Below are 576,716 nucleotides of genomic sequence, written 5' to 3' on the forward strand. Positions count from 1 at the left end.
GGCACGACGATGAAGAACGGAAGAGCAGTGAGGGCTGTGAGACGACGTCAGCCAATAGTACGTTGACTAGGACAACACCACGACTGGAGTGGCATCTACATGAAGAGAATATAAGCGACGCACCGCCTAGCCGCGGCGGGATTGGAAAAAGAGCCGTCATACAAACGCTACAGCAGACACTAAGGAACTGTTTTGTTTTGCTTGCATTGAAATTATATATTTCGAAAGACATTGATTATTTGCACGTCGCCATTTGCTTGCGACACACTTTTGTGAACATGCGAAGTTAAGTACTGTCAATTTAACTTACTATGATAAATTCCATTAATACGATTTTCTTGCATTGTTTTCTAGCGATCCAGGAAAACAGCTTCCTAGACGAGTGGACAGGATACTACAGATTTCTTTTGGATTCCTGTTAGTCTGAATAGATCTGAAACGGTTCTAGACCTTTTTAGGAGTCTTGACATATGCTTCTAAGTTAATGGTTGACACATTTGGAAACACCATCTTCATGTGAATCGTTGGGTGAGTTATTTGGAGCACCCATAGGATGCAACTGGTCCGATTCCCGGTGATTTACGGGAATGGATACCTCCCTTTTGCGAGATTGTAAAGACACAGGTGGGTAGACACATGAAAGCACGGAATGAAATAATATTTCGGATATGCCCAATGACTGTGAAAACGGTTAGTGATTGGGAGAAAGATACTTGGAAATGCAAGAACGGATATCAATACTTCCGTCAAGGTGCACGACACGTGCAACAAGCTGGATGTGAACGTTAAATCTGCACAATAAAACCTGGATGCATATTAACTGACTTTGGGTCCCCCTCGTCTTGGTTGCTGCATCAATGGTACATGCTTACCAGCCTTAAACTGTATGAGCGTGGAAGATAACTGCAGTAGCAACTGGAAACTCTGAGTCCACCTTGGCCTCTTTACTTTTCTCTTTGTCGCAGACATCTCTCTCTGTGATTATCCCCTACCACAACCTACAGTGGTATTCGTTCTCGTCTGTGTCCCTGAAACAAGTGCCTCTTCGAGCTCTCCTCCACAAGTGTATTCTTCGGTGTCCTTGAAACTAGTATATTCTGGCTTCACTCTACGAAACTGAGTTGGTTCTGCCACGGTCGGAAACCCACTGGCCAGCTGCAGCTGACCCTGTGGGCTGCGAACAGTAATAATTTTATAAACAAGTTTAACAATTTCCTTTACTCATGGATTTTCTCACGGTTAATCAGCAAGCTATGGAGTGGGGAAAGGGGACATAACCAAAAGCCTTACACACATACGGGAAATCGGCCGTTCCATCGAAATAATTGCTGTGAGCCCTTACTAGGAATTGAAAAAACATTCTTGCGTGGCATGGTTGTGTCAAATCATTGGTCCAAAGATGTGAATTCTGTGTTTTCGCCAGGTCTTGAGATCTTATATAGCTAAAAAGCTTTCGTTTTAGCGTCTCACAAAATTCAATTTTTACGGAGGGTCTCACACAGAGCAATCCTGCCTGCTGTGCTTCTGCTGTGCGGGCACGAGAGACTGCCATTTCCATGTTCTGTACCTCCTCACAGACAGCCTTCAGCACCAGATAACATCTAATTTAACTTACTTGTCGCGAGCCTGATACAGAAAGACCTCCAAGGCTGCCGAAATAACGGGTCTCCCTCACAGTATTATTAGGAAAAGAGATGAAGAAATTATTGGCAGTGCAATCATTGGCATTAGTGAATATTAACTTCGGTTTTCATGTAGCGCTAAATGCTGACTATACTGAATGCTGGGATCTGTGTAATACATTATAAAAATGGTTTATGTGACAGTTTGGACATAAACTGTCGCTAATTATCTATCCCAAAAGACTGTCGTCATGCCTTGGCCAGCAGAGTGGTCTGCCGAGAATTTGTTCTCTCTTGGCAACTGCAGGTGTAATCACTCCAGTGACTGCCATTTCTTTCTGACTCAGAGTGATGCTTCACGATTTTTTCACCTTTAATGGCCTGTGACTGAAAGAGCTCTTCACTGGCATCATAATTCTCCAGCAACTTCGACGAAATGGCTTTTCTTTGAAACTTGTGTTCTGTTGTGAGCGTTCATGGAACCCATCTTGAGCACGCATTTGCATATCCTAGAGCCTCAGCCATAGCACCCACACACATCCAGTTCTCACCTACAACTGTAGAGGCAGTTGTTGAGCTACGATAGGCTGGTCTGCATGAATAAGTATATACTTATGATTCACCATGTTGGGATCAGTGCCTGTGAATGGACGTCCTGAGTGCCACCGATCATGTGGCTCAGTTTCTACATCTCCTGATGCATAATTCTGTTTAGCTACCACCCAGAATTTCTCCTAACTGCATCACTAGCGTAAACTGTACATAAACTGTCATGAACGACCAAAGTGGTTTCCTTTTCCACAGTCAGGAATTCGATTATAGCATGTTGCTTGTAAAGAGCGTCTTGGGTAGACACAATTTATATGGTTCAATATAGTTCTGCCATCTGTCAGATCTGTTCGAAACTTCCCAGTGTTAGGGGCAGAGTTTCCCCAAAAATGTCATTCAACATGTTTCATGATATTATACTCTAAGTCATATTGACCAGAGTAGACGATCTCTTACACTGCAACACAGCTGAAGATACTGTTCAATACTACCTATGACTGGCCAGCTAATTACTTCTTCTTTTCCTTCTTTTTTTTCCTGCAACGGTCCTGTTATTTCGTTGCAGAGGTGGAAGCTGGTTGGTCTGACATAGAAGTTTCTTTAAAGGTGCAGGATAAACCATAAACATGTTTAGCACTGAAGGCAAAGTTTTTCACCGGTAGTCAAAACCAGAATTCACTTCGCCCACTCCCGGTCTCTAAGCAGTACACAGAGTCAGCTATTTGCCGAAAACAGTATTGTTCGAGACATGGGAAGAATCCTGTTAAAAAAGATTAAAATCCAAGCCATATGCATCCTTTCAGAGATTCTGCAGCACGAGAACTGCTACTTGCCTCAACAGACGTGCCATGGAAAATAATTCGTTTAAAATCCTTGTAACGTGCTTTCTCATTAGTTCTTAATGTTTATTTCTGTAGATCACACACTTTGATGTGCATCTCTACATGTAAGCCTTTCAGTTTGTCAGCTTGAGAATCCGGCTTTTCCTCATCTCACAGCACTATTGGTTCATTACACCAAGATCCGGAGGTGGAAGGGTATGTTTAAACTTTTCACCAAATTATTACTTGACAGAACTCGTAATATCCGTTGCTTGTGGATCGTGACATCCCTACTCTGGTACAATTAACCATACTTTAGAACATTAAGACAGAGAACACCTGCAGCTAGATGATGGAACAGAGCTGTTGCTGCGGGAAAACTGAAGATTACTAACTTGCAACTTGACAACCAAAGAAAAATCTTTCCCCTCGGAGACCAAAGGGCAAAGTCTTGCTCTCAGATGGAACTTGGCGTTGCAAAGAAGGATGTCTCCATTTTTTTAGTGCGTACAGAGGCTGAGCTGGACTCAGAATCTCCAGCCATTACTGCTGAAGAATTCAAACTTTACGCTGCGTGGTCAACAGAAATGGAACTTACAACATCCTAAGGCTATGCTAAAGAGTTCTGGCGACAACCCACACTGGATTTTGGCGACCCTTCCAGAGTGTTTGAAACCTGAATCCCTGTGATTTTCGTAGTAAAAATTTCTTTTAACCTGCAAACTAAGGCCAAACACTTAATAATAGAATAACATGAAAAATATAAACTAGTTGTAAGTGCTGGTGCTGTCCTACCTGGCACTTCCTCACAGGAAAGGACGGTGAGTCCACTGTTGTTCTGGGTTCCCGCCGTTGCAGTTTTGGGGGAAACATTTTTGTATGTTTGTGTTTGAATATGGTTTCATGAATATCGATAAAGGCAGTTTTCACGCTTAGGAAATGAGAGAAAGTCGTGACAGTAATTTGGACACGTTATTAGTGATGGAAAATATGGAGAATAGCTAGAACAAACTGAAGGTGAGGTGATGAGTGAAGAGAACGTGACTGTGTCTCAAGCAACGCGTCGCAACGTTCATAGCCTTTGGTGGTAAAAACCCAAAACAGAGTATTTCCAATCATGTTCAGAATTCATCTTCACAGTCACTTTTAATCTAAAGTCATTATTAACTGAGACGACGTTAAACAACCAGAAACCGCAGAAAAGGGCAGAAGCATGTTTCAAAAACACTGAAGAACAACACAAAAAGGAGGAAAAGTGTAATACGTTACAAGAAAACATAAGAATGTTTCAAAAAGACTTACGAAAATTTCAAAAAGCAAGACGAGAAAAATTATTCACTTTTAAAAATATTGAAGAAAAATACAAGCAGCAAGTGATCATTTCAAGAGATTATAACAACAGTTGACAGGTTGTTTAGAAGGGTATGGTAAACACATGGGCGCATTACACAAAAAGATCAGGGAAGGAATTAATAAATTGGAAGAGAAAATGGAACTGGTCATTGAGGACCAAATCAGAAATATCGAGAATAAGTTAGACATAGCAATTTAAGAAGTGAAGGACACAGCCGTTCAATTGCGAAAGGATGTCGACAATATTAAACTGAGGATAAAACAACTTCCCTTAAGTTAAGAAAATGAATTGTCATTGTGTAGTGACACAAATTACGATAGAGCCATTGCAGTTAATTTAAAAGATCGAGGAAAAATAAAAGTGCTGTTTCAATTCAAAGAAATTCAAGCCTATATCAACAGTCACAATCGTGTAGTGCTGGTGAAATTACTTAAACAAACCCAATGAAACAGTGAGTCAGATAAAGGTACACGGCACGGTGAGATATTGACGAGCAAGGAAGAAAGGTGCAAGGAAGAGAAGGAACTACGTTAATTAATTGACAGACTATACGTGGTGATCACATACCGCTTTCTGCGACAGTGCAATCAGCTGAGTAAGATGGAATAAATTATTTATCACGATGGGGCTGGAGATGAAATAAGAAAGGATTTTGTTTCCATTCCAAAGCACGCACTTTCTTCGGACAGATCGAAGAGTTTACATCCTAAAATTTTGATTGAACAATTCCAGGATGGTCTTCCGAGGGCTTGGTCCGCCGGTTATAAAACCAGCTTTATTTATACACGTGTACAAGAAGAGGCTGTCGCAAGTATGTTCGTGATTGCAGAAAAGAGACGAACGTGTGACGAGTTTGAAGAGGCGTTTCCGCACGAATTTTGAGCGAAGGGAAACTGTGTGTCGAGCTATGTCTTTTAATGATGAAGCTGAGACTGACTAGCGGCCAAGGCTCCAACTTCATCACTAGACAGAATTCCACTGCCGGGAGCATTGCTTGTCGATTACGGAAAAAAGCAACTATCTAAAGGCGTCGCTCATTTCGATAACAGAACAGAAGCCATTTTATATCAGGTGCTGAGTGTGACGTTGGGAGATGTAATTATACCATGCATTGTATATAAGATGTGTGATAAGAAGATGAAGTGGCCTATGTTTAAGACGTAAAGGTGGAATGTACACAGCGCTGTACACAAGAAATGTGCAGAAGTAAAGATGCTAATCACAGCCAACGTTTTGTGGCAGTCACATATGCTTAGTGCGAACTTTTTTATGATGCGAAAACTGATAGTACAGGCAATTCTCGTTCTCGCATTCTAGAGCTCTACAGGGTATTGTATTTACAGCAGAGGCATGCACTAGGTCGTTCACACAGGAAGGTCTTAAAACTATATTTCAAGGACAACCATGGCGATTTGTGCATGGAGAATTTTAAAATGCTAGGCATCATTTTGACTAGTGAAGCAAGCACATTACTACGAAACGGAAGATGGTGAGCAATGGGAATAGGTAACGAAGAACTAGGAACGGTAGAAAGAGAGGTTATTAGTGAATGAAGTACATTACTACAACACGAAGGCATTAGATTATTGGAAATATGGGATGAAGTATTAGGAACAGGAGGAGGAGAGACCGAAGCACGTATGTCCGCTACAGCTCTGAAGACAGGAGAGATGGCCGAAAATGTCACAGAAGGAAAGAGAATTAGAGTCCGAAATATATGAGGCGGACAACGACGAGTAGAAAGAAGTTTGGTCAAGTGAGTCAGAGAATAAAGAAATTATTTATGAACACTTTGGTTGCAGCCCGCTAGACGAGGCTGGGTAAGCATTTGATGTGTTTCATCACGCTAAAGAGTGGATAAACGCAAGTTTGCAATTACCGAAAGAAGAAGACGACTGTACTGGAGATGAATTTCAATGTACCGGGTGATCAAAAAGTCAGAATAAATTTGAAAACTGAATAAATCACGGAATAATTTAGATAGAGAGGTACAAATTGACACACATCCTTGAATGACATGGGGTTTTATTATAACCAAAAAAATACAAAGTTCAAAAAATATCCGACAGATGGCGCTTCGTCTGATCAGAATAGCAATAATTAGCGTAACAAAGTAAGACAAAGCAAAGATGATGTTCTTTACGGGAAATGCTCAATATGTCCACCATCATTCCTCAACAATAGCTTTAGTCGAGGAATAATGTTCTGAACAGCACTTTAAAGCATGTCCGCAGTTATGGTGAGGCACTGGTGTCGGCTGTTGTCTTTCAGCATCCCTAGAGATGTCGGTCGATCACGATACACTTGCGACTTCAGGTAACCCCAAAGCCAATAATCGCACTGACTGAGGTCTGGGGACCTGGGAGGCCAAGCATGACGAAAGTGACGGCTGAGCACACGATCATCACCAAACGACGCGCGCAAGAGATCTTTCACGCGTCTAGCAATATGGGGTGGAGCGGCATCCTGCATAAACATCGTAGGTTCCAGCAGGTGTTTATCAGCCAGGCTGGGGATGATGCGATTCTGTAACATATCGGCATACCTCTCACCCGCCACGGTAGCAGTTAGTGCCATCTGTGGCACATTTTGTAAACTTTTTTTTTTTTTTTTGTTCTAATAAAATCCCATGTCATTCCAAGCATGTTTGTCAATTTTTACCTCACTATCTACGTTATTCCGTGGTTTATTAAGTTTTCAAATTTATACTGACTTTTTGATCACCCGGTATTAGCAACGAACTCAGAATGAAGCCAAGAAAGGAAAGGTGTGTCACAGACCCAAGAGGTCCGGCGCCTACGTTAGTGGAAACAGAGTAGAAAGCCATATAATTTTTCAAAATTGAAGACAAGGACAAGTCGTAGCACACATTGTTCGACATCACTGATGAAAATAGTCTTTAGACATTGGAGGTACGTTAGGCTAAGTTACGAGTATTTATTACTCTGCATGTGGACGTGTAAGTCGATGCAGATATTTCATACGTGCAGTGAGACGCCATAAAATAACTGACGAGCGCAATGAGATGGAGCGTTTGGTGGATGATAAAGTGTTACTGAAAATGAGAATGAGGTAACGCAAAAGTATATTTAGTAGTCATAAATTTTTATGTATAGCGTGCTCTATATAGAGTGAGGAGAAGTATTCACAGTAAAATTGTGGAGATTGAGACACTGAGGAGACGCACTTGGAAAGGTCGGCGATACATTTCATACCTCAAGTGATTCGTTGAATAGATAGAAACTTTTGTAAAGCGTCATCGTCTTGTACAGGCCTCGTCACTAAAGCTGTGGAGGCCGAGATCCCGCTGTTGTTACGGTAGGTTGAGTTTGTGAGTTTTTCAAACGGCTTCTGGTGCATTACACCGCTAACACACTTTGCCCCTGCCACTCTTACACAGCTATGCCCCAGGGTCTGGTAACAGGATAGGAAAACGAAGGTTCTACAGCACACCAACAAATTAGTAACAAAGTCACAAAAATTAGTTAAAAAGGTTTACTTATCTTTGTAACTAGTTGAATAATGAATTCTACAACACTGAATGCAACATAACACAAAGAAGGCCTTCAATGAGTAAGTGCAAATGATCCTAGGTAAACTTCACAGTACATAGCAGACGCCAATTTACAACAACTGTTTGTTCACTTCTCAGAGTTCACAAACTACGTTCACAGTCTAAGTCAGCCCTGGACGATGATCTATAAACAAAAGGGCGAGAGCTGCTCTTCTATCTTCCGAGTGGGCTTCTGTCCGTTGTCGTCTGCTCATTGGAGGATAGTACTCGGATTGCAATTGGCCGAGGCGAAGTTGCCACTATTTCTTTGAATTTGAGCCACATCTCGTCTACATTTGCATAGTCAGTTCGGAAGGAATGGAGATTGTCTCTTAGGAAGGCTTCTAGTGACACTGCATCCGCTTTTTTAAATAAAATTATTTTGCGTTTGTTTCTGGAGTATTAGGAAGAAACGGTATTGAGCCTAGCTACAACGACCTTGGGATCACTAATTCCTGTATCAGTCATGATGCTCTCTATTAGCTCTGGATTGTTTGTGGCTAAGAGGTCAAGTGCGTTTTCGCAGCCATTTACAATTCGCGTCGGTTCGTGGACTAACTGCTCGAAATAATTTTCGGAGAAAGCATTTAGGATAATCTCGGAAGATGTTTTCTGCCTACCACCGGTTTTGAACAAGTATTTTTGCCAACATATCGAGGGAAGGTTGAAGTCCCTACCAACTATAACCGTATGAGTGGGATATTTATTTGTTACGAGACTCAAATTTTCTCTGAACTGTTCAGCAACTGTATCATCGGAGTCTGGGGGTCGGTAGAAGGAGCCTATTACTAACTTAGTTCGGCTGTTACGTATAACCTCCACCCATACCAATTCGCACGGAGTATCTACTTCGACTTCACTAAAAGATAAACCACTACTGACAGACACAAACACTCCACCACCAATTCTACCTAATCTATCTTTCCTGAACACCGTCTGAGACTTCGTAGAAATTTCTGCCGAACTTATTTCAGGCTTCAGCCAGCTTTCTGTACCTACAACGATTTCAGCTTCTGTGCTTTCTTTTGGAAAAGAAAGAACTCTAAGCCAAGTGCAGTCTTTCAACGATACAGCAGTGTGAGAACCACTGTTTGCCTTCGCAGCCACGCCATGAAAGAGCGTTCATTTGAAGTCTTTGTACCACGTTCTGACTTTAGTTTTTAATCTTTATTTTTGTAGACCACATGGTTCAAATGGCTCTGAGCACTATGCGACTTAACTTCTGAGGTCATCAGTCGCCTAGAACTTAGAACTAATTAAACCTAACTAACCTAAGGACATCACACACATCCATGCCCGAGGCAGGATTCGAACCTGCGACCGTAGCGGTCACGCGGTTCCAGACTGAAGCGCCTTTAACCGCACGGCCACACCGGCCGGCTAGACCACATGCTTTCCCATGTGTGTCTGTATGTAAGAATATCTATTTGTCAACTTCAGAATCGTTATTATTTTTTTTTTCAAATTTGTGTGAAATCTTATGGGACTTAATTGCTAAAGTCATCAGTCCCTAAGCTTACACATTACTTAACCTAGATTATCCAAGGACAAACACACACACTCATGCCCGAGAGAGGACTCGAACCTCCGCCGGGACCAACCGCACTGTCCATGACTGCAGCGCCTGAGACCGCTCGGCTAATCCCGCGCGGCCAGAATCGTTATATGGAGTGGTAGAGGTTTTCTGGCTTTCTTCTCACACCATAGCACTATTTGTTAATTACATAAATCCGTAGGAGTGAAAGCTTTTAAGCAACCAACAAAATTATTACTGGACTGATCAGAAAATGTCTGCTGCTACTGGCCCGCGAAATTCCTACTCTGGCAGAAGCAACCACGTTTCAGAGGGTTAAGACAGAGAACACTAGACTACGTAAGAGAACTGTTGCAGGTGAGAGACAAAGACTTATCACATACTGCTAGACGACCGAAGAGAACGCTTCCCACTAGGGGACCAAAGGGTAAAGACTTGCTTCCAGACACGTCTTTGTGTCGATCAGAAGGATGTCCCAATTTATTACTAGTTGCAGAGGCTAAAGTGGACTCAGAATCTCCAGCCATTACTGCTGCCATTTCTACTTTCATTCTGTATGTGTGTGGTAAAAATGGGCCGGCTTTGCAATTACAGGCTGACTAAGGATGTGATTTTTGTTAGGTCCAATCGGAAGCTAGCTGCATAATTTTAACGTTTCGCAGCTGGCTAGATGCCTGCATCATGCACTGTGGTGATGTTACTGGTGTTAATATTTATTTTGCGTGTATTCTTTAATCCACTAATCAGTCCCGCAATCATTTATCGTATCCATGAATTATTCTCTCAATTATGCATTTATCATGTTCACCCACTAGTGCCAAGGTTAGATCAGCCATTCATAATACTCTGCAAATTTATTGAACAGTCATTAACTTAACTCAGTGGGTAATTCATACATCGATGTTTTATGGTAATAAATCTTATTGTTACAGTGATCACTTTTTTCAGTTGTAGACAGATGTTCCCTCCTCTCATTAATATATCTACATGCGGTGTTGAGCCCGCATTTTCACGCTTGACTGGGCCAATTGCCCGGATCGCGAGACTGAACCTCTCAATCTAATGGTGCGCTGTGCGCCGATGAGACACATGGCTGCCAACCAACCCGTGAAACATTATTCGGTCTATGGCGCGTTATTTTGCCACATTTAGCTCCACTGGCAGTCAGGATTCAGCTTTTCCACGCTACAGGATGGCTGCTGAGACGGCAAATGGGACTTCTGTTTACCTGTGATGAAGGATACAACGGCTCTCTCTCCATGGATTCTGCGTTATCCGCGACTCCTGACACGTCACCTGATCACGTTAGGGTACATTATAATATGTTACAGCAGCTCACAGGGCGCAGCAAAGATATGCTCCTCGATATTTTTGACCTCATTTTGGCATCAGGACACTTTCATGTCTCGTGTTCAGAGGCAACTGTAATTCAACTTTTAAAACCAGGGATGCACCCGACATACCTGTATAGTTATCGTAGTGTTGCCCTCAGTAACTTCGTGGGAAGGACCTTGGAGCGGATGGTCAATCGCCGCCTTTTCTGGATATTAGAAATCAGACAAATCTTTAGTCACTTTTATTGTGGGTCCACGAGGTATCACTCCATTCATGATAACCTGACCCACATGGAAGCGGCTACATAACAGGCTTTTTAGCGCTGACATCACTTTCTTTATTTTTATTTGTTTACTTCGAGAAGGTCTAAGAATCAATTTGGGGGCACAATATCCTCAGGAAACTATCGAGTCCGGGACATCCTCTATGACTGATGTGAGCTAGGCAACGGGGTCCCTCAAAGTAGTGTTATTAGCGCGACTGTCTTTGCCATAACTTTTAAAAGCACACCGTCTACACATAAGTGCCGTCCAACGTTCCTTTTCCGTTGACAATTTCTCTGTCTTTTGTTCCTCGTCGAGAGTTGCAACAACAGAACGTCTGTTGCAACTGACTATTCGACTGTTGGAGGAAAGGGCGGGATAGAGGAATTTTAATTTCTGAACAGAGAAGTCTATGAGCGTTGTTCTTACCCGTTTAGGTTCTGTGTTAAGCTTTCATGCGCTGAGGATTAGGAACACAGTTCTAAATTTTAAAGACATAGTAAGCTTCCTGGTCATCGAGTTCGATTCCAAACTCACATGGCTGCCATAGCTTACCGACCTACCGACGATCCCATAAAGTTTTCTGTATTTTAAAATGTATTACCTACAATGCACGGGGTACTGGTCGAAACTGCCTACAGCACTTTGAAACGGCCCTTATGCAATCTTACCTTGATTATTGGTGCATTAATAATAGAACTCCGTAAGTTAGACGTATGCGACACAGTTTTTGCCTCACTGCAATTTGTGACATGACTAGTGGAAATAGAGTGTTCGGCGATGTCAGACTGACAAGGTTGAAGAAGGCGAGTATGCCGCTGATGTTCTACAGTGCGATCCTACATAGTACGCGTCGTTTGCCCTATATAAGATTTGCCGCATTCACACGGAATCCTGTAAACTCCTGCCTTGCGCAGCTTTAGGTCGTCTTTGGCAGATTCCAACAGCTACAAAATGTTTGCAGGAGTGCGAAAGATTCTTTTCACTTTATATTTTCTTAGTATTCTGCCTATTAGCGCTGAAATATTACCAATATATGGTAAATAGGCAGTCGTTTTAAAGGCCTCTTCCTCTTCTTTGCTCCGTCGTTTACAGGTCAGCAGCGCTCCCTCCGCTTGCTGGGACGAATACGCATTCTTCAGAAATGCAGTCGGCAGGTGCCCTAGTTTCGTTTGCAAACTGTCGGTGTCGGTGATGAGGTGGGCTTGGTGAATCTAGGTCTTCAAAATACCGATCGTTTGTGCCGGATGGTGGCAACTAGCGGCTTGAAAGTGAAGGCCTGTGTGGTTAGTTGGTTGGTTGTTTGGGGGAAGAGACGAAACAGCGAGTTCATAGGTCTCATTGGATTAGGGAAGGACGGGGAAGGAAGTCGGCCGTGCCCTTTCAGAGGAACCATCCCCACATTTACCTAGAGCGATTCAGGGAAATCACGGAAAACCTAAATCAGGATGGCCGGACGCGGTATTGAACCGTCGACCTCCCGAATGCGAGTCCAGTGTGCTAACCACTGCGCCACCTCGCTCGGTGAAGGCCTGTGTGAGTGGGCTTTCTATATACTGAATGACCATGTGTGCCATCGCTCTTATGCCGCACCAAGACGTCTAAAAATGGCAGGCAACCCTCCTTCTCCAACTCCATGGTAAATTTTCTGTTTTCGTGTATGGAATTCACATGTTGTGGGAACTCTCGCAGACGATCCAAACCATAAGGCCAAACTATAAAAGTATCATCAACATATCGCTAAAATACTGTTTGTTTCAAAGTGGCTGAGGCGAGTGCTCGCTCCTCAAAATCTTCCATGGAGAGTGCTTTGTATCTCCGGGAGGCCATTTTTTTTTTTTTTTTTTTTGTGGAATACTAAGAAAATATGAAGTGAAAGCAAGCCTTTGCCCTTCTGCAAAAGTTTCGTCGCTTTTGGAACGACCTAGAGCTGCTCAAGACAGGTGTTTACAGGACTCTGTGAATGCGGCAAGCCTTGTATAGAGCAAACGACGGGTACTGAGCATGATCACATCAGCGGCATGCTCGCCTTCTTCAGCCTTGTAAGTCTGCCATCGTCGAACTCTGTATTTCCACTTGTCATGCCATAAATTACAGTGAGACAAAAACTGTGTCCCACACGTCTAACTTTTGAAGTTATATTATAAATGAATCCGTGGATATACGACTGTCTGACAGTGAGTCTCTTGTTAATCGAGTGGCGGTTTTCAGTTGAATTTTACATGGAATCCAATCGTTGAAAAACTTCGTGTCCTCCGTAGCCAGCTTAGTTCTGTGATGAAACCGCGAGAAGACAATCGAATTGATATCTCTGCGGCAAGTTTTCACCACGGAGGGCGCATGGCGCAGCAGAATCTAACGCTCTCAAGTAGCTCACGCGCAACGCCAACTGAATCCACCACGCTTGTGCTGGTGGGGCCTTAAATACCAGAGCTCAGTGCATTTTCGCCAGTAGCACCTGAAGATGACCAGAAGACTCTCTGCCGAAATACTGTGACAGGGAGTTCTCCCGAAATTTTGTGGATCAATTGGCATAATATTTATCTCTGAATGGGAGTAAATGTAATAATAAACTCAAGATTTCAGAGTACTATATGGTTTATTATTAAAGACAACTGGAGTTATAAGTGATGAAAAAACATTTATGGGAATTTGAATTTTACAGTGAAGTGCTTTCCGATGAGAACAGGGAACGATGAGTTGGCACAGTTACGTAATGAGGCGTAGTTGATTAACAATCTCGCATTTGATTCTATGAGTTGATTTGCGACCTGAATATGATGATTACTGCGATGGTCTGCAACAAGAAACTAAATATCCAAACAAGTAAGGTAGCAATGACGAATGTAAGATAGTGAGATCTCACTAATACTAATGTGTCGGAACTGTAAGCGATGCTTACAGTGTAATACGAGCAGAATGGAAAGAAAGCGGCTCACTCGTCTGAAGTTCAGCACTACCATCGAACAGCTGAAGACACGAACATTGGGCGTAGGACGATTAGCCACTTGAGACTGCAGCGAAAACTCATTCCACCATCTGGTGTCTGCGACATGTCCACTTCTCATGTTCTCTAAGTCATCAAAAAGCTGTGAGCTCCTTTCTTCCCACCTTCCTACCAACAAAATGTGTCCACCAATCCTATCCAAAGTTACTACAGCCTTCCAATGACGTAATTTTTCTTTGACAAGGTATTGGAAAAAGAAACTGTGAAAGGTCAACAAGCGAATGAAATTGATTTCTTCCCTTCTTTTCTAAGACGTCCCGCGAATTATTACGTTCCCTGATGTCACTTCTAACCCACCACTTGTAGTGTTTCTATGAGTTGATTTGCGACCTCACATTACAGAACCTGTGAAAACGTATACAAAAAGAAAAAAAAAACTGTTCACGAGGCTAGTCGCCAACTTTCCTCTAACTTTTGAACGTTAAACATGGCAGAGTAGTTTTGACACTTTTTTTAAGGAAATCCTGGAGATACTTCTCTTCTCAAATATTTCCTAGTGCCTACCACCCACTGATGGAGATCCACGTTTTGGAGGAAGGCTTTCTATCTCGACCATCCTGCAGATTTTGCTATAAACTGGAAATTGGCCTTTCCACCTGCTCTCCGTTTGGCAAAGCAGTTATCACCCACGCACATTGCGAGGTTGCCATACCTGCCCTTCTTCTGTCTATGTTTCAGGCGTGTCCACAGCTATGTTTCGCCTGGCCTCGCTGCAAATCGCCTGTCTCATATTCACAACACTCCCCACTTCCAAAGCCCATTCATAAAGCAAACTGTTATGCTCTGTACCATATCACATTGCATTGAATTAAAAAGAGGAAGTGAAATCAGCCTATACAATCATTGTGATATCATGACTTCCATTAAACTAATTCAGTTTCCCTCTTGCTGAACAATTAAAGATGAATAAATGAACAGAGACCGTAAAAAAATTGTCACAGCCAGATCGTCCTCTCACATTTTTATTGTTGTTTAAACATTGATTTGCATACATCTTACTTGTCAACTTCATTATCTCTTTCGATTCAGACGATATTTGTTGTCCTTGATCGAAATGTTAACTACGTAATGTGCTTTATTTCAACTCAGCTTTGATATTGAGGAAATCTGTCATTACTTGAGTTTACAGGACCTTCTGTATCTTGTTGCTTCCGGCTCATGGGGGACTTCAAACTTCGGGTTAGGAACCCTCTTCCACCATTCCCAGCGAGCAGACACGCTAACGGCGATTCAGAAACAGAGTTGATGGTTGTATTTCGGAATAGTCACGACTTTTGGCAAGACCAGCAGACGGGTATGCTACCTTTCATACTTTAAGTCTTAGATCTGACAGCGTGATTTATATTTGTGTGTGTGGGTGTGTGTGTGTGAAAGAGAGAGAGAGAGAGAGAGAGAGAGAGAGAGAGAGAGAGAGAGAGAGAGAGAGAGAGAGAGGGAGGGAGGGAGGGAGGGAGGGAGGGAGGGAGTGGAAGAGTCACAGAGAGAAGTGCATGTTTCCATGCCGTTCTATATGTTTTCCTTTGCAGTTCATGATTTAATAATTTGCGACCTTCATCCACACTCGTCCTATCAAGTATTACTGCGGCCGCTGATGACCATGCTGTCGTGCGCCCACACCACCATATTATCTTTACTTGACTGCACATAGAGTTTCTATGGTTGAAATTCGAGTAAGTTGTCATGTTACGCAGAAGCCAATCACATCACGGAGTGTACAGTTTTGCCCATAAAAGTTAGAGACAGTTGTAATTGCGAGAGTAATTTAGTAAGTTACGGTTCAAATGGCTCTGAACTCTATCGGACCTAACACCTGAGGTCATCAGTCCCCTAGAACTTAGAACTACTTAAACCTAACTAAGCTAAGGACATCACATACATCCATGCCCGAGGACGGATTCGAACCTGCGACCGTAGCAGCCGCGTGGTTCCGGACTGAAGCGTCTAGAACCGCTCGGCCACCGGAGCCGGCAGTAAGTTACGGCTCATTGACACTCACTACCAAGCAGACAGCCTCTAAAAACACGAAAGAAAATCTGTTCCGTGTCATTCCTAGGACTCCAGACGTGGTAAAGGTACTTGAAGTTGTAAAGTGGAGAGAAGAGCGAAATAACGATAAGAAATTTTTGATGTCGCAGCAATCAGTATGGCGATTTCGTAGTTCATTGGTGTAGATGACAAACTGAGAAGTACCTACGGGACAGCAGAATTCGGATGGAATCACAAATATGCCAGTTATCTTTTGTTTTAGGAAGCTAATTTTTTAGTCCATAGAGAAGACTAAACTAAAAGAACGGACAGTTTACAGTTCTAGTAAGATTTTTTGTGCCCTCAGAAGGGAATGGCATGTGGTTTATTTACCATTTAATGTTCCACCCTACAGCATTCCACCTCATTGACCACTCACGTCCTGCTAGGAATGGCGTCTATCTCATGAACCATAAATCTATCATTTTCCCCTATCGTCTCCCAGGTAGCTAAGGTGTTGTTACTAAGGTGATGGTGTGTTCTTGTGGCGGGGTATCACCAGTTTTTTCGATAGATTCGTTTCGTAACCACCCATACTTATTCAGTGGAGTTGAGGTTTAGCGTCGAAGGAGGCAACTCGAGAAGAAAAATCTCGTTCACTTCTGCAATGTACTCTAAGACCATAGTTGGCATGTTTATTGGAAACTGAACGTGCTGTAAACAGAAATTCCCTCAGGACAAAATCATCGAAGTAGTCGGATTGTAACATTATCCATAATACGGGAATACAGGTCAGCATGAAGTCGTCTACCTGTCATATGATACATGAAAAGTGAATGTGAACACGTCCAGCACCTGGCACCAACAGATATACGGTCAGAGTGAGATGACTCACGGATATACACTGAAGCGCCAAAGAAACTGGTATGGGCTTGCGTATTCAAATACAGATATACGTAAACAGCCGGAATACGGCGCTGTGGTCAGCAAAGCCTATACAGGGTGTTACAAAAAGGTACGGCCAAACTTTCAGGAAACATTTCTCACACACAAAGAAAGAAAATATCTTATGTGGACATGTGTCCGGAAACGCTTACTTTCCATGTTAGAGCTCATTTTATTACTTCTCTTCAAATCACATAAATCATGGAATGGAAACACACAGCAACAGAACGTACCAGCGTGACTTCAAACACTTTGTTACAGGAAATGTTCAAAATGTCCTCCGTTAGCGAGGATACATGCATCCACCCTCCGTCGTATGGAATCCCTGATGCGCTGATGCAGCCCTGGAGAATGGCGTATTGTATCACAGCCGTCCACAATACGAGCACGAAGAGTGTCTACATTTGGTACCAGGGTTGCGTAGACAAGAGCTTTCAAATGCCCCCATAAATGAAAGTCAAGAGGGTTGAGGTCAGGAGAGCGTGGAGGCCATGGAATTGGTCCTCTTCTACCAATCCATCGGTCACCGAATCTGTTGTTGAGAAGCGTACGAACACTTCGACTGAAATGTGCAGGAGCTCCATCGTGCATGAACCACATGTTTTGTCGTACTTGTAAAGGCACATGTTCAACATAACCTTCCTTCAATTGGTCCAACTGGCGGTGAATCGAGGAAATACAGTACATACTGACGAAACTAAAATGAGCTCTAACACATTTTCTTTATTTGTGTGTGAGGAATGTTTCCTGAAAGTTTGGCCGAACCTTTTTGTAACACCCTGTATAAGGCAACAAGTGTCTGGCATCTCCGAGGTAGCGATGAAGTGGGGGTTTTCCCGTAAGACCATTTCACGGGTGTACCGAGAATATCAGGCATGCGGTAAGACGTCAAATCTCCGAGATCGCTGATGCCGAAAAAACATCCTGCAAGAACCGGACCAACGATGACTGAAAAAAAATCGTTCAAGGTGACAGAAGTGCCACCTTACGCAAATTGCTGCAGCTTTCAATGCTGGGGCATCAACAGGTGTCGCCTTGCAAACCATTCAACGGAAGGTCATCGATACGGGCTTTCGGAGCCGATGGCCCACCCGTGTGCCCTTGATGATTGCACGACACAAATGTTTAAGGCTCGCCTGGGCCCGTCAAGACCGACATTGGACTGTTGATGACTGGAAACATGTTGCCTGGTAGGACAAGTTTCGTTTCAAACTCTGTCGAGCGAATGGACGTGTATGGGTATGGAGACACACTCATGAATCCAGGGAACCTGCATGTCAGCAGGCGACTGTTCAAGCTGTTGAAGGCTCTGTAATGATGTGGAGCGTGTGCAGCACAAGTGGAATGGGATCCCTGATACGTCTAGATATGACTCTGACAGGTGACATGTACGAAAGCATCCTGTCTGATTACCTGCATCCATTCATGCCCATTGCGCATTCCGACAGACCTTGGCAATTCCAGCAGAACAATGCGACACCCCACAGAATCGCTACAGAGTGCCTCCAGCAACACTCTTCTGTTTTAAAAACTTCCGCTGGCCACCAAACTCCCAAGACATGAACCTTAATTTAGTATACCTGGGATGTCTTGCAACGTGCTTCTCAGAAGAGGTCTCCACCCCCTCGTACTCTTACGGATTTATGGACAGCGTTGAAGGATTCATGGTGTCAATTCCCTTCAGTACCACTTCATACATTAGTGGAGTAGCCGGCCGCTGTGACCTATTGGTTCTAGGCGCTTCAGTCCAGAACCTCGCTGGTGCTACGGTCGCAGATTAGAATCCTGCCTCGGGAATGGATGTGTGTGATGTCCTTAGGTTTGTTAGCTTTAAGTAGTTTTAGGTTCTAGGGGACTGATGACCTCAGATGTTAAGTCCCATAGTGCTTAGAGATATTTGAACCATTATTCGAGTTCATGCCACGTCGTTTTGCGGCATTTCTGAGTGCTCGCGGGAGCCCTACGCGATATTAGGTATGTGTACCAGTTTCTTTGGCTCTTCAGTGCATTTTGGGTCAAAAGGGACACCATGTGGCCTATACGCTCATACTGGGCAATCATTCACTGCGGAAACTACCCATTCCTCTTAAGATATTACATTTTGCTAATCACTATAGACATTTCCTCAATAATCGCTGTCGATTATCATCATCACAATGCTTCCCTTTAGTCTCTAACGTTTGCCTTGTAGTCCTGCCTCCCGAAGCTAATGCTTGACTACGTCAACCCATCTGATGAACGCAGTAGTACGCTTCATCTGCCCCGCGTTTGAAAGAAGAGTTTTGCCCTGATTTATTTGCAAGTTCCAGGCTTGCTGGCTTCGCGGTAAAGAACGACCTTAGAGACTGTAAGATCTCAGGACTCAATCCCGGTCAGATACCAAATTTTCTTAGTTTGCCTTTACACTAGCCTTCATCTCTCAGTGATACGAAAATAAACCAAGAACGACACGCGGTTAGGATTCAACGTAGAACTGTAAGGTCCCTTTCCTCGACATTTTTATAGGGGTTTGTTAAGAGCGCTTAAGCCACTGAAGTGGTGCCCAATGGAAAGAACTCGCAAACAGGCGGCTGAACATATCTTTTGAGTGACTGCCAAGGAATAATGGCATTCACGTTCATCTTTTTGTTTAGAAGTGGATTTTCATCGACTTGTGAGAATACGTTCCAACGGCTTTTAACCACTTGTCTGCTTGATTTTTAAGTAGGATGATTTCGTTTTATCCATCAATGCGCTATGCAAACCGTTCCCAACCTCCGACACCGCCAAATTTCGTTCCTCTACATGAGCAGTGGCTGCGACTTCCTGCGTTTTCTGCGCTGTCAAGTACACCTAGCTGGTATATTCCGTAGGTGAGAGTGAAAATCTATGTGCATTGTCGCTTTCTGGGCCTAGTATCCTTTGCGTTCATATCTCATTATAAATACCTTACTCATGGTCTGAGTCTTACACTCTTGGTTCAAAACAAAAAAAAAGAGAAAAACAAATAAGAAAACAAGTAATTTGTTTCTTCGTATTGGCAGAACGTTTGGTCTGTTCTCCTGGTCTAACGGCTTAATTTAGCTCAGTATCTGTTTTGTAAGACCTTATTTTGTACTAGACCCTTTTAAGGCTCCAGGCAGATTCATTTTAATTTTTTTTCCTCTTTCTTTTTTTTCCATTAGTCACGTCCACATAAGACATCATGCATCTACTCGTATTTTCTGCATTGCCCACGTAAGAAATGTACCTTAAGTACGTTCTAATATGCTTTCCAACCATTTACCGTGCTCACGGTATCTCCAGATATCAGTAGGATATTTTTTCTTGTTATAATTAAGCCTCACCTTGTACATGCGAAACGAAAAAAAGGAGATGAACAAGGAAACAGTTCACGTCAGTTGAATAAAGACTGGTTTTGTTTTGACAATGACTAATTTTGTGTATATATTTCATATTCAGGGCAACACAAGCAACTAAGAGGTTCGGGGCACGTTTATAGAAATAGTAATAGTAACATGAAACATTTCACTTCAGAGTTTCATAAAGACAGATTCAAATACAAATAACTAGGAACGTACTGAGAAGACAGTATACGTGTAAGTGATATTTTGTCATCATAACTGTTTATACTACTTGTACCACCATAATTTTGCTCCAAAAACCCACTTTGTAAGCGACGGTGGGATTCGTATCAGAAAGAAGACACAGCCAGTAATTCAAGAAACATTAATGTATGGTGATTAGGAACAATGAATACTGCAAGTGAGTTGTGAAAAACGTAATCATTTACATATTGACTGGGAGAGGTAAGGATGACTCGTTAGGTGCGGTGACGAGGGATGCCACGCTAGAACGGATACGCTTTGTCGTTGGCAGCGACACTGCTCGTTCCCCCTCCGAAAGGGCGCGTGACGTCACCACTCGAGTAATTCCGCGCCGGCCCTAGGGGGACTACGTCACATGTGTTCGTATGCATGATCAAGTTTTGCAATTCGGAAATAATTAGTGGCTGGCTGTCGGCGCCTCTTTCATGTGCTGCTTCAGATGCCGACCACGTCGCCCCGCTGCCGTGCCACCTGGCCACTCCTCGCCCTCTGCTGCCTCGGGCGATATGTTGCCCTGTACACCTGGGGTCGGCCATGCTCAGCAGCGTAGAGCCTCGGCTGAATTACTCATCAACGATGACAAGACTCACAAGACTAATGAATAATTCTGTCTAGATCACTAAGGAATTGTGTACTATCGCACGTTACTTAATCATATCTTTCCTTCCTCGGACACTATAACTAAGAACAAATGTAATATGAAACTAATGATTACGCATAAACATTATCAGCTATATCATTGAAATCTTACCCACAAAAATTAAAATTTCGGATGTGAAGTTCAGCTTTCATTTGTATTAAATAATACACCAAAACAACATGTCAGCTACAGAACTGGATTGACAGTCTACACTGATGAAAGTACTAGCTGAGAAGTGACGTTAATAGTGAATACTTATTTACAGAATCCAGAATACATGTACAATTTGCGCAGAGAGTTTTTAAGACTATGGATACTACCAGTTAAATTTAGAAGCATAGTTTTATAACGCTGCAATGATTCAGCATGTACAGCATTTCTTCTGTAAGTTAACATTTCAAATGACGGCAACACGTACATAACAATCTACCAACATACAGCAATTAATATTCAGCGGATTTCCCTTATGGTCGTATAATCATCTACTTATCTTAAACTTTTAGTTCATACACAGGGTGACTCGCCTAAAACTTGAACCGCAGTTGTTGCGGAAATGGGAAGTACCTTTGAAGTACGGTTTTCACAGAATGGAATGGTAATCAGGGGTTCGTATTTTTAGCTCGTAAATAGATTGTAATAATACTTAAAAAGTGCATTTTGTGCAAAAATTCACTTTTTTAAATACAACAATGCCTGTTGACATTAACAGACTAAAAGTAGTGTAAATTAGAATGTCAGTAGCGTTTGTTGCAGGTTACTAGTGCTAGTCGTTTATGAGTAATTGTATTCTGAAAAGTTTCTAAGTTGCTAAGTACGATGTTCTTATGTTTCTTACAGTGTGCTTGTGTGTTCCTTGGGTGCGTTGCGACCTGCTAATCAGTCAGTGTGTGACAGCCCAAGCAGCGGCTCGTGTGTGGCCGATGGGACGTACCAATGCAGAAAAAGTCGACATGCTCATGGTGTACGGAGGGTGTAGGAAGAATGTAGTTCGCTCTTGTACAGTCTGTGCCACAAGATATCCCAACTGACGTCAACGATATCGGCAATTATATATCAACCTCTTCAACTAGTTACATGCATGTGGTGGTGTAACACCTAAACAACGTCCCAGAAAGAAGGAAGTGACGGCAGAGGAGAGGGAAATTAACGTTCTTGCTGCTGCTGCGGTTGATTAGCACGTTAGTTCCAGTGCAATCGCACAAAGAAGTGGCACGAATCAGGCAAGTGTCCTACGTATTCTCCATCGACATAGGTTCCATCCCTGTTACATCTCCCTCCATCAAGAGCTGCATGGGAACGATTATGAGAATCGTGTTAACCTTTGTAAATGGGCATTGGGACAGGATAATCAATAAGTATCATGTATCTTGTTTAGTGATTAAGCCACATTTACCAACTATGGCTAGGTAAACCACCGAAACATGCTCTATTGGTGAGGTGGAACGTCAGCGTCCATGGAGACTAAACATCTGGTGTGGAATATTGAACCACCAGTTCACAGGCCAGTTTCTCATAGACGGAGACCTGAACGCGCACAAGCATCGCAACTTCCTAACAGATCGTCTTCCGCAGATGCTAGAAGATGTCTCTGCGGTCTACGAGTAACTTGTGGTACCAACATGATGGCTGTCCAGCCCATAGTGCACGTAGTGCTACAGCATGTCTTCACGAACTGTTCCCAAATCGTTGGAATGGACGCTGAGGACCCGTACCTTTCCCAGTCCGCGCCCCACATTTGACGCCTGCAGACTTTCTTCTGTGAGCAAAGCAGAAAGACGCTGTCTACAAGGACATACCAACTACATCTGATAATACGCGACGACGTCTTACTGCCGCTTGCTCGGACGTCTCCGCTGAAATGCTAACGCTGGTGGAGCCGTCGTTCCATACCAGACAGGAAACGTGTATTCCCGCGGCCGGTCGTCATTTTGAACATAACCTTTGAAGGTCAATCGTCTCGTTAGTGTTCAGAATCCACATAACTAGCGGAGACACTTGTCTACATGGGTCGTGATAACACCTTCTCCATCAATTACGACCTGAAGATGGTGCACTGATGCGCCGAAACTGGTAGTTGCACAGTAAATGACAACATAAGGATGGTTTTACGCGTTTATTTTCTTATGATACATACGCGACTGTTACGTCTTAGTCCACGTGCATATGCTTGTATGGGACCGGAATTGCACCAAATAGTGGAGCGTTTAGCCGGCTGGACGTAATGTTTAATAAGGCAGACGGACCTGGTGAGGTCAAACAGAAATCAATAACTTATATTTGTATCTGTGGATGTGTGTTTTTTGTACTCTCTGACGTACTGACTTTGTGCTGTTACTCTGTTTTATCTTGTTAGACTTATGAATACAAGCTGCTAAGAGCCAGCTAGAAAAGGTGTGTGAAAAGCTAGTTGTATACGTTTCCACTGCTGCTGTGAGGTTTAGGAATTTCGCTGAATGCATTTAAGTTGATGCATTGCATTTATTAGTGACGTGTGAGTAATGACAGCTTTAACGCTGTCTCACGGGTGAAATCGAGACTGGTTTTCTTTATGTACACCAGTTATAATAGTGTGACTGTTCAAAGAAATAATCCCAGTTCGCCAGTAAACATTTCTGTGTACATCTGCAGAGCAATATGTCACGTAACCTCTCTAGGATGCCATACATCGTCATGAGTGCCGGATTCTGGTAGTGCCGGCGAGTCGATCTTCTCGCGGCGCCACGGTAGCTCCGAGATAGAGGCGAACGTAACTTTCCAAGTCCCTTCCTGTAGTAGAAGTCGATAAAGTTCGGCAATTGTGTAGTCATGTGGATGTGTCTTCTTAAGCATCCTATGCTCGTAGAGAAGATAAGCGTCTTTTTTATTACCTCCTACCTCATCGCAACACCCTTAATAAACCCTTAGTCATACAAAAATATTGAATTATCAGTTGACTTTGGTGCGTTGCGTATCATGACCAATATGAGACATGTACAAACGACTGGTTGAATGCAACATGTGACCTAACAACACATTGTCCTCTGTATATGACCTGTCGGCGCTCAAAGTCTTTTGTGGCGTTGTGTACATCTTGTGCTGTCCGACTCGTAAGCTGCACCAGAAATACTGGGACTGCAACCAAAGACATTACATGTGGAATACCTACTCAAGAGGTACAGGACATTCATTTTTAAGCGGGGATAACGTCGTTACCGCTTTTAGGTAATGAAGTGATAAATAATTTTGTGATAAAAGCAGTCTTCAGTCTGAACTGAGATCCTATACACTGTCAACATGGGATCGTTCGCATGTGGTTCCAAGTTGTTGTCAGTCTGTTGGATAGCAGCATTTTAGATGACCAAAAAAGCTAGGGACAGTCCTTCTTGTTACTTATAGAAGGGCAGATGTAGCTGATTGCTTGATTGTCACCCAGGAAGCTTTTTTTTGCGTAGTCAATCCTCAAGTTAACAAAGTCTTAATGTCTATTGAATTGATTAGTTCTCTACACTCTCTTATGAGAAAAATCTGTAAATCTCCAGGCTGCGTCAGCTCAATCATTTACAAATGATACGGGGACATGCAGGTATTAGTAGCAACGAACATGCTGGCCACCTGGCAAAATGGCCAACCAGGATCAGTGGAAAGGGCATTGTTACTGGAGGGACATCAGAAAACCAAAGCCACTTGGTACTCGGAGAGTCAGCAACAGACGCTGCTTCAGTCTTGTTTCCAAAAACTGATACCCACGGGAAAGGAAACTGCTCCACTTAACAGACTAAGAGCAGGTCACTGGAATACTAGCAAAAACATACTTTTTTAGATTAATTCTTTCTACACCTTGTGATATCCGTCTCATTGAACAAGGCAATGTACATATACGAATGAGATAAATGTAGTTGTCTAAGAACCATTACACTGTGACATATTTTAAAAACTAACGATTATTTCCATACTTCAATTGGTTTCTGCAATTCATTGTGTTTTATACTGTCCAATGAAGTCAGATAAACGACATGTTTCTATCATTTTATGACATAATAGCATTTGGTGTGACGGGCTTTGGCTGAAACCATTAATAAGAAACAAAGGTAGAGAGAGAGAGAGAGAGAGAGAGAGAGCACTCCTATCGCCACGTCTAGTCGAATGGTTCAAATGGTTCAAATGGCTCTCAGCACTATGGGACTCAACTGCTGAGGTCATTAGTCCCCTAGAACTTAGAACTAGTTAAACCTAACTAACTTAAGGACATCACAAACATCCATGCCCGAGACAGGATTCGAACCTCCGCCCGTAGCGGTCTTGCGGTTCCAGACTGCAGCGCCTTTAACCGCACGGCCACTTCGGCCGGCTAGTCGAATGGCCTGGCATGTAACGTGACGCAGAAGTTGTCACCTGTCAGTCGAGTGGGCGACTGGCTAGACGCAGGATGTAAACGCATTTTTTGAGTCTTATCATGAATGACAGACATATGGGTCAGTTTACATGCATGGTGGTGGCAGCACTGGCCATTTCACGTCTAAAGGACCTGTGACGACTATTTTGACTGAGGAAAACACAACCGTTAACTGTCACAATATTTTTCTAAGAAGAAAAACTTGTACACGAGTCCATGAAGACTGTTATTTACAATTACAAGGGAAAAAATCAAGCGATTTTGTGGCACGGAGTGGAAATCAGATGATTGCTCAATCATAGAGGAAAATGCCGGGAGAGGAAAAGAGGCTAAAGGGACTTGAAGGATTGAACAAAACTGCCGGCTGTCTAGTGTGAAAGCGCGTGGCGAGTGAAGGAAGCTTGGATAAAGTGGTGAGTGAACGCAGGTTTGGGCAGCGAGCACCCGTCCGACCTATACTGAGATACTGTTGCGTATTGGGCCCATAGTAAGAGAGAACCAAATAATTTCCGGTCGTCAATCAGAGGAGGACGCACTGCAACTTATGTACGTTTCCATAGCTTGGGTGGCATTCGTAAGCTTGACAAGAGCTAGATTTTGCTACGTGAACACGGATCAATCGCGTTTAAATAACCGAAGCCCATCCTGCGGTTCTATCTCCACTCATGCTTTATTATGGCCTATTAGGAGGAATCGTTCAGCTTCATCAAGAAATTCACTTTATCGTGACAAAACGCACTCACGGTACAAGATCGCAGCTCCAGACATAATAATTAATGCAGGGTAATGAAATTTGGGGAATACATTTGCAGAGGTAACATATTTCATTGAATAAAATTGCAAGAGTACAGGTTACTGCAAATGCGAGAAAAGCCATGGCAAATGTGAAGTGCTGGTACATTAATAAATGGTGTAACTACCAGCATGCTGAATGCAAGCATTCAAACGTGCATAACTTGTGTTGTACAGTTGCCAGATGTCAGTTCGTGCGATGGAGCTACATGCCTGTTGCACTCGGTCGGTCAACACAGGGACGGTTAATGTGTATTTGTGGATGACTATGGAGTTGTCATCTGATGATGCCCCAAATGTGCTTGAATCTAAACGGACTTGGCGGATGAGCGTCCCAAGGCCATACGTCAACACTCCGTAGGGCACGTTGGGGTCCAACAGTGGTACGAGGACGAGCGTTATCCTGTTGGAAATGCCCCCTAGAATGCCGTTCACGAATGGCAGAATGACAGGTCGAATCTCCAGATTGACGTACAATTTTGCAGTCAGAGTTCGTGGGATAAGCACGAGAGCACTCCAGCTGTCAAACGAAATCGCGCCCCATAAAGTAACTACAGATGTAGTTCCAGTGTGTCTAGTATGCAGACAGGTTGACTGCATGCCGTCAACTGGCCTCCTTCTAAACAAAATACAGCCATCACTGGCACCAAGGCAGAACCAGCGTTCATCATAAAACACAGCAGACCTCCACCCTGCCCTCCACTGAACTTTCGCGTGACACCAGTGAACTCGCAAATGGCGGTATTTTGGGGTCAGTGGAACGCACGCTATAGGGCTTATAGCTCAGAGCAGCCCTTGAAGTAACCGTTTTGTAACAGTTCGTTGTGTCACCCTTGTGTTAACTGCTGCCCAAATTGCTACTGCAGATGTAGTACGATGCACCAGAGCCATACGCCGACTGAATACAATTGTCTTTCCGCTCGGAAGTACCTCGTGGCCGTTCGGAGATTGGATGTAATGCGGCCATGGATTCTCGCGAGCGCCGCTGCCAGTCGTCAAGTCATTCTGCATTATCGCTGAAGGAGCATCCAGCTTCTGTTACACAACCTCGTTCAAAATGGTTCAAATGGCTCTGAGCATTATGCGACTTAACTTCTGAGGTCATCAGTCGCCTAGAACTTAGAACTAATTAAACCTAACTAACCTAAGAACATCACACACATCCATGCCCGAGGCAGGATTCGAACCTGCTACCGTAGCGGTCGCTCGGCTCCAGACTGTAGCGCCTAGAACCGCACGGCCACTCAGGCCGGCCAACCTCGTTCAAACTCCATGAGGTTAAATAATAGCGTTTTTGTCGCCTTAAAGGAATTCTTGACTAAAAATAACTTACCGTGTCCAATCTCATGTTTACAGCGTGTATTTAAAGCAAACCTGCTCTGTATCCTCACAGAGGCACTACTAGCGCCACTGTTATGCGGCTGGGGCGAAATTTAAATACATATCATTTTTCGGATGTAGAAACACGCTTACCAATATTTATTTTTATCGCACGGGCCATCTATCGATGTGAATGTTTACGTTTTTCCGGTGTTACATGAATCCGTTCTTTAGCGTTCAGTACACAGCAGATGGCCTGTTTTTTGTGCTAGCAATCCCATCCGTCCCGAATTGCATCTTAATAGAGCGATGAAGACTCCACACATAAGAGTATGTTTCTGTAACCCACTGACCTTTATTGAACGGTGTAAAGTTGGGTATCATTGAACGATGTGCGTGCCATTGGCACCCACCTTACAGATATCTACACTGATGAGACCAAAAATTATGATCACTAGCCACCGTGAGAATGAATGGTGCCTGGTGGCGTTGCTTACATGTAAAGCAGTATTAAAAGTGTGTAAACAGAGCAGAAACAAATGGGGATTATTCTAGCTACGATATGGACAGCAAATGGGGAAATGCCCTTGCATACGTGATATTGACAAAGAGTAGCTTGTTATTGTCTGGCGCCTGAGAACCAGCATCTCGGAAATTTCGAAACTGGTTTACTGCCCATGTGCTAATGTCATGAGCATCGGTGGGAATTGGTTGAAGGACGATGAAGCCACGAAAAGGTGACAAGGTGTTGCACATCTACGCCTCGTCACAGTACATGGAGATTAGAGGCTTGGCTGTTCTATAAAGCAGGATAAGCGGCGATCTGTGATGGATACGAGAAAGTACAACGCAGGTACAGGCACAAGTGTTTCGGGGGACATCGTTCAGTGCACATTGTTGACCATGGGGCTCCGTAGGAGACTGCCCCTACGTGTTCCTATAATGACCTAACGGTGTGATTAATTGCAACTGCAGTGACCACGGAACCTTCTAGATGGGTGGGTGATTCAACGGGTACACGTCACCTCGTCGTATGAATCATGCTTCTTGTTACACAGGGTCGATGGTCGTTGTCGGATACGCCATAATCCAAGCGAACTGCTGTTCTAAGAACGCATTGCATCATGAACGCAGGCCATTGATGGCAGTGTCATGGTATGGGTGACATTAACCAATGAGTAGACGTCACCGATAGCAGTAACAGCCATTTAATAGCTGCGACCTAGGAGAACGCTATTGCTGTCGACCTGAACCCGTTCGTGTTTGATGTGTTCTCCGACAACGATTCCATTTTCCAGCAGGGTATCTGTGAGTGCCACAGTAAAATCAAGTTGATCAGTTGGTAATCAATTATTTTCGCTTGATAACTGGAACACTATATGGCGCCAGCTCTGCATATAACACTAGTTTGAGATACGTCAGTCTCCCTAACAGCCTAACCTCAAGTCCTGTCATGGGAAAAGCCTAGTATAACACTAAACTGATATACGTCACTCTTCCAGAGGCAGGACTTAAGGTTAGGTTGTTAGAGAAGAGTGACGTATATTAAGCTAGTGTTATACGAGGCGCTGAGTGATAGGACATTCGTCAAGTTTTACTCACTAAAATACATTTCATAACGCAAATATTGGATGTAAAACAATTATAAGACGAGTATTGAATGTCCAGCGGCGCGAACTTGCAATACGTCAGTCAAAATAATTAATACAAAACCTCACAGGTTTTTAAAAGGTAAAATACACTCCTGGAAATTGAAATAAGAACACCGTGAATTCATTGTCCCAGGAAGGAGAAACTTTATTGACACATTCCTGGGGTCTGATACATCACATGATCACACTGACAGAACCACAGGCACATAGACACAGGCAACAGAGCATGCACAATGTCGGCACTAGTACAGTGTATATCCACCTTTCGCAGCAATGCAGGCTGCTATTCTCCCATGGAGACGATCGTAGAGATGCTGGATGTAGTCCTGTGGAACGGCTTGCCATGCCATTTCCACCTGGCGCCTCAGTTGGACCAGCGTTCGTGCTGGACGTGCAGACCGCGTGAGACGACGCTTCATCCAGTCCCAAACATGCTCAATGGGGGACAGACCCGGAGATCTTACTGGCCAGGGTAGTTGACTTACACCTTCTAGAGCACGTTGGGGGGCACGGGATACATGCGGACGTGCATTGTCCTGTTGGAACAGCAAGTTCCCTTGCCGGTCTAGGAATGGTAGAACGATGGGTTCGATGACGGTTTGGATGTACCGTGCACTATTCAGTGTCCCCTCGACGATCACCAGTGGTGTACGGCCAGTGTAGGAGATCGCTCCCCACATCATGATGCCGGGTGTTGGCCCTGTGTGCCTCGGTCGTATGCAGTCCTGATTGTGGCGCTCACCTGCACAGCGCCAAACACGCATACGACCATCATTGGCACCAAGGCAGAAGCGGCTCTCATCGCTGAAGACGACACGTCTCCATTCGTCCCTCCATTCACGCCTGTCGCGACACCACTGGAGGCGGGCTGCACGATGTTGGGGCGTGAGCGGAAGACGGCCTAACGGTGTGCGGGACCGTAGCCCAGCTTCATGGAGACGGTTGCGGATGGTCCTCGCCGATACCCCAGGAGCAACAGTGTCCCTAATTTGCTGGGAAGTGGCGGTGCGGTCCCCTACGGCACTGCGTAGGATCCTACGGTCTTGGCGTGCATCCGTGCGTCGCTGCGGTCCGGTCCCAGGTCGACGGGCACGTGCACCTTCCGCCGACCACTGGCGACAACATCGATGTACTGTGGAGACCTCACGCCCCACGTGTTGAGCAATTCGGCGGTACGTCCACCCGGCCTCCCGCATGCCCACTATACGCCCTCGCTCAAAGTCCGTCAACTGCACATACGGTTCACGTCCACGCTGTCGCGGCATGCTACCAGTGTTAAGGACTGCGATGGAGCTCCGTATGCCACGGCAACTGGCTGACACTGACGGCGGCGGTGCACAAGTGCTGCGCAGCTAGCGCCATTCGACGGCCAACACCGCGGTTCCTGGTGTGTCCGCTGTGCCGTGCGTGTGATCATTGCTTGTACAGCCCTCTCGCAGTGTCCGGAGCAAGTATGGTGGGTCTGACACTCCATTTCCAGGAGTGTATAAAGTACTGACAAAATTAAAATGGGTACAAAGTCGACAGTAGGTAAGGGCGAGAATGACGGAAGAGAACCCAGTGTAGTAGGTGGCAGTAATTAACCAGACAAGAGCACAGATGACCCCACAGGGCGGCAACAGGCTTATCTGGAGCACCATACGCACGTCAACGATCAAATTTAAACAATGGAATCGTTGCAAATAAAACAAGGTAGGAAGGACGACACGACCAAATACAGTGGTTATGTTAAAGAGTTGACTGATATGTTCAATTCATCAAAAGTCGAAAGTGAAACCAGCGAAACACGAGAAACAGAATATGAATATGAGGTCACCTTGCAACAAGAAAGCGAAAAACCACTGAATATGACCGATTTGTTAAAAATATTGTCATCACAAATTGCAGAACAAGGTAGGAATGTTAACAAACAAATTGCAGCACAGGATCATCAAATTAAAGTACAACGCAGTTATATTAATAACCAGCTTCAAACACTTGAGAAAGTGCAAGGTAATCAAATTAAAGCACAAGGTCATCAAATTAAAGCACAAGATGTTAAAATCAGTAAACAGATCGAAAAAGTAAACTCAGAAGTAGGTGTGGTGAGTAATGCATTCAAAGACTTAAAATAAAAGATAGATATGATCAATAAAAATGTCTCCACTACGCAAGGACAGGTTAATGACATCAACAACAGGTTCGATAGCGAAATAATGAAAATTCAAGACACTGTAGAACCTCTGGTTGTAACAAAAGTTGAAAAAGTTTTTGGCCTCAATACCGAATTAATAAACAAATTTAACACCGAATGATTCAGAAAAAGAACTGAGTAAACAAGTGGCAACTTACGAAAAGAAGTGTGAACAAAACACTTACCAGATGCAAGGTAAAGTGAGCAACCTTGAACGAAATATGAGACAAAAACCGAATAACGTAACTGACAGAATGTGTAGCAAATTGCTGAGGGGAAAGAACGATTCGATCCGGCAGAAAGACATAATGGATGGCACCCATTAGATTTTTTGAAAAACTGTGAAAGGAATTTCCATGATTATGTAATGGAGCAGGAAAAGACGAATGTAGTTATTAGCGCCTTGGCAGGCGATGGAAAAAGATGGGGATTAAATTTAGATACGGAACAAATGTCATTTGATGAATTTAAACAAAAATTTATAGAGGAATACTTGTCAGAGTAACACCAGGATTGTCTATGGCGTGAATTTATCATGGCCAGATTATATGACATCAGTGGCAGGAACTCAATGAAAGAGTTTGGCGAAATGTGGTTCCAAAATTTGACACACTTCAGAAACAGACAGTCGGAATCCAAAATAGTGTGGGAACTATGGAAAAAGCTACTGGAGGATTCAAAACGTTACGTGGAAAGTAACCACAAATGCTTCTCGTCGTTATTGGAAAGAGTAGAAGACGAGGACCACTGGAGAAGAAACTGTGGTTATCGTCAAAACAATAATAACTAGACGAGGGATAGTCAAGAGCATAATGAACAAAATGAGAACGAACGTTACCGCCTAAATATGATGCAAAGAGGTAGAGGCACAGGTCATGATAACATGTCTTTTCGCGGTAGAAGGTTTGTAACGTGAAACTATTAAACTTAAATGACCCGAAATACTAAGGCCCACGTGCCACGTGTTCTACGGGCCAGGTCTGCACGGACCGATATTACGGGCCAAAACTAAAGAAACCTTACGGGATAAAGCGAAGTGAATTTAAGACATGAGCAAACGGTATAGCTGTGTCACAAGGCGGTGCCCGCGGCACAACCAACAGGTTTTGGCATGACTGAGTAAGGTACGAGAGAATATCCTGCAGCCGCTTGCGGAAGAGATGACGTTGCAAGGGAATTCAGTGGACCTGTTTCGGCGGGGAATATCACCGAAGCGAAAAAGGAACCATACACGTTATTAAGTAACAGCAAAAAGACAGATAATATGGGCAAAAAGGAGTCTTCAGAGATCGCAGAAGGACGTGATGGTTTGTTTTACAGTTTAAAGCAACATGAGCGGGAAAACTTTGAAAAGGGTTACACAACCAGAGATTTAATAAAAGAGAGAAATGAAAGTGGAAACGTCGGGAAGAGGGCGTTGTCGGACAATGAAAAAGACGTGGAAGTAGTTCGCGTTGCGCAAGGTGCTCGAGCAGGAATTTTATAGGAAGAGGTTGGTAAGAGAAAGGAAGGTGCCGCGCAAAGCACGTGAGCTGCTGATGTTAAAGAAATTGGTGCTAAAAATTGAAAAATGGTCGGTATGAATAGCAATTTGGAGGAGGATGAAATCCTCAATAGAGTGGATGAGGCGATCCTGGCTGACGAAAAACTCACACAAGTAAATGTTGTTGATAATCATGAGATTATAGATTCAGATGAACATATGCGAGCCACTGAAATACAAGACGATTATACAAAATATGTAAATAAAGTTTACGTCATCCAAAGTGATACTGAAGAAACGCCTGTGACTGAAAATTAAACAGAAAATATTAAGAAAGGATTGGAGAACTGAAATTAGTTAAAAGTAACGAAAGATCGAAAGAAGAGCTAGCTCGTTGTCTTAGAGTAGCGTTCATGCTAGAATCAGACAGTGAATATGAAACGAGTGATAGAAAACGTAGAAATAGAAGAAGGAGAACCAATTATACCAAAAGACGTATCTGAAAAGCAGAATGAAGTCTTTTCCAAACAAAATCCGGCAGTAAATATCGAACCGAAAAAGAGTCACCTGACAATACGACACCTGGACAACATTTAATTAGAGTCATGAAAGACTTTGAAATCAGAAAACCGAAAGAGCCACCCGACGATACGATACGGTGGATAGAGTTGATAAGGGTCGTGAAAGATGTAGAAATTAGGATACCGAAAAAGCCACCAGACATACGTGACTGGCCGATAAATAGCAACTTACTGCCACCACAATCATAAGGCATGGGGCAGGTTTACTGCAGACTTTGAAAATGTAATGAATACCCTCCACCATGAATCTACAGGATTTACACCCGAGGAAATTCTACTTAATTACAGAAGCAAAAGTGTAATTGAAGAAACCTTACAATTCCCACCCTATATAGAACTACAGCTGAACGAGAAAAAGATTTAGTAAGAAAAAGAATGAAAGAAAAAGCGGAAGCCATTTCTAAAAGGCACGATAAGGGCCTTAAAGTGACCAAATTCAAAATAAATGATTTTGTTCTAGTAAATATTCACGAAAAATCTAGTGAAATTAAACAGGAAGATTCTAAGTTCAAATATATTTATAATTGTCCCTTTGAAGTACAAGAAACGCCACACACTAATGCCTATTATCTTGTTTGTGCCAAGTAAAAAAAGCCATTGGTTGTTCATAACAACGTAGATTTCAAACTTTATGCCCACAGAAATAAGTAATAAGGGGCAAAAATGAAAAAGTGCATATGCATTTTACTCTATATGTTCTTGTTCTTGATGTTGTATTGCCAAGTGTTGGTTCAAATGGCTCTGAGCACTACGCGACTCAACTTCTGAGGTCATCAGTCGCCTAGAACTTAGAACTAATTAAACCTAACTAACCTAAGGACATCACACACATCCATGCCCGAGGCAGGATTCGAATCTGCGACCGTAGCAGTCACGCGGTTCCGGACTGAAGCGCCTTTAACCGCACGGCCACACCGGCCGGCTGCCAAGTGTTATTGTGTTGGAAAAAACCTTTGTGTTATCAGACAACTGAAGCATGTCTATAAGTTTCAGATTCTTTATACCATAACGTGATATACATTACATTTTAACTCCAGGCTATGACTTACAGAATGACTGCAATAATGGAATATTGGAGTATGATCAGAAGGACTGCCAAATGTGTCCACAGTCAGATAAAGCGTTGATGTTGAAAATGACGAAGGACTGCCAAATGCGTCAATTGGCAGAGAAGTGTTGACGACGAAAATAACGAAGGACTACCAAATATGTAAATTGGCAGACAAAGGGTGAAAACTTTGATATTGTGTATTGAGTATTTTGCTTTCTTTATGAACTGCAAGTGTATTTCCAGCAGACAAAACGTAAATTCTTAATGATCATACTGTGGCAAATAGGCTTAGATTAACCATATGTAATGAAAACCGTGTATGTAAACTATATGTAAATCCCTGTATATACAGGGTGAGTTACCTAACATTACGGCTGGATATATTTCGTAAACCACATCAAGTACTGACGAATCGATTCCACAGACCGAACTTGAGGAGAGGGGCTAGTGTAATTGGTTAATACAAACCATAAAAATCTACACGGAAGTATGTTTTTTAACACAAACCTACGTTTTTTTAAATGGAACATCGTTAGTTTTGTTAGCACATCTGAACATATAAACAAATACGTAAGCAGTGCCGTTTGTTGCATTGTAAAATGTTAATTACATCCGGAGATATTGTAACCTTAACTTGACCTTTGAGTACCACTCCTCCGCTGTTCGATCGTGTGTATCGGAGAGCACCGAATTACGTAGGAATCCAAAGGGAACGGTGATTGACCTTAGGTACAGAAGAGACTGGAACAACACATTACGACCACATGCTATCAGCTTTTTATTGGTCTTTTTCACTGACGCACATATACATTACCATGAGGGGCGAGGCACACGTACACACGTGGTTTCCGTTTTCAATTACGGAGTGGAATAGAGTGTGTCCCGACATGTCAGGCCAATAGATGTTCAATGTGGTGGCCATCATGTGCTGCACACAATTGCAATCTCTGGCGTAATGAATGTCGTACACGCCGCAGTGCATCTGGTGTAATGTCGCCGCAGGCTGCCACAATACCTTGTTTCATATCCTCTGGGGTTGTAGGCACATCACGGTACACATTCTCCTTTGACGTACCCCACAGAAAGAGTCCAGAGGTGTAAGATCAGGAAAACGGGCTGGCCAATTTATGCGTCCTCCACGTCCTATGAAACGCACGCCGAACGTGTACCTCACCCCTCATGGTAATGTACATGTGCGTCAGTGAAAAAGACCAATAGAAAGGTATTAGCACGTGGACGTAATGTGCTGTTCCAGTCTCTTCTGTACCTAAGGCCCATCACCGTTCCCTTTGGATCCCTACGTAACTCGGTGTTCTCCGATACACACGATCGAACAGCGGAGGAGTGGTACTCAAGCGTCAAGTTAAGGTTACAATATCTCCGGATGTAATTAACATTTTACAATGCAACAAACGGCACTGATTACGTATTTGTTTATATGTTCAGATGTGCTAACAAAACAAACGGGGTTCCATCTAAAAAAAACGTAGGTTCGTGTTAAAAAACATACTTCCGTGTAAATTTTTATGGTTTGTATTAACCAATTACACTTGCCCCTCTCCTCAAGTTCGGTCTGTGGAATCGATTCGTCAGTACTTGATGTGGTTTACGAAATATATCCAGCCGTAATGTTAGGTGACTCACCCTGTATATACAGGGATTTACATATAGTTTACATACACAGTTTTCATTACACATGGTTAATCTAAGCCTATTTGCCACAGTATGATCATTAAGAATTTACGTTTTGTCTGCTGGAAATACACTTGCAGTTCATAAAGAAAGCAAAATACTCAATACACAATATCAAAGTTTTCACCCTTTGTCTGCCAGTTTACATATTTGGTAGTCCTTCGTTATTTTCGTCGTCAACACTTCTCTGCCAACTGACGCATTTGGCAGTCCTTCGTCATTTTCAACATCAACGCTTTATCTGACTGTGGACACATTTGGCAGTCCTTCTGATCATACTCCAATATTCCATTATTGCAGTCATTCTGTAAGTCATAGCCTGGAGTTAAAATGTAATGTATATCACGTTATGGTATAACGAATCTGAAACTTATAGACATGCTTCAGTTGTCTGATAACACAAAGGTTTTTTCCAACACAATAACACTTGGCAGCCGGCCGGTGTGGCCGTGCGGTTAAAGGCGCTTCAGTCCGGAACCGCGTGACTGCTACGGTCGCAGATTCGAATCCTGCCTCGGGCATGGATGTGTGTGATGTCCTTAGGTTAGTTAGGTTTAATTAGTTCTAAGATCTAGGCGACTGATGACCTCAGAAGTTGAGTCGCGTAGTGCTCAGAGCCATTTGAACCAACACTTGGCAATACAACATCAAGAACAAGAACATATAGAGTAAAATGCATATGCACTTTTTCATTTTTGCCCCTTATTACTTATTTCTGTGGGCATAAAGTTTGAAATCTACATTGTTATGAACAACCAATGGCTTTTTTTACTTGGCGCAAACAAGATAATAGGCATTAGTGTGTGGCGTTTCTTGTACTTCAAAGGGACAATTATAAATATATTTGAACTTAGAATCTTCCTGTTTAATTTCACTAGATTTTTCGTGAATTTTTACTAGAACAAAATCATCTATTTTGAATTTGGTCACTTTAAGGCCCTTATCGTGCCTTTTAGAAATGGCTTCCGCTTTTTCTTTCATTCTTTTTCTTACTAAATCTTTTTCTCGTTCAGCTGTAGTTCTATATAGGGTGGGAATTGTAAGGTTTCTTCAATTACACTTTTGCTTCTGTAATTAAGTAGAATTTCCTCGGGTGTAAATCCTGTAGATTCATGGTGGAGGGTATTCATTACATTTTCAAAGTCTGCAGTAAACCTGCCCCATGCCTTATGATTGTGGTGGCAGTAAGTTGCTATTTATCGGCCAGTCACGTATGTCTGGTGGCTTTTTCGGTATCCTGATTTCTACATCTTTCACGACCCTTATTAACTCTATCCACCGTATCGTATCGTCGGGTGGCTCTTTCGGTTTTCTGATTTCAAAGTCTTTCATGACTCTAATTAAATGTTGTCCAGGTGTCGTATTGTCAGGTGACTCTTTTTCGGTTCGATATTTACTGCCGGATTTTGTTTGGAAAAGACTTCATTCTGCTTTTCAGATACGTCTTTTGGTATAATTGGTTCTCCTTCTATTTCTACGTTTTCTATCACTCGTTTCATATTCACTGTCTGATTCTAGCATGAACGCTACTCTAAGACAACGAGCTAGCTCTTCTTTCGATCTTTCGTTACTTTTAACTAATTTCAGTTCTCCAATCCTTTCTTAATATTTTCTGTTTAATTTTCAGTCACAGGCGTTTCTTCAGTATCACTTTGGATGACGTAAACTTTATTTACATATTTTGTATAATCGTCTTGTATTTCAGTGGCTCGCATATGTTCATCTGAATCTATAATCTCATGATTATCAACAACATTTACTTGTGTGAGTTTTTCGTCAGCCAGGATCGCCTCATCCACTCTATTGAGGATTTCATCCTCCTCCAAATTGCTATTCATACCGACCATTTTTCAATTTTTAGCACCAATTTCTTTAACATCAGCAGCTCACGTGCTTTGCGCGGCACCTTCCTTTCTCTTACCAACCTCTTCCTATAAAATTCCTGCTCGAGCACCTTGCGCAACGCGAACTACTTCCACGTCTTTTTCATTGTCCGACAACGCCCTCTTCCCGACGTTTCCACTTTCATTTCTCTCTTTTATTAAATCTCTGGTTGTGTAACCCTTTTCAAAGTTTTCCCGCTCATGTTGCTTTAAACTGTAAAACAAACCATCACGTCCTTCTGCGATCTCTGAAGACTCCTTTTTGCCCATATTATCTGTCTTTTTGCTGTTATTTAATAACGTGTATGGTTCCTTTTTCGCTTCGGTGATATTCCCCGCCGAAACAGGTCCACTGAATTCCCTTGCAACGTCATCTCTTCCGCAAGCGGCTGCAGGATATTCTCTCGTACCTTACTCAGTCATGCCAAAACCTGTTGGTTGTGCCGCGGGCACCGCCTTGTGACACAGCTATACCGTTTGCTCATGTCTTAAATTCACTTCGCTTTATCCCGTGAGGTTTCTTTAGTTTTGGCCCGTAATATCGGTCCGTGCAGACCTGGCCCGTAGAACACGTGGCACGTGGGCCTTAGTATTTCGGGTCATTTAAGTTTAATAGTTTCACGTTACAAACCTTCTACCGCGAAAAGACATGTTATCATGACCTGTGCCTCTACCTCTTTGCATCATATTTAGGCGGTAACGTTCGTTCTCATTTTGTTCATTATGCTCTTGACTATCCCTCGTCTAGTTATTATTGTTTTGACGATAACCACAGTTTCTTCTCCAGTGGTCCTCGTCTTCTACTCTTTCCAATAACGACGAGAAGCATTTGTGGTTACTTTCCACGTAACGTTTTGAATCCTCCAGTAGCTTTTTCCATAGTTCCCACACTATTTTGGATTCCGACTGTCTGTTTCTGAAGTGTGTCAAATTTTGGAACCACATTTCGCCAAACTCTTTCATTGAGTTCCTGCCACTGATGTCATATAATCTGGCCATGATAAATTCACGCCATAGACAATCCTGGTGTTACTCTGACAAGTATTCCTCTATAAATTTTTGTTTAAATTCATCAAATGACATTTGTTCCGTATCTAAATTTAATCCCCATCTTTTTCCATCGCCTGCCAAGGCGCTAATAACTACATTCGTCTTTTCCTGCTCCATTACATAATCATGGAAATTCCTTTCACAGTTTTTCAAAAAATCTAATGGGTGCCATCCATTATGTCTTTCTGCCGGATCGAATCGTTCTTTCCCCTCAGCAATTTGCTACACATTCTGTCAGTTACGTTATTCGGTTTTTGTCTCATATTTCGTTCAAGGTTGCTCACTTTACCTTGCATCTGGTAAGTGTTTTGTTCACACTTCTTTTCGTAAGTTGCCACTTGTTTACTCAGTTCTTTTTCTGAATCATTCGGTGTTAAATTTGTTTATTAATTCGGTATTGAGGCCAAAAACTTTTTCAACTTTTGTTACAACCAGAGGTTCTACAGTGTCTTGAATTTTCATTATTTCGCTATCGAACCTGTTGTTGATGTCATTAACCTGTCCTTGCGTAGTGGAGACATTTTTATTGATCATATCTATCTCTTTTTTGTTTTAATACTTGATGAAACCGTGTTTTATATGAACAGTTATGTGAAGTGTTTGTTGCATCTACGATTATGGAGTGTGTATTCTTTGTTAGTTAAGGTCATTCATTTGTGACACGCAATTTAAAGTTTGTGACGTTTATATGGAAAATGATAAATGATTGTTTAAAGTGATGAAATTTTATAATATGTGTATATTTATAAGAAAAGCAATGTACATTGGAAGCTAGTTCATGCTTAGGGCACTTGTATTGTAAAATGTAAAAGATGTAGAAGTCCCTCCACAACGGAAGTGGTATGGCGCGATGTAAAAGGTGGTTTTGGCGGTCGAACTGGTGTGAACGGTGTGGTGTCACCGCCAGACACCACACTTGCTAGGTGGTAGCCTTTAAGTCGGCCGCGGTCCGGTAGTATACGTCGGACCCCCGTGTCGCCACTATCAGTGATAGCAGACCGAGCGCCGCCACACGGCAGGTCTAGAGAGACTTCCTAGCACTCGCCCCAGTTGTACAGCCGACTTTGCTAGCGATGGTTCACTGACAAATTACGCTCTCATTCGCCGAGACGATAGTTAGCATAGCCTTCAGCTACGTCATTTGCTACGACCTAGCAAGGCGCCATTATCATTTGCTATTTCTCTTGTGATGCATGTACCGTCAGACCTGTGTTCACCAATTATGGATTAAAGTTAAGTATTCCAGAAGCTACGTACCTTTTTTGCTAGTCTCTATTCCTCTAACTGTTCCAGACCTCACGCCAGCCTGCATGAGCTTAAACGCGTGCCTTTCGGCTATCTCATAGTGGCTTGGCTGTCTTGCCAAGTCACAACAGTTTGACGACGAGGATTTTGCCTTCGTCTTGCTGTTGTCCTAATTTACTTCTGTCATGGCTTCGCCACAATCTCCAGATGTACTGTCCGAATTTTATCGCTTGCAGAATCAGCAGACGCAGGCCTTATTGGATGCCGTTGGACAGCTCGTCCAGGGTCAACGTGAATTGCAACACGATGCGGCAGCCGTCGCTCCACTGCTCCCGCAGCCACAACACGCAGTTGCACCACCTTTTCGTCCTTTTGATGCGGCACTGGAAAGCTGGACAGAGTGGTCACGCCAATTTAGATTCCATCTCGCCGCCTACAGAATTCAAGGTAACGAGTGGCAGCCTTTTTTGTTAGCGTCCGTAGGCGTCCAGACGGACCGTTTGATAGTGAAATTATTTCCCCAACGCGACGTAGCAACTCTGTCCTACGACGAAATTTTGTCTGCATTAGATGCATATTTCAAAGAAGCAGTCAATGTAGTTGCGAAAAGGTATACCTTCTTTCGTACAAAACGTATGGTAGGTCAGACTAATAGGGTGCGGGTTGCAACCTTGCAAGGCCTTACTAGGGATTGTGTTTTTGAGTGTCAATGTGGACTCCCTTATTCAGATACTATGGTACGTGATGCAATTGCACAGAATGTTTCTGATGTTCGTAAATGGGAACAGATTTTGAAACTAGTCAATCCCGCCCTTCAACAAGTGATGGACATATTGGATCGGCAAGACACACTTGACTTTTCTCAGGAATCTTTTGAATCTTCACTGTACGTGTGTCACATTATCTGGCCCTCGAGGCGCGCTGCACGGAACAGTAAACAGCCCTCGCGCCCATCGGTGCAGCTGCCGCCAAGCTCTCAGCCACGTGTGCCGTGCAAGCAAGCAAATGCAGTGCTAAAATCATGCCCGCGGTGTGCTACGAGACATTCCATTCGCATGAGAATTGCCCCTCACGCCAAGCTATTTGCTTTTTCTATCATAAACGAGGACATGTTCAGAATGTTTGCCAGAAAAAGCTCCGATCGGACACTCACAATCATTCTAGGCCCTTTGCTTCGCGCCGGAATCGGAATCGAACCAAGAATACTCAGGATCGTGAACCGTCGCCCATGGAAATTCATGCAGTTCATTCCACTCCGCCCAGCCACTCTCTCTATCAGTGACTGTGTTCGTCCCACAAATAGTGTGCGTCGACGTCGCAGGAAATCACGTCAAGTCGCAAGTGATTCTGTACCAGTGCCAGTTCACGTTGCACGAGACAGTCGCTCTTGTCATCAGCAGGACAATAAACTTTTTGTGGACTTGGACATTCACGGCAAAGTGATACCATTCCAGCTCGATACCGGAGCTGCAGTTTCACTGATCAATCACGACACGTACCGACAGCTGGGCACACCTCCGTTGCGTGCCGCAAATGTTAAGCTAACTACATATTCAGGTCACGGGCTCCCTGTGTTAGGACAGTGCAGCCTTCTTGCAACATACAAGGGACAAATGAAACTTGTGTCATTGTACGTCCTTCGTTCTTCTTCTGCAGTGAACTTGTTTGGTTTGGATTCATTTCAGTTGTTTAACTTGTCTATAGTCAATCAGGTCCTATCAGTGAACCAGACTGTGCCTTCAGACAGTCTTTCTCGTCTATGTGAAGAGTTTGCAGACATTTTTGCACCGGGCCTTGGTTGCGCTAAGAACTATAAAGCACATTTGGAACTGAAAGTAAACGCGCAACCGAAATTTTTCAGAGCGCGCAATGTTCCCCACGCATTGCGTGATGAGGTCGCAAGAACATTAAACGATTTGGAATCACTAGGTGTAATTGAACGTGTGCAGGCTTCTCTCTGGGCATCACCCTTAGTAATTTCGCAAAAGCCTTCCGGAAAATTGAGACTTCGTGTGGACTTCAAGGCAACAGTGAATCCCCAACTAGTGACTGCAACTTTTCCTTTACCCCACCCGGAAGATCTCTTTGACAAACTGTGCTCGGGTAAATACTTTTCGAAGTAGGACCTAGCAGATGCGTACTTGCAAATACCGGTGGACGAAGAATCCCAGCGCGTTTTGGTGGTTAACACGCATCTTGGTTTGTACCGATTCAAAAGACTGCCATTCGGGTGTGCATCCGCCCCTGCATTGTTTCAGCAATATTTACAAACTGTTTGTGCGTCGGTCCCTACTGCAGCAAACTATCTGGACGATATTGTGATCTCCAAAAAGACAGAAGAAGAACATTTAGCCAATCTCAGAACATTATTTCAAGTCTTGCGACAAAATGGTCTTCGCTTGCGGAAGGACAAATGTGTGTTTTTTGCTCATGACTTACCCTATCTGGGCCATGTACTCAATGCCCAAGGCATACATCCCAGTCCAGAGCACCTCCGTGCCATACAAGATTTGCCTTCGCCGCAGAATTTGAAGCAGCTACAGAGTGTGCTGGGATAAATTAATTACTATCATCGCTATGTGCGGCATGCCTCTTCCATTTCAGCTTTGCTTCGTTGGTTATGCCGTAAAGGTGTTCCGTTCGTCTGGACGACAGAATGCGAACGCGCCTTTCGCCAGTTGAAATCGGCGTTGCTTTCCAATACTTGCCTTACGCCATTCGATCCCCAGAAACCCCTATTGTTGGTGGTAGATGCATCGGATTTCGGGATCGGTGCTGTGCTTGCGCATAAAGATGGTTCGCACGATCGCCCTATTGCCTTTGCGTCCAAATTGCTCTCGTCTGCGCGAAGAAATTACTCACAGATCGAGAAAGAAGCTTTGGCTCCCGTATTTGGTGTTACTAAGTTTCATGATTTCTTGTATGGTCGTCACTTTACCATCATCACAGACCACAGACCTTTGACGTCCCTTTATCATCCGAACAAGCCTGTTCCTCCACGTACAGCGCAGAAATTCATTCGCTGGTCAATTTTCCTCTCGCAGTACCGCTACGATATCTTGTATCGGTCCACTGCTAAGCACGGAAACGCCGATGCGTTGTACCGTTTGCCTGTTGCTGAGGATAGAGCATTCGATTCTTCCGGACTTCCTTGCATGTTCATTGATGCGGAAACCGATGACGTAGTCGAATCGTTTCCGATTGATTTTCGTCGTGTAGCTACAGCCACAGCGGCTGACCCTGTCCTTGCTACCGTTCTGCGTTTTGTTGCTACGCAATGGCCCTTGTCAAAGTCACGGATCGAGGATCCGTTGGTTCGCCGATTTTTTGCTCACATTGAGAGACTTTTTGTTCGACGTGGTGTTTTGCTGTTGCGTTCTGATAATGATCAGTCCAGGGTCCCACGTTCGTTACAGTCCTCTGTCTTACGGCTATTCCACCAAGGACATTGGGTTATAGTGCGAACGAAACAACTTGCTCGTCAGCACTGTACTTGGTTCGGAATCGATGCTGCGATTACGAATATGTTCTCTTCTTGCATGGCGTGTGCCGAACAACAATCTGCACCACCGCGCAAATTCTTTGCATTGCCAAAAGCCACTACCCCTTGGCAACGCTTACACATCGATTTTGCTGGTCCATTCTGGAATGCTCGATGGTTGGTTGTGGTGGATTCTTTCAGTAATTTTCCTTTTGTTGTCCGGATAGCTTCCACGACGTCATATGCCACCATTCAAGCGTTATCTGCTATCTTTTGCATTGAAGGTCTTCCACAGACTATTGTTTCCGACAATGGCCCACAATTCATGTCCTCAGAATTTCAGTCATTCTGCAAGGCCAATGGTATTCAGCATCTGCCGTCCACGCCGTTTTCGCCGCAGTCAAACGGTGCCGCTGAACGTTTGGTCAGGACTTTCAAGTCACAGATGTTGAAGTTGAAAGAGTCTCGTTCTCGGGAGGACGCGTTATTGCTCTTTTTGTCCACGTATCACTCTCAGCCCCGAGATGGTCGCTCGCCGGCTGAGTTGTTGCACGGTCGCCCTCCTCGCACCCTGATGTCTTTGCTACATCCGCCGCATCAAGTTCCTGTGCAGCGGCAGACACCTGCTTTTGCCCCAGGCGACGTTGTATACTATCGCAACTATCGAGGTTCACGGCGTTGGCTCGCAGGGCGCATTCTTCGCTGCCTCGGCCGCGCTATGTATCTGGTTTTGGGGGCCTCTGGTGAGGTGCGTCGGCATCTCAATCAGCTGCGCCTCTGTCGTCGCACGGGTTCTGCCGCTCCCCGTCTACTTTCAGCGACGGTGCCGTCCGGTCAGCGCCCTGGGGATCCATCTACTGGCTCGCCTCATCCCCAGGTGTTACCGACGCTGCCTTCCATTTTGCCCCATGGCGACGCGCCGCCGCCTGTTCTCCCGCCGGCGACGGCCGCAGTGGACGCGTCGCTGCAACCCCCGGGCGCCTCCCTGGGTCACGCGCCGCCGATCGCTTCCCGTGACCCGTTGTCCTCCGACATGGAACTCTTGCCCGCTCCGGACCACATGGCGTCTTCGCCCGTCGGGTGCCCCGACCCGATGGAGGTCGACCCTTCGGCCCCTCCTGTCTCTCTACGGGCGCGTACACCGCATGTTGGCGTGCACCCTGGACTAGGTTTTCAGGCGTTTCCTAGCTCCCCTCGGACCGAACGGCAGGGTGCGGGTGGCACAGCCTCGCCTGTTGTTAGGCTCCCCACCTCGTCGCATACGTCAACATGGGGTCCTCCCCACGGCGGGCGGAAGCCTTATAACACAACCGTACCCCGATTTGCGGGGGAGGAATGTGGTGTCACCGCCAGACACCACACTTGCTAAGTGGTAGCCTTTAAATCGGCCGCGGTCCGGTAATGTACGTCGGACCCGCGTGTCGCCACTATCAGTGATTGCAGACCGAGCGCCGCCACACGGCAGGTCTAGAGAGACTTCCTAGCACTCGCCCCAGTTGTATAGCCGACTTTGCTAGCAATGGTTCACTGACAAATTACGCTCTCATTCGCCGAGACGATAGTTAGCATAGCCTTCAGCTGCGTCATTTGCTACGACCTAGCAAGGTGCCATAATCATTTGCTATTTATCTTGTGATGCATGTACCGTCAGACCGGTGTTCACCAATTATGGATTAAAGTTAAGTATTCCAGAAGCTACGTACCTTTTTTGCTAGTCTCTATACCTCTAACTGTTCCAGACCTCACGCCAGCCTGCGTGAGCTTAAACGCGTGCCATTCGGCTATCTCATAGTGGCTTGGCTGTCTTGCCAAGTCACAACAAACGGTGCGCAGTCAGTGGTTAACCGTTGCACGGTACACATCGACGGGGCGAAAGGAGGCAATCGGAAGCTGTTTTGCAAGGAACTCTGCCTCGGATGTGGATTTGGCTGTTGCTTGGTTCTCTCGGCTCTAACACGTTAAAAATCCGTCGCCAAGAAGAAATTTTATAGAGCATTCTAGCATCAAGAGTCGTGAGTACAGTTAGCCGCCATGTCGCTTGCCACCACAACTTCGTCACTGCTCCACTAACTTCTTACATACAGATATGTATCACAGCATGGACCAGTTGATTTGTGTGAGTGATTTAATAATAATCCAAATGCTCTATATACACTCCTGGAAATTGAAATAAGAACACCGTGAATTCATTGTCCCAGGAAGGGGAAACTTGATTGACACATTCCTGGGGTCAGATACATCACATGATCACACTGACAGAACCACAGGCACATAGACACAGGCAACAGAGCATGCACAATGTCGGCACTAGTACAGTGTATATCCACCTTTCGCAGCAATGCAGGCTGCTATTCTCCCATGGAGACGATCGTAGAGATGCTGGATGTAGTCCTGTGGAACGGCTTGCCATGCCATTTCCACCTGGCGCCTCATTTGGACCAGCGTTCGTGCTGGACGTGCAGACCGCGTGAGACGACGCTTCATCCAGTCCCAAACATGCTCAATGGGCGACAGATCCGGAGATCTTGCTGGCCAGGGTAGTTGACTTACACCTTCTAGAGCACGTTGGGTGGCACGGGATACATGCGGACGTGCATTGTCCTGTTGGAACAGCAAGTTCCCTTGCCGGTCTAGGAATGGTAGAACGATGGGTTCGATGACGGTTTGGATGTACCATGCACTATTCAGTGTCCCCTCGACGATCACCAGTGGTGTACGGCCAGTGTAGGAGATCGCTCCCCACACCATGATGCCGGGTGTTGGCCCTGTGTGCCTCGGTCGTATGCAGTCCTGATTGTGGCGCTCACCTGCACGGCGCCAAACACGCATCATTGGCCATCATTGGCACCAAGGCAGAAGCGACTCTCATCGCTGAAGACGACACGTCTCCATTCGTCCCTCCATTCACGCCTGTCGCGACACCACTGGAGGCGGGCTGCACGATGTTGGGGCGTGAACGGAAGACGGCCTAACGGTGTGCGGGACCGTAGCCCAGCTTCATGGAGACGGTTGCGAATGGTCCTCGCCGATACCCCAGGAGCAACAGTGTCCCTAATTTGCTGGGAAGTGGCGGTGCGGTCCCCTACGGCACTGCGTAGGATCCTACGGTCTTGGCGTGCATCCGTGCGTCGCTGCGGTCCGGTCCCAGGTCGACGGGCACGTGCACCTTCCGCCGACCACTGGCGACAATATCGATGTACTGTGGAGACCTCATGCCCCACGTGTTGAGCAATTCGGCGGTACGTCCACCCGGCCTCCCGCATGCCCACTATACACCCTCGCTCAAAGTCCGTCAACTGCACATGCGGTTCACGTCCACGCTGTCGCGGCATGCTACCAGTGTTAAAGACTGCGATGGAGCTCCGTATGCCACGGCAAACTGGCTGACACTGACGGCGGCGGTGCACAAATGCTGCGCAGCTAGCGCCATTCGACGGCCAACACCGCGGTTCCTGGTGTGTCCGCTGTGCCGTGCGTGTGATCATTGCTTGTACAGCCCTCTCGCAGTGTCCGGAGCAAGTATGGTGGGTCTGACACACCGGTGTCAATGTGTTCTTTTTTCCATTTCCAGGAGTGTATATATAAAAATTAAAAGTCTGAGAGAGTAACATTAGCTTGTGCCACAGCAGGTTAGTGTTATACGTGGCTTTTCCAGTGACAGGACTTAAGGTTAGGCTGTTAGACAAGAGTGACGTATATCAAGCTAGTGTTATACGTGCCCACATTACACCATAGTGAATTTCGCTACCTGTGTCGATGATATCCGGTGCCACATAATTCCTGAAACATGTAAAAGATTTTTGGGGCACTTGCAACTCAGTATCGCATAAAGATAGACAAATACGCTATTAAGTAGGTGGCCTGTATGTTTTGGCTCAACAATGTATATTATTTTCTGTCCTAGACGTGACTTTTCATGGAGCAGGATAGTTCAAAAATTAAATGGCTCTGAGCACTATGGGACTTCGCATCTGAGGTCATCAGTCCCCTAGAATTTAGAACTACTTAAACCTAACTAACCTAAGGACATCACACACATCCATGCCCGAGGCAGGATTCGAAACTGCGACCGTAGCGGTCGCACGGTTCCAGACTGAAGCGCCTAGAACCGCTCTTCCACACCCTCCGGCCAGGATAGTTCCCTAGCACTTATGTTGTCTAGTGGAGAACATATTTCGTGATATTGCTCGCCACCGTCGTCATCAGGTCAGGTCGAAGTGTTGCTACGCACTACTAGAGAGATGTCTCTTATCGAAGAATACAATTTTCCAGTGATTCAAGAACAGAATAATTATCACTCAAGTTTAGTGTCCTAGCAAACCATCATGGTAAGACCTGTTGATAAGGTCAGATATTTGGAAGGAAGGAAGATGAGGTTGACCTTCCATAGACAGTGAGGTCATCAGAGACGGAACGCAAGTTCGGATCGTGGAAATCCAGGGAAGGACATCGGACATGTCCTTGTAAACATTGGAAAATTGTGGTAAGTTCCTATAGGACCCAACCGCCAAGATCATTAGTCTCTGGGCTTACACACTACTTAATCTAACTTAAACTTACTTACGCTAGGGACAACCACATACCCTGTTCCGTGGGAGAACTCGAACCTCCGACGGGGTAGCCGCGCTAACCGTGGCAAGGCTCCACAGACCACGCGGCGACCCCGCACGCCTGCTTATCAAAAGAGTCATGTACTTACACATACATACTCAGCTATCCACCGTAAAATAAATAGCGGAAGATAACTCATGCCATTATAAGCGATTTTCTGTCATATTCTATTTGCTTTTCGAAGAATAAGTTACGTTCTATACGCGTCTGTACGTACCGTATGCTCTCTCATCTTATTCTTGTGAAATCTACGCACAACATACTATGGTGAGAGCACAGTAGTCGCACACTCCGCCTAGAATACCGTTTCTCTAACTTTACCAATCTCGGAGAATTTCCGTTACACTTCCTCAAGGGCTAGATCGTCCTATTAGAGGCGTAGTAGCGTCTCTCTCAGTTCTTTCGATGTCTGTTGTCTCGTCTGCCAGATAATGATCCGAAACGCTGGATGAGCTCTCTAGAATCCGAAGTACTAGAGTCTTATATGCACTTCCACTTACAAATGCACCGCCTTATCTCCAAACCTTTCTAACTAGGCCACGTGTTCCATTCGCTATTTCTAAAACTAATTTTGCATGCTCGTCCTGTTTCATGTCGCTTCTTAGCAGTACTCTCAAATACTTACTCTATGTTACGTCCTCAAGCTGTTTACCAATAATCTTAGAGTTTGATACTACCGTTTTCTTTGTTTTTCTTATAGGTATTATCTTGCGTTCATCCATATTTATAAAGAGCGTCTGTTCATTACACAAAAAGAAAATTTTGGGCTGAGTCTTTCAGTATTCCCTTACAATCTCGACCTTACCTTAAGTAATTTAGGTTAACCGCGAAAAAATTAAACTTTTGTGGCGGGATGCGGACTTGAACCGCCTTCCTCCTGAGATTAAGACTCGATTCGTATGGCTGCTGAAATTGCTATGGTGGTTGCAGGACCTTTAGAGACAATTAACGACAGCCGTCGTTGATGGAGAACACAAAGGTTCTACTGCCTAGAGAAGAACATTATTCAATAGATTGGCGTAGGAGTTTGTTGTTGGTATCCAACCGCAATGATGTCAATAGTTTTCGCAAGCGATTGTGGACTGCAGCTTACTACAGATACAGGATCCCTCTTATTTCTTGAAAGTATTGTGGCAAATGCGTATCTGTGTATTACGGATGACTGTTACGAGTTATTTTTGACTGTCGAGTGTATTTCCTACTGAGGCGAAAGGCAGGGAGAGGTAGGAAACGCGCGCCGCACCTGGCTTACTCATCTCGATTACCATCATTAACTGCCAGGAAGCCAACTTTAACGTCTGATGTTGATCAGACAGATTTGGTATCCGACCCATGACTATGGTACAATCCCTTATAATAATGTACACCACCAGCTACCATACAGTTATAAACACTTCAAAAAAAGGTTTGCATCACCTCGGTTCCAAGAACTCTTGGAGAGAGACGTTGACTGTGAATATTGTACACCAGACACAGTCCCTTTGACTTTTCAGAGATGTCACTAACCCGCCCAAAAATGTAAACAACCATGCATCGCCTATTAGAGAGAGGGGGTCCGACAGCTGATCAGTTCCAGTTATTCCACCAGGAAGGAGGCACACGGCTCGTGCTTTCTGTAGTTCAATCATGCCCAGACGGTCAATACCACGGTTCAATCGCGTCCGCATTGTTACTTCGTGCCAGGAAGGGATCTTAACAAGGGAAATGTCCAGGCGTCTCGGAGCGAACCAAAGCGATGTTGTTCGGACATGGAGGAGGTACAGAGAAACAGGAACTGTCGATGACATGCCTCGCTCGAGCGGCCCATGGGCTACTACTGCAGTGGATGACCTCTGCCTACGAATTATGGATCGGAGGAACCCTGCCAACAACACCACCATGTTGAATAAGGCTTTTCGTGCCGCCACAGGATGTCATGTTAAGACGTAAACTGTGCGCAATAGGCTGCATGAGGCGCAACTTCACTTCCGACGACCATGGCGAGGTCCATCTTAGCAACCTCGACACCATGCAGCGCGGTAGACATGGGCCCAACAACATGCCGAATGGACTGATCAGGAGTGGCATCACATTCTCTTCACCGATGAATGTCGCATATGCCTTGAACCAGACAATCGTCGGAGACGTGTTTGGAGGCAACCCGGTCAGACTGAACGCCTTAGACACACGTCCAGCGAGTGCAGCAAGGTGGAGGTTTCCTGCTGTTTTGGGGTGACACTATGTGGAGCCGACGTACGCCGCTGGTGGTCATATAAGGCACCGCAACGGCTTTACGAAACGTGAATGCCTTCTTCCGACCGGTAGTGCAACCATATCGCAGCATATTGGCGAGGCATTCGTCTTCTTAGACGACGATTCGCGCCCCCATCGTGCAAATTTTGTGAATGACTTTCTTCAGGATAACGACATCGCTCGACTAGAGTGGCCAGCATATTCTCCATAGAGGAACCCTATCGACCATGCCTGGGATAGAGTGAAAAGGGCTATTTATGGACGAAGTGGCCCACCAACCACTCTGAGGGATCTACGCCGAATCGCCGTGTAGGTGTGGAACAATCTGGACCAACAGTGCCTTGATGAACTTTTTGATAGTATACCTCGACGAATACAAGCGTGCACCAGTGTTAGAGGACGTGCTGCTGTGTATTAGAGGTACCGATGTGTACTTCTTACACCATGTTGATTTGAACCGACAAACTGTTGTTCTTGCGCCACTACACCAGACTGCTTTAGCAATTTTGACTGCAAAGACATATTTTTCCCAATTTACCGAGTACGAGATATGCTCAGATGAAGTCTGGAGTCAGATTTACATATTCCATTTTCCAATCATTTACATGTCTCGTACATCTAAATGATTTGTACCTTGCCGACAAGTTAGCCATTAAAGTGGAAACAAGTAAATGAACAGTTCACACTAAATGCTCTTCTGTGCCACACTGTAAGAACAACGAGCTATCCTCATGTTGTTTTCTCCATCCACTGGATGTTTGGGGAACGTTTGCGGACTGCGTGGAGAAACAAGTGTGCTTGTAACACGTTAGCTGTTGATTGCTGTCATCCTATAAGCGGAGAGAGAGATGGTATTCCACCCTTCCGCTCGCTGGAGTTTGCTTGTGAAAGCAGGAGGCATGTAAGTTAACTACTGGGCGTTATCTTGTCATTAAAATTATGGTTCGTTAACACTTTTATATATGTAGTACAATATGATGGGGTATATAAAAAGTGAAGTGTCCCGAGTTTGAAGTCAGTATAATTTCAAGTACACGAGAGAATCGAGATTTTTAACAATTTCAAGTTCCACTAAATTACAAAAGCTGCATACCTATAATTTTAAATGAGTATATATGTCAGTAACGAAAAATTCTCCGGAGAATTATTTTCAATATTTTTCAGATTACTAACTAAAGTTTTGATTTGTGATACAAAAACAGAAAACTGTTACAGATTATCAAACACTTTTGCATCATCGGACACAAAGAAATTTCAGCATCTTCTTTAGTGCATAATAACGCTGTACCAATTACCATGTGTATAATTGTAATTGTTGTACGTACACTATAGGGACATAAATCCGGTATCAGTTCCACTTCAAAAGTCTAAGATTTCGTTTTGACAGGAGTAGAGCAGTGTAATTAAGGTCATTAAATAAAAGAAAAGCATCACGGCACTATGGAAAAATTAGGCATTAAGTTCCCAATCGAGATTTGTGTACTACGCAGTCGACCTTTCTTAACCTCGAGGAGAGGGCTAGCTGCAAGGAAACCAAGTGATCGCTTTCGACGTCCGCATCCACGAACAATATTGACATCGTTCTGGAGCCGTGGATCAGTTATCTCTAAGCGGTCTGTGGAGTCGGTCTATGCTGAACAATCTATTTAGTCAGTACGTCCAGCCGATGCAAAAGTCTCATTATAAAATTTGTAACGACATACCTTGGATGGTTGATTATGGTAATCGTAATTTTATGACAAACAGAATGCGAATTTTATCTACATATTTATGAAACTTACAGTGTCGAGTGGCGTTTTTATAGTGAGACAAGGTGACTTGCGACTGCTGTATCTCAGTATCGCAAAAATTCTTGTGCGCCGCCACCTTCAAATACCTCATGGCAGGTGGAGTATCAGGGTCAACAGATCATCTTTTCAATTGAGAGCCCAATAATTATTGAACTTAGTAGAGTTGGAAAACCGAACAATATCAGACTTTCAACTCATGAAGTTGTCGGATGCTGCCTCTCTGAGTGTACTAGATGTGAACTTTCAAGATCAAATAGACATATATGTCACGGCTACTTGATTTTTGTTACCACACTGCAGGCAGTAGTTCCCAGCGAACAAAGCTGAGACGTTAGCAAGTTAACAGAAGATTACTGCTAATGTTTCTAAATTATTTTCACGTTGACGTTTTGAGTGATGTACAGAAACTTGTTACGTGACTGCCAAATGAAGAAAAGTTTCGGCAGTGGACAGTGTCTGTTAAGCAGAACCAACCACATTAAAGGAAATTGTCTATGTTTAAGCTGAGCTAGACTGAACAGTGAAATACCGTTGCGTTTCCGAAGAAAGCCGAATGGCGCTTTATGTGATACAAACTGCTGATGATATGCACCCGCCCAGCTAGCCGCGCGGTCTAACTCGCTGCTTCCCGAGCGGGAACGCGTACCGGTCCCCGGCACGAATTCGCCCAGCGGATTAGTGTCGAGGTGCGATGTGCTGGCCAGCCTCAGGGGGGAAGGGGATCCACTGCGGGCCTAACGGCACAATAACCCTGGGTTCAATGTGGGGCGGCGGTGGGATGCGTGGAATGCTGTGGCCTGTTGTGGGGTTGTGAACCTCTGAGGGCTATGGCAGGACGAAGCCTCTTCGTCGTTTCGAGGTCCCTCATTCAATATACACACACAGTAAATTAGAAAAACGCTGACGATATCCCCATGTGGTGGTTCGGTTGGGAAATGTATGAAAATACACAATTAATAAGCCAGTTTAGGAGGCACAAACACCAGAAATAATCAGGAGTAAAAGAGAAACAATATAATCAGTGACTTTTGTTTGACAAAGAAAAGAACTTTACAAAATCTGGAATTAATGATGAACGTGACTAGCAAGATCCTAGATGCCATGCATGCCATGGGCAATGTATGAGCCAGCATTACCCTGTTGGAAGAACACATCAACTTCCTGTACCAAGAACAGCAAAATAATGGGTCTAACAACATTCTACATGCACCAAGCGCTGGTTAGTGTCCCCTAGAGAAACACCAAAGGTGGACAAGAGCTGTAGCTGATTGCACCCCAGATCATCGGGCCTGGGATGGGGCCAGTGAGTCTTGGACGAATGCACTCTACAAGACAACACTCACCAGGTCTGCGTCTTACGCGCAGACGACCGTCACTTGGGTGCAGGCAGAATCTGTTTTCATCACTGAAGGCCACGACGGGTCATTCCTTCTTCCAAGTGATTCTCTCACGGCACGGCTGTGCACGTCGATTTTGTGGCTGGAGTGGAAGACGGGCTAGAGGGTTGTGTGCCCGTAGTCCGACTGCTAACAGCCGGTTCACAAAAGTTTGTGTTAACACACCTAGGCCTACGAGCCCTCTTGTCTTGTGCTGTGGTAGCTGTACGAGCTGCCACTGCTGGCCTTACGATACGATCAACCTGGTGGGCTCCGTGCCTGTTGATGACTGGAAACATGTTTCCTGGTGGAACGATTGTCGTTTCAAATTGCATCGACCGGATGGACGTGTACAGGTATAGAGACAACCTCATGAATCCATGAACCGCGCATGTCAGCAGGCGACTGTTCAAGCTAGTGGAGGCTCTGTAATGATGTGGGGAGTGTGCAGTTGGAGTGACATGGGACTCCTGACACGTCTAGATACGACTCTGATAGGTGACACGTACGTAAGCAAGCTGTCTGATCACTTGCATTCATTCATTTCCATTGTGCATTCCGACGGACTTCGATAATTCCAGCAAGACAATGCGACACCCCATACGTCCAGAACTGCTGCATCAATTTTTCGTGTTTAGGCAAAGTTCATGGGATTATGCTTGGAGGAGACATGTATACATATGACTGTCAAACAATATTTTTGTTTTTCCATTCATATGAGTTCAAGAATATTTCGGCCGACAGAAGTTGTGATGTTATATAACGTTATGGCAGTGGGAGAAAAATTAAGTGTATCAAATATACGATAACGTATCATCATTGGTGTTGAGAAACGTTCTGGGAACCAATCAGTAGTTAGCAGGAACAGGTACTGCCGTGAAGGACAATGTTGTAGTGAGGTGAAAGGAAAGAGATCTTGTGATGAAGAGGTGAAACTAGTTTGATGACTTGCTCATGAGAAAAAATAAGGATCCTAGGGTTTATAAAGTTCAGTGTACTTAGCTGAAAGTAAACATGTCGTGTATGTACGGTACGATGCTACTTCTTTTTATAAGTAGTATGTAAATATGTTATTTACTGGGTTACTGTAAGTTTCATTACTTGAATGAGTTTCATAAGTTTGTATCCTTGTAAAACGCTATACTGAAATAAAGTTTAAGTTCTTTTTAATTGTGACTAAGAGGCTCACTTATTACTCGTAACAAAAATTTTGTCTTTTATAAAGGTTATGATTATCCTTGATCCTTTGTGATAATTTTTTATATCCATTTATAATTACTTCCATATGGTTTCGTGTCAAAGCGAGAGTAGGAGAGCCTGCCGGAATGACCGAGCGGTTCTAGGCGTTACAGTCTGGAATTGCGCGACCGCTACGGTCGCAGGTTCGAATTCTGCCTCGGGCATGGGTGTGTGTGATGTCCTTAGGTTAGTTAGGTTTAAGTAGTTCTAAGTTCTTGGAGACTGATGACCTCAGAAGTTCAGGCCCATAGTGCTCAGAGCCATTTGAGAGTAGGAGATGGTCAAGATAACACCGACATGACGACGCACGACAGAATGTGCACTGCGGTCTGATGGGCACTCCTGCTGGAAGAACACTTGTCGCATACCACAACCCAGCACAGTGGCATTCACTAAGAACAGACGCTGGAAGCACTTGTCAGCTGCGGTAAGTTGATGGGTGACAATAAGGCCAAAGGACTGCAAACAGAGGGGTGGCATTTATTGGTCCATGCAGTACAGCCAAAAACACTATCGCCTTGGGAGACGTCATATCAGACAGGCTACCCCCACCGCCATGTCTTAATCTAAACACGGTACCAGTACTACTCTTGTATCAAGTTGGAAGAGACCTCAACGTGCCCTCCAAAGTTTCTTCTTAAAGAATTACAGGAGTCACTGCATAGTTCCATGTGTGTGACAGTGTCAGTGCTAGACCACTGAGTCAGTAGTGTGGCCTTTCCATTCTAATTCTGTAAAATGAATTTATGAAGTGTCGGAAATGCTAGCAAGGAAGAAAGTGTAAAGAATAATCTTTCCGGAAGAAGATAAACATACTAGCAACATAATGAACGTGAAAGCAGGTATTTTTTGACCGCCTGATTCAAAGTATTCTCAATCTTTCGGTGATTTTCATTATTGTAATGTTTTCTGATTTTATGTTATGACTTTACAGATCCATTTGGTTCACAAATTCGTTATGCTATGTTTGGCTGTCGGTATGCTTTCTGCCAACATCTTTATTTGTTTCACATTAATATTTACAGACTCTCGTACTACATTATTCCATATATCTTAAGAATCAATATTGTGGAATTATTAGCTTTTAACATTTACTTTCGTTGTATGTTTCATAATGCTTAACCAGTCATCTGACTTTATTCTAAACAGAGTACTGAGCCAGAGCCAGAGTGATGGCCCATATGATGATTCAATTTATCTGCATTCCTGAGTGTGTCATCTAACTCTGGTTCCAAGGAAAGAAGGTTCTGACAGATGATGAATGTTACCGAACTATCAGCGTAATGAGTCATGGTTGCCAACACGAATTACTTATAGCAGGTTGAAAAATCTGTTAGAGGCCGTCCTTGGGATATATCAGTTTTGATACCACAGAAATGTGGAAACACGTGAGGCTATAGTGTCCCTACGACTTATTTTCAGGATGGTTAAGAAAAACCAAACCTACGTTTATAGCTTTCGTACATTTGGTGAATGTATTTGACGAAGTTTACTGTAACGCTCTATTTGAAATGAGAAGGTAGCAGCTTTACAAAACAGGGAACAAAAGCTTGTACACAACTTGTATAGAAACCGGACGGTAGTTACAAGATTCAATGGCCGAGAAAGGGAATTGGCGCTCGAGAAGAGAGTTAGACAGGTTTGTTCCCTATCCCTGATGTTATCCAGTCTGTACAATGAGTAAACAGTAAAGGAAATCAAGGAAAATGTTATGGAAGGAATTAAAATACAGGAAGAAGAAATAAAAATTTTGAGGTTTGATGAAGACATTGTAATTATGTCAGAGACAGTAAAGTATATGGAAGAGCAGTTGAACGGAATGCACAGTGTGTTCAAAGGAGGATACAAGGTGGACATTAACAAAATCAGAACGAGGGTACTCTAAAGTGGTAAAATTAATCAGGCGATGCAAAGAGAATTAGATTGGGAAACGAGACAGTAAGAGAGATTTGCTATTTGGGCAGTAAAGTACATGATGATGCCCGTATATAAAGGGTAGATCAGCAACGGCTGGAAAAGCGTTTCTGAATAAGAGAAATTTGCTAACATCGAATAGAGATTTAACTGTTCGGAAGTATTTTCTCAAGGTATTTATCTGGACTGTAGCCATTTATGGAAGTGGAGCGTCGACAATAAACGTTTCAGACAAAAAGAAAATAGGAAGTTTTGAAAAGTAGTGCCACATAAGAATCCTGAAGATTAGATCATGTAGCCATGTAAAGATACTGAGCAGAAGAGGAGACACAATAACTTTGTGGCATAACTTGACTAAAAGAAGGAACTGATTGACATGCCTCATTCTGAGACATCGAGAGATCACCAATTTAGTACTGGGGAACGTGGAGTTAACAATTATAGAGGGAGATCAAGAGATAAATTCAGCAAGCAGGTTCCAAGGATGTAGGCTGTAGAGGGTAGAATAACGTGGACAGCTGCATCAAACCCGTTTTCCCTCTGAAGATCATTACAACGATGGCTGTCTTGCCGTATGTCACTGAAGTATTATTTATCAATTTCAGAGTGAATTCAGGAGCCAGAATTAATACAGAGACTGTTAAGCCACACCTGTGGCTTCTGCAGTGATTGATTTACTGTAAAATTTTCTAATTTTTCTTTGTGTCGTTTTATGTTAACTCATATAAATTATTATTAAACTTCATGCATTAAGTATTACTTATCTATTTGTTAACTCATTTTTGAGCCAAAATCATATTTATTACTGCGTTACACTGTTGAAAGTCATACATTTACATGTTGGTTTTAATCATACTGTGGTCGAAGCTCTTTCCTTGGCCGCGTTTTCTTCCTACTATGTAATAAGAAAATGTGGTTATACCTTGAACAAAAACAGTTTTTTTCTTTTACCACCCATACATGTTTCGGAGAAGTTTCTCCATCTTCAGTGGGTTTATTTATTATCTGTTGAACAACATCCAAGGAATTTATGCATTATAATATCTATCATTTTTTTGAGATTATAGTATTTACAGGAATATTAAAGTGAAGAATAAATATATACATTATTGTTACATATTGGTGTTCACAATTCTGTTTGTAATTGGCTACACAGCTATAATTACTGCCTTCAATTACGTCATCTTCAATTAATAAGCGTTTTTCATTGTTATGTTGCAATTATTTTCACAACTTCTTAGAGCTTAATATGATTATCTAGATATTTTATCTTCAATGAGCCTGTTCACTATCAGCATATATTTGATCTCATATTTCGAAAAATCCCTTCATGAACCAAGGACCTTGCCGTTAGTGGGGAGGCTTGCGTGCCTCAGCGATACAGATAGCCGTACCGTAGGTGCTACCACAACGCAGGGGTATCTGTAGGTAGGACAGACAAACGTGTGGTTCCTGATGAGGGGCGGCAGCCTTTACAGTAGTTGCAGGGGCAAGAGTCTCGATGATGGACGGATCTGGCCTTGTAACACTAATCAAAACGGCCTTGCTGTGCTGGTACTGCGAACGGCTGAAAGCAAGGGGATACTACAGCCGTAATTTTTCCCGAGTGCAAACAGCTTTACCGTATGGTTAAATGATCTCTTGGGTAAACTATTCCGGAGGTAAAATAGTCCCCCATTCGGATCTCCGGCCGGGGACTACTCAGGAGGACGTTATTATCGGGAGAAACAAAACAGGCGTTCTACGGATCGGAGCGTGGAATGTCAGATCCCTAAATCGGGCAGGTACGTTAGATAATTTAAAAGGGGAAATGGATAGGCTAAAGTTAGATGTAGTGGGAATTAGTGAAATTCGGTGGCAGGAGGAACAAGATTTCTGGTAAGGTTAATACAGGGTTATAAATACCAAATCAAATATGGGTAATGCAGGAGTAGGTTTAATAATGTATAGGGATATAGGAATGTGGGTAAGCTACTACAAACAGCATAGTGAACGCATTATTGTGGCCAAGATAGATACGAAGCCCACGCCTACCACAGTAGAACAAATTTATATGCCAGCTAGCTCCGCAGATGACGAAACGATTGATGAAATGTATGATTAGATAAAAGAAATTATTCACATAGTGAAGGGAGACGAAAATTTAATAGTCATGGGTGACTGGAATTCGGTACTAGGAAAAGGGAGAGAAGGAAACGTAGTAGGTGAATATGGATTGGGACTAGGAAATGAAAGGGGAAGCCGCCTGATAGAATTTTGCACAGAGCACAACTTAATCATAGCTAACACTTGCTTCAAGAATCATCACAGGAGGTTGTATACATGGAGGAAGCCTGGAGATAGTGACAGGTTTCAGATAGATTATATAATGGTAAGACAGAGATTTAGGAACCAGGTTTTAAATTGTAAGACATTTCCAGGGGGCAGATGTGGACTCTGACCACAATCTATTGGTTATGAACTGTGGATTAAAACTGAAGAAACTGCAAAGAGGTGGGAATTTAAGGAGATGGGACCTGGATAAACTGACTAAACAAGAGGTTGTACAGAGTTTTAGGGAGAGCATAAGGGAACAATTGACAGGAATGGGGGAAAGAAATACAGTAACTTTGAGGAATGAAATAGTGAAGGTAGCAGAGGATCAAGTAGGTAAAGACGAAGGCTAGTAGAAATTCTTGGGTAACATAAGAGATACTGAATTTAATTGATGAAAGGAGAAAACATAAAAATGCAGTAAAAGAAGCAGGCAAAAAGGAACACAAACGTCTCAAAAATGAGATCGACAGGAAGTGCAAAGTGGCTAAGCAGGGATGGCTAGAGGACAAATGTAAGAATGTAGAGGCGCATATCACTAGGGGTAAGATAGATACTGCCTACAGGAAAAATAAAGAGACCTTTGGAGAAAAGAGAACCACTTGCATGAATATCAAGAGCTCAGATGGAAAACCAGTTCTACGCAAAGAAGGGAAAGCAGAAAGGTGCTAGGAGTATATTGAGGGTCTATACAAGGGCGATGTTCTTGAGGACAGTATTATAGAAATGGAAGAGAATGTAGATGAAGATGAAATAGGAGATGTGATTCTGCGTGAAGAGTTTAAGAGGTCACTGAAAGACCTAAGTCTAAACAAGATACCGAGAGTAGACGTCGTTCCATTAGAATTACTGACAGCCTTGGGAGAGCCAGGCCTAACAGAACTCTACTATCTAGTGAGCAAGATGTATGAGACAGGCGAAATACCCTTAGACTTCAAGAAGAATATAATAATTCCAATCCCAAAGAACGAAGGTGTTGACAAATGTGAAAGTTACCGAACTATCAGTTTAATAAGCAGTGGCTGCAAAATACTAACACGAATTCTTTAGAGACGAATGGAAAAACTGGTAGAAGCCGACCTTGGGGAAGATCAGTTTGGATTCTTTAGAAATGTTAGAATACGTGCGGCAATATTGACCTTACGACGTATCTTAGAAATTAGATTAAGGGAAGGTAAACATACGTTTCTAGCATTTGTAGACTTAGAGAAAGCTTTTGACAATGTTGACTGGAATACTCTCTTTCAAATTCTAAAGGTGGCAGGGGTAAAATACAGGGAGCAAAGGCTATTTACAATTTGGACACAAACCAGATTTCAGTTATAAGAGTCGAGGGGCATGAAAGGGAAGCAGTGGTTGGGAATGGAGAGGGACAGGGTTGTAGCCTATCTCCGTTGTTATTCAATCTGTATATTGAGCAAGCGGAAAAAGAAACAAAAGAATAATTCGGAGTAGGAATTAGAATCCATGGAGAAGAAATAAAAACTTTGAGGTTCGCCGATGACATTGTAATTCTGTCAGAGACAGCAAAGGACCTGGAAGAGCAGCTGAACGGAATGGACAGAGACTTGAAAGGAGGATATACGATGAACATCAACAAAAGCAAAACGAGGATAATGGAATGTATTCGAATTAAATCGGGTGATGCTGCGGGAATTAGATTAGGAAAGGAAACGCTTAAATTGGTAAATGAGTTTAGCTGTTTAGGGAGCAAAATAACTGATGATGGTCGAAGTAGAGAGGATATAAAATGTAGACTGGCATTGGCAAGCGAAGCGTTTCTGAAGACGAGAAATTTGTTAACATCGAATATAGATTTAAGTGTCAGGAAGTCGTTTCTGAAAGTATTTGTATGGAGTGTAGCCATGTATGGAAGTGAATCGTGGACGATAAATAGTTTAGACAAAAAGAGAAGAGAAGCTTTCGAAATGTGGTGCTACAGAAGAATGCTAAAGAGTAGATGGGTAGATCACATAACTAATGAGGAGTTATTAAATATAATTCGAGAGAAGAGAAATTTAAGGCACAGCTTGACTAGAAGAAGGGATCGGTTGGTAGGGCATATTATGAGGCATGAAGTGATCACCAATTTAGTATTGGAGGGCAGCGTGGAGGGTAAAAATCGTAGAGGGAGACCTAGAGATGAATTCACTAAACAGATTCAGAAGGATGTGGGTTGCAGTAGGTACTGGGAGATGAAGAAGCTTGCACAGGATAGAGTAGCATGGAGAGCTGCATTAAACCAGTCTCTGGACTGAAGACCACAACAACAACAACATTTCGAAAAATAGTATGTATCCTAAAAAATGCGTCATAGAGTAAAATATCGAATCGTTGTTTAGAAAACAAAATATAAAATTAGGCCATGAAAAGTTGTGAAAATAGATGGATGATAAATACATATTAATGGCAGACGATTTTCTAGAAGGCAATAATTATAACTGTGCTGCAAATATCAAACCGAATTTTCGTCACCAATGCGTAATAATGATTTATATATTTATTTTTTATGTTAATGTTTATGTCAGTACTTATGGTAATATAAATACTATAATCCCATAAAACAGATAAATGTCGTAAAGCATCAATTCTTTGGATACTGTTCGATAAATAATAAATAAAACCCAATGAGGATGAAGAAACTACTTCGAAACATGTATGGATAGTTAAACAAGAAAAAATATGTTTGTTCGAGTAAGAAACACCTTTCCTTATTATGTATGTTCGTTATTAAAGTCGAGGAGCGATTGGTTTTATTGTAGTCTTTGACATAGGATTTCTTTTGTGTCTATACATTTTTGTTAAACGCTTGGCTCACTGTTGTAACAATATTTTGGGCTATGAGGTCGAGTTTGCAATTTGCTGGGAAAAAAGGCAACGAATTATTCCTGTTATAATTCAGTGTTCGCCTAAGTTCTTCTAAGTAGAATGTGACACTACCAGTTCAGAAAGTCTTATGCTGGTCATATGCAAAAGACATTCCATATCCGCTCTCAATTTTAAGACGAGAGTGATGAAGGTTGGCTGCTGGATTAACAGCTTGCACTAATTAGTCTGCATCTTGCATTGCTCTATTATTTTGCGTATTAGTAAACGCAGGTCGTCAGCGAAGACACAATTCTGTACCCTGTTAATTACTGTGAATAGCATAGTTTACTCTTAGGTCAGTCTGTGAGGTTCTATAAAGCACTCTGATTTTTTCCCGAGCTGACCAATCAGGTCGCAGCCCACCCTGCTGCGACCTCTGGTTCACAGGTTTGAAGGGGCTCTAATGGTTCTGGTGAGCATAGAAATAAGTTTCCTTTTGGCAGTCTAATGGAGCAGATACCTGGTTATATCTTTGCAGTGTGGTAAAGATGTGCTCACACGGTGTGTAGTATGAGCACATTGGTATTTACTTGGTTTGAAGAGAAATTGAAGATAGATAATTTTACTAAAAATTTAATGGCTTGGAACTGTGTCTCTCGTGTGGAGACCCGTTCCTTGCACCTTTGTGAAGAGAGTAGACTTCGATACTTGATACAGAATCTCCTTTTTTAATTCATCTGAATGGCATAATATTTACTTTCGTCACACTCCCTAGAAATGAACCTTTGTCAAAGTTTTACGACTGGTACAGATTTTGTATTGTCTGATTCTCTCACTCGTGTGTGTCATATGTTTTCTGAGCGTTGCACGTACTATCGTTGTTTCACTACCTCTGGACACGTTGTATGGATTGACAATCAATCGAAATTACTTTTCCCTTCCCATTCGATTTCCTATTTAGGCGAGTGTACGCTGTTTTGCACTCAGTAGGCAGCATACGATAAATCGATTTCAATTAATATCAAAACTAAAGTAAATCACTGTGAATATTACTGTTCACTTTTCTGTGCTTTTCTATCCTTATACAGAGTGACTATTGTGGGGTCCTGCCAACTCACCTCTTATAGGGTGCCTTGAGGATGCTGCTTTCTCGGATAGCTGTAGAACAATTCAAGCAAATCACATAATAGTTTTTATTACACTAAAGGTGATTGACAACACTTAACATTCTATCCACAGCGAGTTGTCGCAAGTGATGGGTGACATGCAAACAGTGTCCTTCACTATATTCAATGTCCCTTTAAGCTCTCACACTCGCTCATAAGTCACTGATATCGTTAATATCACTGTCCATCTAGGCCTCACTGCTAGTGCCCGTCTTCTACTGCCCGGTTGAGGCTGCTTTTGTTTTCTTCCTTTATTGTATTTCATTTCCCCGCCGCATATGCGCTGCTCTTCAGCCGAAAGACATAGAACAAACAATGGAAGACATTTAAAAATAAGAAAGGAGAAAACATGGTGAACATAGATACAAAAAAGGGGAACATCATGGAAGACAATAGACAAAAAAGGGGCGACTGTAAAATGGAGATAAAAACCGCAAAAATGTAGCGCACACAAAAAATCACACACTGGGACATTGAAAAGAACACAAGGCGCAGTATGACCGGAGCGTAAAAGTATCGACGGATGGCGTCGCACATAACAAACACTGACAGTAACACTAAGTACAAGGCCAGTATACAATTAAAATCACACCTCTCGATGCACAGGAGAAACAGCACTTATCACAACACTGACGTAGCACACTGACGACGATCAAAACGGAGGATCTGTCAGGCGCAAGGAGATGCGGGAGATGGGAAGAAGTCCGAGGCTGGCAGGAGTGGCGCTTAAATTCTCTCCGGATGGGGGCCGCTCCTAGTCAGCGGGCTATTGGCTGACGTCGTCTCGCAGCCTTCTCTGATCTTGCGTTCTTCATCTTCTTCCCGTCGCTTGTCGATATGCCGGAACAATTATAATTAATCTTTCAAACTGCTGTAGAAATAATACCACTGGTGTGAATGACGTCAATTTGCAACGGAATATTATCGTAGAAGCGGGTAAACGTATGGCTGAAGAAAAATAATTAGTTACAAAATGTAGCAATACATGGCATAATTTAATAGTGGTCGACTACAAACGATGACAGAAGCATACAATAATGACTAAGGCGTACGTTCTACGTTAAACAAACTGCACTACTCAGTTTGCATGGGTGTACAGGTGTGATACTGTTAGTTACGTAAGCCCATCCATCACGGCAAGATCGTATCACATTGGATGGGAAAAATCGGTTTTAATTGTCCTGAGGCCAAAAATCGCATAAAAAGCATCACTCACAACGGCTTTTAATTGTTCTGACGCCAAAAACGACATAAGAAGCATCAATCAAAATTAAATCGGATTATTAACTTCCGTGTGACTGGCGCAAAATATGTTCAATACGCTGCCCACCGTTTTCTGCAACAAGTTGATACAGACAAACAGCATGTTTCACAACTAATCGAAGTGTTTCCGGAGCCACATTAAGAATGTGTTGCTCAATGCAGGCCTTAAATGCGCCTAAATTTTCAATCGGAACACTGAACACATCATATTTCAGATAGCCACACAGCCAGAAGTCACACGGATTAATATCAGGTGATCGGGACGGCCAGGCTGTAGGGAAATGGTGGCTGATAATTCCAGCATTTCCGAAATGGCGCTTCAGCAGCTGCTTAACTGGATTTTCTATGTGTGGAGGTGTTCAATCTTGCATGAAGATGATCCCATCCACACATCCACGCTGCTGGAGAGCTGGAATGACGTGGTTGCCCAAGAGACACTCATAGCGCTTACCAGTGACGGTACAGGTAACAGGACCGGAAGCACCAGTCTCTTCGAAAAAATATGGCCGTATGATAAATGATACTGTAGACCCACACCAAGTAGTGACCTTTTCAGGATGAAGTGGTACTGGTTGATTTGCGTGTGGATATTCCGTTTCCCATATTCGACAGTTCTATATATTGACGTATTCTGTTAGATGGAAGTGGACTTCGTCTGTCCACAAAATCTTCCATGACCAATGATTGTCCAGTTCCATGCGAGCAAGAAATTCTAGAGCAAGGGTCTCTCTCTTGCTGGCAGGAAGCAACTCGTCCACATGGCTTATTTTGAATGGATAACAAAGAAGTATGTTTCGTAGGATTTTACGCACCGTGCTCACGGGTTTGTCCGAATGTTTGGGCAATTCTCCGTGCACTACACGTTTGCACACCACCACTCGTCTCCTCCTGCAATGCAGCGGCCGCTGCTTCCACCGACGTCGAATCGATTTGTTTCCTCCCTCCACCAGGTTGCACACCCAAAGAACCCATCTTTTCGAATTTACTAATCATTTTCTCCAGACCCACGGCAGTTGTCGGACCAACGCCGTTTTTCAAAGGCTTCAGTGTCTGGAACTTCTGTAGAGCAACGTGTGCGAGGTCATCTTTCTTGTAATATAGCTTTACAAGCAGAGCGCGGTTCGGCATTAAGACAATCATGGCGAACGTCGCTGACGCGAAAGGAGGAAAAGCCGTGTACTCGGCGTGTTCATACCAACTTCAGTGGGTCGTGCGCATGACAGGTGTTTTCATTTACGTATTCTGACACATACAGCGCCATCTATTGATCAATTTTCACACTAGTTTTTTCTTGTGCCATACGTTTTACTCCGTCTCCGACAACATTCCGTTGCAATTAGACGTCAGTCTGACCAGTGGTGTTATTTCTACAGCGTCCTGGTCTGGAAACGACTCAGTTGAAAGTTATAAGCGAAAATAGTTCTGGTACCTCTGACAGTGGACCTCTCCTGCTGCAAGCCCTTGTTTCCCTTATTTTTGGATGAGGTAGTATGGACCAAAACAAGAGAAACATTCTAGCTAATATTGACTGTAAAATAACACCTTAAGAGTGCGAGCGCTTGTTCGGATGAAGAGATGTGTTTCACTGTTGCAAAGATGAACAATGTTCACAGCCCAGAGGGTATGCACATATACCACCTCCGCCCAAAGTATGGAAAGCAAAGACTTCGCGGTAGAAGAGGTCCACTGTCAGAGGCATCAGAACGATTTTCGCTTACACCTTTCGACTGTGCCTTTCCTGGACTAGGTTCCCTTGCTTGAGACTGATACATTTACTCTTCTCCATCATACCTGAAAGTCTGCACGGAAACACTTTGTTTAAGAGAACATCCTTTTCAGTTCAAACCATTTCCGAACTTACTTTCATAGGTAATCCATTCCCAGAACCTAGCAGCATCCTTACAGTGAAGCTCAGGGAGTAGAATAAGTTCGTGAGAATTAGGATTTTGATGATTCAGGGACACCGTAACGTCAGATAATGCACAAGGTTCGGTATAATACGTTAAAATGCGAAATATAGATGCGGGATTGCAAGAATAGATCGAGTTACTATCTTCTATATTTCTAACTGACAACCACGAATTATAATCTGATATGAGGAATATGAGATTAAACTTGAATAAAATACTTGATTAGACTACAGTCAGCCCTGAAAGTTTAAAAACTGAGGTAAGTGAATAGTTAATTAAAGAAGAGGGGCTTTGGAAATATCATTTAAACAATTTTAAGAGAATTCTAAACGCCAAAATCGGCGAAGTTGGAAAAGGAGTGTACAGTAAACGATGAAATTTCGGACGTTAATATAGAGAATTGCCTAGCTGCCCAAATATTCATTTCAGAAACGTGCTGAAGTTGAAAATAAAGTGTCTTCTTGTTGAAAAGAAATATTACGGAAAAAGTTAAATGTATCTGGATTTGTGAAGAACTGAAGAAGAAGATTTTGTGCGAAGCTGCAAGTAGAAACCAGTTTACTAATCAGATAGCTGTGTTGACCTTTGTAGTTGACAGTAAAATAGAAACAGAGGAATATGAAATTAAGAATTTGAGTTATAGTATCAGTAGTACAGATGAAGAAGTAGCTACTGTTAGTTTATGTAACACACTGTGACGCAACTTTCTGCTCATAATGCGGCATTAATACGTTAACTGACGATGTTGGCGAACACTGACATTTGATCAAGACAAGCAGATGCATGTATTAAGTTATTAATGAAGCTATGCTTTACGCTGGTCAGATAATGTTATGCTGCTATTGAAAATGCTGTCTGCATTTAAAGAAGCGTTTATGAATGGCTATTTGTCTCATAGTAAACAAAATGGTGTTATTAGTGAATTCTGAGGTTGGAAAAAATTTAACGGAGGTCGTAAATCGATAGAAGAACTTAAGAGAACGCGAGTTCCACGTTTGTCCATTTTTGAGAGAAGCTGCAGCCTGAAATAATTGTAGAGGGTTCAGAATACAAGTTACCATGGAATTGGCGGAAGAGAATCTTTTTCCCACCGTGAGATAATCTAGATAAATTTAGCGAATATCCGGAAAGTGGAGAAAGAGTGAGTAATGAAGAACAAATGAAAAATGTTAGGCTGAATGACAGAAATTTTAACGACAACATTGACTAGGATGGTGCGAAATTTATAGATTCTCAATTTGGTCGGTAACCGACATGTTAGGGGGTAAAGATGAGGTGCTCAGCAACAGTAGCGCTTTAAAAGTTTTTATAAAAAGAAGTTGAGTAACAGCACATCCTTGAGACAAATACGGGAACAGGCTGAGATCAATCTGTCACAAGTTATAAACTCAGCGAATGTACATCAGTAAGAAGACCTTCTTAGTGGAGGCTGCCACTCGTAAGGCAGAAGTAAAAGAAAGTTTATCAGTTTTCATAAAAGTCTTCAGAGCTTATTGACATACAGCCCCTTCTCTGTAAAAGACGTCAAAATTTGAATACAATGTGAAATTAGAGAACGAAAGCGTGGAACAAACATCATTTCGAAGTCTTGTTAGGTGTGTACGTCAAACTCGATTTAAAAAAAACAGATTGACAAACACTGAGCGAAACTTTAGAATAAAAAGTACCGCAGTTTATATGCATATCGCCTGCTACAAAAGTTAAAGTTATCATGTGCATGATAGAGAATGAACAGAACGAGCGCAGTAATGCGCGGTTCAGGCCTCAGATTCTCCCCCACGCCTGTGGCCATTGTTTAGCCCTAAGGGAGAAAGAACATTATGCCAAAATTGTATTAATTTCCCTTTATTAATGTGATAAAACTTCAATGTTAGTCGCTTGCGATTAATCCGCCATTGTCTTCCCCTCACCCCTCTGGCAATTTGCTGAGTCAACATTTGCTGCCTTAATCCTAACAGCATGGGTGGTGCCAGCGGCAGCAGAAGCTTTAGCGTCTGAACGAAATTTAATCCAACTTCCGGCACATCTCCTATCATTAAGCGTCCTCGCCGTCTGGGGAACATCACGCACGCTTTAAAGCGCCAATAAATAGCAGAAAACGCTTGGCAGATCATTGGCCCCTTTCTTCCCCACTGCTTATTATTAACGACGCCTCAGTGTTTTATAAGGTATGCATATCTTCTGACAACAGCGCGTTACCAGCTTCACTCGTTAATGCGTCAGACGAAATAGGTAACTATTTTTGTGAGAAAGTTAACTGTAACCGCAAAATTAACACGTGAAAGGAACTGCCCATAAACAAAACAACTGCATATTTTCGAACCAGATATGCGAGTATTGAGAATAACACCATAAAACAGAAATATTCAATTACGTTTTATTTATATGCCGAAGGAAAATCGTGACTGTATTAACCATGCGATGATATAGATGAATAATTCATTATTTAGGTATGTCTTTGCAAGGAAGTATGAATAAAGAAAAGAAGTTCGCAAGTGCACTTTTATGTGGACATTTTCCAGAGATAATGTTAACGGTTTGTTAAAACGTTATATATTAATGTGAGTGGTTATTACACGTATCTAGAACAGTCCTCTAAATTTATTTATGGACTGTTAGATAATAAACAAATGTTATCTGTACCTACTGGCAACTGTATTCTTTTTTTTTCTTTTATATTCCAGCACGGCTACATACTCTGAAAGAGGACTGTGCACAGTACGAAGCTTTTTTTTTTGTTACCTACTCATAAACAGACTAAAGAATTACTTCCTGCACAGATTCTTTTACAAATAATATATACATTAAATCGTCATTCTTAATTTCTAGTAACAATATTCGCTAACTGTAAAATCAATCATCGATGAACATGAAGCTTCATACTGACACGTTTGCAAATTACTGTACAGAAAGTATTATTTGAGAAGTGACATGTACGAAAATCATAGCTTTCTGTATTGATTGAAGGAGAACTGGATACAGAGTCCCGATATTTCGTGAAGCAGAAATTTCATATGGATAATAACAAGCAATAAGGCGACACAAAGGACGAAAACATCTTTTAGTTGTAAACGAAGAATATGCATAATTTATCTAGTCGCATGGAACTCTGTTTGTGTATTCAAATTGAAACTGAACATTTTATTTCCTTATGATATTTTCTCCTATCAAGTGTTCAGGTATCATCATGTTCTGCTACAGATTTAGAAATCTCTGGCTGTGCGCTAGACACAATAAAATATAGTTTATAGGATCTATAAAAAATGAGTTAAAGAATTTAATCATTTTATACTTTGTCCAGAGTATAAAGAGCGATTTCCTATAGAGAGTGTAAATATTCATCACTGCCATTGTTAACTCTTGTCGCAGTAGAGCGCTGTAAAACGAAATCATAAAATAGCGTCCTACGTTTGGTTCTCTCCAGGTCTCGATGTGGCTTCAACCTTGCCAGTGTTTTATCAGTGCTCAAATGTGTTTCACGGTAGCTGTTCCATCGAAAACTGAGCGAATTCTTTCTCTTATTTACCTTTTATCTCTCTGTCTGCATATTTCAAACCATGCTCTTTTACTGCACGTTCACTTCTGAAAATAAATGTGAGTTGTGAGTAGTCAGACTTGAGGGCAGTAAAAAATATCAGACACAAAGAGAAATTGTCAGACAGACAATCATTCAATGTTTAAAAATGGCGCACAGCAGATCCTTGCTGGAAAGACCTATGAATAGGAAACGTACGTGCATTCACTTCGCAAACTAACAAAGCCGAAAAATCAGAGCAAACGGCATGTGTGGGAAGAACGACGGGAGGCTTTGAAACATATTTGCTATATTCTCTTCGAGCTTTCCGATAAATGTCTTAATTTTGACTGGAGTATTTAAAAAGGGGTTCTTAAGAACTCTTGTGTCAAGCTTTGCCTTTATTTACTGTTATGAGCAAAGAGTCTCGCTTCCCCAGGCCCCCTACTTCCCAACCCTAACCCACCATCAAAACACTTTTAACACTTTTCACAAATACCTGGCAATGCGGATGACTTAGATCCAGAGTAGTAAACTGCAACGAACTCTCTCCGAGACATTGTGATTAATAAGTCTCGACTTCAGGGACAAAATACTCTTTCTCATGGCTGTTTCTTAATTATGTAGGAGGCTCGGTTTTTATCTGCTGGTGGTCATACTTCAGAGACGCCACGAATCTGAAATTGACTTTCTGCTATTATAGTACGTTCCCCGGGAGACAGCAACGAAAATTAAAGGAAATGATACGTACTATAACTATGAATATTAATCTCAAGTTACATATACATGGTTAACAATTTTGGAGGGATTGTATTTATTTTATTTGTCATTCACACATACATGGATACAGTTTTGTAATTTTTTGTCCTTTGCATGCGACAGTCGTACTAATCACTAATATGAAGAAATCCTTTGTTTCTCTCTATTTAAAGAAAAACTATAAAATAAATTTTAATGCCATTACATCACTTCCGCCTATTAGTACAGACCGTTGAGGGAACACATCAGAGAAACGGAAGATGTAGATCATATAACAAATTTTCCATGCCACAGGAGTGAATACTTAAGTATTCTTTTGTAAGCGTATATAACAACAAGTCTTCAGGCGTTCAGTGCCACACAGTTTGCTGGCAGTAAGTGCAGCTATACTCAGTGCACGGGTAAAACAAAAACACCATCTGCCAAAAGACAGATTATAATAATAGTTCAACATGAATTGAAATAAAAGCGGCTGCACTCTACAAATACAAGTGAACAATGCTACTGCGTTTCTCACATTTGTGTGTGATTCACAAAAGTTACAAAAGAGAAGATGCTAAGCATGTCTATCTATTTGTTTTGTAAATAAAAATTGCGTTTTTCTTTCTGAAATGCGTTTTGTTGAGTGCACATGCGTTCCGCCTGTTTACTTTAAGGTATCTTCAGTGGAATCTAGAAAGATACAGTTTTGGTCTGATGTCAATATTTGTAGATTATAAAACAGTTCACGTCTTGTTTATTACCTAAATATGTGATTACTTACAGTAATTCGGGTTTATGCCTGGTATCTGCGTTTCTTCTCATCTGTTCACATGCTGGAGGTCGCACTATATCTTCACTTACCAAACGTAAAAAGACGAAACGCATCTGGAATAAATAAACTACACTGCAGTAACAAAAAGGCTGTTTATATTTGCTAACGAATATTTCTGTGCCTGCTGCGGATGATGGCTACGCAGACAAACTTAGTATCCATTTATCTTTTATCTCTGACTTTCAGGAGTATGAAAAATGATAATGGAAGAACAGCTAAAACACAGGGAAAGGGATTCGCAATTGGTGTACTGTCGATAGAGACGTCAGTGGAGATCGATTCAAAATGGTTCAAATGGTTCTGAGCACTATGGGACTAAACTGCTGAGGTCATCAGCCCCTAGAACTTAGAACTACTTAAACCTAACTAACCTAAGGACATCACACACATCCATGCCCGAAGCAGGATTCGAACCTGCGACCGTAGCGGTCGCGCGGTTCCAGACTGTAGCGCCTAGAACCGCTCGGCTACACCGGCCGGCCGAGATCGATTCAAATTCGGATTAACGATTAATGAGGAAAACAATCAGCCGTGAACTTCTCAAATAAACCACCCATGTATTTTTCTGAAACAGTATGGAGAAACGCGCATCAGCCGAGTGCGAGTCCCGTGTCATTGTAATTACGCCCTTCGCCCGGTAACTTGTTGAAATTTCCACATAAATGATAAATCTGTACGCATCTAGTAATCGTGGAGGTACTGAGCAAAATTTCGCAAATGAAATAAAACAAATATGGTGCAACTTAACGATATTTCAGTAATTTTACTAAATATGAAAATATATAGCAGTAAATATTACAACGCGAATTAATAAAATATTATTACTAACTTTCATGTTAAAAAGTTCAGCGTTGCCATCGTAATTTACAAACTATATGGTTTCCCTGAGTAACAGCAAAATACTTTTTTATTTCACTAATGTTAAATTCTTCCCTAAGTTTCACGTTAAAAAGTTCACTGTTGCCCTCGTAATTTACAAATCCTATGCTTTCCCTGAATTAGTACAGGCATGTTTTATTATGCTGCGCCCAAAATTTTGCAGATTCCTCATGTCTAATCAGTTCTGCTCTGACGAGACATTGAACACGGATGCCAGAAACAAACTTGCTTCTCCGATTGTTTAGATAACAAGGAGGTTGGTAAATAGATGCATTGTTATTCATTAATGGTAGTGATGAACTGAGACTTAATGAACTTTATTCATGAAATCGCCGAATTTGAAGGAGCAGCCGGCGTCCCCCTTCGCCGTACAAAAATGCATCCTGGCCAGAGAAGAACTTTCAATGTCACTGGATGTTCCCGTTAAGAAGGAAAATCTGCATATGTGTTCGGCATGCAGAAAGAATCTTCGAGCGACGCTGGAAGTCTGTTGTGCAAGAAGACATGCTTGGTAAGACTAATGCTCGAAGTCGGCAAATCCAGGATCGAGTCCAAGCTCTGGTGCATATTTTTTAATGTCGTTTCCGAAACACGTCGACACTGTTACTTCCACATCTGCAGTTCACCACTTACATCTTTGACTTCGTGTTTTATGCATATGCGGGTTAACGTAAAGAATAAGGAAGTTTAGATATCAACGGTATCCTGTAAACTGCATCCAATTAAATTCGAACCGAGTGAAACTTGCGACCAGAATAATTAGAGGAAAGTTTTACTAATCTCCTCGTCAGATCTCCTCAAATTTTTCGGCAACTAGTAGCACCAAAGTCTCTTAAGGCGTGTTGAAACAAACCTCATTGTATGGCAACATGTGGCGCTGTAGTGTTTCCGGCCAAATTTCTGCAATGCGGCAATGTCAGGGTCATATCCGTCTCTGTCCTCGTTTGTATACATTTTGATTCCCTGTCACTATCAGCCTTTATTCCTCTTTGTCACGCTGACAGTGCTGCAGTGCCAAGTCAAGGTGAAACAGTTTTATTTCGTTCTTGTAAGTGAGATTCGTCTATTTAATAAATCACATCTCCAAGAATATACAGGCAACTATAGAACGACGGAAAAAATATAATACGACAATATTTTGTTTCAATTTGGAAGTCGGCAGGCATACGTAGAGGCACTCGGTTTGTTTGTTGTCTATGCGATTGCAAAATTGGGCGAACGGGACAACCATGAAATCCATAAGTGTGATGCTTACATCTACGATCAGGGCTATAGAAACTTTTTTCCCTCTCTTCATCTCAAAGTAGCTTTTGTATCCAACGTCCTGGTTTATATATTGCGTGTATTCCAACCTTTGTTTCACTTAACAGCGTTACAGCTCCCTCTAGTACCATGTAAGTTGTTTCCTTACGTCTTAACGCATGTGCTATCGTCCTATCCCTTGGCCGATTCTGCAGAGAACCTCCTCATTCCTCATCTTATCTGTCCACCCAATTTTCAATATTCTTCTGTAGCAGCGCACCTGTTCTGGATTTCCTATAATCCATGATTCACTATGATACAATGGTGTGCTACAAACGCACATTCTCAGAAATGGCTTCCTCATATAAAGGCCTATATTTGATACTAATAGACCTCTTTGGTCAGCGACACCTTATTTCTCTGTGCTAGTCTCATTTTTATGTCTTCCTTGTCTCGTCCGTCATGGGTTACTTTGCTTCCATTACAGGAGAATTTCTTAACTTCGTCTCCTTCGTGATCACCGACTTAAATGTTAAGCTTTTCGTTATTCTCATTTCCGCTACTTCTCGTTACTTTCGTCATTGTTCGATTTACTCTCAGTCCATACTCTGTTCTCATTAGACCGTCCATTCCATTCAGCAGGTGCTATAATTCTTCTTCACATTCAACGAGTATAGTAAATCCTATCATTGATATCCTTTCACCTTGAATTTTAATACCACATTTGAATTTTTCTTTTACTTCCGTCATTGCTTCTTAGATGTGTTGATTTAACAGCACGGGCGGGAGACTACTTTCCTGTCTTACACCATATTTAATCCGAGCACTTATTGTTCCTTCCTGGTTCTTGTACATATGGTATATCACCTGTCTTTACCTGTAGCTTATCCCTCTTTCTCTCAGAATTTCGAACATCTTGCACCATTTTTCATTGTCTAACTCTTTTTTCCAGGTCAACAGTCCCCATGAACGTGTCTTGATATTTCTTCAGTCCTGCTTCCGTTACTAACCGCAACGTCACAACTGCCTCTCTAGTGTCTTTATCTTTCCTAAAGTCAAACCGATCGTCATATAACAAATTCTCAATTTTCCCTTACAGTCGGCTGTATATTATTCTTGTCAGCAACTTGGGTGCCTGAGTTATTAAGCTAATTGTGAATTAGGTCTCGCACTTACCTGCTCTTGCGAACTTCGAAACTGTGCGGATGGCATTTTTCTGAAAGTTTTGTGGCGTGTCACCTGTATCATATATGCTACACACCATACACACCAGCTTGAACAATCGAATTGCAGTGGAATGTTATGTACCTCTTTTACCTTATTTCATCACTGATCTTTTAAACTCTGGCCCTAATGCTGAATCCCCTATCTCTTTCATATCAACTCCAATTTCTTCTTCTGTCACGACATCAGATAATTCCTGTTCCCTTTACAGAATGTTCGATCGTTCAATGTGCTCTATCCACCTGTTCGTTCTCTCCTCTGCGTTTAACAGTGTGAGTCTTGTTCCACTCTTAAAGTTGCCACGTTTAATTAGATGGTCGTTTTTACTTTTTTATGCTGATTCGTTGTTGACGACGATCATTTTATTTTTGATTTCCTTATACTTTTCCGGCAGCCATTTGGCCTTCGTTTCCCTGTACTTCATGTTTACAACGGCTATTCAGAAAGAGAAAACCGTTCGATGGCGGAAAGGAAACCACAGCGAAAATCCGATGAAGCTTTGCATAGATATGGTGGACATGTCTCTAATATGCCCGTCGATCGCGTCACATAACTCTTTTCAGTTAGGAGCGCATAATGAGCACGTAAAGATGTCAAGGAAATAGTGTCTCCCGCTAAATATGATTGCCTGCTAGAAATTTTGCCTGTTTTCATGCAGCCCACACAACGTAACTGTCAGGTATTTTCTTCCTGCTGACAATACTCCGCCGCACATTGTAGGCGCAGTGAGGATGCTCCTGCAGCGTTTTCGATGGGAAGTGTCTGATCATCCACCTTACAGCCCGGACTTGGCTCCCTCTGGTTGCCATCTGTGCTCACATGAACCGCTGGCTATAAAGACAACGCTATGACGCAGTCAAAAAATAGCAGATAAGCGTAGAAAATTTACAGAAAGCACAGACTAGCTGTTGCAAATAAAATATTTTAGTTTTTTACTGTGTTTTCAATTTTGCGACCTACCGCCCTTACTTTGCAAATAGTCCTCGTATTTCAGTCCCAAGTAATTTATACAGGGTGTTACAAAAAGGTACGGCCAAATTTTCAGGAAACATTCCTCACACACAAATAAAGAAAAGATGTTATGTGGACATGTGTCCGGAAACGCTTAATTTCCATGTTAGAGCTCATTTTAGTTTCGTCAGTATGTACTGTACTTTCTCGATTCACCGCCAGTAGGCCCAATTGAAGGAAGGTAATGTTAACACGTCATCAACACAGATTTTCTGTGAACGTTTGGGCAGGCATTGTTGGTGATGTCTTGATTGGGCCCCATGTTTTCCCACCAACGCTCAGTGGAGCACGTCTTCATGGTTTCACAAGGGATACTCTACCTGTGCTGCTAGAACATGTGCCAAACCTGGTACCAAATGTAGAGACTCTTCGTGCTCGTATTGTGGAAGGCTGTGATACAATACGACATTCTCCAGGGCTGCATCAGCGCATCAGGGATTCCATGCGACGGAGGGTGGATGCATGTATCCTCGCTAACGGAGGACATCCTGAACATTTCCTGTAACAAAATGTTTGAAGTCACGCTCGTACGTTCTGTTGCTGTGTGTTTCCATTCCATTATTAATGTGATTTGTAGAGAAGTAATAAAATAAGCTCTAACATGGAAAGTAAGCGTTTCAGGACACATGTCTACATAACATACACTCCTGGAAATTGAAATAAGAACACCGTGAATTCATTGTCCCAGGAAAGGGAAACTTTATTGATACATTCCTGGGGTCAGATACATCACATGATCACACTGACAGAACCACAGGCACATAGACACAGGCAACAGAGCATGCACAATGTCGGCACTAGTACAGTGTATATCCACCTTTCGCAGCAATGCAGGCTGCTATTCTCCCATGGAGACGATCGTAGAGATGCTGGATGTAGTCCTGTGGAACGGCTTGCCATGCCATTTCCACCTGGCGCCTCTGTTGGATCAGCGTTCGTGCTGGACGTGCAGACCGCGTGAGACGACGCTTCATCCAGTCCCAAACATGCTCAATGGGGGACAGATCCGGAGATCTTGCTGGCCAGGGTAGTTGACTTACACCTTCTAGAGCACGTTGGGTGGCACGGGATACATGCGGACGTGCATTGTCCTGTTGGAACAGCAAGTTCCCTTGCCGGTCTAGGAATGGTAGAACGATGGGTTCGATGACAGTTTGGATGTACCGTGCACTACTCAGTGTCCCCTCGACGATCACGAGTGGTGTACGGCCAGTGTAGGAGATCGCTCCCCACACCATGATGCCGGGTGTTGGCCCTGTGTGCCTCGGTCGTATGCAGTCCTGATTGTGGCGCTCACCTGCACGGCGCCAAACACGCATACGACCATCATTGGCACCAAGGCAGAAGCGACTCTCATCGCTGCAGACGACACGTCTCCATTCGTCCCTCCATTCACGCCTGTCGCGACACCACTGGAGGCGGGCTGCACGATGTTGGGGCGTGAGCAGAAGACGGCCTAACGGTGTGCGGGACCGTAGCCCAGCTTCATGGAGACGGTGGCGACTGGTCCTCGCCGATACCCCAGGAGCAACAGTGTCCCTAATTTGCTGGGAAGTGGCGGTGCGGTCCCCTACGGCACTGCGTAGGATCCTACGGTCTTGGCGTGCATCCGTGCGTCGCTGCGGTCCGGTCCCAGGTCGACGGGCACGTGCACCTTCCGCCGACCACTGGCGACAACATCGATGTACTGTGGAGACCTCACGCCCCACGTCTTGAGCAATTCGGCGGTACGTCCACCCGGCCTCCCGCATGCCCACTATACGCCCTCGCTCAAAGTCCGTCAACTGCACATACGGTTCACGTCCACGCTGTCGCGGCATGCTACCAGTGTTAAAGACTGCGATGGAGCTCCGTATGCCACGACAAACTGGCTGACACTGACGGCGGCGGTGCACAAATGCTGCGCAGCTAGCGCCATTGGACGGCCAACACCGCGGTTCCTGGTGTGTCCGCTGTGACGTGCGTGTGATCATTGCTTGTACAGCCCTCTCGCAGTGTCCGGAGCAAGTATGGTGGGTCTGACACACCGGTGTCAATGTGTTCTTTTTTCCATTTCCAGGAGTGCATTTTCTTTCTTTGTGTGTGAGGAATGTTTCCTGAAAGTTTGGCCGTACCTTTTTGTAATGCCCTGTATATCTGTTTCCCTGTACATTTTTGTACTTTTTCTGAAGTATTCCTTCTGTTACCCAAGTTTTTTTTGTAGTTACTTTTCATAAACCTATGTTTGTCTGTCCAACATCTGTGATTGGTCTTTCGAGAGGTATTAAATCATTCAACCGAACTGCAAACTGTGATATTACTTATCGCATAACCCACCACTTGAGCGAATTTCAGATACTTCTGATTGTTCCTTAGTACTTCAATGACCCAGGTCCTTCCACACTGTTCTTTTACAGACTTTTCTATTAAAATTCCATTTCCTCTCCATTATTACAAAAATCTGATCTGAGTCTGTATCTGCTCCTGGATATACCTTACAATTCAATATGAGATTTTGGAATCTCTGTCTGACCATATATAATCTAGCTGGAATCTTCTATTGTCATAGGGTCTTTTCCAAGTTTTCCTTCTCCACTTGTAATCCATGACTATTAGACTATAATCCCCCTTAACACACTTAATTACCCGTTCAGTATCCTCACATACTATATTTATCACTTCATCTCCTACCTGCGATGTGACCATGCATACCTGTGGGGCGTTGTTTTGCTGCCGAATCTGATGGGTGCACTATCACTGAACTCTCCGTCCTACCTTGCTATTCATAATGAATCCTACTCTCATTATTACCATTTTCTGCTGCTGTTGATTCTGCCCAGTATTCTTTTGATTAGAATTCCTAATCTTTGTTCCACTTCACTTCACTAAGACTAACTGTCCACAGACTGCGCCTTTGCATTTCCCTTTTCAGATTTTCTAGCTTCCCTACCACGTTCGAACTTCTGATATTCTACTCTCTGACTTACAGTGTGTGTGTCTCTCTCTTTCGTCGGTTATTCCATCGTTTTCTCATGGCCACCTCTTCCAGAAGATCTTGAATATTCTGTTAATGGAGAGATCGCTGTGAGGCTTTTTCAGTTACAAGCCCCGTGTTTTGTTGATGTACCTTACGTGTCTTTAATTTAGCAGATTCCATTGCACTCGGAATTCTCATGCCGTTAATCATAGATGATTCTTCTCCTTTTAAAGGCAATTTTCTCGTCCACTGGTAAAAGACTACCCTGACCCTCTGTCTGCTCCTCTGCCCCCTTTGACAAGGCCATTACCAGAACGAGGATGACCTCCTATACCGGAAGTCTTCGGCGACCACTTGCTGATTCAAAATTTATTCAAAATTTAAGTGCTGGCCAGAGTCTAACTTGGAGCCCAGAACCCAGGACGTTATTATTATTATTCAAAGACGCCATCCCAAGACCACGGGTTCCAAGTTGAAATAACATACACAGTGAGCGAAATGTGAAAAAGGACTTTCTCACTCCTACCATCTTAGTAGAAGATCTGTAATAGTGAACCATAGCTTCTTAAGGCCTCCACACTTCTTTGAAGCTTCATCACGTAAGTTAAATTGTCTGCAATTTGCCAACTTTTTCTTTTATTGAGGTGTATGTATACATTACTTCTCACGTCCCATAAGTCTGGTCGCACATGCTTCGTATTCATGAAATTAATAGTTCTCTCACTATACTGGTGAAACTTAATAAAATATTAATATACAATTTTGAGTCTCATTTCGAGCTACTTTAATAAAATTCTTGAGTCCTTCCAACAAATTATTCCAAAGAGATATACGATGAGAAGTACTCTTTAAGGAGCTGTATCGGACTTTCTTCATATAGCGGACGGAGGGTCATTGGGATGCTTAACTCAGTCTTATAGAGCAGGAATGTAATGAGCAGAACTAAAAAACTAATATACAAATCCATATTAGAGACTGTGGTTCTGTATGGAACGGAGACCTGGACAAGTAACATGAAGCACATTAAAAAATTACAAGCTCTAGAGACAGACTTTTGGAGAAGATCGGCTAGAATCTCCAGGAAAGAAAAGATAAGGAACACCGAAGTAATAAGGAGAATGGAAATAAAAGAAAGAATATATGACGTAATGAATAGGAAGAACTTACAGTGGTACGGGCATGTACGACGAATGGAGAAAACCAGAATACCAAAATTGATACTGGAGTGGGAACCGGAGGGGAGAAGAAGAAGAGGACGACCTACGACAACCTGGCGCCAAAATGTACAGCACATAATGAGGAGAATGTGCGCAGAGGAAGAGGACACACAAGATCGAAACACCTGGAGAAATATTTTGAGATTGTAGTTTAAGAACGTTTATTGTTTGTATTGTAATTTCCAAGTAAATTATTATGTTGGAGATAAGCCTCTGTAATGAGGAAAAGCTCAAAATAATTATATATATATAAGGAACCGCAGTATGCTCGTCTATTCGTGAAATAAGCTGTACATAGTGAAACACGTATGTAACGTAGCAGTGATGGTGAAGCATGATAAAATCTTTGACCAGAGAGCCATTTATCGTAGTTAGTCTGCGCTTGACCGCGCGAGTGTTGCGAGCAGTTCGCTAGTAGTCGTCATGCAGAGCAGTCGGTCAGTAGTAGCAGCCCAGTGCAGTTGTGTGATGTAGTCTGTCGGCAGTAGTGGTCTAGTCCTGTCACGGTCGCGAGCGGGACGCAGTCGGCGAGCGTCAACATGGCATTCTGGTCAAGATGCTGAATGAGGTATATTGTTAATGTAGGTAACCATCAGATAACGTAAAGTTTATTTATTGTAATTAATTTTGAACAAGTGCCCCAATAATAATTTTGATTTCAAAGCAATTTTAACAAAAAAATCATTTAATTGAACCAACGACTTCCTTCCATTTCCCTTAAAGAAAAGTTCCAGTTAAATTTCAAAAAAAAAAAATATTTGCAATGCAGTTCCTCCAAGCCGTGGGCAACAATAAGAGCAGAAATTTGACATGCAGTTACACTGAGGTAAGAATTTAATTATGATTTTTGCACAGGGCCAAAGAGCGGTATTTCGGTTTAATTGAGTTATCATTATCACTGAGATTTTCTTGTCACTGAATTGACTTTCATCATTTTGTGAGGAACTTATACTTGGGTCAGATTGCTAATTTTTGTTTAATTGTCATTGTCAGTAGATTTCATTGCGGGAGGTTACACTTGGCTCCCATTTATTATTATATTTTTTATTTAAATATTTCTGTGGGGACGATATTGCTTCCTGGGTCCATTTCTATTAAATGTTGTCATTTTAAAATTTTTGTGGGGAGGTTACACTTGGCGACCCTGCCAGGATCGTATTTCGTTGAGAATCTTTTGAACAACAGTCAGATATCTGCTCTTATTTGCTTAAGTATAATTAGAATTTGGCGCAACGCTTTTACTAATCTTGTGACTTTCCATCTACAGGTCAACGGAAATTCGTTGCTCTGTTGTACTTGTGTGTTGTTTTTGCATTTGTGCTTATTTGTTTTGTGAATATTTGTGACTATTGTAAAAATGCCGCGAAAGACTGTGAATAGTGTATCGCGAGGTATTACGAACGAAATTACCGGCTCAAACAACTTTACCGATAGGACTTGTGACACGCAGTGTCATGATGACAATCCTGCGTTCACTGAAAATCAGTGTATTCCAACCACTAATGATGACTTTTGTCTTAATGATGAGCAAACGAACTCGGTTATGTCCTCTGTTGATTTGACGACAATCAAATGACGCGGGACGCTCTATTGTAATGAGCGCTGCCCAGCCTAACACAACCGGTTTACTAAATTTACGTGATGAACATACAAATTTGTCTAATGAAAATCAACAGGATACACAAAGTACGACGGATTTATTTAATTTCGAAATAGTGTCTGACAGTGTACGTCCGACTGATAATCCTTTTTGTAAATTGCAGAATGACCAAATGGTCCCACAAAGCGCGACAATTCCAGGTACACAATCAAACAGCACAGATAATGGAGTAGGTAATGTTACTTTGGATCAATTTATGGCAATAATGCTACAGTTTAGGAACGAACAGAACGAAAAACAAGACAAACTTAGTGAACAGGTCAAACAACAGAATGAAAAACAAAGTGAAGATCTCAGACAACTTAGAGAACAGTATAAACAACTTCATGAAAAACTTGATGAGCAGAACAAACGACTGGAAGAAGAGAACAAACAATTTAGAGAACGGAAAAAACAATTTTCTGAAAGTATTAAACAGCCGAGAGAAAAACACGATAACCTTAATGAACAGAACAAACAAGCTAGCGAACAGATTACAGCTGTTACCATACAATGTCAGGACACTAAAGTACAATTACGTGTTGATACTAATAACAGTAATGAAGAAGTTGGCACTGTTGCACAAGAATTAATTAGCACACGTGTAGGCACAACAGAATCACATAAAGACGAGATTATTGCAGTCACCGAACAATGTTCAGCAAACGAAACACAGATACACGAAATTAATGTAATCACTGAACAATGCCCTAAAAACGCAGTACAGATTCGCGACGAAGTTAATTTAGAGTCAGTGGAAGTTTCACACACTCCGAATATGGAAGTTGACGAGAACTTAGCACGACAGATCAACCAAATTGGCGAAAATATTAAAGTAACAGAATTAAAAACTATTTCAGTCACCAATACGTCACAGAATCCGCCACTTTGCGAACATTTGTCAGACTCGCGCAACGCGTATAATGTGAGCAATTTACAGAGACTACGAGACGTAAAATCCGAAAAGCCACGCGACGTAAAATCTGAAAAGCTACGTGACTTGAAGTACGAAATGACACAGACAAACAGATTCACATATAAACCCGAACGTGTTCTCAAATTCAGTGACGAAAACATAGATTATGAGCAATTTTTATCCGCCAGAAAATGTAAAGAATTTAATAATGATAGAACACAGGTACACGCTTTGAGCTGTATACGACAATTTGTTTTTATGCTTTCACCGCTATTGCCTATAATGCAGAAATTGGAATTAACATGGATACAACTATTTGCTTTTGAATTTATACCGCTATTGCCTGTAACGCAAAAGCTAAAATTTATTTGCAGTGCGTAAAAGACCTCAGGGGATTCATTACGCTTTAATGAATATGTGCCGTAGCGAGCATATGGCCCCGAGCTGTAGTAGTGCTGTTTCATCTTTAATTTTCTGCACTGCTGCTTTCTCTTCTACTATACTTTATATCTATCAAAATAGCTCTTTAACTATTGCTCTACCTAAAATTAAGAAAAATGACTAAAGAAAACCCGATGTGACAAATTTTTACTGAAAGTGACAACATTCTTTAGGCACTCCAGAATCAGCGTAATTTTAATAACAGATAAAATCGTAATCATCAGTATGTATAAAATTATCAGCAATAGCAAACCACATTTTGGTAACAATAGACGTTTTTCACCACAATAGCATGAAAGTCAACCGCTTAGCATACGTAACCAACAATGCAGTCCACAAGGTCAACCGAACTTTAATGTTTCGCCGCGTGCACGTATAGTCCCAGCTCCAACAAATAGTAACGCATGGCAGCAAAGAAATAACTACGTACAGACAACACTCTATTTCAACTCGTATCGTAGTACACCGTATAGGAATGACTATCACGACAGACGTAAAAATGATGAGCACAATTTTCAGCGTACATTTAATAACAGTCGATCTTTTCAGCAGCAAGAACATCAGCAACAACACATTATCATGAATGATCCAAACAATAGGTGTCATCTATAGCGTAACACGTCAGTAAGAGTTAACAGAACAGTTCAAATAGTGGATATGCCACAGCATCCTCCCGTGAAATAAATAACAGCACGTACGATACAATTTGACCACGTACAGTACAGGTTGCATATTCCAGTAACGTAAGCAATAATTTTCACACGCAGAATCTTGTTCACGAGAATGTTATTTGAAACATGCTTTGTTGAATGCACCACTTTTATCGCACCCAGACCTTACCAGAAATTTTTCCATTGCCACCGACAGTTCCAACACCGCTTTAGGCGTACATATTTTCCAGGAAATTGAAGAAGATGGTTCTACAGTAATTAAAAACATCGCATTTGCAAGCCGCATTCTGTCACCTGCTGAACGAAATTATTCCGTTACAGAACTGGAAACACTATGTGTTGTATGGGCTTTCACGAGATTTAGGCACTTTCTTTATGGCAGACATACCACCGTTTACACAGATCACAGAGCTATACAATTTTTACTTTCGGCTAAATTCACTCACGACAGGTTGAGCAGATGGAAACTTTATTTACAGGAATTTAATTTTGCAATAGTTCACATTCCCGGCACACAAAATGTTATAGCAGACGCACTATCGCGTTCTCTCAGCAACAATCAGCAAGACGTAGCAACCAACTTCTGCAAAACAAATTTCAGTGTCATGTACACTCAGCAAGTTGCATTTGAAAACTTTATTTCATCGTCATTACAGGACATAGCACAAGAACAAAATAAAGACAACGTGTGGAAAGAAATTAAACACCTTTGGCAAGATAAGAATAATGTTACGATTAGGAACCACAACACTGTACGCAATGACATTCTGTTTCGCCGCTCTCATCCTGACAGCAACAATTGGTTATTATGCATTCCTGACGAACTGGTTAACAAACTAATCTGGTACACTCATTTAAGTTACGCACATTACGGAGCAAGAAAATATTTTCTTATACTGAGACAGAACTGTTATTTTACCAACATGGAGAAACGTATACGACGAGTTTTAGCGTCTTGTAAAATTTGCCAGAAAGCTAAATCAGACACCACTTCACATATTCCTCCTTTATATCCCATTGTACCTGTTAAATTAAGACACATGGCCGCTGTAGACATTTTTGGTCCTATTCCGAGAACTAACTGAGGTTTTTGCTACATCTTTGTCGCTGTTGAGCTCACTTCAAAATTTGTTACTTTCACTCCATTACGCAAAGCTACTGCTAAAACTGTTTCGAAAGCATTTGTAAAACATTTTCTATTTCATGTAGGGCATGTGATGAGAGTAATTTCTGACAATGGATCTCAATTTCGTTCTAGCATATGGACACGCATGTTACGAGCTAGAAGCATTTCTCCGATCTATATATCCAAGTACCATGCTTCTTCGAACCCTTGTGAACGGTTAATGAAAGAAATTGGTAAGCTGTGCCGAATATACTGTCACAAAAGACATATTGATTGGGATACACACATACTCTCATTCCAAGATGTAATTAATTCCATTCCAAATGAATCCACTATGCTATCTCCGTCTGTTATATTGAAAAACGTTGAACCACCAAACAAAATTAAAGAATTAGCAAACCTCCCTAAATGTCGTCGACTAAGACACCACGAAATAATTGACATTGCGCTGAACAACATCAAACGTGCCGCAGAGCGCCGGAGAAGACAGCAAAAACAGGTTTGTACACGCCGCGACTTTCACGTTGGACAGAAAATATTAGTACGTACACACTATTTATCCAGTAAATTAAAAGGTAAGTGCAGTAAATTTGAACTTCTATACGCAGGTCCATATCAGATTCGCAGCATCCCTCACCCCAATGTTGTACACGTCGAAACTTTGAGAACCAGAAAATCGAAAGGCAACCACCATTGGTCAAATATTAAACCCTTTATTGAATGAAGACTCTGTATGATTCAACACACTATGATGCCATTTACTAATTTTTATGACCACTTATGCAATTATATTCACGTGACTAATTACTGATGATTATCGTATTTTTTCTTGGCAAGTGCCCGGCAAGGTAAGGTTAGCAGGTCGCTTTTCTTGTCGTTACACATCAGACCGTGCATATTTTTCCAGATGAACTTACGTATTTTATGAATAATTATGCAATTCTATGTAATGACGTATTAATTTTATCAAATTCTTTCTCCATTAAAGTCTTTAATTCTCGCCTCTATTAACTACACTACATACAAGCTGAACACAACGAAAGTCACATTTCGTCTTTTCATGTACGATTGTATTCCAGTTTTGTTTGCATGCACTGTGAAATAGTTAAGATATAACACACACCAGTTGACTTTGACATTTTTGTTGCCCTATGACATCTCAAGATCGTGACTGTTTTACATTTTTTGCCGCTGCATTGTGATATTCTCTGTACATTTTGCCTTTGAACACTGTCAGTGTTTTTGACATATTACGTTTTCTGTCATGTTATGCTGTATGGTTAATTATGTCACCATTAACCAGTCATTATTGAGTGGGTATATGATTTAAATGCAAGACATTAATCTTTGTTCATCAATTTCAGAAAGAAATGATGCGTGTAAGAAATAAATTCAACAGAAATGGGAATTTCAACTACGGAATAAACGAAAGAAGATGCAATAACTTTATGAGGAAGAGTAAATGGATCAGGATTAACAAGCATTAACAAGAATATACTATACTCATCATAGAATAGCAGTCTTAACTAATTTTTCTTTCAGAATACAAGGTGATTGATGTAGGCTGTCAGACAGAACTACACATCTTAGTTTTAGTGATGAAATATGCTAGAGATAAGGAATAGTTGTGTAATGAGTAATGAAGTGATTTTTTTTTTTGCAGATGATAATGAATGCTAACGAATAATGATGAAGGATATGCTGTTATGAATAATGAAGTTTTTCTTTATAGGTGATGATAATAATGAAGTTATGATAATATGGATAATGAAGTGATGGATAATGAAGTTTTTTTTCATTACAGATGAGGATAATGTTGAAGTTATGTATTTATGCTATGTAGTTATTTAAGTATTTGTTGCAGTTTGCTTTGACAGCAGGTGTTATATTGCATAGTAGGATGACGGAAAGTTTTGGAAAGGACAGCTATAGAACACATTTTTATACACATCTCACTACCTGTTAATTCGAAGTTCACTACTTTTCAGCATAGTATGCGTTTCTTCTTTCAGCTCAATAATCCATTTTGTATTTTTTTTTCAGGAGAAGCTTTTCATGATACTTACTAAACCTGTTACTTATCATACCTGTTCTAGTACTTGCATTTTATTTTTTTACCCATTGGTGTCTATCATTTATAAATGTGATCACATATACTGCCTTGTTACATAACCTTGCTACAGCTGACTCATGACGAATGACGTTACCTATCCTCATTTGCAGCAATAGGTCAAAAGCAAATATTGTTATGCCTCAGCAATTAATTATCGATCCCAACGCAATGCATTGCTAACAAAAAAAAAAAAAAAAAATGTATTACCAGTCCCACATAATGTCACTAGTTTATGATAATTCTGAATAATACTGATTAGCTCTGAATAGTATGTCACTTGAGTAATGACTTCTTAATGAGAAAAAAAAGTATATATATATAAAATAATGCTTTGTCACTAGCTAATAACTGCCACTGTATATGGTAATGAGACTACTTATAATGCCCATGATTATTAATGCTATGACTGTAATTAACTGATTTTTAATAATGACTTCTTAATGACCTGAATAATACTGAATGAGGAACAATGTTTTATTCTATTCAATACTTGCTGGCCACTGAGTGCCAATAACTAATGTCACTAAATGAATTATGTTATTAGTTATGTCATTAATTAGCTCTTGTTTCAATCGTGACTTTTCATATTTTGGTAAATGGCCAATGAGTGCCAATAATTTGTATCACTCAATGTATTATGTTAATGCTAGGCCAATAATTGACTCTCCTTTTCAATTAAGACTTCTGATGAACATTATTCTGTCATACTAAATACGCTTTGTAACTGGCCAAGGACTGCCACTGTTTATTGTAATACGATTACCAATGACGCTAATAATTTAATTTTATGAACATTATTCTGCAATACTAACTACATGGTACAGAAATGTTCAATAACTAGGCTATGAATGCCGCAAACTACTACTGTAATTCTCAATATTATGTGACTTAATGTCCTTCACCTTATGAGCTAACTACCCTGAATTACTGCAATGTCGATTTGTCCTGTCCATCCTCATGATCATGGAGCACTAAATTTGGTTTTTGCACTAATTCTACGTTGGTGTGCCTTGTAAGAGCGTGGTGTTGACACGACATGCTGTCCACCACCGTGAGCGATGAAGACGTTATTATGGTCCCACTGTTTGGTGTACCTAGTGTACTGCCAAAATGAAAACATGGAACATTACTACGACAGTTCAGTGTCTTGGCTACGCTGATAAATTCTGATGGGAAAAGAACTTCAAATTGTGTCACTTGGTGTTGTACTTCTGTGGAAAGATATGGACTTTCAGAGCAGCTGTGTGCAATCTAAAGTGCTACAACCATGATGCAATCCTTCCCTTTCCTATCCTAATTCTTGTCACATAGTGAAGATCATTTTTTGCTAACATCATTTATGTTCATGGGCTATAAATTTTTTTTTCGATTTGCTGAACTCCAATGCGAGTACACTTGTGTCACTTGTCGACATGATTTTTTTGCCATTATGTTTATTTGTTGTGAAAATGCTAAAGACATTTTTTCGATTTGTTCTGAAGTACAGTATATGTGCACTCTTGTCTTTTATATTGTATATACATTTTTATTTTGATGATATGTTCTGAGCTACAGTGAATGTGCACTTATGTCATGTGGTAATATGTTTTCTACTGAACTTCAGTGCCTGTGCACTATTCTCATTTTTCAATGTGATTTGTACTCATTCTGTATGTTCAATACTTCAGTGCGTATGCACTTATGTCGTTTGTTACTCATTGTATACACATTTCGTCATTTGCTGATATGTTCTCACAGTGCGAGTACACTCATGTCACTTATCAACATGATTTTCTGCCATTCTGTTTATTTGTTCTGTAAATGCTAATGAATTTTTTCAGTGCGTGTGCACTTTGTTATCTGTCAAATATTTGTATATACATTTTTCTGATCTGCTACTATGTTTTGTACTCACATTTTGTCTTTGTCTGATATATTTTGTACTTGGTGCGTGTGCACCACATTTAATTTATGTACTACATTTGAATATTCTGTAAATTGTAAAAATTTCTTGCGATGGCAAGTCCAAATGACTCACCATCGCTGCCAAATTTTTGCCCCCCCAGTGGAGGGTTATGAAACACGTATGTAACGTAGCAGCGATGGTGAGGCATGATAAAATCTTTGACCAGAGAGCCATTTATCGTGGTTAGTCTGCGCTTGACCGCGCGAGTGTTGCGAGCAGTACGCTAGTAGTAGTCGTGCAGTACAGTTGCGAGCAGTCTGTCAGTGGGCAGTCTGTGAGCAGTGCAGTATGTCGGTAGCAGCAGCCGAGTGCAGTTGTGTGTGAGGAGTCGGCGAGCGTCGACATGGCATTCTGGTCAAGATGCTGAATGAGGTATATTGCTAATTAAGGTAACCATCAGATAATGTAAAGTTTATTTATTGTAATTAATTTTCAACAAGTGCCCCAATAATAATTTTGATTTCAAAGCAATATTTTTAACAAAAGAACTATTTAATTGAACGAACGATTTCCTTCCATTTCCTTTAAAGAAAAGTTTCAGTTAAATTTCAAAAACAAAAAAAAAATATTACTTGCGATGCAGTTCCTCCAAGCCGTGGCCAACAATAAGAGCAGAAATTTGACATGCAGTTTCAATGAGGTAAGAAATTAATTATGATTTTTTTGCACAGGGCCAAAGACCGATATTTCGGTTTAATTGAATTTTCATTGTCACTGAAGTTTCATTAGCACTGAATTGTTTTTCATCATTTTCGTGACAGCTTATACTTTGAGTCAGATTGCGATTCCCATTTTTATTGTCATTAAATTTAATTGCTAGGGAGGTTACGCTAGGCTCTCATTTCTATTAAATGATGTCATTTTAAAATTTTTGTGGGGAGGTTACAATAGATTCTCCTCTCACTCTATCACTACATGCGTACGCTCTATATATATGACATCAAAACATGAAAACAGTTTTAATTGTAATTAAAATTCTGCACATCATTGTTATTATTGCCACATGGAAGATGAAAGAGCATTACAAAATCGTGTACTAAGAAACATGTACACTAATCATCTTGAACATTATGACTACAGACCTATTGTAAATATAAACCCTTCCAGGCGATAGCAGCGTCACCTGGCGGGGAATGACTGCTAGTCAGACACACGAAAAGCGCATGTAGTAACAATGAACGTCCTGTCCGTGTGTAAAATGAGGAAAGCACGCGATCTATCTAAGTTTGACCGAGAGCAGATCTTGATGGACCAGAGGTTCGGCACGAGCATTTGGGAAACTGCACCACGTGTCGGGTGTTCGAAGAGTGTTGGCTGAGTTTCTTAAACGCGTGCTGAAACGACATCTAGACGACGTCAGGTTGGGCGGCCATCCCTCATTACAGATGTCACGCATCGTAGATTGTGTAGACTGGTAAAACAGGACAGGCGGTGAACTGTGGCGGAACTAACATCAGACTTTAATGCTGGGCAGATTACAAGTGTGTCTGAACACACAGTGCATCAAACACTCTTAACGACGAGCCTCTGCAGCCGACGACCCATGCATGTGCCAATGTTGACATAGCGACATCGGCAGCTACGACTGAAATGGGCACGTGGTCATCGGGACTGGACGATGGCGCAGTGGCAGAGCGTTAAATGTTATGATGAATCCTGATACCTTCTTGATCATTCCGATGGGAGTGTGCGAATCCGTCGTCTTCCATGGGAACAGTTCCTTGACACTTGTACTGCGTGACGGAGACAATCTGGCGGCCTCTCCATTATACAGACCACGTACACTCCCTCACGGTTGTCATGTTTCCCAACGGCAGTGGTATTTTCAACAAGATAATGCACCATGTCACAGGGCCAGGAGTGTGATGGAGTGGTTTGAGGAAAATAGTGGCGAGTTCCAGTTGATGTGCTGCCCTCCCAAATCGCCAGATCTGAACCCGATCGAACACATCTGGTATGTGGCAGAAGGTGGCATCAGAGCTCATCACCCCCTTCCCGGAATTTACGGGAGTTCGGTGACTTGTGTGTGTAGATGTGGTGCCAACTCCATTCAACCACCTACCAAGGCCTCATTGCTTCCATGCCACGACGAGTCGCCTGTATTATGCGCACCAAAAGTGGACATACCGGCTTTCAGGTGGTCGTAATGTTCTGATTGATCAGTGTTGATATTAGAAGTACAGAGTAGGCACAATTAAAAAGTTCCATAATAACTAATTATTTTTAAGGTGGCTATGCAGGACATGATTTTCCGCCTTAGGACACAGTTTGCATCGTAAATGAAGGAACAACAGGATTTAAACTTTAAAACAGCTAGAGCCTGTGCAATACGCGTATGACAGAACACATATAGTGGAACGTTATGTCGACCGTTGGTAGCCCTTGTCTTTAAGCGGCCGGATGATTACCTTCCTGGTCATTTTGATGACGGCGTCAAAACGCTTTGGCCAACATCTCACTTCGGTCAACAGCCAAGTGTAGACATCAACTGCAGCACCTGGCTCAGCCGAGCAGATCATCATAAATGATATATAGGTACTAGCAGAAATTTAAATGTGCTCCTTCCTTTTTGCGACATAGATCTACAACGGTGAGTCACTTGTCTTTTTCTGTTTTGCGCATCATTTCAATTTCCCCTTCACTGTCATCTGTGTTAAGTTTCTTCTCGACAAAATGCAAACATAATGCAGTTTTGTTGCTACCGTAAGTACTTTATGTAAACAGTATGTTGAGGGACTCTCCTGTCTGGCCAATTTAGGTCTTTTCACAATCACGGTAGAATATTTTATAAAACCGAGGATTTCCATATCTGTCTTCCAATTGTGGTACATTGTGACGCATTCGCACTTTACTTTTACGTTGTTCTAAACGCTATTTTAAGTTCCTAAACCATTTTGAAGTCACATATAGAGGACACAGGCATGTAACGGTGTGAGTGGAAGAAGATTCTATGTGCAGCTAATGTCACCTATACACGTGCATAGTCCTGACGTTTTAGTTATTATGACAACTCATATTACGTACTATGGATTACATACACCATCCACAGGTATGAACTATATTTTCTTGTTTGCTTATTTTAAAGTATGCTTTTCTGAAATAGAAAAGATAAGATTTTTAAATTACCTGTTTGAAATTTCGTTTTTATGTTTTCCATTGTTCCTGGATATGATCGAATTTATTCAAAACCAGATATAAGAAAAAAATAATTGTGACTGCGTCAGAGAGAGAAAAAATTATCCAACAGTCAATCATGGTGCTCCATACATAAAATATTGCTTTTTCTACGAAGTATTACGTTCTGTCTATGGATTTTTCGTACAAAACCGAATCTCGTAGAAACTAATCCAGTCTTTGGACTGCCAACCATTCAGGTATGCGTAACTTCTACTTATAAGCATATCAATAATTTATTTTTCAAATTTCTACTTTGCTATTCACATTTTGTACATTTTTTATACAATTCGTCTAACAGCAGGTCAACGAATTCACTGAAAATTTTGGACGAACGAGATAGATTTCAAATAAGCCCTGCTGTCACTATCCCTCTCGTATTGATTTGCAGCCTTTCATCAAGTTTAATGTTGGTTGTTTTCTTTCGTTTGCCTTCCATACTTAACTCTGACATTAATGCACATGTCGAGTCTCTGTTTCTGTCTTCGTGCACTCGATCACTTCTTTGGTTTTAGGGTTTCGAGAAAATTACTAATTTTGTTGTGACAGCCTTGGTGGTACGATGGCGCCGTCTGTAGCAGCTCCAAAGACTCACCAATATTTCATCTTTTTCCAACCATCTGTCTGCAAAATGGTCGAAACTTGAGAAATTTTGGGGATATCTAATGTTTGTGAATGTATCTCGAGGTAGCTATTGTTGACATCTGCAGGTTGAAGGAACGCCAGAGCAGTAAACAGACATGCGAATTAGCAGCATTACTTCTTCAGTTTCTTTGTATACGCTAGTAAGTCCCAAATCTTGCATTTGCCACCAGAGAGATTTCTTCATGTGGGAATCGCAGCCATGAACTTCTATCGATGGGAGCAGCTGATTTGAAATCAACGATGACTTTTAGGTTTCCATTTTCGTACATTACCGATAACATTGCAGAAAAGACCGGTACATGTCTCATTTCTTTTGTTTAGTATGACGTTAAACGCAGCCGCATACATGTTTATTTCTTCCTGTTCTCCCTCCAAAAACTATGACCCTATCTCGTAAGTTGTCGCCACTTGAAAAATACTGATACCATTCTTCACAGTCGTACCCGCTTCTGGAAGATGAGCAGCTTGACGTATTACTGGTCTTTCTATTTTCCGTGTAATTTGGCCCGGTGGTTGTACATGTCCTCTTCAGTGCTTGCTGTTCTCACATTTTATTAACAAAGCCCTATCCTACACTGAGCAGGTTACCTAACTCTTTTGCCTATATTTTAGAAAATGATGTCTCGCCCTCTCGTGATCCCTTCTTCGCCTATTTCATAGTCTTTTGTACTGGACCTCTAAGAGAACGTCATCGGCTGCTCCACATTCATGCTCCTTTCAACTAAGCACCTTACGGTCTTCGATCTTAAACATTCCTCGGCTGTATGTGGTTCTACTTTTTAACAGAGCCAAATCATAGTCTCGTCTGCTTTACTTCTCTTAATGATATACAAATAACCTTCGTAGTGGCCACATGGCTAACCGTGGACAGTTGTTGACACTTTCGCACTGAACCTCTAAGCACATAAACATACAAGACACTGTGACAGTTAGTAGTACTGACAGGTAGGCCTTGTCTCACAGGGATCGTTTCCGAAGAACGAGGAGTCTCGGTGTGCAGGGAAGCTGTGCCCATGAGCAGGTAGCTTCCAGGAATACGGGGTGCAAATTTCACACATTTGTGTTCGGGCGCAGATTTCACTGGGCTCAGTTTTCATATATCAGATTTTGACATCTACCCCAGCTATCTCATTATGAATGAAGCACAAGTGCAATTAGACAAAAATGGAAATAAGAAAAACGTTACATGTCCTAGAAGTATCATGGCATTTGTCCCTGCTGATTTAATTAAAATTTACGTGGAATACAAGTCCAATGTTTTAATTATCGCGCACGCCTTCCAGACCTTACTGGCTGTTGGCTGATGTATTGTCATGTACCTAAAAACTAACGCGTTCAGTCCAGTCAACTTGCTTCCTTTCAGCCAGTTTTTTAGCTGTAAAAGTTTTAGCTGCAGAGCTCGTGGGTAATGGTTGGAATGACTCAAATGGCTGACTGTTGCTTTACCAGGACCCTCCACTGAACGATCCAGCTAACCTCTTCACCTTAAGTATTTCCATAACCATTTGAGACATTGTGATTTCGTTTTGACCTCGATGAATTATATGAAAACCCTCGTTAAACGACATAGATTCTCATGTCATAGACATTTCCTTATCTTACGAGACTTATTTCATTATTTGGGAATGTGATCAAGAATTAGCTCCACACGACAGAAATACGTTTGATGTCAAAAAGAAGTAAATCTTACGTTTTAAATATTGTAATTCGTCCGAAACCATTTATTCGGTTGCAGTCTGGAACCGCAAGACCGCTACGGTCGCAGGTTCGAATCCTGCCTCGGGCATGGATGTTTGTGATGTCCTTAGGTTAGTTAGGTTTCACTAGTTCTAAGTTCTAGGGGACTAATGACCTCAGCAGTTGAGTCCCATAGTACTCAGAGCCATTTGATTTGAACCATTTATTCGGTTTCTGCGAGTAAAACTTGTTCATTTTGTCTCCTTAATCACCACGACAGTAACAGAGGAAATTATAAAGGTACGAAATTATTTGTATGAGATCAGAATTACATATCTCAGAAGGGTGCGGAGTTATTTGAAGTTAACGCTTTAGCTGACTCATTCTGTATTTTTATTGGTATACAGGGCGACCAGTGACAGTCTGAAAAGCTTGTAAGGTTGTTGCAGAGTCTAATGTACTGAAAAATAATTTCTCAGAAAAAAATTAAGTACGTTGCGCCGTTTCCAAGTTAATCAGAATTTAAATTAGCCAGTCAGGCCGTTACGCGATAAATCAAGCGGCCCGCTGGACACGATGTCTCCAAACGTTTACTTCGTTTGGTTTCCCAAAAAGTAGCAACAGCTCCATACAAAAATAGGATGTGGAACGGTTACAAGGATCTAATCTCAGTCAAATACTGAGGAAACTCATGGGCTTTCATCTGCGGTACGAGAACAACTGATAACAATCGTATTTGGTGTGCCGCTTGAATTTGTGCGTGCAACGGCTTCATTGGTTAACTCCAATGTTAACTGACTCGGAAACGACGCTACTTATCGAATTTTTTTCTTAAAATTTATTTCTCAGTAGAAGCTAACCTACGACACCCTCACATGCTTTCCAGACTCTCCGACCACCATGTATAGAGTACTGTAAAGTATACTGAGTGAGTTGATTAATTAATGTTTATAAATTATTTCAAATCCTGTTGTGAGGCGTATGGATTTTTGCAAGATAAACTAAGTGTCGATCAGATAACAGTGTTGACTGCTTGTGTAGTGCAGTATGCTTATGTTGTTATGGTGGATTTGAAAGGAAACGAAAGGAAAGATGGTTCAAATGGCTCTGAGCACTATGGGGCTTAACTTCTGAGGTCATCAGTCCCCTAGAACTTAGAACTACTTAAACCTTACTAACCTAAGGACATCACACACATCCATGCCCGAAGCAGGATTCGAAACTGCGGCCGTAGCGGTCGCGCGGTTCCAGACTGTAGCGCCTAGAACCGCTCGGCCACCCCGGCCGGCCGAAAAGAACGGAAAGGAAAGGAAAGGAAAGGGAGAGTGAACCTCGATGTCCCAGGATATCCTACTCTTGTCAGTTAGCACTTACAAGGGAACCTCCCCATCGCATCCCCCCCTCAGATTTAGTTATAAGTTGGTACAATGGATAGGCCTTGAAAAACTGAACACAGATCAATCGAGAAAACAGGAAGAAGTTATGTGGACCTATGAAAGAATAAGCAAAATATATAAACTGAGTAGTCCATGCGCAAGATAAGTAACATCAAGGATAATGTGAGCCCAGGAGCGCCGTGGTCCCGTGGTTAGCGTGAGCAGCTGCGGAACGAGAAATCATTGGTTCAACACTTCCCTCGAGTGAAAACTTTACTTTCTTTATTTTCGCAAAGTTATGATCTGTCCGTTCGTTCATTGACGTCTCTGTTCACTGTAATAAGTTTAGTGTCTGTGTTTTGCGACCGCGCCGCAAAACCGTGCGATTAGTAGACGAAAGGACGTGCCTCTCCAATGGGAACCGAAAACATTTGATAGCAGGGCCACAGGTCAACAGATTCCTCCATAGGGAAACACGTCTGATATATTCTATACGACATTCGTGACGGCATGTGCGTCACATGATAGGAATATGTTGTGTAGCGTCCCCATACTACGGCGCAGTTACCTCGCATTGGATGGACGGACGGACAGATAATAATTGTCTGAAAATAAAAAATTAAACGTTTCACTCGAGGGAAGAGTTTAACCAAGGACCTTTCGTTCCTCAGGTGCTCACGCCCACGAGACCACGGCGCTCCTGCGCTTATGCTATCCTTGATGTTGCCTATCTTCTTGATGGACTACTCAGTTTGTGTATTTTGTCTATTTTTTTCATAGTTCTACACAACTTCTTCCTGTTTTCTCGATTGATCTGTGTTAAGTTTTTCAGGGTCTAGCCACTGTGCCAACTTATAACTAAATTTGAGGGGGGTGCGATGGGGAGGTTCCCTTGTTAGCAGTCAACCACGCGTAACGTCACCATCTGACAGACAGAACAACACTGGTGTAGGCGTAATTCCTGAAGACTTTGACTAAACATTTGGAATGCAGCCCGTAACACGGTGGCATAGACTGAGGAAAGAACTTCACATAATGTGTGCACGCCTTGCCACCCAAATGATGGTGACGAAAAAAAAATCTTCGTTGCGCAGAACCATAAGCGAGTACCATCGCGGTCTGAGTCGACGCCAGGAATGGGATACCGGTATTGCAGTTTTAAATAATGTATATTTTTGGGCATTTGTTTAGTCTTGGATATAACAGGTCTGTTTTTAAATTTTTTACTGATAACCGAGTAAAAAAGACTAACTATCAGTTACCCATAGCTGCAGAGCTAAAATTTTTTGTTTTTAAATAAATATTTGTGAGAAATGAATAATTTTTATTCGTAATTTTCGTTGGTATCAAATACTGCGCTTTATAAAAAATGGGGAAATTGATCACCGCTATGTTAATAACAATGAAGACGTGAACGAGCATCAAACACATGGCATAAGAATCGGTACAGCATTGCTGAGAGAGTAATGTCGCTGTTGCCCTGTGTCGCGGCTTAAGCTACTTGTGTACATGCAGTACGCAAGACTTGCCGCCACCCTGGCTAAATGGTAGTTTGTCGCTGTGATCACGGGGTATCCCTTGTACTGCAGAATGGCACCGGCCGTAGTCTGGAGGCATTTTTACGACGTGGCGTAGCAATGGGGCACAACGCTTCATTTGCTTTAACGATTAAAGATAGTTCAGCCATTTCTATGAAATAACAGGAGGAAGGAAATATGGTAACAGTAATAACGTAAAAATGTAACAATTCCTTCATACTATACAATAAAAATAGAAAGAAGCTGATCTGTTAGCTGTGTCTACATAGTATGTCTCTATCTACTTATAGACCTTGGAAACGGGCAAATTAGCACGAAAAACAGTTCTTCAACCGTAAGTTTCAACCTTCAGCACTGACTATTGGTAATGCTCAAATAGTAGTACGAACCCCGATTACACCAACTTTTGAGTAGAGTCTCAAAAAATTTGAAGCAATAGGGAGGACTATACAGGGGTTCTGTTAATATTCAAGCATTATCACTTTTAGAGAAAAGCAGTGGAAGTGGGACCCACAAAGTTTTATTTTATTTGCCTATTTCATTTAATATTTTCATTCTACGTTTCTTGAAATGTGAGTGGATCAAAATTTTTCAGTGTTTGTTCGACTCCTTCGTTTATTGCAGGAAATAATAAAAATTAAAAACAGAAAATGTGTTATTTCAGAAACCGGTTATTTTCAGCGGTTTCAACAGTTACACCGGCATTTAACACTATCGCACAAATGTGATCATTTATCGGTATTCCCTTGGTAACATCCGAAAGTACTTTGTTACGTAAAACGAAACCAACTCCTGAAGTGCAACCTGGGGGTGAATTATTGCTGTTACAGAGAGTGTACTGATTAGCGATCTTCATGATCCTCTGAGGTATTATCATTTCTTGGATCACTGCTGTCGCGATGCATACGTAGCTGCTGAGCACCTCTTCCACTTGTTTCATCCCTCCTGTCCTGAGGGACGTGGTGTTCCATATTCCCGTTCGAAAACCATTTTGCAGTCTCTTAGTGAAGTCTTTGTCAACAACAACATTATCCGTCCGGTATTTCATCTTGTTCCTTTTTTCTTAACATTATTTAAAGCTAGTAGGCTATCAGCTTCCTGTACACATATGTAACGAAATTATAAAATTCAATATGCACTGGTATTATGGTGTCTTTGTAATGAGAATGGGACACATAAAACTCTCAAAACATATAAAATGGCACTTGAAAGAGAATACTAATTCAAATTGAAAAACATAAAACAGGGACAGTTAAAGAACGAAGTAGAACAGGACATACTTAAGACACAGTGAAAGCATTTTGATTATATCGCGTGTGATAAGCACTAAGTATAGTTTTGAAGTTAAAATAGAGACCTGTATGTGAGTGTGTTTGTGTGTGAGTGTGAATAACTATACGAAGAAGCAAATAAGATTGTTTTAAGGATTTCATGGTTATCTGTGGTAAGGAAGGGAGAGAGAATTTAGGTCTGGTCCACTCTGAATTTTCTTCGCCAACATAATGGTGTCAAAACGATTGCGATGAATTTGAGAACAGTCCTTCAAATAAAAAAAAATGGTTCAAATGGCTCTGAGCACTATGGGACGTAACATCTGTGGTCATCAGTCCCCTAGAACTTAGAACTACTTAAACCTAACTAAGCTAAGGACATCACACACATCCATGCCCGAGGCAGGATTCGAACCTGTGACCGTACCGGTCACGCGGTTCCAGACTGTAGCGCCTAGAACCGCACGGCCACACCGGCCGGCTACAGTCTTTCAATAGATCCGCTTTACCTACGAGGCTACTGAAGTTATCACCGTACTTACTGCACAGTTTCATCAAGTCTTGATGTTTATTGAGGATGGATGTGTTTTGGAGATGGAAGAGGTTCGATGGCAGCTGATGAGGTTTCCCTAGTTTGTTTCAGCGATAACCACCATCAATAGTCAACACTATACGGAACTGTAGGGGAATATGCTGTAGAGGTGACTGTCAATAGTAATGCGACAGCGTTGAGCTTGATAGTGATGCAAATGTTTCATTTTATGTGCTACATAAACGTGGTACTGTGCTGGTTAATTAATGATTAGAACGTTCTGAGAATACTCTGAGTCTTCTCAGCATCATATCGCTTGGTTGAACGCGAACATCAATACAGCAGGAGTCGTAACCAGGGAATAGAAGTTACTATTCGGACAACTCCCCAATTCACGTGTCTCTGAGTAGCCAGAAATTATATTTCTGGCGCTAGCATAAGAAAAGTAATTTAGTTGTTCCATGAGAGGATTCAGACGACGAAATATTGTCTTGTGTTGACATTTTCTGTACTGAATATGATTTCTTCTCTTGTCATTGTAGACTTCCGTCGGAATATTTGCAAGGAATTTGTCGGTTATTCATAGCCGTTGAGGGTTTTTGATATTTTGCTATGAAATAAGTAATATTCTTACGGCAATGTGTTCCTTCGAAGTACGATGAGAAATCCGTACATTACACACTACGCTAGTTTTTGCTGTGTTGCCTATAGTTAGGTGACAGTTACAGTTTTTATTTGCATGCTTAGCGCTGCATTACTGTACTAGTTTATGAGCAGTTCTTTATTGCATATCCTTTTATAGTTTCAGTGAAAGACGATCCAAACTGCGCATTCCTTTCCTGGCAGATTTAATTTGAGGTCCATTTGAACATCTGTGTGTGAAAGTTCATTCGGAAATATTATCGATTTAAGTAGCCCAGCGAAAGAGCATGTTAGCAGCCGCGCCACTAAAGGGTCATAAAGTTAATTGACTCAAGTACCTTGGCACGTCTCTATCTACTCGCCCAGTGTGCTGTTCGAAACATCTTCCTTGCATGGACTTCGCTACTGGCGTATAATGTTTAGAAATTTTCTTATTTCTTTATTAACTTCTATTCCTCTGAAAAAAGAAACAGAAGGTACATGTTGTGGAAGCTTGCGTCCTCTACATTCAGCATCTCATCATGGCATGGTCTTCGATTTAGTGAGTAACGTATTGTGTACCTGCAACTTTATTTTCCGTCCACACATTAAGTACAGAACAGAAATTCCCGTGTGCGTGGACTACAGTATCATAAAACAGCCCTGTGTTGCAGCAGCATATGAATCCGCAAATGGACATAAAACTACAGAAGTTGAAACTTGTGTTAGAATATTGTCCACCGGCAGTATATCCAGTGCCACCAGCATTCTCTCCATTGAGTGAAGAAGTCAGAGCGATACTGTACGTAGTTTAAACTAAACTCCGACCGAACAGGACATGAAGGCCCAACTGTACTGACCGGCCGCCGTGTAATCCTCGGCCCACAGGTGTCACTGGATGCAGACATGAAGAGACATGTGGTCAACACACCACTCTCCCGACTGTGTATCAGTTTATGTGACCAGAGCCACTACTCAGTGAAGTACCTCCTCAGTTTGGCCCACAAGGGCTGAGGGAACCCCGCTTGCAGCGCTCGGCATATCGGGTGGTCACCCATTCTAGTGCTTGGCCAGCTCGAGAGCGCTTAACTTCGGTGATTTGACTGGAACCGGTGTCACCACTGGGCCAAGCCCTCTGGCCTGTAGGTAACGTAAGGAAACGTATGACTGAAGTAGATTTTCTGTTTTATGTGTGTGGTATAATAGTTCCGTAGATCATGAGTACTTCTAATGGCGGGAGAAGGGTTTGTGGAGCTCTGTTGTTGTTGCTATTTCATCAGGTTCCACTCATGTTATGTTACTAAGTCCTTTTCGAAGCCTCTTTCCAGTGCCACAGGAAAAGTATTGTTTCCCCAAAAAATAAGGCGGTTACTTCGAAAACTATAAACATACGTTTGTTAGGAACTTGGCCACATTTTCTAGTCATTGATCCAACGCTTCGACCTCAATACATTTACTCGTTGATGTATACCTGTTTTACCCACTTCATCTTGTACCTATAGAACTAAATGCCAAGAGTGTATCGATTATAAGGGTAGTGGAGGTATTCTGCCGCAGAGAATGTTAATACGAGGGTCGTTCAATAAGTAATGCCCCACAATTTTTCCCTCAGAACATATTTTTTGTCAAGAGTCAGAGTTTAGTGTCAATATGCACCAACATGTCTTGTCCAAACCCTATTTCTCTACGTAGTCTCCATCAGGCTTTATGGCTGTACGCCAACGTTGAGGATGAGCGTGCATTCCCTGTTGGTAAAAGCTGTTGTCCTCTAGCGTAGCCACTGCATGACTGACACTCTCGTGATCTTCAAAATGTGTTCCCCGCAGAGAATCTTGAAGCGGACCAAAGAGATGAAAATCCGAGGGTGCCGGGTCTGGACTGTAGGCTGGATGAGCCATTCGTGGAACCTATCGTGAGCACCTCTGAATATCCGAGAGTCTCCATCACTGCAGACACACTTCCAATGCTGACCGACAACTGTAAAGCAAATTGTAGAGTTGTGATGCGCCAGTCGGCACGAATAACGCCGTCCGCACGATTCAGCACGTCTGGAGCAGTGGCTGTGACAGGACGTCCCGAGCGCAGCTGATCGTGGAGCTCTGTTTCTGCATTTCCTGAGGCTGTAACTTTATTTACCCATCGCCCAACTGTGCTCGTATCAACTGCAGCATCGCCATACACTGCACGCTAACGTTTATGGATATTCATTACGGTTTCTTTTTCTGCACACAAGAATTTAATCACAGCAGGCTGCTTGTAACGTGAGTCGTAGGTAGACGCAATTTTGACTCTGTACTACGGCTCTGCCATCTGCCAGAACGGTTCGAAACTTCACAGGCGCACAGAAAAAACATCAGATGTGACGCACCAACAAGGACGTTGGTCTATGTATATTAATGGCTTTTGAAAAAAATGTGGGCAATACTTACTGAACGACTATCGTATTTAATGACTTGTGACAACTGATACCGTCACAGGTGAACGACACCTACAAACTGCTGCCGATTATCAGCAGGCTTGCATTCCCAACAGTATCCAGCAGGCAACTTTTACGTTCAGCATCAAAATGCGCCCGTCGCAAATGACACCCATGACGACGGGACGTTAAACTCTAATCATCCTTCTTTTTCTCAAAATGCGTTGTCGATTGCTCGCAAGTTGTAGTTGAATTGTTGGACGAAAATATTACCGACAGACAGGTGCATGTGTGACCCGATGACTCGGTCTCAATCTTATCCTGAGGAAATGGAAAATGTTAAATCATGAATATATTGACAAAATCTGATGCTCTAGTATGTCCATGCCTGTGAGAAACCATGGTTAGAACATCATCCACATGCGAACTTGTTTCCACTACAGAGAAAAGCAGTTTCTATAGGTGCTGTGAATACATAATGACTACTGAGTGTGTCTAACTGCTGAACTCTTCAGGTGAAGATCACAACATAACCAGAAGAGTCGCATGTGCGGCTCATCGTTAAATTTCGAACGTTTGGATATTTCGATTCATTGACTTGCAGGAAATGGGAGCATTATACCGGAAGATCAAACAGGAAGTTGGTTGTAGTGCAGTGATTGCAGATGTCAACATTGTCTAGCAAAAGGAATCGGCCGCGGTCTCTCCAAAAGGACGTTTCCATGAGACCATCGTAGGAACTTTTGAATAGCTAAAACAACAGACAGAAGACACCTGCTAAAATGTGTGCACAGGTTAGAGGTACAATGTCACCACGATCTGTCGGAAACAGATTAATAGAAGTTGGGTTCCTATTTCAGGTTGTTATGTTTCGTTCAAAGCTAACGCCATACCGTAGACAACACACACCGATGAACCAAAACATTACGACCACCTGTTTAATAGCTTGTTTGTCCATCTTTTGGAACCAAGTGCATCACTAATTCTGCGTATGAGGGATCCGACAGTTCGTTAGTAGATTTGTGGTGGTATGTGGCAGTAGATGCCTACGCACAGGTCACGTAATTCGAGTAAGTAACTTGCTCCTGATTCGCGTACGCGGTGATGGCGAGCGGTACAGACACGGATGGGTTACATAGGATTTACATCAGGCAGATTTCGTCGCCAAGACATCAACCTGAGTTCACTATAACTCTCCTCAATCCACTGTAACGTGGTTCTGGAATGACATCGCCGTCGCGGAAGATATCAATCATGAAGGGATGCAGGTGGTTCGCAGTTGCAGTTTGTCTTCGATTACTACCGCAGGTCCCATGAAAGGGCAGGAGAATGTCTCCCACGGCATAATACTACTCCAACCATCCTGTGTCCGTAGCGTGCTGCATATTTCGAGCAGCCGTACACCTCGATGACGTAGACGATCATCGACCTAGAGTAGCAAAAATGTTATTCACCTGAAGAGCCGGGACGTTTCCATTGATCGACTTCGAAACCCGACGGTCGCGTGCCCACTGCAATAGCAGCTGACGTTGTCATTGGGTCAACATGTAAACACGAAGGGGTGGTCTGCTGTGGAGCTCCATGTTCGACAATGTACGACGAACAGTGTGATCCGAGGCTCTTGGGCGTGCACCATCATAATGCTCTTCGACTAGAGATGCCATAGATCACCATGTGTCGTTTTTCACAGAGAAGACAAGCTTTCGAACCCCAAATTCTGTGGGAAGTCGCCCACGTCCAACTATTTGGTGCCTAGTTGTAGTTTCACAGTCGTCTACCTCATTCTGTAGATGCTGACGACGACAGCACTTGAGCATTCGACCAGATTCACCAGATTTTCGAGACACTCGTTCACAGGCTCTGCGCAATAATAATCTGCCCTTAGTCGAACTCGCTTGTCTCAGTGGGGTTTCCCCATTTGCAGCTCATATCTTCACTAGGCCGATCCCCCGTCCTTGTCTGCTACACTTACATACTTTCGTTACCGCGTCCATCAGGCGGCATCCAACGTCACAGTGGAAAGTGGTCATAATGTTTCAACTCATCATTATATATTTGCATGGTGTGAAGCCAGAGGCAACTGAAACATGGTGTGGCATTCTATGCTGCTCAGCAATGAGTCTAGCTTCTCTCTGGCAGTCATATAGTTGCCAAGTGGTCTCTGGACGCCCTAGTGAAATGTCACAGGGAGCAGAGACTCATGAGGCCCATACCTCTCCATCTCCTAGAATTATGACGCGGGGAGCTATTCGATATGACAATGAAATCGGTTTGGTAATGGTAGAAGGGAGGCTGAGTGCTCGCCAGTATGTATCAAGAGAGGTAAAATCTATTGTCAAACTCTTCATGCCCAGGTTACCAAACGGCGTATTCCGCTTGGTAGTTCTACACCCCTGACTGCAGTTCACACCACAAATAATTGGTTGATAGTACGGAAATTGACTGGCTTGTCCGCTCCCCTGATTTATCAGTCAGAGAAAATGTTTAGAATATGACAGGGAGACAAATACATCCACAAAAGTCTCCTGCCAGAAGTCTTCATGAACTGACAAGACATGCGCCTCGAGCATGCAAAGAAATTCCTTCAGATAACTTCGGAAGTAAGTTTACTTCAATGCCACAATGTATACAGAATTGTGTTCCGGCCCAAATGGGTCATACGTCACACTGAGGTTGATCAGAGACGTAAGTTTCGAATTGAAAGAAAGGTTATACATGTTCCCGTCATGTGATGATCTCCTCCACAAAATTTGATAAATATGGGACTTGGTTTCATCGTTTAACACTTTCCATACCTGCCAGTGTACTAACCACTTCTGGGATACCATAGAGCGAGAAGCGGCATGCGCATACTTTGAAAGCATCTCAGACCAATCTGCGTAGTTATGGGTGACGGTAAAACGCACATGGATCAAGAAGATAAACCTCTCGTCAAAACTTCTCCTCCCAGCCTCTCACGTTTCCGCTGTTTCTTCGAAGCCATTACAGGACGCGGCGTCACTGTCATCAGAGCGATAGCCAGAAGATAAATAAGCTTAGGTAGGTGACTCTCGTTTCAGAACTAATGAAGTTATAGTGTGCAGGGGGTCCTTGATTAGTTTCAAAACGCTTTATAAAGGGAACCACTGCTCAGAAGGACGTCAGATTTGAACAACACATTGTTGACGTAGGGGAAACATTATGAAACAAGAAAAGTTAAGGATAATTTGATCAATAGATGTCGCTGCAAGCGTCAGAATATGCATACAACGGCAGTTCCTCAGTTTGCGTTCGACATGCACTACATGAAGGATCGCGAGCTGCTAGTAAAGCTGTTTTACAAGAACGGCGACTGTGCGCCAGTAGCCAGGTGGAGGTTCCGGACACTCAAGGATATAAAAAGTTGCGATAATAAGATGTCTGCTAAGGGTCTAGTGAAAATGATTAAATATTAAAAAATACAGGTTCTTTTTAAGTGCAATGTGGCAGATGGAGGAAAGCAGTTGATCCGACGTCTGTCTAAGATGTGACCAGAGCAATGCAGGAGGGGACGAGAGGTGGTGTGTGAACATGCAGTGCTCGAGAAATTGCCCGAACGTTGGACACGCCTGAGAGCACGGTGTATAAAATAATACGGAACATCGCGCACTGCTATCCTTAGAAAAACACCCACGTTCAGGAGATGCTTCCGGCTAACTTGCAGGGGAGACAAACATTAGCTCTGAAATATCTTGCTGGCATGGAGATGGACAGCGAATGGCCATGGAACGTTTTGAGAACGAACGAAGAACCTTTTCCGTCTACAAGGACATATAAATATGCAGAATTGCATAATATGAGCAACACTGCACAGCCAGTGAAGCGGCGGCTCCAGAGACATTTCGGAAATGCTGAATTTATCAGCCGTCATTTCCCTGCAGCCTGGCCGTCCAAATCACCTGACTTCTGGCTGTGGGTTTGCCTGAAAGATGTTGTGTTCAGTGTGCCACTTTCGAATGTAGCTGAACTGAAGGCACGCACCTTGCAACGAATTCTGAACCTGAACCCCGCTTCATTCCGATATGTTGTGGAACATACTGTTTCTCGATATCAGCTTGTGCCAGATAACGGTAGACAGCATACTGAATACAGCCTGCGCCAGTCTCATGACAGTTAAAAACTGGCATCACTTTGCTTTTTATACGGTTTCTGGCCCCAGGACAGTCAAAAACCGATTTTTCCCCTTCGCTTGTGTAAGAGATTGTTGCCGCCGTGGATGGGCTTACCTAAGTAACGGTGCCACAACTGTTGAACTTGTGCAGTCAAGCACATTGAACAGTACGGATGGTGTAATTTGCAACTCAAACCATAGCCGTATTGCGGCTCACATGTCATTTGTAAACGACCCCGTTTACGTTAAGACCCTTATAGTGCCATCTGTTAGTAAAATTTTCACTAATTTTTTTCATGAACTTTGCCCCCGCGTCAGTAATGTGCAGTCTGGAACTTGACGTCATTCAGAGCAGTGGTTTTCTTTCTACAGCGTTTTGAGACTGGAACTCTAATTATGGACACCTAGTATGATACTATCGATGAACTGTTTACTGAGAAAACCGTTTTATTTGATTGATAATAAGAAAGAAAGTCACCTAGGTTTTGTTTTTCTCTGTATACCTGTATTACTATCGATCCTCACGCTAAAGAGATACCTTCCTTTGCGATGTATTAATTTTGTTTCTTATGTGTATCTGTGTCGTGTAGGTGATTGTGATCAGTGCTCGTTGAGTGTAGCGTCGTGTTTTCTGTATATAACCAGGACTAAGAAGGAACGGAGTAGTTGCTAATTCGTGGCAGCACAGCCTACACACGAAATACATCGCGCGGTGTATGAAATTAATGTGTGCCTTCACCAGACACATGAGGTTTGATATCTAAACCACTACATTGGTGCTTGGTGGGGTGATAAGGAGTTTTACGCTACCAATTCTCCCACTCTTACCTGCGAAGTAATGGAGATGGAAACGTTTTCTTCGACCAGGATTCGAACCAGCTACCTCTGAGTGGAGCATCATGGCTCAAATTTGCTTTCGTGAACTCGGATTCGGTGGCAGGTGACAAACAGGCTACGACGGACGTGAAAATAAAACGCGAAGGCAGAACCGCAATTAGTTCTGGCGTTCGATGGCCCGTCGCATTCCAGTTATTTAACAAAAAAGTGTCGTGTTCGTTCATTCACGCTATGTTCAGGTAGCACTCCCGGAGAGTAATGAAGTAGAGCTCCACTCATACGCATTGCGTTAACAGTTATGTACCATGATGGAAGCGGCAGTATTTCCAACTCGTGCACAAGTGATAGTGGCGGCCTCATAACGGCCAGGAGGCAGCAACAAAGGGCTAGGAGAGTGACAGTAAGTGTGGTACTCGGCTTTTTGTGCGGCGGGGGCCATTGTTTTGGTGAGGCCGGGCGCTTTGACGTCAGCCAGCGCAACCGGCGACCACCACCAATCGTCATCCATCACGATTGACCCGGCGGGCGTTTAACTCCCGCTGACAGCCAGTTCGGCGTCAGAAACTCGATAGCCCTGCTCCTTTGACAGACCCGTCCGTACGTCAGAGAGGTATTGCGGGACTGCAAATATGATGAATGAGAGCTGTATTGTTGGGGTGAGATGCAGCATCGAGGGTGTTTCCGCAGATGCCCATTCCGTCCCCGACATCCTTATCGCCCCTCGCTCCCCTTGCCAAAGGCCAAAAGCGCCGCTCCCTCCTCCCCTTTGTAATACGTTTTCATAATTAATTACCTGATTCGTTTCGGTGTTACCGTGCATCCCTCTTTTACTCCGCGTGCAGACCCCGCTCACTGACACCACTCCCGGTAATAACACTTGATTAAGTCGACTGTGAATAATTCACCGCTTGACCCCGATACTAAAAACTTAATATAATGCATCTGCTAGGATGCGTTATCACCAGGTCAGCTGTGAGGGAATTAACAGTGATCGTGCAGACGCAGTAATTAAACTTCAGATGTAGAAGGATAAAAGAGTTGCTAATAATGTGGGGCGGGCGAGACGAATTGTGCAGAGTCAAAGTCGTTAAGTTTATGAAATGGTGAAACAGGGGAGCACTCTGCACGTTTTAGGGTCTCTCTATCTATCTCTCTCACACATGTGCGTCTGTGTGTGTGTGTGTGTGTGTGTGTGTGTGTGTGTGTGTGTGTGTGGTGTGTGCGTATTTTCCACGTATATGTTTAATTCTGTTGAAAACTGTAATTAAAATCTGTCTTTTAGCTCGTTTTATGTATAAATTCTCATCTACAATATTTACTTATCCTTTCTATTTGCGAAGGGACGAAAAAACAGTGAGCTCCGCGAATTATTAAAACTGCAGGAGAAACAACTAATGATATCGTGTTAGTACCGGCACCTTAATAAAAGCGTGTATCAGTGACAACTGGTAAACTGTTCTGTAACAAAAGCTATACGTCAAGAACAATTGTGTTTGTCAAACGTTAAAATGTCAGTTCAGATATCCATTCCGTTAAACCGACTTGTGTAAAGAGTGCATCTTACACTTTTTCTTAAGGTGGTATGCAGTAATACAATAACTGTGCAAAAGCTTAGACTACATCAAAGGACTCCATCAACATTTGGAATGGTTAAGGGAAATATCACTCAAAATCAACAAATCCTGGAAAATTGGAAATTTGGGCTAAGTTCCTATGGGACCAAACTGCTGAGGTTATCGGTCCCTAGGCTTACAGACTACTTAATCTAACTTAAACTAACTTACGCCAAGGAGAAGACACACACCCATGCCCGAGGGAGGACTCGAACCTCCGACGGGGTCAGCCGAGTGAACCATGGCGAGACGCCCAAAACCGCGCCGCTACTCCGCGCGGCACAAATCCTTGTGCATAATAATATTTTCCCCCGGATGACGTAGAATTAAACGATCTAAATGGCAATAGAACAGATTGAGGTATACATTTATATTTAGATACATATCCCGAAAGATCGCGTACAGTGCATAGTCGAGAGCATTTTGTACCGTTGCTAGCTGTTTTTCCTGTTTCACTCACAGATGGTACCAGGGAAAATTCGCCTCTATATGAGGCTTATTCTCCCTTATTTTTTCCGTAAGTTCATTATGTGAGATGAACTCAGAGGAAGCAGAATCATTTTCCATTCCGTTACAAAGACTGATTGTCTACATTTCATCAATACCATTTTGTGAAAGTGTCTTCTTTTCCCTTGAAGTAGCGACATCTAACCTTACGAAGGATTTCTGTAACACTCTCGTTGATATAACAGACCCGTTAACAGTCAACCAGCACGGCTCTGTATTGCTTCGATGTCTTCATTCAACTTGAAGCGATGAGATTCCCAAAGACTCCAGCACAAGCCGTTGGTACGCTGTCCCCTTTAAAGATGCTCACATTTTTCGCAGAATTATGCCAGTAAAATATGATCAACCGATTACCTTCCCTGTATCTAACTTCATGCGACAGTTTAAAACACTCGATCGACAGAAAAGGAGAAGTGATTTCACACGGTGATCGAATAGAAAACAGTTGGAAAGTGCAAGCAATTGGAAAATATTAGGTTGGTGGATAAGTTCTTAGCTTTTTCCATAAGTTTAATAAACATAAGACATACGCATAACACAGACTTAGGATATCAACAATACATTCTCCTTCACTATTTATAGTAGTCTGTGAATTGGGAAAGTTTTCAATTTCGCGAGCGAAGAAATCATGTGGTTTCGAGGCGAAGAACTCTTTGAGCCAGGTTCTGAGCGCATTTGCATCCAGAAAGGAAGTTCCTTGACGTTTGCTCGACAGTGAGCAGAAAAGATCAAAATCTGACAGCGCAAGACAAACTGAAGAAGGTGGGTGCGGAGTGGATTCCCAACCCAACTCCTGTAGTGTGTTTTTGTCAGTCTAACAGAATGCGGGCGGTCGTTATCGTGGAGTAGCATCACTTCACTTCACGCATTCTTCCTGGTCGTTGTTGGTGGTACGCGGCTAACGTCTCAGTCGTTGATAATAAATGTCAGCAGTGATGGTTACACCTCGGAGAAGTAATTCGTAGTACAACACGCCGTCGAAGTTCCACCAGATACTTAACTTTACATTTTGTGCACAGGTCTTCGTTCGCGGAGTTGCTGGACTATTGGGACTCAACCAATATTTCTTTTCCTTATGTTAGCATAAAGACACGATCTGTCGTCACCAATAATGACGTAGGACAGGACAGGTGATGATGAACAAGTAGAGACGCACATTAGGGCACCCACTGATTTTTGTGATTTTGGCTTAGAGCATGTGGTACTCACACACCCCATTTCTTAAGCTTCCCCATAGCACGCAAATGTCGCACGATGGTAGAATGGTAACAGTTCATCACATCTACCTGTTCCCTAGAACAGTAACGTGGGTCATTGTGGATTGATGCATTTAAACGATCTTTGTCAAACCCTAAAGATCTTGCTGAAGGTGGAGAGTCACTAACGTCAAAACGATCCTCCTTAAAATGAGAAAAACATTTTCTCGCCGTGCTTTGTACAGTTGCATTATCCACATCTACGGCGCTTATTTTCTGGCTGCCTCCTCTGGTGTCACATCTATTTAACTGAAACAGAAGAATGCGTCGGAAATGCTTTGATTTCTCCATTTGGCATTCCATTTTCTGGCGTCCACAGCTCCAGTCACTATCTCCATGTGCCCGAACGACAATATTTAATCTCTAATAGCATCAGTGAACTACGAATAAAAAAGACAATCAATAATAAAATCCCATAGCAGCCGGAATACCAACAAGCAAAACAAAACCCCTGAGAACTTATGCATCAACCTAATAGAAACAGCATTTGATGACTGGTAAATGATTTTAGTTACTCATAATTTTTCATAACGGGGCACAGACTGCAGCAGAGTGAAAGATTCATACTAGAAACAAACCATACTTGATGGACAACGATTTCTCGAAGATGCCCTTGTCCGGAAAGGTATGCGAGAAACTGCGATAGTGTTAAGAAATGAGGAATGACGTTCTGCTAGGAGCGAAGCATCGACGGCGAGTTGCGAGTAGAGCCTGGGTTGCTCAGTCAGTAACAGCACTGATTATGAAAAGGATGGCTTTTGGAGTTCGACTTCCTTCTACAATGTTGAAACTTAACGTCCAAACTGCAGGTCAAATGAAATGCGGAAAAATTTATACGAAGGCACAAACTCGTCCGAAGTGAACTTGGTATTCATTAAAGATCACACTCATTGGTGGCTTAGGATAAATGCAGTTTATGCGATACATGAAGCAGAAAAGAAATCCGTACTCAAAGTGAATAAAACAGCGAAAGTATGGAAGTGTGGAACTTTTTCTCAGAGATGGTGCCGCATGTCAATGTTAACATCGAAATAATAACCATCCCTGATACATATCTGTTCGAACAGAAGTGACAAACTGTCTTTTGCAACCTGGCTTAGTGCACACGGCGGTGGGAAACACACATGTGGACATGGTACAGTAAGTGTCATACTTACAGCAGGTACAAAAGAAAGCCGTGATTTTCGCTCAAAAGTGAGAATAATTTAGTAATTTCTACAGCTAACTCTTGACATAGTTTTCAGGAACCCAGTCTCTTCCCCTTGAAGACATCCCACCACGAGTAAACATGCAGCATAAACCAGGGAAACCTCATCAGCTGACATCGAACCCTCTCCATCTCCAAAACACATCCATCCTCAATAAACATGAAGGCTAGATGAATCTGTGCAGTAAGTACGGTGATAATTTCGGTAGCCGCGTAATTACAGAGATCTATTGAAAGACTGTTCTCAAATTAACTTTCTCTTTTATCGTGCTGCATTGATCACAATCTTTTGACACCATTATGTTGGCGAAGAAAATTCAGAGAGGACCAGACATAAACTCTCTCTCCCTTACTTCCCACAGATAACTATGAGATCATTAAAACAATCTTCTTTACTTCTTCTTACAGCAATTCACACTCAAACACAATCACACACACGTACAGATATTAATTTTATCTTCGAAATTATACTTATTGCATATCACACTCGATATGATCAAAATGCTTTCACTGTGTCTTAACTATGTCCTGTTCTACTTAGTTCTTTAATTGCCCCTGTATTATGTTTTTCAGTTTGAAATAATATTCTCTTTCAAGTGCCTTTCTATATGTTTTGAGTGTTTTTCAATATGTCCCATTCTCTTTACAAAGACACCATAAGACCAGTGCATACCGAATCTTATAATGTCTACAGAAGGCTGATAACCTCTTAGCTTTAAATAATGTTAAGAAAGAAGGAGATAAGATGAAATACCGGACGGATAATATTGTTTTTGACAAAGGCTTCACTAAGGGACTGCAAAATGGTTTTCGAACGGGAATATGGAACACCACGTCCCTCAGGACATAAGGGATGAAACAAGTGGAAGAGGTGCTCAGCAGCTACGTATGCATCGTGACAGCAGTGATCCAAGAAATGAGAATTCCTCAGAGGATCATGAAGATCGGTGATCAGTACACTCTCTGTAACAGCAATAATTCACACCCAGGTGGCACTTCCGGAGTTGGTTTCGCTGTACGTAACAAAGAACTTTCGGCTGTTACCAAAAGAATGCCGATAAATGATCGCTCTTGTGAGATGGTGTTAAATGCGTCTCCATATAAAACTTGCATCGTCTGTCTTCAGAGGATGCTGATAATGAAAATAGAAACTATTTGCATGCAGAGCTGGAGGAAGTCGGAGACAGATTACCAAAACCTTCGGTCCGCCTTGTGTTGGGCGACTTAATGCACAACTTGGGAAGGAGGGTTGGAAAATCGGCAAACTGTCGGGCCAGATAATCTACATAAGGTGTGCAATGAAAATGGTGTCCGACTGGTGAATCCTGCCGTTAACTGAAGAATGATCATTATCAGCATGTATTTCCCTTGCAAGGCGATACATAAAATTACTTGGATATCAAGAGACAGCCAGACAAAATATCTAATTGATCACATTCTGTTAGATGGGTATCACCGTGGGTATGTCGAGCTAGGAGCAAAAAAGGAATTTCACGGGGCTGATACGAATTCAGATCACCTTCTATGAGTCTGAAACTGCGACTGAAACTATCCACCAAATGGCGAAACAGAAGTGAAGCGGTGGCACGTCACGACAAAGACATACTTGCAAATGAACAAATGAGCCGATGCTATCAACAGAGAGTAACGACCCCCATATCGTCCGGAATCACGGGTGGAGTTAAAGAGAAATGATGGTTAATGCAAGAGGTTATCATACAAAGTGCAAGTGAAGAACTGGGACAACAGATGAAGACTATGTAAAAGTGGTCGTTGGATGATAACTATAAAGAGGCGGTAAAGACTAGAACGGCAAGAAGATTGGAATGGCTGAAGAATCCCACCGAAAATAGAAAGACAGCTTATACGGTGGAAAAAAGACGGATTGACAGGAACATCCGGCAGAATAAGAGAGAATACGACAAAAAATATGTTGACCAATTACTAAATCGTACATGTCAGGCAGAAACCAAAGAACCGGAGGGACTACAGATGATGGTCGAAGAAGTTACCGAGCCAGTGCGATAAAAAACCATCCAGAAGGCCCATGAAAACAGTTAGGCTCCATGCGGTAGAGGCATCTATGCGAAGTTGTTTCGGTACGGTAGGGAAACGATGACAGAAGATTTGAGACAGCTTATGCCAGAAATATGGTCAGTTTAGGAATTCTCCGCAGAATGGAACCAGGCAATGGTATGCCCGAATTTTAAGAAGGGCGATTTCAGAAAGTGTAAGATTACCGAGGGACCTCGCTGGTGGAGACATGATATAAAATTAACACCACTCTTATACAAAGCCGACTAAAACCATTGCTCGGAGGAATTGTCGGCACATACCACGAGACTGGGAATCTCAGAGACCGACTGACTGCGTTTTGGCATGGAGAAGTTTAATGAATTGGATTAAGAACTACACTTTACATTCATTGACTTCAGACGGGCATACGACGGCATTAATCGGCCAGCCCTCTGAAACATACACTGTGTTATCAAAAGTATCCTGACGCTTAGCTGAGAACGACTCCATCCGTCGGTAATGATGGAATTCAATATGATATTGGCCGACCCTTAGCCTTGATGACAGCTTCCACTCTCGCAGGCATACGTTCAGTCAGGTGCTGGAACGTCTCTTGGGAAATGGCAGCACATTTTTCGTGGAGTGTTGCACTGAGGAGAGGTACTGATGTCGGTCGGTGATGCCTGGCACGAAGTCCTCGTTCCAAAACATCCAAAAGGTGTTCTATAGGATTCAGGTCAGGACTCTGTGCAGGCCAGTCCATAACAGGGATGTTATCTACATGCTTACTCTGCTATTCACAATAAAGTGCCCGGCAGAAGGTTCAATGAACCACCTTCAAGCGGTCTCTCTACCGTTCCACTCTCGAACGGCGAGCGGGAAAAAAGAAGCACTTAAAATTTTCTGTGCGAGCCCTGATTTCTCTTATTTTATCGTGATGATCACTTCTGCCTATGCAGGTGGGTGCCAACAGAATATTTCCTCAAACGGGGGAGAAAACTACTGATTGAAATTTTATGAGAAGATCCCGTCCCAACGAAAAATGCCGTTGTTTTGTTGATTGCCACCCCAATTCACGTCTCATGTCTGCGGAACTATCTTCCCTATTTCGCGACAGTACAAAACGAGCCACCCTTCTTTGAACTTCTTCGATGTCACCCGTCAGTCCCACGTAATGCGGATCCCACACCGCACAGCGATACTCCAGAATAGAGAGAGCAAGCGTGGTGTAAGCAGTCTATTTAGCAGACCTGTTGTTCCTTTTAAGTGTACTGCCACTGAATCGTAGTCCTTGGTTTGCTCTACCCACAACATTATCTACGTGATCGTTCCATTTTAGGCTATTTGTAGTGGAATTTACAAACTTAAGATTTGTGTGACGTTTCGCGTAATCGCAAATTTTCCGGATTTCTGGTATTACTCATGTGAATAACTTCATGCTTTTCTTTATTCGGGGTCAAGTGCCTCTCTTCGCACCATATTGATAACTAATCCAAATCATTTAGCAACTCGTTTAGGTCGTCTGATGACTTTACAAGACGGTAAATGACAGCATCATCAGCAAACAATCTAATAGGGCTACTCAGATTGTCTCCTATGTCGTTATTATAAATCAGGAACAACAGAGGTCCTATAGCACTTCCTTTGGGAACACCGGATATTACTTCTGTTTTACTCGGTGGCTTTCCGTATATTACTACGAGCTGTGACCTTTCCGACAGGAAATCACGAATCCAGCTGTGTAACACTCCGCCACAGGCCGTGCATTATGAACAGGTGCTCGATCGTGTTGAAAGATGTAATCTCCCATCTCCGAATTGCTCTTAAACAGTGGGAAGCCAGAAGGAGCTGAATACATTAGTGCAGGCCTCTACTGTGATAGTGTCACGCAAAACAACAAGGAGTGCAAGTCCCTTCCATGAAAAACACGACCACACCGTAACACCACTGCCTCCGAATTTTACTGTTGGCACTACACACGCTAGCAGATGACGTTCACCAGGTATTCGCCATACCCACACCCTGCCATCGGATCGCCACATTGTTTACCGTGATTCGTCACTGCACACAACTTTCTTCCACTGTTCAATCGTCCAACGTTTACGCTCGTTACACCAAGCGAGGCGTCGTTTAGCATTTACTGGCGTGATGATTGGCTTATGAACAGCCGCTCGACCATGAAATCAAAGTTTTCTCACCTCCCGCCTAACTGTCATAATACCTGCAGTGGATCCTGATTCAGTTTGGAATTGCTGTGTGATGATCTGGATAGATGTCTGCCTGTTACACATTACGACCCTCTTCAACTGTCAGCGGTCTCTGTCAGTCAACAGACGAGGTCGGCTTGTACGCTTTTGTGCTGTACGTGTCCCTTCACGTTTGCACTTCACTATGACATCGGAAACAGTGGACCTACGGATATTTAGGAGTGTGGAAATCTCGCGTACAGACGTATGACACAAGTGACCACGTTCGAAGTCCGTGAGTGAGCGCCACGTTCTGCTCTCTCACTATGTCTAATAACTACTGAGGTCGCTGATATGGAGTACCTGGCAGTAGGTGGCAGCAACTAAAACGAAAAACGTATGTTATGGGGGTGTCCGTATACTTCTGATCACACAGTATAATACAAGAGTTCTTCATGCCAATGATGTACTGCAGGCTCATTGCAGCTTGTTACAGCGGATCTTGTTACCACGTATGCTTTGACAATCAGTGGTCGACACTCTTCACAGTTAATAATGGAGTGGGACAGGGCGACCCTTTGTCGCCAGTTCTGTTAAACATTGCGCTGCTGTTGGCCGCAATACGGTGATGGAGACGGTTGGATGTGAGACGTTCTTTGCATTTGCAGATGGTGTACTGATTGTGGGCGAAACTCTGAATGAGGTTGCAACAGATATATGTCTATTTATTCTGGAACCAAGCAAATTAGTGTCACTGATCAGTGATGAGAAAGCGAAGTATATGGTAGTCTCTCGTCGACAAAATGGCATGGACACCATCAGTATCGACGGTAAAAATTTTGAAAGAATCGAAACATTCAATTTCTTGGGGTCAACGCTGCCGAATAAAAGTGAGACAGAGAAGGAAATTCGAGAAAGGATAATAAGTGCAAACCGAATGTACTGCAGTTCAAACCACCAATACGTGTCACACGTTGCATCCCAGGAAAGCAAGATGCGACTGCATATGTCACTAGTGGGACCGCTTATAATGTATGATTCTGAGACATGGGCAAGTACACTAACAATGGAAGAGAATATCTGCGCATTTGAGAGGAAGATTTTAAAGAAAATTTAGGTTCCGGTATGCGGTATAGAAACTGGAGGATGGGAAGGAAGGCACAGTGAAAATCTGGCTCGGTGATTTAAGACAGCTAATACTGGGAGAATAATTGAAAGAAGGAGACTACAGTGCGCAAGACAGAGGGTACCGTCCATAACAAAGTATTAGTATATCAGCCAACTGGTGGACATACAAGAGGTCGTCCGTGGACGATGTGGAAAGACAGAACTTCGGTGAACCTGGAAGAAGCAGAACCAACAGCCAGCACCACGAAAGTCCAGAAGAGAAGTCAATAGGCAAACACGTGCAATCACTTTTTGTTCAGTGTTCAAATGTGTGAATTCCAAAGGGACCTAACTGCTGAGGTCACCGGTCCCTAGACTTAAACACCACATAAACTAACTCATGCTAAGAACAACACACACACCCATGCTCGAGGGAGGACTCGAACTTCCGGACGGAAGGTCCGCGCAATCCGTGACATGGCGCCTCAAACCACGCCACTACTCTGCGCGGCTTGCACTTGATTTTATTGTGATGTTAGAATTCTATTTAGTCATGATTTGTCTACTATATATGTTGATCCTTTAGTTACCATTTATGTTTGTGTATCTGTATAATTTTTTTTCTGATATCGCATTACGTCGCCAGGTTATGTGCAATAAATGATGATGATGATGATGATGATGATGGAATCCAACTACACTTACAAAATGTCAAGACTGAAAAGGAGTATCCCTCAGAGTTTTAATCTGTCAGGAGGTTTCTGTTAGCCCGCCGGTGTGGCCGAGCGGTTCTAGGCTCTTCAGTCTGGAACCGCGAGACCACTACGGTCGCAGGCTCGAATCCTGCCTCCGGCATGGGTGTGTGTGAAGTCCTTAGGTTAGTTAGGTTTAAGTAGTTCTAGGGGACTGATGACCTCAGCTGTTAGGTCCCATAGTGCTCAGAGCCATTTGAACCATTTGAAGGTTTCTGTTGCTGTTTATCTATTGTTCACTTCTTTCCTTAAGAATGTAGAGTTACATGAGAAAAAGCCACTTATCCATACCTTTCATAGTTACACGTTTGCTGAAAATTTACCTGTAGCTATTATTGCCTTAAGAGGATAGATTATTCACAGTTCTAGGTAATGACACAGAAACTTGCCTGGCCTTATGACCTACGTCTGACCAAGAACAAAACATACCAAAAATACTACAAAAGGTTCCTAATAATTATAACACAAATAATAAAAATAAATATTTATACTAATAATAATAAAGGGCATTTACTATGTTATTGACTAGCTTAGCACATTTTAAGCTACGTTTAGCAATATCAGAAGGGGAAGGGATAATGAAAGAGAAGACGACTGAAATTACAATGACACTGGCTGTTTTCTTTCTTTAAAAAAAAAAAAAAAAAAAGAAAGACAAGAAAACAGAGAACAGAGAAGTTCTGCCAACCCAACAAGAGGTAGGGGAAAGTTGTGCAGGGGGGGGGGGGGGGGGGGGGAACTGACGACAGTGAGACGACCTTTACATTTGCAGATGATGTGATTGTGGGCGAGGTGACTATTTTGTGGTGAACTTTCGAGGTTTGGATGGAATTTAATTTCTCTGATATTTTGAGGAAAATTGTCCCGAAGTCGGGTTCCAGTTACAGAAAATTATTTAGAGAAATGACAGTGTTATGCGATGGTACATAGCGAATATTACTTTGTTGAGAACAAGTATTTCTGCTGTTCAGATAGTAGTGTAAGAATTGGAGACCAGTGAGAGGGAGTGCAGTGATTGAGAAGACGATAGCAAAACGTACTGTATGATATTGATGTAACTTACGGGAATGCTGACGGATGATACTGTCTACAACCACCGATATTTCAAAGGAGCACACCCTGCCATTTTTTAATGTGTGTTGCTGTTGAAATATCGCCGGTTGTTGCCGTCATCATCCGTCTGCATTCCCTTAAATAATTTGTAAATTGTATATGCTGGGAGAAACTCAGTTCACACATGAAGTATATTCTTTACGCTTATCGGCACGTAGTCGTTATGTTAATTGTTTGTACTCTGGAATGCTATGGTCGAAAATGCATACGTCACAAACGTGTCGTAGCCTACACAAGCATTGATCGCCACTTGCAGGCTACGTGAGCTTGCGTGTGAAAGTCCTTGGAGAATAGCATCACTATCGTCAAATATGAGGATACATTAACATTATGGGGCGTAGCCATTCTCATTCGCCGGCCGTGGTGGTCTAGCGGTTCTAGGCGCGCAGTCCGGAACCGCGCGACAGCTACGGTTGCAGGTTCGAATCCTGCCTCGGGCATGGATGTGTGTGATGTCCTTAGGTTAGTTAGGTTTAAGTAGTTCTAAGATCTAGGGGACTGATGACCACAGATATTAAGTCCCATAGTGCTCAGAGCCATTTGAACCATTTGAGCCATTCTCATTCACTATCTTTTTCTAAGCTCACAGTAAAACGACTTCATTGTGATTGCAGTCGTCGGATTTTTCCGTTCTAAGTAACTTTACAATGGCCCCTACAGACACCTGGCTCGCTTTGAAGCATGTCGGATGACGTAGACAGATTTCTCTGCCGATTGCTCTTTATAATTAGTGATACACAGTACCATGATAGATGATTTTGTAGAATTATCTGAGGTAGTTTTAGGACATATTAGTGGTGGAAAACTCTCACGTATAATTTTTACATACATAAAATGTAATATATGGAGTAGCCACAGTGCATAATAGCTTCGTGTAAGCAGTTGGTCATTTCAAACTCAAGCACTGCTATACCATTCTGAGAGATAATTCGAAAGTAATTCGAGACCACTCGGAGAACGTATTGTACAAAATTTGAGCTGCCACCAGACTGGTATTAAAAGTTCTCTGGCAGATAACTCCGGCGCTCTCATGAATTTTTTAATATCTGTTGGTGCTATTTAGATAATAATAAGTAAAAGTGAAAATGAGTTCGTCGATTCTGTAGGAATTTCCATCAGGGATCCCGGGAAAAAATTTATTGAACAGATAACAAAGGCAGTATCAGTCGGGATGCCAGTCACGTCGGTGGAAGGGCTTCCCTTATGCAAACCGCGATTCTTCCTTTGATTGACGCCATTCGAACTGAAATGCAGATCAGTGGCACGATGGGAATGCAGTGTAATATATTTTACAGCAAGGGAAACCATGTGCTGTTTTGAATTATGTGTACAGTTTCCTCTATTTCACAATTTTCACGATACGTTATTTTCCCCTTTCGATTGATATTCGGAAACGTCTGCTTGTTTGACTGCCCTTCATAGGCAATAAGTTAATATAAGGCAAAAGTCTCGTATTCATACCTGGTCTCATATTCAACACTGGATTTTAAATCTCAATCCAACCATTGTGATTTAGCTATTCTGTTCTTTTCAAAATCATTTTAGGCGCATTATGAAATGGTTCTTTAAAATGTCAGTGTGGGTTCTTTTTTCCATCCTTCTACAACTGATCTCTTCTGATGTCTCAGTGAAGGTAAACTGCTACCTTCCTACCTGTTCCTCTTCTTCACGTTCTCATTTTTCTATTCAGTGCCTTAAATAATTTGGGAATATAATCTTTAGGATATTTTAACATTATGAGGGCTAGCCACACTCATTCACTATATCTTTTTTCTGTAATCATAAAGTATATTCCTCTAATTTGGAGTTTAAACTACTGAATATTCATTTGTTTTTGCTTCAATGATTATGATTTGTGTACTCTGCTGGCTCGTCACTTGTAATTTTTAGTAATCTCCATGTCCTACACTTACCAATTTTGAAGATATTTGTTTATTCTCATTGATTTGTTCGAGTATAAATATCGTAAAATAGTGCATATTCAGGACGCGTCATTAGCTTGTCTGTTTCTACTTCACAACAGTAATTTAATTCCAGAACTCCACGGAATAATTCATTTACTTTGTGCAGCCCTCCAGTATATGAATTACTTTTACCTTCATCTCTGACGTTTAACCTATTTTTTTTGTCTGTCCAAAGGATAAATTTCATATTACAGTATCGTGCATTGGGCATTCGCAGAACTGTTGCTTTAATTTTCTTCTCATATCGTACCTAAAAAATGCTGTGTCCGTTACCTCGCGCTCCTTGTCAATTTCAGCTCCAAATGTCATTCAGCTTCCATTCAATATTTGTACCTTGGCCAATCATAAGCAGATTCGACAAAATCGCATGTCCATTATAACTTCTTTATAGCTACATTTCCAAAAATCCGATTAGAGCAGTATTCCCATATTTCTTCTGCATCCTCGTACAAAAGTTTGCTATCGTTACACTTCTCTACATATTTGTAATGCTTTAAAATGAGGTAGAAAGACGAATTACATCCAATGTCTCCTTTCATTAGACACATTATCGCCTTTTCTTTCAGCTACATGGCACAAATATACTGACTCTATACGTTCTCCAGATCGCCGTCGAAGCTACGTCATTGGTTAGTGAACTACAAAGTCACAGCTTTCTGCATATGAACTGAAGTCTGTATTTACTATAAGTGTGTGGAAAGTTAATCAGAAGTAAATTTGCGTATTGTTATTAAATACTAGGAGTGTTAGATAAATTTTTCAGGTCTGAAAAATGATTTCTGTAGCTAAAGAAATTAAAATACTTTCATTCAATTTCGTCTGTTTCGAAGATGAACTAACAGTCTCCTCCATAATACACAAATTCCTCACTAATTTACTACAAGTAAGTGGTGTTATAACCGTAATCGTTAATGGCTCTAAGCACTATGGGACTTAACATCTGAGGTCATCAGTACCCTAGACTTAGAACTACTTAAACCTAACTAACCTAAGGATATCACACACATCCATGCCCGAGGCAGGATTCGAACCTGCGACCGTAGCAGCAGCGCGGTTCCGGACTGAAGCTCCTAGAACCGCTCGGTCACAGCGGCCGGCCGTAATCGTTAATGTATGATTACACCGCCCACAAATATTTGCCATAGTAGACAACTGTGTTAACTAGTTACAAGGAGACAGCACCTACTCGTCTTCACCGATGTCGTCCAGACCTGTGGTGTATGCATGGCTTGGCTAGAAATGAAAGTGACAGAAGCGAAATCTCCAGATGCCAAGCGTTTAGAAAAAGAAAATGGTTTTTGGCACGGATCAGAAGTGGCGTGAGCTATTTACGTTAGAGAGATTTACAGACAGCGGTTGGTGCAGCGCGAAGAGTACAGACAGTAATGCCCGCATCTCGTGGTCGTGCGGTAGCGTTCTCGCTTCCCACGCCCGGGTTCCCGGGTTCGATTCCCGGCGGGGTCAGGGATTTTCTCTGCCTCGTGAAGGCTGGGTGTTGTGTGCTGTCCTTAGGTTAGTTAGGTTTCAGTAGTTCTAAGTTCTAGGGGACTTATGACCACAGCAGTTGAGTCCCATAGTGCTCAGAGCCATTTTTGAACAGACAGTAATGCAAGGGTCGTGGGGTCGAGTCTCTCTTCCCAAAATTCTTTATTTTCAATTTTTACGTCACTTACACTGAAAATAAACTGAAAAAATGAATAACGTAACCCTTTCTGGATATTTATTGTTAACAGTCTACATATACAAGAAAGTACGGACTCTTTTGGACGGTGGATACAAAAAATTATGGATGAGTAAAGCTAGAAAATATGGGAATATCATCACAACTTCATCAAAACCTGGGAAACTTCCTATAGCTTTATACAAAAGATGTTTGTCTGACGTGCAGGAGAACAAATTTATTCTGTTAACTGAGTCATGGTGAAGACTAACAATAATGTGACCCTCCGATGTCTGCTTTTGTCGTCAGGTAATGACTTCGATCAAAGAGCTTCAATACCGCTCTAAGAGGAAGAGAAAAAGAAATCACATCCTGACATTTTTGTGCCAAAATACACTCCACTGCACGTAATGAGCTGTCCTCGATAGTATTTGGTGAAATAATGCGTTAGGCGTTGTTTGCTACCGAACTGTGCGGTGTCAGCGAAACTTTTAAGAACTTAAAAACCAAGTTCTACATCTACATCTACATTTATACTCCGCAAGCCACCCAACGGTGTGTGGCGGAGGGCACTTTACGTGCCACTGTCATTACCTCCCTTTCCTGTTCCAGTCTCGTATGGTTCGCGGGAAGAACGACTGTCTGAAAGCCTAGGTGCGCACTCGAATCTCTCTAATTTTACATTCGTGATCTCCTCGGGAGGTATAAGTAGGGGGAAGCAATATATTCGATACCTCATCCAGAAACGCACCCTCTCGAAACCTGGCGAGCAAGCTACAACGCGATGCAGCGCCCCTCTCTTGCAGAGTCTGCCACTTGAGTTTGTTAAACATCTCCGTAACGCTGTCACGTTACCAAATAACCCTGTGACGAAACGCGCCGCTCTTCTTTGGATCTTCTCTATGTCCTCCGTCAACCCGATCTGGTACGGATCCCACACTGATGAGCAATACTCAGGTATAGGTCGAACGAGTGTTTTGTAAGCCACCTCCTTTGTTGATGGACTACGTTTTCTAAGGACTCTCCCAATGAATCTCAACCTGGTACCCGCCTTACCAACAATTAATTTTATATGATCATTCCATTTCAAACCGTGCTGTACGCATACTCCCAGATATTTTACAGAAGAAACTGCTACCAGTGTTTGTTCCGCTATCATACAATGAAGGATCCTTCTTTCTATGTATTCACAATACATTACATTTGTCTACGTTAAGGGTCCGTTGCCACACCATGTACCAAGTGCCTATCTGCTGCAGATCTTCCTGCATTTTCTAATGCTGCATTCTAATGCTGCAACTTCTCTGTATACTACAGCATCATCCGCGAAAAACCGCATGGGACTTCCGACACTACCTACTAGGTCATTTATATATATTGTCAAAAGCAATGGTCCCATAACACTCCCCTGTGGCACACCAGAGGTTACTTTAACGTCTGTAGACGTCTCCCCATTGATAACAACATGCTGTGTTCTGTTTGCTAAAAACTCTTCAATCCAGCCACACAGCTGGTCTGATATTCCGTCGGCTCTTACTTCGTTTATCAGGCGACAGTGCGGAACTGTATCGAACGCCTTCCGGAAGTCACGGAAAATAGCATCTACCTGGGAGCCTGTATATAATATTTTCTGGGTCTCATGAACAAATAAAGCGAATTGGGTCTCACACGATCGCTGTTTCCGGAATCCATGTTGATTCCTACAGAGTAGATTCTGGGTTTCCAAAAACGACATGATACGCGAGCAAAAAACATGTTCTAAAATTCTACAACAGATCGACGTCAGAGATATAGGTCTATAGTTTTGTGCATATGCTCGACGACCCTTCTTGTAGACTGGGACTACCTGTGCTCCTTTCCAATCATTTGGAACCTTCCGTTCCTTTAGAGACTTGCGGTACACGGCTGTTAAAAGGGGGGCAAGTTCTTTCGCGTACTCTGTGTAGAATCGAATTGGTATCCCGTCAGGTCCAGAGGACTTTCCTCTGTTGAGTGATTCCAGTTGCTTTTCTATTCCTTGGACACTTATTTCGATGTCAGCCATTTTTTCGTTTGTGCGAGGATTTAGAGAAGTAACTGCAGTGCGGTCTTCGTCTGTGAAACAGCTTTGGAAAAAGGTGTTAAGTATTTCAGTTTTACGCGTGTCATCCTCTGTTTCAATGCCATCATCATCCCGGAGTGTCTGGATATGCTGTTTCGAACCACTTACTGATTTAACGTAAGACCAGAACTTCCTAGGATTTTCTGTCAAGTCGGTACATAGAATTTTACTTTCGAATTCACTGAACGCTTCACGCATAGCCCTCCTTACGCTAACTTTGACATCGTTTAGCTTCTGTTTGTCTGAGAGGTTTTGGCTGCGTTTAAACTTAGAGTGAAGCTCTCTTTGCTTTCGCAGTAGTTTCCTAACTTTGTTGTTGAACCACGGTGGGTTCTTCCCGTCCCTCGCAGTTTTATTCGGCACGTACCTGTCTAAAACGCATTTTACGACTGCCTTGAACTTTTTCCATAAGCACTCAACATTTTCAGTGTCGGAACAGAAATTTTCGTTTTGATCTCTTAGGTAGTCTGAAATCTGCCTTCTATTACTCTTGCTAAACAGATAAGCCTTCCTCCCTTTTTTTATATTCCTATTAACTTCCATATTCAGGGATGCTGCAACGGCCTTATGATCACTGATTCCCTGTTCTGCACTTACAGAGTCGAAAAGTTCGGGTCTGTTTGTTATCAGTAGGTCCAAGATGTTATCTCCACGAATCGGTTCTCTGTTTAATTGCTCGAGGTAATTTTCAGATAATGCACTCAGTATAATGTCACTCGATGCTCTGTCCCTACAACCCGTCCTAAGCATCTGAGTGTCCCAGTCTATATCTGGTAAACTGAAATCTTCACCTAAGACTATAAGATGCTGAGAAAATTGATGTGAAATGTATTCCAAATTTTCTCTCAGTTGTTCTGCCACTAATGCTGCTGAGTCGGGAGGTCGGTAAAAGGAGCCAATTACTAACCTAGCTCGGTTGTTGAGTGTAACCTCCACCCATAATAATTCACATGAACTATCCACTTCTATTTCACTACAGGATAAACTATTACTAACACCGACAAACACGCCACCACCGGTTGCACGCAATCTATCCTGTCTAAACACCGTCTGTGCCTTTGTAAAAATTTCGGCAGAATTTATCAGTGGATTCAGCCAGCTTTCTGTACCTATAACGATTTCAGCTTCGGTGCTTTCAATCAGCGCTTGAATTTCCGGTACTTTACCAATGCTGCTTCGACAGTTTACAATTACAATACCGATTGCTGCTTGGTCCCCGCATGTCCTGACTTTGCCCTGCACCCTTTGGGGCTGTACATGCCCGAGGCCATCTAACCTAAAAAACCGCCCAGTCCACGCCACACAACCCCTGCTACCCGTGTAGCCGCTTGCTGCGTGTAGTGGACTCCTTACCTATCCAGCGGAACCCGAAACCCCACCACCCAATGGTGCAAGTCGAGGAATCTGTAGCCCACACGTTCGCAGAACCATCTCAGCCTCTGATTCAGACCCTCCACTTGGCTCTCTACCAAAAGTCCGCAGTCAGTCCTGTCGACGATGCTGCAGATGGTGAGCTCTGCTTTCATCCCGCTAGCGAGACTGGCAGTCTTTACCAAATCAGATAGCCGCCGGAAGCCAGAGAGGATTTCCTCCGATCCATAGCGCCACACATTATTGGTGCCGACATGAGCGACCACCTGCAGACGGGTGCACCCTGTACCGTTCATGGCATCCGGAAGGACCCTTTCCACATCTGGAATGACTCCCTCCGGTATGCACACGGGGTGCACATTGGTTTTCTTCCCCTCTCTTGCTGCCATATCCCTAAGGGGGCCCATTACGCGCCTGACGTTGGAGCTCCCAACTACCAGTAAGCTCACCCTCTGCGACTGCCCAGACCTTGCAAACTGAGGGGCAACCTCTGGAACAGGACAAGCAGCCATGTCCGGCCGAAGATCAGTATCAGCCTGAGACAGAGCCTGAAACCGGTTCGTCAGACAAACTGGAGAGACCTTCCGTTCAACCCTCCGGAATGTCCTTCGCCCCCTGCCACACCTCGAGATGAGTACCAGAGGTGAGGGGTCAGCGTCAATGTGGGCAGAGTCCCGGGCAGCCACAGTCGTAGTCCGATCTGGGGATACGTGGGACGAGCTGGCCGTCCCCGACCAACCCCCATCCGGACCCCCACAGTGATGCTCATTGGCAACAGCCTCAAGCTGTGTGACCGAAGCCAACACTGCCTGAAGCTGGGAGCGAAGGGATGCCAACTCAGCCTGCATCCGAACACAGCAGTTGCAGTCCCTATCCATGCTAAAAACTGTTGTGCAAAGAACGTCTGAACTAATCTACAGAGAGCACAAACAATTCGACACAAAACTTAAACGGGTATTAAAATACAAGATTGCCTAGTAAATGCAGTAATGCTGCTACTTGCGCACTGCTGACACACTGCTCGGCGGCGGAAGGAGACTACGGGATTTTATACTATTCAGGTACTAAAACGCGATGCTACAACTCTCAAATACGCACGAAATTTATGAATTAAACAATGCAAGTACCAAAAACGCGCAAAGAAATTAAGAATTAAACTATGTAACAAATAAGTGAGCTAGGAGTATACGACGTGCTGCTGGCAGCTGCTTATCCAACGGCGGCAGGGAGCACAAAATTTTAAGTTTATAACCAGTGAGAGATATCAAAGAAATACTGTTTTCATGCTTTTACTGTTCTTGCGACGAATATCTCCCCAGCACGTGCAAGTCATGATCTTTAACTTAATAAAAGTATCTAATTTTACACAGGAAGTTCTCGTGTACCCTTATAATCAAATGGTTCAAATGGCTCTGAGCACTATGGGACCTAACATCTATGGTTATGTCCCCTAGAACTTAGAACTACTTAAACCTAACTAACCTAAGGACGTCACACAACACCCTTATAATCCTTCCACCGGAATTTACTTCAGATTCCTGTTTTACTTTTGTTTCTCTTTCATGGTGAACATTACCCTGACTTATTTGTAGTGTGAGTAACGTTAAAACTGAAATAAAAGAAAGGTTTCCAGCTATGGATTAGACCCCACGACCCTCGGATTACTGTTCTGTACTCTTTTCTCTGTGCTGTGATCTACGCTAGCATAAGTGTTTGATACATCGCTAGCGCCGCCACAAACATACAATCTGCTAACCTGGCTATCTGGAGCTCCCTCTTCTGTTACTTTCATTTCTGATCAAGCACTGCATATACCAAAAGTTTGGACAAAATCGGTGATAGATGCCCTTGTTATTTGGTTTTAATTGGAAAATTAACTCGAGTAATCTAGGTATTCGGTCGCGAGAAAGTATGTCAGTAAACCATTCCGAAGAACGATTTAGCAAGCACGAAACAAATACTGCCCCTGGTTCTAAGCGTATATAGATATTACTTTTTGTATTTCAATAGCAGTATTCTCCAGCTCCCTCTGCCATCAGTCAGTTAACAAATGTTTTACTTATTAATTCTTCCGAAAGGCTTCACACACACACACACACACACACACACAAACACACACACACATACACTGGCACACGCGCGAACGCTCTCGCTCTCACTAATGTTCAACCTTGTGTTACCTCAGGTCAGGCATTAGCTTTTTCTGTGATTTACATTCAAGTGATATAATGATTTATGGTACATACTATGTTCTCTATCACACATTAACAATAAAACAATCTTCTCAGTTAACTACGTAGTGTAGAATTAAAGCTCAGAAGCATTTTAATGAATTCACTACTTTCTTTCGCTAATTATGTCGCACCTAAACAAGAGACGACTAATATTATCTTATTCACCATAGGAGTAATTTGGAACATCCATCAAGCCTATTGAGAGCAAGTGTTTCTCAAACCACTGTACATCTACATAGATACACTCCAAGCCACGGTACGGTGCGCGACGGAGAATACCGGTACTGGTCATTTCCTTTCCCGTTAAACTCTCAAATAGAGCGAAGGAAAAACAACTGTCTACAGGCCTTCGTATGAGCCCTGATTTCTCGTATCTTAACTTCGTAATCCTTACGCCCAATGTATGTTGCCAGCAGTAAAATCGTTCGACAACGAAATGAACCTCGCCTTCCCTCCAGGGATTCCCATTTGACTTCGAGAAGCATTTTTGCAACGCTTACGTATCTTCAAATCTACCGCTAACAAATCTAGCAACCCGCGTCTGTTCTGCTTGCATGTCTTCCTTCAATCAGAACTGGTACGGATACCAAACACTCGAGCAGTACTCAAGTATAGGTCGCACCAGCGTCGTAGATGCGTTCTCCTTTACCAGTGAACCACACTTCCCAAAAATTCTCCCTATAAACTGATGTCGACCATTAGCCTTCCCTACCAAGATTCTCACATGCTCGTTCCATGTCATATTACTTCGGTGCGATACGCCCAGATATTTAGAGGGCTTGACAGTGTAAAGAAAGACACTACTAATGCGGTATCCGAGCATTATTGACTAAGTCATCTTGTATCATGCCACAGTCACTCAATTTCGCAACTTTACCGTACACAACAGCATCATCAACAAACAACCACAGATTGCTGCCCACCTTGGCCGTCAAATCGTTTATGTATGCAGGGTGTTACAAAAAGGTACGGCCAAACCTTCAGGAAACATTCCTCACACACAAAGAAAGAAAATATCTTATGTGGACATGTGTCCGGAAACGCTTACTTTCCATGTTAGAGCTCGTTTTATTACTTCTCTTCAAATCACATTAATCATGGAATGGAACCACACAGCAACAGAACGTACCAGAGTGACTTCAAACACTTTGTTACAGGAAATGTTCAAAATGTCCTCCGTTAGCGAGGATACATGGATCCACCCTCAGTCGCATGGAATCCCTGATGCGCTGATGCAGCCCTGGAGAATGGCGTATTGTATCACAGCCGTCCACAATACGAGCACGAAGAGTCTCTTCATTTCGTACCGGGGTTGCGTAGACAAGAGCTTTAAAATGCCCCCATAAATGAAAGTCAAGAGGGTTGAGGTCAGGAGAGCGTGGAGGCCATGGAATTGGTCCGCTTCTACCAATCCATCGGTCACCGAATCTGTTGTTGAGAAGCGTACGAACACTTCGGCTGAAATGTGCAGGAGCTCCATCGTGCATGAACAACATGTTTTGTCGTACTTGTAAAGGCACATGTTTTAGCAGCACAGGTAGATTATCCCGTATGAAATCATGATAACGTGCTCCATTGAGCGTAGGTGGAAGAACGTGGGGCCCAATCAAGAAATCACCAACAATGCCTGCCCAAACGTTCACAGAAAATCTATGTTGATGACATGATTACACAATTGCGTGCGGATTCTCGTCAGCCCACACATGTTGATTGTGAAAATTTACAATTTGATCACGCTGGAATGAAGCCTCATCCGTAAAGAGAACATTTGCACTGAATTGCGTTTTGACACATTGTTGGATGAACCATGCGCAGAAGTGTACCCGTGGAGGCCAATCAGCTGTTGATAGTGCCTGCACACGCTGTACATGGTACGGAAACAACTTTTTCTCCCGTAGCACTCTCCATACAGTGACGTGGTCAACGTTACCTTGTACAGCAGCAACTTCTCTGACGCTGACATTAGGGTTATCGTCATCTGGACGGAGAATTGCCTCGTCCATTGCAGGTGTCCTCGTCGTTCTAGGTCTTCCCCAGTCGCGAGTCATTGACTGGAATGTTCCGTGCTCCCCAAGACGCCGATCAATTGCTTATAACGTCTTCCTGTCGGGACACCTTCGTTCTGGAAATCTGTCTCAATACAAACGTACCTCGTCACAGCTATTGCCCCGTGCTAATCCATACTTCAAATGGGCATCCGCCAACTCCGCATTTGTAAACATTGCACTGACTGCAAAACCACGTTCGTGATGAACACTAACGTGTTGATGCTACGTACAGATGTACTTGATGCTAGTACTGTAGAGCAATGAGTCGCATGTCAACACAAGCACCGAGGTCAACATTACCTTCCTTCAATTGGGCCAACTGGCGGTGAATCGAGGAAGTACAGTACATACTGACGAAACTAAAATGAGCTCTAACATGGAAATTATGCGTTTCCGGACACATGTCCACATAACATCTTTTCTTTATTTGAGTGTGAGGAATGTTTCCTGGAAGTTTGGCCGTACCTTTTTGTAACACCCTGTATAGAGAACAACAGTGGTCCTATCACACTTCCATGGGGCACTAAGACATCTGTCCCTGGAGAACACTCGCGGTCGAGGACAACATACTGGATTCCATTACTTCAAAAGTCTTCGAGCAACTCACATATCTGTGAACTTATTCTGTATGCTCCTACCTTCGTTAACAGCCTGCAGTATGGCACCGTGTCAAATGCTTTCCGGAAACCTTGCCCTTCATCCATAGTTTGCAGTATATCATATGAGGAAAGGATGTAAGTAGGCTGTTTATGTTTTCTTATTGGCTACGTTACGTAGCGCTCAATATGAAAATCACTGGCTGTGCTGTGTGCAGTCTGTGGCTAGTTTACATTGTTGTCTGCCATTGTAGTGTTGGGCAGCGGCAGCTGGATGTGAACAACGCGTAGCGCTGCGCAGTTGGAGGTGAGCCGCCAGCAGTGGTGGATGTGGGGAGAGAGATGGCGGAGGTTTGTAATTTGTCATGAACTGATATATATATATTATGACTTGTGATGATATTAAGATCTATTAAATAATTATTTTATGACCCACATTCTTCGATAAAGGAGCTCTTGGAAAGGAAAGAACAATAAGAAGGAACTAGTAACAGTAACTGCATACATAATATTCTTTTCAAGTACATGGTAATATTTCTTTTACAATAAGTTGTTGTGGTGCACCACTTTAATTACATAGATATTAAGATGTGAATATACATTTCCCTTATCTGCATTGTTGTTTTTACTGTAATATTTTTTCTGCTTGAGCTATGTCATGTTTAGATATAAGCTGCTGTTTGCCAGGCATAGTGTTACTGAATTTGACTTTGTGTTACTCTGCTAAGCCAGTTTTACTATTCATTTATTTTTCTTGTTGCTGCACATTGGCTCATATTTGTTGTAATGTTGCATTGCTTGGTAATTTAGATTTACTGTAGCTTGCTTTTCAATTTTCCATTTTTTTGGTCATTGCTGTTTGTGTTACTTGTTTTGTGCTGCTGCATTGCCTCGTCCCTTAGTTTAGCATCTGAGCTCAGTAGATTTAAGTTAGCTTAAGAGGTGGTAGCCTCTAAGAGAATGAGTTGCGATGAATTGGAAGAAATGCATTGAGAAAACAGGTTTAGGTAGGATTTTCTTGGAAATAAATGTTGAGGTAAGAAATGTGTGAACATATATATACAGAAAGCATTCTTAGATAGAATTTTTTTGGTGGAAACAAAGGATGAAATAAGAGGAAAGATATATGAAGTTTTGGGTTGGACTGCAGTACCAAATGTTACACTGAAAACGAACCCAGTCCTTCCCTTTTGTGTTATCCCACTATATGTTTGTGTACCCTTGTGTATTTGTTTTCTTCCTGTCTCTGTGAGGGTTTCATAGAATTTTTTTTTGTCTTTTAATATTAAGCTACATTCACTATGATGACGAATACTGTTATCCTCAAATATAATTGGCATTAATAATATGTTATTTACTTTGTAAAAATGTTAGACATTATTAATTCTGTTTTGTTTTAATGCTCATGTGTAAAGTTTATGTTTCAAAAGTTATTCTGATCTTTTATGTATTTACTTATGTCATAATTCCTGTAACACTGATGTATATGTTTATTTCTATTCTTTTGTAAAGCCTGTTTTACTACAAATGTTATCTGTATTATTATGTTTTTAATTATGTGTTCTGTACCTTTGTTATTGTATTCTCATGTTATAAAATTGTAATTGACACCAGTTTATCAAACTAAGTAACTTGTAAGCATTCATTTCGTTGCACACATTTCCGTTGGTCATAGTATATGGACAATATGTGAGAAGTAGGGACTGATAATGTTTGCACGTGTGTTAATGATTCAGCAAGGGACTGGATAACAGCATTGTTGGTTCTAAGGACAATTCCAAAAACTTTGTGAGTGCACAAGTGGTGGTTATGGACTTGCTATATTATCCGCAAGACTCTTCAATGGTGATTGTGCACCTGCACAGTCGCAACAGATGGCTGCTGGCCGTCTCTACAAGGACTACAGTGGGTCTGCATCTTTGATGGCCCACCAATACCATTATCTCTACAAGGACTACAGTGGGTCTGCACCTCTGGTGGCCCACCAATACCATACTCTCTACCAGGACTACAGTGGGTCTGCTCTGTGATGACCTACCTACCAATATTCTTCCAAACTACGACTGACTCTGCTGTGGGTTTGCTCTGTTGTGGCCCATTATCTGTCAGCATGTCAAGAGTCAGCACTGTCTTTCCGTTGGAAGGACAACGCTACTTCTTCAAGACTGCATGGAAATCCACTACTTCCGTGTGCATTTTCTTTTACTGCTCAGACTTTGAGAAAAACACTGCTATTCTACTGTTATGTACGATTAGGACTGTCTTCATGGACTGTGAGAAAATTTGAGCTTTTGACCAACGTTGTATCAATAAGTGTGTGCACTTGATATATTTGTTATTGTAATTATGATAAATTTTTTCAAATCTGTATTGGGCACTGCCCAAACCAATTTGTAAAATTTTTTGTGGGGAGCATGGGGGCTATGTAAGTAGGCTGTTTATGTTTTCTCTATGTAAGTAGGCTGTTTATGTTTTCTTATTGGCAACGTTACGTAGCGCTCAATATGAAAATCACTGGCTGTGCTGTGTGCAGTCTGTGGCTAGTTTACATTGTTGTCTGCCATTGTAGTGTCGGGCAGCGGCAGCTGGATGTGAACAGCGCGTAGCGTTGCGCAGTTGGAGGTGAGCCGCCAGCAGTGGTGGATGTGGGGAGAGAGATGGCGGAGGTTTGTAATTTGTCATGAACTGCTATATTTATATGTGATGATATCAAGGTAAATACATTGTTCGTTCTGTATTAATATCTTTCATTTGCTAACTATCCCTATCAGTAGTTAGTGCCTTCCATAGTTTGAATCTTTTATTTAGCTGGCAGTAGTGGCGCTCGCTGTATTGCAGTAGCTTGAGCAGTGAAGATTTTTGTGAGGTAAGTGATTTGTGAAAGGTATAGTTTAATGTTAGTCAGGGCCATTCTTTTGTAGGGAATTTTGAAAGTCAGATTGCGTTGCGCTAACAAAATATTGTGTGTCAGTTTAAGCACAGTCATGTACAATTGTTGAAAGGGGACGTTTCAAGGGCAAGCTGAGTTTCGCACCATCGATAATTTCTAAAACCATACTGATTCTTGGAGATAGGTTTCTTAGCCTCAAGAACGTTTATTGAATTTGAACTGAGAATGTTCAACTGCTCTGCAGCAGATTGGTGTTAGTGATGTAGGTCTGTAATTTTGCGGGTTCTTTCTTTTACCCTTATTATATACAGGAGTCACCCAGGTTTTTTTCAACTTGCTTGGGACTTTGTGCTGTGAGAGAAATTCACAATAGACTCAAGATATATAAGGGGCCAATGCCGTAGGATACTCTTTGTAAAAACTGAATTGGGATTCCATCGGCTACCTAGTGATATATTTTCTTTTAGAACTTTGAGTTGTTTCTCTATGCCAAGGACGCTTCTTACCATGTCATCCATACGGGAGTCCGTCCAATTGTCAAATGACGGTATGTTTGTAAGATTCTCCTTTGTGAACGATTTCTTGAATGTGAAATTTAAAACTTCGGCTTTCGTTTTGCTCTCTTCAACTGCCACTCCAGACTGGTCAACAAGCGTCTGAATGGAATCGTTAGACCTGCTTAGCGATTTTACATAGGACCAGATTTTCTCGGGTACTTTGCCAGATCTTTTTCTATGGTATGACGGTGGTAGCTGTATGCTTTGCGCATAGATCTTATCAGAGATGCACTAACCTCTGCTTATCTCATTTGCACATTCTTCTTTGAACCGAGAGTGCAACAGCTTCTACTTCCACACCATCTTTCGAATTTCGTTACTAAACCATGGTGGGTTTTTCCGTCTTTTTTCCACTTATTAAGCACATTACTGTTCAGACCATGATTTCCAGTCTGATTGATCTTAGCCCACAATTCCTCTACGTCCATCTTGCTGAAACTGAGTGATGTCAATTCACTAAGTAAGATGATAACAACTGCTTATTTTTTTTTGTCTAGCAGAAACACTGTCCTAGCCTTCTTGATCTGTTTCAAAATGGTTCAAATGGCTCTGAGCACTATGGGACTTTACATCTGAGGTCATCAGTCCCCTAGCACTTAGAACTACTTAAACGTAAGTAACCTAAGGACATAGCACACATACATGCCCGAGGCACGATTCGAACCTGCGACCGTAGCGGTCGCGCTGTTCCAGACTGATGCGCCCAGAAACGCTCGTCCACTCCGGCCAGCTTTGATCTGTTTATTAACTTTCGTAATCATAGCTGCTATAAAGACATCATATTCGCCAATCCCCATTCCTATACTGACACTGTCGGTAAGGTTCATTCTTTCTGTACGTACAAAGTCTAAGATATTTCCATTCCGTGTGGGCTGCAGATCTAGCTGCTCAAGACAGTTTTCACAAAACTTGTTCATAACTTTTTCTTGTGACTGTGTCTGTACCGCCTGCAATGAGTACATAGTAATCGAAGTTTATACTCGGAAGGTTAAAGTCGTCATCTACGAATACTGCATGATCTGGGTATTTACGCGCTACTGACCGTACACTTTATTTACATGTCTCTACAACTGTCGCAGCGGAGTGGGGTGGCCGATAAAAACACCCAACAATTAACATGGTTTCACCTACTCCTGTTACACATGACCAGATAACTTCATTGTCACGCTCAACTTCGACCTCAGTCGAGACATTATTTTCGTCACCTACAATGAAAACTCCCTCTCCTGTAGCCTCTAAACTGTTTCTCCGATATGCGTACCACGATTCGCTAAATATCTCGGACTTTCCACTCCTCGAGTGTCAGCCTGCTCTCGATCCCAAGAACAATTGGAGCGAGAGAACTTTCCTGGAGGGCAGTAACTTCGGGAATTTGGTTACGAATACTTCGACAATTTACTGATAAGGTTTTAAGAGTCAAAGTGTCTTTACTCTGAACACCGTCTGACTTCCCTTGCTGCGTATTGACTGGCGAGTATTAATCTGAGCACCTGAAACTTCCGTCTAGCTTAAAAACCCTCATGTGCATACCAAAAGTACTCTGCTACCCAAGTAGCAGGTCTAGAAATCTGAAACCAGGTGTTGAGGTAGTTGCAGAATATTTTCTGGGACATTTAGTTGTGTAGTACCATTATTGTCTCAGGATCTCCGATCGTATGTCGTTAGTATCTTTCTTCCTTACGTCCATTTCTGGGAGAAGAGACACTGTTGACGATCCAATATTTCGAAATTAATTCGATGACAGGAATTCTTTGTTATCAGCTTCCTGATTTTTCAGACAGCCATGTAAGAATCACAACGATTGGCGGGTATTCGAAGATACCAACACTTCTCTCGAACCCTCGTTGCTTCATTCTCGCTGTTGCGAAGATCTAAATAATGTTGCGAGCGTTAGGTGACTACAATAAAAGGATGTGGACAGTGGGCCATACAGTTTGAATAGGGCAGGGAGAGAGTGAATGGATAGTCGGAATAATTAAGTCAATAATTTGCCGTAACAGGAATTCGGATCCGATTCCCAGTTCGGCACGAATTTTCATGTGTCACAGTTGGGTATCGAATCTATACCTATCGTCTGTATGTATGTATGTGTGTGTGTGTGTGTGTGTGTGTGTGTGTGTGTGTGTGTGTGTGTGTGTGTGTGTGTGTGTTATTATTTTTAATGTTACAATAAGTCGAGTGTCTGGATTCTACTATCTGACCCACACACTTCCTACTTCACAGAAGTTTGATTTATGATTTCTTGAAGTTATTGTGTGCCTTCATCCCCATACGTACCATCATTTTTCCGATAACTGCCAGTCTCTTAAGAACTCTCCAACACGTCCATAGATATTAGATACTACGGTTGTGCTGGAAGTAGCTTTTAGGGTTCCGTACATCAAACGGAAAAACTGGACCCCTATAGGATCACACTGTAGTCTGTCGGTCCGTGTGTTCGACTGTTAAGACCCCTTTATCTCAAGAACAGGTAGAGGTATGAAGTTGCAATTTACGTCAAATATTAAGGCTTACTGTCCATTGGCGGTGTAATGTTTTAAGCGTCTAAGTCAATGCAGTCAAAAGGGACTGCCATATATGTCACATATTTTGGTACTCGTAAAATCACTCATCGTAACTTGTAGATGAGCTAAACAAATGCGTTCCTTGTTTGGTGTTCTACCGGTAAAGCGTGTCTGTGGCAACCAGGAGGTTGCGGGATTGAATCGCGGTCTGACAACGGATTTTTCAGTTTTCTCTATAACCCAGCCTCAGCTTCACAAAGACGTGAGGAGTCACCAGAAACAACAGGCGGTTCCGATTCCAAGCTAAAGAGTCGTTCCCCTTTCCCAGGTTGGATAACGGTATTAGGCTAGACACAAGCAAGGCTCGGAAATGGTGTTCAGTAGAAAGACTCCCTCTAGGTTATTGAACGACACAAAACTATTATTATTGTGCGTATATATAAATAACTTTATATGGAGCTCCAGGAGCACGTGTCGTACTGTCGTACTTGTTACTTGTCCACCCTTTCCTTTCCTTTTATCATTTTTTTTTATTTATAGGGCAAGGCAGGTCAACAGTGTGAAATTATCACAACAGTATGTTCTGGCGATTTTCCCTCATATCCAACTACCTCCAATACAGCTACCAGCTCTGATGTCAGTACAGACACTACCTGTCGAAGTTTTGTAATTCAAGTTCTATTATGACTGTTTCGACCTTGTAGTAACGTCCATCACTAGTTGGAATTTTAGGTCATCAGCATATAATATTGTCGATGATATGCGCATGCTCCCAAGCTTATATACACTGATGAACCAAGACACTACTGTCGCGACCTCAGTAGCGTACTTAGGAGTGTACTGCCTTTCAGGGATTCGACAGTTCATTACAACTTTCTGAAAGCGTGTGGCAGCATATGTCCACGCACAGGCCACGAAATAACCGTCGTTCCTGGGAGCGAAGCTGTTATCCCAGAGCGTTTCACATGTCTTTCATCGCGTTCCAATCAGATGAACTTGATGGCCAAGACATCAACATTAATTCACTATCGCGCTCCTCAACCCAATGCAGCACGATTCTGTCCTTGTGACACGTACACTTATCGTAATGGAATATTCCAACGTCGTCGGGCAGGATATTAGGGCAAGAGGGATGTATGTTGTCCACAATAGTTAGTTGGTTAGTTACTTTCATGTTCCATGGATCATTTTGCATGATAATTCGTCATGATGTGGAACGAGTCATTTTACATTCATATCGCAAATTAATTTGCACATGTATTTTTACTCTAAACATCAGCATTAAATTATTTTTATATTTTCTATATTTTGTATTGTTTCACCCCGAAATGAAAACAAGATACTAGATTGAGTTAGCAGTTCCTACCCACCACCTTTTACGCATTACAAACATAGAAATGCTTCTACGGAATAGAAGGAGTTGTCAAGGAGACGCCGGCCGGTGTTGCCGAGCGGTTCTAGGCGCTTCAGTCTGGAACAGCGCGACCGCTACGGTCGCAGGTTCGAATCCTGCCTGGGCATGGATGTGTGTGATGTCCTTAGGTTAGTTAAGTTTAAGTAGTTCTAAGTTCTAGGGGACTGATGACCTCAGATGTTAAGTCCCATAGTGCTCAGAGCCATTTGAACCATTTTCTCAAGGAGAAACTCTTTTAGTTTATTTTCAAATTTTACCTTACTATCTGTTAGACATTTTATATCTCAAGGTAAGTGGTCAAAAAATTTTATCGCAGCACTGACGACCCCTTTCTGTGCTAGAGACAAAATTAATGCTGAGTAATGAATGTCATTTTTTCTTCTAGTGTTGTAATTATGTACCTCATTGATCCTTTTGAACTGTAGTGGATTATTTACAACAATCTTAATGAGGGAATAAATATACTGTGAAGCAGTAGTCAGAATGCCAAACTCTTTAAACAGATGACTGCAAGATGATCACAGGTGAGCACCACATATTACTCTTACAGCACGTTTTTGGGCAATGAAGACCTTCTTTCATAAAAATGAGTCACTCCAGAACATTATTCCATATCACATTACTGAATGAAAATAAGCAAAATATGTCAACTTACTGGTTTCTCTCTCCCCAAAATTTACTATGATTCTAAGTGCAGATGTGATTGAACTAAGTTATTTTAGGAGTTCCAAAATGTGTTTTTTTACAATTTAAATTCTTATCACTATGGACACCTAAGAATTTGCAAGTTTCCACCCTATTCATTATTTCATCACTATGTGTTACACTTATTGCTGGTGCAGTGACCCTAGACGTGCAGAACTGAATATAATGTGTTTTTGTGATATTTAGGCTGTGTCCATTCGCAGAAAACCAGTCAATGATACTTTTGAGAACTTTGTTCACCATTTCTTCCATTTCTGTATATATAATGAGAGTGATTACAATACTAGTGTCATCTACAAAAAGAACTAATTCTACTTGTTGTACATTAGACAGCAGATCATTTGCATATATGAGAAACAGTAGTGGACTTAAGATTAAGCCCTGGTGAACCCCATACGTTATTTCTCCCCAGTCAGAATTATATCCTTGGATTCTGTAGGTTGAATTACTGCGAAGTACAACTTTCTGCATTCTTTTGGTCAGAATTGACATTATTCATTGGTTGGCTATACCAAGAGTCCCATTTAACTTCAATTTATCTAGGAGTATGCTATGATTCACACAACCATATGCCTTGGATAATTCACACAAAATACCTACTGGTACTATTTTGTTATTTACTGCTTGTAGTATCTGGTGTGTGAACGTATAAATGGCATTCTCAGTAGAGCAACCCTTCTGAAACCCAAACTGTGATTTGCTGAGGATACTATTGTTGCCCAGGTGAGATACTCTTCTAGAATACATCACCTTCTCAAAAATTTTGGAAAATGTCAGCAGTGAAATAGGCCGATATTTACTACGTCTCTATCACATTTCTTAAAAGGGGGGTTTAACAACTGCGTATTTTAGTCTCTCTGGAGAAATGCCTTGAGTTAGTGATGCATTACATATTTCAGACAATACCAGACTTATTATATGGGAACAAATCTTTAGCATTCTATTGGAAACACCATTAAAGGCAGAGGAGCTTTTATTCTTGAGGGAATGTATGACTCTCTTAATTTCAGAAGTAGAAGTTAGTGGTACATTCATAAGAAGTAATTTTATGACAGTTACTTCTTCAACATATTGCTATGATCTTTCTCTTGAATTGTTATTCCCTGTGCTTTCTACTACGTTTAGGAAATGATTATTAAACACATTTGCTACCTGTGACTTGTGATTTGGAACCCCTCCATTCAATTCAATAGTAATGTTATCCTCTTCTGTGGCTGGTTGTTCTGACTCTTGCTACACTATATTCCATACTGCCTTAACTCTGTTGTCAGACGTACTGATTTCTGGCCTTATGTGCACGTTTCTTGCTTTTTAATAATCTTTCTCAGTAATTTTCAGTAGTTTTTGTAATGTGCAACTGCTGTAGGGTCTCTACTTGTTCTTGCCAAAAGATACCTTTGCTTTTCACAAGATATGTAATCTCCTTAGAAATCCATGGTTTTCTTACATGAATGTTTAATGTCCCTTCTGATTAGCTTATGCAGAAAGCTATTTTCAAATACAGATATTAATTTGTGACGGAACAGACTCTATTTTATATTCGCATTTGATTCTTTATAAATTTAATCGCAGGTAGTTTGTTGTAAACTAATCTTAAAAACATTTGCCCTGTAGTCATTAATGATTCTGCCTGACTTCCACTGAGGTGTAGCCACACTGTAAGGCACTGTGTCACTTATCCTGATTAACTGTGCATCATTATCAGAGAGAGAATTTGTTGCGGGGTAGACAGTTATTTTCTTGCTTTGTGCCTCATCAAAGCTGTCAGAGAAGGCCAGGTGCACGTCCCAGGTGGCATAATGGTTCTCCCCCACCCCCCCCCCCCCCACCCCACCCCACCACCCTGACTCCCAATCCACCGGCCTGTACCAGCGACACGCTGCATGTTTTACAGCAGCAATTCCTCGGGTTGATGGTGTATCGTTGTATCCGGACACGACGCTGACCTAATAATTCTCCAGTCGTCTCTACTGCGCATGTGTATTACCTTTACTGTGTCACGTGCCCACAGTGCCACCAAGAGCCATTCAGTCTCACGAAGGGCAGTGGTCGCCGTGTTTCGGCTTGTCAGAGTGTAACGTTTTGTACTCAGTTGAGGACATTGTTTTGAACGCAATCTATTATTGTACTTGCTTTCTCGAAGGAATAGAAAATGTTTTTTTTTTATTTTTTTTAAAGACGTGTGGCACTGAACTACACTATTGGCCATTAAAAGTGCTACACCACAATGATGACGTGCTACAGACGCGAAATTTAACCGACAGGAAGAAGATGCTGTGATATGCAAATGATTAGCTTTTCAGAGCATTCACACAAGGCTGGCGCCGGTGTCGACACCTACAACGTGCTGACATGAGGAAAGTTTCCAACCGATTTCTCAAACACAAACAGCAGTTGACCGGCGTTGCCTGGTGAGATGTTGTTGTGATGCCTCGTGTAAGGAGGAGAAATGCCTACCATCACGTTTCCGACTATGATAAAGGTCGGATTGTAGGCTATCGCGATTGCGGGCTATCGTATCGCGACATTGCTGCTCGCGTTCGTCGAGATCCAATGACTGTTAGCGGAATATGGAATCGGTGGGTTCAGGAGGGTAATACGGAACATCGTGCTGGGTCCCAACGGCCTCGTATCACTAGCAGTCGAGATGACAGGCATCTTATCCGCATGGCTGTAACTGATCGTGCAGCCACGTCTCAATCCCTGAGTCAACAGGTGGGGACATTCGCAAGACAACGACCATCCGCGTGAACAGTTCGGCGACGTTTGCAGCAGAATGAACTATCAGCTCGGAGACCATGGCTGCGGTTACCCTTGACGCTGCATCACAAACAGGAGAGCCTGCGAAGGTGTACTCAACGACCAATCTGGGTGCACGAATGGCAAAAAGTCTTTTTTTAGGATGAATCCAGGTTCTGTTTACAGCGTCATGATGGCCGCATCCGTGTTTGGCGACATCGCGGTGAACGCACATTGGAAGCGTGTAGCCGGCCGCGGTGGTCTCGCGGTTCTAGGCGAGCAGTCCGGAACCGTGCGACTGCTACGGTCGCAGGTTCGAATCCTGCCTCGGGCATGGATGTGTGTGATGTCCTTAGGTTAGTTAGGTTTAAGTAGTTCTAAGTTCTAGGGTACTGATGACCACAGCTGTTAAGTCCCATAGTGCTCAGAGCCATTTGAACCATTTTTGAAGCGTGTATTCGCCATCGCCATACTGGCGTATCACCCGGCGTGATGGTATGGGGTGCCATTGGTTACACGTCTCTGTCACCTCTTGTTCGCATTGACGGCACTTTGAACAGTGGACGTTACATTTCAGATGTGTTACGACCCGTGGCTCTACCCTTCATTCGATCCCTGCGAAACCTTACATTTCAGCAGGATAATGCACGACCGCATGTTGCAGGTCCTGTACGGGCCTTTCTGGATACAGAAAATGTTCTACTGCTGCGCTGGCCAGCACATTCTCCAGATCTCTCACCAATTGAAAACGTCTAGTCAATGGTGGCCGAGCAACTGGCACGTCGCAATACGCCTATCACTACACTTGATGAACTGTGGTATCGTGTTGAAGCTGCATGGGCAGCTGCACCTGTACGCGCCATCCAAGCTCTGTTTGACTCAATGCCCAGGCGTATCAAGGCCGTTATTGCGGCCAGAGGTGGTTGTTCTGGGTACTGATTTCTCAGTATCTATGAACCCAAATTGCGAGAAAATACAATCATGTCGGTTCTAGTATAATATATACATATGTCCATTGAATACCCGTTTACCATCTTCATTTCTTCTTGGTGTAGCAATTTTAGTGGCTAGTAGTGTGGATGTCAAATGAACATCACGTAAAACTTACTGCAGTTTATTGGCTTTTGTGATTGGATTAAGAAATATGTATAGCAAGTTCATATTAACGCGAAAAAGGGCGATTTTTTTCAGAATAGTGAGTAAAATTTTGTAATTTTGACTCAAGAAAATTCACAATTTTCCATTTACTAATGTGTCCAACCATTCTACACTAGGTTGATAGGACCGACATGGGGACATATGTTACTCGTAGTACAACGTTCTCGACTGCTGAACTTTGTCTCTCTGTATTAGGAAATCACTGCCTCTAATAATTGTTTATTAGTGTTAGTATTGGTACTGTTATTAATATTAACTTCATTTACTCCAAATAAGGTTTCATTCGTCGTTATTCAATTTTAGCATAGGTTGCATCCATTTTTAAGCTTACGTACCTAAAACAGTGGAAATGGGACCCTTGTTGGATCTCGTTGAGCGTCTGCCTGTCTGTCCGACCACTAAGACCCCTTTTTCTGAGGAAAGTGTGAAGGTATCATTTTGAAATGCACTCAAAATATACGGCCATTTGTCTCGCATATTTAGGAGGGTGTGCTGAAAAATAATGCCTCCGTATTTTTATATGAAAACCCTCAAAGCTTTTTAAATAAAACAAACGTTATGAGCATTCGACATATTTATTCTTCGTGTGCACATATTTATTTCTCAACATAGTCAGCCTGACGACGAACACATCTCTCCCAACGAGAGGCCAGTTTGTTGGTGCCGACACAGTAGTAAGTTTGACTTTGTTGATGGAGCCAGAACCTCACCTCTGCTAGCACCACTTCATCACTATAAAAGTAAAGTCCTCGAAGACGTTCGTAATGTTTTGGAAACATATGAAAATCGGACGGGGCCAAGATGATCGATGACCGTGAGCGCCAGGCGTAGGACTGTTGCAGATGTGGCAGCACTCGTGTGTGGTCTGGCATTGTAATACCGAAGGTGAGGGTGCTCCATGTGTGGACGAACCCTTAGAATTAGAAACTCAATTTCACCACACCGTTACTCATGCACCGACATGCTTACGTCACACATCGTCACGTTACATGCAACAATTCGGATCCCTCTATCCGCAGAGGGTTGTAGGTTGCATAAGAGAAACGGGATAGTTGACTGAGTAATATGCATGGGATGAAATACCTCACCCACCACTGAGAACAGAACAAGAAATTTGGAGGCATTACTTTTCAGCACAACGTGTACTTGTAAACACACTCATGAAAACATATATGGTACTTTCCGTGGACGTAGAAACATAAAATTTGCTAATAAGCAAGGTTTTACAGTACAAGTAAAGTAACAAATTCGTTTATTTATTTTTATCACGTCACATAAGATGTCTTTTTGCCATTTGTTGTCTGTTGTGTTTATCCGTTCCTCTGTTATGGCACCTTTGTGTCTGGAACAGGTAGAAACATTAAGTAGAAATTTATGTCAAATGCTAAGGTTTAAGGTACACTGGTAGAGTACCAAATTTAAATTTCTAAGTCAATACATTCCAAATATATGGTCGTCGCTGAAGACCCCATTTTTTTTAACTAATGGGTAGATGTATCAAGCCGAAATTAATGCAAATAGTACGGTCTTCGATCCACTGACCTTGCAAATAATTTAAACTTCTCTGTCAATGCAATTAAAAGATACGGCCATTTATGTCAGATTTTTCATTCTCACAAACTCACTCGTCATAGCCTATAGATGACCTAAACATATATGTGTCTGGTCTGGTAAAAGTAAAGGGCGTGCGTGGAGGTTGCCGGATCGATTCTTTGTCTGAATATCTCAGTCTTCATTTTAACCTACAGTTCACCTTTCGCCTGAAACAGCACGTGGTTCTGATTCCACATTAAACTGTAAGTCCCCTTTCCCCCCACTAGAATAACGGTGGTAGGACAGATAAGTCCCCGAAGCGACGTACAATACAAATACTTGCACCAGCCCACTGAGCCACACGGAATTATTATTTTTTATTACGTTTATACATAACAAATTTAGTTGGATCTCTTACAGCGCGAGACCTAGCACTTGTCCGCTTTTTATTTTTTTATTTTATTAATTTTTTTATTTTGAGAAAAATCTTGGTAGTTTAGTAGACTTGACTTTCGTTTTTGCAGTATATATACGGGCCAAGCAATCGTGTTTCCTTTTTGACGTTGTCCTTTCATGTTCCTAGGTTTTGAAACTGGGTGCTTTTGAGGCTATGATGCATTTATTACTGGCCACCAAATATGGCATGCACAATTCGAGATTTCACTATCTACAAACGACGGCTGTCGATGTTCTGGTTTCTGTACACCAGTTGTCAAAGGGTCGCTTTGCTGACGATGCTCACATGTCGTGGGATTAACGCATCACGTAAGATGAATAAACTTTTTCGACGTGAGCTGCAACCTTTACATATGCATTTGCTGGTCTTCAAGGACAGTGTTACGTTCAATTACTTTAATGTTGTAGGTTTTCCAATTTGATGGAGAGATTTTGCAGCCATGTCACTCTACATTTCTACTAGTGACGTATAAAACAGGTTACTGGGCCGCGCAGGATTAGCCGAGCGGTCTGAGGCGCTGCAGTCATGGACTGTGCGGCTGGTCTCGGCGGAGGTTCGAGTCCTCCCTCGGGAATGGGTGTGTGTGTTTGTCCTTAGGACAATTTAGGTTAAGTAGTTGTAAGTAGGCTATTTATGTTTTCTCTATGTAAGTAGGCTGTTTAGGTTTTTTTTTATTGGTAACGCCACCTCTGTATGAAAATCACTGGCTGTGCTGTGTGCAGTCTGTGGCTGCTTTGCATTGTTGTAATACTCGCCATTGTAGTGTTAGGCAGCTGGCTGTGAACAACGCGTAGCGTTGCGCAGTTGGAGGTGAGCTGCCAGCAGTGGTGGATGTGGGCAGAGAGATGGCGGAGGTTTGTAATTTGTCATGAACTGCTATATTTATATATGATGATATCAAGGTAAATACATTGTTCGTTCTCTATTAATATCTTTCATTTGCTAACTATCCCTATCAGTAGTTAGGGCCTTCAGTAGTTTGAATCTTTTATTTAGCTGGCAGTAGTGGCGCTCGCGGTATTGCAGTAGCTTGAGTAGCGAAGATTTTTGTGAGGTAAGTGATTTCTGGAAGATATAGTTTAATGTTAGTCAGGGCCATTCTTTTGTAGGGATTCTTGAAAGTCAGATTGCGTTGCGCTAAAAGTATTGTGTGTCAGGTTAAGCACAGTCATGTAAAATTGTTCAAAGGGGACGTTTCATATGTCGACCCTTAGCCTAGGATACCTCACTGGAATCTTCTGATTTTTTCTTGTGGTTTGTGTATTTAGTGTAGCTTTTGTTTATTGCTAGCGCGTAATTGTAGAGAGAATCTCCTTTGTAGTTGTAGCCTTTCATTGTTGTACAGTAAAACAATTGTGGCATGCATATAGATTTGCACCAAGTATTTCGCAGCTACTCTTGCAATTAACTAGATATTATTTTCAGTGCTATGTTAGCTTTGTCATTGCCAAAAAACTTTTCACTTTACATTACTAGTATGCTTGTCAGACTTAGAATCTGTTAACATGCAACAATGTTTGAAGTTAAATATCCAGTCAAGAACCAAGAGAACTTATTGAAACAGAAATTACGAATGCATTGTTATTGTGAACAGACGACACAGTGTTATTGTGTGTGTACATTCTTGCTTGTTAGTTGCACGATTACATAACGACTATAAGGCTCACATACTTAGAACATTTACCAGTAGTGCTAATGAGATTTTAATGCAACATTTTGGTTTACTTGAAAATACATTCTGGGTTTGAAGTACTTTCTGTGAGATACCAGACGACAGAGTGATTAGTTTATGTGACAGATACACGATTTTATCACGACGCTACTAATGAGTGACAATTTACAATGTTGCTTTTGCGCTATATCTGTTTTATATCTGCACAGTTTTTCTGAATTATTCTGGAAAGTAAAACAGGCTTTAGTAGTAACTTTTGTGGTATAGCAACAATGAGACAGCCTTTTTCGTGGCATAACAATACGTTACTGTACAGTACTTTCTTCATCACGCCAATAAGCATAATAACTACGATATCTATACGCAAAGCATTTCACTTTTGTTTATCATGTGGTAAGTACATTGACTTCTGCAGAACTTAGCTTTCGGAGGACGATAACTACGACACTTCCACAGAGATTATGTTGCGACAAGATGCACAGTTTAGCGCTACAGTACACGCATTTGAGTGATCAATCTTATACTTAAAACACTTATTTTTAAATATTTTTTTAATTACAAAGAAAGTTTTCCGTGATACATTTCATTCCATTGCTGTAATTTGTAACACCTGGGAGTATAATTACATTTATCCTCAGGGGGGTATACGCCTACTTTGTGTACCATGTGTTTGGCAACCACAAGGAACCCTAGCTAATATGGTATTTGCTTATACAACTTTACACATCGGTACCATATTTCTCTAACACACAAATTACACAGCTATCTGATCATGTAACTGAGAGATAAACTTTTTTATTACATCAGTGACAGATGTTTACGCAATTACACAGTTGGATAACTTCACACTTATGAAATTGTATTTTGTCTGTACTTTGTGAAATGCTCATATTTTTTCGGAACCATTGTGATACTATGAGAGCTTTGAATGATGTATTTGGTATGGATTCATGATTTTTAAAGTACGTTTGAGGCAGATGACACTTTTGACATGAGCAGAGAATTTTTTTAATTATTGGAGGAAGCTACGACGATTTTGAGATTTGACTGAGGTGTTATGATGTTATTTTTACGACGACGATGTCTATTATGCTGCTAAGGTATGTTTACGATTAATAGGCTGAGGCTATATGAGTTATTTGATTATGCTTCATATTTATAATGACGAAATATTGACGAGTGTCAATGGATACGTAAATGTGTAATAAGGTAAGGAGTAATGAATAGTGGGTAGGGACTCTTGACTTGTGAAAAAGGATGTTGGAAACCAAGAATCGCACTTTAAGAGTTATGAAATGTGTGTAAATGCGTGAATGTATCACAATGCCGGCGAAAATTTTTTGGACAGCGTTATATTCATAGGATTTTCTTTCTACAGATTTGCAACGCTAATTCTTGACCTGTGAAATATTTTTATATGAGACTGTCACTGTAGCAGAAACTGGTGTCGTTACTATTTCCGTAAGAAAGTTAAGTGACCACCTGCACGTAATGCGTCGTGGGCACGCAGCTGTGTCAAACACCTGGAGAACAAGCCATTAGGGTGTGCCTTTCCGGAAGCACAGGTAGAAAAAAAAGAGAAAAAGGCAGACCTTTATCCTCGCCATTGGCATTCCTTTAGAGAAAATATTGCAAATGCGACACCCTCATTACTTCCATTGACCTTGTTATTGACATTCCTTTGTAGAAAGCATCGCAAATAATACACGCTCATTACCTGAAAACATATGATTACTCGTACTTTGTGCTAATTACTGCAATGCTTATGAATTGATGGGAAATATTCGTACATCTGCACACCTGATTATGACAAGTGTCTTTCTATGAGAGTTGAGAGCTACTGACTTACGAAATGCCGCATGACTATTGAATGATATTTTTATGCTTTGCTTTTCGTAGTTGCTTATTTCACTTGATATCTGGTTTCCAGCTGTGTTGCAGCATTGCTTTTATAAAATAAAATGCATTTGCTAATGTGAACACTTTCTGTCAACAGATCTATTAAATAATTATTTTATGATCCACGTTCTTTAAAAAAGGAGCACTTGGAAAGGAAAGAACAATAAGAAGGAACTAGTAACAGTAACACGTAATTTTCTTTTCAAGTACATGGTAATATTTCTTTTTACAATCAGTTGTTGTGGTGCACCACTTTAATTACATAGATATTAAGATGTGAATATACATTTCCCTTATCTGCATTGTTGTTTTTACTGTAATATTTTTTCTGCTTGAGCTTTGTCATGTATAGATATAAGTTTTATATTTTTTATATTTGCTGCTGTTGTTTGCCAGGCATAGCGCTACTGAATTTTAAATTGTGTTACTCTGTTAAGCTAATTTTACTACTGACTTATTTTTCTTGCTACTGTACATTGGCTCATATTAGTTGTAATGTTGCATTGCTTGGTAATTTATATTTACTGTAGCTTGCTTTGCAATTTTCCATTTTTTTTGCATTGCTGTTTGTGTTAATTTGTTATGTGCTGCTGCATTGCCTCGTCCCTTAGTTTAGTATCTGAGCTCAGTAGATTTAAGTTAGCTTAAGAGGAGACTATATAAGAAACTAACAATTATAAATTTATAAGAAATGCATTGAGAAGCTATCAGAAAATGGTCTGGCAAAATAAAAAGGATACTGTACAGTGGAGAAAAACTATTATTGACAGAGGATGTGAACAAAATACAGAAGGCAGGCTTAGATAGGACTTTTGGGAAAATGATGAATGAAGGGAGATCTCCAAGAAGCAAAGAAAGTTTTGTTTGCAAAATACTGCAATGAAACAAACCCTGTCCTTTCCTTTTGTGTTATCCCACCATGTGTTTGGGTACCCTTGTGTATATATGTTCTTCCTGTCTTTATATGTTTACCTCATCAGACTTATGTTGTAGGATTTTTCTCATACTCAGATACATGAACTATGATGAGGAATACTGTTATCCTCAAATATAATTTGCATTAATAATATGTTATTTACTTTGTAAAGATGTTAGACATTATTAATTCTGTTTTGTATTAATGCTCATGTGTAAAGTTGATGTTTCAAAAGTTATTCTGATCTTTTATGTATTTACTTATGTCATAATTGCTGTAACACTGATGTATATGTTAGTTCGATTCTTTTGTAAAGCCTGTACTACAAATGTTATCTGTATTGTTATGTTTTTAATGATGTGTTTTGTACCTTTGTTATTGTATTCTTATGTTATAAAATTGTATACACACCAGTTCTTCAAATTAAGTTACATTTCACTGCACACGTTTCTGTTGGTCATAGTACATGGACAATATGTGAGAAGTAGGGACTGATAGTGTTTGCACGTGTGTTAATGATTCAGCAAGGGACTGGATAACAGCATTGCTGGTTCTAAGGACAATTTCAAAAACTTTGTGAGTGCACAAGTGGTGGTTTATGGACTTGCTATATTGTCCGCAAGACTCTTCAGTGGTGTTTGTGCACCTGCACAGTCACAACAGATGGCTGCTGGTCATCTCTACCAGGACTACAGTGGGCCTGTCCACACTTTCTACAAGGACTGCAGTGGGTCTGCACCTCTGGTGGCCCAACAATACCATACTCTCTACCAGGACTACAGTGGGTCTGCTCTGTGATGACCTACCTACCAATATTCTTCCAAACTACGACTGACTCTGCTGTGGGTTTGCTCTGTTGTGGCCCATTATCTGCCAGAGTCAGCACTGTCTTTCCGTTGGAAGGACAACGCTACTTCTTCAAGACTGCATGGAAATCCACTACTTCCGTGTGCATTTTCTTTTACTGCTCAGACTTTGAGAAAAACACTGCTATTCTACTGTTATGTACGATTAGGACTGTCTTTATGGACTGTGAGAAAATTTGAGCTTTTGACCAACATTGTATCAATAAGTGTGTGCCTTTGATTTCTTTGTTATTGTAATTGTGAAAAAAATTTTGTAACAAATATGTATTGGCCAGTGCCCAACACCATTTGTAAAATTTTGTTGTGGAGAGCATGGGGGCTATGTAAGTAGGCTATTTATGTTTTCTCTATGTAAGTAGGCTGTTTAGGTTTTTTTATTGGTAACGCCACCTCTGTATGAAAATCACTGGCTGTGCTGTGTGCAGTCTGTGGCTGCTTTGCATTGTTGTAATACTCGCCATTGTAGTGTTAGGCAGCTGGCTGTGAACAACGCGTAGCGTTGCGCAGTTGGAGGTGAGCTGCCAGCAGTGGTGGATGTGGGCAGAGAGATGGCGGAGGTTTGTAATTTGTCATGAACTGCTATATTTATATATGATGATATCAAGGTAAATACATTGTTCGTTCTCTATTAATATCTTTCATTTGCTAACTATCCCTATCAGTAGTTAGTGCCTTCAGTAGTTTGAATCTTTTATTTAGCTGGCAGTAGTGGCGCTCGCGGTATTGCAGTAGCTTGAGTAGCGAAGATTTTTGTGAGGTAAGTGATTTCTGGAAGATATAGTTTAATGTTAGTCAGGGCCATTCTTTTGTAGGGATTCTAGAAAGTCAGATTGCGTTGCGCTAAAAGTATTGTGTGTCAGGTTAAGCACAGTCTTGTATAATTGTTCAAAGGGGACGTTTCATAGTGTGTTAGCTTAGGGACTGATGACCCTAGCAGTTAAGTCCCGTAAGATTTCACACACATCTGAACAGGTTACTGAACCTCTTGCAGTTTTACATTATTTGAAAAGACTGAGCAGTGAGCGACGTCAAAGTGCTTCAGAAAAAGTCGGTATCCGTCGACCTTTCACATTTACGTAATTATTTTTCTATGACGCTAAATCTCGTGAAGTTCATGCGAGAACTTCAAACTCCACTGTCGTCATCACTTTTTTGACCTGCAGAAATGTCTCTTCCCTGGCAATCAGTGCCAATGAAGAGACTTTCCCTCCAGAAATATTTTCATTTCTTATTTCTGCACATTACTAAGAACAAATGAGCCCATATCATTTCCAGCTGTATTTCACATAACTTTCCTTGTGGGCTTTTTAGGCTGCACCCCATGTCGCAAACCTTGTAGCACTCACCGTCAAACATCGCTGCTATATATAGGTAGGCTCCACAGTCATATCAAAGGAGGTTGAGCGGGGCTCCTATTACGGATTCCATATTGAAAAAGCTCTGGGAATTTACTTAAACTCTGGCCTTTTCAGTGTACTTTCAGAATCCCAATCAAGTACTGGTATTCTTAGTACTCTACGAGGCTTCATTTACCACCACAGTTCTATTGGCAACAAGAAGAAATTTCCCCAATCCCAACGTACGCAAACCGTGGACAAAATTGATTTACATATAATGAACATCTAAACTCTGATAACCGTCCGCACTGCAAATCCTATCACCCACTAAAGCAATGTCCCATCTTGCAACTCCGACTGCAATGTAACTCAGTCCACAAGAACGTTCCGTACAACTCTGTGGCAGAACTTTCTCCCAAAAACGGAAAAATACTGTCCTAATCCGATCCATCGACACACCCCTCCATTCAAACATCTCCATGAGTCCTCATTCCACTTTGAGTGGGCTACGTAGTGCCCTTCGATTTGACTGAGCATATATGCTTTAACTAGTAGGCATGAATACAGCCGGCATATCCTGTAACATATCAGTTCCGATACTGTAAGGCTGACTGATCGAGGGAGTAATTTTATCCTCTTTTGGATTTCACTTGGAATAGGATTTTTACGTTCATTTGTATCTTACCCGTCCGCACAGTCAGACGTAAACAGTGACCAGAGAGGCAAAAGTGGCGTCTTGTTTAGAAATACTTACGTTTGTTTGCAGCAGAGACCTGAGGGGCTATTCTCCTCTAAAGCTCACTCATATTTGGGAAGATACAGTTTCAAATCCCCGTCCTACTTTCCTGATTTAGGTTTTCTTGATTACTATAAATTGCTTGTGGCAAATACGATGTAATTTCTTTGCGGGCTGTTCATTTCCTTTTCTTCCCCGATCCGAGTTTTCGCTGAAACTGTTATCCGCTGTCTGCAGTAATCTGTTTGGTGGCAAAATGTCTGTTGCAGATGCAGATGTTTGTACTAATAATTGGAGGTTTCACATTACAAAAGCCGTATATGTGTATCACTTAATGCAATAATGCTTTCTTTACTCCACTGTTGTTGTCTGCACGATTATTAAAAGGCACTGTAAGTTTGCGTTCCAACAATCTCTCTAGTGATAACGCGGTAGCACATACAGCAGCAGCACTCCTGATTTGCCAGCGGGAGGCAGATTTCAAAGATGTTTTCCAAGGAAATAGCACCGGAGCTATCACCCGGTAACATGCAAAGCTCCATAAAGGTAAATAACGTAGCAGTCAACGGTGCCTGACAAGGGTGTAATCTACGTAGACTAGGTTGTCAGAAAGTTGATAAATGCTAAATGTTATGGTCAACTTCTGACAGGATTCTATAACAGTTAGAGAATTTTCGGTGATGTAAGTTATTTTCCTATGAAGTGGGAAATAATGACGTGAAAAGACCTACCACGAAGAATAGGTTTGCAGAGTAGTGCTGCTAGCGAAAACATCGGTGTGCACGTACAGCTCACCAGTAGATAAATACTGCTTCACGAGTTCAGCAGTTTCTCTTCGTAGAGCTCAACCTCATAAGACATTTCATTTGAATTTTGTTACTTGCTAGACTGACTATCACTGACAAAATATCTTCACTGGTTTTGTGTGTGTGAAGTTTCCTATTATTTCATTATTTTTTTAAAGATATTGTTAAGTTTTATCAGCAATGAGAAGTGTACAAATAGTCGTAAGTCAGTGAATCGTGGGTTACATTGTCAGTTGTGTAACAGTTGGTTGTACCAAGGTGAAAGTAGCGGGCAAACTAGTGCTTAATCTAAGACGGTCATCTTATACAAATGCACTACATGTGATAATGAAGCAGAAAGTGAGTATATGTGCACTTCAGGCACAGTAATTGCGGAGGCTACAGAAGGAGAAGGTGGAGAAGTGGGAACTGGCAACTGGCAGTAAGGTCATAAGGAAGAGAATGTGCTCCAATTGGTTTGTTTTGAATGCTAATAATGGATTTAACCAGATTCCAGAGTCATGTGGAGAAGCGCTTCCAGTAGTTTTTGGGGAGATACTACGCATCAGGCATCTATCGTTGTTAGGAAGTCGAAGTTAGATGGGAAAACTAAGAAGAGGATTCCACTTCTTCTAAGCGGTTTATGAAAGCGGTCTCGAGCCACATGCGCTGTAGACAGTACGTATGGACCACTAGGTCATCGACATTTTTAAACTATATGTTTGGCTCAATGCGGAGACAGAGGACTTATTGGATTTGCTTAACGATTTTGTTAAGGGGGATGAGGTGCTTATAGAGGGAGGGACTGGGAAGAGTCTTGGTAGGTAACGATTCAGACGATGACTGGAGTAAGAGTCCTACTGAAACTCAGACCACAATTGTTCGCTTTGTACGGCTGCTCCGAAACTACGATCGACAATCTCTTAACAGTGCTGTGAGACTACTGAATATGGGACTTGAGAAGAAACTAAGGACAGCTGACAGGTCATCCATTTCTGTATTGCCAGTTGAGAGTATCCATAGGTTCAGTTATACTAGACACAGCCGGCACCTGAATAGGATTGGGGAGGCATGGTTGACGAAGCTTATAAGCGAGAGTGCAATAGGTTTACGTGGGCTCGCTCAGGACCACAGTCTGGTAATAGAGTGTAAAGAGGCTGGACCTATTTTAGGATGAATTAATGTTGAAGGTATCCTGGCTCCAGGAACGGTCCTCTAACGCTAGAAAATAGTTCAATCAATGGTGAATGCTGATCAGAAAAGCAGGAAATTTATTTCATATGAATGGTAGGGGCATTAAGGCAAAGTAGATTAACTGCCAATAAATCTTTACACTAACATTACTTTATCTGAGAACATTGTTTATGTGACGAAGAAATACTAAGGCTTCCTATGGAGTGTACATCTCACCTAATTCCTGCTCAAAGAGTACAAGGCAGACGTTAGAAGTGGCCATTTATGCTACATGTAATGTCTCATTCTAAAGTGTTGACATATCTATACAGTGTAAGGGCCAAATATTTTAAGCTTGTGCAGGAGGATTTGAATTTTCAAGGGAAAAGTTCTCAGCTTCTCATCAGAGACCTCTAGAGAACCCCAGTTACGGTTACACGGTTTTCCTCTCCACACTTCACACTGCGCTGTTTCGGTTCTTCAGAAAGGCATGCGGCTGAAGCTGTGTGGGAATTTAAATGTGTGCTTTCTGACGGATTCTACATACAAAGGAATGTTAATGGACTTAAATGAATCATAAAACCTGCTACAGATAAGCAGCTTTCCGGCTACAGTTCAGGAAAACAGTAGCACGATCATAGACATTAGGTCCCTAGGTTGTTGTCTAGTTGATGGGAGAAACATAAGCCACGATCTGTCATAACATGAAACACATAGTAACACTGAAAGTAATCAAGGCAAGCTCATGGTTCAAAGTAGTAAACAAAAGTTTAGAGACATGAGTCTACTTACAATGCGCACATTAAAAGCCAGTCTCGGACTTGGGAAGAAGTTTACAATACAGACCACTTGGATAACACATTTCTCCAAATATCTCTCACTTTCTTTAGGAGCTCTCTCCCATTAAGAAGTGCGGGTACATATTCTGTACTTATACTGAGGTGATAAAAATTATGGGATGGCGATGTGCACATTTACAGATGACGGTAGTATCGCGTACACAAGGTATAAAATGGTAGTGCATTGGCGGAGCTGTCATTTTTAGTCACGTGATTTGTTTTCCGACGTGATTATGGCCGCACGACGGGAATGAACATTCTTTGAACATGCAGCGGTAGTAGGAGCTAGACGCATGGGACATTCCATTTCGGAAATGATAAGATGATTCAGTATTCTGTGATTTACAGTGTCATGATTGTGTCGAGAATACCTAATGTCAGGCATTACCCTTCACCACGGACAACACAGTGGCCGACGACGTTCACCTTACGACTTAGAGCAGTGGCGTTAGATTAGCTTTGTCATTGCTAGCAGAGAAACAACACTGCGTGTAGTAACCACCAAGATCATCGTGGGATACACGACCAACATATCTCTTAGGACAGTTCGGCGAAATTTGGCGTTAATGGACTATGGCAGCAGATGACCGACGCGAGTGCTTCTGCTAACAGAACAACATCGCCTGCAGCGCCTCTTTTGGGCTCGTGACCGCATCTGTCGCACCCTAGATGACAGGAAAACTGTTGCTTGTTCAGATGAGTCTCGATTTCAGCTGTCAAGAGCTGACGGTACAGTTCGATTGTGGCCCAGGATCACGAAGCCATGGACCCAGGTTGTCTACAAGACACTGTAAAAGCTGGTGTGTTCATAATGGTGTGGGCTGTGTTTGCATGGATTGAACTGGGTCCTCTAGTTCAACTAAACTAACCATTGACTGGAGTCGACCATTTTCTGCCGTTCATGGACTTAATATTCCGAAACAACGATGGAATTTTTATTGATGAAAATGCGCCATGTCACCGGGCCACAATTACTCGCGATTGGTTTGAAGAACATTGTGTATATTTCGAGCGAATGGTTTGGCCTCGCAGATCGCCCGAAATGAATCCAATCAAACATTTATGAGACATAATCGAGGGTTCAGTTCGTGCACAAAATCCTGCACCGGCAACGCTTTCGCATTTATGGACGGCGATAGTGGCAGCACGACTCAACATTTCTGCAGGGGATTTCCATTGACGTCTTGAGTCGATGTCAGGTCGAGTTGCAGCTGTAAGCTGGGAAAAAGGAGGTCCGACATGATATGAGAAGGTATTCCCGTGACTTTTGTTACCTCAGTGTATAAGCAACCGACGTGAGTAGCTAATGGCATTGGAATATCACGTAGGAGGAAACTGGAAATGCAACATAGTATGAATGACAGTCAGAGCCTGACAACAGATTAGTAGACAATGCTCGAAGTGCTGAGGAATGTTGAAGGAAGGAAGAAAGATATGGTTTAACGTCTCGTGGACATAGAGGTCGTTACAGATGAAGCACAATCTCGGATTTTTTCAAGGATGGGGAAGAAAATCGGCTGTACCTTCGAAGAGAACTTAGGCATGTTATCAGGTAAGCTAAAATAGAACATTTCATCTAGATAATAGAAATCTCTCACAACAGAACTAAAACTATATTGACAGCTGAGGAAGAGATATCAGGGCATAATGTGAGTTCTAAAAATATTACACCTCTCTTCCGTGAGAATGAAACTTTGAGTAATCCACCTGAGCTGTGCAAAACATCTAATAATTACTTGTTGTGAATAGTCGATAAGTAAAAAATGTTCTTGACACAGATGAGTACGTAGAATTGTTGAAAGCTTGTAATCCAAGGCAACTACGTAACACGCAGCGGAAAGAAACAAGCAAAGATGAAAATGAAACTATTCGCATGAGTATGATGAAATTTACAGTAGTATTATGAAGATCAGTGCACCATACGTTAGTTATATACCTATGCAATGTATCTTTGAGATGCGTTAAATTTCCTTGCAGACTGTAATCTTCGTTAGGGAAACCACGTTATGAGAAGGGTGAAAGAGATAACGTATACAATTACCGGTAATATCATTGCTACCAGTGCTTTCTAACGTTTTTGATAAAGTAATGTAAAGAAGGGCAGTGGCTCGTCTCATTACTCACAATTTGCTGTCAGACTTTCTGGTTGGCATCAAGATAGGAGTATACCTAGAAAATACTCTTCATTACTTTTTGCGTGGGGCATTAGTAGGGCTAAACGACAAATAGATGATTTAACAAAGCATTTGGCTGTTTGCAGCATAAAATACTTTTGCAGTAGTTGGAACATGGGGTTAGGGAACAGGTCCAGTAATAGTTTATATGTGGAAAGTTGAAAGCGGACGGTTGTCCTCCATTGCCTGTACTGTTTGGAGTTACGTAAAGAGTGTGTGTGTGTGTGTGTGTGTGTGTGTGTGTGTGTGTGTGTGTGTGTGTGTGTGTGTGTGTGAGGGGAGGGGGATGGGACCCGAGTTCTCTTCTGTATCTTTTCTTGAGATTATTGACCTGCCAATAAATGTAGCACACGAGACAAATTTTATTCTTTGCAGATGATAGAAGCGTTATTGGGAAGTACATGGAGCATTATATAAAATGATGTAGCTGGTAGGATGCTCAGTAACATCAGCACGTTGCTTTCAGGGAACTGATTAACGCTTAACTGTAACAAAACGCAATGTATTCTAATTGAGACGAGAAATATTGTAAAAGAGAAATATTGCCGGCTGAATGTCTTCAAACAGTCTGTGGCGCCGATTATTTTAAACCCTTAGGAATGAGGGTAAATGAAACACTTTCTTGGAACTATCGAGTTCACGAAATCGTGTAGAAATTGAATGCTTCTGTCTTCACTCTACGAATGGTCCCTGCTTGCTTAAAATGGTTCAAATGGCTCTGGGCACTACGGTACTTCTGAGGTTATCAGTCCCCTAGAACTTAGAACTACTTAAACCTAACTAACCTAAGGACATCACACACATCCATACCCGAGGCAGGATTCGAATTTGCGACCGTAGCGGTCGCGCGGGTCCAGACTGAAGCGCCTAGAACCGCTCGGCTTACTTTGCTTACTTTAACTCCGTTGTCTCGTATGGTTTTATATTTTCGGACAACTCTGAGCAGTCATCTAGAATACTTAATGAACTTGGCGGAGGCCATTGCTCTGGTGTCCCTGAATTCCAACTCCACCGTCCCTGTACATGTATTCCATTATGAGAATTGTTGTGACAATATTGACTCATTCAGAGGGAACAGCAACATTCCTTCAGGAAATTCTAGACGGAAAAACAATATACACCAGGGTAGAACTTCCTTAACCCCTGTGCAGAAAGGTGTGCACTACTAATCGGGTTTCATTTTCAATGCATTTCCAGCAGAACTGAAAAAATTAGTAATAAAGCCGAATTATGTAGATCAAAGTTACAAGTTTTCCTTCTGGCACACTCCCTCTTACCTGTACTATAGTTCATCGCAGTTGTTGAGAACCTTTCTCTATAATGTGTTATTCATTTGTATACTCTGTTTTCTCGGTGTTTTGGTAACTCTTAATTCTTTGTACATAAATAATTAAGTATTCATTATTCTGTAACCTGTGTGCCGACATGTTCCACAGTAAAGTAGATTTTGCATACAAGATCCCATGGATTCCGGCAAGGAAATCTATAAATAAATAAAATTCTCCGTTTAGTTAAAAGGCCGTCACTGTGCTTTTCTGAGCAGATTAGCTGAAATACCTCTATGTCTAAACAATTTCTGTAGTTGCCTGGACCTCCAGATATGTGGTAATCATTCATAGGCTCTCCTGAAAGTAGGCGAGTCGTTGGTTTTTTGATGTGTAAATGAGACTGAAAAGTGTTACAGGTTTTTGAAGTAGGAAGTTAGTGGTCCTAAGTGATCAAAATTAGTACTTATCTAGAAAGAAAATGTTGCACGGACTTGTGAAATTCCGTTAGTTGGGCATAGAATTATATGTAATTTTTTCCGGGAGCTGCAGTGTAGCCATTGAGCACGTGATCGGTCGACGGGTACCTTCAGGTAGATCGTGGCGCTGTTAACAAAATGGGTGAGGGATTGACGAACGTGGCGAGAGTTAACTAATATGATAGACTAAGAGTTGCGATTTCATTTTGCATTAGACTTCTATAGCACCCTAATGTTGCTCGACTCTGTCCTTGTGCAGATTTATAGCGGACTTTGCAGGAAATGTACGTTGACTACGCTACTAGTTACATAGATTTTTCAGTCCAGAGGTCGAATGTTGGAATCATTTTAGTTTGATTGTTCACAAGACTTGCATCGTTGGTGTAAGACCTGTAATTTTCTTGATTTTGTCGTAGTGTTCAATGAAGCAACGCTCATGAAGATGATTTTCCAAGTGAAGAAGCACCTATAATGGTTCCAAGTCTATCTGCAAGCGTTTCATTAACGACGCAGTGGTGTACTGTATCGTATTATTTGCCTCCCACGTCGCTACGACCGCGTAATTCCGGTCGTGTGGATCTCCCCATGACAAAATGACACACAGAGAACGAGAGAAGGAACGTGTCCAGACTCAAAAAGCTATTCCCATTTCCCTTTCTTGTTTAATACCAGTCTCACCTTACCATGAGAAACATCTTCAATTTTGTTGCACCCACTTCGCGCCAGATAAACAGTCGGATTCGCTTCCATCGGGCAAACATTTAAATTCTCATCAGACACCTTTTTACATCTTCAAATCTTAACCTACAATATCAGTACCTCACCTACATCCAATTTCCACTTTCATTCCTATGATATCACGGTCCTGATTCATTCACCTGCTTACCAGGGACTGGCAATCAAGCCTTTGAACATTACTGTGCAGACGACCTACAAAAGCAACAACGTCATTATTTAGATCACATCTGTAGGAGTACATCACCTTGAAACCCAGAGGCAGCTTAGCAATAAAAACAGTTTAAATGGTATTTTTTACATTTTATTTCTAATCTAAGGTTTGTTTCAACTACACTGTATTTCAAAAATATTTATAAGTAAAGAGTACGTAGTCATCTGCCAGATCGCCGATCCTCCCTTCCACTTCGTGGAAGAGTATGAAAAATAATGTAACGTGATGTTATGATTGAGCTTACTACCTTTTCAGGTCTAAGTAAACGCAGTTTACTTATTTTTTCAATATTCTCGCAGTTGTTGAATTGTGTGAAATAAAACTGACGCACTCCTAAGTGGTAGTGACGTCGGCATACATACCACGTTCATATGTCATACCAAGTGATTTGAGGTGACATCTTAATCGAATACTGGTGAATGTACCCTCCACTGGTTGGGGAGCCCGAATATTCAGAGAGTAAAAGGGGATATGGTGTGTACAAAAATTGCCTTAGCTCTCTTACTACGAACACTCACAGATAACTTAGGAAGAATGATCTAGTTCGTCCTGTTAGGGATATGCATGCACTTAACTTCTACTGTTACTTGCATTTAAGAGATAAGGCATCTTAGACAGAGATGTCTTTTTTGTGTTTACTTCTATTGACCTATTGATACTCATCTCAATTTCAGATTTTGTCTGTATGCAGCTGAATAATGCAATTCAGTTTTTACTATATGCTTTTTGCCCAAACGTAAAATAGAGTACCATCATTGCTCATAAATGTACTGACATATATATTTGCAGGCAGCATTTTTGACATGTGCAGTAAATTGAGGCGGACAAGTACGGAAACACAAATTTTATTTATACAGCTGCACATAGACATTATAACAATATTTAACTTTCCAGTTTTCCACATTTTACTCCTGACTCGTTCAGTTACTTTGCTACAGCAGCAGTGTATGACAAATTTTAAATAACCTAATGAAACCAGAGATGTCTTGTTCATAGTATTATCCAAGCAAGTTGAATATTTCTACGGGAGCCTCCAAATACATGGGGCACTTCCTAAGTTAATTCAACACCTGAAAAACTGTAATTTTATTTTATACTATACGTTATTGATGTTTTAATATATCTTTATTAAATATAATAGCACAAGTCATTACATTTCAGCAACTACTCTGGCACAACAAACAACCAGCCACGTAATGTTACGGCGAGAAATGATTAATATGAGGTGCATAACGTCGGTTCTGTCAGTTGCTAATGCTCTGCTGTAGAACTATGGTTTCCTTGATGTGGCAGCTACACCAAGTATCTTTGAGAGTGCTGCGGGAAACAGGACATTGGAAAGCTCCCTCCAAACAATATCCGAGCCCATAAAACGGAAGTACTCCCTCGAGGTGCCACTACAGTTAGTATAAATAACGCAACAGATCGCGTATCGCAACTTTTACTGCAGACGATTTTTCATAATTTACAGAGATACAGCCTACGGAACGTTCTCTCGCGCATCAATAGCACACATAATGGGGCAATACTGACAGAGCGAAATTGACTTCCTTTGTACGTGTTAGATAACCTACCGTGACACGTGTTGTGTGCCTAATCACAGCACATTAATGGCCAAGAACGTTTACACTTAGATAGTGGCCTTTCATAACTACGAATATGAACCGGTAACCTCAATCTCTCTGTAATTGTAAAAGAAACTATCATAAAACAGAAATATTGTGGTAAAAGGAGACTGCATCTTTCCACCTCCTAAATAACCCCCAATAATAAACACATTCGTTGAATCTAATTCACGATATGTTATTCCCATTTTAGCACGTTATTTTCATGTATATACTCACAAGTAACTGAGACAATGAACGCTCTCCGACGTAAACTCTAATCATGTCTGTGTAACGTAAGCTGTAAACCGATTTTGGCTTGATCTTAAGTTCGGTAGTATAGAAAGTGTGTCTGAATTTCCTTGATTACTGAAACAAGTGCGAGTGACACTGATCTGACTAATATTGAATATTCAGGTGCAACTGCTTAATATTCAATCATTCAACAGTAAGTAATTAACATTTCACAAGAAAAGATTCAATAATTAAGTGCCTCGCAATACAATTTCATCTACTAAGATATTAGTTAGTAAGACTCATTAAAAAATCAACCAAAGTTAAAACCATGATCCCAACGCAGTTACGTTTGCTATTCATTAAGCAAAAGAGCACACCAGATAACGATTCTGACTGCGTATAGACAAACCGGACTACCTGTTCTATGTACTGAACCTAACTGCATATGAAAGAATGTAACAGCGCTGTGGAGGTTACACGACAATTTTCAAGTACCTTTAATGTTGCTCGTGGACTGACTTACTGTGGAACAGGAGGCAGAAATAAAAGTGATGCTTTGCCTTTTCCTGTTCGGTAATCGTGCAATGGGCCTCCTTGCTCCTGAACACGAGATTTCTAATACTTTGTATCCTCTAGCCCTAATAATCTCTAAATATTTCTTTCATGAGAATGTCAATACGAGATATCTTCAAAAATTCCGGAGCATTCGTAATTTCGTCAAAATGGTGAGTTGGAGCGAAATGCAGTTTGCATCACTGCGCACACCTGTTTCTAAAGTGTAACTGCCGGAAGTCTGATTGTTGTATGCGTGTTAGTTATTTTTGAGTGCTATATTGAGTAGAACGCTGTGTCTCACTGTTTGCGAATTTCGAGATGGCAGAGTTAGAGGAGCAAGGTGTCTGCATTAAATTTTGCGTGAAACCCAAGAGAACCTTTACAGAGACACACCAAATGATGCAGAAAGCCTATGGTGATGAGTGCTTAAGTCGTGTTCGGTGTTACGAACGGTTCACAGGGATAAAATTGCCCGGACGGATGTTAAAGATGATCCTTGTTCAGGACGCCCTTCGACGTCTACCGACGACGCAACTGCCAAGAACGTCAACGAAACTGAGCGTGCCAATGGCATACTGACTGTCCGAGAGATTGCAAAAGAATGTAACATTGCAGTTGTATCATGTTACGAAATCCTGGCACAGCATCTTGGAATGCATCGCGTAGCCGCAAAGTTCGTCCCACGGCTCATGGGTCGAGAACAGAATGACCGCCTCGCAGTTTGTGATGAGCTTTTGGATAACACAAATGAGAATGAGATATTGCTTAAGAGAATCATAACTGGTGACGAGACTCGGTTCTACGGTTATTACGTTGAGACCAAGGTTCAATCTTCAAAATAGGTTTGGAAAGGTTCCTCAACACGAAAAAAGGCTCGTTAGGTCAAGTCAAATGTTAAAGCCATGCTGATAGTTTTCTTTGACTTTGAAAGTCTAGTTCGTCATGAATTCGTGCCACAGGGACTAACTTCTAATATATGGTACTATCGGGACGCGTTGCCATGCCTGCGAGAAAGTGTGAGAAGGAAATGGCCTGAAATGTGGCCAGGGAGTTCGAGGCCCTTTCATCACCATAACGCACCGACTCATTCAATGCTGTTGGTGCGTGTCTGTTACACAAAAAACGAAATCAGTGTGCTGCCTGATCCTCCGTTCTCTACGGAACTGCCACCTGGGAACTTTTATTTATTTTAGAAGTTGAAAGCCCCGCTGAAAGGTCGAAGATTTGCAACGACAGACGAGATGAAAGAAAATTCGCAGACGACGCTTCGCGCGATCCAGCAAGAGGCGAACTAAGACTGCTTCCCGAATTGAAAATGGTGTTGAGAGCGGTGTATCAAACGAGGAGGAGAGTATTTCGAAAGAGGCCATGCGCTACAAGTAAAAGGTAAGCGTATAAAAAATTTGTGGATTAAGTTCCGGAATTTTTTGAAGAGAACATGACTTAATACAACTGCCAAAATAATGAACTGCTCTTGAAATAGAACATACATTTCAATATAGAAGATGAAACTGCGGACATGGACAGCAAATGATGTGAACGTAGAGGATGTTGATTTAAATACAGATTAATTAGGTCAAACGAAAGGAAAATACGATCACACAGTTTCTACGCTCCTGATTTAGACAAAAATTTACGTTATATTTGGCACACCGGGACGTGCAGTAGGGAAGGAAGGAAATCTCATCTTGAAATACACTTACATATTATACTTTCGTTTAAAGAACAATATATATTGAAAAATGGAACTTGAATCAGTAGGGATAATATGCCTAACAGAAGTAATTGGTACGTAATATGAGATAAAGTTACACGAGGTTCCAACTGCTCCACCGACAGGTTGAACATTCCACTAGATAAACAAAATAAAATTAACTGTAACCACTATAAATTCCCCACAATAAGACAGGTTATCTCCTTTTCATAGGCGTCTTCTCTGCCGGCGGACATACAGAGAAACCTGCGCAACACAGAAGCCCTACCACCTCGGCTGTATGGATTACCCAAGATCCATAAGAACAACGTTCCACAGGGACCGATCGTTAGCGCTCCTGGATTACCGTCATATAAACTGGCTAAACACTTGGCCCCTCTGCTCCAGCCACACATGGTGAAGACCGACACATACATTAAGGACTCTGGACATTTCATTGAGAAGCTTAAACAAACTTGCACCAAACGACATCCTGGTCAGCTTTGATGTTGTTTCGTTATTTACGACATCAGAAAGCTCTTCCACGCATGTCTCACCACGAGCTATTTCACGTGGAATGGCGATTTCTACGAACAACTGGAAGGCGTCGCCAAGGGTAGCCCTCTCAGTCCAGTGGTGGCCAACTTCTTCATGGAACAATTCGAAGCACAGGCACTGGAGTCGGCGACTTGCAAACCTAAGGTGTGGTACAGGTACGTCGATGATACTTTCGTGGTGTGGAGCCATGGTGAAGAACAGCTCGGTGACTTCCTAAGACACTTGAACAGCCTCCATGCCAACATAACATTTACCACGGAAGTAGAAAAGGACAAGAAACTGCCATTTCTAGATGTGTTGGTCACAAGGGACGGCGAAAACCTGGGACACATTGTCTATCGAAAACCGACACACACGGACCGATACCTGCACAAACTGTCAAACCACCACCCGAGCCAGAAAAGAGGCATGATCAGTACGCTCGTATCGAGAGCAGGACGAATATGTGAGCCGCAACACCTCAAACGAGAAACGCAACACCTGGAAGCTGTCCTGAGGAGCAATGGATACTCCACAAATTATATTAGAAGTGTAACAGAGCCAAACACTCGGCGAAGTAAGGGACCAGAAAAAGAAATGTCGGGTACGGCCTTTCTGCACTACATTCCCAGAGTGACGGACAGAATCGGCCGTATATTGCGCAAACATGGCGTAAAGACGATTTTCAAACCGACAAGGAATATCAAAGAGTGTCTTAGATCGGCGAAGGAGAAAAGAGACCCACTTGCAATGTCGGGAATATACCGTATACCATGCACATGCGGAAAAGTTTATGTCGGAATGACTGGACGATCCATTAACACCAGGATCAAAGAGCATAAACGACATTGCAGGTTGGGGCAGGTGGTGAAATCGGCCGTGGCAGAGCACGCACTGAATCAGACCGACCACGTAATAAAATTCGCCGACACGGAAGTTCTGGCTGCAGAGAAGCACTATCACACGCGCTTGTTCAGAGAAGCTGTGGAAATACAAAAACACGCGAATAGTTTGAACAAGAAAGAGGAAAGCCTTAAGGTAAACGGATCCTGGCTTCCCGTACTGCAGCGAACGACCGTCGCAGGTAGCAAGAGGAGAACCGCACCGGAAATGACCGCGGAGAAGCCCTCGGACGTTGGCGCGCCAGGTACATATAGTCTGCGCCCGCGAGCTCGGCTCCAGTTCACCACCGGCAATGGAGGGTGAAGCTTTGACAATGCCAGCCACTCGTGCTGGCGAAACGTCAGAAAAATCATTAGATGAACGTCGGCCGAAGAACTCGAGACAGAAGCCAGTAGGTAGTTTGTCAAGAAGTGGTTACGAAAACCTCAACAATTTTGTCATTATCGATCGTCTGTTCGTATGAACAATCTGTGACAGCAAGAGGAGAACCGCACCGGAAATGACCGCGGAGAAGCCCTCGGACGTTGGCGCGCCAGGTACATATAGTCTGCGCCCGCGAGCTCGGCTCCAGTTCACCACCGGCAATGAAGGGTGAAGCTTTGACAATGCCAGCCACTCGTGCTGGCGAAACGTCAGAAAAATCATTAGATGAACGTCGGCCGAAGAACTCGAGACAGAAGCCAGTAGGTAGTTTGTCAAGAAGTGGTTACGAAAACCTCAACAATTTTGTCATTATCGATCGTCTGTTCGTATGAACAATCTGTGACAGCCGAAATCGACCAGTGTCATCGACACGTTGTACATGGCAGCTGACTTTTCTCTCCTACCCAAGCACTCAGAGATGACCATAGACATGGTGCTATCACGTGGAAAGCCCAGTGACTGCAGAATTTCAGTTACGAATTACAGCATTCGCCATGTGGCCTCCATCTGGTGGCAATCAAATGCACTGATACGTCTGTTAGTATCAGGCTGACGGCCACTACGAAGTCTTTAGACAGCTCACTCACGTGACAAGTTGAATTATTATACTTGCCTTGATGACAGTAGTGTTGTATGTCCAAGACAGCACCTGTCGCCAATCTCAAATTAAACTGATCATTTATTTCTGTTGTTCACCACAGTGACTTTTTCTCAGCCAGACAAAACAGTACTTTTTATTCATATAATTCTGTGATATACTTAGCTATTCATTTCTACAATATCCACGTTGCAGTTAATTACATTACCATATTGCTTTCATTTTCAGCTTCAAACCATAGAAATCAGTATTAATGAAGCAATATGAGTAAATAACTGCAATGGTTAGCTCCTTGGAAATGCTTTTATTTCTAACGACTACAGGTTTCGCATTGGCCCCGAAGAGCAGCGTTTTATGACATTTTCTTTCGAGTCTTAAAATATAACTGTATTATGATAAAGTACTTAATAAGTACGCAGGATTGTGTTATTCACTAACACGGAGGCAAAGTATAAGCTAATTAAAATCGGATCACAGAAAACATGGAAAGCTTATTGCGGAATGGTCAGCCAAGAATTTTATACAAAAGAAGGAAGGTTAGTGTTAAAAGCTCCTCTGGTGACCCGGTCGCAGGTTCGAATCCTGCCCCGGGCATGGATGCGTGTGATGTCCTTAGGTTAGTTAGGTTTAAGTAGTTCTAAGTATAAGGGGCTGATGACCTCAGATGTTAAGTCCCAGCCGGCCCCTGTGGCCGACGTTTCTAGGCGCTTCAGTCCAGAGCCACGTTGCTGCTACGGTAGCAGGTTTGAATCCTGTCTCGGGCATGGATGTGTGTGATGTCCTTAGGTTAGTTAGGTTTAAGTAGTTCTAAGTTCTAGGGGACTGATGACCTCAGCAGTTGAGTCCCATAGTGCTCAGAGGCATTTTTGAACCCTCCGATGACCAGATAGTAGGAGACGTAGCAGTAGATCACGCTGGGGAAGGATGACGAAGGAAATCAGTGGTGCTCTATACAAGGAATCATCCAAGTATTCATCCTAAGTGGTTCAGAGAAGCCAAGCAAAATCTACATCGGGTTGTCCGGACGGGGATTTCGACAGTATATACTCAACGATCGTGAGGTCTAGCTGGTCGCTATCGTTCAACCAGGGCATGCTGGAAAGTAATTTCTCAGCATTTCTATGCGAAAACTCTTAGTGATTTTTAAATAAAACAAACACCCTTAACATTCCACGTCTTTATTCTTCATGTCTACGTATTTACTTTTCAACGCAGTCACCCTGCCGACGAAACATGTCGCCCGAGAGATCAGTTTGTTCATAACGTCACTGTGGAATTTTTGACTGTTGACGGGCCCCAGCCTCACCTCTGCTTGCACCGCTTCATCACTATCAAAGTGTTCTTAAGTTCTGGAAACAGATGAATATAGGATGGGGCCAAGCCAGAAATGTATGTAGGATGATCGAGGATTTCGCAGCGTTTGTGTGTGGTTTGTCATTATCATGCTGAAGGAGAGGGTGCTCCATGTGAGGGCGAACTCTTCGAGTTCGAAACTTGATTATAGCACGCTGTTTATTACGCACTGGCACAGATACGTTTGCATTCATAGGCCATATATGACACAGACCGCGCATATCCCTATTCCTGCCGTGTTAACGCTTGAAACAAAAATTTAATTCACGTGACTCGGGGCAGAAAGCCGAGTTTCTGTCATTACGCACTGTGTGAAGTGGAGCTGACAGCTACAGTTTCTCTCATTTGCAGCTGAAATCAATCGTCGATTTTGACAATTCAACGAACTGTAGTACTACTCTTACACAAATACGAGGGTGATTTGAAAAGTTCTCGGAACGGAATAGACAAAAAAAATTACTTACATCACTGATTTTTTTTAAGTTCCAATGTAGTCTCCTTAGAGATTAATGCACTTGATGGATCTATGTTCCAGTGACTTGATCTCATCTAGAAAATGAGTTTCCTTAAGTTCTGCAATATAGTTGTCAACTCCGGCTATCAATTCTTCGGTTGAAGTGAATCTTCGCCCACCAGGAAAAATTTTCACTTTTGGAAAGAGATGGAAGTATGACGGAGCCATATCAGGTGAATAAGGCGGGTGCCTCATACGGTAGTTCGTGTAATCTTTCCATAGCGACTGAACATGTGTGCCCACTTTGCATCCCAGAACACTGATGCCGTGACCTTTCCTGCCGAAGGAATCATCTTTGCTTTCTTTGGCGGAGGAGAATCATCATGTTTCCACAGATTTGAGTGTTGTTTTGTCTCTGGGGTATAGTAGTGCATCCAAGATTCATTTGTGGTCACAAACCGGACCAAAAAATCTTGAACGTTTCTCCTAAAACGGGACAAACATTCTTCTCATATGTCCATTCATACGCATTTTTCATCCAGCGTCAAGAGTCGCGGCAGTCATCTTACAGATAATTTTTTCATTTCTAATTCTTCAGTTAAAATGACATCTGGCAAGCGTGAGCAATTTCACGCACTTTTAAAATTGGCGATCCTCCATGACCATTTTGTGCACTTTTGCAATTATTTCTAGGGTAGTGACATCTTTCCCGACCACTCCGCGGATCATCATCTAAGCTCTCCAGACCAAGGAGCACAGTCCCATAGTGTATTCTGGTAATCAGCATGAATGTTCTTTACTTTCATATCTTTCTTTATGAAGTACTTAATCACTGCTCGAATCTCGATTTTTTCCATCTTCGCAAATCACTACGCGGGAAGTCCGCCCCCGGTAGCTGAATGGTCAACGTGACGGATTGTCAATCCTCTGGGACCGGGGTTCGATTCCCGGCTGGGTGTTGTGAAGTGGCTTCAAATTGAAAGACCGGCACCCGGCGAACGGCCTGCCCGACGGGTGGCCCTACGCATCCGATTAAATAAACAAATAAAACTACGCGGAAACAACAGAGCCATGCCACCGCTACAGCTCTCTTCCAAGAGCACTGACGTGACATGTTTACAGGCAACAATTCAATGAATATCTCATTGCGCTAGCGCTGACCTCTCGTGGTGATTCCGAGAACTTTTCAAATAACCCACATAGAAGCGCAGTTAACCTAGTTAATCCGAAATTCCTGTTAATAAAGCAGTTGTTATCGTTGTTACACGTGGTCAAGTTAAAACGTATTGACAGCTCTTAACGAGCGACAGAATGTTCTCTAGTGAATATTTGACCTTTTTTTTCTTTGCTCTGTGTATTCTTGTAGTTCGTCGCTTCTACAGAAGTGGAAGCCAAAATATCAATTTCGAACGCAGTATTAGTTTTCTAACCATTACACAAGCATATGTGTAAAATGCTTTAGTATGCTTTTGTAAGAAGGAAAGTTCGTTTATGTGCATAATGTCAGGCATTTACGCAAAATAAGCACGTATGTTTCCTGACTTTTGCTTAATCCAGTACAGATACCGAAACGATATAAAGGCAGGAAGTGCAATATATTACAAAACGTTGATTATACAGGTATTGTGAGCTATATATTAACGATATGTTGTCTCAAAATCTTAGTAATTCACCAACTTTTACATCGAAGGATAAACATCCATCCTAACTTTCGCCTCATGGAAATACATCTGCAAGTATTTTAAAGTAACTCACACAACTGAAAGTTTGGTCACTCAATCTAGTGTGTAGGATACAAAACAAGCCTAATCTGAGCATATGAGAAGGTTACTGCTTCTGCACCTAGTAAAACGCACATTTTATCTTTAACAGAAATGTCAAACTGTGCACTATAAATGTGTAATGACGGCCTCGGCTTCATGCCCCGACTCACGTGACTTAGATGTTGGTTTTAGTAAACATGACGTCATGCGTAGTCTATGTTATCTATGGTCCATGTTTGCATTGTACACCGCTATCTTAGATGCCACAATTCGGAGCCCTCTAGCGGCAGAGAGCTCCATATAGGTAGAAATGAAGAATAAAGATTGTTAATAATGTTTGTTTTATTTAATCCTCGAGCAGTCGTGCCGAGTCGGCGTATCCAACGTGTTGACAACAATGGAGACCTTTGAAACTTGACGTATTCCTTTATTATTGTTCTGATGACTCATGTGCAGTGCAGTAATTGTCGGTGCTAAAGAATATGTTAAACGGAGAATTTAGGGTCAAGCTGTCTCTGCTGGCGCACTCAGTGCACCGCACGACTGGTCATGTAAATATTTTTTTATATCTACGAACATAGTGGTGATTTTACTTACAACGTTCCTATGGCCCGTGTTAAATATAAATTTATATTTTAGGGTAACAAAGTGCTTAACCAACGAGGAATTAGAATGTCTCTTGAATGAAGATCCTGGTCTTACGGAAGATGTAGACACTGTATCGGACACTGATACTAATAAGGAAGTGGAGGTAATTACTCGTAGTGACCATGACACTGAAAGTGAACAAGAGAATGAGTAAGACGAAAATGACAATAATAGTCAACCACGTTCTATTGGTGATTGGCTTGTGGGAAGGGACAGAACTTCTGAATAAAGGAATAGTACTAGCTCTACCACAAGCAAAGCGGGATGGAAAAATATTGTAAAAATTTTTCCTGCACCCAACTCTATTGCCAGGGATGTAACAACCGAGATCTTTGGATTCCTCATGATAATTGACATGGAGAAGATCGATACTATTGTGAAATATACAAACAAATATATTCAACTCGAACCAGAACTTTCCGATTATCAGAGAGAAAGAGACAAAGAAGAAACGACGAGAAGTCAAATACTGGCACTCCTTGATTTAGTTTATCTCTTCGGAAAGAAGAAAGCTAATCACACTAATGTAACTGAACTGTGGAATACCGATGGACAAGGAATCGAAACTGGAAGAGCTGTGATGAGCTACAAGCGATTTATATTCTTGCTGCGATGTATTCGTTTCGACGATAAAATCACAAGAGAAGAGAGGAGAAGATCTGAAAAGTTGGCCGCAATACGTTCGATTCGGGATGAGTTTGTAACCAGTTGCCAAAGTACGCACAGCATCTGTGAGTTTGTAACCACTGATGAAAAACTTTCAGCTTTTCGTAGTCGTTGTAGGTTTGTGCAAGATATCCCCAAGAAACCTGCCAAATATGGCATTAAGATATTTGCACTTTGTGGTGCGAAAACATTTTTTACAAGCAGCCTTGAGGTATATTGTGAAAAGCAGCTTGAAGGACCTTATGCAGTCTCAAAGTCACCGTCGGAAATATTGGCGGACTTATGAGTCAAATAGAGGGATCCAAGAGGAATATAACTATGGGCAATTGGTATCCAAGTCGCCCGTTGGTTATGTCGCAATTAGGTAAAAGGCTTACGTGTATTGGGACACTCAGGAAGAATAAACGAGAAATTGCTTTGGAGTTTCTGCCTAAGAAAAATCGAGTGCCTAGTTCTCCGCTCCTAGGATATAAAAACGATTTGACTTTGGTTTCGAACGTACCGAAGAAGAACAAGACGGTTTTCTTGTTAACTAAGCATGATTCGGGTACTATCTATGAAGATTCTCTAACGCGAGAGATTGTGTTAGACTACAATGACACTAAGTGTGGCGTTGATCCAGTCGACCAGATGTGTGGCACATATTCTGTGGCTCGTGTAATGAGAATCTTTGGTAATCTATTTCGCTGTAATGGTCATTGCTGGTATCGACGCCCAGATCCTTTTTTACTCAAATGGACAAAATCGAAAGGTTGGAAGAGGAGTATTTCTGAAGAACCTGGCTTATGATCTCATGAAACCACATCTAATAGAAAGAGCCAAAATTCAGAGCCTTCCCAGATGCATATCGCTGTTCCATCTAAGGTACATGACAACACCTGAGCAAGTTGAGAAGCATTCGTTTCAAATGGTTCAAATGGCTCTAAGCACTATGGGACTTGTCCGCCGCTCGTGGTCTCGCGGTAGCGTTCTCGCTTCCCGAGCACGGGGCCCCGGGTTCGATTCCCGGCGGGGTCAGGGATTTTCACCTGCCTCGAGATGACTGGGTGTTTGTGTTGTCCTCATCATTTCATCATCATCCAGGAAAGTGGCGAAATTGGACTGAACAAAGATTGGATAATTGTACGGGCGCTGATAACCACGCAGTTGAGCGCCCCACAAACCAAACATCATCACCACATCACTATGGGACTTAACATCTGAGGTCATAAGTCCCCTAGACTTAGAACTACTTAAACCTAACTAACCTAAGGAGATCACAGACACCCAGTCCCGAAGCGGGATTCGAACCTGCGACCGCAGCAGCAGCGCGGTTCCGGACTGAAGCGCCTAGAACCGCTCTGCCAAAGCGGCCCGCAAGCATTCGGCTAAGAAACGGGGACGCTGTGTTATTTGGAAGGGCCGAGAATATTAACAAAACAATAAAGTGTGATTCTTATAATAATTTTGTTTGCAGACACCATACAAGTATTAGTTACAAATGTGAGAAGTGTCAAGTTACAGCTACAGATTCAGATGACTAGTGACTTGAATCTTGACATCTCTTAAATTACTAAGTAGTGAACATGGCCTGTGTGTAAGCTATTATAATATGGTTTCCGTAGGCATTCACTACAACGTATATTATTTTTCATCGCTGAGAACGAAATATAGATTTTTTAGAACTATGTCATTTATGAGTTTAAGTGTATATCAGCTTTTCTAAATAAAGTATAATTAACAGCCGAGTTAAATAACGAAACGTTGTTTCCCGAGTTAATATCATTTTGAGTGGTACTACATCTACCCTTAAAAACAGTAAACTAATTAATATCAATACTAGGCGTGAGAGCATAGGAAAATAACCATAGAACTGAGCAGCGAAAGTAGTGAACAAAATGCGGCGCGCGACTGCTCGTGCAATAAGAAAACGCGCTTGCCGGACGGTTAAGAAGCCTTAACTGTTTTCGCACCTAAATTCGGAAGCGGTTCTTTTCAATAGGTTCTGGTATATGATTTTTGGGTTCTAAATTTTATTTTGGCACCCAGCACCTTTCTTCTTTCTACTTGGTCGCGTGATGACAGTGAAAGGGTGTGAGGAGGGAAGACGATGAGAATTAAATGTCTCGTCGACGTCGTGTCATTACAGACAGAGCACAAGGTCGTATTTGGGAAGAATCGGAAAGAAATCGACTGTTTCCTTTCGAAGATCCGGTGTGGCACTCCCCTCATGTGGTTTGGGAAAATCACTGAGAACCTAAACCGGGTATATCGTTCTCAATGTAATTTTGTGCACCTACACACATAATCGTTACGTATGTAAGTGATTGAAGTACCGACTGTCTGTGACAGATAGAATGGCCACCAAAGTGTATTTTTGCAGTGCGTATTTAGGTTGTTGTTTCCCCTGGTAGGTTATATAACGGGCATGAAAGTGTCAGATGTTAAGTGGGCAGTGTGAAGGACAAGATGTCGTGAGCTTATGTCAGGCACCGTTATCAGCACCTGACGGAGTCAGAAAGGGGCCTCGTTGCGAGTCTCCATCTGGCTGGCTTCTCGAATCGTGCGATATCTAGATGTGTTGGCCATTTGGGCTCTATTGGAACGTGAGGGCAGGCATACTCGTCGTCAAGGCTGCAATCGACCACGCTCACCAACACGAGGGAGGATCGCTTTATTGTGCACCAGGTACACCGTACCCCTTCACATCTGCGCCTACCATCCGATGGGAACTAATAGACTCCCTGCATATTATGTGCAATCTTGCAGCCTTGGTCGGAAACCAAAAACAGCAGCATTAGGAAATTAGCGTTCCACTCGTACGCTGCCGTTAGCAACACAGCACAGACGGCTGGGTTAAGAGTGGTGTCGTGACCGGCATGCCTGAATTGCGTTTCTGCGCTGTGGTGGATGTCTGTTGTCGGCGACTACCATGGCTGCCTGGGATCGGTCACATAGTTCTCAACATGTAGTTCCTACAGTGCAGCTAAGAAACTACTGTCAGAAACAAATATTATTACCTACAGCATTGGTGTCCGCACTTCAAAACAAATCATATTTCTTTGTGCTGGGGCCTAAATTCAATTCTCCTATGCGGAGACGATAATAAATACCGTTTATTTACATGCTTTGTGCTTGCGGAACTGCCAATAATGTCGCTCAAGAATTGCTGCAAATTGGGTGTTGAAGCTTTTCATTCCCCACATTTTTCCGTACCTTAGAATACACTGCATATGACCTGTACCATCTCCTATACAACACGGTGAAGCCCTTTTACAGTTAATTCCTAATCGAAGAGCCACCTACAAGTACCACAGAGATAAATTAGGAGTCGCCCTACACGAGGGAGATAACCGCATGCTACCCTCGGCGGGGCAAGCCATCGAGTCGATACAAGAGGGAAGCGTAGTGAGTCATGCCTTAACTCTCCCAGATGGATTCAGGCGATTAATGTGAGAGGACAAAATCGGTTATGCGCTGTGCTGCTCACAATGCTCAGTTAAACACCAGTAGATACGACTGAGATGCCACGACATCATGTGTCATCAGTTGGTACAGTTGACACTGTTTGTTGTTGACTGTGGTGCTGGAGATTAAATTTTAAAAACACCACCACTCGTAGTAACTTGCTTTGAAGCTATTTTCCTATTAATTTGTGGCTGTAGTGAAGTAAAGTGTTTCATTGTTACCAGAACTTTTGAAGGCGGCCCATGGCCGGTTTACGCTCTATGGAGTGTCACGTACTGATGAGTCAGGTACCATGATAGGCCAGACTCTGTGATTTGGATTTTGAAAGGTTCCCTAATTCACGTATGGCGGATTCCTGAAGTGTTCCCTTCAAGAGGAGAAGATTGATTTCCCGCATGATCGTTTTCTAACTACAGATTGTGAACTGTCTTTAAAGATCTCGAAGTGAACTAAACTTGAAGTAGTCACAAAATTAAACTGTCTGTCCAGGTATAGGTTCTGTAATGGAGAATGGGGAGAAAATTCATTAAGGAACAGCCGTAAACCGTAATATTGGCCACACAGCCGTGTTGTTTTTTCGAGAAATTTCATCTCATAGTGGGGTTAAATCGCCATAATCTCTGTTCCAAGTGATTTCGATTGACGGTACGTTGTTCCACCCACAACACAAATACAAATTTTTTAAATAAAATTTGAAAATTTGTCGTGAGGTTTTATGGGACCAAACTATTGAGGTCATCGGTCCGTATGCCTACATACTACTTAATCTAACTTAAACTAACTTACGCTAAGGACGATACACACACACATGCCTGTGGGAGGACTCGAACCTCCGACGGAGGGAGCCGCGCGGCCCTTGACAAGACGCCCCTGACCGCGCGGCTACCCTGGGGGCTGTTTTTTTTTTTTAAGTCCGGGTTTAATCCAAATGACAAATTACTAGCATATTACCAGTTGACAACAGTCTTACCGATATTTCGATATCGTGAATTGTTTCGGAAACATTACGGTTTTCAGTGTTACTTGGAAGGAAGAAAAAGGGCTTAGGGCTGAATGTTTATCTTCACCCGGGTCCCTAGAGATGGTTTCGGAATCCAGGATAGACAAATTTGACGCAAAATAATTCTGTGAGAAAACTGAAGAAATATTCCAGTATTTACGTTAAATGTTTCGGGGAAATCCTAACGAGAAGGAATGTATTGGGTTTTGAAAACTGGTAGCTCCGATGACACTGCCAGCTTCTTTACAAGTGGGAAGAAACTGTCTGTTGAAGATAAAATATGGATTGAGAATTAACCAAAAAAATAAAAAGTATTGAGAATCGGCAGGGATGAGCTTAGCGATAAACGGCAACAACGTAGTTCACCAATGAAGGAAATCTGTTAATCTGAAGTAAAAATTACACATGACGTACGAAACCTGCAGGATAGAGGCAGTAGAATAACGCAAGCAAAGAGAACAGTCTCCGCCAAAAGCAGTCAACTAGTATCAAATGTAGGTTGTAAACTTAGATACATATTTCTAGAAATATACATATACATTACAGCAGTGAATGGAAATTAATCGTGGATAGTGAGTAAACCGAAAATGAAGAGCATCGAAGAGTCGGATGTGACATTACAAAAGCATGCACAAAATTAAGTGTACTGACAATGTTGTGGCGTAACAAGATAGTCACGCCACGGAAGTAGCCGGAGGGCACGCGTTTAGCTTACGCAGGCAAGAGATAGGTCTGTAACAGGATACGTAATGAATGCTATAAAGAAAAGTACGTAGCTTCTGGAATACTTAACTTTAATCCATCCTTGGTACATCGCTATTGACGATATAAGTGAGACTCCATAGATACATGCAATGTTACTAATGGCGCCTTGCTAGGTCGTAGCCATTGACTTGGCTGAAGGCTATTCTAACTATCTGCTCGGCAAAGGAGCGAGGCTTCGTCAGTGTAGTCGCTAGCTACGTCGTCCGTACAACTGGGGCGAGTGCTAGTCCGTATCTCGAGACCTGCCTTGTGGTGGCGCTCGGTCTGCGATCCCTGACAGTGGCGACACGCGGGTCCGACATGTACTAATGGACCGCGGCCGATTTAAAGCTACCACCTAGCAAGTGTGGTGTCTGGCGGTGACACCACAGACAAGGTAATAAATCGGGAGGCTCCTCGCACAATCGGCTAGCGAAGGAGTATGTGATAACACTTGCTACAAGAAGGGACAGCACGATAGCGAATTTGTTGAGACATGAGAGTATAATTTCAAGAGCACTTGAAGGAGACAAAGATCCGAAAAGTTGAGCGAGATAAAGAGATTAGATTATATCCAACAAATAATTGTGGACGTCGAGAGTAACTGGTAGTTTTCGATGAAGAGATTAGCGAGTGGCATCAAACCAGGCAAAAGACTGATGGCCGAAAAAAACAAAACCAAAAGCCTCTTACTTTTGACTCTCGATTCTTACGCCGACACCAACGGACCACCTCACTGAGTGAGGTTCCATGGTATGTTCTTAAACTTCTGTGTCTCTCTTTTCTTGTTATCACGTAAGAAGTTAGTATGACTTTTCAATGAACAAGGAGCACGGAGTTGCGCCTAAGGTTGTATGCTAATGATAGTTCTGATTTTATTTTATTTTATCTTGTTAGTATGTCATATAAGTGCCACTGACATGACGCAGCATAGTTCCGGCAATTACCAATATTTTCGCACCTTCAGCTGAACTGATGCTGCCCCACTGAGTGGTGCGGCCGAGAGAGTGGTGCGGCCGAGAGGGTGCCATTGGCTCTCCAGGCTGTACAGAAAAATTATGGCGAGATTACCGGCGCCTCCGTTTGGGGCACATCGTTCCTGTGTATTTAGCCGTTTCTATTAAAGATACGTGCTCCACTACGTTACTCATTGCTAAGGTAAAGCGCTTGCTACACACTGGAAATCTGGAATTCTCTTCAACAAAAATTAAGCAAAATGTGCCAGAAAGTATCTCTTGTAGTGAGAATGAACTCCAGTTTTTGTTGTGTTGTCATTTATTAACTGCAACGATGATAGTTCCCGCAGTTCCTATTAGGTCAACGAGCTCAGATACCCAGTGTTGCCTTAAGTAACTTCAACCTGATCATCTAGAATGCTCAAGCCCCTTAACGAGATAAGGTAATCAATCTCCCTCGTTGGTCTAACGCTACGCAAGGGTGTAGTGGCATCATGTGGTAATCACCTTGACGACCAGCCACCATGGTGCTCGGTTTTGGGCTTGGTACTTGCTTGCTGCAAGCACATCCCGGGCAGGCTCTTAATGTGGTGTACCCACCGCAACGGTGAGTGTCTTCTAGGTCTTCGGTCGCCGATTTTTCCTTTCATGATTTTCCTTTCTATTGCCTCTTTCCCTTTGGCAATGTGACAAATATATTTCATCTGCTTTTGGTTGGCAATAGTCGAAAGCCATATTCTGGTGCCCAGCTGCCTCAGGATAGATTCATTAGTTCAATGTGCTGTCTTTTATAGCGCCACCTTCTCAGAGCATCAATCCTGCGATAGTCTGCTATCTTCATCATCCAAATTTTTGCTGCATTGACCACGATAGGAACGATTAGTCTTTGGACGAGGATCAGCTTTGCCTTGGTGGTGATGTAGGTGTGCTTCAAGACTCGAGGTAGTTTCGCTGTGAAATTTCTTGCAACCGAAACGCCTCTACAGATCTCAGGCTCGCAGTCACCAGTATCGGTGACAAGAGATCCTAAATACTCGAAGCGAATAATGACCGCGTAGTTATCAGATTTTGTGATGTCAGGTCTGTTGTCATTAGCAAAGTCTGCAATCATAACTTTGGCCTCTGTGTTGACGATTGCAAGACCATTTCTGTGCTTCGTCTGCCAATATTATCTTGGAAACATCGATGTGCACAAGGAAAATTCAAGGCTGCCGAACAAACACCAGAATTCTGGATCAGTTCTTGTTATTGTAATTTAAAATAAATGAAGTATAAAACCGAATTACTATTACGGAAACTATGTTACTTCGGCTGGCAGACATAATTAGAACGTTATTTTAAAATGTTTTCTCTTGTAAAGTTTCTCAGAACATTCCTTTAGTAAGATTTAATTTATCACACAGATTGCATCACAATGTATTATATCTTGTGTGTGTGTGGTAATATTTTACTTTTGCCAAGGAATTCTTAGTAAGGTAAAGTAATGTGCAAATATTCCTTAAAGGTAATCAGCAAGCAACAAAAAGCATCATTCCAAAAGATGTATCATCCAAGCATGAAGCAATCACAATATCCTTGCTTGATAGGTAAATGCCCACACATGCATTTCTCAGCTTCAGCGCAAATGTTACATACAGGGGACGGACAAAAATATGGAACACCATCGCACAACACATTACCATCATTAGCATGCCTAATATGGTGTAGGAAAACCGTTGACATTCGAAACAGCTTTAGGTCGCTTGGAATGGACGAACGCAGGTCCGGTATGATTTTCAAGGAAATCTTGAACCATTATTCCTTTAAAATAGTGGCACTTACAGCTAAAGTAGACCACAAAGACTTTATAAAGAGTGGTGGCCAATGTAAATGCGACAGTTCCTCCTCATGCGCACAAAACCAGTCCTAGACGATACGAGCCATGTGAAAAAGGGCTCTGTCATTTTGGAACACAGCACCACAATTGGGGAACAAATATTGTACCATGGGATGGACCTGATCAGCCTAAATGGTCACATAACCCTTGGTAGTAATGCGGCCTTTGTTGAGTACCCATGGGGCCCATGGAATTCCATGGTGTGGTTGTGCAGATCGTCACCGAATCTCCGCCACGTTTCTTTCTTGCGACTTGAACTCGGTCAGAAGAAGTTAACTTACTCCACCTTCGGCCAGAAGTTGGAAACAGTGTGCAGCACGACTCGTCATGCCAAATGAATGTCTTACATTACTCCATAGTCCGGGATGTATGGTTTATGTATAACGATTCCTGCTACGTGCATTTGCGTTACTGATGAGTGGTTTTGGAATTTTGGTACTGACAGAGTGCGCGAGTGCGATATTCAGTTCTTCAGCGACTTTTGAAGATCTACTCCTCTTATTTTTCAACACAGCCATCTTCAATGATCGTCTGTCTCGATCACTCAACATACACCCCCGTCCGGGTTGTGACTTAGCAGATGATATTTTTCTCCTTTCCCTGAATGCGGTATCAATCTCCAATACGGTGCCTCTCGAAATACCAAACTCCTCGACTCCCCTGGGTACGGGAGCATGCTCTATACAGCGCCAAAATTAATTTGCCAATGTTCTGATTCACTTAGGTACTATATAACGCACTATCAAGAACACAGAACACTGTTCTAATCACGGCTGACATTTACAGCGGATTAAGGACTAGTTAGTTTCGAGGTGCCGCCTGTGACAGTCCAGCGGAGTGACAAGTTACATATTTAGCTTCTCTGTGTTTCTTCGTAGTTTGCTTCTTAAATTGCGCGTTTTTGCTAAACTGCGCTGCAGGGAGAGACGCACGTGGTAAAGCGTTGTGTTGCCCAAGACGGTTAGTTGATGTGTATGTTGGCTGTCTGGCCTCTCCCATTCATACTGTTAGTGGACAGGTGACCGCCCCTTGTGTCTGAGCAGGTACACGGGTGGGCTTTGCTAGTTATAGGAATCTCCAATGTCAGGTGCGTAATGGAGACCCTGCACAAGAACTTGATACGTAAATTTAGCGATTGCTAAAATAAGGAAGTGTGCACGAGGTCTGAAGTCTAACGATCTGAGCACGCTTCTCATGATCTATCAGTTTCTAAGCTATGAAAGTGAAACCACAGATATTTACATACGTAATGGAAAAATTCTGTTTCAATTTGTCTTTTCGACAGCATGACAGGTTGCGAGCTGTATGGTTTCGGTACTCCACTGTTTCACTACGTCAGAACCTAGAGGGAAATGAGACTGTCTTACAGTGTAATTTCGACTCATACGGGGAATATTGTGACAATAGCACGTGCGTGGAACGAGTGGACAGGAAATAACCGTGTCGACCAGCGAGCATGCAATGTAGCGCCTTATTTATCAGTCTTTTCTGCCAGTTAAAGAACCTCTACGTTTGTGTTTTGTCTTTCTAGTGAATATCTACTGTTTTCTTCCAGACCTATATTTCGGAAGTTCCAGCACTGATGGTCGTTAGGATTACATCATCTGCAAGACGGCCTGCAAGGAACTTGAAATTGGCATAAAGTGAGCTACATCGCTTAGACATGCAAATACTTAGCATTTCAACGCCATCGCACAAAGTAGGTTGCAGTAGCACCGAAGCAATATTCCACAGTTGGTTTCTTATTTTCAAATTAGATTTGAATGTTGGTTGCTTGAGAAAAGATTGTTTTAGTTTATCTTATAAGAAGGAGAAACGCCCACATGCACTTGCTAGAATTTGACACTGACACGATCATGGCCTGTCGAGGCACTATTTACGGTTGAGCGAGATTTCTGCTCATATAGGTTGGTCTCCCTCGACTGTCATGCAAGGATGGAATCGATGGGTTCAGGAGGAACATACCCAATGCCGAGCAGAACTCGACCATCCCACGCAACTAGCGCCCGGGCAAAACTGAACACTCGGACGTGCAAGACCTTTCAGCCATGTCACAGACCTTGCGTCAGGAAATAGGCTGGTTTCCAACAAGAGAATTATCCACATGATCTGTGCTACAGAGTTTGTAGCATCACGGACTGCCAGCACGGAGACCATCGCTGCGGCTTCGCTGGATGCGGTAACAGAGAGTGGCGCGCCGCAAGTGTTAAGCCCAACAGCACTGGACGCAGAAGAGGTAACATGACGTTTGTCCACCTGTCCCGGTCTTGTGTATAGCGTCCCGATGGGTGTATGAGTCTGTTGAAGCTTAATGGACTAGCACGTGGTGTGACGATATCTGGTGCCACTGAATACACAGTCCGATCACCTCTGGTTCTCGTAGCCGGGGCGGTAATGTGGACAGCAAAAATGGCTCAAATGGCTCTGAGCACTATGGGACTTAACATCTGAGGTTATCAGTCCTCTAGAACTTAGAACTACTTAAACCTAACCAACCTAAGGACATGACACACACATCCATGCCTGAGGCAGGATTCGAGCCTGCGACCGTAGCGGTCGCGCAGTTCCAGACTGAAGCGTCTAGAACCGCTCGGCCAATGTGGACAGCAGCCACTATACATCTCACATGTTAAGGACGACGGCTGTGACCAATTTTCGTGATCTCCATGATGTAATTTTCTACAAGATATTGCAAGATTGTCTATTTCTCATGCTGGCCTCACTCACATCGGTATAGAGGCTGTCGTCCAAGCTCGGTTAGACTCTATACTAAGTCGGTCTAAAGCCTTTGTTGCTTGTAAACATCTGGTCATGCAATGTCAAGGGACTAGCACACCAATACTAGCCCTAGACAACGCTGGAAAAGAGATGTAGAGGCATAGATTGACGAACCCGTAAGTGTCATTCAAGCTAAGTTTTACCTGAAGTCCACCTGGATTATACTAAATTTCCCAACCTATACACCCCTAAATTATCGGCAAATGTATGCATGAATTCTTCGTAGAATACCTTAAACGCCCAATATATCAAATTCCGTTATTTGCTATTCTTACTGGTGTTGTAATTGCCCGCAACTCACCGGAGTATGTGGCGGACGGTACGTTGGTTATCTATGTATCGCTGAATGACGTGGCAATAAATACACGCAGACATCTACAAAAAGGTAACACTTTTTTTTTTTTTTTGTTCCGTGGGACCAAATTAAGGAGAAGTCTCCATGGTCATTGAACGAGTCAATATATGAAATTATAACACGATATTAGAAACAGATAAAATGAAACATAAAAAAATATATTAAAGTGACAAGTCCTAAGTTTAAATAAAGAAAATCAACAATGTAACACTGGAATTTGCTTAATTCTTTAGCTCTTCCAGGAGCTCCTCGACAGAGTAGAAGGAGTGAGCCATGAGGAAACTCTTCAATTTAGACCTAAAAGAGTCTGGGCTACTGCTAAGATTTTTGAGCTCTTGTGGAAGCTTATTGAAAATGGATGCAGCAGATTACTGCACTCCTTTCTGCACAAGAGTCAAGGAAGTGCATTCCACATGCACACTTGATTTCTGCCTAGTATTCACTGAGTGAGAGCTGCTAACTCTTGGGAATAGGCTAATATTGCTAACAACAAACGACAACAAAGAAAATATATACTCTGAGGGCAATGTCAGAATTCCCAGACTATTGAATTGGGGTCGACTAGAGGTTCTCGAACTTACACCATATATAGCTCGAACAGCCCGTTTTTGCCCCAAAAATACCCTTTTTGAATCGGAAGAATTATCCCAAAAAATTAATACCATACGACATAAGCGTATGAAAATATGCGAAGTAGACTACTTTTCGTGTTGAAGTGTCACTTATTTCAGATACTGTTCTAATGGTAAATAAAGCAGCATTTAGTTTCTGAACAAGATGCTGGACATGGGCTTTCAACAACAGCTTACTATCAATCCGAACGCCTAGGAACTTGAACTGTTCCGTCTCGCTTATAATGTGCCCATTCTGTCTGATCAAAATATCGGTTCTTGTTGAATTGTGAGTTAGAAACTGTAAAAACTGAGTCTTACTGTGATTTAGCATCAAATTATTTTCCGCAAGCCACGAACTTATTTCATGAACTACATTATTTGATACTGTTTCAATATTACACACAAGACCCTTCACTACCAAGCTGGTGTCATCAGCAAACAGAAATATTTTTGAATCACCTGTAATACTAGAAGGCATATCATTTATATAAATAAGAAACAGCAGTGGCCCCAGCACCGACCCTAGGGGAACGCCTAACTTAACAGTGCCCCATTAGGACTGAACATCACTACCACTCTCAATATTGCGGAGAATTACCTTCTGCTTTCTGTTCTTAAAGTAAGAGGCGAACCAATTGTAAGCTACTCCCCTTACTCCATAATGGTCCAACTTCTGCAGTAATATTTTGTGGTCAACACAGTCAAAAGCCTTCGTTAAATCAAAGAAGACACTTAAAGATCGCAACCATTTATTTAATCCGTCCAAAACCTCACAGAGAAAAGAGAATATAGCATTTTCAGTTGTTAAACCATTTCTAAAACCAAACTGAACATTTGACAGCAAATTATGCGAATTTAAATGCTCCAGTAACCTTGTATATACAACCTTCTCGATAACTTCAGCAAACACCGATGGCATAGAAATAGGTCTAAAATTGTCAACATTATCAATGTCTCCCTTTTTATGAAGTGGCTTCACTACCGAGTACTTTAATCGGTCAGGAAAGCGACCACTCCTGAAGGAAAAGTTACAGATATGGCTAAGTACTGGGCTAACATACATAGAACAATACTTCAGTATTCTGCTAGATACCCCGTCATATCCATGAGAGTTCTTGGTCTTTAGTGATTTCATTATTTACTCAATCTCCCTCTTGTCAGTATCATGGAGGAGCATTTCAGGTGACAGTCTCGGAACACTTTTTTCTAAGAGCGCTATATGATTCCCTGTTGGGACTAGGTTTCTATTTAGTTCACCTGCTAAATTCAGAAAGTGATTATTAAATACTGTACATATATGCGACTTATCAGTAACACGCACATTCCCACTACGCACTGATTCTGTATCCTCAACCTGTCTCTGCAGACCAGCCACTTCCTTTACGACTGACCATATGGTTTTAATTTTATCCTGAGACTTAGCTATTCTATCTGCATACCACATACTTTTTGCGTTCCTAATAACATTTTTAAGCACATTACAATACAGTTTGTAATGGGCTGCTGCATTTAGATTTTGACTGTTGCTAACGTTTTGATATAATTATGTAAGTTTACCTACCCTATGTACACGTAATAGCTGAGTTACACATATACCTTTGAGTGCCGTATTCTTCTGTGGTGCTGAGCTATATTCAGTTAGAGAAATGTTTTCACATCAACAAAATAGTTTTGAATTCTGACCCACGAATATTACTGTCTGAATATTAATAATATTTAGTGGCGTTGTGCTACTTCGATGTGATGTACCTCACTGCAGTCTTCCACGCTAATGTTTGTTAACTCTGTAGATGTTAGTAATATCTGATTAGAACTCAGAAATAATGCAGCTTGAGAAGATTAGCAGGCTGGCAAGAGTCTCGAGCAGTGAGCTCTTGTAGATTCCACGTCCAATGGTGGCTTGTATGCGTGCCTTCCGCACCCTCTCGCGTTCCCTCCCCCCCCCCCCTCCCGTCTCCCCCTCCACATTCCCCCCTTGTCGGAGAACGGCTGGAGAGGAGAAGTGATCTGGCTCGGAGGCACGCTTACAGGAGGTTCTGAAGTGCTGTCTCGCGTAATTGTGAGCGGTGAGCGGCGCGCCTGCGCTGTCGACGGAGATGCTGCCGATACTGGTGTTACCACCATCAATTCCTTCTTTTCCTGTTCCAATCGCGAATACGACTGTCATTAAGCCTTAATATCCTCTCTAATTTCTTTGACTTAAATGCAACTACCATTTAGGAAACTATAAAGGATGTAACGAGTGTAAGTGCCGCTATTTCTGTTGGTGACTAAGGGCGGTGTACTGGACAGAATTACGTCAGTAATTCTGTTATTTTCAGACTAATAATTATAGCTATTACAAGTCGTACGTTTTAGGGTTGGTAGAATCTGCAAGTACCTGTGGCAAGAGCTAACCATTAATGTTTGTTTTCCCCTGGGTAGCAGGTCAGGGGTTGAAGTGTGGTTACGTGGACGCGAAATGGTTAAATTGGAAATTTGTGGTGAGTTCCTATTGGACCAAACTGCTGAGGTCATCGGCCCCTATGCTCACACACTACTTAATCTAACTTAAACTAACTTACGGTATGGACAACATACACACCCATGTCCGAGAGAGGACTCGAACCTCCAACGGGGGGAGCCCCGCGAACCGTGACAAGACGCCTCTGACCGCATGGCTACCCCGCGCGGCGCGAAATGGTTAGTCTACACAGACACGGGTGGTCCACTTAGTGATGCGCTTACGACCATGCAGGAAAGATCATGTAGTAATTTAAGTTACACGTTTGCGGAAAGACTGTTCGACGGATGAGATGAAGTAATATCCTCGGAAACTATACGCTCAGAGTTCTATGAGTATACTCGTAATGTTCGTGCGCATATCAGACGTGTAAGAGATGTAATATACTGCCCATTGTAACTTCTGTATCTTCTCTATGCATCCTACTTGGTAAGAGTTTGAGGGATAGCAAGAAAAGTTTGAGAAATAAATAGAACAGCTTTTGCTTTCATTACGATCCTCTCGATAAACCTCAGGCTTTCTTTAGACAACTTGTAACTTTATTTGGTCGTTCCTCTAAAATTACTCTGATCTCTTACATAATTTACCGTTGTTATTTTTTCGACTGACTGATAATCAGTCGCGTAAACAATTCACAACATTTACGTGCAGTACGTTACACGCGTTTAGGTAACGGATCAACTCTCAGTGTCTGGAAAAAACGTCGTTCCTCTGCTGGCCTTCCTACATTTTGTTACAGCTTTCATTTGTTGTGGCGTTCCTACAAACATCATCTGACGTCATTAAAAATGCTGAACTCCGCCCGAACAGGTCATGAAAACCCAACGGTACCGACGGCCGTCGCGTTATCCTCAGCCCACAGGTATCACTGGATGTGAATATGGAGGGGCATGCGGTCGACACACCGCACTCCCGGACGTATTTCAGTTTACGACTCCGCATCTGCCGCCACCGTTCACATTATTTACGTATTCCGTCTTCAGTAATTGCTGTTTAACATCGCCTTTAGTTTGCACATAATTAGTTCAACTCTGATGATTTTCTCTGCTAAGAGCGACGTTCTATGTTGTATGTCACTGCTTCGTGTGTTCCGTTAGGTTGTGTGTGAGCTAAAAGACTGTGTGTCTACCATCCTCCGTGGCATCGTTACTAGTTCCTTAGCCAAGTGGTATACCAGTACCTATCTTCATTCGTAAAATAACTATAATTTCCTTGAAACTGATATACAAGGTGCAAAGTATGTGTGCCATCTTACATTACCAAATTTTCTCGAGCTCCTTCCCAAATGCTACTCTGAAACCGATTAACCCTTGGTTTTCATCAAGCACTGCACCATAAAGCGTCTAGGAAGAAGTTGAAGTACTATCTGCAGTTACTACATCCATGTACATGGCAAGAAACAATTATCTTTCGGTACTTCGCTTTACACGTGACAAGGGCCTTATCGACCACTGGCGTGCTCTACGAGCCGCTTTCACTTCTTTCTACCGAGTGCACTGTTTGTCCATTTGGTGTTGATTTTCATCCTAGTTGTGTCTTTACGAATGTTATCTCTCCATCTAATCATGTGTCTTCTTCCCCTCATTCCATCATTTTTTCTGCAGTACGTTATTTATTTTAAAAGCATCCGATCTTATCTGTTTCGGTTCTTCTCATCACTTGAATTTTTTAAATCTTTTTGACTTAACTGCTTCTTTTATCTATTTCAACAGCAAACTGTAGCACAAATCTACCATAATTACTCCACTATCAACATAATCTTAATAGTTACTGCTTTTGAGCAAAATATGACTGTAGTTTCATCATTAAAACATTTTTACATTTAGCGTTATTATTTCTGTTTCTCTTCTTGCTGTTTGTACGAGGAGTGTTAAATAAGCAATAAAATACATCTTTTTATTACCCCTGAAACCACCACTTAATGGGCTACAAAACCCTATTTTCAAAATAGTTTCCATTATCAGCGACGGCCTTACTCCACCTTGTATGTTGTATGTTAACTGGGGACCCAGAAGCGACGGAGAGGCTCCGTCCCAGCCGCAGCCGCAGTGGTCCACAACCCCACGACGACTACTGTAATGGTGGTGTATGCGTACGTGGAGAAATTGTTTGCGCAGCAATCGCCGACATAGTATAGCTGAGGCGGAATAATGGGAACCAGCCTGCATTCGCCGAGGTAGATGGAAAACCGCCTAAAAACCATCCACAGGCTGGCCGGCTCATCGGACCTCGACACAAGTCCGCCGGGCAGACACGTGCTCGCTAACCGGGCGGGATACTCCACCTTACTGGAGAGGGCTTATACTCGAATATCCGCATGGAGCCACACTACGGGTCGACGTCGGAGTCCACGTTTTGCTGCATGAATAACCACACTGTGATCCACGTACTGTTTTCCACGCAGTGTGTCCTTCATTGGGCCAAGCACGTGGACACTGGAAGGTACGATATTCGGGATGAAGGGTGGATGAGGAAGAACTGTCCAATGAAGTTTCGTGAGCTGCCCTCAGTTGCACAGACTAGTGTGAGGCCTTGCGTTGTCATGGAGAAGGACAAGTAAGTTTGCATTTTTGTGGCGACGAACAAGCTTTCTTGGAGCTATTTTACTTTACGTAAAGTGATAATGACACGTTTCACCCACTGGCCATAAAACCAGCTGACACAGCGGCATGAAGGAGAGTTTTCGATATCTCTGGCGCCAGATACTCGTGCATTTGTCTTGGTACCGAGGTGAGGAGTTCTTTTTGGGAACCGTGAGAAAGAACCCGGAAATGCATCTGAGGCATTCTTCGCTGGAATCTCACACTAGATTTAGACAATCATGCATGGATAGTGCAAGCGATCACTTCACAACTCGTATACACGATCGTGTTTTATACATGGATTAATGCGGATTGTTAGCTATAGGTTACTGCTTAAAAGGGATTTGTACTGATGTTCACTAGCGTTATTTCACTATTTTTTGTTTCAATAGATATGCCTGTGTGGAACTACAAAGTCGAGCTCGTACACTTTTCCTCCAACCTCCAAGCTCATTTCCCGCTGAACTTTTAGTTTCATGTTTCGGGTAGAAATCGTATTCGCGTAAGTAATTTTATAGACATCACCGGCGCCATATGAATGAAAACACGAAGTAACTTCATTTCAAAACATGCACGACAGTGGCGTAGCGCTTCTGCACTGAAAATAGCCATTGTATACATTAAAATACCTGGAAGTGCCAATAAAAACAAATCAAACTTAGAGTGTACATTATTTTCATCAACCAAAATGAGGTCACTTCTGGTACCCACGGCTCTGACAAAATGGTTCAAATGGGTCGGAGCACTATGGGACTCAACTGCTGTGGTCATCAGTCCCCTAGAACTTAGAACTACTTAAACCTAACTAACCTAAAGAAATCACACACATCCATGCCCGAGGCAGGATTCGAACCTGCGACCGTAGCAGTCGCACAGGGCTCTGACCCTGGCTAGATAATAATGAAGGAATTATCGGGTTTAATGTCCTGTAGACTACCAAGCCATTGGAGACCGTAGCAGAAGTTCGTAATGAGAGGAGATAATGCAGGCTACTGGTCGTGTCCTTTTCAAAGGAACCATCTGGCCATTTTCCTTAGGCGTTTAAAGGAAATCACGGAAAAGATAAGTCCGGATGCTCGGCACATGTGTCCTCCCGAAAATCCAGTTTCATACTACCCGTTACTCAGGCTAAGCTACTGATGCTCCCTTTGTCGGCAGGATGTTCTATTCTAACTTTCCTTTTTTTAGATGTAGCAAAATTGTGAATATTCCTTAGAAGTAAGCCTGGATACTATAACACAAACATACAAAGATAAACATACAGGGTGTTACAAAAAGGTACGGCCTAACTTTCAGAAAACATTCCTCACACACAAAGAAAGAAAATATGTTATGTGGGCATGTGTCCGGAAACGCTTACTTTCCATGCTAGAGCTCATTTTATAACTTCTCTTCAAATCACATTAATCATGGAATGGAAACACACAGCAACAGAACGTACCAGCGTGACTTCAAACACTTTCTTACAGGAAATGTTCAAAATGTCCTCCGTTAGCGAGGATACATGCATCCACCCTCTGTCGCATGGAATCCCTGATGCGCTGATGCAGGCCTGGAGAATGGCGTATTGTATCACAGCCGTCCACAATACGAGCACGAAGAGTCTCTACATCTGGTACCGGGGTTGCGTAGACAAGAGCTTTAAAATGCCCCCAGAAATGAAAGTCAAGAGGGTTGAGGTCAGGAGAGCGTGGAGGCCATGGAATTGGTCCGCCTCTACCAATCCATCGGTCACCGAATCTGTTGTTGAGAAGCGTACGAACACTTCGACTGAAATGTTCAGGAGCTCCATCGTGCATGAACCACATGTTTTGTCGTACTTGTAAAGGCACATGTTCTAGCAGCACAGGTAGAGTATCCCGTATGAAATCATGGCGGTGAATCGCGGCAGTACAGTACATACTGACGAAACTAAAATGAGCTCTAACATGGAAATTAAGCGTTTCCGGACACATGTCCACATAACATGTTTTCTTTATTTGTGTGTGAGGAATGTTTCCTGAAAATTTGGCCGTACCTTTTTGTAACACCCTGTATATGCGGTTGTAGACCTTCCCAGCGAATTCTACTGATAGAAAGTTCTCGGGTTTCTAACCAGATAGCCGGCCGGAGTGGCCAAGCGGTTCTAGGCGATACAGTCTGGAACCGCGCGACCGTTAGGGTCGCAGGTTCGAATCCTGCCTCGGGCATGGATGTGTGTGATGTCCTTAGGTTAGTTAGGTTTAAATAGTTCTAAGTTCTAGGGGACTGATGACCTCAGATGTTAAGTCCCATTGTGCTCAGAGCCATTTGAACCATTTTTTTTTTCTAACCAGATAGGGCAGCCTCAAGATTCTTCGACGTTTCTATGAGTGTCACACCCATTATCTTGTCGTGCTCCCCGGGTAGAATCTTGAGAGTTTTTCATAAAAGATTAACATATTTTCGTTTTCCACCATGGTTTGTGATCATAGATACATTCTGCGGGATACTCAAAGAATATTTATTTTGATTTTTTTAGTTGTTAATAATTCAGCATGGTGCAGTCGGATTTGTGGAACAGATGTAAGCAGGTGCGTAACTTATCGTAATAGAACAACTGATACATCTTTGTTCAAAGTACTCTTACACACCCCGTCTATTTAATTTCATATCACACTCTGTTACATTGGAGAAGTAGTGCTGTAGCAACGACACATGCGCATTGTGTTAGACACTCGTGTTCGTGTCCGGTGTAAGTTGTGTGCGGAGACGTACTTCGCGGCAGAAACCGCTGTTATACGCAACAGTTGTAGCAACGAGCGTACCGCCCTGAGCGGCTAATGGATGCCGCCGCATTCTAATTAGCGAGGCACGAGTGAGTTACTGACTGCAAATATTATTCGCATATAGCAGTGGGTGGCGGGTAATGTGCTGTAGCGGTGAGTGCTTAGGCCTTGTCAGATAGCCACTGAATTATGCCTATTTAATTTTTCTCGCACCACTGAAAGTAAAAAGCGTAACTGATGCCATCAAAAGGGCTCTACATCACGTTTTGAATATTTTTTTAAAAAAAGGTTGACAGGTCTCGGTCTTTTCACTTTATGGAGGAAATGCCGAACAGCTGCGTTTAGTGGAACACAGGAAAATCGATACAGAAATCGTTGATGCGACCGAGTTGATATGCTGAATCCGAAGCCCCTTTCATCGGCTTCTGGGGCCACGCGCTAAGCGCCTCTGGTTGCATTAATCAGCGATTCCCGGAAAGGCTTTCCAGGAAGAGGGGAGAGGGAAAAGGTGGGAGGCTTTGTGAGGGCCGGGTAGCGGTGATGTCAGGCGCGCAGTCGATTGTTCTCAAGATTCCTACGGAGGTCTCATTGCTCCATTTAGAAACAGAAATTTAGCTGCGTGCAGCGTAGAAAGTAGCTTGTGAGCCACTTACTTCCATCTCAAAGTGGTTTCCGAATTAGGAGACATTGTAAGAAGGCCAACTAGTCATGCAGTTTAGGCTTAATAATTGTAATTATAATTAGTTAATTTTCAATCAAAATTGAAATGCTTTATGATTTTGAATACAATGCTTCTTTTTAAATTTACAATGCATTGTCGTGATATGTGTATGATATTACTTTGCAGATAGGAAACGAGAGCACTAGCGCTTGTTGACATAGAAACTGCTGGGAAAAAGGGCGAGAGGTATAGATTGCAGGTACAGACATTCTCGGCATAGAGAAATTATAATAGGACTCGCTTTTAAGTCGTAAAATCAGATTTATCACTTACTAGCCAGTAATACTTTCTGCTGATTATTGTAAACACGTAAAAATTCTGTTGTAAACCCTAGGTCTCCAAACAGATATTTCATCAGCAACATCAGAAGATTATTTTGGTATGTCTATAGAACCTGCTTCTGGTGCGCTGAATGTGACCACGTCGGTGTCTTTCCTCTGCAGTTGTTCCTTTAGTGCACCATGACGTCAATACTGCAGTACAATATTTTTCATGTAAAAACGTCTAGATATTCTCTGAGGATTTCTCCGAAAATAGGATGCGCAACGTGAAGTATGCAAACAACCATTATACCATGACCTAAAGCCCATAAAACCAATGCCACCAAAGATATAATTTGTTCAAAGTTTTCAACGAAATACTGTTTAATTTTCTTGCTAGTTATTTTGTTTAATTAATCAAATCGTATACTTTTGCATAGAGTTGTAGCGAGGTTATCTTAGAACAAATGATCTCTTCATTTTTGAAGGCATGTGCATCATCTTCCTAGTCGTAGGTTTATTTCGTTAACAAATTATAGAAGTCCATAATGAAGGACTTACGGTTTTTCATCACTGCAAATTTAAAATAGGGTTTTTTGCAAAGATAATATCACGAATTTGTAGGTGTCTCCAGTAGACGTACATAACAAATGAAACATAGCAGGCATTTTGCAGAGCAAGAGGACAACATTTACATCACTCATATTTGCAATAACTGGCATGCATTAACAATTCACATAAACCATACCGGCCTGGGCTCATGATTCTCCCTCTTACTGCATTATGGCTTTTCATATCTTGCAAGGATTTTTTATAACATTAGCTGCTGGCAAATATACATTAGGCAGGATATAATCAAAGTGCTGTTTATTGAAAATAGCAACATTTTAATTTAAAATACGAAATATTTGGAAAATAAAAGAAAAGAAATATTACTACCTCAGTATACTTGTATCTCGTTGTGAACATTTAAGGTCGTCCTATTGAGAAATTTCCACAAACTGTCGCTGATAGCTCTATAAGGCTTAACATCAACTTTTTCTGTTTTGTTTTGTTTTGGTGTCGCCTTTAACCGCTCTCTAAAGGAGAGCCTTTAGGTTGAAACCAATATGAGATAGTTAAGCTGAACAGAAAAAGAGGATTGCAAATTTTTATCAATATGAAGTAGTAAAGCCTAACATAATAACACCGATCGCCGTCGCTAGTCACGCCGCTCAAAGAAAGCGTCTGCAGTGTATTTATTTTTATTTTTATTTATTTATTTATTTTTATTCAGAAACATAAACTGAAATTCTCGTGGATGTTTTCGAGGATAATGAGTTAATAAACAGCTTAACTGCCCACTCTAATACCGAAATAACATGTTATCGAAACCTACAGCCAAGTATAGCGATGCTCAGTGATACACCATTCTACGTATGTTCTAGCAGTGTACTGTTGTACTTCCTAGCACTTCAAATAAATTATATTTATCGCTAATTGCAGTAATTAGGCCATATCTCGGCGTTTGTTCCAGGGGCTGTAACCGTTTCATACTGCGTCATTATCGTATGTCACACCAAAGGCAACATCGGCGCTACAAGCCATTAAGCCGGTAAGTTCTTGTTTATCATGTTCCCACTTACAACAATCCACTCAAATATATCCATATTTATATGAACGGATAAATACTACAGTATCAGGCCATTACTTGTCACTGTCAGGGAGAGATGTACACATTCTTTTTAGGGGGACAGACGCCACACTCCAGGAAAGTTAGAAATTTCAAGTGTGATATTTAACGCAAATTCGCTCTTTGCAACTGCATTTCAACTGTACACGAAAGTTTTGGCAAAGAAGACTGTATTGGCACAAGTCATACGTGACAACTATAGTTACCTAAAGAGTGCATAGGCGTTTAGTGATACGCATTATTAATATTTACAGTAGAAAAGCGTGGCCATAATTTCTTTACATCTCATGAATGCAACGAAACCACTACATTCCAAATAACAAGGCGTAATTATTGGAGCCCCAATCCCGTAGGAGCTAGATATTGACAGGGAAAAAACAACTGTGATTTGTGTTCGAGGGGATCTTACAAACACGGAGTTACAGAGAGGATCACCTTCTGTGTTCAGATGTATTTCAAAATTCAAAAGAACATCTTTGTTAGAAAGAATACACATCCCAAAATAGAATTTTTGCTATTTGCCCACTACTCTGCATGAGGTAAACAGTATAAGAGTTTAGTTCTAGGTGTAATTTTTGCCGTTCAGTGTTGTGGTGCTATGAATTTATCGCTGTTTTTGTGTTATTGATGAAGGAGATCAGAGAGAGACGAAAGTACTAAAAATACCCGGTTGCTCTCTCGAAGGAAAGTTAGCCTCCCTGGTCAGAAAAATGAAGTATGGGTAACCTGCAGGGACCCTTTCAATGCTGCGCGAGCCAGGTGTGCACGGAAGCAGCAGACGACAACACCAGAGACACTTTCTTGAATACACAGTCTCATTTTCGGTTAATGATGACGTCTGAATGGGTATAATGACTTCAATTAGGTATTTATTTAATTCACTATCGCCTCAATGAATCTCGCCAGGAAATACTTACACTGGTTACTACTCAGATAGTATTGTACCTATTTTTCGACGTAAGGAGGCGTTTCATTAACATTACATAGTATTAGTTACGGAGATTGACTACTGCCATATAGCAGCTATATCGGAATATTCCACTCGCTTCACTTATGCCATTATGTTTACTTTACAAAGACGTTTATATTCCATTTCACTAAGAAATTTAAGGTTTACAACTACTGTCACGTTCTTGTACGGTTTATCTTTGTCATCTGAATTATTTGTGTTTAAATTTTATAACAAATCATAGATTCTGACAAGTAACATCTTCATCCAGCTGCAGATATCTCCTACAAATGATTACTCACTATGTAGCTCACCGATAGATATAGGATACAAAATTCACGTAAACGCAGTAAGTACAGTAATAAACGCAGAAACTGGCAACCGGCCGGCCGCCGAAATGACGAATTCGTGTAGTTCACTTACGGCGGCCAAAAAACCCTGCCGCATCTCAGAGTTCTACCAAAGGAAGCTCCAATCCGACATGTCGAAACCCACACTGAAAAGTATTATGCTGGAAGACTATTGCGAAAGAAATACGATATCAACATTTTAGCTGCTAAGACACAGTGCAGTACTTTTTTATAATTTGTTGAAGTTACTCCTTTTGTCGAATGAAGAACCGCTCATGATAGGCTTTTGTACAGCCCCTCCTACCTTGCCCACGATCGGCTGTGACAGTGGATCGTAGCCTCGTGTAGTTCTAACATCCCGAGTGACACAAGTAAATTTGAAGCATCTAATGTTGTGACGAATTGTTGCGAATGAATTGGGTTCTGACAGGTGATAAATGACATCAGTACTGCGTGTGTAAAATATATGAAGTCAAATACGCTGAAGAGCCAAAAAAAACTGTTACACCAGCCTAATATCGTATAGGGCCGCCACGAGCACGCAGAAGTGCCACAACGCGACATGGCATGGATTCGACTAATGTCTGATGTAGTGCTGGAGGTAAATGACACCATGAATCCATCAGCGCTGCCCATAAATCCGTAGAGTGCGAGGGGGTGGAGATCTCTTCTGAACAGCACCTAGCAAGGCATCCCAGATATCCTCAATAATGTTCATGTTTGTGGAGTTTGTTCGCCAGCGTGAAAGTTTACCGTCTAACCTCCTTGCCTAGGGACGCCAGATGAAAGTTGATGTCGTCAAGCCCTGAATCAAAATTGCGCAACGGATAACTGGGGAGGGGAGCTTGAGAGCGCTACCTAGAGAGCGTGTCCTCTCTGTACGATACTAGGCAAGGGGCTGAAGGGCTCACACGCTGATGTGTGGGTCCCTGCATTCTATATCTTTCATTTTAAATGAATTCCTTTAACTTGACTTCTTTGTGATTTTTAAGGTATGTTAAAGGTTGATGACAACTGATTACAACCGAGCGAGGTGGCGCAGTGGTTAGCACACTGGACTCGCATTCGGGAGGACGACGGTTCAATCCCGCGTCCGGCCATCCTGATTTAGGTTTTCCGTGATTTCCCTAAATCGCTCCAGACAAATGCCGGGATGGTTCCTCTGAAAGGGCACGGCCGACTTCCTTCCCTGTCCTTCCCTAATCCGATGAGACCGATGACCTCGCTGTTTGGTCTCTTTCCCAAAAACCAACCAACCAACCAACAACTGATTACATATTTATTTTAAATATTATCACTCGATTTTACAGTGATTGCAGCAACTGTTCCAGTTTACAGATGTTACAATTTTACAACTTATAGCTCGGGTATATTATATGCCAATCTGCACGCACTTTTCTACGGGCAAGACGGAATTGCGTTGGCCAAATGTATACCACCAAAGCCTCCCCACTACGTGAGGAGCATAACAGTCAAACTGGGGACCAGATACATTAACACAGGGGGTCAAATTTCCTAAATTAACGAGATCATTCATTTCCTTACACAATCAGAAGCTGGAAGTAAAAGAATTAGTAAAAATGTTCAAATATCTCTCTTCCATGCGTGAACATTGAAACAGACGCACTGAAGGCACGTCTGCTCACTTACCCGTCTTCTGTAACACCCCCACGAATATGGCGGGCACCCGGAGATCTCCCTGGGCCCCGGTGGAGGGGGTGGTCGAACCACTTGGCCGCGACCAACCTCTCCACCCCAAATCTTGTGACACTGGAAAGTCTTTGACTTTTAATGCCTGTGCTGTCTCTCTGATCCCCTACCCAGGAGTAAGGTTGGCACTACTATACTACAGAACTACCTCGCAACAAAGATTTGGCCACGCTTTACGGAAAGGTGTGAGGAGGATTAGGGAACTTCATGTGCAGATTCACATTCACGTACAAGAAATGCATAATACACGACACATATAAATACGTATTATGAAGCCTGACACATTTATTTCCACCTGTCCACATGGGTTCTGTTGCATCCGCGGCCGGCTGCGTCGTGTAATAAAATTGGCAGTGGAGCCCCCTCTGTTTTGTATTTCCCAGTGTGAGCGAGCAGCAAAACCTGCTGCTTATAGAGCGGGAACTACTGTACCGTTTCAAGCGTAAGTGTTTAAACTCAGAAGAGCGTTTCTGGAGCTACTCCATAGCAATTCTGGATGTGTGTGGTTTCGCATTGTGCTGTTGGAAATGCCCAAGTCCGTCGGAATGTACAATGGGTATGAATGGAAGCAGGTGATCGGACAGGATGCTTACGTACGTGTCACCCGTCAGCTTGAACAATCCCCTGCTGACATGTGAGGTCCATGGATTAATGAGGTTGTCTCCATATCCGTACACATCCATCCACTTGATACAATTTAAAACTAGACTCGTCCGATCAGGCAATATGTTTCCAGCCATCAACAGTCCAGTGTCAGTGTTGACAGGCCCAGGCGAGGCGTAAGGCTTTGTGTTGTCCAGGGTACGCTAGTGGGCCTTCGGCTCCGAAAGCCCATATCGATTATGTTTCGTTGAGTGGTTTTCACGGTGACACTTGCTGATGGCACAGCTTTGAAATATATACCAATTTGTGGAAGGGTTGCACTTCTGTCACGTTGAACGTTTCTGTTCAGTTGTCGTTGGTCCCGTTTTTGCAGGATCTTTTCCCAGCAGCACTGATAACGGCGATTAGATGTTTTGCTGGATTCCTAATATTCACGGTACACACTTGAAATGGTCGTACGGGATAATGCCCACTTCATCGCTACCACGGGATGCTGTGTTCCATCGCTCGTGCACCGACTATAACACCACGTTCAAACTCACTTAAATCTTGATAACCTGCTATTGTAGCAGCAGTAACTGATCCAACAACTGCGCCAGACACTTGTTGTCTTATACAGGCGTTGCCGACCGCAGCACCGTATTTTGCCTGTTTACATATCTCTGTATTTGAATACGCATGCCCATACCAGTTGCTTTGGCGTTCCAGTGTAAATTTACAGTCAAAATGAACACTTCTCTTTTGTTATGCAACATCTTAACTGTGACTGTGGGTCGGAGCACGGGTACATTTACGAGGTTGGAACTTTAATAGTGCCACTTCTTTATTTACAGCTCGTACAAAATAGATACGTGTTTCAAAGTGTCATTGACTTTAAAAGTAGTCACCAGAATTGTGTATAGCCCGTTGCCAGCGATGCGGAAGTCGTAGGATATCTTTAGCAGTGCCAGTTGTGTTGACAGTAGGAGCGGCGCGGTCTATTGCCCGACGACTTCGTAGCAGTTCTGATTCGAATGCCGTGAAGTGTTTCCTTCAGTTTAGAAATTGAGTTGAACTTACGAGGGCTTAAGTCATGGGAGTGCAGTAGGTGGTATAGCATTTAGCAACCCCATCGGTCAAACAAATCAGTAACAGCTTACACTGTACGTGCTTGAGCATTGTCTTGCAAAATGATGGACTGGTCCTGCAGAAAGTGTCATCACTTCTGTCTCTAAGATGGTCATAGGTCGTGTTCGAAAAATGAACAGCATAGAGACAGAAGTGATGACACTTTCTGCAGGACCTGACCATTATTTTGCAGGACAATGCACAAGCACGTAAAGTGCAAGCTGTTATTGATTTGTTTGACTGATGGGGCTACTAAGTGCTATACCACCTACTGCACACCAATGACTTAAACCCTCGTAAGTTGAACTCGATTTCTAAACTGAAGGAAACACTTCACGGCATTCGCTTCAGAACTGCTACAAATTCGTCGAGGAATAGACCGCGCCGCTCGAACTGTCAACACAATTAGCACTGCTAAGAATATCCTACGACTTCCGCATCGCTGGCAACGGGTTATACACAATGCTGGTGACTACTCTGAAGGTCGGCAAAATTTAGAAACACGTATCTATTTTGTACGAGCTGAAAATAAATAGTTGCTAGTATTAAAGTTCTAACCCTCGTATATACATGGATGGAGCCAGAGTAACAGTTGTGATGAAATAGACTGTCGTTGGTAATACAACTGGAAGCACGGTTTAACAGAAACTCTTTCTCGTAGCACAGTCCGTTCAATAGAAGCTCTTCCTCGTAGCACATTTCAAAGCTATAGGACACAAACATATGCAAAGATTGTAACTGATTGTCTATAACTCCCTTGGCGCCAGACACGGTACGCTTCTGCCTGCTTGGCGTGGACTAGGTGTTGACATGTCCGTGTCTCGGTCTATTTCAGGAGAGACCGCCGACGGCGGCTCAGAGAAAAGTGGGCACGTCTTGCTACTTCCGCGATGTTCCGATAGTAACGTCTTTGTGGTGTAGGTAGCAGGCTACGCCTATCACTGTACCACGCCTAAACCACACAAAAACATCACGTGCTCGTATAACCAATGTTTTGAGTAAGAGGCACTTCGTATCGGCCGGCCTGTGTGGGCGAGGGGTTCTAGGCGCTTCAGTCTGGAACCGAGCGACCGCTACGGTCGCAGGTTTTAATCCTACCTCGGGCATGGATGTGTTATGTCCTTAGATTAGGTATGTTTAAGTAGTTCTAAGTTCTAGGGGATTGATGACCTCAGTTGTTAAGTCCCATAGTGCTCAGAGCCATATGAGTAGAGAGAATAAGGTGAGAGGAGGAGTTGCCATATATGTCAAAAGTTATCACTGTGTAGAAAGCTTAGATAAAAAAAAGTTTTGTCTAGAGCAAAATATAGAAGCATATGCCTGTCAACTTAAACTGAAGGAGGGCTCTTTTATAATTGTAACAGTATATAGGTCCCTTCAGGAAACTTTCATTTATTCCTGGAAAACTAGGATGCCTTGTTATGCTATCTGTCAGATAGAGGAAAACAAATTATTATTTGTGGGGACTTCAATGTTGATTCACTGAAAGAGTGTAATAGGAAGAATGACGTGGAAGTCTCGCTCGGTTCTTTCAATTTGACATCTGTCATTAATTTTCCCACTCGGGTAGTAAAGGACAGCAGCACATTGATAGATAACACTTTTATAGACCAAGGTAGGTTTCAAAACATAAATTCTTATCCTGTTGAGAATGGCCTTTCTGATCATTATGCTCAGCTAGTTACAGTATATGACATAGCTCCATTCAGTAATCCAAATCTGCCCTCCAAAGTTGTGCGTTCAATTAATGACTCAACAATTATAGATTTCAGAGAAAATCTTCAGCAGTTAGACTGGGATGAGGTGGACAAGGAACCCGATGCTAATTTAAAATATAACTTATTTCATGATACACTTGTAAGAGAATTTGAAAATTGTTTCACCAAGCAAGTAGTTAAATCTAACTATAAGAAACCATGCAAAAAACCTTGGCTTACTAAAGGAATAAAAATATCTTGTAACCACAAAATGGAACTGTATCTAACAACAAGAAAGTGTAATGACCCAGAAACAGCCAAATATTATAAAAACTACTGTGCTACATTAAGAAAGGTTATTAAAAAGTGGAATATTATTACAAGGGAGACAGGGCAACCGAAAGTACACGATTACGGCATCACCATCAAAGCGAATGGTAACTTGATAAACAACAAGTAAGAAGTCGAAAACATTTTGAATAATCATTTTTTATATGTTGTACAAAAAATGTTCATTAGAAGAGGCTAGGCAGTTAATGGAAGAGGCCTTACCCACACCTCCTTCTGAAATTAGTAAGATAATAAATTGTTTCAAGAGCAAAACCTCACATGGAATTGATGGCATTTCCAGCATGATAATAAAAGCTTGTTCCCAAGAAATAAGTGGGATTCTTAGCCACATATGTAATAACTCTCTGAAGCAGGGTATTTTCCCAGGCAGACTGAAGCATGCCATTGTTAAACCACTGCTTAAGAAAGGGGATACGTCTGATGTCAACAACTACCGCCCAATCTCTCTTCTGACTGCCTTATCCAAAATTCTAGAAAAAGTAATGTGTTGTAGAGCAGCTTCACACCTTTGTAAAAATAAAGTTGTAACAAAATGTCAGTTTGGTTTGCAGAAGAGTTTTTCAACGGAAAATGCTATATATACTTTCACTAATGAAATATTAAATGCTCTGAACCACCTGTTGGCTTTTTGTCATCTCTCAAAGGCTTTTGATTGTGTAAATCATGGAATACTTCTAGATAAGCTCAAGTACTGTGGTATGAATGGGACAGTGCTCAAATGGTTTAAATCATACCTAACTGGAAGAGTGCAGAAAGTTGAAATAAGCAGTTCACATAATATGGAAAAAGACTGGTGATTTCTCAAACTGGGGAACAATCAACAATTGAGTGCTGCAAGGTTCGGTCTTGGGTCCTCCGCTGTTCTTAATATATATTAATGACTTGCCATTCTATATTCACGAAGATGCAAAGCTGGTACTCTTTGCCGATGATACATGTATAGGTATCACACCCAACAGACAAGACTTAACTGGTGAAATTGTAAACGATGTTTATCGGAGAATCATTAAGTGGTTTTCTGCAAATGGGCTGCCAATAAACTTTGACAAAACACAGTATATACAGTTCCACACAGTAAATGGAATGACACCATTAACAAATACAGACTCCGATCAGAAACCGGTAGCTAATGTATAATATTCAAAATTTCTAGGTGTATGCATTGATGAGGGGTTGAACTGGAAAAAACCCACTGAAGATCTGCTGAAACGTTTGAGCTCAGCTACTTATGCTATTAGGGTCATTGCAAATTTTGGCGATATACATCTCAGTAAATTAGCTTACCACGCCTATTTTTATTCTCTGCTTTCGTATGGCATCAATTTCTGGGGTAGCTCATCATTGAGTAAAGGAGTGTTCATTGCACAAATGCGTGTAATCAGAATAATTGCTGGAGTTCATCCAAGATCATCCTGCAGACACTTATTTAAAGAGCTAGAGATCTTCACTGTAGCCTCACAATATATATATTCGCTTATGAAATTTGATATTAACAATCCGAACGAATTCAAAAGTAATAGCAGTGTACATGGCTACAACACTAGGAGAAACGATGATCTCCACTACTCAAGGTTAAATCTAACTTTGGCTCAGAAGGGGGTAAATTATGCTGCCACAAAAGTCTTTCGTCACTTACCTAATAGCATCAAAAGTCTGACAGGTAGCCATACAGCATTTAAAAGAAAATTAAAAGAATTTCTTAATGGCTTAATGGCAACTCCTTCTACTTATGAGATGAATTTTTGGATATAGTAAGTGGGTAATTTCCCCAACATCCCCCCCCAAAAAAAAGTAGAAACAAAAATATTAAGTGTCATGTAATATTTTGTCTAATGTAATATCTTGTATAGACACCTTTTATTGACCTGACACGGTCCACATCATTACGAAGTGTCGTAATCATGATCTATGGAACAAGAACTAACCTAATCTAATCTAATCTTCCTGTTTTCGCCTCGAAACTATGAAGTGCGGTTTGGCTCGCAGTTCTTTCGCGGAACCTGGTCGATCGGCGTTAGTCAAAGCAGATATGGGGATAATAGCAAGTACCGTCTTCATGTCAACTAGGAATTAATGACATCTTCGCTACATTCTTACCTGAGGTAAACTTCGTTCTTCTGCGACTTCCTACACTGACTGATTTCCTGAATTTGATTAACCAGGTCAGCAATTTTCATCTCAGTTGGTATTCGTAGTACCAGGTATGGTAAATCTCCATACATTGCCTCTCACGAGCAGCTCTACATGTTACGTATGCAAAGAAAACTCTCTTAAAGAACTGTTTTAATGTTATTTCTTCAAGTTTAGGGATTCATATTCACTATTAATTGGGGGGGGGGGACAAAACAACTGGTAGTTATTATGGACATTAACTTAGTTGATAATTTGAGTGAACAGTAACTATGGGTAATTGTTTCAATTACAGCTTCCACAGCGGTGGTACATTTCTGCAGCTGTCTGACGAGCTACGAATTTGGCAGTCTTGAACATTTTTTAAAATAGTTGTGGTTTGTTCTGGCAACTAAGATTCTGACACGATTTTTATTTTGGCATATACTTCCAGCAAAAAATTTCACTCATGTTTCAGTATACTGCATCAGACACACGATCTGGCAGCGTTTTAATGTGCAGAAGTGTCTGTAGGATGTATTGACTTCTTCTAGACATGTTACAGTACTGTAGCTTCTCGTAGTCTAGCGGTAAACGTCGTGAACTCGGTCCACTCGATCCTCGACGTTTTTGTTAAATCGCATTTAGGGTATCGGTGAAATGGAATGTAAAAGATAATTTGCTTCGCTTTCTAACCCACAGCAATCGCAATACCTTCCAGAAACAATTTCTCCAAACAGCTCGTGGATGCGTCATGAACAATTTACGTTCGAGATTTCCCACACTCTATGAGCGGATATCGGCTACCTGCTACCAGTCACTAGCCAACGTTCAGGTGACCGCGGCCTGCGCGGTGATGCGTGGTGCTGTGAGGGCATTCATCAACTATCATTTTCCTTTTTGAAGTTCTACTGTTCATGTTGCAGTTACATTATGGGGGTTACGTAATTGAAACTTATGAACGTTGTTTAAACGTTGCAAAATGGAGAAAGGTCTATCATTTGTGTCGTATTGTTCGCTTTTGGTTTAAGAGAAGGCAGAGAAGGCAACTATGGACCATTGTACTGTATGTGAAGCGAATGCATTTTGGAGAAATACATCGAAAACATTTTCCTAGTTTCAAGAATTATCGTTTTGGCACGAGAGATTTTCCACATTCATATAAATTCGATAACTGACAAATATGTTGAACAGCGTGCAACAGTTTAGTGCTTTAAGCGAGTTTCACAAAACGGGCGTAGGGGTACTGCATGGTCTAATTCAAAGCAACAAAAATATAACGGGCGAGTATGACGGCATTTTCTCTTGAACGTCCTCAATTCGCTCATTCATCATTTCTATGCGATATTGTTACTGGTGACGAGTTATGATGCCTTTATGTTAACTTGTTAAGAAAAAATTAGTGGCTGAGCCATTACAAAATGCATACTCACGCAAAGGGCAGTCCAAGCGTAATATTCTGCATCTGGTGGCTCAAGAGAGGTATTCTGAGCTACGATCTCCTTCCCAGGAGTGTGTCCATCGCAACTGCTATTTGTCACCAACAACTGAGACCCATTTCCGTCACATTGTAAGATAAACGACCGATAAAATAGCATTACGTGTTGCTACTATATGATAACGCATTCTGCTGATTTCATAAACAAATCTATCCAGATGTTAGTTAGGGAAGTCATTTGTCACACACACGTATTCGTCAGGCATTACGTCTTCAAATGTTTACCTATTTTGCTCCTTAACTCATATCCGGAAGGTTACTACAGGCGAGGAATTGGTAAAATACCCGAGCGTTGTCAGCTGCCTCAGAAAGCGTGGGAGGTGAGTAATTTCTTATTGATTTTTACTGTTGTGTTGAATAAACGAATGGAAAACGTTATTAAAATACAGACTGATTTAACACAAACGCAATTTACCACAATAAGACACCTTAAAATAATATCTTTATTAACTAAACGAAAACCAGTTATAATGTTCTTGCATGGATATCCATCCCACTAAATACAGGATGACAACTATTGAACTACATGAAAAAAAATGTAAATTAGTTACAAACTACGGCGTGCACACAATTAATTCAACTTGTAAACGTCACTACAGGTATTCGAATTTGGGTTATGACAAGTTCGATATGCCTACCATCATAAGCGATGATGTGACTCAGACGAATAGCGACATTCTGCATGATCCGCTGAAGTGTCGTAATATCAAAAAATGTTCAAATGTGTGTGAAATCTTACGGGACTTAACACCTAAGGTCATCAGTCCCTAATCTTACACACTACTTAACCTAAATTATCCTAAGGACAAACGCACACACCCATGCCCGAGGGAGGACTCGAACCTCCGCCAGAACCAGCCGCACAGTCCATGACTGCAGCGCTTAAGACCGCTCGGCTAATCCCGCGCGAATGTTGGAATATCTATGCTGTCAATGGCCTTCTGAATGGCTATTTTCAGCTCATTAATGGTTTTGGGGTTATTGCTGTATACTTCTCTTTAATGTGGCCCTTCAAAATGGAGTCGTATGAATTCAGATCCGGAGAATATGGCGGCCGATCGGGTCCCATTCCAGTGGCCTCTGAGTATCCCAGAGCCAGAATGCGGTCCACAAAGTGATCCTCGAGGACAGAAAACACTCTCCTGCTTCGATGGGATCGAGCATCGTCTTGCATGGGCTACAAATGGTCGAAATCTGGGTCACTTTGGGTAATGGGGATGAAATCATCTTCTAAAACCTTCACGTACCGTTCTGTAGTCACCGTGCCATCAAGGAATATCGCACCGATTATTTCATGACTAGACATAGCACACTATACAGTCAACTGTTAAGGTTGAAGAAACTTCTCGAAAGCGAAATGCGGAGTCTCAGTCCCCCAAACCCTGCCAATACTAATTTGGTGATCCCTTGATGCCTCAGAACATGTCCTACCAACCGATCCCTTCTTCTAGTCAGATTGTGCCACAAACTCCTCTTCTCCTCAATTTTATTCAGTACCTCCTCGTTAGTTACGTGATGCACCCATCTAAGCTTCTGCCTTCTTCTGTAGTACCACATTTCGAATGCTTCTATTCTCTTCTTGTCAAAACTATTTATCGTCCATATTCCACATCTATACGTGGCTACACTCCATACCAATACTTTTAGAAAGTCTTCCTGACACTTAAACGTATACTCGATGTTAAAAAATTTCTCTTCTTCTGAAACACTTTCCTTGCCATAGCCTGTCTACATTTTATATCCTCCCTAATTCGACCATAATCAGTTATTTTGCTCCCCAAATAGAAAAACTCATCTACTACTTTAAGTGTCTCATTTCCTGATCTAAATCCCTCCGCATCGCCTGATTTCATTCGACTACATTTCATTATCCTCGTTTCCCTTTTGCTGATGTTCATTTTATATCCTCCTTTCAAGACACTGTCCATTCCTTTCAACTGCTCTTTCAATTCCTTTACTGACTCTGACAGAATTACAACGTCATCGGCGAACCTCAAAGTTTATATCTCTTCTCCGTGGATTTTAATTCCTACTCCAAATTTTTCTTTTGTTCCCTCTACTGCTTGCTCAATATACAGAGTGAATAACATCGGGGATAGGCTACAACCCAGTCTCACTCCCTTCCCAACCACTGCTTCCCTTTCGTGCCCCTCGACTCTTATAACAGCCATCTGGTTTCTGTACAGATTGTAAATAGCCTTTCGCTCCTTGTATTTGACCCCTACCACCTTCAGAATTTGAAGGAGTATATTCCAGTCAATATTGTCAATGGCTTTCTCTGGGTCTACAAATGCTAGAACCGTAGGTTTAGCTTTCCTTAACCCAACTTCTAAGTTAAGTCGTTGTGTCAGTATTGCCTCACGTGTTCCAACGTTTCTACGGAATCCGAACTGATCTACCCCAAGGTCGGCTTCCACTAGTTATTCCATTCGTCTGTAAGGAATTCGTGTCAGTATTTTGGACCAGTACTGCCGCCGTAAGACGTCTGACGCACTGCTGGTGAAGACCATTACGAACTGGGCCGGGTCTGTTTGCATGGAGCTCTGAGACGAAACTGCTTTCAATGCTAACTTGCAGCGCTGAGACTGACGGACGGAACTTGCGGTACTGCCGACCTGAGGAGTAAGGCATAAGCGACTTCGCACGGTCTGGCGGTGGCCTAAATAGTCGGCGCGAACGGATATCCCCTTCACACTGAGATGGCATGTGATCTGGAGCAGCTAAATGGTGCCCTTACGACAGAGCTCTCTGCTGCCTTAGACACGCTATCGGTCGGCAAGGTTGGCGCCCCCAGACGCTGTGGAGGTGACGTCTAACTCCCTGGTCAGCAGCCCAGGCTGTACAGGGAAAATATCTCTATCTCTCTTTTGATGAAGGCCGTTTACGCACATCCTCTCGGAGGAGGGACCGCCAGTATGGCCTGTCTCGTGTGCGGAGGAAACTACTGTCAAGGAGATACAACAGATATCAAGTGAATCTGGCAGTATAACATTGTGCCATTCAGGAACTCATCGGCTACAGAATAGCCAAACGTATTCTAAATTGTTGCCAATGTTGAGCTGTTCAGCCAGGTGGAAGAATACAAGCCGTTGTATTCCCTGAGCGGAGTGAGAAGTCGCTACAATTTGGACCTCAAAGGGCAACTGCTGAGGGTCGGAACACGAAGAGTATAAGTGACTAAGTGTTATTCAGGTTTAAAGGCTAGAGCGTAGTATTAATATTAATCAGATGCATTGACTGCAAGCTAAATACAATAAAGGTTCCAGGAATTACTGCAACCAGTGACCTTTTGTTTTATTTTTCAATCTTGATTTTCCAATACCGGTTTCGATTCCCCTAAAGACTCATCATGGACTGATATATATATTTATTGCATGTTTGCAGCATTGTTGGAATCGTTCAGAGTTACTAATATCTGTTGTTTTACAGTGATGATAATTTTATAGCACTTGACAAACTTTGCTACAGGTAACAATTTCCACATGCCTTACAAATAATTCAGATGCAGTATTTTCTGTTATTATGTACATAAAGTAAAATCTAGTAACGTGTTCAATACGACCATTTTATGAAAGAAATACTTACAGACAACTTTCCGCAAGCAAGCTACCTAGAACCGCTATCTAGTAGATCAGTATATACACTAAAGGAAGGTGAAGCATTAATTAAAAAGTATACAAAAATCGGTTAAGTAAATTTGGGTGGGTGATATTTGACGATTAATCTGTAGACTGATGGTTATTCATCGAGAAAAAATAAGTGGAAATAATAATTGTCATTTGGCACACACAAAATATATCTGTGCAGCGGTCCACCCTTACTGATAATTCAGTAACAAATCATAGGGACCATGCTCACTGAGTTTCTTATACTTCATCACTGAGAGACATACTCAATCAGTTTATTACTTCCTCAGACAAGCATAATATGAAGACATGATTCCTACAAAGTATTCATTTACATTTTCTTTTTCTTCCATACATCGATGTTACAATTTAATGTTCTCCACATGATGAAGCCCAAAATAATTTTCGCCACTAAGTTTCTCTAATTCAACAGAATCTGGATGCATAAATGTCCAAATTTAAATGGTCCCAGGTAAAACTGCAAAAATATCTTAGTTTCGTCCTACGCCACTAGAGACTTGACATGTGTTTCAATCAGTACATAATTTCCAATTCTGTACGCAACGAGATTCACCAAATGGCCGTGTCTTGCTTTCCTTGTCATTGCCATCTTCATCACTTGCTTCAAGGCTACTTGCTGTCTTTCTTTGTTGGTTAATTCATTTTGTGATGGGAAATTAGTAACGCTATCGAACATGCTGACATGTTCTTTGCCATGTGAGCCTGTAGAAGGTAACAGAGCAGTACTATCTTTACAGAAATACACATCTTCAGAGTCGGATAACTTATTAATCCAGATCTTGTGTTTCTTCCACCAGTATACTCGGACAATCATCTTAGTTTGCACATTTTACTTTCAATGGGTTTCGACTCAGGTCTCTAGGTTGATGTAGCAATCTCACGGATTTTCTTACGTTCTGTAAATGGTTTCCAAACACTAGAGCGAAATTCTGATCCGTCATCCATCAAAATACTTTGTGGCGGAATGGTATCCAGAAAACATTGTTCACTAAACAATTTAACTGCGACCTTATTGTTAACTTTCGTCAGTGGAAGGAACCCAACGATCTTGAAAGTAAGTCCACCACTTCCAACAAATGTGAAAAGTTTCATGAGACTATGGAAGGGGGTGAAAAAGATCAAAATCGTGGTTTCACCTATTGTTTGTGGAAGAAAATTGTGTAAGACTCCTTTTATGTTGCTTTGCAGAAACTTTGGTACTCTGTTGTAAGCCACATCATTTAATAATTCCTCATACTTGCTAGCTACATTTTCAGTTATCAGTTGTTTATGAAGTTGCTGCTGACATTTATTTGGACCAAAATATGCCAAACTTTTGCTCATATATTTGATCATATAATCAATAACAAATTTTGATATACATTGGCTCCATGATTGAGAAGTCGCTTCCAGTCTTTGGTACAAAACATCATTATGAACTACGTATGTAAGATGGCAGAATAAATGAAGGTCAATTTCCCACCTTACGTACGTGTTTTATACATTGTAATGGAAGGTGAATATGACAGTTAAATTACTTTTGCCCTAATGCGCAGATTTGCCTATATGCAAAAGGGATGAAACTCAATCGATGGTGCTAACACACCGGTCCTATATAATGCATGTCAATGAGCAGAAGGTGAAACAAGTAAGGAGAGGAAACGTTTTGTGTGGAAGCAGGCACAGGCAGAAGCAGAGGCCACACCACGGGAGGCACCACAAAAACTTCTTAGGGGGCTTCCCGCGACGGGAGACAGTGACCGGACAGGTGACACTTACTGGAGAGCAAGTAATGGACCACCAGAAGTAGGACAGAAAGAAGCTTTGGACAACTGAGTTTTGGAATTTCAAATGGATACGTACAAAACCAGTGATGCAGTTGATCACGTGAACAGTGAGTGGTACACACGTGATGTACACATCTAACTTCTAGGCGTCTGGAGCGAGAACAAAACGTTCGATTGGCGTAAACGAACTAGGAAAGAGTAAGGTGACGAGATTTCAACACAGTTTAATGGTAGGGCCCTTGCGATTGGCAGAGACAGTTTCCACAAAAGTAAGAGGACCACTCCTATTGGTTGAAAAAGGCCGTGACGTAGTCAATGAAAGAACCCAGGTGGGGAGACACCTGGGCTACGAGAAAGACAAGAGCGAAATTTTCGAGGACTCTTGTCTGAACTGGCGTCAAGTGCAGAATGGGGCGCATAATGCTCCGTACGATGCAGAGGAGAAATTTGTGTGAACACTGCGTTCACTGCCGCTGACATTCATCTAGATATTAGCTGTAGTGTCACTGAGCTTCAACTGTGGAGAAACGAACCAGCCAGTTAGTTAATTGTTCCCGCAAAGGACTGAGAGGGCATCTTAATATGCACGCTGCTAGAGCCATGTGCGTGCATATCGCAATTTTCCTAGACTAGGGATGAGTACATGTTCTCTCACATAATGAGAAATATGAGGAGAGTTTCTGCTGGAAGAATCAGCAAAGGTTTAATTAGTTTTTATAAGAATTTCAGAGGACGAGAGCAGCAATGCAGACGACAACTCATCACAGTGAGGTAAATACCGTGAGTAGAGGCATAAACTTCTTAGTTTACCAACTTGCGTCCACTGTAAACTCGAGGGACCTTGGGTAATGTTTTGCTCAACTTATCACAAAACTAAGCATCCCCCACAGCCTTGATTGTCATCCTAAATAGAACCGAACTTTGAGCTGGAATCGGATGATTTATCATAATACTGGCCTACATCATGACGTAGTCATAAGAATAATTTTGCAAAGAAACTTTTAGATACAATTTACCACTGTTGCGTTTAGGATTATTTCACTTTCTGAGGACGAGATGTATTTGTTTGACAACTGTCATAACACTGTCATATTGTAAACTGTGTAAGTGCGTGTATTTCTGTGATAAGATTGCAAAATTAAACCAAAAATATTTACAGCTTAAACAGATGTTCTTCTGTCCTCAAAACATTATACGTAATATTTTCGAATCTCAACGTCTGCTTCGTTTTTGTACTTTCAATTTATCATTTTTAATATCGAATCTGCTACCTGAACAGCTTTTTATTATGACGGCGAAAACAGATAGCTCATTTGTTCATATAAAATCTTAGAGATCACTGTAGTATCACTCCTAGAATCTGAAATTTCAGTAACCTTCCGACCATTTACACTGAGTTCAGTCAATGGATTCACAGTCTCATTAATAACTCGCACAACTTCTCTCAGTAGTTCAACTTCAATGTCTTCAGTTTTGGCTGATCATTTGCATTCTCACATCTGACTCAACAAACTGTTCACATGTTCCAGAGCATTTCTCAACCACGTTGTCGGTGTCTGTCATTCGTATCATGGAGTGGTGAACGATACAGAACACATACATCATGTACCACCTACTGGTTCCGTGTACCACAATTATTCTTCCTCCTCTCGTAAAGTCGTAACGCGCACACGATGTCGCAGATGCACATCTATTTGTGTGTCATTGCACCAGTGTAGACTGTAGTTTTGTTGGTTCCACGGCAGGCATTCAAAATTCTCTTGCCACAGTGCGTTTCTTTGCTGAAAATGTTAATTCTGACACGTAGTATGTTTTTCCGAGCCATGAGCCGCTCCCTCACTGTCAATCTTTTCCAAACAATCGACAATTCTCAATAATTCGTCACACTCATCAAACACTTGCACTGCTGACTGTATCCTTACCTTCAGTGGCAAAACATTTATCAAAATTATAATTAAATCATCGTCGCTAGTAGGATTCTCCAGTTAACTATTGTTTCCTAGTGTTTCTTAAGAAAGTCACGCATCAGCCCTCTGTCGCGATCGTAACTATACATCGAAAATAATTTTTCTTTGCTACTTCATTGTCCTTCATGTGACCAAAATTTGAGGAGAAACACATTTTCAAAGTGTTCAGTTGTAAAGCACAGATCGGACACACCGTTCCCCCATTTCCTAGCACCTGCACTATTGTGCCTTAAATAAATATCCATTTTCTCAGAGTCATTCTGAATTCGGTCAAACACAATTTAAGTTATTTGATGAAATTCGCGGGAGGTAATTGTTTATATGGATCAAGTTCCTTAAATGTCCTTCATCGAGCATTTTACTATCAAAACAACTTGCATCACGATTTTCTGGCAGTAGCTTTGCTTTTTTTCGTCATATTAAATTAGTACCAACTGGTGTGTTGCAGATTTCGACTTCCTTCATTTTCCTTCTAGATACCGTATTTTTAATTCAAAATCAGAGCACTATTGTTGCACAGTCGATCCTGTTTTAATAACTACTTTCTTATTTCCCTTGTACACGCTTTTAGTATGTATTCTCTCGTTCTTTGTTAATGCATGGTCCAATATGACTTGTTTTCATATTTCCTGCTGTGAGTTTACTTCTGTAGGTATCTTAGTTACATCCGGTTCTATCTGTTGACAGTGTATTATGACCTCGTGCATCATATCAGACTCTTTCTCGTCGAGTAATTGGCTAAATTTCTGCACAAAATTGTATAGCTGACCCTGCAACACATTTCGAGGACCTGCTACCCTTTGATCCCACTGTGGTCATGGAGTTTTTTTATTCATATTGGTGTTAAGTTCTTGTTCGGTATCATCAAGTTTTAATCTTTTCCATGATAAATTCATATCTATACTTGAAAATAGCTTTTTACATTAGCTAATCAGGAACGAGATTAAAGAACAATGTAAAAAAAACCATAGATAATTAGAGGGATTAAAGTTCCATGTGAAAGTAAAAGGGGAATGCCGAGAACAAGTAGAGATCCTGCAGTACTTCTTAGTGCAGAAGAACTCTGAATTGCTAAGAAAAGTTGCTAAGAATCAAGGAACATGCGCATAGTGTCAGAAATCAGTAATATGACAACAGATGTAGGACTATACGGAATGCAGTGGAACAAGAGACAGAACAATCAACTCTAAAACAGGATAACACCACTGCTGAACATAATGGAGGGGCTATAAATTATGAGGCATAAGTAGTAAATACATTTAATAATAATTTCTTAAATACAATAGAAAGTATAGGGACAAATACTTCAAGAGAAATATCACAGCAGTATGTTGAAAAAGTACTCTCACAGAATTCAGTCACATGAATGTATCATCTGCTTCTCCTTCTGAAATTAATAACATTACATATTCACTCAAAGAGTAAAGCTAATCTCGATTTTATGGTGTATCCAATAGAGTACTAAAGATTTGTTCCTATATAGTAAGCCCTCCTCTGTTATCTGAAACATGTAACAGTAACTCAAGGCGTTTTCCCAGGGAGACTGACATATGCTGTGGCTAAGACCGTCCGTAAGAAACCTAATAGCGAAGATATCAGTAACTACTGACCTGTTTCACTACCGCTATCACCTTCCAAAATTTTGGAGAAAGTGATGCATCCTAGGATTGTATCTCACCTGAGCAACAACAGTATACTCAGAAAATCACAATTTGGATTTTGGAAGACTAGCGGTACTTAAAATGTCGTTTATGTGTTCACTCACCAAATTTTATAAACATTCCATTACAAAATACCACCGACTGATGTTTTATGCGACCTATCTAAGTCATTTGACTGTGTGAATCACAATGTTCTCATAGATAAACTCATGTTTTATGGGATTGAATGTATAGCTAATGTGTAATGGATAAGCCACATCTGACCAAAATAATGCAAAAAGTTGTAGATACTAACTCAAGAAATGCAATCAGAGGAGAATCTTCTGACTGGGGTGAAGTAACATATGGGGTTCCCTGAAGCTCTGGCTTCGGTACGCTGTTGTTCCTTGTGTATGTACCATCCATCTAACATACGAGAAGCTGAATCAGTTTTTTTCCAGAAGACATTATTATTATAATTAATCTAAGAATACATACAGCAACAGACAGAAGAAATGGTAAGCAATGTTCTTAAAAGTATCATTGACTGGTTTTCTGCAAATGACCTCGACCTCAATTTTAAAAACACATACCACGGCCAGTTCCGCACATCTAGAGCTACTGCACCAATGATACGTGGATTACAATGAGAGGAAATAGTAAACAGTGTGGAAACTTCAGACTTCTTTTGTGTCCACACTGATGACAATTTAAACTGGAAAAAGCACCGTTTTTAATTGCTAAAACAACTTAGTTCAGCCAAAGTTGCACGTAGAATAATTGAAAAACCTTGGGAGAGACCAGTCAGTAAGTTGATATATTTTGCATACTTTCATTCAGTATTGATATATGGAATAAAATTCTTGGGTAACTCATTTTTAAGAAAGAAAGTCTTCATTGCTTAAAATCGTGCTGTAAGAATAGTATGTGGTGCTCACCCATGAACATCTTGTAGGCACATGTTTAAGTAGTTCGGCATTATGACTGCTGCTTTACAGTATATTTATTTCCTCATGAAGTTTGTTACAAATAAGACACTGCAGTTCAAAAGGAACAATGATGTGCGTAGCTACAGTACCCGAAGGAAAAAGTTATATTCTTACTCCACATTAAGGTTGTCCACAGCACAAAAGGGATGTACAATGCTGCAACTAAAATTTTTTATTAGTTTCTCAGTGATATAAAATGTCTTACACGCAGTAAAATAAAATTGGAAAACAAACTGAAGAAGTTTCCCCTTGACCACTTCTTCTATTCCACAGTAGACTTTCTGTTAATGTGATTTGTAACTGATGCTAGTAGGAATTATTAACTCGCATATGTATATTTAATAATAGTGATAATGAAAATTTAACGTGCGGTTCTAGGCGCTTCAGTCTGGAACCGCGTGACCGCTACTGTCCCAGGTTCGAGTCCTGCCTCGGGTAGTTAGCTTTAAGTAGTTCTCAGGGACTGATGACCACAGATTTTAAGTCCCACAGTACTCAGAGCCATTTGAGCCATTTTTTTGAAAATTTAAAATAAACTTGGAAATGAACAGATGTCAGCATATTTACAAAAAAAAAAAAAAAATGCGTTGTGAATGTAATGTGCAAATGTTACTTGGAATATCAAACTAATTAAATAACTAACTAACTTTTATTAGGATCATCAAGTCTTTTTTTAATTAAATCTGCACTCAAATAATTATTTTTACGATTGAATTTTTGAGCAAGTCTGTATTCATATTTTGTAAGTCCTGCAGTAGTACATCCTACCTTCCTACAAGCTGCATCTACATTTTAAATGCTAATAGTTCGTTATCATTCATTGGTAGGAACTATAGCAACACTCTTTTGATTAACATTGTCCTCTGCATTAATTATGACCCTTTTCTCAGTTTGATTCGCCACTGCTATTCCAATATATAAAGCACATGCATTTGATAATGAAAGTAACTGTTCACTGTCAGTATTCCATTTCCTGTTCAACAATACTTCAAAATCGATACACCACTGAAACTTCCAGATTTTCTCTCCATATATTGACCCTGGAATTCTGGCTTTAGGATGCGACATCCTTCTCACTGAACGCCATCTTTAACATGACTGCTGAGTCTGTGCTTCTTTATTCTGCTTCATGAACTTTACAGTTTATTACCGAAAACGAAACCCATAGAAAACACTTTTAAATATGAACAGTTTAGCAATATTCTACATCCCACCACACAACATCGACCATTTTACACTGAAATTCTCGAATGAACAAACACAGGATACATAATCTTATTCAAAGCCGATTACCAAATTCTGACCAGTAGCAGTGCATGCATCATTCAGACCTAACTGCCAAGCTACGGGTCTCGGACTGAACTCTTTGAAACTGCTGCACTATGTCCTCACACTCACAAACTGCAAACAGACATTATACAAATGATTTTCAGCGAGCAGCAGTTACTTTGGAACTCTAAAACAGATGAAGTGGCAACATAGGCACCATGATGATGGATCTGGATTAATTTACTCTTGATGTTACACATAATGACCAATGTAATGACTCGTGACGATTTAGGATCCTCTTAGTGTCTTAATCAGAACAGTGTAACTGTGCTGCTCTTTATGTATTTTAACATTCATTCAGTCATGCATACATTGTAACTTAGCCTTTTTCTTCATTTATCATCTTTCTACTTTCAGTCTTCTCCTGATAGTCATACAGTAGAAGCAGTAGTTCTAATTCATTTGGCATCTAATTATATAAGTTTATTTTGATTGGTCTAAGAATGATGATTTACTGTGGAATGGCACGATAGCCCTTAACGTATTTATTCTGTCCTTCAGTTTCTTCTTTAACCGTTTTGATTGCAGCACTAATAGAATTAACTTCTATTTATAACACACATACTCTACTAAGGTTGTTTCTTACATATATGAAAAGCTTTCACTAACTCTTCTTTTTGAATTTTCACTTATCTTCCTAGTAAACCATCTTTGGATCATGTTTAGACATTTGTTATATGAAAAGCTGTGATATAACACTTAAGATGTATGATTAACTTTCAACGATAAAGAACAATGTCTTTATGATTAATCTTGAATATTTATTATTACCACCTACCAATTATATTTTGATAAACAATATCCTGTTATTTCATTCTATCTGTCATTACATTTCGTCATTAAGTCCCCTGGAAGGAAAACAAATCAATCATTCCAACATAATACAAAATATCCGAAATATATCAAGATTTTCAAGAATGACATCATCAGATCGACCTACTGAATCTGCTACACATTCATGAATAATTGCACATTCTCCATAATTTTGGATAAAATAACTCATTTAGCGACTAACTGAGCTTCGATAATACGCCCCTTTATAAATTCTTGATATTTAGGTATATCAAAAGCTTTAGAATAATACATGTAAACGATTCATTTTATCCCATTTTCATCTCCCTGAAGAGAAAACAAAGTCATCAGTCAACAGAGTAGGTTTTCCACTTTCACTTGGACCTTGAAACTAATTTGCATTTGTAAATGTTTGAGCTCTGAAATAAAACTTCGTACAATATTCACTTTTCAGCACAATTAAGAGCTTTGCATGTTGTGCAACATTCTAGTAATAATATAGCCAGTGTACACAACGAAATTACCATCACTATGGAACAACATCATAGTGTAATTCTGATTAGATTAGTAAATTAATAGTCATCCAAACATGGGAGAATTTGTAGTAAGTAGGGTTCATAAATGGAAGTCATTTCACAAAGTATTAAAGATTTATTTTGTTTAGAAAATACTACTGCAATATTGCACTTGGGAAAGAAGTACTGAAAATTAACATCAACAAATGAAGCTTATTAATGCAGAACTTTGAGTGCCAGTGTTAGAAACAGTAAAATAAGAACAAATCAGTATTTCTCGTCTGTGAAGCTTGGGTTTTTAAACCAACAACAGAAACAACTCAGTGATAAATGCTAGCCGAAGTATGAACTCTGAGACATGAAGTTAACACCACATTCTATACCAGAAAGCAACACTCACAGCTCAGAACTACCCAGACAACACAGGACGACACCCATAAAGCGAACCACAGTCAGCACAGGACGATTCCCAGGAAACGGAAGAAAAGAACGACGAGTTCTATTCCGTCAGACAAAACGCCGTTGGAGGGGTGAGAGCAGCGCTTGTAGCCAATATGAATGAAATAAACTGCCCCTAAACGTGAAAATAGAGCGGAACACTGTAAAAGTTCCTTTGATGTGGTGTACAAACACATACAAACGATTTCTAATCTTAGTAACCAGTTTGAGGCTTTTGCACTATGATGTAGGTAACGTGATTCGACTGATGGAACAGTGCAGTCAAAGGCTTATGGTCCGTGACTAGAAAAAAATTTTCTGCCATACAGGTAATGATGAAATCTGGTGACATCATATATCATAGCCAGGGCTTCTTTCTCCAGTTGCCTGTAATTAATATGAACACTGTTCCAATTTTTGGAAGCAAATGCGATGAGGCGTTCTATTTTGCCACTTTCGTGGGATAAAACCGCCCCGATGGCATGGTGCGAGATGTCGACTTCAAGCACAAGTGGTTTGAGCAGATCGTAGTGTATATGGTAAGGTTGACGAAGCAATGCATTTTTCAGTCTTTCAAACGCTTTTACGTCTGAGACGCAGTAATTTTCGCCGCGTTGTGAATGAACTTTATGTAGCAAGTCAATTTTCCTAGAACAGACTTCAGTTCACGTAAATGGCAGGGAGATGGCAATAGCCGAATATCTTGTAAACGTTTCGTCGAAGGATGAGCGCTATTGGTGTCGATGATATTCGTAAGTATTCAATCGTTGTGATGAAATAAGTACATTCCTGTAAATTACATTTGAGGCGCATCTCAGCTAAAGCTTTAAAAAGGCAGTCCAGAGTTTTAAAGAGTTGTCCTGGTGTTTGTCCAGAGATGATTATATCGTAAAGATAATTAAAAGAAGTAGACACCTTCCACGTTAGTTACTCGAGTAATTTTTGAAACAACACATCCGCTTTAACACTTCCGGATGGTAAGCGTTGATATTCAAACAAGCGAGCATGAGTTTTCATAACAAAAATTTTCTTTGCCTCTTAGTCCATAGGTAACTAAAGATAGGCTCTTGCCGGATCATTTTCACAGAAGACCTGTCCTCCCGCTAGGCGATACGAATTTTCCACTATAGGAGGGAGTGGGTAGGAATCAGTGATTGTCTGTGAATTTACCGTGCGTTTGAAATGCTCACAAAGACGAATCTTTCAGTGTTGCTTACGAATGACGGCTAAGGGTGATGGCTACTGACTTGGTGGAATAGGTTTTAGACACCAACGGATTCCAGTCTCTGAATCTCTGTAGCCACGTCGTAGCGTAATTCTCGCGGCACATTGCGTGCGCTGCAAAATTTCGGTAGCGCATTAACTTTCAGAGTAATATGAGCATGAAAATCTTTAGCACGTTCTAGAGTACTGTCGAAAAAATTTTAATACATTTCACAGAGTGTTTGAATTGTGGTATGAGAAACATTTGTGTCAATGGCATGCACATTGTAATGTATATCCAATCCGCAGGAATCAAACGCATCCATGTAGAAAACATTTGGCTCATGTGTGAGCGAACTACAGCGAGAGGTACTTACTTAGTCGTGTTTTGTATTTTGCGGCTAAATGTTATATTGTAAACACTGAAATACTGTGGCCTTTATGGGCAGTGAGAAGTAGACTTGATGTTCGCAAAGGTGTTTGGCGAATAAACCGAGATTAAACACCGTGACAGAAGCTCCCGTATCTAATTAGGCACCCAATGGTTACAAATTTTCAGTGTAATCCACAGTTTTGCGATGTGTTCTCTGAATACGCGTGTCAATTTCTTGTTGTCAACAACCGTTCTCTGTTTCTAACTGCACACTAGAGTTCTTTCATTGATTTCGAGATCGCGAGAGCCTTTTTGAAACTTGTGGTATGCGCGTTAAATGTGTGTGGGTGCGTTATCCGCGTCTTCCCTTGTCAGACTTTAGAGCTGGAGGAGACGTAAAATTTTAACGTGAAATGACATTGATTTCCATCCGTTCTTGGTTTGCATTATTCCAGCGTGAAACGTCTGGATACAGACTGTTTGTACGTCGCGAGCGATAACAAAATTTGCATTCAGCTTGTCTGAAGAACCAGTTCTTCCGAAACATGGGTGGCATAGCATTTCACACATGACTTCGCTTTGCGCGGAGCCGGAGCTGTGTAATTAGCGTTGCCCCGAGGGGGCAAACGCTGTGTGTAAGGGTCGGCATCGGCAAGCGGAACTTAATGCGTGCAGCATGTGTGAGCCACGGGTGGACTAAATAAAGCCCAGTCGGTCAGTCGACTTTGCTCAGTCCTTTTCGTAAGTACTTGGAACAGCGCGACATTTCATTGAGATTTTCGGTGCGGCATTTTTCGGTCGGCGCAAGTCTCTGAGTTTGGAAGAAAAGTGCTGTAAGCGCCATTTAACCTTCGCTATTTGTTCGTGGTCGGAAACTGACATACGGCTGGGAGAGTGGTGTGCTGACCGCCTGCCCCTCCATACCGGTATCCAGTGACGCCTGTGATCTGAGGATGACACGGCGGCGGGTCGTTACCTTTGGGCCTTCATGGCCTGTTCGGGAGGAGTTTTTTTTTATTTGGTTGTGGTGTGGCGGACGTTCACAGGTCCAGTGATTGTTTGCACAGAAAGAGGCAGTCTAGTGTTCTATCGTCGCAATACTTTGAAATGAATGGGGATGACAGAAGAGAGGGATGAGACTTTTGAATTCGCATAGTAGCAGGTACTGCATATTTGTTATGAAATGACACTACAGCAACATACAGAAGGAATTTAAATATTTAGTTGATAATGAAAGAGCAAAAAATTGATCGACAGTCAGGATTGCTGCGCGGGATTAGCCGAGCGGTCTTAGGCACTGCAGTCATAGACTGTGCGGCTGGTCCCGGCGGAGGTACGAGTCTTCCCTCGGGCGTGGGTGTGTGTGTGTTTGTCCTTAGGATAATTTATGTTAAGTAGTGTGTAAGCTTAGGGACTGATGACCTTAGCAGTTAAGTCCCATAAGATTTCACACACATTTGAACATTTGACGGTCAGGATTCATTGTTCTGCGCATAAAAATCCCTTTTAGCTAAATTTGTAGGCCAGAAGCAGGTGAAGAAATTGATTGTACAAATAGTAGAATTTCTGAATTCGCACTTATTATTCTATTCCATTGTCACCTGCAACCATTTTCAATGGAGCTGAACGAAGGTTACGGAAACTATATAGATTAATGCGAAGTACGTTGCTTAAGTGTAGGGGCAAGCCTGGAACGATTTTTCTATTTAAAAATCGTTGTTGAATATATGAAGGAAAAAGTAGTGCAGGAATGAAAATTAGAACATCCGGAATAGACTGCAGATTCGCATTTTAAGTCGACTTGACTGTACACTGCCCATAATAAGACGATGGAAGGTAACTTCTTTCAGATTTGGTCGGGATGCATTTAAAAAGACCATAGTTTAGTAGAACGGACACATTATGTCAAAGATAGCCCAATTCCCTGAGCTCACTGCCGCTAAAGAAAATTCGATATTTGAAGAATTGGTTGTGGTCCTGAAGCAATTAAGAGAATAATTTTATGAAATTTTGAGGGCGATGACAACATGGCATCTGTTTCTGTGCTGTTTTTGAGATCATTTGTGGTTTCAGTTGAAGGCGCGCCTTTGCATGTGTCGAGATAACTGATTGACCTGCAAGGAAACTCCAGTTTTAATTACAAACAGTCCAGTACCCCTACACTGCTTTCCTCCGGCAGATTTTCCAAGTCTCCATAACAAGGTTGCATAAGTGCTACAAAATTTTGTTCGATGTATTTGTGTAAAAGAGCTTTTCTCATTTATGGAAGTAAACAAGTCTTGATTACGGGGCAGCTTGTGTGCGAAACTCTGTGAAATTGTTTCCATCTGTCCGTATGCCGACGGTCTGTGCGAGATAAAAATTATGTCATGCCTTCAATGCGACAAAAATAATTAAATAATGCTGAAAATTTGTTTTGTTTGTGACCTAGATTGTTGAGAAATGCGAAAAATAAAAACACGTCATAAGCAGTGTGACTGCACTGCCATTTAAATACGGCGCGGTCGCAGTTTTCCCCTCTTCATAATCATCATGCTCGAACAGAGTGGCGTGGCGGTGGAAGAAGCGTGGTACGAGACTGAGCACTTAGCCACTCCTGTCCAGGCACAGCCCGGGAGCCGAAATCTTGGCTGCCCCTGTTTTATGTAGTGCGTCTGCCCTTGCTTACGCGGTGCTTACTTGTGAGCGCTGAGCCACAGGTTGTTTGTCTCAACTGTAGCGATAACTGGTAGACAGAACTCTTGCTCGACTAAATCTAGAACTTGGCGAGCATCGGTTACTGAAGCACCTCGCTGAAGCTAGGGTTGCAATACTTGATAATTTCGGCCCTCAACCTCTGATATGACAGATTCTGAAAAACAGCATCGCGAAATATTTCATCCTGATGAGTTGCACCACAGAAACAATTGAACTTGCAGTCTCTAGTCAGGCCCTGCAATCACGCAATCCATTCTTTATAGGACTATTCACTACAACGTTGCGTGCTGACTGACTTATACCTTGCACCAGCAAAGTGTATTTCACTCTCAAAATATTTGTCTTGTCTTGTAATTGTGATTCCGTAGGGCTGGGTTTGGAGTTTATTCTGGGGTCACTGTTTTACCATGAAGCGGTAGGTGTACATTCCTATACCTGAAAAAAAAAATTCAAGACGTGATTAACCTGTGATTTTGTAGGCGTCGAAATGTTGATGCAGCTGTGTTAGGTATTCTTTCCACGTTTCCTTCATCTCATCGAACTTCAAATGGTTCGAATGGCTCTCAGCACTATGGGACTTAACATCTGAGGTCATCAGTCCCCTAGAAATTAGAACTACTTAAATGTAACTAACCTAAGGACATCACACACATCCATGCCCGAGGCAGGATTCGAACCTGCGACCGTAGCAGTCGCGCAGTATGGACTGAAGCGCCTAGAACCGCTCGGCCACCGCGGCCGGCCTCATCGAACTGTCGGGTGGAAGGAGGCGGCAGTTGAAATGCTTCTTATGCTTCTGGTGCCTTTTGCTGCCGGTCTCCTTGCGCTTGTACGACGCAAGATACCCTTGACAGCATGTCTGTTATTTGTTGACTTTGAAACTGAACAGATGTTAGACGCTGCCCAGGACTTAGATGATGTTCTCCCAGGTTTGCCACCTTAGATATTTCAACTTACATATTTCAGCTCAGTATATTCACACACACAAAAAAGAATTCAACAGAAATAAAAAAAATTTGCCTTGCTCTGATGTCCAAAACTCCGTGTACTACTTTCCATTCGCTCGTTGTCACTCCGTCATGAATTCCCTTTGCGTATGGTATGTTCCTTTAGTGGATACAGGGGTGAGGGACAGACGCTGTTCATGAACAGAGATCTCAGATATTAATTTATTCTACATCTAATGTCAATTGATAAAAATAATACATAACCTTGTGGTTGAAGTTGCAGCGTCTGTTGCTATAAGTAGAACTGAATGCAGAAAATTACACCCACACAAATTAGTTATAAATCTGTCACTCTTGAATACAATGTCTATTCAGATGCCTGTAAATATTATTCAACCTGTAAACACACAAAATTCCCTCATTGTATGAATGTTCGAACTCAAACACACCCGCCGCTGGAGCTTCGGAGAGATGATGCTTGCATCTCATTGGCAGCGGCGTAATCTTTCGTGGCAGCAACAGCGTGCGGCCGTGGAGGCTGTAGAAAACGTGGTGGCGTGACTGGTGTGTGTGTGTGTGTGTGTGTGTGTGTGTGTGTGTGTGTGTATGTGTGTGTGTGTGTGTGTGTGTGTGTGTATTTTTAGAGCTTAATGGCATTCAACGGCGAGGTTATCAGCACCCTTGCACTCATGAAAACAAAGGAACGTGGATAAAATCTCTAAAATTGTTGCATGCTCATGCACTCACTCTCACCTCACTAAAACTGACCATACAATCACTATCTCATATGCGCTAAAACAATAGGGAAAGAGTTACGAAGTAGTACATGAGAATGAGACACAAGTAAAATGACAAAGAAGCACAGGGAAATGTCTGTTGTTGACTGCTTACAAAAGACATGGGCGAGTCAGTCACCCTGTCAACACATTAAAACCGTCTCCCTAAAGTATTGTGGAAAATATTGCAAAATTCACAAAACTTTTAAAATGTGGCGTACAGTGATCTGTCACTTCTAGCCTCTTATCTTTCCATCGACAAAAGACTCTGTATCTCACCAGCGAGGCGATAGCATACAGGAGGATGGCACAATGAGATTACTGAGGATCACGGTACGCCCCCTTGGCTTCTAGATCCACCCTTTCCTTCCCCGTTATACCCATATTCCTTGATACCCTGTAGAAAGACACCTCCTTCCCCAATCGTTGTAGTTGGTGGAGTGCATCCTGGATATTGTGGACTACTTTATCTGATGGGTACAGACATCGTACAAGGTGAAGGGAACTCATAGAATCGAAACAGACAAGAAATTCAGCTCTGCAAGAATGTCTCATAGACCCCACTGCGCGCAAGATCGCATATAATTCTGCACTGAAGACAATAAAGTCTTGAGGCAGTCAGACCTTGAGGACACAATCCTGGAGGTCGCAGGTTCGAATTCTGCCTCGGGCATGGGTGTGTGTGATGTCCTTAGGTTGGTTAGGTTTAAGTAGTTCTAAGTTCTAGGGGGCTGGTGACCCCAGATGTTAAGTCTCATAGTGCTCAGAGCCATTTGAACCACAATCCTGGGAAACAAGAGAGCAAACAACGGACTCCCCCCTGTTCAGACCCATCCGTAAAGAGAGGTACATAGCGTGGTGCTCACACAAAAAGTCTGAAAATATGGTATTAAAAGAAGACGCAAGGGAGCAATCTTTCTTGTACTGCACTAAATCTAAAATGACTCTGGGCCGCTGCAGTAACCAGGGTGGCATTCGGTTAAAGCCCTCAATTTGAGGTTGTAGTTGCTTCACTCCAAGCTACTGCAGCACATGCGGATCCCAACTGTCCTTGTTGCTCGTGGACAATGGCAAAAAAGGCTTCCAGAGGAGGACGAGCAACAGTATATTACGCTGTAGAATTCCAAGCTGTGTGGAACTTGTGTGCCTGACGTATGGGCAAGAGTTGCTGTCGTACTGTAAGTGGCAGTTCACCAGCCTCAGAACGGAGACTGGGCAGGGGCAGGTCCTATAAGCAACTGTGGCCAGGCAAATTCCCACGTGGTGGGCAGTATGAATGATCTTAAAATAAGGAAGCCTCCCCGACCCATACACTGTGCACCCGTAGTCTAGCCACAAATGCACGAAGGTCTCTAACCTGTAGCAGGCGCGCCCTGTCTGCTCTCCAAGACCTGTGACAGCACTTTAGCAATTTGTGATGTTGAGTGCCTTTCATATCTCTCAGGTGTGGCAACCACGACAATTTGGAGTTAAACCAGAGGCACAGAATCCTCACCGAATCTCTAAATCCTAGAATGGTGCCCCTCATATGCAAGGCAGGCAAATTAAGATTACGACGAGAACGATTAAAATGAACACACACACGCACTTATCTGCAGAAAACTGAAAATCCGTCTTTTCAGCCCACTTCTCTAACCTCCGCAGTGTAAGCTGCAATTAATGGGTTGCTGTTCCAGCACTAGAGAGGGAACAGAAAACAGTAAAATCGTCTACCAATAAGGAGCACCGTACAGGATTGCCCACCGAAGATGTGATACTGTTTACGGGATGGCAAAGAGAGTAACACTTAAAACAGTGCCCTGAGGGACACGATTCTTTTCCTCAAACCGATCTGACACCGTATCACTAACTCAGATCCTGAAAACCACTGAGACAGGAAAGACCATATGAAGATGGTGAGGTGACCACGAAATCTCCATTGCTGCAGACGTACGAGAATACTGTGTCTCCAAGTAGTATTGCTACTGTTATGTTCACGTAAGAAAACCTTCAGAATAGCCGCCTTTAGCAGGTTCAAATTATCGGAAGTGGACTGAAATCTCCACAACCCACACTGAGAGCGGCTAAGGAATTGTCTGGCCTCTAACAACCAGAACAGACGACGGTTAATCATTCGCTCCAGGGACTTTCACACATAGCTCCGATAACTAGTGGGACATGGGTGGTTCTCACCTGGGTTGAGGAAAGGTGTCGAAACTGCCCTTCTCCACGAGTTGGAGAAGTGGCTCGACTACCATACCAAATTTAATACATTCGATGAGGATTTCCTTTGAAACTGTTGGCAAGTATCTAAGCATGCAATACCGCATTTGATCGTAACTGGGTGCAGCATCATGAGTCTCAGACAGCTTCCACATGATGAAACGGTGCTTGTAAGACTCAGAACTGTTGGATCTGAAGTCCAGCTTTCTTCCATTCTACGGTCGCATGGTAGCGACGAAACGCAGGATCCTGGCTTGCATTGGCAGTGGTTTTAGCAAAATGGTACGCCAGAATCTGAGCGATATCTCCAGGCGCTGTTTGGCGACACCTCTGTTCCAGTACTGCTGCTATCGGTATACGGTTTCGTCTACTGGAAATCATCTAGATGGCATCCCATACTTTTGTAGAACAAGTGGGATGGTTTATAGAGTCCGAGAACGCTTGTCATGATCTTTTCTCGGACTCCTGAATAACGTGTCGAGCCTCGGCCCTCGCGACTCATATGAAGATGGTGAGGTGACCACGAAAGCTCCATTGCTGCAGACGTACGAGAATACTGTGTCTCCAAGTAGTATTGCTGGCCGCGCGGGATTAGCCGAGCGGTCTAGGGCGCGGCAGTCATGGACTGTGTGGCTGGCTCCGGCGGCGGTTCGAGTCCTCCCTCGGGCATGGTTGTGCGTGTTTGTCCTTAGTATAATTTAGGTTAAGTAGTGTGTAAGCTTAGGAACTGATGACCTTAGCAGTTAAGTCCCGTAAGATTTCACACACATCTGAACTTCTGACTCCTCCCTTGGCTCCTTCCCTAGTTTGGCCATCCTTGTGGTGTAGTGTGTAGCCCTGCAGCCCAGGGGTGTCAGTATCTTTAAAATGTGTTTCTTGTAAACACAAGCAGAAGGGGCATGTATATGCTATGAGTTTCAGTTCCTCCACATGAATCCTGAACCCATTCATATTCCACTGCAGTATGAGAGCCATTTCCCCTACCTTCACATTGGGGAGTTGAAGCGCTTGTAGGTCAGACGTGAGTGAACGACGTTTGGCACAGCCAGGAACACCCTTTGACCCGAACGTTGTGACCCTTTCCCCGCGACCTGTTCATTTGAGGATGATGGGGCAAGGGGGCATTGGGAGGAACTATGCTTTTCATGTGCCTTGAAACTGACGAAATATGGTTCAAATGGCTCTGAGCACTATAGGACTCAACTGCTGTGGTCATAAGTCCCCTAGAACTTAGAACTACTTAAACCTAACTAACCTAAGGACATCACACACATCCATGCCCGAGGCAGGATTCGAACCTGCGACCGTAGCGGTCGTGCGGTTCCAGACTGTAGCGCCTTTAACCGCTCGGCCACTCCGGCCGGCAACTGACGAAATAAATCTCGGGTGAACAGCCTGGTATGAGTGTGCTTAGGACACAATATTTCGGCAATCGACCACGTTGCCATCATCAGGTGCGCTGATGTACTGGCCGTCGGTGAGCCGGCGCCAGGTATATATTGGACAATCCCCCTCCTGCTCCTCCCTCAGGCGCTTCCAAAGAGTCGGTGCGGTCCGCCCCCCGCACGCGGTCCAGGAACAGCGTCCGTTCTCCCGCCGTCTGGGCGCTGCGTCCTAGGTCTTCTCGTTCAGGAGGGTCTGCCAGCATCGCTCTTGTTATTCTTCTCTCCTCCCCCAAAGTCGGTACAATCTGGGAAATATCCTTTTTCTTCATAATACGGGTGATCGCGGGTTCCCACGCCTTGCTAAGGATGTAACCACTGTCACGATTTAGTTGTGGCTCCCTTACTCTGATCTCTATGGCTTCATTGATGGCACAGCCCCAGTATTTGGAAGTCTGTGTCGGGAAATTGGTTTGGTCATAATCCATGCTGTGGAGTTCCGACAGGCCATGCTCAGCGATGGCCGACTTACTGCGCTGTTGCAGTCTAGTGTGCCGTTGATGTTCTCGGCATCGGTCCCCAATGATACGAATGGTTCGCCCTATGTATACACTACCGCATTGGTTAGGTATCTGATAAACCCCTGATTTACGTAGACCAAGGTTGTCCTTGACACTACCAAGAAGGCTCTTGGTTTTACTTGGAGGACGGAAGATGGTTTTCACTTGGTGTTCACGTAAAATGCGTCCAATTTTTCCGGATAAGACCCCACAAAACGGAATAATAGCCAAGGCCTCCTCCTCCTGAGGTACATCCTCAGTTTCGGCAGGTGCTGCAGGTGTGGTCGATTGCCGAGATATTGCGTGCTACGCACACTCATACCAGGCTATTCACCCGGATTTATTTCGTCATAAAATAAGCTTGGAGAAATTGAAGAGCCACAGGCCTTGGAAGTGTTCCCGGTTTTTTCTGCTGCAGCTGCAGGAACTGCTTTATTTTTACTCGATTTTCCTTGGCAGGTACGTGTGCAAGTACTGGTGCTTGCATAGAGAATCCGCTTAGTCACTTTTATTTCCTGAATATTTCGTTCTTCTGCGAATGCACAGCAGTCTCGGCTCCAGAAAGTCTGGATCCCACAGTAAGTCCCAGGGTCATGTGCAGCCTTTCCAGACTTCCATGAATTCTCTTCTCTAAAGTGCTAGCATTTGTAACACCGCATTGGGTTGGGTATGTAAGGCTAAACTGTAAATGAGAGGAACTCTCCTGTAATATGTTCAGGCAGATTTGAAGAATTAAAGGTGACAATGAAGGTAGCAGTCTTCTCAGTTTCTCCATTATTCATTCACATTCTTTGCACCACATCGACTATCCTTTATGATGCTCATTGTTGTTTCAACTCCGCTATGTCCACATCCATGATATCAGGGCTCATGACTACACCCTTACTTGACCTGAGACAGGTGCACATCTCTACAACGATATCATAATCACCCAAGTTGTGTGATTGTTTTAAAAGTTCTACTACCTTCGACATGTTAGTTTCAACCAACAAGGAACTTTTAAGCAGTTGTTTAGTAGGTTCTGAAGTACCAGCAAGTCCTACTAAGTCTTTGTAGATATAGAAGGGGGACACTTGTTCAAACGTCCCCTTCTTCCTCTTTATCACTAGAAACAAAATATGATTGATCACTCCGTGAGTCCTATTACTGCAGTCCAACTTATTCTTGTTACAAGGAGGGGTAGACTGCCTCTTTCTTTTGGATGAATGAGAGTTGAAACATCCCCTTGGAAAAATTATGAATGAGAGTGCTGGAAAGCCTCTTACGTTATTTGATTTAATTATTTATTGTTCCGTGGGACCAAATTAAGGAGAAGTCTCCATGGTCATGGAACGAGTCAATACATGAAATTATTACACGATAGTAGAAACAGATAAAATGAAATACACTCCTGGAAATTGAAATAAGAACACCGTGAATTCATTGTCCCAGGAAGGGGAAACTTTATTGACACATTCCTGGGGTCAAATACATCACATGATCACACTGACAGAACCACAGGCACATAGACACAGGCAACAGAGCATGCACAATGTCGGCACTAGTACAGTGTATATCCACCTTTCGCAGCAATGCAGGCTGCTATTCTCCCATGGAGACGATCGTAGAGATGCTGGATGTAGTCCTGTGGAACGGCTTGCCAAGCCATTTCCACCTGGCGCCTCAGTTGGACCAGCGTTCGTGCTGGACGTGCAGACCGCGTGAGACGACGCTTCATCCAGTCCCAAACATGCTCAATGGGGGACAGATCCGGAGATCTTGCTGGCCAGGGTAGTTGACTTACACCTTCTAGAGCACGTTGGGTGGCACGGGATACATGCGGACGTGCATTGTCCTGTTGGAACAGCAAGTTCCCTTGCCGGTCTAGAAATGGTAGAACGATGGGTTCGATGACGGTTTGGATGTACCGTGCACTATTCAGTGTCCACTCGGCGATCACCAGTGGTGTACGGCCAGTGTAGGAGATCGCTCCCCACACCATGATGCCGGGTGTTGGCCCTGTGTGCCTCGGTCGTATGCAGTCCTGATTGTGGCGCTCACCTGCACGGCGCCAAACACGCATACGACCATCATTGGCACCAAGGCAGAAGCGACTCTCATCGCTGAAGACGACACGTCTCCATTCGTCCCTCCATTCACGCCTGTCGCGACGCCACTGGAGACGGGCTGCACGATGTTGGGGCGTGAGCGGAGGACGGCCTAACGGTGTGCGGGACCGTAGCCCAGCTTCATGGAGACGGTTGCGAATGGTCCTCGCCGATACCCCAGGAGCAACAGTGTCCCTAATTTGCTGGGAAGTGGCGGTGCGGTCCCCTACGGCACTGCGTAGGATCCTACGGTCTTTGCCTGCATTCGTGCGTCGCTGCGGTCCGGTCCCAGGTCGACGGGCACGTGCACCTTCCGCCGACCACTGGCGACAACATCGATGTACTGTGGAGACCTCACGCCCCACGTGTTGAGCAATTCGGCGGTACGTCCACCCGGCCTCCCGCACGCCCACTATACGCCCTCGCTCAAAGTCCGTCAACTGCACATACGGTTCACGGCCACGCTGTCGCGGCATGCTACCAGTGTTAAAGACTGCAATGGAGCTCCGTATGTCACGGCAAACTGGCTGACACTGACGGCGGCGGTGCACAAATGCTGCGCAGCTAGCGCCATTCGACGGCCAACACCGCGGTTCCTGGTGTGTCCGCTGTGCCGTGCGTGTGATCATTGCTTGTACTGCCCTCTCGCAGTGTCCGGAGCAAGTATGGTGGGTCTGACACACCGGTGTCAATGTGTTCTTTTTTCCATTTCCAGGAGTGTATAAGATACATATTCAGGCGAGAAGTCGTAACTTTAAATAAAGAAAATCAACAATGTAACACTGGAATTTGCTTAATATTTCAGCTCTTCCAGGAGCTCCTCGACAGAATGGAAGGAGTGAGCCATGAGGAAACTCTTCACTTTAGACTTAAAAGTGTTTGTGCTACTGCTAAGATTTTTGAGCTCTTGTGGTAGCTTATTGAAAATGGATGCAGCAGAAAACTGCACTCCTTTCTGCACAACAGTCAAGGAAGTGCATTCCACATGCACACTTGATTTCTGCCTAGTATTAACTGAGTGAAAGCTGCTAACTCTTGGGAATAAGCTGATATTGCTAACAATAAACGATATTAAAGAAAATATATACTGTGAGGGCGATGCCAGAATTCCCAGACTATTGAATTGGGGTCGACTAGAGGTTCTCGAACTTGCACCACATATAGCTCGAACAGCCCGTTTTTGACCCAAAAATAACCTTTCTGAATCAGAAGAGTTACCCAAAAAAAATAATACCACACGATATAAGCGTATGGAAATATGCGAAGTAGACTACTTTTCGTGTTGAACTGTCACTCATTTTAGATACTGTTCTAATGGTAAATAAAGGAACATTTAGTTTCTGAACAAGATCCTGATCATGGGCTTTCCAAAACAGCTTACTATCAATCCGAACGCTTAGGAACTTGAACTGTTCCGTCTCGCTTATAATATGCCCATTCTGTCTGATCGAAATATCGGTTCCTGGTGAATTGTGAGTTAGAAACTATAAAAACTGAGTCCTACTCTGATTTAGCATCAAATTATTTTCCACAAGCCAGGAACTTATTTCATGAACTACATGATTTGATAGTGTTTCGATATTACACACAAGATCCTTCACTACTAAGCTGGTGTCATCAGCAAACAGAAATATTTTTGAATAACCTGCAATACTAGAAGGCACATCATTTATATAAATAAGAAACAGCAGTGGCCCCAGCACCGACCCTTGGGGAACGCCCCACTTAACAGTGCCCCATTGGGACTGAACATCACTACCACTCTCAATATTGCGGAGAAGTACCTTCTGCTTTCTGTTCTTAATGTAAGAGGCGAACCAATTGTAAACTACTCCCCTTACTCCATAATGGTTCAACTTCTGCAGTAATGTTTTGTGGTCAACACAGTCAAAAGCCTTCGTTAAATCAAAGAAAACACCTAGCGTTCGCAACCTTTTATGTAATCCGTCCAAAACCTCACAGAGAAAAGAGAATATAGCATTTTCAGTCGTTAAACCATTTCTAAAACCAAACTGTACATTTGACAGCAAATTATGTGAATTTAAATGCTTCAGTAACCGTGTATATACAACCCTCTCGATAACTTTAGCAAACACCGATGGCATAGAAATAGGTCTAAAATCGTCAACATTATCCCTGTCTCCTTTTTTGTAAAGTGGCTTCACTAACGAGCATTTTAATCGGTCAGGAAACCGACCACTCTTAAAGGAAAAATTACAGATATGGCTAAATACTGGGCTAACATACATAGAACAATACTTCAGTATTCTGCTAGATACCCCGTCATATCCATGAGAGTTCTTGGTCTTTAGTGATTTAAATAATAACTCAATCTCTCTCTTGTCAGTATCATGGAGGAGCATTTCAGGTAACAGTCTCGGAACACTTTTTTCTAAGAGCGCTATATGATTTCCTATTGGGACTAGGTTTCTATTTAGTTCACCTGCTATATTCAGAAAGTGATTATTAAATACTGTACATATATGCGGCTTGCCAGTAACATGGACATTCCCACTACTCACTGATTCTATATCCTCGACCTGTCTGCAGACCAGCCACTTCCTTTACGACTTAGCTATTCTATCTACATACCACATACTTTTTGCCTTCCTAATAACATTTTTAAGCACCTTACAATACTGTTTGTAATGGGCTGCTGCATTTAGATTTTGACTGTTTCTAACGTTTTGATATAATTGCTACTTTGTTCTACAAGATATTCTTATCCCTCTAGTCAGCCACCCGGGGTGCCTGTTTGTGCTAGTACCCCGTTTTCAACGTTCTAACGGAAAGCAACTTTCAAAGAGCACGACAAATGTCTTGAGGAAAGCATTATGTTTATCGCCTACCGTATCAGCGCTATAAACGTCCTGCCACTCTTGTTCCTTGATAAGATTTACAAAGGTCTCTACAGCAACTGGATCAGCTTTCCTAAAAACTTGATAACTATATTTAACACGTGTTGCAACACCAAAATGTTTTAGAGTTAAAATTTTTGCATCATGATCTGAAAGGCCATTCACCTTTTTGCCAACAGAATGCCCTTCTAGTAATGAGGAATGAACAAAAGTGTTGTCTATGGTTGTTCTATTGTTCCCCTGCACTCTCGTTGGTTTGGATAAGATTATATGAATTGAGGAGGTCTACCAGCATCCTTTTCCTTGCACAGTCACTTATAAAATTAATATTGAAGTCACCACGTATAACTAACTTTTTGTATTTCCTATAAAGTGAACCAAGAACCTCCTCTAGCTTTAGCAAAAATGTTGTGAAATCGGAGTCTGGGGATCTATAAAAAGCAACAGTTAGAAGTTTAGCTCCACTAAATTTAACCACACCTGCACAACATTCAAACACCTTTCCAGTGCAGTACTTTGAAACATCAATTGACTCAAATTGGATGCCGTTTTTCACATACATGGCTACTCCCCCACCCCGCAAAGAGCTCCTAGAAAAGCTGCCAGCCAACCTGTATCCTGGTAAAGGAAGCCTCTGAATTATCTCCTTATTTAAGAAGTGTTCAGATATACCTGTAATTTCAGAGTCAACATCTATAAGCAGTTCACTAACTTTATCTCTAATACCTTGTATATTTTGATGAAATATACTAATTCCCTCATTACTCAGATACCTAAGCTTTGTCGAAAGTGGTTCCTCTGTTAGAGAGACTTCCCTTAAGCAGGAATACGTATCAGCTGACTTCAATCTAAAAAAAGGTGCAGCTCTAACACCCACTACTGCAGGAATTTTCCCATGAGTGATCCTATCACCCCCACCTATGCTGTCACCTATAAGCTTTGCCAACCTCCCCTTCCCATACCTGTTGAGGTGCAGGCCATGTCTAGTGAAACCCGTCCTGCTGCTAGACTCGACCGACGCCACTGAAATGTGACCCATGCCTTCTGTCATCAGCACACCCCCAAGTCTCATGTTATTACGCCTGACGGATGTATTAAGATGAGGCAGACCGTGACGCTGAAACAGTTCCAAGAAATGCACATTTGTGTTGCCAGTCTGAGTGGCAATCTTTTTCAGGTCACCATCTATGTCTTACTCCCCATCCCTATAAACACTACTACCAGCCCCTGATCCTCTTTACTAAAATCCCTACAAAAACCCCCTATGTTGACAGTCACCTGAGCCAATCCTGCATTAGGCTTCACAATGCTGCTGACTTGGTACTCACTCCCCAACACTTCCTGCATCTGCTGGCCTACACCTCTGCCATAAGAACTACCTAACAGCAGAACCTTCTTCTTTCTCTTCGCTTTGCAACTGTCCTAGCCACCGTAACTGCTGAGGTCTGCTGCGTACTTCCTACATCTACAGCTACTAGAGTTTCCTCTCCACTAGACTCTGACAGTTGGTCATATCTATTGCAAACACCAATAGTAAAACTGTCTGAAAATCCCCTTCTCCTAGCAGAACTCTTGAGAACAGCCAGCTCCCATTCCCCAATCCCCTTCTCCCTCCACATCCTATCTAGCTCCTCCTGCGCATTTTTCAACTGCACCTGAAGGGCACAGATCTTACGCTCCTGCTCCTCTATAAACTTACTCTTGCTACATAACCTGCAATTCCAGGAGAGGATCTCACCAGAATGCCCACTGTCTTCCCCACAGCATTCCCTCCCCCCCTCCCCCAGTGAAAATACTTCGAACAAGTGTCACAACGCAATCCACTGCTCACGAACCTACGGCAAAGCCCACACTTCTCACTCATGGTAAAATTTAACAGTTATTGAAACAAGAAAACTTCTTTATCTAAGTTCCGCTACGACAACAAGAAGATGTTAAAAAACTGACTACAGTAATCACAAACTTACTCTACAAGGGAACTAACTACTATTATTAACAGTATTAATCAACAACAAATGAGAATATAACAAAAGACTAACGCAGAAAGAAAATCAAACGTCTAATGACACAGTAACGAAACTGAAAACAGTTCCCAGAAAGTTCTTCTGAAATTATTTCACCAGAAAACACCAAGAACACCGGTTGAAGACTACTTAAGTTCCTAAATAAACCACTATACACAAACAATTAATTAGTACTCACCTTTCGATGCGCCGCTACAGGTAATAGGTTAATTAGCTCGATACGAAACACTCACAAATATCCGGTCACAACACAAGAAAGGCAGAGGTGAATGAAGAAACCACTAATAAGTCACTTACATAGTAAATATTATCACAAAAACCGTTAAAATATGTATATGAAACCTAAAAATATATAAGAACTTAGAGAGCGATCTCACACACCGTCACACGCTTATGACGTCAGCACCTTGGACCTGAGTAAAACTGAAAGTACTCAGACATTACTCTCTTCACTTATTCTGATCATCACTAAACTGACACATAATGTTTTTAGCGCAACGCAATCGGACTTTCAATAATCCTTACAAAAAAATGGCCCTAACTAACAGTAACCCATACCTTTCATGAATCACTTACCTCGCGAAAATCTTCGTTACTCGATCAACTGCAATACAGCGAGCGCCAATAATGCCAGCTAAATAAAAGATTCTAACTACTTAAGGCACTAACTACTGATAGGCATAGTTAGCAAATGAAAGATTTTGATAGAGAACAAACAATTTATTTAACTTAATAGCGTTCAAATTGTGACATCCAATTAAACAAATTTCCTTTTTCTGAAGGACACACGTCCAGATCGTCTGCTCAGACCTTCGGCATCTCTCTCCCCTCATCCACCACTGTTGGCGGCTCACTTCCAACTGCCCAACGCTATGCGCTGTTCACATCCAACTGCCCAACACTACAATAGCGAATATTCCAACAATGAGGCCAACCAGCCACAGACTGCACACAGCACAGTCAATGATTTTCATACAAATCGCTACGTGGCGTTACCAACATAAAAACCTAAACAGCCTACTTACAGAGTTAGTTAGTACTTCCAGGCAGTACACCAATCACGCTGTCAGGAGAAGGAAAAGAATTTTAGGGTTTCATCTTGGTCCTGTGAACAGCTAGGGAGTTGGGGTCCAGCTACACATAATCTGGTGTGCCTGAGTTAGTCTTACACAGCTGAGGTGTGACAGATTCCCCAGAAGTTGCTCGTTAACAACTGTTACACCTCAACAGCCATTCATATCATCAGCACGCAACACACCTTGAGACTGAGGTTTTTTTAGAGAGGCCTTTACCATCCTCACGATCCAGGTGCTCAAGCCAAGATCCCTGTTCCCAGTGACACAGAAGGTTCCACCGCCTCGCCACATGGTGGTCGCTGAAGCCTGCTCAGTGCTTATGGTGACAGAAGGCTGGCGGCGCTTACCAGTCTCAAGATCAGGAATCCTGGGATCACCAACCCCATACCGATTAAACGAATGCTGAGCCCCTGAGGGCGAGCGACTGATGGTTCGCGTATTTGAAAGTGAGGCCGACCAGATAGCGGCCGATATCGCAGAAGTTAGTATCATGAACGATAATAAGATGATTAGAATGATGAATGGTTCAATGTACCCATTACAAATCTTCGACCAATCTTCAAAAATTATAAAACAGTGATGTTAAAAGGCAGTCTTGTGTTTTATGTGGAGTTCAAGTGCAACTCATACACTTCTCAGATTGCCAAAACAGAAATGCAGGAATGTCTGCAAGAGCTCCTAAATTTTGTAATAAATATTGAAATTAGAGCTCAAAATATAAAATAATGGCCGTAACTATAATGGAGTAGGATAAGGAAGATTTAAAAATCCAAAGATACCCATACATTCCTATGTTTTACAGAGTGAAGAAGTTAGCGGATTAGATGGTAAAAGCAATTTTGAATTAGGTATAATAAATTGCTACAATTTAGTGGAAAAACAGAAGAAATAACTAGCTTAGAGACTACTCAATATTTAATAACATTAAGCTTCTACATATTTATTTAAAAAATGGTGGTAGTGAGGCATTTTAGCTGATTACTAGGAAATCATGAAGCAGGTTTTCGCCGGCCGCGGTGGCCGAGCGGTTCTAGGCCCTTCACTCCGGAACCGCGCGACTGCTACGGTCGCAGGATCGAATCCTGCCTCGGGCATGAATGTGTGTGATGTCCTTAGGTTAGTTAGGTTTAAGTAGTTCTAAGTTCTAGGGGACTGATGACCTTCGATGTTAAGACCCATAGTGCTCAGAGCCATTTGAACCATTTGAAGTAGGTTTTGTTTACCTTACTTGCGCATAAGGTGGCTCTGTCGTATCGTATTTACACTGCTCATGACAGAACGGGCTATGGATCAACAAAAGACCCATCCATTACCGAGTGCTATTCAGAGGAGTAGAGTACAACACCATGCAGCAGTAACGGTACAGTTTCACAGATCTCACTGACATTCACCTTGTGTGTCGGTAAGTCCGTTGCAAGGCTCTCACTGCTGATAGATTGTGCAGAGAACGATTTCCTAACAGGCATCATCCGTCGCGACGAGTGTTTATTCATCTCGATTGAAGAATGCAGGAAAGAAGAAACGAGGGGTCTGGCAAGGTGGGAATCTCTGGCACATCCTATTTTGATGAGGAAATGCTGGAAAGTGTTGCAGCGGACCCCACAACAAGTACTCTTCGTATTGCACGTTAAATGTGCGCTGCACATGCCAGCGTGTGGCGAGTACTCCACGAACAACATTTACACCCATGTCACCTACAACGAGTCCATGCAATACTTGCGACTGATCTTGCACCAAGAGTCGCATTGTGTCCGTCGTTGCTCCAACAATTGATTTCATCGCCCAGATTTCCTACAAATTGTGCTGTTTACTGACGAGGCCACATTTGAATGTGGTGGTATTTCGAACAGCAGAAATAGGTGTGTGGGATGAGGAAAACTCTCACGCTGCAGCACAGTCACACCATCAAGTACGCTTTGCTATGAAAATCTGGGCCGGAGTTGTAAGTGACAATCTCATTGGGCGATATCTTCTACCTGTCCGTCTGAGTGGCCACCTACACTTGAGGTTCACGCAGAGCGTTCTGTCTGATTTGTTGGAGAACATACCCTTGGCTGTTCGTGAGAGGCTGTGGGTACAACATCAGGGTGTACCTACTTACTGCAGTGTTGACGTCCATAACCATCTCAGACCTGTATTTCCTGGTGGCTGGATAGGAATGGGAGGCACTATTCCATGGCCTGCGAGGTCACCTGAGCTGAATCCCCTTGATTATTTCCTACGGGGATATCTTAAGTCACTTCTGTATGAGATTCCAGTGGATACGGAGATGGAATTAGTTGCCAGAATCGTACCTGTCTGTGTTGTGAATCGAAACGCACCAGGGATATTTGTCATACTGTGTCAGAATCTTGTTCGCCGATGTCGTGCTTGCGTTGAAGTTGTTGGCCGTCGCTTCCAGCACATTTTGTAACATACAGTACTAACGGTAAATTTATTGTGTCAGTGATGGACGGAATTTGCTGATAACTGTAACTAATGTAAATTAAAAATGACACAGTAACGTGATTTTATACCTATTATCTCCTTAAGCTGGCTTCTCCGACCCCAGGCTCCCTACCTCAAACTGTTCAGTGGAGCATCCTCTATTTTCTGTTAAATTTTCGCACGCTCTTACTGACATACCCCGTAGATTAGGTACAGCAGAGGGCCTAAAACATTTCCTTGCGAACTCCAGATCCTACTTCTGTTTTACTCGATGACTTCCCTTTTGTTATTACGAACTGTGACATTTCTGACAGAAACGACGAACGCAGTCACACAGCTGATACGATGAATAAAACGTTCTCGGTTTCCAAGCCGCGTTAATTCGAATAAAATCCTCAAGCTTTAGATTACCATCTCAGCCATCGTCGTCAGGAGTCCTGACGACGATGGTGGAGATGGTCATCGAAAGATCGAAGATTTTATTCGAATTGACGCGGCTTGAAAACTGAGAACGTTTTATTCATGTACGGCGTCGCGAAAGACTCCGCGTACACAAAGCTAATACGATACTCCACACTCACATAGTTTGATTAGAAGTCGCTTGTGAGGATCGCTTTAAAAAGACTTCTGGATATTTGGTATTGTGGATTAAATCTGAGATTCCCTGTCGATAGCATTCATTATTTCATGTGAATAAAGAGCTAATTTGGTTTAAGAAAAACGCAATTTCCTCGAACGATGCTGGCCATAGTCAATAGATCATTTCCTTTTTGATAATTCATAATGTTCGAATGAACTACACTTTTAAAAATCCTACTGCAAATTGACGTCAGTTATATGGGTCGATTATTCAGCAGATTAATCTTATTTGCTTTCTTCATGTCCGATTGTGACGATCGCAAATTTCCCGTCTTTAGTTGCGGATCTTCCGTCGAGCAAATCGTTGTATACGGGTGCAAAGTGTGGAACAATTGTATCAGCATACTCTGAAACGAACGTTACTGGTTAATCATATTCTGACCTTATTCAAACCTTAACTATTGGCATGGTTAAATGGTAGGCTGTTACCTCACTAATTCCGTTTTACTCTATCGAATGCTGTTTTGTCTCTGTGTCTTCCTTCGTTGTCTAAGATTAATTAGTTCACTCAGTTCTTTTGTAACCTGCCTCCACAGCCGAGGATGCCCACGCACGCCCTTCCCGTGGCGCTTGACCCGGTGGTGGTGATGGTGGTGGTGGTGGTGGAAGAAATGTTCACAGCCACTTCAAAAATGGTTGAAATGGCTCTGAGCACTATGGGATTTTACTTCCGAGGTCATCAGTCCCCTAGAACTTAGAACTACTTAAACCTAACTAACCTAAGGACATCACATACATCCATGCCCGAGGCAGGATTCGAACCTGCGACCGTAGCGGTCACGCGGTTCCAGACTCACAGCCAGTGTTTGAGCAACAAGAGGAAGAGACGTGTTGGCGTAATGTGTCTGATCACCGGACATTGTGCCAATCTCCTGCATTAAATTCAATAGGTTTCTTTAATGTCTTAAGTCGTGAGGATATGTAACAGTTTTGAAGGCGATTCGTTCATCGGATGGGGTCGTTAAGCCAGACGGCCTCTTTGGTGCTGTCCGAAACAGTAGAGTATATGCAGGCAACGGGGTTTCACACTCTCCCGTCTTATGTCATGCAAAAATATGACACACACACGCATTATAGTCGCCTACAGTGCATAGATACACTTAAGACACAACTCTCACACTTGATGACGGAAAGGAGTCATTGTGGACAAATGAAAGGAAAACATTTCCAAATATGCGGCTTAACTCGAACAATCAACCAAGTTTATTTGTAGTCTGTCGACCATCCCAGCTAAATTAGTATCTTGTACAACTCGTCACATATCCCGGTAAGTCTTACCCTACGAAATTTAACCACTTCTCGACAGGTCTTGTATTAAGTCTTGTATGTGCATTATTAATTTTCGTCGAATTGCTGTAAATCTATATAAAAAATAAAAAAAAAATTGCTTCTTTGTTATGTTTTGGCGGTGTCCTAGAACTATAATCAGATGGGAATGGCACGGCTGTCTCGCGAACAGGATGCCTAATTTCAAACGAGGTCTAACAAGTGAAGAAGATTCGCCAGGGCAGGACGCTCTCTCTGTGCAGTCACGGAGAACAAGATTGCGAGAGTTGATGGGCTGATACGAGAAAACAGATGTATTAAGGTGAGTAATATTGCAGCAACGATAAACATTAATGTCGGATCAGCCCACCATGCTGTTCGCGACGTACTAGTGATCACGTAAGTGTGTGTGAGGTGAGTTCCTAAACATTTGACATCAGTAATGAAACAAAAGTGCATGTGTGTGTGCAGAGAGACTCAAAGTCCGCCTGCTTGCTCCTGCCACGTAATCCCTAGATATGGCAATTTGGCAATTTCAGAGTGTCTCATTTTTAACCCAGTGAAGGAAGCTCTTACGGGATCAAGGTTCGTTGATGATCAGGAAGACCAGGCAGCAGTGCATAACTGGTTACGCACATGCCTTTAAGAAATCTTTGCATGTGAAAATGAGACTATGTCCAGCACTAGCATATGTGGGTAGAAGTTGACGAGGATTGCGCTGAGAAATAGACAGGGGTTGTATTACATTTTTCTAACACATTCTTTAAAGATAATTTCAGGTTTGTTACTGAATGACCCTTGTATTTTATAGTAATTACCTAAAGTAAAGTGTACTTATAAGACCTTACTGGCAGTAGTTCCAACCCTAAATTCCATGTTCGTTAGTGTATAAGGATTTTGTCGACCTCTATCGGTTCTATGAATTTCCATTTAATACATTTGAAGCTCCACCATGTCTGCCATTACTGAAACACACCGTGTCACTCAATTGAATTTCCCATTGCTGAGCATGTAACACAGTATAACGTCTGCACGACAGCCGCTCGCTGTATGCCTGTCTGGACAGCTTCATTGAATACCACACAGACAGCTTTGAAGGCTAAATGCTCATAATTTTACGCCTGTGTCGGTGACATTCGTGTATTGTAAAATTATGAAATGTGTTTAATGCTTACACATTACAACCTTTTGGAGAACAAAAATCTTCTGTATAAAAATCAACACAAATTCCGTAAACAGAAATCTTCCTAAAGTCAGCTGACTTTGACCCCCATGAAATTCGGAGTGCTGCAGTGTACCGCTCCCTAGTTGTTGCTGTCTTCTTTGACTTCCAGAAGACATTTCATACATTTTCGCAACGCAGTTTATAATGCAAAATATAAGCTGACTGCGTACTGAACCAAATTTAAGACTGGATTTGGGACTTCCTAGCAGATAAAACTCAACACATCGTGTTAAAGGGACGACATCGGCTAATGTGTAGGTTATTTCGAGAGTACTTAGGGAATGTTAAAGGGTCGTTACAACGTACATGATGTTCCGAAACTATTCGTTCAGATTAGTACAGGAGGTAGAGAACATCAAAACAAATACCTTTCGAATAGTAACTTATGGTTTCTGAAGTCAACTTCTAATGTTAGGGAACATCTCGTCAATGGTGCTGACGTAATCTGTCGTGTCGGAGTCGCTGACTGAGAATGTCTACTCACATTCAAAACTGCTCTTTGTACGGATGGTTGGCTGTACTGGTTGGATGTACTTCTGAATGTAAGACAAAGGATATAGTTGCGGCACAATGGGGTGACAGCCCTGATCACGACTGTTGTGAGGAATTGTCTGGGAGCCACCTTCGATACTCGATGGATCGGCTGAGGTAGCCCTGTGACCTGGTCTGAACTCACCTGAACTCAATTGTCTGGATGGCTTCTTCTGAGGGTATATGAAGCAGTTGCTGTATGAAACCGTTGTGGAAACAGAGGAAGACATCGTTGCTAGAATTTCTGGCACCGTTACGGACATGCCAGGAATCTTCGAACGGACCAGACAGTCAATGGTCGACGACATACTTCATTCATACAAGCCAATGGTCGAGCATTTGAGTAGTTCCTGTGATTGCCACTGCTGTACTTAGCATGCTACACTACATTCTGTGTAAACCATTCCTATCAACAGAAATTCCCGTCAGGGACCATATATACCTTAACTAAATATAGTCGTTTTGATATACCCTACCTCTTTTATTAATTTGAACGTATAGTTTCGGGACACCCTGCAGCATAAAAACTAGTGGATAACCGCGGAAGATTCGTGAATATCTTCGTGGATGGGGCTGGTGTCTGTAGGAGCGTTGCGACGCCAGAATGCTGTAGTGTCATGCAGGGGGTTACAAAGAATTCGCGAATGGTGCAGAGACTGGCACTTAACCCTGAACAAAAATTACATCGTGTTACGCATAAGTAGGTGAACAGAACCACTCCCATCCTATTAAATTACTGGTGATAAACCATCGGAGCAGGTAATAATTGTGAAATATCTAAGAGTAAACCTCCTGAGGGATGTCAGAGGGAATGACCACATGAAAATAATTGTAGAAGGAGTAGCTGGCAAGCAGAGATCCACTGCAAGAACTAAAAAAAAAATGTAATTCTTGTGCGAATGAATTGGCTAACAAAATATCAATTCTACCGTTTCTACAGTATCGCACATCAATCGGATTAATAGATGAGAAAGAGAGGAGCCAACGAAGAGCGGCACGAAACGTCACGAAATCGTTTGGTAGGCACTTGACCGCTAAGGAGAAGCTAAAAAAAATTGTGTGTCAGACTATACGAGACAGGCGTTATGCGTTACGGAGATGATTATTCATGACATTCCGAGAGTGTTCTTCTGAAGGGAAGTTGTGAAACAAAAAGCTAACCTTACGTACATCTCGTGAAACGATCATAACGAGTAAATTAGAGATAATAGAGTTCGTACAGAAGTTTGTGGGTGATCATTCTTGCGACGCACCATTTGGGAATGGAAGAAAGCGGCAGGGAATCTACACTGATAAAGCAGAACATTATGAATACCTGCCTAATAGCTTGTTTGTCTGTCTTTGGAACGAAATAAATAACTGATTCCGCGTATCAGCGATCCGACAGTTCGTTGGTAGGTTTGTGGACGCATGTGGCATTTGATGCCTGCGCACAGCTCATCTGATTCGGGTAAATAACGGGCCGCTGATTTGTGTACACGGTGGTGGCGCTCGATAGCGACCCATATTTACATCAGGCGAATTTGGTCGTCAAGATATCAACGTGAGATCTCTAAATGCTCCTCAAACCACTGTAGCACAGTTCTGGTTCCGAGACAGGGACAATTATACTGCTGAAAGATGACATCGCAGTTGGGGAAGAAATCATGCATGTAGGGATGCATGTGGTTCGCAGCTGTCAACTGTCCACGATTACTACCATAACAGGTCGCAGGCAAGCGCAGGAGAGCTTCTCCCATAACATAAAACTGCTTCCACCAACCCGCGTCCGTGGCGCGCTGCAAGTTTCGAGCAGCCATTCACCTCGATGGCGGCGTTTGTGTGCACGAACATCGACCTAGTGTAGCAAAAATGTTATTATCGCGAAACGCCGACACGTTTGCATTCATGGAAACGATGTGGGGAGCTCCACTTTCAAAAATGTACGATGAACAGTGTGCTCCGAAAAGATCAAATTGGTTGCAACGGTATACGGATTAATGCGACTGTCTGCCAAGTTCTTTGTTAATTTGACTGTATTTTGTAATCACTGAAACTCTCTTAGCTTGAGTAGTTTCATTTCGTTTCCTCCTCACCTTCTGAGTACTTCAATATTTTGTCAGGGGGTGTACACAGATTTGCATAACTCATGGCCGTCCACTGCACAAACTTTTTCCATTCCAGCATGCTAAAAAAAAAACAAAAAAAAACAAAAAAATGTTGATTTCCATACGTTGGTACTCCTTTTTCAACAGTTCCAGTATCAAGAGAAGATATCAAGTGAAGGCAATCTTCTCACCAGCTTCCAGGAAAGCTGGGACTGTTGTGGATAACGGGGCTTTACAAAAGATAGGAATCTCACTGTACAAAAATAATGTTTCAAACACCAATGACCAGAAAAAAATTATGGTGTCTGAAAATAATACGTCCATTTACCGTTCCATGAAGTGTGACGTTTAGATGTTACTGTAGCCTGATCCTTTTCGGATTCAGATTTTCCTTTTGCTTATTTGGTTCCTAGCTTTCCAAAACCTACTACCAATCCGAACGAGATCTGCGTGACTCAGAATCACAGCAATTTTTCAGCACTGTGTTTGTTATAATCAGTGATAGCAACTCTTTTTTGTTGACACGTAATTTTTATTTGTGTGAACCACTCCATATCTGGTGCATCCTACCCGGACTAGAAGTGTAACTTTGAGCCACCTGTTTTATATGTCAGTGAATGAAGATGAAAATTTATACAAACTTTCATTCAAAAAAATAGGTCCTCTAGCTGCCTTGACAGCTAGTGAAAGACTGTCAACCAAAATACAGGGCAAGCATGAAATGGTGTTCTGGCTGCATATCTGACAGTATTTGAACTATGTTTTAATGTCAGTGACTGTAGGTGTACAAGTTACACGTACCGTATTCCTATTGCTGTGGTAATTAATTTATTGAAGTACTCAGACTACGTCTTAGAACAGAAGGTAGAAGAACATGTTTATAATTTTTTTTTTATGTGAGAAAAACGAAAAGAATTAACAGCATGCACACACAGTCGGTCTAAAAAGTTCCGAGATTGATTGTATTCATGATGTACAAGCGACATCAGTGCAGTAAGTACGATGGCAGATTGAACTAACATCTGCAAACAGTAGATGTGCATTCGATCCGTCAGTTGTGAGCAGCCAATGTTAAGCAGTGAATGTGCAGCTGTACTTTGTCAACGTTGCTTTGTCACTAATTGCAGTGGTAAAGTTCAAGTGTTCAAGAAAAAAAAAATAGTTCAAATGGCTCTGAGCACTATGGGACTTAACTACTGTGGTCATCAGTCCCCTAGAACTTAGAAGTACTTAAACCTAACCAACCTAAGGACATCACACACATCCATGCCCGAGGCAGGATTCGAACCTGCGACCGTAGCGGTCGCGCAGTTCCAGACTGACGCGCCTAGAACCGCTCGGCCACTCCGGCCGGCTCAAGTGTTCAAGAGATTCTTCAGAATGATATGAAGGAAAGTGTGTGCATTATTTGCCCCACACACCTTGACTCACGAACAGAAACAATGACGCGTGGACCCGTGCTACGACGTGACTGAAATGCACAACAGGTACCTTTCTTTTCAGGTAAGAAACACCACCTCATCACGGATGAGGAGACTTGCTATTATCAAAACAAACCTATCATAAAACGACAAAGTACAGAAATTCGCGTAAAAGTTCAATGGTTTGACGACATAAACGACTTTCAAGCCAATATGACACGCGAGTTGAAAAACATCCCAACGAAGGATTTTTCTGATAGTTTCACATGGTTATATGAACGTTATTTGCATTGAACTCAAGAGAAGGATGACTATGGAGAACACCAGAAGCATTTTTTATTTATTCAGTGTTTAAATTTTTTGGACTGAAGTTTTTTTTTATTACATTTATACTTCCACTCATGTAATAATTATACAGCAACGTGCACTTCTGTAATTGTGGAACGAGGAGTGTCATCACATAGTTTGCAAATACACAGAACGGTGAAGTACTTCCTTTGAAGGCCGGAGGTGTGCATCGCTTTAACGATATCGTATTGCATCATTATTGTCTGACTTAAGAACACTACAGCTATTATATTTGCTCGTATTATTGCCTGTTACTAAAGATAGAGGAAATACATGCCCCAGGTTATCACTGAAACACGTTTGGCATTCATTAGCGTAAGAATCAATATATATTTTGTGGCCTCTTTAGCGTATTCGGCCCACGCCGTAATTGAGGAATAATTTCTCACAGCGCGCTTTGCGCGTTGGATGTTAGGTGGAAACGGGCTCCATCGAGTTTTTCACGAAAATAAGCTAACAATATTTTGACCATGAGATGAAAAATAAATTCGTTAATAATGAGTAAACTTATATGAATATTTAATTATTCATTAATTTTTATCTGATAATCATCTTAAATATTTATAAAACACTAATTCACTTTTGTATTATTGAATTCTTATAAACTGTGTTGCAATAAATTGTACACAGCGTTTCCTGCACACAAACCCTGTCACAGATATAGGTCCACGTACAGGTTGACGTGAAATGGCAACAGAACATGCAACTCATATAGCAGTAAAAGTAAAGGCACAAATCGTCTAAGAAACATTAGCGTTGAAGAAGTGAAAACGAAGAAGTTCACTACTATTACAAAGCAGAAATCGTGTTCAGTTGTCCTTATTTCGTAATTCACATCCTCAAGAAATAATACGGCTGAACAGCTGGGGATCAATAAATAAAATTCTCTCGTGAATGTATTGTCACATGGTGTGCTAATGGCTCTAAATTCACAGGAACAGAAACTTGACAGAAAGTTGAAACTAAGCAGAATGCATACGCTCCAGTTGTGTTACAGTGTATAAGAATGTTTTCAGGAATCGGTCTAATGTTAAACAGGCTTCTGGCAGACTATCGATTATGAAAGCGAACAAAAATATCCTACACTGTTCCTAGACCTTCGGCGAATGCGACACGAACATTTAGTAATTTAAGTAGTCACCTTAAGAAATTTGTTGTTCCTCTTACTTCGATATTAAATTAAGAATTTCGATACAGTCTTAATTCAAAGATACTGACGTCGTAAAAAGCGTGCATGTTGCAGTCAGCTCGTCATCCTATCATATCAAAACCCCTGTCATAGTTGATAAATCTCAAGTGATATATTGCATCAGTTTTAGTATGTCATTCACTTTTTTCTAACATGACTGCAACGACGTGCAAATGAATGATGGATACTTCCCATATTGAGTGGAATCAATTACAGGGAAAGATCGATGGCAGGATTCATTAACTAAGATGAGAGTAGCAGCACTTACGGGAACATATCTATCTGGACTGCATTTTAAACGAAATTCTATAAAATCACGGTTACAGCATTTACTTCAAAATTTGGTTGCACCTGGGATCGCTGCCTCGATATGGTTTTCAAATGAAAACACTTTCGGGTGTTTTTAATTTTGAGTTTTTAGTCATTAATTGAATGCTGCTGGATAATGACTAAAACATCGAAATTGGTCATTATTAAGTAACTTTGTGAACTGTGCTGCTCATAATTTACAATGTTTTCATTTGAAAAAAATGTACTGGAAAACTTCAATTAGTACTCCATTTTGTACAAAATTCTGTGAATTTAAGATCGCCGCGCAATTTCTCAATGCCTTATTCATGATTCACTTACGTATTCTGAAAAGCCAACTTATTTTCCTTTTTTTTTTTTTTTTTTTTTTTTTAGTGGGTAAAGCAAGAGTAGAAGTCTAGGAACGTCGTAGCGTGTCCCGAGATTCAAGCAAAATGTAGTAAATGCCTTTGTCTTGGGTCACCAGCAACGAACGTGCAAGGATGATAACGGTGTACAAGAAGTATTGTCCAGGACAGAAGCCAGAACCGCAGCCCACAGGCAGCGTCGCGTCTGCAGAGCGGCAATAAAGCCGCCGGACATTAAACGCACATGAAAAACTGAAGTCGATAGAGCCGCGCTGTATTTTTGTGCGCCTCTCCTGCCTTCCCCCTCATCTTTACGGCGTAGGCGTCTCGCCGACCTTTAGGAGGTGATATTACACTGTCCATCCCTTGCGATACCGCCAGGCGAGATACGGAGAATAAAAGTACCGCCGTCTAACGCAGAACGTCTTACAGAGACCACTTCGAGTTTCCGTGAAACGGAAAGGTTTGCATGTATGTGTGTGTGTGTGTACGTGAGTGAGTGAGCAAGCGAGCGTCTCTCTCTCTCTCTCTCTTTCTGTGAGCGTGTGTGCGCGTGTGTGTGTGCGTGTGTGTCGGTCGTAAAAACTGGCCGAGTTGGGTCAGTTGGGCGCTTCTGGCTCCGTAGCAACCCCCGGCTGAAAATAGGTTATTATTGCGGACGCCAGGCAGAGTGACGGCTGTTGACACCAAGAGACCACTGAATTATAACTCATCTTACCCGGCGGGAGGCGAAGGCTCCGTAAAAAGCGACTCCGGCCTCCAGTGGCGGCGGCTGCAGACGAGAAACCCGGCTGCCTTAATTTGTCTTGTCGCCCCTAGTTAGCGTCACTGGCTGTCGCCAGCTGCGTTCAGGGACCCTCCTTCCTATGCGTCTCTCTGAATCTCTCTCTCTCTTTCTCTCTCTCTTCCCCCAAATATTACCCCCCCCCCCCCCTTCCCCGGCCCCTTTCGTTCGGCGGCTCCAACGTGCCGGCTCTAGAAATAATTTTACTGTCTCCTGCAACGGCGGCAGCGGAGGCGGCAGCGACCGCAGCGGCGCTGACGACAACGTTGACAGTGCAATTGCTCGTCTGCGTGTGGGCTGCCGAATCACTCGAGCGCTGAACAGCCGTCGCAGCGGCCCAAAATACCACGGACCGCCCTGGAGCACACCTGCTCTTCCTCCAGCATTCCAGCTGTATTCGCTTGCCCGGAAGTCACAACTTCCTCCTGTCGCTAAGGCCGGATGCCTGCAAATGGTTATTGTCGGTTGGAGACGACGTACGATACGGTCAGACGCTTCCCGCTTCAGGGCCATCGAGTCGGTCTCCGCTTTTCGAATGGTCGCCGTTGGAGCGGTAACGTGTTATGGGGAGCATACAGCCAAATTAGACATCGCCGTTGTACCTGAAGCAGCTACTGACATCGTTGCAGGGCTGCTCTGTATGTTGACATATAGTTAGCAAGGTGGAATGCGTACGACAAATATGACTTAATGTCGTAACAAGTTACGTTTCACTGCTCCACACAATGTAATGAACTTCGCTTACATCGAGCCGTCGTCACTACTAGTGTGTCTACCAAATAATTTCAGCAGGGCAGAAAAATGCTATGCAGTTCATCTCAAAGTTAGGTATGCATAAGATTCATTCTTAAAGGTAATGGAACTGATTGCAGTAGAAATCGCCTTACTGATGGGTAGTGAAGACATATGTAACAACATAGAATAAAGTATGAGAGAATTCCCCTCCTAAATATCTCAAATTAATGTAGAATTCTAAAGAAAACATTTACACAGAAGTAAAAACAAGAGAGACCAAAAGTAAATCACTGGGGACTGTAATATGACGATGAATAGCAAATTCCCTATAGCTCAAGGCATAGAAGCATGTGCCTGTGAGGGTGGGAAATGCAATATTAGATACTACCTCAATGTAGAGGCTAAATGGGCAGTCTTCGCGAAAAATTTTGATGAAATATTGTGCTCTCTTTCAGACAGCAGCAAGGGATTATTCACTTGTGGTCGTTTTAAAGAATGCTTAAAAATATTGACTGGTGTGAAGTTTACAGTAAGCCTAATGCTAACACTAAATTCAACATATTTCTGAATGAGTCTGTGTCTATTTTTCAAAGCTGGTTTTCTAAAAAGATAAATAAATGTAGTAAAGGCAAGTTGTTACAGGAACAAAGGATTACTATTTGTATCTTAGTATCTTCACAATGAAAATTTGTAAATAAACGAAGGAACCAAGGAGTATGCACGTATTGCCTGAAACTGACAGACAGGACAATAAAATCAGGTGAACCTTGTTTATTGTTGAAACATAAAGAGAAATAGAAGCCGTGAACTGTGACATTATTTCTGTTAAATATGATGGCAGAACTATCAAATTTCATGTGTGCCAAAGTAATTTTAATAATTAGTTTTTAATAATACATGTGAATAATGGCACAAATGAATCAGAAGAAATAGCAAAACATTGCACTAAAGAAATAATATAGCGGAGATTTAGTGAATTTAAAGCTGATCTTGAATCACCATCTGAAATAAGGAAGATTATCAGGATGGAAAAGTATAGGTTCATATGGCTGGATAAAATCTCTAATTAGACGATAACAACTTGTGGCCATATTATAGGTGATGTTCTTAGTCAGTTATCTAATGTACTGTATAATAATTAAACCCAGAGTGTCGTTACTGAAAGATTGAAATATTCCACTGTTAGGCCTCTTTGTAAAAAGATAACATTTTATAAAATTCTTGAGTAGGAAATATACACCGTAGTTGTCACCGACCTGTATAATAATAGTATACTTATCCAGACATAGTTTGATTTCAGAAAGGCCATTCTACTCAGTCATTTACTTATACATATACTGTGGACGTAATAACGTCGTTAAATAATGAAGAATCACCAAATGGGAACTTCTATGATTAATCGATGGCATTTGATTCTGTCAGTAGTAACATTCTACCACAGAGGTTTAGTTTTTATGGAATAAGAAGTTTAGCAAATTGCCTGGTTTAGTTGTTATTTAAGAAAGAGAATGCAGAACGTTTACCTATGCTTTTAGAATAATACAGAGTGGGACATCACATCATTAGCGTAGGAAAAACTTACAATGGGTGTCCTACAGAGTCCGATCATTGGCCCACTACAGCTGTTGCCTTAGGATAATGATCTGCCATTTTATTTGAGTATGACGATAGTATAGGTGCAGATGATAAAAGCGTTGTCGCGAAGCCGCGCGAAAACATATCAACAGAAAAATTGTAAATGAAGTTTCTGTGAACGTAATGAATTATTTTACACAAATGGGCTGGATTTAAATTATGTTAACTCAGTTCTTTCAGGTTTGTAGTAGCAAACATATTACTCTCCTATTAAGAAAATATACCACGAATAAGTAATAAATAATACAGAACATGTTTGTTCTTATGTGTGAATATTGATGAAAACTTAAACTGTAAAAACCATATAGTAGACATGCTAGATGTTTAGATGTGGCCACTTTTGCCATAAAAATAATTTTCAACTTTGGGGGATACAGAAGTCAGTAACTTAACATATTTTACATGTCTTCATACTTTCATTTGGTATTGGGTAATATTTAGTGGTAACTCCTCGATTAGGCAAAAAGTATTCATAGCACAAAGAAAGTAATTATAATTATTTGTGAAGGTCACACGTGTACAACTTGTAGACACCTCTCGAAGCAGCTGGGAATATTAAATCACAGGCTCACAGTAACCAGATTCATTTACTGAATTTGTTGTCAACAATTGTATTGAATTTGAGAGTACTCGCAAGTACAGAGCTAGAAGCAAAATGATATGCATTACCCTTTTGTGAACTTCACTTTTCAACCCATTGTAAGTTCTTCCTACGCTAATGATTTGACGTCCCACTCTGAATTACTTTAAAAGCATAGGTAAACGTTCTGCATTCTCTTTCTTAAATAACAACTAAACCAGGCAATTTTCTAAACTTCTTATTCCATAAAAACTTAACTTCTGTGGTAGAATGTTACTACTGACAGAAATATACACCTACAAATTCCTTCAACCATCTGCCCAGCGAAATAAATTGTCTGACAGATAAGAGAAGTGTTTTAAATGTAGATTAAAGATGTGAAAACTTTTATACCTCACAACAGAGATAAACATTCATCAAGGGGAAAGAAATGTAAGTGTGCCAGCATGTAGCCATGTAAAGAACAATTTTATTAAAACGCTCCATACCATAACGTTTATCGTCAATTTGTTCTTGTCTATGGAACTAACACGATGCAGCTGTAGTAACAACTCATGGCCTGTATTGCCGAGCTGTCATTAGCGCACGAATGTGCTAATTTTGTTCCTACATTACATGCCATAACTGTTTCTAAAACTTTGTAATGTTCTTATACCATATGACGATGCCCATCGTGACTATAAATTTTATTTTCCTAATTCGTTAGTTTCAAGTAGACAGATCAATCTGATGATGATAAGTACGATCGAAACCGGTCATTGAATAAAACAAATACTTGCGATCGTAAAGGAAGCCTAAAAAGGAAGCTACATGGACATCTTAGAGAAAACAGAAATCAGTAGACATTTGATACAAAAATCTAAATAATATTTGAAACGAAAAACATAGAGATAATGAAATACGTAGTTAGCTTTGACAAAATTCCAAGCAGTGTTAACTAATTCAGAGCATAAGAAATTATATATAAAAGTCGCAAGTCTGGCCGTTTATTATTATAGTAGTTTGTATTTCATTAAACAATTTTGTCACCATAGACATTCATTTGGAAGCATGAGACGTACTCACGGCTGTCTCACAATCTGTTGAATATTGGGGGCGGTCTGAAAGTGAACTGCCTCATCTTAATTACTCCTTAACTATTTTCCGGCGATACAAAGTAATATTTAGTACGAACGAGGATTACACTTTTATACAGTGTAACACACAAGCATGACATACTGTATTAACCTGACGGGACAACTGGGGTTAGACCGTGTCGTAAACTTCCGGGTTGCTGGCCATTCAATTGACACAACAAAAACGCAAGAACTTGTACATTCAATGAACTTTTACTCGGTGAGTCCGTGTTAGACTTAAAAAAAGGGTTACATAAAAGAGTTACATAACTGAAACTGTCTCACTGAGATCTGCTTCTCCGGCAGCAATATATAGTACATCTCTACTCAAGGAAGCAAAGTTGATGCTGTATGTCTGTTATATATGGTGTTATGAAGACGCGTTGTTGTATCTTTCATCAGCCCCTAGTCGCTAATCCTACACACGTAAACAGATTAAGATTATCTTTACCTTTAACGGTTCACAAGTAATTTGAGTTGAAATTTTTGGCGTCTAACCATGTATAGTTTCAAAATCATATGGTTTAGTTCGTTGCTATACTGTGAATTTGGTTGTTCACGCATATTGTAGCATTTCAAACTCTTCTATCTCTCTCTGCCTCTGTCTGTCTCTCTCTCTCTCTCTCTCTCTCTCTCTCTCTTCATGTATGTGTATGTGTGAGTGTGTGTGTGTGTGAGGGAGAGAGAGAGAGAGAGAGAGAGAGAGAGAGAGAGAGAGAGAGAGAGAAAGAACTAATAACTAATTATCCGTGGTATAATATTTCTCATTAATAAAATTCTCAGTACTGCAGCCAGATCAAAACAGTTTCAAACTACAGGTTAACTCTTGTCAGACGCTGTTGTTGCATGTAATCAGAGATATAATACGGGAAATAATTAGTCGTTAGCCCAGGACTAAGTGCAACTTGTGCAGTTTCATAACGAGAAAATGGTATAAAGCTCCTTTTAGTACACATAATAAATAAGTTATTTTTGTTTGATACGAGTGTGCTGTGTAGATTTTTAGAGCACGTTGAAGGCGTATAACGTCTTTCCTCCTTAGTTCTATTCACTAGAGAAACACAAGATCGACAGACAAATAACGTAATAACTACTGTGCGCCGAATTCTCTACCACTCTTCACTGAATATATTTAATACGGGGAACAAATAATGGCGCTTTAAGCTGTATACACAGCAAAGAAAGTTCATAATGAAAATAAACGAACGGGAAGGCCAATCCCTTTGCTGTAATCATTCTTAAAGTAATGTCAGTCACTACACAGAGGCTAATTAATTGTCGTCTACACTCCGCAAACTGAGTTCATGCAACTCTCCAGGTTGTCTTTCTGCCTAACTACGGCATCATACATCCATTTTATCCTCCCTATAGCACTGAAGTTTTGCTCTCCCTCTATAATTTTTACCCCCCGCCCCCATACCTCTCTCATTTATCAAATTAGAGACGAGTATTCGTCGACATCCATTAACCGATCCCTTCTTGTAGTCGAGTTGTGCCATAAAGCTTTTTCTACCTGTTTCGATTCAGTGTCTCCTCATTAGTTATCTGATCTAAGCCATATTATCTTCAGTATTTTTTTTTAGCAACGGGTTTCAAAATTTTCTGTTTTCTTCTTATATATACCGTTCATTTTGAGTTTATCAATTCCGTTGCTGAATGGTTAGCATTACTGCCTTCGGTACTGACCCAGGCTCGTTTTATCTATGTTTCTGAGATATAAAGATACAGTGCCACCTTTCAGTCAAAGCAGGTGATAAACGTCAATTACACTTATTTTATGATTCCACTATTGGTAAGTCTACATTAATTGTAAAAATATTATGCCGCCGACATGAGGTTTATATGCCGTATTGTTCCGAATTCGGCTTTCGTGATTACAATGCCGACCGCCATTTAGTAATATTATTTGAGGAATTTGAGTGGACGTGATAGAAGCAATTTGCAGGTATTTTAAAGTGAGTTGCCGTAGGTAGGCGTATCACTGTGAAGGTTAAAAATCAGCCAGGCCTAACAACTACTCATAGGGGCTTGGTGAAATTCGTTTCAAATGAAATGGCGATTGGTGAGGAGGCGCTGTTGTCTAGGCTGCTAGTAGTAGATTGTCACATCGGACATTGCATTTGTGTTAAGGTGGAGATGGACACGTCGACGCCTCCGTGTTGCCCGTCACAGTCGGTATGGGATGTTTCATCGGATGAAACGACGTCCGATGGTTCGCAAATTGAGGCTATGGACTCGTAGACGCAGGATGACTATAGCAGTACTCAGCCTCACGATGCTAAATGACGAGTTGTTTGAATAAAGAAGCAGCGGGGCCATCACGGCTTACGCACTGGCAGTACCTGCTTGAGGGATCGGCGTCATGGTGATCTGAAATCCCACAGTTATAGGTCGCTACCCGTACTGCATTGTCAGAAAGTATAGGTTAGGTGGAGTAGGCCTAGGGCCAACAGTTTCGGAATTAAAGTTCTAACAATTAGATGGATATGTTATGTTACCATACATTATACGATCAAATGTATCCGGACAGCCCTATCTAAGGCGAAATTGACCACTAGATGTTACGAGAGGTAATACCTCCAGGATAAAAGGAGGTGGGGAATAGTGTGTTGTCAGTGCAGAAACAGTAACAGTAGAATGGGTCGGCCAAGAAATCCCAGTGACAAAGAACGTAGGGTAGTCACTGGATGTTACCTCAAAAATACAAAATCCATCAGGGACACAGGGACGTTTTAACCTTTCGAAACCTTCTCAGGTAGACTATTAGTTATATGACCGGTAAGTGGAAACGCGAGGGAAGAACCACAACTAAACCAAGAGAAGGTAGACATCATGTACAGACTGAACAGGGGACCATCGAGCACTGCAGAGCTTAACTGTAAAGTGTCACACGAAATCAGCAGAAGGAAACACTCGTGAGATCCAAACTGCTACCAACAGTCCACCTAGCAAAATGATTGTGGGTAGAGAGCTAAAAATATTGGGGTACGATTGTCGAGAAGCTCTTCGTAAGCCCCACAATTCTGTAGTCACTCCTAAGTGACACTTACGGTGGTGTGAAGAAAGAGCCCACTGGACAGTGAGTGACTAGGAGTGGTGAACCACGCTATACGATGAGACAGTCCGATGGAGAGATTTGCGTTTGGCGAAAGTCTGGAGAACATTACCTGCCATCATACATGTATGTAGTGCCTACAGTAAAGTACAGCCTAGGTGGTGTCACGGTATGCGGCTGATTTTGTGATTAATATGTGGTTCTCTTATTTCGCTTAAGAAGATGGTACACGCAGAAGGATATGATTACATTTCACAATATTGTATACTGCGTACAGCAAAGGAACAGTTCAGAGACAATGATTGTTTTATGAATATGACAATCATCCTGTCACAAACCAGCATCAATGAGACCACTGCTGAAACGGGCTGGCCTGACAGGAGTCGTAATCTAATTCCAATCGATCACCTTAGGGATGTGCTGGAGCGACCACGTTGCCAAGAAAGCGACATCCGATATCAGTACATTCTCTGGCTTCTACTTCTGAGGAAGAGTGGCTCACTATTCCCCAACAGATATTCATATACCTCACTGAAATTGTCCCGAGCGGAGTTCAAGTCGCCATAAAGGCAATGGCTGGATACATACCGTATTAAATTCTTGTTGTTGCCAGTCTAAATTTTGTATCGATTTCACTCCTACAGAAGCTAGTTATTTTGGTGCCCAAACTGCAGCTTAGAGCGTCTCATTTGCTGACCTAATTCTCAAAATATCATTTACCTTAATTAAACTGTATTCTATTTCCCTTATGTTACCTTTATTTACTTACATCTTTTTTCACATCATTTTCCTTTCGTTTCATCTGATCTTTCTAGTCCTTTCCCGTCTCTGACAGAATTACAGTGCCTTAGGCAAAGCTAAGTTTTCATTACTTCTCCTTGGAATTTATTTCATTTTTCTCATTTATCGTGGGTTTCCTTTAGATAGGCTAATACAATGTCTCAATTGTTTCGTAAGTACTTCTGTGTCCTTCGACTCTGTTAACTATCTTCTGGTGTCTGTACTAACCACAGACAACCATTCGCTGTGTCTATGTTATCTCCGATAACTTCAGAAATTCAAAGCGTGTATTTCATCAACATTATCAAAAACTATTTCAAAACGTACTAGTTCAGTTAATGTCGAATTATGTTTCATCTAAAGTCATGCTTCGCGTAGTGCTACATTAGTCCTGAACGAAAACTGACCTCGTATCATGTCGATTACTATTAATGGTTAAATTGCGCTGTAGGTGATTAGTATTAACGAGCAGTTTAAAACCATGACTTATAAAACTGATGATTTGGTAACACTCACACATGTCTTCAACTGTTTTCTACGGTATTTAAATTATTTCATTAGTCTTCAAGTATGATAGTACGTTGTCTGTCTCTACTTCGTGGAAGTTTCATTATGATTTCTTCTCCCAACGAGCTTTATAGTTCTGAGGGTACGTTGCATATTCCTGGTGCTTTGTCCCGCCTTAGATCAATCAACGGTCTGTCGAAATCTACCTCCAAGGTACAGACAGGCGCAACGTGTGTGTAGCCACATCGCCGGCCGGGGTGGCCGAGCGGTTCTAGGCGCTACAGTCTGGAACCGCGCGACCGCTACGGTCGCAGGTTCTAATCCTGCCGCGGGCATGGATGTGTGTGATGTTCTTAGGTTAGTTAGGTTTAAGTAGTTCTAAGTTCTAGGAGACAGATGACCTCAGAAGTTAAGTCCCATAGTGCTCAGAGCCATTTTTTGTAACCACATCGAAGGGATATCTATGGAGAGCCCATGCTAACATGTGGCTCTTGAAATGGGACAGAGAATAGACTGGATGGTAGTTAAGTGAAATGAGCTTGCACCATCAACTAATATTCCGTTACTTTTTCGGTACTGCGAACGGCCGAAAGGAAATGGAAAGTATAGCCGTTATATTTACCGAGAAAATGCAGCTCTGCTGTATGACTTAACGATGACTGTATCCTCGTGGATACAGTATTCAATACATCAAATGAACAGCTAAAAAAAAGTTGGTGCCCTGACGGTCTGAGCATGGTACGATGGATTTCTTACACGGGTAGGTAGTTTCGGGAACTGAAAAACTCAAATGGCTACACTTATGTTAGATATACTGGTAGTTAGTGAAGTACGTTGGCACGAACAAAAGGACTTCTGGTAATTTGAGTGCAGAATTACCGACACAAAATCGAATATTGGTAAAGCAGCAGTAGGTCTAATGCTGAATATGAAAATAGATAAGCCCATGAGCTACTCTAAGTAGCATACTGAACAGGCTATCGTAGGCGAGCTACAGACCCACTACAGTTGTAGAAGCTGATATGCCTACTAGCTCCACAGGCAATAGAGAAATTGAATAAATGTGTGACGAGCTTATGAGAATTGTTCAGATCATTAAGGAAGATGGGAAATTAATTCTTCTGTGGGACTTAAATTTGATAGTATGAAAAGTACTGGGACAACAAAGACTGGGGAATGGAAAATCATGGGAAACCATTTATTACATTTTTTCACATAGCACAATTGAATCAATGTCAACACTTGGTTAGAGAATCATGGAAGATGGTTGGGACAGACCAGATGACCCTGAAAACTTCCGGATAGATTATGTAACTGTAAGACGGAGATTTTGATAACAAATTTTAAACCGCAATATATTTCCAGGGGCGTATGTGGCCTGTGACCACAATTTATTGGTTATTGATATCAAATGGATAACTAAAGGCATTACAAGACTACAGAAAATTTGGGAGGTGGGTCCGGGGTAAACTGAGGCAGTCACATAAATAGAGCATTATGCAGCGATTAACTGAAGGGGATACAGCCGTAGCAAAATAAACAACTTCGAAAGATGAACCATTGAGGGCAGCAGAGTATTAAATAGATAAGAAGATAAGGTCCATAAGAACTCGCTAGGTTACGCATGAGATACTGAAATTAATTAGCAAAGGACAAAAATATAAAAAAAGATACAGATAAAAGTAATACAGACGACTAGAATATGAGACTGAGGATAAGTGCAAAATGCCAAAACTGGAATGGACAGAGAGGACCAGCATTGCTGTAGAAGCATCCATGTGCCGGCCGGAGTGGCCGTGCGGTTCTAGGCGCTACAGTCTGGAACCGAGCGACCACAACGGTCACAGGTTCGAATCCTGCCTCGGGCATGGATGTGTGTGATGTCCTTAGGTTAGTTAGGTTTAATTAGTTCTAAGTTCTAGGCGACTGATGACCTCAGAAGTTAAGTCGCATAGTGCTCAGAGCCAAGCATCCATGTCCGTGGGAAAGAAAAACTCCACCTATAGGTTAATTAGAGAACCCTTTGGGAAAAAGTTAAACTCTTGTATGTGTATTAAGAGCTCATGTGATGGAGCAAACAACGAAAAACTTAGAGGTCTAACGAGAATACAGAAGGGCCATAGAAAGAAGAAAACCTGAATACTAAATTGTAGAAAGAGAAGACAAATTAGATGAAGATGGGAGATATGGTACAGACAGAAGAATTTGAGAGAATGCTGAAAGACCCAATTCGGAATAAAGCTAATGCAGCAGACGATATTCCCTCAGTATTATTAAGATCCTTGGGACGACATATCAAGACAAAACTATTCCATCGAATTTACAAGATACGTGCGACGGGGGAAACGACCTTAGATGTCAAGAAGAACATAGTGACCACAATTCCAAAGTGATGGTGGCAAAAGACTGACACTACTTATGCACAGAGTAATTGAGAAGCTTGTAGAAGTGAGCTTCGAGGAAGAAAACTTTAGCTTCTGCAAAAATGAGGTCACATGCCAGGCAGTACTGACCCTACGACTTATCTCAAATGATATTCTGAATAAAGGTACATCTACATTTATAAAGAAATGAAGTATCACGCCACGCAGTGCTGACCCTATGGTTTATGATAAGAGATATTTTGAATGAAGTCAAACCGATGTTTATATAATTTGTAGATTCTGAGACAGAATTTGACAATGTTGACTGGTAAAAACTCTTTGAAATTCTGAAGTTAGTAGGAATGAAACACAAGGAGCAATGCTTTATCCATAGTTTGTACAGTAACCAGGCTGCTATTACAAAAGCCGAAAGAAACGAGATGGAAGCAGTAGCTGAGAAGGGAGCGAGACAGTTTAGTAGCCTGTCCCCTACATTATTCGATCTTGAATTTGAGCAAGCAGTAAACGAAACCAAGGAGGAATTTGTATGTGAATGTACGGTTTTTAAAAGTCAATAAAAATTTGTGCTTCGCAGATAACATTGTATTTTTGTTAGTGAGAGCAAAGGACTTGCAAGATCAATTCAACGGAATCGACAATCCCTTGGAAAGGGATAATCTGATGAAAACCACCAAAATTAAAACGAGGATAGTGGAATGTAGCCGAATTTAATCAAACGTTGCAGAGGGGGTTATGTTAGGAACCGAGGCTTTAAAAGCAGTAGATGCATTTAGCTATGGGGGCAACAAAATAACTGATGAAGGGGGAAGCAGAAAGGATATAAAATGAGGACTGCCAATGCAAAAAAATGTGTTCGTCGAAAAGAGAAGTTTGTTAACACACGTTATCACTTTACATTTTAAGAAATCTTTTCTGAAGATATTTTAAGTGGAGTGTGGCGTTATACAGAAGTGAAACAGGAAAGATTAGTATCTAAATAGGGAATGAATAGGAGCTATTGAAATTTGGTGCTGTAAAAAGATGGGTGGATGGAATAATTAATGAGGTGGCAGTAAATGGAAATGAGAGGAAAATAATTTCATTGGACACCTAGACTAAAAAAGGGGATAGATTGAGATGACGTATCCTGAAGCTTCATGGAATCGCCAGTTTGGAAACAGAGGTAACTATGGTGAGTGAAAATTGTAGAAGGAGACCAAGACGCCGGTGGCGTGACCAAGCGGTTCTAGGCACTACAGTCTGGAAACGAGCGACCGCTACGGTCGCAGGTTCGAATCCTGCCTCGGGCGTGGATGTGTGTGATGTCCTTAGGTTAGTTAGGTTGAAGTAGTTCTAAGTTCTAGGGGACTGATGACCTTAGAAGTTAAGTCCCATAGTGCTCAGAGCCATTTGAACCATTTTTGAGACCAAGACGTGACCAAAATAAGCGAGTTCTAATGTATGTAGGTTGCAGCAGTCATGTAGAGATAAATAAGATTACGTGGGATAGGCGAGCGTGGAGAGTTCCATCAAGCAAGTCCTCTGTCAGAAGACCACAACAACACAATCAAGCATGCCTTAGCACATTTTCAATTATCTTCTATCCATTCCTGCTAACACATTTTGTAATTATTTCCATCTCGTTTTTGGACATTTCCCTTTTGCCTGCATCATTTTCTGCTTTAGTGGAAAACATACTTTCATCAGTAGAAATGTAATAATTCATGGTTTAAGTATAGATTTGTACTTGATCATTTCTTCTTATGTACTTGTTTCTCTGCTTCATTCATTACATCATCTGTGAAAGCTACCTATTCTCCTGTATCTTATTCCTTTCACTTTTTTAGTTATTCGTTGCTTACTACTCTCGTTGGAACCCTAAACAATCCATAGTAGTTTCAACGTATCCTAGTTGTATCTCCTTAATTTCTCACTTTTTTGCAATTGCTTCACGCGTAAATTTAATAACCACTAAGTTATAATGAGAGTCCACATCCACCCTGGTAAGATTTTGTGGTTTAAAACTTGTATTATTGACTCCTGTCTTACCATTATAGAGTTTCCCCCGTTGTAGAAAGTTCTAACAAGTTAGGGGAATGGAGCAGGCGAAATCTTCGACAACCGCCGATATGTCGACAGAACACAATGTCATTTTCCTTATACAGCGCTACCTCACAGTATTGGTACCTTACGAGAGACGGAATGGTCAACTGTCAAACTATCGGTGATTGTCGAAGATGTGACCCAGTTGCATTCCTGTAAGTTGTTTCTTGCAGGTGGCTATCCCTTTCTTTTACTTTCTTTCTCCATACTTCTTTCCCTTCGTCTTCCTTGCATTGAATTACAATCCCTCATTAATTTACATTATTCTTAACATACTGAGTGATTTACTTTACCCGTTCAAAATTTTTTTTTATCGATCAGTTCATCATTTCTGGAGATAGAAGACCTGTACAGGGTGTTTCAAAGTCTGTGTATCAAATGTCTACGGCTGATAAATCACGTCACGGGGAAATGTTTTTTAGAGACAAAATGGTCGCTTCCGAGGCGTCATTTATTAGATATGCCCCTGAGAGGCGTCAGCGCACGGCACTCTGCAGCATGTGTATGCCTTGTGTGTTGCCTATAATCCCGTCGACTACTCTGCATGTAAAGGGGTAGGCTCAGACAAATTAAAGTTAATGATTAGCTTCTAAAATAATTTTTACTGCTTAGCGTCACTCAATCTTAAGGTTTTGTTGTTGAAAATCACTATCAGTTTTCTTCGGTATGTGGAATGCTGCATAGGAGTACCTAGTTAGCAGACCGTGCTAGTTTGGTGAAATATTGTCATCCCATGGCCGTAGAAAACTCAAGGAAGCCTAGTGTCGCCGGTATGCATCGGCCAACATTTTGTATCTAACAAAAGTTGTTCATCATTACGTGATCTGCCACCCCTAGAAGTTTGATACAAACAGTCTGAAACACTATGTATACTTATACAGCTCTAAAGAGTCGCTGATCAAATCTATCTTTGCTATGATGATACATTCGCTATGCTGTTCGTAGTAGTTTACCATCATACTGCCGGCCGCTGTGACCGAGCGATTCTAGGCGCTTCAGTCCGAAACCGCGCTGCTGCTACGGTCCCATGTTCGAATCCTGCCTCGGGCATGGGTGTGTGTGATGTCCTTAGGTTGGTTAGGTTTAATTAATTCTAAGTCTAGGGGACTGATGACCTCAGATGTCAAGTCCCATAGTGCTTAGAGCCAATTTAACCATTTGAACTTCCACTCTTGCTATCTTCTTCGGCATTAGACCAACTCCCGCCTTATACCTATTTGATTTTGTGCTGATGTACTTTATTTTCTATCACAGTTATTCATTAATTACCACTATAAATGACTTTAATCTATCTACTGCTGTTTCGTAATACTCTAAACTACCAACACTGTTAGTGAGCCTACGATTACACTCCTCGACCTTTTGACAGCTAAACATGATTTTTCTCTTGATCACATTTCCATGAGCATTAGGTAACTAGAAATAAAAACTTTCGCAGGCAGTGCTCCCACCGACTGAGCTATCAAGGGACGACTATGCTGGAGAGAAGTCTGGACTACAGGAGAGAAGAAAGCGTAAAAGTGAAGCAGTGAGAATGGGTCATGAGTCGTGTCTATATTTCTCAGTCTGGAGCAGCAATGCTTTTGCGAAAGGCAGTGTTACTGGTTAGTGTACACATCCATTACACAGTTTTAATGCCGAGGATGCTTCAGATCAGTTCACATACTGCTGCAGAATGAAAGATATGTTCTGGAAACAATTTTGTAAGCGGAGGCTAAGCAATATCTGTATAGTATTCTTTCTTCCAGAAGTGCTAGTCCCGCATACTATGCAGGAGTATTTCTATGAAGTTCAGAAAGTAAGAGGAAGGTGAGACAGAAGTACAGCTGTGAGGGTGGATCGTAAGTCACGCATGAATCGCTCAGTCCGTAACACCATCGGGCGCCGAAGGCAAGATTCCTTGGGTGAGTCTCGGTCTGGCACACAGTTTCAGTTGAGCAGTGAGTTTCGTACAACTACGTGCAAGAGACCAACCCGTTACGCTCCTTTTCTTGAAAACTGTACGCTCGAGATTCTTAGGATAAAATTTATTCTAGCTTTGCCATCAAAATCTAACTGAATGTTGGACATTACGTTGTTTATAATCATCTAAAATCGTGAAAAATTCAAACCAACTGCACAATTACTAATCAGAATGTTGAACAAAATTCTCACCGTTGACCAGACCTCTCTTAAGTGACTAAAAGTTTTCTGATCATTGGCGGAAATAAAGGAAATTCATTCTTAACAGAATGTTGTTATACTGGATTTTTTAATACGTTGGAGAGAGTCCATACGATTATAATAAATTAAAAAGTACGTTAGAGAAATGTAAAATAATTATAATAACAATTATGGTTAAACTTTTCCTTCCTTTGCGAATGTTAAAGATACTTACTACGTGGCAATTTAATTGTTCTAAAAACGTAATGTTTCTAATTAAAGATAATCTTGTTGTAAGGATATAAGTATAATGAGCTATATTTGTTTGCTTTCGAGTTACTATTGTCGGTTAACAAAGCTATTTACTGTCCTTGATAGTCCCCCCTCCCCAAATCACTCCCGGAAAAATAATAATAGGGAAAAGTATACTTTCCCAAGCTGCAGAAAGCGATTAATTTTATTCGAAGGGATAAATTAACCGCACATATGAAGGCGTAAAACAGGAAAGTATTTTCTTTGGTAATCCTTTGTAAACAAACAAACAAAAACTTCTGTCCACAGATTATCACGGATTTAGAATGCGTCGCTAGTTTGAAACACAGCTTGCCCTTTTCTCATACGATATCCTTTTAACCATCAGTGAAGGGCAACAGGTAGATTCCATATTCCTAGATTTCCGGAAATCGTTGGAACAGTGTCCCACTGAATACTGTTTACGCTGAAAAACAATCCTGTAACATTAGAATGCAGTATTAATGGTTTTGTTCTTGAAATAGACAAGTCAATGAAATGTTCAGGTGCATTAATGCAAAGTGATATCAGATCGAAGGAGCACGTAGGGACGGCAGTAGGGAAGGCGAATGGTCGACTTCGGTTTATTGGGAGAATACTTGGACAGTGTAGTTCACATGTAAGGGAGACTACATATAGATTACTGGTGCGACCCATTCTTGAGTACTGCCCAAGTGTTTGGGATCCTCAACAGGTAGAGTTAAAGGAAGACATCGAAGCAATTTCTATGCGCGCTGCCAGATTTGTTAACGGTAGTTCCGATGAGAATTCAAGTGTTACGGAAATGCTCCGTGAACTGAAATGGGAATACCTAGACGGCACACAACAGTATTTTCGCGGAACACTACTGAGAAAACTTAGAGAACCAGCATTTGAGGCTGACTGCAAAACAATTCTATTGTTGCAAGTACAATTCGCATAAGGACCGCGAAGACAAGATAAGACTCATTAGCAAACGGTAAATAAATGATCTTAATGTGGTTCTATGAACCCTCTGTCCAGCACTTAAGTGTGAATTGCGGTGTAGTCATGTAGCTGTATGGGTCGTTCGGTGGCATATACGCAGACGTATTTCTTTGCTCCGTTTACGAGTGCAATAGAATAGCGAATGACTAGTAGTAGTACAAAGGTACCCTCCGCCATGCACCGGATCGTGGCTTGCGGAGGTATATATGTAGACGTAGATATAGAAAAGGTTATTTATTAATGTAAAATGATAATTTGGTACCGTTAGAATGAAAACAATTTCGTCCATTTCAAAGCAGATGTGTAACGTTCAAAGCTTTTTTCCTTTCCACATAATTGTTTTTAGGGCCAAATTCGTTCATGAAGTATTTCTGTTTCATCGTTTAAACGTTCTACATCTACATCTACATCCATACTCCGCAAGCCACCTGACGGTGAGTGGCGGAGGGTACCCTGAGTATTTCTATCGGTTCTCCCTTCTATTCCAGTCTCGTATTATTCGTTGAAAGAACGATTGTCCGTATGCTTCTGTGTGGGCTCTAATCTCTCTGATTTTATCCTCATGGTTGTTCAACTTTTGAGGAAAACATTTCCATAACGTTCTTTAACACTTACGCTGCATTCAAAATATTTCGAAAATAATGAATTTTGATCTTTCTGAGATCTCCATTAGACGATATTAGTGCTTTATCATCTCATTGGATTTTCTTTACTTCACTTTCCACTAAATTTAAATCATGGGGAGTCTCATCATTCAATTTTCTTACAAATTTTCCAAAAGTACATTTCACTCAAAAAATCTTAGAGTTTATGATCAATTTTTGGTAAGGAATGTCTCAGGTCTAGAGAGGCATAAAACTGGAAATGTTCCCACAGCATTTTCGTCTATGATCTTGAAATAACATATATAATCCAAAACCTCAATACCACGTATTCTATCAGGTATATATAAATCTTGCTGTGATGCGAGTGATATCCGTTTCAGCGGCTTATGCGGCCAACAAATGGTTTGTACACTTCAGCATGTGAAAGAGCACTCTATCTCATAGAGTTAAAGAAACGTAGTAGTTACCCACTGGTCAATTGTGACACCAATAAATTGAATTATACAGAATGTGCTGTTGGAGAAACTTATATCTTACTGATACTAAAATTAAATACAAAGTGAAAGTCGCAAATTCTACTACTGTACATATTTCATACAAATACCCTTACCGCGTTTCTTATTTGTCTCTTCGATCATGAATGCAGGATCTTTAACTCAAAAGTGTGGAAAAGTCACGCTAACATTTGCACATAGGAGAAGTAATTTCTGTTTACCACCTAAAGTTTCTACAGCTGAAATAAGGGTTCTTATATAAAAGAATATGTGAAGAGTAATACAACAGAATTGAAGAAAGAACGAGTGACACTCCATTAAAGGGATCTGTGTGAGAAAAAACAACATCACAACCACAATCACGTACATGATAGCTTCAAGAAACTCAACAGCATCACTGGTGAATTTAATCCTCGTTTTTGGGTGGTAGACGATGAGAATGGTAACCGTAGCGGAGACAAGGAAGACGATGTTATGAGGTGGGAACAGTTTTGTGAAGAGCTCTGTTCTGAGATTAACAAAACTACTAACAGTTAAGCAGTTGTGCAACTTACATCCCAACCTACAATCTTACACACCGAAACAGAGAATGCAATTCAATATCTGAAGAACTACAAATCCCATGGTGTAGATAGTATAACTGGGGAGATGATCAAAGAAACAGGGCAGGATGGTCTGCTGTGCAGCATTAATTGTCTATAAGAATATGAGAGCCTGCAGCGTGGCCAGAAGACTGGTCGAAACCTTTCTTCATTCCCCTACGCCAGAAAAGGCCGGTCAGAAACTGCTCCAACAACCGAATTACTGCTGTCATATCCCACGGAAGCAATATTTTGCACTACATCTTCAACCAGTGTTAAAAGGCGTATATTCAGCGTCGTATATCCACAGAACAAGCAGATTTCGTTAAAGGAAAATGAACTTGCACACAGATACTCAACATACTATCAATAATCAAGAAATCTGGGGAATTCTGTGTTCCAGTTTTCATCTGCTTCCTTGATCATAGGAAAGACTGTGACTGTGTTGTCTGGCAAAAGCTGAGGCAGGCGCTTGCAGAGATCGGTGTCCCGCAACACTTGACAGCACTGACCAGAAGTGTACACACCTCTCAGCTATGAAGGCAATTGCTTGAACTCTGATTTCTACACTCTATCAGAAGGTGTCAGACAGGTTTGCGTCTTATCCTCCCTCCCCCCCCCCCCCCCCCAATTCTCACCTTGCACCCAGTAGTATAAGATCTGTGCATAACGTCTCATTTTTCATGCTCTTGCTGGCTGGATTAATGGCACCTATATTGGTGGTAGAATATTAACAACATCAGATTTCCTGTTGACACTGTGATTCTAGTCAATAGCGAAGATGAACTAGCTGAGCTACTAACAGAAGTATCATACAAATTAGACATCAGCCTCAGAAAGTCCAAACTAATGATAATTTATCGAGGTGCAGAGCCTCAACTCACTGGTCGATTAAAGGAACTGGAAGCCGTGCATTCTTACATCTATTTCGGGTCACCGCGGAAAGCTGTGAAGAGTAGAATGGAGGACGGATTACGCTAGGGCGAGTGTCTACGAAGAAGCTCACCAAGATCTGGCAGAACAAAGCGACAACGAACACCACAAAGGATCGACTTGTTGAAAATATCATGTTTTCCGTATTCTTTTGTGGGTGCGAAACTCTGACCCTTAAGGCGAGAGACAAGCAGCTTACGGAAGCCTTTGAGCTGCAGTTCTGGCACAGGATGCTGCGCATAAAAGGAACCAAAAGAAGAACAAACGTGGGCAGCACTGAGCTACTCAGTATCTCCAAGCGCCTTTCTTATCGTGTTAACAACAAAAAAAATGTCGGCAGTTCTTTGGCCGTATTTTGAGATGAGACAAGGATATTCTAGAGAAAATAGTCAGAGGAGGTAAGTTCGAGGACTAGAGCCGGTGAGGGAGAGGAACAAGCAGGTGGAGCGATCAAATCGTGAAAGGTCTCCAGTCTACTGCTTAAGCAGCCTCTAAGAGAAGCTTGGAGCAAAAAAAAGTCGGCAGTTCTTTGGCCGTATTGTGAGATGAGACAAGGATATTCTAGGGATAATAGTCAGAGGAGGTAAGTTCGAGGACTAGAGCCGGTGAGGGAGAGGAACAAGCGGGTGGAGGGATCAAATCATGAAAGGTCTCCAGTCTACTGCTTAAGCAGGCTCTAAGAGAAGCTTGGAACCGTCCTGAATGGAGACGCCTGGTTCATGGGATCACGACGCGAAACAGTAACACAACGACTTGCGATGATGTAAAGGTACCTACAAATCCTCAGAGATTAAATATCTATTACAAATATTTTCTTTTCCATTGTCGTATTATATTGCACTCACTTACAGCTTTCAAAAGTACTCTTTGAACCGCATGTACAAAATTCTAAGATTGTATATATTACAGTAATCTAATAAGTTTTAGAGGGAAGTCATTTCTTGCATGGTGTGGTTTTGTTGCTTCTGTATACACGCATCCACAACGGTTGTGAATTTTTGATGGATTTCATTTTCCTGCTATTCTAAGAAGGATAATAATATCCCACAAGAAATTGGCAGAGGATGTTATTCAACGTACGGAGAAGTATATTCATAAATATTTTCTTCCGTCGAAAATTAATTACTAATTAATGGACAAATGTCTTAGTGATTGAGCAAACTGTGTGTTAAATTTTAATTTGGTTATTACAGTGCACAGACCAGCACCAGCAGAGTGTTATCACCATGGTGGGCATCCAATATACTGCCAATAAGTACGAGTACTTGAGAAAGAGCCGTGGATGAAATCCTAAAGAAACGTAACAACGTCAACAGACAGGACGGATGCAGACTAAAAACGTCCTGATGTCCAGCAATCCCAGTATGACGGGCCGGGTGTGATCGAAGAGTAGCGACCTCGCTGCAAACTACAGCGGCTGGTTAAACAAAGAACACCTAAATGACAGTTGTGTAACTGAACTTCTCCTACACTTTGCTTATGTTTTAAGCCTTGCCGGCCAGAGTGGCCGAGCGGTTCTAGGCGCTTCAGTCTGGAACTGCGCGACCGCTACGGTCGCAGGTTCGAATCCTGCCTCGGGCATGGATGTGTGTGATGTCCTTAGGTTAGTTAGGTTTAAGTTGTTCTAAGTTCTAGGGGACTGATGACCTCCGATGTTAAGTCCCATAGTGCTCAGAGCCATTTTTCAGCCTTTGTACATATGCAGAATGCGCATGGAAATGTTAATGTTTCTGTTCTACAACAAATTCTATATGATATAGGTGTATCACTTAAACTAATCAGCTGCTGCTCGCATTTCATACGCCACAGTATCAAGCACAACCGACGCGAAACTGATTTTCAGAACCGTCTATCAAGGTTTTACACAAGGGAATCACGTAATTCTACTACTTTTTAACATATATTCCTAGAACTTTGGTAAAAGATTACGTTATTGTATCACATACGTACAGTATGCGGACGACTTTGTGACACGTGTGCAGCAAATGGAATAGAACCGTGCCTAGAACTATCTCCAACAAAGTGTCACCATTGTGGTAATAGAGAGAGATGATGTAAAGGCAGAGATATGAGTTCTGACTATCTTTACTAGACACGGGGTACACGCAGAAGCACTTTAATTACTAGTTAATAAAATATTGTTTTAGCGTGTACTGATGGTAAGTTTATTGGCACGTTGTTCGACATTCAAGTTAAATGGGAAAGACATATCAACGACCCCATACTAAAGTGCTTAGGAGGATTAACATCCTAAAAACTTCGTCTCGCACTATTTGGTGAGCCGCCCTTGCATCGGTACAAACACTTAATTAGGGACTAGATGGAAAATGGCTGCATGTTGAATGACTCCGCTCCTACCTCGTAATTGAATGTTTCGCGTCGTATACAGTTATCAGCTTTGCATATGTATGGAGGTTATGTTAAATCGATACCTGTATCTGTCATGCAAGTGGAACTCGAGACCACTGCACTCGTTACGTGACGTAAGCACTAATGTGGACCATACACGCTGAGTGTCAGACACTTGCCAATCGTCCAGTACGATGGAAACTACCTCGATTAATGAATCCGATGCAGAATGAATCACTGGAGGAAGAAACCCTAATTCCTACATCTAAAATCCCATAGCACGGCGAAATGTTGTCTAATACAGCGGTCAACGAAACAACGTAGCTTCCAAAATCCACTGTGCTAGATGTGACGAAAACTGGAGAATACGTATCCTAGAGTAAATGGATAGCCTCTACACTGTTAAAATTAGCATCGTTGCTGGCCTGACTAACACAACTTGTTCATGGGTGATCGAGAAAGTCACACTACCGTATAACGGCCGGGTTTTTTGATAACCATATGAGGAGGGGAGAAATCTTTTCCATTAGCTACAAGGGGGTTGGCATTAAATGCTAAGCTGTTTGACATTCACTAAGCTCTTCCTTATACAGTTAATTTTCTAACTGACGAAGGACTGACTTGAAATGACTCGATGAGCACCCTCTAGTACGTTACAAGGGCAACCAAAGAATAAACTGTACATCCATTGGCTTACTTTATAATGTAAAGTCTCGAGAGGGAAACGGAAACGCAGCGTCTGATTCATCTACATTGGCTACTTCGTGATGTTGCTACACTCCTGGAAATGGAAAAAAGAACACATTGACACCGGTGTGTCAGACCCACCATACTTGCTCCAGACACTGCGAGAGGGTTGTACAAGCAATGATCACACGCACGGCACACCGGACACACCAGGAGCCGCGGTGTTGGCCGTCGAATGGCGCTAGCTGCGCAGCATTTGTGCACCGCCGCCGTCAGTGTCAGCCAGTTTGCCGTGGCATACGGAGCTCCATCGCAGTCTTTAACACTGGTAGCATGCCGCGACAGCGTGGACGTGATCCGTATGTGCAGTTGACGGACTTTGAGCGAGGGCGTATAGTGGGCATGCGGGAGTCCGGGTGGACGTACCGCCGAATTGCTCAACACGTGGGGCGTGAGGTCTCCACAGTACATCGATGTTGTCGCCAGTGGTCGGCGGAAGGTGCACGTGCCCGTCGACCTGGGACCGGACCGCAGCGACGCACGGATGCACGCCAAGACCGTAGGATCCTACGCAGTGCCGTAGGGGACCGCACCGCCACTTCCCAGCAAATTAGGGATACTGTTGCTCCTGGGGTATCGGCGAGGACCATTCGCAACCGTCTCCATGAAGCTGGGCTACGGTCCCGCACACCGTTAGGCCGTCTTCTGCTCACGCCCCAACATCGTGCAGCCCGCCTCCAGTGGTGTCGCGACAGGCGTGAATGGAGCGACGAATGGAGACGTGTCGTCTTCAGCGATGAGAGTTGCTTCTGCCTTGGTGCCAATGATGGTCGTATGCTCGTTTGGCGCCGTGCAGGTGAGCGCCACAATCAGGACTGCATACGACCGAGGCACACAGGGCCAACACCCGGCATCATGGTGTGGGGAGCGATCTCCTACACTGGCCGTACACCACTGTGATCGTCGAGGGGACACCGAATAGTGCACGGTACATCCAAACCGTCATCGAACCCATCGTTCTACCATTCCTAGACCGGCAAGGGAACTTGCTGTTCCAACAGGACAATGCACGTCCGCATGTATCCCGTGCCACCCAACGTGCTCTAGAAGGTGTAAGTCAACTACCCTGGCCAGCAAGATCTCCGGATCTGCCCCCCATTGAGCATGTCTGGGACTGGATGAAGCGTCGTCTCACGCGGTCTGCACGTCCAGCACGAACGCTGGTCCAACTGAGGCGCCAGGTGGAAATGGCATGGCAAGCCGTTCCACAGGACTACATCCAGCATCTCTACGATCGTCTCCATGGGAGAATAGCAGCCTGCATTGCTGCGAAAGGTGGATATACACTGTACTAGTGCCGACATTGTGCATGCTCTGTTGCCTGTGTCTATGTGCCTGTGGTTCTGTCAGTGTGATCATGTGATGTATCTGACCCCAGGAATGTGTCAATAAAGTTTCCCCTTCCTGGGACAATGAATTCACGGTGTTCTTATTTCAATTTCCAGGAGTGTATTAGGAGCAATGAACGCGCAGACCAATTGGTGAAAAAGGTATTGGGTCTTATTCCTCGCGAATACGCTGTTGAGTGATTTTCATGGCTCACGCGCCAGCAAAGTAAATATGAAATGGTCAGTAACATTGGAGCAGGATCGCAACATCAAATGCACATGGCATTTTTTGCTATAGTTACAGTTTCGCCGCAACACATGGTTTCTTATTTCGGAGCTCACGAGGAAATAATTTGTTACTGTTAAATGACTATCATAAGGCGAAACGAGTACTAATGGAATGAACAATTGTTAAAATAAATACCCTCTCAAAACTGCTATTCCTACTCAGTAGAAGAGGAAACTGAAACGGTATTATTGTCAAGAGATAAACACAATAACCAAGAAAAGGTAACACTACTGTGTTCTAATAATTACCCTTTGTTGTTCTCTTAAAGTAGTTCTTAACTGCATGAATACGTCCATCGACAAACGTATTGGCTTTTCATTTGTCTCTATAATAGGAAACTTCAAAATTTTACGAGCTTTTAAAGTCCATGTTTACTTAAAAAAAAAATTCGGTTTTTGTCTATACTACCACCTCTGAAATATACATACACATTGGATGCCCAAAAATATGGAAGTACAAAACACACAACACGTTACCATGCCTAATGAATGGATAAATACAGACCCTGCATGGTTTTATAGGGTGTCTTTCTAGGGTGTGTGGCAGAATTGTGGCATGTTTAGGTAACAATGATAGAGGCGGACAGTGAACGTGCAACTCTCGGACCAGAGTAGACCTCATAGGCTCCCAGACCTGATGAATGTGATGGCCAGGGTAGATGTGATAATTCTTCTTCGTGCTCACAAAGCAAATCTTGGACTGTTAGAGCTGTGTGAGCAGGCTCTCTGATGCCTTGGTACCCAGCGTCATCACTGAGGAACAAACTATTACACCACTGGATGGAACTGGTCAGCCAAAATGGCCAAATAGTGCTTGATAGTAATGCGAGCTTGCCGAGTACCCATGGGGACCATGGAATACCACGGTATTATTGTGGTGGAGCGTAGTCGCCACACCTGCGAGCTGCTACTGTTGTAACGCGCAGTAAGCGCCTGTTCATCAGGGAAGAACAGCAACTTCGTCGTCGCATTCCAGCACACCATTTCCATGTTCAGTTTTTGTTGCGAATAGGGGGAAATAACATGGGGAATTGCAAATAAATGTTCGATATGCAATAGCTCACAATAAAGGAACATTTGTATTGCACATTTCAACTGTATATGGAAAAGTTGATTAGTTCGAATAAATTTTGCAGTAAGATTGATGATTGAAATAAACCCACCTTAATTGCTTTCGCTGCTGGCTGAGATTTCCCTGCTGCTATTGCAGTTCTCTCCTTGAATCAGCGACGGTCCTATTGCTATGTCAAGACATTGGGCTCTTTGAGCATAACTGTACTCAGGTTTGGGCACATGACTCACTGAATTCCTCCTGACACTTCTGGGAACACTTTCCAGAGTGGAGCGACACAACTGTAAAGCATCATTTACTTTAAAATTCTTGTTCTCCTTTGCTACCTTGTTCTTTACAGTTATCCAAATAAGTTCAATGGTGTCCAGTTCGCAGCGTGCTGTAGGCAAACACAGACGTTTATTTTCATTGTCCACTGATCCCAATACACATTTCAAAAAGGTATGCCTGGGCCTTGATGTGCGGTCGTGGATTTTATAATGCGGCAGCTTCAGCAAATTCCTCATCTGAAGTGGCATTACATGGAAGCTCTTCACTATTGCTTTCTATCTATTCAATGACAGAGGCCTTTCTCCATATCGTACATGGATTTCGTGATACGAGATTTATCAACATGGGACATGGAGTCTGATCTTACAGAATCGCAGATCTGTTTGGTAATGTTTCGAGAACGCTTCTAATCCATTCTTTTTAATGTTTCTTTGAAATATTATTGCGTATGCCACCCCTTTTCAACTAAATTTTAATATTCATACACCAAATAAAAGTACACATTTCCATGATTGCTGCAAGGTACATGACATCGACGTTCGTCATGTGACTAGAATATCAGCTCAAAGTCAGGTGTCAAACATTACGAAATGTAATAGGCTTTATATTAGAAGTTCCCTGTAACTGTAACGCTGTAGTCACATTAATGTACATTTTGAGACTATAATCTGTAAATAATTTGGTTTTATGCAATATAATTTTTATATTTTGCGAGTAATACCAATAAATGCCATGTTAGCGTTATTATGTCAAATGTAGTGTGTCCAGGCTAGAGGTACACAAAAACATTTGTTTGTGTATCAATACCTTTTAAGGTTCGTAACTTCATTTGTCGAACATCGCAAACAGGAACTCAAACATTTTGACGCACGTCGGCACATTTCAGTGAGGGTATCGTTTGTAGCTCGAGAGGCATCGAAACGCTACTCCACTTCTCCCCACATGTTCGTAAGCATGACAGGTGTTTTGGCCTCTACTGCTGCGTAAATCGGTTCAGATCTCTAACAGTTCCTCAGTAAACAATGTAAACGAAGAAATGTTGTAACATCCACATGATAGTGGGGTGGGGCACCATCCTGCTGTAAAATGACGTCGGGCCGCATCTTTGGATCTGCATAGTTCGCCTACATGTCGAGACTCGTGTGCCATTTAACAGTAGACTCAATGAAAAGCAATGTTCGTGTAATCCCACCCACACATTAACTTTAGATGTGTCCCTTTCGTACTCAACAACTTCTCCTCGGGCCTCACTTATCCATATTCGACAGTTACGTCGGTTAACTTTGCCACAGACTTGGAAGGTAGTTTCATCAATGAACAGCTCTGCATTGAGATAGTCTATACGATGCAACATTCCAACAGCAAAATTTCATCGTCTGCGGTGATCCTCAGACGTAATATGAAGAAATCATTTGAGTTTGTAAGCACACAATTGGAGACGTTTGTGGACAATGCCGCGCACTGTGGAAAAGGGTACGCTTCGTTCCATACAAGTTCTTTTAATGGGTTTACGTGGGCTACTACCGAATAATTCGTCCACACGTTACGCGTCTCTTCTTTGACATGCGTTTTATGACGTTTTCCAGCATTTGAAATCAATCCTTTCATTTCTCCAAGAGTTCTGTCCCACTTACAAATGGATTTACGTTTGGCAGCATTCACGTCCCATTCTCATCTTGCTCATCGCTGAAAACGTGCTACAGATTTTAACTCTGCTAACCATAGCAGACACAGCACGTTTCGTTGTGGCGTCCACAAATTGAGCCTCAGATGTACGTCTGCCTGTTGCACAGCAAAAATCTGTGTGCTCATGCGTCGGCCTGTATAGCCAAGCGGTTCTAGGCGCTTCAGTCTGGAACCGCGTGACCGCTACGGTCGCAGGTTCGAATCCTGCCTCGGTCATGGATGTGTGTGATGTCCTTAGGTTAGTTATGTTGAATTAGTTCTGAGTTCTAGGGGACTGACGACCCCATATGTTAAGTCCCATAGTGCTCAGAGCCATTTGAACCATTTTGTGCTTACGCCACGCAACTCAGAGCTGTTCATGAAATCATGAGGATCACAATATCTTGGAGAGTGACTATCGATTGCATATTTACCCAAGAACATAAAATGTCCAGTTATTTCGCTGTAAGGACCTGTTTGTGTATACGTCTAGCCCGGAAACCCTGCATATCTGGTCAAATTTGGAAATTTGTGGTAAGTTTCTGTGGGACCAAACTGAAGAGGTCACCGGACCCTAGGCTTACACACTTCTTAATCCAACTTAAACTAACTTACTCTAAGGACAACACACACACGCACACACACATGCCCAAGGGAGGACTCGAACCTCCGACGGAGGGGGAAGCCATGCGAACCGGTAGAAGGCGCCTCAGACCAGGCGGCTTCCCAGCGCGGCTCTCGTCAAATAAGCATTCCCTACACCAGTAGGTAAAAAACATATGCAGCAGTAGTGGCCTTATATCCACAACTATCCTCAGGAAGCCAAGACCTCACCAGTTCAGCCGTCCGCGGTGGCCGAGCGGTTCTAGGCGCTTCAGTCCGGAAACGCGCGACTGCTACGGTCGCAGGTTCGAATCCTTCTTCGGGCATGGATGTGTGTGATGTCCTTAGGTTAGTTATGTTTAAGTAGTTCTAAGTTGTAGGGGACTGATGACCCCAGATGTTAAGTCCCATAGTGCTCAGAGCCATTTGTTTTTCAACCCACCAGTTCTATTCTCAGTGTGCTACAAGTTACCAGCAAGCCACGTAATTCACGAATACTCTGCCATATATTCTCTCTTTTCTCCTAACATTGAATAGTTGTCTTTTACGGATACTAAAATCTAAGAAAATTTACGTCGGTGGCCTCATGAAACCATAAAATATTCAAACGCCCAACCCCATGATCCTCCCTAGCTTTATTAACCTAGGCCTAGAAAAATGCCTCTGCAACACTGCCGAAAATTCGGTTATCTTAGCATTTTACAATATTACGGGGTTTATGAAATAACATGATAGAATACCCTGAATATTTTAAACGAAAGCGTCGTCGTACTCATTCCCGATTAATTCGGTCAATATAATAACGACACCAGTCATAAAGCTAGCACTTAAGCGTCTACCAGTAGCTGTGAATGTGGTTCACTTTCAATAAATTTACTTACCTTGACCACAGTTTTACTGTTCATCACCTTTCCACTTGTCTCGTGGTCGAGACTGTCGACGTGATGCAATGTATGGTTCAGATGGCTCTAAGCACTATGAAACAACTGCTTAAACCTAACTAACGTAAGGATATCACACACATCCATGCCCGAAGCAGGATTCGAACCTGCGACCGTAGCAGCAGCGTGGTTCCTAATGAAGCACCTGGAACCGCTCGGCCACAGTGGCCATCGATGCTATGTGTATAATGTTTTTATATGATTAAATTGCACTGTTTTTGAAAATGACGGAGAGTCGAAACGCGTAAGGTTGATGAAAAATAAAAATGTGATCAAGACATAAGTAGTTATTAAAAGTTCATCCAGATGGCTGCGAAGTCTCACAGGATTTTCATCCAACCTGCAGCTGAGTGTGATTCATTGTGCGCTTCTCATATTTGTGTCTAATCAGTTTGACATCAGTGTCTAAGCTTTGATATCAAGATGCGCTCTTGTGCATACGCTCAGTAATATAACGCATTGTCTTGTCAAGTTTCGATTTGAATTTGAACTAAACATTATCTCATTCTCGATGCAATCTGTATGCAACGATATTATTCATCAGGTTAAAGTTCAATTTAGTGAACCTATGATCAGAACACAGAAGAAATTAAAGAGATGTATTTGCATTTACAACATATTCCAAGTGAAAGGAAGTAGTATGATCACATGATTTATGACCGAAAATGACATACTTTTCCTGAAAATTAGAGTGAGATTACTCTTTAACTTAATTAACCAGACATTTGTGACGCCGGGCATTCTTGCTCACAAATTTGTTCTGCAGTCATCCCACATGGAGAACTGCGAATTTATTTCCTCTGCAACCATCACATAAGCCGTTTTTGGATTTTGAGTTGTGTTTGTATGTGGTGGCAGGGAGTCTCATGGGCGTAGGGAAGCCGACCGTTCTAGAGGTGAAACCATGATCAAAAACAGGGAAGAACACCCTGAAAAACTTACATAGGTGGAGCCATAGCCGTAATGCTGAATCCAAGTGAGACAACTACGAAAGGAAAAAGGTGTATACATAAAGGGTTCAGCCCCGGCGCCTGGCTACCCTGGCTACAGGTCACTATCCTGTAAGGGAGAAATTATAGAATTTCTCACAGAAATCAAGTAGAGAAACGTACCGGACTTTTGGAAGGATCAGCTACAGTCTGACGGAAATTACAAAAGTAAACGATGCCTAAATCAGAGTAATACGAAGATAATGCTTTAATTTAGTAACACCATTCATTGATATTACGTTTCTTGCTGCCATGGAATTGCTTATTTTTCATTTTCAGACACTATTTCTTTCACTTGCTTCCATAGTTATGGACGAAATATAGATATCGGCTCGTGGGACCTTTATGAAATTAAGACTAACAGAGGATATTGAACGTATGCAGAGAAGGGTAGCACGAGTGGTCGCAAGTTTCTTTGACAGATGAGAGAGTTTCATAGAGACGCTGAATAAACGGAAACGACAGACTCTTAAAGGCAGACGGAAACTATCCCTAGAAAACCTAGTTACAGAGTTCAAAGAACTGGTTTTAAATGATGACTCTAGGTATTTATTACAACCCGTTACGCACCGCCCACATTGGGATCGTGAGGAAAAGACTAGATTAATTGTAACGTGCACAGAGGCATTTAAACGATCATTGTTCTCCATCTCCATACCCAGACTATAGCTGTAAATGTAGCTGTAGATCTTAAATCCACACTGTGAACGAACGACATCCCCACTTATATAAGGCATCAGCGCCATTCCTGTGATCGCAGAAGTCGGAGAGAATTCACTTCCATCTGTAATGAATGAATATAACTTGTCCTTACCCATAATATCTCTTGCAACTAATTGTTGTGGTCACTCTGAAAGTCTTATTCATTTATCCGTATCTGTCACACTTCTCCTCCTCGCATAATCACAAATCCCCCACCCCCCCTTCCAAACATCTGGGTGACTTACATCCTTCCGTTCATAATTTTTTCCTAACTTCCTCTAAGATCTGCAGTGCTTCCTCCCAGAATGAGAGTACGCGTTTAAACTGTTCCGCGCCCAGTGGGAAAGCGGGAGAAATATGGTAATGTGAGGAAGCGAGGCGGCCTAGCGTTTTTCTCCTCCACTCCGTCCTTTTGCTGGCGCCACGAGTTCCTTTTTTCCCGGCTGTTTCCGTTTTTGTGTGCGTTTTGTCTCTGGTCTGCGTCCCAATTTGCTGGGCAGCTAACTGTAGACACCGGCGGTGTGGCAGCGCAGGCTGCGGCCGCCTCGGGTTTCATACAAGGAGTCCCATTTGTCAGCCATCTATCAGCGTGGCAGCCCGCTCCCCCACCGAAACTTCAGCTGTGTGTTTCGGGACTACACACAGTCGTCGGCAGGATAAATCACGCACATAAGGAACGCCGGCTGGCCACAAAAACGAGGCGCTACCACCTCCCCTGTCCCCTAAGCCGCAACATTAACTCGGGACACCCGCCCATTCCTAGAGTCTCGCCAGACCGAGCACTTCCTTGTTTCCAGACATCGATTTCTCAAGTCCTTGGACGACATATTGTGGAAAGCAATAGCCGAGAACTAATTAGGCTTCTTGTTTACAACATTCGTAAATGTTTTCTCATACCCTAGGGCAAAGAATGTTTGACATACAATTCTCTAGATGAGTTACTGCTTCGTTGTGTATTCGAGGAAGTATATATCATACAGCTGAAATAAACAGTAGTCACCAAATGACAGCCCACTACTCAACGAATGTCCTAATGTAAATTACAATTTCTTAATTGAGACGAATAAAAACAAGGACTAGAGTAATTATTTCAGTAAGTCAATAGTCACCTGTGCCTACTGTCAAAAGTTTAACAGCAGTTTTCAAATACAATCTTTATTCACAGGGTTAAGGCATACACCCTTATGTTCGCTATGAGGATGGTTAGATGACTACTGCTGTTATGTGACGGCACAACACTGGATCACGCCTAACGGATTTTGCAAGAAATATAGATCCAGATTCCAAAAGCCGCCCGCGGTGGTCTAGCGGTTCTAGGCGCTCAGTCCGGAACCGCGGGACTGCTACGGTCGCAGGTTCGAATCCTGCCTCGGGCATGGATGTGTGTGATGTCATTAGGTTACTTAGGTTTAAGTAGTTCTAAGTTCTAGAGGACTGAAGACCACAGATGTTAAGTCCCATAGTGCTCAGAGCCATTTCAATCACATTCCAAAGATAACTGAAAATTGCCTTAGGGGACAGATAGTAAATAGCAGGTGACATCTTTCGTATAGCCCAGTTGTGGTACGATTGCTCATCAGTATATGAAACACTACTTCAAACCGATACTGGTATTTGACGCCAAGGAAGAAGCCTTCCAGTCAAGATGAGTTTTGTTTTCAAGAGATTACTCTATCTTAGAGCGTTTTAACCTGCAAGGAGAGAATAATCAAAGACGGGGTTTCTAGTAAATCAGAACCCCACAGTGAGGGACACAGTATTAAATTCCAAAGTACGGTGCGGTTACTGTGAAGCACTTCTGCTAAATCTTGGCTGGCTCGCTTCGTATATCTAAAGAGTAAAATCTTCTGTTTGTCTAAAACAGTACGAAGAAAAATAGAAATATCTTACATTTGCCGGGAGATTGCTCCTTCATTGCGCACCCTTTCTGACAGTTACAAGAAGCTGTAGTAATAGAAATAAGTGAACAGTTTCAACTTCCTGTGGAGTGCAGAAATGAAAGCCTGCAAGGGAATACGACTCTGTGCCATATGCTGCTGTATGAAGGCCTCCTTGGCAGCCCGATCAGCCTGTTCATTGCCCCATATTCCTGCATGATTTAGCACCCAGCAGAATGATACCTGCTTACCCCGCCATTGGAGCAAGTACAGTTGGTCGTATATCAGCGGGACCTCCGCCTCAGCGGGGTACAGATTCTGCAACGACTGTAACGCACTAAGGGGAATCGGAGTAGATGAGAAACCGATTGCCCCGAATACGATGCATCGGCTCCAATGCCTACAGGACTGCATGGAGCTCCACTGTAAAAACGCTATATTCGTCAGGCAGGCGAACCCTGGTGACATGATCAGAGAACACTTCAGAACAGCCAAGGGAATTCCCTTGTTTGGAGCCATCAGTATAAACAACTGTAAAACTGAAACTTCCTGGCAGATTAAAATCGTGTGCCCGACCGAGACTCGAACTCGGGACCTTTGCCTTTCCATTCTGGAAACTGTAAAACTGTGATTCACATCTAAAACACTAAACACACGTTGCCTCCCGCTATTAACAAACGTTCTGTTAAAAATACATTCGCATGTGGCATACACCAATGGCTCTCAAATTTTTTGACCACGGACAGCAATGACTTTTTGTTCTTAGGGACCACAAGGTTCAAGGTAAACAAAATGTGTCCATCTAAACATTAACTTTAATCAAAACTTGTAAGATATTCGTTAAACTCTAAAGTAACATGCTATAACAGTACAGATCAAATTGAGAACATAACATATCTAGTAAGCAGTTAAATTTGGTTTGCATCAATGTGATTTTTGTCCTGGAATCTTCTGTACAAGTTCGGTAATTCTGGGGCTCATATTATTCCTCATAACTACACACATATCACCACTTGCGTTCAATCGATTCCTGGACTTGTTTTTAATTACTAGCTAAGCAGGAAACCATTGTTTGCACAAAAAAATTGTTCAAATGTGTGTGAAATCTTATGGGACTTAACTGCTAAGATCATCAATCCCTAAGCTTACACACTACTTAACCTAAATTATCCTAAGCACAAACACACACACACACCCATGTCCGAGGGAGGACTCGAACCTCCGCCGGGACCAGCCGCACAGTTCATGACTGCAGCTCTTTAGACCACTCGGCTAATCCCGCGCGGCATTGTTTGCAAAAAAAGTTGTGGCGAAGATCATAAGGCAGTGTAAGGCGAATTCCTAAGTTGTAGTGTATGACGTTGCTGAAGACAATCAGATTCAAATGCGTCCTTACAGTTTCTACCATACTGCAGTTCAGTGAGCTGTTTCTCTATTTCTTCTGCAACTCCTCAAGCTTTAGTTCTCAAAGTGTTGCGAATCAACTTTTGATCAACTTTAGAATCTGTTTTGTTATATTCTAGGAAGTAACGACTGAATTCATCACTGACCATTTGTAGATGGTTAATAATGATTTCTTTCTATGTTTTCCCTAACTTTTTATCATCAATAAGTGATTTTAAAGCACTGTATTACTGTGTTCGCAGGTATTACCTAGACATAACTGAAGTTTGCAAAGAGAGGAACGAGCTTTATCTTCAAAGATATATATGTCTGCAACGGCTTTTAACTATTTGTTTCCGGAAACTTCCAATTGCAAGTTCTACTTATTCAAGTACACAAGATAAGCCAAATGTGGCTGAGTGTCAGGTCAGAAAAAGGCTCTAGTAAGACTTGCACCAAGAAACCTTGAAGCCTAGAAACAACTCATGTTCTGACTTTGTATAACTTTTCCAGCATGTCATCTTTCGAAGGCCAGCGTGTGTGAAACAAAAAGTCCATTTCAGTGCACATTTTTTAAGAGTGTATTTAAGGAGCCGGCCGAAGTGGCTGTGCTGTTAAAGGCGCTGCAGTCTGTAACCGCAAGACCGCTACGGTCGCAGGTTCGAATCCTGCCTCGGGCATGGATGTTTGTGATGTCCTTAGGTTAGTTAGGTTTAACTAGTTCTAAGATCTAGGGGACTAATGACCTCAGCAGTTGAGTCCCATAGTGCTCAGAGCCATTTGAACCATTTTTTTGTATTTAAGGTGTTTGTTTTGATAACGTACACCAATTGTATGGTCAATTGTAGTGTATTACTAACGTGTTTTATTGTTAAGGCATTCTTGGAAGCGAATACCTGGCGATGTATGACACAATGAGTTGTTAATGCGGAAGAATTCTTCTATTTTATTGCGGTGACCACACCGGAGAGTGATCTTAAATAGGTGGAGCGCTGTTGATACTGAAATCGTCGAGTTTTTCCTACATAATTTTACGTCGCGGTAAGTAATCCGCAATTATTACATGACATTCATATTTTTGATGTCGTTTTCAGTTCCCGTGAAATCATAATTCTTCTTTGATCACGTTGTCGTCGTCTTAAAGTGAACAAACACGAGTAACTAACAGAAATTACTCTTTATTGTACTAACGAAAGAATTATGTTTCCCGAAATGAAGTGAGCTATTGACAGCTAAATCAGAAAGTACATTTTTTGGTGTTAAACCGTTTTCCAGTAACACAGATTTTACTTAATTGGAACTGGCTTCTGCAGATTCGCTTACATCTTCATGGAAAGCAATAACTTCGATACAATTTTCCTTGTCTTCGGACAAGAGAGTTACAACTATTGAGTAACATTTTTTATTGCTCTCGTTTCGGAAAACGAAACATTTAGGTTTAATTAGCTTAGTAGCTTCTCGGCCGTATTTTGGTTTCATTGCTACAGAGGAGTCTCTGGAAACATGTTGATATAACTTATTACCACAGTTTTGAGAATTGTAGCAATAGTAATGTTTCACTCCATGATAAGTTAAAGTTAATTCCGTTTCAGTCTTCTGTAGAAGCACGAGTTTAAAAAGAAATTGATTTTTTTTATGTGATAATATTCACCTTGTATGTTTCTGACTGTAAACATTTATTTGTAGCCCTCACAGCGCCATATTTAACAGCAAAAGGGATACTAAAAATTCTGCACTTATGCATACTCTCGTCACAATCAACTTTCTTCTGTAAGTTTCCTCCTGCAACCATTCTGTACGGAATGAACTTAGATATCGTCTCTTTTTGCAAATACCTTTTCATTTGGCGTGCATGAATTTTCCGGATCACTTGTGTGTTAATAATACAGGTAGCTTGTCATCTACAACCAAACGATGTTGATGAGAAAGCTTTTTGTTGGGAGTTAACCTGTCTTCTAGAATGTAATTTAGTTTGTCGCGATGTTTTAACGCGTATATTAATTTTTACTTACGTTTTCGTGTGGCGAGCACTTGCCCTCTCCGCATCATGGTGAGGTGTTGTGATGCACACGTAACTATAGCAAGTATTTTCCAAAAATAACGTAGTAAAACACTTTTCACTTCACCAAAACACAGTGTGATTGTGGTTTGTTGTGTGTCCCAGCCCAGTCAGTGTTCATTTGTTCACAAGGGAGTTCGGCGCCAAATTTGAATTTTGCTTTCATTTTATCTTTGTGTGTGTGTGTGTGCGCGCGCGCTCGCGCGTATGTGTGTGTGTGTGTGTGTGTGTGTGTGTGTGTGTGTGTGTGTGTGTGTGAGAGAGAGAGAGAGAGAGAGAGAGAGAGAGAGAGAGAGAGAGAGAGTATATATGTGTGTGTAGACTTTGCTTGTTTGTGTTGTTTTTAATTGTAAAGTTCCACAAATGTTTTAAATAGTGTGCCCTTGCAGAGTGTAGTGTATTCGTTTAATTCATGCACAGAAAAGTAAAGGTACCTACAAAAACAAACGATCAATTGTTTGAACTAAACATCCACATACTTTTATAATCATTTGACAAAAATTTTCACATTATGGAACAAATAAAAACGAAAACCCACAGATGATGGCACAGTGAGGCCGAAACATGTTTGGGTACTGAGAAAAAACGCTGTTTTGCATTACTGGTGGACCTCACATCCTAAAATTTTAATAGCAAACACGGCCAACACAAGGAGCTGCAAATCAAAATGATGAATATTATTACAGGACACTGACAAATCGATTTCCCAATGGAAATTTTTGGAAAAAAAGAAAATAAATTTCCTGCCTCTTGGCGTTACAAGAAACAACAACCGACATGAATTTTCCAACTACAGAACAATCACATTCACAAGCACTCTTGTCCATAGCTCATACAACCAAACGACAGCTCACACATTATACCACTTACACGCACAAGCTCCACAGGATACACGGAGTGCCTCATGAGTAGTAGGGTACTGAGGCCTCAAGAGCAATATTGATATCAAATTGATAAGCAAATTAATTAAATGTATTAAATAATTGTCCCCTGACCACTCCCAACGCGAACCCCAGGTGACATTATGCGTCCTCCTCAACCTGTAAGTGGGTCCCAGCCACCTTCCCCCTCCCAACAATCCTTCCTCCACCCCTCAGCCACCTTCCCTATGGGTGCGAATTTAGAATTTTGACTGGAATTTCGAGTTTTGGCAGGAATTTAGAATTCTTGAGCTTATTTCTTTGCCCCACAGCTGTGCTGCTATCCATACCAACCACCAAACCCAACCAAAAACTGGTTTGTAATCAAAAATAGCGATGCCCTTTCCAGGACTGGAGCCCTGGTACTTCTGGATGGAGAGCCCTAGTGCACCCCCAGAACAAGGAAACTGCCCAGATGCAGGAGAGGAGGGTTAGGTTATTGTACTTTACTTATTTTGGTTGGGAAACTGATGTAAAGATCGCTACTAATTACGTAATAAATCATAAAGATCGGGCCTAATTACACAACTATATACACAGTGCTACACAAGCACAGCCCAAAATCTCAATATAGGTCGAAAGTTAACGACATGATACAGCAGGTGTTATCAATTTGGGATAAGTTTCACAATAACGCTAGAAACTCGTGTCAGACACACTCAAACTCTACCCTTCACCTACAAGTTGGCGGCAAAAAGGCTGGGGTGTAAGGTACTACCTTCACTTTTATTGGTGGGAAATATATCCGACTGGCGAGATGCTGCTGTTGGACACAGAGGAGTTTAATAAATGTATTACCTGTAAGCACACAGCTGACGACTTTATCTATTGCTGTTTGACGTCAGAGTTCGCTACAGACGCCTGCTACCACAACTGATGGAAAGAAATGAATCACTGTTATAATTGCACTTCGAAATTGCCGTGAAAAAATCAGCACTCGTAATGAACGGGTTATAATGCGACAAATTTACTTGAGATTTGGGAAAAATCATTGTAATAACACAAGTACCGCAGAAACCGACGCCAGGTGATTGCAGAGTGGCAGCAGGTCCAGCACTGACCTCCCCGATGCGTGCTCATGAACTACGCTACTTGAAGGTAGTCTTACGCTCCTCTTCCACACTTCATTCATTCCTCTCTCCCTCCCTCTCTTCTCCATTGATAGGGACGGAGGCCTGTACTATTTTGCCGCTGGTGGTCAACAAAGAGATATTTCTGATGGCATTGATATACTGTATCCAGTCTAGGGAAATCCGTCACACACAGCTAAATGGCAAAAAGAGAACGCTTCTGGTGACCTGTTAAACACATTTACGGAAAGACTGATCCCTATGGAAAAAAATAGTTGGAAAATAGGAAGTCCGCCTCCTAAGGGACCGCAGACCCTGTCATATCTAGGAGCACAGTATTCCTCAGGTGCAGATGGAGCAGCTTGCAAAGCATGGCATGAGCTCGTTGTAGTTGCTGACAGCCTTGACACGGCAGTCCTTCGCCAAGGCAGAAGCATGTATAGTCAACTGAACAATAGGATATAAATGGAGAGCCACCCCATATGCAACTTGTTTGTCTGAAATCAGCCCGCCACACACACCGCCAAACTGGTCGCGCGCAATTGCGTCCGCGATTTGACACACACTGGACTAACCTCCACACTGCCCCGCTGTAAGTGATCGCAGTTCTGCAATGGAGAACTGCACATCTGTTATAATCAAGCATCTTTTAAAGACGAAAACACAATCGCGACAGTAACAAATGTCGTCTTTCCACGAAAATACTCGCAGTCTATTTTCTTTTAGTTTATGAGCAAAAATGGTATAATTTTTACTGCCGGATACAACTCGTATCTCATTACTTTGGGACATCCAGTGAAGTGCACCACCACCGATAACAAAATATTGGGTTCCAGTACACTTACACCTTGCATACAACTAGGGAGAATAAGACTTCCACTATTTTTCTGCGAACACTACCAAATACTGCAGAATGTCATCATTAATTTGAAACTGTTATCAGAGCAAAAAAAAAAAAAAATCGAAAAGTTACACTCTGAATTAAAACCATTCATGTTAAGCAATTTCTTTCTGCTTGATGGACAAATTACATAACCAGAGAGTGTATCCTCGCATTCAAAACAGAGTCTGCAAATAATCTGCCATGCACATATGTATTACAAACATTTCAAACACGCGAAGTTACAATAGAGGATAAAATCTTTCACGGCGTTGGCTCACATGTCAGAAAAAAATGCATTCATTTTATTTTCGACAACAACATGCCATAATTCAAGAGGATGTTGCTGTTTTGTATTCTATAGCTCGTCAAGATTCACCAGTGGGAAGTTATACCACACCTGCATTTATGAAACAAATCGTGAGAGCCTGTCTAGTAGTAGAACCTCCTATAAGATTTTACCTCATATCACACTCTCTTCCGTTTCATCGAGACCAGTTACCATCTGCATGCATACATTTGACATTTTTGTTCCGTAACTCCCCTCTCCCAGCGTGTCTGTAAAGTTTGAAATCACACAGCAGATTCTTGTGTTCTAGTTTTGTAAGTAATTTAATCATCCACCCTATTTCACACAATCTACTCACACGTAGGGAAAAAGAACACAATCATTTCTAGGTTCAAAAAGAGCCACAAGTCAAATGGTGTCTACTCTATAATTAGAGGTTAGGGAATATCAAATAACACAGGACTTGCAGTAACACCTATTTTTTAAATACGCAGTCATTACGATAATAATAAAAATAGTCAAGATTCCATGAGAATAGATACAGCCGATTTCCATTACTTTTATTACCAAAATCGGTGTAGTTTTGTGAGAACTATCTGTATCCAAACTTTAACCAGCGATACTACTCCTTGTAATATAACCTTCTATAAGATTTTACTGCATCTCTCTCTGCCGATATATCTAAAAAACAAATACCATCTGCGTGTTGACATTGAGCATATTACATATACATGTATCGCCCCACCGGAGCAAATGACCAGTGCTCCAAGTTGCTTGCACAGATCTGCATAAAGTTTGTTGACCGGACTTGAAAAATACCATATACAGCAGACTGTCAATAACAAAAGAGTGTTCCTGCATATGTCCTTCATAAGCACTTTAACACATTGCTCTTTTTAGCTGCAACACATCCAAGCAATGTATGACTACAGTTTTGTACACCGCGATATACTTTTTTTTCTACCATGACTTTGAGGTCTGTGTCAGGTGATAAAGTGGTATTAACACGTTTTCATCCTTTAGCTGTGACGGACAGCTGAATATCGCATGGTGTAAACCATGCAGCTCCCACAACACACAGGTCAGTAGAAATAATACACAGGCGATGTTTCTCATGGACCAAAATGTGGAAGACATTACAATATATGGAAGAGTTTTCAGCGTTGTAGAGCAGTTCTGATAGCTATTCAAAACTGATGACCTATACAATTAATCTCAACTTCCACAGAGACTGGGTAGGGTATGTCCCAAGGTTCTGTTTTGGTGAGCATTGTTTCCTCAGTTTCCAGTCATGTACATGATTACTGTCCCAGTGCTAACCATCACTGGAAGGTGCCAGTCACAATATGCTTGAGGTAGTAGAAATAAAAAAAGGGTACTGTTATCTTAATGCTGAAAAAAAAGAAGTATAAAAATGTGGAATGTCTTATTGGCTGCCTGAAGGATGCTGCTTTCTCGGGCAGCTGTCCAACAATTCAAGGAAATCTCGTTAATAGTTTTATTATAGTAAAGTATATTGACAAAACATAACTTGGTTTACAATGTTGTGTCACAAGCTATTGGCGACATGCAAATAATCAGTGTCTTTCCCAATACAGAATGTCCATGGTATCACTATTTTGGATTAAGAATTAACAAAAATGCTTTAAACCTGCACAGTGTAGTGTTACCTTATGGGAAGATTTTTGAATTTGACTATGTGTTACCTAACAGCATGAGGATATCGAACATGAAATTCGTAAGAGTGGCAGTTTGTAAACAATAGGAAGACTAAAATTTGGTAAGAAATTACAGTAACAGGTTTAATATAAATGAAATAATAAAACGGTCACCAGCCTAATGAGGCATAATAAGGTGAAAACATTATTTTCAGTGGATTTGCGTACACTCTTGCAAAAGTGACTTTCATAGATTCTTTCTCAGAAAAGTACAACGAACACCTGCAATAACCAGACAAAACGATACAGTGGGTAGCAGTAGTACTCAACTGCAAAGACTGGCAATCACAGAAACAAAATAGAAACTTTATCCATGCTGACTACAATCACTGCTTTAGTCTTTAAATAGATCAGCACAAAAAAATGTTCTCAAGGACTAAAAGGAGACTAACTAGCATCTGACCAAAGTTCAGTTTAAGTTAACACACACATATACATATCACAAATGCAATAAAATTCACAAGAGACATATTTCATATGAATTTCACTTTTGTCAGTGTTTCACGTTCATTCACAGAAACCTGCTCTAAGTGTGACCTATTCTGTTATTAAACTGACCTCTCCTTTATCCACAAATAAGCACAATTTAAATAAAATCCTCGCATTATAATAAATGCTGAACTATAGCCAAACTTAAGATCATTTAGGTCTCAAAGTTTGAAAACAACATACACTAGCAATAATTGTATCTGGATTGGTAAGTAAGTTCAAATTAAAGCAATTATTCAACAGGTTTCATATTTTTCTGTCTCTTTCATCACTTATGAAGTAAATGATTTTCACCAATCACATTTAGAATCAATAGCACTAACCATTGGGCACTTTCCTATTGAAACATTTCGTAGTAAATTAAGAACTTTTCATCTGATAAATATTATGTGCCCCTTATATTACTTTTGAAGTGAGTAATTGTCACTGACAATCTTAATGTTCCTACACATTGAACAATTACACTTGTAAATTAGAAGTTATTCAAAGTAAATTCGAGCTTTTCATAAATTCAATGAAAAATAAAATAATTAATATAAGTGTTTCACAAACGAGATACTTGGACTTAACTAGTTTGAGGAAAGGAACCTGCTTGGTTGATTGAATGGGAAAATTTCATGGTTCAAATACCGGTTTTTGCAACACTTGGATTATTATTGCGAAATTAAACATACACAAACACACTGGTTCATACTGATATACAGTTCTAAGCTCCTGAATTTTTTGGAGCAGTGGCGCAATAGCGGTGGCGAGCACATGGCGCCTACCTGGTCTCTCATCTGGCGGATTAATGCTCTATTTCATTTCTTCTTGGCGACGTAAATATTCATTTTGGAGCCATTCCCACTGCGGGAGCACCCTTTTATAGCAGTAACCGCATCCGAGGCCATTTCATCATAGATTTGGATACTGAACTCCTCACCCGGCGCCTATGGTGTTGACTCCACAACTGCTGACCACTGACTGCCTATATCTTTCTCCCTTCATGCTCAGCTTGGCCGCCACTTCCACCTTCTCCTTGCTCGCCAAAACCACTTCCATAGTGGAGGGGAATCACTATGTCTTTTATATTATACAATACAAAATCAGTAAGTATGAATCAAATTTTACATTGCAGTTTCTCATACATGATGTTCCATATTTAATATAGTTTCGTTATTTAGACACACGGTTATAATTCCACAAGACACATTTCGCTAATTCCTCTTCCTTACTGTAATGCAAAGATATTAAGCAGAAAGAATAAATACTTATACTTCACACAATGAGCTACCCTCTATCGATTACGGTGTTACACATGCAAGTTATAGACATGGATCACAAGTAGTAGTAGCAGTAGTAGTAGTAGTAGTAGTAGTAGCAACTTTATTAATTCATAGTTCTCTTTTTACAACGATGTAGGACATGTTAAATTATTTAAGAGTGTAGACAAATTTAAAATACGTTAACTTGTATACTCATACAATTACAGACTTCTAGTTAGAGACAATCATTACATTTACTCCTGTATACAACACTTTTTTACAAATAACTTATTAAATAATGAAGTGCCACAATGTTCGTTCATATTTCACTATCAGTCCCTGCACACATTATACACACATTATTTCCTAACACTTCGCTCACTACACACACAAACACACACACACACACACACAGACACACACTCACACACTAGTGATCTCTGGGCCATTTTCTGTATCGCAACTTCCTCTTTTCCTTTCCTGAAAAACTGAGTGAGCACCTACATCTACGTCTACATCTATACTCCGCAAGCCAACTGACGGTGTGTGGCGGAGGGTACCTTAAGTGCCTCTATCGGTTCTCCCTTCCATTCCAGTCTCGTATTGTTCGTGGAATGAAATATTGCCGGTATGCCTCCGTGTGGGCTCTAATTCCTCTGATTTTTTTCCTCTTCTCGAGATATACGTAGGAGGGAGTAATATACTGCTTGACTCCTCGGTGAAGGTATGTTCTCGAAACATCAACAAAAACCAGTACCGACCTACTGAGCATCTCTCTTGCAGTGTCTTCCACTGGAGTCTATCTATCACCTCTGTAACGCTTTCGTGATTACTAAATGATCCTGTAACGATGCACGCTGCTCTCTGTTGGATCATCTCTCTCTCTTCTGTCAACCCTATCTGGTACAGATCCCACACTGCTGAGCGGTATCAAGCCGGGGCGAACGAGCGTACTGTAACCTACTTCCTTTGTTTTCGGATTTCATTTCCTTAGGATTCTTCCAATGGATCTCAGTCTGGCATCTGCCTTGCTGACGATCAACTTTAGATGATCATTCCATTTCAAATCACTCCTAATGCGTACTCTCAGATAATTTATGGAATTAACTGCTTCCAGTTGCTCACCTGCTATATTGTAGCTAAATGATAAGGGATCTTTCTTTCTATGTATTCGCAGCACATTACACTTGTCTACATTGAGATTGAGTTGCCATTCCCTGCACCATGCGTCAATTCGCTGCAGATCGTCCTGCATTTCAGTACAATTTTTCTTTGTTACAACCTCTCGATGTGCTGCAGCATCATCATCAAAAAGCCTCAGTGAACTTCCGATGTAATCCACAAGATCAACCGAGCGAGGTGGCGCAGTGGTTAGCTCACTGGGCTCGCTTTCGGGACGACGACGGTTCAATCCCGCGTCAGGCCATCCTGATTTAGGTTTTCCGTGATTTCCCTAAATCACTCCAGGCCAGTGCCGGGATGGTTCCTTTGAAAGGGCACAACCGACTTCCTTCCCGTCCTTCCCTAATCCGATGAGACCGATGACCTCGCTGTCTGGTCTCCTCCCCCAAACAACCCCCCCCCCCCCCCACAAGGTCATTTATATATATTGTGAATAGCAATGGTCCTACGACACTCCCCTGTGGCACACCTGAAAGCACTCCTATTTCAGAAGACTTCTCTCCATTGAGAATGACATGCAGCGTTCTGTTATCTAGGAACTCTTCAATCCATTCACACGCATGTACCTGGGAACCCGTGTCTATGGCCCTCTGAGTCTCGTGGACGAATAGCGCGAGCTGGGTTTCACACGATCGTCTTTTTAGAAACCCATGCTGATTCCTAAAGAGTAGATGTCTAGTCTCCAGAAGAGTCATTACACTCGAACATAATACTTGTTACAAAATTCTACAACTGATCGACGTTAGAGATATAGGTCTATAGTTCTGCACATCACTTCGAGGTCCCTTCTTGAAAACGGGGATGACCTGCGCCCTTTTCCAATCTTTTGGAACGCTACGATCTTCTAGAGTCCTACGGTACACAGCTGCAAGAAGGGGGGAAGTTCCTTCGCGTACTCTGTGTAAAACCGAACTGGTATCCTATCAGGTCCAGCGGCCCTTCCTCCTTTGAGCGATTTTAATTCTTTTTCCATCCCTCTGTCATCTATTTCGATATCTACCATTTTGTCATGTGTACGACAATCTAGAGAAGGAACTACAGTGCAGATGTGTCAGATACTCAGCTCAGAAAGAGGAAGAGGTGTTAGTACTGTGCTATACATAGCTTGGGGGTATGCTTTTACAGAAAACGAAAAAAGGAGGGTAAAAAAGAAGGAAAAACATAGTGTGAAGGTGTTATGTGTAATATTGGATGTTGTATTATCACTATTAATATTTATTATTATTATTTATTTGTTGAATTTTTTTTACTACACCTCTAATCTGTTTTATCTAATTAATACTTAAATGTATAAAATGTATTGCATAGCAGGTACTTTTTAATTGCCTTTTTAAGTAAGTGTATTCTTGCCATTTCTTTAATCTCTTTTCGTAATTTACTGTATAGTTTTATTCCTTGGTAGAAAATGCTTTTGTGAGTTTTATGTTTATTTTTTCTTGGTCAATGTAAGTTGAGTCTAGCTCTTGTTCCATGGTCATGGACAGAGCTGTTTATGTAGTAATTAACAATGTTAATTTTATGTGTATAACTGATCAGTAAATGTATTCACGCGGAGCAGTTAAAATCCCCAGTCTGAGAACAGATCTTTACAATGAGCTCGACTACTATTTTTGATTGATTTACGTATGACTCTTTTGTGGAGCATGAAAATTGTGTTCATATACTGTGCATTTGTTTCCTAAAAAAGAGTGTACATATGAATAGTATGTAACTAAAAGACACTGATGATCGGATTGTACTGGCCTGAAATGCTGATGAGACTCTGTTTGCAAGTACCTTTTTGTGTTTACACCACTTCAACTGAGAACCAATATTCATTCCTATAAATTTAGCATTTGTTACATTGTCTATAGAGGTGTCATCTACATTTAATTTACCATTGTCATTTCCACTCTTCAAGCTGAAATTCATGGCACTAGTTTTCTTTGTATTCAGTGTTACTTTATTGCTTATTGACCAACTGTGAACTTCCTTGAGAGTTTCATCTTTTTACAATGCTAGGAGTTCTCTTGTTTTCTCAATGACTTTATTATTGCTGTCATCAGCAAAACGATTTTTTTCACCATGAGTAATACTACTGGGAAAGTCATTGATATATATCAGGAATAGTATTGGTCCTAATATGCTACCTTGTGGAACCCCTATATTAATGTATTTTGGTTCCGATAAGTGTTTTATTAAATGTTTAGATATATTTGAAGTATGTTTTATGTGTAGTCTTTGTACCCTATCTATTAGGTATGATCAAAACCAGCCATTAGCTACCCCTCTTTCTCCTAGTGCTTCTAACGTATTTTACTAGAATCCTGCGGTCGACTGTATCAAAGGCCTTAGAAAGAGCCAAAAAATATGCCTGTAACACATTTATCTTTGTCAAGAGCATTAATTACAACTTCTGTGAATTCTACTGTGGCTGACTCCTTATTTTTGCCACTTCGGAAAGAAAACTGTGATTCACTTACAAGATTGTATTTATTATTTTTGAGAGTGATGACAGCAGGGAAATGAGCCGGTAATTTTCTATGCTTTCTGCATTACCTATGTTAACCAAATGAACAGCTATTGCCTGTTTTGACTGCTCTGGAAATGTCCCTGATGTGAAGTATCCATTTACTATATTTGTTAAGGGGCATTGTATACTGTATATGCATTGTTTCATTACACGCATTGGTACTTCATCTAAGCCTACTGACTTTTATTTTTTAGTTTTTGAACAGTTTTATTGACTTTATTCTCTGCGGTTGGAAGTAACATCACTGTATTTAGTGCAACATTATTTACATGTGTTATATTTGTTTTTAGGAGTTTTTGCTGCAACCTCTATGCAGTACTTGAAATATGCTCCTTTATTTAGTTTGATAAGTGTTGTGGACTTTTCTAGTGCTCTCTTCTAGTCTTGGTCTACTAGTGTCCATCTTCCACTGTCCGGCCGAGGCTGACAGGGGCGACGCATATATTCTCTTCGGATAGAGTCCGCTCCTGTCATGGTGCGGTCCTAATCAGTGTACTATTTATATGCTGACGTCGTCTCACAGCCTTCTCAGCTCTTGCGTTCTTTATCTTCGAGCCAGCGCAAGTCGTTACGCTGTAACAGAGGGCATTGCACCATATGGAAAAAGGACGATCATGCAGCATTGAGGAACACTTCCAAACAATAGTGTGTAAGTAATGACCCCACAATTAATCCCCTGCTTCACAGTGACAAATAGCAGCTGTTCAATTTTCCGCCAAGTCTCCTTCAATCTAAACCCAGTAGTGTCAGTCATCGTTATGAGGTAATCAGTAGTGTACCAGTGCATGAACAAGATGGGGAAGACACTGTTGATATGGGACGATGCACTTTAATACACACTACAGTTGATAGCGTAATCTACACAACTGGACATTAAAATTGCTATACCACGAAGATGACGTGCTACAGACGCGAAGTTTAACCGACAGGAAGCAGATGCTGTGATATGCAAATGATTAGCTTTTCAGGGCATTCACACAAGGTTGGTGCCGGTGGCGAGACGTACAATGTGATGACATGAGGGAAGTTTCCAATTGATTTCTCATACACAAACAGCAGTTCACCGGCTTTCCCTGGTGAAGCGTTGGTGTGATGCCTCGTGTAAGGAGGAGAAATGCGTACCATCACGTTTCCGACTTTGAGAAAGGTCGGATTGTAGCCTATCGCGATTGCGGTTTATCGTATCGTGACATTGCTGCTCACGTTGGTCGTGATCCAATGACTGTTAGCAGGATATGGAAACGTTGGGTTCAGGAGGGTAATACGGAACGCCATGTTGGATCCCAACGGCCTCGTATCACTAGCAGTCGAGATGACAGGCATCTTATCCGCATGGTTGTAACGGATCGTGCAGCCACGTCTCGATCCCCGAGTAAACAGAGTAAACAGATAGGGACGTTAGCAACAACTATCTGCACGAACAGTTCGAGGACGTTTGTAGCAGCATCGACTATCAGCTCGGGACCATGACTGCGGTTACCCTTGACGCTGCATCACAGACAGGAGCGCCTGCGATGGTGTACTCAACGACGAACCTGGGTGAACGAATGGCAAAACGTCATTATTTCTGATGAATCTAGGTTCTGTTTACAGCATTATGATGGTCGCATCCGTGTTTGGCAACATCGCGGTGAACGCACATTGGAAGCGTCTATTCGTCATCGGCATACTGGTGTATCACCCAGCGTGTTGGTATGGGGTGCCATTGGTCACACGTCTCGGTCACCTCTTGTTCGCATTGACGCCACTTTCAACAATGGACGTTATATTTCAGATGTGTTACGACCCGTGGCACTACTCTTCATTCGATCCCTGAAAACCCTACATTTCAGCAGGATAATGCATGACCGCATGTCGCAGGTCCTGTACGGGCCTTTCTGGATGCAGAAAATGTTCGAATGCTGCCCTGGCCAGCACATTCTCCAGATCTCTCACCAATTGAAAACGTCAGGCCAATGGTGGCCGAGCAACTGGCTAATGGCTCTGAGCACTATGGGACTTAATTTCTGAGGTCATCAGTCCCCTAGAACTTAGAACTAGTTAAACCTAACTAACCTAAGGATATCACACACATCCATGCCGGAGGCAGGATTCGAACCTGCGACCGTAGCGGTCGCGCGGCTCCAGACTGCAGCGCCTAGAACCGCTCGGCCACTCCGGCAGGCGGCCGAGCAACTGGCTCGTTACAATAGCCATCCACTACTCTTGATGAACTGTGGTATCGTGTTGAAGCTGCAGGGGCAGTTGTACCTGTACACTCCATCCAAGCTCTGTTTGACTCAATGCCCATGCGTATAAAGGCCGTTATTACGGCCAGAGGTGATTGTTCTGGGTACTGATTTCTCAGGATGTATGCACCCAAATTGCGTGAAAATGTAATCACATGTCAGTTCTAGTATAATATATTTGTCCAATGAATACCCGTTTATCATCTGCATTTCTTCTTGGTGTAGCAGTTTTAGTGGCCAGTAGTGTAATTATGGTTTACGTGTCCATGGAGACAGTGTTTTTCGCAACAATGGCAAAACATAGTTTAACTGAGGTGGATTAAAGTGAAACAGCCCGCATTCACCGAGGCAGATGGAAAACCGCCTTAATAACCATCCACAGACTGCCCGGCACACCGGATCTCGACACTAATCCGCCGGTCGGGCTCCTGCCGGCGACCTGCACGCCTTCCCGCCTGGAAGGCAGTGCGTTAGAACCCACGGCTAACCGGGCGGGCCGAGCCTATGTCGCCTTAGTTGGAGTATGTGTTACGAAAACTCACGTAGTTTACAGTCTGAGGAGAAAGGTTAAACGTGAATGCAGCCAGAGGATAATATTTAAGCTTTCCCCGGACTTGAGTGTCCGAATACCCACAACTCACCTCAATTACGTACGTTTCGTGGTACTTTTTCTCTAATTTTATGTATTCTCAGTCAATTTAAGTAATTTTGCAAGTTTCTTTCGCAATGCTATATGTTTTGACGTATTTCCCTCAATTTTAGGTACTTCCCATCATCTTGTAATTGTACCAGGTTTTACACGATTTTTCCGATTTTATGTCGTATTTCTCATATTTTCTGATATTTCTCCGTATGCATATTTTCATATTGGCCGCATACCCATACGTTGTTTGATTTTATACAAGGATATTGGCGTGTCCTATACACCAATCTACTAAGAAACCCTAAGACTTCCACTTTTGCCAATGATCTAAATGGATGCATTTTGGATAGGGAGATCATGAAAGATATTGCAACATTCGCCTCATACCTAGATGAGACCCAACGAGTGGTTCAGAATGGAAACTCGTAGTCAGGAAACAAATCCGTGTGTTGCCTTGGCACATCAGTGTGCTTGTCTGCTGACTCATGTAGCTACTCGCTTGACAGAAACTCAAAGTCTGGCACAGCTCGACATGTTCATCTTACTTCCACTCTACCGTGTAGGGATCTGGAACAGGGAGTTGATGTTTGTCAGAGTTGATTTCTGCTGTTGCTCTTATTGCTTATCAGGTGAGCTTCGCTGATTTTGTTTACACCTTCCAACTCTGATACAGCCCCACAACCATGTCATGACACCTACGAACTGTAGATTTTTGTAAATTTGTTTATCCTAATAATAAGTTATTTGTTACTTGACAGTATGTCGACTGCACTTATCTTCCTGGGCCCTGAGAGTTTACCCCCCTCATACCTACACAGCGCACATCCCTGGCAACATAAACTATAGGCAATTAGTAAGTTATGCATTCGAACCGGAACTGTACCAAATTGACAGCTCCCAACACATACGTATAAGGACTATACATGCACATTGCCATTCGCTAAGCCTCGATTTCAAACATTTGTATATTATTTTAGATAGTGTTACAGCCCTGCAAACAGTGAAAAACTCTTTGCAAAACGATTCTGTAGAGGTTGTAAGCACATTTCAATTCATAACAGTAATGAGCATAACATCTATGATGCATGTTATATCACCAATATTTTGTAACACTATTGTCTAGACTCTGAAGTAATAGGAACCAACCATGGCATCTTCCTGTGCCTATCACATCGCCTTCTATACTCTTAAAGATCCATGATGATAGTACGTAGTCACCCGAGTTCCACTACTTTGTGTGCTAGACGTCTGTCAGATCGAAGGAGACAGTCCTTGGTTTTTCTCTCTGAAGTTTAAATTCTCGCTTTTTCTTTCCTCTGATGACGGTTTCGAAATAATGATGACATTTTGCGGTGATCGGTAGTTTTCGCAGCAAAATAGTGGAAGTAATTGTTTCCCAGTTTTACACATGGTTGACATGTATAGGAGGTGTATAGCATAAATCATTTCTAATCGATGGAGGTGCACTTCGTATGATATCTAAAAATAATGAGGTGCGCATTATATCCTGCAACTGAACGTAAAAACTATACTGCTTTTGCTCGTAAAATAAAATGGACTGCACCTGTACCTATTTTTTTAAAGGGGACATTTATTATCGCCGCGATTGTATTTTCCTCTTTAAAAGATGCTCGACTATAAGTACCTCCATCGCTATATTTGAGACTCAAAAGTGGCTCTTGGGGCGGCCCTCTATTTATCTTCTGTTGTTTAGTTGACTATACATGCTTTCACGCTGGCGAAGGACCGTCGTCTCAAGGCAGTCAGCGACCACAGTGAGCTCGTGCAATGCCTTACAGGCTCCTCCGGCCACAGCTGAGGAATACTGTGCTCCCAGATACAGTGGGTCTGCAGTCACTTTAGGGGGAAGACTTCCTGTTTTCCAAGTCATTGTTGTTTCATGAGGTGTCCTGACCTTCCGAGATATACGTTTAACGGATTGCGAGAAGAGTTCTCTTTCTGCCTTTTGTCTATCGTTGACTCATTTTCACAGATTAGACATAGTAAATGAATGCTACCAGAAGGACCTCTTTGTGGACCACCAGCGGCAAGATAGAACAGACCTTTATCCCTACCTACTGTGAGGAGAGGTAGGGAGGGAGGAAGGAAGGGATGAGGGGTGGAAGGTGAGGATAAATTTTCAAATGTGTGTGAATTCCTAAGGGACCAACATACTGAGTTCATCGGTCCCTAAACTTACACACTACTAAAACTAACTCATGCTAAGATCATCACACACGCCCATACCCGAGGAAGGACTCGAACCACCGGCGGGAGGGGTCACCCAATCCGTGACATGCCGCCTCAAATCGAGCGACAACTCTGCACGGCGGGGAGGGTAAGACTACCTCCAAGTGGTTAGCTCAGGAGCTCCCACTGAGAAGGTCACTGCTGCATCTGCTGCCCCTCTGCAATTTTAGGGGGTCGGTTTTCGCTGTAGGGGTGTTATTACAATGATTTTTTCCCAATCCCCAGTACATGTGTTGTGTAATGACCCGTTCATTATGATTGCTAGTTTTCTCACGACACTTTCGAAGTGTAATTAGAACAGTGCAGTATGTTTTCCATACGTTGTGGTAGCGTGTATTGGCTTCAGTTACCTGGGCAGCAGGGTGAATGTCAAGAAGGCGTCTATAGCGAACTCTAACGTCAAACATCGATAGATACAGTCGTCAGCTGTATGCTTACAGGTAACACACTTATTAAACTCCTCTGTGTCCTACAGAAACATATCGTCAGTTGAATGTATATACCGAAAAAAAATAGAAAGTCTATTATCTTACATCCCATCCTTTCTCACACTAGGATGTAGGTGAAGGGTAGAGTCTGAGTGTGTCAGACACTAGCTTTGAGTGGTAATGTGAAATTTTTTCCTGGCAGCATAACATCTGTTGTATGGCGTCATCATCTATACAGCTGTATTGTGATTTTAAGGAGTGGTTGTGTAGCACTATGAATGTAGTTGTGTAATTAAGCCTGGCCTTTATGGTTAAGAACGTAATTAGGACTGATATTTATTTCAATTTCTCAACCAAAATAAATTAAGTACACTAACCTAAACTTCCTCTCCACCATCTGGGCAGTTTCCATGTCTTGGGAGGTGCACTAGGGCTTTCCGTCACCAGGATTCGAGAAAGGACTCAGCCATTATTAATTTCCCACCAAATCGAAATGCCTCTGGTGGCATGATCGTGTGAGGGGGTGCACTTGGGCTTTCCGTCCAGGAGGACCAGGGTTTGAGTCCCAGAAAAGGTACGGCCATTTCGAATTTCCCGCCAACTCCACGCTGGGGTATACTTATCACTGGTGCTGTCGTACAGTGCCGTAATTACAATTTCGTATTTTTTAATTTTTAATTTTATGTTTGAGGTGACACAGCTATTATTTTCCTTTTACAATAGCTCAATCTGATGATTAATTTCATGCATCCATAGTAATTTAATGTCCAAAATTATAAAAGTCAAGTGTGTCATTGGTTCACATTTGTTTAATTAGAACACTAATGGCATTACGAAAACGATTTATTGAAGTTGTGAGTTACCTCATGAAATCAGTTTAGTAATGTTAGGAAGCCTGAATAGTTTAATAATGCATAACCATCGTTACTAAGAGAATTTTCTGCACCTATTCTGTTAACTGCCTATTTTTATAGACTAGGCCTGTGTTAATTTACTCTGACGTGTATAAAATCTACTTTGTCTGACACTTTAACACATATGCATAGAACAAATGATTGAACCATTTACTAGAAAATTAAAAAACAAAAGCAAGACCGTGATCTCCTTGCTTTAGCATATCACTTAACACAGTTTGGTCATCAGTCCTATTTCTCGATGGACTGGTGCCACCATTGTTGTATTCCTTAGGTCCTTAGGTATGTCTTGGTTCTCTTAAAGATGACAAAACTGCCCTCATTATTGGCCATTGTTACTGGTAGAGTTGCCAAGAGCTGTATAAATCGGAACACACTGGGATAGATCTGACGGTCGCAGAGGGCGTTGTGTGATGTCCTTAGGTTAGTTAGGTTTAAGTAGTTCTAAGTTCTAGGGGACTGATGACCATAGATGTTAAGTCCCATAGTGCTCAGAGCCATTTGAACCATTTTTGAACGGTCGCAGAGGGACAAAGCCTCCTTTCCTCTGTTGCTCCTTGAGGCCACTGCTCCGGTCGATTCTGACGCTGATGAAAGTGTTTCAACTGAGACGTGGTCGTTGTTAAACGGTTACTAATGGACCCAAAGCATAAAGTGGATGGACTTTCATAACTCCATCGCTGATACCCACTCCTTCAATTTTACCCTGATAGAAGACAATTAAAGTTTTTAAAAAGTTCTCAGTGTGCCTAGAACCGATCATGCAATGAACTGGTGAGGGCATCCAGCAATGGCAGAAACACAGAGAGTTTCTAGTAACCCTCAATTTCATCACTGGTATTCCGAGTTGATCGATACGCCTGCTTGCTAGAAATGTGTGATCGTTTGATTTTAATTCCATCTGTCGAAGCTCATTCCTAGCCTTCTAAGAACAGCCGGCTGAAAGTATCATCAAAATTTTCTCTCATTGCCTGTAGTTTCCTTTCGAAAGCACTGGCAATGTTTATTTGCTCTGCAAAATCTGTATCTTCGCGCTGAAGTTGATGACAGATGTATTCACCCAGTGCAAACAGTTTAGAAAGTGTAACCGAGAAGACGTCAGAATCGGTGGTGGCTGCCAACAGTATCATTTCATTGTGGGATGTGGTCCTGTTGTCGAATTCTTGAATCTATACCAGAGCCGAAACAACACAATCATATATACTGACGGAAAAAACCACAACACAAAAAATGTAATTGATGTAGAATAATGCAATTTAGGGAGTACATTTGTCTAGTTAACAGACATGAGGGATCAGTATTCCAAGATCACAGGCTAATGTCAGCGCGAGATAAGCCATTGCAAATACGGAATACTGGCAACCGCCAGACTGTTTAATGCAAGCCTGCAGACGTACATGAATTGTGATGTACAGGTGTTCGATATCAGTTTCTGAGATGGAGTTCTGTGCGTGTTGCACAGATTGTGCAGGCCAAAGCAACATGTCAAGTCACAATAGAGTATGTTGGATTACAGCAGCGGTATGAAAGAGCGTTATCCTATTGCAAAACACTCCCATGGATGCTGTTCGCGAATGGCAGCACAACAGGTCATATCAGAGGACTGACGAATAATTTTGCAGTCATGTGCGTGGGATAACCCCACAAGAGTGCTTTTGCAGTCATACGAAATCGCACCCCAGATCATAACTCCATGTGTAGGTAGAGTGTCTTCCACGCACACTGGTTGGCTGCAGGCCCTCAACCGGACTACTTCTAAACAACACACGGCTATCACTGGCATCGAAGCTTTCATTAGAAAGCACAAAAGATCTCTGTCCTTCCCTCCAACGAGTTCTCTCTTGACACCACTGAATTCGCAAATGGCAGTGGTTTGTGGTCAGTAGAATGCTCGCTACAGGCCGTCTGTCTCGGAGCTGTCGTTGAAGTAACGATTTGTGACAGGTCGTCGTGTCACTATGGTGCCAACTGATGCTCAAATTGCAGCTCCAGATTCAGTACGAAGCGCCACAGCCATACAGGGCGAACACAATGGTCTTCCGTCTCGGTAGCGTCACGTGACCGTCCACAATTCGGTCTTCTTGCGACTGTACATTATCGTGACCACCGCTCCCAGCTATCATGTAGAGTGGCTACATTCCTGCCAAGTCTTTCAGCAGTGTCGGAGAAGGAGCATCCAGCTTGCTGGAACCCCACTACATGACCTCGTTCAAACTTAGTGAGGTGTTGGCATCAACTTGTCACCTCCAAGACATTCTTCATTAACATCAACTCACCACGTCCAATCTCAAAGGTAACTAACCCTCACGACCGTTACAGCGTGTATTAGAACCAAACTTGATTTGCATCCTCCTAGTGGCGCTACTAGAGCCACTCTTGCGCGACAGGAGCGAAATTTGAATAGACATCATATTTCAGTTGTAGAAACACGCCTACCAACTCTCGTTTATGTCGCTCAACTCCTTTGGGTGGTGATTTTTCTTCCGTCAGTGTATTTCCTTGAAGTCTTGTGCGCTGCGAAGACTCTCAGTCCATCCAGTGAGTGTGGTACGTTTCAAACTCCTGACTCGAACAACGATTAATGATTGAAGAGCATCATTTAATATTGGCCTACACTATTTGCCCAAAGAAATTATGTATCATTTCCCGTGTTGCTAGTGAATTCCTAATAAGCAGAATGTTGCATTTGTCGGTGACTATCAAACTGAGGTCATGAGCAGCCCATTGAGAGTATAGAGCTAAAAGGTAGTCCTGTTACATGAATGCATGAACTCCATGGGCTTTTCCTGACAGGGATGCTGCACTGTCATAATCCTGCATTTGTAAAAATGACACATCAAGACCAAATTTTACCATGTTTTCATTTATACCGGGCAGTTATAATTAAACTTTCCCTTTTTTAATACATTATAGCCCAGTAACTGAATACTGTACGAGTACCAAACTTGGTAGCATTAGTGTCCAGAGCATGGGATACATCATTTCCATGTCTCACAGCGCCACCGTCCAGTTCAAACTATGGCCACCAGCTGCTGTGGTCAGTCATCGTGATTCACAGTATCATACACCCGACCAGTCACAGTGTACTTGTTGACGTGTCAACATGAGCTTGGACAAAAGAAGCAGGAGATTATTGGTGAAGCTCTACTATCAAAACAATAGTAATGCTGCAGCTACAATTCGAGCATATCACTGGCTGAAAGGATTACGGAAGGGTCGTCTTTCTCCACCTGCTGTCCGGAGCATGAAGGAGAAGTTCGAATCAACTGGAGAACTGGCCGTCGCTTCAGGAAGAGGCCGACGACTTATTGCACCACAGGTATTTGATGAAATCGCTGTTGCTATGACAGGCAACGCTGCGCGCAATTCCCGATTGTCAAGCAGTGTGCGTGCTGTGGCACGACAGTTGTGGTCCACTGTACAGAAGGTTCTTCGAACCATATAATGGTATGATGCAATGTAATAGTACATTAAAGGTTTCAGTTGAATTGATTCTGCATTATTTCTCTTCCCCATGTTCTTGATATTAATGCCACCAAGTTTCGTCCTCGTATAGTTATTAGTTTCTGTATTATAACGTTTAAATAGGGAAAGTTTAATTATAACCATACAGCACATCCAACTAATCTTTCGTCAGTCACATCAAACTTTTTGCCAAATTGCAGGAAATCTTCAAGAATCTTGAGATCCTGGGAAATATATCGGGCAGAAAGAGGGAGTTCCTCTATTCCGGCAAGGTCAACAGTTTCATCTGCGCCCTCTGGGCCTCAACGTTTATTGGTTGGGTACGGGCATGGTGAAGCCGGGGTTCCTGAGCTGGGGTGAGGTAAGCGCCACCAGTCATCTTTCATCATAAAACACCATAATCTCTCGGCATGCTTCAACGACCACCATGCGGCGTGACAGTGGATCATTGTGTGTCATGACTGCCCAGATCGCGAGGATGGTAAACGGCTCTATAAAAAAACCTTCAGCCTTAAGATGTGCTGCGTGCCGATGAGATGCGTGGCTAATTATGTGGAACACTCGTTAGTGGGCAACCTCTGGGGAACCTACCACGCCTCAGTTATATGAGGCTTACTCAGGCATGTGGGGCTGTGTATGGGCGTATTCTTTGCTTCTCTAGCTGCTCGGGGGATAGCTATGGCACCCAGATCTTATGATGCATTTGCTTCCGACGGTTCAGGTGGTCCGTTGGGTAGTACTCACTTCCATTCTTCTAAGCGAACACTGGAGGATAACCCTCCTGAGCAGTCTTCCTCTAAAGTTAAGGCACTGTATGGTAACACTGTGCGCCTGTGTCAAAATGTGTTTCTGGTGACAAGGAGAGAAGATGGTATGTTTCAGAAGGTATCGCCTTTCTATCTCCAGAAAGGCCTTCAAGGTTTGGCTGTAACCCTCAAACCTGTTAAACGTTTGCATAATGGAACATTGCTGATCGAAACAGTGACATCACAGCAAGTTAACAACCTTTCGAAGTCCAGATTTTTAGATGATTATCCTATTGCACTTAAACAGCTTTGTACCCTTATCTACAGTCAAGGAGTGCTCATACGCAGTGTTATCATGCAACTGGACACTTCAGAGCTATGGGAGTAATGGGCTGATGAAGGGGTCATTGAGGTGAAATAAGTAAGATGTAGTATGGATGGAAAACAGAAAAAATCACACTAATTTAATTTGGCATTTGATTTGCTGGAATTGCCTCCTTCTGTAGTGGCTTCTCCTACATGCAGAAGCGCAAGGGGAGAGCATAAATCTCCCAGATAAATGGCTCCTGTGCTTCAATGAAATGTGAATGGGTGTAGAACACAAGAGGAGAATCTGGCGCAAGAGAGACCCCTCTGTCTGTATCTACAGGAAACAGATTTTAAACGAAGTGATAACATTGTGGTCAGGAGATGGAGCCCTCATCGGAAAGATGACCTTAGTGGAGACAGGGCTAAAGTTGGAGTGGCTGTCTTTGTGAATGACACTCGCCAGTCCACCTGCGTCTCCCTCAGAAAGATGACCTCAGTGGACACAGGGCTAAAGTTATAGTGGCTCTCTTTGTGGCTGACATGTGCCACTCCACCTGGGCCTGCCTCAGAACAACCGTTCAGGCAGTTACAGTCATGGTGCACATTCCATTTGCTGTTGCCATCTACAGTGTCTATCTGCCGCCCAACAAAAGTATGGATAGAGCGAATATTTCTAACCTGATTTCACAACTCCCTACTCCCCAACTATTTGTAGGAGATGTCAGTGCACACGTTGTACTATGGGGATCTCCTTCAACGTGCCGCAGGGGTCAGGTTGTCGAAAGCCTGATTGTGACAGAGACGTTTTGCCATCTTAACCCTGGTGGGAGCAAACACTTTAGCACTACAATGGGGTCATTCTCGGCCATAGACTACGCTATCTGTTCTCTTGCCCTTATCGATGCTGCTCACTGAGAAGTGGTCGCTGACTTGCATTCCAATGACCGTTAACCTATCTCGATCCACCTCTCATACAGAGCTATCCCTGAAAGGAAACTGCCGCGGAGGATGCTTAGCAGAATGAATTGGGCACTGTAAACTACATTAGTTGTTTTTGAACGTCGAGATAGTGTCCAGGAGTGGGTGGATCACGTTTCTAATGCTTTATGCTCTATGAGAACTTTGTTTACAATTAACGACTCACAGCGTACAACCACGGCTATTATCGGAGATTCTCAGATGTGCGAAGATACTTTCGGAAACACTTTTTTGTAGGCATACCGTAGAAGAGTACAACAAGGTTTCCACATATACTGAAGCCGAGGAGTTCTTAACCCTTGTTTTCGAACCCACAGTATTACGGAATTGTGTGCAGGTGTATAAGAAAAACATGTCTATAATTTCACATTTCAGAAGAGCGGTGGGTGGTCGGGGGGTCGCTTAGACCAGAAGCCCAGTCCCCCCTCCTTGATCCCCGCTTCCCTTAAATACGCCACTGTTGTCGCATGTGGATGTGTCATACCACTTATTAACTGCACAATTGAATCTCTCTTTTGTCGACGGAGGTGATACAGTGCGGTTTTAACGCAGTTCATGCACAAATTTTGACAGGTTGGCTTCCTACACAGAATTTTAGGGGATAACAAGAAACTTTGTCTTAACGTTAGCTACAATTGTCTCTGTAGTATTACCTAACAATGATAGTCTCAATTGATGTTTACTTGAAGAAAATAATTTTGTGATTCCCTTTTCTGTATAATTCCGTGAATATGTTTAAGCAGGTCTAACAAGCTTGTAAATAAGGAAAGATCATCTCACTTGCAATTCAGAGTTCCCTGTCTCGTCTATCTTCCTCGGTAAGCATGTATTGACTGTCACGAACAGCTATAAATCTTCCGAAAATTTTTATTTTCACCCTTATACGAGTTTCAGCTTGGTTAATACTTCATAATCCATGTTAATCTTTCTTCCTTTCTTGCAATTCACATTGAGATATCATGAAACGAAACCGGCTTTGTACTCAGCGTAACTCCCTCCTTCGTTTAACCAAAAAACTGCAGCCTTTCCTGTGTCACTGAACGCTATTACTGCACATGTTTTCTTTGGGATACGATGTTAATTTTTGATCTGGACATAACTAGCTCAACGCATTTATTTCTTGTTCCTTCTAAGGTTTCCACAATTTCTAACCAAATGTAGGCGTAATCTGAATGGATATCCAAGAAAGTAACAAATAAAGCATACACAGGTCTTCAAGAGAAGTAGGTGATTTTGTTGGCATACCTCTTCATATTTCACCTTATCAAGGTAGGAAACATTAATTAGGAAATATTAATAGGGTTCCACATTACTGTTAAACTCTGGAACATGCACTAAGATAGATGGCATTGATAAGCAAATACCTATGAAGAAAACACACAGATAATTAATTCCGTTTGATCTCCGTTGTTAACACTTCGTGATACTGCAAAGGCAACTGCTAATTTTACAGATATTAGATGAGTTGCAAATTCGAGCAAATAGTAACAGTAAATAATAGTGTCATAGAAGCTATTTACCAACTATGGTACCGTTTCTCGTGTTATCTGTTTACCGATGTGCCGTCAACCAAAGATATGTGCCTGCAGCATTGCTCATGTACTGCCTGCTACAGCTTCGGTAGGAATGTACATTTCTCCATCTGCTTGGTGAACTACGAATTTGGCAGTTTTAACACTGTTTTTAATATACTTGAGTGTGTCTTAGCGCTAAAATTTAGACACTGTGTCGATTCCGGTGTATTCATTCTGTACAAAATATTTCAGGAAAGTTTCGACATGTCGGATTGGACCACTACCTTCTCAGACTTCCCAAGCCATGTACTTTCCGGGCACTGTTCGGATGAGATTACTAATTTGCTTTCGAAATAATTATCTATGTGACGATTGTTCACTTCATAGTTTCAGTGTGAAACGTTCAGTGTCGCGTGGTGATATGCAGAATTTTACTAAATTGTCCATATTTAAGTGTGTTTGGAACGAGTAATGTCTTAAGTCCCAAAACATACATCTGGTGAACTGCCAACAATAACTGTCCTGAATCTAACCCGTCACTGTTCGCTTTGTCAAAACATCCATAATTGAAACACATGTCATTAAACTGCTGGAGACGAAAGAGGCAGAGCCGTTCAATGAAACATACTGAACCATTGCGTTATATATAGAGAACGGGGAAAAGGTTATCGCATCCTGCAACTGTCTTAGTATCTGGAGCCCAACTGCCAGCGACAATGTATGGCGAGTGAAGTAAGAGACTTCAGTAGCGCCTCGATTTTCGAAGCAGCGTTGGTCAGCAAAAGGAATATAGGCAATGAGCAGTACCTTAGTTTCTAAATTGCGTGCGCTGTATATGCTGGAATAGCAATAGCTAGTGTAACTGAGAACAGCAATGTGATTAATGGAGACGAAAGTGTTGCTATGGATCTCGCTAATGAATCGAAACCAATTAACAGAATTCATTGTTTTGATACAACGTAAAATTAAAATTCGAGCTAGAACGTAAACTTTGAAACGCGTGAGGCGGGAATACATAATATTCGTCTTGTTACTGTAGGAGGAAATAACTTGTTATAGTAATTATAAAAACAAGTAAGTCCCTATAAACAGAAAATAATTACTATTAATTAGAAATTGCGCACGGATTTGAACAAAAAATTTATTGACAATAGTAAATAATTGGGTATGGATTTGAACAAAGATCTCGATGGTAGTAAACAAGAACTCCGCTCGGATTTGAACAAAAGGCTTGATGATAATGAACAAATTTTGAGCAAGAAGTTCGATGAAACAGTAAAAAAATGAACGAACTTTTGAATCGAGAGGTACTAGACATGCATGCATATATGCATGGCCAGCTTGATAAATTTGCGAAGGAATGTAGCGATTTCCTTAATAGGCTACAGTTTAAATTCATGCTCTAAGCCACGATACAATGTCAACAGACTGAAGCACATGTAATGCAAATAATCAACGTAGGAAATAGTGAAACATGTTCTACTGGACAGTGCAGCAACAAATAACGGTGTAGTTTGTGTTAGAAGTGTGTACCAGGAAAACAAGAAACCAGTTAGCAAAGTTGTAACAGGTCTGCAACACCAATGTTTGCCAGCTGGTGTGGCCGAGCGGTTCTAGGCGCTTCTGTCTGGAACCGTGTGACCGCTACGGTCGCAGGTTCTAATTTTGCCTCGGGCATGGATGTGTGTGATGTCCTTAGGTTAGTTAGGTTTAAGTAGTTCTAAGTTCTAGGGGACTGATGACCTCAGATGTTGAGTCCCATAGTGCTCAGAGCCATTTTTTTGAACACCAATGTTTCGATTTAGAATCAAAAGCAGGAGATAGAAGGAACTATAAAGAATGCCAAAATCTGCAATGCACCGAATGATACGAACCTTATCCGATAAGAAATTTAAATGCTAACGCAAGAAAATGGTATTTTGTTGTTTTTCTTGAGAATACGCTCGGTCAGAGACAGTTTAAAGATTTGACCCTAGCAAAGAGCATCTCCCCTAGGATATCATGAAAGATCTTAAAGCTGTGATCGCTCGAACTGAAGATGAATTAGCACAGACAGATAATTGTGTACGACAATTCAGTGCAGCTGCTAGAATGTGAGGAAACCGAATATCCGATCACTGCACTACGTTAGCACACTTGGAAAAAAGAATATATCCGCAAATTTTGGTAGCGAGAGGAACAACGAAGTATCCAAGAAAACTTACACTGATCAGCCAGAACATTATGACCACAGACGTACAATCGATATAAACCCGTCCAGACGGTAGCAGCGTCACTTGCCGAGGAATGACTGCTAGTCAGACACACATACGGTACACGTAATACCAGTGAGCGTGCTGTCGGTATATAGACTGGGGAAGGGGTGCGATCTATCTATGTTTGACCGAAGGCAGATCGTGATAGCCCGGGGGCTAGGCATGAGCATTTCGCAAACTGCAGGACTTGGGTGTTTGAGGAGTGCTGTAGTGAGTGTCTGCAACACGTGGCGAAACGCAGACGTCGTGGTGTTGGGCGTACACCCGTCATTGCAGATGTCGCACGTCGTAGGCTGGGCAGGCTAGTGAAACGGGAAGGCGGCCAACTGTGGAGGAACTAACATCAGATTGTGATGCTAGCCTGAGTACAATTGTAGCTTAATATATGGTGCTCCGAACACTCCTAACGATGGTCCTCTGCAGCAAACGGACCATGCATTTGCCACTGTTGACACAAAGCTATCGGCAGCTACGACTTTAATGGGCACGTAACCATCGGCACGACGTTGGCGCAGTGGCAGAGCTTTAAATAGTATCTTGAATCATGTTACCTTCTTCATCATACCGATGGGAGGGCGCAAATCCGTCGTCTACCAGGGGAACAGCCACTTGATACCTGAACTGCGGGGCGGAGACAAGCTCGCGGCGGCTCCATAGTGCTCAGAGAAACATTCATGTGGGAATCCATGGGTCCAGTGTACCTCGTGCAAGAGAGCATGGCAGTCAACGAGTTTCGTACACTGGTTGCCGACCACATACACCCCTTTACGACGATCATGTTTCATTATGGCTATGGCATTTTTCAGCAAGATAATGCGGCATGTCACGAGGCCTGGAGTGTGACAGAGTGGTTCAAATAACATGGTGGCGAGTTCCAATTGATGTGCTGGCTCCCCAACTCACCAGATCTGAACCCTATGGAACACATCTGCGATGTTATTGAAAGTGGCGTCAGAGTTCATCGTCTTCCTTCTCTGTGTGTGCAAATGTCGGCAGTTCTCTCCAGCGACCTACCATAACCTTATTGCTTCCGTAACACGACGTGTGGCCGCTGCTATCCGTGCCAAAGATGGACATACTGGTTATTAAAATGTTCAAATATGTGTGAATTCCTAAGGGACCAAACTGCTTAGGTAATCGGTCCCAAGACTTACTGACTACTTAAACTAACTTAAACTAACCTATGCTAAGAACAACACACACACCCATGCCCGAGGGAGGACTCGAACCTCCGGCGGGAGGGGCCGCACAGTCCGTGACATAGCGCCCCAAACCGCGCAGCCACTCCGCGCGGAATTGGCTATTAGGTAGTTGGTCATAATGTTCCGGCTGATCAGTGTAATTTCGATGCAGAATAGCGATAGCCACGTAGAACCTACACGTAACTACGTCCCAAATCACTGGGCACGGAATAGTTAACTCGACGGCTGCATTCGCGACAATGATTTAACCATGATTTTAATGAAGCTTTTGCAGGAAAAGTAAGAAAACAGCTTCACGAGGAAAGGTTCCTTTAAGTAATAAAATGTGGTCAGAACCACTGCCTAGTACACAGGAGATCTGGGTTCTAATCCTGGTGCAGCACAAATTTTCAGCTTTCCCCATTGACTGGAATCCATGCCCGCTGGCAGCCAGTGTCTAATTCCTTAGCGTCTTAATTCATAATCGCTGTTGGGTCAAAACTGGTGTCTGTTGTTTCGGACATTTAATGGGGAAAGTTGATAATACAGTATGTGCTGGACCATGATTCAAACACGTGTGTTCTGCTTACTATACAGGGGCTCTGACCACTTTTTTCCTTAAAGGAACCTTACTGGCCCCGTAAGGGGGAGTACAGGGGGTGTAACCTGCGGCCTGGCCACCATGTCCCGTTCCCTCTCCCCAGGAACCAAGGAAAGACCACGGAACGTGGAGTACAGATAAAAAACAATCAAAGATTTATTAATGAATTTATTTAGCTTTCATTTTTTCCCTTATTATTAATACCACCGAGAACAGCACGAAACCGACGTCGCGTGGAGGAGGGAGCGGCAAGTCACCAGACTCGGCGAGAGCATCAACGCGTAGTTTTACCGAGAAGAACATTCCGATGACCAGAGAATAACCGATTGTAAGAGTGAGAAAGGCGTGGATCAATTCCTCATTGCAGTAACACCCCATTTCTGGGATGCGTTAAGACGGCCACTAAAAAGGAGATTGGAGAAAAGTTGTCTGTATTTGGGACTGTGGACAAACGCATAACGGCATTCTTTATGGAAGTGCCTAAAATACAGGCCATTTTTCTCGCCATCAGCAAACAAGTAGTGAACTGCGTGCTCACACATCCACTATATCAAGTTCACCTTCATTGGTAAGAAGTATCTCGAGTCCGGAAAGAGGAGCAGGTGAGGAGGTATCTTACGATATCTTATGGTAAGTTGTACGGGTAATTATAGCCAGCATCTGTCGAGCCAAGAATCAGAAACCTATCGCCCATCCGCACACCAGGCGACGCTCGTCCGTATCCAGAACATCGTAGGCAACACACAAGGGGGTGTCTGCAAGGTCAATTCTGTAAAAGCGTGACCGGCATACTTGCTTCCATTGATCGTAGCTTACCACGCAGACTGGACCTAGTTGTCACAATCAGGAGCGCACGCCGATCGCCAGACGGCAGCCAGTAGACTTGAGAATGCTTCCCCTCAACTACTTTCGGTGATTTGTGCCGCTGAAGAAAGCCACAGCTCGCCTTCGTTGAAGTCAAGCGCGTCGGTATTAATGCCGTATGGACGTAGCTCAGTTCGAGGAAAAAATGGCGGAAGTAAAAGAAGGGCGGCGGGACGTCTGGAAGGCTGGTTAGGGTCTGTGAGAGAGCCAGGTGCAAGGACTCCAGCAACACACTGGCAAGAAACGTAGGACAAGGGCGCCACAGTACTATTTGAAAGCTGGCGAAAAAGACTATTGCCCTGTCAGACTCATGATACAGGCGCAAGCCTCCTCTGTACCACGAGAGGGTGAGTGTCACGTTTCTTATCTTGAAAAGCAAGCCGTTGGTAACCAAAATTGGAAATGGGACCAAACTGCTGAGGTCATCAGTCCCTAGGCTTTACACACTACTTAATATGACTTGAACTAACTTACGCCAAGGACAACACACACACACACACACACATGACTAAGGGAGGACTCTAACCTCCGACGGGGGAGCCGCGCGAACCGTGGCCAGGTGCCTCAGACCGGACGGCTACCCCACGTGGCGCCATGGGTATAGTATGAACCCAATACCGCTTGCATGCAACGGGCATGAACGGTGGAACAGAAAGTGTCTGTGCCAAGTGAAGGATACGTTACGCCAAATATACAATAACGTAATGTGACCGTTGCAGAAGATCAAAGTCTTGTAAAGCTACCAGAAGCTTCGCCATAGGCTGTAACCCATTCCAGTGACTCCCTGACCGCTGCGCCTCTACGAAGAACGATGATGAACTCATCTGCACAAGCAGTGCAGCTCAATACATAGCCACCGTGAGACATCCCTGAGAGGCGTTGACGGAGGCCGCAAAGTAACAGTTCCACAGTCATGGCATTCAACAGTACAGGGAGTGGGCATCCTTCGTGTATCGAATAACGGATCAGGGTGGGAGGAATCAGATGGGCATTGTAGAGTGCAAGTGACGTATCTCCACGAAGGAGACGCATTACGACGTCGGTGGTAGTATAAAGGTATCCCATATTGCAAAGCACCCCTTTCAGGTAGTCGCGATCGACACCATCCAACACCTGTATGAAGTCAACAGCTCCCAAAAGGCCACGCACCCGACGAGCGTGAGCTAAAGCGATATGTCTAAATAATAAAAGAGGGCGTTGTGGATAATTGAGCAACCAACAGCAGGGTAAAGATAGTGGTTTTGTTGTTGAGCAACGGCAAGGGTTGGTAATCGCATATCCGTGATGTGCCCCAAAGGCATGTGGATGGGAATGAGGAGACCGTCAAGGAAACCGTATGGGATCGGCATGAGGGGTGACATTAGGTCCCGACAAATTTCTGTCGACTTGGCGAAATTAGGGGACGAAATGTCCGATAAAATTCTAGAGGGAGGCCATCATGGCCAAGCGACTTGTTCGTTGAACCTACCTGGATAGCATCATGGACTTCGTACGCCGTCACGTCGGCAACCAGAGCGATCGTTACATCCCCAGGAACCGAACCGAAGGAGAGTCGGTAGACCACCGTAACGTTGGCAGGTTGGTGACGTTGTGCAGAGTACATGTAACATAACATACATGGGGCGCAGACCCTGTATCGCGTTGAGTATTTAAGCGTCGCCCATCGTCAGTAGTAAGAACATTAATTAAAGTTTTCCAACGGTGACGCCGTTCCACTATCACATGGTACGTAAACGGATGCTCCTGCACGAATGTGTCGTGTGTTCGAACCCTGTCAATGTCACCTTCAAGCTGACGTCGTGAATGCGAGCTGTGCCTTCGCATGACGCTATGTCGAATATGGCATCATAGTACTTTCCCAGAAAATGGGGAAACAGAACGTCACCCCCACACTGCGATCTCCCTTCCGTAACCAGTCAAGACCTTGTGGAGGGCAAGCTTTGTGCAGGGGATCCAATTTGATAGGGCACAATGATATGCAATAAGGCGTCGACGACAACCTGCAACCTGGACTGTAAGAGCTGCTGGCAGTCAGGTGAAGTAAGATGGATCATGTTCACTTTCCAAGGTCCCCAGCCGCGCCTCACTTTTGGCGGCAGAGATTGATGGCAGATATATGTGCGTCATGATCAGAGAACACAATGGGGCAGACTTCAGTAGCCTGCACCCCACCAACAACATCGCGGGAGATATAAACATGATCGAGGTGACTGGAAGAATAAATAGTGAACTGCCTAAATCCCAATATTCTCCCAAGACTCCACAAGAGTGAGGTGCTGGAGGACTGCAGCAAGCCCCACGCACAGAGAGTGACACGCCAGTTAGTCTTTTGGCACTTAAGGTGGAGCTGAAGTTGCCTCCCACGATCCTGATGACCCAGAAAGGGAGGCGTGACTGACTCGAAGAAGAAAGTGAAACATTCGAGGCGACCTAAACCAGATGGCGGGAAGGCGTTGACGATCCTGACTCCATTCAACATGAGAGCCATAACTCTGGCACCAAGGAGATAAGAAACTATATCAGCGAGCATACCGTCGAGTAGAAGGATCGCCCCTCCAGTACCTGTAGGGGAGCATGGGAGAGCACAAAAGGTCGCAACTTGCACCTCCTGAAGGAGGGCAACGTCAGCGTCCACTGCACACAGCATATCATGAAGTAAATCTAGCATGTAGCGCGCGCGAATAGTATTCACATTGATCGTGGCTATGCAATATGTTTGAGAAACTGCCATGGCTATTTGGACCGGCGATGCAAACGTGGAGGAAGCACAGAGAGCTCCTGGACAGACCCCTGTGGAAGGGAACGTCACTGTGATGGGGAGGCAGCCGAACCCACCAATGGGCTTCCATCGCACTATAGACCTCCAGAACTTTCATCTTCAGCATCGGCGTTGTCTACCCAGGAGAGAGACGTCACATTGGGCTGGTTCAGTGGAACGCTATCAGAAATGCGCCCACAAGTAGCGTCACACACGGAAATGGAGGCAACCGCATTATTCGCAGGTGGGGGAAGGCAATGTCCATAGGCGGATGCTGACTGGAGACAGAGGACGGAGGCAGGAAGAAACGTCGCGTCATTCAGTGCCAGGGCGTCATATAACAGAGCATCATCAGTAGGATGGTCGTGATTCTGTGAACCGATCCGATGGGGGCAGTCATCAGAAGCCGTTCGGTGGCGTCCCTCCCTTTCTTCGGAGACCGTTACTTACTAACTTGTTGTTCTGTGCTAGATGGCGGCTGGCCGTCTTCTGGCAAGCGGCCACACTGCTGAAATACTGTGGTCGGCACAGTTCCATGACCAACAACACGGGACCGGCTTGCGTCTGCTGACGGCCATCGGCCGTTGCTCTTGCCTCCGAGGGCACTGTAGGAGAGACGGGTAACCGCGTCCATCGCGTCATCAAGAGAAGTCGACGCCGGTGTCATCTGGTTCATAATGGGTGCAGCAGGCAGTCTCGCGGTGAACGGGTAAGATAGAGGTAACACAGTGGCGCCGTAGGGAGAGGACGTCTCCGATCAGCGTCTGAACCAGTCTACGTCAGAGACATTCAGAATGGACATGACCTTCCTGGCCACAACCTGAAGATGTGCGCGGCCGACCATCATACACGACGACCGTCGTGTAGCCGGCACTACCCAGGTAGAAAGGTAAGTGATACCACCGTTCAACTTTTATCTGATGGACACCACTGAGGACACGGTAGGTTTCGAATATATTCCTTTTTTCAGCAAAGTGCTTGACGACGTTGCTGTAAGGTTAACAGTTGGCCACCACAACGTCCGATGGCACCTCAAACGCGAGTTCGGAAACCGTCAATGCTCGGAGGCCATAATCAGCCACGACAGTCCCCATACGGCCGACATAGTATCGGAGCTTGAGATCACTATCCTAGGGCCACACATCATCGGTGCTCAGTTCCGTCTTGTTGTGATAGACGCATTTCCTCCTGTATAACATACACCATTCAACTTCATACGTCTTTAATCGTACCTGATCCAAAAGAAAGTTAATTTAATCGTGACTTAGCGTTAGGAAAAGCCATGATGGTCGATGAGGTCGGATTCTCAAGAGAAGCCGCTACAACGAAGCAAACAAACGCGAGCTCGCTCTTAAGCACCACAACAGGCGAGACGCAAACAAGGCGTGCTCGCCTCACCACTGCCGAAGGTTCAAATGGTTCAAATGGCTCTGAGCACTATGGAACTTAACATCTATGGTCATCAGTCCCCTAGAACTTAGAACAACTTAAACCTAACTAACGTAAGGACATTACACAACACCCAGCCATCACGAGGCAGAGAAAATCCTGACCCCGCCGGTAATCGAACCCGGGAAGCCGGGCGCGGGAAGCGAGAACGCTACCGCACGACCACGAGCTGCGGGCCACTGCCGAAGGCAGACTGACTATTAAGGCATCCGAGCGCTGTGGTCATTGCAACCGCTGGTCGACTACTGTCAGACGCAAATTCTCAACATACTGGAAATTTGTGGTAAGGACTATGGGACCAAACTGCTGAAGTCATTGATCCCTACGCTTACACACTACTTAATCTAACTTAACCTAACTTACGCTAAGGACCACACACGCAGCCATGCCCGAGGGAGGACTTGAATCTTAAACGGGAGCAGTCACGCGAACCGTGGCAAGGCGCCCTGGACCACGCTGCTACAACGAGCGGCGAATTTTCAACATTTCCAAACACAACTAATGTAGTTACCCTTGTCCATTATCCTCATTACTCGCTGCATTTCGCAAATTCCCGCGGGAGTTCGAGTCAGGTGTGCGTGCATCTGTGCTGAAGAGACCATACTGTCTGTTCTTTCGGACATGTCCGAAAGAATCATTTTTGATCCACAAGCCATTATCAATTGAGACACAAAGAAATTACAGACATTGGCTGCAAACGGGAATTGATTCTAAAAATGTTTATGACCTGTGTTTCGCTCACGATAGCAACGGAGGCAGATGACCGTTTTTACATGATGAGTTTTGTATTACACTAATATGCAAGACATAAATATGAGACAAAATTAATTTTATGGTATGTGATTCAATCGGAATACCTTACTACGTTGTTTAATGTTATTGTTGACGCTTTACATTTCCTTTATTTTCCATTTCGAAACGATTCTTCATGCAGGAACTGATCTGGTCAAGACACAGTAACTGTGGTGTAACGTATTTTACTGTCGTTGTTTGATTGCATTCGATAAACGAACCTGTATTCGATAAAATGTGTGAATATCTTGCCAAGTATGCTATACAGCAAGGCAGGCAGACTGTACATTTTGAGCCGGCCGCGGTGGTCTCGCGGTTCTAGGCGCTCAGTCCTAAACCGCGCGACTGCTACGGTCGCAGGTTCGAATCCTGCCTCGGGCATGGATGTGTGTGATGTCCTTAGGTTATTTAGGTTTAAGTGGTTCTAAGTTCTGGGGGACTGATGACCACAGATGTTAAGTCCCATAGTGCTCAGAGCCATTTTTTTTTGTACATTTTGACGTCCATGTACACACGTCAAACTAAGTTTTGCATCACCTCGGTACCGAAAGTTCCGGAACCTGTACAGAAAACTGGAATAGACATCAACATAAACATTATTTCCGCCCTTTTTATTGGTCATGAAAACAACACATTGCATGTAGTACCACCATACAGCGAGACCTTCAAAGCTGGTGGTCCTGATTGCTGTACACACTGGTACCTCTAATACTCAGTATCACGTCCTCTTGCATTGATGCAGGCCTGTATTCGTCGTGGCATACTGTCCAAAAGGCATTGTTGGTTCAGATTGTTCCACTCCTCAGCGGCGATTCTGCGTAAATCCCTCAGAGTTGTTGATGGGTAACGTCGTCCATTAACAGCCCATTTCAATCTATCCCAGGCATGTGCGATAGGGTTCATGCCTGGAGAACATTTTGACCACTCTAGTCGAGCGATGTCGCTATCCTGAAGGAAGTCACTCGCAAGATGTGCACGATGGGGTGACAAATTTTCGTCCATGAAGACGATTGCCTCGCCAATATGCTGCTGATATGGTTGCACTATCGGTCGGAGGATGACATTCACGTATCGTATAGCCGTTACAGCGCCTTCCGTAACCACCAGTGCCGTACATCGGCCCCACATAATGCCACCCCAAAACAGCAGGGAACCTCCACCTTGATGCACTCTCTGGACAGCGTGTCTATGGCGTTCTGCCTGACAGGGTTGCCTCCAAACACGTCTTCGACGATTGTCTGGTTGAAGGCATATGCAACACTCATCGGTGAAGAGAACGTGATGCCAATCCGGAGCAGCCCATTCGGCGTGTTGTTGGGGAAATCTGTACCGTGCTGCACGGTGTCGTGGTTGCACAGATGGTCCTCGCCAAGGACGTCGGGAGTGAAGTAGCGCATCATGCAGCCTACTGCGCATAGTCTGAGTCGTAACACGACGTCCTGTGACTGCACGAAAAGCGATATTCAACATTTAGGCGTTGCTCTCAGGGTTCCTCCGAGTCACGATACGTAGGTAGCGGTCATCCACAGCCATAACAGCGCTTGGACGGCTTGAGCGAGCCATTTTATCAACAGTTCCTGCCTCTCTGTATCTCCCCCATGTCCGAACAACACCGCTTTGGATCACTCCGAGGGGCCTGGACACTTCCCTTATTGAGAGCCCTGGCTGGCACAAAGTAATAATGCGGACGCATCTAACCGCGGTATTGACCGCGGTATCTAGGCATGGTTGAACTACAGTCAACACGAGCCGTGTGCATACTTCCTGGTGGAATGACTGGAACTGATCGGCTGTCGGACCCCCTCCGTCTTATAGGCGCTGTTCATGCATTGTTGTTTACATCTTTGGGCGGGTTTAGTGACAACTCTGAACAGTCGAAGGGACTGTGTCTGTGGTACAATAACGACAGTCAACGTCTATCTTCAGGAGTTCTGTGAACCAGGGTGATGCAAAACCTGTTTTGATTTGTGTATATAGTCACATGGAACTTAACGCTGATCGAAAGTGATGTTTAAGGTGTTCATTTAGATTAAAACCAAAAAAGCTACCCATTTCTGAAGCAACTTAGAGCGGAACGAAATTGTTAACGCCGGTGTCAGCAAACGTCTACAACGGCGCCTAATTGCTGTTACGATGATTTAGCACAGAGGAACTGTATTCACTTCATAATTATTTCACTGATATATGGGTCTACAAAACAAAGATTTCTGTCGTTGACTCTCTAGTCGAAGTTCTTCAGAAACGTTTGTATAGTGAGGATGCTTGGTATTCAGTCGAAGTTCCTCAGAAACGTTTGTATAGTGAGGATGCTTGGTATTCAGAAATCAGACTTATATGACCATTAACGCAGTTTACTCAGTCGAGCTTCTGAGATGATTTAACGTGAAACGGTTTTCTTCAGAATTTGTCAAGGAAATTCTTCTAGCAGTTACCAGCTCCATTAAATAAAACGGAAAGTAATCAACTATAGTGCAGTGGTCTGCACCCCAGTTAGCAATGACAACTCACGCCGCCATTGCATCAACAACATGCGCACGTAGTCAGTGTGGAGGCCAAAGACCTTGCCGCAGCCATAACACGGATTTTAATATACTGAAGAGTGACTTGACTGAGAAATAGCTTCTCCGGTCAAGAAAAGTGACATCGGCCGGTAGGGCTGTGTACCCACCACATGCCCCTCCATATCCATATCCACTGACGGCTATCAGCTGAGGTACCGTTGGGCCTTCCGAGGCCTGCTCGCACACAGTTTAGTTTAGTTTAATTTTTTAATGAGGTAAAGAAAAGATAAGAACTGGCGTGACAATAACGTCCTAATGAATAAAATTAATTCAATGTTACGCTGTAATAATGGTAGAAAGAAGAGTGATGTAGCTCACACCACAGAGAAGAAAAATTCTGTTCTTCCCTAAAGTAGCGTTCACTTTCACTTTCTTATCAAACGTGACGTGTAAGGGCACGTTTTGGTGTTTTTTTTATTTTTAAGTTTTTAATTTTTATTTAGTTATTTTTTTAATATTTTATGCTGCGGAACTTCTGCTACTGAAATTCGGATGTGTCATCCTTACAGAAAATTCTGAAAAAAGTGTGAATTCTTCAGCTGTAAACTAATCAACGGAAAGAAATACATTTTTAAATCACTCAGTATTTCCAGAGTTAATCCAGTTATCTAGTGCCGTAGTGTTGGCAGGTACTTTGTCTTATGACAGAGTCCTCATAGAATTTCTCTATGGGATGAAACAGAAGATTATATATATTATCTCCTTTTTTGGATTAAGAAAACATGGACACAACAGACACACAAGAAAATGCCGCTCAGATATATAAATTAGTCCTCTCTTGAAAAGGAATTTGTTCACTCAGGGAGAGCGATATTTACTACATATGTATTGAGTTTGGCATATAGTTTTGCAACAGGTTTCTTCATTTACGTTTCTGATGATAAGCGAAAGCGCTCTGCCGTTAAGAACTACTCGTAGATAAAATCTACCAGTGAAACGTCTTTCTTTGATAGCGTATAATCATATTAGCTAGCAGTCAAGTTATGCTGATATATTGACGTTGGGATACTAGTTCCAGTCAGGTTTCATATTGTTATTTATGGTTATCGGCAGTTTCATGGTTCTAGTGAAAGTTTTCACTTTCTTCCTCTTCCATTTCCAAGTTTGCTCTGATCTCTGGACACGAACCTTTGTTGAAGGACGTCATAGAGTTTTCATTGTGGACGTATCAGGCTTCACCTTAAATTGGTGTTATGTAGTTATTCCATAGTGCGAACTGTGTCGTTAAGGACATCATATAAAGCGGTCTTTACGTGAGTGTGCAGGGTAGAATTGTTGATATTCTTCTAAGCCTCCTGCCAGTTTGCAGTATGGGATTTTTGTTCTGTTGGGTTTCATGGAAGGCTTTTCGTTAACTTAACACATAAGAGCTTCGTGGTAGGTCGATTTGGTACTTCTTGCAAATAACTAAGTTCCAAAATATGTCGTCGAGCATAAACTGGATCCGGATTCATGGGGCCCGCGTCGATTAGGGGAGGCTGGTCGCTGGTTGTAATTGCGTAATTAAGCATTTTGATATGGAATTGCAGTTGTTATGAAGCGTTTTACGAGTTTCTTTGAGTAAAGGAGCTGTTGCTTGCACCATGACGGTCTTGATATTTAAGCCTCCGCCAGTCGAGTATTTAAAGAGAGTATTTAAAGAGATCTTGAAAACTTAGCTCTCCAGAAGTACCAACGCAGTATACTATTGATTATATGAGCAATTGCAGGTGGTATGCTAAGACAGCCTGTAAGTAATTTGTTTTAGTAATCACATCTATACTGATCAGCCACAACATTATGGCCGCGGACCTTCTATCGATATGATCCCAACCAAGCGATAGTAGCGTCACCTTCCAAGGAATTACTGCTAGTGAGAAACAAATACGATACAAGTAGTATTAGTGAGCGGACCGTCCGTGTGTAAAATGGCAAAGGTGCGTGATCTAAGTTTGACCGGTGACAGATAGTGATGGCCCAGAGGATCGGCACGAGCATTTCGGAAACTGCACTACTTGTCGGGTGTTCAAGGAGTGCTGTGCTGAGTGTCTTCAACACAAGGCTAAACCAAGGTGAAACCGCTCCAGATGACGTGGGGATGGGCGGCCCTCCCTCGATACAGATGTCGCACATCGTAGGCTGTGCAGACTGGTAACACAGGGCAGGCGGCGAAATGTGGCGAAACTAACATCGGACATTAATGCTGGGCATAATGCACACATGTTTCTCAACAGAAAATGCAACGAACACTCTTAACGATGGGCCTCTGGAGGAGACGACCCATCGCACGTGCCACTGTTAACATCGCGGCATCGGAAACTATTACTGAAATGGGTCCGTGACCATCAGCAATGGACGTTGGCGGAGTGACAGAGCATTAAATGGTATCATGAATCCCGATACCCTCTTCATCATGCCGATGAGGTGGAGCGAATCTCTCGTCTTTCAGGGGAACAGCTACTTGATACCTGTACTGCGGGCCGGAGACAAGCTCGCGGCGGCTCCATTATGCTCTGAGGAACATCCATGTGGGCATCCATGGGTCCAGCGTAGCTCGTGCAACGCACAACGACGGCTAAGGCGTATCGTACACTTGTTGCAGACCACGTACACACCTTCATGCCTACCAGGTTTCCCAATTGCAGTGGTAGTTTTAAACAAGTTAATGCGCCGTGTTATAAGGCCAGAAGTGTCATGAGTGGTTTGAGAAACACAGTGGAGAGTTCACATTAATGTGCTGCCCCTGACTTGTATGCCGATATGGTGCTCCATCCAGCGATCTACGAACGCCTTATTGTTTTCGTGCCTCGACGTGTTGCCGCTGTTATCCGAGCCAAAAGTGGACATACCGCTTATTAGTTAGGTGGTCATAATATTCTGGCTGATCAGTGTACGTTAGTATATGTAGGGTTCTTGCTTAATGTTTTTTAACTGCGGCTCCAAGTACGTTCAGCTTATGTGTCTAGTTATTGGTACCCATGTCCTTGGGTATGGCCGATATTTTCAGTCCCCATTCAGAACTATTATCGTTACAGCCAACCACTTCAGTGCGAACTTGTTAGCGCCTCGATTTATTTCCACCAGTTACCGTTCTAAAAATCAGTCTTTGCTCCTGCTGCGCTACACCAGTAGTCGATAATGCGTATTGCTGTCTGTATCTATTCATTAAAGCTCACTGTGAAAGTAACGTTGTCCGCATATGCCTCATATACTTCCTTGGTCATAAATATACGCAGCGCTTTCATTCTTACAAGGAAATGGACCAATCCGAAATGTTGAAACCTGTCCCGAAACTTTTTATACAGGAAGAGCACACCAAAAGAAACGCGGTAGGAAAATTTGACCCGCTAAGGCAAACTGCAATTATTTTTTTTTAAAAGTTGAAAGTTGACAAATTCGAAGCTCGCCATGCAGCTAGAGATATTTACAGATCCACCGTAGCTGTAGCAGACAGTGCATCCGCAACACGTCAGGCAGGTAAACTTGGTTGACGGCATATCAGCAAACAGATAACCCGGCACAACCCCATACTTATTTGTAAAGTGAATTTCAGTTTCCTTTGATAGCTTTTCTGACACAACTGTTCACGGTTACTATTCGCTCTAATGTACAACTCATTTATTATCTGTAATAATTATCAGTTTCGTTTTCGGTATTGCAAAGTGTTACCAATGGATATAAAATTAATTAATTATCTATATGTTTTCTTTGTATGTTCCTACTAACATTATTTGTCTTTGTGCATGTCCGAGAGTTTCACAGGGGTGTGGAATCTAATTAGTTTCCAACCATGCATAGATGAAATACGACGATTGGGGTATGCAAAAGAAATCACCTAATTAGTTACTTTCATGGACATTCATTAAAATGATGCCGACTTTTCGTTAGAAATTGTGGATTCATTTGAAGAAACAGGAAATAACTCTGTTTTGTTAGTTAAAGTCCTGAGCAAAAAATCATCCTAGCGCAAACGAAACATGTACAGTAACAGCCTTCAGTGACAAAGAAATGGCTGCAAATTATTTCATTAAACGAAGGAAGGAGAAAAAGCTTAAAGTTAAACAGAGTGCAAAGCCGGTTTTGCTTCACTAAATCTGAGCGTGTGTTGTATGAATGGAAGAAATATTTACATGAAGTGCGAAATATGTGCCAAACTGAAACTCATGCAAGAGTGAAAGTTAAACTATTTAAAAGATTTAGAATGGCTCGTGAGAGTCAATGCACCATTACCGAGGATATCTAAGAGACTGAGCCCTCTCAGTTGTAAGTGAGATGATTTCTCCTGATTTATAAGATTCTGGTTAAGAGAAGACGAAGTTTCTTGTTATTCCCAAAAATGATGTATATAAAGTGAGTTACTCAGGTATCACGAAATAACTGCGTGCAAACCGCACTTTATCATTTCGAGCGAGAAAATAAGAGTCCTCAGGTTTGTTTCCATCAGGAATGGTGTGCTCCACGGCTGAATTAATGAGATCCAAGATCGGAAGAACGGCTTTATCAATCGTAAACTTGTTTTGTATTTGTTTTAGATCGATTTCAACTACGATGTAGCTATCTTCGTTGAAGTTAGTATACAACAGCATTGAAGATAGCTACATAGTAGCTGAAATCTCTCTGCAATAAACAGACTACAAGTTTGCTACCGATGCTGCCCTTCCTTCTATCTAAAAGGACAGAGTCGTTTCTACAGTTGATTGCTGCTACGACACATTCGTATACGACAGTAGCAATTATAAGTATCGGAGGATTACTGTTTCTGTAGCTTTATATCTGTCTTCATGAACCTCAAGGCGAGGCAAATTAAGCACAAAAATAGAAAAAGAACTGTTTGTTTTCAAAATCTTGTAATCGATGCAGTAAAATCTTGAAAAATAGGAGAGTATAATTTTCAATATTACATCCGAAAGGTCTTCTTCACAGCTGCAGAAAATAATTCATTGGTTTCATTGGGCTCTTGGCCTGGGCATAACGATGACTTTGTCTTTAGGAGGACGACGAAAAGACTGTTAACATAATTCATTCAACTCGGCACTAATTGTGAGATTCAGCAAATCGATAAAGAAATTTTTCGACAGTGTAAAGTATTTTGCAGTAAACTGTCGGATGGTATAAATTCCGACAGCTCTTTGTCATTTCAGATTTATCAGCTTAACGATATTGTTAAACTTCAGACATTTGTGCACTGTATTTTGGCAGCACCACGTTTTCCGAATCTGATTAAGTATGCTTGGAATGCAGCATATTGTACGGAACAATGGCCACGACCATTTCATACTCCATTTAGTTCTGTGTAAATAAAACTAGTAATTACTGTGTGACGCCTAGCTGTGTTAATGGTTCTTTATCACGTGTGCCTGATGTAAGCAAAATGTTTCTTTTTCGTCACCCAAAAGACACTTCGGATTTTTATGATGACCATAGGGAACAAACAATGAACTATTTCATTGTTAGTGAAATACGTATTATTGAAAAATTATTACAGGCAGTGTGCTACAGGATATTTATAAAATATTTGATGTCAAGGTATTAAAGTCCTGATTGATGCAAATTGTCTATCAAAAAGTGCGGTGATTTTCTTTTTCCTCTGCTAGTCATTTATGTGACAATATATATCTGCAGCAGTTTCGCTGTCAGTATGAACTGTAAGTTATTCAAAAAATTAAAGGCCTGAGGCGCTTTACCCACGTTTAAGAACTTACAATCTGCGTATGTGCACTTTGGACTTAGTGCTACACGGCACCAGGCTCGCTTCTCAAGGGTGCGTCTGCTTATTCGGCAATTCACTCACAAGGCACTAAGAGCTCTACAAACCACTTTTATAAGTTTTTCTTCGTGTGGCAGAAACAAGTAACTTTAACATTTTAAAAAATACATACAGTGTGCCTTAGCAGTTAAAATTTTGTCGGTGCGTTTCTTTCGTTGTAGTCTCTCTGTGCGAAAAATTTCATTATAATAGGTTCGACAGCCCGGACTGAACTGAGTATTGAGTAGCTGTTCCACACACACTGAGTGTAATGTTGTTTGCAGGGGAAATCTTTGGTGGATTGAGATTTTAACGGGAATTGGGCTCATAAGCAGTTTGTTGACTTTTGTTCTAGAGAAGGCATTCCCTAAAATTTTATGAATAATCTTCGTAAATTATCCACTAAAATCCACTTTATTCGAAGTATTTAATAACGCTGAGTGACTAATCTTGTCTTAAGTTTTGTCAAAATCGAGGAAAGCGAGGTGTAATTTGGTGTGGCTTATTAAAGTGAAGTGAACAGTATCTCTGTATCCTGTCAGTAGACTGGACATACAGCGACCAGTCGCAACGCTGGACTGATATTAGCCCAAGAGTTTAGTAAGTGCTGGTTTAAAATTGCCGTTTAAAAGACACGTAAAATTTTAAAAGTGGCGTTTAATAAAGTTATTGGTCTTTAATACGTTCCATGCATAGCGTCTCTCTCCTCATGTACCAGGGCCACCAGCCCTGCAATAAGGCTCACGGGGAAGCTAACATTCATGACTATTTCGTTGAACATTTCTGTGATTTCATCGCCAATAATATCCCATATCAGTAAATAAAATTTTATGGGCAACCCGTCAATCACAGTGGTCTTATTTTTAGGTGCTTCATGGATTGTTAAAAGAATTTCTTGGAATGTAAAATGTTTCTGATAGGCACTTATTGGCTGCGGTTACCTCACTGGACACGGAAGATAAGGTGATATTTCCCTGGTCAGAACATGCTGTTGGTCTTACATAAAGTTTGTTAAAATGTTTCCTTATCGTTGACTGAGAATCATAATGTATACCTTGTTCATCAGTTAGACGTTTAATTAACTTCCGTTTCGCTAATGTTTCTTCTCGTCTTACGTGGAATAAAAGGTGCATTCAGGATGAAAATTGTAATTGTTTCGTGCACGGATGCGTCTGCCATGTAAGGACTGACGAGTTCAGGAATAAATTTTCTCTGTACTCTGGTTAATTTTGTCAAAATTTTGTTGCAAGTCGCCTTGATACGCGAATAGACCTCTGAGACATACGAAATAATATTCTGTAGTTGATATAGTCCATCTCGCTTTATCCTTGGCGTGCTAGATAAGAGTTTGCTTTATTTGTACAGTATGCTCCGTTCTGATAACGTGCTTGCTTGGTGAGACATTGGTTCCGAACTTCTAAAATGCTGTAGACTGTTTCAGCGCTGGCTCATACAGATGTTCAGATGCCAAGTACTACGTCCCTTGAAGGTTGTTTGGTGAAGAAATTTAATCCAAATATGATGAACACAGTAATCGGAAAACTTACCAGTTCCATCTCCACGCTGGTTACAATGGACCTCATAGGCTTTGATACGTGTATTCCACCTAACCTACTTGCGCTGTTGTGCACTACAAATATGTTGGTCGTGAAGTTTGGCCGCAATATCGTCCAGGTGTCTACCAACCCTAATCCAGGTGTTAAGGTTTGCAGTTCTTCACAGTAAGTACAATTTTGTACCTGATCCTGCTTATGAAGAACACAGTTGATGTCATCACCGAGTGGCTCTGCGTGGTGCTAGGTTGTTAAGAGCGGTAAAGAAAAGAGAAAAAATTCCTTAGACATGCTGTCTTATTTGTTCCCGATGGCGCATAAACATTGGCAAGTAACTTATCATGCAGCTGGACGGCTACGCCCCTTCCATTGTACAGAACAACCTTTATGGTATACAGATTACCTTCCGCCGCGCGGGATTAGCCGAGCGGTCTCAGGAGCTGCAGTCATGGACTGTGCGGCTGGTCCCGGCGGAGGTTGAGTCCTCCCTCGTGCATGTGTGTGTGTGTTTGTCCTTAGTACAGTTTAGGTAAAGTAGTGTGTAAGCTTGGGGACTGATGACTTTAGCAGTTAAGTCTCATAAGATTTCACACACATTTGAACATTTTTCTGATTACCTTCCTTTAATAAAACTGCAGTGCCACAGGAACCGTCGATACTAATATCTGCCTTAGAATTATTTAACTGGTGTCTTTTAAAGTTGTTGACTTTTTGGAGTAAAATAATATCGATGTGTGCAGTAAAGTGACCATCTGGCAACGCTTGGAGTTCGTGAGTCGACTGGATTCTGTTCAGATTGAGACTCGCAGTTTTATATTGTTCCATAGACTGTGTTCCAACCGGCGGCTAACACATCTCGCAGAGGACTTAAAAGCAGGAGGGTGCAAAATTTATTATGGTTAAAGCTGCACTTTTGTAATACTGAAAGGTCGTCAAGTTAAGCATTATGTGGTCGTCTAAGGTGGGTGATACTTCAGGAGGTATGGGGGAATAAAAATGAGTTTGACTAAATGAATGTGGATGTCACTATATAGTGATGCTCCCTATACAGCGACTCTTCTTCAATTACCGGTGATGCACATTACATTAACGATGGCAGCGAGAGAGTGCTTACTGCAGGAGTTCCTTTTTTTCTGCAAAAGCAATATCTTATCTCTTCTTTTCTCTATTAATTTAACTGAGATCTTACCTGTCACAAGTATGTGACGAATCTTAGCCATACCTGTCATATGTCTCCTGGCAATCTTGCAGGAGTAGCCATAGTATTCTACTTCGTTAGTACCGCCTTACATCACCAACCAAGCACAAGAAAGTCTCTGAACAGATTCGAGGCAACTGTCAGCGACTAGAATCCATGTTTTACTCATTTTGGTATCAATCAAGACGGGATAAATCACGGACGCAATTAACAAGCTTTTTACTACGCATTACCTGTGGTAGATATGGAGGTGAATGAAGTATGAAAGCGCAAAACTGCACATTTGCCTACTTCTTCTGTTAACTTTCTCGTTCAGTAATCATATATTCATTTTTTCCTTGTGAATCCTCATTTTGATTTATTGCTCTCTGGCATCGTTGTTTTAGTCTATTGTCCATACTATCTCCTCATTTTGGTGGTATCCCTGCTATGCTATTTCTGTATGACACAAGCTCAGACATAGATATAGTCTGTTTGAGGTCAATGTGGAACGGTATCTGGCTGGCTTTTTCTTTTTGGCCAAGGTCGTTTGGAACACATTTTCAGTTTTATTAAAACAATATTCCACTGCAAGTTGATTAGTGTAATCGTGCAACCCACTTGTATTTTTCAATGCTACAATCTGCTCTCAGTTTAAAGCCGTATCTTAGATCTGCGTCTGCAAGCGCAGCTCCATTGAGGGCTGGCTTCAGCAGGCTGTGCGTAGCAGTGAGGACATTGTGAGCTGTCTATGAAGTTCTTTATATATAGCCAGTGAAGTTGAGACTTCGCAGTGGTGCTGGCGATGTTTGGCAACTCGTTGTCGTTCACTCACTTTCTTGACTGGTACTCAGTGATCTTGCTAAATTCTCGTAATATTCTTTTCTCGTATTGATGAAATAATCTGAATAGTTATCGTGATTATATGACATCGAGACCTTAAAATTAATTTTCCAAACCAAGGAAGGTAATTCCACACTTCACTTTCACTGGTTTTGTATATCATGATGTGAACTGTCTGGATTAACTACGACCAGAGCAATGGCAGAGACCTAAACGAAGCTGTACCAAGTTCACTCGACGGCCCATGTTCGTCTCTTGACCTAAGAGAAGGGTAGTTGTTGGTTCAGATCTCGTTGGACTGCCAATGTGTATCGCTTCAGTTTCTTTCTTTCTTTACTTTGCTAACAGCTATAACGAAATTCAGTAACAAAGTGCCGAGAAAACGTTTGCGCTGCACCAGCTAATCGATCACCCTACTTTTACTTCTAATTGTTAACCTTCTTCGGTAATGCGATAAACTTCATTCATTATTTGTTTACTTTTGTTATTATTATTACTGCAATTCGTTCGTCGCAAGAGCTTTCCTATCCCTACTTGGTGCCGATGCAACTGAACAGTGTAGCTGGAAGAATGGAATGTCTGATGTTTCGCAACGCAGAATACTCATATCAGTAGGAAAAGACCGGTGACAAAGAACGAGAACGGGAGACAGGTGGCGTAAGCAGATGTCTGCCACAATTTCTGTTGATTTAACGACGCGACGACAGATAAATTTATGTCACATAATATTATTCAATAATCGAATAGGTAGTATGGACCCTGCCACTGCTACTGATAGCTACAAATATTGTGACAATGACGGTGCTTTACCATTGGCTCAAATGCTGGTTTTAATGTTACAACGTTAAAAGGAAGACTTTGTATGATAATTTTACTGTGGCTGTTGAAATGAGTGATGCCAAAAATCCCATTAAAATATCAATCGGCTAAAGATGTCCCCTGCAGACAACATTGTACTCAGTGTATCAAGGCTAGAAATATATCAAGGCGCAGAACTGCACATTCCACATTGGCAACACTCAACTTTCTCCGTTAATGATCATAGTTCTCAGTTTATTTTCTTCTAAATCTGTAAATGAATTGATTACTGTTTCTATCCCGACCAAGATGTTAGTGCATTCTCATGGTAGTCACGAAATTCTGTTAGTATGTTGCACAATATTGCACGTAGACACAGTGGATTTATAGATGCAAAGCGTTTAATAGCTTACTGTTTCTTGACGTGTTGGGGAAGGTTGATTTCCAATTATTTTCTATTCCAATGAAACAAGTTTTCGTTGCAAACTATCAAAATAAGTACTTATTTGTTTGTATTTTGAGGAAACTATGATGGAAAATTTTATACCTCAATATTTCACAGCCGGCCGGGGTGGCCGAGCGGTTCTAGGCGCTGCAGTATGGAACCGCGCGACCGCTACGGCCGCAGGTTTGAATCCTGCCTCGGGCGTGGATGTGTGTGATGTCCATAGGTTAGTTAGGTTTAAGTAGTTCTAAGTTCTAGAGGACTGATGACCTCAGATGTTAAGACCCATAGTGCTCAGAGCCATTGGAACCATTTGAACCAATATTTCACATGCCATATGTTGCATGACCGGCATCTAACATCTCCAGCTTTGTATCCCTGTGCTGATATTATATAACAGTCCCCTTCCACGGTACAAAACTTCAGAAATGAGGTTAAACGTAACTGAATGCCTTATATGTAGATAGTCTGATAGGCGACGTTTGGTAGTATCAAGAGACAGCGCTGCACAAAAACCGAACGCGCTAGCGTGTCCCCTGTGAGGCCCGTATAAGATGAGCACGACAAGCATTTCGCTACACAGCTCCCAGCAGCGTCTCGTTACCTCAGTTAACCCATACATGACTTGTGATGCAAGGGTTGTGTAAGTTGTCAGTTCCAGTTGAGGTGTAGACCACAGCACGGTAGGTTCTAATTTTCTATTTCATTTACTGGAGCTGCAAATTGCTAGAAGAAATTCTGTAACAAAATCTGAAGAAAATCTTTACACATTAAGTCATCTCACATGATAGACCTAATAACCTGTGTTAATGGTCATCGATGTCTGCTTTGTGAATGCCATGCTTCTTCACTATGCGGATGTCTGTGTAGAACTTCGAGTCGACAGTCAACGACACGAATCTGAGCTCTGTTCGTCACGTGGGGCCCCTATGTCAGGGGGATAACTACGATGCGAACATAGTTGTTCTATGCTCAATCAGTGTAACAGCAATTAGGCACCGCCGTACAAGTTTGCTGACACAGGAGATAGCAATTGCCTTCCACTCTAGGTAGCTTAAAAAATGGACAATTCTCTTGAATTAAATCCAATTAAATACCTTAAATATCACTTTCGTCCATCGTTAAGTTCCCCTTGATTCCCTTACGTTTACCTCAAAATGAGCAGTGTGCTTTCGTTGCTATCTTGCTTGCACATCAATGTATTCACAAGGTTTGTGGCATACAGGTACATTTATAATAGGATGCCAAACAACGACAATAAAACCCGTTACCCCACAGTTACTCAATGTGGCTTGACGAAAACATACGGATTCCTGACTAAAAGTTGCATGAAGAATCGCTTCTAAGGGGAAAAGAAATGAAATGTATAGCATTAATAATAACATTAAACAACACGCTCCAGGATCTGTCGCAGCCTTCAGTGCTGCCACTTTATGAAGATAACCAAACTTCGAGATTTTATCAGAGAGGACGTGTTATTGGTCCCACGACGCGATCGGCAAGTACTGAGACCCTGTGGCGTCCGATCTCTGACCAGTTTTTATGTCAAAGGATACACCTGTTTTCCCTGTCATTAATGTGCATATAGTTACCACAATTGGGCACAGAAGCCGTGCTTGTTTGGGCAGGCACGAACTACAGTCCGATTAAAATCACATGTGGACTGTAGTAGTGCTGATTTATTTATCTCTTGTGTTTATCTTCTGTGTTCAATAAAATCAAAGAAAAACATTATTTACTATCCACTGTACTAATACAAATGAATTACAACATATTAAGGTAACATTACCAAAAACGTCTTTCTTTAAATAAAGTCTCATAGTGGCTCTTTCACAAAAGAGGTAAAAATCTCGTCTACAGCGAAGTTGTATCTGAAAACTTACGCACCCTAGCGGTTGAAGAGTGAGCTCCTTATCGCTAAGCTATCACACAGCTGCATGAAACAGAACTCTCTTGTTGTCCCATTGATTGTTAAGATAGAGAATTCATACGTGTGCCTAGGCGATGTGACTCTTGAGCTGACACCGGAGAAGCTCAATTCGGTGTCGCCGATTGCCACTAAATTGACCGGGAGCAGAAATGCCTAATATAGGCCAACAAGTATTATTCAATTCAGTAACTATGACTTGGGTCCAAAGGGTGGTTACGAATAATATTCAGATACAGCCACTGCAACTCTAACATCAGAAGTAAAGACGAGGGAAAATTATTTCGGAGGTTCTCCTTTTCTGTGGCTATCGTAGGTACATTACAACTGAGAGAAAATTTGGAATACATTTCACATAAATTTTCTCAGCATGTTATAGTCTTAGGTAGAGATTTCAATTTACCAGATATAGACTGGGACACTCAGATGTTTAGGTCGGGTGGTAGGGACAGAGCATCGAGTGACATTATACTGAGTGCACTATCAGAAAATTACCTCGAGCAATTAAACAGAGAACCGACTCGTGGAGATAACATCTTGGACCTATTGATAACAAACAGACCCGAACTTTTCGACTCTGTATGTACAGAACAGGGAATCAGTGATCATAAGGCCGTTGCAGCATCCCTGAATATGGAAGTTAGTAGGAAAGTAAAAAAAGGGAGGAAGGTTTATCTGTTTAGCAAGAGTAATAGAAGGCAGATTTCAGACTACCTAACAGATCAAAACGAAAATTTCTGTTCCGACACTGACAATGTTGAGTGTTTATGGAAAAAGTTCAAGGCAATCGTAAAATGCGTTTTCGACAGGTACGTGCCGAGTAAAACTGTGAGGGACGGGAAAAACCCACCGTGGTACAACAACAAAGTTAGGAAACTACTGCGAAAGCAAAGAGAGCTTCACTCTAAGTTTAAACGCAGCCAAAACCTCTCAGACAAACAGAAGCTAAACGATGTCAAAGTTAGCGTAAGGAGGGCTATGCGTGAAGCGTTCAGTGAATTCGAAAGTAAAATTCTGTGTACCGACTTGACAGAAAATCCTAGGAAGTTCTGGTCTTACGTTAAATCAGTAAGTGGCTCGAAACAGCATATCCAGACACTACGGGATGATGATGGCATTGAAACAGAGGATGACACGCGTAAAGCTGAAATACTAAACACCTTTTTCCAAAGCTGTTTCACAGAGGAAGACCGCACTGCAGTTCCTTCTCTAAATCCTCGCACAAACGAAAAAATGGCTGACATCGAAATAAGTGTCCAAGGAATAGAAAAGCAACTGGAATCACTCAATAGAGGAAAGTCCACTGGACCTGACGGGATACCAATTCGATTCTACACAGAGTACGCGAAAGAACTTGCCCCCCTTCTAACAGCCGTGTACCACAAGTCTCTTGAGGAACGGAAGGTTCCAAATGATTGGAAAAGAGCACAGGTAGTCCCAGTCTTCAAGAAGGGTCGTCGAGCAGATGCGCAAAACTATAGACCTATATCTCTGACGTCGATCTGTTGTAGAATTTTAGAACATGTTTTTTGCTCGAGTATTATGTCGTTTTTGGAAACCCAGAATCTACTATGTAGGAATCAACATGGATTCCGGAAACAGCGATCGTGTGAAACCCAACTCGCTTTATTTGTTCATGAGACCCAGAAAATATTAGATACAGGCTCCCAGGCAGATGCTATTTTTCTTGACTTCCGGAAGGCGTTCGATACAGTTCCGCACTGTCGCCTGATAAACAAAGTAAGAGCCTACGGAATATCAGACCAGCTGTGTGGCTGGATTGAAGAGTTTTTGGCAAACAGAACACAGCATGTTGTTATCAATGGAGAGACGTCTACAGACGTTAAAGTAACCTCTGGCGTGCCACAGGGGAGTGTTATGGGACGATTGCTTTTCACAATGTATATAAATGACCTAGTAGATAGTGTCGGAAGTCCCATGTGGCTTTTCGCGGATGATGCTGTAGTATACAGAGAAGTTGCAGCATTAGAAAATTGTAGCGAAATGCAGGAAGATCTGTAGCGGATAGGCACTTGGTGCAGGGAGTGGCTACTGACCCTTAACATAGACAAATGTAATGTATTGCGAATACATAGAAAGAAGGATCCTTTATTGTATGATTATATGTTAGCGGAACAGACACTGGTAGCAGTTACTTCTGTAAAATATCTGGGAGTATTCGTGCGGAACGATTTGAAGTGGAATGATCATATAAAATTAATTGTTGGTAAGGCGGGTACCAGGTTGAGATTCATTGGGAGAGTCCTTAGAAAATGTAGTCCATCAACAAAGGAGGTGGCTTACAAAACACTCGTTCCACCTATACTTGAGTATTGCTCATCAGTGTGGGATCCGTACCAGATCGGGTTGACGGAGGAGATAGAGAAGATCCAAAGAAGAGCGGCGCGTTTCGTCACAGGGTTATTTGGTAACCGTGATAGCGTTACGGAGATGTTTAACAAACTCAAGTGGCAGACTCTGCAAGAGAGGCGCTCTGCATCGCGGTGTAGCCTGTTCGCCAGGTTTCGAGACGGTGCGTTTCTGGATGAGGTATCGAATGTATTGCATCCCCCTACTTATACCTCCCGAGGAGATCACGAATGTAAAATTAGAGAGATTAGAGCGCGCACGGAGGCTTTCAGACAGTCGTTCTTCCCGCGAACCATACGCGACAGGAACAGGAAAGGGAGGTAATGACAGTGGCACGTAAAGTGCCCTCCGCCACACACCGTTGGGTGGCTTGCGGAGTATAAATGTAGATGTAGATGTAGATGTACTTTTGTTTGTCTGTCTTAAGCGACCTGTAAACTAAAAACCTCGTGCACCGGTTTCGCTTTCTTAGCATCACTAGACACTATTAAAATTATGCGTAAATATCGTTTATTTTAACAAGTTTCTTTTGCTGGCCACTCTCGCAGCTTCTTTATAGAAATTACAGTAGTTCAAAAGAAAAACGCTTTTTCCATTCTGTACATTCAGTTATGTTATTTATCTTGTGCACCAGGACGCTTTTTGCCTTAGTTGCAAGACAACTTCAGTAGGTGTCCTGAAATGTTACATAGTTTTTTCGCTTGGATGTACAGGTTATCGATTACACTTATAGTTTATAGATTAAAGTATATCGTCGAGGTTTTGTAAGAAAATGGAAAAATATTTACAGATCAGCGTCTAATTCATTATTTTCAAGCCAAACAGATTTGTCTCAGGTGGCAAACTGGTTTAAAGCTTGCACTTTTCCGTCTGGGCACTGTTTTCAACGTATAGCATTTTAACTGCTATTTTCTGTGTGTGTAGTGTCATTTGTTTCTGTAAGTGTTGCCAAGTATCTAAGGTTTTGCTTTCAATTGTTTTTTCTGTGACTATATGTGTGCTGATGTAAGTTGTGTGTGTGTGTGTGTGTGTGTGTTTGTGTGTGCACTTTTATTTTATTTTATTGTAGTTTTCTTTTTTTAACACTTACATTTACATCCTTGGATGAGAAATGGGACTTGTGATCATGCATTGGGATTACTGTCTATTATATGATCAGCAAGTGTAAACAGTGAGTCGCCAGTCATATTCACTGGGTCATTTAGTAGTATCTTCCTTTCAGCCTTTATTTTGTATACGTGGTAATTTTCTTATAGAGTCAGGTGATGTCTTTAATACTTGAAAACAGTTTTCCTTATGAATGCTTGCACTGGCACCACATCTAATACGTAAAACAAATGAAAAGACAATGTAACACTGTTTGTGGAACTTCCTGGCAGATTAAAACTGTGTGCCCGACCGAGACTCGAACTCGGGACCTTTGCCTTTCGCGGGCAAGTGCTCTACCAACTGAGCTACCGAAGCACGACTCACACCCGGTACTCACAGCTTTACTTCTGCCAGTACCTCGTCTCCTACCTTCCAAACTTTACAGAAGCTCTCCTGCGAACCTTGCAGAACTAGCACTCCTGAAAGAAAGGATATTGCGCAGACATGGCTTAGCCACAGCCTGGGGGATGTTTCCAGAATGAGATTTTCACTCTGCAGCGGAGTGTGCGCTGATATGAAACTTCCTGGCAGATTAAAACTGTGTGCCCGACCGAGACTCGAACTCGGGACCTTTGCCTTTCGCGGGCAAGTGCTGTACCAACTGAGCTACCGAAGCACGACGCACGCCCGGTACTCACAGCTGTACTTCTGCCAGTACCTCGTCTCCTACCTTCCAAACTGCAGGAGGCTGTTTTATATGAAGATACCTCGATATTTAACGTTATACGAGAATGAAATAGAGGACACAGAAAAATAATCACAGGAATTGAAGAAACTGATGGGACTGTTCTCACAGCGCAGAACGAAATTAAAAAGGAAATTTATGGCCATTTTGCTGCCTTTATGTCGGACAGTGCTCCTAATTACGTAGCACAAGACGACCTGTTGCAATAACTTCAAGGAAGACATATTAATACCGCATCTCGGAGTCTTGCAGTACAGACTGACGACAATTTTCTGGTAGCTGCCAGCGTGAAGAGTCCGAAAGACCAGTTACCTGGTCCAGATGGTGTACCATCAGAGTTTTACAAGGCTTTCCAGATGTAAGTGAATTCCCAATTGCTCCTCATATGTGATGTAATGCATTAATAAACCCTGATTCCTAGAAGGAATTGTCGTACTTATCCCGAAACACCCACACAGAGCGTCAGTAAATAACCTGCGACCTTTTACTCTGCTGAATAGTATTAAAAAAATTATGGAGCGTATACCTGCTCAAAGACTAAAAACAATCATGCATGAAATTCGCTGCCCATATCAAATTACTGTGTGTAAGGACAGATCGGTTATTCAGACTGTGTGCGAATGTAGAGAGATCATAGCGATAGCAGATGTTCTCGCAATTGAGTGTGACATAATGGCGCTAGACTTAGAAATCGCTTTCGACAGCGTGACTCACCACTGCATTCCCGAAACAGTGAGTCCAATGGGCTATCCCCAATTTTTTTTCCGACGTCATTGGTCGGATTCTACATAAAAGCTCATCAAAAACCGTAATTAGTGGCCACCTAACCACGAATCTTGAGCTCACGAATTTTGTATCTAAGGGCCGTCCAATGTCAATGGCCTTGTTCACCATCGGCATTGAATCCCTGCTGGCCACACTGGTGAAACAACTGCGGGAGCCGTGCATACACGGTCAGAATAACATTTTTAAAGTGTACTCGGTTGATGTAGGCCTAACGATTACAAGAGAAATTGAAGCCGAGAAAGCAAATACGAACTCGTATCAGACTCGACGTTAAACAAAAGTCAATGAAGCATCATGACTATATGGTGTGGAATATCTCTGCCTAACGTGGAATAATGAAATGTGGTCACTCATATGGAAATTCTAACTGCCGAATACAGGTTCAATAGAGAGCTAGTGTCAAACAACATAGGGTGAGAAAACTTGATGAAATCCCAAAGGTAGGTAGCCTTAGAAAATACGTAAATCATTTCTAAAATGAACTTTATGGCATTGGTTTTACTGATACCACGTGAAACAGCAGCAAGGATTCTGCCGGCTTTGGGCCATTTCGTAAGTCTTGGTGACATTTTCAAAGTCAGGTGAGACACCTTGACCCTCTCCGCAGGAAACGGGTGACTAAATCTAACTTTGGTGCGAAGTAACGAGCTGTATTAGTGTGCACTACATATAAGCTGTGAAAGAAGGCAAAACACAGTTTACGTCCCACATAATAGAAGAAATTACTCGTCCTGATTTGCACTCACTTGTAGATGGGCTGCACGTTCCTCATGGCTTTAATCGTTTTAAACTGCATTGGAAAGAGCTTAGATATAGTCAACCCACAGTCCAAGATAAATGTAGAAATGTGACTGAAGGGAGGTACATCTATTATGAAAGGGAAATAATTTGGTAAAATATCATTGTCAGTCACTTACCAACATTTGTAAAAGCTTCATGGTACAGACTAGTTAACAAAAAGTCGCAATCAAATTGAAACTTCACGCTGTCAGTCTAGCGGATGCCCCACCGTTCGAGGATTTTTGCTTAACAGATACCGAAGAACATAGATCTGTTTGCACTACAGTGAAGAAAATCTGGCAACTCATCAGGCAAATATTAGGATAACGTGGACAGCACCCAACACTATCATGACTGTAGATTTTTTTGAATCTCAGCAGTGTGCCCAAGATATACATAGAAAAGAATGTTGTAAAGCCAAACAGTACATTACATCCCGACCGAAGAAAATAAAGCAAAGAAAGTTCCGTTCATACCTTGTTATTCTGTACCACAAACTAATGAAGGCAAATTCTGTAAGAAACAGTTTGTCAGCTTTTAAAAAACAGTATTTTGTGAAACCACTTTGAATGGAAACAGATCAAAACAAGACCTAAATAGTAGCCTTTTGTTGATTAATTTCTTCTCATAGTTCGTTTTCCACGGCGTCTGGAAAGGGAACAGCCATTTCCTATGCACCACTCAGATCAGCTCTTTTAATTTTATGTTGAACCTTTCATAGAAGAATACTTCGTCATCCTGACAGATGAAGTCAGTTACATTTTTTCCTACTTTTAATTGTGTAAAAATTTTCATCGAGAAAAAGAAACGATTAAGTTAATTTATACTCTTTTACGATGCATTCATCGTCATCTGCCGCAGCCTAGATGGTGGTACGGAGCTTCCGGCGAGTGGCGTCCTCAGAGTTAATTTCAACATAAAAACCTCAGAAAACTGGTGCACCGGATGAATCACTAATTGATTGTCGAGTGAACTGGTAAACAAATCTCCACGGGACGAATTTTGAGCTGCGACTTTTCCCATGGAGTGATGGACATCAGGCAAAGACCGAAAAACTACGCCGGCCGGTGTGGCCTTGCGATTCTAGGCGCTTCAGTCTGGAACCGCGTGACCGCTACGGTCGCAGGTTCGAATCCTGCCTCGGGCATGGATGTGTGTGATGTCCTTAGGTTAGTTAGGTTTAAGTAGTTCTAAGTTATAGGGGACTGATGACCACAGATGTTAAGTCCCATATTGCTCAGAGCCATTTGAACCATTTTGAACCGAAAAACTAAGAGAGATAATTTCTATTTACTGTTCTCCCAGTAACATATGCCCACAACAAATTAAGGAAACGGCATCGAAGTCAGACCGAGAAGGTACGTATAGCCAAGGACGGGCTGCCGAGCAGGAAGGAGGATCCGGAAAAAAGCCGAAAAATATTGCTATCAGGAAGTCTGAAAGTTTTTAATTCAACGCCTCAAACAGCTGGTGCGATTTATTCAAGGTAAACACCAAAATTCGGCAACTTCGTGTCACCAAATACACAGCTCTAATGAGATGCTTAGGTCTGATGAACTTTTGGAAACAGCGATATTCTTTCAATTTGAAATCTTCACTGCAATTCGACCCTGATTTAGCCACAGGTGTTGATCAAAGAGAACGTATCACATCTCTATTAAGAGAATGTTATCGTTTTCAGATGAGAAAGTTACAGAAATAGATGTCGGCAGAATAAAACGAAGAAATCTGTCGTCAATTCTTGGACAAAGTTTTGCGACCTTACGTGGACAAACCGGACAACTACGCAACTCCGAGGAGCACCCGCGCTCTTACGGTTCGGTACAAACTTAAATATGTGTGTGTACATAATAATAATAATAATTTCTTGTGGCACAATAGCCTGGCGCAAGTCTTTCTCTCGGTCGCCACTTGATAGCTTGCAGGTCCTCAACGTACCCCTGTTATCCAACCTGGGCAAGAGAACCTAAAGTTTAACGTGGAATCCGAACAACGTGTAGTTTCTAGTGCCTCCACACATCGTTATGAGTTGAAGGCTGGGTAAAACGAAGACTGACAGATATGTTGTCCCAACGAGATTCCCGGGTGTGTGGCCGAGCGGTTCTAGGCGCTTCATTCTGGAACCACGCGACCGCTTCGGTCGCAGGTTCGAATCCTGCCTCGGGCATGGATGTGTGTGATGTCCTTAGGTTAGTTAGGTTTAAATAGTTCTAAGCTCTAGGGGACTGATGACGTCCGATGTTGAGTCCCATACTGCTCAGAGCCACTTGAACCATTAGAACCCAACGAGATTCGATTCCGCAACATATTGGTTTCCAGGCACACACTTTATCGCGAGACCACCATGTCCGTCGTGTGTGCAGGGTGAAGACAAAATGCTGCACTTTGCGATCAGCATGCTGTTCCTCATCCCAATTCAGGACAAGAGTGCATCCAGCAAAACCTATCCTCGGAAGTAGATTTAATTGAATTCCGATTTAAGAAAACAAGGCTCTGGCAACGCTGTAACTGTGTGTAGCATGGCCAAGAACAGGTAGATTGAGCTCTGTGCCGTACTGGAGCTGTCTCATTGGCTTAGTGAGGCGATGATATGCTATTGAGAAAGGATACGCAGACCCACCGATGTTCGAGTCGCGTTCGCGACGAACTTTTTTTTCGGTTAAACCAGTAAACTGGATCCAATTTACACCTCTGTCTTCCATCTTGTGTATTTCTTTTCGTTACTGTTAGATTTGCTTAAAAGTTAAGACATAACATGAATTTCTTACAGACGTAAGTGACCACTTTGTTTCGTTCATGACACAAATAACGCCAATTAAAATGATAGTGGATTCAGTAACATCATCTGTATCCAAGGATATACAAAAGACAAATTAGTAAGCTACGCTAGATTGTACCTTACGGTACGCATAGTAATTCCATTCTGTTCCGTTGACGCGCAGGCTTATCTTAACAGAGCCGGTACGTACACGTACAAGCTACATTTACCTTAGGGCAGCTTTTCAGAGCGACAACCTCGCATCTGCCACTACATCGCCACTCGCTGGATGATACATACTGAAGCCTACGCACCACACCTGCATCCACCTTTCCCGATGCCCCACGCCCCGAGTTATAAGGACGTGTACATCCATGGTTTGGGTACTACAAACTTGTCCCCAAAAAAAAAAAAATTTTGGCGATTATGGTCTGGGGAACGTGGAGGTCAGAGCACTGGACCTCCACGACCAACCCAAACCCTGGAAAACGTTCATTTAAACAGTTAAGCACGTTCATTCCAAAGTGTGGCCGAGAACAATCATGCTGAAACCATAGCCGTCGGCGAACACCAAGTGGAACGCTTTCTAATGTGTCATGCAGAGTATTGCAAAGAAACGTACGATACAGGGGTTCATTCAACTTGCGTGGCAATAGGTAAGGGCCCAAAAGCACTCCTCCCACGATTCCAAGCCACAAGCTTATGCCAAAGCGGACCTGAAAGCAACGTTTACGGGTGACATGTGGTTGTGTTCCGGCCAATAATGACTATTGTGGAGGTTAAAAATATCTTCACGAGAGAAGCTAGATTCTTCAGTCGCTATCACGTTATTTATAAAAGGTTCGTCATCTTCCACTTGCTGCAAAAGCCACTCAGAAAACTGTACTCGTAGAGTGCGATCAGCTGGCTGAAGATGTCGAGTTAACGTGAAATGATTTGGATGCAGTTCTAAGCTAAAAGCCATATCAGAAATACGTTGTCAAAGATTATACTGAGGGACAACAGTCGCGCAGAATATATCGATATGGTGAGGCCATGAAAACTAGCGTCAAATGCATGGACACGTTAAATGATATACAGAGCACTCAGAAGTAATCTGAAAACCTTGTAATGGTGTTTGCAGGTTAGGTTGTTGTAACAAATAATTGTTAAGTATACATTCGAGACATTTCGCCATTCCCGAATTAATTAGCATTGAAGTTAGCCAGTCAGGCCGCTGCGGGCGCAAATTCAAGTGACCCGCCACAAACGATGTCTCAAGACGTGATCTTCTCTTTGTTTCTTAAATCCGAACAGGAGAGTATTACAAAAACTGGACATAGAACGGCTGTAAGGATCGAACACAAACCAAAAGCTGAGCACCTCGTGCGCTGTCATCTACGCTCTGAGAACAACTGGCACTAATTGTGTCTAGTGGGCCGCTTGAATTTACGCGCGCAGCGGTCTGATTGGCTAACTTTAGTGCTAATTACCTCGGAAACAGCGCTACGCATCGAGTTTTTTTCTGATCAATTATTTCTCAGCACAACCTGCCCTACAACACTCTTACAAGATTTTCAGTCTATTTCTGACCTCCCTATTTCTGCATCGTGTTTCTAAGTTAATTTGTAAAACAGAAATACAAAAAAATTCTAGCTGTGTGTCAGAATTGCCTTATAATCTTATGTCATTCGTCAGTGGATAGTATAATAACATTTGCCTTTCGACTATACAAGTGTGATACACCTTCTCATGTATTTACAAAATGTATTCGATGTGCCAAAGGGCAAAGAATATATCAAGAACACGGTGGTTCCTCTGATTGAATATGAAACGCTTGCTTGTAAATTTATTAGTGAACTGAACTAGAACAATGACACGTACTTGCTCCTTTTTTCTGTGTTATCGAACAGCGATGATGACTAGCATTGTAATTATCACTCTTTACAATAAGTATACTAGGCTTTCGCAGATGAGTGGTCAGTGCGGCTGAATGCGGGCTTCGATTCCTCGAACTGCCAGGAATGTTTCCATAGTAGGTCGACAGGTACGGGGTACACGCTCCCTCGTGAAGTCTACTAAGGAACTACTCGACCGAGTAGTAGCGGTTCCAGAGTCAAGAAACCCGACAACGTTTGGCAGACCTGTGTGCTGACCACAAGCTTCTCCATACCCCATGACCCCATTGGCAGAGGATGACATGGCGGTAGGTCAGGCACGATTGGCCTATCTTGGGCTAGAGCGTGCACCATCAGTTGTCCCTTACAATAAACGAAGATCATTTTACGCTTGTCCTTCCGTATGGAGAAAATAATGACGCTTTTTTGGTGGCACAGATTGTTGTGCTTACGATGATTCAAACGCCCTACTGTCAAGAATGAATAACTGACTACGGAAACCTTTGCTCCCAAGCGTAACATCTGGCTCTATACCTTACGTATCCTATCGCATCCAATGTTACGTTTGTAACTTCGTCACTCGTCTTAAAGTACACCAAATAAAAACCACATACTTTTTAAACTAGATATGGTTGTGGCTCCATATGGCAAACTAATTGTGAGAATAGTTCATCTTTTGTCAGGGAAAAGATTATTTTAACACTTTCTCTTAAATATTTCCGGGGTAGGATGCCTAGCAGTTAATTGAGTTATGTATATTTCCAGTTGATTTACAGTTCCTAGAATACTGAAGTTCTAATATCTCTTTGAAATAACATTTAAGCTGGATGTAGTACTAATTCGTTATGTAGATATAGACGTACCAATTATGACAACACATTTTCCCCTGCTCTGTTCCTCTTATTAATGGCAATCGTCAATATACAATCAAATGTAGCCGTAGATTTTCTTGTTGGAAGAGAAAACAGCAGAGATGCCCGGTCCGCTTTCAACGGAGCTTAAAGATTGATGCGTTGGAGGGGAAAACTTTCGACCGTTTGTGTCACACGGAAATAGAGATATCCAGTCTTACGACAGGTTCCCCGCGTGCACGACCCATTGCTCGTAACAGCAGCTCATAAAACTCTCAGGAGGGTCAATGTCAGACGTGGTGAGCGCTGTCGCGGTGGGCCTCTTCATCCCCCAGTACAAATAACCTTATGCCATAGTTATATTTCTCAGAATGAAAACTAGGGGTTTATTGCCACATCTTTCTGCCGGAATCTGCATCCAGCAACAAGATATAATAACTCCAAGAGCCGATATTCTTTCTCTAAAATTCACTTATATAGTTCTTTGAACACAAAAACATTAAAAATTTGGAATCGATGCGTGTGCCGTTTAACCAGAGCACCCGTTTAAAAAATTTAGCATCGATGCGTGTGCCGTTTATCCAGAGCACCAGTTCATTAACTTCAGAATTCTGGAGAGTACTTTGGTTAACACGTCTTCCACATGCAGAAGTCCACTTTAAATTCATTATTCCTAAAAAAATCTCAAAAATGCTTTATCTTTTATCAATGTTAAAATAGAACAATCAGCTGTGTGTCGAAAATGAGATTTGTTGAGAACTATTTGGTACTTACAGCTGATGCAAAATAATAACTTGTAAAGCCGTACAAGTAGAGAGCAATGTCGTATAAATATTGCAATTACTCTGAGTAGCAAACTAATTACTACCTCCAAATTAAGTGATCATTTTATTACGGTATATTTAAATGTATATTCAACTGCCAGAGTTCAGGAGATATATGCGTCACAGGTGTGTTTCATGTTGGATAGCTTACATATCGTTTATTGTATTGTTTCATACAATATCATGGAAGCTACACGTTCTATTAATCAAGAAAGTAGCTGAGACAAGATTCGGAAACAATCTCAGTTAGAAGTTTTTTCACACAAGAAAGGTCATCGCTAACCTAATTATATAATTCTGGGATCACAGAGCTGCATCATTTTCACAGTAAACTTAAAGAGCGTGAAATTTAATGTTGATTTAGTTGCTTATACGACATAATAGTCTTGCAATACTTTTTTTTACGTTTGGCTGGAAAGATGTATAATGTGAAAAGAGTTTAAGCATATTATACCAAAACTGCCTGAGCACAACAAATAGAGTACGAGTCGATAATCACTTCACAACGATAACTGAAAAAGGATTGTCAGATTTGGCGAACACTACGGGTAGAGAAATGAAATAGTTTATTCACAAAACCGCCTCGCCTAGAGACAACAACGAATAATGTTTGAGCTGGGGTGTTCTTCTCCTAATCTCGATTCTTGACCCCTCTCAGCCTGCGTCAGCGCCCTTAGCTAAATCGCAGACGAGAGTCGATCCAAGTTTATCACCAAAATTCACCGACTTCCTCACTAGTAGAACGATGTGGATTGGCAGTGAGCAGGAGAACTATTCAGTTTCCCTTTCATCTCATCTTTACTTAATCCCACCATAGCTAGTAGAGTCAAGTGTCACTTTTCAGTGTCGGGATATGGGTAAAATCTAATGAAATGTGAAACAGTAAACGCTCAGTTCGCTGAGCGCTCTTCTATTAGCCAGATGCAACTTGCAGTATGGGAGGGGAAGTTTGTCAGAAGACAATCTAGAGAGCAACCAAAAAGAGCATCCTCTATCTCCTGTTACAAAGTGAGCGAATCTGTACTAACCATAATGTGGTGCTGTATTTCTTACTGCAATGTTTATTCTAAATGAATAACGAGTGGGTTACGACGTTGGCTAAGTCACTAGCCTTAGGAGAAGGCGGGTTGGAGTACGAGTACATTAGCCGCCTTTGACTGTGTACAAAAATTTAATGTTTTAATCCAGTGTCACTGTCGTTCCTCACATTGTACTCCGTCTATGGTGACGTAAAAGTCAACGAGATATAATGTCCTAACACTGTTTGCTTCCTTTGATTGTTTTCTTTCTTGCACTAGTTTTCAAAAGCAGAAAATATCTGCGTATTACGGAAATTATAAATAAAAATCACTGGGTAAATCCCCTTAAAAATTTAGTGATGTGTTTGTTTGGGGTGAACGACAACAAAATCCTCACAGTGACAACATACGCTAAGGAAAGTGATTAAATGAAATAAAACGGTCAAAATTTCCACTTTAATTAAAATGGAATACACACACAAACATCGCGTTACCTATCAGCTCTAGAACTATGATAAAAAATAGGGATCCACGAGAGATTGATTTACAAGGACTCGGAAAGAACAAAACAGCGCTACTCGTCTTACTAAGGAACACAGTTCTGTAGATTAGATTAGATTAGACTTACTTTCATTGCAATTGATTCATAGTGAGGAGGTCCTCCAGGATGTAGAACATGTCAGAAAAACAACAATACATTGCAAATATTTACAACTAAAACAAATAAACTGCTCGATTCTGATCTATGCTGATGACACTTGTCATCACATAAGAACAGATTCCAGCGCTGAAAAACAGCAGCATATTAAAACGCCACGTAAAACAGTTACTTACTAATGCAACCACTGTCGTCTTTGTTTTCCTATCAGACGCTGTACAATAGTAGTGTGTCGGGGTGTAAGGCTAGTTCGCGTCCGTAGTAGAATACTACACGTGCACCCTGGGTAACGCTAAATGAACTAGCACTAAAGGCAACCAGATAATCCACATAATCCTGTGCTGGATCTCCTGGTAAACACATCATGAGTGATACCGACCAAATGAACGATGAAGAATTGACTAGAGCACTCGGACCGTGCCTCCGAGTCTGCCACCTAAACATTGAAGGCATAAGTAGGAGCAAATGTGAATTTCTCCAGAGAGTTCTCACTCAGAACAAAATCGACGTAGTCGCGATACAAGAGACTCATGCGGAAAACATAGATCAGCTGGCCTCTAGAGGAAAAATCCCTGGATTCGAGATACTGGGAGCCACCTATCACCGTAATTACGGCGTGGCAACCTACATACGAAATAAGATAGAAAATGCTTCCCTGTGTAAGATATCTACAGACAACAACATACATGAAGTTGCTGTCAAAATTGGCGAGACCATTATAGTTAACATCTATAAGCCTCCCGGCTGTCCATGGCCTCCAGAAGTACTCCAAGAATATCCCCACCCTGCTGTCTACGTAGGAGACTTTAATAGTCACCATGAGAACTGGAAGTACGCACGAAACGACCAGAACGGTGAATCCCTGATGAGCTGGAGTGAGGAGACTAACACCCACCTGATTTTCGACGCCAAGGACCGCGGAACATTTCGATCAGCAGCATGGAGACGAGATTATAACCCTGATTTATGTTTTGTCACTAAAAACAAAAACAACCAACCGCTAGCCGCAACTCGTGAAGTCCTGTCTGATTTCCCACATAGCCAGCATCGCCCTGTTATCTTAAAAGTCGGAATTAACATCCCAATCATAAAATCCTTTCCTCGCCCACGATGGAATTTCCAGAAGGCAGACTGGGCCACCTTTGCAGAAAACCTTGACAAGTGTCTAGGTTGGATACCCCCGACTAGGGACAACTATGACAGATTTGTGGGAGCAGTCATCGCCACGGCTAAGAGGAATGTACCCAGAGGCTACCGGAAAGAGTACATCCCTGGCTGGAATGAGAGATGCGAAGACCTGTACCAGGAATTTACCAAAACCAACAACCAAGAAATCGCGGACGAACTGTTGCACAGCTTAGACGCAGCTCGACGGGAAAAATGGATGGACACCGTGGAGAATCTAGATTTCACTAAATCCAGTAGGCAAGCATGGACCCTACTCCGTAACCTGGGAGGCAGTAAACGTAAAATAAAAGACACCCACCCGATAACCCCTAACAAAGTGGCCACACATATAGTTAGAACCTCAAGAGCACCAAGGGACAGAACACACACCACGACCGTCAAACGTGAATTAAGATCCTTAAAACAAAGGGCATCGCCTACCTCCGAATTTTCACAGCCTATCACAGCGGAAGAAGTTGCAGCAGCCTTGTCAAAAATCAAAAGTGGCAAGGCTCCCGGCTTCGATGGCATCCACCCGGAATTCCTACTTCACTGTGGAAAATATACTAGAACATGGCTCGCAAACTTCTTAACAGATATTTTAGAATTGGGTAATATCCCACACCAGCTTAAACGAGCAAAGATTATAGCGATACTAAAGCCAGGCAAACCTAATGACATGCCCCAAAACTACCGCCCTATCGCTCTGCTGAACTGTGTCTATAAGCTGTTGGAACGTATCATCTACAACAGAATAAGCGGAAAAATTCTTGAAGTGGTACCGATTGAACAGGCAGGTTTTCGACCCAACCGCAGTTGCACCGACCAGATCCTCTCCCTAGCAACTCATATAGAGGCGAGCTTTCAGAAAAAACTCAAAACATCAGTAGCCTTTATTGACCTATCAGCCGCTTATGATACCGTTTGGCGACAAGGCCTGATATTTAAGTTGCTGCGGGTCATACCATGTAATAAGCTGGCCAACCTCATTGATAACATGCTCACAGATAGAAGTTTCAGAGTCATAATGGGCGACTTAAAAAGTGACCAAATGAAGCTCAACAATGGTTTACCACAAGGCTCCGTTCTGGCGCCATTGATGTTTAACCTCTACATATCTGACTTACCTGAAATCACTTCTCAAAAATTCGGATATGCCGACGACTGGGCAATAGCTGCAAGAGGCAGATCAATGGAGGCAACGGAAAACACATTAACTGCGGATCTAACAAAGCTGGGAGATTACTTCCGAAGGTGGAGATTACGGCCAAACGCAACAAAAACGGAGGTGACATGCTTTCACCTCGACAATGCCCAAGCAAAAAGAAAGCTCAACGTTCATTTCGAAAACAGGCAGCTAAACCATAACAATTACCCCAGATATCTAGGCGTCACCTTTGACAGAACCCTAACATTCAAGGAACACCTACGTAATACAGCCGCAAAACTTAAAACTCGAAATAATATCATACAGAAGCTATGTGGGACCACGTGGGGCTCTTCCGCGGCTGTGCTGAGATCTTCGGCTCTGGGACTTGTCTACACAACAGCAGAATATGCCGCACCGGTATGGCTAAACAGTAAACACACAGGCTTGATCGATGCTCAACTAAACTACACAATGAGGATGATATCAGGAACAATAAAGCCAACGCCTTTACACTGGCTACCTATACTGAGCAACATTCCCCCACCGGACCTGCGCAGAGAGAACGCTCTCTTACGTGAGTATGGAAAAGTGCTGAACAACGAGAAACTGCCAATCCATAAGGATGTTCTTGCCCTGGAGATGAACAGATTGCGCTCAAGACACCCCTCTTTAAAAAAGGCAAAAAATACGCATCCTCTCAACCCGGATTATGGCAACCTCTGGAAAATGCGGTGGAGAGAATCTGTGCCCCAAAACCTGCAGAATATGCCATGCATCAATGTCCAACCACCAGGATTCAATTTGCCAAGGAAAACTTGGACGACCCTGAATCGAATTCGGACAAACAACGGCAGATGTGCAGACAGCCTCCACAGGTGGGGTAAAATCACCACCCCGAGATGTGACTGCGGTGCGGACCGGCAGACGATTCGTCACATCGTGGAAGATTGCCCTCTGAGACGTTTTGCAGGAGACCCCAATGAGTTTCTGACCGCAACTGAAAGTGCAATAGATTATGTCACAAATCTGGATGTTTGTTTGTGAACTTTTGTTTGTTATATACACTATTTTTAAACACTTTTATATCTACAACTATATGTTACACACTGTGACTACTCTTTATTTCTGTGTCTTATGATTTTTATGTCTTTTCTATATGATGTGTTATATGCCATAAGCTAAATAAATAAATAAAATAAGTAGTGTGTCTGGCTGAATACCGGACTACATAACAATATGCGAACAACTGTGAACACTGAGCCGTGGGGGGGGGGGGGGGGGGGGGGGGGGGGGGGGAACTGGGCAGCTGGAAAACGCAAAAATGTTCATAAGTCTGACCACATTAATCTTTTCATCCCTTTAAATAGTGGACAGGTCCTCCATTTAAGATTTCTTCTATCCTTCCATCGTAATACGATATATACTGTTAAAATGTTACATAAGGCGGTTCTTAAACCACAAAATATTGGGGGTGAGGGAGACACTGTGTTCTTTCGCTGAAGTATTGCCCAGTATGGATCAGAGTAACTTCACCCTTTGGAGTCAAAGACCGCAGCCTTTGACACTCATTGGATGTTGCCACTATACAGACGTTGTGGATGACAATTTCTTGTTTTGCGACACCATGAGAAGTTGGTCTGTAAAACAGCAGTAGGGCGGCTCTACTTGCACTACATGAATTGTGACTTACAATTACTTCTTGATATTCATCTCTTGTATGGAAAGTGTCTCGAGTACTGCAAAGTGTGGCTATCGATTGCATGTGAGGCCCAGAAACTTTAGAAAAGGATTCTTCGATTTTATTTCAGAAACATTAAAAGGAGAACGAAAATAATTAAAAAGAACTCAGCTGACAACTTTCTTCACTACCCATTCTACTTTTTTTAAATTTTCAGTTATAACTTACCGGCTTTTCTTGCGAATGAAAACGGCGTAATTGCCCACAGACAAATATTTTCTATAACGTGCGACCTCAGTCTATTAATACCAATGATTAAGAAAGTGACACTATAAACACCACCTCAAGAGACAAAAAAAATGTTCAAATGTGTGTGAAGTCTTATGGGCCTTAACTGCTAAGGTCAACAGTCCCTAAGCTTACACACTACTTAACCTAAATTATCGTAAGGACAAACACACACACCCATGCCCGAAGGAGGACTCGAACCTCCGCTGGGACCAGCCGCTCAAGAGACACCTTTATCATGTTCAAATCGGCCAGAGATGGCAGTGTTGTCTCCATATTTAGAGAGAGAAGGTGACATATAAAATCGAGAATACTACCCCAGAAGCCCCAGTCACGGAACTGTCCGAAAATATTACACTGGTAAGTGGTATCCTAGGTCTTCTCAGTATCCAAAACAAACACCTATTACGTTAAGTCTGTCAAAATACACAGTCACACAGGAAGGTCCATCAGAATCAGGTTACCTATACTGAGAGGACATGTAGGCGAGGCTAAAGAGCGCGGGTTACACAGGCGGTTCGATGCTGCTGGAATCGTGACACAAGGGGCATCGTGGCGTTAGTGCGAGGGTTTGGAGCTGTCACATCAGAGTACTCCAAACCTGAACCTCTTCTACTGGTGGGATATACCGATCACGAAAAACTACGCGGATGTCAGAAGAGCAGGAGGTAAACTGAATTATCACTGCGCATGGTTTTCCAGGACAAGCGGCGTTGCAAGGCGGGGCGTCGCGTGAGGGAGCGATAGGGCAGAAACCCAAGGACTGAATATTATTTCAGAGTCACCGCATGAGTAAAACCAGTAATAATCTACACAAGAGACAGTGGCAGCACATGAGAAATGAGGATGTCAATTTCAAGACCCATCCTTTTGGCAAATTGTATCTTATGTAGAGACGATGGATGATTAAATGTACTTCTGGCCTTTAAAAATTATAACTTCAAGGCGTCTCTTTGCGTTCATAACAAGCAAAGCGTACACTGATAGCGCTTGACAGCACTATCGTAGAGGAAGATAATTTCTCTTTATTAATGCACCATTTTTTTAAATGTGCTGGAATATTGAGTCCGACGGCTGAAAACATTTTTAAGTATAAAGTAATTTTGAAAACATGAAATATAAATTCAGTATGGGATAAAATATTAGAATAGGTGTCTGTAGATGTATAATTCTTCTTGGGATTGAATCGTTAGTGGTGATTAATGCTTATTTTGTTCACTTCGTCATAATGAAATGCAGATAAATCATTAAATAAGAAGTCACAAAGAAATATCACCACGTAAGAGCTTGTGAAATTGTAGTTCTGTCTGATGTATCATACTTTCAATAACGAGAATTGTAGTTTTTTAATTTTTAAAGTCCTCGGGTAACACATAAGCGTGATTTACCAATAGAAAGTAGTCCAGTTGGTATATGGGTACCACAGCGCAAAGGCGAGTAATGTGAAATGTTTATGGGAATTAATTTAGCTGTAACACGTACGAAAAATGCATTTTGTTTATAGTTTGGGATTGACAAATGGAAGCCAGTTCATGAGTGGCAGCCCTATAGGCCAGCGTCAGTAAGCTCTCCGACCTCGATGAAGCAATATCCGTTTAGATGTGCTGCGGTTCATTTTGTACCAAAAGTGTTTCAAAACCAACAATGTGAAAGGTGTAACTTCTTGTAAATCTTCCACACGAGTTCGTGTACTTACGTTTTCCACATCCAATTGGTGGAATATACCTCTGGAAAGCAGCGTGTAGTTGAAGACTAATAAAATTTTATCGTAGATTCCCGGACTTTGAAATATCTTCCATAATAAATTTTTCGGTCCTGAACTCTGAGCAATTGCGTTGTGTTCAACATTTCGTGAATTACCGCTCGAGATCTGTCAGTTGACAGATGGCACTTAAATAAGGGCGAACTGAAGAAAAGATTACTAAACAGTACTCAAACGTTGTTAAGAGTGTTTTATTTCACCAACCTCACCCTGCCTGCATTTCAGTCACTTATCTAGAAGGCAACAGAACATAGAGGAAGGTCACAGCGAGAAGGACTGACATCTGCCCACATTATCCTCTCATCATTGTTCACATCTAAGCATGTTATTCACTGTAGAATGAAGAACGCAGATCGTAATTCCATCCACTTCTGTGGTGTCTGCATGTATAAGAGTCTCAGCTAGTGGACACAGAAATGCCACGTAAGACTGCTCTAATGCAAAATGCCCACTTTTCCTACAGGGATAGAGACAAAAGAAAAATAGTATCATGACATGATCTCAATGCCCGTCAGTAATAACTTGATCGAGACACACATACTAAGCGCAGTGGATATATTTTGGAATCTTAAATGCAATTGCTATTACTTTATTTATCTCCGATCATTCGCGAATGAAAACCACGCTGAAAATCCGGTAAAACTTTGCACAAGCATTTTGAGCTGTGCCTCTACTATGGACACCTACCGCATCACGTTGCACTCCTCGGTTCTGAGTGCATAGGCTCTGAGCACTATGGGACTCAACTGCTGAGTTCATTAGTCCTCTAGAACTTAGAACTAGTTAAACCTAACTAACCTAAGGACATCACAAACATCCATGCCCGAGGCAGGATTCGAACCTGCGACCGTAGCGGTCTTGCGGTTCCAGACTGCAGCGCCTTTAACCGCACGCCACTTCGGCCGGCTCTGAGTGCATAATGAACAAGTAAAGACGCCTAGAAAATATTATCTTCCGCCAAGTTTGATGTGCTGCCGAGAGGATTCGTCTGATCAATGTACCTGTCACGCATTTCCTTCTTTGTGATTATTTTTGGCTCTATAGTGCAGGTGCAGCGAAGACGCACCTGCAGCGTTTTCAGTGGGATCTGTTTGATCACCTGCCGTACTACATAAACCTGGCTCCTTCTGATTTTCGTCTCTTCGCTCATATGTACTTTTGGTTGTGAGGTTAACATTCTGGCACTGATAAAGAGCTGCAAAACAGCGTTGGAAATTGGCAGAAATCACTTTCGACGACGAGGGTGTGGGAAATTTGGTACTAATCTACGACAGATGTCCAAGTCGGAACGGTGACTATGTAGAGAAGTAGCTGGAAGGTGTAAAAAATGTTAAAAATAATACATTTTTGATTTTCACTGTGGTTTCCAATTCACGTCCGATCAAAGCTGAAAAGAAACCACCCTGGTAATTTACTACAGTTTAACGAGCAATCTTCTCGTCACTGAATATGACATTCCATTCAATGAATATTTTCTAGATTATGCATAATAATGAAAACACTGTGTATGATTATGCTCTTGACTAAGAAGCATAATACTTTGATACGAAGAGTATTTAATACGCTTCTTCCGTAGACATTGTCCGGAACGTGGTATACCAACTTCCGTTAAGAATTTCTCAACGCCAACTTACCTTCTGGAATCTTAAGACATCTATTTGAATGATGCAAATGATTTCTTTTATTCGTAGTTATTTGTACAAGATGAGAAAAATCTCTCATCGAAGGAAGCAGATTTCTCAAGACTCAAAGCTATGCGCCTGTATCATTGCTATACGAGGCAATAATACATTCCTAATTTTATTTAATTTTGTGAGATAATGAAGTGAAGATAAAGACTGAAGATTTGATATTAAGCTGTGATTATTATTAAAGTTCAAAAGATACAGGTAGATTACTTAGAAAATCAGAATTACTCTTAAAATAGTCACATGGTGTCCACTCTTCTATTAGGCTACGTTTAAAAATTATTATTGAAGAATTTTTAATAAATGAGAACTTTAACACTCATTTGGTTATGAAAAAATATACCTATAGAAAACACGAGAGTGATAAATATGAGTCGAAGACTGCAAGCCCCGTACCATGAGTCATCATGCTCCGATTCAGACAAGAACAGTACATCGGTTTTTCAAACATCGTTCATCAATGTTACAAATCGATGAAGGATCACCTGATTCACGCCGCTCAGATAGTACAGTTGAATACTACTCACGAGTGACAGACACATGAAACTTAATAAATGGAAGTTGGCAGTGTAACAGATAACGTTCAAACTACCTTCACTAAAGTGCCATCACTAGTCTTCAGAATACAGTGCTTCATTGCTGACAAAAACGAGTATAACGAAAGATGGAGACTGAATGACATTACGTGCGTTTATTACCAGAGAAGACGAAATTCCTTTGGTAACATTCATTTCCCGTATGTATTTCTCGTCGTTGAAGACCCTGCATTGAATGTTTGTAACCATATGTCAGCCAGAACTGTTGGTCTCCATGGTCGTAACCGTAAATTCAGTATTAGCTTCGTGGGAAGCTGAACCGCACCTGTCGCACATTTTTTGATTTTTAAACTCCAATGAGCTTTGTCCTGATTTTTAGCACTTGAAGTAGCACATTGGCATTGTGTCCTGATACTTTCGGTACATTGAAGGTAATAACAACGTAGCGCTGTGTTCTAGCTCGAGGGACACTCCGTAATATTCCTGACTTCTCTTATACCATGATCTCCCTATTTCATTTGCAGCTGTTTACATTTTCGAATGACTAACAAAGTACTGCCTGCACTGTGGGAAATGGAAAGTGCTATACCATGAACACCTTGACAGAACGCTACCAACTTATACTACAGTATTTCCTAGCCTGTTGAATATGTTGATTAAAATTTGATCCTTACGTGAGCCTATGCTCAGTATTTTCAGTACATAGAGATGTCATGCCTACAGATGAATAGAGTAGAAGATAATTATTTGATATGTCAAACGTTACTGGAATGTTTCAGCTGGAGATAGCAACGAAGAATGCACAGAGAATGAGCAAGCGCTACCTATCGCCGTCTTTCGGTCACTATGGAAGGTGGTTGAATAGGTGTGAGGGACATGGCAGCAACATACGGATCAATTTTACGGACAGTTGGTTGTAGTGAGATTTTTATAGAACAAGTGATGAAGAGATGGACACACAGCAAGACTGGCTAGAGGAGGAGGACTGGTCCATCCAGAAAGACTGCAGCACGAAAAGATCTTTGTTTGACTTGTTAGACTGGCTGTGATGAATAGATGGATGACAACTGCACAGCTAACAGGTAGACAGTTATCAGCAACCGTTGGGAGCAGATTACTGGAAGTTTTGTTGAGATTTCGAATTGCCATGCGTCGTTTACTGCTGACAACAGAGACTGGCATAGTGTACAGTCATAGTCAACTGGAACAATGGAGAGCATTCTGTGCTATACAGCGATGAGTCCCGCTTCTGATTGTTGTGGACAGATGGAACCAAACGTGCCTGTTGTAGACGATCTGGTAAGAAGTCACAATAAGAAGCGAGTCTCGAGATCCATTCATCTCCAACACATGGCTTCATGATGTGGGCAGCTAATTGACATGATAACGGGACTGGTTTGGTAGTTGTTGAATGGACGCAGAATACCCACCATTATGTGTTAAGAATAGTAACAACGTTACCATACATATTATTATCAGATTATCAAATGGAATATTCCAAAGGATTATGCAAAACTCTACACTGCAGCTTTCACTACAAATGCATTGAGGTACGTATGGATCCTTGTTGGCCTGCTCGGCTCCCTGATTTGTCACCAATAGCATATGTCTGAGATGGGACGGGAGGGAACATTGTTTTCAACCAAGTCCAGCCAGTAATCTACATGAACTAACACGGCATGTGTTTCAGGTATGAAAAGATGTTCCACCAGGAGACATTCCGAAGCTTTTTCTATTCATACCACAGGAAATGGAAGATTTTATTAATGCTCGTAGAGGCCATTCTTCATAATGATGTTGTTGATGGACGTAATCACTAACGGCATAAAAGTCTGATAATTTAATGCGTGCTATGTAATATTAATCTCCAAAAAGTTGAAAGCCTATTACTGCATTAATTTTTAACCAGCGCGTTCATAAAACAGTGCGAGTCGCAGTTTTAATGCCCTGAAATATTCCCTGTTCATGAAATCTGACCCACCTGTGAAAGAAAACGAGATCTTATTAACTTTATTGTACTCGTATATTTCGTAGAGACATGGAATTCCTCATAGCATAACGAAATAATTACTAGTGATTTAACTTAATACAAACCAAGATAAATACTCTTACGGCAGATGTTATTCGCTACCGTTCTATTCGAATTACAGCTTCTAAGCTAAATTTGTGCACTGCATATATATGTGCATTTTTTTATTCCACGACGGCTAATAAACTGGAAAGATATGAGCTAGTGTGATAGCAAAATATCGAAGTCTCCATCACCGTAAGCCCCCATGCACTTGCCTTGAACTTGTACAGCAACAAGATCTTAACGTGGCTAACTAAAAATGTTATCTAAAAATATTATAAACATGCTATCAGTGTTTAAGGAAGTTCATTCTCTTCCTCTCACTGCTTTAAATACACAGACGGGAAAAATCGCAACCCAAACAAATAATTAACGTAGAGTGGTGAAATTACGGGAAGACATTGTACTAGGTCACATATTTAAATGGTTCAAATGGCTCCGAGCACTATGGGGCTTATCTGCTGAGGTCATCAGTCCCATAGAACTTAAAATTAATTAAACCTAACTAACCTAAGGACATCACACACATCCATGCCCGAGGCAGGAATCGAAGCTGCGACCGTAGCGATCACGAGGTTCCAGACTGTAGCGCCTAGAACCGCTCGGCCACTCCGGCCGGCTAACATACACTCCTGGAAATGGAAAAAAGAACACATTGACACCGGTGTGTCAGACCCACCATACTTGCTCCGGACACTGCGAGAGGGCTGTACAAGGAATGATCACACGCACGGCACAGCGGACACACCAGGAACCGCGGTGTTGGCCGTCGAATGGCGCTAGCTGCGCAGCATTTGTGCACCGCCGCCGTCAGTGTCAGCCAGTTTGCCGTGGCATACGGAGCTCCACCGCAGTCTTTAACACTGGTAGCATGCCGCGACAGCGTGGACGTGAACCGTATGTGCAGTTTACTTACTTTGAGCGAGGGCGTATAGTGGGCATGCGGGAGGCCGGGTGGACGTACCGCCGAATTGCTCAACACGTGGGGCGTGAGGTCTCCACAGTACATCGATGTTGTCGCCAGTGGTCGGCGGAAGGTGCACGTGCCCGTCGACCTGGGACCGGACCGCAGCGACGCACGGATGCACGCCAAGACCGTAGGATCCTACGAAGTGCCGTAGGGGACCGCACCGCCACTTCCCAGCAAATTAGGGACACTGTTGCTCCTGGGGTATCGGCGAGGACCATTCGCAACCGTCTCCATGAAGCTGGGTTACGGTCCCGCACACCGTTAGGCCGTCTTCCGCTCACGCCCCAACATCGTGCAGCCCGCCTCCAGTGGTGTCGCGACAGGCGTGAATGGAGGGACGAATGGAGACGTGTCGTCTTCAGCGATGAGAGTCGCTTCTGCCTTGGTGCCAATGATGGTCGTATGCGTGTTTGGCGCCGTGCAGGTGAGCGCCACAATCAGGACTGCATACGACCGAGGCACACAGGGCCAACACCCGGCATCATGGTGTGGGGAGCGATCTCCTACACTGGCCGTACACCACTGGTGATCGTCGAGGGGACACTGAATAGTGCACGGTACATTCAAACCGTCATCGAACCCATCGTTCTACCATTTCTAGACCGGCAAGGGAACTTGCTGTTCCAACAGGACAATGCACGTCCGCATGTATCCCGTGCCACCCAACGTGCTCTAGAAGGTGTAAGTCAACTACCCTGGCCAGCAAGATCTCCGGATTTGTCCCCCATTGAGCATGTTTGGGACTGGATGAAGCGTCGTCTCACGCGGTCTGCACGTCCAGCACGAACGCAGGTCCAACTGAGGCGCCAGGTGGAAATGGCATGGCAAGCCGTTCCACAGGACTACATCCAGCATCTCTACGATCGTCTCCATGGGAGAATAGCAGCCTGCATTGCTGCGAAAGGTGGATATACACTGTACTAGTGCCGACATTGTGCATGCTCTGTTGCCTGTGTCTATGTGCCTGTGGTTCTGTCAGTGTGATCATGTGATGTATCTGACCCCAGGAATGTGTCAATAAAGTTTTCCTTTCCTGGGACAATGAATTCACGGTGTTCTTATTTCAATTTCCGGGAGTGTATTTAAGTGATTAATATTGCAAGATGACGGGTTAATGTAAGAGCGATATAAGACACTGAAAATTTAAAATGATGATACATTAACGCCTGGTGTATTCTCCAGAGTGTTGAATGCAAGCAGGCAAACATGTATGCATTGAGTGGTACTAGTACAGCTGCAGGATATCAGTTTGTGGGACGGAGTTCCATGCCTGTTGCTACTGATCGGTCAGCACAGGAACGGTACTGCTGTTTCAGCATCTACATCTACATCCATACTCCGCAAGTCACCTGACGGTGTGTGGCGGAGGGTACCTTGAGTACCTCTATCGGTTCTCCCTTCTATTCCAGTCTCGTATTGTTCGTCGAAAGAAAGATTGTCGGTATGCCTCTGAGTGGGCTCTAATATCTCTGATTTTATCCTCATGGTCTCATATACGTAGGAGGGAGCAATATACTGCTTGACTCCTCGGTGAAGGTACGTTCTCGAAACTTCAAAAAAAGCCCGTACCGAGCTACTGAACGTCTTTGCTGCAAAATCTTCCACTTACTAATTGATCCTGTAACGAAGCGCACTGCTCTCCGTTGGATCTTCTCTATCTCTTCTATCAACCCTATCTGGTACGGATCCCACGCTGGTGAGCAATATTCAAGCAATTGGTGAACAAGGGTACTGTAACCTACTTCCTTTGTTTTCGGATTGCATTTCCTTAGGATCCTTCCAATGAATCTCAGTCTGGCATCTGCTTTACCGACGATCAACTTTATATGATCATTCCATTTTAAATCATTCCTAATGCGTACTCCCAGACAATTTATGGAATTAACTGCTTCCAGTTGCTGACCTGCTGTATTGTAGCTAAATAATAAAGGATCTATCCTTATATGTATTCGCAGCACATTACACTTGTCTACAATGAGATTGAATTGCAATTCCATGCACCATGCGTCAATTCGTTGCAGATCCTCCTGCATTTCAGTACAACTTTCCATTGTTACAACCTCTCGATATAATACAGCATCATCCGCAAAAAGCCTCAGTGAACTTGCGACGTTATCCACAAGGTCATTTATGTATATTGTGAGTAGCAACGGTCCTACGACATTCCCCTGCGGCACACCTGAAATCACTTTTACTTCAGAAGACTTCTCTCCATTGAGACTGACATGCTGCGTTCTGTTACCTAGGAACTCTTAAATCCAATCACACAAATGGTCTGATAGTCCATATGCTCTTACTTTGTTCATTAAACGACTGTGGGGAACGGTATCGAACGCCTTGCGGAAGTCAAGAAACACGGCATCTACCTGGGAACCCGTGTCTATGGTCCTCTGAGTCTCGTGGACGAATAGCGCGAGCTGGGTTTCACACGATTGTCTTTTCCGAAACCAATGCTGATCCCTACAGAGGAGATTTCTAGTCTCCAGAAAAGTCATTATACTAGAACATAATAAGTGTCCAAAATTCTACAACTGATCGACGTTAGAGATATAGGTCTATAGTTCTGCACATCTGTTCGACGTCCCTTCTTAAAAACGGTGATGACCTGTGCCCTTTTCCAATCCTTGGGAACGCTACGCTCTTCTAGAGATCTACGATACACCGCTGCAAGAAGAGGAGCATGTTCCTTCGCATACTCTGTGTAAAATCGAACTGGTATCCCATCAGGTCCAGCGGCCTTTCCTCTTTTGAGCGATTTCAATTGTTTCTCTATCCCTCTGTAGTCTAATTCGATATCTGTGCGACAATCTAGAGAGGGAACTACGGTGCTGTCTTCCTCTGTGAAACAGAGCCTCTGTTTGCAATTACGATGGATTTTCAGCCGACAATGTAATCACATGCACTCGATTGAACACAAAGATGGTGATCGCGCCAATGTAACATGACGCTCTGCAGAACGTATTGGGTTACAATAGCGATGCGTGAGCGAACGTTAACCCTTTGGGAAACATTCCCTGATACGCTGTTCTCGAATGGCAGCACAACAGATCAAAACACCAGATTGACGTACAAAGTTGCAGTCAGTCTGCATGGGATAACGACGAGAGTTTTCCTCCTTTCATACGAAGTCGCACGCCAGAATGGTTGCAGACCCAAGCTGACCTCCTTCTAACCAACGCACGGTCGTCACTGGCGCCGAGGCAGACCCAACTTTCATCAGAAACACAACAAACCTCCATTCTGCCCTCCAATGTGCTATCGCTTTACAGCACTAAAGTCGCAAAACGCAGTCGTATGGCGTCAGTGGAATTCACGCTACAGGACGTCTGGCTCGGAGCTGTCCTTGAAGTAAACGATTTGTAACAATTCGTTGTGTCACTGTGGCCCAAACTGCTGCTAAAGTTACCGCTGTAGATGCATTACAATGTGGGAGCCACACGCCTAACACTATGGTTTTCCCTCTCGGTACTGTCACGTTGTCGTCCGGATCCCAGTCTTCCCGCCACCACAAATTCTCGTGCCAGAAGTCATAGACTGTGGCGACATTCCTGCCATGAATTTCTACAGTATCGCAGAGGTACATACAGCATCTCGTAGCCCTGTTATACGACACGTTCAAACTCAGTGAGGTGTTGATAATGGAGTCTTTGCCGCCTTAAAGGCATTCTTGACTAACATCAGCTCATCACGTCTAATCTCAAAGGTAACTAACGCTCACGTACGTTACAGCATGTATTTAAAGACAACCATTTTTTAATCCTCATAGTGGTGCTACTAACGCCACGCTTATGCGACTGGCACGAATTTTGAACAGAGCTCACCTTTCAGATGTATAATCAATCCTACCAACGTTTGTTTCTGTCGCAAAACTACTTATTGCTGTTGCCATTTTTTCTGTCAGTGTATGACGGAAATTAATTTATTCGAGATCGATGTTCTTATGTGAACACGTGTGTGAGCTTCAATACAGATCATCACTGGAGTGGAAAAATAACTTCATAAAATTCCGAATTTATTCGAATTCTTAATATATTCTTGGTTCGAGGTTACGGTTTAGTTATAACACGTGTGGCTCAGTATTGAATTTCTTTTCAGTCATTTGGATTTGTAAGTTGCTTATCTTACTGCTTTTCCAGACATTAAATAACGAAACAGGCAATAATGTGAATGTACGTCAGTTTTTAGTTGTCATTCGTAATATATGCTCATGTAAAGTCACACCGACCGTTGAAGAGCATTTGTATGTAACATGTAAAATTCTGTAGCCCTAATCTGCACATTACACACACACACACACACACACACACACACACACACGAATATACATGTACACTCCTGGAAATTGAAATAGGAACACCGTGAATTCATTGTCCCAGGAAGGGGAAACTTTATTGACACATTCCTGGGGTCAGATACATCACATGATCACACTGACAGAACCACAGGCACATAGACACAGGCAACAGAGCATGCACAATGTCGGCACTAGTACAGTGTATATCCACCTTTCGCCGCAATGCAGGCTGCTATTCTCCCATGGAGACGATCGTAGAGATGCTGGATGTAGTCCTGTGGAACGGCTTGCCATGCCATTTCCACCTGGCACCTCAGTTGGACCAGCGTTCGTGCTGGACGTGCAGACCACGTGAGACGACGCTTCATCCAGTCCCAAACATGCTCAATGGGGGACAGATCCGGAGATCTTGCTGGCCAGGGTAGTTGACTTACACCTTCTAGAGCACGTTGGGTGGCACGGGATACATGCGGACGTGCATTGTCCTGTTGGAACAGCAAGCTCCCTTGCCGGTCTAGGAATGGTAGAACAATGGGTTCGATGACGGTTTGGATGTACCGTGCACTATTCAGTGTCCCCTCGACGATCACCAGTGGTGTACGGCCAGTGTAGGAGATCGCTCCCCACACCATGATGCCGTGTGTTGGCCCTGTGTGCCTCGGTCGTATGCAGTCCTGATTGTGGCGCTCACCTGCACGGCGCCAAACACGCATACGACCATCATTGGCACCAAGGCAGAAGCGACTCTCATCGCTGAAGACGACACGTCTCCATTCGTCCCTCCATTCACGCCTGTCGCGACACCACTGGAGGCGGGCTGCACGATGTTGGGGCGTGAGCGGAAGACGGCCTAACGGTGTGCGGGACCGTAGCCCAGACGGTTGCGAATGGTCCTCGCCGATACCCCAGGAGCAACAGTGTCCCTAATTTGCTGGGAAGTGGCGGTGCGGTCCCCTACGGCACTTCGTAGGATCCTACGGTCTTGGCGTGCATCCGTGCGTCGCTGCGGTCCAGTCCCAGGTCGACGGGCACGTGCACCTTCCGCCGACCACTGGCGACAACATCGATGTACTGTGGAGACCTCACGCCCCACGTGTTGAGCAATTCGGCGGTACGTCCACCCGGCCTCCCGCATGCCCACTATACGCCCTCGCTCAAAGTCCGTCAACTGCACATACGGTTCACGTCCACGCTGTCGCGGCATGCTACCAGTGTTAAAGACTGCGATGGAGCTCCGTATGCCACGGCAAACTGGCTGACACTGACGGCGGCGGTGCACAAATGCTGCGCAGCTAGCGCCATTCGACGGCCAACACCGCGGTTCCTGGTGTGTCCGCTGTGCCGTGCGTGTGATCATTGCTTGTATAGCCCTCTCGCAGTGTCCGGAGCAAGTATGGTGGGTCTGACACACCGGTGTCAATGTGTTCTTTTTTCCATTTCCAGGAGTGTATATGTTGTTGTTGTTGTGGTCTTCAGTCCTGAGACTGGGTTGATGCAGCTCTCCTTGCTACCCTATCCTGTGCAAGCTTCTTCATCTCCCAGTACTTACTGCAGCCTACGTCCTTCTGAATCTGCTTAGTGTATTCATCTCTTGGTCTGCCTCTACGATTTTTACCCTCCACGCTGCCCTCCAATGCTAAATTTGTGATCCCTTGATGCCTCAGAACATGTCCTACTAACCGATCCCTTCTTTTTGTCAAGTTGTGCCACATACTCCTCTTCTCCCCAATTCTATTCAATACTTCATCATTAGTTACGTGATCTACCCATCTAATCTTCAGTATTCTTCTGTAGCACCACATTTCGAAAGCTTCTATTCTCTTCTTGTCCAAACTATTTATCGTCCATGTTTCACTTCCCTACATGGCTACACTCCATACAAATACTTTCAGAAACGACTTCCTGACACTTAAATCTATACTCGATGTTAACAAATTTCTCTTCCTCAGAAACGCTTTCCTTGCCATTGCCAGTCAACATTTTATATTCTCTCTACTTCGACCATCATCAGTTATTTTGCTCCCCAAATAGCAAAACTCCTTTACTACTTTAGGTGCATCATTTCCTAATCTAATTCCCTCAGCATCATCCGACTTAATTCGACTACATTCCATTACCTTCGTTTTGCTTTTGTTGATGTTCATCTTATATCCTCGTTTCAAGACACTGTCCATTCCGATCAACTGCTCTTCCAAGTCCTTTGCTGTCTCTGATAGAATTACAATGTCATCGGCGAACCTCAAAGTTTTTATTTCTTCTCCATGGATTATAATACCTACTCCGAATTTTTCTTTTGTTTCCTTTACTGCTTGCTCAATATACAGATTGAATAACATCGGGAAGAGGCTAAAACCCTGTCTCACTCCCTTCCCAACCACTGCTTCCCTTTCATGCCCATCGACTCTTATAACTGCCCTCTGGTTTCTATACAAATTGTAAATAGCCTTTCGCTCCCTGTATTTCACCCCTGCCGCCTTTAGAATTTGAAAGAGAGAATTCCAGTCAACATTGTCAAAAGCTTTCTCTAAGTCTACAAATGCTAGAAACGTAGGTTTGCCTTTCCTTAATCTTTCCTCTAAGATAAGTCGTAAGGTCAGTATTGCCTCAGGTGTTCCAATATTTCTACGGAATCCAAACTGATCTTCCCCGAGGTCGGATTCTACTAGTTTTTCCATTCGTCTGTAAAGAATTCTCGTGAGTATTTTGCAGCTGTGACTTATTAAACTGATAGTTCAGTAATTTTCAAATCTGTCAACACCTGCTTTCTTTGGGATTGGAATAATTATATTCTTCTTGAAGTCTGAGGATATTCCGCCTGTCTCATACATCTTGCTCACCAGATGGTAGAGTTTTGTCAGGACTGGCTCTCCCAAGGCCATCAGTAGTTCTAATGGAATGTTGTCTACTCCCGGGGCCTTGTTTCAGTGCTCTGTCAAACTCTTCACGCAGTATCGTATCTCCCATTTCATCTTCATCTACATCCTCTTCCATTTCCATAATATTGTCCTCAAGTACATCGCCCTTGTATAGACCCTCTATATACTCCTTCCACCTTTCTGCTTTCCCTTCTTTGCTTACAACTGCATTTCCATCTGAGCTCTTGATGTTCATGCAAGGCGTTCTCTTATCTCCAAAGGCCTCTTTAATTTTCCTGTAGGCAGTATCTATCTTACCCCTAGTGAGATAAGCCTCTACATCCTTACATTTGTCCTCTAGCCATCCCTGCTTAGCCATTTTGCACTTCCTGTCGATCTCATTTTTGAGACGTCTGTATTCCTTTTTGCCTGCTTCATTTGCTGCATTTTTATATTTTCTCCTTTCATCAATTAAGTTCAATATTTCTTCTTTTACCCAAGGAGTTCTACTAGCCCTCGTCTTTTTACCTATTTGATCCTCTGCTGCCTTCACTACTTCATCCCTCAGAGCTACCCATTCTTCTCCTACTGTACTTCTTTCCTCCATTCCTGTCAATTGTTCCCTTATGCTCTCCCTGAAACTCTCTACAACCTCTGGTTCAGTCAGTTTATCCAGGTCCCATCTCCTTAAATTCCCACCTTTTTGCAGTTTCTTCAGTTTTAATCTACAGTTCATAACCAATAGATTGTGGTCAGAGTCCACATCTGCCCCTGGAAATGTCTTACAATTTAAAACCTGGTTCCTAAATCTCTGTCTTACCATTATATAATGTATCTGACACCTTCTAGTATCTCCAGGATTCCTCCATGGCAAGAACCTTCTTTCATGATTCTCGAACCAAGTGTTAGCTATGATTAAGTTATGCTCTCTGCAAAACTCTACCAGGCGGCTTCCTCTTTCATTTCTTAGCCCCAATCCATATTCACGTACCATGTTTGCTTCTCTCCCTTTTCCTACTCTCGAATTCCAGATTCCAGTCACCCATTACTATTAAATTTTCGTCTCCCTGCATATATAGTGTGTGTGTAAGGTACAGAATAGGGACTGGAAAGAAATTTAATACTGAGCCACATGTGTTATACCTAAACCGTAACCTCGAACCAAGATCTAGCATCTTGTGAGTGAAATGCAAATGCCAAATATCCAATCTATATAAACCTGGAAAACCACATAACAGATAATTATGGAAAGATGGCGCAAGAAAGCAACCACCTCACCATAATTTTGGCTGATATAGCCGTAATGTTCGCATTTGTTTATCGAAAGACGAAGTTCTTGCACTAAACAGGGTGGCACGCTCATACAGCGGCAGGCGGATAGGTAGTGTGTGACGCTTTGTCCACTAGTCATATGCCTATATGTCCACTGGCCTTCTCATCCAAGCATAGCCCTTGTAGTCCCTTCAGATATTCTGTGGAATTCTTAAGACTCAGGAACACTTCCTACATCATTGTATCACAAACATTCTCAGAGTCGAACACACTCCTTAAAATTCAGTAAATCAGGCAAGCCGGCCGCAGTGGCCGAGCGGTTCTAGTCGCTTCAGTCTGGAACTGCGTCACCGCTACGGTCGCAGGTTCGAATCTTGCCTCATCATGGATGTGTGTGATGTCCTTAGGTTAGTTAGATTTAAGTAGTTCTAAGTTCTAGGGGACTGATGACCTCAGATGTTAAGTCCCATAGCGCTCAGAGCCATTTGAACAATTTTTTGAAATCAGGCAAAATCATTAAAAGCATAAATTCCAATGTATTCAGCACCAACGAAGTATCCAAAAGTGCTTATACACTTCGTCGCAGAAAAGTATTCATGAACTGCAATAGGGTGGGGGCTAAAGGGATGGGGTTGACCACTTTCAGTACTCTTCCGACATCACCATTTCTTCGGACTCCCAATCATAGTTGTGTCCCTGACATTCAAAAAATCTTCTGCTACTCCACTGTTACAGTGCAACTTGTTGCAGTAAGCCACAGGAAAACCAAATGAACTTCATCCAAAAGAAAATTGTACCAGGTACACTACATAACGACAAGAGAAATGAATACCGTAAACACAGTTCCAGTTAATTAATAACGAAATTCTCAGGCATATATCCTATTCCACCAAATACATTAACTTCACAGCAGCATCTCATAAACTAAAGTGACATAAGAAAAACGACTAAGAACTTCTACATTCGACACTGAAATCTATACAACTATCACATCTACAATTAAAACCAGGTAAGCTCTATGCTGCGGGAGGAAGTTAACAACCTAAAATACCACTACTGATGTTAGAAACCGAGATAAAAAAAATAATCAACTGCTTCATAGAACACTCATAATTCAGACTGAGTATCCATAAAAAATGGTTCAAATGGCTCTGAGCACAATGGGACTGAACTTCTGAGGTCATCAGTCCCCTAGAACTTGGAACTACTTAAACCTAACTAACCTAAGGACATCACACACATCCATGTCCGAGGCAGGATTCGAACCTCCGACCGTAGCGGTCGTGCGGTTCCAGACTGTAGCGCCTAGAACCGCTCGGCCACCCCGGCCAGCGAGTATCCATAGAAAACCTCCACTGCAAGAATGTTAATAAATTCAGAAACGTATTCATCTTTACTATCATTCCACTTGTTTAATGCATTCACTATCCACCTGGTAACCTAACCGACATTGAAATTTGATTCCCTCGGGAACTGTATCTGAAATGTGAGGCTGCACCTTATCTTCCATTAGAGACAAAACAAAGATGTGATCACTCTACAGCAAAAACACATGAAATCTGTTAAATTTCAATACGACAATAAAAAGAAACGTAATGGACACACATACAAACTTATCTCATCATACCTTCGCTATTAATTTGGCCTGACTGGTGAAAATTGTACTATCTACTACTAACATACCAGTACGCCAAAAAACAAAGTCTATACTTCAGTACCTTGAAATAAAACCTAATGTGTACCGAATAAAATTCACTAATTCTGCAGTACACCTAAGAGAGAAGAAATAATCAAATAGCCGGCCGGAGTGGCCGAGCGGTTCTAGGCGCTACAGTCTGGAACCACGCGACCGCTGCGGTCGCAGGTTCGAATCCTGCCTCGGGCATGGATGTGTGTAATGTCCTTAGGTTAGTTAGGTTTAAGTAGTTATCAGTTCCAGGGGACTGATGACCTTAGAAGTTAAATCCCATAGTGCTCAGAGCCATTTGAACCATTTGAACCAAATAATCAAATACACACATAAAAAAGTTTAGCATTACCCCGGTTCACGGAAATCCTGAAGATAGACGTTGACTGTGGATATTGTATCACAGACACAGTCCCTTGGGCTGTTCGGAGATGTCACTATCCCGCCCAAAGATGAATACAACGAAGCATAAGGAGCGCCTATTAGACGAAGGGGGTCCAACAGCCGACCAGTTCCAGACATTCCACCACGAAGGAGGTACACGGCTCGTGTTTTCTTTAGTACAACCATGCCTAGACGGTCAAAGCCGTGGTACGATCGCGTCCGCATTGACACATATTGCCAGAAAGGGCTATCAACAGGGGCGTCTCGGAGTAAAGCAAAGCTATGTTGTTCGGACATGGAGGAGATACAAAGAGACAGGAACTGTCGATGACGTGTCTCACACAGGCCTTCCAAGGGCTAACAGTGCAGTGGATGATTGCTACCTACGGAACCCTGACCGCAGCGTCACCATGTTGAATAATGGTTTTCGTGCAGCCACAGGACGTAATGTTAGGACTAAAAATGTGAGCAATAGGCTGCATGATGCACAATTTCACTCCCGACTTCCATGGCGAGCTCCATCTTTGCAACCACCATGCAGCGTGGTACAGATCGCCCCAACATCTTGCCGAATGGGTCGCTCCTGATTGGCATCATGTTCTCTTCATTGATGAATGTCGCATATGCCTTCAACCAGACAATCATCGGAGACGTGTTTGGAAGCAACCCAGCCAGGCTGAACGCCCTAGATACACTGTCCAGCGAGTGCATCAAGATGGAGGTTCCCTGCTGTTTTGGGATGGTATTATTTGCGGCCGACGTACGCCTCTGGTGATCATGGAAGGCGCCGTAATGGCTGTACGATACGAGAATGCCTTCCTCCGATCGAAAGTGTAACCATATCGGCAGCATATTGCCGAGGCATTCGTCTTCGTGGACAACAATTCGCGCCCCCATCGTGCACATCTTGTGAATGACTTCCTTCAGGATGACACCGCTCGACTAGAGTGGCCTGCATGTTCTCCACACATGAACCCTATCGGACACGCCTGGTATAGATTGAAAAGGGCTGTTTATGGAAGACGTGACCCTCCAACCACACTGAGGGATATACGCCGAATTGCCGTCGAGGAGTGGGACAATCTGGACCAAAAGTGAATTGATGAACTTGTGGATAGTATGCCACGACGAATACAGGCATACACCAATGCAAGAGGACGTGCTACAGGGTATTAGAGATACTGATGTGTACAGCTGTCTGGACCACCACTACTGAAGGTCTCGTTGTATGGTGGTACAAGATGCAATGTGTCGTTTTTCATGGGCAATAAAAAGGGTGGAAATGATGTTTATGTTGATTTCTATTGGAATTTTCTGTACGTGTTCCGGAACTCTCTGAACCGAGGTGCAAAACTTTTTTTGATTTGTGTAGTTGGCACACAGTGCCCACACTTCCGGCAAGACTCGAAACTTCTTCTGATCTAAATTGACTGACTCTGTACGAGAAATGCAACTGAATGAGTAAAAGCACCAAATAACACATACTCCCTTTTGATTTAAGCAAGAAATACAAAGAGACATTAAGGTACGTTTACCTGATACTCAAGTCACATTACACCTCAAGACACATTTAATCATTCAGATCCTACACACAGTGAACGTGTAACTACGAACTCTGTATTCTACAGAGCCTAATACCTGGAAAAGATCTGAATTAGTATGACAGAGAAATCCAGAATATACCGTCGCTGTAAGAAGTTCTATTGTCACATGAACAGATCCGACTAGCTGCAAATTTCATCTGAAAGCAATATGAAAGTACCATCAACGTTGAAGACAGTTTATTCTCTCTCTCTCTCTCTCTCTCTCTCTCTCTCTCTTTCTATCACTCTCCTTGTCTGTCTCGCTGCTTTAAATATGATGGAAACGAAACGTAGTTCTCATGTGAACACATGCGAGGATTTGAATAAAGATTAGAGGTGTGGGAAGTAACTCCATCAAATTATCAAATTATATGAATTCATCAGTGATGGTACTTTCATGTTAGTTTCAGATGTATTGGACGTGTGGAGGCGTTTTGGCTGATCAGCCGAGCGATTTTTCCTGTCGGGTGGTCAGTTGGATATGACCACTCAACAGCCGTTTCCACGACCATTTCACCTACCAAGCTATGCCGTGTGTAACGCTAAAGTGCCAACCGACCGATAACGTACGTTTTCTGTGACTGCGGGCGATATTAAACGCTGTTGAAAAACGGTTAACGTGACAAAGCGAGGGATGAACGATGATTACAGAGTTTCTAGAGACATTTAAAACCTGCAGACTTTTATGGGATGCACCGTACAGGAAGAATAGCAAATTGGTCGCAAGAAATGATGCAAATTTTTCATTTTTTAACGAATCTAAAGCGCTTTCATTTGGGACACACAGACAGTAAAAGGTTCACATTTTTATGAATAAAAGTCTGTCAACTGTCAGTATTTCAGTTTTTTAAGTTTTATTTTTGATAATCATCATAACTGAAATCTAAAAACGAAAGTAGACACAGATTAGATTTTAAATTTATCTGAAACCAAAATTAAAATCCGAGACACAGATAGATAATGTCTTACATTTCATTTCCGATCCGTTCAGGAAATAAACACAGACAGTCGACGTACTGTTAATCATAAAATATACTTGCCTCATAGTTAAAGGTGTTACAAAGTGTTAAAATACCTAGAATATCACCCCGCTTTCTACTACGAAAGGAATAGTGTAGAACTTGTTAACATTTCTAAAAGTTGATAAATGGTTTATTTCTTATGTATCTGTTTCTGAATGAATGAAATTTTCACTCTGTAGTGGAGTGTGCGCTGATATGAAATTTCCTGGCAGATTAAAACTGTGTGCAGGACCGAGATTCGTAATCGGGTCCCGTGTTAATCTGCCAGGAAGTTACGTATCTGTTCCTGTATGCATTACACGATGTGCTCCACCACTGTTACTAGTCTTCCTTCTTCTAATTGGAAATTAAATTCTTAAACTTACAAAGAGCTTTTAAAAATAAATTCATAAAGTTTTCACGACTGTCCTTTGACTTATTTGCTCTACTTTAGCACGATGTATTTCCTCAAGGAGTTATATAATACGTTGTGGGTTTCAGAAATCATTTACGCTAATAATCATGGGAATACCACTCCACTGAATTTAAGGTCGTGTCGTTGTAGCTTCTGTAAGTGTCTGTAAACCTAAGGTAGCTGACAGTCTCTTCTAATAGCCTATAGATTCTGTCATGACTTTTTTTTTTTTGTAAAATATTGTGTGACGACCTTCAGGAACTCTGAAAAGTATGTTTTATCCATTAGTAAAGAATTCCGTAAGTCATCGGTTCCCAGTCCCGTAAATAACAGAGCGTAGGAGAATTTCTGACTTTCAGTAGTCATTTCTTTGCACACAGCTTTCTCTCAGACTTTTTTACGTTTGTATTTTTCCCTTCTTAGCTCTATAAAAGCCAAGGCATATTCCTATGTTTGTGTCTGTATAATACTAAGTCGCATGCTCTAGAACATAAATCCAGGGCACGTAAATTCAAGGAATTGTTACAGAGCAAGGTGGATCGGTAGTGCGTAATTTGGACTCAAATTCCGCAGGACAACTTGTAAGTAGGCTGTTCAGGGTTTTATGATGGTAACGCCACGTAGTGCTCTGTATGAAAATCGCTGACTGCGCTGTGTGCAGGTTGTGGCTGGTTGGACTCGTTGTTGGAATATTCGCTTGTGTAGTGTTGGGCTGTTGGATGGGAACAGCGCGAAGCTTTCGGCAGTTGGAGGTGAGCCGCCAGCAGTGGTGAATGTGGAGAGAGAGATGCCAGAGTTTTGAGAAGTTACTATAAGTGAACGATCTGGACATGTGTCCGCCAGAATAAGGAAATTTGCAAAGATGGATGACATGAATTGATAGATGTATATATGATGACTTTTGAACACTATTAAGGTAAATACATTGTTTCTTCTCTATCAAAACCTTTCATTTGCTAACTATGCCTATCAGTAGTTAGTGTCTTCAGTAGCTACAATCTTTTATTTAGCTGGCAGTATTGGCGCTCGCTGTATTGCAGTAGTTCGAGTAACGAAGATTTTTGTGAGGTAAGTGATTCGTGAAAGGTATAGTTTATTGTTAGTCACGGCCATTCTTTTGTAGGGATTATTGAAAGTCACACTGCGTTGCGCTAAAAAACATTGTGTGTCAGTATAGTGCTGATCAGAATAAGTGAAGAGAGAACTGTCTGAGTACGTTCAGTTTTCCAGCACTGTAACTCATAATTTTTCAAAGGGGGCGTTTCAAACTGTTCAAACCCGCTTCCGGCCATCCTGCTCTAGGTTTTGCATGATTTCCCTAAACCACTTCAGCCAAATGACGGGATGGTTCCTTTCAACGGGCACGGCCGACTTCCTTCACCTTCCTTCCATAATCCGATGAAACCGGTGACCTAGCTGTTTTGTTCCTTCCCCCAAATAAAAAAACGAAATTGTCTGTTCGGTCGTTGGCCAGTAAGTTGGTGCGTGTTGGGCACATAACTAAGTTTCTTCAATATTCAATACTGCTGGCTGGCTCACCTGTGAGTTTAAGCGACTCGCTCAAGACATGCCTTGCAATTCCCAAACAAAAATTAATTAATATAGCAGACGGCTATGTGATTAAGGTTCTTTGAAACGTACAAGTGCTTGTCGATACGCATTTGAATACGTGGCATGAATGGTCTTAACAACAAACTACTTTCAAATTTTGTTAAATACCGAACTAGTGTTTCGTGGTGTAGCGTTTTCAGATCGGTTTTATGATAGAAATAATTATTTAATTATAAACATAAACAAAAAACAATTGTTATGATTGCGTCCCCTTAGAGTCACTGAGCATAGAAATGGAGATTACATTAATGTATCCAAATTCCATGTAGATTGGCTGACCTCAGGCATATGTACGGCAGTGTACCAGATGGCAATTCAGCTTTTAGCCCTTCTAGCGACGTGAGCGTCCTGACGATGCATTATGGCAGCTAGAGATAAGATACTGGACAATTAATGTCTTGTGCTGTTTGTGGTAGTAAGAGCCCACCTTAGACTGATGAGGCGTGAGCCTTTGGTAGTGACGTTCTTGTAACAAGTGGACTCATCAGTTTCCCCTATGATAACACCTGTGACAGCAAGACATGTGATTTCACCTGAAGCTAACCATAATACACACGCCAACAAAATTTCTGATCACTCCTGTACTGATCGGAAAGTCACCCCTCACGTTATTGGTAAACATAAACACAGCTACCACGAGCGCTACGGCTGGCTGAACGCCGAACTCGAATGGATTGCAGTATTTCAATTGGAAGTAAAGCTCCAGTAGCGAAGCATTAGAGATGTCTGTGGAACACGAAAGTCCTTCATGCCATGAAGGCCAGTCACGACCATTGATCGGGACGGGATTATCAGTTAGATGAAGAAGGCTTGTCAACAATGGAATTTGCTCGAAACGTGCACCGCAGTCAAAGTGATGCGGTGTGGACATGGCTATCAGTTGCAGTTGACAAGTAGTGTTGTGGACGTACGACACAAAGGCCGTCTACCTTTGACAGGTGCACAGGATGATGGATCTCTACGACCATGGCGTCTACCATGTTGTACAGCACACCATGAACTCCATTACAAATGGTCAAGAAATAATGAAAAATAGCTGCCCCAGTATGAGCGTCGTGTGTTGTTTACAAACGAATCGCAGATATGTTTATGCTCTGACAATTGTAGATAACATATTTGGAGACAACCTGGTAATATCGACCACCTCCAACGCTGTGTGTGTGTGTGTGTGTGTGCGTGTGTGTGTGTGTGTGTGAATGAGTGATGTTCGGAGTGGTATTATAAGGACACATGTGTAACTAAGTGAAGAAGTGATGTTGGGGGTGACATTACAAGGAGTCACCGTATACCTCTCGTGATAACTAGCGTGCTTATTGTGCTTTTCTAGCGAGCACGTTCTTTCAGCATGTTAGGATCACCAGAGTGAAAATGGGCTGCGTTTTCCCCTTAAATGAACCTAATCGAGCGTATGTGGGATAGACAGAAAGGAGCTGTTTTTCGACGCCGATAACGGCCACACACTTTGTGTGACTTTTACGTAGAATCGCCATTGAAGAGTGGAACAGTTTGATGATTTCGTAGATGGTACGCCACGACGGATTCAGGTCTGCATTCGAGCAAGGTAACGCTCTACCACGAACTGACGTTTCTTAGATGTACTCGGAATTACAGACGGTATTATCGGTAAGCAAACTTTTTTTTTTTAATTTCGTGATCTCGACAAATTGCAAATGAATATATACGCAAAACGCAAGGCTAATTTATGTTTTGTGTGCCATGAATTTGGAAATGATATGGTGATCCAAACCTTTTGTTGATGTGCGTACTTTGGTCCCAAACAGTCGGGAATATTTGGAATACTAAGGAGCTAATTTTCGTTACGTATTTGTGTTCAACAGTTTTAGAACATTGATCTCATTATTTATGTTCGTTATCTGGTATCAGAAAATAATCACGACAGAATTAACTGAAATTCGTATACGGTGACGAATTTGCTGTGGAAAAAGGCATGTTTTTTGGGACTTAGAGTTCCTTTTTTTTGTGAAGTGCTTCACTTTTTTCACAAATAGACTTCGGTTCAGCAGCTAGTGAAAGCGACGATCGGTGAATGCTCAGCAGCCACCCGAGGCTGAGGCCCACTTGCAACTGCTGCATGTCAAGCTAGCAAAAAATGCAAACGAAAAGTTTCCAAACTTACACAGAGGAATTGAAATTGTGCTTCACACATACACTCCAGGTCACCTACGATAATCGCCTTGGTAGAATGATTCAACTTCCTAGAAGTGCCTCGTGAAACTTACGAGTGTGATACTGAGTAAGACAATAGTCTTGTGTTCCTCAGTGTAGCACAGGGAACTCGACTAAAGCCGTCGGTATACGAACCGCGCTTGCGAGCGATACAGTTGAGCTTGCAGATTTAAGCAAGCCGCTGAACGCTTAACGATGCGACTTGTGCATACGGTACGTGTGTCTCAATGTGGTGTACGCGATCGCAGCGTGCTCCACCGGCAATTGTCGACACTATCTGGTTCGCAAATCACAGAGCTTACGGGATGGGAAGGCGTAAAATTCTTATGTTACCTTTATCAAAACGCACAATTCCTTCATTGAACACATGCTAGTCATGTTGTTGTCTCTACAGAACACAGGATAATTAGAATTGATCTTTCAAAACGCTGTAGAAATAACACCGCTGGTCAGAATAACGTCAAATTGCAACGGAATATTATCGGAGAAAGGGGGGAAAACGTATGGCAGAAGAAAAAAAGTCTGTAAATTGATCAATAGATGGCCCTATAAGTGTCGCAATACGTAGAGGAAAACACCTGTAACGCGCACGACCCATTGAAGTTGGTATAAACACTTCGGGTACACGGCTTTTCCTCCTTTCAAAGCTGTATTACAAGAATAATGACTGTGCACACGTCGCTCTGCAGAAGTTCCGGACACTGAAGGGTTAGAAAAAAGGCAATGGTCTGATGACTGCCGTGGGTCCGGAGAAAATGATTCGTAAATTCGAAAAGACGGTCTCTTTTGATGTGCAACCTGGTAGAGGGAGGAAACGAATTTATTCGACGTCAGTGGAAGCAGTGGCCACAGCAATGCAGGAGGAGACGAGTGGTGGTGTGCAGACGGAGAACTGCTCGAACATTGGACATACCTTTGAGCACAATACGTAAAATCTTACGAAACATCCTTCTTCCCTATCAATTAAAAATTATCCATGTGCAAGAGTTGCTTCCTGTTGACCTGTCAGCAAGAGAAACCTTCGCTTTAAGATATCTTGCTCGCACTGAAGTTAACAATAATTGGCCGTGGATGATTTTGTGAACAGACGAAGCCCACTTCCATCTGACACAATATGTCAATATAAATAATAGTCGAATATGGGCAACAGAAAATCCACATTCTAAACAACCACTACTACTTCATCCTGAAAGGGTCACTGTGTGGTGCGTGATTACGGCATCATTTATCATAGGGCCCTATTCTTTCCAAGAGACTGGTGCTTCCGGACCTGTTACCTGTACCGTCACTGGTAAGCGCTATGAGTGTCTTTTGCGTAATCACGTCATTCCAGCTCTCCAACACCGTGGATGTGTGGATGGGATAATTTTTATGCAAGATGGCGCACTTACGCACATTGAAAATCCAGTTAAGCAGCTGCTGCAGTGCCATTTCGGAAATGTTGGAATTATCAGCCGCTATTTCCCTACAGCCTGGCCGTCCCGATCACCTGAACTTAATCCGTGTGACTTCTGGCTCTGGGTCTATCTGAAAGACGTTGTGTTCAGTGTTCCGACTGCAAATTTAGCTGCATTGAAGGCACGCAATTCGCAACACATTCTGAACGTGATCCCGGAAACACTCCGATCAGTTGTGGAACATGCTGTTTCTCGATTTAAACTTGTTGCAGAAAACGGTGGACTGCATATTGAACTTTTTTTGTGCCAGTCACACGAAAATCCGATTTGATTTTGATTGATGCTTTTTATGTGGTTTTTGGTCTCAGGACAATTGAAAACGGAGGTGATTGATGCTTCATATACGGTTTTTGGCGTCAGGACAATTAAAAACCGATTTTTCCCATCCAATCTGATATGACCTTGCTGTGGTGGATGCCCTTACGTAACTAACAGTATCGCACCTGTACATCCATGCAAACTGTGTAGTACAGTTTGTTTAACGTCAGATGTACACCTTAGGCATTATTGTATACTTCATTTGTCATTTGTTGTCAACCTCTATTAAATTATGATGCTTACGGCGCTATCTATTGCTACATTTTGTAACAATTTAATTTTATTCTGCCATTCGTTTTCCGCCTTCTCCGTTGATATTCCGTTGCAGTTTGACGTCATTCTGACAACTGGTGTTATTTCTAAGCGGTCTGAAGGCCTAACTTTAATTATAATCATCCTGTAAATAAGTAATAATCATTTATAAGGTAAAAAGAAAAGTATCATACCCAGTAAAAAGATTATTCCATTATTCTCGCTTTCTAGAAAAACCCTAACATCGTTTCCACATCATCACTGTTCCTATTCAGTAGCAGAACCTTTACAATGTGTGAAATAAAAAACTTGAAACAAGAGAGTGCAAAATATGTTACTGAAAGCAGTGCAAGCAGTATTGTAGATCAAGCCATTTGAACAAATCCACTCCTCACACCTACATTTACATGACATCAAATATTACAGAATATACTTCTGTTAAATTAATAAGAAAGTTTTGAAGGAGACCCCTAATCTAGCCGAAATCTGAATCGAAATTATTCGAGGGTGAAAACTGAAAATTTGTGCCTGATCGCGACTTGTAGGCGAACCTCTCACTCAAAGACAGTAATTGCATTAACCAACACTTTTTATGTTAGTCCCACTTGTAATGAGAGAATCCTTAACCACGTTTTCTTAGCACTGTTGATCATAATTTTTTAAAAATATGTGTGAATTCCTAAGGGACCAAACTGCTTAGGTCATTGGTTCCTAGACTTACACACTACTTGAACTAAATTAAACTAACTTGTGCTAAGAACAACACTAACACCCATGCCCGAGGGAGGACTCGAACCTCCTGCGGGTGGGATCATAATTTACTTTCACACAACTTTAGTATGCAAAACCAGCACAATCTTTCATGAGTGAAAGCTTGAGCTTGCTGAAGCTTACAGTCTATAGAGTAGCTGACAGTATTAACAATGCACTATACAATACACCAGTGAAATACTTACACCAATATGTTAAGCTACTAGAAAATAAGTCTATTATGTTCTTCAAAATGACGTGTTTGTTTTGATTGAACTATATCAGATCTTCTTGAAGGCAGGAAAGAGATTAAAATAACGAATAAATCTACCTAGAAGAGGCGTTCCACAAAGTATATGGATCCGTTGGCCATATGCAAATCACATAATAAACGTAACACTGTTCTACAGCTGCCTGCTGTGACCCAGTGGTTCTAGGCACTTCAGTCCGGAACCGCGCTGCTGCTACGGTCGCAGGTTCGGATCCTGCCTCGGGCATTGATGTGTGTGATGTCATTAGGTTAGTTAGGTTTAATTAGATCTAAGTCTAGGGGACTGATGACCTCAGATGTTAAGTCCCATAGTGCTTAGAGGCATTTGTACTGTTCTGCTACAGCATAAAGGAAGAAGCACACAGCAATATTAAGAATATGATTTCGAATACCCCCGCTGCTCTTTGACATGCGTCTGTCTTCTCGCATGTGTATGTTGTTCACAGATTCTTATCTCCCGTTCATTCTTCCGTCGCAGTGGTAATTTAGCTTCTATTACCCTGGACATTTCAGCTAGCGGAGGATCCTGAAATGCACTCCATTAACAGAAAAACACTTTCGGTACTTCAGACTGTGCACGATCATCAAACGTCATTTCTGTAAGGTGGTCCAAAAGTCCATCACGATCTTCGGGCCATCTGTGAACAAATAGTGCACCGTCTGGTCTCGTAGCCACGTTACTGCATTCATTTTAATACGTGGATAGTACGCCCTGTGCGGTAAGCGTACAGTCACTAGTCCAATATTGTGCTGTCCCTGTCGTAGAAAGAAAGCGACCATTTGTGTTACGACATGCCACACTTCTGTCGAGGGCCGCACATGAGGCAGTGCTCATCTTCGTCCAGAGTTTGGCACTGAGTGCATAATGGTGAATCCATTATATGAATCGCACGGAGTCTGGAGTGTGTTACATGTTTACCATTAGCTGTCAGGTACCACACTGCACATGTCTCTGTGTCTAAAGAAACGCAATGTGTCGATCGCCACACCACATGTCATATGGATGTCTCTTAGATCGTCCGGTCTTTAGTATCCGATAGAAGTATCACCCCGTGGCAGGTCTGGTTTCTGGACGAACCGTCTGAAGGTAGCTGTACTCGATAAAAAAAAAGTGCGGAATTCGTGAGGCCAAGTAGGTGTTTACTTACGTGAAAAGCTGGGCCACCAACTCAACCATACGGACACAGCTTTCTGTCCAACCCAAACTCTCCTCATTTTACGTGCTAATAGCGTCCACTCTCCATTCACGTAATTACACGGCACTGAGTTCTATATTCCGTCAAGAGGCACTAACCGTGTTGTGCATCCGAACTTAAGTTATCAAGGCCATCATGCCTACAGATATACTGTACGGGGTGAACAATAATAAAACCGACAAACTGCATGGACGGATTCATGACTGGAAAAAAAGGAAAAAAGTCCTATGAACATGTGCCCATAAATGCATCTTTGCCACGGTAGATGGCATTACGAATGAAAGCAACTTTGACCACTTGCCATGTGTTCCTTGCGTGCTGCAGGAGGTGTGATTGACGTAGCGTACTGTAAGCAGGAGAATGGTTCGGCATTCATGTCGGGAACGAGTCGAGATGGTGCTTAGGTACGGCCAAGCAGATGGAAACGGCCGAAAGGTGGCATGGCGGCCCCTTCGCGCCGCAATAATACTAACTGGCAGGAAAAGAACTTATATATATATATATATATATATATATATATATATATATATATATATATATTTGGGATGGGTCATTTACCATGACCAAATAGGTTTCTTTTTTGCTGTCGTGTAACATTTTTCTATTTTATTTCTTTTTTTTCTATTCCGACGGGAGATGAAGGAAAGGATAAGTACTTTATTTCAGCTCCTATAGTAATGCGTGACATCACTAACAGCTTTAATCTTAGCACAATTCAGTGCACCTTTAAGCCATACGGACACAGACTCTGATTCATATACTTTACGACGATTCCTCGTCCTAAGAACTAATGACATTGTAGACATATAATAAGATGAACCTCTGTCTCTGTTATACACCTCACATCTCTGAAATGTGTGATAAGCAATAACTTCTGGGTTCCCGAGTTCGATTCCCGGCGGGGTCAGGGATTTTCTCTGCCTCGTGATGGCTGGGTGTTGTGTGCTGTCCTTAGGTTAGTTAGGTTTAAGTAGTTCTAAGTTCTAGGGGACTGATGACCATAGATGTTAAGTCCCATAGTGCTCAGAGCCATTTGAACCATTTTTGAATAACTTCTCGACTGTTAAAAGTCTCCAGCCCTGATAGAGTCTCCACTTTACCACCACGTACTAGAGCCAAAGTAACCCAACCATTACCATGGCCACTAGCGTCCGCATTAGTAAGCGTAAAATTCAGTACGCATCCACAAAACAGTGAAGGGCCAGTCAGAATAACTGGCGCAAGTACTCCACTCTTCGTAATAATAGCTGTATAATCAATAGCTTTATACACTGTAAGGCGTGAAACGCATTCTCCTCCTAAAATAACGCGGCATAACTAGTCTGTGTCGATGCTGCTGTACGTTCCCTAACAGATCGCACAACATTTCACCAAATTGGTGTGCGTTGACTGCTACCGCCATGCAGAGGCATCGCTCAGTCGCTGCAGGAGTACTGAAAATTGTTCTTTTTTTGCTGTTCCTGTTAACGCATATCGATAAAACTGATTACCTAGTCCAATAATTTCTGACAGCTCTGTCCAATGGACACACAAAATTTCACTTAAAAACATATTGTTTACAACGGGAAATAAATGGATGCTTTGCGTCGACGCTGTGCGTGATGAGCAAGATTTGTTTGGGATGACTCCAGAAACACATTGAAAAAAAATTTGCCGGAACACCAGAGAAAGTGCGCCTGATGGCCCATAGGAGAGACACCCGATATATGTGCGCAGCCTGTGTTGTCGGTCGTGCCTGGTTGGTTCAAATGGCTCTGAGCACTATAGGACCTAACATCTGAGGTCATCAGCCCCCTAGAACTTAGAACTACTTAGACCTAACTAATCTAAGGACATCACACACATCCATACCCGAGGCAGGATTCGAACGTGCGACCGCAGCAGTCACGCGGTTCCGGGCTGAAGTTCCTAGAACCGCTCATCCACAGCGACCAGCCTGACGTGCCCATTCGCAAAACGCTACCCGGTTATGGAAATCGGCGCCATGAAGTTCTTCATGCAGTAACAGGTGGCGTTCGTGATACTTATGACGGTACAGTATTATGACAATACTACCTACGGACATACCAGAATTGCACTGTACTTGCCAGGCGCTTATCCGTGGGCTGTGTTGCACTGCCGCTAGTACAGCTATTTCTTAGCTTCTCCTGTAACACGTTTGCTTCGTTTCCTTTTGCCGGTCTGTCGCTCCCATCAGATATAAAGGTGTTCATAACCCTGTAAATGAACGAACAAAAGCGAGCTTTCTCTGGAAAACGCTCGGCGTACAAAGCAACAGAAGCCTCAAGATTTCTCAAACATTCTCCGGTAATCAGGATCATTTCAATTTTTTCTTCGGTATTTGCAACAGTCATAGCCCACTTCCGCGTCTTGCATGACAGGTGGATGTGCACGAAATAAACACTGCGGAAGTATTGTAATTTTTAGAGCCGCTATCTGTTATACATCTGCACGGTGAATGATCTCCGGTCCCAGTGTACTGCCTGTTACGATAAGTCGTAGTTCACTACACGACCACAGTGGCAGGTCGAGTAGTCCCCTGTTCGATATGTCGGAGGAATACAACCTTGCGAATGGGGTTTCCAATTACAAGTTATTAAATATTGGCCTGTCCTACCCTCGTAGCATGGAGGTGGAGTTCCATGTGTAACTGTATATTCAAGGCCCGTTAATAGCATGTCGTAAATCACGATTGTGTACACATATCTATTCCTCCAATTACAGCGTCAACGGTGGTAAAACGAAGAAAATGTTTCAAAAAAAATGTTTGCAAATTTTACTGTAGAATCATAATCTGCAACAAAATATGGGGGTTCCCATTGAAGATATCACAGTTTCCCCCCACTACCCACGCACGGGGTGGGGTAGCGGGTAGAGTGTGGTATCACTCGATGTCCGCATCTGAGACAAATATGAATTATAACTTTTCTTGATCATATGTGTATGTTTTGAGATATTTTAATGTCTTCTGTTGAAAATAACACCCTAAAGATGGCCTCCCGAAAATACATAAGGAAGAAGTACCACTACAGCCTGTACTGAGCACCATAAACTCCCTGGAATGGAGGATATTCAAACAACTGGCACAGTGCTAAAACCTCTCATACGTCACTGTCCACACCATGATAAGGACTACAAAGGCAATGCTTTGTCGAGAAGGACCTAGTAGTCAGCTTTGATCTCACGTCGCTTTTCACGCAGGTACCGCTGGAAGTTTCCTCATCTCTACTGAAGGGACTCTTCGAGGAGGACTCATTCAGACTCTTTCGACATGTACTCACCACCACTTATTTCAAATGCGGTAAGAAATTTTACTACCAAATACATGGGGTTGCTCCTTAGCTCTGGGTATAGCTATTCTATACAGGGAGCACTTCGAAGATGCAGCACTCAATACCACCCACCCAAAATCGAACGTATTCAACAGATATGTGGATGCTCCATTTGGGGCGTGCGCACATGGCAAAGAAAACCTGAGGATTTCCTATGTCATCTCAGTGGCATACACAACAGCTATCATCCACTGTAATGCAACTCATTACTACACAGAGTCAGGTCCATCTGCAGCAGGATGAGCTTACCGAATTAGTTACAGAATCTGCGGGATACTCTGTGCAATACCCGTTACAACGAGACGAGATGCAAATAAGACACGCCTTAATGGAAGATAATAGGAGGGAGGAAAAACCAGAAGAAGCCAAATCTGTGGTGTTCCTGTCGTATGCAGAACCACCGACACTCAAGATCGTGAGAATAATAGAGATACATCAAATAGAGACTTTTTTCCATACAAAAACATATTAGAACTGCAGACGCGTGGCGTTTACAGCATCGAGTGTGAATGTGGATCCATTACATCGGACAGGCACAGCGATTCATCTCACAGCGCTGTACAGAACACATTAGAAATGTTTGACTAGGGCAGACAGACAAATTAGCTGCGGCATAGCACAGTATCAATGAGGAAACACATTCGAATTTGAACAAAAGAAAGAAGCTATGCAGGGAATGGGTTCTGTGATTCGACCATTAAAGAGGGGGTGGAAGTGTGTCTGCCCAAAACCTAATAAACTGGGATAGAGTATTTCAACTTAGCAAAGCGTGGGATTCGCCAGTTGCGAAAATACGACAGAAACGCTCCGTTCTGAAGGCGACGGCATCCACGGACATATGGACGAACACCGGGACTTGACGCTCGCACCACGGCCCCACAAGGTTCACCCACCGCCGGCATCCTCCTCCAGAACCATGCGACTGGCCCACACACAGAAGTGGTCACCGACCCAGCGGCTTTGTAACATGCCAGCCTCACACTTCGCCTGAATTCAGTTCCAAGCTCCCAGACTGGAACTCTAGAATAACCTCCAGAGCAGGCGCCAAACTGCAACAGCTAGCGGGCAACCACTTCTTTGAAGCATGGGGTCCAGTCGAGCCCACCCACCTCCCTAAGATTGGAGGTAGGCTCGATGTATTAGACACAGCTCTCTTATGAGGATCACAGGGTTTGCGGCTGCGAAGACAGTCAACAGAATGTCCAACGACCACAATCCTGTCATCTTCGAGGTCAACGTGGGAGAATGGGTGGCACTCCCGCTGAACCAGTCATCCCATAAACGCATAGACTGGGAGCAATACCGAGAAGTGTGTGTGTGTGTGTGTGTGTGTGAATTCTCAAGGGATCAAACTGCTGAGGTCATCAGTCCCTAGACTTACACACTACTTAAACTAACTTGACGCTAAATACAACACGCACACACATGCCCGAGGGAGGACTAGAACCTCCGACGTGAGCCGGCCGGTGTGGCCGAGCGGTTCTAGGCGCTACAGTCTGGAACCGCGTGACCGCTACGGTCGCAGGTTCGAATCCTGCCTCGGGCATGAATGTTTGTGATGCCCTTAGGTTAGTTAGGTTTAAGTGGTTCTAAGTTCTAGGGGACTGATGAGCTCAGAAGTGAAGTCCCATAGTGCTCAGAGCCATTTGAACTATTTTTGAACCTCCGGCGTAAAGGGGCCGCACGATTAGTGACATGGCGCCACTAACTGCGCGGCCAGTCCGCGCGGCCGCTCCGAGACCTAAAAGAGTGGAAGATCACCAGAAATCAGGCGACCAGGAGACTGTTCTATCGTCTACAGAGAGAGCTGGAGGTAGGGCTCAATGAGCACAGATACCAGCAATAGCGAAATCGCCTCACAGTCTCAAAGTAGATGATCACACACTATGACAAGCAACCAAGCAATTCACAAAAAGATACGCTAGGATTCCGCCACTACACGGCGAGCGGGGTCTGGCCTACAGCCATGCTGAAAAGGCCAACGCCCTCGCCAACTCCTACGAGAAGCACTTTCAAGCGGCAGAACCCCAAGATGAGAAACATGAATAGGTAGTCCGTCGTCAACTGGCTGTCCTACTCAGTGCTGAGGAGACGCAGAAGACGAATCCCCGCTTTTCGCCCCCGAAGACGTGGCAAAAGTAATTAGGTACCTCCGCACAAAAAAGGCGCCAGGACACGACAATGACCCCAACAAGTTAGTTAAAAACCACCTACCCTCGGCGATCACACATCTCGCGAACGTCTTCAACGAGATTACTCGTTCCCTCGCGAGTTTCCAGCTGGCTGGAAACACGTGGAAGGGGTCGCGATACGCAAACCAAGGAAAGACCATCTATTCCTGCAGTACTACAGGCCGATTAGCCTCTTTCCAGCTCTCATCAAGATCTATGAGCGCCTCCTGCTAATACCCATACAGGAACATATTACCAGAGAGCAACTTCTGCCAGATTTCCAATTCGGATTTTGACAGAACCTCTCTGCCCCATAACAGATTATGAGGGTGGTCGGAGCAGCCACAGAGGGCTTCAGCAACAGAGGATACTGTGGTATAGTGCTACTAGACGCAGCCAAAGCTTCGACTCAGTTTATGAAAGAGGGCTACTCTACAAGTTGTACACACAAGGGTTCCCCAGGAACATAGTTAAGCACCTTAAAAGCTCTCTCACGGATAGAAGTTTCTCTGTTAAAGCAGAAACCACGACCTCCACCAAAAGGCGTAATCGTGCTGGGGTGCCACAGGGATGGGTCCTGGGGCCCATTTTGTACAGTCTGTACACTGCGGACACACCAACGGCTCCAGTGGTGCACACCGCACAGTATGCAGATGACACAGTCTTCTGCACACGTAATGCGAACAAGGACCTGGTCTCCCGTAGGCTAGAAGGGGTTTCAGATGAATCAGAAACTTCAGCCTGTCGCTGGAGCATGACTATCAACTCTGAAAAGAGGCAGGCTTTGCTAATCACCCGGAGGCTCGGAAGGGGCGGACCTCCTCAACGCCCCCCCCCCCTCCACCTTCACCTAAAGGGAACCCAAATCACCTGCGCAGAACCGCCAAGTATGTTTTCGTAACCTTCGACTCTCGTCTTAAGTGGAAACCCCACGTAGATGATGTCCACAGGAAGGTCTGTTTCAGAATGTCCATCCCATATCCAGTCCTCGACACTACTAGCTCCCTTCACTGCTCTGTTGGAGTGAATGTTTATCAGGCCTTTATACGACCAGTAATGGAGTATGCATGCCCTGTCTGGGGATACGCTGCGAAGCGGCACCTGGACAAGCTCCAGAGGCTGCAGAACCACGCCCTCAGGAGAACATTGCATTTATCCCTGGGATTCCCCACCGACAATCCGCACGCCACAGCTGAAATCCCTCTCCTGAAAGATCATTTCCAAGATCTGGCAAGGCCCTTCTATGAAAGCTCTTCCAGATCAGGAAAAATTCTCATCCACTCCCTAGGTCGGTATGACATGTCCCGCGACAAGCACAAACACCCAGTGAAGATCTTGCACACTTCCCGAAAAAGTGGAAAGTATCAGATGAGAGTGAGTGAGTGAGTGAGAACACTTCGCCTGAAGATAATGGGTACGAAATTCATCTAAACGTTGCAACAAGACGACGCCATCACTCGGCTGATCACCCAAGAAGATTTTATCATGTGGAGTTGTGCTTCTGTGTGGCAGTCCCTACAACATTCTCTGCACTGCTCAGACGTGGCCATGAGCAAGTGCTCTAAGGCGCTGTAGACTGTTTTTAAGAATAAACAGTTCCTGAATCCGTGGAATTGTACAGAACACTGTAGCTTAAAACTGTCTGCCCTTAGTGGTCTCCCTATGTGCAGATGTAACACACAAAATTTGTAAAATGTTCGCTGGCACTCTATGTAGATAAATACGTTATCGCTCAAAAAAGTGTGGAAACAGAGCAACTGGAGAAAGAGGAGAAGAATACTTGAATACTTCAACAAATCCTGGCGCTGAAACGAAACTAAGATTGTAGCTAAAACTTACGGGATTTTCATGCAGGAAACTAAGACGGCAGCTAAAACTTAACAGGATTTTCGTGAAGGTCAATCTCAACACGAAACTAGAGAAGACAATGAAGAGAAAAAAACCTGATGAATTCTCTGTAGATCTCAAGAACAATATCAAGTGAAAAACTTAAAATGAGTAATTGTATTTCTTGATCCTTGTTGGCCATATTCGATAGAATTTTACATTCCACAGTAAAACGGAAAATGTATGCCAGGATACGATTAATGTGGAACACACCAATTCTACCATGGGAATAAGTTGAAAATTTTTGAATGATATCCAGTGAGGCAGTCCTCTGCTCTCAGTTTCGCATTATACAGAATAGATTCTGCGTAGTCGAGATCTAGTGCAACGTACGCTCCTCCAGCAGCTTAATTATGAGACGCCCTGTAAGTTCCAACTCCAAGGTGGCTATTATTCACTTAAATGAAAACTTCAGAGCAGCGCTTAAAGCCGGCTGTAATTAGCCAGCAGATTCTGCTAACAAGTGATCAAATGCGTTCGCTCTCGACTGCGCAGCGGAATACAGACGGCTGGTAGGCGAATGATTTCGTGGCGGTGCTGAATGCGTACATTGGCCACAACGGAAACGCTGTTAATTAGCTCGCTCCGAGATACGCCGGCCCAGATTCGCAGCCATAATGAGTTGCCTCCGAGATGGCTAAAGGTTTTCCACCATGCGGGACATATCGCAAGCGGGCGCCAGTTCTCGTCGCAGAACGGCGGGGCATAAAAGGCACAGCTGGGAAAGAGATAAATTAAAGGGGCGACGCGCCCAGCAGAGGGAGGCAACGAAATTTCGAAGCAATTTCCTCATCCCAGTCAGTAGGTTACCTTACTGTCTCGAAGCCTCAGAAGCTAATACAGACTTCTTGAGTCCTCTGCAAAAACCTCACGAAAAATCCTCTTCCTTTGTCGTTGTAAGTCAGCCACGGCGTTTGCAGCAAAATCGCTGCCTCCGTGAATCCTAATGAAATTTATTCAGTAGTAACGCATGCTGTTCAGTGACATAACACCATACTACTTTAAATTTACACATACAAAACAATAACTCTAGAATAGCTTTATGATAAAAACCACGCATTATTTGGTGTCCACGCACTGTTTGGCTATTTAATTAGCAGGTGTGTGTTGTCAAGTAATAGCACAATCTAAAGGTTTTGACAATTTGTTTTTTTACACATAATCATATTAGTGTGCCAGCCTTGCTCCCTCCCTTACACACAATGTGGAACATATACTTCTACCTCCAGAGTTTTTACATCCTACTGTGTTAGAACCTACCGTACTTAGCCTCTGTTTAATTAATCTTCGTACTTAGGGTCTTGCAGTTGCTTGTGAAACTTCACTTATGTAATATGTTCCATTACATTGTTGTATTACTTTCTTGAAGATGAACTTAAAGTTTTGTTTATAGAATCATAGAGTAACGAAGGTAACACAACTCGTGTGGCTTCATTAGGTACCAAAATTTGAAGTATAAATATGTGTAATTTTGTTTTGTGAAACGGTCTGATAGCTACGTCAGTTGTCTGTAGCGTCAGGCGTCATGTGCTATTATGTGCTTTAGCCAGGAGATCCGAAGATTACCTGGCAGCCAATGTTGCAACAACCAGTGTTGAAGCAAGGGGTAAGACTCTATCGATCGCCAGATTGCGATTGTGGAGCAGCTAGGCAAACATTGTTACAGAATGTCCCAACCGGAGCTACTGTGGTACTTTTCGATGATTTCCTGATGACAACGAACGACGCATTTGTTTATATTACGAATTTAAATATCTGTTTGTAAGTTACATGTGTTACTGTTTGTACAATATTTAAAATTGTGGTTTAAAAACTGTACGATAAGTAAATAAATAACTATGTTAATCCTTCAAACATACATCCATGCTTTCCAACGTATGTATGAAGCTGCTGTTAAACCAAAGGTTTGTCACGGAAATGATGACCTTATTGAATTAAAAAAGTTATTAGATAGTTTGCTACACACTATGCAGCGGAGAAGTTGAGTCGCAGATAGGGACTACAAAAAGACTGTTTAAAAAGTAAGCTTTTGACAAAAAAGGGTTTCTTTCGAATTAGGCAATAGACACACACAGACTCACGCTAACGCAACTCACACACATGGCCGCTGCCCCAGCTTCCAAGGCCAGAGTGTCTATATGCAGCTCAACATCTTCGCTATTTGATGATTAGCAATCTATACTTTTCAAAATATATTATGAAAAGTATATTCGATCCTGGATTCTCAATTGCTTGAAAATTTGTAATCAGATATTGTGGATTTATGAATTCTGTCTCATTGATAGATGGGCCATATACCAAAATTTTTTCCGTTATTTGCTTCCTGAGAGCGTCTCCAAGAATTGTATAAAGAAGAATGGAAGAGAAAATTGAAGACCTGTCAGATGACGATCAGTTTGGCTTTCGAAAAGGTGAAGGCACCAGAGAGGCAGTTCTGGTGTTGCGGTTAATAATGGAAGCAAGACAAGAAAAATCATGATACGTTCATAGGAATTGTCGACTTTCAAAAATCGTTCGACAGTGAAAAATAGTGCAAGATATATGAAATTCTGAGAAAAATGAGGGAAAGACGGGTAATAAATAATATGTATAAGAACCAAAAGGAAACAATAAGGGTGGAAGACCAAGATCGAAGTGCTTGGATTAAAAAGGGTGTAAGACATGGATGTAGTCCGTCGCCCCCACTGTTCAATAAAGACATCGAAGAAGCAATGACGGAAATAAAAGAAAGTTTTAAGAGTGGGATTAAAATTCTAGGTGAAAGGATATCGACGAAAAGTTTCATGATGGCATTGGTAGCAGAATTACAGGATATGTGGAACTGAATAAACAGTCCAATGAGCACAGAATACGGATTTAGAGTGAATCAAAGAAAGTCGGAAGTTTAGTATTTTATCCATCCTCAGTAACTGTTGTGGTATAATTTGCTGATTATTTCGATATAAACATGAAAATAATGAGAAGGAGTAGAAAGGAGAACATCGAGAAACCTAACATCAGATTTGGTGATAACGAAGTAGATGCAGTTAAGGGATTCATCTGCCGAGGCAGAAACAACCGATGACAGACGGAACAAGGAGGGCATAAAAAGCATACTACCGCTGGCAAGGCCGGGGTGGCCGAGCGGTTCTAGGCGCTACAGTCTGGAACCGCGCGACCGCTACGGTCGCAGGTTAGATTCCCGCCTCGGGCATGGATGTGTGTGATGTCCTTAGGTTAGTTAGGTTCAGGTAGTTCTAAGTTCTAGGGGACTGATGACCTCAGAGGTTAAGTTCCATAGTGCTCAGAGCCATTTGAACCATTTTTGAATCGCTGGAAAAAGGAGCATTTCTGGCCGAGAGAAGTCTACTACGATATTAATGTTTGCTTTCGGGACATAGGTGAAAGTATTTCCTAAACGGCTAAGTCTGTAAATTGTTCGCGTGCTGCCGTGGATGAAGAATACCTTGTATGGCCAAATGGCACCGCCCAAAACCGGCGCCCAGTCATATGTGGTGCACCACAGTCCATAGATGACAAGGGTGAATGACAGCTGCGGAGACGTGTACGGGTTGATATAGTGGCGACTGTTGAGCAACTGGTCACCCAGATGAACCCAGAGGCTAGGAACATTGTGTTCTCAACGACCGTTGCTCTGTATGGGCCAAGGCAGCAGGCGCCTGGTTCGTGCACCCATGCTGATTGCTGTCCATCGGCGACGAAGGCTGTAATTTGCACGCCAATACGCAACTGGACGTCTACTGAGTGGCGCCAGGTGACCTTTTCAGATATGTCAGGACTCATACTCCACCAGGGAGATGGCCGTTGTCGTATGTGTCGTGAAACGTCTGAAAGCAGACACCCTGCGACAAGGGAGGGAGCGTTATGTTGCAGGCAATGTTTTCGTGGCACTCTGGGTGATTTTGTCATTCTAGAAGACAGCGTGGATCAACACAAGTACATATCTATCCTTAGGGACCATGTCCACACCTAAATTCAGTTTTTTTTTCCTTCGCATGATGGCATCTGCCACCAGGACAACGCAGTGTGTCACACAGCTCGCTGTGTACGTGCTTGGTTCTAAGAGCACCAGTCTGGATTTACCATACTCATCTGACCATCAGACACCCTGGATTTAATCCCAATCGAGAATCCGTGGGACCACCTCGATCGGGCTGTTGGCGTCGCATCCACAAGCGAGATGCCTAGCCGAAATGGCCGCGGCACTGGGATCGGCATGACTTCATATCCTTGTCGGTAAATTCCAGAACCTCACTGAATCTCTTCCTACTCGTCTCGCAGTGGTCCGCGCTGTAGAAGGCATTTTACAAATGATTACGTAAATACGATTCCACAGTGAAATTTTTTCCTTCTCATTTATTCGTGAAATGTCTGCTAGGTGTGACCAGCTTCTGTACTCTACTTTGACGTCTATTGTCTGTCTGGTGTTATTAGGTCTGACTGTACTATAATATACGGCCATTTCTTGTATCCTAATAGTTACGGACGTGAGGTGTGCTCATAAACATACATTTTCATTGCATGTTGTCCTCTAAGCTTTCGCTATATCTAATATGACTAATCGTTATACAATATCCGTTTTGGTGCGATTGTATTTTCGCCCAGGGGCTTTTCTTCATAACGACAAGGCGTACGATAAAATAGATGATAGCGTTCGTTTACTCATCGTTCTTAGCGCCTCGCTACGCAGACCCCAGTTGAGTATAGCTGATCGTGAGAGAGCGTCAGTTAAAACCTTTGACCTATCATTCGAGTATTTAATAAATGCAAATTTACTGTCAGTTACGACACTCAAATGATTCAGATGATCTACTTTGTTAAGGGTTTTTACTCTTATTGAGAATATTAATTTTTTACGAGTGATGATCGTCATTTTAGATTCATGTTCGTTGAGTCGGAGTTTGTTTTTATCGACACAAGTCGTGATTTGTTGCATTTCTGTGTTGCAGGTTTCTTGGATTTCAGAGACCTTTTTACTTTCATTACTCGAATTAATATAGTCCTCAAAACTAATTACGAGACGATACTTTTACTAAGGCAAACGAAATAATGAATTATATAATACATTCCATACATCTGGCCCGACAGAAGAACCTTGTGAATATCCTTTGTGTGCTATTCTCTCTTCTCGAAGCTTGTGACAGTTAACGTTGCGGTTCTGCTGCTGAAGTTGCTTCATGCCAACCCGTATAGTCTCCGAGGCCATTCAGATTCACGAAACGTTCTTAAAATATTAGGGCGTGAAACTGCGTCGAATGCCCTTTCTACACCAAGACACACTATGATTACATACCTTTTGCCATGAGGCTGCTATGTAAACACATTTTGACTGCCATTAACACATCAGCCGAACATGTTTGTGGGATGAAACGATATTGATTTTCATGTTATTGTTTGATGTATTGAAATATTTTCCGGTATCTTTGCTTTTGTATTTAAAAGACTCAATGGGCGAGATTTGGTGATTTCTGTGCAGTGTTCTTATCCAGACTTCACTGTGGGTGTTATTTTAGCTCTCTTTCATAGTTCTAGAGAGCATTAGTTCGACGGCAAGGACTGTAAATTGATATAACAGATTGAGGAAACTTATTCAATTTTCTAAGCAGAATCGTAATATGAGTGTTTTTCTGCTGGCGTCATGTTGGGACCTATACTTCCTAACACATCACGAAGTTTCTGATTCATATAATCCTTACCGACCTCTTTTGTTTCACCTATTGCGGTAAAATGCCCAGCTTCTTCATGGTGTTCAAGATTTTCGTTTTCCTTATCTACTGTTATGTAGTAGTCTAACACTTAGTTCAATGTATCATCTGAGTTTTATGTCATTGTATCCTCTTGTTTTCGTAGAGTCGTCAGTCGTTTCCACGAGGTGCATCTAGAGGTTTTGAAAGTAAATAATAAATCATCTCCCTCTGTCATTGCATGTATTTATTTTCACGTCCTTTATATGCTGCAAAGCCGAGCTTTTTGTATAGATATGGGGCAGCTTAAGATATCCACGACGAGGTTTCCGGAACTATCAACATTTTAAAAATACAGGTTTCTGCCTGACTATCTATGCAACTATCGCTTTCTGATGATAGGTTGCCTCCTGATCATTCGTGCTCGGCTTACTGAAGATCGCCATAATGCTAATCAGTGTATTTAAATTAGTGGAAAATGGAATAATACGCTTGTGAAATAAGAATTATATTTACCAGTTTCTGGTACGTTCGAAACTGTAGCTAACAAAATGTGATCGAGCTCGTGAGTGAGAGACATGATAAAGTGAAAACAAATCCATACATATTACTAGTATAAAAAGAGACGTGTGTATATATGAATGTATGTATGTTCCACATCTACTCTTAAACCACTGCACCGATTTCAACCAAACTTGGTACACGTAATACGTACTATCTGCAAATCATCGCTGTGTGGGTACAAAACCACCTACCTATGAAAGGGGTGGGGACGTGTACCCCATGAAGCACGAGTACTCATACTTTATTCACCCAGTATTTCAGAATGAGAGAATTTCGCGACTTGCAATAAACTTTACACAGAGTTTCAAACCTTTAAGAAACTTTTTGCTCAATAACAGCCCACACAAAACGATGAAAGGAAAAAAAGTTCATCGCTTACTACATTTTCGCTGTTCCTGCAGTACAACTACCGCGTAAAGCATCACGTTTAATTTATTACTTCTTTACTTCTAACTACACTCCTGGAAATTGAAATAAGAACACCGTGAATTCATTGTCCCAGGAAGGGGAGACTTTATTGACACATTCCTGGGGTCAGATACATCACATGATCACACTGACAGAACCACAGGCACATAGACACAGGCAACAGAGCATGCACAATGTCGGCACTAGTACAGTGTATATCCACCTTTCGCAGCAATGCAGGCTGCTATTCTCCCATGGAGACGATCGTAGAGATGCTGGATGTAGTCCTGTGGAACGGCTTGCCATGCCATTTCCACCTGGCGCCTCAGTTGGACCAGCGTTCGTGCTGGACGTGCAGACCGCGTGAGACGACGCTTCATCCAGTCCCAAACATGCTCAATGGGGGACAGATCAGGAGATCTTGCTGGCCAGGGTAGTTGACTTACACCTTCTAGAGCACGTTGGGTGGCACGGGATACATGCGGACGTGCATTGTCCTGTTGGAACAGCAAGTTCCCTTGCCGGTCTAGGAATGGTAGAACGATGGGTTCGATGACGGTTTGGATGTACCGTGCACTATTCAGCGTCCTCTCGACGATCACCAGTGGTGTACGGCCAGTGTAGGAGATCGCTCCCCACACCATGATGCCGGGTGTTGGCCCTGTGTGCCTCGGTCGTATGCAGTCCTGATTGTGGCGCTCACCTGCACGGCGCCAAACACGCATACGACCATCATTGGCACCAAGGCAGAAGCGACTCTCATCGCTGAAGACGACACGTCTCCATTCGTCCCTCCATTCACTCCTGTCGCCACACCACTGGAGGCGGGCTGCACGATGTTGGGGCGTGAGCGGAAGACGGCCTAACGGTGTGCGGGACCGTAGCCCAGCTTCATGGAGACGGTTGCGAATGGTCCTCGCCGATACCCCAGGAGCAACAGTGTCCCTAATTTGCTGGGAAGTGGCGGTGCGGTCCCCTACGGCACTGCGTAGGATCCTACGGTCTTGGCGTGCATCCGTGCGTCGCTGCGGTCCGGTCCCAGGTCGACGGGCACGTGCACCTTCCGCCGACCACTGGCGACAACATCGATGTACTGTGGAGACCTCACGCCCCACGTGTTGAGCAATTCGGCGGTACGTCCACCCGGCCTCCCGCATGCCCACTATACGCCCTCGCTCAAAGTCCGTCAACTGCACATACGGTTCACGTCCACGCTGTCGCGGCATGCTACCAGTGTTAAAGACTGCGATGGAGCTCCGTATGCCACGGCAAACTGGCTGACACTGACGGCGGCGGTGCACAAATGCTGCGCAGCTAGCGCCTTTCGACGGCCAACACCGCGGTTCCTGGTGTGTCCGCTGTGCCGTGCGTGTGATCATTGCTTGTACAGCCCTCTCGCAGTGTCCGGAGTAAGTATGGTGGGTCTGACACACCGGTGTCAATGTGTTCTGTTTTCCATTTCCAGGAGTGTATATCAGCGACACCTTTTGCAGACAGTATTCAGATATACCACTAAATGTACCACCAAAATTGTATCATTGTCGACAAATAGTTCTGGAGATACGACGTCGTAAACACTGAGACGCGTCGAAAGCTGCCACATCATGTTCGATATTTAAATTAATTGTTTCTTTGGTGCTAACTCTATTCACAACACATTTCTCAGGCAGTATCAACGTATGTAGCTAAATGTACCTACAAGAATATCTGTTTGTACGACAATTAGTTGACGAGGTACGACGTCAAACACCGAGATTCGTAGAAAATTGCCGTATCATACATGACGTGGAACTTTATTGCCTCATTAGTACTAACTCTATTCACTAAACATTTTTCAGATCGTATCGGCATATAGCATTGGATGTACTCGTAAAATTATATACCGTATGACATACAGATTACGAGATTCGATGTCAAAAACATTGAGCTGCGTGAAGATGAAACTGCAGGGCGAAATTCGCTGGAGATACATGTGAGATACGTGTACAAATAAGTGTAAAATATTGTAAATATATAAGGTGAACATTAATAAAACCGTTAATATAGTGTGGAGGGGCATTCCTGAGTGGAAATGGAGAAAAAAGGTCTTATGAACATGTGTCCGGAACTGCATCGTTGCCACGGTAGATGGCGCCGGCAAATGAAAGTTCCTCTGACGACATGCATACGACGATTATGTAGACTGAAAATGCCAGTTCTGATAAAGATTGCTTCGTCGGTAAAGACGGGTTGTGACAGATATCTCATATTTCTTATGATCTGGTGCAAAAACCACCGACAAAATCCTTTCCGTACAGGGAAACCTGCTACTGATACTTCTTGAGCTCGTTGCAGGTCACAGTGGTAGATGCGGATGTCATGCAAGGTACCTTAATATTACTGCGGCTTACAGCATTTTGGTGAGCCACTTGCCTGCTACTTGCTTGTACTAGGGCTCTTCTCAATATCCTGCAGAACCTGGCCCTGCAGGTCTGGTGTGTGCACAGACCGCCGCCTCCCTGCACCTTCGTCTGTCTCAAACGATCCATCATCACACAAACACCCAAAAAGGGCTTGAAATGTTGTGTGATGTGGTGGGTGTCTGTCAGGGTGTTTGCTTTGTTGCAGCCGTGCTGCCTCTCGACCGTTTCCATCTGCTTGGCTGTACACAAACATCATCTCGGCTTGTTCCTGTCGTGAATATCGGACTAGCCTGCTGCTTACAGTACGCTGCGTTATTCACACGGCCTGCGACACCAGAGGAACACACGGCAAATGGTCAGAGGTACTTTCATTCGTCATCGCCATCTGCCTTGCCAACGATGCTTTTCTGGACACATGTCCATAGGACCTTTCTTCCTCCATGTCCAGTCAGGAATCCGTCACTGCAGTTTGCCAGTTTTAGTAATGTTCACCCTGTATGCGAAATATATTTAACATGTGAGTTCGCAGGTCATCCAAAACCCCACGAACAATTTCATCCAAATTTGGTACACATATTAGTTACTATCTGGAAAGGGGTGGGTCAAACTTGGAGAGACAAAGGTGTAGGAGAAGAAGAACAGGGATATGTGGGAGAAGGATATGGACAGAGAGCGGATGAAAAGGCGATGGACAGAGGGGGAATGGGCAGACAGATGGGGGTGGAGCAGAAGGGCAGAGAGAGGAGGGAAGAACAATTGGACAGGGAGAGAGGTAGGAGGAGATGGGCAGAGAAATGGGCAGGAGGAGACTGAAAAAGAACAGGGGTAGGTGGAGGAAGTGGTCAGGGAGAGGGAGGGTTAGATAGACTTCGAGTGGGTGAAGGAGGAGATGGATAGAGAGAGGTGGAAGGAGGAAATGGTCTAATAGGAGATTGGAATAAATTCACAAACGAGCAACACCGGGTGCTCAGCTAGTTGCACACTGCATTTTAACTTAAGGTCATAGATATATCCTGGAGACCCAAAATTCGACAGAAAAATAAATTACTATATCTTTTGTGCTTTGTCCTAGTTACTACAAGCTAAGATATGTCACAATAACTGAAACTGTATTGAATTATGTATATACATCTATGAAATAATCAAATTATCTGAACTTTGTACTCATGAACGAGTGTGTTCTGTGTTATATTCAGTATTCCATTTTGCTGTAGGCCTAAAATTAAGTTTTTAGGGTAGCCACAAGTCAAACTCAATACATTTGGTTGAAGGATTTCGTTCAGTTTAACAAGAAACCGTGTAGTACACAGTGGGATGTAGTCGGCATATGACACTGCACGTGTCACAGATTAAGTTGGTTGCACAACCCGATAGTCCGCTCGCTAATTGTTCGCTATCACACTCATAGTAAACTATCGGTTGATCAGTACGCCTCTGTAGAGGCAACCTCACATCCATTCATCAAACACTTTTGGTCGATTTGTGCAGCACTTTGCGCTTTCGAACATATTGCCAGTAGTACATCTAAGAACTTCGCCAAAAGATGACGAGACTGACTCATCCAACGTCATGAAATTTGAACGCAGCCACCCGGGTGGTATCCCGACGTCATTTCATCTGGAGTAAAAGCTAGAAAAGCCTACATTCATATATATATTTCTAATAATCCATTGGCTCACAGTCTAAGTTCCCGTATCCAGCAGACGCAGCTGTCGCAGCGCTTCAGTTACTGACGGTGGCGAGAAATTCAGAAATCCAAGATGGTGGAAGCCTCGTCTCCGTATCTATCATGCGATAAGCCATGCACCCTTTATCTGTCATTACATGTATTCGTAATTACGAATATGGACAACTATCAGCTGTAGAATGGAATGAGGATAATGAAAAGTTGTGCCGGACCGGGATTCGAACCCGGATTTCCCGCTTATTACGAGCCGTCACCTTACCAAATGACTATCCGTGCACGACTGACGGCCAGACCCAAACTTGCAAACGCCATCAAACGTGCGTCTACAACCTGTAGTCTTGCATCCATTACGTATACTCCTGTAGTGGTGAGACATTTTACTTGAAAGTCGCTCGCCCGGTGTCGGCGGATAAATACTATGTTGCAGTGCCTTTGTCATTTTGAACTAGGATGCAAAGTTCCTTTCCATATCCATGTACGTCCAAAGGAACTTTGCATCGTAATTCCGAGCAACACAGGCACTGCAATTTCGTCTTTATTCATCACATCACATGTCACACGTCCCCCCTTCTCTTCCCCACCACTCTCCAGCCAATATCAACGTAGCATTAAAACGAAACAGACAATAAATCTGTTCTATTTTAGTGGGCACTGAAATGAAGTCTCAGTATATCCTAAAAGCAGCCATCTTGGATACCCCTTAACAATCCGACCGCTTTTTGTACGATGTTTAAATGTATCACCCAAAAATCATTTAAAGGAACTGAGGGGTAACTAACACCTTGAATCCTGCAGGGCTGCCCATAAACCCGTAAGAGTACGAGATGGTGGAGATCTCTTCTGAACAGCACGCTGCTACGTATCCCAGATATGCTCAATGATGTTCATGTCTGAAGAGGTTAGTGACCAGAGAAAGTGTTTAAACTCAGAACTTAGGAGCCGGTACCGAGGCTTATGATGCACTACTTAATCTAACTTAAAGTAACTGACGCTATCGACAACACACACACCCATGCCCGAAGGAGGACTCGAACCTCCGACGTGGTCAGCCGCCCGAACCTTGCAAGACGCCCCAGACCGCGTGGCAACCCCGGGAGGCTCGGGAGAGTGTTGCTGGAGCCACTCTGTAGCAGTTCTGGACGTATGGGGTGTCGTATTGTCCTGCTGTAATGGCCCAAATCCGTCGGAATACACAATCGACTTGAATGGATGCAGGTGATCAGACTGGATGCTTACGTACGTGTCACCTGTCAGAGCCGTATCTAGACGTATCAAGGGTCCCATTTCACTCCAACATCACACGCCCCACACCATTACAGAGCTTCCACCAGCTTGAACAGTCCCCTGCTGACATGCTCGGACTGTGGATTCAAGAGGTATTCCTCATATCCGTACACGTCCTTCATCTCGATACAATTCGAAACGAGACTAGTCCGACCTGGCAATGTGTTCCCAGTCACCAACAGTCCAATGACATGTTGACGGGTCCAGGCGAGGCGTAAAGCTTCGTACCGGGCAGTCGTCAAGGACACACGAGTGGGTCTTCGGGTCCGAAAGCCCATATCGATGATGCTTCGTTGAATGGTTCGCATGCTGACACTTATTGATGGCCCAGCATTGAAATTTGCTGCAATTTGCGGAAGGGTTGCACTTCTGTCACGCTGAACGATTCTCTTCAGTCGTCGTTTGTCCCGTTCTTGCAGGATATTTTTCAGGCCGCAGTGATTTCGGAGACTTGATGTTTTATCGGATTCCTCATTTTCACGGCACACTTGTGAAATGGTCATACGGGGGGAAATCCCCACTTCATCGATACCTCGGAAATGCTGTATCCCATAGCTCTTGCGCCGACTATAACATCACGTTCAGACTTATTTAAATCTTGATAACCTGTCATTGTAGCAGTAGTAACCGATGTAACCACTGCACCAGATACTTGTTATCCTACACAGGCGTTGCCGACCGCAGCGCCGTATTCTGCCGGTTTAGATATCTCTGTATTTTAATACGCATGCCTGTACCAGTTCCTTTGACGCTTCAGCGTATAAGCCAACAAAAAAGATCCAAAGCAATCACGCCGAGTCAGGAGATAGAACCTAGCAGCAAGTGTATAATATACGAAGACATGCAGATCAAAGAGACTGACAGAGTTAAATTTCTGGAATTATATCTCGATAATAAATTCAGTTGGGAAGGACATACCACATAACTGGTGAATCGCCTAAACAAGTCTGTATTAGCAGTAAGAAGGATATCAGATGTAGGAGATATAAATACAAAATAACCTACATACTCTGCTTACTTTCATTCTATTATGTCATACGGGATCATATTCTGAGGTAATTCGTCAGACAGAGCAAAAGTTCATAACGTACAAAATTGTGTAATAAGAATCATTTGTGGTGTAAATTCAAGAACATCATGAAGAAACCTGTTCAAGAAACTTATAATCTCTGCTTCTCAGAATATTTATTCCTTAATGAAATATATCGCAAGTGTATCCCTATTTCCAGCCAGTAGTTCAATACATATTATCAGTACTACGGTGGAGCTTAACACTGTTCAAGTTCATGACTGTTACATTCATTCAGCATATAACGCATCGTTCTGTAGTATCGTAAAAGACGAATGAATGTGCAGAGAAACGTTTCACAGAAGATGTAATTATAAGTGGACAAAACCAATTGCTGTAGATTGAAACGAAAGAGAAATTTCCTCCGTATGAAAAGCTCCACCGTATGAAAAAACACAACGGTTATCTATTGTTTTTCAAGATTTCGCCCCTATCGTCGATATAGCAGTAACTTATTTCCTTTGAAACAAAAACAGTTTAAAAACTCAAGCCTCACATACATTTAGGACGCCTTACTGGCTAAAATATCTCTTTTCAGCCTTTATTTTAGGTTTGTCTACTGTCTCTATTGCTACGAGCCAAAGAATGGGAATAGTCGATATGAGTGGCTATTGTGAAGTAGTCATTGGTGGTCTCAAAGTTTTTAAAGAAGTCAGTGGTTGAGTAACACAATTCAGAGAGAGTACTTTACTGATTCCGAACACAATGTTGTTTTTGAAGTGTCGTATAGGTACGATTGTATTTGCTACACAGAACTGTTTCTGTTCCTGTGTTAAACAGTTGGTCGATTGCTATATTAAAGATATATTGTACACAATTTGCTCGAAAAAAGATATTTAGTGCCATTTCTATTTCACTAAGGCACGTTCGGCGGTGAAATATTGATAGAATTAGGAAGTTGTTCCAAATATCGGCCTAAATTGCAACGAACTACTGTTTGTTTTAAATGATTCTGTAAAACTGTGGAAGACGATATAAAATTTGCATTAAATTCGCAGATTTCGGCTGCGACTGTACAATTTGTTACAGTTACCAGTGAAACTTATTATATAATAAAATTATTAATTTTTATATTCTCTTTTCGTTCATTCCCCTGTAATATGTCATATTCATAAGTTAATTTGATACACTTTTGTATCTTTGTGTATGTGTGTGTGTGTGTGTGTGTGTGTGTGTGTGTGTGACAAGAACTTATTACAAAAGATCACATTTGTGTCAGGGGAATAGAATGTGCCCTTTTTAATAATGAGGTATTTGTGTATACGTAATGCTATGCATATATTTGACCTTGGAGCCATTTTAATTATCACGTAAGAATAACTTTGACAATGACATCACTTTAACATTAGGTTACAGGTGTGTGTGTGTGGGGGGGGGGGGGGGGGGTGACCGTCAGTAGTCTAACATGACACCATTGTTATGTAGGAAATAATGCACGTCCTTGACTTTCAAAGAAACAATACAATATTTTTTACTTTCAGATAGCTGTTACGTAATTTTTACTGCATATATAGCACCTCATTTAAATACTAATTCCTGATTGAAAAAACGAGAAGTAGACGAATATAGACCATACAATTGATTTGTTACCCTCGTATTCATTGGCTGGAGATAAGGAGAGGAAGAGGAGGGGAAGGAGTGACATAACAAAATGTACACGTCGAAAATAATACTACACAGTGACTGGTTGGAGACAGAAAGGAGTGTCACGGGGTATCAAGCACAAGTGATTTGTTTCCATCATCTTGGTTGTTTTTGAGTTCTGCGCTATGAATGACTGGAGATATCGAGGGTGATAGAGGGAGAGGTATTTTTTCGTTTTCTACTGGCACAGTTAGCTATTTGCAGTACTATGCTCTGATTTGTTGAGAAGAGAAGGGGAGGAAGTGGTATAAAGGGATCAATTACTCTGCCCCCAACATCTTGATTTTTAATACTATGCTTTAAGTGGGTGGAGATAGGGAAAGGGATGAGGAGGGGGAAAGTGATTTCAATTTTTCCATTGACAAAGTTGGGTTATTTCTACAATCTAGGATTTTAACCATTTAACTTCAGACAGGAGTCAGATTGACTCCACACTGCCAGATATTCACCGGTGTCACATTTTCGGACTTTCGTTAACCGCACCGCACTATCAGTACCTTCAAACGAATCTTTCCTCAGTCTACATGTGCAGCCTCGAGATCGAGCTTGTGTTTCTTAACGAGTTACTCGTGGCCGAATTCAGCGATGCATTTTAAGGACTGACTCCACATCTATGACTGCATGAGAAAAAATTGTTAAGCCTCATTCCTTAATTTATGTACTTGGGAAAAAGTTAAATTCATCAGACACAACTAAATGGCTTTACATTTCTAAACTTTGTACACGCCACGAAGTGAGAACATCAGACAAGAGCGTTGATGGTACATAAGAGGAGCACACAGTATCAGATATTGACATTGATAAGATGGTATGTTATAATCGTCTGTTAAGTGTACAGTGCTCATTAGCTTTGTGTCATAGTTGTATTTGACGTAACTTGTTTTCTAAAAGAGAATGCTATTTTGCATTACATATATCTAATATAGTAAAGAATAATGTTTAGTACGTTCTCAGGAATGATTAAATCAGTACTCTGAAAACAGCATAATTTTATAATTCAAGCAATGGTTGTTATATTTTATATAGACTTTAGTGTTAAGTGTGACTGATTTACTAAACGTATTACACATAAAATAAAGCTGTCATAATGAAGAGTAATGGGCAAATGGAACATACAGAGTCAATTTGAGTCCAAGTCAATAGTTATACAACACTAATTAACGTCTGTAGTTACAGGTTAATACTCTGCTTTGACTGGCTGCTGATAAGGAGTACTTCGCTGTGACTGATTGGAGGTAGTGGAGGGTATGACAATGTTTTTCATTCCCCACTGAAAAAAATCGACCATTTTCGATTATTTTTAATATTATGTTATGATTGGCTTGATAAGAAGAGACGAGGGGAGGGGATAGGGAAAGCCACTGATAAGGATGACGTCACTGATAAAAGCAGTGATTTCACTCACTGTCTCTGCCCCTGCAACCTCAATGACAAGTCAGAGTGGATCAAAGTCGGCGTGGATTTGCTACTATTTAATCCCACCAACAAATTTACAATATCCATGTAATCTATCTAGTTCTGCCGCGGGATATGAGTCGGCTAGTGACGAAACCATCAGTACCTAAACTAACTGCAACGAAGGCACTCACAATGAATCAGTTTACTATAGTACGCTGGCGATAACTCACATATATGACAGAAGTGGAGAGTATTTGGGTTATACAGATGGCACAGTTTGCGATGAACACCAACTGCATACTGAGAAGATCAAGAAAATATCATGATCGACTGAATTGTGAAGTCTATTACCAGGTACGCAGCGAAATAATGCAGACGCCGTGCAAGCAAATTTGGCAAATGGTTCAAATGGCTCTGAGCACTATGGGACTTAACATCTGAGGTCATCAGTCCCCTAGAACTTAGAACTACTTAAACTTAACTAACCTAAGGACATCACACAAATCCATGCCCGAAGCAGGATTCGAACCTGCGACCGTAGCGCACGCGCGGTTCCAGACTGAAGCGCCTAGAACCGCTTGCCCACACCGGCCGGCAAATTTGGCAACAATCTACTGATAAAACAGATGAAAGTAGGGACTGATAACGATTTTCACTACATGCTTTGTTGGCGATGTTTCATTTGGTTCCGTTAATTTCGTGGCAGTTCCAATAACTCTTCTTCCCTGGTGAACCAACGTAAATAAGTAATAATCCATCGAAGAAGTTGTGGAATTACGTAGGTGGCAGACATTATCGATCGTAGGAGAGAAAGGCTTAAAAATACACTGATAATGGAAAACGAAGAATAATCGTGGAAAAGATACAGAAACGAATCCAGCCTAACTCAAGGTGCAACGCTCGAAATGTTCCAAAGCACTATTCGTAAGAATTGTTTTTTGGTAGCATCTGTTTGGTGGAAGCAAACTAACAATGCCACCTCAGGCGGCTGTCCTCATAACATAATTAAACTGAATTGCCTAAAGTTCTTGGAGGGATTGTCTTGTTTGAGGATGTGGCATGAATGACGACCTAACGTTGCGCCTAAACGTTGCGTACAGAGAGATTTCAGTGACGATAACCTAGCATTGAGTTACAGATGATCGAATTGTTCATCATTACTCATACCTAGTATCATTCTAGAGTAATGGCAGTCACCTTGTCAACTGACCGGTTTTGGCGTATCCAGTAGTCATCCACACATTTGCTGTAACATGATGATGTGACTTGTGAGACTAATCAAAAGTAGACCGAAAAGGTCGGATGTAGTCGGAACTATTCGGAACTACCTTGAAGCACCAAAGAAACTAATAAAGGCATGCGTATTCAGATACAGAGTTATGTAAAGACGCACAATATTGTACTGCGGTCAGCAACGCCTATGTAAGACAACAAGTACCTGGCGCAATTGTTACATCTGTTACTTGTGGTTCAAATGGCTCTGAGCACTATGGGACTTAATTTCTGAGGTCATCAGTCTCCTAGAACTTAGAACTACTTAAACCTAACTAGCCTAAGGACATCACACACAACAATGCCGGAGGCAGGATTCGAACCTGCGACCGTAGTGGTTCCAAACTGTAGCGCATAGAACCGCTCGGCCACTCCGGCTGGCTCGGTTACTGCTGCTTCGATGGTAGGTTATAAAGATGTAAGCGAGTCTCAACGTGATGTTATAATCGGCACACGAGGGATGGGACACACTATCTCCGAGGTATCGATGAAGTGGGGATTCTCCACTACAACCATTTGACGAGTGTACCGTGAATATCAGGAATCCGGTGAAACATTAAATATCCGACATCGCTGAGGCCGGAAGAAGATCTTGGAAGAACGGGACCAACGACGACTGACGACAATCTTTCAACGTGACAGACGTGCAACCCTTACGCATATTGCTGCCGATTTCAATGCTGGGCCATCAGCAAGTGTCATCGTGCGAACCACTCAACGAAACATCTTGGATAAGGGCTTTCAGAGCCGAAGCCCCTCTCGTGTACCCTTGACGACTACACGACACAAAGATTTACGCCTTTCCTGGGCTCGTCAACACCGACATTGGATTGTTGGTGACGGGAAACGTGTTGCCTATTCGGACGTGTCTCGTTTGAAATTGTATCGAGTGGATGGACGTATACGGGTATGGAGACAACCTCATGAATCCATAGATCCTGCATGTCAGCAGGTGACTGTTCAAGCTGGTGGAGGCTCTGTAATGGTGTGGGGCGTGTACGATTGGAGTGATATGGCACGTGTAGGTACGGAGCTGAGAGGTGACACATACGTAAGCATCCTCTCTGATCACCTGCATCCGTTCATGTCCATTGTGCATTCCGACAGGCTTGAGCAATTTCAGAAGGACAATGAGACACCCCACACGTCCAGAATTACTACAGTCTGGCTCCAGGAACACTCTTCTGAGATTAAACACTTCCGCTGGCCATCAAACTCCCCTCCCAAGACTTGAACATTGCTGAGCATATCTCGAATGCTTTGCCACGTGCTGTTCAGAAGAGATCTCCACCACCTCGTACTCTTAAGGGTTTATGGACAGCCCTGCAGGATCCGTTGGGTCAATTCTCTCCATTACTACTTGAGACTTTAGTCGATTACATACCACGTTGTGTTGTGGCACTTCTGCGGGCTCACGGGGGCTCTACACAATATTAGGCAGGTGTACCAGTTTCTTTGGCTCTTCAGTGTACTATAAATTTGCTGTGTGATGTAAGGTAGGTTGTGGTAAAATGTGTGCTTATGCTTTTCCAAGGAAGTGTTAGTCGCCCTTTAAATTGATCCTGATTCCCCTACTCTATAAACACGTTTTTGTCGATTGCTTTGCCATTACTTTGCTTGTCATATCAGCATACGATGACAGAAGTTCTTTATTGTAAGGTAAAATTAATACCTTTGCATGAAGGCGCTATAATGTTTGGCTGATGTTTAAAACATAGTAACCCTTGTTTCTTACCCTCAATGTGTATTGCTATTGTGCAATATGCTATATCATCGAAGTGTCCTATAGTTTCCACCACGTGACATCAGAAGGTGACAAACGTTTTGAAGTGTAATATGAAGTTAATACCCTGGCATGGCATCGCTGTAATTTATTTGTGTCTTTGATATCGATTTCAGAGACGAATTTTTGACTAAAATAGACATGGGAATAAGACTGTTTACTTCGGCAACCCTTATCGGCAAATGATCTTTAAGGTGCAAGATAGAAAAGCTGTGGTGCTCATATGTGCTTTACATCATTATAGAACCGATTCTCATAAATTTAATGCATAGTACAAAAATCCAACTAAGTTCTTCGATTAATCCATATCCTACGTCACTAGTTTCAATAAGTGAGCCATGTGTGTGTGTGGTACTTTTTTTTTTTTTTTTTTTTTTTTAACAAGCAGTACAAACAACTTAGATGTGGATGTATTCAAACTGAAGGTTCATTGTGGTTGAAAAGTGTTATACACCAAACGAAATTAGGTCGTTGAAAACTGCTACTTAACACACAGTTTTTATCAGTAGTGCCGATATGCAAACTGTTTGTATTCTTTTAAACCTTACAGAATAGTTAAACTGGGACAGTAGTGAAAGGTGTGTTTGGCACTTGAAGTCTTAGATATTTTGAAAAATAATTTTATTTTGCTTCAAAGTTCGAATTTTTTATCACAATCAGCGATCTGTAATTATACTAGCATATTATGATAAGAAATCTCCCCCTCACCCCTCTCTCTCTCTCTCTCTCTCTCTCTCTCTCTCTCTCTCTCTCTGTGTGTGTGTGTGTGTGTTGTTTCGACTAGAAATCGTTACTTGTCATGACAAATAATTATATTTTAATGGGACATATTATATTTTGAAGATGTCAGCCCTTCGTCTATGGGAGAGAACCAAACTAGGAAAACACTAAAAATATAAGAGGTTACCATGCCAGATACGGAATACGAAAGTTTTAGGCGTTAAAAACGGATTTCAGTGCTCTTAAAATAGGTACAGACAGGTCGATATGGCTCCCCAAATCACAACCGAACCCCACGATGTTTCACTCTTGACAGCAAGTAGTCTGCGTTGTATGCTTTGGAAGGCTTACGCAAAACGAAAACCCTGTCATATGTCGGAAACAGTGTGAAACAAAGCTCACCCGACAAAATGACTTACGCTCATTCCTCCACAGACCCAGTTGCATCATTGTGGTGTGCTTTTGGAACTCTAGCTCGCCATCTGTTTCCCAGCTTATGGAGATCCCTCCGTGTTTTTTAGTACTGGCGGAGTTAGCGTGTTCGAAATTCAGTTCTGCAGCGACTTTTGTAACTGCAGTCCTCTTATTTTTCGTCACAATCCTCTTCAATGACCGTCTGCCGCGATAACTCAGCACGCACTATCGTCCAAGTGATTCAGCGGATGATGTTTTTCTGCTTTCATTGTATGCTGTATAAATCTTGATAGGGTGTCTTCCAAAACACCAAACACTTCGGCTCCGTTGGTTACGGAAGCACCCAACATACGACCTCCATCGATTTCTTCACGTTCTAATTCTCTTTGCTCCGACGTAATGCACTTACAGCTAGACAGAACACTTTTCTGACCACGACTGACACCTGTAACGTATTGAGGACATTGTACAGGTGCCGCTCGTGGTCGAATACAACACGCTGATTTGGCTAGAATCAGCGTTATATTCAGGCACTGATTTCTCGCGGCGTTTCCACATTTTCGTTCAACCCTTGTATGTCCCGTTGCACGATTGTCTTTGGCAATTTTACTCGTCTGTCTTGTTCCAACGAAACCGTCTTTCATCGTGCTGTAGATTTGCATGTCGTATTGAGAACATTATGAAGTTACAGTTTCAGATTACGTAAATGTGCTGTTTATGTTATGCAGCGCAATAAAGATTGCGTCAAAACACTTTCTTCGTTCCATCCCAAGATCGTGTTTAGTTTGTTAGTTAGTTATTGTTTGGGCTATGTTGTGTGTGTATTTTTACATCGAACATTTTGGTTAGATTTTGGTGTTATTTAGTTGTTGTTTATAGGAAATACAGTCTGTAACCGTTCTAGAGGGACTTGGTACCAAACTACTGGTGGGTAAATATTGCAGCATACCTTAAAGGTTCGTTTTGTAAGTAACTTATAGTATGTCTAGTTCACATGCAAATGCAAAGCAATTTTTAGGCTGTTAATAACATAGACTATTTTTTAGTGTAGCATATGATGCATAGTTTTTGTGCCCCTAAAACACTACTAATACTTTACTGAAAATCTTGTAAAAACGCTAGCTGAGATCAGTTCGATCCATGAAACAGAAATAACATACCTCAGACTCAAATGACAACACCTTTTACATATTTTAAAAAAGAAGATACTGTTGTAACACTTGAAAAGCATCACAGATGAATTCAGATGGGGAAATATTTATTCTGAAGGTCCAGTTTATCCTACATCATGGGTAGACCTAACAATTGCCTTCTTAGAATGTTAGTTTCTACTCCCGTGTATTTTATAATTATTTAGGCATGAAAATACCACGGCGCACTTAATTTGACAGTTTTCAGTAAGGCTTTAGGCAGTAAATTTGACTGGTGTGTGTATGTGTGTGTGTGTGTGTGTGTGTGTGTGTGTAAAATAACGTTGTGACACTTGACATAAACACTGCATTTTTTGTACTGCTGAAGTATTTTTTGCAGACATTTTAAACGTTAGATTAATTTCGAAACACTTAATAAGTGTCATACATTCACATGTAAATCTATCCCACGAAAGACACATTTGTGTGTGTGGATGAGGGTACTTTGTGTATCAGTATCACTGCCCTCTTTTCCCTGTTCCTGACGCATATGTTTCGCCGGATGAACGATTGCTGGTAAGCCTCCATGTGGTCTCTAATCTGTCTAATTTTATGTTCAAGGTCTTTTCGCGGGATATACGTAGCCTATTAGGATACAATGCAGCGCGGAGTGGACGCGAGGTTTGAGGGGCCCTGTTACGGATTGCGCGGCCCCTCCCGCCAGAGTTTCGAGTCCTCTCTCGGGAATGGGTGTGTGTGTGTGTGTGTTGTTCTTAGCATAAGTTAGTTTAAGTCAAGTAGTGTTTAAGACTTGGGATCGACGACCTCAGCAGTTTGGTCCCTTAGGAATTCACACAAATTTGAACATTTGAAACAATACATACATTGACTCTTCTACGAACGTGTGCTTTCGAAACTTATACAGTAGACCACACCATGATGCAGAACTCCTCTCTTGCAGCTCCTGTACGGGAGCTGGTTTAGCATCTCTGTGACACTTTCGTGCTTATTATGTAAACCGGTAATGAAACGTGCTGCTCGTCTTTGGATCTTCTCTATTCAGTCAATCCTATATGGTACGAATCCAAGAAAGATGACGAAAATTTAAGCATGGGTCGAACGAGTGTTTTACAGGGTGCTTCCTTTGTTGACGGACTATACTTCCTAAGGCTTCTTCCAGTGCATCTCAGTCAGCCACGTGCCTTACCTGCGATTAAGTATGTGGTCGTTCCACTTAACATCGGCCATACGCATGTTCCAGCGATCGTTCTGCAATCGTGTAATCACACAGTAAAGTATTCGCCAAATGATACGTTTGTTTACGTTGAGCACAGCACCAAGCGTCGTTACCCTGCGTTTTCTCCTGCATTTCGTTACAGGTTTCCAGCATCACGACTTCTCCGTATACAACATCATAAAAGTAACGGTCCTGTAATACTCCCTTGGGGCACACCCATAGCAAATTTCACGTCTGAAGATTTCTCTCCGTTCCGTTTGCTAGGAACTCTTTGATTCAATCACACAGTTGTTCTCATACTGTGTACGATTATATTTTATTCATTATGCGGCAGTGTGTAACTGTATCGAAGGCCTTCCGGAAGACAAGGAACACTGCATTGATCTGGGTTGAGTACTGCTATGATAGAACAATATAAATGTGGAAAATAATTACGAGTATTTACGGAGAAAGTGGCTGCTGCTGCTTGTTATTTCTTCTATCTACTGTACCAGGGCAGTGAAGAAGTACAAGTGCGCCTAACTACTCACACTTACACAAGCACACACAGACACACACACACACACACACACACACACACACATACAAACACGGCGCGGAAGGGAGAAGGAGAAGAGGAAAAGAAAAGGACAAAGAGAGAACGGGGACGAGCAGAAGCCAAGCATCGACCAAGGAAGTCGGAAACAAGAAATAAAAATGTACTTTAATTAGACGGAGGTAGTTTTTCTACGGAAAACAGGTAACATCCCGGGGCGCCTTTCCTTTGACCTTCCCCGTTCACAGGCTTCCTGTTAGGAGTGGACTGTTCGTGTTCTGACTTGTGATCTGTTTGGACGCCGTTCGCCCGTAGCTAATAAAGAAACGCCCACGACAAATGGAGGGAAGGCGGAGGGAGCTTTCCAGCAGGGCTTAACGCCCGGGGCTGCCGAAGGGAGACCTGCGTTAAGCCGTCGACCCAGAGCTTGTGGCAGAGCCGTGGCAGAAGAAAGCAATAAAGGAATGCTGCAAGATTTAGCTGTGCCAGATATGCCGACCAGCATATTTTTCATCACAGTAGTTCACCACAGAATATACTCCACTAACTTCGCAGTCTAAAAACTTACGAAATTCGGGATGTGTATGTGGAAGGCACTGTGAAGATTGAATAGAGAGTGTAATAATTATTTCTCTTTTCATAGGACCCTTCTCTGTAAATCACGAACAAGTCATACAACTAAAGACGCTGCTGTCCCACTTTTCAAGCATTTGAATACTGATATGGAAAAAAAGGATACTCTGTGCAGCAAGTGGTTAACTGAGGATTTCTGCGATTTCTTCATAAACTGCAACTGTAAAGAACCAGGTGTTGGACGTACGACTAATGTACGTTCTCCAGCGTTTCGGAGGTAAACGTAGGCTACCTGAAATTATCGCATGACGCTTTCGTCTGATTCTCGGACAGTGACGAGATAGGAGCTGTCTTGGAACGAAGTCCAAGAAAATCATTGTACCCTTTAGCACTTCTGTTTGTTGAGTCGATAGCATCTGTTCACAGACAGATTCTGTCAACAAAAGCACCATGTAAGATTGTCGTAGACGCATTGGTGATGTGAGCGTTGCACTGTATATGTAGATATTCGCATTAATGGTGTGTTCTCTGGTATCGAAAAGGTTGGGTGAGGTTATTCACATACGAATCAGACGTTGTGGTAAGTTGGAGAAAGATCGTGCGGTAACCCGTCTTACACTAACGACACAGAATACTCCTGTTATCATGCCAAGCAGTGACTTTTGATATAGAAGGATTTTCGGTACTCGAACAGCGGTTATTCTGTGAGTGTACGTCTCCCTACACATGCAGCCATGCTTCAGCGGGAAAAAGAATACTTCAGAATCGTTCTCTCAATTATACACTGACATTAATAGCCAGATGCAGTACTGAAGAATAGCAATTCTATAGGCTGGACTTTTATGGTTTCGTTTTGGGTTTGCGCACACCTGTGGGAGCAGAGGTTCTTCATTCATGAGTCAGAAGTGCTAAATGGTGCAAAAATTTTCTTGAAATTATTTCCAAGACCGCTCCTAATTCGTTTACTGTATACATGGTTAAAGTCCGTACTCACCTGTAACACTGTCTACAACCTGGGCAACGGACATATGCGTCATACGATGACCGCAGCCGGTCTACGGAGATATTAGTTCCCAGGCAACATGGTAGAAGCCACTTCCGTCGTATGTAGAACACTCTAAGGCAGTCCAAGAACGGATAAGACTGTTACATAAATGAAAATCTTCATTCCTTACGCGGAGAGGGCAACCCACTCCAGCATTTTGAAAGAGTACAGGAACAGTCTGCCGGCCGGAGTGGCCGAGCGGTTAAAGGCGCTGCAGTCTGGAACCGCACGACCGCTACGGTCGCAGGTTCGAATCCTGCCTCGGGCATGGATGTATGTGATGTCCGTAGGTTAGTTAGGTTTAAGAAGTTCTACGTTCTAGGGGACTTATGACCACAGCAGTTGAGTCCCATAGTGCTCAGAGCCATTTTTGAACCAGGAACAGTCTAAAGGTGACTCTCATGTTTCACTTGTAAGTCCATTTCCGCAGATTAAGTACCAGAGTTCTCCGTAGCCTTCTTATCCAGTTAAGGGATAGCTCAGTAAGTGCACTTAGCCATTGTGAGGCCAGTTGGGGGGCTACTTGATTGAGAAACAACGGCAACAGTCACGAAAACTGACGACGGCCGGGAGAGCGGTGTGCTGACCACGTGGCCATCAGTGTCCACATGCAAGAATTTTTAACCCAACTGTCGCAGAAACTGAAAAAATAAAAAATTTTTATCCGATTTGTTGGGCGTTGCTCCTACATTATGTTGGAATTTTATGAATAATAATTATTCCGTGTGGCTCAAGTTCCTCGTGCAGGTCTTTCTATTGGACGCCACTTGAGCGAGCCAGGTGTTCCACAAGTAAAATTGGGAAAATAAGACCCAAAGTATAGCGTAGAATCTGCTGAAACTCCATATCATTGAGAGGTAAAGGCAAGGTTAAAGGCAGACGTAAATATTCCAAGGCCCGACCAGGATTCAATCACGCGTCCTTTCGGTTTCCAGGCATAAGCCTTGCCGCTAGACCAGCACTCCCAACTCCGAAACAGAAGATTGGCTCTGAGCGCTATGGGACTAAACGTCTGAGGTTATCAGTCGCCTAGAACTTAGTACTAATTAAACCTAACTAACCTAAGGACATCACACACATCCATGCCCGAGTCAGGATTCGAACCTGCGACCGTAGCGGTCACTCGGTTCCAGACTGTAGCGCCCAGAACCGCAAGGTCACTCTGGCCGGCAAAACAGAAGATTACACACGGTTTCTGTTAAGATATAAAGTGTGTGCAATCTGCCATTTTTAATTGTCGGAAAGGTTCTCAAAATGAATAACAACTGTTTCTAACAAATTACGCGATATGAAATGTATATTCGAATCAGTTCCCAAGAGATGTTCTCGCAGCCTGCCGTGACCCCCATTATATGCTTTACATTTTTACAATAATGGCCGTCAACCTGTCGAGAATGACAACATTCTGTTCCACTTGGTGAAAATGCAACACCAATTCTCGCAGACAATCCGGCAGTGATATCACCTCGGAAAAGGTAAATCGCTATCTTCAGATGTTCCTTAAGAAAAGGAAATCAGCTGACAATTCCTTACAGGCGTTAATGAAATACAGCAATATTGATGTATTGTGATGTGAATGCTTCAGTCCGCAGCTCGTGGTCGTGCGGTAGCGTTCTCGCTTCCCGCACCCGGGTTCCCGGGTTCGATTCCCGGCGGGGTTAGGGATTTTCTCTGCCTCGTGATGACTGGGTGTTGTGTGCTGTCCTTAGGTTAGTTAGGTTTAAGTATTTCTAAGTTCTAGGGGACTGATGACCATAGCTGCTAAGTCCCATACTGCTCAGAGTCATTTGAACATTATGAATGCTTCATCGTTGCACACATTCAGAACAGTGAGCCGAAAGTGTCCGTAGTCCATAGCGGATCCACATTCTCACATACCAAAAGCAATAAAAGCTGGTAAACTACACTAAAGGCTTAAAAACAGAACAAAAAATTACGACTTTGACATAGTTCGTTACGTACTATGTTCAATAACTCATCCACATAACTCAAAAACTACGGCTAAAAAAGTTATAATCCTTAAGAAAAAAATGTTCCTCTGCGTGTGACCTATCGTTCCTCAAAGTTTGTGAGTGAGATCCTGAATCACCCTTCATTTAATACCAACTTTATAACTTCAATACTTTCGTGGTGCTGAACACTAAGAATAAGGGAAGTTGTGTCAACTGAATGTTGATTAGCCATGTGTCTAAAACGTTCCTAATGACGATATCCTGTGGCACAGGGAAAAAAAAACTCGCCGTAAATCGTACTATATGTGATTATATAATGCCACTGTAGTCATTCCGTAACTATGGTACATTACATGTTGTTGTTGTTGTTGTGGTCTTCAGTCCTGAGACTGGTTTGATGCAGCTCTCCATGCTACTCTATCCTGTGCAAGCTTCTTCATCTCTCAGTACCTACTGCAACCTACATCCTTCTGAATCTGCTTTGTGTATTCATCTCTTGGTCTCCCCCTACGATTTCTACCCTCCACACTGCCCTCCAATACTCAATTGGTGACTCCTTGATGCCTCAGAACATGTCCTACCAACTGATCCCTTCTACTGGTCAAGTTGTGCCACAAGCTTCTCTTCTCCCCAATCCTATTCAATACTTCCTCATTAGTTATGTGATCTACCCATCTAATCTTCAGCATTCTTCTGTAGCACCACATTTCGAAAGCTTCTATTCTCTTCTTGTCCAAACTATTTACCGTCCATGTTTCACTTCCCTACATGGCTACACTCCATACATATACTTTCAGAAATGACTTCCTGACACTTAAATCTATACTCGAAGTTAACAAATTTCTCTTCCTCAGAAACGCTTTCCTTGCCATTGCCAGTAAACATTTTATATCCTCTCTACTTCGACCATCATCAGTTATTTTGCTCCCCAAATAGCTAAACTCCTTTACTATTTTAAGTGTCTCATTTCCTAATCTAATACTCAACATCACCCGACTTAATTCGACTACATTCCATTATTCTCGTTTTGTTTTTGTTGATGTTCATCTTATATCCTCCCTTCAAGACACAGTCCATTCCGTTCAACTGATCTTCCAAGTCCTTTGCTGTCTCTGACAGAATTACAATGTCATCGGCGAACCTCAAAGTTTTTATTTCTTCTCCATGGATTTTAATACCTACTCCGAATTTTTCTTTTGTTTCCTTTACTGCTTGCTCAATATACAGATTGAATAACACCGGGGAGAGGCTACAACCTTGTCTTGCTCCCTTCCCAACCACTGTTTCCCTTTCATGTCTCTCGACTCTTATTACTGCCATCTGGTTTCTGTACAAATTGTAAATAGCCTTTCGCTCCCTGTATTTTACCCCTGCCACCTTTAGAATTTGAAAGAGAGTATTCCAATCAACATTGTCAAAAGCTTTCTCCAAGTCTACAAATGCTAGAAACGTAGGTTTGCCTTTCCTTAATCTTTCTTCTAAGATAAGTCGTAAGGTCAGTATTGCCTCACATGTTCCAGTATTTCTATGGAATCCAAACTGATCTTCCCCGAGGTCGGCTTCTACTAGTTTTTCCATTCGTCTGTAAAGACTTCGTGTTAGTATTTTGCAGCTGTGGCTTATTAAACTGATTGTTCGGTAATTTTCACATCTGTCAACACCTGCTTTCTTTGGGATTGGTATTATTACATTCTTCTTGAAGTCTGAGGGCATTTCGCCTGTTTCATACATCTTGCTCACCAGATGGTAGAGTTTTGTCAGGACTGACTCTCCCAAGGCTGTCAGTAGTTCTAATGGAATGTTGTCTACTCCCGGGGCCTTGTTTCGACTAAGGTCTTTCAGTGCTATGTCAAACTCATCACGCAGTATCGTATCTGCCATTTCATCTTCATCTACATCCTCTTTCATTTCCATAATATTGTCCTCTAGTACATCGCCCTTGTATAGACGCTCTATATACTCCTTCCACCTTTCTGCTTTCCCTTCTTTGCTTAGAACTGGGTTTCCATCTGAACTCTTGATGTTCATACAAGTGGTTCTCTTATCTCCAAAGGTCTCTTTAATTTTCCTGTAGGCAGTATCTATCTTACCCCTAGTGAGATAAGCCTCTACATCCTTACATTTGTCCTCTAGCCATCCCTGCTTAGCCATTTTGCACTTCCTGTCGATCTCGTTTTTGAGACGTTTGTATTCCTTTTTGCCTGCTTCATTTGCTGCATTTTTATATTTTCTCCTTTCATCAATTAAATTCAATACTTCTTCTGTTACCCAAGGATTTCTACTAGCCCTCGTCTTTTTACCTACTTGATCCTCTGCTGCCTTCACTATTTCATCCCTCAAAGCTATCCATTCTTCTTCTATTGTATTTCTTTCCCCCGTTCCTGTCAATTGTTGCCTTATGCTCTCCCTGAAACTCTGTACAACCTCTGCTTCTTTCAGTTTATCCAGGTCCCATCTCCTTAAATTCCCACCTTTTTGCAGTTTCTTCAGTTTTAATCTACAGGTCATAACCAATACATTGCGGTCAGAGTCCACATCTGCCCCTGGAAATGTCTTACAATATAAAACCTGGTTCCTAAATCTCTGTTTTACCATTATATAATCTATCTGATACCTTTTAGTATCTCCAGGGTTCTTCCGTGTATACAACCTTCTATCATGATTCTTAAACCAAGTGTTAGCTATGATTAAGTTGTGCTCTGTGCAAAATTCTACCAGGCGGCTTCCTCTTTCATTTCTTAGCCCGAATCCATATTCACCTACTATGTTTCCTTCTCTCCCTTTTCCTACACTCGAATTCCAGTCACCCATGACTATTAAATTTTCGTCTCCCTTCACTATCTGAATAATGTCTTTTATTTCATCATACATTTCTTCAATTTCTTCGTCATCTGCAGAGTTAGTTGGCATATAAACTTGTACTACTGTAGTGGGTGTGGGCTTCGTATATATCTTGGCCACAATAATGCGTTCACTATGCTGCTTGTAGTAGCTTACCCGCAATCCTATTATCCTATTCATTATTAAACCTACTCCTGCATTACCCCTATTTCACTTTGTGTTTATAACCCTGTAGTCACCTGACCAGAAGTCTTGTTCCTCCTGCCACCGAACTTCACTAATTCCCATTATATCTAACTTTAACCTATCCATTTCCATTTTCAAATTTTCTAACCTACCTGCCCGATTAATGGATCTGACATTCCACGCTCCGATCCGTACATTACATACTATCCGTAAAATTCGAAGCCTCAGCTTAGCTCATGGGTAAAATTCTCTGGTAGAGAGATTGGACGATCTTAGAGCCCAGGTTAACCAACTGCGCGTGTAGTATGCGCTGTTGCCCCACTTTGCTGAAAATTTCAACGCTCTTGTTTCCCTTCTGTCTGGTAGTCCACATACCGATTGATCTCATTACAGCCATACCGCTCATCATTGAAAGTTTTTGCCTCATTTCATTTTGGTCACCGTATGCCTCACTTTTAAGCGGAGTTCACAGGGCCTTCTCCTCACCTACGTATACTGAGCCAACTGGCTCAGCGTTCATGATTATTTGGCCGCCACAATAGCTGATTTGATTCCCTGAATTCCCCTGTCCTCAGCAGAGTGACACCACCATACCAACCTTTTCAGGTGGAAAAGAAAATCCGTTCTGTTTTAAGTACCCTTTTCTCCAGAATACTTTCTTTGAATAAATTTGCAGACATGTAGTGAGTTAGAGCGGACGACAAATTTCTCAGCAGCAGATACATCCGATCTGCTCCATTGCCATCAAGAATGCATGTTACTGAAAGTGAAATGAGGCAGATTTGTTTTGTAAATGAATGCTGAGAACGCCGTCTGCCGAAAGTTACTCTTTAACCCCTCTGTAAATATAGCTATATAGTGCATGGGGGCTTATTTATATTAATGAAAATAATTTTTTATTTTTCGTAGCTGTATGTCCGATTACGCTGTTTCGTAAACGGTTGGCCCTGACTAGTATTTGTACGCAATCTGACTGCATAGAATAACAACAAAGAATGAAAGAAAATTTCCGTTAAACAATTAATTAATTAAGTCCCCAGCAACTATAAAACGTACGAAACCAAAGCACAAGTGTAGTTGTTCTGTGTGTGGGAGTGTGATTCAACGTACACATCTGGCACGGTTATTCTTCAACAAGACAAGATATTTTAAATACCATTTATACTGAAGTAATTAAAAGAAAATAGAAATACTATAATTGCGCAAGAAAACCAGAATTACACTCTAATACAAGAACACAAGCCAAATGCTTTGTTGACTGAACCTGTAATGACGCATTATTTACGACATTAAAATAATAAGAAAAAAAAGCGAGTTTTGTTACCTTCATATATATTGATGCAAAGCACTCTAATCATTACAATATCTCCATTAGAACAACATCTGCTATCTAGCCCATCAAACAACTGCATAAAACATGGAACAACCACTCTCCACTACGACTTCTCGACAAGAACTTTTCATTACGACATCTCAGCAAGCACTCACTACTACCACATCTCGACCAGAACTACCAGTGGAGGCGGCTGAATAATACTCTTTGGCGCAATCTCTGGCGCTGTGGCTCAGTGTAGCCACCTTTCATATGCCCTTCCTCCACGGGCCAGAATTTGATGGTATTTTTGCCAGCATTGGTGGTGAAAATACCACCTAATTCGTCCACAGAAATACAGACAAAAATAAAAGATAATATTAATACGTAAATATCACATAATTAGATAAAATTTTGGCTTTGCACTGACCTTTCAATAACCTAATATATAAAATACAGTAAGCAACACAAATTGTTTCATACATGTGACTTTACATAATAGTTTACACAATACACAAAAAATCAGTTTATACAAATGTTCACATAAAATGCTTTCAATGATTAAAAAAAAACAAGTAATTGATAGTTCCAGCAGTAACACCCAGCAATGGTCAACAGGTGCAGACACCAACAAGTGACATCATTCAGAAGAAGCAGTTCCATCAGTGGCACCCAGTAACGTTGACAGGTGCAGATAGCAACAAGTGACATTATGTCAGTAGAAGCAGTCCATCAGTGGCACCCAGTAATGTTGAACAGGTGTAGACACCAACAAGTGACATTATCTCAGTAGAAGCAGTCCATCAGTGGCACCCAGCAATGTTGAGCAGGTGCAGACAGCAACAAGTGACATCATTTCAGTAGAAGCAGTTCCATCAGTGGCACCCAGTAATGTTGAGCAGGTGCAGACAGCAGTCCATAATATTCACTATCACTAATCACACTGTTCATCAGAGTTTATAAGCAGAAATTAAACATGTCCTAGTGGCGCCAATCATGTAGAAAAAGTGCAAGTAACAGTCCATAATATTCACTATCACTAATCACACAGTTCATCAGCAGAAATTAAACATATCTAAGTGGCACCCATTATGTTGAAAAAGTGCAGGTAACAGTCCATAATATTCACCATCACTAATCAGACAGTTCAGGCATGAACAATAGTTTGAATGCACACACAATTGCTTTTACAAAATTATTATCAATGCTCTTACACTAAACATACAAATTATAAGAAACACACAAATGATATCAGATAATTGTCATCTTAACTATTACAAATGCACAAATATCAGTAAACCTATAATATTTATGAGTGTCAGTGCAAGCCACTACAAACAAGTAAGATAACATTTAGGAGATAGGTCGGTACCAATTTGGGATTGGGGAAGGAAAACACACAAAACACACTCACTCATCTTTTGTCCACATTAGTGCTACTGTGTAATTGAATAGTGTTAACTGTGTAAATGCAATTCTGTCAAAATTAGATGTTCATCATGTGTATCAAGTAGTAGTGGCAGCAGTGTATAACAGTCAATAATAGTTAGTCAACGTCACAGTCATCATGTCAAGACCAATTTTTGCCAAGCCAGATCAAAATGTACGGTTGCTGAACAACTGTCAGTGAGCCAAGATATGCAATTACTTCCTCTCTCCAAAAAAAAAAAAAGTATGTACTGCTTATTGATTTAGCAAAGTGTGTGTGTAGACAATCTTCCTTCTACTTGAGTGTTCTAGTCTGCCATCTTCATCCTCCTTGTTCCATATAGACCAACAAAAACAAAAAAAATATGCTCCTCACTTACTTTACCTCTTATCCACCAAAACTCCAATAATCATCAGCATCACATAATCTCAATACTTCAATAATACTTCTTACGTCGATACATATAAATCTTATCATCAATATCATTTACCTTATCTCTTGTCCACCAAAACTCCAATAATCGTCAACTTCTCATAATCTCAATACCTCAATAATACCTCTTCAATACGTCGATACATATAAACCTTATTACCAATATCATTTCACTTCCATAAGAACTCTTTCCTCTAGTCAGTCTCCTCGAACAAGTACAAATAAAATTCTAGTGCAAACTTCAATTCATCATCCCATACAATCCGAAGACACAATGTCCACACACAACCTCTGTGTAGTCCACCTGACCCATATCTTCTACTCATTATGAATCATAAAATACATTTTGGTTACCTTGTCCATCATTAAATAAAGGAAATGCATACATGACCTCTAACAGCCTTTAGTTCGAATAACTCTCAGTAATTGAGTACGATTACGGAGTGTGAATGATTATAATATTTCACAGTGTGTACACCACTTCAAGAATCATGGCAGAAGCAAACATGTGGAGTATTTTTTGTGTCAAGTGTCACTTGCTATTTCAATTGCTCACGAAGAATGCGGTGTAATAACTGTCAATGGTCTAAACCTAGTGTTGGTATGTCATGTCGTTAGCTTCCTTCCTATTAGCATAAATTTATACAGCTTCCATAAAACCTCCAGCTCATGTGACTTCTATGAAGTTTCTTGTACTAATGTCGTTCGTCGAATTACAGCAGTTCATTTTCTTATCTTAAAAATATAAGGCACTGAGCGTAAGCAAAACATGCAATAGCGAGTAAATATACCAGTAGAGAACAGAATGTCAACAAGTGGATGCAGCACAATTCTTACAACGAGACTCTGCCAAGCGAATAATCTATAATTAATACCATAGTGTGACCTAAACTCTATGTTTGTACACAGTATATCAGCATTTCTATATACCAAATTAAATAGTAGTTATGACATTATGACAACAAACAGAAATGTATAAATATGCAATCCATACGCACAGCAGCAAACATATATCTCACATAATAAACAGGTCATTAGCATCATATCAGCATAAGCAAATAAATGTTCGTATGTAATCTTAATAAGTAAACATGAAGGCGCAAGCAGATAAATCACAAAGTATAACTTACATACATAACCACAGTCAGCACAATTAATCAGATGACAATTATAATTTAAATAAATAAGCACAGCAGGCACATAAAAAAAAGTGACATCAGTGAAAAAGCGTAGTAGCCAAGCGATGCATAATATACATAATTAACAACCCTGTTCATTAATCAATCATTGTCAAAATCAGTTAATGTACGCAAGCACGTCGCTTCACACGTGAATTCATAGAACATGAAATTAGCACAAAGTATAAATCACGTAATCGCGAGCAGCAAATTGCGTCTGAAGTACGTACCTAAGTGGAAATACGTTACCTGAAAAATAAACTCAATTAATAGTTACCTTTTTAGTTTATGAGTTTCTTCTTGGAAATTACATTCTTCCTGAAATTTTCTCGATAGCAAGTCCTCCTAACGTCGGAGACACACAGAATTTACCTGAAGTTCTTAAATATTTTATACAACCGTATCCTGAAAAATACTGAACGTTAATGACATAATTTATCAAGTCACTATAGCTTTATACTGGATTTATTCGGAGAATTTAGACTGTGTATTTGTTTACGGCTGTCAGTGCATTCGCACTGAGCGCTCGATCAGCTGTAGGCGCGTGACGTAGGAAGTAACTGTTTGCGGTCAACGACTGCCTTGTGCGGCGCGCAGACTTGACTGTTGCTTTGAGTACGTGCCGCCGCCAAAACACAGCGCGGTATCCTTGTATTCTCTGCATGTTTACGTATAACTGTTGGTTTCTCGAAAGTATGTCATTCCACAAAAATTTTAACGTTAGATATATGATGTACTCCCTTAGAGCGTCGAGATTTAAGAGTTTCTACTTCGACAGTGTTATCATGAAAGATTTTGCGAACTCTATATGGACCGTTATAAAGCAGAAAAAATTTGCGACACAAGCCTTTTCCTTTGTGAGACAAACGATGAGGCTTAATTAATACCTTTTGACCAACTGACAAGGTTTTTAAACGACCGGGACGTTTAGCTGATATCTCTCTTCTAGCAGCCGCAGATGCAATATTTTGTAGAGCCAGGTTGACAACTTCAGAATGCCGCAGTTTCCGTGTAGGTGGAAAAGGAACGATTTCAGAAATGCTATTTGTCGGGTGCTTTATTTTTTAATATCAGTATTGGCGGTAAAGAAGTTGAATCATTAGGGAGTTCATTCAGGATGTTTTGAAAAATATGAAGGTACTGATCCCACGTTCTGTGATTCTGATGACAATAAAGTCGACACAATTTATTGATTTCCTTCATCCATCTCTCTGAAGCGTTAGATTGAGGGTGAAAAAGTGAAATGATAATTGGTTTAATGTTACGACGCCGTAGAGTACGAAGCCAAATTTTAGAGCGAAACTGTGATCCATTATCGTATATAACCTTATCAACATGACCCACTTCTTTAAGAAAATGTTTGATGAAAGCATTAGATACTGAACGAGCTGCTGCTTTGCGTAAAGGTGTAAAACACACATATTTTGATGTCAGTTCCACTGCTACGAAAATTTACGCAAAACCATTAGTAGAACGAACCACTGGACCGAACAAATCAACTGCAGTCATCTCCTTTAATTTCGCTGGAATGATAGGAAACAACGGTGCTCTGTGTGAAATAGTTGGCGGCTTAGCCTTTTGACATAATTTGCATTTGGCAAGAACAGATCGAATACGTTTTTCCATATTACCGAAGTAGCAATTATCTCGTAATTTATGAAAACATTTTCTGGGACCAAAGTGTGCATAACTGAAATGTGTGTACCAAATCAATTTATTGACCCACACATCAGGAATACAAACTAACCAAACAGAGTTGTCGACCGATTTTCGTTTAAAAAGAATGTCATTGTGAACTAAATAATACTGTCTAATCGCTACGCTTTCCTTTCTCCTCCTCTTCTCTTTAATGTCCTTCCAGACTGGATCCTTATTTTGCTCCTTAGCGATGTCCTGGAGCGAAGACGAAATAAAGTTCTCAAACGCAACACCTTGAATATACATCAAACAACAATTGTTTTCTATGCAGTCCTCTTCAGCACTTTGTTTCAAACCCACAGGTGCGCGTGATAAAGCATCAGCAACAATATTTGAAGAACCCTGTATGTAAACGACACTAAAATCAAATTCCTGTAGGTACAACGCCCATCGTGACAATCTGCCATGAGTTAATTTTGTTGACATAAGAAATTCCAGAGCTCGGTGATCGGTGTAAACCTTAGTATGTCTGCCATACAAAAATGTTCGAAATTTTGTGAAAGCCCAAACAACAGCCAAAGCTTCAAGTTCCGTTATCGAATAATTCTTTTCGGATTTAGAGAGAACACGACTTCCAAATGCAATAGTCTTCTGTACTACAACGCCGTTTTCTTCTATATCTTGAAACAAATGTGCACCTAGGCCTTTGTATGATGAGTCCGTCGCCAAACAAAAATCTTTAGATAAATCTGGATGTGAAAGAAGTGGAGCAGCAACTAAAGCATCACGAAGCAGTTCAAATTCTGACTGAGCTTCCTCATCCCAACACCAATTAGAATTCTTTCCAGATAATTCACATAAACGAGGTGTGGCCAAATTGTCCAATCTAACAAAGCGTCTAAGAAAATTACAGACACCAAGGAAACTACGAACATCACGTTTTGTGGTAGGAACAGCATAGTTACGAATAGCGTCTAATTTCTCTGGATCAGGAAGAATACCTTCTGTAGAAATAATGTGACCGAGAAATTTCACCTGAGAACGACCAAATTCAGATTTTTCCAAGTTCAATGTAATGCCAACTCGTGCAAAAATTCGTAATAATGAATCCAAAATTTTGTTATGCTCACTCCAAGAACGTTTAGCAATAAGAATATCCTCAACATATGAAGTAATATTGTCACGAAGATAAACAGGTAAAATTTCGTTTAAACTACGAATGAATGCTGCTGAAGGTACAGTAAGTCCAAACGGTAACTTCCGAAATCACTTTTGGGTAAAATAGTCATACCCGGTTATTGTTTACTTACTCTCTAGATAGATTGATAGTCGAAGAGTTGTTTTGACAGATACAAAGAATAGTAAAAGAGTTGGCCGCGGTGCAGAAAACTAAAAGGGAAATAGCACCACTACAGCTCAGTGCCCTATGCACGCTACGGCACATATTCACTTAGTGTAGTGAATCCCCTGAGGACATTAATAGCCGCACATAAATTCTAGTTTGTGACTTAGTGGCCAATTTGGTGGTAGTGCGTACATAAATTGATCTAACCATAAACATGGATGTATGTCATTCTTAGAATTACGAAAGATCTTAAATTTCCGAACAGTCAAAAAGTGTTTATAGTCAAAGTTTTCTCCTCGTGGCGACAATGACCTCCCGCGTCTGTCCCAGTCCGAATGTCGATTACTGTCAAGTTCGCGCGCCTGGTGCTCTCTTGTTGCTTCTCGTAAATGAAATAAATTATTTTCTTCAAACCCCTCTGGTATCTGTGATTCTAAATTTCTTTTGCTGTCTTTTCCTACGATTTCGCCTTCAATTTGTTTGACTTGCTTTTTTAATGCCTCAAATTCCCTTTTCACGCGTTCATTAAACTTTCCCTGATTTTCAACATGCTTATTTATGTTCTGGTACTCTTTGGGATGGTAATGGAGCTGTATCATCCGAATCTCTGTCTCCATGTAAACTAAGATTTGTCAATTTATCTGAAATCTCCTCAACTCTTTCCGATAAGTCACCTATTTTTTCTTTCTGTTTATTTACGTCTTCCGTTAGTGTTGCGACTCGGGTCTCAGTATTGACACATTTAGTAGTTAACTGTTCATATTGTTGTGTTAGATTATTTATTCTGTCATTTGGTACGGATTCCTCGATTCTCTCAAATATTTCTTCCTTATCGTGTACACGTTGTAAATTTAACTCTGAAAATATCTGTACTATCACTCGATCTCTTTCCTCCTGTTCTCTATCCTGTTCCCTTTGTCTAATCTCTACTGCAATTAATCTATTATTGTGAGCATTCAAAATCGGTTGTACTTCTTCTCTAATTTCTTTCTTTAATTCATCTTTCATGTTTTTGAAACATGCCCCTATTCGTGAATCTAACCGTGTTTCCATTGTTTCCATCTCTGTTTTAATTGTTGCTATTTGTGATCCCACTGTTTTTAATTCAGATCCCAACTGTAATCCCAGTGAGTCTAACCGTGTTTCCATTGTTCCCATCTCAGTTCTAATTGTTCCTATTTGTGATCCCACTGAGTCTAACAGTGTTGCTAAAGTTCCCATCTCTGTTTTAAATTCATATCCTAACCGTGTTTCCATTGTTCCCATTTGTGAGTCTAACCGAGATCCCAAATTTAATATTGCACCCATCAACTGCTCCATATTAAATGGTTCAAAATTCTTTTCGCCCCTAACATTTCCCGCAAAACTCACTTCCTTCTGCATAGCCATAAAGCTATCTGTGTTCGATACTATTCCAGAATCTCCCGTCGTTAATCTCGGATTCTGTGAATTTTCTGATTGAGAAAAATTTTGAAATGGTTCCGGACTATTTTACCGACTTATTAAATTGTTTTCCACTTCATTATTCAACATACTGTTCTCCTGTGTTGGCGAGTTCGCCATGTCAACAATTTCGTCCTTCTGACTTTCCATCATTTTGCCTTTTTCATCGATCGCATAATCATTTCCAAAACATACAAAACCCGTCACTGTAAGAAATTTACACACAATGACTCTTTATCTCCAACAATACCATTTACACGAAATGTTTCCTTCAAACACGATTAACGAACAATTGAAATAATTGCACTAAATTGTCAAACCCGTAGACAAGACAACAAAAATTAAAATTTGAAAAATACCATTAGAAGAATGCCAATTACCAAATCTACACATGCAATATAGACTACAATTACTAAACTACAAATTACTACAACAATACTACTGACTACTATTTTTACAATCAGAAGAATTCCAAGGGACGATCCGAAGCTGCGGTCGCCACGTGCATGGGGGCTTATTTATATAAATGAAAATAATTTTTATTTTTCGTAGCTGTATGTCCGATTACGCTGTTTCGTAAACGGTTGGCCCTGACTAGTATTTGTACGCAATCTGACTGCATAGAATAACAACAAAGAATGAAAGAAAATTTCCGCTACACAATTAATTAATTAAGTCCCCAGCAACTATAAGACGTACGAAACCAAAGCACAAGTGTAGTTGTTCTGTGTGTGGGAGTGTGATTCAACGTACACATCTGGCACGGTTATTCTTCAACAAGACAAGAAATTTTAAATACCATTTATACTGAAGTAATTAAAAGAAAATAGAAATACTATAATTGCGCAAGAAAACCAGAATTACACTCTAATACAAGAACACAAGCCAGATGCTTTGTTGACTGAACCTGTAATGACGCATTATTTACGACATTAAAATAATAAGAAAAAAAGCGAGTTTTGTTACCTTCATATATATTGATGCAAAGCACTCTAATCATTACAATATCTCCATTAGAACAACATCTGCTGTCTAGCCCATCAAACAACTGCATAAAACATGGAACAACCACTCTCCACTAAGACTTCTCGACAAGAACTTTTCTCTACGACATCTCAGCAAGCACTCACTACTACCACATCTCGACCAGAACTGCCAGTGGAGGCGGCTGAATAATACTCTTTGGCGCAATCTCTGGCGCTGTGGCTCAGTGTAGCCACCTTTCAATAGTTGTGGTGCGCCTTTCAATTTTCAATAAAAATCGAATTAAACTGATACCTAGGAGGACTGTCTCTCTAGTATCTCACTACGTCTAATATTATTCTAGGCATCTTCAGTGGCCATCGTGGCAGTCTCCTCTACCACGATTAGAGTTGGTATTTGTCCGACAGCAAATCCTGCTATGTCATGGTTTGCATGGATCCCTAAAGCCTCGTGGTCTGTGGACGATTTGTGAAAACTGTTCACATGTAAGGGCGAGCAATGGTTTTGTACGCCGATGATTCTGGAATAGCGGAGAAACTGCACATCTAACGCACCATAAAGAGCTGCCGCCGTGTTGTGAGTGGCGGCTCCAGAGCTTTGGCACAGAGACTATGAATATGGCTGGCAAGATCGAAACCTGTAGCCTGCCTGAGACAAAAAATATGTCTCGCTGGTTTACAAACTGTTAACCCATAATCTGACCGGAATCATATAAATGCGTGTATGACACATCCAGTACCGCAGAAACTGAATACCATGGTGGTGAGCTACACAACCTTAGCCCTCTCCTCACTGAGGTCTTACAGAGGAGGTTGTAACCCCTTATTACAATGGCGTGAGACTCTTTAGAACGATCTCGTGCTGATACAGGCACCGGAAACTGCTCTGTTCGAAGACTCTCAGTTCCTCCGCACCAATCCTGAACCCATTCAGGTTCAATTGCAGTGCGTGAGCCATACTATGGTCGAGGGTTTTCAAACCCTGGCTTTTCTTGTTGAAGAGATTGTAGACATATGGTAGTGGAATGTTTGAGGAGGGGCGCGATGGTTTCCTCTGACAGTTTTTATAAACCATAAGCAACATGAACTTATCGGTTTCGAATACATCCGTGATTGTGGAGGTTGATGATCTGATGGCCTTGTATTTGCCCCTTTATGTTTTCATTGTTTACGCTGTAATATGGATGTGTTGCTTGTCTGGCAGAAATGACTATGGAAATGCATGGTTTATACTTTCACGAGCGTCAGTCCTTCGCAAAATTGGTTCAGGATGGTCTTCTACTCGTCGGAGCACTCGCTCCTCCAGATCTGTCTTGCAAATTGTGGGAAGTGAGCCACGATTCCATATCCTTGCTTTGAATAATATCATGTCCGCAAGTCGCTGGTACAATGTTCTCAGCATTTATTTGGATAGAATGCGGCGTTGTCGATGTTGTCAGCGTACACCACACGAGGCAGTCGATTAATTTCATTGTCTGAATTATAGCACAAAACCGTTTTTGCACATTCTCGAGTGGAACTGTAAAACTGCTTTTGTTGTTCACTCAGCACAGAGTCTTTAAACTTACCCTGATACCAGCACAACCCGAAACCGATACGCACGAAGTGGCTTCTTTGGGAGTCATCCGTTCATGCTCTGTCTGACAACAACGTCATAGTCAGGGGCCACATAAACAACCATTAACAAACTATCAATGAACGTCAACAGGGGACAGCCTCCATCCATCTGTACTGACTATTTTCGTATGAAGTAAAACGGATCCTGTCTAACAAGAATTCTTTTTCCGATCGTATGTTTATACGGCAGTTCCCTATTTTTCATCAGTACGATTTTTCTAAGAATATGTGACACTTTTTTATGCGTTCAATATAAACTAAGTGTCACGCAACGTGTATGCATTTTCCAGACTGAAATTTTTCTCAAGAATCTTTCGTCGTGGTATTTCACCCATAAAGAAGGTTCTCACCAAGATTTCGTTTCTTTAGTTCTTGAATGCTGTTGGTATATTTGAATCTCTCATGAAGACTGATTAATGTAAGCTACAGATAATTCTGTAATGCGAGTAGGTATCTTTAGCACGTATGAATTATTTAGGACATACAATGCGTTACAGGAAAAGGGAAGCACCCACAAGGGGAGGAGGAAACGAAATGTACCTTACAGGTTGAAAGGGGATGTGAAGTTACCTCAGTGATTATAAAATCTAGGCTAATAGACCAATAACTTGGCAGTATGAGTCCAGTTATCAGTATGATACTGCATCATCTCTGACCTAGACGTATGAGCTAATTCTTTTGTGAAGGCTGTCATAAATCCCCTGTAGCCTCTCCTGCAGCACCTGCCCCACAACTGTTGCAATTGATCCTTTATATCCTGGATGTCGGCAGAGGGAAGGATGTGACGTCCGAGCTGGCTTCGCATATTATGTTCTGTGAGGGACAAATTTGGGGATTTTGCTGGACACGGTAGTAGCTCAGTATCAGACACAGAGTTCAAAGAGACAGATGCATGTGTTGACGAGCACTGTCTAGTTGAAAAATTGCACTACGATTGCGTCAATTAGAGGTAACACTTGAGGACGCAAGATGTCTGTGACGTACCCTTAACCATTACCAGACGTCACCTGAAGTCATACCCGACGGCACCCCACACCACGGTGCCAGAAGTAACACCGCTATGCCTCGCGTTACGTTGTAAAAGTCGGACCTCCTCAACGCCATCCTCAATAACCCGTCCTTCTCGGTCACGGGACCACTCTAAACGCAGCTGTTTGAGCGGTGGAGTTAATGGTAGCCCTTCTACGAGACAGTAATTCCCTAGTACGTCTGCTGCTAGTCTCCGACCAGTGGTAAGAGATGATACAGAACGTTTCAATTAGTCAGTTACTTCTTCTCCGTTGGCAATTAAAGTTATGAAAGTGTTTCAGTATGCTTGGTACTCTTGACGACGAGTATGCCTGCTATCATGCTCCCATGTAGTCTAACAACCGGCCACTGTAACATCAAAACGCCTCATAAATCTGGAAATTGCAGGATTCAACCAACCGGTCCCATGGAGGCCCACAATGAAGCCCGTTTCAACCTCTGTTAGCTGCTGATAACACTGTCTCATGCGACTAAGCGTCAGCTCTGTGTCTTCCTCAGTAATCACTTCCCTTCTAGGTTGTTCAGCGTCTTCTAATTACACTAGAAACGAACCACTCTAATCTTCTCTTGTGGCAGTTTTACATGTAACATGTTCTGAAATTCTAGTCATTTACACACCCGCCGATGATGTGTACACATACAAAGTTACATTGACATCCTACCATGTCTTCTCGGCGCTTCACCTTTTTTTTATCAGGTAGCGGTCTAAAGAAGCGGACTTTTACAGAAGCACAGTATACAGGGTGTTTCAACAGTGATGGTCAATATTCAGGAATAATCATTTGAAACAGAAAAGACAGTAAACATGGGCTCTAAAACGCATACCTTAAGAGCTATGAGATATTCTTGATCTTCAATATTGTGAAACAAATCTCAACTGCAAGCTCTTTGCTTTCCGTATTTTGGGAAGTGATAGTATGGACCAAAACCAGAAAGAAATTTCCACTAAACGTGTGATCTAAAATGCATACCTTAAAAGATATGAGCGCTTGCTCATTAGAAGAGTTGTGTTCCAAAGTACCGAAGATGAACAGGTGCACATAGCTGTTAAGGTTTGCATTTTAGAGCACATGTTTGCCGGCCGCTGTGGCCGAGCGGTTATAGGTGCGTCAGTCCGGAACCGCACTGCTGCTACGGTCGCAGGGTCGAATCCTGCCACGGGCATGGATGTGTGGTGTCCTTAGGTTAGTTAGCTTTAATCAGTTCTCAGTCTAGGGGACTGATGACCTCAGATGTTGAGTCCCATATTGCTTAGAGAGATTTGACTTTTTTAGAGCACATGTTTACTCGTCATTTTTTTCTTGTTTTGGTCCATACTACCATTTCCCAAAATAAGTAAAGCAAAGAGCTTGCTGTAGAAGCGAATTGGTTCACAGTATCTAAGATCAGGAACTGCTCATAGCTCTTAAGATATGCGTTTTAGAGCCCATGTTTACTTGACTTTTTTTTTGTTTTGTTTAGAGTGATTATTCCTGTCTTATCCCCGAATATTGATCTGCACTTCAGAAACACCCTGTATTTGAAACTTGGTCATTTCATTTAGTTGTCTCCTGGACCGAACCTCTTCTTATATCCCAGACGAAACAATTGCGGCTCTCACAATACCTGTTGTGATATTAGCGTCCACAGAAAAATTACTTGTTACAGTGAACAAACAGTACATAAAACCACAACTACTCCCAGGGAATGTCAGTATGAATACTAGTGGACGAAAAGTACAGGTACTTCAGATTATAATGTTTGGTTTCTATAAATTTAACGCAAAGCGAAAGTCTCTAATTGCAGTTGATACTTGGCCAATGCGCCACTGAATCTGCAACTTACTGTGGGCTGCACAGGTAGCAACATTGGCGTGTAAGAGCTCACACGTTTTATTAAAATGTTCACCATGACTACAGTCACAAAAAACACATTTTAGACCCAGGAAGACGAATACGCCAAAACACATGGTAGACCTATGTGTATCAACATTCTTGTGTAATGAGAAGACACTAGTTCGAGGGTATTAATCGGTACAGTTGGCAGTATTGCGCCAAGCAAGAAGTGCAAGTTTTATGCTCTCGTGAAGATAGGCTATTTAACTTATAATGACGGTTAGTTCAGCACATATTATCCAGTAAATGAGTGTTTTAGTGTGTGTTTTAACTCTCCCATTAAAGTTTTCGGCTTTATTCTCATATTATTCCAGAAAACGAGTAAAAACAGAAAAGGTGGCTGGCAGTCGTATTGTTGTTCGCGTTTCGGTGCAGTAAAGAGTGCAGTGTGTCATATTTTAGGATAAACTACGTACCCTGAACGCTGAGTGACATTAGGCAAGTTATTTTCATTTTAAGAAACGCACTTGAAGAATTAAATGGGAAGTAGCAAATGGCACTACATAGCTGCTTTTATTTTGTCTGCTGCATGCCACCAAGCGTGAACAAAAGAGACGAGCGTCGTATTCTTCTGTCGCCAGGTGTCCGATTGGCGCCGTTCGAGGGAAATCTACAAGCTGGTGTCCAGCCGACAGCAGAAGACGCCGCTGGACTCATCTGCTTAGATGATATTCAATTTTTGTACACAGTTTAAGAAATCGATTTTTTTCTTCTAAATGTATAATTTTTCGTGAGATTGTATAACAGTTAATCTTTGTTGACCATCGGAACTCTAAGGTTTCATTTGTCGAGATGTTAATGTCATTTGATGCATTACTTATGATTATGGCAGAAAATTTCGGTGTATATTATGTATAATTACTCGCGAAGAATACAATAAAGTTAATTCCAAAAGATTTTTTGTTACATGAAAAGAGTGAAATATGTGTTTGGATATATAAAAAATTGTTAAAATGAGGTTCGTAAGACTCTTAATGAATAGCTTTGGAGAATTAATTTTTCGTAAGCTGAGATGACAAGTGAGAATAATTTTGTAGATATTAAAGCAATCTAGTCCTAGTCATTACAGACAACGTCTGTAATGGTTAAAAGAATTTGCATAATCACAGTTTCGGTAAAAACTCGTCGGTTTCAGTATATGATACTTGGAATCTGCGTATGTTTTTATAAATACCGAAAATGTGATTAGGCGAAAATAATTTTTTAACGATATGATGTTTTTTCCTCTTATTAGCTTAATTGTAAGGGGAACTAATAAGTACCTCTAATGATGGGTGAAATGAATAAGTCAGAAACTGATCTGTGAAGGAAGTTTACAGAAAGATCATGTCTAAATAGGGACCACTTCATCCAACATAGTAAACACGCAGCACGGGTTTTGCATTCACTCCGACTGCATTTACCCGCTTATAGCTTCTGCACTACGGCGGTAACTAATTGCGAAGTAGAACGTAACACCACCGAAAAGAAAGTTACATTTAACCGTTTCCTTTTCCTTTCCAGTAATTTAAGAAGAAATTATCCCTTCATTACTACATTTCAGAAAAGTAGTGTAAATTTTATGTCATTGGATTTAAAAGAAAATTGTACAAGAGTTTGCTTAAACACAGTTGCGTATGAGCTCAATTTCTGTATTCTTGTTTCTCGGTTCATTCTATAACTTACTTTTGCCCAATTTTTATTTTATCATTGGTGAAAAGTGTCTTACTGCTTGCCTCAGAACTTTTAATTTCGGGGTATGCTGTGATGGGTGCCGTAGTTTTTGTTCTACTGGAGTGAATACAGTGGTTTGGGAATTTGGGAAGAAAGCGAAGCTCTTCAGAGGTTTTGCAGAAGTTTTAGTAGAGACAGGAAGATAATAAAATAGGAGGGGAACATTGTTGCTCCTCCAGATGAATTACGTAAGGCAAGAGATAATGTGGAGAGGTTAACGAGAGAGATAGAGTTAAATGGGAAGTGGCAACAGGTAGCAGCAGGAACAGAATAGGACCTCTTCTGAGAGCTTTGTGGTGAGTGTAAAAGGTGAGATTGACCTATTTCTTCAGCTATTAACGTATGAGTCTGAGTCATATGTCGATGTAGACGGAGCACAACCGAATTTCAGAAATAAATTGATATGTAAGAATACGGGGAAGTTAGTTAAAGGAATTTAAGTTCCCATGCTTCAGGTGTGAACCAAATTTTGCAGGATGAACTACCATAAGAACTGTAGGTAACCATTTTTTTTATATACAGTGCCAGTCTGAGTCAGGTAACAGAAGATTTAGGATAACTTTATGAAGACTGGAATAAATAAGACACTGTGGTTATAGCGGGTGGAACATATAATGGCACTGACAGAGATCCCGAGTACGATGTAGATAATGAACTGGTAACGACTGCGTCAGCTTCGACACGTAACATTATTGAATTTCTGTTTATTATTAGACGGTGTAAGCGATCCCATTTGAACAATTCTGACAGGAGAGTGAATTTGGAACTGGGACGGCTGTTTATGTCAGCTACAGTGTCACATATTGCCAAGTTTCCTGTTAATTCTGCCGGCCGGGGTGGCCGAGCGGTTCTAGGAGCTAAAGTCTGGAACCGCGCGACCGCTACGGTCGCAGGTTCGAATCCTGCCTCGGGCATGGATGTGTGTGATGTCCTTAGGTTAGTTAGGCTTAAGTAGTTCTAAGTTCTAGGGGACTGATGACCTTAGAAGTTAAGTTGCATAGTGCTCAGAGCCATTTGAACCTGTTAATTCTATCAGGAGAGGGGGTTACACTAACACTAACCTTCAGGAAAGGGAAAGGTCAACTGACTGACCTAACAGCAGAAAACATTCGGAAGGGTGTGGGAGGAGGGGGGAGCGGGGAGCCTTGTCGTGAGCATTAAAACACTGATAGATGTAGGTGGAAGGGTGGTATTTATTTTTACTATAGGGAAGATTTGCAGAAATCAAGTTTTAAGAGAGAATAACATTGAAAAAACCTTCAGTTAGAGTAAAGAACTAAAGATAATAATTGTAGCATATTGCATCAGTACAAGCAGATGTTAGATGAAAAATTTCACAATCACGAGATAGTGTATTTCAAGCCAATTATATCTCACTCAGTGCGAATTGCTTCAGAATATTCGAGGACTGAGTAGTAAAATTAGTAACTATTTATCTACATTGATGAATTAGAGTTGTCGAAGTCAGTTAACATAATGTGCCTCTGTGAACATCATATGCCCACTGGTCTACTTTAAAAGGATTTAGGTTAGTATCTGTCTTATATAGAGCAGAAAAGGAGAACCTAGTAGTCGCCACTTTTATCAGGAATCATCGTTAATTTAATGACAAGGATATTTATAAATTTTGAATGGAGTACATACGAAGTGTATCAACAGAAGTAGAATTTCCAGTAATTCCTTTATTACAATAATTTTTTACCGAGCACCTGTAGGTAATTTTGATCACTTCATAAATCGCATCTAAGCTCTATTGGCCTAGTTGACAAAAAAAAAAATTGTGGTTGATGGCGATTTTACTACAGATTTTGGTAAAAACTCTTGCAGTAAGAATTTATCGTGTTTGGGAACATTTACGTTCAACTCAATTCCTACTGTAAACTTGCCTGCTATTGTTGCTACTTTCTCAGATTCATCTATTGGTAACATCTTTAGAGAAAGGACTAGTAAACAAAACTGTATAATGAAACCCATAGTTACTGACCTCTAAGATGGCGACATGCCGTTCCTTACGTACAATGTTGATGCTGAACAGGAAACAATGCTAAATCTGATTTGAAGAATGCGCCTACTAACCCAAAGATTGATTATTACAGAAAACTCCACAATGACAGCAACTGAACTGATATATAGACAGCAGTCAGACAATGAATATAAAATAGAACACATTTGTTAATCAATTTATTACGTTGTCTGAAAGCTCTTTTCTCTGAAGTAGCCAAGGTTAGACCAAAGTCTTCTCAAAAACCGTGGATTACTCAAGGAATAAAAGTTTGTCGTAAGATAAAAAGATAACTACATCTGTCAGACAGAAACAGTATTCATGCTGGTGCTGTAGATCATTACAAAACTTGCAGCTAAATGTTAGAAAGTGTAATACCGACCTTACAGCATAAGCATTATGAGAAAAAGATATTGACATGGGTATTGAAATAAAGACCATATGTGATACAGTGAACAAGGAGACTGGTGGAAGCCGATATGAAGAGTAACGCGTAGCATTAAGAGCAAATGATACATTGGAGACAGATGTGTGCAATGTTCAAAACATTTTAACAAAGTAGATGTTGCGATGGATTGTCTGAAGCAACCATTACAAATACCTTCGGTAATAAGGATATGTCGCCCTCTATACATGGAGAAATAATATCAAATTTAAAATCCTCAAAGTAAAAAAAAAAAAAAAATCAAGTGGTTACGACGAAGCATCAACACAATTTATTTGAGAGTATCCGTTAGAGCTTAGTGAGATACTAATTTATTCATGTAATCAGTCATTTATCAATAGAATATTCCCCGAATGGCTGAAATATACTGAAATTGCGCCCATCTATAAAGAAGGAGATAAATAAATAAATATCCTTAAACATCCGTCTAATTTCACTTTTCTTATCATCAGTCAAAGGCATTTGACAGTGTAACACGCAACGTCCTTTTAATAAATTAAAATGGTACGGCAGAACAAAAAATGCTACTAAATTGTTCAAATAGTATCTCTGTGACAGGGGACAAAGAGTACAGGTGAGAAGGAACCCTGTATTAAACTATCATCCATTATCCAAATGGAAAACAGTAACACACTGAGTTACATAAGGTTCCGTCTTGGGGCCCTTAAATTTGTTGTGTATACTAATAAACTTCAGTAAAGTATCAACATGCCAAGTTTGTTTTGCTTGCTGATGACTTGAACATAGCACTAAAAAGCTTGTGAAGTAAAGTCTCTGAAAAATCTGTTAATGAGATTTTTATGGATATTTATAGATCCTCCCCACCAACTATTTGTCACTAAATTTTGAAAAGCATATTACACACAGGTGAGGATTTAACGATGTTTCTCCAGAGTATATAAATACGACAAGCAGACCAATGAGTTTGACGATGTTAATGTCTAGTGAATTGTCTTGTGATTACAACTTGATAATAAATTCAAATGGGAGCAGCAATCTCATGAGAGTGGTGATGCACTTAAACAAATTTTCAGTTGCAATGCGGATGTAGTCAGAAACAGACCACATGAAATGGAGAAAGCTAGCGAATTTTGCTCTCCTTCAACCCATAGTATCACCCACCATAAATTATTGGAGCACCTCATCAACCCAAGGTGAAATCCAAAACCGTGTAACAAGGGTCATCAGAACTGAAGAATTTGCTGCTGGACCAGTTGAATTAACTGGGGATACTAACTGTAGCTTCCCAAAATATTTATTCGTTGATGAAATCTCTCGTGAATAATATAGCTCTGGTTCAAACCTGCAGCTCACTTCATGTAATAGTATATCAGATATAAGAATAATATTTACAAAGATTTAAAAGCACTTGCTTTAGTTCAGAAGGGTTTCCATTAGCCAGGAACACAACCTTTGAATAACTTGCCAGCAGCCGTAACTACTGATGAAGTTCAGCTAAGCGGAGCCTAAAGTACCTGTTGGTAGCAAACGTCTTCTACTGATTGATGTGGTTCCATATAGGGGCCTCCCGGCACAGTTAGCTCGCTCGCTCTCTTGCACGTTCGTTACACAACTGCGAGAACATCCAAGGAATTTCATTTTTCAATAGGATGGAGCACTACTGAACTTGTACTTGCTTGTAATAGCACGCCATATCGTTGAACCATCATAACGATGCATCGGCATTAAGGGGAGTAAGGGTTTTGCGTTGCACCTTGGCCTTCAATATCACGTGATTTCAGGATATGTAGTTTTTCAATGGTTTTTGAAAGACTACGCCTACGTGCCTCTCCTTCTAACATCTTCCTAGAAAAACTACAGGACGAGTTTGGCTATAATATCGTGCGTCTATTTGAGGATACAATGAAAATTTGTGGAATGAAAATTTAAAAAAATTGATCGTAAACGTGATTGAAATAGGTACATGAAGATTTTATGAATATGCATGAAAAATATATACCCTTGTAAAATCAGATTATTCTTTTGAAACTAAAAAAAATTGTAGTCTTCTCCATAAGTAGCAAAGTTTCTATCTTCATTTATGTTGAACATGTATTGTTGTGAAATGCGATAAACACTTTTGAAACACCCTGTACATCAGATGCTCTCAGTGCGTGCAGTTCCATTGACGGCTTTAGTGAACACTGCCCAAAACACGAGATTCATTGTGCCAGACACCGATTACATAATGTGGATTTCATTGGTTGGCTCCTTCAGAAAAGCGATACAACTGACACTGTTGAGTCTTATCTCAAGAATCGCCGCCTGCAATAAAAAAGAGATATTGTCGTGAATGACACTATTTTCTATACTGATCAGCCAGAACATTATGACCACCTACCTAACAGGCGGTATGCCCACCTCTGGCACGGATAACAGCGGCGACGCGTCGTGGCACGGAAGCAATGCGGCCTTGACAGGTTGCTGGAGGGAGGTGGTACGACGTTTGCACACACAAGTCAAGTAATTCCCAGTAAGTACCGGGGAGGGCTGTCACGATGAACTCTGTCGCCATGTTCAAAAACATTCCAGATGTGTTTCATAGCGTTCATATTTGACGAGTTGGGAGGCCGCGCATCGGTTGGAACTCGTCACGGTGTTCCTCGAATCGCTCCATCACACTCCTGGCACATTATCTCCTGGAAATATGCCACTGCTGTCGGGAAACATGATCGTCATGAAAGGGTGTATGTGGTTTGCAACCAGTGTACATTACTCCTTAGCCGTCGTGGTGCCTTGCACGAACTACACTGACCCACGGATGCCCACATGAATGCTGCTCGGAGCATAATGGAGCTGCAGCCAACTTGTCTCCGCCCCCCAGTACAGGTATCACGGAGCTGTTTCCCTGCAAAACGACGTATTCGCGCCCTCCCATAGGCATGATGAAGAAGGTATCGGGATTCATCAGACCATGCAGCACTTTGACATTGCGCCAGCGCCCAGTGCCGATGGTTACGTGCCCATTTCAGTCGTCGCTGTTGATATCGTGGTGTTAACATTGGCACATGCGTGGGTCGTTGACTACGGAAGACCATCGTTGGGAGTGTCCGGTGCACTGTGTGTTCAGATACACTTGTACTCTGTCCAGTATTAAAGTTTAATGCTAGTTCTGCCACTGATCGCCGCCTGCCCTGTTTTACCAGTCTGCTCAGCCTACGATGTCCGACATCAGTAACGAGGGACGGCCGCCCAACCCACTGACGTCTGACGTGGTTTCACCTTGGTTTCGCCACGTGTTGAAGACACTCACCACAGCATTCCTAAAATAACCGAAAACTCGCGCAGTTTTCGGAATGTTTGTGTCGAGGACCCGGGCCATCACAATTTTCCACCAGTCAGACTCAGACAAATCACGTGCCTTCCCCATTCTACGCACGGACTATACGTTCACTGATACTACAAGCACCGTGTCTGTGTCTGACTAGTAGTCATCCCTCGCTAGGTGACGCTGCTATCGTCTGGATGGGTTTATATCGATAGTAGGTCGGTGGTTATATTTTCTGGCTGATCAGTGTATATCATGACGTTTGTGTTCTTTGTGCTGATTCACAAGTCTCAGGTCACCACTCGGCGAAAGCTGCGCACTGTGATCTCTGTTTCTGCAGAGCACGATGAAGGTATCCCTGAAGTTCCTCAACTCATGAAACGGCCTAATCTGTAGTTGATCTACTGATATGAATGTAGCTGATCCACAGATCTCTCTGTAGATCAACTACAGATTCGACCGCTTAGTGAGCTGAGGAACTTCCATGATACCTTTACCGTGCTGTACGGAAACGCATACCGCAGTACGTAGCTTTCGGCGAGTGACGGTTGCACGGTTAATAAAAGCCCAACTCAGAAAGCAGACCTCACGAAATCAAAGAGCAGAACAAATCATGAAAAGGCTGTATCAATTAGGAAAGCTGTTTCGTGTTGCCTCCCTAAACTGAAGACGCTAAGTCAACATTACAAGCGAGTTCTGAGAGAACTCTACAGCTCTGTTTGGTTGCCATTAGCTGAATGGTCGTAACAGGCAAACACCTACCTGCAGACGTATCCTTGGGATCATGACTTTCTTCTTCATAGAAAGGAACGTATCTACCGGCCAACACCATCTTGGCGAAATTTAATAAATGTTTCTTAATAAATGTAAATTCAGGGAAGTTACATCAGTATGAAAGTAGCTCAGTATTATTTCCGTACCTGACGAATACTGTTATCATACTTCGGTCTGTCTTTCGTTTCGGGAACACATACGTACCGTATACGTTATTCAGTTATTAGCACTCTTTAATAACTACTTCGCTCAAAATATGTGACGTTTCCATGCAGTTCGGTGTTCCTCAACTTTCGCTGTATAATTGTATTAAAATCTGCACACCTTTTGCAGTCATTCTAAAATAAGTTACAAAAGTGTTCAGTTTCTACAGTAGGCAAGATATTGTGAGATGTGATTGTCTACTCCGACTACAGACAACGTCTACACTACTGTATAAGGGAAGTCTCCTTTAAAGGAAATCCTTTGTTGATGAGTGGCTCCGGCAGTAAGAAGGCGAAAGCAGCTCGCGGGCACGGCAACAGGGCACGCAGAGAGAAGAAGACAGTACTTGCAGAGCGAGCCCTGCACGATCCCAGCGGAACGGCTGACTGTTGAGGTTTGCGGGAGGGACGACTGCCTCTGCTAATTGGCACGAGGGGGGAGGGCAAGCCCACCAAATGCCTCCCGCGGGGGCCTCAATCGCTCGCTGCCAGCTCCGAATGTCAAACCGAGGCCCTATTGGTCGAGTCGCGCGCCCTGGGAATTAGTAGCATTCCCACATCGAGCCGGGGGCGCGCAGCTGCCGCCGTACACTCTCCTGTCAGGCGCTGCACTCGTCTCACAGAACTTGCTTACTGCTGTCCTAATCCTGCTAGAGTGAACAAGTGACTGCGACAGGTACTACACAGGTAGTGCTATGGCGACCTGTAAGACGATTCTATCAACATTTGTGTAAAAATCGAGAGTATGTGAAAGGTCTAAACTCGGAGGATATTTAAAAATAACATTATAATACTCGAACATTCAAATTTAATAAAATCTGCTGTTACAGTAACTCATACACTTAAAAACATAAGACACTTAATCTTGTTCCTAAAGTCACATTGAAAAATCAGTTGTTAAGGTATACAATTAAAGCAAACTCGTGGGTAATTGACTCAAGGGGACTATCTCATCAACACAAGGGAAAATATTCAAACATTTCTCAGTTTTGTAAATAGTGTAGCACAAGAACAAGATTTGTAAGCCCATATAATGCCTGCCATCTTGTAACAAATCTTTTGGGAACAATTTGATGTACGAATCACAGTTTTTCATTTCACACATTTTTGTAAATTGTATTTTGCGTTGCAAATAAAACGAAGCAGATTAATCTTGCATGTACAGCATAGGCACACCTAGCTCGAATTAAAATAAAGTACAAGCTTAAACTTTCTGGAAATTCTATACACGATTATGTTTAAAGCAGACTTTTAGACAGACGTTGCTGTCATAGATTAAGGTTCCAAAGTGTTTTAATAGTGATTATCAAAAAATTCACTAACTCATAATTTTTCTATAAAAAAGTCTTTAATTTTCGTATTTAAGTCACAAGAATAGTCTACTTTTTAGTTATAGATGTCGTAAGATAGTACACAAATTCTCAGCCCTCTGTCTTCAACAGTTTTTAAACAATGTGTACCAGAACGTCAAAAGTGAGCTTCCAGGAAATTCAAGTTAGAGCTTGTATTTCTACCTACCCTGCATAACACTAATGCATCCCAAGCCCATATTCATTCTTTTTCTGGCGCTTTTCTTCCTCCATTTTATTCTTCAGACTTCTTTTTTTTTGCTTCTTTTGTGACTTTCAACACTAATTTCTCTGCTTCTAAGAGTGTCCTGCGATTAGAGGCAGATAAAAACCTTTGCGTTTTCAGTCCACCAGGCACAACCATTGGTTCCATAACCTTACACCTTGACACTGCTCCATAACTGAAACATAGTAGAGCATCCAGCTACTAAGTAACTCGCTAACTCATTAAAAGCAACTAAGTAACTCATCAAAAGCCAAATTGTAAATTCAAGTGAATGACTATCGCTAGCTAAAGCTAATATAGTACACTAGATGATACAATGGGACTGCTGAAGAATCGGTACCAAGAAGTATGTTAATTTTGTTATAAAAATGGACTCAGTGATGTGTATTTGCACGAAGACATTTCGTAACGTTAACGATGGTTCTCGAAACGTGTAAAGTGAAACAGAATTCCGCGAAGTATGATACGGTAGCCCACGTGTATCTCCCTCTCTACGTAAAGGGAAATACTGGATTAATCACATCACAACTGACGACACATTCGTTTATTGCTGTGAATGGATGTGAATGTGATCTCAAGAAATATTACGAGTTAGTGTTTGAACAGTGCTGTCCTGTAAAGTGCACAAGTCAATAATAATATCAAGCATTGTCAGACACGTGTTACGTGAATCGATAGGGTATCACGTCCTTTATTCCTCCCGCAGTTCTCGGCTTATAGTAGCAAGATTCCAGCTTCGTTGCAGAACTACAGGGGACGAGGTGAACGAGAACTCGTAAGTGCAGGTGAGTTGGAAAGGCACACGGTTGTTAAATATAAGTCCTTCCCTCACCCCACGACAAGCAAAACAGTTCGCCTACATACATTTCGTCCAAAGTTATTTCTGATGTACCTTGCGCATTTAAATTCTCCATTTCAGACAGGGGGGATGCTGCATACTAACACAGGCGCATCACTTCATTAAAAAAAAAAAAAAAAAAACAAGCGGAAGATTAATAAATCATAACTGGACCATCTCTAGATCCATTAGACAAGGGTGCAGAAATTATACAGTTTGGCGTATCGCATCTTTCCCTTACTCATTTCTGCCACAAGTGTTGCGAGGATGCCCTATCATCCAAATACAGTAGCTCCTTAGCGGTTGGCACTGCTGATTTGCTACGCGGCGGGCATGCGGACGAAATCTGCCAAGTGCGTCACAATCGAATTGGAGTTCTCAAAATAGACGTGAACACTAATAATAGTTGTTTCAAGTTGGTTTTATATGAAATGAGACAACATATAATATTTTCCGGCGTTCGGCCTGAATCAGAAAAGTAGTGGCTAGCTTGAGTGGAATTATGGAATCGTGAGAACGCTAACACACTGCGAATGAACTTCAGACGTCGTAGGGACGTTGTCTAGTACAGACTGTTATGTCCCCAAGAGATGTTTCTCATTATTTTTATGTGTTACTTAGTTATGTGGACTAGAGACAATAGGAGCTTTTTTTTTTGTTTCACAAGTTATTGGCTTTCGAGCCGTGCCATTCAGCCACCTCAATAGTAACGTCGATTATTGCGATACGAAAGTAAGAACAACACAACATCCAATCCGCAAGCGGAGAATATATTCGACCTGAAAGGGAATCGAACCCAGACCGCTTCGTTTAGCAATTTGTCGCGCTGACTGCGCAGCTGCCGAGGTGTAATAGAATAAGAGACTGATAGGGTTCGCTTTACTAAGGCGAAAACTTCGTAACTTTATAACCACGGTATATGTAAGTAGGAAGAAAAGCCAACCGCTGTTACTGTCGAGATTAAGAGTCTGATACATAACCAATACTACAGCAAATCAGAGAACGCAGTATTCGAGAATGAACACTGACCTTAAAGCAGCGTGGGGCTTTCCAAACTAATACCACATATGAGTTATTCCTGCACATTAGAACTACGGTATTGAAGATTGTGAAGTCTTCAGAGTTTAATTTCCTGCAACAACGACTAAAACTAATCTAAATAAATGTAACGTTATCCTATTAGGATATTATTACATTCTAGTTCTATAGCAAAACCGCTTCAATATATAAGCCCACTGACGAAGATCAGTGAGACAGCTGTTGGTCTTTAGATTGCGGGTTCTACACTTGGAGGTCATAGAAGATTTTCGTTATTAGATTTTACTGATGAGGGTAGAAGACGCAGTAGCAAATATTTTCCGCTTAGGAGTCTGTGCGACAAAAATCAGATACGCTCTTCAAATCTCTCAGGTATGTCTAATAGAGTGAAGCTGTGTCACCCTGTTGATGGTTGTATGAGCCTTGCATAATGGCGTTAGGGTCTGCATGCTTGTTGCACTTAGTGACTTATATGGTGCCGGTAGTGTTACCGTGTTTCTCTGAAGTCAAACTGTATCTTCCAGATGTGACAGGTCCACCCAAATGATTTAATTATCCACATTCAGAGAGGGAGGAAGAAGATAGCTAACATATGTGGGAGGGGGAAACACTAGCTGATCATATGTAATGTATATAACAGTGCACGTAAACATCTGTGAATGCCTAAGATGAGATATTATTATTACTAAAATATTTTTGTTCTACAAGCCAATTGTGCACATTTTGTAATACATACGAATGCCGACGGTCAGGTGGGTGCGTGGTTTTTCGCGTGTTATTATTTCAATATTTCAAATAACATGTTTCTGTCCAGACGAATGTGCATGTGATAAGCATTGTTGTGAATAAATATGGTCGTAAGGGAGACTTCGGCGACTTTATTTGACCGTGACAGCCATGTGGAAACGACGGAATAAACAAACATGATAGTAAATATCTTTGTAGGTGTGCTGTTTCTTCAAATTAATTTAATTCCTTAAATCTAAATCACGCCCAATTGAACGTCGTTTTTCTTCACACAGGCTCTGAAAGATTTAATTGGGTATTTTATAGCACCTCTACACAAGTTTAAACACTTACGCTTTCAAAACTGTTCTAAATGATCTCAACACCCACATCTTTCCTTCATAACTGAATAGGGTTACTTGCTCCTTTAAAAACAAAGAAATATACTAGCTTCGTATAGCATATAGGAGTTAGGTTACCTTTTGAAGTTTACACGAAACTATTGTCTGTTAATAGTAACGTCGCAGTACTCAAAAGATGTTAACACCTCTATTTACAGTTACTCTTTGGTATGTTAACTTTCTTTTTATCATTCTTCCCAAATGTGTAAAAACTCGCATACTTCATGTAGAAAATATCTGCTGTACTATGTAAACTATCTACACTACAAATTACCTAAGAGCAACTAGAAGCAGTAAGCAGTTTTTGAAAACAAAAGTGTTATATTAATCACAGCTATACGATCTTCTAATGAACACGTAAACGTTTAGCTGCTAAATCCAAATTATGACGACAGAAATGATTTTTCTAACTGCTGAATTGTCGCCATATGTCACCATAATCTATTGAGTCAAGTTTACTTCACTTGCTTATGCAAACACTAGGAAGCTTCATACCTGACTGATTTATTAAAATGGAGTAGGTTGTTGGGTTCAACAATCCTAATCGCTTTTTTATTGCTATGTACATAATCTATTGAGTCAAGTTTACTTCAGTTGCTTATGCATTCCTGGTGTTTAAGCTTCCACAAACGTTAGCGATGTTGACGTATGTGATTCAATTATGAGTTTTAACTTTATCAAGACGCACTGTTATCCGTAGCCATGAGTAAAATGTACTGTATAATTTAATTCCTCAGTACAAAGACGCTGAAAGTATCTACCAGAAATATTATAAAGGTAACATATGGCAGATATCAGAAGCACTGAAGAGCTAATATGACCCTTAATTCAAAAACGAAAACTTCGTTCCTTGACAGATACAGCGACTTTCCGTTTGCTGTCTTTGTATATACTTTTGAAAGGAGACAGTCTATCCTCCTCTCATATAATTTAAAGGTTTTGTAGCCTTGTGGAATTATTGGAGTGCCTTCTCTCTGCCTGCCATCTATCATATTTTTCCACGCCAGGGGGGAAGATTTGTACTAAATATTCAGCACATCACCACACTATATACTATCATGCTAAAAAGTATCTGAACAACCGGAATTGCTTTCCACCTGATACGCATACAGAGCCAGAACGTAGCTTTCTTGCAGAATTCGAACCCAGACAAGACCTCCACATGGAACTCTTGAGGTGGTTCTTGTACAAACAACGAAACAGTATGTATCCTCACGAAGGGATCAAATAACGCGAAAGGAAAGATCCGAGAGCGAATCTCAGGTCAGAACCAACATATTCAACTGTCCTAGTTCAAAGAGAAGATGGAAAAAGTGCCCTGTGGCCTCATATGACTTTTGTTTCCTTATCTTAAATAGAAATTTTAGTGTAAGAAGGGTTGCTGGAGACAGAGCTTTTAGATGCCGCCACTTGCGCCTTTGTCGTGGTCCAGTCTAACCTCTAGGAGGTAGCGAATTGGGAATCGAAGTTTTATCCTAATGGTTTCGTGACAACGCAGGTGAGCTGCACTGGATGAGATGTCTCCTAGATTCCGCGGACTGAGTTATAGCCTGTTCAGTACATTCATTTCCTTATTCGATCTAATCGCTAATAACCAGCCGCATCGATCATCCAGTGCGTGCATTCGGCTTATTCTGAAATCGCTCACTGAATCCTCGTAATGGCCATCTACACTAGCTGTCACCACTGAAGGATGCGAAAATGTCCACAGGAATTGCTACCTTCCACTTAAGCTACTCTGATGGACGTTCTCTGTTGGTGATAAACGCCGTGGAGTGCAAATGAAAAGCTGAGTTACTGAACCAACTTCTACCGTAATGTTTTAAAATACACATCATCGAATCAATACCGCCAGTAACAGAAAAACCTTTGGAATGATATTTCCGTGGAGGAGAACGTTGCTGCCTCTCCGGACCAGAACAGTTCCTGCTTCACTGGCCTATGGTGGCCTGACTCTTGCCGCTGTCAGCCGATGTGATCGTGATGCATTGCTCCTTCAGCTTATGATCTGTACTGGATGTATTCGCACACACATTGGCAAATATAAGATTATTTACTATTGTACTTTACTTTTCTCGTGACATACCTTCGACAAACTGACTGTGCCTATGCAGTAACAACAATGTTGAAACCAGTGCTCATGCAGCATATGTCGTAAGGAATTTGTTTGCCGTGTTTGGCACGTAGGTTCCAATAAGAATATTTATCAAACGCAATTTTTAATTGAGGTTCTAGTATTTTCCTTGCTGTGACATCATAAGCATTTCCTATTAGAGGGATGTGTGTGGCATTGTTTATGAGTTAGATAACGGAGCATTAAATGGAAAAAGTATAGCATTTGTAACTTTTATTGTCTTTAAAATTAATAGAAGGAGGAAGCTAGTGGAGGAAGCTCATATATTTGTTCCGCGTATGGTATGAATGCTATCGAGAAAATCACGTCAGAAAGGAGTTTTCTCCCCTGATGTAGGACCGTTTTGACATGAATTATTCGCCACATTTAGGAAGCCCAACGGCTGTAACTGTGTGAAGTCGGAGATAAAACGGTTGCCTCTCACGAGACTGGAAACTAGAATGAAAACAGCATTGGTTTTCACCCTCGACAACACTTCCACAAACCTAGCCAGCAAGTGTGGTGTTCCGAAGTCACTCATAGCCCTACTGATGGCTAAATCAGATAATTCGCAATGAAAAAGGAAGAATTAATTATAATATCTTTGTGGAAGGACCTTGCTAAACTACAAACGTACATTTAATAGATGAAGCATTACAAGAGATAATCTTTCAGAATATTTGAGTGGAATGCGAAGAAAATATCAAGTGAGAGTAGAAGGATGATTTTGTGTCACTGTACAAGGTGACTTTCTCCCACGGTGTACGAACTCTAGGGATTGATCGATGAGAGGATAAAGAACAAAAAAGGCCCATTGAATTTATATCCGGAAATTCATGGTTTGCATGCTAGAGACAGTTTACTGAGTCATATATTGTTACTGAGACTGAGGTCTAATACGCGCTGTACCATGTAGCCACAATTACAGTATGTGTTGAAAATGGCTTCCATACGCCTCAACGCATGTGTTTAAGTGGCGTAGCATCTTCTGTCTTACACGTTCAAATCGGCCAGACTGCATTCGAACACTGTCAAATTCATCATGAATACTCTGCTCCGGTGTCTCCATATCAGGATTAGGCTCATCAGTCACGATACCTTTGAGATGACGCCATAACCGGCAATCGCACGGGTTGAATCTGGTTAACGAGCAGTCCATTCAACTCGACCCCTGCGTCCGATCTATCGACCAGGAACGACACGATTGAGATGCCTCCGGGCGTTAACGGTGAATTTTTTGGCGACAAGTGGATTGGTGTTATTAGCGGCCAAATACACTATTGGCCATTAAAATTGCTGCACCACGAAGATGACGTGCTATAGACGCGAAAATTAACCGAGAGGAAGAAGATGCTTTGGCATGCAAATGAATAGCTTTACAGAACATTCACACTAGGGTGGCGCCGGTGGCGACACCTACAACGTGCTGACATGAGGAAAGTTTCCCACCGATTCCTCATACACAAATAGCAGTTGACCGGCGTTGGCTGGTGAAACGTTGTTGTGATGCCTCGTGTAAGGAGGAGAAATGCGTACCATCACTTTGATAAAGGTCGGATTGTAGCCTATCGCGATTGCGGTTTATCGTATCGCGACATTGCTTTTCGTGTAGCTCGAGATCCAATAACTGTTAGCAGAATATGGAATCGGTGGTTTCAGGAGGGTAATACGGAACGCCGTGCTGGATCCCAACGACCTCGTATCACTAGCAGTCAAGATGACAGACATTTTATAAGCATGGCTGTAACGGATCGTGCAGCCACGTCTCGATCGCTGAGTCAACAGATGGGGACGTTTGCAAGACAACAACCATCTGCACGAACAGTTCGACGAGGTTTGCAGCAGCATGGACTATCAGCTCGGTGACAATGACTGCATTTACCCTTGACGCTGCATCACAGACAGGAGCGCCTTCGATGGTGTACTCAACGACGAACCTGGGTGCACGAATGGCAAAACGTCATTTTTTCGGATGAATACAGGTTCTGTTTACAGCATCATGATGGTCGCATCCGTGTTTAGGGACATCGGGGTGAACGCACATTGGAAGCGTGTATTCGTCATCGCCATACTGACGTATCACCCGGCGTGATGGTATGGGGTGCCATTGGTCACACGTCTCGGTCACCTCTTGTTCGCATTGATGGCACTTTGAACAGTGGACGTTACATTTCAGATGTGTTACGACCCGTGACTCTACCCTTCATTCGATCCCTACGAAACCCTACATGTCAGCAGGATAATGCACGACCGCATGTTGCAGGTCCTGTACGGGCCTTTCTGGTTACAGAAAAAATTCGACAGCTGCCCTTGCCAGCACATTCTCCAGATCTCTCACCAATTGAAAACGTCTGGTCAATGGTGGCCGAGCAACTGGCTTGTCACAACACGGCAGTCACTACTCTTGATGAACTGTGGTATCGTGTTGAAGCTGCATGGGCAACTGCACCTATACGCGCCATCCAAGCTCTGTTTGACTCAATGCCCAGGCGTATCAAGGCCGTTATTACGACCAGAGGTGGTTGTTGTGGGTACGGATTTCTCAGGATCTATGCACTCAAATTGCTTGAAAATGTAAAAAAAAAAAATGGCTCTGAAGCACTATGGGACTTAACATCTATGGTCATCAGTCCCCTAGAACTTAGAACTACTTAAACTTAACTAACCCAAGGACATCACACAAATCCATGCCCGAGGCTGGATTCGAACCTGCGACCGTAGCGGTCACGCGGTTCCAGACTGAAGCGCCTAGAACCGCACCGCCACACCGGCCGGCACTTGAAAATGTAATCACACGTCAATTCTAGTATAATATATTTGTCCAATGAATACCCGTTTATCATCTGGATTTCTTCTTGGTGTACATCTACATCTACATCTACATTGATACTCCGCAAGCCACCCAACGGTGTGTGGCGGAGGGCACTTTACGTGCCACTGTCATTACCTCCCTTTCCTGTTCCAGTCGCGTATGGTTCGCGGGAAGAACGACTGTCTGAAAGCCTCCGTGCGCGCTCTAATCTCTCTAATTTTACATTCGTGATCTCCTCGGGAGGTATAAGTAGGGGGAAGCAATATATTCGATACCTCATCCAGAAACGCACCCTCTCGAAACCTGGACACCAAGCTACACCGCGATGCAGAGCGAATCTCTTGCAGAGTCTGCCACTTGAGTTTATTAAACATCTCCGTAACGCTATCACGGTTACCAAATAACCCGGTGACGAAACGCGCCGCTCTTCTTTGGATCTTTTCTATCTCCTCCGTCAACCCGACCTGGTACGGATCCCACACTGATGAGCAATACTCAAGTATAGGTCGAACGAGTGTTTTGTAAGCCACCTCCCTTGTTGATGGACTACATTTTCTAAGCACTCTCCCAATGAATCTCAACCTGGTACCCGCCTTACCAACAATTAATTTTATATGATCATTCCACTTCAGATCGTTCCGTACGCATACTCCCAGATATTTTACAGAAGTAACTGCTACCAGTGTTTGTTCCGCTATCATATAATCATACAATATAGGATCCTTCTTTCTATGTATTCGCAATACATTACATTTGTCTATGTTAAGGGTCAGTTGCCACTCCCTGCACCAAGTGCCTATCCGCTGCAGATCTTCCTGTATTTCGCTACAATTTTCTAATGCAGCAACTTCTCTGTATACCACAGCATCATCCGCGAAAAGCCGCATGGAACTTCCGACACTATCTACTAAGTCATTTATATATATTGTGAAAAGCAATGGTCCCATAACACTCCCCTGTGGCACGCCAGAGGTTACTTTAACGTCTGTAGACGTCTCTCCATTGATAACAACATGCTGTGTTCTGTTTGCTAAAAACTCTTCAATCCAGCCACACAGCTGGTCTGATATTCCGTAGGCTCTAACTTTGTTTATCAGGCGACAGTGCGGAACTGTATCGAACGCCTTCCGGAAGTCAAGAAAAATAGCATCTACCTGGGAGCCTGTATCTAATATTTTATGGGTCTCATGAACAAATAAAGAGAGTTGGGTCTCACACGATCGCTGTTTCCGGAATCCATGTTGATTCCTACATAGTAGATTCTGGGTTTCCAGAAATGACATGATACGCGAGCAAAAAACATGTTCTAAAATTCAACAAGAGATTGACGTAAGAGATACAGGTCTATAGTTTTGCGCATCTGCTCGACGACCCTTCTTGAAGACTGGGACTATCTGTGCTCTTTTCCAATCATTTGGAACCCTCCGTTCCTCTAGAGACTTGCGGTACACGGCTGTTAGAAGGGGGGCGAGTTCTTTCGCGTACTCTGTGTAGAATCGAATTGGTATCCCGTCAGGTCCAGTGGACTTTCCTCTATTGAGTGATTCCAGTTGCTTTTCTATTCCTTGGACACTTATTTCGATGTCAGCCATTTTTTCGTTTGTGCGAGGATTTAGAGAAGGAACTGCAGTGCGGTCTTCCTCTGTGAAACAGCTTTGGAAAAAGGTGTTTAGTATTTCAGCTTTACGCGTGTCATCCTCTGTTTCAATGCCATCATCATCCCGTAGTGTCTGGATATGCTGTTTCGAGCCACTTACTGATTTAACGTAAGACCAGAACTTCCTAGGATTTTCTGTCAAGTCGGTACATAGAATTTTACTTTCGAATTCAATGAACGCTTCACGCATAGCCCTCCTTACGCTAACTTTGACATCGTTTAGCTTCTGTTTGTCTGAGAGGTTTTGGCTGCGTTTAAACTTGGAGTGGAGCTCTCTTTGCTTTCGCAGTAGTTTCCTAACTTTGTTGTTGTACCACGGTGGGTTTTTCCCGTCCCTCACAGTTTTACTCGGCACGTACCTGTCTAAAACGCATTTTACGATTGCCTTGAACTTTTTCCATAAACACTCAACATTTTCAGTGTCGGAACAGAAATTTTCGTTTTGATCTGTTAGGTAGTCTGAAATCTGCCTTCTATTACTCTTGCTAAACAGATAAACCTTCCTCCCTTTTTTTATATTCCTATTAACTTCCATATTCAGGGATGCTGCAACGGCCTTATGATCACTGATTCCCTGTTCTGTACATACAGAGTCGAAAAGTTCGGGTCTGTTTGTTATCAGTAGGTCCAAGATGTTATCTCCACGAGTCGGTTCTCTGTTTAATTGCTCGAGGTAATTTTCGGATAGTGCACTCAGTATAATGTCACTCGATACTCTGTCCCTACCACCCGTCCTAAACATCTGAGTGTCCCAGTCTATATCTGGTAAATTGAAATCTCCACCTAAGACTATAACATGCTGAGAAAATTTATGTGAAATGTATTCCAAATTTTCTCTCAGTTGTTCTGCCACTAATGCTGCTGAGTCGGGAGGTCGGTAAAAGGAGCCAATTATTAACCTAGTTCGGTTGTTTAGTGTAACCTCCACCCATAATAATTCACAGGAACTATCCACTTCTACTTCACTACAGGATAAACTACTACTTACAGCGACGAACACTCCACCACCGGTTGCATGCAATCTATCCTTTCTAAACACCGTCTGTACCTTTGTAAAAATTTCGGCAGAATTTATCTCTGGCTTAAGCCAGCTTTCTGTACCTATAACGATTTCAGCTTCGGTGCTTTCTATCAGCGCTTGAAGTTCCGGTACTTTACCAACGCAGCTTCGACAGTTGACAATTACAATACCGATTGCTGCTTGGTCCCCGCATGTCCTGACTTTGCCCCACACCCGTTGAGGCTGTTGCCCTTTCTGTACTTGCCCAAGGCCATCTAACCTAAAAAACCGCCCAGCCCACGCCACACAACCCCTGCTACCCGTGTAGCCGCTTGTTGCGTGTAGTGGACTCCTGACCTATCCAGCGGAACCCGAAACCCCACCACCCTATGGCGCAAGTCGAGGAATCTGCAGCCCACACGGTCGCAGAACCGTCTCAGCCTCTGATTCAGACCCTCCACTCGGCTCTGTACCAAAGGTCCGCAGTCAGTCCTGTCGACGATGCTGCACATGGTGAGCTCTGCTTTCATCCCGCTAGCGAGACTGGCAGTCTTCACCAAATCAGATAGCCGCCGGAAGCCAGAGAGGATTTCCTCCGATCCATAGCGACACACATCATTGGTGCCGACATGAGCGACCACCTGCAGATGGGTGCACCCTGTACCCTCCATGGCATCCGGAAGGACCCTTTCCACATCTGGAATGACTCCCCCCGGTATGCACACGGAGTGCACATTGGTTTTCTTCCCCTCTCTTGCTGCCATTTCCCTAAGGGGCCCCATTACGCGCCTGACGTTGGAGCTCCCAACTACCAGTAAGCCCACCCTCTGCGACTGCCCGGATCTTGCAGACTGAGGGGCAACCTCTGGAACAGGACAAGCAGCCATGTCAGGCTGAAGATCAGTATCAGCCTGAGACAGAGCCTGAAACCGGTTCGTCAGACAAACTGGAGAGGCTTTCCGTTCAGCCCTCCGGAATGTCTTTCGCCCCCTGCCACACCTTGAAACGACCTCCCACTCTACCACAGGTGAGGGATCAGCCTCAATGCGGACAGTATCCCGGGCAACCACAGTCTTAGTCCGATCAGGGGATGCGTGGGACGAGCTGGCCGTCCCCGACAAACCCCCATCCGGACCCCCACAGTGATGCCCATTGGCAACAGCCTCAAGCTGTGTGACTGAAGCCAACACTGCCTGAAGCTGGGAGCGAAGGGATGCCAACTCAGCCTGCATCCGAACACAGCAGTTGCAGTCCCTATCCATGCTAAAAACTGTTTTGCAAAGAACGTCTGAACTAATCTACAGAGAGCGCAAACAAATCGACAAAATTTAACGGTTATTAAAATACAAGATTGCCTAGTAAATGCAGTAATGCTGCTACTTGCGCACTGCTGACACTGCTCGGCGGCGGAAGGAGACTAAGCGAAATTACACTATTCAGGTACTAAAACACGATGCTACACTCTCAAATACTATAATACGCCCGAAATTTATGAATTAAACAATGCAAGTACCAAAAACACGCAAAGAATTTAAGAATTAAACTATGTAGCAAATGAGTGAGCTAGGAGTATACGACTTGCTCCTCATCTGCTTATCCAACAGCGGCAGGGAGCACACTGACTGCGACCAACCGACACTGGCCGTTCAAAACAAAAACAGTAGACAAACGACTACGCGAATTTACACTATTCAGGTACTAAAACGCGATGCTACAACTCTCAAATACTATAATACGCCCGAAATTTATGAATTAAACAATGCAAGTACCAAAAACACGCAAAGAAATTAAGAATTAAACTATGTAACAAATGAGTGAGCTAGGAGTATACGACTTGCTGCTCAGCTGCTTATCCAACGGCGGCAGGGAGCACACTGACTGCGACCAACCGACACTGGCCGTTCAAAACAAAAACAGTAGACAAACGACTACGCGACTATTCAGGTACTAAAACGCGATGCTACAACTCTCAAATACTATAATACGCCCGAAATTTATGAATTAAACAATGCAAGTACCAAAAACACGCAAAGAAATTAAGAATTAAACTATGTAACAAATGAGTGAGCTAGGAGTATACGACTTGCTGCTGCAGCTGCTTATCCAACGGCGGCAGGGAGCAATTTTAACGGACAGTAGTGTAAAACTGCAAGAAATCATTTACTCATTATACATATAATGGCCACAGGGTACTTGCACGACTTTATATCGCAACTGATACTTGCGCTTGTTAACACTAGAATGTCCTTACCGGTCAATCTGAATGGTCATCGCTTTGTAACATTTAATAAAGAGCGTATGTTTTAATTTTGGGCCTTATTTTTCACTACTTTTAATGTATCTTGGTTTTTTATAATTTCTGTAAAAGATAAACATCTATTACAAAAACTGAAAGAATCATAAACATTTTTATCTTGAAGGACAACAGACTGTCAGTCTGACCAGTGAGATATTTTTCATGTTTCATGTCTGTAAAGGCCCAGAAATGGCTTTTTTCATCCACGTGGCTTATTTTATTCCATTATTGTGATCCTGTTCCCTCTCTCTCTTCACATTTTAATTTATTTTGTGAAAAAGTGTACATACTTAAGATGCAATTCTCTGTCAATACACTATTGTGCTCTGCAGAAATTAAGTGCTCCTCCTCATCTTTATAGCATGCCAGCGTTTTTGTTCAGATGAAGGATTACTGAATAACGTGAACAGTTTACCAGAAGAAGATTCTGTTGGAGAAGATATTTTTGAATGTGATGTGTGGACGATAAAGATTAAAAAGATGACATGGAATATCAGCCCCATGAAACAGAACAATTTGAATCATCAGAGTCAGAAGATGAATATTCCGAACCAGTACAATAACATACAAATAACCCAGTGCTTACATGTTTGATTGCAGTGGAACCACAAATCTCTACTCGCAGCCGAGGAAAACAGCGGAAAAAATCGCATCCATCCCAACATCCGGAAGTTTGAAGAGCAGAGACTGCAGCCGACGAAACAGTTACGGGCGTGCACCTGAAAGATACGCTCATCACTACATGTTGGTAGAAACCCCTGGGCCAACGTGTAATGCTAGGGAACTTATAGTTGCAGATAGTTACGTAAGTGCATGGTGAGCATTAATAGACAATAATATTCTCTATAACATAAAATTAGAGCCCGAGCACTTCCCCAGGATGACACAAGGGTACTTGGCATTGCCCAGTTAGAAGCTGCCATAGCTATAACGTATGCATGTGGAGTGTATGGAGGAAAGAATTTCACCATGAAACTTCTGTGGTCTCAACTGTGGATGCCGACATTTTTTTCTCGCACTATGAGAAGAAATAAGTTCATAGAAGTCATGCAAATTTTAAGAATTGTGGACAAGCACAGTCTTACCAAAAGACTGAAGACTGATGGCTTTGCAGCAGCTATTCCATTCTGGGCTTCATCTGTAGCCAACTATATCCAGAACTATAAACCTGGTGCATTTATAGCCGTAGATGAGCAGTTCTATCCATGCGAATCTCCGTACTGCTTTGTACGATACAGGAATAATAAACCAAACAAATTTGATTGTAAGTTCTGGCTTGCACCAGTATGCCAGTAGTAAATATATGGCAAATGGATTACCTTACTTGAGTAAACAAAGTAAAAGACCCACTGCCATACCTGTTGCAGAGCATGTTCTTACGTGTCTCATGCAACTTTACACTTTAAAAGGAAGAAATGTAACATGTGACAATTTCTTCACAGCCAAACAACTCGCAGAGGAGCTGAAGTTGGAGAACACAACACTGGTGAGTACACGAAGAAAACCCAGAGAAAAGTTCCTCCATCAGCAAAATCTACTGTCGGATGTATGTATGATACCCTTTTATAAAACCTGGTGATACAAACATTATTTCCTACTACGAGATGACCAAGAAAAATGTTCTTCTATTGAGCACAATGCACCAGTAGGCTGCAGTGTACAAACACAGAAGAAACTCCCAACACTGAGAGCTTTTACAATTCCAGTAAATTTGGAGTAGATAGTCTGGACCATACATCTTGTCTGTACACTGTCATGTTTGGCTGCCATAGATGACCTATGGATCAACATCGTAGACTTAGCTGGAATAAATGCCTGGATCCTTTACAGAAAGACAACAGAAGAAAAAGTTAGCTGGCGAATGTGTCTTTCCAAAATAACGGCACTCTCCTCTGTGTATGCACAATTATGGAAAGGACCTTTTCATACATTCACTGTGATGACTGAAATACCTAAGGTACCTGTATGGAACACCTGCCAAATAGAAGGATGCAAAAGTTCGAACAAAACCAAAAATCTGTGTGTGCAGTGCAAGAAATTCATATGTGGTACATGTGCTGGAAGTGTTCAGTTTGTAGGCGCAACGTTTTTTGACAAAAATGGTGGCTTTGATAGAAAAGATTTCATTTTCCCATTGTTATTACAGCAATTTGTGTTAATTGGTCTTTATTTTTCGCAGTAAATGTATGGTTATGACCCGTTTGGGGCCTTGACTGAGTACGAGTCATGTAGATACAAATTTTATAGTATAATTATTCCTTAACTGCTCTAGTGGGGTCCTGGAGAACCCCAGGTGGTATGAATACAATACATATTATGTGAACGGCACAACAGATGACACCTGTGTTCTTGGTAGTCCTCAGTGAAGTGATGCCTTTTAACGTGGAGTGCTGGATGTGGTGTTTCCGGTAATATTTTGTGAGATAAAGAGAAAGAGGTCTCAGAATACCCTACCAGAGCATTAACGTAAGTCGTTTATCATTATCTCAATTAGCGGTTTACGTGGCAAGAGTCTTAGAGTACTACGAAAAGAGCAAAATTTCATTGATAACGTCAATTTTTAATATTATATGCGTATGTATACATTATTTTTCAGAATAGCATCATCGAAGTCATTAATAGATGACGAGTTGTAACGAATGGTGAATGATCCTGCGTTTTTGCAATCTGATGTGGAGAGCACAGCAGATGAGAATGGATTTATACTTTGTGATCATGATTCAATCTATGAAGTTACGTCAGAAAGCAGTTGTGAAGAAAGAGATGAAGAGGCATGTATTAGGCCTTCCGCTGACAAATATTTGATTGGAAAAAAGCAGTGATACAAGTGGTCAAAAGAAGATCCTCCTACAACTCGTACCCGTGCTCACAATATAGTTAGTCGCCTTCCAGGCTCTAGACGTGAAGCAAAAACGCTTGATTCAGCTGACGTATTATCTGCTTGAGAATTGCCCAATACTGAAGATTTATTACAACTAATACTCACCAACACAAACGTCAAGATACACGACATGTCACACAAACACAGATCTCCTCAACCAGCAGTCATTAAGTCGCCAGATATAACAGAACTGAGAGCATTTCTAGGTCTGTTTTATTTATCTGGAGTAGTGAAATGCAATCACGAGAATGTTGTTGGGCTTTTTGCTGATGATGGAACTGGTAGTGATGTGTTTCGAGCCAGTATGAGCGTTCATAGAGTTTTATTTATTTGGTCTTGTTTGCGTTTCGATTGTGCTACTACAGGAGATGTTAGGAAGGCTGATGACAGACATGAAGCTATTAGCGATGTCTGGGAACTCTTTATAGACAAATGTCAAAAGTATTATACTCCAGGAGAGAACGTGACAATCGATGAAATGTTAGTACCCTTTCGTGGTAGGAGCAAATTTCGCATGTATATGCCTAAGAAGCCAGCCAAATAGGGCCTCAAAATTATGTGGCTTTCTCATTCACGAACATTCTATTTATGCAATGCATTTGTCTACACAGGCAAAGAGACAAATAAAAGCATATCATCGACAAAGGATGTTATGAAATTAATAACACCAATTGAGGGAAGCAATAGAAATGTGGCAATAGGCAGCTGGTTCACGTCACTTGAACTCTGTCATCGACTGGAAGCGAAAAAGTTAACTGTCTTAGGTACTCTAAAGCTAAATAAAGCGCAGATCCCAGAAGAGTTTAAACCAAACAGAAAGCGCCCAGTAGAATGTGCATTATTTGGGCATTACAAAGGAAAGACAATATGTTCTTATGTTCCTCTGGAAGGTCGAGCTGTTGTGTTGCTTTCATCTATACACCACGATCAGAAAAGTGGCGATCAAAGTGGCTGTCACCAGTCGGGCGCGGCGGTTATCCTCTTCAAAAAAATGGCTCTGAGCACTATGGGACTTAACTACTGTGGTCATCAGTCCCCTAGAACTTAGAACTACTTAAACCTAACTAACCTAAGGACATCACACACATCCATGGCCGAGGCAGGATTCGAACCTGCGACCGTAGCAGTCTTATCCTCTTCACCTAGGGGCCGTAGTCGTGTTGTCGTCCTGGAAGGGAAGCTGGACAGTGTGCGATTGGCTAACTTCTCACAGTCTTCTGTTCTCTGTCGTTCCCGACTGTCGTGCTGCCGCTGACCTTACGCCGTAACAGTGACAACAATTAACACTAATCGTATCTGGTGGGCAGCTTGAATATGCGCACATAACTGTGAGATTGACTGACTTCAATGCTAAATAACTTGGAAACAGGTTATGTATTCAATTTTTATCTTAACAGTCATTTCTCAGCACAACCTCGTCTGAAACACCCTTACAAGCTGTTCAGACTGTTTATGACCACGGTGTATAATTATTTATTTACGTACTTTACTTCATAATGGTCTTACATAATGAATGACACTATAATATACTGCTAACACTGTAGTTAGTCTGTTACCGCTGTTTGCAAGATACCAGAGAAATTGAAGTTCAAGGAACATGTCTCAGAGGTACCATGACAATGAATAATATGACTTGACGAATGTAAATCTCTATTTCTGTACTGTAAATGCGATGAACAGACAACAGAATTCGTTGTTGTGGTAAGTATCTTAAATGTGTTTTCCAAAGCAGATCGTATCTTCTGCAATCACCTGAAATATCAGTCACGATTCAGGATGTATGTGTTAAGATAAGTGTAATAATTAGGTCATTGCAATATGTTTTTTACTGTTTGCAGTTTTAATGGAGAATAGATATTTGAATGAATAGGTGTTGCACTCTGATTAATGTCCGCTTTATGTCGGGTAGCGCCGTCACGAAAGAATCATTGTGGACAGGTTGACGTTCAGGTCCCACTACAAAAATTTCCAAACCTGTTTTTTTCAATTTAATTATTCAGTAAGGTGACAAAACTCATGGTATACCTCCTAATACAGGGTCGGACCTCCGTTTCCTCGACATAGTGCTACAACTCGACTTGGGGTAGAATCAACAAGTCGTTGGAAGTCCGCTGCAAAAATACTGTGCCATGCTGCCTCTTTAGCCGTCCATGGTAGCGAAAGTGGCGCCAGTGCAGGATTATGTGGATGAACATTTTATGCCAGTCACATGGAAGAAGACGATTTCTCAATTTGCACACGCACGTTTTTTTCTGTCATTCCCACAACGTAGCTGCCGGTGCCACCTCAGTTTACCTGAGAGCTCGCGGCCCACCGAACGTTGGCTGGGGTGAGGAAGCACGCCTCTGACGTTTGAGCTAAGTGCAGCTATTGACATGGTACACACGTACCGTTTATTTCACTTTTTATGCGAGTCTTTTGCCATTTTGGGTGTTCTGTATTAATATTTGAGCATGCCTCTTTAGGCAGTTTGTAGTTTTAGTGTGTTCAGAAGAAGGCGTGGTTATCAGCGCCGAAACCTAGGTCAACATTCGGTTTCTATTTGTAATCGAGGCGAATTCTTTATAATTATTAAATTTTTCACGATTCCTGACGCGCTGCAGTCTTAAAAGTTCTCATTTGTGGTAACCGTTTACTACAGTTCCAAAGACTTAGGACTGCACTACATCTCTAGATCCATGTTACAGATGATATCCCTTCGCTAAGGCCAAGAGGCTAGGTTCGCAACCACAAAGGTGCAGATGGTTTCATGTGGACAATCTGTCATCAGAACCTGTAGCACTTACGTTAGATACTGACTGTATTTCCTGCGTGTAAATTCGATGTTTCCTATCCATACTTTAATACCTTTGTTAAAATGTGTTTGGCTCAACACATATGAAAACAATTGTTCTTTTATCCTGTGAAGTTATGTCAGACAGATTGATTTGTGAATGCACTTTATAAAGCAATGTTCTTTCATAATACAAATGTTTTACAGTATTGTATGCATGACTGGTTCATGCGTAGGTCATGTAGGACTGAATGGAATATAGAACCTGATGATAAGTCTCTTCACAGTTTAAAGCCGTGGGAGGGAGTGTAAAAGGAATTTCGGCCTGAAAGAACGCTAGAGGTGTTTGTGACCGACGTGTCGTCGGTGGTCAGCAACCAACCAATTAACATCCTGCTTAATGAGGCTGGAGTTATTGCAGGCTGGTTAACCAGTGGAAGAATGCACCCATCGAAGCACAAGAAATGTGATTATGTTCCTGTTTATTTAAGACTTTGACTGTCAAGTGGAGTACCAGCGGCCTCATTCTAGCTTCTGCAGAACTTTAAAGATTTTCCCAAAAACTTTTTTTTTACATTCAATTCACCTCAAACCCCCATAAGCGTCCCTACTTGTAACTCATTCACACTCACTAATCCATTTTTGTAAGTCTCTCATACCCATCCACTGCTCGTTGTCATTGTCATAAACTTTGTCTCCTATTATCACTAGCTCTCACTCAGTTCAATTTCCTTTTTCACTTTATTCCTCCCCGCACTCCCTGGCATTGTCTCTTTCGCTCTTTTCCCAAGACTGTTCTATCACTGTCAAATACGAACCACTGCCTCTATGTCCTGATCTTTCTCTCACACTGCCATCGTCTCCTTTGCTCTTTCTATAACACAACCACTGTATGCTATCTTCCGGTATTTATTATTTTTCCGTCTCTTTGCCGCTGCAACTGTCTTCTTCTCCCTCAGAATAAAAATAATGCGAATATGTTAGCATGCCAAAATTTTTGGAAGTTTTTTAAAGGCACAGACAGCTTGCTTTTCGGTCGCGGACTTTTAAACAAACAGGAACATATTCGCAATTTTTGTCCACCAATGGGAGCATTTTTCCACTGTTTCCCTTCTTTCCCTTGCAGCAGCAAGTCGTCAAACTCATATAAAAAATTTATTAGCCAGTAAAATTAGATAACTTAATTATGTGAAACTGAAATAACGCAAAAGCAATTTTACACTTCAGACGGGATTTTACTTGTAGAAAAAGTTTGCATGTGCTTCATTACCGGTGCCACTACAGGCGTTCCCAGATGATAGCGGAGACACTTTACAGCATGTCTCTCCGTGCGACGTCTCTTTACAAACCACGTTTTCGCCTCAAACCGGATTTCACGTGCGTATTTTACGTGTACAAGTACGGTAACTTCGAACATCTGTATCTGGCAAACGGACAAAGACATGAAGAAAATTTTCAAGGTTCTTCTAGATCCAAATACTATGAATACATCGCATAGATTACAGTCATTTGCGGTGCATATTCGTCTGGGAATCAGCGGCTGGGTTTTCGCACCTAAGAAACAAGTTTTTTGGGTGTTCCTCGACAACGGGTAAAGATTTATGAAAACGGGGAGAAGGCTCTTCTAGATAAATGCTTAGAGGATATACCACCGAAATTTGAGCAGTTTTCTACAGTTATTTATTATTTAGATTGCGCCTGATACTAGATTACTCTTGTAGAAATAGAGTAACTTTGAACCTATGTATTGTGGAAGGTGATAAGAATATCAAGAAAATTTCCTATGTTATTCGAGATTTGTAAATTTGGAAATTTGTGGTAAGGCCTTCTGGGGTCAAACCGCTGAGGTCATCGGTCCCTAAGCTGACACACTACTTAATGTAACTTAAACTAACTTACGCTATGGATAACACACACACCCATGCCCGAGGGAGGACTCGAACCTCCGACGGGGGAGCCTCACGGACCTTGACAAGGCGCCTTACACAGCGCGGCTACACCGTGCGGCTCGAGATTTGTGTTTATGTCCATATATCGTTAAAATTTCAGCCATTTTCTGTGCATAGCCGTCTTGGAATACTTGGCTGGGTTTGTCTGCTAGTGACGAATAAAATATAGTAAAACCACCCTTTTTGTGGGGTTTCCTAAGTAACCTTCCAAGAAATAACGTTGCCACCAAAGTCCTATCAAACCCACCGTAGGCCACATCCAGTCATCATACTTTGACCTTGTACTGTAGGACAGTGACACTAAGACGATCGTTCTGTTACGTACACAAATAGTCCCTAGCTCAAGGGCTATGCAAAATCCTTGACACCGCCTTTTTATCACCAACGGAGTCAGAGGAATGAGCACAGGAAAATCACGTTTTTATGCGCGGATTTTTGGAACTTTTAGACTCGCATGCTGTCGCATACTGCTCATGCATACCAATTATGCCTCACATGTGAACTTGTATGGACTATCAGATCACGATGTTTACTGGTTTGCTCTGAACCGTAAAATTCCGCCGCCAAGACTACTGCTTATGGGGGATTTTACGCCAAGAGCCATGATCAGGTATGATGACTTCATACATTTGCCATAGAAAATCTCCTCCACCACCTCCTAGAGAAGAAGTAAAGTGTGATAATGTATTGATTTGCATGGACTTGTAATTTGTTTAGTGTTCAAATAATACGTGTTCTAGTTTCAACTTTTTTTCGAGAACATTGATTTTTCCCAGTCATTTATTCGGACAGGTTCTTTTCTTGATGTTGTTGTTGTGGTCTTCAGTCCTGAGACTGGTTTGATGCAGCTCTCCATGCTGCTCTAAACTGTGCAAGCTTCTTCATCTCCCAGTACTTACTGCAATCTACATCCTTCCGAATCTGCTTAGTGTATTCATCTCTTGGTCTCCCTCTACAATTTTTACCCTCCACGCTGCCCTCCAATGCTAAATTTGTGATCCCCTGATGCCTCAGAACATGTCCTACCAATCGGTCCCTTCTTCTTGTCAAGTTGTGCTACAAACTCCTATTCTCCCCAATTCTATTCAATTCTTTTCTTTTCTTAGTGCTGCAATAATCAGAGTGTCCGAACGTAGTGAAATACAGAAATATTATTGTTCAAAACCGTTCATTAACTATCGTGGAACAGTAAATCTCTCAAGTGTTTAGACTTTTTCATGAAATACTCCACATGGTCAGTAAAGTGAGCAGTTAAAGCATTTCAAAAGAATGAGCGCAAAAAAGGCTTCATTGCAATTACTATTTTCAGTTCCTATTAATAGCTTTTCTCATTACTAAAAGTAATACAATAGAACTATGATGATAAAAATGAGACATGGGCCACAACAGTTCAAAGGCCTACACAGTTTATATTTATTTAAGGGGTTTGTAATAGTTCTTCTCTTCATATATGTATACTGTTACTGCATTGTATTGTTAATGCATTTTGCAACGAGTGTTAGTCGTAAGCCCAATCAGTAGGCAAAACCATTTCTACGCCCCTCACCGTATTCTGAGCCTGTAGTTCAGTAAAATTTTACAGTATCTATAAAATCATAAATTATGCTAGAAACATTCGTATAATTAAAATTAGAACTGGTAGCAACTTTTTTAAAACAATAACAGATTCAGGATCCCTAAGATTCACTTATGTTCTGCTTAAATGCAGACTTGCATGTTCCCCTTGAAGACAAAGTCTTCATTTTAGTTAAGTTTGCCAATACTTTTTAAGCTTGCATCTGTGTTGCTTACGGTTAACTACTTTACCAGTAAGTGCTATGGTGTGCTGTTCTTTTCGTATCCGATTTACGAAATAGATTTATGGCTCAAGTAAAGTTTCATACAGCAGTTAGTTTACTTGATAAGCAGCACATTTACTTGGAATCATTCTGCCTAATTAGGCTGGCGACAGATTTTGATTTACATTATCGCAGTTCTGCTTTCCAACTTTAATACCGTACGATCGATTCTCGCTAGTGTAACTACTGCTCCGTTCAAAACATAAAATTTCAGGTAACGGGACAGAGTTAGATTCCTTCCATTAGTACACGTTCACGGTCAAACTTTAAAACTAATGTTGAAGGAGTAACATTACTGACGACTTGATGTTCTCGTGTAACCGATAGTGTTGAACTTGCTTTTCCCATAACAGGAGTAATGCACTGACGGCAAAAATTCACAGTACCAAAAATTAATTAATGTAGAGTAATTAAATTTCGGGAATATATTTGTCTGGGTAACGTATTTAAGTGATTAACATTGCAGGATCACAGTTTAATGTAAGAGCGAGATAAGCCGTTCCAGATGTGAAATGCTGGTGCATTAATAACTGGTGTAACCGCTAGTATTTTGATAAAGTTATGCAGACGTGCATGCAGTCTGTTACACACGCGCCTGATGTCAGTTTGTGGGACAGAGTTTCATGCCTTTTGCACTTGGCTAGTCAATACAGGAACGATTAATGCTGGTTGAGGATGAGGCTGGAGTGGTCGTCCAATTACATCCCATATCTGCTCGATTGAAGACAGATCTGTGTAATCAACGACGATATGTGAGTGCTGGATTGCCAGTTAACAATGAGCACTATATAAGGTTTTTTCTAGTTCAAATATGTACACATTTCGCTACTGGTGAAAGAAACCTATAGTTCGTTATGTCATTTAAAGGTCAAACATGTGCCCGGCTAGTTACCTCTTGAATAACTTACATTTTTAATGTTGCTTTTGTTAGGTAACATGGACAATTGGGGAGACTTTCGAAATGCACATAGATCCATGTGTCACCATGAATACAGGGGTATTACTAATGATAAATTGTTGATGGTGTGGTTCAAAATGGTTCAAATGGCTCTGAGCACTATGGGACTTAACAGCTGTGGTCATCAGTCCCCTAGAACTTAGAACTACTTAAACCTAACTAACCTAAGGACATCACACACATCCATGCCCGAGGCAGGATTCGAACCTGCGACCGTAGGAGTCGCGCGGTTCCGGACTGCGCGCCTAGAACCGCGAGACCGCCGCGGCCGGCGAAGGTGAGGTACCGTTAATCGCTGTTTTTATGTGGTTTGTTCACTAACCATTTTATACAAGACCACTCGCTAAGCTAACGACGTTTAACATATTGTTCGAAAACCTTTGAGGGAGTAAGAATACTTGGAATTATCCTCGAATTTACGGAGTCCAGATATTCTTGAAAATCTCTTATTTACAATGTATTTGGTTTTGATTATGTATTACGGAATGACGTGACTGAGCTACGGGTATTAGTTTTCAGATACTAATGAGTCTTGACGCTTTACAAATGTCACTTATTATCATAAACTTCAGTTTACAAGTGTTAAGAACCGTCTCATCTCTGATAAAGTGGACCCTGACATTTGTTGTTGCGTGCTACTAATTTATATCTATAGTTATTGCTATACAGAGCTGTGTTCTCTAGTGGTCACACGTGGTTACCATTTTGTGTAGTCGAACGACTCTACCCTGGAAATATGGCAAATTGAAATTTTCGTCATGTTTCATGTTCAAACATGTTCCCTGCTACTGGTGACAAAGAATAAGATATGTACACTACATCCGGTTATTTCTAGTTCAAATATGTACACATTTCACTACTGATGAAAGAAACCTATAGTTCGTTATGTCATTTAAATGTCAAACATGTGCCCGGCTAGTTACCTCTTGAATAACTTACATTTTTAATGTTGCTTTTGTTAGGTAACATGGACAATTTGGGAGACTTTCGAAATGCACATAGATCCATGTATCATCATTAACACAGTGATATTATTAATGATATGTTGTTGATGGTGAGGGTCCGTTAATCGCAGTGTCTATGTGGTTTGTTCACTAACCAGTTTGTACAAAACCACCCGCTAAGCTAACGATGGTTAATGTGCGGTTAGAAAGCCTTTGAGACATCAAGAATACTTCGAATTATCCTCGAATTTACAGAGTCCAGATATAACATCCCCATCCGACAAATCACTATTATCAAGTTACATCCCGTCACTATGTGAGACACTGCAGAAAGGTTCGTAATTTAATCAAAAAGATTGGTGTGAAGTGTGATGATCTGGAACTTTACGTCAGTACCTCTCTTCCACATGCTGGGTAGGTACTAATATTTAAAATTAATTCCACCAACAAGATTCGATCCAGATTCCCCCTGCCACCACAAAGGCCTCAGTTTGTGACCTCAACTACAAAATCAGGTAAATGATATAGTTGCTTTTTATTTACAGAAAATGAAAGTTCAGTATTAGAAACTTAAGAAGGAGTAATGCTCGTATATCCACCTATAGTAGTTTAAATTTCGACAAAAGACAGCTACTGTGCCTTCACAAAGGGCTTCAAAAAATTTATCCATCTGACAAAAGTACCTCCCGTAAAAAAGTCGCAGTACCAGACAATCCGTTACACAGTCATTTTCCTTCGGCACTGCGGATTAATTTCACTCCCGAAAACAAAGCATATTTCACGTGGCAAGGTCGCCCCACCGGCAGAATATGTCATAATGCGATGGTCGTGATGGGTGTCAGTGTATAACAAAGCGGCAAGGACACAGAGGGAACAAAATACAGGTCATTCTCCCTCAGTATGCGAGTCTTGTGAATACTACCATTCGTCGAATATTATGCAAACAACGTCCGGAATTTTAGTTTGTCTGTAAAAGATACCATCCCCTTTCAGTCAGACTAGCCTATGTTACTCAACAATAAAGCCACAAGACCCCTCGGGCTCTGCTTTGTATTTTATGGCCTTTCCTGCGCACTCGTGCCACACATACCGAAACAGAACATCAAAAGGTAGAGAGTGCACCAAGTTAGGATGATCAAATTACAGTCCAAGATTCAACCACTGAATGTGAAACATATCATTCTACAAAATCATATGTCTGTTAACAATTTATTTCACTTAAGTGCGCGTATGTTTTCCTTCACAAAATACCGCGATTCATGCTGTAGAAATTTAATATAATTGAGATTAAACTTTTAGAAAACACACTAAACCACTTACTTCTACATTATATTTTAGAAATTCATACTTTGGCATACCAAGGGCGTCGGAACTGAAACTGTTAGCTGATATTCCATTTTTTTTAATGTTTTAACAATACAGGTGGAACATTATAGGCCGTGAAAAAATTTTACAGGAAATCTGGCAAATGTTATTCCAATTAGATCCAATTGTTTTAAGTCTAAGAAAAAGTCTGCTTTCATATATACACTATTTTCGAAATTCCAGTGAAAATATCTTCTACTACAGTGTAATAGTGTACTTTTTACGACGGAAACTGGTTTCGTGCAACTACGGAACATCTTAAAATCATAGTGTTCGCCGTTAGGGCTGAACAGATTTAAATCCCGTATTATATATTAAATACGAATTATTAATTTTTCGTCTTCGGGAAAGTATCTGTTACACGAATTGATGGATTTACCAGTTTCATTTTATTTGATGCCAAAGTAAAATTGGGGATTAAGGTCCAGTCGTCCAGGACGTCATTAGAGATGGGACTGGAGAAGGACAGGAACGTATTCGGCTTTCTTTTTTCAAAGAAACCATCTCTGTGTCCACCATAGCTGAATAGGCCACGCAGACCTAGGCTCTGTATTGCCGAACTGGAATTTGAAAACTGCTTCCACTACCTGAGAGAGACGACTGCCGTAACTATTGCACTCAGCTGTCTAGAGAATCTGACCGGACTACTACTTTCAAGTATAACCTGTTTTCACTCTGTCTACGTGAGATTAGTTCAGGGCCAAACAGAGCCAAATGTGGAAATAGTGACATAGTGGCATGTCTAAATTCGTAGGGAATGTTGAATGGCGAAGCCTGTCACTGGAAACGTAACCATACGTACCGAAAACAGTTTCTTTCGAGTCGATAGGTCAGTGTGTGCGTAAGACAGCTTGTTCCACAGAGCCCGTAAAAAAATTTTAAGAGACGCATGCTGGTAAAAGTAGCATAACCGTAAAATTTGAGCTACAAAAGATACAAAAGTTGCTCCGGAAACACCCACACTCACACTCACATACACACGAAACTAAGAGAAACATCTGTTTCGTCAGATCTAAAAATTACCGTAGAAAGAAGAAGCAGAGGAATGAATTTAAGTAGTATAGCAGTGAACTGTGGCAGTCTAATCGATGGAATAAAATGTATGAGATAGCCACTCCACAACACACTAAAATCTCCAGCCTAAAACGTAGGCCAGGGACCAGCACTTCAGAATATTTTAAAAACTTTACCACACTTGTATGGTCAACAGCTAAAATAAAAGGCAGCTAACCACCGAGATTTATTTCCACCCTGTTATCACAATATAAAGTGCACTCAAATAAAATGTAGGGGGTCCGTCTCTGGAGTATGAAGCCATGTGTCAGGGACATTGCCCAGTTCGGAGCCGGGTGCTCAGGGTCGCTTCATCTCTCCGGAGTAACTGGTATAAGATCCGTAATGGCCTTATACTTTGGTCAATCACTCGTAGCTTATTAGCCCTCACTGCAAACCCCTTCTACAGTTTTTCGACTCAAATGCCAAATGAAAGCCTGCAGGGGAATGGCACGTTATGACACGTCGGGTTGCCTGAAGCCTCCTTGGAAGCTTGATATGCCTTTTCATTTCCCCGAATTCCCGGGTGCCCTGGTAGGCAGCGGAATGATACCTGCTACCCTGCTGAAGGAAGTAGAATTGGCGATGTATGAACTGGATCATTTTCTCTATTGGGTGCAGTTGTTGCAGCGATTGTGAGGCACTCAAGGAATCGGAGTGGATGGGGAACTTTTAGCTCTGAAGATGCCTCAACTGCTCCAGTAATTTAAGGACCACATCGACCTCTGCAGTAAAAAGAATGTATTAATGTGAAAGTCAAGACGTGAAGGCACAGTCGGGGAACACTGCTGTGCACGAAGGAAGTCTCCTTGTTTTGAACCTACAGTGTACACAACTTAAAAACTGAGATGTCTATCTAAAATGTGTAAAACACAGACCGAAAGTTAAACCCTAGGAGTGCAATATTTCTTAAAATTTCTCAAGTCTAAAATAACTCTGAGCCTACGGTGGAGCTAAGTTGGAGATATGTTCTAACCATGGTGTAAAACTAGAAAATCTGCCTCGTCCACATGTAAAAGACAACATTTCGCTGTTATCCGTGAGGGCCTCGTTGATCACTGTCGATTACGAGAAAATATTTCCATTGGTTGCCGATCACCAATACGGCATTAGGTGTTCATGGCGTCGATATTACGAAGACGTGATGGAAAGCATGTGAAGACTCTTGAAACTCTTTAAATAAAACCCGCGTTAATGACATTCTACATCTTTATTTTTCATGTCTACGTTTTTACTTCTCAACCAAGCCACTATGGCGACGAACTTATTACTTCCAATGAGAGACCAGTTTGTAGTTACCGTCGCTGTAGAGAGATTGACTTGGTTGACTGAGCACCAACCTCACCTCTACTTGCGCAGATTCATCACTATCAACTGAAGTCCTCGAAGGCGTTCTTTAATTTCTGGGAACAGATGACAGTGGGATGGGACCATATCGGAGAATGATCGACGGCAGCGAACCCAAGGCGATTCTCGCAGATGTCGCAGCGCTCGTGTGTGGTCTGATATTGTCATGCTGAAGGAGAGGGTGCTCAGTGTACGGACGAAGTCTTTGAAATCGAAACTCGATTACAGCACGCTGTTGCTCACGCACCGACATAGTTACGTTGCACACCACCGTGTTACACGCTACAATCCTGAAACCTCTAGTGGCAGACTGCTGCAAATATATTGACTTGAAGAATATAGATGTAGAATGTTAATAACGTTTGCGTTATTTAAAAAGCTTTAACAGTTTTCATATAGAAATTCGGAGGATTTGCTTTTCTGCACGCCCTCTTATTTTGTAGGGCTGTCAGATTATGGGGAGTTGCAGCTTGATGGTGTCAGTTGGATCTCTAACTTCAGCACAGAGCCTCGGTAAGGGGCTGGTTCTAAGGGCTCCATTGGCCAGTCTAATTTCATCATGGTTCACTATGTCCAATACTTTTAAATAAGTTTTATGTAAGCCAAGATCGCATAAACGTTGTGTAAAACTGGAGCAGACAAGTTAGGTCTACTTCCCATGGATCACAGTTATTTTAAATTACTTAGAGCTTTTAGAGACCATAGTTTTAGGTCCCTAAGGAGTGGTAGACATTTAAGTTTATCATCAGTTGTGAGCCCAGAAACCTAATAACCGTGTCTTTGAAAACCTCAACTCAGACAAGTCTGAAACATAATGCAAACACACAAAAAAAAAAAAAACGCAGACTTCAGTGTTGATAAATTGAAACCCCTCTTCTCCAACCATTTCTCTAGCCGTCTAATAATCTGTTGCAACTAACGAGTGGTTGTTAAAAGACTGGAAGTGGAACGGAAGACGGGGAAGTCGTCAATAAAGAAAGGACACTGGAAAGGAAAGTAGCTGTCGACTTCATACTATTAATGGCTATGGCGAAAGTTAGTCACACTAAGAACGCTAACTTGGACATCGTTCTCTTGCTCAAATCCGTCAGAGACGACGACACCGACTTGATATTTAAAATGGCGTGGTGAGACAAAAAGACCGCGTTATATGGAAAGACATCCTCATTAGCTGCTTCAGGAAACTGCTCGAGGGTAATGTGCCTCCACGTAGTGTCGAAGGTTTTCTCGATGTCAAAAAATATATCTATGAAATGATGCCTAAGGAGAAAAGCTTCATGTCCATGCGCTTCCGGGATGGACAGGCTATGAAATGTGAAGTGATATCTACCGAACTCACGTTAAATCGACGAAGGAGCTGTCTGAATTAGGCTCATACAAGGTGATGGTTGACTATCCGCTCATCGGAATTTTCCATGCAGCCAGTGAGGCCAACACTACTATAACTACTCGGACGTGTTCGGTCCTTTCCAGGTTTTAAAAGTCGGTTAAAACTGTCTTCCTCCAAGAAACAGGGAAGCAGTCTGACACGCAACTGAACTTAAGAAAGGGTGAGGAGGATTTCTTTGTTCTGCATTATGAGGTGCCTTAATGTACTACAACGGACGTATCACAAGCTGCAGATACCGCAGAATCTAGGCCACATATGGAAAAGAGACAGTCGTATTCTTCTTTATTGGTGGAAATAGAAAAGCCAAATCCTGGCCGAAACTGTGGCAAAGTAGATCTCCATATTCTGGACAATGTCTTGCCGGTTGCTCAGGAGACTTCCATTAAATGTTACAGCAGCTACTAGTCACCTCCTTCTCCTCCTGATAGTGTACCGTACCACTGTACGTCGAGTGAAACGGGTTGTAGCTGTTTCAATGATCTCTTTTTTACTCTTTCTGGGAAATCGGTGACATTCTACCTTCTCTAACCGAAGGATTGAGAGGTTCTCTGCAGTTGTGCATCACTAGAACCCATGCAGAGCCGTAACCACCCGGCTCTGATTGCTGAGCGGCATTCGCCGCTTCACCAAGTGTCATTTTTAGTGGACCCGAAGGCTGTGGAATGGATGCTTGAGCGGCATGCTAGATCGTTTTGGTTATACGATCCCCCCATTCCAGGTCGTTACGACGGCTTTGAAACACAGGAAATTGGCTGTAGAGCGTTGACTTTGCTCTACTAATATCCCATCGTGGCGGCATTCTTTCGGGCACCACGCTGTGGTGTAGGAGAATTCAGATCAGAAAGTGATCAGATCCATATCGACATACATACTGTGCAAGCCACCGTATGATACGTGGTGGAGGGTACTCTGTAACACTACAACTCGTTTCCTTTTCTGTTCCACTCGCAGAAAGACCGAGGGAAAAATTAGTGCCTATATGCCCCGTATGAGACTGATTTCTCATATCTTCGTAGTTCTTCCGTGAAGTGTGTGTAAGCAGCAGTAGAATCGTTCTGCAGTCAGATTCAAGTACCGGTTCACTAAGTTTCCTCGGTTGTGTACCTCAAAAAGATCGTCACCTTTACTCCAAGGAGTCCTATTTGAGTTCCCGAAACATCTCCCAATACTTGCGTGTTTTTTGAACCAACAGTTAACCATTCCAGCAGCCCGCCTCTGAATTGCTTCGATGTATTCCTTTAATTCGACATCGTGCTGATCCCAAGTACCCCGGAAGTACTTAAGAATAGTTCGCACTAGCGTCCTACATCCAGTCTCCTTCACAGATGCACCACACTTTCGTAAAATTCTCCCAGTAAACCGAAGCCGTTCGTCTTCCATACCATAATCCTTAAATATCGTTCATCTCATATCACTTGGCAACTCTATACCCAGATATTTAAACAACGTGATTGTGTCAAGCGGGACACTTCTAATGTAGTATCCAAACATTGCAGGTTTGGTTTTTCTATTCATCCACATTAACTTACATTTTTATTTTTCTACATTTTGTGGTAGCTGCGTTTCATCGCATCAGCTATAAATCTTGTCTAAGTCATCTTGTATCCTTCTACAGCCAGTCAGCTTCGACACCTTCGCGTTCACCACAACATCCTCAGCAAACAAAAACAGTCTGTTGCCCACCCTGTCCTCTAGATCATTCATTTATATACTTAGAAAATAATAGCGGTCCTGCCACGCTTACCTTGGGCAACCCAGGCAGTACCTTTGTCTCTGACAAACACTTGCCATCGAGGACAACACACTGGATTCCACTGCTTGAGAAGTCTTCAGACCACTCACGCATCTGGGACCGTATTCCAGGCGCCCGTACCTCCGTTAACGGTCTGCAGTGGGGCACCATGTCAAATGCTTTTCGGAAATCTAGAAATATGGAATCTGCCCTTTATCTATAGTTCGCAGTATATCCTGCGAGAAACGAGGAAACTGAGTTCCGTACGAGTGACGGTTTCTAAGACGGTGCTGATTCGTTCACAGAAGTTTTTCGGCCTCTTGGAAATTATTATATTCGTACTCAGAACACGTTCAAGAATTCTGCAGCAAACCGATGTTATGAACATTGATCTGTAATTTTACGGTCCCGTTCTTTTCGTCTTCTTATATGCAGGAGTCATATGCGCTTCTTTCTAGTCGCTTGCGACTTTTGCATTGGACGAGCGATTCGCGATAAGGTGCCACTGCTGCAGAGAAATCTTTGTAAAACTGACTTACTTATTTTCAACTTTTTCAGTTCTTTCTCTTATTACAGTGTCGTCAATTCGGGACTCCCTGCGATGGTCAAACGACGGTACGTGTGTACGATTCTCCTGCGTGAATGATTTCTTAAACGTGATATTTAAAACTTCGGTTACGTCTTGCTGCTTTCTACTGCCACACCAGATTGGTTAACGTGTACCTTAGTCCAGCTTAGCGATTTTACAAAGGATCAGAAGTTTCTCAGGTTCTCGGCCAGATCTTTTACTAAGGCTTGACGGTGGTTATTGTTGTATGATTCGCTGATAGATCTTTTCAGAGGCTGACTAATCTCTACCAACTTTTACGTGTCCACATTTACGCCTTCTCTTTTGAACCGAGAGTGCAACAGCCTTTAACTCCTCAGCATTTTCCGATTTTTGCTGTTAAACCACCGTTGGTATTTTCCGTCCTTAATCGATTTGTTGTTGTTGTTGTGGTCTTCAGTCCTGAGACTGGTTTGATGCAGCTCTCCATGCTACTCTATCCTGTGCAAGGTTCTTCATCTCCCAGTACGTCCTGTAGCCTACATCCTTCTGAATCTGCTTAGTGTATTCATCTCTGGGTCTCCCTCTACGATTTTTACCCTCCACGCTGCCCTCCAGTACTAAATTGGTGATCCCTTGATGCCTCAGAACATGTCCTACCAACCGATCCCTTCTTCTAGTCAAGTTGTGCCACAAACTCCTCTTCTCCCCAATCCTGTTCAGTACCTCCTCATTAGTTATGTGATCTACCCATCTATACTTCAGCATTCTTCTGTAGCACCACATTTCGAAAGCTTCTATTCTCTCCTTGTCTAAACTATCTATCGTCCATGTTTCACTTCCATACGTGACTACACTCCATACATATACTTTCAGAAACGACTTCCTGACATTAAAAATCTATACTCGATGTTAACAAATTTCGCTTCCTCAGAAACGCTTTCCTTGCCATTGCCGGTCTACATTTTATATCCTCTCTACCTCGACCATCATCAGTTATTTTGCTCCCCAAATAGCGAAACTCCTTTACTACTTTAAGCGTCTCGTTTCCTAATCTAATTCTCTCGGCTTCAACCGACTTAATTCGACTACATTCCATTATCCTCGTTTTGCTTTTGTCGATGTTCATGTTATATCCTCCTTTCACTCGATTTAGTAGGCACATAATTGTCCAGAGCATGATTTACAACTTGTGTACTCTTTGCCTATAATTTCTCAGTGTTCATAACAATCGAACTAAATGATGTCAATACATTGTCAAATTAAGATGTTAACAACAGTTTATCTGCTGTTTTCTTGCAGAAATGCTCTGCTAGCCTTCTTGACTGATTTATTAACTTTCGGAACCATAGTGGCTATGATGAGATCATAATCACCAATTCCCGTCTCTGTACTGACGCTATCGGTAAGGTCCAGTTTGTTAGTAACTACAAGGTCTGAGATATTTCCACCGCATATCGCTGCCGAACTAGCTATTCTAGAAAGTTTTCCGGAAACGTTCTCAAAAGCACTTCGCAAGACTGTCTGTCTGTAACCTCTCCAACGAATCCATCACGACTCAGTCAGTACTCAGTAGGTTAAATTCGACTCCGACTAGTACTGCTAAATCTCGGTATATACGCCTTACCGCCCGAAGACTTCCTTTGAATGAGTCTACAACTGTCACAACGGAAGCGGTTTCCCGGTGAAAACATCCTACAGTTAACCTGGTTTCACAAAGGTCTGTTATACACTGCCTGATGACTTGCCTCTCACATCTAATTTCGACCTCAATAGAGACAATATACTGCCCCTTCTATCGTGTTTCATTTGTCTTTACTGTATACGTTCCATGAATTGCTAAACACCTCAGAGCTTTCCACTTCGAATTTCACGCAGTTCTAGGTCTCAAGAACAATATGAGCAATAGAACTGTACTGGAAGGCAGTAAATTCAGGAACTTTGTTACGGATTCTCAACAATTTACTGATAAAATTTTGGTCGCTGATGTGTCTTCACTCTGAACGCCGTCTCATTTTACTATTTCCATGCAAGTCATCGACTGCTTCCCGCTGAGATGTGTGTGCTAGTGCCAAAAATCGCAAAGAGAGATCGAAAGCAGTGAATGACGTCGTTGCAGTGCTGAATTATGTGCCCCGCCTCATGTTCAACAAAGGACAATGTGAGTGCTTGAAAAGTTTATCAACAGCTTCAGCCCTGGTGGTGGCAGAATCCCAAAGCACTCTGTAAGCATCAAAATCTCCACATATTAGGAAGGTGTGGGAGGCTCAGTAAGGACTTCACAAAGAGCCTCTTCGTGTAGCATCTCATGTGGTGGCAGGTATAATGAACATAATGTAAATACGACATACATGTGCTAATGCAGCGACTGCCTATAGCCTGGTTGTGACGGAGAGAATGGAGGAGTGGTAGGTGCTGTTTACGAAATTAGCCACTCCTCCTTCAGCCGTCTCTCCACTAGGAGATAATGTGGGTACTTAATTTAGGAACGTCAGCTGACTGAAAACGCATCTCCTGAAGACATATACAAATTGATCGACCTTCTGGTATCTGACTTAGTTTCCCCACATGCGTCCTGAACCCATTCAAATTGAAACGTACTGTCAGTTCTGTGTCATAAGATTTGTCGCTTGGCATTTAAAAGCAGGTTGTTACTACGTGAATCACACTGAAAACCACTCTTTCAATATCATTAGGAGACTATGAAGGAAGAATGAGCTTCACAATGTGTTTCTTTATTGACAAATGATACCTGTTAGATCAACCTCTAATCCTGTAAACCTTTCTAAGTGACAGGACGGATGAACCAGTTTGTTTTGAAAGTTCCACAGCACACAAAATACACAACTATAGTACGCCTAAACTATGCCAACCCTACAATATTTGAGTACTTGTGAAGCCTGTGATAAACTTGAGTGTCTCACCGATGACCCATTCCCTTTCAACCTCATTATGCAGCAACTGGAAATTGGAAATTTGGCGTAAGGTCTTATGGGACCAAACTGCTGAGGTCATTGGAAGCTTACACACTACTTTATCTAACTTCAACTAACTTACGCTAAAGACGACACACACATCCATGCCCGAGGGAGGACGCGAACCTCCTTCGGGGGAAGCCGTGCGGAGCAGCAACTGGCAGTGAGTAGTGTACTAGTCCTTAATTTGATTGACACAAACGCTTCTCCATTTCTACTGGGGTTCTTCGGCATCCATCTTCACAATGTTAACAATTTAGCCCAATTAGCAGCTCACTACTGATAGCACATCCTCCAAGTAGTTTAGCATTTAATAACTTCTTGTCCTGGGTAGTTTTCGTTGTTTGGGTCAGGAGCGCAACATTAGGCAGGTCCTTGATAGATTTGGTCCGCAGCTCGTGGTCGTGCGGTAGCGTTCTCGCTTCCCGTGCCCGGGTTCCCGGGTTCGCTTCCCGGCGGGATCAGGGATTTTCTCTGCCTCGTGATGACTGGATGTTGTGTGATGTCCTTAGGTTACTTAGGTTTAAGTAGTTCTAAGTTCTAGGGGACTGATGACCATAGATGTTAAGTCCCATAGTGCTCAGAGCCTTGATAGATTTAAGATGCCACGGAAGTTCCTTCAGAGCTTCATTTATTTAGAAAGGTGATAGTGTTTCAATCGAACCTTCTTCGCCGAGCGGTTCTAGGCGCTACAGTCTGGAACCGCGCGACCGCTACGATCCCAGGTTCGAATCCTGCCTCGGGCATGAATGTGTCTAATGTCCTTAGGTTAGTTAGGTTTAAGTAGTTCTAGGTTCTAGGAAACTGATGACCTTAGAAGTTATGTCCCATAGTGCTCAGAGCCATTTGAACCACCTGAACCTTCTTCACATTTAATAAAAATGAACATGTTTTTCACCATAGAAAGTGGTCCGCTACTATTATTGCTTTCTCTAGTAGTGACAGACGTCTCCGGTAGGCAGGTCACACGAGGTCTCTTTCGGGTATGGGTGTTAATGCTGCCCAAAAAACCACCGAAACCGGTGAGAGTGTCGGACTTAGTACAGGCTTCGTGGAAGGCCAGGAGCAGCTAGCGCCGTTAAGAGTCCACCAAAATAGAGCCCCACTTATCTGGGTTATAAAACTGAGGTGCTCCAAGTTACCCTGAGGTTGCCCACTTGCGTCTCTTTCACATCAACGTCCACCCACCCCGTCCACAAGTACCATACCTTGATGTTGAGGTTTCTTTTAAAGAAGTTTGTACCAGCCTCGCGATCCGGACTGTTAAACCGAGATCCCCACTTCCTGGGACATGTAACTGCTCACTGCCACTCACCACGATGGTCACTGAAGCATCCTCATAGTGCATTCGCTAAAAATCCTCTCGTGCCACGAGATCCTCCAACAGCGCTATTCGACGTGATCGCGATCCGTGATCCGTAAGAATGAAGTCTTGACTGAATGCAGGAGTACAGTGTCACACCAGTGGTGATTGATGGCCAAACTGTATTCAAACATTTAGATGTCAGTATGGGCATCCAATAGTATGCCTGCCCACACCATAACACTTGACCACCGAAACGATTATATTACTCAGTGATCTATGTATCCTCGTATGGTGAGAGGTGGAAACACGTAGTGACCCAGAAGCCTTTGGTGGCCCGGTGTTGTCTGGGAAGGCGTAATATTGCATGGTGTTACTGGATTCCAAATCTTTAAACACGGTACACTCATCGGTCAACGTTATTGTGACGCTGTATTGCTTCCCGTTTGCGTCTTTTCAAGGGTGCGTCCGGTCCTGACTTCATTTCTACGGATGACACTGCTTGACCGCATCGAACTGCGCGAGTGGAAGAGCTCCTGGAACGAGAGAATAATCGGCGAATAGACTGGCCTACCCATCCCGCCGACTTGAAACCTATTGGCCACGTGTGAGATGCCATCTATGCTGGCGTAGGAATGGAGGGCTCTAGAACAAGAAGTCATTAACAACCTTGCGGCCAGAATGGAGAGCATGCAATGCTGTTATTAGTGATCACACACGTGATTAAGAACCATGGCTCACTTTTTGTAAGTCCAGGGTCCATCATAAGTCGCAGTGACTTCAGTTTAACTTTGAATAAAACTGTCAATTCTTTTCGTTTCATAACGATTTTCTTTTAGTTCAAATGTTCAAATGTGTGTGAAATTTTATGGGACTTAACTCCTAAGGTCATCAGTCCCTAAGCTTACACTCTACTTAACCTAAATCATCCTAAGGACAAACACACACACCCATGCCCGAGGGAGGACTCGAACCTCCCCCGGGACCAGCTGCACAGTCCAAGACTGCAGCGCCTCAGACCGCTCGGCTAATCCCGCGCGGTTTTCTTTTAGTTATGTTCTGTACCATAATGCAGTAGTTCTTTCGGTGTATGGTCCAAGTTTCATGGAGCTGTGTTACTTAGCAATGACATCTTGTGAAAGCTACTTTCGTCCTTATGTTTTGCACAACAGTGTATTTACGACGGTTTGGCGCCGCTTACCAGTTCCCAGATCAGTAAACCCGAATTCGCCAAGCTCGTACCTAGCATACGTAGGCTGAACTCCCTGAGATGCTCAGCTTTTAGAAGGGCCTGGAAGGGAGGAGGTCTGCTGTGTGGAGGACAACACGTGTGGGCTTTTAGAGCATACCATGGAAGAGGCGATCATGACCCATTAAACACCATTTCCTTTCACGGAAACCGTAGACGTTTGCAGCTACAATAACCAGAACAATTCTTACTCTATTGCGACACTATTAATGTAGAATTTTCCTATTAGGGGAAGATCTACTCCCTTTACTGTTCAGCAATCTTTATGTCGGTTTTCTATAAAGATCAAAAATTACTTTAGATCTTGGCCAGAATGTTTCCTTCAACGTGACCATGACCGATTATTCCTCCGGGACCTGTACAGGTGATTGTCTATCGCGACATTCGTCAATCAAAAAATGTTAAAATGCGAATTCCCAAGGGTCCAAACTACTGAGGCCGTCGGTCCCTTGACTTACAACCTACTTAAACTAAATTAAAATAACTTATGCTAAATACAACGCATTCACTCATGCCCGAGTGAGGACACGAATTTATTGCGGGAGGGGCCGCGCAATCCGTGACACGGTGCCTCAAACCGCACGGCCACTCCGCGCCGCCGTCAATCAGTAGTAGAGCTATTATACAGTCTAAAGAAAGTGTGATACATTTCTTCAACATGTGTGTAGTGTCCTGTGCATTGCAATAACAGAAAAAATATGAATAATAAATAGCCGTTAAAATATACATCTCGAGTGGTGCTGCAATATGAGAGGTTTCAAGGACAGGTATCAGCCACTAGATTGGAAAGATTTTCTCTACTCTCTCACATCGTCTTCACTTCTTCGTGATGCATTCTTTGTGTCGTCAATATAACTGTTTAATATTCGAATGAGGTATTTGTGTCAGTAGTGTAAATGATAGGGAAATAGAGAAGGTTAGAAACAGTGGAAGTACAGAAAGTAAAATTCGTCAGAAACACGGAAAGGACCATTGAGTTTAACGTTCGTATATGACGAATGGGTCACTACTGACAGTGTGAAATGTCCTCACTCTGAAAGACACTGCAAAGAGGTTTCAGCTTCCGGCTTTATCAATAGTTCAAATGTGTGTGAATTCCTAAGGGACCAAACTGCTTAGGTCATCGTTCCCTAAACTTACACACTACCTAAACTAACGTAGAGTAACTTACGCTAAGAACAACACACTCACCCATACCCGAGAGAGGACTCGAACCTCTGGCGCGAGGGGCTCGCAGTCCGTTACATGACGCCTCAAACCGCGCGGCCATTCCGCGCGGCTCGGCTTTATCATAGGATACTGGAGTCCTGTCATGAAGACATGGTGTACTGTTCGCGATCGAATAACTGTCTCTCTTCTCCTGAACCACTCGCCACCAATCGCGCTTCCACGGTGATTCTACTCGTTTACCTCTGGGTTGAAAGTCACACAAACAGCGTCCACTGGGCAGCTCGGCAAAAATATAACCGCACTAGAACATCGGAGGTCGTTAATAGCATATGTCCTACGCCTCAGGACACGTTACACATTCTCTACATCACCGTGGTGAGAAATCATACCTCCAAACATCAAGAATGTCCCAGTGGAATTCAAGGCCCATTTGGTTAACTGGAAGTCCCCATAGTAAGCTTTGTCAGTTACACTAGAAAATAATTAACTACAGATATAAAAGAAAAAAAATATCTGTCGTGAGCAGTATCGCCGCCGTAACATAGCTTCGGTGTATGCCCGAAGCTGCTTTCGCCTCTGAAACTTGGTTCCTGTTACGAGCAACGTGCTTTTCTTATCCACTAGGAAGTCCTGAATCCAGTCACAAAAGTGGCCCGATATTGCCTAAGCTAGACCCAGTTCTTATAAATGACAAAACAGACCAACAGCGCTAAGGGCCCTAGATTCAGAGGCAAGAACACTAAGAAAAGAATTCCATTTCGTGAGAAAGAGCTGCAAAAAGCTTTACAACAATGTTAAATTAACAGAAAATAAAGAAGTTCGGATCAACGATAATGAAACAGATTGTGGAATTCTACAATAACTGATTAAAAAATAAGAATTTTTTTGCAAAATATGGAGGGAAGCCAAGCTAATTGCTGTCTTGAAACCAGGGAAAGAGGCTTCTGATCCTCAAACCTATAGACCTATCTCATTATTATGTCACATTTACAAGATGTTAGAAAGGATGCTTTTCAACAATGTGTCAATTAAGATCGATAGCTTTCTTGTACACGAATCGGTTGGACCCAGAGCGCAATGAAATTGCACAGTACAAAAAACCCATCTAACACACACACCTAGGATCGGTGTGGAAGGGGAACATTACTGAAGTAGCATTTATAGACTTTCATACGCTTATTATATAGTCCAACACCGCACACTGTTTCACAAGGTGTACGCAGTGACTCAGGACTACGGTTTCACTAAAATAATTGTCAGCTTACTACACAACTGAAGATTTATGTTGAATACCAACGACGACATAGATGTTGGAGTACTCTGTACAGTACTGTCACCGGTGTTCTTCAACATTTACACAAATGATCAGCCAATACTTAATCTAAGCAAAAGTTTCGTATCTGTTAACGAACTAGCTTTGACAGCACAAATAAATTATTTTCAAGAAACTGAACAAGTACTAATAAGAGATCTGAGATCGACTTCTGATAACTATAACAAGAACTACATGAAGTAAAACCCATACAGAAATTAGTGAAAGACGTACGTTTATTTGAGTACGTCTTTCATTAGCGTTAATCCCATCAACTAGGTACTGCCTTTTATAATTTTATATGCCATGTTTATCATATTCTACTCGGACCCCTGCATATAGGAAGTGAACTGTGGGGTAAGTGTTATATTTAATCCCAACTTTCCTATTATGATTAACGACCTGTACTTCATGAGAACAACCTGTCTTGCATGATATCCATTCTGTAAATTTGTCTGTAGACTAAGGCGAATTTTCTGCTCTCTTCGAGCATAGAAACGGAGATCTGAAACTTTGGAATGTACAGGATTATAGCAGGGAGGGAATAAAAGAACAAGGTGAGTAATGGTGGCAGAAGACCCCAGCCCCCCCTGTCTTGGCGTACGTGACTTGGAGTGCGAATTCGTGGGCGAGTGTTTCCATTGGTGGCTGGAAGTTCGCAGTAGAAGCTTCGAGTTCTTTCTAGAAAATTTATTAGCTATAACCGGCAGATAAGGGACCCGAATGGCTCGCATTTTGACCCGAGCTGATTGGATCGTTGTCTTGCGCGCAGGAGCCAGGCCTGCCATTGGCAGGAACGTGAGCCAAAAAGTGCGTCATCTCGTGGCATTGAGGACCGAAAGGTAGGCAATTGAAAGTGGGATGAGCCGCAGTCCGCACGTTGGTCAATGGGGACACGTTGAGAAGCTGTACCACGAGGCAATGACGGTGAGACGTAACGGAACTACACTAGTGGCCATTAAAATTGCTACACCAAGAAGAAATATAGATGATAAACGGGTACTCATTGGACAAATGTATTATACTAGAACTGATATGTGATTACATTTTCACGCAATTTGGGCCTTGATACGCCTGAGCATTTACTCAAACAGAGCATGGATGGCGTGTACAGGTACAGCTGCCCATGAAGCTTCAACACGATACCACAGCTCATCAACAGTAGTGGCTGGCGCATTGTGACGGGCCAGTTGCTGGGCCACTATTGACCAGACGTTTTCAGCTGGTGAGAGATCTGGAGAATGTGCTGGCCAGGGCAGCAGTCGAGCATTTTCTGTATCCAGAAAGGCCCGTACAGGACCTGAACATGCGGTCGTGCATTATCCTGCTGAAATGTAGGGTTTCGCCGGGATAGAATGAAGGTTAGACGCACGGGTCGTAACACATCTGAAATGTAACGTCCACTGTTGAAAGTGCCGTCAATGCGAACAAGAGGGGACCGAGACGTGTAACCAATGGCCCCCCATACCATAATGCTGAGTGATACGCCAGTATGGCAATGACGAATACACACTTCCAATGTGCGTTCACCGCGATGTCGCCAAACACGGATGCGACCATCATGATGCTGTAAACAGAGCCTGGATACATCCGGAAAAATGACGTTTTGCCATTCGTGCACCCTGGTTCGTTGTTGAGCACGCCATCGCAGGCGCTCCTTTTTGTGATGCAGCGTGCAATGGAACTTGAATTACGTAACCATTAAGGCACCTCACCTCAACCTCTCGATACCAGCAATATTCTACTGTGTTTCTGTAAAATATAATTAACACATATCTGTGACAACATTCAGATTTGATTTCATTAATGTATAGGTACTTTGATATATCGATATGTTTATATTCCAATGACATTATTCTTATGTGTATTCTTTCTTTTGTCACTATGATCTTTGACGTACTTGTAACTCTGATTTTTGGGCGCGTAAGCGGTTATTGGAGAGTCAAGTCTTGGTCGTCATGCTGAAAAGACACAAATTTTAGTCAGTTCATCAAATGTGAACTTTAACAGTGAGGAAGATATTTTCAAGTATGTTTTATATTGTGAAGTGATGTTGCAACAAAAGTAATAAAAAAGAAGTGTAACTAAAATTCGGAGTGCTGATTACTTTTTTACATCACCATTGTCCTAACTTGCCAAACTTTAATCTTCAAGAATGGTTTGTGAAGCGCATCTATAAAACTTTTGAATATCGCAGAATAACACCTAGGCCTCTTTGCATCCGAGCTTGGAATCATCACTACCTAGATTTTCGACGATTGAGCCATGAGTTCACAATGAGACCAGCGTGGGAAACACGAAAAGATGAGTGCCTAGTTTATCCGTTATTTCAAGATATGACTTTAATAACTGTGCTCTAATGACACCTGCCACATTATATAACTTCGTTGTTGCCCGAAAATGCTATATTTAGCAGCGTGAGCAACACTTCAAACATAATTAATTTTTGACCTTTGATGTGGTAGGGTTGTTAGAAGCGTCAAGGGTAACCGCAGCCATGGTCTCCGAGCTGATAGTCCATGCTGCTGCAAACGTCGTCGAACTGTCCGTGCAGATGGTTGTTATCTTGCAAACGTCCCCATCCGTTGACTCAGGTATCGAGATGTGGCTGCACGATCCGTTACAGTCATGCGGATAAGATGCCTGTCATTTCGACTGCTAGTGATACGAGGCCGTTGCGATCCAGTACGGCGATCCGTATTACGCTCCGGAACTCACCGATTCCATATTCTGCTAACAGTCATTCGATCTCGACCAACGCCAGCAGCAATGTCGCGATACGATAAACCGCAATCGCGATAGGCTACAATCCGACCTTTATCAAAGTCGGAAACGTGATGGTACGTATTTCTCCTCCTTACACGAGGCATCACAACAACGTTTCACCAGGCAACGTCGGTCAACTGGTGTTTTTGTATGCGGAATCGGTTGGAAGCTTTCCTCATGGCAGCACGTTGTAGGTGTCGCCACCGGCGCCAACCTTACGTGAATGCTCTGAAAAGGTAATCATTTGCATATCGCAGCATCTTCTTCCTGTCGGTTAAATTTCGCGTCTGTAGCACGTCATCTTGGTGGTGTAGCAATTTTAATTGCCACTAGAGTATTTAATGACAACCTGCTAGTTAGGTCGCGAACATTGCTTCTTCTTAGTCACAGTTCTTTGTACCAAGATCTTTCCGAATTGCTGAAATCTTTACCACGTGTGCCGTAAGTTAAAATCCTTATATCGCCCTGTTTTTGGTTGACCAGTATGTTCGTCCACCTGCTTCAATAGCTGTATCTATTATCCAGTGTTCGTTCGCTCTACCCTTGCCCCGTGCAAATTGGTTAACGGAACTGCAAGTTTATAAGCACGACGAATCTCTGTGAATGAGTAATAGCAACTTTCTCTCTGGGTCTTTGCCGTCAGCAACGGTTACCTCTGCTGCAGCATGTTGGATCACACACAAGAATATAAAATCCTTTCACTTATTCCCATACAGGCACCACCCATGCTGATCATTATGTAAGCTAATTTATAGTCGAGTCTTCATTTCATAAGAGACATTATCATTTAAGAACATTGCTTGTTACGTAGTTCGAATTCCCTTCATGTAAAAGTAACCGATAATAAAGTCAAAGGTTTAAATTCAGTCTTTTACTTCAAAGTCCCCAGGTCATTTTCAGATCCAACAGGTCGTAGAGTTAGATATATATGATGTACGGATAATCATTGTATCTTTCTCCATAAAGTCATACTGGGCTGCTTGTTTCCACTGCGTTATGTTAAAGATATTGTTTTACCCGTTTCCACGGCCTCCTACTTTAATTAATCACAGGGTGGCTATTGAATTTTTATGAGATATAACACCATCATCAGTTGCTGCGGAAATAGGACAACATGAAACAGTGATTAAGTGGTTACTTTCACATTTTTGCCTATTTTCAGCCATAAATACAGATTAAGATCACTAGTTTACCATTAGATCACTCCATACCACCAAACACAAAAATAACAGCCGCCACCTTACATCAGCTCTGCACTCTCCACCTATGGAACAGATAGGGAGGACAAAAACGAAAAGCGACTTAGGAAGGCATCGGGCTGTTGCATTGTTTTACACCCAAATGCCTTGGAGAAAGCTTCGACACATCACCCATTTACCGGCAGTACCTTGTGAATGGTATAATCATAAGGTGTCAAAAAAAGAAACAAAATTAACAGGAAACTTCTTGGGAGTAACTGAGATGTCCAAACAACGATTGGTTCGTATTTGTGTTACGCACTCTTTTCTCTGGCCGGTGAATATGTCTGCCCAGTGTGATATAAATCCATTTTCTCGTAATACTGTCGGATAGCGCTCTATAAATAATACAATAAAGGGCCAAAGAAACTGTTTCACCTGCCTAGTATCGCGAACAAGCAGAACTGCAGCAACACGACGTGGCATGGACTCGACTAATGTCTGAAGTAGTGCTGGAGGGAACTGACACCATGTCATTTCGTGCAGTCATCAAGGGTACACGAGTGGGTCGTCGGCTGCGAAAGCTCATATCGAAGATGTTTCATTGAACTTTTCGCACGCTGGCGCTTCCTGATGCCCCACCATTGAAATCTGCATCAATTTGCAGAACAGTTGCACCTCTGTCACGTTGAACGATTCTCTGCAGTCGTCGTTGGTCCCGTTCTTGCGGGATCTTTTCCCTTCTGCAGTGATGTTGGAGATTTGATGTTTTACCGGATTCCTGATACTCATGGTGCACTCGTGAAATGGTCGTACGGGAAAATGCCCACTTAATCGCTACCTCAGAGATGCTGTGTCCCTTCGTTCGTGCGCCGACTGTAACACCACGTTCGAATTCACTTGAATCGTGATTACTTGCTATTGTAGCAGTAGTAACCGATGTGACAACTACGTCAGACACTTTTCTTATAAAGGCGTTATCGACCGCAGCGCCGTATTCTGCCTGTTTACATATCTCTATATTTGAATACACATGCCTATACCAGTTTCTTTGGCGTTTCAGTGTATATTTTTTACTATGTATTAACATTTTTTTGAATTTCCATTTTGCCTACTGCCTATCGGCTTCGACATACAGTGCCGTGCTCAGGCGGTCCTACGATCAAAAATTTCCAGTACATAGTTGGAACAACAATGCAAGAGAGGTTATAACTCTTTCTATGATTCTAGTATTGCAATGTATAAGTTGAATGTTCGCTGGAGCAAATGGACCTCGATGAACGATACAGGGCAGTGTCACCACAGCGCTGCACTCACCTAGTTAGTGTACCCACATGGAGATACTAGTCAGTAGTGTCCCTCGCGGCCGGCGTAAATACCGCCGTACCTCGATCGCTCAGCCAGTTCACCCTCACACTGAGATACCTTGGCCTCACCCTCGACTGTCACCTCACCTGGATTCCTCACCTCCTTACCATCCAGCAGAAAGCCCATCCCCACCTCCGCCTATTGAAACTCCTGTCTGGTTGGACATGGGGATTACATCCTTCCACCATCCTCCACACCTACTAATCTCTCATTCGTCCTATCCTGTTATGCCAGTGTTGACTGGATCTCCACACGCACCCACTTTTAAGAGGCCCTCTAAATCCTCGAACGCCATGCGCTCCGCCTTGTCTTCCATCCACCTTCCTTCCCCCACACGGCTCCTGTATGACCTCAACCCCTTCCACCACCTCCTTCTTTTCCCCCAACATCTCCGCATCCTTTACACTGTCCTCCGGCTTGATCCCCCCACCCCCTGGTTTCCTCCTTCCTCTCTAACCCCCGCCCATTGCCGCGCCTCTATCGCTGTATGCCTCCCTCTCTCCACATCCACACCCTACATCTCCTTCATCAGAGCAATTTCCAGCATCTTCCCCTCCCAGATGATGAACTTCACTGTGACATATACCCTTCCTTCCAATTGTAACATGGCCTTGTCCCTCCCCCCCCCCCCCCCCGGTCCCCCTTTTTACTCTCCCCATCTTCTATCTTCTCCCATGGTGGATTTTCCTCCTTCCCTCCCTGAGTCCCTGCACCCCCTCCTCGGCTGTTTTCCTCTCCCATCCCTTCCCTACCGAGCCCTCCTTCGGTGTGGCCCACACCTCACCCCTTTTCTCTCCCCTGCTCCTCGCCTCCTTTCCTCTTCTTCCCATTTCTCTTGTCTCCTCCCCCCCCCCCCCCCTGCAGATCCTCCCAGGTTTTTATTCGATATCAGTGTGCTACATTAGTATTGTATTTCGGTGCCGTTATACAGTGTCATCTAGTGATGTGGGTTTTAATTGTGTGCTCGACCTGTTTATCATCCATGACAGTTCCTTGCTACGCCGTCTATCATGGGGCGGTTTTACTCGTTCTACGAACTTTTATGCTTCAGCAGTACTTTGCCTGGTGCCTTTTAATGTAGTGTGTGGCTTTTTTTGTGTGACGTACTTTTTTAGTTTTTATCTTCGATTTACAGTCACCACTGCGTATGTCTTCTTTGCTTCTGTTCTGCCTTTTTTGTATTTATGTTCCGCCATGTTATCTCCTTTATATTGTTTTTAAATGTCTTCCTGTCTATTCATGTCTCTTGGCTGAAGAGCAGCGCTTATGCTACTGCCAGCCAGACCCAGATGCGGAATGGAAATGACAATAAAGAAAAAAAAAGACAGCTCAGCCAGGTGAGTACTTTGCCTGATAGCGTTCGTTACTATCTCCACCGTATAATGACTACTTGTTGACGGTTTCACTTTGGTACTGGTTTTCCTCTTTGGCCTCGATTTGGATTGTGGCGCGTACTGGACCTGTTGGCAGCGTTGTGTCGAAATCCCGTTGCCCTTCGTTGTTGCATAGATTACTATTAACGTGGTATTGTTGTTTCGGATCCGCTGTTCGGTCGGCCCTGCTGATCGACCCGGCGTCGGTTTGAGTCCCGTCAGTAGGCGGTCTTCCCGCCTTACGTCGTCATCGTTTCTCTCGAGTTTTCGTGACGTATGCGCACGTATCCGGCTACTCGCTGTTGTAGCAATTCGCGAAAAGGAAAAAGGAAATGGTTTCGTAGCATGGAAAGCTAAATTGATCAGCCTGCTCGAGCAAGAGCAGAGCTAATGTACCAGCAGCAGATACAGACTGACTTGTTACTAAAATCGCTCAGCTCTTGGCGGACAAACTTTGTGTGTAGGAGGCCGCCATGCCACAGGCAGTGGCGCCCCCTGCCCTCCACAACACATTCCCTTCTCCGTCGTTTCCCCCTTTCAATGACGCTACGGAGGAATGGGACATATACACTCCTGGAAATGGAAAAAAGAACACATTGACACCGGTGTGTCAGACCCACCATACTTGCTCCGGACACTGCGAGAGGGCTGTACAAGCAATGATCACACGCACGGCACAGCGGACACACCAGGAACCGCGGTGTTGGCCGTCGAATGGCGCTAGCTGCGCAGCATTTGTGCATCGCCGCCGTCAGTGTCAGCCAGTTTGCCGTGGCATACGGAGCTCCATCGCAGTCTATAACACTGGTAGCATGCCGCGACAGCGTGGTCGTGAACCGTATGTGCAGTTGACGGACTTTGAGCGAGGGCGTATAGTGGGCATGCGGGAGGCCGGGTGGACGTACCGCCGAATTGCTCAACACGTGGGGCGTGAGGTCTCCACAGTACATCGATGTTGTCGCCAGTGGTCGGCGGAAGGTGCACGTGCCCGTCGACCTGGGACCGGACCACAGCGACGCACGGATGCACGCCAAGACCGTAGGATCCTACGCAGTGCCGTAGGGGACCGCACCGCCACTTCCCAGCAAATTAGGGACACTGTTGCTCCTGGGGTATCGGCGAGGACCATTCGCAACCGTCTCCATGAAGCTGGGCTACGGTCCCGCACACCGTTAGGCCGTCTTCCGCTCACGCCCCAACGTCGTGCAGCCCGCCTCCAGTGGTGTCGCGACAGGCGTGAATGGAGGGACGAATGGAGACGTGTCGTCTTCAGCGATGAGAGTCGCTTCTGCCTTGGTGCCAATGATGGTCGTATGCGTGTTTGGCGCCGTACAGGTGAGCGCCACAAACAGGACTGCATACGACTGAGGCACACAGGGCCAACACCCGGCATCATGGTGTGGGGAGCGATCTCCTACACTGGCCGTACACCACTGGTGATCGTCGAGGGGACACTGAATAGTGCACGGTACATCCAAACCGTCAGCGAACCCATCGTTCCACCATTCCTAGACCGGCAAGGGAACTTGCTGTTCCAACAGGACAATGCACGTCCGCATGTATCCCGTGCCACCCAACGTGCTCTAGAAGGTGTAAGTCAACTACCCTGGCCAGCAAGATCTCCGGATCTGTCCCCCACTGAGCATGTTTGGGACTGGATGAAGCGTCGTCTCACGCGGTCTGCACGTCCAGCACGAACGCTGGTCCAACTGAGGCGCCAGGTGGAAATGGCATGGCAAGCCGTTCCACAGGACTACATCCAGCATCTCTACGATCGTCTCCATGGGAGAATAGCAGCCTGCATTGCTGCGAAAGGTGGATATACACTGTACTAGTGCCGACATTGTGCATGCTCTGTTGCCTGTGTCTATGTGCCTGTGGTTCTGTCAGTGTGATCATGTGATGTATCTGACCCCAGGAATGTGTCAATAAGGTTTTCCCTTCCTGGGACAATGAATTCACGGTGTTCCTATTTCAATTTCCAGGAGTGTATTTCCATCGACTGAAGCAACATTTCACAGTGTTTCAAGTCGCGGACGATTCATTGCACCGATTGCTCTTTTTGTCTTGAGCGTCGCTGGGTACGTTTCTTCTCTTCCGAAATTTGGCGCCTCTGTCTGACCCCGTCGCCGTCTCCTTTCAGGAGATATGCGTTCTGCTGACTAATTATTATTCCCAGCGTTACCACGTGTTTGCCTCCAGGCTTGAACTTCATCAATACCATAAACAGCCGGGGCAGTCATACCGCTCGGGGGCCACTGGCTTCCAAGGACTCAGCCAGAAATGCGATTTTACTTGCTTGAGTCAAGGCTATAAGGCTTCCTACATCGACTCCTTGTTTCGTGATGTGATGGTTCAACTGACGCCTGACCCGGAGATTCTCACAAAGGCGTTGAAACTGGATAGCCCGTCTTCAAAGGACATCTTACTCAGCACTCATTCGTTAGAAATTTTACAGGCGGCCAACGAAAAATTTAAGGCAATTCGCAGGCCACCACGTGCGCCAACCCAGCGCCGTAAACGCAGGAAGGCCGCCAGGTTGCGGGAACGTCGTGATTCTTCTTTGCCCGGTGTCAGTATGACTTCTGTGCCTCCAGTCTCCCTCGACTACAGCTACGAGGGCCGCTCCTTTCCTGACTGCAGTGTTTTCCCTCACTCTCCCAAGCAGACTGTCGCAGTCGCACAATCCGTGCGCACCCGGCGCCGTGACCACACCTGGACACAGTACACGTGTTGCAGACTTTAGTCTCGCATGGCGAACCCTTCACACAAAAATTGTTTCTCATGCTTCGCATGTCTCATCAGGACATCTGTTTTCAGCTGGACACTGGGACCACAGACTCTTTGATCAATCAGATGACTCAAAGCCAACTGGGTTCACCTGACTTGTCCCCGCCCTCGCGCAATTTGGTAGCCTATTGAGGCGGTGCGATTCCTCTTGGCAGGCAGTTCTCGATTGGGGCGAATCAAAAATACGTTACTCGTCTGTTGACATACTTTTCCGTCGACCATCCGTCGGCTACCAGTCGACCATCCGTCGGCTACCAACACTTTTGGCCTCGACGCCTTCACGGCGTTTGGATTTTCCATCTTGGATGAAGTGAACGTGGTTTTGAGTACGGTCCTTTCCAGGAACTGGACGACCTCTGCGTGGCACTTTCGTCTTTCTTTCAGCCGTATTTCGGGTGTGCTTCCGACTTTCAGGCACCCACCACCCTTCGGCCCGATGCATCGCCTCCTGTTTAAAGCGATACACCGACTCTGGTGGCTTTATGGGCTGCCGTGAAGCAGGAACTCGATCGTCTGCAGGCAGCTGGGGTTGTCGAACCTGTCAAATGTAGTGCATGAGCCACGAACCTCGTTATCATCCAGAAGCCAAATGGCTCTCTTCACTTGTGTGGGAATGTCAAGGCGGCCATCAGTGCTCCTTTTCCCTATCAAGAATATATCTACACCAAGCTGGCTTGGGATGGGATGGGGCTAGGGGTATACGTTTCCAAGATCGACATTGCTGATGCGTACCTCCAGCTACAGTTAGATGAGACATCTTAGAACACTGTTGTCCTTAACACGCCGTTTGGATTGTGTAAGTACAAGTGGCTCTTATCTGCCATATCCTCACTCTCTCAAATATTCCAGCGATTTCTGGAACAGTTGGTACAGCATATTTTGGCTTGCATCAATTACTTGGATGACCATACTGTCTCAGATCCTCCCACCATGAGCGGTTGGAAAACCTCTGCGCTCTGTTCATGACCCTGTGGGATGCGGGCCTGTATTGTCGTTGGAGTAGAGCAGATTTTTTTCAGCCAGGAGCGCAGTACTCGGGTTATTGGCTCTCTAAAGAGGGAATCGGGTCTACTAATTGGAACGTTTCTGCCATCGCTTCCTTATCTCACTCGACGAACTTAACAGAATTACAGGCGTTTTTGGGCAGGCTCTATTATTATGCTAAATTCTTACCACAGGCGACCCACGTTGCACAACCCCTCAGTCAGTTCTGTAAAAAGGCGGTCCTTTATATCTGAACCCCCACTTATGACGAAGCTTTTGTCAAACTGAAAACCATTCTGACGTCCGCATCCCCCGCATGTTCTTTTCTCCCAATCACCCATTGGTTGTGGCAACCAAAGCGTCCCCCAAATGGTATCAGAGTGGTCTTGGCACACAGGAATGGGGATGGTTCCAAACAACTTATAGCGCATGCATCCAATACCATGACTCCCGTACAAAACAATCATTCCCAGATAGAAAATGATGCCTTTGTGATAGTGTTTGCAGTCCAGAAATTTCATGTCTACCTTCTTGGGATGCAGTTCTCTATAGTTATGAATCACAAGCTGTTGGTGGTGTTATTTGGGCCGCGTTCCAACCTCCGAGAACGAACAGCCCAATACCTCCAGCACTGGGCGTTGTTCCTCAAGGCCTACATTTATATGGTCTGTTACAAGGCGACAGCCCAGTATTGTAATTCTGACGCATTGTCCCATCTACTGGCTGCCTAGGCCCTGATTTCGATTAACTGGAGATCATTTGCTTCCATATTGACGCCGAATGACAGCATACATTGCACGGTTTTCCCCTTACAGCTACATGTGATGCCACTGCAATGGCCAGGATCCCACCTTGTGGCAGCTCCTTTGCTATTCAACCCATGGCTGGCTCCATTACTTCACTCGTTGGTTGACGACAGAGCTCCACCCTTGGAAACAGATTTCTCACCAACTTGCGGTTGTGGATGATGTCATCCTTTTGTATAATGAGACGGATGAATATCGAGTGGTTATTCCAGCAGAATTGCATTGCCGAGTACTGAATTTGCTCCATTGGGGTTAGTGTGGCATGTACTGTGTGAAGATACTGACATTCCGCTATGTGTACTGGCCCTGATCAACAGCGACATCGAAAAGATGGTCCATAGTTGCGCAGAATGTGTCCACCACCAGGTAGCCCCCCCCCCCCCCCTCAGTCCTTTGCCCTTGGCCTACTCCTCGCACCCCTTGGGACCACATGCAGCTGCATTTTGCAGGCCCATTCTTTGGTTCTATGTGGCTGCTCATTTTGGATGCTCATTCACAGTACCCTAAGTCGCATGCATAGCATCCATCATTGTCGAGGCCACCCTTACTACCTTGGCCCATGTTTTGGCCATTGAAGAGTTGTCCTGTGCATAGGTCTCTGACAATGGTCCACAATTCACAGCCTCTGTCTTCGAGGACTTCTGTGCTGCCAGTGGCATCAAGCACATCTGGTATCTGTTAGATCATTCGTGAAGGTGAACGTCTGGTCTAGAGCTTTAAGCAGCAGAAGAAGGAGGTTACCGAATCCTGCACCAACACAGCGACACTTACTTTGTTTTTGAGCACTTATCGCACCACAACAATTAGTTATCTTAGCCCCATGAGGCTCCTCATTGGTCGGCAGCCTTGGAGCTTGCTTCATCTGCTGACACTGCCACCATCAGAACCTCGCTCACGTCCCTCCCATCATTACACCCATGGCACAGTAGTGTAGCCATGATCCTACGGAAATGATGCTTGGACGCCAGCAATGGTAGTGGAGGCTAGCACGCCAGCAACAGCAGTGTCCACCCACGGGCGTCGAGCTACTTCGGTCCAAATGCAGAAGGGGCTCGGGCGCCATCACCTCAACCAGCTTTCGCCTCAGGCACAAGCATTCCCTCCACAGCCTCCTTTTACACTGCCTTCTGGTACCAACGTGACACAATGGCTAGAACTCCCACAGGTTACCGTGGACGTCATGTTGTTGCCCTGGCACTCCTCTCTGGCTCCCTCTGGGTCAGCAATTGCCCATCGTACGCCCATTTCAAGCGCTGCTCCGATGGACACTGCCGACTGCACTCCCTCCCCACAGCCTACAGTCAAAGAGACTGCTCCTCTGACCGTATAAGTCGGTGTATGGGAAAGGAGGGGGAGGGAAAGAATCTGATAACAGTCTACGCGGAAGTTGAATGCCCGTAGGAGCAAATTGACCTCGACAGACGACAGCAGACAGCGTCGCCGCAACGCTGCACTCGTCTTAGTGGGTGTACCATCGTTTCGCCACATGAACACACCGGCCAAGTGTCCCTTGCGTGCTACGGTCGCAGGTTCGAATCCTGCCTCGGGCATGGATGTGTGTGATGTCCTTAGGTTAGTTAGATTTAAGTAGTTCTAAGTTCTAGGGGACTGATGACCACAGATGTTAAGTCCCATAGTGCTCAGAGCCATTTGAACCATTTTTTTTGTCCCTTGCGGCCGAGATAAATACCGCTGCACCTCGAACACTCTGTCAGTCGTGTGCTTCGTCTTATAGCGTTCGTTGCTATCTCCACTGTACTAATGACTACTCGTTGACAACCTCGCTTTGCTCTGTGGTCTCAAATTGGAGTATGTACTTTACGTGTAGACATAGTTATGTCGCAAGTTCGATGCACTTCCTTGTTCCATAGGTCGCTGCTAACATGCTCTTGTTGTGTCGGGCCGGCCGGAGTGGCCGAGGGTTTCTAGGCGCTTCAGTCTGGAACCGCGCGACCGCTACGGTCGCAGGTTTGAATCCTTCCCTGGGCATGGGTGTGTGTGATATCCTTAGTTTAGTTAGGGTTAAGTAGTTCTAAGTTATAGGGGACTGATGACCTTAGATGTTAAGTCCCATAGTGCTCAGAGCCATTTTGTGGTGTAGGATTCACCATTTGAGTCCCGTCCTCAGGCGGTCATCCCGTCTTAAGTGATTATAGTTTCTCGCCTTTTTTTCCAGTCTTGTGCACCAGTATTTGGCTGCTGGAGGATATAGCAGTAGTGTACCTTAATATATATAGGTATCGCCGGCCGCGGTGGCCGAGCGGTTCTAGGCGCTTCAGCCCGGAACCGAGCGACTGCTACGGTCGCAGGTTCGAATCCTGCCTCGGGCATGGATGTGTGTGATGTCCTTAGGTTAGTTAGGTTTAAGTAGTTCTAAGTTCTAGGGGACTGATGACCTCAGATGTTAAGTCCCATGCCCGCATCTCGTGGTCGTGCGGTAGCGTTCTCGCTTCCCACGCCCGGGTTCCAAGGTTCGATTCCCGGCCGGGTCAGGGATTTTCTCTGCCTCGTGATGGCTGGGTGTTGTGTGCTGTCCTTAGGTTAGTTAGGTTTAAGTAGTTCTAAGTTCTAGGGGACTGATGACCATAGATGTTAAGTCCCATAGTGCTCAGACCCATTTGAACCATTTATATAGGTATCCCCTTAACACCTCTCACATCTGCTTAGAGCTCAAAATTGACATTTACTTTTAGTATTCGACAGTTATACTCTGGAAGCGAGCTTGACGACTGTGCACCTGGTGTAAGAGGCTACCTATACCTTTTAGGTACAATATATACCATACGCTTGCTGTCATTAAAAATTTGTCATTTCTTTTGAGTTGTTAGTCTAAATATGCACAGAAATGTTTTGATCATAGGATGACATGAGAACGATAGGCATACTGTGTGCCGAAACCTGTAGCCAGTAGGCAAAATAAAATTAAAAAGAAAACAGCCACTGTAGACTGAAACATATTTTTTTTCGGTGTCAGAAATTCTCCTTTACGTAAGAAATAAACTTAGCAGTTAGTGAAACAGCAAGGCCAGTTTCTGGAATCCTGGAAACATCTACTGTTAGTAAATTATGCTGCATGACCGGTATTGCTCCATCTGACATACACCGCGAAGTAGGCGAAACGCCAATAGAAAGAAAGTGGAAGAAAATCAGTTACACCCACTTTATCGAAACAGTCTAGTAAGACTTAGCTTGGAGTGTAGCAAGAGCTTTTTAATGTCAGAATCTGCACCGAATACATCAGCTAAGGAAGCCAGGGAAAGACTTCGACAGCAAAAATAAGTCACTTGAAGCAGGAATAAACCTAGCAGAACGATTACCAGCAGGATGCAACTCAGACTAGACGACACGGATATCACTGAATACGTTACGAACGGGCACTGGCAAATCTAGGGACAACCTAATGAGATAGACAATACATGTCTGTGTTAGTGTTTATGCTGCCCTATTTCTTGCAACTACGAGAAGATGTTAAAGGCAAAAGAAAATGCTGTATCACTCACTAGTTTTGGATTAAAACTGATATCAAATCCGTATGTGTGTGTATGTATAAACTCATTCTATATCCGTTCCTGAAATTGCAAATTTGTAAAATCCTGTATGATTGCTTGTGACTCGAGTAAACAAATAAATCAAAATTTCCTCCTGAACATTCATTGTGTCACTCTTATCTGTATGATGTAAAATCGGGAGGCTGTTTTCTATTACCAGCTGAATCATCATTTTCTCCATTATTGGAGAGGGGGGGAGGGGTGAAAGTTGATTTGTTTAAGTTATTCACTCGTATGGCATCAACATGTTCCTCAACCTTGTTTAAATATTACTAATTATTTGGCCAACGTAGAATTTAGGTCTGGTATTACAATTCGGTTTATTAATTACTGATCGTTTATGGGGCACAGATATGTTGGCGGGTGTGTACAACTCTTTGCTGCAGTTCTTATTGGTACAGAAACTAATATTGACATTCTGTAAATTTATGACGAAATTAGACTTTTACATATTATGACAGCATACTTGGCTGTTATTATGTCCTTCACAGTTCCTGTGCGTGATTTTTTGTTTGCAGAGACTTATTCTTAGCAAATTTTACCTCTATTTCCTGGGAGTTCACATATACAGAGTGTTACAAAAAGGTACGGCCAAACTATCAGGAAACATTTCTCACACGCAAATAAAGAAAAGATGTTATGTGGACATGTGTCAGGAAACGCTTAATTTCCATGTTAGAGCTCATTTTAGTTTCGTCAGTATGTACTGTACATCCTCGATTCACCGCCAGTTGGCCCAATTGAAGAAAGGTAATGTTGACTTCGGCGCTTGTGTTGAAATGCGACTCATTGCTCTACAGTACTAGCATCAAGCACATCAGTACGTAGCATCAACAGGTTAGCGTTCATCACGAACGTGGTTTTGCAGTCAGTGCAGTGTTTACAAATGCGGAGTTGGCAGATGCCCATTTGATGTATGGAGTAGCACGGGGCAATAGCCGTGGCACGGTACGTCTGTATATCGAGACAGATTTCTAGAACGAAGGCGTCCCGATAGGAAGACGTTCGAAGCAATTGATCGGCGTCTTAGGGAGCACGGAACATTCCAGCCTATGACTCGCGACTGGGGAAGACCTAGAACGACGAGGGCACCTGCAACGGACGAGGCAATTGACGATAACCCTAATGTCAGCGTCAGAGAAGTTGCAGCTGTAAAAGGTAACGTTGACCACGTCACTGTATGGAGAGTGCTACGGGAGAACCAGTTGTTTCCGTACCACGTACAGCGTGTGCAGGCACTATCAGCAGCTGATTGGCCTCCACGGGTATACTTCTGCGAATGGTTCATCCAACAATGTGTCAATCCTCATTTCAGTGCAAATGTTCTCTTTACGGGTGAGGCTTCAGTCCAACGTGATCAATTTGTAAATTTTCACAATCAACATGTGTGGGCTGACGAGAATCCGCACGCAATTATGCAATCATGTCATCAACACAGATTTTCTGTGAACTTTTGAGCAGGCATTGTTGGTGATGTCTTGATTGGGCCCCATGTTCTTCCACCTACGCTCAATGGATCACGTTATCATGATTTCATACGGGATACTCTACCTGTGCTGCTAGAACATGTGCCTTTACAAGTAAGACACAACATGTGGTTCATGCACAATGGAGCTCCTACACATTTCAGTCGAAGTGTTCGTACGCTTCTCAACAACAGACTGGTAGAGGCGGAGCAATTCCATGGCCTCCACGCTCTCCTGACCTCAACCCTCTTGACTTTCATGTATGGGGGCATTTTAAAGCTCTTGTCTACGCAACCCCGGTACCAAATGTAGAGACTCTTCGTGCTCGTATTGTGGACGGCTGTGATACAATACGCCATTCTCCAGGGCTGCATCAGCGCATCAAGGATTCCATGCGACGGAGGGTGGATGCATGTATCCTCGCTAACGGAGGACATTTTGAACATTTCCTGTAACAAACTGTTTGAAGTCACGCTGATACGTTCTGTTGCTGTGTGTTTCCATTCCATGATTAACGTGATTTGAAGAGAAGTAATAAAATGAGCTCTAACATGGAAAGTAAGCGTTTCCGGACACATATCCACATAACATATTTTCTTTCTTTGTGTGTGAGTAATGTTTCCTGAAAGTTTGGCCGTACCTTTTTGTAACATCCTGTATTATTGAAGCGAAACATTCATTGTATAAGCAAGTGATAAGCAAGTTATCTAATTATGCTGGTTTGTTTTAGGTCTCTGGAGGGGGGGGGGGGGGGGGTATTGGATTCGATGCATTTGATTAATCATTGACCTGGAGTTAATTATTTTATGTTGGTTCAGATGGCAGAATGTGTTCCTAATGGTAGGAGACATCTGCGACCGTTGGGTTTCTAAAAGCGTCGAAGTGGTGTAGCTATTTATGTTGGAAATTTTCAAATCTTGAAAGTTTATGCCATATTTTGTTACTTGTTTAACTGCTAATTAGACGTTGTTATGTAATTTTTTATATTTTAGCTATAAGTTCACTTCTAGTACCAACCAACAGTATGGTAGTGCCATCTACGTACCTCCTGTAGTAAATTATTTGTCTTTTTATTCAATCACTTCACAACAAGAACTTTTTCTGAAGACGATTAATGTAAATGTCATCTAATACTGAAGTGAGGCTGTTCAAAACTAAGATAACTGAGTGACAAGAAAAGTGTGAGTCTTCTGTTACCTCATAAATTTTTTGTATGTTGAGCTTTTTATATTTCACGAGGTTTTTAAAAATTATGTTAACAGTTTCCTCTATTGAAATATTAGTATAATGGCTGACTATGTCCAATGAGGCAAACATAGCTCTCTATACTTTCTAGACGTCTTTAATATGTTCTATGAAGTCTGCTGTGTTTTTAACTGTATAACCGCTTTCTAAGTTGTAGTAAGTTGCTAGACGATCCTTCAGTTCTGACTCTTATGTCTTCTGGGCTGTCTTTCAATTGAAACATACAATAGTGTCATACTCCATGACTCACATAGTGCATATTCAATGATGATGTCATTTGATGTCAACCAAATTCGTATTATTATAACATAATTCATCAGTGATTTGATTGCACAAATCACATTTATTTCATTAATAATTTTATGTAAGATTACTTTTCTATTGGTTACAATTTAACTGACTCCCATTAGAATGTGTAATATTTCTATCCAATCTATGTAAAGCAGCTTAATTATCGATGTTTAAGTTCATTTGCATCAATGCAACACAGATATATTTTATTATGCTCATGTTGCTTTCACAGTATAGGTCATCCAATATCTAGCTTCACTGTCGTTTTCATTCCGTGTTTGCCTACTTCGTATGATTACAGTGTAAGTCTTAGGAGATTTCATTGTACAGTCCACGTTTACATGTCATTTACAGCCTGAAAATCACCATAGCTATTGCTCACATAATTCCTAGCCATTTAGATTAACATGTTCTATTATTAATTATTCTCTATGATGTACTTTTTCTTTGATCTTGAAAATTATTTGTACAGCCGCTGCAAGGATATATTTTACTAAGTCCACGCAGCATCTGTAAGTTAATGTCTTCACTACATTGGCGTCTTTGGCAGTAACCTTTTTTTAATTATCTATGTGAAGCTGGACCAAATTTTGTGAAGATTTTGAACGTTGATCATAGTGTGTGATGTTGTAAAACTTACAATAGTGGTTATGAAAGTTAAATATTATTGAACTGTGACTGTGCAAATTAGACAAATTTTATAGGCGATATAGAGGACTTTAAAATAGTTCGACAGAAATATTTGAGGAATGTGTCGGTTAGGAACATACACCACGTAAGTTTCGCCGAAGTATATACTCATTAATTTTATCACTTCTTCCTGTATAGTTCTTCCAATTGCTAATTTTCCCATACGTTCACAGAATTAAAGAAAAACTATTTTTTTCTCTTACATTACCAAACAGTTGACGAGCACAGAACGAGGCCAAACATGGAAACTTGTAAGAGCCACCTGACAACGGATTTAAAAAAATCTGAAACAGGTAACTGTTAAATATGAATGAACATTTAATAACATATTCGTAGCTGTTTACTGTATTTCAGATATATGTCTTATAATAGTACCTGGATTGTTCAAAAATGGGTTAATTATGCTTCGTTATGCAAATAAAGAGATAAATCATTCACATATACCAAGAATAGCAGCAGATCCATTATCGGACGCTGTGGAGCGGCCTTCAAACTCCTTTCCTTGAAAATTGTGATATGTCCCTCTGTGAATCAATTTCTAGTAGCATACTGCAGCTTTCTTCGCCAACTTTCTTAGCTAAGAACTGAAACTCTCAAATAACGAAACAAATATTCCTAAAAAATAGAAATGTTTCTTAAAACTGTGTTAATTAGCACAACCACATGTATTGAATAAGTCATTAACATTGCAATAGCTGGGATGTAATCAACAGAAATTTTGACTTGAACTCAGGACTTCTGCCTTTGGCGTTCTAGTGCCCTAAAGGCTGAGATGCCCAAGCAAGACTCACGGTGCATCCTCAGACTTTTAATTCCGGTAGTATCTCATCTCCTCTCTTCCAAACTTCACAGAAGTTCTCCAAGTTCTCCGGCAAAAACTTCTAGGACCAGCACTCCTGAATGAAATGATATTACCGAGACATGGCCTAACCACATCCTGCGGAATGTGTCCAGAATGGGTTACCCACTCTGCAGCTGAGTTAGCGCTGATATGAAACTTCCTGGCGGGTTACAACTGAGAGCTGGACCGAGAATGGAAGTTAGGACCTTTACCTTTTGAGGACAAGTGGTCTCTCAGCTGAGCTACCCAAGTGCGATTCAAGACTCGATCTCACAGCGTTACTTGATAGATCACCTGTCCGCGAAAGGCTATAGTTCCAAGTCCGCGTCTCAGTCCGGCACACACTTTTAATCTGCCAGGAAGTTTCGCGTTACTGTTTCCTCCTGTGACATTTGTTTTACTTACTCGAGCACTACACTGGACTGACATTTGCCTGGACTGTATTTAGGTATAAACTCTTCTGTGTAGTAACTCAGTCCCTCTTGGGTAAATGATGGCTGTTAATGGCCCAATATTCCGTTATCTATCCAAACAGAACTTGAAAACACCAATGTAATTTGGGAAGTGTAACACGTATACAGTGTTTTAAAATTATGAGAAAGAGAGTTGATTTTGATAATATTGAAACTATAGACAGTCATTGTTGCCATAAGAAGTACTTACACTGGGAAAGAATAAATTAGGTGAGGAAACTTTTGTTGGGTCTGTGGCAGATCAATGCGAAAGATATGGAATTAGGACTGTTACATTATGCACGTAAATCTTGTAAAGTATATTTTGCACTACGAAATTGGAATGTACGTAAAAGCGCAGAAGGTCAGACTATAGTTACCATAAAGGTATAAAAATTGAAAGAGCAGGTAGCCTTGATGTGCGCAGGGAGACGCAAACGACACAGAGATGCTGCACACTCGTATGATACAGCGTTATCAGCACCCGACTGAGTCTGAAAGGGGCGTCATTTTAGGTCTCCATTTGACCAGCCAGTCTAACCGTGTAATATCTAGATTTATGTAGCATTCTGACGTAACTGTGGCCCGATACTGGACTTCTTGGGATCACGAGCACGGGCATACTCTTCGTCAAGTATCCCGTCAACCACGTCTGACCACCAAATGCAAGGATCTGCGTATTGTGTACCAAGAAAACTCATTTACATCAGAGCCTGCCATCTAAGAATAAGTAACGGACTTCCTGCTACATTCTGCGTGATTTCGCACCATTGGCCGGACACTATCAGTAACCGACCAAGCAGATTACAGTCCCATACCAAGGCTATTGTTAACACCACAATAAGATGGCTGCGTTTGGAAGTGGTGCCACGACCAAGAATCATGGACTGCTGGTGAATGGCGTCACATTTTATTCAGAGATGAATCACAGTTCTGTACTACTACACATGACCATCGTTGGGTAGTAGGGCGACGATCTGGGGAGAAAGCCCATTCTTCAGAGATGCACACTGGTGTTACTCCCGGTGCCAAAGTGTGGGGAACCATCGGGCGTAATTTCAGGTGAAGTTTGGTCGTGAAAGACGGCAACGTGACAGTTCAAATGTACATCTCGGATATTCAGAGTCGTCATGAGATACTTTCCGTGCTATAGTATACAAGTCCCATTTTTCAACAGAGCAGTGCTCTTTCGCAAATGGCACATATCTCTCTGAACTGCCTACGTGAAGTTCAGGTATCCTCGTGGCAACAATAGCCCGGATCGGTAGCCGACAGACCAACTGTAGGATCAGTTCTGACGACAACTCTGTCCCACGGAAGTGTCCGGGATATCAATGATTAGCTACAACATTTGCAGGCCAGGTTGCCTGAGGGAAAGGTATATCGGATTCCCAACCGAATCAGAGCATGCGTCCAAGCTAGATCGGGTGCAGTGCCATACTTCCAGTTCCTTGTAAATTTAACTCGATATTGTAATCACTAAAAGAACATAACGTGCCCGTAAAGTGTCATTTCATTTCTTTCTCCCTTTCTGGGTGGTTCATTTTTTGTCAAGCTGTCGATTTTGATATGATGCGACCTTACTCCAGGCGACCATTTTTTGGGGAAAGAATAGAAATGACAAATTAGTGTAGATTTTGCACCGGTTTTGTTGTTAGTGCAACGACAGGACAATGGTACTATTCCTTAGAATTCCAGATTACGACAGCAGTGATTTTCAACTCATGTAGATAGCCTTTTTAACTAATTTGGAATCGTCGCACAGGATTTTGCGGTGTCAGTAATAAAGAAACCACTTGCGGCAAACTTCTGTCGTTAACTGTTCCCGAGCTGTTTCAATCCAAAGCTACGAAGCCCTTAGGAAAAGTTGATGTAGTTTACGTAATAATTATTACATTACGGGTTACATTGAAGTAGTTGATAATAAAAGATCCTCCTTTTATGCATGTTGTTCATCATCGGCAACGTGATGAGAAATAGTGATAGGTGTGCGATCCGCTTCGTGGGTTGTACATCTGTACAAAAATGTCATTAGACGTAGACCTATAATGTAACTCAAAACACCTGCTAGGTATTTCCATAAGGAAGTATACCGCAAATCTATTGCAGTAGCTTCTATTGAGTCCAGTGGCGCGAAAAGATATTGCTGCTTCATGGTATGTGAAACGTCCTGGCTTTGTTTGGGTTGGCCATAATTCCACCAAGCTGTTTCCGTAACTGTAAGAATCGTCGTAATGAGAACCCTGCATTTTATAGATGCACTGTGCTCAACTGCAGATCCAGAGCAGCAGTGTGTTTGTATGAAGCGGGGTACACTACAGGAGAAGAACTAGGCAACTTGTAATATGTAGGCGTAGCCGTTAGAATCTAAATGAGCGGAAGATTGCGAGGCCACAGAAAATCGAAGTTTTCTGCTGAAAGACTTGCCATAAAGCGGGACCGCATTGGGTGGGTCTGGAATGACTGTGGTGGGCCATTGAGGGGTGACGAGAAACGCTGCACGAGGCGAGAGTCCCTTCCGCACAACGGGCGATGCATTCGTGGCATGTTCTTTACTGCAAGCGCTTCTTTCATAAAAGATTTGGGATCGTACCCTCCAGGCCACAGGCGATATCTCAATGTGAGCTCCCCTCGACCGCACCTTCCCCACCGTACCTCCCATTGTGAGGACGCCCTTTTTGCATTTTACTCTAAATTTAGTCCTCGCATCTTTCTCTGCCATGAACCAAAGACATTTTATTTTTGCTGTCCAAACTTAAATGCAAGTATTCGTATGAAAGAATACTTTCATTGGTACCTTCCTGGTTCAGCCCACAGGCGAATATCACCCGCAACAAAAATGTCTACTTTGTCATACGTTATAACCTAACTGATTCTGCCTGCAACAAAAGCAGAAGGAATTCGAAAATATTTCATTTGTTAACTTGAGCTATAGCATACAGAGCTGGTAGCGAACGACTTCTTCGTTTCTCTCATCCAGCCTGTGATAAGGATTCTATGTAACACATATAACTCGCTCTAAGCAACCCCCTACAGTAGTTGAAACTCATATCGATGCTGTAAAATTAGGGGTGGTGTACGATTTTATAAGCAATGGGCCAGCATTGACGAAAAATAATAGTTTAATCCACGCTTTCTCTTACAGAATAATATTTTCTGTGGTTCCTCTTAATCAGCTGAGATGAATTCCGGGGTGGTTCAACCTAAAAACCCTAACGTAGTGCCCAGTTTGTATCACCCATCATCTAGACGGGATGTTAAGTTGTGGATGGCGATTCGGAAGTCCTACAATGAACTTCAAGGACGCCCAGTAGGTTTTGCTATTCTATTATTTGTTTCTGTGTTTAACAATGGTGCCAAGTGCCTTGTGTTTACGGAGGACAGCGAGTTCTACGAATATGAGACGATATGGGAAAGTCGGTAAGTTTACATGACAGGAGGTTACTTTATTTTCAGTCATGTCAACTATGGTCAAACAGGTATTAATGGGAATTAAGAACGTGGTCGAACTAGATATCGGACCAGCCTGTGACAATTTCTGCACAAAAGCGGACTACACGCGTATCAAGCGAGAAGGGCAGCGGATGACAGATGGTACCAAACAGGAACGCAGGACGACCATGGCAGCGTAGAAGATGCTGGAGGACCTCCTTTTGGATCTGGATGGATTGCTTCATAGTCCAGGGAACATTGACTTGAGGTACGTTTAACTCAACTACAAAAAATGTAACTCAAAATTTAAAATATCTTTTTATCGAAATTGCAGTTTTTCAAATTGGCGAGAAACAGCCTGAAAACGATACCTACGATTTTGATCGGAACTTGATGCCGGCATTCTAAACTGAATTGTCGATTCGCGTAGGCAGACGATTTGTGATATCTCCAAAAGTCAGTTTTCGGTGCACGCTTTTGTCTCAGTTTTGTGGGCGAGGAAAATGACATTTGTTTCAAAACGTCACCATTTTCGTAGAATGTAATATTTTTCAGTTCTCCTTTTTATACTGATAAAAAATATATTGAAAATGACTTTTACATAATCATTTTCTTACAGTTTTAATAGGAGGGCTTCGGGCATTCCCACCCATAACCAATGGTTCGCCTGTTTGGGGTTGTTCCACCTGCTGCAGCAGTTACAGGGCGCTTCCCATGTGGAGGTAAAAATGATTTCTTAAAGACAAATGTGTAAGGATTAAAACTATATAATCAGATTCAGCATTACTTTTTATCTCGATTGAAAATCATCTGTTTTCATGTATTCGATGAGGGCTACCGCGTTAAATATTTAGACTTCTCGCTTGTAATGAGAAACTGCAGTGCTACTACAGCCAGGATAATATCAAGCAGCGACTCTCTGGTTAGGCTTGACTATCTTATATTAGATGGTACAAGTGGTACAGAGAAAAATGTCGTACTAGGTTATAGGGTATTCATAAGGCCCAGCTATCGTTTCAAAGGACCATAACTCGGAAACTAATAGAACAGAGAATCATGGGTTGTTGTAAAACGTTTAGCAGCCCTCAAAGTAAGTGCTGACATAGTGCAAGCTGCATTTCAACAATTACCAAATCGAGAATGGGAGATAATAGTCAGTATCACACCATATCAAGAACAGGGCAATGTAAACGATCGCATGAACTGCATGAAACAAAACCAAAGATGGAACGAACAGTTATCACCTGTTTGCGAATAAAAATCTATAGTTACACGTTTTTAACTGTTGATGTGTTGTGATTCGAAGGCAGAGAGGGGGAAAGGAGGAAGGAATATTACGGATTTAGCACACATTTTGAAAAAACGCACAGTGCGAAAAGTATTTCTATCATTACAGTTTCTGTTATAGCCTGCTGCATTTGAGGTAAGAGGCCGATGCAAAAACGTTTAAAATCGGGCTATATTATTATGTTACTGGTTTCACTAATTTGGCAGTGGTGCAGCAGTTTCAGTGCCCACTGACTCAGGAATGTTCACAAATATGGGACACTTTCAGTATATTCTCTGCTACAAAGAACTGCAACAGCAACAGTGTGGAAAATATTTCAGCAACAAACGCCTACTGTTAAGAAAATTTGGTCATGCTATTTAGAGTTCATGAATAAAACGAATGAACAAGGATTATAACTTATTGTTCTTCCGACAATAGGATTATTAGAGATGCAACTAAAATGTTCAAATGTGTGTTAACTCCTAAGGGACCAAACTTCTCAGGTCATCGTTCCCTAGACTTACACACTACTTAAACTAACTCATACTAACTTTTGCTGAGAACAACAGACACTCACACCCACACACACACACACACACACACACACACACACACACACACGAGCGCTCGCGCGCGTCCGACGGAGGACTCGAACCTCCGGCGGAAGCGACTGCGCAATCCGTGACATGGCGCCTCAAACCACGCGGCCACGACACGTGGCAGGCATGTAACACATGTTTGGAATGTGCAAGAATGGAACAGGAAATCGTCCGTGGTATTTTCAAAGAAATCATTCCGATATTGATCTAAGTGACTTAGGAGAACCACGGTATACTTGAATTTTGAATCTTAATCCTGCGCACACAGTACACTAACCAGAGCACCAACTTATTCGATATAAAAAACAGAGAACTAATACTTACATGAGTAGAACAGGCTGGCAATTAAACTTTTAGAGCGCTTAGAATCACTGAAACAGTGTTCTGTGTGAAGAGCTTTGTTATCAACTGGAAAGGACCCATGAACACTACATAATTTTCAGAGAAATTTGTTTTATATCACATACAAACCTCCGCTGTTTGGTACATACGGAGTGATCTGCGCATTGATTACTGATCTGAGTACATACTGCACATCGTTTGAGCTTATATATGTAACCAAACTCTTAGCAAACGGCAGTGAACCAGAGGAACAACCACAAAAACCTACGCAAAAGGGCATATCATTCATTATTGGAGTACATATTACAATAACAGTTATGAAATGTTAGACTCTAAGAAATATACTTTGCCGGAGGATGAAGCATGTAAAGTGGAATTATTGCAGTTAGAGAAGACTGTAAATAAGAACGACAATGACAAACAAGTTTGGGGCTTTCTTCGTTCATAACACATATGCTCCTACAAGATCATAATAACATAGAGATAAACAAGAGTAATAGAGTAATAATTCCACACCTACGAACAAACTATCAACTCAAGTGACTTCAAAGCTGATATTTCAATCCATCCAATGACAGCCAGTCCTGAAGACAGTTACTAGTGCGAAAAAAAAAATCAGCAAATATCTTGAAAGGAAAACACACATGGCCTGGTTAAATGTTTTTCAATCGAATGCCATGGAACTGTGAGACGTTGCCTGATACAGGTCGAGTGAGAAAAATTAACTAATTGCCGTTGAAATAAACTGTTAGTTCCAAATAAACAGAAATGATGTTACGGAGAGAATGAATTCTCTCAAGCAATTCACGTGGTAGGTGTGGTAGTTTTTACACATAGATAGTTATCATACGTATCTTATGAATGAAATGTTGGTCTGCACTGGTCGTGGAACAAGAACGGCACCAAATGCAGAAAACAGGATCATCAGGTGAGTATTTTTGGTAGTTTACACCTAAATGCTGTTAAATACTGTTTCACTTTGTTTGAATCACCACAGTCACTCACGCAATAGCGTAGTTGTTGTAACGTTCAGAAAGCGGACCTTCCGGCCTTCTCGCACAGTACTTCGTTGTTGCGTGGCCGAGATTTTTCATTACATATTACGTTATGAATGAAACCACAACATATTTTCTTCTGAAAATAGAGATTATATATATTCCCAGCTTGTGCGTAGATTTTGTGACGGTAATGGAGACAAGTAACACGAAGCTGGTAGAACTCCATAAACAAAGACGCGTCAATGCGCCTGGTGATGGCCAAAACCTGATAGCAGCGATGGCGGCGTGCTTGTTGTGTAAACAGGCAGTTTGTGGGCTGAAACCGTAGCCGACGGCGCGCAGGCAACGGCCTGGGGCTGGCCACACCCCCTGCCCCGCACTTAAGCTCATCAAAGAAGTGACGGGCTGCTCGCCAGATGCCGCCGACATCTGGTCGTAACACAACCCGGGCGTGCGCGCCACTGGAGGTTAAACCGTGAATAAATAAGCAGTCTCTCTTCCCCTGCGAATGCCGCCTCTTTTTTGAGGCGGCCAGCGTGTAATTTAGAGTAATGGTTCACACGAAACGATACGTCGGAAGACACAGTTTTCTCAACTACACTGCAGTGATAAAATTCACGATCGCAGACGAAATGAGGAATTCTTTCTACCCAGAATGAACCAGGTCTTGAATGAACAGCATCTAAATACAGACACGGCGACGAAAAATTCAATGATTCTATGTTGGGCCAACAGAGAAGACAAATTTGAGTTGTACGATACTTCGTGGGTTTGTGTCACATTGATGCTTAACAATTTGTCAAGGGAGAGGCTGCCAGAAATACGTTGTGTATGACGGGGAGCTTTACTCACATAATGCCGAGAGATAACGAGCCAATAAGCGTTGGCAAGCATTCTATAAGCGAAGATTAAAATGTTCGGGTATCTATTCGAAGGTCGCACAGTCGAGTCTAGGTATGCTAATCAGGCAAAGTCGTTGTGAGCACTGAGGCAATCATCCAGCCTAGGGTTGCCACCTGACAGTTTTCTGCGTGATTGTCTCGGAATTTTGAAGTACTGTCAAGGATCTCAGGTAAAGGGACTCGGAACACACTTTCATCCTTCCTTTTGTCGAACTTGCGAACCATGCGAACGACGAGAAACAATGACGTGCGAATTTTCTCCCCCAATCACTATAAGTGATTTAATATGCACATTTTCCTCTTAAGTTAGAGACTGTAAGGTAAGTTACGATGCCAGTGCGGTTAACGTCCAATTTGAGAAAATTAAGAAAGATCGATGTTCAAAAAGACGTTTCATCCTTCCACTAATAATGGAGACACCTCGCCAAATTCGTCTATTGCGAAGAAGGAAGATAAAAGATATACGGCTTTCAACAATGACTGGTTAGAAATCAAAGATTTTTCCACGTGGATGATGGAAGACAACGACTTCACAGCAAAGTGAAGTGTCTGCCCGCCATGTTTAAGATAAAATATTGAGATAGGAAAGCTGCAGCAGATCATCAGTAGACACTGAAGCACATTCTGGCATAACAGCAATGTCTTAAAAATAATAGTTACAACTTTCTTTGTGATGCAGTCTACCAGTACGTCTGATGAAGATGCCGAGATACGCGCTGAAGTTGCATATGCCTATCACAGTATAAAACACAGCCTTAGCTACAAATCATGGGATTGCCAATTAAACTGCACCATTCCTAGTTTCCAGCCAGCAATTATACATGTAAAATTTCTTGAGGAACAGCTGAGGCAACGGTCATATTGTAAAATGTTCTTGATCCATAGAATCAAAATGTAGTCATAGACGAGCTTCATAAAGTCTCTTATTTTTCTGTGTGACCCATTGGTTCAGACACAGTAAGTATAAAAATGTTGCTTTATGCATTACAGTACTTCGATGTTAACCACGGGATACTTTAGAGATTGCTAGATTTTTGTGAAGACCAAATAAACCCCGTGAAAGGTATTTTCCATGTCATAATTAACATTATTGAATCTAATGACTTTCATTTGAATTAAGTAAGTGCATACAGTGCTGACAATGCTCCAGTGAACTATAACAGGCCGGCCGGAGAGGCCGTGCGGTTCTAGGCGCTGCAGTCTGGAGCCGAGCGACCGCTACGGTCGCAGGTTCGAATCCTGCCTCGGGCATGGATGTGTGTGAAGTCCTTAGGTTAGTTAGGTTTAATTAGTTCTAAGTTCTAGGTGACTGTTGCCTTCAGAAATTAAGTCGCATAGTGATAAGAGCCATTTGAATCATTTTTGAACTATAACAAAAACAATTCGGTTTTTGTCTTACTGAAAAACAAAAACCCGCCCATTTTTAGAGCTAACTGCAACTGCCATGTCATAAATAATAGTGTAAAACGTGATCTTAAGACATTTAATAACGATGTAGAGCCACGATTTCTCAAAATCTGTATTGAATTAGGTTCCATTGCATCAAATTTTCAGTCACTGAGAGAATGGTCAGAGAAAGTGGAGACAGCACTTAAGGGCATATTACGATACATCCGTGCATGATGGCTCTCACTACAGACAGCAATTGACAGAATTGTATGCTACTGGCCTGTCATCAAGTCAGATTTAATTTGGAAGAGCGAGGAGGATTGTCCAAGACTGACTGAACTGAACATTCACTTCTGACTGCCATCTACGTTTTTTGCAGCGTGATTTGCATCTGCTTGAAACTGCTGTTAGAAATCTAGAAAACAGGTCAGTTATTTCTGTTGAGATAGACACAATAATAAGGGACCTTAAGTGCAAGCTAAAGAGCAGGAAACAAGATAAATTCTTAGGAACGAAAGTTCATGAAATCCTGGAAGAAATATCAAAATCACAGAGGTGAAAATGATGCACAATCTTGCTTGCACATTGCACTGATAATGTCTCCTAAGACTATAACTTCTCTGTGTACAATGTGTTCAGTCTCCTTACAAGTGTTTCTTTACAAGATTAAGATTTCTGAATGTTTTACATGCTACCAAAAAATTAGATCTGGATGAAGATCAGTTATGCAATAAATTCTGTGCTATCTGGAATGCGTATGCTGGACGTGACAAAAATAGAGCATTAGAACAGTTTTGCGTAGATTTATTTAACCAGCAGACCATAACTGACATATCCCATTCCCAATCGCTTAGGGTTATATAGATATATCATAATATTTTCAGTTCCTAACATTAACTCGTTTGCTGAAAGAATCTTCAGTATGATGAAGAACCAGTGGTCGGAAGAAAGAAATCGGATGACAATGGCTTCAGTGGAAAGAGAACTTCAAATGAAGGTTCTCTGTACGTAGTTGTGGTAAATTCTGGAATGTTCTGAAAGGCAGAGATGGCTGTGAAGGACTACGGAAAGCAGCAAAGAGCAGAACAAAATATGCGTTCAGAAATACATAACACTGATCATGTTACTGTTGGAGATTTACTTAAAGATTTTTATGTCTCTTTTTCATCTGAACTTTGAACTGAACTTATTGTATTGCCTGTAAATATTCATTTAAAAATTAATTTCATATTTAATCGGTAAATCCATACATTAAAAATAAGAATTGAAAGTAAAAGATGTCTTATTTTTATGTTAACACAATATTAAAAGAGAATTTTGATATGTTTAGAAGCTATGGGTGCAACAAATTGGTTATATTGATTACAGTATTTGAAGTAAAATGTTAGAATTTTCTTCTTTACGTGTGATCGAGAAGTTCTCCAGCCCAGGGTTTCTTGAATGATGGCATCGCTAATCCCACCGACACACCAGGCTGAAGGATGCGTGGAGAAGTCTGTAATTGCCGACTGAAATTCCTCGTCCGACAAGAATCGTCAATTTTTCAAGATCTTAAGCTATTTTTAAGGGTCTGAAGTGGTGAAGGGAGAGATCATGTCCGTAGGGCAGGTGCTCGAGTGTCTCCCACCCGACCTGGTGTAACTTATGCGTTACGATATTTGCGATATAGGGACATGCATAATCAGGAAGCCGCACAGAACTTTGCACACAATTCTACAATGCTGGTTTTCGTTAGAGACGGTAGACATGCTGGTCCTTACAAATTTTTCATTCTCCTATGGATGTCTACCAGAATAACAGCACGTTGGTCCTATCAGGACGAATTTGGTAATAACATCGTCATAGTTCACGTTTCCACATTTGCCGCATGTACATCAGAAAGACACGAAGGCGAGACTAATCCCTTACCTTCATGTCGGTGCTAATGTATCCGCATCGCAGTCGCACAGTGATTCATATACGATGCAGCGACACTCTCATATGGAAACTTTTTGATGGCCCCTTATACTTCGTTTAGCGTAACAACGGTGGCAGTAGACAGCCTGCCGCGAATTGATCAGAAAGCCCGAAAATAATACCGATAGACTATGTACTCTCCACCATAACCCTTGCGGTGGTTTGTGAACTACAGATGTCGGCGCAGATCCTCAGTCAAAGTAACCCCATGCTCAGGAATAGAGCGTAGGGAAGCAGATGCAGGAATCCCGCATCCGTTCTACGCAAGGTCCCAGTGGAGATGTTTGCCTTTGCCTCCTCCGACCTGTTATGACGTGCCAAATGTGTGTCGTGATCGAGCAGAAGACTGTGATGAGTACTCGTACAATAAAGTAACATATTTGTTTAGTTATGGATAAGAGGAAGGGTGTGGGTGAAACTTGGTGCTGGTACAGAAATCACACTGTCCGAATAGCACCAAGGGGGCAGCAAAGTTTAACGTCTCTATATGACGGACGGATCACATCAGCAGTGAAAGAGAAATTTTCAGACCTCAGTTACCTACAGGTTTCATTAAATGCAATGGAGACATGTGAAAATTTGCGTGGGACTGGAACTCAAAAACGGATGCTTCGCTTCTCTAAAAAAAGTTGCCTGAACTGTCTCGGCTATCTGAGCTCGCCTTCCGTCCAGCCCAAATTCCCACATGCTGTGCACTATTGATAAAGTATTCTCAGTCCATTATGCCCTATCTGCTCGCAGCTATTCAGCTGAATCCCACAAGCGTTTCGATGAATGAGTGCATCCATTAAGAAGAAATCATTTCCCCAGGTGGTGTCTGTTTTGTCTGACATTTCCGAAATTATTAACTTCATTGTAAATGCCATAAGCACTGCAGCTTTACCAAATTTCAACCAAAGATATGTATGTATAAGAAATTCAACACCGTGAGGGATAACCCCTTGATACGCCACCACCGTACTACTACATTGTGTGATGTCATAGTTTATCTGTTAAAATGAGTGTGTTGCTGAATATAATGCTCTCACGGTAAATTTGTGACAGCATGACAAAATTCTGGGGTATAATGATTTCCAACCAAAGATCCTGTGCACATAAAAAACAGTAAAGAACGCATCTGGAAAGGTGATACATATCACCACAGAAGAGTGACGCCTATACGTAAGAGTACACTCGTTCGTCACTACCGCCCCTGATGCCGCTACCGACCCCCAGGCAGTGAACTAGAGAGCTCCACATGTCTGCCCAACACTACACTGGCCATCCTTGCATCATCCCCACAGAAGTGGTGGAGAAATTTGCACAGTACATGTGTAATCATCCTTGAAGCCACTGACATCTTCGCAGGGAGAAGAAACCAGTTACAAAAGCGGACACTTCAGACAGAACCATCCCAACCACAGTGAACAGGTCCCAAAACATTGACGGAAATATGTGGGCTTCATTGCAGGTAACCACCAAGAACTACGATCCCTGGCCCCATTTCTCTCTGAAACAATCAGAATGAAGCCCATCCTTCCCACAACCATATAGCTTTCAAAACTAGAGCTATTGTGTGGGTGGCATCAGTCTTGGTCAACCAGAGCTCCCAGGTAGAATGAAAAGGCGTATAACAAGAAATAAACTGTTGCAATATGAGTGTGCGATGTCACTATAACACTCATAAATGTATATGACAAGTCTCTGATTAGAATTAAGGTAAACTTTCAAACCGCTGTAGAAATAACACAACTGGTCAGAATGACGTCAAATTGCAACAGAATTTTACCGGAGAAGGGGGAAACCTATGGCAGAAGAAAAATAAATTGTTACTAAATGTAGCAATAGATGACGCTGTAAGCATCATAATTTAATAGTGGTCGACTACAAATGACAATGCCTATGGTCTACGTTTAACGTTAAACAAACTGTACTACTCGGTGTGCGTGGGTGTACAGGAGTGGTACAATTACTCACGTAAGCCCATCCACCACGGTAACGTCGTATCACATCGGATGGGAAAAAACACTTTTTAGTTGTCCTGAGGCCAAAAAGAGCGTAAAAAGCGTCAATCAAAATCAAGTCGGATTATTAATTTCCGTGTGGCTGGCGCAGAACTTGTTCAATATGCTGTTCACCTTTTTTTGCAACAAGTTGAACTCGAGGAACAGCATGTTCCACAACTGATCGAAGTGTTTCCGTGGTCACGTTGAGAATGTGTTGCACAATGCGTGCCTTCAATACATGTAGGTGTGCATTCGGAATACTGAACACAACATCTTTCCGATAGCCCCACAGCCAGAAGTGACACTAATTAAGATTAGGTGATCGGGACGGCCAGGCTGTAGGGAAATGGCCGCTGATAATTCTAGCATTTCCGAAATGGCGCTTCAGCAGCTGCTTAACTGGATTTGCAATGTGCGGAGGTGCGCCATCATCCAGAAAAATGATCCCATCTACACGTCCACGCTGTTGGAGAGCTGGAATCACCTGGTTGCGCAAAAGACAATCATAGCGCTTACCAGTGACGGCACAAGTAACAGGACCGGAAGCACCTGTCTCTTCGAAAAAATAGGGCCCTATGATAAATGATGCCGTAATGCCCGCACAACATAGTGACCCTTCCAGGATGAAATGGTACTGGTTGATTTGCATGTGGAGTTTCCCTTGCCCATATTCGACAATTCTGTGTATTGACATATCCTTTCATTATTAAGTGGGCTTCGTCTGTCCACAAAATCTTCCACGGCCAATCATTGTCCAGTTCCATGCGAGTAAGAAATTCTAAGGCAAGCGTCTCTCGTGCTGGCAGGTCAAAAGGAAGCAACTCCTGCACACGGGTGATTTTGAATGGATAGCAAATAAGGACGTTTCGTAGGATTTTAGCCACGATGCTCACGTGTATGTGCAATGTTCGGGTAATTCTCCGTGCACTACACGTTTGCACACCACCACTAGTCTCCTCCTGCACTGCTGTGAGCACTGCTTCCACTGACGTCAATCAATTCGTTTTCTCCCTCCACCAGGCCGCACACGAAAAGAACCCGGCTTTTCGAATTTACGAATTATTTTCTCCAGATCCACGGCAGTCATCGGACTAACGCCTTTTTTCAAACACTTCAGTGTCCGGAACTTCTGCAGAGCGACTTTTGCACAGTCATCATTCTTGTAATAGAGCTTTACAAGCAGAGCGCGATCCTGCTTTTGAGGCAGTCATGGTGAACGTCGTAGACGAGGAAGGAGGAAAAGCCGGTACCGGGCTTTTTTATACCAACTTCAATGGACCGTGCGCATGACAGGTGTTTTCATTTACGTATTGTGACACATAAAGCGTCATCTGTTGATCAATTTTCACTCAAGTTTTTCCTCTGCCATACATTTTCCCCCTTCTCCGATAAAATTCCGTTGGAATTTTACATCATTCTGACCAGCGGTGAAACTTTTACTTTAATGCATTTTTTGCGGAAACACTGTTAAGAACTGACATTAAGCCAGTATACATTTCGCGTAAAATACGAGAAGTTAGGACTTGTATAGATAGATTTTTCCTGTTTAGCTCCATTTTTGTGAGTGGCACGTGGTACTGTAGGGAGTACGTGCGTATTCTACAAAAATTTATATAGAGATGTCACGAATGCATTATCCTCATTTAAACAGTAAGCGACCAAGTGTTTGGACAAGCATTAAAACCATGATGAATCTGCACAGAAGTACATCTGAAAATGTCACCAGACAAAAAATTTGCTATCCCTAGAGAAATCATTACAGGCATCACTTAATACGGTGTAATTCCACCCCAAGACTTGATAACTGTCTGGATTCGGTTTGGATGTGAGTCCACAAGCTTACGAAGGTTCAGCCACGCGCTGAGATTTGGTCGTGCAATTCCATTAAATTGCGGTGATGAAGAATCGGCGTTTAACCACTATTCCAACATGTTCCACAGATTTAGTATGTTGTTCATGTCAGGTGATTTTGCAGGCTAATCGGAATGTAGTAGGGTGGGAGGGGTTCAGAAAACCAGTCACATATTCTTCCACGTCGATGAACTTTGCTGTTGTGATAGTATTATGTCTGTGTGAACAATGGCTTCTCGCGAGGTGTCCGACTCCCAAGTTCGTTGCATGCAGCTCCCTTCGCAGTGTTCTATCGCAAATGAATTAGTTTGTTAATTACGTTTTCCACTGATCAGTCTCACGGTAACCGTTATGATGTGCAATGTGTCAAGTGCATAAGAAATGCACACATGAATCAAGGTATTTTTTAAAGCTTAAAAGTTTTATTACCTACCCCATTCCCTTAAATGGCATTAAATGCATATATTATACCTATAGATTTATTTATTCCTATTCAAGAATTCATCTATGGCGCAAAGTGAGTTTTCAAGGAGATATGATTTCAGTATACTTTTAAAACTATTACTGCTGTCTGTCAGACATTTTATTTCATCTGGTAATTTATCGAAATGTATAACAGCGGCATATTTTACTTCTTTCTGTGACAAAGATAGGTTAAGTAGAGGCTAGTATAAGTCTTTCTTTCTTCTTGTATTATAATCATGAATGTCACCGTTGCCTTTAAAGTGATCCATGTGGATGAGAACAAATTTTATTAGCGAGTAAATATACAGAGAGGCTGTTGTAAGAATTCCTAATCTTTTAAACAAATGCTTAGAAGTTGTACGACTATGAGCCCCACACACTGTTCTGACCATTTTCTTTTGAGAAGTAAATAATTTTTGCCAAATCGTTGAGTAACCAGAAATTATTATTCCGTATGAAATCAGAGAGCGACAGTATTCAAAATAGGCTAACTTGTTCATTTCTATATATCCACAAAATTAGCAGTTATTCAGATTACAAAAGTTGCTGAACCTAGTCGCTTTAGGAGATCCAAAACATGAATTTTCCAGTTAAGATTATATGTACACCCAAAACTTAGTATGCTCTACCCTGGCTAGTGACTTCTGCTGATGTGTTATATTCATGGAAGGGACTTTACTCCTTGCAGTAGAGAATTGGATGTATTGTGTTCTCTATTTCGAAGTTCAGAGGAAGCCGATTCGCAGGAAACCAATCAATAATTTTTCCAAAGACATTATTTGTATCATTTTCTGTTGGAGTTTCTTTTGCTGGATTAATAATGATGCTTGTATCATCACCAAACAGTGTCAGTTTAGCTTCCAATTGCATATAAGAAGGGAGGTCATTCACAAATTTCAAGAACAGAAGAGGACCCATAAATGAACCCTGTGGAACACCTAATGTAATTCAACCCTAGGTGTATGAAGTGGGATACTTCTTTAAATCATTTAAACCATATAAAGGAACGTTTTGCTTTCTGTTCTGTAGATATGACTTAAACCACTCATATGCTGCTCCATTTATACCACAGAATTGTAATTTCTGTAACACAATGTCATCGTTCACACAATCATACGCTTTGGATGAGTCACAGAAAATTCCTGTTAATGACATTTTTCTATTTTTAAGACTCTATTACGTTGGCAGTGAAACTGTATAATGCTGTCTCAAGGGAACAGCATTTCTGAAATACAAACTGTGATATACTAAGTATCCTGTTACTGTTGAGATGGCTAACCACTTCTGAGTACATAACTTTCTCGACGATTTTTGAAAATGCTGCAAGCAAGGAGCCGGTAATTACTGACATCATGCGGGTAAGCTATTACAAAGAGCATAGTGAAAGGCATTATTGTGGCCAAGATAGATACGAAGCCCACGCGTACCACAGTTGTACAAGCTTATATGCCAACTAGCTCCACAGATAACGAAGATATAGATGAAATGTATGATGTGATAAAAGAAATTATTCAGAAAGTGAAGGGAGGCTAAAATTTAATAGTCATGGGTGACTGGAATTCGACAATAGGAAAAGGAAGAGAAGGTTACATAGTGGGTGAATATGGAATGGGGGTAAGGAATGAAAGAGGAAGCCGCCTGGTAGAATTTTGCACAGAGTATAACTTAGTCATAGCTAGCACTTGGTCCAAGAATCATGAAAGAAGGTTATATACATGAAAGAAGGCTGGAGAGACTGGAAAGTTTCAGATAGATTGTATAATGGTAAGACAGAGATTTAGGAACCTGGTTTTAAATTGTAAGACATTTCCAGGGGCAGATGTGGACTCTGACCACAATCTATTGGTTATTAACCAGAGATTAGAACTGAAAAAACTGCAAAAAGGTGGGAATTTAAGTAGATGGGACCTGGATAAACTGACAGAACCAGGGGTTGTAGAGAGTTTCAGCGAAAGCATTAGGGAACGATTGACAAGAATAGGGGAAAGAAATACAGTAGAAGGAGATGGGCAGCTCTGAGAGATGACATAGTGAAGGCAGCAGAGGACAAGTAGGTAAAAAGACGAGGGCTAATAGAAATCCTTGGGGAACAGACGAGATATTGAATTTAACTGATGAAAGAAGAAAATACAAAAATGCAGAAAATGAAGCAGACAAAAAGGAATACAAACGTCTCAAAAATAAGATCGACAGGAAGTGCAAAATGGCTAAGCAGTGCTGGCTAAAGGACAAATGTAAGGATGTAAAGGCGTATATCAGTAGGGGTAAGATAGATACAGCCTACAGGAAAATTAAAGAGACCTTTGGAGAAAAGAGAACTACTTGCATGAATATCAAGAGCTCAGATGGAAACCCAGTTCTAAGCAAAGAAGGGAAAGCAAAAAGGTGGAAAGAGTATATAGAGGGTCTATACAACGGCGACGTTCTTGAGGACTATATTATGGAAATGTAAGAGGATGTAGACGAAGATGAAGTGGGAGATATGATACTGCGTGAAGAGTTTGGTAGAACACTGAAAGACCTAGGTCGAAACAAGGTCCCGGGAATAGACAACATTCCATTAGAACTACTGATAGTCTTGGGAGAGCCAGCCCTAACAAAACTCAACCATTTGGTGAACAAGATATATGAGACAGGCGAAATACCCTCTGACTTCAAGCAGAATATAATAATTCCAATCTCAAAGAAAGCGGGTGTTGACAGATGTGAAAATTACCGAACTATCAGTTTAACAAGCCACGGCTGCAAAATACTAACACGAAATCTTTACTGACTAATGGAAAAACTGGTAGAAGCCGACCTCGGGGAATATCAGTTTGGATTCCGTAGAAATGTTGGAACCCGTGAGGCAATACTGACCCGACGACGTATCTTCGAAAATAGCTTAAGGAAAGGCAAACCTACGCTTCTAGCATCTGTAGACTTAGAGAAAGCTTTTGACAATGTTGACTGGAATACTCTCTTTCAACGTGCCAGGTAAAATACAGGGAGCGAAAGGCTATTTACAATTTGTACAGAAACCAGATGGCAGTTATAAGAGTCGAGGGACATGAAAGGGAAGCAGTGGTTGGGAAGGGAGTGAGACAGGGTTGTAGCCTATCCCCGGTGTTATTCAATCTGTATATTGAGCAAGCACTGAGGAAACAAAAGGAAAATTCGGAATAGGAATTAAAATCCATGGAGAAGAAACAAAAACTCTGACGTTCGCCGATGACATTGTAATTGTGTCAGAGTCAGCAAAGGACCTGGAAGAGCAGCTGAACGGAATGAACAGTGTCTTGAAAGGAGGATGTAAGATGAACATCAACAAAAGCAAAACGGGGATAATGTAATGTAGTCGAATTAAATCGGGTGATACTGTGCGAATTAGATTAGAAAATGAGACCCTTAAAGTAGTAAATGTGTTTTGCTATTTGGGGAGCAAAATAACAGATGATGGTAGAAGTAGAGAGGATATAAAATGTAGACTGGCAATGGCAAGGAAAGTGTTTCTGAAGAAGAGAACCTTGATGACTTCGAGTATAGATTTAGGTGTGAGGCAGTAGTTTCTGAAAGTATTTGTATGGAGTGTAGCCATGTATGGAGGTGAAACGTGGACGATAAATAGTTTAGACAAGGAGAGAATAGAAGCTTTCGAAATGTGTTCCTACAGAAGAATGCTGAAGATTAGATGGGTAGATCACGTAACTAGTGAGGAGGTATTGAATAGAACTGGGGAAAAGAGAAATTTGTGGCACAACTTGACTAAAAGAAGGGATAGGTTAGTAAGGAGGGTAAAATTCGTAGAGGGAGACCCAGAGATGAATACACTAAACTGATTCAGAAGGATGCGGTTGCAGTAGGTTGGCCTACTGGGAGATGAAGAAGCTTGCACCGGATAGAGTAGCATGGAGAGCTGCATCAAACCAGTCTCTGGACTGAAGACCACAACAACAATGGCGTGGTGTCCCCTTTTTTTTTATTTTGAGAGGCTTGACAGTGGCTTACATTAACCCGTCTGGGAAAATACCTTCAGTTAGTGATGCATTACAGATGTGACTCAGAACATCAGCTGTAACTGCTCCACATTGTTCTAATACCTTATTAGAGATGTCATGTACTCCAGCACAACATTTGCACTACCGGCCATTAAAATTGCTACACCACGAAGATGACGTGCTACAGACGCAAAATTTAACCGATAGCATAAAGATTCTTTGATATGCAAATGATTAGCTTTTCAGAGCATCAACACAAGGTTGGCGCCGGTGGCGACACCTACAACGTGCTGACATGAGGAAAGTTTCCAACCGATTTCTCATACACAAACAGCAGTTGACCGGCGTTGTCTGGTGAGACGTTGTTGTGATGCCTCGTGTAAGGAGGAGACATACGTACCATCACGTTTCCGACTTTGATAAAGGTCGGATTGTAGCCTATCGCGATTACGGTTTGTCGTATCGCGACATTGCTGCTCGCGTTGGTCGAGATCTAGTGACTGTTAGCAGAATATGGAATCGGTAGTTTCAGGTGGGTAATACGGAACGCCGTGCTGGATCCCAACGGCCTCGTATCACTAGCAGTCGAGAAGACAGGCATCTTATCCGCTGAAATTGTGAAGGACTGAAATTGTTGCAAAAGGATGAAGATCTAGTTATTTTACCTGCTGACAAGGGGAAGCCACGGTAATCCTCAATGCTACAGATTACCACAAGAAAGCTGGATAGTTACTGGAGGATAGCACATATCGGATTCTCAGACGGGATACCACATCGTCGCTCAGCAGGAAGACAAGGGAGCTAATAAAAAACTCTGGCCTCTCCGACGAACTGGTGAAGAACTTACGGCCGAGAGCACCTAGGCCACAAAGGTTGTACGGTTTGCCAAAGGTTCATAAGGAGAACGTCCCGTTGAGACCGATTGTTAGCGCTATTGGCTCTCCTACGTTCAGGCTTGCAAAACACTTCACTAAATTGTTGGTGCCTATAGTCTGTCACTGCCCACATCATATTAAGAATTCAAAAATCATTGTTGATATCATAAAACAGATGAAGATAGGCCGAAATGATGTCGTGGTCAGCCTCGATGTGGTTTCTCTGTTCACCAGAGTACCTGTGGATGACACATTACAGCTGTTGGCTGCTCTTTTTTCCTCAGAAATTTTGATGTTGTTCCGGCACACCGTGACGACCACTTACATTTTAAACAGTGAAAATTATTATGAAATGATGGATGGAACAGCCATGGGTTCGCCACTATCACCAGCAATAGCGAATTTTTTCATGGAGGACTTTGAAGAACGAGCGTTTAGCAGTGGTCACCTCCGCCCATCATGCTTCTACTGATACGTCGACGATACCTTTTTAATCTGGCCACATGGCAGTGACACGCTGCTGCAGATCGTCGAACATTTGAATGGTGTACATCCAAACATAAAATTTACAATGGAGGTAGGGAAGGAAAGGAAGTTACCTTTTTTAGATGTGTTGGTGGAGCGAAAACCGGATGGACGACTGGGCCATTCTGTTTACAGGAAGCCAACGCACACAGACTTACATCTGCATAGCCACAGCTTCCATCATCCGTCTCAGAAGAGAGCTATGCTGAATACTTTAGTACACAGAGCCAGGACTATTTCCGACAAGGACCACCTCGGTCCAGAGATTAACCATTTGACGACTGTTTTCAGGAGGAATGGTTATTCTGCCGGTGAAATTAAATCACTATTGTCCAAGAAAGTAAGACACGATGCCGTCCACAAACAAGAAGAGGACCAACACATAGCACGGCTTCCATTTTGCGGTGCTACAACAGGCAGGATAGGCAGAGTCCTAAAGAGGCAAGAATGAAACCAGTTTTTCGACCACCTAGGAAAATGAAGGAAATGCTGAGACCATATAACACTACCGTCTGCTACTGCTATACCATATCCTTAAAGTAGGAGACAGGTCGTGAAATATAACTATCTAGTTAAAACAATTATGGTATAAAGCAACAGAGCAGTGTTAGCCTCTGAGAGGAATTTTGTTGTGTTGACCGAGTTGTACCTAACGGGGGTGGCTTATCGGAAATGAAAGTCAGAATTACGTAAACATTTGAACTGTAACAAACAAAATTTTTGCCTATCTACACTGTTTAATGGATAAAGAAAACGGTCGCCAGCCTCATTAGGCAAGAGAATGATTAACATTCTTGTTCCAGAAAATAATCATTAGTAACTTTAACGGATAAACACAACCTACACTTTGTCACACGCGAGTGCAATGAACTCTGACACATACATATGTTTACGGTAAGATTGAAGCTAACAGCTAGAGCAGCACAAACTATTTGCAAAAATATAACAGATACCGAAACACACTATTACTTTCAGGACTTGTTCAAACTGAATGTTCTTTATAACATTACTATTAACATTCACTGCAGGATCATAAATTGGACATAGGTTAAGTCTCTCTCAGTTTAATACTTTACTATTTGAAATGAAAGTTAATTGGAATCCACTAACAGGTTGCTTCTCACTATCTTTTGAATAAAGAAATTAAGGTTTTCATAAATAGTGCTCTTCCCGGTACTTGTTACCTAGCACTAGCACAATAGACAAACGGTGGATCCTGTAATACTATTAATATGCACTTCCAATACACAAGAGAGATAAACACTTAGCAATCATAAACATATAATTTTCTACTATTGCAGTTTTACACTTTTACTACAGTGAAACACAATGTTGACAAATTTGCAAGAAACTGACTCACCTTTTAAAATTTATTACAGGTAGCACTATGATCATTAACTAAGCAACTCTTAATAAGTCTCAATTTTAAGAACTTTAATTTATAAAAGAAACAGCAAATTGTCTTTATTACCACAGTCTTCTACTTTCAAGTAAATGATTAAATAGGTGACTTTGAAACTTCACAAAACTACATTTACTGCCTCCAACAATTTCACAAAATCCACAGTAGATCTGAATATTTCCTTCTCATCAATGATCAAACATCATTATGTGATGTTTTGAAGCTTTCATTTTTTCCACAAAATAGGACACTCGGTAATCATAGTTCAAACGGAGAGGAACCTGAGAGGTGTTATAATAGGGAAAAAATCAAGGTAGGCACATAAATTCAGTTATAAGTTACTTTATATTTGTGCACACTAAATCACCCAATAAGCTGATCCTTCACTGTACATTATTGTAGTACTCCCTTACAGTGACTGCGCAATGTGGTGGCAACTGCATGTTGGTAGGCGGATTTGCAGACAGAATTGATGGACTCTGGCCCTTCTTGGTGGCGATGATAAATACCAATTCCAGATTCGTTCCAGTTATTTATCCATCCATCCGGGGCATTCGAAAGTAGCAGAAAAAGCCTCTCTCGGAAGCAGCACAATATACAACTTTTAAATGGCAGTGCACAGTTTGGTAGCTCGTCCCCGACTGACTCTTGTTCCACCTTTTCTACCTAGGACAATCACAATTTGCGCGCGCTACACAGTTCCGTTCCCGAGGGGAACTACAACACCTTTTGCATATTAAATAACTAAGAACCCTAAGTGAGGATCAGCAATTTACATAATAGCAAACAAACATTTTAAATAAAGCAGAACATTTGCACATATTGACATTTCTATAAAAAAATATTCACACAGAAATTACAATTATACACTCCTGGAAACTGAAATAAGAACACCGTGAATTCATTGTCCCAGGAAGGGGAAACTTTATTGACACATTCCTGGGGTCAGATACATCACATGATCACACTGACAGAACCATAGGCACATAGACACAGGCAATAGAGCATGCACAATGTCGGCACTAGTACAGTGTATATCCACCTTTCGCAGCAATGCAGGCTGCTATTCTCCCATGGAGACGATCGTAGAGATGCTGGATGTAGTCCTGTGGAACGGCTTGCCATGCCATTTCCACCTGGCGCCTCAGTTGGACCAGCGTTCGTGCTGGACGTGCAGACCGCGTGAGACGACGCTTCATCCAGTCCCAAACATGCTCAATGGGGGACAGATCCGGAGATCTTGCTGGCCAGGGTAGTTGACTCACACCTTCTAGAGCACGTTGGGTGGCACGGGATACATGCGGACGTGCATTGTCCTGTTGGAACAGCAAGTTCCCTTGCCGGTCTAGGAATGGTAGAACGATGGGTTCGATGACGGTTTGGATGTACCGTGCACTATTCAGTGTCCCCTCGACGATCACCAGTGGTGTACGGCCAGTGTAGGAGATCGCTCCCCACACCATGATGCCGGGTGTTGGCCCTGTGTGCCTCGGTCGTATGCAGTCCTGATTGTGGCGCTCACCTGCACGGCGCCAAACACGCATACGACCATCATTGGCACCAAGGCAGAAGCGACTCTCATCGCTGAAGACGACACGTCTCCATTCGTCCCTCCATTCACGCCTGTCGCGACACCACTGGAGGCGGGCTGCACGATGTTGGGGCGTGAGCGGAAGACGGCCTAACGGTGTGCGGGACCGTAGCCCAGCTTCATGGAGACGGTTGCGAATGGTCCTCGCCGATACCCCAGGAGCAACAGTGTCCCTAATTTGCTGGGAAGTGGCGGTGCGGTCCCCTACGGCACTGCGTAGGATCCTACGGTCTTGGCGTGCATCCGTGCGTCGCTGCGGTCCGGTCGCAGGTCGACGGGCACGTGGACCTTCCGCCGACCACTGGCGACAACATCGATGTACTGTGGAGACCTCACGCCCCACGTGTTGAGCAATTCGGCGGTACGTCCACCCGGCCTCCCGCATGCCCACTATATGCCCTCGCTCAAAGTCCGTCAACTGCACATATGGTTCACGTCCACGCTGTCGCGGCATGCTACCAGTGTTAAAGACTGCGATGGAGCTCCGTATGCCACGGCAAACTGGCTGACACTGACGGCGGCGGTGCACAAATGCTGCGCAGCTAGCGCCATTCGACGGCCAACACCGCGGTTCCTGGTGTGTCCGCTGTGCCGTGCGTGTGATCATTGATTGTACAGCCCTCTCGCAGTATCCGGAGCAAGTATGGTGGGTCTGACACACCGGTGTCAATGTGTTCTTTTTTCCATTTCCAGGAGTGTATATTGTAAGTTTTGTTCCCTCCAAATGGGACAAAGAATTAAAATGGCAGATATACTACACTACATAGAATCAAATCATAACATCCAAAGTTTTTACAAAGAAAGGAGTATACAATTTTGTCTTATCGATTCAATCAAACAATATTTACAGAAGCTCAACAATGTAACATTAAATAAAACAAAAGGAAAATAAATCCGTACAGCATAAGAGCTATGGTGTTACAACCAGTGAAAGATAATCTCGGCTTTAGGGTGCCGGGAATTTACAGTGTTCCTTGCGAATGCGGCCAGAATTACGTGGGCCAGTCGGTAAGAACCGTTGCCGACCGTTGCATCGAGCACCAACGCCACCTGAAATACACGTATTTGGAAAAATCAGCGGTGGCTGAGCATAGCCTGCCTAACAAGCATATGATTTTATTTGATAAAACCAGAGTAATAGCCCACGCATCGAATTACTGGTACTCTGTGATCCGGGAAGCAGTCGAAATTAGACGTAGCGATAATAACTTTAACAGAGACAACGGTTGTGCACTTAGCAACACCTGGAAGAGTGCATTGGATAAAGAAAAATCGCAGAGGAAAACTTACCGCACTTTACCTCCTAATTTAAGGGATGGGGCTGCAAGCAACGCGGGATAGAAACTACATCTATGGAAGTAGAGGGCACCACTTCACTACGTGCCATATCGCCGTTGCTATGACGTATTCCAGCCAATCAGAAGCCGTCCTTTGCATATAAAAGTGGGATCCTTGCCAGTTTACGACAGTCAGTTTTAGCACTGAGGACGACCATGGGGGTAGTGGTCGAAAGCTTTGAGTTTTATCCTGAATTGACGCGGCATGTACACCGCGAGACATTTATTCAAGAAATACGTCGCGAAAGACTTCGCAGCCATCTTATCCGCATGGCTGTAAAGGATCATGCAGCCACGTCTCGATCCCTGAGCCAACAGATGGGGACGTTTACAAGACAACAACCATCTTCACCAACAGTTCGACGACGCTTGCAGCAGCATGGACTATCAGCTCGGAGACCATGGCTGCGGCTACCCTTGACGCTGCATCACAGACAGGGGCGCCTGCGATGGTGTACTCAACGACGAACCTGGGTGCACGAATGGCAAAACGTCATTTTTTCGGATGAATACAGGTTCTTTTTACAGCATCATGATGGTCGGTCGCATCCGTGTTGGGCGACATCGCGGTGAACGCTCATTGGAAGCGTGAATTCGTCATCGCCATACTGGCGTATCACCCGACGTGATGGTATGGGGTGCCATTGATTACACGTCTCGGTCACCTATTGTTCGCATTGACGGCACTTTGAACAGTGGTCGTTACATTTAAGATGTGTTACGACCCGTGGCTCTACCCTTCATTAGATCCCTGCGAAACCCTTCATTTCAGCAGGATAATGCAGGTCTTGTACGGGCCTTTCAGGATACAGAAAATGTTCGGCTGCTGCCCTGGCCAGCACATTCTTCAGATCTCTCACTAATTGAAAACGTCTGGTTAATGGTGGCCGAGCAACTGGCTCGTCACAACACGCCAGTCACTACTCTTGATGAACTGTGGTATCGTGTTGAAGCTGCATGGGCAGCTGTACCTGTACACACCATCCAAGCTCTGTTTGACTCAATACCCAGTCGTATCAATTCCAGAGGCGGTTGTTCTGGGTACTGATTTCTCAGGATCTATGCACCCAAACTGCGTGAAAATGTAATCACATGTCAGTTCTAGTATAATATATTTGTACAATGATTACCCGTTTATCGTCTGCATTTCTTCTTGGTGTAGCAATTTTAATGGCCAGCAGTGTATTATTCAAAGATTTAATGAATTTCCTTATTTTACACACCGAGCGAGGTGGCGCAGTGGTTAGACACTGGACTCGCATTCGGGAGGACGACGGTTCAATCCCGCGTCCGGCCATCCTGATTTAGGTTTTCCGTGATTTCCCTAAATCGCTCCAGGCAAATGCCGGGATGGTTCCTTTCAAAGGGCACGGCCGACTTCCTTCCCTGTCCTTCCCTAATCCGATGAGACCGATGACCTCGCTGTCTGGTCTCCTTCCCCAACACAACCAACCAACCAACCTTATTTTACAAGAGATTGTTAGCTAAAAGTTAATCTGACAAGGATTTCTCAAAACCGACTCTTTCATGTACTGCTTAGCTTTTTCTTTTGCACTATTCTCACCAATTTTTTGGCCGGCAGGTGTGACCGAGCTGTTCTAGGCGCTTCAGTCTGGAACCGCTCGACCGCTCCGGTCGCAGGTTGGAATTCTGCCTCGGGCATGGATGTGTGTGATGTCCTTAGGTTAGTTAGGTTTAAGTAGTTCTAGGTTGTAGGGGACTGATGACCTCAGATGCTAAGTCCCTTAGCGCTGAGAGCCATTTGAACCATAGCAAGTGAGAGCTTTGAGGACGAGCGTCTGCCAGAGATATTAGACAGCAAAATAGCTAGCAGCTTGCGATGAACCTTCATTCACTGACTGCGGCAATCGCAGTCGGGTTTAGAATCTATTTAGATACACAAGGTGCGAGAAGCATTTCCAATCTCTCTCCGTCAGGATCTTTTTCCGACCACAATTCTGACATCGTGTTTCATGGCGGTGTGTGTTACATTACTGCTTGTAGACACATAGAATAATCCGCCATGAAAAACCAACAAATCCAGCAACATAAACTGTATGGCCAAGGGCACGGTCAAACACGATTGCTTGTTTTTGCCAATCTGCCACGTCGTTACATTTACCCATGTTGACATCCAATGTCTCATTGGTTGCTCTTGCTTTGTTTTCAGTTAGAGGCGGTGAACGTGCAGCTGAGAAAGTGACCAGAAAACTGTGCCATTTGTAAAGCCTTAACGATTCATCTGGGCACTGGTGTGACCAATTTTTTGTCCGGTGACAGTATTAGTTCAGAAAAATACATGTGTCAACCTCTGGACTGGCAATAAAATAGACATCAGTGGGAGAGCTTCTATATAGTTCTCGCGATATTATCGCCCACATCTATTAATGCAATCTAGTAATTGTCTCATACTCGTGAGAAAATCGCTTATGTTTTCATAAAACACCACAAAAATGCTGAACACGTTATGTGTGTGATAAACAACAACATATTCGATGGGCAGTTGTAGGTATTTGTGAGGTAGTGCTGTAATGTACTGCCTCGAAATTTTTATGTGAATACTCTCAAATATTTTAAATAAAACAAATGTTATTAAAATTATACATCTTCATTCTTCATGTACACGTATTTGTTCCTCAACTGAGTCACCCTGTTGAGGAACACGTCGGCTGACCAATTTGTTGACATCGTCACTGTAGAATGATTGACTTTACTGAACGGACCATAGTCCTCAAAGTCGTTTTATATCTTTTTTAAACATATTAAAACAGGATGAGTAAAGCTGGCTCATTGTAGAGGATGGTCGATGACAGTGAACCGGGAGCGTCGAATTGTTGTAAATGTCGCAGCGCTCGTATGTGGTTACGAATTCCCATGCTGCAGGAGAAGGTCCCCCATGTGTAGACGAACTCTTCGAAATCGAAACTCGATTACAGGACACTGCTTCTCACGCACAGACATACTGAGATAAGCCAGAATATTACGAAGACCTACGTAATAGACGGTACGTCCAACGTCGGCATGGTTAACAGTGGCGACCAGTTGAGGCATGGAAGTAGTGAGGCCTTGGTAGGTCACTGGGGGGAGTTAGTATCACATCTGCACATACAAGTCACCTAATTCCCGTAAACTCCGGGGAGGGGCGATGAGATCTGACGCCACGTTCAGTCATGTCCCAGATATGTTCGATCAGGTAAAGATCTGGCAAGCTGGGGGGCCAGCACATCAATTGGAATTTGCCACTGTGTTTCTCGAACCGCTACATCACACTCCAGTTCTTCTCACATGGTACATTATCTTGTCGAAAAATTCCGCAGCCGTCGGGAAAAATGCTCGCCATGAAGGGATGTACGCGGTCTGCAACTAATGTACGATAGCCCTTGCCCATCATAACACCTTGCACGAGCTCCGCTGGACCCATGGATGAACACATGAATGTTCCCTATGGAATAATGGAGCCACCGCCAGCTTGTCTCCGGCACGTAGTACAAGTGTCAAAGAACTGTTCCCGTGGAAGGCGACGGATTCGCGACCACTAATCGGCAAGAAGAAGATGGTATCGGGGTTCATCAGACCATGCAGAGCTCTGCCACTACACCAACGTCCAGTGCCGATGGTCACATACCTATTTCAGTAGTAGTTGCCAATGCCGTGGTGTTAACATTGGCACATGCGTGAGTCGTCGGCTGCGGACGCCAATCGTTAGGAGTGTTCGGTGCACTGTGAGTTCAGACAAGCTTGTACGCTGCTCAGCTTTAAAGTCTGTTGTTAGTTCGGCCACAATTCGCCGCCTGTACTGTTCTACCAGTCAGCCCAGCCTATGACGCCCAGTATCTGTAACGAGGAGTGGCCCCCCAATTCCACAACGTCTAACGTGGTTTCATCTTGGTTTCGCTACGTGTTGAAGACACTCACCACAGCACTGCTCGAACACCCGACAAATGTTGCAGTTTCCGAAATACACGTGCCGAGTCTCTGGCCATCACGAACTGCTCTTGGTCAAACTTAGGCAGAGAGCACGCCTTCCCTATAATGCCACGCGGGGTAGCCGCGTGGTCAAGGTTCGAGTCCTTTCTCGGGCATGTGTCTGTTTGTTGTCCTTAGCGTAAGTTAGTGAAAGTTGTGTGTAGGTCTAGGGACCAATGATCTCAGCAGTTTGGTCCCATAGGAACTTACCACAAGTTTACAATTTTTTTCCTTCCCTATTCTACACACTGACAGCACGTTCACTTGTACTACATGTACCGTTGTTGTGTCTGACTAGCAGTCATCCCTGGCCAGGACGGGTATATATCGAAAGTAAGTCGGTGGTCGTAATGATCTGTCTGGTCAGTGTAGTACGTTCACGCTGCCATGTTACACGCTGCAATTCAGATCCCTTTAGTTCAAAAAATGGTTCAATTGGCTCTGAGCACTATGGGACTTAACTTCTGAGGTCATCAGTTCCCTAGAACTTAGAACTACTTAAACCTAACTAACCTAAGGACATCACACACATCCATGCCCGAGTCAGGGTTCGAACCTGTGACCGTAGCAGTCGCGCGGCTCCGGACTGAGCGCCTAGAACCGCGAGACCACCGCGGCCGGCAGATCCCTTTAGTGTCAGACGGATGTAAATATGTAGGCATGAAGAATAAATTTGTAGACATGACCTCTTCCCAGAGGTTTCTTTTTTGGTGATAAGAATATGATAAATTCTAGTCGCAGTACATCTGACAATGCTGGACCAGCTATACACATGTACAGGGCCTGAATGTCTCGCTGCAAACGTGTAGAACAAATTTTACATTCCTGATATGCAACTCAGGTGCTTCTTTTCCTTTAGCAGTCTTTTTCTTTACCTTCATTGTCGTTCGAATGATGTGGATGTCAGTAAGCAACTTCTTTCTCCTTTTCTCCTCCATTTAAAGATGTTTCATCAGTAATAGGGGAGATATTCTCAGTGCATTTCTGAAGTCGTTGAAAGTAGAAGGTGCCGCTGTATCGACAACCTTTGGACCGGTTAGGCCTATAAGGCTTTTACCGAGTTGTGTCACTGTGGAAAGTCGATCAGATTCATCAACTGCCGAGGTTTCTTTCTGAGGTATAGTTCTGGTGTTCGAAGGAGAGAGGAAATGCAAATCTGTGAAAATATTCTTTCTTAGTGGATAGACCCCGGTGCACTGGAATCCTGCTTTTGCCAGCTCTATCCAGGATAGTTTGGAGAATACAATTCCAACTAATCAACGCGTATCCTTATCGGTTATCTTCAGCCTAACCTGCCGCATTTAGCCATATGGATCCCCATTCTGTGTTGAATACACTTTTGAAATGTTAGTTCTGTTGAATCCTGCATTGTCATCAAATGTGGAGTGTCTGGGAAACGTGCTTTCTGGAATCGCTAGACTACGTTCAAACAAACCGTATTAATGAATTTTATTACAAATAGTAATTGGCAATATCTGACTTTGTGTTAAACAATTTGTCACAAGCAAAGAGCATCAGACAAAATAAACAATGTTCTTCAGTATACACAATTCCTAAGTCGCCGGTCTTGAAATGCCTAATCTTGATGCTGCTATAGAAATGGGTCGCGACTAGTCGGCGCTGCGCTTATGTCCTCTTCGCATTGAGGCTGCTGCCTTCGCGTTGTCGTCCTGGAGAGGGCCGGTCAGTGTGCAATTGGCTGACGTCTGCTTCACAGACCTCTCTGCTCTCTCGTTTCCGATTGGCGTGCCTCCCCCCCCCCCCCCTCCCAAAGAAAAAGCGGCAGACCGTCGTCTTATAGGGAGCTCTGCAACTGCATGGTTAGGCAGGAATGTGGATGATCTGGGGGACTGGAAGTGCGGCTGCAGTGGAAATCAAGCTTCCAGTCGTACCTCGCCATCTGGCCTTCGGTCTGGCGGAAACATCACCAAGAACACGACCAGAATGGTACGCGTCCATCTCCTGAGACCTATAGCAACATATAGAAGGCGTCGGCTGCTGCGGCGTGGGCGGGCCCAGCTTCATCAGTAGGACCAGAGGAGGAGGAGGAGGAGGCGAAGGCTCCGTCTCTATGCGGTCGTCCCGCGGTGTCATGATAACACCTTCTTGCGGCTACTATGGCTGCGCTGTCCTCGGGATCCGTGAATCTGGGGGAAGAGATACAGAAGGATCACCGTGCACATGACACTGGCGAATTTGATTGTGATGTCGGCGCCGCAATCCGTCTGGGTCTGAAATGAGATACAGGCATGCGCCTAGTTGACGAATCATCTCGTCTCACGCCCACCGTGTGCTGCTGCTAAAAACCCTGAGAACCACAACATTATGAGGCGCCAAGCGATACTTGCGGCCTTCCATATCGCCAGATGCTTAGGACAGCGGAGCAGGTGGAGCAGTGTCCAATGGCGCCGGCCGTGAAGCAGTTCCGCCGGCGATGGTCCATCTCGTGGATGCGAACGATAAGAGGCGAGGAACAGTTGCAGTGCTTGACCCATGGTGTGTGCGGTGCGAAGTTTGGTCATCTGCTGCTTGAAGGTTCTGACAAAACTTTCCAATCCGCCGGTTCACTCCGAATGGAACGGTGCTCCAGTTAGATGTTGTATGCCATTACATTCACAGAATGTTTCAGATTCATTGACGAGAACTGAGGGCCGTTGTTCGACACCGCCTTCAGGCAAACCTTAGAGGCAAAAAATAGAGGAAAACGCCTGAATTGTGCTACGTGACGTTTTCGAGTTCATTGGCACAGAAAAAGGAAACTTGGTGTATGACTCTATCACAATCAACCAACGAGTGCTCCAAAAAGGTCCCGCAAAATCTGTGTGCACACGTTGCAATGGTGATTGCGACTTAGGCCGCGCAGAGAATTTTTGTGGCGGAGCGGACTGGTTTTCCGCACATGCGTGACGCTGTGACGTCTTATGTTCTATTTGCGTATCCAAACCCTTCCAAGTACAGTGTCGATGCGCTACAGGAACCGGCTTCATCGGATGAAACAAGGACTCCAATTGTTTGTTACCCGTTACTAAGTAGAATTTTCTGCACATACAAATAGTGGTGGAATTTGGTTACACTGTACACAATATCCAATGCTATTTTCTCTATTGGTAATTAGTTACATTGAGCTTTAGTCAACACTTTCGATGCGAAAGCAAAAGGCCTGTCTTTATCGTCAGATCTGTGCGAAAGCACTGCACCGATTCCGTAAGAGGAAGGTCAATTTGCAATACAAATGGGTTATCGCGGTCAAAGTGCACCAAACATCGATCACTCAGCAATGCATCTTTAAGTTTTTGAAAATCTTTTTGGCACTCATCTGTTGAAACAAAGGGGACATTCTGGCGACGCTAGCGTAGCAATGGAGTACGTTTTGTCAGCAAAGGGTATGAACCGAGTATAACAGTTCATTTTCCCTAAGACTGACTGCAATTCTGTGACTGCGAGGAACTGGCAGGTCTCGTATGGCTAACAAATGTGTCTGAAGTGTAGACCTGATTGTTTATGACATGACCAACACACTGTAACTCAGGTTTTAAAAAATCACACTTGTCCAGTCCACACTTTAGTCCTGCATCAGGTGACACACGAAACAAAGCATGCAAATCTGCAATGTGTTCTTCAGATGCAGGACCTGCTATGACATTATGGTCCAAATAGTTGGAACGTTTTGGTACTTGAGCAGTCACCTGTTCCAAATACCATTGGAAAATGGCGTGTCGGAAGCACTGTCAAAAGGCAAACGCAGATATTTAAACAAGCCAAAATGAGTATTCATAACACACACGTTTTGAGATCCTTCATCTAGCGGTATTTGAAGTAATGCATCACGCAAAGCAATTTTAGAAAAGTAGCGACCAGCGGTTGTCTTTCCATGAGATCCTCGGGGCATAGCAACCTATAAGTGTGAATCACAGTCTGTGGATTGACTGTAGACTTACAGTCAACACAAAGGTGAATGTGACCTGAAGGTTTGGGGAGCAAAATTAGTGGACTTGCCGATTGATTAGCTGATATAGGTGCACTAACTCCGCTTTCGATCAATCCTTGAAGTTCGGCAGCTACTTTGTAACTTAATGCAATGGAAACAGTTCTGGCCCTTCAAAATCTCGGCTGAGCATTACCTTTCAGCCTGATATGTGCAACAAAATTGTTAGCTTTGCCTAAACCTTCAGAAAGGAGTTCAGCGAATTTCTTCAGCAAGCTACTAGCTACACTCTCTTTTGCATTGAATGCAGACACTGACAGCACATTGTCCTGAATTTGAAAGCGAAACAAAACAAACGAATCAACGCCAAATATGTTCTAACAATCACGTGATTGGAGCACAGTGAAAGCTACAGTTTGCGTATACGAGCGGTACATGGCAGGCAAAGTACATTTCCGGAATGTCTTGTCCATTACAAGCTGTCAGGTACGTGCCACTTTCAGAACGGCGTGGGGAGACTAACAGGTCGTATGTGTTACGATTGAGCAATGTAACAGAGGCACACACGACCAATTGAAATTTCACACGTTTACCAGTAAAATGCCAACGAACAAAAAGCTTGTTGGATTGTAGTTGCACTGAAGAAACTGTTCGCTTGCTAGGTTTGCCAATATCTGCAGCAGGCTTCGAATACACTGCATTCATTACAAGGGTCCTGTGACTAGATTTTTGTGAGTGGGCAGAATTCTCATATATGTTCAATTGCAAACATATGGATGGTACGTGCGCTTTCTTGTCACTAGTGCAGCAGCGTGCTTGCCTGGACGGGCAGTCTTGAAGTTTGTGCCATGAATAGCATTGAGGGAATAACTTAATTCTGCTCCTGTCTAGAGGACTGTTTACGTGGCGTGGCGTGCACGGGCTGTTTCTGCCTAATGGGCCAGTCGTAATCAAGGGATAACTCGACCCGACAAATTGGTGGCTGCTCAAACTTATCGGCCGACATTGCACCTGAATCGTACTGATCTAGTATTTTCAGTACGTGTTGGATCTGACTGTATCAGAATCTATTCTTTAAGTTTGACAGTTAATCTTATCTGTTCAAAGCTATAATCAATGAATTTCATATATCATAAATGTATTAAGTTATTTAAGGAATAATGCATTCAAGTAGCAATGAACTATATTCTGTTTCACCTAACAAGTTACAAACATAAGTGTACTTCTCATGTGAAGCTAAAATTCATGTATTCCATGTATGAAGTGCTCAAACAGCATTTAATCTGTATAATCTGTGTAAACATACAATAGCGCAAACCATTTCATATGAGAGTAGCTCGAGGTTGTACCGAGACCTTCTCATCTGAAATAGATAGAAATAGGCCATTACTAACCAACATGCTCTCTCTATATTACAAATTATTCTTAACTACGCTCATTATGTTACATTTTCTTTTCTTATTTTTGTTTGACATTTGCATTGTATAAAGTATATTCTCATCAACTAGGCAGTAACAAATTATATGGAACCATTTTAACAATTGTTATGCATTCAATTCGTTGTAACCTCAGAGAAATTTTTATATATTATGTTCTTTATATTATTTAAGAAAAAGCGTTAACAACTGTATACCAATAAGACTGTAAAAATTAGAAGTCTTTGCTATTAGATTCAGAAGCATCCGACCCACATTACATTTCAAGGCGGTGGGTTAGTCTGTACTGTTAATGAAATAAATAAGTAGTTAATTTGTACACGACCGCATCACGCAACATAACATCGGAATATGAAGCACCACAAGCATATTTAAATTTGCATTTCCTCGTCGTACCCTGCAAATGTGTTACCCACTAGCGAATAAGTTTGTTCTGATCGTTTATTGAAATTAAAGAATTGAAAACCAGCTGCTACCATATTCACTTGTTTGTCATAATAATTAGTTAGCGAATCTACAGCCTTATCATAGGGATGTTCACTCGGAGAGGCGTTAGGGAATGATTTATGAATGATGCGGAACACTCCACTTTCTACCGTTGACTTTTTGTCAGTATAGTTTCAAAAAAATGTTCAAATGTGTGGGAAATCTTATCGGACTTAACTGCTAAGGTCATCAGTCCCTAAGCTTACACACTACTTAACCTAAATTGTCCTAAGGACAAACACACACACCCATGCCCGAGGGAGGACTCGAACCTCCGCCGGGACCAGCCGCACACAGAATACTTTCACAGTACCTGGTACGTTGTAAGCAGTTACGTGGGCGTCAGACTGTTGCAACCATTGGAGCCATTCCTCATCTTGTTCATGAAACTGGCGAAAAGGCAGAATAGCACTTGCAGCTGCAGGCATTGGTTGTTGTTCTGTATTGGTGACTCGAGTCATTAGAAACTGCTGTGGTGGGTTAGGCAGCGTTAACATTTGCTGGGTCTGAAAGAAAAATCTGTGTTATCTGTGTTGCATAGATCACTTGCAGCTGAGGCGCCTGAGCATGGGGTTGGAGAGCTGGGTTGCACGTATCCGAAGAGACAAATACAATATACTGACAAGGAATGTAATAAAAAGCAGCACACAAGCAAAAAAATTTCTGCAACGCCCACCTGAAAACACTAATTTGCAAAAACAGTATCAGAGAAACTATTAAAACAAGTAACCACACCCTTGCAACGATAAACACTAAGTAGAATTAAGGCGCCAGCATAACACAAAAGAAAATCCGTGGCCGCCAGTCACTGGGTTCTCTTGGTAGCTCGTAGTCAAATGTTGAATCATGCCTAGTCATCAAATGTAAGGTGTCTGGGAAACCTGCTTTCTGGAATCGCTACACGAAAGTCAGACAAATTGTATTAATGAATTTTATTACAAAAAGTAATTGACAATACTTTTGTCGCAAGCAAAGGGTGGCAGACAAAATAAACAATGTTCTTCAGTATATACAATTCCTAAGTCGCCAGTCTTGCAGTGCCTAATCTTGATGCTGTTATGGAACTGGGTAGCGACAATTTTTTTCCTTTGTTGTTATTTTACACCTTACATAAGGTGGGCTGGCAGCAGAGTACGCTGCTCTTCAGCCACAGGTATTACAAAAGAAAAACAAAGGAGACAGAGAAATACATAACATGGAGGGGAACAAAAAATAGTAGGCACTGTAACGAAAAAACACGAAGCCGTTCACACGCGAGGAAAACCAAAGAAACTGTTGGCACTGAACACGGACACTGATGAAGGAGAAGACACGTGAACGATGGAGCGTGGGCGGCGTAAACACTGAGGCACGAACACGACGGCACACACACTAAACCGATGGTGATGATCTCCGGCGCGCGAATGTCCACTTAACGTGTGCGAGTCCGGAGACCTGTGAAGAGAGGAAGAAGGTGGCGGGGGGGGGGGGGGGGGAGAGGGGAGAGCAGAGATGCCAATGGCAAAGGAGATGGGGGTAGGAATGAAGGTATGGGGGGTAGGGGAAGCCCAGGGGAGGAGGGGGGAGGAAGGGAGAAGGGAGGGAAGGGAGGGGGAAGGGAGAGAGGGTGCCCTGAGGAAAAAACACAGGAAGTGGGAGGAGAGGATCAAAGTTGATAGCAGGGGTAGATGGAGGGGAGGAGGGCATCATCAGGGAGGGGGAGCTGGAGGAAGCCACCTTGGGAGAGGGTAAGGAGAGTGGAGAGATGGAGCGCAGGTGGGATGCGGAAATACAGGTGCGGCAGCGCACAGGGGTGAGAGGGGATGTGCGAGACAAGTGGGTGAGGGGGATCTAGTTTATGGGAGGTGTAGAGGATCCGTGTCGTTAGAGGAAAAGGAGGAGGTGGGGGAATGGAATAAGGTCGTACAGGATCCGCGTGGGGGAGGGTAGACGGATATGATAGGCGAGGCAAAGAGCATGGCATTCGAGGATTTGAAGGGATTTCTAAAAGGTAGAAGGGGCAGATATCCAGGCAGGATGGGTGTAGCAGAGGGTAAGGCGGATGAGGGTTTTATAGGTGTGGAGGATGATGGAGGGATCCAGACCCCATGTACGGCCAGAAAGGAGCTTGAAGAGACGGAGTCAGGAGTGAGCCTTGGCTTGGATTGTCCGGAGATGGGGGGCCCAGGAGAGGCGACGGTCAAGGGTGACGCCAAGATACTTAAGGGTGAGGGCGGTAGGATGGCCATAGATGGTGACATAGAAGTCGAGGAGGCAGAAGGAAGGGATGGTTTTGCTTACAGTGATCGCCTGGGTTTTGGAAGGATTGACCTTGAGCAACCACTGGTTGCACCAAGTGGTGAACTGGCCAAGATGGGATTGGAGAAGGTGTTGGGAGAGCTGCTGGGTGGGGGCGAGAGCAAGGAAGGTGGTGTCATTGGCGCATTGGAGAAGGTGGATGGGGGGTGAAGGAGGGCGGCATGTCTGCCGTATACAAAAGATAGAAAAGAGGGGAGAGGCGGAACCTTGGGGCACACTGGCGGAGGGGAAAAGGTGTAGGAATTAGTGTTATGGATGGTGACGTGGGAAGGATGTTGGGAAAGAAATGACCCGATCAGATGGACGTAGTTAATAGGAAGGGCGAGAGTTTGGAGCTTGAAGAGGAGACCGGAATGCCACACACGGTCATAGGCACGTTCGATGTCCAGGGAGCGACGGGAATTGAGCTGTTCGGAGAGGAGATGAGTGAGGTGAAGGGGCAGCGAGCAGTCGGTACTGCGCTTATGTCCTCTTCATTTAGAGGCCACTGCCATCGTGTTGTTGTCCTGGAGAGGGGTCGGTTAGCGTGCAACTGGCTGACGACTTCTTCACAGCCCTATCTGCTATCTCGTTTCCGACTAGCATGCCGGCGCTTGACTTAGCGACGTAACAACTTCACTGTATCGTTAAGAGTCTGGAGCTTGTTCATTGTTTGAGGGCAAAGTAAGCATATGAATGTGATGTTTATTGGCATATAGGACAACGTGAAAATCTTTGTGAGGATTATGTCCATCGAGGATGAGAAGAAAAGGATTTGCTTCTGATGGGTTTATCTTTTCCACAAATGACGTCATCCATTTAAAAAATCCAGAAAATGATATCCAGCCACTTTCTTGTGGCTCCAAGAGATTTCAATCCAGTGCATAGTTCAAATGACTGTGATCACTATGGGACTTAACATCAGAGGTCATCATTCCCCTAGAACTTAGAACTACTTAAACCTAACTAACCTATGGACATCACACACATCCATGCCCGATGCAGGATTCGAACCTGCGACCGTGGCTGTCGTGCGGTTTTAGACTGAAGCCCCTAGAACCACTCGGCTACACCGGCCGGCTCAGTCCAGAGCATCATCCATGAGTTGTGTGTTCATACTAATCCTGTACAATTCAAAACGAGGTGCAATGAAATGGTCCGCTACAGCACCTATATTGATCATTGTGACGATGTTTCGTTCGCGTTCACCAGAAGTGAGATTACTGGCGTACTTTTTGCCCTCAAAAGATACGATTTTTCGAATGTTCCAGTGAACAAGAATGACGCCTGTTTCATTACTATTGTATATTCTCCTTGATGGGAACGACAACTTCCATATTAATTCCTCCAAGAAAAGGCAGCCCCTGGTTCTCTGTTGAAACCTAGTGCTCTTTGAAGGCTACTAGATTGGGTACTACGGAAGAAAAATACCGAACGCCGCTTTATGAAACCCCAAAAATATGTTGCATGCAGTTTTCTTCTTCCTCTTGAATTTATGAGGGAGCTTCAAATGATCCACCAAATCATGAACTAATATTAAAAATTCTGTTTCGTGTAGGGCAAAAAATTGTTGTCTGAATAATGTTTAGTTAGCTTATTTTCCAATTAATGAGTGTAACGGTTTGTCAAACTGCTCCAAGAAGGGTACCAACGTTATACATTCCCCTCTTTCCAGGGCATTAACAAGTTAACCAAATGAGATATTAGGGACAAAATAGTGCCCTGTGGCTTCCCTCATACTGAATTTTCCAGCAAATGCGCCATCGACGGCTTTTATCATTGTCTGCTTGGCACATTTTAATTTCTTTGAAGCTGACGTTCTGACAACAAGCCCTGAAAAATGAAAGACTGTTTCACTATGTTTTTCCGTAAGAACTGTTTCTCTGTGCGGCGTTGGGCACAACCCAGTAGTGTCCGGTGCTGGGGCCAACACGATGGGTTTAAAAATGCACGAAAATTTCGTTAAGAAAGGAATGCCGTTTTATTCTTAATTCACACATATTTTAATCAACATTATTATAGATTCGTTAAACTTACCAGAAGAGGGTCCAGTATACCTATAAAGAGGATCTGGGTAGTACTAGTAACCAAGGATGTTCACTAACAAAACCTTCTTTCCGCTGATAAAACTAACGAGAAGTGGCGTCACAACATGCACAAGTGTTTCTCTACAACTGTAGAACAGCCATCTTCTGCCATGTAGCATGTAGATAGGTAAACCAAACTGTCCGGCGCCAGGGACCTGTCAAATGTTGGGGAAAGAGTAAGTATCCACTTAAAAAACTTATTGAAATACAAATGGTCTGGGTGTGATATTAATGAAAAGACTACTTTAGTTCGTTCCAAGCTAAAAGGCAGAAACTCCACCGAATAATCGAACAATGTGTCAAATTAACCAAATAGCTTCCTGCGTTTACGTATAGCCCATGCTGTCTTTCCGCAGTCGTTACGTACTCATCCGTTCCCTTATCCTCTAGTTCTCGTTTACAAATTTCGGTACTGAGGAATTTAACTCAACGAAATTACAAGACAACGAGTTGCCTGCTCATTTAGATTGCAGTTACACAAATTTCTCAATTAATTGGCCACTTCATAGATTTTTTTAAGATTGAATAATCGGTTGTTTGCTGGCACAACGGTTGTCGGCTCATTATTCAGGTTTGTACACTATCTTGAGTCTGCCTGCATCTTCTTATTTCGTATGGATCAAAGTTTTTCGCCGAGTAGATTAAACTGTCAGCCTCCACAGAAACTTACTTTTGAAATACGCATTGACGAGCCAATAGTTGCATTTGAAGAAGTTTAGTACATACATATCGACTTAGAGGTATACCATATACTTAGGACTAACTTTCATCATATCCGGAGCAGCAAACACTTGAGAAAATTTGGTTTCGTGCTCCGTACAGCTCTTCCAAGGCTTTCCCAATTTCGCAGTGTACAGTTCTCCATCATTTTCCATCGTTTTGACATAGCCCACGTAGTCAGTTATTTAATATAGAATATTTTCGGTATTAAAATTAATACACTTTTGAGCCAAAGCCATAATATTAAACTTTTATTATTATTTAGGAACGGATTTGTTACACGAAATTCTTAACAGTTGGTCATTTTATACGTTATGTAAACGACTGGGGATATGCCAACTCTACCTGTTAACCGGACGTTGTGTCGGAATCAGTCAGCACATGATGCGTATTGTCAAAAAGTGAAGATCTGCCATTACATTAGAAACTTCTCAGGGCACTCCCTCTGCAGCAGTTTCTGCCTCACTGACAAAAACGACGGCTGCAGCGAACACAAATAAATTAACACTTTCACAGTTACAGTATATGTGGTGTCACCGCCAGACACCACACTTGCTAGGTGGTAGCCTTTAAATCGGCCACGGTCCATTAGTATACGTCGGACCCGCGTGTCGCCACTGTCAGTGATTGCAGACGGAGCGCCACCACACGGCAGGTCTAGAGAGACTTACTAGCACTCCGCCCAGTTGTACAGCCGACTTTGCTAGCGATGCAACACTGACAAATACGCTCTCATTTGCCGAGACGATAGTTAGCGTAGCCTTCAGCTACGTCATTTGCTACGACCCAGCAAGGAGCCATAGCATTTGATATTTATCTTGAAGCATGTACAGTCAAGAGAGATGTTCTCCAATTGTGGATTAAAGTTAAGTATTCCAAGAACTACGTTCTTTTCTTTATAGGATAATTACTTTACCTTGTTCCAGACCTCACGCCAATCTGCTTGAGCTTAACAGCGTGCATTTCGGCCTCCTCTAGCAACACGGTGTTGGCTCTTCTGCCAACACTTCATATTGGCGACGAGCTAAATCGCGTTTGTACCAATTGATCTTGCCTAAATTACTTGTGTCATGGCTTCGCCACAATCTCCAGATGTACTGTCCGAATTTTATCGCTTGCAGAATCAGCACACGCAGGCCTAATTGGATGCCCTTGGACAGCTCGTCCAGGGTCAACATGCAATGTAAAACGATGCGACAGCCACCGCTCCACCGCTACCGCAGCCACAACATGCTGTTGCACCACCTTTTCGTCCTTTTGATGCGGCACTGGAAAGCTGGACGGAGTGGTCACGCCAATTTGGATTCCATCTCGCCGCCTACAGAATTCAAGGTAATGAGCGGCAGCCTCACTTATTATCGTGTGTCGGCGTCCAGACGTACCGAGTGATAGTGAACTTATTTCCCCGACACGACGTACCAACTCTGTCCTACGACGAAATTTTGTCTGCATTAGATGCATATTTCAAGGAATCAGTCAATGTAGTTGCAAAAAGGTATACTATCTTTCGTACAAAACGTACGGCCGGTCAAACTAATCGGGAGTGGGTTGCAACTTTGCAAGGCCTTACTGGGGATTGTGCTTTTGAGTGTGAATGTGGACTCCCTTATTCAGATACTATGGTACGTGATGCAATTGCACAGAACGTTTCTGATGTTTCTATACGGGAACAGATTTTGAAACTAGTAAATCCCTCCCTTCAACAAGTGATGGACATATTGGATAGGCAGGACACACTTGACTTTGCTCAGGAATCATTTGAAACTTCGCCCACTGTGTGTCACATTAACCGGCCCGCCGGGCGCGCTGCACGGATCAGTAAACAGCACTCGCGCCTGTCCGCGAGGCTGCCGCCAAGCTCTCCACTACGTGTGCCGCCCAAGCAGGCAAATGCAGTGCTAAAATCATGCCCGCGGTGTGCTACTAGGCATTCGCGTGAGAATTGCCCGTCACGCCAGGCTATTTGCTTTTTCTGTAATAAATAAGGCCATGTTCAGAGTGTTTGCCAGAAAAAGCTCCGATCGGACACTCACACCCATTCCAGGCCCTTTGCTTCGCGCCGGAATCGAACCAAGAATACTCAGGCTCGTGAACCTTCGCCCATGGAAATTCATGTAGTTCAATCCACTCCGCCCAGTGCCACTCTCTCTAACAGTGACTCTGTTCGTCCCACAAATAGTGTGCGTCGACATCGCCGGAAATCGCGTCAAGTCGCAAGTGCTTCTGTACCAGTGTCTGTTCACGTTGCACGAGACAGTCGCTCTTGTCGTCAGCAGGACAATAAACTTTTTGTAAACTTGGACATTCATGGCAACATTATCCCATTCCAGCTCGATACCGGAGCTGCAGATTCATTGATCAATAATGACACGTACAAACAACTGGGCACACCTCCGATGCGTGCCGCAAAGTTAAATAGTTATTCCGGTCGGAATATCCCTGTGTTAGGACAGTGCAGCCTTCTTGCAACATACAAGGGACAAACAAAACTTGTTTTTTTACGTCCTGCGTTCTTCTTCTGCTGTGAACTTGTTTGGTTTAGATTTATTTCAGTTGTTTAACTTGTCTATAGTCAATCAGGTCCTATCAGTGAATCAGAATGTGCCTTCAGCCAGTGTTTCTCGTCTATGTGAAGAGTTTGCAGACATTTTTGCACCGGGCCTTGGTTGCGCTAAGAACTATAAAGCACATTTGGAACTGAAAGTAAACGCGCAACCAAAATTTTTCAGAGCGCGCAATGTTTCCTACGAAGTGCGTGATGAGGTCGCAAGAACCTTACACGATTTGGAGTCACAAGGTGTGATTGAACGTGTGCAAGCTTCTCTCTGGGCATCACCCTTAGTAATTTTGCCAAAACCTTCCGGAAAATTAGGACTTTGTGTGGACTTCAAGGCAACAGTGAATCCACAACCAGTGATTGCAACTTTTCCTTTACCCCGCCCGGAAGATCTTTTTGACAAACTGTGCCCGGGTAAATATTTTTCGAAGTTAGACCTAGCAGATGCGTACTTGCAAATACCAGTGGACGACGAATCCCAGAGCGTTTTGGTGGTTAACACGCATCTTGGTTTTTATCGATTCAAAAGACTGCCATTCGGGTGTGCATCCGCCCCTGCATTGTTTCAGCAATATCTGCAAACTGTTTGTGCGTCGGTCCCTACTGCAGCAAACTATCTGGACGATATTGTGATCTCCGGAAAGACGGAAGAAGAACATTTAGCCAATGTCAGAATATTATTTCAGGTCTTGCGACAAAATGGTCTTCGCTTGCGGAAGGACAAATGTGTGTTTTTTGCTCGTGACTTACCCTATCTGGGACATGTAATCAATGCCCAAGGCATACATCCCAGTCCAGAGCACCTCCGTGCCATGCAGGACTTGCCTTCAGCCGGCCGCAGTGGCCGTGCGGTTAAAGGCGCTGCAGTCTGGAACCGCAAGACCGCTACGGTCGCAGGTTCGAATCCTGCCTCGGTCATGGACGTTTGTGATGTCCTTAGGTTAGTTAGGTTTAACTAGTTCTAAGTTCTAGGGGACTAATGACCTCAGCAGTTGAGTCCCATAGTGCCCAGAGCCATTTGAACCAGGACTTGCCTTCGCCGCAGAATTTGAAGCAGCTACAGAGTGTGTTGGGAAAAATTAATTATTACCACAGATATGTGCCACATGCCTCTTCCATTTCAGCTTCGCTTCATTGCTTACGCCGTACAGGTGTTCCGTTCGTCTGGACGACGGAATGCGAACGCGTCTTTCGCCAGCTGAATTCGGCGTTGCTTTCAAATACTTGCCTTACGTAATTCGATCCCCAGAAACCCCTTTTGTTGATGGTAGATGCATCGGATTTCGGGATCGGTGCTGTGCTTGCGCACAAAGATGGATCACACAATCGCCCTATTGCCTTTGCGTCCAATTTGCTCTCGTCTGCGCAAAGAAATTATTCACAGATAGAGAAAGAAGTCTTGGCTCTCGTATTTGGTGCTACTAAGTTTCATGATTTCTTGTATGGTCGTCACTTTACAATCATCACAGACCACAAACCTTTGACGTCACTTTTTCATCCGAACAAACCTGTACCTCCACGTACATCGCAGAAATTCATTCGCTGGTCTATTTTCCTCTCGCAGTACTGCTACTATATCTTGTATCGGTCCACTGATAAGCACGGAAACGCCGATGCGTTGTCCCGTTTGCCTGTTGCTGAGGATAGAGCATTCGATTCTTCCGAACTTGCTTGCCTGTTCATTGATGCGGAAACCGATGACGTGGTCGAATCGTTTCCGGTTCATTTTCGTCGTGTAGCTACAGCCACTGCTGCTGACCCTGTCCTTGCTACCGTTTTGCGTTTTGTTGCCACGCAATGGCCCTTGTCAAAGTCACGGATCGAGGATCCGTTGGTTCGCCGATTTTTTGCTCACAAGGAGAGACTTTTTGTTCGACGTGGTGTTTTGCTGTTTCGTTCTGATAATGATCAGTCGAGGGTCGTGGTCCCACGTTCGTTACAGTCCTCTGTCTTACGGCTTCTCCACCAAGGACATTGGGGTATAGTGCGAACGAAACAACTTGCTCGTCAGCATTGTACTTGGTTCGGAATCGATGCTGCGATTACGAATATGTGCTCTTCTTGCATGGCGTGTGCCGAACAACAATCCGCACCGCCGCGGAAATTCTTTGCGTGGCCGAAAGCCGCTTCCCCTTGGCAACGATTACACATCGATTTTGCTGGTCCATTCTGGAATGCTCGATGGTTGGTTGTGGTAGATTCATTCAGTAATTTTCCTTTTGTTGTCCGGATGCCTTCCACGACGTCATCTGCCACCATCCAAGCGTTATCCGCTATCTTTTGCATTGAAGGTCTTCCACAGGCTATTGTTTCCGACAATGGCCCACAATTCATGTCCGCAGAATTTCAGTCATTCTGCAAGGCCAATGGTATTCAACATCTGACGTCTGCGCCGTTTTCGCCTCAGTCAAACGGTGCCGCTGAACGATTGGTCCGGACTTTCAAGTCACAGATGTTGAAGTTGAAAGAGTCGCATTCTCGGGAGGACGCGTTATTGCTCTTTTTGTCCTCGTATCGCTCTCAGCCCCGAGATGGTCGCTCGCCGGCTGAGTTGCTCCACGGTCGTCCTCATCGAACCTTGATGTCTTTGCTCCATCCGCCGCATCAGATTCCTGTGCAGCGGCAGCCACCTGCTTTTGCTCCAGGCGACGTTGTATACTATCGCAAATATCGTGGTTCACGGCGTTGGCTCGCAGAGCGCATTCTTCGCTGCCTCGGCTGCGCTATGTATCTGGTTTTGGGGGTCACTGGCGAGGTGCGTCGGCATCTCAATCAGCTGCGCCTCTGTCGTCGCACGGGATCTGCCGCTCCCCGTCTGCTTTCAGCGACGGTGCCGTCCGGTCAGCGCCCTGGGGACCCATCTACTGGCTCGCCTCATCCCCAGGTGTTACCGACGCTGCCTTCCGTTTTGCCCCATGGCGACGCGCCGCCGCCGCCGCCTGTTCTCCCGCCGGCGACGCCCGCAGTGGACGCTTCGCTGCAGCCGCCAAGCGCCTCCCTGGGTCACACGCCGCCGATCGCTTCCCGTCACCAGCTGTCCTCCGACATGGACCTCTAGCCCGCTCCGGACCAGATGTCGTCTTCGCCCGTCGGCTGCCCCGCGCCGATGGAGGTCGCATACACCGCATGTTGGCGTGCACCCTGGACTAGGTTTTCAGGCGTTTCCTAGCTCCCCTCGGACCGAATGGCCGGGTGCGGGTGGCACAGCCTCGCCTGTTGTTAGGCTCCCCACCTCGTCGCATACGTCAACATGGGGTCCTCCCCACGGCGGGCGGAAGCCTTATAACACAACCGTTCGCCGATCTGCGCGGGAGGATTGTGGTGTCACGTCCAGACACCACACTTGCTAGGTGGTAGCCTTTAAATCGGCCGCGGTCCATTAGTATACGTCGGACCCGCGTGTCGCCAGTGTCAGTGATCGCAGACCGAGCGCCACCACACGGCAGGTCTAGAGAGACTTACTAGCACTCTGCCCAGTTGTACAGCCGACTTTGCTAGCGATGCAACCCTGACAAATACGCTCTCATTTGCCGAGACGATAGTTAGCATAGCCTTCAGCTACGTCATTTGCTACGACCTAGCAAGGCGCCATAGCATTTGATATTTATCTTGAAGCATGTACAGTCAAGAGAGATGTTCTCCAATTGTGGATTAAAGTTAAGTATTCCAAGAACTACGTTCTTTTCTTTATAGGATAATTACTTTACCTTTTTCCAGACCTCACGCTAATCTGCTTGAGCTTAACAGCGTGCATTTCGGCCTCCTCTAGCAACACGGTGTTGGCTCTTCTGCCAACACTTCAGTATATATTGTCAAACACTAATACAAGTTAAACCACCATATTCTTGTCTGTGGTAAAATTAAAGTTCATAACACAATAAACAGAGTAGAAAAAACTAAGACTTGAAGTCTAGAAGTCATAGTTTATCACAGGATCCATCAGTGATAGTTGATGATCACATGTAGAAATTCAGGATGTTCTACGTTGCAAAGGCCTTTGGTGTAACAGATTTTCGTAATAAATACACTCTAAGACAAAGAAAGACAAAAAAAAGATTAGAAATTCAGAAAAATTGGATAGCTTTTTCAAGATAGGGTGCTTGACAAATTGAACAAATAACGCGTTGTGCAAGCAAGTATTCGGTTTGGTATTGGCTGATAGAGTTGTTGGCTGTCCTCCTGAGGTATATCGTGCTAAATTCTGACCAACTGGAGCGTCAGATTGTCAAAACCCTGACCTAGTGGGTGGGCCCCTCCCATAATGCTCCAAAAGTTCGTAATTGTGGAGAGATCCGGCACCCTTACAGGATTTGGCAATTACGAAGACAAGCAGCAGAAACTCTCACCCTGTGTAATGGGACGTAGAATTGGGACAGAATATAGCAGGATTTCCCTCAGGAGGACATACAACTACTCTTATCAGTCAATGCCAAGCCGAATAACTGCTTGCATAAGGGGCAGAGGTGGACCAACGCGGCCAGCGGTCACGTGGCGCAGCTAACGCTCCTTGTGACGTAAGTCCCAGTACTACAACGTCCATGGCTTCTGCCATCCATCAGTAACAAAGATATAAGACAAAAAGAATGAACCATCCAAGTCATTTATATTTTTATCTACCTTCGATTACTATTACCTGCACTTTTTGTAGAAGTAGTCCATATTCTTACTGACACATCGAACATCATGTAGGAGTCAAGCAACAGAATTTAATATTATTCCCTTGGGATTACGTAATGTCACGGCATACCTTTCAAGAGTTAACATGTTTTAAACTTTCCAAAACAAATACTTGATAATTTTTCATAAGTAATTTTAACTGGCATAGGCATTTGAAGCCATGTATAGAAGTGAAACGTCGACGATAAATAATTTAGTTAAGAAGAGAATAGAAGCTTTCGAAATGTGGTGCTACAGAAGAATGCTGAAGATTAGATGGGTAGATCATTTAACTAATGAGGAGGTACTAAACAGTGTTGGGGAGGAGTTTGTGGCACAACTTGACTAGAAAAATGTATCGGCTGGTAGGACATTTTCTGGGGCATCAAGGGATCACCAGTGTAGTATTGGAGGGAAGCGTGGAGGGTAAAAATCGTAGAGGGAGACCAAGAGATGAATACACTAAGCAGATTCAGAAGGATGTAGGTAGCTGTAAATACTGGGTGATGCAGAAACTTCACAGGATAGAGTAGCATGGACACCTGCACCAAACCAGTCTCTGGACTGAAGACCACAACAACAACAAGCGTTTGAGTGTGTAAAAGTGTCAGTTTTTACGATGCTGGTTGCGCAACTGTTGTTCAATTAATGAAAAGTCGCTCCAGTTGCTTATTTATAAATTTTAATAGTCCACTTACGACCGGTTTTGGCCTTCATATTATGCCGTTATCAAGTGCTTCTGAAACTGGCAAAGGTTAATACGTAATATGATGCGTATATGGAGTTTTTTTATAATAGGAGAAGAAATGCAATGCTTATGTATGTGCAGTTCCAGTGCTAAAATAATATAGTAATTAAGTTACGCTGTAGAGAAGCAACGTTAAGTGATAAAAACAGTAAAGTCCAGTAGATTTGAAAAAGATTTGAGCCTAGTAACGTCATGCGAAGAATGGAAGTTTTGTAATTATAAAAACTGTGTAATCCGATACTTTAAAACTGTTAACATGGCTTAGCTAAAAACAGTTATTTTAAGTGTTTCAAAACTGCATCCACACCCACCTCAGAAAAGCTAAGGAAAAGACGTTTACCGAGCAATGAACGTTAGGGAGAAAAATTTCCTTGGATATCTGCCGTCCTGTTATTGACATCTTTCGTTAAAGATTTTCGGCAAGTTAGCAGATGTAGCTAGTTGTCTGTAAACATACTTTCGTAAGAAATGGATTATGCGTCCAAGATATGCTAGCGCCCTGAATAGTTCCAAGTGGTTCAGATTTTACTCGTTAGGGGTCGTACCTTTAGGACAGCCTCGTTCATTGCAACTACTTTACAATGTTATTAATTCCTAATAATTGCTTATATGAAAAACAGGCAGTTGTGATTCTGCAACATTTCTCAGTATAACGCTTTTAAGCTGAAGCATGTTAAAAGTTTTAATGTATCGATTGTGCAATTTTTATAATTACGACACACCCATTTTTCGAGTTGGGTGCGAAAATTTTTAAATTTACTTGACTTTGAATATTGATTCGTTTACTTTTACCAGTTTAGCTAAAAACATGCAATTTGGAAACTCGTCAGATAAATGTGTTTTAGTTTAACCATGTTAAAAGTTTCAAGGTATTGGAATGTACAGTTTTTATAAATACCAAACATTTATTTTTCTTATGATGTCATTGGGCGCGAAACGTCTTTAAATCCTCTTGACTTCTACTGTTTTATCATTTGACGTTGCTTTTCTACAGCATTATGTAGGTTTTTTTCTCTCTCTCTCATCCTCTGTTATAAAAAATATTTGATACCTGTATAAAAATCATATTATGTATTAACATTTGGCAATTTCAGAGACACTTGGTAACAACTTCATACAAGGGCCGAAAAGGGTCGTGTGTGGACTTAGCAAAGTTCTGATTAAGCAACTAGAGCAACTTTTCGTTAGTATAAAAATGTAATTAAGATGGACTAGCTTATAGCAAAACGCACTTATGTGTGCTGAAGCAAACATGTTTCGCCACATCCCGTCGGAGGTTCAAGTCCTCCCTCGGGCATGGTTGTATGTGTTTTCCATAGCGTAGGTTAGTTTCAGTTAGATTAAGTAGCGTGTAGGCTTAGGGACCGATGACCTAAGTAGTTTGGTCCCATAACACCTTACCACAAATTAAAAATATATATATATATTGTTTCACGCCTTCGGGAATATATTTGTTTCATCTCTGTTTTCCGTGTCAGTTTATAGTCTGTAACTGATGCTGCATGGGATTATTGTAATGGTTGTAAGTCCATTAAAGCAAAATTCTTAGGTGTCTGGATTTCCTTATTAAATACTTTTTCAACCTACTCGAATAACAACGAAAAACTGAGAGATTGTGGTGAAACCATCGCAGAGAAAAGTGGTGAGAGAATTCGAATCAAAATTCGAAAAAACTCGTCTCACAGGGATCAAAGTAGCCCCATTACAATAGTCTTAATGCTATCTTAATTACACACTACTGTTTGAGAAAATTACAACACCCAGATGGAGTAGTCTGAATCACTCTAAAATCGGAAGATTTGTAGAACAGTACAACCATAATTGGCGTCTAACAAGGGAAACTCCCTATCGCATCCCCTTCAGATTTAGTTGTGAGATGGCCCAATGGATAGCCCGACAATAACTGAAAACAGATCAATCATGAAAACAGGAAGAAGGTGCACTGAACTGTGAAAAGAAAAAAATAGAAACAATGAACGGATCAAGCTTAAGAAGTGCAATATTCAGCACACGTAAACCACCACGACGTTGTGGTTAACGTAGTCGCCCTCAGGCAGACTAGCGGCACGGATGTCTTGTTTCGATCCTCGCCGCTCATCTGGCTCGCGGAGTTGTTTACGTGATTCGGTAAGTAGGCTGTTTAGGTTTTTATATTGGTAACGCCACGTAGCGCTCTGTATGAAAATCACTGGCTGTGCTGTGTGCAGCCTGTGGCTGGGTAGCATTGTTGTAATATTCGCTATTGTAGTGTTGGGCTGTTGGCTGTTAACAGCGCGTAGCGTTGCGCAGTTGGAGGTGAGCCGCCAGCAGTGGTGGATGTGGGGAGAGAAATGGCGGAGTTTTGAGAGCGGATGATCTGGACGTGTGTCCATCAGAGACAGTACATTTGTAAGACTGGATGTCATGAACTGATATATATATATATATATATATATATATATATATATATATATATATATATATATATTATGACTTTAGAAACCTTTTAAGGTAAATACATTGTTTGTTCTCTATCAAAATCTTTCATTTGCTAACTATGCCTGTCCGTAGTTAGTGACTTCAGTAGTTAGAATCTTTTATTTAGCTGGCAGTAGTGGCGCTCGCTGTATTGCAGTAGTTCGAGTAACGAAGATTTTTGTGAGGTAAGTGATTTATGAAAAGTATAGGTTATTGTTAGTCAGGGTCATTCTTTTGTAGGGATTATTGAAAGTCTGATTGCCTTGCGCTAAAAATATTGTGTCAGTTTAGTGTTGATCAGAATAAGTAATGCTCGAAATGTCTGAGTACGTTCAGCTCTGCTCAGCTGTTTGAAAATCAAATAATATAAGAGGTTTATCAGCACAGTAATTCATTAATTTTTCTAAGGGGACGTTTCAATTCTATTCTCTTATCGCACTATATTTCCTTAAAAAGAGAATGGCTTACGCTCATAGAAAATATGCACTGGAGATTAGCTGTTCACCTGAATATGCTCGACCAAAAGCTCTCGAAATAGAACCGTTTATCAGAGAAGAAGTGCAGATCACCTGCAACAATCTTATTGGCATCCACCTATCTTAAGTGAGGAGTGTGGTTTGCGTGAAACTTATTAACGAAAGCGTATATGACAGAACTCTACGTGCAACTCGAAGTGGTCTTAAGTTCCATCACTCTGATGGACACATCAGTGACGTAACTGTGGAACATGTGGGACTTCGACTGTGGACGATCCGTGTACTGGAACTCCCTTTCGATGTGGCATTCCACTCTCATAGAAAGGAGACTAGTTAAGCAGCTGAGAAGTGAGTTTAACACACCACATAGCCTGTTTTCAATGGACTACGACAGATCCGCGTAGAGCTAACTAAACATGTGCCGTCCTACTCATACATTGGTGGATGCCGTGCTATTATAGTTTATGATGGCCAGCCGAAGACGCGCTCGGGACGTGGTCAAGTACGACACTGCTGTTCCAGCTGTATGCAACCCAGAATCGCACAGTTACCGCCTTTGGACCAGCAGGACACGACAGCCCCAACGACGCTCCCACTGACGTTTGTCGAGGATCTCCATAACGACCACCTATTGCGATCACCACTAGATCCTACTACTGACGCATTGCCATCTCCGGTATTGCCTCAGGCTGTTGCGGACGGAACGACGCCCTTGCCCTTTCCACGTTTATTGTGCAGTGGTGAGCAATCTCTGGTGCAGGGGATGGCCCTTGACGCCATGGTTGTTCCTACCGATGCTTTTTTGCCTGTCTATCCAGATCCCCAGGCGTCTTTGGGCACTGAAGATCACGTGCGCTAGCATCGGTCGTTGAAAAGACGTCGGAAACGGTGAATCGCCCTGTCTGACACCTGTAGGACGCAATCTCAAGACGATGAGGATAACACCTCTCAGGACGTTTACCTGATGGACGATTCCGTGTTGGAAGTACCATTCTGCCCCCCGTCAGATGTCAACCATCTTCGCATACACCAGGTGCTGTGGCTATGGACGTTGAACAGCAGCTGAGCCAGCACCACCGTTCCACCGCCGACGACATAACACCTTCGGACTCGACGGGTACTCCATTGGACTCACAACATCCATGCATTTTTGTGTGGTCTGATGATGTGGAACATGAAACGTCCATCGCTGTGACAGCAGGGAACGCTACTGCTCCAAACCACGAAGGATTGTGATATGCAGCCTGCTAGGATAACGTTCCTGTTCGCAGCTGCTCTTCCTGCCTCCATGATAGTCCCAGTAGTCCAAATTCCGCGAGAGGCTTACAGGATTGGCTCCATCATTGTCAACACCATTGGCACTCCTGTCAAACTACAACTGCTCCGAGAAATGCTAAGGGCGTCGGACCTCGATATAGTCCTTCTCTAGGAAGTTCGCCTAGCGAACAGTGTGCTTACAGTGGCAGTGAGATGGCTATCCTTTTAAAGGAAGGCATTGAGATAGACAAATTGGTTTACCTACTACCGGCTAGGGGTCTGTCTGTGACTTTCCATGGTCTCCAAATCATCAATGTTCACACTCCCTCAGGCACCGTCAAGCGACGGGAATGGTCGAGATTCTATTCAGAAGAAGTCGCCCCTTTGTTGGCGTGCTGCTACGACCATATTATTCTTGGCGGCGACTTCAATTGTGTGTTATCCAGAAGGACCAACATCCTCATTTCACCACAGACCGGGAACTCAAGCTGCTCGTGTATTAACTGAACCTCACCAATACTTGAGACCGCGTGCATGGTGATCGGCCTGGATATACGTATGTCACCAGCCATTCAGCAAGTCGTCTTCATTGTGTCTATGTTTCCAAAGGAATCGTAACTGACATGCTTGACGCTGAATTGCGGCCCACGGCCTTCTCTGACCATGACGCTTACATTTGCACAATTTCCCTCCAGAGGCGGAAGTTGTGACGCGGCCGAGGCCCGCGGAAGCTGAATGTCGCCTACCTTAAAGATCCGGAATGCAGGCAGGTCGTAAAACCGACGTGGAACAACTGTGTGAGACGCCTTTCAGCGTATCCCTCAACACTCTGGTTGTGGCTACACTGCACCAAGCCTGCTTTATATTATTCGATGACGAGTTACGGTCGCGGCAAAATGCTGTGACAACTGTATTCCATTGAATACTACTTCACAATTCTCCTTGAACTCTCAGACCCACCCCCTCTGTTCAACTACAGGTTGAAATTCAACGGATTGAGGCTAAGATAAGTTCGTTATGCGTCGCCGTCTTGAGGGCACAATATTACGTGCAATATGTCACGATTGTGTTCTGCGAGAATCCCCGTCAGTACATTATATTATCCCAGAGAAGCAGCGGTGTCGGAGAAGGCTGGGCAACGCCCTCAACGTGGCAGATGGTCACCGAATGACGTCCCAGACGCCTTTGTGCATCACTACAAGCCGTTCTATGCAGTAGAGGACTAGAACACCACAGTAATGAATGATGTCCTCCACTCGTTGACGGGAACCCTTGATGGGGCTGCTACGAAGATTCTCACTGCGCCGATTATGGCTGATGACGTCCCTGATGCTCTTCATAAGGGTGCGGCAAACAAAGCCCCAGGTCCTGACGGCATTCAGCTGGAGTTCTACCGCACATTACACGACATCATGGCTTCACGCTGGACTGCGATGTATGGCTTGCTTCAAGTGGCTCTGAGCGCTATGGGACTTAACTTCTGAAGTCATCAGTCCCTAGAACTTAGAACTACTTAAACCTAACTAACGTAGGGACATCACACACACCCATGCCCGAGGCAGGATTCGAACCTGCGACCATAGCGGTCGCGTGGTTCCAGACTGTGGCGCCTAGAACCGCTCGGCCACCCCGGCCGGCTGCGATGTATGAAGAACTGATGAACCCTGACCTCCCCTCCCACCTGAATTCCTAGAAGGCTTGCTTATCCCGAACCCCAAGCCGTCGGGAGGTCGGGGAGTTTGACATTATTGGCCGTTAACTATGTTAAATTGAGACTTCACGATTTTTACCCGTAATCTTGCCGCTCGCCTTCGGCGCGTCGCCCTCCTCGTCATCTCTATGGATCAAACGTGGTTTGGTGGTGACAGTAAGATTCAGACGGCTCTCAGCGATTACCGTGACACCATAGCCCTGGCTGCGACCTGCCGCAGTCGCTGTGCCTTAGTGACAGTGGACTACGACCACACCTTTGATAGAGTGAGTCATGTCTTACAAGAATAACTATTCCGATGAATGACCTTCGCCCACACATTTATAGACATCATCTGGGGACTCCTCCGAGGTACCACTTCGCGAGTACTGGTCAATGTCGGTGTGGCGGGCTCTATTACTATCATGCAGTCGGTTCATCAGGGATGTCTGCTCCTTTATGCCAACTCGCTTGAGCACTGTTACACGGTTTGAGGAGCCGACTGACATGGATAACAAAGATGGGGCATGCTTTCATTTGCCGTGCTTATGCAGATGACGTGTATTCTTGGTTCTATCAGTGATGAAAGGCGAGTGGCACTGGAATGGATCAATCAGTATGGGACTGCTGCGGGAGGATGTGTGAACCTGACCAAATCTAGTGTTCTGTTCGTTGGCAGAGGTCTTCCGGCAGGGAGTGTGGCTCCATTGCCATTAGGAGACAAGCTCAAATATTTGGGGATGACCTTCAGACGTGATATTCAAAGAACCATTTGCGATACCCTCAGTATTATGCCAACTTTTTGGGTAGTGCCTTCTACGATACCCTTTGCAGCTGGAGTGTCCCAGGTATGTGAAGGCGATTTCAACATGAGCGTGTAATAGCAGGACTTGGACCAGTGCACCGGCAAAATGGAATATTTTTCGCGAAGACGTGCCCGGAACATGCCTGACAGTCTTGGGATTCTGATTGTGTCTACCCACAAGCTGGCGGGGCATGGATGCCATTTTGTTTGATCTAGCAAAATGGTGTTTTTAATTCCATTTACATTTCGTTTGTTATTGATGCTAATTACACATCATTATTTTAGCATGTAGGGCTTCTATGTGATCTAAACTAATAAAAAAAACAAAAAACAAAAAGTAGGTACATGATTCCTGCTTTGAAAAAAAAGTGGTGTTGAAAAAGTATACTTACTTACGTTTTCATGAAATATTTTTATTTTATGCGTAATATCGTCTTTTGTTTTGGAATAACAGAGACTTATTTTGCTTAATCATTACTTGCAGCATTTTACTCATGTAGTAGATATTCGGCTTTTGTTCTCTTTCAGGATTCGGGGATGCGAGGCTTCCTCCGATCGAATCCACCTCATGGATTAACGAGGAGGGCTGGTGAGCCGTCAGCCTAGATGGTGCTTCCAGGCAAAAAAAAAAAAAAAAAAAAAAAAGTTGGTCACTGTGTTGGAATGCGAAGCGGACGAGCCGTCTTCAAAACTAACTCGTGCCATTTATTTTTATTTATTCATTTATTTTCTTCCGCAACATTATGAACTTTCCGTCCGGTTATTGAAATAACTCTTCTCTTTCTGTAGTCTTGGCATTGTCATACTATACATTGGTTAGAGAACAAGAGTCAACAGTCTACCTTTAGCGGCCACCCGTAGTGGACATGCCGTACTGCTGCCTGCGGAGCGTGTCAGCTCGTGTTTGTTTACGCTGCGACTAAGTCTGCCCGCACGCTTTGCGCACTGAGATAGTGGCAAATAAGTTCAGGATATCGACTTCACGTTTCAACTTCTGATCGGAATTTGCAACACAGAGAGCGTTAGATGTGGAACGTTTCCTCTGCGAGGAGGCGAAGATCCTGCCATCGGAACTTCTGAGTATCTACCTCTCGAATCTCAACAATACCGTTTCCGTTAGAATGATCAATGACGCTGCCTGAGAGCGCATTTTGAATGCGACCAAACAGGGACACCGTTTCCGTCATGCTGACTGTAACGTCTGCGTGGCCAAAGTCTAACATGCGGTACTTGGCGTTAGAACTATTCGCGTGTTTGAACTGCCTTTCGAGGTATCTGTAGATGATGTAATAGCGGCCTTCCGGTCATACGACGCTGTTCGAGATCATAATGCAGAACTCCGGGCACACTTCCGCATACACCCTGAACGTGGTGCGTCAGATCACAATTGATCTGCGCAGTCACGTTCCATCTTATCTGACCATTAGCGGATGTCGGGTCGTAATCATGTATGAATGACAGCCGCGTACTTGTTCTGGGTGTGGAAAAGAGGTACATATCAGATCTGACCGTCTGCAGCGATTGGTAACGCAGCTACTAATTGGAGGAGTGGTACTTCCCTCGTCATCTACGGCACCTCCGATCAAATGTACGACGGTGCCTAAGTCACCGCCGGCCGCTCGAAATCACGTGACCAGCTGATGGATAGTGTTCCGCTCCTTCCCGAACCGATGACGATGTGAATTCAGCCATGTCCTCAGTTCCGGTGATTGCTCCGGGTGCGCCTGTAGCCGACGTTGATGTCGACCGTGACTCTCTGGTTGTCCCGACGGTGGCCTGACCGGCGCGACACCCTTCCGTTTTCGGACACGGAAGGACGATTGCGTAAACAGCGCTCCCCTAAACGACGCAAAAGGAGGGGCCGTACGATGACGGTACGGGAATCATCGCCTTGTCCAGATGATACACCGCCTGTTGAGGAAATCACCGTTTCAGCGTCTGAGATCGTGGACGACGCCGACTTTAGTACGTCTGTGGAACGGCGGCCCTCAGTGGCTCTCGCATTGATGGAACAGAGTGTTCCTGCTTCTGATGCCCCTACCGAAGGAGGAACAATACCAGCCGATCTGTCAGTGTCGGCAGCTGCTGAAAATGGCAGCCGTTGAAAATATGGATACCACGGCGACGGAGTCAACGCGTGCATGGAGCGAGGATTTGGAAGAAACAGCAGATCCCGTACAGGAGTTTCCACTGGGGGAGGCGACCTCCTGATGTCAGCTTCTGTGCGGTGCGAGGGGCGCCGGCAGCTCCTGCTGTCGGGTGCCGCCGCATCTTCACAGAAGTGACATGAGGCCACCCACCATGCTAGGGCACAGCTATAGACATACCATACCGCGACACTGAATGTGAACGGCATCCGCGTGCTGGTCAAGATCCACCTTTTGAAAGAAATGATATGGGCTTCGACAGTAGACATTGTACTGTTACAGGAGGTGCATTTAGCTGTGCTAACCCAGATAGCAGGATACAACTTCTATGCCTCCCATGGGGATCACCTTGGCCGAGGAGTGGCGATATATGTACGCGAAGGCATCCTGGTTGACGACATTATGTATCTCCCATCTCCCAGGTGGATGGCTTTTACTATTCACTCCAAGTGTGCCATTAATGTTTATGCGCCTTCTGGTATTGGACGTCGGCGAAAAAGAGGACGATCTTACGTGGAGGAGATTGCCGTACTGTTCTCAGGTCGACGTAAACATCTTTTCTTTGGAGGGCACTTCTACTACGCACTCGGTAGGAAAGATCAACACCCGAATTTTACACCGTGCCAGGAGCTGCCTCTCATTGTTCGTGATGTAGCCCTATGGGATACATGGGAGGTATGGTGCTGAGACAGCCAGGGCTTAACGTTTCACTCGAGCCATTCTGCTAGTCAGCTATGTCTCCCGTAGGTGGTTTGATGTGGTGCTCGACGTAGGGCGCTGGCCTTTGGTGTTCTCTGACCACTGCGCATACATGTGTACCTTGCTCCATCCCCACCAGGAGGTCTGGAGGAGTCGAGCACCATGGAAACTCAGCACTCACTATCTGTAGGATCCTGACTGTCACCAACGTATCACTGAGCCGTGGAAAAGATGCGAACAGCGTCCCTGATCCTACGCATCCATCATGGATTGGTGGCTGAAATATTCCAAACCGATGTTCCGTCCCACAATCATCACTTTCAGGCGCACTAAAGACTTCCACTTCAGCGCCCTCCGTGATTATGATGGCCAGCCACCTTCCCTGGAAGTTCAAACTGAACGCAGTATGATTAAGGCGAAGCTACTAACGATTACTCGCCAGAAACTACAGGAAGCTGTGGTGCTCGCCAGCAGACCTGATGTGGTGTGGCTTGAGAATCATTCCATGCATCATGTTGTGCACGATCGTAGACACCACAAAAAAACTCAGTCGCCGAACTCGTAGATCACTGCGGCCAGCGGGTCATCTGCCAAGGGGACATAGTCGATAACTTTGTCGAACATTATCAACGGATCTACCGTGTCGTTGATGGGGCCGTCCTAGACTACGATCCAATCGCTGTGCACATTCCTCGCAACCTGTGGAAGTCACCAGGCATCGACGGACTCCCTACTGGATTCTATCATACGTTTTGTGGTCTCATGTCAACAAGATGGATGGAGATGTATAATTAAATGATCACGTCTGCAGCTGCGAGTCCGCCAGCTTTTGTCGAGGGTTTATGAGCCGGCTGGAGTGGCCGAGCGGTTCTAGGCGCTACAGTCTGGAACCGCGCGACCGCTACGGCCGCAGCTTCGAATCCTGCCTCGGGCATGGATGTGTGTGATGTTCTTACGTTAGTTAGGTTTAAGTAGTTCTAAGTTCTAGGGGACTGACGACCTCAGCAGTTAAGTCCCATAGTGCTCAGAGCCATTTGAACCTTTTTTTTTCTTTTTTTTCATAAACCGATACCTAGAATTGTTACGGGTCGCTACCGTCCTATCAACTCATTAAATACTGATTACCAGATTCTTGAGCGGTTATTGGCCCCGCGTTGCAGACCACTCTTACCACGTGTCGTCTCCACCGTGCAAACTACACCACGTGCAGAGTTAATGTCCAGACAGAAACCGGAGACTGTCGTGACGTGGTTGGACTGGCAGAGGCGTGCAAATTTCTTGTGCCGATTGATGCCGTAGATTTTTAGTGCGCACTTGGTAGTGTGCGCCATGTCTTCCTATACTCTGTCTTAAAACGAATGGACTTCCCTGCCCGGTTCGTTAATGTCCTGCGGCGGCTCTTTAACAGCGCGCGTTCGTTGGTCCAGATCAATGGGTGTATGATGGGTCCGATACCGATCGGTGCGGCAAGGCTGCCACCTATCAGTGCACCTTTATGCAGTGGCGCTGCAGCCGCTCGTAAGCCTGCTGACGACGCAGGTGTCTGGACTCACGCGGTTACACCTTCCGATGTCGTGCATAGGAAGATGATCTCCTGCTGCTGGTTCGTTCTTGGGAGGAAGTCAAACGGATCCTCGACACCATCACGGCTCGTGGGAGAGCGGATGTAAGTGTAATGATAGTGCGCAAATCGACGGCGCTGTCTATTCGTCGCAGGCTACCCCCGGAAGAACTGGCGCACCTGCCTTGCATCCAACACCTCCACTCTCTTGGGATCACCTTTATGCTGTCAAGGCTCCGTACAGCGGTGGTCAGCTTTCGTCAAGTTTTGCGAATTACCTGCATAATGATCAGTCACAGTTCCCTACGCCGCCTCGATCCTTTGCAGCGTGTTGCCTACCTGAATGCCTATGTAGCATCCAGAATGGTTCATGTTGCGCAGATTCTACAGCTGCCGATTACGATAGGACGTTATATTCAAGCGGCACGCAGATATTTTCTGACGCCTGGGTCCATTTTCGAAGTACGCTGTGACACACTCACTCGCCTCCACTTACAGGAGGGCTTGGTCTCTTACAAACGTCCGCTATGCGCAAAAAATTGCACAGCGTCGAGGCCTCATTACGCCGTTCTTGGGCCAGTATCCCTCTCTCCGCGGGTCCCGGTCGGTAGCATCAGGCACGCATTTTCACAGTTAACTCAGTTATACTCTCACCGAACTCCTAAAAACGCGCCTGTCGCGGGCGAAGGATTTGTACGTCTTTTTATTGCGTGATGTCGCCTGTGACGTTTTAGAACGCAAGTTCCCATTGTTGGGGTGGACTGTGATTTGGAGGCACATTCATCACACCTTCTTCCCGACGCATATCAGATCGATTTGGTATTATGCGACTTGTGGGAAGTGGCGGTCTCTCCGCTCTGCGCCGTCTGACGTAATTTCGATGATCATCATCACCGATTCAACTGTGTAGCCGCTGTGGATGTCTGGTTATTAGGGCGACAAATGGTCTCGTGTTTTATACGTGTGCCGCCACATGTTATTGTCCCCGAGTCCTTTCTTTACCCAGCGATGGAATATTCTCCCGCAACAAAGTCTCGGGTAGTTCTCTGGATAAAAGGCTGGGCTTTGGTATATCTATATGGAGATGCTCCTCACTCGCGCCTTGATTTTTGCCAATACTTGCAGACTGCACATGCAGCGGTTGCGAGCAGTTCCCATTATCGCGCGTGTTTCGCGAATTATCTTAACAGCTTTTTTACCAGTCCTCCACTAAGTTGGCGTGTTCCCGACGTGGTAGGTGCTTGCCTAATTCGGAATGAGACATGACGCACCTACCCCTTGAACTCGGTCCGCCTGTCGTCCTGTATAGCCATGCGGGATTTCTAGGGTTCCGGATGCATGGACTAATTGTAATTCATTTTCCTCTGTATGTTCGTGCACAAAAAATTGAATTAAATAAGTAAGTTAAATTAATATGAACAGTGTCAGGGTGCAGCGCAGAGGCGGGAAGGGGGAGGCTTCGCTGTCAGGCCCCGGGACTCCGTCCCTGCCCACCTCGTCTCCTCCAACCCGTAGCTCACTGTAGCCCTAACAAACAGAAAGTACTAAAATAAATAAATAAAAATGTATAAAAGAAAATAATTAAAGAGAGAGAGGTTTTCCCTATTTCAAATACTGAGAAAAAAACGGAGAGGTGACTACTACAAACAAAAATAAAAAAGGGAAAAAAATAACTAAAGGTAAAAAGAAAGAAGAAAAGGAGAAAAAAAAAACAAGATAAAAAATTGGTCACCGTGTTGGACTGTTCTGTGGACGAGCCGTCATGAAAACTCACTCGTGTCATTTATTTCTTTTTTTCCACAATTATATATTTTTCCACAATTATACATTGGTTGTAGAATATAGGTCATATGATAAGAATACGTTATCGTCGCAGATAAACGTCATGAATAGTGAGAGCAGGCGAAATTTCACATAGACGTCTAACAGAAATGAAAACAACAAATAAACGGGTGTGAACTATGTTAGAACAAAGGAATTCAAGAGTCAAAACTTCCAATACGGATCACAAATTCAAAAACGTAAAAACGTATATTTTGACTGAGCACAGAGAAATTGTGCAATTTTGAAACTGTTTCGTTTACTTGTTGTAGCTTATGTGACAAAACTGCGCAAGGAGGCATATCTCACTTATTTACCAGGCGTACAAATTAGGTGCGTCGGTAAGAGATTTCTGTCAAATGGCACACGTAGTGTCATTATTGCTGTGTATGACACACCGGACTTTATTCCGGTGAAGGATTCGATTGACTTGTCGCCTTGTAATCAAAAGTTTGCGGTTCCCATTCCAAAGCCACTTCCTTTCGGCTGCTAATAGAGTAGTCACGCAGAATCGACTGTCCTTATAGGTCCTTTCCTTACACCTCGCTGTTGTAAATGGACGTTACAACACGACACAGGCACAAGTTTAAATACAGACAAAAAAAAAATTGTAGGAGGGACGTTTGAACACGGCTCGCCCACAGGGCAGTCAATCAGCGTGACCACTTACCCACAACGCCCTTGTTGTGATAAACTGCTCTTTATTATACTTTTTGTCCTTGGACCGTTCACTGTTTCTATTCCGCTTTTTGTTTTCGCAGTTTGGTACACCTGCTTTCTGTCTCCTTGCTTGATCAGTGTTCAGTTTTGACAAGATGTCCACTGGGCCCTATTGCCACTAAATCTGAAGGGGGTGCTATGGGGAGTTTCCCTTGTAAGAATGCAGAGAGATGTCGTTCAAGCAGGCCGAGCAGCGCGCTCTCTTGGGTGACAGAACAGTCTGCGCAGAGCCCGTGAGCGAAAGACAGCGGTCGTTACAGAGTTTTTAAGAAAATTTCATCAGTGACTAACAAGGATGGAAATCATGACGGCAACACCTACTGTAGTTCATACTCTACTCTCCTGTCTTACAAATACTCCGCCACATACCTGAAGGTACATGTATATGGAACATGCCAGAGTGTAATTTCTGAAGCAGTACTTACCATTTTTACATGTTGTTGTTGTGGTCTTCAGTCCTGAGACTGGTTTGATGCAGCTCTCCATGCTACTCTATCCTGTGCAAGCTTTTTCATCTCCCAGTACCTACTGCAACCTACATCCATCTGAATTTGCTTAGTGTATTGATCTCTTGGTCTCCCTCTACGATTTTTACCCTCCACGCTGCCCTCCAATACTAAATTGGTGATCCCTTGATGCCTCAGAACATGTCCTACCAACCGATCCCTTCTTCTGGTCAAGTTGTGCCACAAACTTCTCTTCTCCCCAATCCTATTCAATACTTCCTCATTAGTTATGTGATCTACCCATCTAATCTTCAGCATTCTTCTGTAGCACCACATTTCGAAAGCTTCTATTCTCTTCTTGTCCAAACTATTTATCGTCCATGTTTCACTTCCATACATGGCTACACTCCATACGAATACTTTCAGAAATGACTTCCTGACACTTAAATAAATACTGGATGTTAACAAATTTCTCTTCTTCAGAAACGCTTTCCTTGCCATTGCCAGCCTACATTTTATATCCTCTCTACTTCGACCATCATCAGTTATTTTGCTCCCCAAATAGCAAAACTCCTTTACTACTTTAAGTGCCTCATTTCCTAATCTAATTCCCTCAGCATCACCCGACTTAATTAGACTACATTCCATTATCCTTGTTTTGCTTTTGTTGATGTTCATCTTATATCCTCCTTTCAAGCATCATTTAATCATACAGTAAAGCTGCATGCCCTCGGGAAATATTACGGCTTTAGTTTCCCCTTGCTTTCAGCCGTTCGCAGTACCAGCACAGCAAGGCCGTTTTGGTTATTGTTACAAGGCCAGATCAGTCAATCATCCAGACTGTTACCCTTGCAACTACTGAAAAGGCTGCTGCCCCTCTTTTTACATAAAGAAACGGTCACTCAAAAGTGCGTAACAGGGTGTGCCACAGATATTTGTCCATTTCTGTTCAAATGGTTCAAATGGCTCTCAGCACTACGGGACTTAACATCTGAGGTCATCAGTCCCCTTTAACTTAGAACTACTTAAACCTAACTAACCTAAGGACATCACCCACATCCATGCCCGAGGCTGGACTCGAACCTGTGACCGTAGCGGTCTCGCGGTTCGGGACTGAAGCGCCTAGAACCGCTCGGTCACCACGGCCGGCCCATTTCTGTTAGTACCAGGTGGAGGACTTCAAGCTTTATGAAAGAAACTGGCAAAAGTTGGTTTATAAATGAGACATGTGGACCTTAACAATATTTTAACTTATTCTGCATCCGTAGAACGAACCATTGATAGACAAGCCGGTGAAATACGATCGAATACGATGTCCAGCGTTGTCCACACGATAAGCATACACACATGTGCATTTACAGCGGATAAATGGACCAATAAATGCAGAAAAAGGGGTTACCTATTTACTACTGCGCACTTTGTTCATCAAGCTTAAGTACACTCCTGGAAATTGAAATAAGAACACCGTGAATTCATTGTCCCAGGAAGGGGAAACTTTACTGACACATTCCTGGGGTCAGATACATCACATGATCACACTGACAGAACCACAGGCACATAGACACAGGCAACAGAGCATGCACAATGTCGGCACTAGTACAGTGTATATCCACCTTTCGCAGCAATGCAGGCTGCTATTCTCCCATGGAGACGATCGTAGAGATGCTGGATGTAGTCCTGTGGAACGGCTTGCCATGCCATTTCCACCTGGCGCCTCAGTTGGACTAGCGTTCGTGCTGGACGTGCAGACCGCGTGAGACGACGCTTCATCCAGCCCCAAACATGCACATGCTCAATGGGGGACAGATCCGGAGATCTTGCTGGCCAGGGTAGTTGACTTACACCTTCTAGAGCACGTTGGGTGGCACGGGATACATGCGGACGTGCATTGTCCAGTTGGAACAGCAAGTTCCCTTGCCGGTCTAGGAATGGTAGAACGATGGGTTCGATGACGGTTTGGATGTACCGTGCACTATTCAGTGTCCCCTCGACGATCACCAGTGGTGTACGGCCAGTGTAGGAGATCGCTCCCCACACCATGATGCCGGGTGTTGGCCCTGTGTGCCTCGGTCGTATGCAGTCCTGATTGTGGCGCTCACCTGCACGGCGCCAAACACTCATACGACCATCATTGGCACCAAGGCAGAAGCGACTCTCATCGCTGAAGACGACACGTCTCCATTTGTCCCTCCATTCACGCCTGTCGCGACACCACTGGAGGCGGGCTGCACGATGTTGGGGCGTGAGCGGAAGACGGCCTAACGGTGTGCGGGACCGTAGCCCAGCTTCATGGAGACGGTTGCGAATGGTCCTCGCCGATACCCCAGGAGCAACAGTGTCCCTAATTTGCTGGGAAGTGGCGGTGCGGTCCGCTACGGCACTGCGTAGGATCCTACGGTCTTGGCGTGCATCCGTGCGTCGCTGCGGTCCGGTCCCAGGTCGACGGGCACGTGCACCTTCCGCCGACCACTGACGACAACATCGATGTACTGTGGAGACCTCACGCCCCACGTGTCGAGCAATTCGTCGGTACATCCACCCGGCCTCCCGCATGCCCACTATACGCCCTCGCTCAAAGTCCGTCAACTGCACATACGGTTCACGTCCACGCTGTCGCGGCATGCTACCAGTGTTAAAGACTGCGATGGAGCTCCGTATGCCACGGCAAACTGGCTGACACTGACGGCGGCGGTGCACAAATGCTGCGCAGCTAGCGCCATTCGACGGCCAACACCGCGGTTCCTGGTGTGTCCGCTGTGCCGTGCTTGTAATCATTGCTTGTACAGCCCTCTCGCAGTGTCCGGAGCAAGTATGGTGGGTCTGACACACCGGTGTCAATGTGTTCTTTTTTCCATTTCCAGGAGTGTATATCGAAATGTAGTGTCGGAGAAATCTCATTTTTCTGACTTGCAAAACATCTGAAGAATTTATTAAGAACTACAACGAGGTAAGATCATTTGACTTACAAGGGGACCCTCCATACCGTAAATCACGGATTCTGATTCGCTTCAAATATGTTGTAGGGGCACTTACCCTGAGTACCTGGCTACCCAGGTTTTTAGCGATGGGCTATGGTTTTTGAGAAAATCGATTTTGAAGTTCATTGCGCGTTTTTTATACCGGTATCATTAGTTATGTTCCGAGCAAGTCACGGTAGCGCAGCGGTAAAGATTCATGGCTGCCACCCTGGAGGCACCATGTTTATATCCCGCTCGTGGAGGGGATTTTTGGCTTACTTAATGCCATTTGTGATTTCGCCTTTTGATTATTCGCTCAACTCCTCTACTTGCGGATCATCTTCTGGCTGCACTACTGCAGAAACACTTGGTTTTTCCATTTAACGGAATTTGTCCAACACACGGCACTAGGGACGCTTTGCGAGCAACTGACGCTGTAGTTAGATGCGAACGTAAAGGCATGCAACTCGCATCCTCATTGGCCGCAACTAGGAGCTGGGGTTCCCGTTATGGCAAAAGGTATTCACGGGAGAGGGGTCGATAATGGGTGGAGATCGATTTCAGGTAATAATACGAACATTTGGAACTCCAACTGCGCAGAGGGTGGGCTTACTGGTAGTTGGGAGCTCCAACGTCAGGCGCGTAATGGGGCCCTTTAGGGATATGGCTGCAAGGGAGGAGAAAAACCAATCTGCACTCCGTATGCATACCGGGGGGAGTCACTCCAGATGTGGAAAGGGTCCTCCCGGATGCCATGAAGGGGACTTGCTGCACCCATCTGCAGGTGGTCGCTCATGTCGGCACCAATGACGTGTGTCGCTATGGATCGGAGAAAGTTCTCTCTGGCTTCCGGCGGATATCTGATTTGGTGAAGACTGCCAGTCACGCTAGCGGGATGAAAGCAGAGCTCACCATCTGCAGCATCGTCGGCAGGACTGACTGCGGACCTTTGGTACAGAGCCGAATGGAGGGTCTGAACCAGAGGCTGAGACGGTTCTGCGACCGTGTGGGCTGCAGAATCGTCGACTTGCGCTACAGGTTGGTGGGGTTTCGGGTTCCGCTAGACAGGTCATGAGTCCACTACACACAGCAGGGGGCTACACGGATAGCGTGTGGCGTGGACTGGGCGGTTTCTTAGGTTAGATGGCCTCGGGCAAGTACAGAAAGGGCAACAGCTCCCAAGGGTGCGGGAAAAAGTCAGGACATGCGGGGACCAAGCAGTAATCGGTATTGTAATTGTAAACTGCTGACGCTGCGTTCGTAAAGTACTGGAACTCCAAGCACTCATAGAAAGCACCGAAGCTGAAATCGTTATAGGTACGGAAAGCTGGCTGAAGCCAGAGATAAATTCCGCAGAAATTTTTACAAAGGCACAGACGGTGTTTAGAAAGGATAGATTACATGGAACCGGTGGTGGCGTGTTTGTCGATGTTAGTAGTAGTTTATACTGCAGTGAAATTGAAGTGGATAGTTCTTGTGAATTATTATGGGTGGAGGTTATACTCAACAACCGAGCTCCCTTTACCGACCTCCCGGCTCAGCAGCATTAGTGGCAGAACAACTGAGAGAATATCTGGAATACTTTTCACATATATTTCCTCAGCATCTTATAGTCTTAGGTGGACATTTCAATTTACCAGGTATAGACTGGGACACTCAGATGTTTAGAACGGGTGGTAGGGACAGAGCATCGAGTGACATTATACTAAGTGCACTATCCGAAAATTACCTCGAGCAATTAAACAGAGAACCGACTCGTGGAGGTAACATCTTGGTCCTACTGATAACAAACAGACCCGAACTTTTCGACTACGTAAGCGCAGAACAGGGAATCAGTGATCATAAGACTGTTGCAACATACCTGAATATGGAAGTAAATAAGAATATAAAAAAAGGGAGGAAGGTTTATCTGTTTAGCAAGAGTAATAGGAGGCAGATTTCAGACTACCGAACAGATAAAAACGAAAATTTCTGTTCCGACACTGACAATGTTGAGTGTATATGGAAAAATATCAAGGCAATCGTACAATGCGTTTTAGACAGGTACGTGCCGAGTAAAACTGTGAGGAACGGGAAAAACCCACCGTGGTTCATCAACAAAGTTAGGAAACTACAGCGAAAACAAAGGGTGTTTGACTGCAAATTTAAACGCAAACAAAACCTCTCAGACAAACAGAAGCTAAACGATGTCAAAGTTAGCGTAAGGAGGGCTATGCGTGAAGCGTTCAGTGAATTCTAAAGTAAAATTCTATGTACCGACTTGACAGAAAATCCTAGGAAGTCCTGGTCTTACGTTAAATCAGTAAGTGGATCGAAACAGCATATGCAGACACTCTGGGATGATAATGGCATTGAAACAGAGGATGACACCCGTAAAGCTGAAATACTAAACACCTATTTCCAAAGCTGTTTCGCAGAGGAAGACCGCACTGCAGTTCCTCCGATAAATCGTCGCACGGGCGAAAAAATGGCTGACATCGAAATAAGTGTCCAGGGAATAGAAAAGCAACTGGAATCACTCAATAGAGGAAAGTCCACTGGACCTGACGGGATACCAATTCGATTCTACACAGAGAACGCGAAAGAACTTGCCCCCCTTCTAACAGCCGTGTACCGCAAGTGTCTAGAGGAACGGAGGGTTCCAAATGATTGGAAAAGAGCACAGGTAGTTCCAGTGTTCAAGAAGGGTCGTCGAGCAGATGCGCAAAACTATAGGCCTATATCTCTGACATCGATCTGTTGTAGAATTTTAGAACATGTTTTTTGTTCGCGTATCATGTCATTTCTGGAAACCCAGAATCTACTCTGTAGGAATCAACATGGATTCCGGAAACAGCGATCGTGTGAGACCCAACTCTCTTTATTTGTTCATGAGACCCAGAAAATATTAGATACAAGCTCCCAGGTAGATGCCATTTTCCTTGACTTCCGGAAGGCGTTCGATACAGTCCCACACTGTTGCCTGATAAACAAAGTAAGAGCCTACTGAATATTAGACCAGCTGTGTGGCTGGATTGAAGAGTTCTTAGCAAACAGAACATAGCATGTTGTTCTCAATGGAGAGACGTCTACAGATGTTAAAGTACCCCTTGGCGTGCCACAGGGGAGTGTTATGGGACCATTGCTTTTCACAGTATATATAAATGACCTTGTAGATAGTGACGGATAGTCCATGCGGCTATTCGCGGATGAGGCTGTAGTACACAGAGAAGTTGCAGAATTAGAAAATTGTAGCGAAATGCAGGAAGATCTGCCGCGGATAGGCACTTAGTGCAGGGAGTGGCAACTGACCCTTAACATAGACAAATGTAATGTATTGCATAGAAAGAAGGACCTTTTATTGTATGATTATATGATAGCGGGACAAACACTGGTAGCAGTTACTTCTGTAAATTATCTGGGAGTATGCCTACGAAACGATTTGAGGTGGAATGATCATATAAAATTAATTGTTGGTAAGGCGGGTGCCAGGTTGAGATTCATTGGGAGAGTCCTCAGAAAATGTAGTCCATCAACAAAGGAGTCGGCTTACAAAACACTCCGTCGACGTATACTTCAGTATTGCTCATCAGTGTGGGGTCCGTACCAGGTCGGGTTCACAGAGGAGATAGAGAAGATCCAAAGAAGAGTGGCGTGTTTCGTCACAGGGTTATTTGGTAAGCGTGGTAGCGTTACGGAAATGTTTAGCAAGCTCAAGTGGCCGAATCTGCAAGAGAGGCGCTCTGCATCGCGGTGTAGCTTGCTGTCCAGGTTTCGAGAGGGTGCGTTTCTGGATGAGGTATCGAATATATTGCTTCCCCCTACTTATACCTCCCGAGGAGATCACGAATATAAAATTAGAAAGAAGCTTTCCGGCAGTCGTTCTTCCCGCGAACCATACGCGACTGGAACAGGAAAGGGAGGTAATGCAGTTGCACGTAAAGTGCCCTCCGCCACACACCGTTGGGTTGCTTGCGGAGTATAAATGTAGATATAGATGTATATGTAGAACCACAAACGGAATGAAAATTTGAAAAAAATTAATAACCGAATACATCTTTGTAATTTCCAACACCTTACACTGATTGTTGATATTCTTTGAAATAAAGTTGAAAAATTAGATCGATTTTGAAAAAAAAATTACACGAGCACGATTCGAACACAGCACCTCTAGTGCGATAACCGTGAAACTTTGGAATTGCCGGCCGCGGTGGTCTCGCGGTTCTAGGCGCGCAGTCCGGAACCGTGCGACTGCTACGGTCGCAGGTTCGAATCCTGCCTCGGGCATGGATGTGTGTGATGTCCTTAGGTTAGTTAGGTTTAAGTAGTTCTAAGTTCTAGGGGACTGATGACCACAGCTGTTAAGTCCCATAGTGCTCAGAGCCATTTGAACCATTTTTGAAACTTTGGAATCGTCACCGCTGCGCTACGCTGACGTAACTACACTGAATGTACTGTTTCGGGTATACAAAGCCCGCAATGAACTTCAAAATCGATTTTCTCAAAAATCAATATCCGTCGCTAAAAATGCGGATAGCCAGGTACTCAGGGTAAGTGCCTCTACAACATATCTGAAGGGCATCGAAATCTATGATTTGCATTATGGAGGGTCCCCTTGTTAGTGTAAATCCCCCGCACCTCAATGAGATTTCGTTTGTCACTGATCGATTCGCTAATATATGCAAGGCACTGCAATCTTTTCTGTATTATGTGTGCATTATACTTCCATGTTTTGAGTATAATCCTGAATCAAGTAGTTGATGACAACTATTTGACAAATTACAACGCAGTAGTTCGTTCCACGGTTTCAGCTGCCACAGATACTGTCCGTTTTATGAAGAAAACTGGTGACGGAAATTGATGCAGACAAGCTTGAAGCAAGACACGGAGAGCAGGTGGAATAGCTTCTTTGGAACGTTACCTTCTGTAGTTAGCCATTGCAGTAAAGTCATGGAATTGTTTGCGGAGATGGGTATCTCTGAAAAACATATTGGTTACGGCGGCGGGGCTGGAAATAATTTACCGAGCGAGGTGGTACAGTGGTTAACACTTTGGTCTCGTTTTCGGGAGGACGACGGTTCAAACCCGCGTCCTGCCATCCTAATTTATTAGTCATTTATCCACTAATAAAGTCATCAGAAGATCAAAACAAATTGCAAAACGAGTTAGAACAGATATATGTATGGTGCGAAAAATGGCAGTTGACCCTAAATATCGAAAAGTGTGATGTCATCCATATGAGTGTTAACAAGAATCCGTTAAATTCGGTTACACGATAAATCAGTGAAATCTAAAAGCAGTAAATTCAACTAAATACCTAGGAATTATAATCACGAACAGCTCAAATGGGAAGGAACACATAGAAAATGTTGTGGCAAAGGCTACCCAAAGACTGCGTTTTATTGATAGGATACTTATAGAATGTAACAGATCCGCTAAGGAGACTGCCTACACTACGATTGCCCGTCATCTTTTATAATGCTGCTACGCGGTATGGTATCCTTATCAGATAGGATTGACGGAGTACATCGAAAAGGTTCAAAGAAGGTAGCAAGTATTGTATTTTCGCTAAATAGGGGAGAGAGTGTCACTGAAATGAAACAGGATTTGGGGTGGACATTATTAATGCAGAGGCGTTTTTCGTTGCAGCAGAACCTTCTCGCGAAATTCCCATCACCAACTTACTCTTCCGAATGAGAATATATTTTGTTGACACCGACCTACGTGCGAAGAAACGATCAGCGTGACAAAATAAGGGAAATCACAGCTCGTACGGAAAGATATAGGAGTTCGTTCTTTCCGTGCGCTATACGAGGTTGGAATAATAGACACTTGTGAAGGTGGTTCGATGAACCGTCTGTCAGGCACTTCAGTGTGATTCGCAGAGTATCCATGTAGCTGTAGATCCTAATTTAGGTTTTCCATGATTTTCCTAAACTCGCTTCAGGCCAAATCCGGGATGGTTCCTTCGAAAGGACGTGGCCGACTTCCTACCCCATCCTTCCCTAATCTGATGTGACTGATAACCTCGGTGTTTGGTCCCCTCCCCCGAATCAACCAACAAAAATACTCGTAACATTTTTAGAGCCGTCAAAGATGCAACTCAGGTGCTCAAAAGCCAGATGCATTCTACAGTTCAGTTTGTTTTGTTATTGGTGCATAAATTGAGGAGTCATTGTAACGTACGGCTCGACGATACAGAGGTACGTTTAAATTACTGTAGACCCAGTTTTCTTATTTAATACACGCTGCGTGTCCAACAAATTAAAATTGTTCTTAACTGCAAGACCCCAGTTTCAATATCACTAGTATATGGCAGTACAGTATTGCCAACATATTATCGTCTATTAACTGTAGATATTACGAGAGCTGAAAAAGCACATTCTCTATCTCAGAGAATACAGTCGAAATTCTGACGCTGCACAGAATAGCAATATATCTGTGACTGCCCTTCCGATTACTATAAATAATGTCCGTGTCCGATAGAGATGACGCGCTAAATACCGAGCATTATATTTGTGATGAAAAATCGGTTCTAGCAAGCTACAACGGAATTACAAAAATATTTGACTTTGTTTTTGTGATGCCTGTAAATACCTGTAATTGTTTAGGGTGACGGAGAGAATGCCAGCCACGCTGAGGAGCCCAAAACAAATTACGTCTCTGTTTTCGGAGTGACTTCACTTTGGCCGTGTGATTCGAAATCTAGCGATGAGGTTGACTTATATTTAACTGGAACGGATAGTGGGACGACAACGAACACGCTTGAGAGGTGTAAGCATAGTTATGGTCCCAAACTATTTTATTTAACGAAAAGAATGTTTTGTGTTGCAGCCTCAAATTCGCCTAGCGTAAGAAATGGCAGTCGGTGCCCACAGTTCGTAATTACTAATAATTTCTGGAGACAATTTGTAAACTATTTCGTTTTTGTTTTATTTCTAATTTCTTACGTGGTAAAATTCTCATTTGTAAACCTGAATCAACAAAATTTGCTGGTATAAAAAACTGCAACACGGTTCTTCATTCATTACATACGTTTGCAGATATTTAAAATTTCTTTAAATGGTTTCCTAAATTCAGTTGTTGTAGCTTTTTTCTTTAATGGATCACAATGACGTGGCAGTTAGGCACCACCATCCAGGAATATGTTTACAGCATAACTAAACTGATGTAAGTGGACTTCTATCCGCTGGTGGTATATGTCAAAAACAGCACCAGCCTATGGTACACTACTATAACGGTCACAACACTAGCGCGTCGAGAGCGCCACACCGGGCACCCACGGTCTCTGATTAGACCACAGCCTGCCCGCTGCCAGCATTCATACTCACACACGTCATGGTCCAGCACAAAGAGTGAGCAAAACGCCCAATTTGTACACCTCTGTAAAGCGCGCAGTATCAGCGTCTGAGTGAATTCCAACGGGACAGAAAGGCTGGTCTCCGGTAAACGGGTTTGTCGAACCGTAAAATTGCGGTTCGCATTGGGCACCCCGCTACGACAGTGATGTTTGTGTGTAACCAATGAATAGAAGGGGTTCCCACACGATGATGAGCGGGTAATGGGCTACACAGTGTGGCCAAATTGCGTGATGCCTGCTAATTTGTCGGTATCGCCTCGTCCACGTTGTTGGCTAGACGTCTGAAGACTACAATGGTTGTGGACAAGTCTGTGTAGACAGTTCGATGTCGCCTACTGAAAACTGGCCTTGTAACACACAAGCCACTGCGTCAGTTTCCATTAACCAGAAATCACCACAGCCTCAGACTGTGATGGGCAAGGGAAGGGAACTCAGTTACTGGCGTGCTGAGCAGTAAAATTTAGAGTTTTCGAACGAGCCCCCATTCAACTTGTCCTACAGTGATGCTGACTTACGTGTTAGACACTACCGTGGTGAACGAAGTCGGCCAGACAGTATTGTTGAGCGGCATGGCGGACAAACGCCCTCATGATTTGGGGCGCTATTTGCTATAACTTGCGGCATCGTCATGTACCTATTGAGGGCGATCTGAACAGCAGCCGCTTCGTCACAGACGTTTTAGAGCACGAGGCACTGCACTTCCTGGATGCAGCCTTACGTACCGTATTCAGCACGACAGTTCCCGGACACATTTGGCGGAGAAGGTGCAAATATTCATTGAAGAGTAACGGGTACAACTGCTTACCTGCCCTCATGTTCGCCTGCCATGTCAAATGTCAAAAAACTCTCGGATATGTTCGGCCGACAACTTGACGTTCTGGTTCCCTTGCGATCATTTTCGATGTTTTGAGGACATGCCTACAGACCGCCTTGCAATGTGTTCCCCTGCAACATATTGAGGCTCTCTTTGGTTCCATGCCACGATGTCTAGAGTCTCTGATTGCAGCATGTGGCTGTTTCGCACCATAATGTACTTTCATTGTCAAAATGCATGTACAGTTAAGTGCTTCTAATAATTTGTGTATTGTCATGTCCTAATATGTGAATTAAAATACATTGTATCTGCATGTCACAATTTCCACAAGCAGCAGTGTAGATATGTTGCTAAAATAAGAATTTAGTCGCAGAAAACTAAAGTGTGACCTAAACAGGAAATAAAGAACCGGCTAGGTATGATCTCAAAACCGTAGTTGTACGTGTATTAGTAAACTCAAACACATACCTCTATTCACGAGGCTGACATTGTTAATATTTTATTGCAAGGTTTCGAGAGGAAATGTTTCAATATCCATACTAGCTTGTATACTCAACAATTAGGTTCTCACCTCTACTACATTTCTCTGTCATTTTAGTAGAGTCTACGTCCATATAACATCTAGTAATCCGCTCCTAAAGTACCGATAAAACTACGACAAAAACTTGCACTACGATTTTCCAAATAAATAATGAATGGAACTACAGACATATACACAGAGGTTATAAGTCATTGAATACCTCCTAATAGTCATTTATTTACACGTTTAGTTCCGTAGAATCAAATTGAGGAGCAAATCTCCAAGGTCATGGAAGGTGCACTACAAGAAATTACAACATAAAAGTAATGACAGATAAAATAAAATCTTTATGAACCCAAAAACAGCCATGCCATAAGTTTAAGTAAACTCAATCAACAATACAACATAAAATTCAGCTTAATTTTCCAAGGAAGAACAGAATAGAAGTATTGACCCATGAGGAAACTATTTTGTTACGATTGGAAAGCGTGTAGATTACTGCTAACATTTTTGAATTCTTGTGGTAGCTTATTGAAAATGGATGCAGCAGTATACTGCACACCTTTCTGCACAAGAGTTAAGGAAGTGCGATCCAAATGAAGATTTGATTTCTGCCGAGTATTAACTGAGTGAATGACGATAATTCTTGGGAATAAGCTGAAATTCTTAACGAGAAACGACAGTAAAGAATATATATGTTGAAAATAGAATGCCAAAATACCCAGACTAATGAACAGGATTCAACAAGAGGTTCGCGAACTTACACCATTTATTGACGAACCACCCGATTCTGAGCCAAAAATATCCTTTTAGAATTGAAAGAGTTACCCGATAATATAATACCATACGACATAAGCGAATGATAATAAGCAATGTAGACTAATTTTCGTGTCGAACGATCACTTACTTCAGACACCGTTCGAATAGTAAAAACGGCAGCATTAAGCCTTTGAACAAGATCCTGAACATGGGCTTTCCACGTCAGTTTACCATCTATCCGAACACCTAGAAATTTGAACTGTTCAGTTTCACTAATCATATGCCCATTCTGTGAAATTAAAACGTCGGGTTTTCTTGAGTTCTGCGTTATAAACCTGTAAAAATTGAGTCTTACTGTGATTTAGCGTCAGTCTATTTTCTACAAGCTGTGAACTTAATGAACTGCACTATTCGAAACAAAACAAAAAAAAAAAAAAAAAAATGGCTCTGAGCGCTATGGGACTTAACTTCTGAGGTCAAAGCTCCCCTATAACCTAGAACTACTTAAACCTAACTAACCTAAGGACATCACATACGTCCATGCTCCAGGCAGGATTCCAACCTGCGACCGTAGCGGTCGTGCAGTTCCAGACTGAAGCGCGTAGAACCGCTCGGCCACTCCAGCCGGCTATTCGAAACAGCGCCAATGTTCCACACAACATCCTTTACTACCAAGCTAGTCTCATCAGCAAACAGAAATATTTTATAGATACCCATAATACTAGAGGGCATATCATTTATATAAATAAGGAACAGGAGTGGCCCCAAAACTGATCCCTGAGGCACACTCCATTTAACTGTACCCCACTCAGACCCCGCATCAGAGCCATTCTCAACACTGTGAACATTGAACTTTTGCTGTAGTTGTTAAAGTAAGAAATGTGAGTTACTCCACGAAACCTGTAATGGTGCAGCTTCTGGAGCAATATGTTGTGATCAACACAATCAAATGCCTTAGTTAAATCAAAAAATTTGCCTAGAGTTCGAAATCTTTTGTTTAATCTATCCGGTACCTCACAGAGAAAAGAGAATAGAGCATTTTCAGTTGTTAAACGACTTCAGAAGCCGAACTGAGCATTTGATAGCAAATTATATGATATAAAGTGATCAATTATCCTTATATATACAGCCATTTCAATAACTTTAGCAAACACAGATGGCGTAGAAATAGGTGTCAAATTGTGTATATTAATCCTTTCTCACTTTTTATAAAGCGTCTTTACTACTGAGTACTGTAATCGTTCAGGAAACTGTCCATTCTTAAAGGAAAAATTACAAATATGGCTAAGTACAGGGCTAACATGTGCAGCACACTACTTTAATATTCTTCTAGTCACTCCATAATATCCGTGAGAGTCCTTAGTCTTCAGTGTTCAGTGTTTCAATTATGGACTCAGTCTCCCCCTCGTCAGTATCACAGAGGATTATTTCAGACATCAATCTCGGAAAGGCATCAGTAACAGAAATATTTTTACTACGAACTGACATTATATCGTCGACCTTGTGCTGGTGACCAGACACTTCCTTCACAATTAAACATATGGGTCTAATTTTATCCTGTGAATTGCGCTGTTCTATTTGTGTACCACATACTCTTTGCCTTCCTAATAAAATTTTTAAGCACCTTACAATACTGTTTTTAGTGGGCTACTGTAGCTTGATTGTGACTACTTTTAACATTTTGATATAATTCCCGCTTTGTTCTACGTGATGTCCTTATCTCACTAGTCAGCCACCCAGGCCGCCTTTTACTGCTAGTATCGTGTTGGCTCTCCTTTTACCCGCCGTATTGCAGCAACTGAACAGTTCATTGGAAGTCTCCTGAAGAAATATTGAGCCATGCTGCCTCTATAACAGTCCATAACTGCGGAAATGTTGCAGGAGCAGGATTTTGGACACTAACAGACCTCTGACTTGTGTACCATAAATGAACATGATATTTATGTCGGGCGATAAGTGTGTCCAAATCACTCGCTCGAATTTTCCAGAACCCTCCTCAAATCAATTGTGAACAATTGTGGCCCAGTAACATGGCGCATTGTCAGGTGAACATGAAGTCCATGAATGGCTGAAAATGGTCTATAAGTAGCCGAACATAATCATGTCTACTCAGTGATCGGTTCAGTTTGAACGGAGCGTCCAGCCCATTCCATGTAGACACAACCAACACCATTATTGAACCACCACCAGTTTGCACAGTGTGTTAGTGACAAAAGGGGTCCACGGCTTGCAGTGATCTGCGATACACTCGAACGCTACTATTAGCTCTTACCAACTCAAATCAGTACTCATCGGAGAAGGCCAAGGTTTTCCTGTCATCTAGGGTCCAAACGTTACGGTCAGTCGGTCGTCTGATGCTATAGCCCATGAACGCCACATTTCGCCGCACTGCTCTAACGAATACGTTCGTCGTACGTCCCGCATTGATTTCTGCGGTTATTGCACGCAGAGTTGCATGTCTTTTAGCACTGACAACTCCACGCAAACGCCGCTGCTCTCGGTCACTAAGTGAAGGCTGTCAGCCTTTGCGTTATACGTCGTGAGATGTAATGCTTGAAATTTGATACTCTCGGCACACCCTTGACTGTGGATCTCAGAATCTTGAATTTCCTAACGAATTCCAAAATGAAATGTACCATGGATAAAGCTCCAACAGCCATTCCACATTCAACGTTTGTTAATTCCCGCCGTGCGATCATAATCACGTCCGGAACAGTTTCACATAAACAACATGCGTACAAAGGACAGCTCCTCCGGTGCTTTGCCCTTTTATAGCTTGTGTACGCTTACTACCGCCATCTGTATGTATGAATATCGCTGTCACTCGACTCTGTCACTTCAATATAAATATTACGTGAGAAACATAAGTTCCTTAGAAATTATAATTTGAGTTGTCAGACTAATACGTAATATTGAAATTGAGAGTAAGTGCGGATGTGCCACTGTGTGTGTTGATCCGTCCCTTATACGATACTTCGAAATAGAAGATTTTAGATTTAGTTTGTCTCCATTCATTCTATTTAAATGTTACAACATGATAAGGTGATGTTGCGACATGTGTAGGTGTACGTGAAGCTGCGTAATTTGTGTCTGTGAAATTAACAATGTTCAGATAGCCCAGCGACAAATGAGCCATACCTTTACCTTA

Source organism: Schistocerca americana, chromosome X (genome assembly GCF_021461395.2).
Source record: "Schistocerca americana isolate TAMUIC-IGC-003095 chromosome X, iqSchAmer2.1, whole genome shotgun sequence".
Lineage (NCBI taxonomy): Eukaryota > Metazoa > Arthropoda > Insecta > Orthoptera > Acrididae > Schistocerca > Schistocerca americana.